The sequence below is a fragment of the Pleurodeles waltl genome, chromosome 6, assembly GCF_031143425.1.
Source record: "Pleurodeles waltl isolate 20211129_DDA chromosome 6, aPleWal1.hap1.20221129, whole genome shotgun sequence".
In the NCBI taxonomy this organism is placed as follows: domain Eukaryota; kingdom Metazoa; phylum Chordata; class Amphibia; order Caudata; family Salamandridae; genus Pleurodeles; species Pleurodeles waltl.
The window spans coordinates 29,016,659-29,593,374 of NC_090445.1; the positions used below are offsets into that span (position 1 = coordinate 29,016,659).

The following is a 576,716-nucleotide window of genomic DNA, read 5'->3' on the forward strand; positions in this document are numbered from 1 at the left end:
GGCCCTCTTACGGGCTACTCCCACTACCACTGAATCTGGATTTAGTTGCTGTGTTATAAACACAGGGTCCGTTGGGGGAGGTTTATATTTCTTCTCCACCCTAGGCGTGATGGCTCTGCCTTTTACTGGGTCCTGAAATACTTGTTTGGCGTGTTTTAACATGCCTGGTAGCATTGGCAAACTTTGGTATGCGCTGTGAGTGGATGCCAATGTGTTAAACAAAAAATCATCTTCTATGGGCTCTGCATGCATCGCTACATTATGGAATGTAGCTGCCCTTGAAACCACCTGCATATATGCAGTGCTGTCCTCAGGTGGTGACTGCCTTGCCGGGTAGCAATCAGGACTATTGTCTGAGACCGGTGCATCATACAAGTCCCATGCATCCGGGTCATCCTGTGTCATCCCCGTGTGTGTTGGCGACTGCATCGGGGGTGTTTCTACCAGAGACAGGTGTGGCAAATGCAATGGTGACTGCTGTGGCGAAAACCTTGGTGGTGTTTTGTCTTTTGCCACCTTTGCCCTTGGCTGCGTTTCCTCTTGGAATGCTAGCTTTCGTTTGATCTTTATTGGAGGAAGAGTTTGAATTTTCCCTGTGTCCTTCTGTATGTGCAGCCTCCTCTGGGTATGGTCTGGCTCTGCCATGCCCAGTTCTTGTTCAAATCAGTGCCCTTGCATTTGGCTGGAAAGGCCGTGCTCTTCTGTATAGGAGCCTGTTTTCGGCTCCAAGGCTGCATGTTTCGGCACCGAAGTTTTTTGTAGTCTTTCGGCTCCGAAGAAACCTTCTTGATTTTAGGGGTTTCGAACTCTCGGTGTCGAGATGTTTCGGAGCCGGTATCTCGACCGGAGTTGGATGTCTTTGGCTGCTGGGAGGCCTTTTTCAGTGCCGATGTTTGGTCACCGTGTTTTCGGGTTAAGCCATAGCCTGTTGGCGGTGGCATCCCCTTGGCCTTCATTATTTTCGAGTGAGTCTTTGCCGGGGCTGGTTTACTCACAGTTTGTTGCTGCGTCTTCGGCTGCTCACTTTCGGGCTCATCCGAGTCCGAATCTCGAATGGAGAATCCCTTCTTCCTCGACGTCGATCTGCTCGTCCGGTGTCGACGCCATCTGGAGTCTTCTAGCTTTTCGATCACATAAGGTCTTCTTCGATCGAAAAGCCCGGCAGGTCTCGCAAGTATCCTCCCTGTGTTCCGGAGAGAGACATAGATTACAGACCAAGTGTTGGTCTGGATAAGGATACTTTGCGTGGCAATTCGGGCAGAAACGGAAGGGGTCCGGTCCATGAGGTTTGAAGATGGACGCGGTCGGGCCGACCAGGCCCCGCCAAAGAGTGGAAGCCCCGAAGGGCCGCCGGAGCGCTTCTTTGTTTTTCGGTGTCGATGTGCTAACACTAAACCGGTACCGAGCGCGAACAATACCGTTGTATTTTCCGATAACTTTGCTGAATCGAAATACGGAGCAAAGAGGAACACGTCCGAACCTGATGGCGTAAAGAAAACAATCTAAGATGGAGCCGAAAGGGGGGAGTCCCTCGGTCTCGTGACTCGAAAAGACTTCTTCAAAGAAAAACAACTTGTAACACTCCGAGCCCAACACTAGATGGCAGGATAATGCACAGCATGTGTATCTGCAGCTACACATGCCATCAAACATATATATATATATATATATAAATATATATACAGGGAGTGCAGAATTATTAGGCAAGTTGTATTTTTGAGGATTAATTTTATTATTGAACAACAACCATGTTCTCAATGAACCCAAAAAACTCATTAATATCAAAGCTGAATATATTTGGAAGTAGTTTTTAGTTTGTTTTTAGTTTTAGCTATGTTAGGGGGATATCTGTGTGTGCAGGTGACTATTACTGTGCATAATTATTAGGCAACTTAACAAAAAAAAATATATACCCATTTCAATTATTTATTATTACCAGTGAAACCAATATAACATCTCAACATTCACAAATATACATTTCTGACATTCAAAAACAAAACAAAAACAAATCAGTGACCAATATAGCCACCTTTCTTTGCAAGGACACTCAAAAGCCTGCCATCCATGGATTCTGTCAGTGTTTTGATCTGTTCACCATCAACATTGCGTGCAGCAGCAACCACAGCCTCCCAGACACTGTTCAGAGAGGTGTACTGTTTTCCCTCCTTGTAAATCTCACATTTGATGATGGACCACAGGTTCTCAATGGGGTTCAGATCAGGTGAACAAGGAGGCCATGTCATTAGATTTCCTTCTTTTATACCCTTTCTTGCCAGCCACGCTGTGGAGTACTTGGACGCGTGTGATGGAGCATTGTCCTGCATGAAAATCATGTTTTTCTTGAAGGATGCAGACTTCTTCCTGTACCACTGCTTGAAGAAGGTGTCTTCCAGGAACTGGCAGTAGGACTGGGAGTTGAGCTTGACTCCATCCTCAACCCGAAAAGGCCCCACAAGCTCATCTTTGATGATACCAGCCCAAACCAGTACTCCACCTCCACCTTGCTGGCGTCTGAGTCGGACTGGAGCTCTCTGCCCTTTACCAATCCAGCCACGGGCCCATCCATCTGGCCCATCAAGACTCACTCTCATTTCATCAGTCCATAAAACCTTAGAAAAATCAGTCTTGAGATATTTCTTGGCCCAGTCTTGACGTTTCAGCTTGTGTGTCTTGTTCAGTGGTGGTCGTCTTTCAGCCTTTCTTACCTTGGCCATGTCTCTGAGTATTGCACACCTTGTGCTTTTGGGCACTCCAGTGATGTTGCAGCTCTGAAATATGGCCAAACTGGTGGCAAGTGGCATCGTGGCAGCTGCACGCTTGACTTTTCTCAGTTCATGGGCAGTTATTTTGCGCCTTGGTTTTTCCACACGCTTCTTGCGACCCTGTTGACTATTTTGAATGAAACGCTTGATTGTTCGATGATCACGCTTCAGAAGCTTTGCAATTTTAAGAGTGCTGCATCCCTCTGCAAGATATCTCACTATTTTTGACTTTTCTGAGCCTGTCAAGTCCTTCTTTTGACCCATTTTGCCAAAGGAAAGGAAGTTGCCTAATAATTATGCACACCTGATATAGGGTGTTGATGTCATTAGACCACACCCCTTCTCATTACAGAGATGCACATCACCTAAGATGCTTAATTGGTAGTAGGCTTTCGAGCCTATACAGCTTGGAGTAAGACAACATGCATAAAGAGGATGATGTGGTCAAAATACTCATTTGCCTAATAATTCTGCACTCCCTGTATATATATATATGCACCACAGCAAGAGTTTAATGTTCAGTTCTGGAGGACTCTTAGAGTGTGTTATGCAGTTCGGGAGGCGAAATCTGGTGTTTCATCTAGCCCTGGAGGCCTTATCTAGGGTGTTTTATTCAGTTCTACAGGCCACACTAGACTGTTCTGGAGACATCATCTAGAGTGTTTTATACACTTCTGGGGGCCACGTCTAGACTGTTTTACTCAGTAAAGATAGAAGCTTCTCTGATGCAGGGGAATTAAATTTAGCCTAGTGTCAGCTATGGATGAGGTCAGAATAAAGGTGATTCTGATGGGGAAGTTGCTCTGACTCTTCCAGACCTCTCTGTTAAATTCAACTGCCCATTACCCAATCCACCCATCAGACTACAGAATGTGTGCATTCATGGCAAGATCAGACTTGGATGCCCTTCTGGCAAACTTTGACCAAATCATCTTCCAACCATTCAAACACTGGTTTCTCATCACCTAAAAAGCAGTGTTTGTTAGGGCTCTATTACCCCCCCCTCCCGATCCGTGACATCAACCCTTCTGTGTTGTTTCAGTTAATACCTTGCACGCAGCTCATCGTCAGGTTCAAGAACCTCAAGGTGCCACCTTGCTTGATCGCCAAAGATCGGAGGACCACTAACTCAACTGAAACACAACCCAGACTAAAACCGAAATCATGAGATATGGATACTGGCACCCGTTCAAAAGATCTCAGTCTGGCCTAGAGTTCTACAAAATACACCCCCTCAACAGACCGAATTAAAAGCCAAGAAAACCTGTTAGATGTGGACCTAGTCTTGCAAACCCAAACAGAGAAGTCTTCTAATACGCTCAGAATCCTAAAACAGATTTACCCTTACTAAGGTTTCCCTCGTAGAGAGTCCCTTGTACTCTCTCTATTGTAAAAGGGCATTATGTAAGAGAGCCGAAATTCTTCGAAAACTAACTATAAAAGGTCCAGAACTCAACAACCACTGCTAACACATCTCTCCTGTTACCCCAACCATCTTGGTTCTGCACTTGTTTCCAGTTTCACGCTGCCAAGGAAGCTTGTAGAACCAACCTGATGGTCCTGACCCCCAAGGATCCGGTGCCACTAGGTAGACCACAGGCCACTGATGGTATATTTTCCCAAATCATACCCCCATCACATTCGGCAAGCATCTACGACCGCTGTCCCTCGAGGTGGCTCTCCCAGACGTAGACTCCTCTCTTTGGCAGGTATCACAAAATGTCTTCACGGGGAACATTGCCAAACACACATCGCCACTAGGATCGCAAAGCCTGAAAAAGGACCTGAGCTTATCTCAGGCTGTCCTTATTTTGGTAAAATTACTGTTCCCATTGCATTATTTGTTAGAGAATGTTTTATAAGACAAATTCCAACAGAAGGGGGGCAAAAAAAGATTATCTCTGGAGAACACAGCACAGCTGGGCAACCTCTAGTTCAAATAAGTTTGGAGCACAAATGCATTGCTCTGGAAATATGAGTTGTGCAAAATATGACTTTTTGAACAAACGTATCTTTCAAATAAACCATTACTATTTTATGTTCCTTGTTGTCAACATTTTACACCTTTCTGTTGCTCAATAAACATTTAATATAAAGCACAAGTGGGAAAAAACACAGCCATACCCCCAGGGAGCCGGAGCACAGAGGTACATCTGAAGTAAAAGAGGACATTCCACACATTTGCTGTTGCTGATACACATCACATCTTTCATCTAGTCTTCACAAGTGCATCTAGGCTCACATTTCCACAGTATTCACAGCTGCATTCAGCATCATAGTTGAACAATGCCACGTTCAGCTTGTTGACTTTGAGGGAAGATGAATCAATCTGTTGATTTATTGCTTAATCTGAGAATGGATTTAAGCCCAGTCACCAGAGTGGATTTATCATGCACAATCTCAGTTTTCAAATGTTATAGTAGTGTCTCCATCCCAAAGTTGCTGGACTACAAGGAATTGCTCAATGTACCCATCCTTTTGCTCTGTTGCTATCACTGATCATTCTTACAGAAGTGAAAGGGACAAAAGTGAACGCTGACCAATAAGGACAATGTAATTTACCTCTAACAATCTGTTTGCAGATGCAATGCTGTAGATTCTCATGCTGTACACTCCTGATATGCAGTGTTTGGCTCAGAAACTTAAAAGTTGCTTTTCTACATGGGAGTTTTGATTTCACAGTGACCCATTGTACCTCCCCTGGAGCTCACTATGCACTAGGACACAGACTCCACCTTACATTTTGTGACACACCCCCACCCCCAAGGGCAAGCGCTTGAGTTTATGTTTTTACGCGGAGAAGAAACGTGCAAGTACTAGAGTGAACATAAATGAAGACCATGTTCACACGCATTACCCTATGATCACTTAAAGGGATGTGGGTTGGGCATATGTGAATCTAGAGCACTACAAGCTGCAAGCCGATTGTTACGGGTAAGTAATGTAGATCACCTGCTGTACACAGAGTGAATCGCAATGCCCACAACCCAAAGCAGTGAATTGCAAGGAGGCACACAACGTTTGGAACAATTTTTTGAGCACAGTCTACTCAACACAGTAGTGTTTAGTGAAAGTGTAAATGGTCCAGGTTGCACCTATACAGATGTCACCTAGTAGATTAGTTGGGGGTCCATTCTTACGCATGGAAGGGTGGTACATCATGCAGTGTCCGGCTTCCGCACACCATTGCCATAAGCATCTGACAATCGAACTTGCAACCCTGTTTTAGGCACGGTATTGCCAGGATGTGGACATGGAAAGACAATAAAAGTTGTTGTTTTTAAATATAGTAAGTATGAGCACAGTCAAAATATTATACGATGGTCCTCTGGACATTAATGCATGTGGTGCTTTTCCAGATAGTGACTGCTGCAATTGGAAAAATAAGTTAACTATGGACTGGGTGACATGAAAGGACAATGACGCTTTTGGCAAACAATGATGGTGAGTATGCTACACACCTCTGTCTTTGTAGTTAAGGACCCCTTGATACAATGTCACAAAGGCTTGAAGTTCACCAACCCTCACAAAGGAGGTAGCAGCTGCAAGAGAAACTAAGTTGTAAGATAAGAACTGTAGAAGGCACAACTGCAGAGACTCAAAAGGTGCTCTCAAGTTAGGTGAGGGCAGAGTTCAGGTACCAAGAAGAAAGAGGGGGCAGACTAGGTGGGATTAATCATTTACGGCCTTCCATAAATTCATTATTTACAGCAATAAAAAAAAAATATTACAATGTTCTCCGGAGAGTCAGAACTTTTAGTTGAAGATGTTGCTATCTCTGTTTTGGGGGTGGGTGGTGGGGTGGGCAGAGCATCTCGCGTGCATGATCTGCTCCTGTGATCAGGTGTAAGAATAATGGAATAGACTGATGAAACCCATTTTGCCGGCTAAAGGGATCTACTAGTAAGCATGACATTTCTACGTGTATTGCAGACAAAGATTGGCTGTGCACAAGTAGCCCAATGACGTTTTCATATTTAATTCTGATTAGACGGCAGGATTTTCCTTTAATCTTCTGTAGTCACATTGCAAACAACAGTGGCATAGTACCCCGGGCCGCATTTTGGGAGCTTCGCAAACACAAAATTAGACAAGTGCCTGTCAGCTGGTTAGGATTCTGGCCGGAACATGGATGATGATTATTTTATGGTATTGAAAATAAATTTTAGGTTTTCTACTAGTGAGGCTTGTTTAACCATTGTTTTAAGTTTCCGTAATATTAAGCCAGCTTCGCTATAGGTTAATTTATTGTTTATATATTGTGATGGCTTTAAGTAATCCACAATAAAGAATTGAATTTATTGATTTTCTCTATTTTGCAGGTACACAATAGCTGTTACATGTACTCATATGGAAGTACAGGCAAGTACTGTGTTTTGTTAGTGTAACAGGTAATGGACAATGTGATGTGCTGTAGCTGTAAAAGGTTCATGAGAAGGGGTCCGATTTCGATATTGGCACATGAGTTACTCGTCACAACGGCAACGGATATCCCAATGCCGAAATCTAAATCCCATTATTTCCTACGGGATTTCGATTTCAGCAGATGATACTGGCTCTGAAGGGTCAGAGGAAGCTGGTTAAGACAATACTGGTAGGGATATTTTCTTAATAAAGTGGAAATTAGTCATGATACTTTATCTTGTTGACAGCATCACTTTCAAATCGTAGAAAAGACTCCTGGATACGAACAATTTTATCTCCTTTATTCTTATTTCCTGGGAAGCAGTATCATGTCTTAGGAATGCTTGTGTCCCAAAATTGTACCTGTCTGCATTGCTAAATAACTCTTCAGGTTATCAGTTAAGAGCAGATATCTTGGCGTTGAATGTACTTGCCAACTTTTAAAAACTCTTTCACTGCACCGTCATAGGAAATATGAAAGGTCTTTTCCAGTTAATTCGCCTATCTGTCGTATTCATCAATGTTGGAAAGTACCCTCTTTCTTGGCACGGTTACCCCCAATTTCTGCCGGTTAGTGTGTTCGACTGTGTCCACTGGGATCCTGCTAACCAGGGCCCCAGTGGTTATGCTCTCTCCTGTAAATTTTTGTAACTGTACCTTTTCCTTCCCACATTTGGCATACTGGTCCCCCCATGTAAGCCCCTAGTATATGGTACCCAGGGCATTGGGGTACCAGGGGATCCCTATGGGCTGCAGCAGTTATTCTGCCACCCTTAGGGAGCCCATGCAAAGGGTTCTGTAGGCCTGCCATTACAGTCTGCATGAAACTGGTGCATGCACCCGCTTTCGCTACAGGTCAGTGCACCAGGTCACTAAGTCACCCCTATGGTAGGCCCTCTTAGACCAGAGGGAAGGGTGCCCAGAGGGAAGGGTGCAGGTACCTGTGTGAGAAGGCACCCCAGTACTAGCAGAGGTGCCCCCATGAACTCCAGTTCCATTTGCCTGGACTTCGTGAGTGCGGGACGCCATCTTACACGTGTACTGGACATAGGTCACTACCTATGTCCAGCTACATAACGGTAGCTCTGAACCTGGGCGTGTTTGGTATCAAACATGTCGGAATCATACCCCAATACTGTTGCAAGCATTGGAAGTATAATTCCATGCACTCTGGGGACTCCTTAGAGGACCCCCATCATTGCTACCACCAGTCTTACAGGGTTTTCCGGGCAGTCCAAGCTGCTGCCACCCCTCTGGCAGGTTTCTACCCTCCTGCTGCTGATCAAGCTCAGGAAGGCAGAACAAAGGATTTCTTTTGGGAGAGAGAGAGGTAACACCCTCTCCCTTTGGAAATAGCTGTGACTAGCTTGGGAGGGGTAGCCCCTGCAAGCCACTGGTGTGCTTTGAAGGCCACATTTGGTGCCCTCTGTGCATAAATCAGTCCACACCTGTTCAGGGATGGTCAAGTCCCTGCTCTGGCACAAAACTGGACAATGGAAAGGGCAGTGACCACTCCCCTGTCCATCACCACCCCAGGGGTGGAGCTCAGAGCTCCTCCAGAGGGTCCCTGGGTTCTTCCATCTTGTTTCCAAGGTTGTCAGGGAACTTCAGGAGCATCTGAGTGGCCAAGCAAGGCCAGGCAGGTGATGTCAGAGCCCTCTCCTGGTAGATGCTTACCTGGCTAGATGGCCAACCCCTCATTCAGGGCTATTTAGGGTCTCTCTCTTGGGTGGGTCCTCAGATTCGGCTTGCAAGATTCCAGCAGGATTCCTCTGCAACCTTCACTTCGACTTTGGGTCCTCAGAACTGGGACTGGACCCTCCAGGACCCAACAATCTGCCTCCAAGAAGAAGAACTCTTCTGCAACATTTTTTCCAGGACTCCTGCCAGCAACTGCAACATTTCCACCGGCTGTGCATCCACGGAGGGCAGCCTGTCTTCATTCTGCACTAGAAGAAAGAAGGAATCTCCCTTGGAGTGAAGGAGTCACTCCCCCTGCATCTGCAGGCACCTGCTGCAATGACGACCAGCTACGTGGATCTCCCCTCATCTTAAGCTATGTGGATCCTGCATCACGGGTGGTGGTCCAAAGTAGTACTCTTGGTCCTCTCTGCCAACATTGGTGGAGGTAACCCTTAGCATTCCCACGCAGGACAGTACCCCGTGCACCACATCTCTTGCAGCTGCCAAGGCTTGTTTACATCTCTTACAAGGGATCTTCATGCGATATGTAGCACCGATTCCCAGCACCACTGCTATGATGCTCAGCTCTCTGCGTGGTTCTCCTGTGGCGTGGTATCCCACTCTGTAGTGCTGCGTGGGCTCCTTCTGCAACTTCTGGGTCCTCATCCTGTGGGACTCCTGTGGGTGCTGCCTATGCTCCTGTGGGCTCTCTCTGTCGCTGAGGGTCCCCTCTGACTCCTCCTCCTGGGTTGAGTCATCCTGAGCCTTACTTGTACTTGGCAGCACCACTTTTCCACTAACCGCAAATTTGCCTTTGCCAAGGCTTGTTAGTGGAATCCCTGGACCGACACCCACCTGCAATCTTCACTTCAATGTGGGACATCTTCTGCATCCGTCAGGAACTCTTCTCCAGCTCCTGGGCTGCATTACTGACCTGTTCTTCCTCACCGTCGACCAACTCCTGCAAGTACAGCTGGGTGGGTAGTAGCTCCTACTCCTGGACTCCACTGTGACTCTTGGACTTGGTCCCCTCTCTCCACAGGTGGTCTTCTCCAGGAATAAACGACTGGCTTCTTGCAGTCTTGTCTGGGTGTCGTCTTTCCTTCCTTTTGGGGTGGTTTGGGGAAATTCTAGTGATTTACACCGGCTTTCCTGGTCGCTGGAGGGGTACTGTGTTACTTACCTCTGGTTTTTTAGTACTCCCAGCTCCCCTCTACACATTCCACCTACCTAGGTGGGGGTCCGGTGTTCGCATTCAATTTTTTTAGAATATGGTTTGGGTTCCCCCTAGGGTCACTACTGTTTATCTATATTTGCACTGTTTTCTAACTTTTCTTATGCCTATTTCTGATTGCTAGTGTACATATTTAGTGTGCTACCTACCTCCTAACGGAGTATTGCCTCTTTAGTAATTTTTTGTATTGTGTCACTAAAATAAAGTGACTTTCTTTGTGTGTGCTTTCTTTCATGTGTGTGAGTAATGTGTGACTACAGTGGTTTTGCATGAGCTTTGCACGTCTCCAAGATAAGCCTTGGCTTCTCATCCATAGCTACCTCTAGAGAGCCTGGCTTATAGACACTGCCTACACTTCAATTAGAGGGGTTACCTGGACCTGGTATAAGGTTTAAGTACCTTAGGTACCCTCCACACACCGGGCCAGCTACCTACAATCAAGGAGTGTAATATTCTAAAGCTTTCTAATTATAGACGGTATAAACAAATATGTGTTGACTGGAAGAAGTTTGGTGCCATTTGTTTATCTAGCATCAACTAAGAGACTTGCAGAAGAGACTTCTGACAGCATTTTCTTGAAGACTTAGCTATTTTTCATCTTATAATCTCAAGGCTGTAGCGCAGCGGTCAGAGCGACTGCCTCAGGAGCCGGAGATCAGAGTTCGATCCTCGGTGTTAGCGCAACGTCCTGCAATTCTGGGCAAATCACTCAATCTCCCCGGGCCAGGGTACAGCGCCTTGAGGCTCTCACAGGTGATAAGCCGCTCTATATAAATCTACATTTCATTTCATTAAAAATCCAGCAAACAACCTAAATTATTAGGTATATATGTGTACAAGACCCAATTAAAACTCAAAGGGTCAGACAATTGGGTTCGTTTTGGCAGAGTCAACGGCATTTCAACTCTCAAACAGATATGGGGTCTCATCAAGACCAAAAAATATAAGGGACACCTGATGAATAGTACCAAAACCAAACTTGCTTGGGGTGCAAGGGTCTCCCTTCTAAGTACTTTTCATAGTTTCTGCAGTTGTGGAGGAGTGCACTTATTTTTCTTGGTTTTGTTACTATTCATCTGGTGTTTTTTAAATACATCTATACACATACACACACTATTAACTTCGGTCGTTTGCTGGATTTTGGAAACCTCTTTGTACTGTTTTTCTCATGAATATCATTTGTTCACTCTGCGTTGACTGTGGGTTCCATTTCTCTTGGGACACTGTACTTTACGATTTTTGCACCAATATATTGACTGAGATCTTATCAATTCGATTGGCCTTATTCTTTAGATTACATTTTAGGATTGGCTCCTTCATCTGACATCTTACTATTGTGTTATTAATGTGATTGTGCTATTATTTCATTGAATATACGTGTATCACTAACAAGAAGCACTTTTTTGAAGAAATTGATATGGCCCTGTTTCTTATTGGATAGGGCTGCCTTTGTTGGTCTGTATAACCATTTCACAGTGGACAGGACTATACTCTTCAATTTTCCTTAGAACTCTTCAGTGCTCTCCAACAGGGATCCACGTGACAGGCTGTAAGAACGAGTGGGGCCAAATTTAACGTGGAACCATTTTAGAACCATCAAAGTCTACTCTGCAGAATGAAGAGAATGGCAGAATGGTGAGGAATGCGCGTTTACAGCATCCACCAGAAAGACGGTTAGTGAAGGTAAGTAACAAGTTCTTCTGATTACTCAGCTTTGAGAAGATACCAAAGCAGTACCTCCCAAAAGGTGGAGGGGTCTGCAAAGTGGACTTACGTCAGGGAGATCCACAGGAATGAGTGAATGCAATGGCTCCCTCTGTTAACAAAATAATGTCTTGTGAAGGTGGGTACAGGTGCCCACGTAGCAGCCTGGCAGACGACTCGCCTGGTTTCGGAGCCGCCTTCCACTTTGTGCACCAGGAAAGCCATTGAAAGCTGATCATCTGTCCAGAGCTCTTTTGTGCGCTCAATGTAAAAGCTAAGAGCCCTTTCTGGATCTAACTGATGAAGCCTGGGTGAGGCAGGGAGGGTGATGATCTGTCCCACATGGAAGAACACCCCCACTTGCGGCAGAAAGCAGTGCAAGCTCGCAGCAACAATTTGGCCAAGAGGAAGGTGGGATAAGAAGATTGCACTGACAGCACCTGTAGCTAGCTGAAAGCAAGCAAAACTAATTGCAATAAGGAATACAGTCTTGGTCAATATCCGAACGAGCAATTGTGCATAAGTTTGAGGGGTATGTACATCAAAAATGATGACCAATTTAACACCACACTGAGTCAAAATAAAGGGTGCAGGACAGAAACTATGTACTTTTAGTAGCCCTTTTAAAAAGCATGTTGCAACAGATGACTTGAACAATAAGGGTTGATCAGGAAAACCTAGAAAGGCTTGGCGAATACCCCACCACAAAGCCTTGCCGGACCAGAAGTCCAAGGAACAGGACCTCATCGAACAGTTTGGCCTCTAGAGGATCAAATTAATAGGTTACACAGCGGACCGTGAACTTAATCCTACAACCAAAGGAAATAGATTTGGTTGATGGTGTCCAGCTGCAAGATTAACTTCCCCTACTTCTGTGTAGCTCAATCCACTCAGCTGGTGCTGTTCAATCTCAGCATATGCTGGGGTAGGCTGCTGAGATACATGTGAAGGACCTTGTCCTGTTGCTGAGGTCCTCCCAAAGAGGAAGGAGGAATGGAAGGTAGTTGCTCAGCTCAGTAGGTTAGATGTCTGATCTAGGGCAGCTTGGATGAATTGAGCCTGTCATTCCAGACCTTCTTGAGAACTCTGGGCATAAGTGACAGTGGTGGAAAGGTATATGGGAGACCACAGACCCACTGCAGGTTGAATGAGCATCCCAAGGAGCTTTGAGGCTGAAACTTTATGTGCAATAGTCACAACACTACACGTTCTTGGCTGTAGTTAAGAGGTCTACCAAAAGAATGGAGCACTGGGGCAAGAATGCCTTGAACCTCCTCTGCCTGCAGAAGCCATTTGTGGTCTGCCAGATGGTTTCAACTGAGCTTAAACGGCTTGGTACTTATCGAGTCCCCAAAATAATTGGCATTTACAGAGACCTTTCTTTTGGAGATGAAGCCACAGGCAGATTATCAGTCTTTCCTTGCACAGAACCCCAACCCCCATGGTGGTTGTTTTGGCCATCAAGATCTGGGCTAGCTTTCCCCTAATAGATGCAAGAAAAGCTTTCAAAGTCAACTGGATGGCACCTCGTTCCAGAAGGTTGATTTAGTGCTTTTGTTCCTTTGAAGACCAAAGGCCAAGGATGTCTACCTTGTCCAGGTGACCGATCCACATCAGAGACGAAGTAGCCATCATAATCTGAACTCGGGATGGGTAAGAACAGCCAGCAGCAGGTCAGGTTGGCTTCTGTCAACCACCACGTTAAGGTCACAAGCTGCCTTGTCTGAGATAAGGATGTTGTCCAAAAGGGAACCCCAATGCTTAGCTTGCTGCAGGCAAAGATTCCACTGCAGAGCCCGCATGTACCAACAGGTACAGGGACCAGTGGGATGCACAGGTATGGTAGGCCAGGAGACCAAGAATCCTTGAAACTGCTGGAACAAAGGAGTGAGCCCAAAACATCAGGATCATAACCTAAATGTCTTGCACTCGTTGTGGGGGCAGAATGGCCTGTAGGTCACTGTGCCCAGGATAGCTGCTATGAAGAAAACCCCGTGTGCCAGCTTCAAAAGGAATTTCGACTTGTTGATTGAGAATCTGAGGGAGGACAGCTAAGTGACACTTGACTGCAGGTGTCCTGCGACTGACTGCGGCAAGTTCGTGTTCAGTAGCCAGCTGTCAAGGCATGTGAATACATGTATCTGCAACCAGTAAACATGGACAGTGACACGGCCATCACCTTTATAAACACCAGGTGAGATGGTGAGCCCAAAGTGCAGGGTGGGAAAAAAAAGTGTCCTGACCTCACCATGAGGGAAGCCTACGTGGGCATGTGCTGCGAGGGCTATCTTTGGCAACAGATGAGAACCTAAGGGAATCCCTTAAACTTTCACAATTGCTGTGTACTAGGACGGCTGGAGAGAGCAAGGAGTTGGCAGTAGCATCGCTGTATTTAAAGAATTCCACACTGAATCGGCTTCTCTTAAAAAATCTGGAGCCATCAAATGGCATGACCATAAGGGAAGCCTGCACATCACTAGAAAATCTATGGCACACATCCATGCATGACACTGGGTCATCTTCTGGTGCCCATGGCACGACCACAGAGTGTTGTGTCTGGACTGGATCTCAATGTGTGCTTAGCCCTATCCTGGCCATAATGGAATACCTTCAAGATCACATTTTTTTTTACTTCCTAACAGCGAGTAATATCTTATTGGCCATGTCACGGAGGGCATGTGTGGAGCACCCTGACAGGCAGTCTTCAGGGACCTCAATGTCAAGCTGCTGAGTCAGAAAATCCTCTTTATGAATGTGTCAATGGCTCTGGTTTCCAATGAGGCAGTGGGGTGCGCACTCGGTTTGAACTTGCTGGCAAATTAGAAACATGGATACAGTAGAGCGGATATTGGGGCTCACCGAGAAGGGCGGGTGAACGGGTTTATCGAGGTAAGCCTCAGGGAAAAGGCCCCAGATGCATGGATCCACCAATGAGTGTGTTGGGGCACCTGTCCAGCAGGTTGGCCATGAGGCACGAGCGGAGTAGTCACTGGTTCACAAATCCATTCGGCTGGTCATCATGGTGCAGGTTGTGCATTGGCACTGCCAGGGAATGAAACAGTAGGGAGAGTATCATACTGTGATCAAGTACTGGTGGACGTCATGGCATGGGCCCAGTGGGAAGTGTCAGGACTAGAATTCAACAAACAACTGGAGGGGTGGGTAGTCAGGGCGCACATTTGCAGGGCTGGCATCAGTGCATGGGCCAGCAGAAGGTGTTTAGGCACGAGGCTCAGTTAGGAAGCATGTGGGGCAAACGCCGAGCAGTTAAGGACTGGATCACAAGCATACGGGACCTATGCAATAAGCCTAAAAGAGACTACTATAATTAACTTTACACTACTTTTATGCCTGGATCTTCACTACTACCAATAGAAAAAGACTGATAAAAACAGCAAACACAGGAATAAGGTGGCAGCTTATGGAAACTGCGACAAGGATTTGCCAGGCTTCATGGAGTGACTATTAATCCTGCATGCAGTGGTGGTCCAGGTGTCCTCATAAGGTGAATATTAAAGAGCAGATGGAGACTGATTCTTGTAATTTCAATGGCATTACTACCATTTAAATGCTAAGAATGTGAACTAAAAAGGAATTTGAAAACTTCGATATCCAACAAGGAGTTGGCAGGACAAGTGAAATTTCAGCGAAAGAGCTCAAACAAAGCTTACTTAACATCAAAGAGGGGTTTGGACCCGAGGATGGGTTAGCATATCTCCACACCACAACAACATTGCTTGCGGGACTTCAGTGCTACCTCCTTGCAGATGAGCTAAGTATTGTGAATAGGTTCATTTAACACAAGGTAGAACCTCCAAGATGAGATAAAAATCACAGTCAGTGATGTCCGAAGATATACTGTTGAAATGAACAGTACCTAACAGCAAAAAGAGAGGAACAGTGTTTGATTGGATAATGAGAAGAGGGCTGAAAGGGCCATAATGCTGATTGCCACCAGGTCTGACATTAATGAGGTTACAAATGAAGGTAATGATGCCATCATGCTAGTGTTCAGCACCCATCCCCTGCCCACGTGATTTATGTGGGCCTGGGAGTCTTGCCTATTGCCAAGAAACATTCAAAGCATGGGATTCAATGTAAGATCCAGTGCTGCAGAAGCAACCTTTGCTAAGCAGGACAAGCATGACCCCTTTCCTCAATAGAAGGAGCCTCCTGTGAAACACTAAAACAGGGGAGTGGGGACAGCATTCACTTGCTTCTAATAAACGTTCATGTCGCGTACACTTACATTAGTAAATGGCAAAACCATAAGAATACAGCAAGCTTTTGCTTGGAGAAACAGCGCCAAAACGAAACACAGAGGACCGAATGCGCGAGTTAAAAAATGAACTTCAGAATTAATGGCGGATCTCGCGGATGAACTGCTTTTGTTGGTCTATTGAGAGTCTTGCTTGGCTGAACAGACTGAAGTACTGGGACCAAGGGTTCACTTCAGCACTTTTCCTTTAATAAAAAAAGTAATCATGGCAGTTCAGTGAGCACTAACCTCTCTGCCAAATCATGCTTTCGAAAGAGCTCTACGGTGCAGATGGAGTGGAGAAAATATTTAAATGTATATTTCCTGGGCTCCTTCGCTGGAAAATAAAAAGGTAACTTCTAGGATAACTCAAACAAATGTACCTGACAGCCTGGCGAGTTACACTTTGGAGTCTATGTTCTGTGGTGATGCGACAACAGACATAAGCGAACAAGTCAAGAATACTTTGTCGAAACTTTTATTTCAACTACATTTATAAAACTGTCGATTTCCTCTGCAATGGCAACTGAGTTAACAAAAAACGTGTTGTTCGACAAATAAAATGACCTGTAATTTTACATTAATTTTGCATGTATAACATACCTGGCCTTCCTTATTTGTACTCCTTTTAAGGGCAGAGGGGGCCGCATACCTCCAATATTCCAGACTGCTATCATCATGTTAGGCAGCGACAGCCCCGGAACCTCAGAAGCTAGGGACCCCAACGTTCTTTTCTGGGGTGGTGGTTCTCTTCCTGCCACAAACACTTGCATACACCCACATTTTCTTCTAATGACAACTTCAACTTGAAAAAGCACTACGCTTCCTGTTAGTACGACCTGGCTATTTATCTGTTCCTACCCCAGCCAAAGTGGGGATGGCGCTGTGGCTCCTGTAGTGTGAGTGGAAAGACAGGTTATGTCCAAGTAATGATAGTGAAAATAATGACTGGGTTTAAAAAACGGGGGTGCAGAGTCTTGTACAAAGTCCAATGAAAAAAACATTTAACAAAATAATATTTTGGTTAGCTTTTCACCTAGAGTGCATTGTTCACACAAGTTTCTACCAAAAATAATTAAGGGAAAAAAGACTGAAAAGTTGATAAAAACTTCAGTTTCTGCTCTTTGTAGGTTACTGCTACTTTGCAAGTTCCTTCAGACCCATACACATCAAATTCATACACAACCGAGGCGTGACAACAGCTTTCCATCTGACCTTCACCGGTCTGAGTGGACCAAACTGCTGCACAGTCCGCAACATAAAGGCACCAAATAAAGGTGAATCCTGCACTTTATTGCAACATACAGATGTAACGCAGGCTCAGGAGGAGAATAACTTCCAGTGCTTCTTGCAGCAATCAATTACAGGCAAGAGGTTTGTTCAAGGGTAGGGGTCACAAGGACACGGGCGCTCAGACCTCCATATTTAGCTCTCTGTGGTTACAATTCCCTGCGGCAAGAAACACCACCAACGTAGCAGTCTTGGAAGACATGAAGTATGCATGCAAGGCACAGGGGTGGATACTGGTAGCCTGAACAAGTTGCCAATAGTCCTGAGCAATTGTGAACAAAGTGCTCTACAGTATGAGGGAGATATACTCTGCTCATCGTTACGCAAACACACATGCCTTGGTCCATTCCTCTTGATACAAAAGGAACTGGACCAACCATGAGGCCTTCTCCTAAAGTCACTCTGTAGACTTACGTGCCTCCTCCATCGTCAAAGGACCCTACTCAAGCGAGTGAACAAACAGTGCTAACTCTGTTCTGTCTAAAAAAAACTGTCCCACCTGTACAGATGTAATACAGAAATTTTTACATGTAAAAATAACTCTTCCAATAAGTCCCTCTAGTCTATGCTGCAGCCATAGTTGCACTGCAGTAGTTTCTCTCTCATGGGGGAGGGGCACTTTCTGCCCAATCTACAGCAGAACCACGAGAGAATTAAGTTGCACAAGTCATTCAATATACCATCTCTGGAGTCCATTAGAGACCCTTCTGAACTCGGGGGCGTGGGTAGCGTGTAGGCGGGCAGGTAATCCACCTGGTTCCTCCGTTTTACGACCCTCCCTTTCACCCCGGTGTCACAGTTGATATCAAGGAATGCCAGCATTCACTTTTTCCAAACTTCTAATATTTTTTTATTTGAGGTTATAATTTGAGGTTTTTTGCCTTTTTGCATCATCACTCTGCGGTGAGTGTTCTCTCCTTTTGTTTGTAGGACGGTTGTCCTGATTTTTATCCCACCGCCTATTTTCAGTGGAACTTTTCCAGTTACCTGGTGCCTGGTTCCTATTTGCCTGCCACGACGGCCTGGTGTCCATATTTCTATCACTGCCGCTGGCTGAAATTGTTTGAGGAGTCCTCGGTGTACCCGAGCCTCCAGCAGTTCGGTGGGGCAGTATGGTCTGTGCATGTCCTGTGAGGTGGCCGGAGCCAGGTGGTAATGTGTGTCCTGTGTGGCTGGCTTGAGTGACCACTGCTGCAGGTTCAGGTTTTCGGGATAGACGGGGGTCGCGTGGTCGCTCATTGGGCAATGATGGTCCTCTAGATGGCACCGGTGCAGTAGGGGTAACGGTTGCTGGAGCTGAGCCTGGCATCCTTTTAGAACCCAAGGGCTGCCGCACTGCCTCAGGAGGGGCACTAGTAGTCCTGTGCACGTGAGGAGCCAGCACGGGCAATGAAGGAGTTGAACCACTTTGACTCTCCTTTCTTTCGGTTTGAGGTGGGGTGTGCTGAGGTCGGCTACTTGATGGCTTTTTTGCTTCTTCAGCACTGGGAAAAGAATGGCTGCGCAGAAAAGATGGCTTCAGTTTGAGGATTTTGGTGGCGTCTTTACTGTAGTTTTCTTCTCTGGTTTTGATGATAGCACCCCTTCTCTGTGCATCCTGGATCAGATGATTCCAATCTTTATTTTCCTTATGAAAACAAAAAGACAAATATTGATAACGGTCCACAAAAGCACAAATGACTGTTCAAAAGGGGTTAAGGCAAGATATTGTGTCTCAATCTATTAAACTCCAGAAAAGACACCCGAGACAATCTGACCCCACTGCTAGCTGTGATAATGTTGCCTACAGACAGGAACATGCAACCCCTCACACCCTTCTCCTTGTCCAATCCCCAGAGCTTCTATCATCACTAAAGTAGGAACTATGAAAATGATACAAGTCAGCCCAAGCAAAAGACACTAGAAGGGACATAAAAGGGGGCAAAAAACCTAGATCAACCACCACAAGCATGGACAGGGACAGTTGGAAAGGGGGAGCGTTGGTTCTCTAGCATGAGCCCTTTCAGTATTAAATGCTCGAAACATCAGGAACCGGGAGATAAGCAGCTATCAACCAAGCGCAATGTGAGAAGACAAACTTGACAGCATTCAAGTTGCACCACACTTACCTTCAGAATTTATAGTAATTAATCAATTTTACTTACAGACTCAGTGTGGATAGTACATCACTGATAAACAAGTTACTTACCTTTGGTAACTCATTATCTGGTAGAGAAAATATCAAGCTGCAGATTCCTTACCTTTGAATTTTCCAAGTGTCGGGACTGCATGCAGAAGATTCTTGCATGAGCAGTACCCCGGTGCACCATTGGTTAGCTTTGTTCAGTTCTGCGCGGCGGCGATGTTGGGATCGAAAGTGACGTCACAGTCAACTATATAGGAGCCACCCAGGCAGGTAGATGTCAGTTACTTTTAACAACTTTCACACCAGGAGCGCAGAGCCATGAAGTGAAATGACAAACGTGTGTCCAAACTAGGGACCTGAAAGGGATTATACCTAACACTAGGATTCTGTCCGCAGAGCAGGGAGGCATGGGTGGGTCTGTAAGGATTCGGCAGCTAGATTCTGTCTCTAACAGATAATGCGCTACAGAAGGTTAGTAACTTGTTCATCTGATAGAGACTTCCAGCTGTGGATTTCTTACCTTTGAATAGATACTTAAGCAGTACCGCAGCCGGCGGAGGGTTACAGACAACATTTCTATACTAAGAAGTCCTGCAGGACCGAACAGGCAAAATGCCTATTCCTGCGGACCTGTCTGTCCAGGCAGTAGTGTTTGGCAAGCGGATGCAGGGATGCCCAGGTTGCTGCCTGACAGATGTCCAGGACTGCACAAGCCAATGCCATGGTTGCAGCTTTTCCTCTGGTGGAATTAACACGTAAGCCTTCAGGAGGCTGCTTTTTAGCTAGGGCGTAGCAGATCTAGATACAGAGAGTGACCCAGCATGAAATGGTTCGCTTCTGTACTGCCCTGACTTTTCTTTGCTCTAATACCCCACAAAGAGTTGGCCATTCACCCGGAACCTGCTAGGTGTTGACCCACCAGGATTATGCCCTGTTGGTACAGCCATGTCCATAGATGCACGGCCTTTTAAGAAAAGGACCATGTTCCCCTCCTCCCAAACCCTGCCCTGCTTGTTCTAGTATCACATGACAGTACTGTTGTCTGTGAGTACATACACTATGTTGCCCTCGACAGAAAGGAGAAATGCCTTCAATCCTAGCCGGATCGTATGGAGCTCCAGCAAGTTGATGAGGAGTCCAGATTCCAATGGAGATCAGAGTCCTCTGATCTCCACCTCTCGCCGATGGCCACCCAATCCCAGGAGTGACGTGTCTGTCACCACTGTAGAATCTGGCTGGGGAAGGGAGAGGAGTCTGCCTTTGACCCAATCATGGTTTGACAGTCACCACTGCAGGCCTTTTGCAGTTCCCTTCAAGATCTGGACCATGTTGGAGTGGTTCTCCTGATGCTGCTCCCATTGGAACTTCAGGTACACCTGTAGTGCCCACATATGTCATCTAGCATGATTCACCAGCAGGATGCAGAAGGCCATGAGGCCCCAGAAGCCTCGAAGACATTCTCATCAAAATCCAGGACAGAGACTGAAATATCAGTATTATAGCCCGAGTATTTTGGACTCGCAGCTCAGGAGGATAAGCCCAAAACTGCACTGTGTCCAGAACAGATCCGATGAAAGGTAGCATCTCAGGAGTCAGATGTGACTTTGGCACATTGACAGTGAACCCCAGCGAATGCAGAAGGCCTGTTATAATCTGAAGATGGGAGACAACAGCCCGGGGCAGGTCTGTCTTCAACAGCCAGTCCTCAAGATAGAAGACTGACATCCCTAATCCCTGAAGATGAGCAGCGACCACCACCATCACCTGAAAGCAGAACAAAGGATTTCCTTTGAAAGAGGGAGGTAACACGGGTTCAGGGACCCCCAGTCCCTGCTCTGGCATGAAACTGGACAATGGAAAGGAGAGTGACCACTCTCCTGTCCATCACCACCCCACGGGTGGCACCCAGAGCTCCTCCAGAGGGTCCCTGGGTTCTGCCATCTTGTTTCTAAGGTTGGCAGGGAACTGTGGGAGAATATGAGTGGTCAGGCCAGGCAGGTGACGTCAGAGCCCCCTCCTGATAGGCACTTACCTGGTTAGGTGACCAATCATCCTTTCAGGGCTATTTAGGGTCTCTCGAGTGGGTCCTCAGATTCGGCTTGCAGGATTCTAGCAGGACTTCTCTGCAACCTCTGCTTCGACTTCTGGCCTCCCGAACTGCAACTGGATTCTCCAGGACCCAACAAGCTGCTTCCAAGAAGAAAGGACTCTTCAGCAACACTGTTTCCAGGGCTCCTTCCAGCTTTGCAACATTTCCCTCGCAGTGCATCCTCAGAAGACTCCTCCTTCTTGTGCAGGCTGAAGAGTTGCAATCTCCCTTGGAGTGAGGAAATCAGTCCCCTGCAAACGCAGGCACCTATAGCAAGCAACGACCGGCTGTGTGGATCTCCCCTCATATTCAGCTGCGTGGATCCTGCATCACGGGTGTTGGTTCAGAGTAGTCCTCTGGGTCCTGTCTGCCAGCTGCCCAACTTTGGTGGAGGTAAGCCTTTGCCTACCCAAGCAGGACATTACCCTTGTGCACTGTGTCTCTTGCAGCTGCCAAGGCTTGTTTGAATCTCCTCCAAGGGATCTTCAGGCGACATGTAGCTGCAGCCCCCAGCACTCTTTCCTGCAAAGCACAGACTCATGCATGGTTCTCTAATGGTGAGGGACCCTCTTTTGAAGTGCTGTGTGGGCTCCTGCGACTCCTGAGTCCCTGTCCTGTGGAACTCCTGCGGGTGCTACCTCTGCTCCTGTGGACTCTGCGTCGCTGAGGGTCCCCTGTGACCCCCCCCTGAGTAGAGTCCTTCTGGGCCTTGCTGGTCCTCAGCAGCACCACTTTTCCACTAACCACGAGTTTGCCTTTGCCAAGGCTTATTGGCGGAATTCCTGCACTGACCTTCATCTACAATCTACACTGCAGCGTGGGACATCTTCGGCATCCCGCAGGAACTCTTCTCCGGCTCCAGGGCTGCAGTGCTGACCTGTTCTTCACCGTAGACAAACTCCTGCAAGTACAGCTGGGTGGGTTGTAGCTCCTACTCCTCCTGGACTCCACTGTGACTCTTGGACCTGTTCCCCTCTCTCCACAGGTCTTTTTTCTTCAGGAATCCACTGCTAGTTTTCTTGCAGTCTTGTCTGGGTGTCCTTTTTCCTCCTTTTGGGTGTAATCTCTTTCTTTCCTGGTCGCCCTGGGGGTACTGTGTGACTTACCTCTGTGGTTTTCTAGTACTCCCAGCTCCCCTCTACACATTCAACTTACCTAGGTGGGGTCCTGTGTTTGCATTCCATTTATTTAGTATTTGGTTTGTGGTCTCTCTAGGGTCACTATTGGTTATTGCTATTTGCAATGTTTTCTAATGTTTTCTATGCCTATATCTGATTACTAGTGTAGGAAGCTGGAATGGTGTGTGGTGGGTACCTATGGTACTTACACCTTATACCAGGTCTCCACTCTTAATGAAGTGTAGGCAGTCTGTAATTAACTCACTGAGTGTGTGCTTCTTCTATTTTCTGTGTGTGTAAAACAAATGTTTGCACTACCCTCTGATAAGCCTAACTGCTCGACCACACATAGAGCATTAGTATTATCTATTTCAGCTTCTGTCAAGCCTCTATGGAACCCCTGGACTCTGTGCACACAATATCTCATTTTGATATAGTATATACAGAGTTGGCTTCCTACAAGCAGGCAGTGGTTCCGGACCACTGCCTACTCTTAACAAATAAAAAATTAACTTTTCACTTGTTTTTTAAACGCATCCCATTTTCCTTTAAGGAAAATGGGCTGTGTAGGAAGTTGGCTCTGTATGCACTATTTCAAAGTAAGGAATAGTATGCAAAGAGTCCAAGGGTTCCCCTTAGAGGTAAGATAGTGGCAAAAAGAGATAATACTAATGCTCTATTTTGTGGTAGTGTGGTCGAGCAGTAGGCTTATCAAAGGAGTAGTGTTAAGCATTTGTTGTACATACACACAGGCAATAAATGAGGAACACACACTCAGAGACAATTCCAGGCCAATCGGTTTTGTTATAGAAAAATATATTTTCTTAGTTTATTTTAAGAACCACAGGTTCAAATTGTACATGTAATATCTCATTCGAAAGGTATTGCAGGTAAGTACTTTAGGAACTTTGAATAATCACAATAGCATATATACTTTTTACATAAAACACATATAGCTATTTCAAAAGTGGACACAGTGCAATTTTCACAGTTCCTAGGGGAGGTAAGTTATTGTTAGTTCTTGCAGGTAAGTAAACCACCTATGGGGTTCAAATTGGGGTCCAAGGTAGCCCACCGTTGGGGGTTCAGAGCAACCCCAAAGTTACCACACCAGCAGCTCAGGGCCAGTCAGGTGCAGAGTTCAAAGTGGTGCCCAAAACACATAGGCTTCAATGGAGAAGGGGGTGCCCCGGTTCCAGTCTGCCAGCAGGTAAGTACCCGCGCCTTCGGAGGGCAGACCAGGGGGGTTTTGTAGGGCACCGGGGGGGACACAAGTCAGCACAAAAAGTACACCCTCAGCAGCACGGGGGCGGCCGGGTGCAGTGTGCAAACACACGTTGGGTTTTCAATAGGTTTCAATGAGAGACCAAGGGGTCTCTTCAGCGATGCAGGCAGGAAAGGGGGGGGGGCTCCTCGGGGTAGCCACCACCTGGGCAAGGGAGAGGGCCTCCTGGGGGTCACTCCTGCACTGGAGTTCCGATCCTTCAGGTCCTGGGGGCTGCGGGTGCAGGGTCTTTTCCAGGCGTCGGGATTTTAGAGTCAGGCAGTCGCGGTCAGGGGGAGCCTCGGGATTCCCTCTGCAGGCGTCGCTGTGGGGGCTCAGGGGGGACAACTTTTGTTACTCACAGTCTCGGAGGGTCCTCCCTGTAGCGTTGTTTCTCCACCAGTCGAGTCGGGGTCGCCGGGTGCAGTGTTGCAAGTCTCACGCTTCTTGCGGGGATTGCAGGGGTCTTTAAATCTGCTCCTCTGGAAACAAAGTTGCAGTCTTTGTTGAACAGGGCCGCTGTTCTCGGGAGTTTCTTGGTCTTTTGGAAGCAGGGCAGTCCTCTGAGGATTCAGAGGTCGCTGGTCCTGGGGAAAGCGTCGCTGGAGCAGTTTTCTTCTGAAGGAGGGAGACAGGCCGGTAGGGCTGGGGCCAAAGCAGTTGGTGTCTCCGTCTTCTCTGCAGGGGTTTTTCAGCTCGGCAGTCCTCTTCTTCGTAAGTTGCAGGAATCTGATTTCCTAGGTTCAGGGGAGCCCCTAAATACAGGATTTAGGGGTGTGTTTAGGTCAGGGAGGGCAGTAGCCAATGGCTACTAGCCCTGAGGGTGGCTACACCCTCTTTGTGCCTCCTCCCAAGGGGAGGGGGTCACATTCCTATCCCTATTGGGGGGGATCCTCCATCTGCAAGATGGAGGATTCCTAAAAGTCAGAGTCACTTCAGCTCAGGTTGCCTTAGGGGCTGTCCTGACTGGCCAGTGACTCCTCCTTGTTTTTCTCATTATCTCCTCCGGCCTTGCCGCCAAAAGTGGGGCCGTGGCCGGAGGGGGCGGGCAACTCCACTAGCTGGAATGCCCTGTGGTGCTGGAACAAAGGGGGTGAGCCTTTGAGGCTCACCGCCAGGTGTTACAGCTCCTGCCTGGGGGAGGTGATAGCATCTCCACCCAGTGCAGGCTTTGTTACTAGCCACAGAGTGACAAAGGCACTCTCCCCATGTGGCCAGCAACATGTCTCGAGTGTGGCAGGCTGCTAAAACCAGTCAGCCTACACAGGTAGTTGGTTAAGGTTTCAGGGGGCACCTCTAAGGTGCCCTCTGGGGTGTATTTCACAATAAAATGTACACTGGCATCAGTGTGCATTTATTGTGCTGAGAAGTTTGATACCAAACTTCCCAGTTTTCAGTGCAGCCATTATGGTGCTGTGGAGTTCGTGTTTGACAGACTCCCAGACCATATACTCTTATGGCTACCCTGCACTTACAATGTCTAAGGTTTGGCTTAGACACTGTAGGGGCACAGTGCTCATGCACTGGTGCCCTCACCTATGGTATAGTGCACCCTGCCTTAGGGCTTTAAGGCCTGCTAGAGGGGTGACTTATCTATACTGCATAGGCAGTGTGAGGTTGGCATGGCACCCTGAGGGGAGTGCCATTTCGACTTACTCGTTTTGTCCTCACCAGCACACACAAGCTGGCAAGCAGTGTGCCTGTGCTGAGTGAGGGGTCCCCAGGGTGGCATAAGATATGCTGCAGCCCTTAGAGACCTTCCCTGGCATCAGTGCCCTTGGTACCAGGGGTACCAGTTACAAGGGACTTACCTGGATGCCAGGGTGTGCCAATTGTGAAAACAAAAGTACAGGTTAGGGAAAGAACACTGGTGCTGGGGCCTGGTTAGCAGGCCTCAGCACACTTTCAATTAAAAACATAGCATCAGCAAAGGCAAAAAGTCAGGGGGTAACCATGCCAAGGAGGCATTTCCTTACAGGCTGCATTAAAAAAATGTTGCTTTATTTAAAAGCAAATACAGACATGGTGGTCTGCTGTCCCAAGCAGGCCACTATCCCTGTGCTTTTAGCGAATCTTAATGGGTCGCGGATTGTGATCTACCTCATGAATATTGATGAGGTTGGTGTACTGCGACCCACTGGGAATCGCAAACAGTGTAAAACACACTGTTGTACACAGATGTTTCCAATTTCCTAATAGGAAATTGCAAAAATATGCCTTTAGGAAATTGCGAACCCCAAGCTAAGCACATCTGGCACTAGATGTCTCCTGGATAGGCGAGAGCCACATATGCGGTGTCTGTATTGGAAGGCGGGTGCCAATGGACAAAGGTTCTCTACTTGACAGTGGGATTCAACATACATCTTTTTTTGATTGAAGAATGAGATCCCCTTACACAGGTCTACACTGGAGAATGTAATCCACTGTGCAGGGGGTCTCTAGTGTAGTATGTGATCAACTGAACAGATAGTCTACACAAGAGGATGAGATGTAATGTAGACTGGGTTCCTTCCTGGAGAGTGGGATCCAAAGTAAACTGGATCTCTACTTGGGGGCAAGATCCACCGAACACAATTCTCTACTTGGGAGGTGAGAACCACTGTACTGGGGTTTCTACATCTGCACACTGGGGAGGCAAATTTATGACCCTCTTGCGTCATCATTTTTTGTGATGCAACAGTGGCCCATTGCTTGCAACCATATCGATGAGGCCATGCAAAGCCACTTTGTGTGGTTTTGAATGGCCTCACAGAAAAGGAGTAAGGCAAGGCAGCGCAAATCGCTGCATAGCCTTACTCTGCGTTACGGAGGAGTGCCGTGGGCACTGCAGTGGGTGTTTCCACACAACACCCAAGGGGTTTCCACACATTTCTAGATTTACCAACCCTGGTAAACCCGAGGATACATTAAAGGTGAGGCATATCGAGGAGAAATATTTTTAATTTTACTTGTTTTTTTCACTTTCAATGTGTACTATATTTACAAATTCAGGAACACACAGAGGGAGGAAACAGCTTCCTAGGGATGCTTTTGTGTATGAAGGTGTGCTGGTGGGCGCCTTGGTTCTCCCTAGCCAGGCATGTGGTAATGAACGGCGCTCTCAACTCTAGCATCCGATCAGCGCATGGCTGATCCAACATCTCCTCTGAAAAAGCAGACGCCTGCTCTACAGAGACCTTCCCCGCGCAGCGCAATCTCTCTGTCATGCCTTTGGGTTGCCAGAGCAACCAGGATTTTGTTCGTGCACCATTGTTAGATCCATACCCAAGACAACCAGAGACCCCATTTCAGACCGCACAAGCCCCAGTGGGAAAAACCAAAAGTAGTGATGCATGGAAGTCACGCAAAGGAGGAGAGCAAATGAACCATGGGAATATTGAACATGTACCCTTCATCAACAGTATTTGCCAAAGACATTCATACAATTGGTATTATGGTTTTCTCCTCAAGATGAACTTCTATTGTTCATTTCTCACACTCATCCCCTTCTCCCCACCTATCCCTGACAGGGTAACCCTCTAGAAAAACATTTGCAACATACCATCAATGTTTTCAAGCTTCCAAGAATGAAGAGACTCGATTTGGCTCTAGTAATCGTCACATTCATCCGCTGTCGACTGGCCAAAAACCTGAGAATAAGAAAAAAATACAGACATGTCTTTTCTTTTTTTTTTATAGGAGTAAAACAAACTGAGACAATTAGGAATATACTGATCTGCAACTAAAACAAATGACCTCAAGAAAAGGGAAAAGCATGACTGCCAAAAGAACAAACTAATTTTCGGTAATGTTCTTTCTGGTGGATTATCTATATAACAGCACATTTCTCACCTTAGAATAGTCCCCAGGTGCCAGACTGGATCCACAGAAATTCTAAAGCAGTGCCCCGCATGCCACCAGGTAATGTCGTGCAGCTCAGTGCTGGATCCATACTGCCCCGGAAGCGACTACGTTTAGCCACATTTAAGCTAAGCACCACCCTGCACAGATATCAGTTTCTTGTCTTTTTATTTTCCATGCCCTGAGGCATGGAGCATAAACAACTGCTGGTAACAATGTGGGGAATACAAACATGGGACCTTTTTAGAGGATTTTAAAAAAGTAAGCCACTACTTAGAAAGGAGAAGTAGGTCTAGATGCAGTTTCTTCAGGGAGAAGTCGAAGTGGAGAGTGCAGAGGATCCCTGCTGGAGTCTTGCAATCAGAATCTGAAGAGACCCTAAATAGCCCTGAAAGGGGGATTGGTCACCTAACGAGGTAAGCACCTATCAGGGGAGGGCTCTGACGTCACCTGCTGGCACTGGCCACTCAGATGCTCCCAGATTTCACTGTCAACTTGGAATCCAACATGGCAAAATCCAGGGATCCTCTGGAGGAGCTCTCAGCACCACCCCTGGGGGTGGTGATGGAGAGGGGAGGGGTCAATCCCCTTTCCTTTGTCCAATTTAGTGCCAGAGCAGGGAGTGGAGGTCCCTGAACCGGTGTAGAGTGGTTTATGCAAGGAGGGCACCAAATGTGCCCTTAGAAGCATTGCCAGAGGCTGGGGGAGGCTACCCCTCCCAAGCCTGTAACACCTATTTGCAAAGGGAGATGGTGTAATACCCCTCTCCCAAAGGAAAACCTTTGTTCTGCCTTCCTGGGCTTGAGCTTCTCAAGCAACAGGAGGGCATAACCCTGTCTAAGGTGGCAGCAGGTGGGGCTGCCTGGAAAACCTCAGAAGGCTTTAATGGCAATAATGGGGGGTCATTTAAGCAGCCCCCAGAGTGCAAGGAATAATACAAACAATGCTTGCAAAAACCTTGGGGTATGATTTCAATACGTTTGATACCAAACATGCCTATGTTCGGAGTTACCATTATCTAGCTGGATATAGGTGGTAACCTATGTCCAGTAAACGGGTAAAAAGGCATCCCCGCATTCACGAAGTCTGGGAAAATGGTCCTGGAGGTCGTGGGGGCACCTCTGCTAGTGTAGGGGTGCCTCACACACAGGTACTTTCCACCCTGCCCTCAGGGCTGAAGAGCTGAAGAGCCTGCCATAGGGGTGACGTATAAGTGACCTGGTGCAGTGTAAATGGCAGTGTAAGGGTGCTTGCACCTTTTCACGCAGGCTGCGATGGCAGTCCTGCAGAAGCCTTTGCATGGGCTCCCTATGGGTAGCAAAAGGTATGCTGCAGCCCATAGGGATCCTCTGGAACCCCAATGCCCTGGGTACCTAAGTACCATATACTAGGGACTTTTAGGGGGCACCAGTTTGCCAATTGTGGGTGAAACACTGGGTTACCAGTATGCAACACAATTTAGGAGAGATAGCATAATCACTGGGGTCCTGATTAGCAGGATCCCAGTGAACACAGTCAAGCACGCTGACATCAGGCAGAAATTGGGGGAAACCATGGCAAAAAGATGGTATTTTCCTAAATGAGTCTTCTGTCATTTCACATCACAAATGGTGAGGGAATTTTCTCGCTAAGGTTGAAAGAATAAAACAAACAAAAAAAAGCAATATGCATTATTAACCCTGTTGGTGACAGAGGAAACATTCACCTTCAGCTTCAACCATCAATGCTTCAGACTGTCAATACACTCATTTCTCAGAAACTGACCCTGGCCTTGCAGGCCACTCGTCTTCACCTTCAGGTACGACTCAGATGCTCTGCATCTTTCAAAATAGCAAACATTTTAGTGCCAATAAACCATTACGCAGATTTGATATTTATTTAACACAGTGTCAAGGATAGATTTAGAATATTTCCACATTCATTTGTAATCTCTAAGCGTTTTGTGCTATAATTGTACATATGTTTGCATTAGACTGACAGCTAATAAAGCCTTGTAAAGGACAATGCTAATTACCCTGGTAACACCTCTTTGTAACGTGAAAAGCTGTAGATTCACATGCTTTGCTTACTCTTGACACCTAGTGCTGGGCTCCGACATTACAACTTGTTTTTCTTGAAAGAAACTGAGTCACAGAATTGTGTGAGGTTCCTCCCTTTGACTATAAGGTGCATGGCATCGGCTCCACCCTAGACTGTTTTCACTCAGTCGGTGAAAATTGGAAGTGGAGAGTAAGACCAATTTGAGGTTATCTGTGCCCTGTAGGTTGGTAAATAGTGTATAATAAAAACTTGCTATAATCAGACTTCTCGGGAGGTGGGTGGGCACATGTGACTCTACAGCACTACATGTTACAAACAAATGATTACAGGGTGAGTAATATATTCCATTCTTAGCATGTGTGGCTGTAGATACACATGCTTTTCATCAACTGTAATAATTATAAGGGGGGACCCTTTGTTCCTAGGAACCCGGGTAGGTGATATATAGAAACAATGGTTCCTCAGAGGAGGCAAAAACAGCCTCCCCTTCCTTGACAAATATCCGTTTGATACCAGTGCAGATTCCTTCTCACCTGGTTCCAATTCGATCATACATAAACATGTAATACAGTAATGAGGATGTACTCAGGCAGACCCTTTTTGACGTGCAAGCACCAAACGGTTAGGGCAGGAAATGACTACTTTCTAAAAAATGGCATTTTCAGAATTGGGACTTAAAATACATCTTTACTATTAAAGAGGGGTTTAAATTACAATCCTTTAGACACCAAACTTGACATCCTTACTTGCGCCCAACCAAAAGTTAACTCTTATTAAATGTAATAAGGTAACCCAATGCTGTCCTATGGGACGGGTAGGCCCTACAGTAGTGAAAAATGAATTTAAGAGTTTTCCACCACCAAGACAAGTAAAAGTAAAAAAGTACATGTCAAACTTTTTAAATACACTGTACACTGCTTAGGGTCTTCTCTAGGGGTGACATATGCAATGCAATGGAGGTTTAGGCCTGGCAAAAGTTTTATTTTGCCAGGTTGAAATGGCAGTTTAAAAATACACATACATACTGCTACGGTAGGAAAGACATCTTTAAAAAGAGCTACTTAAGTGGGTGGCACAATAAGTTCAGCAAGTCACCTAGTGGCTGAAGAGCCCCGACTTGGGCAAAACCAGTCCTAGGGTGAATGTGTTCTGGTTCAGGGAGGGACTGTCCTGCAGTTCGCAGTGGACTGCTGCCATACAAAGAGAAGTCAAGACAGATCTTTAAACATGGCTGGGTCCAAGCTGAGGTGACTTTGTGGGAGTAAAAAGATGGACGGACTGAGATTTGATTCCAAGCGATTGCCAGTGGCTGAGATTAATTCAAGCATTCCATCCATCACCTTGTTGATTTTGGAGGTCCACTAGTCGCATTTACTTTACAGGCCCTGTGTACATGCAGTACCACTTTACTAGGAACTTACAAGTAAACTGTGTGCAAGCCAATTTTAACATGTTTAAAAGAGTGCACATGCACTTTAGCACTGGTCAGCAGTGGTAAAGTGCAGAGTCCTAAGGCCAACAAAAACAAGATCAGCAAAGATGGAGGAGTAAGACAAAAAGTTTGGGGGAAGACTACCCTAAGGCTGACAGCTCTAACACGGACAGCTCTCTTCCACTTGGCCACACAGCATGCATGTGTAGTGGGCCTATGTGCCTCCCGTAGTATGTCATAATCTTCATGCATGTTTAGGTAGACTTCATGCATCGGCTCGCTAGGTTGAGCTGATTGCGATCTGGGTACCTGATCCAACCCTGTTACTGGGTGAGGAGATCCAGCCTAACCAGTAGCCTCTCATGAGGGCAGATGGACATCTCCAATGGCATTGAGCACCAGACTGCATGGCCGAAATTAGGGTCAGAATGATGACCGTCACTGACACCTGCCTCATCTTTCACACCACATCGGGAATGAGAGGGGGAAAAGTGTAAGGAAATATCTCCGACTAGTGTTGACTGTGGACGTGGTTACCTGGAGGCGAATCTTGAGCATTTTGATTTTTGTAATGTGGCAAAGAGGTCAACAGCCGGGATTCCTTAGCTTTGGAAATACCTATGGAAGACTTGCCAGTGGAGTTGATACTTGTTGACATTTCCTGCTTAACAGCTCAGCAAAGTTGCTGTCCATCCCTAGAAGGAGCTGCGCCAGGAGATAAATTGGTGCAAGATCTCTAATGCTAGCACAGAGAAGTGGGGAGTAGTAGGCACCCGTTTCTGTATGTAATACATAGCAGTCATGTTATACATCCTTACAAGGACCACATTGCTGCAAACAAGCGACTAGAAGGTTTTAAGGGTAGTTGAGTGGCCATCATCTCTAGTTGATGGGTTCTCCCTGATGAAGTAGGATTCAGGTGCCTTACAAAATGAAGCTGCAAAGATGCACACCCGATCCAATATGCAATGCATCAGTGGTAAAGTTCACCTGTGGAAGAGGGTCCAAGAAATGCCTGCTGAGCAACAGGTTGTTGGTGTTCCACCACTGCAGAGGGTGCTAAGTGCTGGACTTTATCAACACCAGATCTTATGAGTGACTCTCTGCTTGTGACTACTGTCTCGGGAGGTACTGCTGGAGTGGGTGCAAGTTTAATCTGTACTGCAGCATAATAGCTATGAAAGATGCCATAGTAAACAAAAGCTTCATTACAGTTCTTACAATCAAAAGAGGAGTGGATTGAAAAAGAGGCAGTGAATGCTGAGATGCCATCACCCTCTCCTGCTTGGGGTATACTTTACCTATGACAGCATTTAACACTGAGCCCAGGAAGGACTGAATCTGTTGGGATTGAAGGTGGAACAACTTTGCATTTACAGTGAAGTCTAAGACGCGAAACAATGCTAAAGCTGCCTGAGGTACTGTTGTCTACTACTGCTCTTGATCAGACAGTTGTCAAGATATGGCTAGAACTCCTGCTCCGCGCAGACAAGTGGCCACCACCGCAAGACACTTGGCAAAGACATTTAAGCCGTGATAAACCAGAAGGGTAGTACTGTCATTTGGTAGTGACTTCCACTTAGCACGAATTGAAGATAATGGTGATGGGCGGGGTGGACAGGAATGTGGAAATAGGTGTCCTTGAAATCTAACTCTGTTGTTAAGTCTTCCTGAGGAAACAGTGGGATGACATTGTGCGGGGTTGCCATGTAAAGTGATCCAACATGATGTATCAACTGAGAGACGTCAGGTCTAAGATGGGCCTGAGGAAGCACTCTTTCTATGGAATGAGGAAATACATCTCCTTGCTCCATTGGTGTTGTGGTTTCAGCTGCACTGGACTATTTTGAAGAAGTGCTCTGAACTTCTTGAAAAATGGTGAGGTGATCTTAGCAGAGGGTGCGTCAGCGTGGTGGTGCACTACTTGTATCAAAGACAATCTGAGGTTAATTCTTACCAGCAAGAGTGAAAGTCCTTTAATCACTTCACAACTCATTCAGTGCTTGGGAGTAGAGGCTCTTACCACAGCTGCCTCCAACCCTACCCTTAACATTGTTGCTTTTGTACCCACCCCTAGAGTATCCTCTGACTGCCTAGGACCCATGCAAAGCCTGTTGTTGGCGCTGGTAGCATTACGCCTCACCCAAGGGTATGGGTGCGATTCTGCCCCTGGAGTGAGGTCTGCAAAAGTGGCCCTTGTCGTGGCAGACTGCAAAGCGCCCATGGATTTCACAATCTCTTTGTCCTTGATTTTCTCCAACGTTTGGTACACCCAAGGACCAGCGTGAATGGTACGTTAAGCAGGTGTTGTTGGACCTCCAGTAGAACTCAGAGGCACAAAGACATGCATTGCGGTGGGGCCAGATGCTTGTATTCATAATGGAAGTAGCAGAATGCAATGTCCAACAGATATCCGTGCTAGAAATTACCTCTTCTTCCTCAACTAGCTCCTCAACCCTCTTTCGGTACGTCTCAGGAAGAAAGCAGCACTTGGGCCTTAATCTTCTCGCATTTATACCTGATGTACCATCACAGCAGACCCACTGAAATGACGATTTACCATAAGTGGGGTGGTTACAGCAACCGCTACACATTTGCCTAAGGTGTCAAGGAGCTTACGCTCCTTATCTTGGGCGTTCATCTTTAGTTTGGTGGTGCATCTTCAGTTTCTTAGGCAGACACCCGCTTCCTTGCCATATGGACCACTAGAGAGTTGGAGGACGTGGCATCTAATGTAAAGGGGTAACGTGGAGAAGCTTTTAACTTATTTTTGAACTGTAGTGTGACCACTGTGGCCTTAACAGGGCATGCCCTTGAGCAAGGGGAGGAATTGCACAGTGCGTTCTGTCTTCAAATAGGATCGCCAGCATGAAGTCATCCTCGTCATGTACAACATGCATTTTGACCTTATGATAGCAGGCTGCTCTCTGAATAACTATATGATACACAGTGCTATCATCCTGCAGTGATGGTTTGGCTATGTAAGGCTCTAGGTCTGGATCGCCTGCATGGTTGGTGCTTTCATCCCAAGGGTTAGCCCCATTCCCCGCAACAACAGGTTGAGCGCGAGGGTCTCATTTCCCATATGGGATACCTGGTCAGGAAAAGAACGGACTGACCTCTCAGGAGATTCTGGTGGAGGTGGCAAGTATGGCCTTGGTAGTGGTGTTGGAGGTGAGGGAGGAGGTGGGTGATAATGCCTAGGTGTGGGAGGCTATTGCCCAGTCCTCATGTTTCTTAGGTAAACAATGCCACAATGCACTGAAGGTGAGTTACTCCTTGAGGTTAGTCTCCTTTTCTTGAGAATTGGGGCAACATGGTTAAAGGCTTCCCAGGGGCAGCATGGTTGAAGGGGCAGATTAGCAGACATCTTACCAATACTTGTGTGTATTAATAGCTGCTTTTGCCTGGTGTCTAGTTCCTCAGCCAAATGCAAAAAGAAGAAAGAAGAAAGAACAGATGATGGATGGAGTGCTGAACAATGCAAACATTCACCCCCAGTCACAAAGATCTGGGTTTAACCCATCGTTTTTTTGCTCACCACGCCACCCCAGTTTGGACCCAGCCATATGCAAATCAATCTTGACCCTGTTCCTCGTTGGAACAGTTCAGCCCAAACTGCCAAGCTGGGTCTTCCCTGGACCGGAAACAAGCATCCTAGGACCGGTTTAAGGGTATCACCCTTCATCAGCTAGGCTAGCTTGAATCCAGCAGCGCAGTGAGCACGGGACCCACATCTGGGCATACCCTTCCCCAGCCAGTCACTGTAGAATTTGGGCTTTGACCACCCTTAATCTCGGCATTGACTAGGAACTCTGTTTCAGAGGAGCCGTCTACATCGATTTTTCTTCTGTAGGATGAGAAGTGACAATCAGGAATGGGAACTGATCAATGTACCGAACCCTCCTTGCACAGTCTGGAGCAATCAGAAAGTGCAGCACCGAATCGTCGCACACTAATCTGTATGTGAGCGGGGCTAGTGGATACGCAGACAGCAGAGCCTTAAAGGAGCACAACATGAAGGCATCGCCCAGAGAACCATCAAGCTGGAAGTGTTTGGCACAAAACCGAGGAAACGTCCTGTTCTAGGACGGGGTTAATGCTCCATGAACGAAAATCCAAATCTGGAAAAGACTGCCTCTAGCACCTACGTGAGAGGGGCTGGGAGCATCACACAGAGGTGGCTTGTGAGGAGAAACATCACTGGGAGGATTTCCTGCTGCTGTGCCTGTTTCCAGAGGAGACCGGCCTCCCAACATAGGGTCTACAACACCACCCTGCACTGCCAGCCACCAATATAGAGCACAGTGCCATCCGAAAGAATCTGGAAGTTGCCCCTGATGCAAGAGAGGATAGCCATCAGGGTAAGAAGTATCATATACAGCTTGAGTACATACATGTGTAGGTGTTGCTCCAACAAAGGCCAGAGGCCCTGTGCAATTTGACCGTGCGCAGCATGGGGGTAGGTGCACTACCCCCCACTGGCAGTCAACCCAGTATGCAGCCACGCAGGGGTTTGGGTGCATGGAATGGCCTTCAGCAAGGCCCAGCGGCCAACCCATCGCTGACAGCCAACTCCAAGTTGTGCACTGCCTTTGACACTTCCTGCAGCCTCCCACAACATTAAAAAAAATCTGGCGGTGCCCCTGTTTCTTCAAGGGCCATAACCACCACGAAACCACGTACTTAAAAGAAATTCTAACATTATGCGGGACATACTGCTAGGAGCAATGAATAATAAATCAGCGGCTTTGGCTGCTCATTTATCATTTACTTTTTTCTGGGATTTTCTTTTTGCCCTCTCTCCTTTGTTTTAAAGACGTCACCATGGGATGGGGTCCCCAGGGCATCGCAGAAGCCTTTGGAAGGGGGGGAGAGGATTGAGGAATCTGGCCCCCAGGTGGAGAGCCATGTATCACCCTCCCCTGTAAAATACAATGCTCCCCGTCCCACCGGGCCATGGCCCATCCCAGGGTGTTTGTATGTTTGAAGTGTGATTGTAGGGTGAACTAAAAGTACGCTGGTGAATGTTTAGAACAGATTTTCTGAAAAATGGAAGAGAATGACACCAGATAAACAACAAGGGATATAGAAAAAACGGTAGAGAGCCCACATTAGTGACTGTGCAATGGTAGTGCTTCTTACAAACCTAAAGATAGGTGATTGTTTGCCTTCACTCATATTGACAAGGCTTGGAAGCAGATGGCACATGGATTCAAAGGCTTGCACTGATTAGGACCTTTTTATTTTAGGTTTTGTATTATTCCAATTATGGTACATTAAATGCTATGTATGTTGTGTTTCAAATAACTGTTTAAGAAACCGGCACCTGGTGCATGCCTGTGCACTGTAGCCACCTTCCAATCAAGGTCCCCATAAAACCACCTGGTGTGCATGCATATTAAAAGGCATCACTGTCTCGTGGGAGAAGGATTAAATCTTAAGAAAGAGGGGTCCAGAGTTAACTTAAGTGGCTCAGAAACCATGTATAATAATTACTTTTTTTTTGTAAGCCATCGTCTCCTCCTTTCTCTAAGATAATGCCCAAGAGGGCCAAACGTTTATGTTTAACCTCAGCAAAGGCAAGAGGCAAATCAAAAGTTGTTAATGTGCCAGGACCTAATTGACCTCATTGCTAGGACCATGACCCACCGTCTTTCCAGTTGGCATGACTGAAGTCTTCAGGATTCAACTTGTGGGCAGCGGGGGAAAATCAGCAACCACTCATTCAACATGGAGAACTTGTTGGATCCTCCTCAACCATCATCATCATCCATCAGTACAAGATGGGGATGATCACAGTCAAATTGTTCAGTGCTATCCAAGCGGTGCCTGGCACACTCCAGCCTTCTTCCCAGTCAATGAAGACTATTTTAGACTTGCAACGTGAGAGCTTTCAAGCAGTGCAATCCGCAGGCAGCTAACTCAATTTCCTCAGGTCTCAGCTAAAGCACAAGACAAAAGACTTCAGGAGAAAAAACAAGTTTGTCCCTTAATACACAAATGAGGCCATTAAGTCCCAATTACTTTCTAGGGGTTCCATCATCTTCCTCTGTTAAATCTCAGTAATTTCACTCCACTCTACTGGGTGCAGGCTTTTAACAATCGACCCATACCACCAAATGTTTGGGTCCTCTTGCCAGCCTCATTCACGAGTATCCATGCCAACCCAGCCCAATAGCTTGAGAGAATTATCCACTTATTTGTGTATTCTCTTAAAGCATGCTCATGATTGGGGGGGGGGGGGGGGTATCAGCATGCTAAGCTACATAATGTTAAATTGCATTGATTGACATAATAGACATAAAAGGTGAAATCAAACTTCAAGCGTATATACAACCAAACTGCATGGCATATTAAACAATTAAATAATATATATGAGTAGATAAAACCAGAAGCAAAAGAGGAAGGCAAGAGAAGATTAAGTGGAAACGTGGAAAAACTGGAGGAGAGGAATGATTTATTGGTCAAGAGAAAAGTGAGTCAAGCAGGTTAAGATGTGACTACCGGCACAGACAAGGTAGTTTAGGAGTAGAATATCAGTGGCACTGTAACCGGAGAAGTGTGACAGAGAGAAGTGCAGGGTGGAATGGTATAGCTGATAAGGGGGGCGAAGAGAGAGGGAGCGAATTTCTGCAGACAAGTGGAAGAGGTTCAGAACAGTTGATGTACTCCAACACAACATGAGATTTTATTGAATTGGTTAATTACTATAGGAAAGATGCATAACCAGTCAAAACTGGAAACGCCAAAACTAAATAGCTGTATGACAGACCTTAGCTCCGACAACAGTGAGTGTTCTCAGCTAGTTCCTAGACTGGGTATGAATTCTCTCACCGAGGTTGAGCAGTGTCAGTTTTTATCTGCACCATCTACTGCGATTGGAAATTGTTAATGGAGGAAAAGCTACTCACATGGGTAAGACTGTGCATGTACCTGAAAAGGTCAAGGATGAGGGTGTCATTTAGCTGCTCCTTTTGTTTGTTTAGTTTTAAGGGGAAGCTATGTAGTGCCATCACTTGTGTCACTGCATTCGATGATGACTAACGTGGGATGTAATGACAGAAGGGCATTCTATGCTGGTGGCCGAGCAGATCGGAGTATCTGTGCAAGCTGGGAGTATTTTCTGGAGATTAAATACAAGAACCGTAGTTCCAGTTCGTCCGGCCTATTAGAGATCATCTCTAAAAACTACAACTGCACGAATGCACTGGGAAAAAGAACAGTATAAGAGCATTTGTGGAAAAACGTGTAAAACCCTAGCGGACATACCCAATGGAACCCTGACAGCTGTTTGCTCGGACACAGGTCACAATGATGCAATCTTTCTGGCGTCCCTGGAAACCATCCACTGTGTCAACTTCCCCATGCCTGAAAGGAACAAACAGCACAATATTACTTAGTAATAGAACCAAATTCCTCACTTTAACAAAGCGCAACAATGACCATCATATATGTATGACCTCAAAGCTAATGCTAAAGGTAAGAAACTTGAACTTTTCCATCACAAAAGATGCCCCAACTCCATAACGTTGTTTCTTCTCACTGGGAGGATTTCCTCTGTCTGAATATGACTAACCTTGAGCGTGGCTGGGTACTGTTTGCACGGACGTGAGCTTATGAATGGTAGAGAAGGGACAGGGTGTTTGGATGCCATATATGGAAAATGTCACTTACCCAGTGTACATCTGTTCGTGGCATGAGACGCTGCAGATTCACATGCTGTGCATATCCCGCCATCTAGTGTTGGGCTCGGAGTGTTACAAGTTGTTTTTCTTCGAAGAAGTCTTTTTGAGTCACGAGATCGAGGGACTCCTCCCCTTTCGGCTCCATTGCGCATGGGCGTCGACTCCATCTTAGATTGTTTTCCCCCGCAGAGGGTGAGGTAGGAGTTGTGTATATAGTAATAGTGCCCATGCAATGGAGTAAGTATGTATGTACATAATGTGATGAAAAGTGTTATATTTACAAATGTACAAGTTTTTTTTTTTTTTTTTTTTAAATCAACTTATAACGGCTACAGGCTCCCGGGGAGGTGGGAGGGCGCATGTGAATCTGCAGCGTCTCATGCCATGAACAGATGTACACTGGGTAAGTGACATTTTCCGTTCGATGGCATGTGTAGCTGCAGATACACATGCTGTGCATAGACTAGTAATCAGTTATCTCCCCAAAAGCGGTGGTTCAGCCTGTAGGAGTTGAAGTAGTTTGAAATAATGTTCGTAATACTGCCTGTCCTACTGTGGCTTGTTGTGTTGTTAACACATCCACACAGTAATGTTTAGTGAATGTACGAGGCGTAGACCATGTGGCTGCCTTACAGATTTCTGTCATTGGTATGTTCCCTAGAAAGGCCATGGTAGCACCTTTCTTTCTAGTTGAGTGTGCCTTTGGTGTAATAGGCAGTTCTCTCTTTGCTTTAACATAACAGGTTTGAATACATTTAACTATCCATCTGGCAATGCCTTGTTTGGATATTGGATTCCCTGTATGAGGTTTTTGGAAAGCTACAAACAATTGTTTTGTTTTGCGAATTTGTTTGGTTCTATCAATGTAGTACATTAGAGCTCTTTTTATGTCTAATGTATGTAATGCTCTTTCAGCTACAGAGTCTGCATCTGGAAAGAACACTGGAAGTTCCACCGTTTGATTTAAGTGGAACGGTGATATAACTTTTGGCAAAAATGTGGGATTTGTGCGTAGAACCACTTTATGTTTGTGTATTTGTATAAAGGGTTCCTGTATGGTAACGGCTTGTATTTCACTTACTCTTCTGAGAGATGTGATAGCTATTAGGAAGGCTACTTTCCAGGTTAAGTATTGAATCTCACAAGAGTGCATGGGTTCAAATGGTGGACCCATGAGTCGTGTTGATACAATATTGAGGTTCCACGAAGGAACTGGTGGTGTTCTTGGTGGGATGATCCTTTTTAGACCCTCCATAACTGCTTTTATGACTGGGATTCTAAACAGTGAAGTTGAATGTGTAATTTGCAGGTAGGCAGAAATTGCTGTGAGATGTATTTTAATGGATGAAAATGCTAACTAAGACTTTTGTAAGTGTAGTAAGTAGCTTACAATGTTTTTATCGGACGCGTGTAATGGTTGAATTTGATTATTATGTCTGTAATAAACAAATCGTTTCCATTTATTTGCGTAGCAATGTCTTGTAGTAGGTTTTCTAGCCTGTTTGATGACCTCCATACATTCTTGTGTAAGGTCTAGGTGTCCGAATTCTAAGACTTCAGGAGCCAGATTTCTAGATTTGAGTGTCTGATCTGTTGTTTGTGTTGAGTTAACAGATCTGGTCTGTTTGGTAGTTTGATATGAGGCACTACTGACAGGTCTAGTAGTGTTGTGTACCAAGGTTGTCGTGCCCAAGTTGGTGCTATTAGTATTAGTTTGAGTTTGTGTGCCTCCTTGTTTGTTTAGGTAATACATTGTTGTCATGTTGTCTGTTTTGACAAGAATGTGTTTGTGGGCTATTAGTGGTTGAAATGCTTTTAATGCTAGAAACACTACTAGTAGTTCTAGTTGATTTATATGAAGTTGTTTTTGTTGAGCGTCCCATTGTCCCTGGATGCTGTGTTGGTTGAGGTGTGCCCCCCACCCTACCATGGAAGCATCTGTTGTGATCACGTATTGAGGCACTGGGTCTTGGAAGGGCCGCCCTTGATTTAAATTTATAGGATTCCACCATTGAAGCGAGGTGTGTGTTTGGCGGTCTATCAACACTAGATCATGAAGTTGACCCTGTGCTTGTGTCCATTGTGTCGCTAGGCACTGCTGTAAGGGCCGCATGTGTAATCTTGCGTTTGGGACAATGGCTATGCATGAAGACATCATGCCTAGAAGTTTCATCACTAATTTTACTTGATAGTGATGGTTTGGGTGCATGCTTTGTATTACATTTTGGAATGCTTGTACCCTTTGTGGACTTGGAGTGGCAAATCCCTTTTTTTGTGTTGATTGTCGCTCCTAAGTATTGTTGTATTTGACACGGTTGTAAGTGTGCTTTTAGGTAGTTTATTGAGAACCCTAACTTGTGAAGGGTTTCTATGACGTATTTTGTGTGTTGAAGACACTGTTTCTGAGTGTCGGTTTTTATTAACTAATCGTCTAGATACGGGAATACGTGTATGTGCGGTCTTCTGATATGTGCCGCTACTACTGCAAGGCATTTTGTAAATACCCTTGGTGCTGTTATCCTAAATGGTAACACTTTGAATTGGTAATGTACTCCTTGGATTACAAACCTCAAGTATTTCCTGTGTGAAGGATGTATGGGTATATGGAAGTATGCATCCTTTAGATCTAATGTTGACATGTAGTTTTGTTGTTTGAGCAAGGGGATCACGTCTTGAAGTGTTACCATGTGAAAGTGATCTGATTTGATGTAAAGATTTAGTGTTCTGAGATCTAAGATGGGTCTCAGAGTTTTGTCCTTTTTGGGTATTAGAAAATACAGGGAATAAACACCTGTTCCTTTCTGATGGTTGGGTATGAGTTTTATTGCCTCTTTTTGTAACAACGCTTGGACTTCTAGTTGTAATAGATCCAAGTGTTGTTTGGACATGTTGTGTGTTCTTGGAGGCACATTTGGTGGTAATTGTAGGAATTCTATGCAATAACCATGTTGGATAATGGCTAGGACCCACGAGTCTGTAGTTATTTCTTCCCAATTTTTTTAATAATTGGTGAGTCTCCCCCCCCCCACTGGTGTTATGTGTTGGGCATTTGTGACATTGAAGTCACTGTTTAGTTTGTGGGGTCTTTGGGCTTTGGAATTTACCTCTAGTTTTAGGGAACTGTCCACCTCTATATTGTCCCCGAAAGCCTCCTCTTTGATACTGGCCCTGGTATGTGGGTCTGGCTTGTGAGGTTGAGGGTTCTGTGTTTTGGGCTCGAAATCCCCCTCTAAAGTGTGGCTTTCTAAAGGTGCCTCTGATCTGTGGGGAGTAGAGCGCGCCCATGGCTTTGGCCGTGTCAGTGTCCTTCTTTAGCTTCTCTATAGCTGTATCCACCTCCGGCCCAAACAACTGTTGTCCATTAAAAGGCATACTAAGCACAGCCTGTTGGATCTCTGGCTTAAATCCGGAGGTGCGGAGCCATGCGTGTCTCCAAATAGTGACCGCTGTATTCACAGTTCTGGCGGCTGTGTCCGCTGCGTCCATTGCCGACCGTATCTGGTTGTTTGAGATACTTTGGCCCTCCTCCACCACTTGCTGTGCACGCTTTTGAAACTCCTTGGGAAGATGTTCAATGAAATGCTGCATTTCATCCCAATGAGCCCTGTCATATCTTGCCAATAAAGCCTGTGAATTAGCAATGCGCCATTGATTGGCTGCCTGTGCTGCAACTCTTTTCCCAGCTGCATCAAACTTTCAACTTTCTTTTTCGGGTGGTGGTGCATCCCCAGAAGTCTGTGAGTTTGCCCTTTTGCGTGCTGCGCCTACTACCACTGAGTCAGGTGTTAGTTGCTGCATGATGTACACAGGGTCCGTAGATGGAGGCTTGTACTTTTTTTCCACCCTAGGTGTAATGGCTCTGCATTTGACGGGGTCTTGAAACACTTGTTTTGCGTGTTTCAACATCCCTGGTAACATCGGCAGACTCTGGTACTGGCTGTGTGTTGACGACAAAGTATTAAATAAAAAGTCATCCTCAATAGGTTCAGCGTGCAGTGCTACATTGTGAAAAGTAGCTGCTCTGGACACCATCTGCATGTAAGCAGTACTGTCTTCAGGTGGTGACGGTCTTGCCGGGTAGCAGTCTGGGCTATTGTCAGATACTGGTGCATCATATAGATCCCATGCATCTGGGTCATCCTGGGTCATACCTGTGTGCGTTGGAGATTGCATCATAGGGGGTGTTGCAGTTGGTGATAGTTGTGGTGAGTGCTGTGGAGATGGTTGTGGTGAAAAACGTGGTGGAGTTATTTATTTCGCCACCTTTGCTTTTGACTGTTTCTCTGTAATTTTGAAAGCAAGTTTCCTTTTCATTTTAATAGGGGGAAGAGTTCTTATTTTCCCTGTATCTTTTTGAATATGGAGCCTTCTTTGTGTATAGTCTGGCTCCCCCATCTCTAATTCTTGTCCAAATTTATGGCCTTGTAGTTGTGCTGAAAGGCCTTGTTCTTCTGAATAAGCACTTTGTTTCGGCTCCGATGCTGGGTGTTTCGGGACCAAAACTTTTTCCACAGTCTTTTTCGGCTCCGAAGCCACCTTTTTCGGTTGCCGATCTCTCGGTGCCGACTTTGCTCGGAGCCGGTATCTCGGTGTCGAGTCTGGTCGGAGCCAGTATCTCGGTGCCGAGTATACTCTGTGCCGGTATCTCGACCGGAGTCGGATGTCTTCGACACGTGTGTGCCCTTTTTCGGTGCCGATGGTTGGTCACCGAGTTTACGGGTTAAGCCATGTTCTGCCGGCGGTGGCGTCCCCTGGGCCATCATGATTTTGGCTTGAGTTTTGGCGTGAGTTTTGGCTGCGGCAGGTTTACTCACGGTTTTCGCCGGCTGCTCACTTTCGGCCTCGTCCGAGTCGGCAATGGAGAAAGTCTCCTCTTCTTCGACGTGGTGTCCTGATGGCGTCGATGCCATTTGAAGCCTTTGAGCTCTCCGGTCCCGTAGCGTCTTCTTCGACCAAAATGCCCGACAGGCCTCGCAAAGTATCCTCTTTGTGTTCGGGGGACAAACACAAATTACAGACCAAATGCTGATCTGTGTAAGGATACTTATTGTGGCATTCGGGGCAGAAGCGGAATGGGGTCCGTTCCATGAGCCTTGAAGACGCACGCGGTCGGGCCGACGAGGCCCCGCCGGGGGATAGAAGCCCCGAAGGGCTACCGAAGCTCTTCTTTTATTCAGTGTCGATCTGCTATAACTAACCCGATACCGAACGCAAACAATACCGTTGAGTTTTCCGAGGTTTAACTAACTTTCCGAACCGAAACAGGGAGCGAAGAGGAACACGTCCGAACCCGATGGCGGAAAGAAAACAATCTAAGATGGAGTCGACGCCCATGCGCAATGGAGCCGAAAGGGGAGGAGCCCCTCGATCTCGTGACTCGAAAAGACTTCTTCGAAGAAAAACAACTTGTAACACTCCAAGCCCAACACTAGATGGCGGGATATGCACAGCATGTGTATCTGCAGCTACACATGCCATTGAACACCCAACACTAGATGGCGGGATATGCACAGCATGTGTATCTGCAGCTACACATGCCATTGAACACCCAACAATAGATGGCGGGATGTGCACAGCATGTGTATCTGCAGCTACACATGCCATTGAAAATATATATATATTCCAGACCATTTTATATTCCCCCTCCTCCCCCTCAGTTTCTGGTGGAGAAAGTCTATGAAGATGCATTTTGAATACCTTGGCCAGCCCCTCCTGAATTTTAAAAGCAGTATCCCCTTTGAGAGGGCATCAGTTCCCACCACCGAGCCCCACATCCAAGCGCTGACATCCAAAGACATATATGGGGTGCAAGTTATAGTTATCTTAGGGCATGAGTTATAGTTACTTGAAATAACTAACTATAACAGGTGCATTTCTATGGTTTTGTACATTTAAAACGTGAGCCTAACTATAACTTCCCTGTAACATTTGTTTTTTCAGTGAATATATATATATATATTTTTAAACGTATAGTAATCTTCATTGCTGTATGTTAATACAACCATCTGTGGACAGGCCCTGCGGTCAACTCCCTATAGCCACCCAACCTTGCGCCGCGAGAGAGAGAGAGAGAGAGAGAGATTGAGAGAGAAAGCGATTACTTAGAATGAGATTTCCAGACAAACCGGAAAAAAAAAAAATATGTGAATTAAAAAGAGTGAGATCACCTTTCAGTATGCAACTTAAATATTCATAGTTGAAAAGAAACTAAAGCAGGAAATGACCACAGACTCACCTAGACTAGAACCCTTAATCTTTGGTGTGCATGTCTAACACCTTAACCACTAGGCCAGAGGTGACTCCTTACTGTGCAATGTCCAGACCTAGCTATGACATTCAACCCATAGATTTTGAGGGGAAAAGAATTCAATGTTCCATCACTGGGAATGTTTAACAGTGAAAGCATTGGAAAATACACACTGCCAAGCGATACTAGGATTTGAACTTTCAGCCTTTTAAATGACAGCAGAAGACCTTCACCATTAGACCTGGATTGACTCTGTTCGGCTCTGCAGCAAAACACAACTATAATATTCTTAACAAACATCTTGCTACTCTGACTCTTTGAAGTAATTGTATGGTGAGACCATTGCAATAACAATCTCTCTCTCTTTTCCACCCCTTTATGGGACGGAAGAGAGAGAGAGGGTAACAGGACCATGCGAGGAGCCCGAAGGCCCCGCAGCTCTAGTTTACTCCTCACGTCCTGTGGGAGGCAGCATTGCTCCCATAAGCTCCCTGCTTGTGGGAGCAATGTTTTCATCTGTTTTCCTGCACACATTTGCTCGCAGGGAAACAGATGAAAACGTCACTTTCGCAAGTGAGAGCTGTTTGACTAGTCTTAAACCGTCTCACAAACAACAGAAGAGCGCACACATGACACACAAGCTGTTGCATTAACCTCCTTTCCACATAATGCTAAAAATCTAAACATCAACCATTTCAACTTCTACAAAATCAATGAGACCCAAACACTGACCTGATCAACAACTTGTACTACAATCATACTGTATTCCCATGCAACATATCTGGGTGGCATTCATTCACCCTTCTCCATGTCATATGTTGCCTTTTGAAGCATTCCCTCCTTGCTTAAGGCCATTAAACAATTTGAAATGGAAAGTACCTCAATTAATATTGCCAACACCTTCCTCTATACAAGAAAATTATGCACCTCTTTAAAAAGCAGGAAATCCTCCACTTGTTAAAAAAAAAAAAAAAAAAAACTGAAACTCTACTACCCTATCACACATTTACCATTCAATGGCAACATCTTAGAAAAAGCAGTTGTACTTCAACTATGGCCTCACATTTACCACCACCCTCCACAGCAAAGAGGCTGTCATCAAAGACGCAGCACAGAAAAGGCTGCTGTACAGTAAGCAGTCCATGACTTATTTCATGTCCCTCAAGTAGGGAACATCACCTTCTTGTGTTGATTTATTTATCAGTGACCTCCAATAACCTAAGCTACTAGGCAATTTTCACTAAACAAGTTCCCTGCACTGTTTCTTCCAGACCATCAAGGCCGTTTCCCAGTGGATCTACACCACCCCTGGAGGTAAACAATTACTCCCAATGATAACCAAAATATTCCCTACACTGGAACATGCAGGAATTTACTCTCTCAGAAGTTTTAGAGTCTTTAAATGAGGTCTTTGTTTTCTCAAAGATCGGAATAACACAATCAGTCATTGGGCCAAAGACAACCCAAGGTATCCTCAGCACACAACATTCACCACCTCAGCTCTTGCTTCCAGCTCATCCAACCCTAGATGTCGGCCATATGCAGCAAAGGAAATAGGACAAAAAAAATGTTTTTTTCTGTCCTTGTAGAAAGTTCATCCTATATCTTAAGGCAACCCTCTCCCTTCCACGTAACCATCTCGACAGTCCCTCGACATCTATGCAGACTCTGCTCTCCTAATTCAGGTGATAAAGACGATGCAAGTATGCAGCTATCCAAGTCTCCAACTGAAGAAAATACCTTCCATCCTGCCAACTTTCGCTCTTTGGTAAAAGATTTATTGGTCTCCTTAATTTTTGGAGTGGAAAAAACATTCTATATGATATTCCAGACACTATCCTGAGCCAGCAGAAGGTAGTTTTCTATGCTGTGGCACGCCTAATCACTGTCCACAATACCCTCATATTTACAATTGCACGATGGTACCAGTCTGCATTAAATTTGAATTTGTTGTATCACATCCTTGGCCTTATCACATAAGTAAACCGGACAGACTGGCCAACGATTTTGCAATCCACCACTTTGGCATCACCCACCAAAGAAATGTAACCAATAAGGACTTGACTGAAACAGGATTTTTATGCTGTGCTTTCTCTGTAATGACCTGTCTCTGCAACAAAGACATTCACCAACACTACCCAAATCAGGTAAGGACCTCAAAGCATTTCCACTTCCAGCAATGTCTGCCACTCGCACTGGTCTTAAAGACTTCTTAACTTATACTGACTTAAGAATGGTGCCCAGTTTAGGGGGAAAGAAAAGTGGGCAAACACTAGTCAATAACTCCACTTGTAGAGAGTCATCTTAAAGCACAACAGAATACCGTCATGTTATATCCAGTAGCAAGGAGTCGAAACAAAAAGCGATTTTGCTCAGTTCCATGGATAACTGAAACAACAAATTGATAATGGCCAGCAAGGGAAAACTATCTATTATCAGAAGTGCTCACCAGTAAGTCAAATAAATGAAAGAAATAGACTGACATCTTATGCAGCTTTCAGGCTACGCAGGTGTCTGAAAAAGACATTAAAAGATATACAACTACAGTCATCTGACAAGGGATCCTAGTGGTTACTATCGTGCTTGGTACACCTTTAGACAAGGAGTTCTAGCGCAACACTTTAGAAGATCCAATATAGATGTGTGAATCAATAGTAAGATCAAATGCTGCTGTACATTCAGCCTAGCTTTCTCACTCCATCATCAACCCACATAAGTTTGCTGCTGCTAAACTGCCAGAAGGCAATACATGAGTCTGATGTAGCTCAGCATCAACAGTCTCGCTTTTACCGGTTAGGCACACCAAACTCCCTGGCAAGCTCCTTAATGATCATGTTCTTTTGGGCACGGTAGGGCGTTATAATTCCAATGTTATGAAAGCCCATATCCTTCTTCTTGTCCTTCAGCAACTTAATGAGTGTAATCACCAGTTTTACTTCTTGGAAATTGGCGTAGGATGATCTGAAAACAGGAAAATAAATACTTCAACACACTGAGTACATGAACTCTAAGCTTTTATTCACATCATGTGTCTGCGCATCCAGTCATCGACAGCCAACCTCTGGTATGTGTGTCATTTTAGTTACACAAAAAAGTACTCCAACGTGTACCTCTACCTCTCTAAGAATATCCAGCCATGGGACACCTTCTTGATTTTTGCTTCCTCCCTAACCAAGAACATTGTTTCCTTGTGGGTGCAAATCTAGCCCTTAATGTAATTTGAGTCACTTTCACGTTCAATAGCAAGGGTACTGCTGTTCTCCAGCTGTGCCACCCTTTACCCGTCACTCTCCTGTATGGGCATTACCAGTCATAAAATATCACTTCCCAAGATGCCTCCTCATCTATAGAACCTCACTTTCCCATGCGTGGCACTACTCCAATAACCTCCGCCCTCTACATTTCTCTGCCAAAGAACTTGCACTCCATGACTGCACCACTCACAGCCATGGACCTCAACCCCTGTGTATGACTCTCTGACAATGAAACACTCATGCTGCAGCCCTCATACCCCAAAGGATTAAAATTAGATTTTTGGAGGGGAGGGAGGGTGTAAAGAGTCCAAAGGAGGAAGGAAGGATCAATGGATAGCTGGGTTAAGGGGAGGAGCAGATGGGGAGATGAGAGTAGAGGAGATAGAGAGACCAAGAGGCAAAATGTGTGTGGGTCAGAAAGAGTCTGAGGTTTTGGGGAGAAGGGGGACCAAAGTAGGGAACTGGGGAAAAGTGGGTAGGGCTAGGAGAGACAAGCCTAAAGGGGGTGAGGCATGGGGAAAAGGAAGGTGTCAAGAAGGGTAAATGAAAGGAGCAGTTGAAAGGGTTGCACTGACATACCAGAAGGGGAGGCCGGGATAAGGGGAGAGGAGGGATGGGTCTACGAAATATCAAAGGGAAAAAGAGGAATTGGTCAAGGAAAACCAAAGGGGAAGACAGGTAATGAGAGACTGGGTGGGGAGCTGCAAAAGAACTGAGAGTGAGGGCACAGGGAAAGGGAGAGACCACAGTGGGGATCAAGGCTAAAGCAGACTAAGTGGAGTGTGGACAAGGAGACACTAAAGGATGTAGAGAACTTGTAAAGACCTGAGAGAGCCAGGCAACAAGGAACCAAACTGGAGCAAGGGCAGAAGTGACCAAAGGAGGAGCGGGAGCAAGAGACTGAGGGAGGGAGCAAGGAAGTCCGAAGTAGAGAGAAAATAATATAAACGACAAAAAGGGTAAAGGTGACAAAGGGGGACAAGACAGTGCAACGGTTGTGGTGGTAGTGGGGTCAGATGGGGTTAGCAAGAATGACCAAAGCAGGTGACGGGGCAAGGAACAAACCCGCAAGGGAAGGGATAAAGATGATAAAAGTGAGGGATCGTATAAAGATTAAAGGGAAGGCATAAAGAAGATAATAGTGAGGGTAGGAACAAAATAGATGAAAAGAGAGGGTAGGGATAAAGACTATGAAAGTGAGAGCAGGGATAAAGACTACAAAAGTGAGAGTAGGGATAAAGACTACGAAAGTGAGAACAGGGATAAAGACTACAAAAGTGAGAGCAGGGATAAAGACTACGAAAGTGAGAGTAGGGATAAAGACTACGAAAGTGAGAGTAGGGATAAAGACTACAAAAGTGAGAGCAGGGATAAAGACTACAAAAGTGAGAGCGGGGATAAAGACTACAAAAGTGAGGGTAGGCATAAAGACTATGAACGTGAGAGTAGGGATAAAGAATATGAAAGTGAGAGTAGGGATAAAGAATATGAAACAGCGATTAGGGATAAAGTCTACAAAAGTGAGGGTAGGGATAAAGACTACAAAAGTGAGGGTAGGGATAAAGACTACAAAAGTGAGGGTAGGGATAAAGACCAAAAAAGTGATGGTAGGGATAAAGATGATAAAAGTGAGGGGTTATATATAAACAATAAAAGGGTGGGAAGGGATAAAGACTATGAAAGTGAGGGTGGGAATAAAGACTAACAGTGAGGGTAGGGATAAAAGTGAGGGGTTGGATATAAACAATAAAAGGGAGGGGAGGAAAGGAAAGGGATAAAGACTAAGAAAGTGAGGGTGGGGATAAAATACATAAAAGTGAGGTAGATTTAAAGACAAGCGTGAGGGAAGGGATTGTTAGAAACTAGGGTTTCTGGTTGGCTGGGGTATGCACCTAACTAAGCCAGGCAGAACACGCCACTCTAGTCAGGGCGAGGGAGTTACACACCGAAGATAACCCCTGCTCACCCCCTTGTTAGCTTGGCACGAGCAGTCAGGCTTATCCGAGAGGCAACTTGCAAAGCGTCTGCACAACACACACAACATGTGACACAATAAATACATCACAAAGGAAACACAGCAACAAGTTATATAAAAATAAACTGTATTGCATAAAACATCATCAGACCACCACATGACATGTACCAGAAATACCCTGCTACACAAGCAGTTGTCAGAACATCACACAGGTTTACTTGTACTCTGCGTAAGTTAGCAGTAGTCAGGTAAACATAGAGGGTATTGGTATTCTGCAACACAAGCAGTAATTAGGTTGTCATTACCACCAAGAAGGTACATGTCAGAATAAACAAATTAGAAGAAATGCCAAGACATCATCATGAATGCACATAGAGTGAAACATTCTGCATAGGTCATAAGATTACCAAAATAAATGCACACATCAGGAAAACATTTCTATAGGGCATATGTCATAAGTATCCCCTGTACTGTAAGCCAAGGAGGTAGGTTCCAGGAAGGCTGGGCTGGCACAGGACCTCTATCGGGGGTTTCCTCACCGTCCTGCCAGCCCTAAAATATTGCCACCACAGCATTACCAAGAGGGGCTTACCTTCTGCAAGCAAGGCTCCCACAGCTTCTGCTGCAGCAGGCGGGGGAAGATTTCTCCCAGTCTGAGGTGACGTCCTGGTCCAGCTGACCATAACCATGCGGCACAGCTGCTTGGCTCTGGTGGCTCTCTGACCTACGAGAGTCCCAGTGAGCACGTCCAGAGCCCTCCAGGGCCTGTTGGGCAGATGCCTTGCTCCATGGAGGACCCGCTCAGACCTTGGGGCTTCCCCAACCTCTGAGAGCCGCGGGGCAGCTCTTTCTTTGCACTTCCAGCCCTGGGTTGCGGCAGTCACAGGCCCCCCAAAATGGATGCCTGCTTGTGCGCCCGGGGAACCAATGGGATCCCCCACGTCGGCGCGGTCTAGTGGGGATCCTAGTGACTGCTCCTGTGATGGGGAAGCCTCACAGAAGAAGGCTCGGTGCTTTACTGCACCCGCAAGGACAAACAAACACTCGAAAGTCAGTAAGTCAAGAACTCTTCCCGTGCTCTAAGGAGAGAGTGGGGCGCTCCTGATGCTTTGCAAAGACGAGGAAATAAAGCGTTCTTCGTGTGGTAGTGTGTGTAAAGGGCCAAGGAGCGGGGGCACAGCGCTCCCATACATTGGGCTCCTCTGAAAGCACCGGAGGGGACACAGAGGGGCAGACAGACCAGCACACACATCTAGAAATTCAGGTGGTGGTTCCGTCTAACTCCCCCAGAACCTTAGCAGGCCAGAGTCAGGGAAAAGGCTGGCAGCAGGGAAACATACAGAAAAGCAATCCAGATGACTCCTTTAGGCCACCCAGCAACCACTAGGCAGCAGGCCAACAAAAGAAGAGAAGCCCAGATGAGATCTTTGTGCAGTCAGGCAGTCCCTTCTGCAGAGGTTCGGTTTAAAGTCTAAAAGTGCTCTAAAAATTTGGGGACAGACCCCTGTACTTATAGCCATTTTGCGCAGCTTCCACAAAGGGGATAGGGGGTTCCAACCAGCACTAACCGGTTCTAGGAATGTGCCCTCTCTCCTCCAGCACTGGCTCCAGATATCAGCAGGGGTTAAACAAGCCCTTTGTTTGAAGCCAGGGCACAGTCTTTACCGATGCAGGTGTGCCCGGCCTCTACTTCTCCGAGCCCAGGAAGACCATTCAATATGCAAATGCACTCTTGTGACACCTCCACCCTCCCTGTGTACAGGCTGTCTAAAAAGTACGCAAAAAGTCCAGCTGTCACTCTGACCAAGATGTATGATGGAGTCAAGTTGCAAAACACCAGAGTCATAAGCACAGAGAAATGCTCACTTTCTAGAAGTGACATTTCTATGATGGTAATTAAAAAATCCACCTACACCAGTACGCAGCATTTCTCACTACCATACCAAACATGCCTACGTCATCCCTCATCGATAAGACAATACCACTTAAACATATGTTAGGGTATTTCCAATGTAATCCTATGAGCGGGGCAGCGCTCACAGTAGTGAAAAACTGCATGGGCTGTCACTACTAGAACTTGTAGTACATAAAGACATATGTCCTACCTTTTACATATACAGCACCTTGCTCTTAGGGCTAGCTAGCGCCTACCTTAGGGGTGGCATATGTAGTAAAAGGGAAGTTCCAGACCTGGCAAGTAAATTCAGATGCCAGGTCCCTGTGGCGGTAAACTACACACACAGGCTCTGCAGTTGCAGGCCTGTAACAGGTTTGAAAGACTACTTCTGTGGGTGGTGCAAGCTGTTCTGCAGGCCCAATAGTAACTTTTAATTTATAGGCCATGGATATAGGGGATACCAATGTTCAGGGGACTTAGAGGTAAATTAAATGTGCCAATTAGGTGTAAGCCAATTAAACCAAGTTTAGAAAGGAGAGCACATACACTTTAGCATTGATTAGCAATTGCATGGGGCTCGGAGTCCCAACGGCAACAAAAATAGGTGAGAAGAAATGGGAGAAGGAAGGCAAAAAGTTTGGGGATGACCCTGTCAAAAGGGCCGGTCCAACAGGGATAGAAACAATAAAAGGGAGGGAAGGGATAAAGAAGATAAAAGGGAGGGAAGGGATAAAAGGAGATAAACGTGGCGGCCTGGGCAAGAGTCTTTAAAGAGAACAGAACCAGCAAGCAGATACCCAATAACTCTTTGGCAGCTGCAAGCTGATGGAATTCTTTAAATGGCCTTTCAATCTCAAATCAAACTGCATTTTATAAAAAAGGGCTGCGCGTCCCGTGAACAAAGTCAGAGACATTGCCCACCAGACACTACCCGCCAATGTAAAGGAAGCACCCGAGTGAAATCAGTGCCGCGTTCAGATGATAAACTCTCACCAGGTATCACTGTTGCTACTGTGTATATTCACAAAACTGCAAATTGGTGCACTGTAACCACAGAAAAACACATCCAGGGCCTAACTGCATGTGGCTGCAGCAAATATGGTACCAATCCAGGAATCCATTTGATCTCCATCACCTGAACTTTATCACCTGTGTTAAAGCCCAGTTCCTTTTAAGACTATGTTAGGAGACCAGAGAACTGAAACTGAGTGCAGACAGTATCAAAAAGAGAAGGGACAGCAACCCATAGTGATAAAGGCTTTGAGTGGCACCGGACTAATTCTCAATTAATCCATTACACAGTATTTTTCTAAAGTTACTTACTCATTTTCCCGTCGTTCTGTACCGTCAGATACGTCAAACAAAAGGTATGGTTGGAAGGGCCACTGGGACGAACACCTGAGCTCCTCAGTCATCCTGCACAAATGATAATTGATTATTCCGCTTGAAGATAACAAGAAAGTGTTTTTTCCTCCAAAGAAGCCAGACCCAAAGTAATGATAATCAAAAGGCCAAGATCTGTCGTCGTCACACACACAAAGATGAGCTACTATCTGCAGCTCTAACTCATTCTTCGCTCCAATGGTGACATAAGGTAACCCACTGTAAGACTGACATGACCCCACATAAAGACATGAGTCTTGTACTCTTCAACAGTGCAATAAGCTCCCTTATTCAAAAGGCCAGGGCACTCGTATGAAATAAGATAAGAGTCTGTGCAGTTAGGTTCTTGGTCTTCAGAGAATCAATATGTAATCCAAACAGAGTTAAAGTTCACACACTCCTGAGACCTTACTCTGTGTCTCTTCTATACCTTATACTTCTAGATTAGACGGAGGGCTTATACATCCTTTTTCTCTACATACACGGCAGCTTAATTATCGGGGAGCAAGACACAGCGCCCCCAACACAAGAATTTACCCAAAAGAACTGTTTTGTTTATAGATCGCACCGTAAAAGATTTTGGATCCATACGTGCTGACTTATGAGTACTCCCTCACGAAGACTCGGGGATAAAAGTGTTTTGCCCCCGTCACGTGATTCCCACTACTCTTTCTCTATTGATCGTACATTATCTTGAAGAGTTTTACTTGATTAGGATAAGCCATTTATTCATGTTAACACCTTACCTATACTTTGCCCTGAGGAAGTCAATGAGATTAATTTCTCGGAGACGTAAAACACGTGTTGGCTGTTGTTGTGATGACCACATATGGAATCTTTCTGATGTGATGAACATGTATGAAACCTCGCACAAGAATAAAGACACTGAACTTTAACTCTGTTTGGATTATATATTGATTCTCCGAAGACCAAGAACCTAACTGCACAGACTCTTATCTTATTTCATACGAGTGCCCTGGCCTTTTGAATCAGTTTGGTTTTTCCTATTGGAGAACCACTGGAGGTGCTGGGAGGACCCTCCGTTCGGGAGCACCGTATTTACCATCTATTGTTAAAGAAATGTTTTGGTGATATTCTGTTAGCGCCTATCCCTATAATTTCCCCACCTTTTCTTCATAACCAATAAGCTCCCTTGTTTACAGTATTCAATAGACTGCCATTACGCACTGCGGTGGTACCAATCAGTACTGTAGTCTACACCCCAGTACCATACTGCAGAAACACCGTATGGATAGAAGTCAATTAGGGCCTCATTCAACACTAGAGTCATTCCAGTTCAGCATCACTTTCACCTTCCCATTCAGCAGTGTCAATAACTCAGCCCAATATTACATTTAATCATGTCCTATGTTTTCCCAAACAGAAATTCCATGAGCAGAAAGGCGTTTCTATGAAATATCCTAGTCACCTGTCTGTCTGCAAGGTTTTGCCATAGATGTAAGCGGATGGGAAGAGGCATATGTCCGGATGCATGCGGTACTGCACTGTCAGCAGCAGCACTGGTGTCTTCAAGGCAGACTGCTCCAGGCGAGTGCGCATGCGTGCCATCATGGATTGCCCATAGCCATACTCCTCTGCTTTCTACAAGAATCAAGTCACAGAAGATTACTGGTTTTGCTTTTTGACCCAACTCTCCTTCACATAATATCTGGCCCGTTAAAGCCATAGCATCAGCTCCTCTTTGCTCCTGGACTGCATGCAGAAGAAGAACATTTTCACTTACCTGCAACAAAGCTACAGTTAAGTAATATTTTCTGTTTGCAGTATGTGTTGCTGTAGATGACATGCCATGCAGACAGTAAATCAGTACCCTTCACTCTAAAGGTGTACATGATAGAAAGTAGAAGCATCTGCAGTAACTGGAATCTCCAACACTCCCCCTGTTCCGCCTTTCTAGCCTGAATGTTCTGTGAATTAATACACAAAATCACAGAGCACCTCCACAAATATCCACTAAAGGATTAGGTCAAGGAAGCTCCTTTTTGGGAGTAAAGTGAGCTTGTTGTGTACCAACACTTATCGTCAAGCATAGCAAACCTGAATGGATCCAACAATAAATCTAACGTACTTAACTATGATATAACTTTCTGATGATGTGGCCTTGAGAAAGCCATAAAAAGTTGCTTTCGTTTTCTTGAATAGTTTTGTTCTGTGTACAATACAGTAAAGAACATCTTACATCAAGAGTGTGCATCACTATTTCTGTGACTCCTAGCAGATTTGCAAAAAAGGTTGTAAGCGCAATGGGTTTGTTAATGTGAAAGGGATTTGATGAAGATATAACTATGTTATCCTTGTGTATTTTTTCAGTAGGATTCCTTTACAGGAAAACACTCTAGTTCACAAGGAAGTAACTGCCACTAAGAAAAGGATTTGCCATGCTTAGAACTGTACAATGAACAAACACTTTAGTTCAAAAGGTGAGTCTCATTAACCTTGGTAACAATATTTAGTTCCTACAATGGAGTTTGTAAAGTTTGTGAAGATTTAAATCCATTCAATTCCTCCAAGAAGACTTTAATGACTGGCATTCTGACAAATGATATTTGCTGTCCGATTTGGAAACATGCCGCAGCAACTTCCAAGCTAGCTCCAATAAAGGAGTATGATAGCACCGTGTTTTGTAGTGTTAAAAGTTACTTAATGCATTCAACTGCATAGCCTTTAATGGGTTTCAGTGACCAGACATACAATGATGAGTAAAGCATTTCCATTTTGCACCATAAGAGGCACTTGAAGTATATATCCTCCTTTCGAACAGCCATATATTCCTGAGATAGTTTTAATTATACAAATTCTAAGATTTCAGGAGCCAGAACTACCCGTGCCTAAAAATGTGTAAAGAAGTGTTTTTTTTCTGGTGAAACACTCAACTGCCATTGTGTTACGTTTGCCGCAGAGCTGATGCAAGCGCTGGCGAAGGATGCGACAGAGGAAAGTATCACAGGTGTGGTAAAGGAGAAGGTCAAGTCTAACTTTAATGGCGAGCCATTTTGTGAGCACTCCTCAGGGCTGAAATGTTTGTCTACTTGGATAGATTTTAATTTCAGATGTAGGTGCCCTGGCTATGCAGAATAAAGGTTTAGGTTACAATGAAAACAGTGATCCAGGTGTTGATCACTTCCTGCCCCTTACAATACTGATGTCGGCATTTACTTGGACTTATAAAATGCCAGTGGTATATATACTTTGCCAGGTGGGGATATATCCATCCCCTGGGGCACTGCTTCAGAGTTTATTTCACCTTTAACAGTTGCTCAGCATGTGCTGAAGGCTTTGAAATAAACTTTGCTTGAGTAGAAGTGAAGCCAAACATTCTGATTGAAATGTTAAAACCCTACACAGTTTGTGGAGCACTGCTTCTAATTAATGAGTCTCTTAGACCCTAAAATGCCCCTTTCATAGCTTAGGAGCCCACAGGAAGATCTCCAGATGCCACAGGCTAGCTTTGGGTGATCTGCACATTTTTTCCTCTCACCGTTACCGGAGAGTATGGTTGTTCAGAGAGTCTTTGAAGGGTAACCAAAATGCCTTTCCTTTGGCTCCTCTGAAAAGGAAATCTAAGACGTTTGATACTTTAGACCACATAGTTTTAGGTTCTGGGAGCTTGGCTCTCCATGCTCTTTTTAATATATGTTCATGCCTTGTGAGAACTAGCAAAACTCACATGTCAGCCTGCCAGGTTAGACGCTATTATGTAACAGTGAACAATAGCCTAGATGCATCAAAACAGATCCTGATGTGCAGCTAATAGCATTGCTAATGATCTATAAATTAACACCAAAGCAGGGCCCACCGAACCAAGGGGACAACATCCTAGCCACTTTAAATTTTGCATTAGGTGCCAGGGACAGCCTCAGGGTTTCACCTTCCAGAGTCACCAAGCCTGCAGTAAATTAACCATCTCCTTGGGAAGTAGCCCATAGGGTTGTGAAGCCACCATGAAAATATTCACCATTGCTAGGCAGTAGACTGTGCATATCTCAAATACATTCCATGCTCAACCTGCCTGCATTCCTGAAACAGATTCTTCAAGGAGGCCTAATCTGACATGAAACAAATTAGCAGGACCACAAATGAGTAACCAGGCCCCATCCACACAACACCACTCCACTCATTACGAGCCTGCTGCGTAGCAATTGCAAACGCACCAACATGATAAGTATTCATCAATGATCTCCTGACAGAAGAAACAAGCTGCTACTTCAATAGAATGGAGCTCAGTGAAAACCTGACCGGACATCTGTGTTCAAAATATATAAAGCTTTACAAGCACAATGCAGTGCGAAATTACGTGAAGTTGTTTACCAGATGTCTTTTGATACTGAAAAGCATATTTATATATGTCATCAGAGCAGTTTTATGCAAAAAGTTATGGAGAAATGCACCATCCAAAGTAGAGTGAGACAAAGGAAAGACTTGTAGACCAATGACTTGGATGAGTTGGAAAATGGAAATAAGCCTTGGAATGAAATTATGAAGAGCATGATTTTACAGAGCCAACTAAAAAACATATGTGGGAAGACTCACCTAAACAGAGCATAACCCACGTCACCCTCACTCAGACAGATCTGCTTTAATCACAGAAAATGTCTTGTATCAGGATGTCGAAATAGCAATGGAAACATCATCCAAAAACAATAAAACAAAAACAATGGGGAAATAAAAAAAAACTATTCACAGGGGTTGGGTGAATGCAGGAGGGTTGGCCTCAAGCCTAGCAGCCATCCTCTGCTGCGCATGGTCAAAGGCTGTGTGCAGCTGTGGTTGTATTGACATGTGGTAATCAGATGTTTACGTTTAAAAAACAGATTCACTAAAAAAAACAAAAGTTACAGGGACGTCATAGTTAGGTTCACATTATACCCACACAAAACCATAAAAATACAGCAATTATAGTTATACTTATGTTAAGAAGCAATAACTCGTGGCCTAAAGTTACTTAACAGCACAAGTTATAGTTTCTTCAGAAAAGTACAACTGTAAGTATTACTGCTGAATTTCTATGATTTTGTGTGGGTAAAACGGAACCCAACTATAACATCCCTGTAATTTTTTTTCCTCTGTGAATTTGTATTTTTAACATAAATGAATATGTAATTCCTGTACGTTAATACAACCACTACCACGCATAGCCAAAGGTTGTGCTTGACGGGGTTGGCTGCAGGGTCTTGTACCCAACCCCAAACTGTGCAAGGTCTTTGGCCCTGCGTGGTGGGCGCTTCGTGGTTTTATTTTCTTTTTTTTATTCTGCTTTGGATCTGCGGATCAATCACTAACTTACACTGGGGATCGCACTGAGTGCCGTGGTGGATTCGCAGATCGGCCCAAATTGTTTTTTAAAGAAAATGTGTGGCAATTTTTTTTACTGTGAGCAGTTTGGGGTCAGGACACCTGTATCCTAACCCTTTATGTCTTTTTACACATTTTTTCCCCTCTTCCGAGCCAAGCAACAAAGAAAATGAGAGTTGAAACTTTCATGTCAGGTTGCAGCCAGCCAATCAGGGGCTTGCATTTCACCAGGATTTACAGGTCCCTCTGTGGGAGGATCCGCATCCCTAGATATCTGTAGATTTTTTCCTTTAATGACTCCGAAATCACGCCAACACTTTTACACCAAATAACAACAAGGGCTTTTCTTAGACCAAGATATACCTTTGTGCCATATTTGGTGTAAATCCGTTGAGCGGTTCAGGATGTAGGCGTGTCTAGAAATTGCAGAATCCCCATAGACATTGCCCCTGCTTGATGAATCACCCCAAAACATTGAAGACCCCCAGCTGTACTAAGCTGTTTACTAGTTTAGAAAATGTCATGAAGTTTCTTGAAACAGCACCAAAAAATGCTTTGCCTGTGGTAAAAGTTGGTACTAACTAGAACAACCTACTGGTAGTTGTAGGCAGAAAGCATTTGTGATAATCCGTCAGCAACGTTTGCAAGTACGAGACCAATGCCTTTGGTATGCATACTCTATCCTCCTGGTACTGTTTCTTGCTAATATGGCTGTAATTGTTCCTGGTAATGAAAGCTGTATTGTTGAGAAGGGTAATATTCCTGGCCATAGTACTGTTCCTCATCATCTTCCTGCTGACATTTTACATGTAACTACGACGGGCTGTGAGTTACCCCGGAGAGACCATATTCACCTGAGTCATCTTTATCCAGGTGATGACTGAGCCGTAAAGGTGACAGCTTGCTTGGGGATGTATGTTCCAGCATCAGAGAAATGTTTTTGCCCATTTTCTTTGGTTTTCCATGGATATGGACTCATCAACGATTTAGTCGTCAATGTTGTCGACAGCGGTTTCACCGGTATTGTGGTTGGAATTGGTTTTGTTGTCGGCGATACAGGGACCAGTTTGATCATCGACAGGATGGGTGCAATATACTGTCGTCGATGATGTGACCGAAGGTGATCCGACCACAATCACAGATGTCACAAGTCAACAGCGTGGTCGCCGTCATCGTCAATGGCATAGTAAATTATTTCTTTGTCGACGGTGCGGACAATGGTTTCTTAAATTCGTGGGATTTCTGAGGTGAAGGTGTAGAAGGCTTAGGTCTTTATTTCCCTGTTTTTTATGAGGGAAAAACATGCCCTTTATGTATGTCGGAGTGTCTCAGAGGAGCTAAGTTGCTTGTGAGACACATGGTGGGTCTTTTTTGTAGATTTCTTGGAAGGCTCATGAGGGGAGCGAACTTCTGAACTCTGTCTCTCTCTTCTGTGAAGTCTCCTGAAGGATGAGGAAGAATCTTCACAGTCATCCCCAGAAACAGGGTCTTCCTTAGCTTTAAGTTTCTGGAGACACAGTAATAACCTCCCACTCTGCGTCCTTTAAGGTTTTTGAGTAAAAGGTACAACATATCTTACAATCCTTCACCTTGTGGGATGGGTAAAGGCAGTATATGCAGTCCTTGTGCGTGTCATCTGAATGCAGACTCATTTTAGCACAGGTTCCACATGGTCTAAAAATACCTTTTTTAGCCTGTTCTGGCATTGTAATGTCAGATTTGAAGCAGATGCTAACAATTCGTATTAGATGGATATAAGTCTCTTAGAAGTTTAAGAAATAGGATGAACTGAACATAGCTCATGGAGACACCCTTACATGACATGCATTAGAAAATCTGTGTGACAGAAGTCTCTAAGGGGAGTGTTCTAGAGGTTACTTCAACATGATTGGTTGAAGGTCAGGCTCTTTAAAATGACGGATATGTTACAAAAGTGAAGGCTTAATGTTCTTCCCAGGCTATGTTTAACATTACACTGCTTTCTAATGGTACTTTGGGACCCCCATGTCTACGACAGGGAATGATTCAAGCATGTGAATCTATGTATAATCCAATACTGGAGAAGAAAACAAGTTACTTACCTGTAACTACAGTTATCCAGTATTGGTATTTTTCATAACTTCACATGCTTGAATCATCCCCGTCGTCGAAGTGGGAGTCCCACGGTACATAAAATAGCAATAATTAACAAATAAAACTTTTTTGCCATAGGCTATAATGGAAATACCAGTCACTCATATAGCCTATCCAGGTCCTTTTGTGAAAAGGACCCAAACAGGCACCAGCACCCTCTATAACACTCTCCAGAGAAGCTCCTTCCCTCAGATTTTCCAGCACGAGAGTGAAAGATTATAACCTGAGAGGAAATGCGAGCGTCCAAGGGGAGGAGGGTGTATCGCATGTGAATTTATGAAAGATACCAATACTGGATAACTGTTGTTACAGGTAAGTAACTTGTTTTCTTATCCAGTATTGGATCTTTCATAATTTCACATGCTTGAATCTGAATAGTCAGCAGTACTGTTTATAAACATTATACCCGCAGTGGATGGAGGGTGCGAGCATGGAAATCCTTTACAACCTAAATAAAATAGTTAGCTCATAAATCTTGCATTATGAACTTCAAAGAAATATAGATACTTCTAAGTACATATACACATATACTGAACATCCGTGTTATACATACATATATATATTCATATACCTAACTACATACATACTTATATAGAAGCAAGTCAAAGTATATAGGATGGAAATCATGGCTATTTGCATATCAAACCATTTCTATATAACCAAGGGAAGGTCTCATTTTAATGAAAGAGAAGACGTAGAACAGCTTGTCCTACTAGAGAGTCGGTTCTCTGCGATGACTCCAAACAATAGTGCTGCGTAAAGGAGTGCGTAGTTTTCCATGTCGCAGCTTGACATATCTTATCCAGGGCAATACCCTGAAACAAAGCAGCCGATGTGGAGACTGCTCTCGTGGAGTGGGCTCTCGGGCACCTAGTCAACGGTCTTACTGCCTTGGTATGACAGAACTGGATTGTAGAGGAAATCCACCGGGCTATAGTGGCCTTGGTGACTCCTGTTCCTTGGCGTCCAAGAGAATAAGATACCAAGAGTTTATCTGATTTCCTGATTTGTTTGGTACTTCGAAGGTAAAATTTGAGCCATCGTTTGATGTCCAAAGAATGTAGAGTTTTTTCTGCGATTGTAGTTGGATTTGGAAAAAAGGTTCCTAGTATCACGGGCTCATTGAGATGGAATGAAGATGGCACCTTGGGAATGTATCTGGGGTTGGTTCTGAGCATAACAAAGTCATCAGAAAAAAAACAAAAAGGGTTCTTTAGTAGTGAACGCCTGTATATCACGGACTCTCCTGGTAGAAGTGAGAGCAAGCAGAGTTGCCACTTTCCATGTGACGTACTTGAGTTCCGCCCCGTGAATGGGTTTGAAAGGAGCTTTCATGAGTTGGGACAGGACTATATTGAGGTGCCACTCTGGCGGAGGTAGCCGCACCGGAAGGAAAGTGCGGAAGAGGCCTTTCATGAACTGCTTAATGATTCTGGATGAGCCGATTGAGGGCATCTCAGCGGATCGCCTATAGGAGGCTATAGCTGCTAGGTGAATCTTGACTGATGCATGGCAAAGACCAGCCTTGGAGAGTGAGAGCAGGTAAGAAAGAATTTGTTCAGGCTTAATTTGTAACGGGTGGAAGTTGTTCTGAGAGCACCAAACACAAAATCCCTTCCACTTGAGTTTGTACGTCTTATTTCTGCTCTCTGCTCGTGCCCTAGATAATATCAGTCTGCATTCCTGATCGATGTTCATATCGTGCAACTCTCTGTACTCAGGAGCCAAGCATGCAATTGCAGAGAAGTTGGATCGGGATGAAGAATTAGACCCTGATTCTTCGTGAGAAGGTTGTGGTTGCAAGGAAGGCGGACTGGATTGGCCACGGACCGGAGTAGGAGCTACGTGTACCAGTACTGTCTGGGCCATCTGGGGGCTATGAGAATGATCTTGCAGCATTCGGACGTAATTTTCCTGAGGAGCCTGGGAATCAGCGGGATGGGGGGAAAAGTGTAGACAAAGATCCCGGACCATCTCATCAAAAGAGCATTTCCCCACGACCCCGGGAGTGGGTATCGACTGGCGTAGAACTGGCATTTGGCGTTTAGGTTGGTGGCAAACAAGTCTAGGATCGGCTGACCCCATTGTTGGAAGATGCCGTCGAGTATGTTTTGGTTGAGTTCCCACTCGTGGCAGTTGTCGTCCATCCTGCTGAGAGAGTCCGCTAGGGCGTTGTTGACCCCTGGCAGGTGCTCCACCCTGAGGCGAATATTGTGCAGTGTGAGCCAGTCCCAAAGAGACTGAGCTTCCCTTGAGAGGGAGAGGGATCTTGTTCCTCCTTGCTGTTGATGAAAAACATACTTGTTGTGTTGTCTGTCCTGACCAACACTGAGGACCCTGCGATGCGTGGAAGAAAAGCCTTGAGCGTGAGATGGATCGCCTTCAGTTCTAGCAGGTTTATGTGCATTCCTTTCTGGAGATTGGACCATCTTCCCTGGATGCGCATGTCTTGCAAATGGCCTCCCCAGCCTTCCAAGGAAGCGTTTGTGGTGATGACAAAGTCTGTTATTGGTGTTAGAAACGTAAGACCTTGGGAGAAGTGGTTGGTCTGAGACCACCACTTCAACGCCTGCCGAATGTTTGGTGTGATAGTTATTAAGTCGTCGAAGGACCCTTGCGACTGGGTCCATTGGAGTTGTAGTTCTTCTTGCAACTCTCACTATCAGCCTTGCTACTCGAACTAGGACGATGGCCGAGGAAATCATGCCCAGAAGCGACTTGAACAGTCGTACTGAAACAAACTTTTGTGGAGATTCTGACAGCTAAGTAGGTTAGCTTCTGCTGCCTTGCTGGAGTGAGATATGCTTTGTTCTGGATGGTGTCTAATTCTGCACCCAGGAAGACTCTTCTGCATGAGGGAAGTGTGACCGACTTCTGTAGATTTACTGTTAGCCCCAAACTGTGGAATAATTCCAAGCAAGCATTTGTCGCTTTGGAGGCTCGTAGCATAGATGGAGCTTTTATGAGCCAGTCATCCAGGTATGGAAACACCTGGAAACCCTTGCTGCGGAGGAAACCTGCGACTGGGGCAAAGCATTTTGTGAAGATTCTTGGAGCAGACCTCAGCCCGAATGGTAGGACTTTGAACTGATAATGGGCACCGGCTACAGTAAAACAGAGATATTTGCGATGTTTCTGATGTATTGGTATGTGGAAATAGGTATCCTGGAGATCCAATGTTGTCATAAAATCTCCAGGATTGAGGAGGTGCAGGATATCTGACAGTGTGATCATCCAAAAAGATTGCTTCCGAAGGAACTTGTTGAGTTTCCTGAGATCTAGTATCGGACGCCATTCCCCTGACTTTTTCTTTATTAGGAAGAAACGGGAGTAGAATCCGAGACCTCGTTGCTGAACTGGACTCTTTCTATAGCTCCCTTGGCAAGCATAAGGAATACCTCCTGTTGAAGCAGACGAAGATGGAGAGGTCTGCCTGTTCTTGGTGAATGATGCGGTGGTTTTTGTATGAATTCCAGGGTATGACCTCTTGTCACTATATCCAGCACCCATTTGTCTGATATTATTTTCTTCCACTCCTGGATGTAGTTGGAAATGTTTGCTCCTATTTGTTGATGGTGTGAACATTGGGGAAGCATAGCCAGTGCCTGGAGAAGATCATTGCTTTCTTGGTTGATCCCTGCTTTGTGAACCCTGTCTTCTCTTTCCTCCCTGTCTGGCATAGGAAGCCGTAGATGGTTGCCTGTACTGTTGTTGGTAGGAAGGCCTATATTGGGGTTGCTGGTACTGCCTGTGAAAGGAACCTCGAAATGAGCTAAATCCTCTTCCTTTAGCACCCCGAAAGGGCTGTTTCCGGTACTGTAGGGTACCTAGGGACTTGGCAGTGTCTGTGTCGGTCTTGATGGCCTGGAGCGCGTCATCTACATGCTTGCCAAAGAGAGATTCGCCATCGTAGGGCATGTCGAGGATTCTGGACTGCACTTCCGGCCTGAAAGATGTGGCTTTGAGCCAACCTTGGTGGCGTAAGACCGCGGCACCATCTAGCGGACGAAAGCCAGTGGAGGCTATATCTAGAGCGCAGTCGATTATCTCCTCTGACGTACGCTCACCTTCTTGGAGAATCTTCCGTGCCTCTGCTTGCTTGCTTTCAGGGATGAGGTCAATGAAAGATTGCATATCCGACCACATTTGCCGGTCATAACGACCCAGGATTGCCAATGAATTTGCTGCTCTGACAGTGATTGCTGACATGGAGGAGAATCTTTTGCCCACATTATCCAATCTCCTTCCTTCTCTGTCTGGAGGAGTAGAGATAGGCGTCCATGGGTTCTTAGAACGCCTTTGAGCAGCTTGTGAAATAACCGAGTCAGGCTTTGGGTGGCCAGTGAGACATGCCGGAGAATCTTGGGTTTCCTTGTATTTCTTGTCCAGTTTTTGTGGGACTGTTGCTGGGTTGCGCATAATCTTTGTACCCTCGCTCCATATAAAATCAATAATCTGAATGGACCGTACAGATTTCCTTGACTGCTCCTTAAAATCATGCAGGAAACATTCCGACTGGGAGACAGATGTTGGAAGGTGGAAGCGTGCGGCAGCTCTGTCCATTAGATTGTGGAAACCACCTATATCCTCGGGTGGAGAATCAGAAAGGCGAGGAGGTGGTGGAGAAGGAGTGGTGGCCAAGTAGTCATCCCATTCCTCAGTAGGATGTTGCGGGGTAGAAATTTCTCCTTCCTCTTATTCACCTGAAGTGGAACCTTCATCTTTAGGGGGTGCAGCTAACACAGAGTGGGGTGTCATTCTGGGAGTAGCTGGAGGAGGAGGGACATTGCTTGGTGTAGCAGGAGAAACTGGCGGTGGTGGCTGATCTTCTGCTGCAACTGGGAACCTCCTCCTATAATCCTGTAGCATTGATTGTAAATCCTGGATTAAGGCGGAAGGCATCTGTATAGAGTCTCTTGGCTGAGGCTCTCTTGGTTGGTAATAGTGTTCTTGATGTGAGTAATATGGTTGGTATTGGTCATACTCATCATCGTCATCCTCTTCTTGATATTTAACGTGGAGCTGTGATGGGCTGTTTGCATCTCCGAATGGACCCTCATCAGATTCCTCCTAGTCGAGCAGATGACTGGGTACTAAAGTTGACACCTTGCTTGGAGACGTGTCTATGGGATAAATGTTTGATCAGGGCAGAGATGTGATCCTGACCATGGCTCGAAGATCCGGAGAGGTTGGAGTAGCCTCTATCTGTCTGACAGGCACCAGTGACGTAGTAGATGGCGTCAAAGTTGAAGATGCCGTCGACGGTACTGTGACCAGTGATGATTTTTCCATTGACGACGGTCTCGTCGACGGTGCTCTCGTCGACGGTACTCTCGTCGACAATGGTGTAGTCGACGACGGTTTCTTCGACGGTGAGACATCCAATGACGCTGTCGTTGGTGATATTATAGTCGACGGGGCTGTCGTCGACGGTGCTATAAGCGAAGAAGTTGTCGTTGTCAATGTTAACGACGCACTCCGTTCTGGAGTCCTCGTAGACGGAGGTTTGACTGAGGGGGATAGGAGCACTTACCATTGACGTCAATGTAGTCATCGCTGATGATGGTCTTGTCGACGAGGTAGTGGAGACGGTAGCTGTAAATACAGTCGTCACGGTCGTCGACGGTGGTGTCGTCGTCGACTTAATTTTAATAGTTACCTTTCTAGAGGTAGAAGGCTCTGAGGAAGGAGAAAGACGGTAGGACTCCTTCTTTTGAAGAGGAGAGGATGGCTCAGAGGAAATTGAAGTCTGTAAGCCCTTTCCATGATGTAATTTCTGCCTCTTTCTAGATTTTTCTGTCTGGCCCAGGTCCTCAGATTTGGACCTTTTGTGTGGCCTCTCTGACCCACTCTCCTCACCTGAAGTACAGGATTTTGCCTGTAACCACGTCAGGAGTCTACCCTCACGGTCTCTGAGGGTTTTTGTGGAGAAAGTACAACATATCTTGCAGTCTTTCACCTGGTGTTGTGGGTAGAGACAATACAAGCAGTCTTTATGTGGATCATCCATATGGAGCCTTTTCTTTCCACAGGTCTTGCAAGGGCGGAAAAGGCCTTTTCTAGAAGAATCCGATATTTTTTAAATTCTCTGAGAGAAAAAAAGCTTCTGAAGAAGTAGAAAACTGAGCAGAGCTCAGGGAGACTCCCTTCACACGACGTGCAGTAGAAAATCTGAGGGAAGGAGCTTCTCTGGAGAGTGTTCTAGAGGGTGCTGGTGCCTGATTGGTCAGCAGGCAAGTTTGGGTCCTTTTCACAAAAGGACCTGGATAGGCTATATGAGTGACTGGTATTTCCATTATAGCCTATGGCAAAAGAGTTTTATTTGTTAATTATTGCTATTTTATGTACCGTGGGACTCCCACTTCGACGACGGGGATGATTGAAGCATGTAAATTTATGAAAGATCCAATACTGGATAAAGAAGGGTGCCCACTCTTGCTGATTTCCAGCCGGGCACATACACCAAGACAGTGTCACCCACACTAACCTCGGCTTTTAGTAAATGAAGGTGCCCACTCTTGCTAATCCACAGTAGGATACTTACTCCAGGAAAGCGCACATCCATGCTGGTCCCCAGCAGGGCACGTAGTAAAGGAGAGTGCCCACTATCTCTGATTCGTACCAGGGCCCTTACTACAATACAGTGTCCACCCATGCAGATCCACGATAGGCACATACCTTAGGACTGTGCCAACCACAATGATTCTCAGCTGGGTACATGCCTTAGGACAGTGTCCACACACACACACTTATCCAAAGGATGCCCACTTATGTCGATTCCCATCAGGGCACACAGTAAAGGAGGATGCCAACAATTGCTGATTCCCAGCCAGGCACAGACCTTCAGGACAGTGCCCAAGCACGCTGAAGCGCAGCAGGGCACAAAGTAAAGAAGGGCTCCCGCTCACAGATCTCTGGCAGGGCACGTAAACCAGTACTGTGCCCATCCAAGCTAGTCCATAGTAGGACGCATAGTAAAGGAGTGTGCCCACCCATGCTAATTACCAGCAGGGTCCTTACTGCAGAATAGTGCTCACCCAAGCTGATTCCACATACAGCACATTCTCCAGGACAGTGCCCGCTCACAAAGACTACCAGCAGGACGAGCACTCCAGGACTGTGTCCAGTAGGGCACTCACTGCAAGAGGACTGTGCCCACTCATGCAGATTTCAAGCAGGACAGATACTCCAAGAGTGTCCACCTACGCTGATACCCATCAGGTCATAAACAAAAGGAGGATGCCTACCCCATGTTGGTCCTCAGAAGTGCACTTACTCCAGGACATTGCCTACTTAAGTTGATTTCCAACCCACCTCTGTATCTCTCAAGAAGAATACACACAACATAGCCAGACAAGACCTTACCGTGGAGATGACCGTGGCTGGGAGCTGCTCTGGGTCACCTACAAGGATGAGCTTAGAACATCGGTGGATAAGAGGGATGAGTGTCTCCACTTCACAAGCCTGCCCAGCCTTAGGAGTCAGAAGAAAAACATTATAAACCATTAAACATTTCTGAGAAACTTAACACATGTACCGTAGAAAACATGTATATTAAGTGACTTCCAGGAAAAACATTTAGTTTAAATAGCAATGTTCATTTTACAGCACTTTCTTACAAGCCTATAAAGCCCTGAAACTATAACCTAAAGATAAAAGCAGTAATAATTCTCGCAGAGCTCTGCAAATGCTCGACTGACTGAATTTTCCCTGTCCCAGTTTCCATTATCACATTCTAATTCCCTTTCCCTTGTCGCCCAAAAACCGCAGTCATGCAGCACGTAAGAGAGGACCAACAAATAATATTACAGCAATGGGGAAAGCAGATGACACTAGATCATTAACACTACAGCTTCAATGGTAGACGCTTCGGGCTTTGGCTATCTCAAGGAGAAACACTAATAGAAGGCACTTTGGACACCATTAAGTTCCAAAGACGCAGGATAAGGAATAAAAGCAGAATGTCTCAAATAGGGTTGTCGGACTTTTTGTTTTTCCTAAACAAAGAGCAGGAATTTAATGCTGGCTAGTAAATGGTCAACAGCTACACTGCCCCAAATGTCAAAGGGTTTTGTGAATCAATGCCACTACCATGAAGAGACAAACTATGGAAAAATGTCCTTCAAGGTGATTTTGATTCTCTAAATACTTGCTTAGTTCTTTACAATGACTGGGAATAGTCTACAGTGCAAAGTTAAAAACAAAAAACAAAAAACTAATTCTTAAAAATATTCTATCTTCTCCCAATGCAAATTACGTTGAATGCTCCAATGCCAAGGATATCCTGAAGTGCTCAGCTCTAAGTCTTGCTTGGAAGTGATGAATTATCTAGGTTATGGTCTCCACTGGTTCAGAGGGAAGGAAAGCTACCCCAAAAGCAGTGCCCAGTGAAGCTTGCATACATCAAAGTCTTTGGCAAAGAACCAGACGGGAAACTTTAGATTGGAGAACCTCAAGTTGTGGAGTGTGTTACACACTGTCTAGAGACTCTGAGAGAATCTGGGCCTGACTTAGCGTTCGGCAGGGGGACTAATCCTTCACAAATTTGACAGATATACCATCTGCCGTATTACAAGTGCCACTTGATATAATGCACTTGCAGTACGACGAATGGGGCATCAGTCACATTTGTGAGGGAGTAACCTGTTTTGCTGAATTCTAAATCAGGCCCTTTCCCTGAAGACAGACATCATTAACCCTGGACCAGGTAAGAGTAAAGGTGCATTTTCTGTAGGCAATGGAGGGAGGCCACTGCAGAGCAGAATATCTTAATGCACGCTCGTGGGCGCCATATTGAGCTAGAAGACAAGGTAGTAGTATTTTGAAGGCAAAATTCCTATTGCAAAGAACAGGTATTAATATTGCGTTTCCTTGAAGGGAAAAAAACAAGTGAACTTACTCATACAGTGCATTTCTCCAGTATTATCTTGTTTCACAGATTCAAATGCTTGGGTCATCGCCATTGTCAAGGCTGGAGTCCCACGATAATCATAACACTAAAGATGGAAAAATCTGATCCTCTCCCAGACAAGAGTTGAGAACAGGGAAATATTGCATAATATGGTGTTAGAGAAAGAGGCATGCTTTCCTGGGCTGCCTCTACTTTTTTCTTGTGCTGTTCGCTCTAAAGTCTCTCCTGGTGTAGCTCCTTTGGGTGTGTCCCTCCAGAAAGGGCTGATGCTGCTGAAAACAAGAAAGCCATGGTCAGTGCTTAATTTGTAAATAAAAATGTGACGGTGCCCAAAGCTCTCCTCCTAAACAGGCGGCTGCTGCGATTAAATGTTCGAGCACAGAATACTGAGGCAACGTAATCCTGCAGCCATCTCGGGCCTCTAATCTATTTACAGCCACTCCCTGCCCCTTGAGCTCACTCTTGCAGCTTTCTGCTTTCTCCCATTGCGACGCATTTTCGATTTTCTAGTCTTCCATCTTTCTCATATGTCTTTTGCTTGCAGTAAATGCTTGAAGCAGAAAAATAAGCGTCGGGCCACAAAAATAAGTGCTGGTTCTCTGCACCGGAATCAACAAGTGCAAATTAAGCACTGGCCATGGTGCTGCTGCAGATTTTGCCTGTTGTTGCAGAAAACAGATTTTTTCCAGTTTGTGTCTGGTGTGTCCCACAGCTTTCAAATTATCAGAGTCTTCCTTAATATTCCCCATCATCGTGTCCCCTGTGGACTAAACAGCTGTTTGCCATCAAAGGGGGGAGTTGATATGTTACTGGACTTCTAGGAGAACTCCAGATGCCCAGAGCAGGGCGTTTCTTCTGAGAATGGAACTGGTATTCAGCCTCTGGGAGGCTGCGTCTGCAGTATATAACAAACATATTATAGGCATCACTGAAGTCATGAAAACTTTGTTTACCACTGGGTGTTTTTTTGAGGTGGCAAATAATGCTTTTGAGAAAGGCGCTCTAATAGGACCATGTATGCAGCCTTCTGGGCTCCTTGCTTGGCCAGAGGAACTGAGTGTCTGCAAAAAACTAACTGTTGGCAGTGACTTTTGGAGGATTTCTATGACAGCCGCAATTCATGTCACCAGTTTCTCTGCCTCTCTACGATGTGAGTATGGCCACTGCTTAGGCAGTTTCAATGTGACATCCCATTCTGAGGTACGCCAATCAAATACCGAGTCAGCTTCAAGTCAGCACGTGTCTAACTGCTTCAAACCAATGAGGCTGTTTCAGATGAAAAACAACAGCAGTATGGGTTCCTTGTGGCAAGGAGCGATATTAACTTCGGAGGTTCGTACAACGCGCCCGCTTGGTTCATTTTCTGTGTGGTTTCATTTCAGCTTGCAGCATTATGGCAGTTTTGGGAGGACTTTTTACTAGTAAGTTTTGCTTACAGAAATTGCTTTTTCAGCACTTTCATTTACTAAGTAGGTGTGGAAAGGAGTGCCGGTTAATTTGTGTACATAGCGCCAGCTTGATTGTTTTCCCCATGTGATGTCAAATGTTTGTTGTTTTGCCTATAGAAAGGAATTCTCACGAACTAGCGAACACTTCACAGAAAATGCCCTTTTTATCTCAGTATTGCGGCTGGTTTGGAAGGTGCTTTCATGTTCAGTAGAGGAATAAACTTTTTAAAACAACAACAGTCACAAACTAGAGTATCATGTTTTGTAAAAAGGAGCGCTATTTAGTTTTCAGGTTTGGACGTAGCGACCGCATGATTTCTTTTCGTTATTACATTTTATCTCTGAACAACAATTCATCAACGCGGCTCATTAAAGGACCTCGTTTCATTTCTATGGACATCCGCTCGCGTCTGCTTTTCTGCCGCCTTCAGGGGTCTCCCATCTAGAGCCGCAAAGCCACTTTATGTTTAAGGTTGAGCCTAGATGGCACTTTTCGGGGGGAATATGTGCCTTTGCTCTGTCTCTTCCAGTTATGTTTTCTGCCCTTAGCCTTTTACTGGGATAAAAATTGCTGCACAGCATTCCAGCTGTGAAACCAGACAACCAAAGGACACAAAACACTTATTATGTATAAGGAGCGCTACAAATACATTTTTTTATTTAAACTTTACAAAACGACAAGCTTCATGTGGTGCCTTAAATACTGTGGAGGCCCTTTCTTTCAAATAGATTCTCTTTTTTGGTATTCCATAAACTATTTAACCCTCTACAGCCAATTTACTGTTGGTAAGTTTAAAAAACATTTGCAGTAGATGGCTCTAAAGGTCAAATATGTTCTTTTTTTTATACCTCTAGGCTATCTTTACCAGGGACAACAATTGCCATCCACTCCCATCTGTTTCGAAGCCGATAACTACGCTAAATTGAAGAAATAATTAGGCCAGCTGTAAAGATCTGTATTGCTGCTCACACTTGCAAATGTGTGTTTGTTGCCGCGTAAACATGGCAGGAAATGTCTTGAAACACTGATTTTAAAACTTCACACAGAGACTGGAACTGAGTTGGCAACCTTCCAAATTTGATGTACAGATCAAGTTGTATTTGCTGTAATTTTTGTCTCTCTGGCACTTAAGCAAAATAAACGGTCTTAAACTAGTTAGCATGTATAGCCACAAAACATCAGCATTTTGTGTTTATGAACTTGCTCTCTTTGCTTCCTTTACTCGGCTTCCCTTTATAAAAGGGAATTTTAACTGAGTGAACCTTTGTTAGAAGTGACTATTACTTTTTATGACAACAATCTATTACTTATGTTTCTGAGGACAAAAGCTTACAACGTGCATCACCACAATATTGCATCTTTCTTTTCAGAATAAACTATGGCCCTTCTGCTTTTCTGAAACTTTTATGCTACCCACGAACTAGCAGACTACTTCTGACTATCACAAACCATTAGCGCCTGGTTTGCCGTGCCGCCATTGTGTAACAAGCAGGCTTCACAGCACTTGGCTTGTATTTCAGTGCCTTTCCTTGCTACTTACATGGATGTGTAACCCACTGACAGCACTCATCTATATTTTTTGTCTTATGTCTTGTGTTTACCAGCGTCCACCACGGTGTAGGTGTTTTCTGGATCAATATATTTTTAGCTTAATCTGAAGTTTCAGTGGCAGTGCAAGTTAGAAGTTGGTCATTCAAAACCTAAAGCAAAAGATACTGTCAACACACCTAACAATTTTTTTTTTTTTAAATAGCTGCTGTTTTCTGGATAATATGCTACACGTCTAGACACTTATAAGGTCCAAAAGGCGTGATCTATTGCCTATGCTTGTTACATTTTTCTAGGACCTCATCTACTTGGAGGGCCAAAAAGATGTTATTTATCAAAAGGAACATTTAAAATATTCTACTGGACGACAGGTTTGAAGCCTGAAACAACCCACATCGTATTAGTTTTGTGCCCCGAGGAAGTGGCAGTCCCCCGGCATGGCCTCCCCACACTACATTTGTTTAGTGTCCCAGGGAGGGGGCAGTCCCCAGAGCTGCAAGAGGGCCAGTCAGCCCACGCACTACATTAGTGTAGTACCCTGGGGAGGTGGCGGCGGCCCCCAGAGTTGGTGTGTGTGTGTGGGGGAGGGGGGGAATTGCGGGGCAGTCACAGTCCATCTATTTGTTTTATGCCCCGCGGATTGTGGTGGTCCCTGGGGGAGACAGGGGCTGTGTGCACCTCCCCTCCTCCCCCCACCTCCCATCCTAAGGGGTCAGGGTGACTCTACGTTTATTTTCTGGGACTCCCAAGATGGCTGCTAACACTTCCTAGTTTGAATTGTTGGCAGACAATCAGAGCTGTGCATTTGCCGTGCACAAGCTCTTAATCTTTGCCAAGTCGTCGCGGTCAGAGATATACAAATTTATTTTCCAAAACTCCAAACTCCAAAACTACTAGACAGATTTACACCAAGCAAGCAAAAGCGTAATCGGCGTATCGAATGCTAGCTTTCTGACACATCTGGTATAATTCCATCCAGATGTTCAGGCTGTATCCTTGCAAAGGCTCTATGGAAATTAACATAAAAACGCTTTTTTTTTTTTTTTTACCCCCCCCCCTCTTTTTTTTTCCCCTCGACCTCAGCTTGAAAGATCACCCAGAAACTTTCCATGCGCAACATGTGTATCTGCAGCTACACATGCCATCGAACATATGGAAAATGTCACTTACCCAGTTCTGTTCGTGGCATGGGACGCTGCAGATTCACATGCTTTGCACATCCCGCCATCTAGGGTTTGGCCTGTAGTGTTACAAGTTGTTTTTCTTCGACGAAGTCTTTCGAGTCACGAGATCGAGGGACTCCTCCCCTTTGCACATGGGCGTCGACTCCATCTTAGATTGTTTTCCCCGCAAAGGGTGAGGTAGGAGTTGTGTATTATAGTAATAGTGCCCATGCAATGGAGTAAACATGTATGTACGTAATGTAGTTTAAAGTGATATATTTACAAATTTACAAATGTTCAAGATCAACTTCGAAACAGCTACAGGCTCCCGGGGAGGCAGGTGGGCGCATGTGAATCTGCAGCGTCTCATGCCACGAACAGATGTACACTGGGTAAGTGACATTTTCCGTTCGATGGCATGTGTAGCTGCAGATACACATGCTTTGCATAGACTAGTAAGCAGTTATCTCCCCAAAAGCGGTGGTTCAGCCTGTAGGAGTTGAAGTTGTTTGAAACAAAGTTCGTAGTACTGCTTGTCCTACTGTGGCCTGTTGTGCTGTTAACACATCCATGCAGTAGTGCTTGGTAAACGTATGAGGCGTAGACCATGTGGCTGCCTTACATATTTCAGTCTTTGGAATGTTTCCTAGAAAGGCCATGGTAGCGCCTTTCTTTCTAGTTGAGTGTGCCTTTGGTGTAATAGTCAGTTCTCTTTTTGCTTTGAGATAACAGGTTTGAATGCATTTAACTATCCATCTAGCAATGCCTTGTTTGGAAATTGGATTTCCTGTATGAGGTTTTTGGAAAGCAACAAAATAATTGTTTTGTTTTCCGAATTTGTTTTGTTCTGTCAATGTAGTACATTAACGCTCTTTTGATGTCTAATGTATGTAGTGTTCTTCCAGCTACAGAATCTGGCTGTGGGAAGAACACTGGTAGTTCTACTGTTTGATTCAAGTGGAACGGTGATATGACTTTTGGTAAAACTTTTGGATTTGTCCCCAGAACTACTTTATGCTTGTGTATTTGAATAAATGGTTCTTGTATGGTAAAAGCTTGGATTTCACTAACTCTTCTTAGAGATGTGATGGCAATAGAAACGCAACTTTCCATGTTAAATATTGCATTTCACATGAGTGCATGGGCTCAAAAGTTGGTCCCATGAGTCGTGTCAAGACAATGTTGAGGTTCCATGAAGGAACTGGTGGTGTTCTTGGTGGTATACTTCTTTTTAGGCCTTCCATAAAGGCTTTTATGACTGGTATCCTAAACAGTGAAGTTGAGTGGGTAATTTGCAGGTAAGCTGAAATTGCAGTAAGATGTATCTTAATGGATGAAAAGGCTAGTTTTGACTTTTGCAAATGTAGCAAGTAGCTTACGATGTCTTTAGCAGATGCATGTAAGGGTTGTATTCGATTATTATGGCAATAATAAACAAACCTTTTCCACTTATTTGCATAGCAATGTCTAGTGGTTGGTCTTCTAGCTTGTTTTAAGACTTCCATACATTCCTGTGTAAGGTCCAAGTGTCCGAACTCTAAGACTTCAGGAGCCAAATTGCTAGATTCAGCAATGCTGGATTGGGGTGTCTGATCTGTTGATTGTGTTGAGTTAACAGATCTGGTCTGTTTGGTAGTTTGATATGAGGCACTACTGAGAGGTCTAGTAGTGTTGTGTACCAAGGTTGTCTTGCCCAAGTTGGTGCTATGAGTATGAGTTTGATTTTGTTTTGATTCAACTTGTTTACTAGATATGGAAGGAGTGGGAGAGGGGGAAAAGCGTATGCAAATATCCCTGACCAACTCATCCATAATGCATTGCCCAGAGACTGATCTTGTGGGTACCTGGATGCGAAGCTTTGGCATTTTGCGTTTTCTTTTGTTGCAAATAGGTCTATTTATGGTGTTCACCAATTTTGGAAGTACGTCTGTAGTACTTGGGGGTGAATCTCCCATTCGTGGATTTGTTGGTGATCCCGAGAGAGATTGTCTGCTAATTGATTCTGAATTTCTGGAATAAACTGTGCTAATAGGCGAATGTGGTTGCGTATCGCCCAATGCCATATTTTCTGTGTCAGGAGACAGAACTGTGTTGAGTGTGTCCCTCCCTGTTTGTTTAGGTAATACATCGTTGTCATGTTGTCTGTTTTGACAAGAATGTGTTTGTGTCTTATTATTGGTTGAAAAGCTTTTAACGCTAGAAATACTGACAATAGTTCTAGGTGATTTATGTGAAACTGTTTTTGCTGAGTGTCCCATTGTCCTTGGATGCTGTGTTGATTGAGGTGTGCTCCCCACCCTATCATGGAGGCATCTGTAGTTATTACGTATTGAGGCACTGGGTCTTGAAAAGGCCGCCCTTGGTTTAAATTTATACTGTTCCACCATTGAAGCGAGGTGTATGTTTGGCGGTCTATCAACACTAGATCTAGAAGCTGACCCTGTGCCTGTGGCCATTGTGATGCTAGGCACTGTTGTAAGGGCCGCATGTGCAATCCTGCGTTTGGGACAATGGCTATGCATGAGGACATCATGCCTAGGAGTTTCATTACTATTTTGACTTGTATCCTTTGGTTTGGATATATGACCTGTATTGCATTGTGAAATGTTTGTACTCTTTGTGGACTTGGCGTGGCAATCGCTCTTGCTGTGTTGATTGTTGCCCCCAAGTACTGCTGTGTCTGACACGGCTGAAGGTGTGAATTTGTGTAGTTGATTGAGAAACCTAGTTTTTGTAGGGTTTCTATGACGTACTTTGTGTGTTGTGAACACCGTTCTAGTGTGTTGGTTTTGATTAACCAATCGTATAGGTACGGGAACACGTGTATTTGCTGCCTTCTGATATGTGCAGCTACTACTGCCAAGCATTTTGTAAAGACTCTTGGCGCAGTGGTTATTCCGAATAGCAACACTTTGAATTGGTAATGTACCCCTTGGAATACAAACTTTAAGTACTTTCTGTGTGAAGGATGTATTGGTATATGGAAATATGCATCCTTTAGTTCTAGTGTTGTCATGTAGTCTTGATGTTTGAGCAGTGGGATTACGTCTTGTAATGTCACCATGTGAAAGTGGTCTGATTTGATGTAGGTATTTAATGTTCTTAGATCTAATATAGGTCTTAGTGTTTTGTCCTTTTTAGGTATGAGAAAGTACAGAGAGTAAACTCCTGTTCCTTTCTGTTGTATTGGTACTAATTCTATTGCTCCTTTCTGTAGCAATGCCTGGACCTCTAGTCCTAGAAGATCCATGTGTTGTTTTGACATATTGTGTGTTTTCGGTGGGACGTTTGGAGGGAATTTGAGAAATTCTATGCAATAACCATGCTGGATAATTGCCAGTACCCAAGTGTCTGTTGTTATCTCCTCCCAATGTTTGTAAAAATTGCTTAGTCTCCCCCCCACAGGTGTTATGTGTTGGGGATGTGTGACTTGGAAGTCACTGCTTGTTTTGGGGCTTTGGAACTTCCCTCTATTATTTTGGAATTGTCCCCCTCTATATTGTCCCCGAAAACTTCCCCGCTGATATTGGCTTTGATAAGTGGGCCTTGCTTGTGAGCTTGTGGCTTCTGTAGGTTGACCTCGAAACCCCCCCCCCCCCCCCCCCCCCAAATTGTGTTTTGCGAAATGTGCCTCTGCTCTGTGGGGAGTAGAGTGCGCCCATGGCTTTTGCCGTATCAGTGTCTTTTTTAAGTTTCTCAATAGCAGCGTCCACCTCTGGCCCAAACAACTGCTGTTCATTAAAAGGCATACTCAGCACGGCTTGTTGTATTTCCGGCTTGAATCCTGAGGTACGCAACCATGCGTGTCTCCTTATTGTTACTGCAGTATTTACTGTCCTTGCAGCTGTATCTGCTGCATCCATTGCTGACCGTATCTGATTATTTGAGATACTTTGTCCTTCCTCCACCACATGTTGTGCCCTTTTTTGGAACTCTTTGGGTAAGTGTTCTATGAAATGCTGCATTTCGTCCCAATGAGCTCTATCGTATCTTGCCAGAAGTGCTTGTGAGTTGGCAATGCGCCATTGGTTTGCTGCTTGTGCTGCAACCCTTTTCCCTGCAGCGTCGAATTTGCGACTCTCCTTGTCTGGAGGTGGAGCGTCTCCCGAGGTGTGAGAGTTTGCTCTCTGGCGAGCTGCCCCAACAACCATAGAGTCTGGTGTTAATTGCTGCGTAATATAAACAGGGTCTGTTGGCGGTGGCTTGTACTTTTTCTCCACCCTTGGAGTTATTGCCCTGCCTTTCACAGGATCCTGAAATACTTGTTTGGCATGTTTTAGCATTCCAGGGAGCATAGGTAGGCTTCGGTACTGGCTATGGGTGGAGGATAGTATATTAAACAAAAAGTCATCCTCAATCGGTTCTGCATGCAAGGTGACATTATGAAAAGCAGCTGCTCTTGAGACCACCTGCGTGTAGGATGTACTGTTTTCAGGTGGCGACGGTCTCGCAGGGTAACAGTCTGGGCTGTTATCTGATACCGGAGCTGCATAAAGGTCCCATGCGTCGGGATCATCTTGACTCATTGCAGTATGAGTGGGGGATTGCATCATTGGTGGAGTGGCTACCGGTGATAAATGCATTGATGGTGGTGGAGATGGTGGCGGAGTTGTTTGTCTTGCCACCCTTGCCTGTGGCTGCTTGTCCTTTTCTTGAAAGGCAAGTCTTCTTTTCATTTTAATTGGGGGAAGAGTGCTTATCTTCCCTGTGTCCTTTTGAATGTGGAGCCTCCTTTGAGCGTAGTCTGGCTCCATTGATTCTAGCTCTTGTCCGAACTTATGTCCTTGCATTTGGGAGGACAACCCCTGTTCCTCTGTGTAGGAACCTGTTTTCGGTTCCGAGGCAGCAATTTGTCCAAAAACAATCTGACATCTCTTTTTGAAGTACAGAAATGTGGCAAAATATAAAGGCATCTTTATTTATCGCTCATTCACATTCTTAAGACCTGGACATATTTAAAAGAAAGTTCAGTGGTATGGGAAGGGAAAATCACCATGGAGTTCAAAGAAGCAAATACATCCAGAGGAAGGAAAGCCATTGAATAAGAGGCACTTCAATTACGTTGAAAAAAAGCCAACCAATCGTCTGATCGTTAGTCTACTGTAAGTACTGGTAAGGTCTGCAATAGGTCATTCAAAAATAGACAGTCAAATCTATCTGTAGGCCAGACCAAAACACAGAAGCACCATGTAAAGATTCTCAGCAACTGATCTGGAGAAGGAACATATGCTTAGAAAAATTTGATATTCTGGCATAAGGGAAAACAGTTCCAAGGTCAAAGGGCGGAGCCCGGAGTTATTAAAACATAAGTCAGGGTGAACTCAGCAATTACACACCCCTGCCCAAAGAATCGCTGGACACCGGAAATACACCAGCTAAACAAGTCTTGAAAAATTACAGTAAATGACCCAAGGCGCTTCCGTTTAAGCCCACTCACCTCATCGACTATAACGCAGCTGAAGGGGTCATGCCCCAACCTCCGGAAAGCAGTTTCTAGCAGGAAGCTGCCACTGGTGTTCAGGGTGCAGCAAATGATGTCTGACTCCAAAATGATTTTGCTTTGGACCTCTGGGAGGTGTTTCCGAACCTTGTGAAAGGAGAGCATTTTTGTTAGCGATGATCATGGACATGCAAAATCTGTCTACACTGTGCAATGTAAATAAAAGGTAACTTTCTAGTCAGGGCAGGTCTCATGGTTCTCCAGTTTAGGTAATTCTAATTACAAGCGGGTTTGGCTATTGACTGGCTACCAAGTGAATCTCTGTAACAGTATGACGGTTCTGTAGTCCGCCCATGTTCTCACTGCTAATCTGTAATTTTAGTGTTTCAGAAGAAACCCTCATGTCTGTTCATCTGAGGACTTAAACTGTTTTGTCATATGATCAGCTGGAATAATATTGTGCTGCCAGTGAATGAAGTTCACTTTTTACTTACTTGGGAAAGTAGTAACAGTGGATTGCAGAAGTTCAGCCTTGATACAAACAGCACTGGGATAAAGAAGCTCCCTTTAAAGGGGGGAGAGACCACCATATATGTAAGATTCTTAGTGGGCTCTGGTGAGTAAAGAAAGTAGTTTACCTCCTTCAGCTGACTGGCCAGTTGTTGCCTTTCCGCAGCCACTCGGCCAATTTGTTGATCAAGGTCTTCATTCTGTGGAGAGAATTCAAGGAAACAGATTAGTCACTGTGCGCATCCTGCCAGCACTACACTGACCACACAAACACAGCAAACACCAAAACAGAGACACAGAGCAGAGTGCTGAGCCTGTCGAGTCCACCATGTGAACTGTAAAATCAGACTCAGTGTAGTCACAACCTTGGTTCTTTATGACAATCCTTCCCAAGAGAATATCAGTCAAGGAGTCACTGAATGGCAGCAAGGACTTGGATGCTGTTTGTCCAGGCTACAACACTTAAGTGATAAAAGATGTTTTCACCTCAGACTGCATCTTTAAGTCCAGAACTGCAGGTGCCCATCTGATGACCAAAAGCTGTCTTGTCTTCTTTTGCAGGGGCAGGGGGAAGAACCCAGCCTCATGTCGGGAAGTGCCCAGTCCACTGGCCTCTTGAAGGACCAAATCAAAATACTAATTATCATTATATTTGAGGGGGTGAGGGGAGGGGACAATACACCACCATCTTTTCCAAAGTCATCAAAAGAAGTTGCAACTGGATGAAAGTTGTTTTTTGTCACAGTGAACAGAGACCAGTTGCATCATGACTGTTTCAGGAAGCAACCCTGCTCGAGGTCAAAAAGGATCTGGTTTGGAATCGGACAGGAGGACAAAATGGTCAGAGTCCTCCTCCAGGACCCTGTATGGACCAGATGGGGAGTCGGATCCAGAGTAGGGGATGAACCCCAAATGGGATACGGAGGCACACACTGCACCAAAGACTAACCCACCGGTGGTAACCTGACTGGAGGCCTCTACAGATCCATGGGATCCAAAGATGCACCAGAGGGAGTCAGCAGGGATCAAACTTACAGAACATGGCTTCTGTGAAAGTCTCAACCTGTTGCAACATTGCAGATAGCCCCAGAAATTCGAGGTGCATTGGGATCAGTCGCGAGATTAGCTCCTTGGTGGGATACTGGGTGAGGGATCTGGGACAACTTGACATCCTTACAAATTCTCAAAGGGAGAGGGGCGAGACTGGAACAAGTCCTGCCTGGCCTTCCGACGTTTCTTTATGGTTTATGAGTTGTCCAAATACTTGGCCTACAATGAAAACCTCTCACAGGAGCGGTACTGAGCAAGTTCTGTGCTGCACGCAGACAATGTGAGTAAATTAATTCCCCTATTGAGGCTAAAGCACCCCTAATACCTCTTCCCATCACCGACGACCCCTTTACCTAAGTAGGAGTGAATCTGTTTGGCCCTACACTTCAATCATCAAAAGAATACTAGTAAATACTGGTTCCTGTTGACTATACAATCCTAAGGCTGTTCCTTTAACCAGCATGTCCACTCCAGTGGAGGAACAGGTGATGATCAAGTTCTTTTCAAAGGTAGGGTTCCCCCAAAGAACTGCTGAAAAAGGGACTCTTTTTATGTCTAGGCTAATGTGGCAGATATGTAAAATTGTAAACACATGCAAAATTTGAACATCCTTTTATCATCCACAAACAGAGGGGTTAGTGGAGAGATACAATCAAACCATTAAGACCATGTTCAAGAAACTTGTTTCAGACACTGGTAGGGACTGGGACAAAAAGCTACCCCAATTCTGTTTGCCATTCGCAGCCATACCGAGAGTTCGACCGGGTTAGCTCCATTTGAACTTGCGATCTGCAGACAACCCAGATTAACAAAATGAGGATACATGAAATGCTCCCAGAATGCTGATTAGATGCGAATATCTGCAGAAGCTTGATGATTCTTTGCTTTCAAAAGAAAATGTTCACAAAAATGCAACTAGGAAAAATGTTTTGCTAAATTATTCAGAAATATTAGGTACCACTTTTTTGAAGCATCATACAGTAAAAAGTATGATACATGCCAGTGTTTCCCCCAAAAATTAACAATAGAAAAATCTGTGAAACCAGTTACAACAACATTATGGGAAACATACAAATTAACAAGCATTGGCAAAGCCAACAGGTCCACTATTGGTGGTCAGTCTTTTGGTTTTGTCAATGTGTTATTTTGACATGGCTTTTGTAGAACTTTGTTGTGGGAGCTGCTGGTCCCTCACCATTGTAACAAACATTGGCAAAAAGCTAAAATATTCAATGGTCTCAAAAACCACACATTGCTTCAGTAGTTTCTGCCACCAAACAAAACTACTTTGTATGCGGATACGCTCCTTGTGAAACAGCAGATTGCTATCACTCATAGTGAAGCCAGCTGATACATGGTTAGAGAGAGAGAGAAGAAAATAAGTTACTTACCTGTAACTGTAGTTCTCCAGTATTGGAATCTTTCATAGATTCACATGCTTGAATCATTCCCCGTCGTCGAGATGGGAGTCCCGGTATAAATTTTCATAAGTAATGTTAAAACATATTGAAGAGAAAAAGGCCCTAGGCCTCTTCAATTTGATAGTCTATCAGAGTCATTTTGTGAAAAGGACCAAACTTGATCCTCCACCAATCAGGCGACAGCACCCTTCAGAACCTCCTGAGAGAAGCTCTAGCACCTCAGATTTTCCACGCACAAGTGCGTATATTACAATGAGTATATGTATTACTAGAAAGAAAGAGGTGAAGTGAGCTTCTCCGGGGAGGTGGGTGGGTCGCATGTGAATCTATGAAAGATTCCAATACTGGAGAACTACAGTAACAGGTAAGTAACTTATTTTCTTACTCCAGTATTGGAACTTTCATAGATTCACATGCTTGAATCAGAGTAGGAAGTAATAAGTATGCACATTGTAAAATGACAACCCTATTAATGAACAGGTTATCTTAGACCACAAAACCTTATCATCATCATGTATAAAGTGATGAAGTATATAAGTGTACTGACATATGTCCCTACATATATATCTATATATAGATATACATATATACACATCTATCTATACACACGTATATATACATAAATAACAGTATGTTTTTATCTCTTAATATAAATAGGTATATTCCTGTGAAGATACATGCTGAAATTTAAATAACAAACCAGTATTAAAACATAAGACAGTAATGTAAGCTGATCAATATCTGATAACTCGCTTACTATGGGATTATGATTGTGTTCTATTATCTTTAGATACATTTTTTTTTTTTTTAATTTTTTTTTTTTTTATGTGCATACCTTTTCTAGGATGGAGGGATGGAGGAGAAATGGCTCACCTTCACCTGAAGAGATTCCTGAGAACCGCTTGGCCCACTGCTACCTCTCCGTGCGAGAGGGACTCCAAGCAATAGTGCTTAGTAAAGGTATGACAGCTCTTCCATGTTGCTGCCCTACATATGTCCTGTAGTGGCACTCCGGCAAACAGTGCCACTGACGATGAGACTTTTCTCGTCGATGGAGCATGCACAGATGACTGCAAAGGTTTGCCCGTTGCCTGATGGCAGAAGCGAATAGCAGAGGCGATCCATCTTGAAATACTCTGCTTGGATAGCGGGTACCCCTTCCTAGGGGCACTGTACGCCACAAATAGCTGATTAGAGCGTCGAAAAGCTTTTGTCCTGTCCAAATAAAATTGAACGCATCTTTTCACGTCTAGAGAGTGTAATGCCCTCTCTGCTGGAGTAGATGGATGAGGGAAAAAAGACTTCAAGACCAAAGGTTTGTTAATGTGAAAGTCTGATGGAACCTTTGGAATAAAATGCGGGTTAGTGCGCATTAGTAGTCTATCTTGTTTAAACTGTAGGAATGGCTCTTGGATGGAGAGCGCTTGTACCTCACTGACCCGCCTAGCTGATGTAAGAGTTATCAATAAGGCAACCTTCCACGATAAATGTTTGAGGGAAGCACGGTGGATCGGTTCAAAAGGATGCTTCATCAATTGTGCCAAAACAATGTTCAGGTTCCACGAAGGAGGTGGAGGTCTGAAAGGAGGGTAAACCCTGAACAGCCCCTTTAGAAATCTCTTAATCAGCCGAGAAGAGAAGAGCGAGGGTGTGTCCTCTGAACGTCTGTATGCAGCTATGGCTGCTACATGAACTTTAATGGACGAGTGTGCTAGGCCAGATCGAGCTAACTCTAAGAGATACGGCAAAATCTCTTCTGGTAGTGAAAGAAAAGGGTCAATTTGACGTTGATGACACCAGGCACAGAATCTCTTCCATTTACACTGATACGCCTTGTTAGTGCTATCCGCTCTGGCCTGTGACAAAATATCTCTGCAGTCCTGCGGGATATTTAAATGCGCAAATTCTCTGTGGTGAGGAGCCATGCCGCTAACCGCATTGAGTGTGGATTGGGGTATTGAACTTGGCTGTTGTTCATTGTTAGTAAATGAGGTAACGGCTCCAGCGGAATATGAGGTTTGACTGAGAGAATGAGGAGCTCTGTGAACCAATGTTGGCGCGGCCAATACGGGGCTATCAGTATGAGAGTGCACGGTTCTGTTTTCATCTTCGTGAGGACCCTTGGGATTAACGGAATGGGAGGAAAGGCGTAAGCAAAGATGTCTGACCAGACTATCGAAAACGCATTCCCCCAAGATCCCTTTTGGTGATGCCAACTTGCGAAGAACTGGCATTTGGCGTTGTCCTTCTTCGCAAACAGATCCACTGTTGGTGTTCCCCACTGGGAAAAAATCTGGGTGAGTACCGTCTGGTCTAATTCCCACTCGTGGCATTCCGATTTCTGTCTGCTGAGTGCATCTGCTGCTTTGTTGTTTATTCCCGGCAAGTGCACCGCCGACAGTGTGACGCTTTGCTGTGATGCCCAGTTCCAGATCGCTTGGGCTTCCCTGGATAGGGTGAGAGATCTTGTACCTCCTTGTTTGTTGAGATAGTGCATCGTAGGGGTGTTGTCCGTTCTTATCATCACTCGCGATCCATGGATTCTTGGGAGAAACGCTTGTAAAGCAAGGTGCACTGCCCTGAGTTCTAGCCAATTGATATGCCTTGATGCCAGATGAGTTGACCATCTGCCACTTATTTTCAGGTCCTGTAATACTGCGTCCCAGCCTTCCAGTGAGGCACCTGTTATGGTCCACGGGGCTGGCTGTTGAAGAAACGAGAGACCGATTGAGAGATGATGCTTTTGAGACCACCACTTGAGAGTTTTGATCATTATCGGAGTAATTTGTATCTGGTCTTCGAAAGTTCCTGATACTTGAAGCCATTGACGGTTTAGCTGCTCCTGCAAGGGGCGCATCTTTAGCCGACACAGAGGGATCAGAGGTATGCATGAAGACATCATGCCCAATAGGGATTTGAAGAGACGGACTGTAACCTTTCGTCTTCTTTGTATGAAACTCCCTAGGGTTAGTAACCTTTGTTGTCTCTCTAACGTGGGACATGCGATGCCGGATTCCGTGTTCAGTTTTGCTCCCAGAAAAGTAATACTGCGGCCTGGTAGAGGGTTGGACTTCTCCCAGTTGATCGTGAATCCGAGATTGGTCAGCAAGGAAACGCACTTTCTTGTTGACTTGTGTGCTCCTGTGTAAGTCTTTGCCTTTATTAACCAGTCGTCTAAGTATGGAAAGACCTGGTGCTTTCTTCTCCTGAGAAAGGCTGCCACTGGTGCTAGGCATTTGGTAAATATTCTTGGGGCTGATGTGAGCCCGAAGGGAAGGACGCGATATTGATAATGGCTCCCGGCTACGGTAAATCTCAGATACTTTCTGTGGGCAGGGTGGATTGGTATGTGGAAGTATGCGTCCTTGAGGTCTAGCGATGACATAAAATCTCTTTGATTGAGACGCAGAAGGACGTCTTGCAGGCTGATCATTCGAAACGATTGCTTCTTTAGGTATACATTTAGTTGCCTTAAATCGAGGATCGGTCTCCAATCCTTCCACTTTTTTCGAATTATGAAAAACCTGGAATAAAATCCTGTTCCTCTTTGAACCCGCGGCACCTTCTCTATAGCTCCCTTGAGAAGGAGCTTGTAGACCTCTTCTTTGAGTTGTTGAGGGTATCTTGAAGGAGTACTGCGGGGAGGGTTGGGGGGAGGTTTCTGGATAAATTCTAGAGTATGGCCCCGTTCCACTAATTGTAGGACCCACTTGTCTGACGTAATGGTTTGCCATTGACTGAGAAATAAGGAAATTCTTCCGCCCAGGGTGACAGGAGGAAGACTGGGCGTAGCCGGCGCCTCGAAGACATCAGGTTCGACGAGCTGCATCCTTAGCAGGGCGGGTTGAGCGTCCACGACCTGCCGGTCTATTATAGGCTGGTTGAGTCGGTTGTCTTTGGGAATAGTATGGCCGAAATTGTTGTGAAGATGACGGATAGGAAGAGTATCTCTGTTGTTGATATCCTCCTCTGTAAGAGGGCTGGCCGCGCCCCCTAGGGCAAAAGGACGATTTCCGAAATTGCAGGGTCCCTAGTGACCTTGCAGTGTCCGTTTTAATTGACTGTAGGGCTTCGTCCACATGTTTCCCAAATAACGCTTGGCCATCAAAGGGTAAGTCTAGGATCTTATTCTGGACTTCTGGACGAAATGAGGTGGCTTTGAGCCAGCCCTGTCTTCTCAATACAGCAGCGCCTGCAAGCTGTCTGAAAGCAGTGGTTGCTATGTCCATTGCGCAGTCTATAAGCTCTGCAGACGCGCGTTGACCCTCTTTACACAGTCTTATTTGCCTCTGATTTTACGTCTTCCGGCAGTTGACTAATGAAAGGTGCAATATCTGCCCAAAGCTGTCTGTCATATCGAGACAAAATAGCCAAGGAGTTGGCAGCTCTAAGCACTAAGCTGGCCATAGAAGAAAATCTTTTTCCTATATTGTCTAGCCTTCTACCCTCCTTATCTGGGGGCGCAGAAATTGGAGCAGAAGGATTCTTTGATCTTCTTTGAGCCGCTTGAGCTACTACAGAATCTGGAGGAGGATGGCCTGTCAAGCATGTTAGGGCATCATCAGGAGCTTTGTATTTCTTATCCAGACGTGGTAAAACTGCTGTGACTGTTGCTGGATTAGTCATGACTTTAAGGCCTTCTTCCCACAAGTAGTTCACCATCGGGATGGAACGCACAGACTTCTGGAAGGGCTCTTTAAAATCATAAAGGAAACAATCTGTTTGCTTCGTAGGTAGCAGTAATGCAAAGCGCTTGGCTGCCCTCTCTAAGAGATTGTGAAAACCTCCAATATCTTCAGGTGGGGACTCCACCTTCGAATGAGAAGGAGAAGATGGAGCAGGAATAACATACTCGTCCCACTCTGAGTGAGCATCTATGAGCTCTCCTTCTTCTTGATCTCCATCTGAAATGTCAGTGTCCTGGGGAATTGTCATGTCTGGGGTAGCCACATCTGTGAGATGCAAAGTCGTCGGTCTTTGATGTGGAGTAGAAGGACCAGAAATGGGCGATGGATGAGGCTGTTCTCCTTGTGGAGGAAACCTTCTGTTATAATCCACCAACATGGCTCTAAGGCCAGTAAGCAGGTCGGAAGGGATATACGTTCCCTGTTGATACTGCTGATGCTCGAAGGAAGCCTGGGGATCATAAGCTTCCTCATATTCCTCCTCTTCCTGATATTTTACATTCAATTCAGAGGGGCTGTGGGCCGTACCAAAAGGCCCATCTTCGTCTGAATCATCATCTCCCTCCAAAAGATGTACTGGTACCAGGGAGGATACCTTACTAGGTGAAGTGTGGGTTGAAGTTAATGTTTCTGTTCTTTTTTGGTATTTTTCCCTCGTCAACGGTGTCGTCGACGATCTCGTCGACGACGTGTAAACTGACTTTGTCGTAGACGGTGCCGTCGATGCTGGACGCACTGTTATTTTAATAGCCGCAAGCTTCGCCGACGAGTCTACCGTCGACGAAGTCCTCGTCGACGGTAAAGCTGATACTGACATCAGCGCCGTCGACTATGACGAGGTGTAGACGGTCGTCGACGCTGAAGTCGTCGTTGTAGTTCTTGTCGACGGTGGTGTACTCATCGACGATGCCGCCGACGGAGCCGTAGACGACGGAACACTTAAAGTAGTTGGAGTCGTCGGCAATGCGCCCACCGAAGGTGCCGTCGACGGGGAATCCGTCGACGAAGCCTTTTTTCCAGTCACAGAAGATGGCTTTTTGAAAGGCACAGATGGTCGAACAGATGAGGATTTTCTGTGCCTCTCAGAACTGGAAGAATGTTTTTTCCCCTCTTTACTTGAGAGTCTAGTTGGGGAAGAAGATGGGCTGCGACCCTTATAAGACCCTGAAGCAGTCTTTTTGAGGGCTTTCCTTGAGGTTTGTGAGGGAGATCTAGAGCGAGATCTTGCTCTTTTAGTTGATCTCTTGGAAGTGGATGATTCCTCACTCTCAGAATCAGAAACTGGATCCTTCCTATGCTTCAGTTTCTGCAGCCATATTAGTAATCTGCCTTCTCTATCCTTTAAGGTTTTAGAAGAAAAAGTACGGCAAATCTTACAGTCCTTGGCTGAATGATCTGGATAGAGGCAGTAAATGCAGTCTTGATGAGGATCTTCAGAATGAAGTCTTTTCTTCCCACAAGTCTTGCAGTCTCTAAAGAGACTTTTCTTTTCCTTGTCAGACATAGTTGAAAAATAGCTGACAAATCAAATAATTGAGTTTCTCTGAGAGAAAAAGAGCTGAATAAAGGTGTGAAAACAGAGCAGAGCTCTGAGGAGACTCCCTAGCACGACGTGCGGTAGAAAATCTGAGGTGCTAGAGCTTCTCTCAGGAGGTTCTGAAGGGTGCTGTCGCCTGATTGGTGGAGGATCAAGTTTGGTCCTTTTCACAAAATGACTCTGATAGACTATCAAATTGAAGAGGCCTAGGGCCTTTTTCTCTTCAATATGTTTTAACATTACTTATGAAAATTTATACCGGGACTCCCATCTCGACGACGGGGAATGATTCAAGCATGTGAATCTATGAAAGTTCCAATACTGGAGTAATTGTAATACAAACAAAAGGTCTTGGGTCTAATTAGAGGCCTAGTTAAAGACACAAAAGTGCACCTATGGTATATGACTTTGCCTTAGTGCAGATTTACATATTTCATGAATTCACAAGACGTTACAGAAGTAGACCAGGAAATCATACTCCTAGAAAATATTTGTGAACTGTATTTTAGCACGAACAAATATGCATGTGAAGATTTGCTCAGGTGAAAGTATGTTGAGTGTTTACAAGTTCACTTTCCCTCCAACCACTTTTTTCCACAACCAGGAAAAAAGTTTTACTTATGCCCTTGTCAGGAGTAAATTTCGAAACTTTCCCAGCATGGGAACAGATTAGACAAGAAGTGATGAAAACACCTAAAACATGAAGGTTAGTAGGCTTGCGCAGACTCAAAAGGGCACTCCAACTCTGGAATATTTTGCTTAGTGCTACCTCTATCCCCAGTATGTAGATCTGCAAAAAGGTGTCAAAATAAGGAAATCGCTAGTATGCAAGCCCTACTATACTATAATCCCTGGCATAATCACAGAGGCTCTTATCGGGGCTTTCAAATAATGAGATTGCTGCCAAAATGAGTTGATGCTTTTAAGGGACTCTTAAGGGACAAGTAGAATTTTTTTTTTTTAACGGGACAGTAGATTTATGAAAGAACAAGTTCTATGGACAACTAATTATTTTATTATATTCAACACCTCTGGGAAAGGCTGCACAAGGAGACACACCATCAGGAGGATGTCGTGAACAAGCTGCAAGCCCCGCACAGAGGAGAGATGAGTCCAGGGACAAGGGAGCAACTGAGGGAGAAAGGCGCTAAGGTCCTGTCAGCCACATCTATTTTCCAGAACTGTAGCTATAGGCAAGTACTCTCTTCACCAGTTTTTTCATGGTTATGGGGCTAGTAGTGGGTCTTGTCAGCCTATAGATTGGAGTTTCTGCCTTGAGGGCTCCAAGGGCACCCTTACCAGTTTAGGTGGGTTTCTGCATTGGGCCAAGCTCAGGGTGAAACAGTAGACTGAAGAGCACAAGTCACTGAGGAAATAGGCTTGTTAAATCGCACAGTGGTGATGGGACAATTTTAGGACAGGTTAAATACATGACTCAGGACCTTTTTATTTTGTTTTCTATTTCCCTGATGCCAGGAATCAGACAAGAATTGTCGTGAAGTCCTCTAGAACCAAAGTTGGGGACCTCTGTTTTACAGAACATATTTTATTCATTATAGCGAGGTTGCTTTTAGCAATTATTTTTACATATTTGTATCAGCTTGCTTTTATTCTGGAAAATGACAAGCAAGCTTCTTGTTTAGTTTGCCTTTGCACAACATATAACTAAGGCAAAAGAACTCTGTACACGATACGCTAGTGGTTTTGCCTGTTCAGGAGACAGCTTCCAACACCTTGAGACAGCTTCTAACACCTTGAAAAAGCATTGCATCGGAACAGATTCAGAACGGTATTTACAATACAGTATGGTTTACTATATAAACAGTGCACTGACCCATAGGAGGCAGAGAGCATTCAGACCCGGACTATCTTGGAACGCATGCTGTGCAATATGCAGCTAGGCAGGCGCTGATCTACCAATACTTCTGAGATGATTGCCATCTACATCATCAACTAATTCCTGACACTATATCCAAGTATGGGACTGGGGCTAATCCCTTATATCGGGCCAGGCAGAAGGGGACACCCGCTATGCGCTAGTAGACAGGATTAAGTAGGAGATTGTTTATCTTCTTTACCATGTTTGTAATGTTGATTATCGCGCTTTGTTTCATCTGCCTAATTATGGCAGCTCAATCCTTATATGTCAAATTGTGATTGTTTCAATAAAAGTATTAAAAACTTGTGTCTCGCCTTTGCATGCATGAGTAATATGCGAAAATTGTAAGATCTGTTTCCACTGCTTCCCTGAGGAGACACTGTCACGTTCAGGTTGCCATAATCACCTTCCACACCAGTCAGTTTGGTGTTTAAGTGTGGACCTGTGAGCGTTTAACACAATTTGTAATGCAAACATTGAACAAACACTGTCCCAGGAAGGGCTGTCCTAGCAGTTCAACAACAACTGGCTACAACTGGAATTAACCCTGGTATTATGGGTAAGGTACCCACCACACGGGAGAAACAAATCAGCTGGAAGCAGTGTTTCTCCATATGGGACCTCAAGATAAACATAGAATTCTCACAATGTACTTGCCATTTGAGATGGTATCCTGTATTGAAGATTGTGCCACATAGGGCACCGTTTTTGATGCAGTATATACCATAGCTTATGCTACACCATCACTTGTGCTTTGACTGGAAGCGTTAAAACAAATGCAAAACTAATAAGGGGCTGCCACTGCCCTGTACTTGGGGATTAAATTAACTGGCAACTCTACCACAGTATCCTCAATTATTTTAGTAAACACAGAAAAGGAAGCGGCAGCATTGGCAGTACGCCAACATCTCGCACATTAGGGGCGCGAGTTATCAAAAATAATTGCTGAGACTTATGCGTGTATAGGTCACGATAATTTGGGCGCTTGAAGCAATAAGACACAGCTTAGAGGTAATCCTGAGAAGGATAATGCCAAGCAAGCACATAAGTCTTCAAATAAAAGGCTGAGACAAACAAAAATCAAATAAAAGTAAAATAAAATCATGGGGAGAATTCTCCACAGCCGGAGAGCTTGGAAAAAATGTACATAACCGTGATAATTTCAAGTAGCCTGCCAAGTATCAGTATATGCCCGTCTCGTTCCTTTTAGGACTCATCAGACAAACGGTCCGAGAGAGTGGGCCGGACAACGCAGAGGAGTATGTGAAACCCACTAACAACTCGCAATGCTCGTCTGACATCATAAGGAAGGAAAATAAACTTCCTCAACAAAAACCCCAATTCTAAAAGAAGAAACTTGGGGGAATTTCAGCAAAACTGGCACACTTATTGAGAACGTTACTGCGGAACAGGACGTTGGCAGTGACATTGCTGGAGGGCGTGGCAGAGGTCACAAAAGTTTGCCATAATCTTCAAGAGTTTCTGGATGTGAGAGCAACTAATGACTACACAGAAGTCAATATCCCAGACAGGCAAGCCGCTCCTCCAGATCTTGTTTATGAATTAAATATACACACATTGGGGTGATGGTGGGGGGATAGAGGGGCCTGCAAGGGGGGGACCTTATGTACACAATTCATGTAATTATCTGGGAAATATAAACAGGCGGTTATGACATTCTCTTGGCTGAAAAAGATTGGTCACCGGAGTTTGTTAAAACCCTCCCATATGCGTAAGATGTGATTTTACCACCTTTCTTAGTTCTCGTTCCAGAGAAATTAAAGCAAACGTATGCTGCAGATATGGCTCTTGCAAAAGCCACATCGCTATACCGCAACCATGTGGACTGGGCTAGAGACTCTCCTTATCACGTAATACCCATAAGGTCCAGCCCGCAAACATGAAGCAAAAGCTCCTGTGTGGGAGATTCTCCCACAGCTCGAGAAGCAGGATGTAACTGAAACCTGTGAGAACAATCCTTTGTTTTCAGTAGCTAAGCCGGATCATTCACACAGAATAGTCTTCGAGACATTTAAATAGTCACACATACACATTTGCAATACAAAACGCACAAAGTACAGCCCTAATGAACAATACTGCCTGCATATAACATACAAAACAACCTTGGATATTTCCAAAGTTTTTTCTGCCAAAATATAGCGCATGAAAGCAGGTATCTAACCCCTTTTTCAACGGTTGGCTACCAGGGCTGATTTGCCGACTCCACTATGGCTGTAAGAACAGTCCAGGGCTGTTCTCTGCCCGAGTAACATCAATATTGCATTGAAGCAAGAATTGCAAGAAGCATAGTATTGTCAATGACGTATCTGAGGGATGAGGACTTAAATACATATTTAAGTGTGGATCACATTGTTTTGGGATGTGCTGAACATGGCTACATATTCAAATTTAAGAACACAAAAACTGTTTTGGGATATGAGTTTTCAAATGAGGGGAAGTCTCTGGCACCACACATTCCTAGAGAAGTGTGCAGAATTACAACTACCAAACACCATAAAAAAATACAATCCTTGTTAGGTTTTTTTTTTTTTTTTACATTTTGGCAGACCTTACATACTAGATTATGAACAGTGCATAAAACCACTATTATTTAATTCTTTCAGATTTTTCAAACACTAGACACGTACAAATACTCAGATAATTACAGACTGGCATGCTTGAAGCAAAACATCTACACATACCCGAAAACAAAATACATTAGGTAATTCGGATAACTGCGGATGCTATTGGCTTTACTTATGTCACATTCAATGAAGGTGGCAGTGCCGACTGCATATGAATTGTGTTTATATTCCAATGCTGAAATGCGTTTTGCATCATTGTTGTAACCTCAGGTCCAGCCTTGGAGACTGTCATAAAGGCTAGCATTCCAAATGTAAAAGCCTTACATCCAAGACTGATACAATGGGCCACTTCCTGGACTGCCACTGATGTGGACTATGTATCTGACTGGAAATTGCAAACTCAAGAATTTCTCAGACAGAAGTGTAAATACCCAATGCACAAAAACATTATGCCCCTTGATCAATACACATTTTTATTTACACCAACAACGGCTCAGAGAGGGCCTCATTGAATGGCAATAAAGGCTCCGATGCGGACATGCAAGAATGAAGGACCTCTATTATTAAATTTGATTTCAACTCCATTGTGGGAAGAGGCAAGTCCAACATTTCAGCTGGCTTTCTTATTACCCCATGGTAGGATGTAACCACAGACAGTATGCTCCTTGGTGATAACTCCCACTCAGGGGAAGTGTCTAAACCACTTACCACGTCAATAACTTCACATTCATGGGATGGTAGAGGAATTTCACCCTCTTACAGTTCAGGATCCTGTTGTGAGTCTAAATATTGTAGATCCTCTAGAAGCCTCAAAGCCTCCCTTCAAGACCTCAACTCCAGCAGCGACATTGGAAGAGAATATACCGGCATCAGTAACGTTGGTCGCGGCACCGGCAAAGCCGGTGTAGGTGCAGGTAACCTAGTTGAAGACCCATTTGAGCTGAAGGTGAGTGGTGCAACGTTGGTTGTGACCTCTCTGATGTAGGTACCATCACCACTAGAGCTATTGATTCCTGCCGAGTATCAGTCGGCGAAGGAATCATCTTCCTCGGCACCATTGAATATATACCGCTACAAACCCGAGGGTCTGTAGTAGTAGGCCAAACCAGAGAAAGGTGAAAAAGAAAAGGGAGGGAAAAGAACAAGCAAGGTGACCTAGCTACTGTGGAAGCATCCTTTTCAAAGGACAAATTCTCTCACCCACCCAAAGGTGGCATGTTTCATCATAGGGAACTTCCTCACCCCGTGATAACACTACAGCCCCTCTTCTAAGAGGGAGAAGCACTGCGGATGTTTTAGAGGTAAGGTCGGCCTAAAATAATGAGCAGGGTGTGGTGAGAGGGCAGCGTGTGAACCAAAAAAGGAGGAGGAAGTGATGTAAGTAGGATGCTTCCCCCGTAGCTAGGCCACCTTGCTGGTTTGTTCCCCTCTCTTTCCTTTATCTTCTTTATCTCGTGTGGACTACTCCTGTTACAGACTCGGGGGTTCTAGTGGTATATAGAGACTTACTTTGAGGGAAGTAACCCCTGTTGGTCTTCAAATGTCCCCTAGCCTTATTTTGTGAAATGATTGTACCCAAATGAATTCATTCATATCTCCCAATACGGGTTCAGAAAAGAGCATAGTACTGAAACTGCCCTAATCTCATCCTCTGATACTAATCGAAGGATGGTTGATGAAGGCAAGGAGGCCGTTTTGGTTCTTTTAGATTTATCCGCTGCCTTCGACACTATCTCTCCCACACTAATAATGTCCAGTTTGCATCATGTGGGTTTGAGGAACAAGGCGCTTAAACTTTTGAAGTCTTTTCTTACAAATAGATGGACCACAGTTAGCTGTGGTGATTTCAAATCCAGACCTTATCTTCTGCCATGTGGGATTCTGCAGGGATATTCCCTCAGCCCCACATTGTTTAATGTGTATGTAGTGCCTTTGGCTAGTCTAATTCGTACTTTTGGTTTAATTCCATCTTCCTATGCTGATGACTCCAAGCTTATTATTCCTATTAATCAGCCATGGGAGGAGGTTGCAGATCGGGTTAGTAATTGTATGGTGGAAGTGAGTAAATGGATGAAGACCAATTAGCTAAAAATGAATGCCACCAAAACTGAAGTTTTATGTTTTGGACCTGGAAAGAATTTATGGAACTCACGGTGGTGGCCCGCTGAATGTGGTAACTGCCCTGTGCCCACTACTGTTACTAGAAACCTAGACATCTTGTTCGACGAACATCTGTCTTTTAAAAAACAGATTAATCATGTGGTAAACATCAGTATATGGTCAATTAAAATGCTGAGAAAAATCTTCCCCTATCTGTTACATGAATGGAGAGTATCTGCTATCCTGGCATTGGTAATGTCCAAGATAGACTACTGTAATGCACTGTTCCTTAATCTGGATAAGGGGCTGATAAAAAGACTCCAATTAGTTCAGAATTCCGCTGTCAGAGCGGTTCTTAATCTCCCACGATGTATATCAGTTAGAGAGAGTCTAAGGAAATTACATTGGTTACCAGTGGCGCAGCGTATCCAGTTTAAGTCGCTCTGTCTTACTTTTAAGGCAGTTCATGGAATAGGACCACGGTACCCGACTTCCAGACTCCTCCTGCATGTACCTAAAAGAAGCTTGAGGTCTTCTCAAGCTCACTTGATTCAGGTCCCTCGCACACAAAGCCAAATGGGGAGACAAAGCTTTTACAGTAGCTGCAGCCAGAGGATGGAACTCTCTCCCACAGAATATTAGGCAAGAATCAGGTTATATGAAATTTAGGAAAATGGTGAAAACTTGGCTCTTTCCTCGTTAATTTTTTGGTACATCAAGATCAGGGTCTTTGATTTAGTTTGTTTCAGTTTCTTATATTGGATGTTTTTCTATATTCATTATTTCTGTTATTTTTCTTATCCTCTGTCTAATTTTTACTATGTGCTTTCTTCCCAGCGCTTCGATGCTCTTTGAGTAGGAACGCGCTTTATAAATCTACAATTACATTACATTAAATTTATTGGAACACTGTAGACATGTGGACCGGCCTTATTCCTCAAGACCATAAAAAAAAAAAGATGAATAAAAAAGTCAGTTTTCCACAAAAATGAAAAGCATACATTTAAAAACAAATGTGTACCAGTGCAAATTACCATCTCAAAATATCAGCCCTTAAATGGTCCACTTATTTTATGTCCATTTAATAAAAACCCGTATAAAAGCCTATAGTTGCATTTCTTAATATTTCTTAAGTAAATTGTTTAGTTCTCCCAAATAGCCAGGCAAGTGATGAACAAGTAGGAAACATTATAACATCTAGAAAGAGCACATGGAACGGGAGTATTTAAACTCACCTTCTTCTGCTTGTCACACCAATCAATGGCACGCCGCCGAGAAAGATCATCCAGCAACTGATCCAAGGCCTCTTTCTTCTTTTGAATATCCTGGTCAAGACCAAAAGTGTTCTTGTCTGCAAATTACAAAAGAAGTGATATTTCAGCAGAGGTTCTACAGTTATGCTGAGAGTGCACATGATAAGAGGGCCACAGCAGTAAAACAACAGTCTGCATTCTGTAGGGGAAGGGCGTGCAGTTCTTAATACATGTTTTCAAAACCAAGCCGCAAGATACACTTCGGAAGTGGCACGAGACATATGGTTGTTATTAATAACTGATGACTTGAGACACTGCAATAATAAACAGAATACATACTCATTCTGCGACTGACTTGGCTGTCCAGACTGAACCTTTGGACGTCGCTGGAAATGGCTTTTTCAGACCCAAGACGCACAAGGTTGATGTCCCCGCAGTTTCCTACACAAAAAGATGTACAAGTAAGACTCCCCATAGGCCTCTACAGTTGTAACTAAATGCACATTAACAGACACTGCACTATACACTACACTTTAGGCACAGCTTGGAGAACAGATGGGTGTCTACTGCAGTCAATAGGAACGCACACACAGACATAAGGCTGAATCAGCAGGAGCAAAGTGTCTATCACGAAAGCAAAGAAGAAAACAGGTGAGCAGCATAATGAAAGAACATATGGCCAGAAATGATAAACATAACTCACTAAAGTACAAAATGGATTTCAGGTAAATGGAAGGAGCAAGATAAGCAACTTTTAAATCAAAATGTAGTTGCTTGAAAGACACAGCTTTAAGCCACTAAAGAATCTTGTCCATAATTTGAATGAGTTTATTTTTATTTATGGCCAAAAGCTTTTTAATAAGGCGCTTACTGACAGATTTAGCTTTTCTATAGTACTATCTATACCAATTGTTAAACTCAATGGTACTACTTAACAAGTTACTTACCATCAGTGATGCTCTTTCTGGTTGATACGTTACCTAAATGCATATTTCTCACCTTCAGAACATTCCCGAGGTGTCACAGTGAATCCAGAACCTTTATGCCAATGCTCCTGCGAGCCAATAAGTGGTGCTCTGCAGATCTGTAATGGCTTCGTACAGCCTAAAAAATGATGACGAAGAGGAGCTGCATATAAGCACCAACCTTGCTTGTGATGTCAGTGTCTTCGTTGACTTTTTCCGTGCCCTCAGATGCACAGCATGACAATCATCGGTAACAGTGTGCAGAATTCTAACATGGAACCTATTTAGATGTTAAAAGTGGCCACTCCACAGAACGGAGAGGTGGGAGGGCAGTGAAGAAACTGCTGTTAGAAGTGGTATCCACCAGAAAGGTAAGTAACTTGTTCTTCTGACTGATACTTATAATTGTAGACTCGTCACCTGCAGAATAACTACCGAAGCAGTAACTGCCAAGGGGTTGTGTCTTTGTGGCATGGACTCTGCAAAAAAAAAAAAAAAAAAAAACCTGCAGGACAGAACGGGCAGAATGTTCTTCCCTCCAGGCCTGGCTGTAAAGGCAGCAGTGATTCATGCACTCATGTTGCAGCCTGGCAGAAGTTGAGACAGGCACTCCACTTGTCAAGATGCAGCCTTAGCCCATGTGGAATGGGTTCAGAGCCCTTCCAGAAGCTGATTTTTGGCCAGGGCATAGCAGATCTTAATGGAGAGGACAACGCAGCTTGAAAGTCTTCTCTTCTAATTAGTCTTCTCTTTATTCACCCAGGAGAATCCCATAAAAAGCTGATCGTCCACTCAATGGTCCAGTACAATCAATATCTTAAAGCTCATTGGGGTCCAATCAATGGAGCCTGTCCTACTCCTTCGAGGGAAAAGGTGGACTCAACATGGAAAAGAAAACTTTAGGTGACAGATCAAATGTAGTTAATAGCCACTGCTCCATCTCCACACATGGAGGTAAAGCTTGCACAGACTGGTGAAGAATCCTGAAATGCTGCTACGAAAGGACATCCTCTTGAAGTGGAAGCCTGATTGATGGACAAATGCTCATACCTAGAGGTTCCGGTATCACATTTGCTTCGCCCAAGCAGGAGCTAATAGGATGATTTAAATCAGGTCATTTTTTAAATCTTTTTCAGAACTCGGGGCAGACAAGGCAGTCGCAGGCAGGCACAGGAGTTGTGTGTTCAATTCCAGCTGAAATGCATTCCCCAAACAAGTGTTCTTGCGGAAACTCCAATGCACAAAAGCTTCTGCACTGCACATTATCAGAGGCTAAAATCTCGAATGCTTTCTCCCGAACAAGATGACACCAACACCTTAACCCTCTGAGACTCTTTATGTAGTGGAGCTGTACGGAATCAATCACGGTTCACCTTGCTGGCTGATCTTTAGTGACGCAATCAGGGTCACCAAATGCCGGTCTGATAACTACCTATTCACAGGTGGTTAAGAACAAGGATTTGATCAAGTGCCCACTGAAGTGTCAGTGATAGTTTCATCAAAGGAGTAAGGGCTCAGATGTGGCTGGCTGAGGCTGCAAGATTTCCGAAAGGACATTTGCCTTAACTTCAATGGAAGGTAGCTGTAGGTCCAAGATCTCAGCTGCAGGTTTGAATTACCACAGCAAATGAAAGCACACTTATTTTGGTTAGAAAGTGAACTGAAAAGATTAAGGAGCATATGAGGGTTGATCCGCTCTAGAAGAGGTACAGAACTGGGATCAGGCTACATAGTGACCAGCTGGACTTTAATAATTTCATAGCGCTGCATTGGTCAGGGTTGTGCTTAAGTTGGTTTGAGGGTAAACATAGGTACCAGAATCAGATCCTCCACAGGAATAGACGAGGGAGGGCGTGAATACAGGTTGTAAATCTGGAGTGGAAGTCTGTAGCGGAGCTGGTACAGAGCCCTTGACAAGTGAAAGGGGGTGAGACGGACACAAAGCAGGACCACCGGGTAACTCCTGCAGATCACTGGGGCTGAAGACGCGAAGGGAAATGAAGAGTGGGCTCATTAAAGATCTTGCCGACAGCCCAGGTGAATTTGGGGCCCACTGGGACTAAGTGAGGAATCTGCTCCATACACAGAGGTTCAGAGGGAGACAGACTGACACTGACACCTTTGCACCTTCTCTTTAGACGGCTTGGTAAGATGGGGTAACATCCTATTTCACCTTCTTGTGTTTATGTTTGGTCTCCATCTTACCGTAGGACTTGGATTGAGTGAGCAACCTCGGGAACAGGTCCAAGCCCTTGACTTCATGCAGGAGTGGGATTTACATGAGGTCCATGACGTCTCCTTATGTTCAGTGACATACAGTCCTGGCACGTCTTCGGGTGCATTAGTGAACACTTACACATTTTTGACAGACCTGGCAAGATTTGATATCTGCAGTTCTAGGAGAGGGTATAGTTCCTTAGCACACTGGATTTTCTTGTTTGTAAGTCGCTAGAAGACCCAAAAAACTTGGATGGGGATCACTGGGTTCGCATAAGAAGGCTAAGAAAGGATCTGACTTCAGCACGCAAGGGTGGCACTTATATGTGTCTCCACTCCATTTCCAGGGTTGTGCGGACCTGCAGGGCACCACCCAGAGGCACACACAAGCACTGCTAAAAAGTTAACCTATCCAGTCTGATGACAGGGGAATATTCCCAAGGTAAGGATGAGGCAGTTAGAAGAATCCATCTGAACTCAATCTTAGAAAAATTAAAGAGCAAGTTGTCCCCACCCATAATTCAAGCCTATGGTATGTAGGCAGATCTCAGCAGACATATTTACTGAATCAGTGGATATATTACAACAGATTTTTAAAACGATTGTGCTGATTCCGGAAAGCCTATGAGTTTGCATGCCTCTACGCCGCTTTCTTCACTGGCGAGCTATCTCTGACAACTCTCACTTATTGCGCTACTTTGAGAGTCATACAAACTGCCAATACCCTAACGCTATTGATCAGGCATCCGTCTGTACTAGTTGTTTCCTACAATCCACACCAACTTCCTCCGAACATAATTCTATCTGGAACTTTACAACGGTCACAGGTTCCACCCAAATCAGTCAACACTTTAGGGCTTTGGATGTAGGCCAGGTCTAGCAAAGCATGCTGGGATTTTCTCTGAAGAATTTATAGTAATCCCTTTTTGTCCATTTTTTTTTAAACAGCATTCACTTTTCTCACCAGGGACACTGGTATGGTCCCCTTTACATGTTGTTAAGTTTGACCACACTCTTTATCGGATGCCTTGAAATCCAAATATGTGAATAGACAATTATCAATTATTACCAACAGTAAAAGACACTTGCTGAAATGCAAAGTCAGCCGTGGAAGAACAGTAGTAAGCCCTCAATCGAGAGCAAGTTCCCTTATATTACTGATGCCTACAAGCCTTAAGAGTTTTGCAACACTCTGGTAACCATGCAAGCAATAACACTCACTCCTTTGATTTCAGACCATTCTTCAATGAAAGGCTCCTCTCAGAACCTGTTTGTGGCTCAAATCTTGGGGCAAGCAGCGAGAGTCACGCATCTTGTTCCTCTGGCACAAATGTGTTCGTGCATACAGCTCTTCAGGAGATGCCTCATTTCCAGCCATCCTATACATTCGGAATGTTGTCCGGCTTGTTTGGGGTACGACCAAACGATTTCAATTCCACTGAACTAAATGCTTTGTCGGACCACACAGATAATATTTACAAAGGTTTGTACCGGATTTCATATGTTGTTTTATACTGCTTCTCAGGGCACAGCATTTATTGTACTACACTATTAGCACACCTTTATTGCATTACAAATACATGGCCGTCTGTGAGCAGCAGAAGATAATTATCTTTGAAAGAAAGAAAGGTGTCTATCACTTTGTAGCAAAATATTATGACTGTTATGACTGCTGTCTCCCCAAAGTGCCATTGATTGTGAAAATCACAGTTCAACAGAAAATTCCGATTGCTTTGTCACCAAAAGTGCCATCATTGTGTCATAAACATGCAAATCCCCGTATAATAGAACATACTAATCACTGAGTACCAAAATATGCCATCTAAATCATTGTGCCTCAAATGTGACCAACACTGAAATAAGCTACTTATCTTTACTTCCTGAGTGTGTCAATCACTGCCCAGTAGAATAGGGTCATTGCCTTGCTCATAACACATGTAATATGGTGATGTTTTTGAGCATATGCTCACCAATTACTTGGTTTAGAAGAGTTTGTTTGCAGATCTTGACTATGGTTACAAATCCACGAAGATAAGAAGGATCCATAGGGCGATACCTGTAGATATGCCCAGGCCCAATAAGTAAATAGCGTGTGGGACAGGTAGGAGTTTCTCTGTGGGTGACGTGCACAGGGACATGAGCTTTGCAGCCTGCTGGAAAAACTAACGTCAAGTTGATATATGTTTGGGTCGTCTCTACAGGATTTATCACAGTGGCTGTGCAGGTCACCTGACACTCCTTTTAACTAGGATCATCTACAGAACTAGAAGCTGTTGCTTGAAGTCTCGCCAGACCCCATACTGCATGGCAGGATTCTCCCTATCATGGGTGTTGGCGAGCAACTGTCCTGGTGGTGGAGTGGGTGGTTACTGGTCACTGAGGTAACAGCTGGAGTATTATCCAGGTAGTATTGTATTAGTCCAGTTGCCTGATTTTTTTTCTTTGAATAAGACATTAGATTAATAAGGTTAATTATCTAGTTTGCCAAATAGCGTTCATTGGAGGACACAGCAAGAGCAGACAATGTGGAGAGGTGGGTGAGGGGTGGAAAAAAAAAAGCACTCAGGCGATAGAACAATGTGGAGCGTTGGGGGTTGGTAGGGAAGCACACCAGGAAGACAGCTGGAAAACATATGCACTCTCATGGAGTGTTTTACGGAGAAAAAAACCCATAGAGTTCCTGAAAAGCGAGCACTGGTGGAAGAATAACCAAAATCAGAGGAGCAGTAAACAGGCTGTGTTCCACAGGAGGGACAAAGACATGCTGGACAGACTAAAACGAAGAAAGCCAGCAAATAAAAAGTAAGCAAATATAAGTGACAAAACAAAAAGCAAATGGTAAGCAATCAGCACAACTCCAATATGTCTTTGCAACCAGATGGTTGGTAGGCTTTAAACTAAAAGAGAAAGTATTAAAAGGACCTTTAAAAAAAAAAAAACAAAAAAAAAAAAAAAAAAGCGGAATCATCGTGCTCTTAAATTGCTGTCTAAGAGCTAAACTCGGAACTCCAAGCTTCATAAAAGGCCTCCTGGAGACTTGACGCAAAACATTCGAAAAAATCCTAATCATCACACACCAAGCAGCAAACATGCAACTAAGACCCCAGCACTTTACAAACAATGCAACACATTTATGAATTAACAATAGAGACCATGGAAATGCCATTACCAACCCTCTCCCTCAAACCCCAAATTCAACAATACAAAATAAAGGGAGAACAGAAACTCAAAATAATCCTCTTTAGTTGGTGGTGGTGGGGTCACACCAGTCTGGATCCGAATAGGCTTCCCTTACTTGTCCTAGTCCAGGTTGCACATGTTTGAATGCCTTTGGCTCCCACACCCTGGGCCACCTAGGTCAACCTTAAATCATCCGTAGCACACACAAAACTAAAGCTACTGCACAACTATTAGTGCTTCATGCAATTTCTCCCTAGTAATGACATCACATTTTAGCCACCTGTGGTGCTACAAAAAGTAAACCAAAAACAAATTAATGCTGGGAGCAGAGGCTTGGTGCTGATGCATCTCACAAGATCCCATACCTTGAGCATGATTTTTGTCCTTGCATTTCTCTTTGAACCCCAAAATAATCTTCTTCATAAGCTCATCAATACTTGCATTGGACGGGGCACACACCAGGATGCGGTTCCGTTTGTTCTTTATATTCATGTTTGGTGTTTTGTTATCACTGGGTGGATTCTAAGAGGCGGGGGAGAAAAATGTTAATTCCGAAGTAAGCAAGTGCTCCTGGAGTATGTTTGACAAGGAAGGTAAGAGGACTATGAATGGAAGAAAAAATGCTTTGCATTATTTTTTAATGAAGAGACAGGAATAATATACCAAAGAAAAATGGTGACTTACTTTGTCTAAATATGAAAACACTTGTAATGGGCATAGTTTAAAACATTTTGAATAAAGATGCACTAGTTGCTCCCACATGAAACATATCTCAGCAAATATACTCAGGCTCCAGTCAACTACCAAATGTGCAGCAGTGCCACACTAATGATCTATAACTACGAAAAAACAATGACTATTTCATAAAGACAGTACCAACGTATCCAACTACACACATCATTTTCATCTCATTTCCTCAACTGTTAAAAATGCAATGAAACACATCAGAAGGGAATTGACTAGTCGTCCTCCATAAATTAGATTGCCCCAGCCTCATTCACATGTAGAATGAAAGCAAAACACTAGTCAAAGAACCAGAATTCCCTGGACCTATCTTTCCTTCCCTGGACTTGTATCACTGAATTCTCTACCAAATCAAGTCCACTGCTCAATTCATGGGAGTATATTTCTCTTTACTCTTATCTCTGCATGTAGTTCCAGTTTCAAAATTAATCTGCTTCATCTTATATGGCTTTATCCTACATGATCAACTATGGCTTCAGCAAGGCAACCTTCTGCAGGAGCATACATGCCATTCATTTGTCTACTAGAAGCACAGGTCCGCAAAAGTGGATTTAGCACATGCATTTCGTTCAGCCATTGTGAGGTTCAGCGCAGTCCACAATGGGTTTATTTGGTAGGGGGACTTTGTTCCTGTTTGTTTTTGGCTTCAACTGCAGGCCCTACGTTTCATCTACCATGAAAGCAGTTGCTACACTCATGCCCCCTTTGTTTAGGCTGACCAACATTTGGCACTCTTGAACTTTGTTCGCACTTGAGTGCCAACGCTCGCCTACAGCACCAGGGAACCGGCAAGAATGCGTGGGAGGACTTAGCGTCATCACTTTCCATGCCAGAAGTGTGGAGCCACAAATAATGCTGACCTACTGGTGTACATTATTAAGGCCTTCAGAAGGGAGACCCTACTGAATCAGTTTGCAGAGTTTCTACCAGATAAGGCGCTACTGAAGGTAAGTTACTAGTTAATCTGATAGAGATGTCTAGCCAAAGATTCCTTACCTTTGAAAAGATACACAAGCAAAACCCCTTGGTGATGGGTCTGCAAACAGATTAGACTAAAAGGTCTGGCAGGACTGAAGGGGAAAGTGCCCATCAAAACGGACCTGACCATCCAAGCAGTAGTGCTTGGTGAACGTGTGCCGGGACACCCATATTAATTCTCGACAGATGTCCAGAACAGGAACTCTACGAGCTAAGGCAGTGGTCACAGCCTGGGCTATGGTAAAATGCGCACACAAGCCCTCGGGGAGTAGCTTCTTGGAAAAAGTGTAGCAGATCATTATGCAGAACACTATCCATCGTAAGATAGATAATTTCTGCTCTATCTTACTTTTATTAACCCCACCATATCCTACAAAGAGTTGATAGCCCACCCGAAACTCTCTTGTGCGATCAATGTAGATCGACAACACTCTTTCTGGGTCCTGACGGTGAGGTCTCTCCTCTTCTTTGGAAGGGTGAGGCAGAGCATAGAAGGTAAGCAAGAGGATGTTTATTTCACCTACATGAAAGGATGTGACAACCTGTGAGAGGTAGGAGGCACAGGTCCTAAAAACCAGCTTGTTTGGGCAAAAGGTGGTATGAGAGGGTACTGAGAAGGCCTGCAGTTCAATGATGCCCCTGACCAATGTTATCGTCACTAGAAAGGCCGTCGTGATAGTAAAAAATGATGTGGGAATTTGCATAACGGCTCAAAGGGCGCGTGTTGTAGTCCTTTCAGGAACTTAGTCATAACTTGAACAAAGAACTCTGGTCTGGCAACTGCAAGAATACCAAATTGCCAGACAGAAAACCTTTAGCAATACCCAGGGCCTTGCTGGGCTAAAGAAAGAACTAACCTCAGAACCTGGGCTATGGGTGCAGAAGATGGCGGAGTAATGTTTCTGGATGCACACCATGCCAAGGCAAGTATATACGCGCTCTTGGTGGAAGGACCCCTAGCTGCCACAATAATGTTACAGGCTTTATGAGGAATGTCATAATCTGTCAACTGTTGCTACTCATTCTTCAGGCATGAAGGTGGAGGGTGCATAGGTTTGTGCAGAACACTCTCCTGCTGCAACAGAAGATCCTCCCAAAGGGGCAGCTTGACCAAAGGACTGATGGTCATGCTCGGAAGCTCTGGGTACCAAACTTGCTGTGCCCAATCTAGAGCCACAAGAACAACTTCGGGCCCAATCGTTCCTGATCTACATGAGAACTCTGGGCAGGAGTGGTATCAGCGCAAAGATGTACAGGAGGCGGACGTTCCACTCGAGATGAATAAAGTCTCCAAGCAAAACCACTTTGGAAACACCAGCGCACAAAACCACTAACATTGTACGTTCTCTGCAGTGGCAAACAGATCTAACCAAGCCTGTCTCTTCTCTTGAAAGAAACCCTGCACCACCTCTGAATGGAGAAGCTATTTGTGAGCCATTGGGTATCAATGGTTGAGTTTGTCTGTCCTGCGTGCCGACAGCCCACCAGGTTTTGAACCAACAGTGAAATTCACTGATGTTCCAAGAATATTCAGAGGCACAGCGCCTGTTGACAAAGAGTCCACCACCCCACCCGCCCAGTTTCTTGCAAAATCACATGGTGGTGGTGCTGTCTACACTTGCCTTCCCTTGATCGATGAAAGAAAGGTTTTCAATGCCAACAAGATCACCCAGACTCTAGAAGGGTGAGGTGAAGCCCAGACTCTGTCGGAGACCAGAGTCGTAAGATCTCCACCTCTCCTCAAGTGGCCTCCCTAGCCCAGGAATGATGCATCTGTCAGGACCGTTTGCTCTGGGTGGGGAAGGGTGAGGAGTTTGCCGCTGACCCAATCATGATAAATCAGCCACTACTGCAGTTCTTTTGCAGTACCCTCCGAGATCTGAACCAGAACAGAGATCCCTCTCGTACTGTGCCCACTGGAAGTTCAGGTCCAACTGCAGAGCCCTCATATGCCAAGAGGCAAGTGTTACAAGATAAATGAAGGAGGCCATGAGGCCAAACAGCCCAAGGGTCAGTCTCATCAAAATCCTGGACAGAGGCTGAACCATCAGAATCAAATCTCGAATATCCTGGACTCACTTTTAGAGAGGATAAGCCCAAAACTGCACTGTGTCCAGTTCAGTTCCGATGAAAGGGAGCATTTGAGAGGGAGTCAGGTGTGACTTTAACATATTTAAGAGTGAACCCAGCGAATGAGGATACTCACCATAGTCTGTAGGTGAGAGATGACTGCCTGAGACATGCCATCTTCAGTAGTAAATTACTGAGATAGGGGAAGACTGGAACACCAATGTGCAAATGTGCTGCAACCACAGCCATCATTTTTGTGAACATCTATGGGGTGCTGATAAGGCTGAATGAGAGCACGGCAAACTGAAATTGATCTTGTCTCACTGTGAACCACAGGTACCACATGTGGGCCAGCAGGATTGGGATGTGGAAACAAGCAGCCTCAAGTCCAATACTACCATCTAGTCTCCAGCGTCCGGGGCAGACAGAACCTGAGCTAACGTGAGCATTTTGAACTTTTCCCTTTTCAGGAAGGAGTTGAGAAAGAACAGGTCTAAGACAGGACAAAGATCTCAAACCTTTTCACGCACCACAAAGTAGCAGGAATAGCAATCACAACCTATTCCAGATGCTGGCACCCTCTTGGTGGCTGCTTTGGTCAAAAGAGCCAACACTTCCTGACAGAGCAAAGAAGAGATGGCCCTTCATCAGCAGGTGGTAAGTGGGTGGCAAAAGTAGAGGGGTTACAGGAAAGGGTTTGAGTAGCACTTCTGGATGATTTGCAAAACCCATGTCAGATGTTATTGACTTCCAGTAGGGCAGGTGACAAAGGATCCTGCCTTCCACTGGTTCTCCATGCAGGGATGAAAGATCAAGAAAGGGATTTGTAGGTCATGGCAGTCGGTGGGAGGGGCAGGGCCAAATGGGCTACCAGCAGTGATTTTTAAGGTGTAACCGAGTTATTGGCTAGAAACGTTTCACAATCTGTTTGAGAGATGCTGTAACACTGGCAACTTCTTGACGGCTCATTTTATACCCAATATACAAGAAAGACAACAAACAAGATCCTGCTGACTACAGATCGATTGCCTTTTTGGAAGCAGACTCGAAATATTTCGCATCTCTATCATCAGAGAACTGAAGGAATTGGACAAAAGAAAACGCCTTACTTCCTTGATTTAAAACAGGATTTCTGTTAAATGGCAGCACAGATAACTTAATGGCATTAGCCATTCTAAACCATAAAACAATATGCAGTGATGGTGACTTACATTTCTGCTTGATAGACTTTAAAAAAAGCTTCACCGCCATAAATAAAGATCTACGAAAGGCAAATTATTGCATTTGTGAATTCCTGAAAGGCTTTTAAAGTTTATCATGATCCTACACACAAACAACTGGATCCAGATTAAAATAGATAACACAACCTTCAGAAAAAAAGTATATGAAACAAAAGTTTAAAACAAGGATGTCTTTAGTTCATCTCCCATTTAACCTGTGTGTAGCTGACATTGAATAAGTATTAATGACCTCAAGAGCTTTTCCTTCGAAGCTAAGCAGACATTCGATACCTTTCATTTAGTTTGCCCATGATACAGCACCATTAGATATTACCAGCACACATTAAACATATCTGCCACTCACACGGTGCCACAGCGTGACACACAATATCTGCTCCCATCACACAGACACCGATTGAAGAGCTGATATCACATGGTGGTCCCATCTCTAAGGTATGTAGCGCTTCCTAGCAAAATGAATTCCTGGATAAACCGGGTACAGAACAAATGGTTTAGAACCATCTTTTTGCCCCATCGACCAGACAAGCTTAAATTTGCCTAGAATTCAATTCAATTCAATTGGTCAATCACTGGCTATAAATGGAGGTTTATTAAAAAATTGGTTTTAACTGAACCAAGTAGAGGAAAGTTCCTTTACAAATATTTTTCGCAAGGAGTTTGGCCAACCGCCCTAGCTTGACAACAGTCCCTATCATGTTACAATAAATTCCATTCTACAAAATCAAAAAATGATATAACAATGGGAACTAACAACTCACAAATCTTGTGAAATGGATCTTAAAATACTTTTTTTTTTTTTTAAATGCTTTCTTAGAACAAAAAACGTTAAGCTGCAACAAGCTTAGACCTTACCATGACACATGTCATCATGAAATCTCGGACTTTAATATCTCAAACTGAGCTTCAGATTATTTGATTGGGGGAAGTGAGACAAAGTCAGTAGAAAAGACAGAACGTTATATGCTGTTTCAGCAGTTTATAACAAAGAAAATAATTATATGTTGATGTCAGGCTTTAAAAAAAAAAAAAATGTTCTTAGTACCACCACTACATGCTATGAGGACAAGACATTGCAACAACACAGTTCTGGCTTGCTTTAACAGCATGAAGGCATCTTAATAGCTGTGTGAAATATATTAACTTAATCCAAAAAAAGTCTGGAAACAGAGCATAAAGATTATTAATTCCTTCTAATTAATTTCGATTTATATGTACATTATGTTTTTTTTTTAATTTCATGGTACTGTATATAAAATGGATGTATGGACTTGTAATGAAATATATAACAACACAAACGTGAATTAAAGTGACTGGCCATGAGATGCAATGCTATCAGACCAAATCAAAATGTTTGAATGAACCATGCAAAAGTTCAATAAGTTATGGCGAAAACCAGCGCTACTCATGTATTTTTCTGTTTCAAACACATAGCAATGACTATCAGCAACGCCTTCTAGCTGTAGAGTAGGGAGACAAACACTACTCAGGAGAAAAAACACCACAGGGGCCACTTCTACAGAACAGAAATATAGACCTGCTCAAATTGTTAGACCAGAACAGTTAGGAACATGCAGGCAAAGTATCCACAAGAAAGATTGTTACCAAAAGCAAGTAACTTTTTCCTTTGATGGCTACTTCTACCATATTACTCACCTTTCTCACCTTTTGATTAGATCCAAAAGTACTAATACTCCCTAGGTGATGTGTTTAAAAGAGTGGTCAAACCAGGAAATCCTGCAGCACAGAATGAGCACAATGATCCCTTCTCATGTCTAAAACCAAGTAATAACGCTTTACAACTGTAGGAAGGGATGTCTATGTCATCGTATGACAAATCTCCGCAACGGATCTCCTCTTTAAACCACCACAAGATTTATAGCAGTGTCTCGGGGAATCCCTATGATCTCAGATATATCTCCCCTTTTTGGAACAACTGCGGACGGAGGCACAACTACTCGAGAGCCCTCACTCAGCAGCATGCATGCATGGCCAACGGGCTGTAAGAAGTCCACAAGCCCAGCAGACTTACAACCATCATGATTGGAACTTAAGCTCCCTTCAAAATGTCCTGGATCCTCCAGGGAGAAGAGAAAGCCTATAAAGATATTGTGTCTATTATAGCCCCTATGAACAGGAGATGAGTAAGTGTGAACGGGGCAGACTGATGGAACAGTGTATGAAAGTGCCCCTTTTGGACATGGACATCCACACTTTTTGCCAGATATATGATGTATTTTTGACTGAAAGTACACTCGGTTCCTGCTATCCAGGATCAGTGCCAGATCTCTTCCCCTAAAACTGTACAATTGTTCCTCAACTGGCAATATCTTTGCCCTCCCCCCCCAACCCAGTAAACCCATAGTAAATGGTACCCCTAGCACCTAAGGCATGGGTACCAAAGAGGGTGCCCAAGAACTGCAGCATGTATTGTACCACCCTCGGGGACCCCTCACCTAGCACATGCAGACTGCCAGTGCCGGCTGTATGTCTTGGTGCAGCTAAAAGTGAAAACACGACATGGCACACAGCCTGGGTGACGTCCCCCAACACTGCATGCAATATATGTAAGTCACCCCTACAGCAGGCCTTACAGCCCTAAGGCAGGGTACATTATATTACTTGCTATGTCTTTGTCGATTCTTAGACATAGTGAGTGAACAGGAAAGCCATTTTAAGTACATGTGCTGGACACTGGTCAATACAAGTTCCCCAACTACATGATGGCTTCACGGAAAATAGAGTTTGATACCAAACATCTCATATTGATAAACGCTCACTGATGGATTTATTAATACATGCACCCAGAGAGCACCTTAGAGGTGCCCCCTGAAAAGCTACCAACTACCAGTGGATGGAATGACTAGTTTTAGCCAGCCTGCCACAACCAGATACGAGGCCGACACCCAAGGGTGAGAGCCTTTGCTCTTGGGTGGTCAGAAACAATGCCTGCTCTGGGAGAGGTGTTTACACACCCTGACCCTTCGAAGAAGCCCACCACCCTTGGTATGCAGATCTGGTTTCAATTACAGGAGAGACGCCAAGGATCTGGCTTCAGTCACAGGAGAGATGCCACCCCCCCCCCCCAGCCCCAGGGCCCATTTGGCACCTGGACAGGTGGGAAACGTAGTATTCAGGGAGGTATGTCCATCACCCCCAGGGCAGTCGCACCCCTAAGGTGCACTGCTTGATGTGGACACAACATTAGGAATTCGCCATCTTGGTGTTGGCAGATTTAGAAACTCTGGGACAGGAAGTGGTCATATCGTGGTTGTAGTGACCCCAGGGATAAGCAGCCCATTGAATACTACTCTACACTCCCTGAAATGTCCCATAATGCAGTATTTAGGAGAGCCCCTGGCATCAGGATTCCTGCTGATCTACGAAAAAGGACTTTCAAGAGCTGCAAAAGAAAAGCTCGAGGAAGAAGCACTCGACTTGGCCCAAGCCCTGCAGACCTGCCTGCTGTTCCTGACGATTTGCGCCAAAGTCGACTTGTCCTGCTGGCTGCTGTGCCTCCAAAGGCCTGGAGGGCTGCCTGCCTTCGACAAAGACCCAGGAACTCCTGTGGAGCAACTTTCCCGTATCTTGCAGGCACCCCAAGAGACCGGAGAGGACTCATGACCACAAAAACCCGACACTGGAAAGCACCAGTGCCGCATAGCCGGAACTGAAGTGAGCCAACGGTGTCAATGTGGTCCCCCAGCCCTCCAGAGACAAAGCCCACCTTGGACTTCCCCATTGTGGCCTCACCAACGCCGCTTACAGTCTATGCCCGTATGGCCCTCGGCCACTCCAGTGCAGCCAGTGCGACCTGTTGGTGTGTTCCTGACCCTTGTCCTATACTTATCCTAAGTCCAGGAAATTGGTCCCGTAAGTCACTGTACGGTACCTGTTTGCCATACTTGTTTTTCCTCCACAGGGTAACACTGCGTTTTCCACAAATTGCACAAAGTGTTGACTTTTCAAAGCTGTAAAGATTTTTATTGCAAAACATACTTACCTCCTCGTATTGATTCTGGGTACTAAACATATATAAAGATACTTGTCATTTTTGTATATTAGTGCGGTTCTCCTTCTTGAGTCGTGTGTCTCATATATTGACTGTGTATTTGCAGATGACTAACACTCCTCTTTGATAAGCGTAAGCTGCTCAACCACACTACCTCCTAAAAGAGCACCTTGGGATTGCTAGAGCAAGCTCCTGTCCTCTAGTAAGGAAACCCCTGGATACTGCACGATATATCTCATTTTGATATATCATATAAAGAGCCAGCTTCCTACAAACAGCAGGGATGCTGGTGCATTCAGGTGATTCAACATACCCAACCTACACAAGTGCCGCAACCACTGTGATCACCATTACTTTGGTGAAGAACCTGGGAGGCAATGCTAGTCCAAAAGGGAGGACCGTCAACTGATAGTCGTTAGAGCCTACAACAAACCACAACTACCTCCTGTGCAACTACTGGATATGTATGTTAAAATACACACACAGCACGCAACTCTTGCAGTAGGACAAATAGATCCTTTGCTGAAAGCTGCTATGTGGAGGAAGGAAGCTGTGATGGACCTGCTGAATGATCCAGAGGGCCCCCTGTCAGATGTGAGGGTTTGCCACCCTGAGATAATATGTAGCATCCTGCCTCCTGGTATTGCATTGCTAGGGCAAACTAAAGCAGCTTGGTGGATGATGTCGCAGGATAAAGTGACTGGGTAGATTGCTGCACCAGGTGACCTGCACGTTGCCTGCCTGTCCTCCATCCCCGACCACGAGAGAACTGGGGTGACTGCAGTGGGTGTGGGTGGAAAAGAATTAGTCTTCAACTTGCTGGTGGAAGCTTGGACTATTAAACTAAGGGATTAGGGATGACACTCTGCAGCACCTGGCTACCTGCCTGTTCACCAGGGGCAAGAGCAAGGCTTAGAACACGTGCCATTAAGTGTGTCAGAGCTTCGCTGATTAGGAACAAGGGCTCAGAGGAATCAGGCCCGGACTGCAGAACGTCTGTAAGGACGTTTGTCTTAATTTCAGCAGAAGATCGCTGCAGGTTCAGGACCTCAGAAGTACTCTCTTCTATTGTCAGCCCATGGGGGGAAATCTAATCAGTATCAAGGAAAGTATCATACCCACTGGCCTCCTGTGAGTTCATGTGTAAAACTGTCACCATCATAATGTGGGTGTAAATCATCCCCATCATCTCCACTGTCATCTCCAAATGGTGGCAAAGCCCGGTCAGAATCAGAACTATAAATTTGCTGAAGCCTCTGAGGGAAGCTTCCTGGTAGAGTGAGAAAACTGTCAGAATCAGACTGTACAGGAACTGGGTGTGTCGGAGTGGAGTCAAAGTACGATCTCATTCTGGGTAGAGATGCATTTTACTCAGGGTCAGACATCCGAGGATTTCCTTCTCCCGTCAGGATCGGCATCAATGAAAGAGGGATCGGCACAGGTCTTGGAGCCAGAATGGAAGAGGGCACCAGAGTTGGTGTGGAACCTGAGACAAGTTCCAGGGGCACAGAAGGCACCAAAAACCAATCCACTGGTGGTAACCTGCCTGGCAGGCCCAGTGCCAAGGTCCCAAAGGTGCAGCAGTCGGAGCCAGAAAAATATATGAAATGCGTTGTATGGCCTCAAAGAACTTGACCTGCTGAAGTGTCACCAATGTCTCACGGAACTAGGGGTGCATAGAATTCAACTGTGGAATCAACTCCCCATTTAGAGATTGGGAGCAAGATCATGTGGCACCTCAACGCCCTCAGAACATCTTTTCCCACTTCGCCTTTTTTTGTTTCCTCTTCAACTCTGCTGTAAAGAAGACTTGGCTCTGGATATGCCTCGAGAGTCTGACCAGGTCCATGGCCTCAACTAGCAGTGGGGCTTAAGCGAGGGCAGTGACTTCTTTCAATGTGCGGCAAAGTATAGCTTTGCTTCACGGCATGGTTTGAACATCTTAGTTTTAGGTGGGGATATCAATCTATTGCACACTGGAACTCACTTTGACAAACTCATCAATCAGGTGAAAAAGGAGGCAGAAGCTCTGTATTTGTGTTTGAGAGATGGGAAAGAAAGAAACTGACGTCAGCATGCACAGTAACACTCATATGTGGTCCAGCTCCATCATTTCTGGGACACTTAATGCATAGCTCCACAGGGGCACCTAGCTGCGTTGGGCAGCACAGCTATGAAATCGTCCAGATTCATTCTGGCACACGGGGGTATATTACAAAGGAATCTGTGGTTAGAAGTATCCATCAGAAGAGTCTTCCAATAACCCTTGTGAAAAATGTGATAACACCACTTTCGTGTTGCAGGATTCCAGTAATTCATTCATTCATACATTCAGAGAAATCAGACATGCCAGAGAAGGGGGTGTAGAGAATCACAGCCAAAGCAAGAGACATAACGCAACATTTCAACTGGCTACAGGAAGTAATGGAGTCAGAAATAAGAGGCCACAATTTTACCTCACAGAGAATGCGGTTGAGAAGTCCCACAATAGTCTTGGATTTTCCTGTACCAGGTGGGCCATGAATCAAACCGATCCGTGGAAGACCTGGGTGATGCTTGACCATAGTATAAGCAGTCTCAATAGCCTTCTTTTGACTTTCGTTGTAGTCTTTTGAGTAGGAAAACTAAACAAAACAAAAACAAGTTAAAACAATTTGATGAGAACTTTCTCTTGATAAAAGCAGCTATACAGTAATTTCAAGTAGATTCAAAGCTAACCAAAAAAGTTATTTACCTGTGTTAACAATATTTCTGGTGGATCCTCTACCTGCAGAATTCTCACTTCTAGAGAAATGCCTCGGTGTAACACTGGACCTGGAAAACTTCAAAGCATTGATGCCACTAATAGATGGCATTGGACTCAGCTGACGCCAGAAATGTCAGCAAGGGGCGTCCCACAGTTCATAAAGAGCCCACTCCAGAGCATCAACATCAGTTTCTCTTCATTTTTTCTTTTCTTTCAAGCCTTCGAGGCGAGCAGGAGTGGAAAATCATGATAATTTGCAGTACCAATATACATAAATAATATGATATCTTATTAACTGCCCCTATATTTCAGCCATCAAAACGAGTAGGCAGGTGAATTGGTAAGGAATCTGCAGTTAGAGAATCCACCAGAAACACCGCAGGTTAACTTTCTTCTGATGGATACTTCCTCCTGCAGACTCCTTACCTGTAGGCCAGATTTCACATCAATACACTGCCCAGGAGAATGGTTGATGGATGATTCAGACCAAGAAATCCTGCAATACGGATCTAGCGACCTGCTCGTTCTGCATAACTCCACATCAAGGCAATAATGCTTCTTAAAGGTGTGCAAGAAAGCCCGTGTCACCGCTCTACATATTTCTGTAATTGGGATACAGAAAGCTAGTGCTGAAGTGGTGGGCTTAGCCCTGATGAATAGGCCCCATTTCCTTCAGGTGGCTCCTTCTCGGTGAGGGCGCAGCAGATTTTAATGCAGAGGATGATCCATCAGAATAGTCCTCTTCTAAATCGCCTTCCTCTTCTTAGCTCCACGATAGCCCACAAACAAATAGTCATCCGAATGATATTCTCTGGTGTGGTCTAGCTAGTGATTAAACACATGCCTCAGATCCACCCGATGCGACGTTCCTTCTCCTTAGAAGGATGAGGTGGAGGGGAGAAGGTTGGGAGGGAAATAGATTAGGCCAGTTGAAAAGGAGGGATCACCATGGAAAAGAAAGTAGCCCTGGTTCACAACACCAATAGGTCTGGCAAGAAGGTAGTGAACGGAGGACGACAGCTCAGGGCCTGCAGCTCACTAAACAGTTTAGCAGACATGATGGCAACCAAAAACACCATCTCAAGAGTCAACATCCTAAGTATACAACTGTGTAGAGGCTCAAAGAGAGTCCCATTGAGAACATTAGAACCAGGTTCAAGTTCTACTGAGGAACAACAAGTAGAGTGGGAGGAAAAAGGTTAGTCAGATCTTTAAAAGAAACTTGAGACAACAAGAGACTTAAACAGGGATGGCTGATTGACAGACCGAGGAAAGCAGATAAGGCAGCTAAATAGCCTTTCACAGGGACAACGGCACCATTAGCTTTCCACTAAGGAAAGCGTGAACTGTAGCACTTGGGATAGCTTGGCCTGCACGGGATCCACACCGTTGTCCGCACACCAAACATAAAAGTTGCCCCATCTGGCGGTATGCGCTGACTTAGTGGAGGGACAACACACAGATAATATAACATCCATGACCTCCGCTGGCAGCTGAAAGGAGTTTAATCTCCAAGTATGTAGATGAATGCTACAGAGATTGGAATGCAGAACCAGTCCACCCCTAACCCCCTACTGGGAGAGAAGAAACAACCTGGATAGCATGCAGAGGTGATGTGGAGAAGTGCAGGAGGTCTGCCTACCACACCCTGGGCCAATCTGGGACTATAAGAATGCCTGGGCCCGGTCTTGGCAAATCTTCCATGAACCCTATGAATTAAGGATATATGGGGGGTGCAGACCATCTGAGATGGGCAACAATCACCTTGATGGAGACTCGAAGTGCTGATGTGAAAAAAAAAAAGGTATTACCACAAACGGGTAGTGCATTGAACCCACTACAAATCGCAATTAAATGTGACTGGACCACAGGATAGGGATGTGGAAGTACGCATCCAGCAAGTCCAGTAACACCATCCTGTCTCCAAGCTTCAACAACACTAGAACTTGAGCGTGGATCAGCATCTTGAACTTCTCCTTTTTGCAGAAGTGTTCAGGCTCCTGAGAGCTAGACTAGGGATCAGGCCGCAGTCCTTGGGCACAAGAAAGTAACATGCACACAAACTTGGCATATTTCCCTGTCTGGCACTAACCCCACCGCTTCTTTCAAAAGGAGAGCTGCTATTTCTTGCTGTAAGCCTCCTCTTCCAGCAGCTTCTGTGCCTCTCTACGGGAGTTGTGGAAACCATTTTACTTCAGGTTCCATCTTGTGGCACTCAATAGGAGCAAGCCGGCAGAGGTGCACAGGCCATTGGCCTCTAAGTGAACTTGATCTGTCTTTTCTTTTTCTATAACAAAAATGCCTTGGGAAATGACCAAGTCACACGTTTATGAGACAAGCTGTTGCTATGCTTCTCTCGCTGAGTTCATAAACGAATACCCATGTATAGCTAAGGTCTTTATTCTGATTAATGATTTAATAAATTAGTAGAAACTACTATTGTTTTGTCGAGCAACTGCTCTTATTGACTGTGTATCACTTGTGTAATATGTGCAATACGTATTATAACCTATAAAACCTCATGTTAACTTCTGCATTTTGAGCAGGTCCATGTACACCTGGCTCCTCAACAGCTGTAAAATATTAAGATGCCTTAAAAATCTCAAAGCCTTTTTATTGATTACAGATTTCTACAGAGTGATATAGGAGTTCAAAGCCAACCTGCAGTGCTGGTGACTTTGTATTTGGAGCCGATGGAGGCAGTGGTGGTGCTGGCCATGAAGATAGTTGCAGCCCCACTGCTAGATCAAACCAGGGCAGAGGTGCTGGATCCGAAGGTACGGCACCAAACGGCGTTGGTTGAAACGGCATGAACAGTGGGAGCCATCGAGCCTAAGGGGGCTACATACGGCATCAATGCCATTGCAAATATGTCATACATGGCATTGAAAACGCTGCAGGGTCTGAGCCCGGGTTTGGGAATTCAGGGTACTGCGGCATCAAAGGCTCAGGTGCGAGAGAAGGTGACAAAGGTTCTTGGCAAGGAGGAGGTCTTTCCAGAGCCTGTACTACTGGAGGAGCAGGACTGCATACAGCATCCTCAGTTGGTATTTCAAACAACTCTAGTTCCGGGGACCAATTTTGAGCAGCTTTTCGATTTTTTGTGGTGTCTCTTCTGCTAGATGGACCAGGAAGATGGAGAACAGGAATTGAGCCAAGTATCTTTCCGGCGCTTATAGGCATCCTTGGTCCAAGCCATGAAGATCATGGCCTCCGGCTCTTTGATGGCCTTGTGATTCATACTAAGGGAGGAAGTCTAAGAGTTGGTGCCATGATCAGAGCCCAAGCTCCAAAAACAAATTGAATGGGGGTAGGTGATGGACATATGTCCCTCACAACCTCTACAGGGTTTAAAACCAGATATCTTAGTGTAAGGAAATGCCTCCTTGGCATGGTTGCCCCCTGACTTTTTGCCTTTGCTGATGCTATGTTTACAATTGAAAGTGTGCTGAGGCCTGCTAACCAGGCCCCAGCACCAGTGTTCTTTCCCTAACCTGTACTTTTGTATCCACAATTGGCAGACCCTGGCATCCAGATAAGTCCCTTGTAACTGGTACTTCTAGTACCAAGGGCCCTGATGCCAAGGAAGGTCTCTAAGGGCTGCAGCATGTCTTATGCCACCCTGGAGACCTCTCACTCAGCACAGACACACTGCTTGCCAGCTTGTGTGTGCTAGTGAGGACAAAACGAGTAAGTCGACATGGCACTCCCCTCAGGGTGCCATGCCAGCCTCTCACTGCCTATGCAGTATAGGTAAGACACCCCTCTAGCAGGCCTTACAGCCCTAAGGCAGGGTGCACTATACCATAGGTGAGGGTACCAGTGCATGAGCATGGTACCCCTACAGTGTCTAAACCAAACCTTAGACATTGTAAGTGCAGGGTAGCCATAAGAGTATATGGTCTGGGAGTCTGTCAAACACGAACTCCACAGCACCATAATGGCTACACTGAAAACTGGGAAGTTTGGTATCAAACTTCTCAGCACAATAAATGCACACTGATGCCAGTGTACATTTTATTGTAAAATACACCACAGAGGGCACCTTAGAGGTGCCCCCTGAAACTTAACCGACTATCTGTGTAGGCTGACTAGTTTTAGCAGCCTGCCACAAACCGAGACATGTTGCTGGCCCCATGGGGAGAGTACCTTTGTCACTCTGAGGCCAGTAACAAAGCCTGCACTGGGTGGAGATGCTAACACCTCTCCCAGGCAGGAATTGTCACACCTGGCGGTGAGCCTCAAAGGCTCACCTCCTTTGTGCCAACCCAGCAGAACACTCCAGCTAGTGGAGTTGCCCGCCCCCTCCGGCCAGGCCCCACTTTTGGCGGCAAGGCCGGAGAAAATAATGAGAATAACAAGGAGGAGTCACTGGCCAGTCAGGACAGCCCCTAAGGTGTCCTGAGCTGAGGTGACTCTAACTTTTAGAAATCCTCCATCTTGCAGATGGAGGATTCCCCCAATAGGGTTAGGATTGTGACCCCCTCCCCTTGGGAGGAGGCACAAAGAGGGTGTACCCACCCTCAGGGCTAGTAGCCATTGGCTACTAACCCCCCAGACCTAAACACGCCCTTAAATTTAGTATTTAAGGGCTACCCTGAACCCTAGAAAATTAGATTCCTGCAACTACAAGAAGAAGGACTGCCTAGCTGAAAACCCCTGCAGCGGAAGACCAGAAGACGACAACTGCCTTGGCTCCAGAAACTCACCGGCCTGTCTCCTGCCTTCCAAAGATCCTGCTCCAGCGACGCCTTCCAAAGGGACCAGCGACCTCGACATCCTCTGAGGACTGCCCCTGCTTCGAAAAGACAAGAAACTCCCGAGGACAGCGGACCTGCTCCAAGAAAAGCTGCAACTTTGTTTCCAGCAGCTTTAAAGAACCCTGCAAGCTCCCCGCAAGAAGCGTGAGACTTGCAACACTGCACCCGGCGACCCCGACTCGGCTGGTGGCGATCCAACACCTCAGGAGGGACCCCAGGACTACTCTGATACTGTGAGTACCAAAACCTGTCCCCCCTGAGCCCCCACAGCGCCGCCTGCAGAGGGAATCCCGAGGCTTCCCCTGACCGCGACTCTTTGAACCTAAAGTCCCGACGCCTGGGAGAGACCCTGCACCCGCAGCCCCCAGGACCTGAAGGACCGGACTTTCACTGGAGAAGTGACCCCCAGGAGTCCCTCTCCCTTGCCCAAGTGGAGGTTTCCCCGAGGAATCCCCCCCTTGCCTGCCTGCAGCGCTGAAGAGATCCCGAGATCTCTCATAGACTAACATTGCGAACCCGACGCCTGTTCCTACACTGCACCCGGCCGCCCCCGCGCTGCTGAGGGTGAAGTTTCTGTGTGGACTTGTGTCCCCCCCGGTGCCCTACAAAACCCCCCTGGTCTGCCCTCCGAAGACGCGGGTACTTACCTGCAAGCAGACCGGAACCGGGGCACCCCCTTCTCTCCATTCTAGCCTATGTGTTTTGGGCACCACTTTGAACTCTGCACCTGACCGGCCCTGAGCTGCTGGTGTGGTGACTTTGGGGTTGCTCTGAACCCCCAACGGTGGGCTACCTTGGACCAAGAACTAAGCCTTGTAAGTGTCTTACTTACCTGGTAAAACTAACAAAAACTTACCTCCCCCAGGAACTGTGAAAATTGCACTAAGTGTCCACTTTTAAAGTAGCTATTTGTCAATAACTTGAAAAGTATACATGCAATTGAAATGATTCAAAGTTCCTAATGTACTTACCTGCAATACCTTTCAAACAAGATATTACATGTTAAATTTGAACCTGTGGTTCTTAAAATAAACTAAGAAAATATATTTTTCTATATAAAAACCTATTGGCTGGATTTGTCTCTGAGTGTGTGTACCTCATTTATTGTCTATGTGTATGTACAACAAATGCTTAACACTACTCCTTGGATAAGCCTACTGCTCGACCACACTACCACAAAATAGAGCATTAGTATTATCTATTTTTACCACTATTTTACCTCTAAGGGGAACCCTTGGACTCTGTGCATGCTATTCCTTACTTTGAAATAGCACATACAGAGCCAACTTCCTACACTTAGGTTGAGACATTCGTACTGCTTTGAGTAATTTTATGTGAGGAAAACTCCTCAGAGATCGAAGCTTCAGATCCACGCCAAAGGTGTTGATAAAATGTGAACTAACATTGATGCCGTGAAGCGGGTGATTTATGAACTTGGTGACGTTGCCCAACGTCATTTCTGGTGCAGACTGAGTCTAGTGCCCTCTGCTAGTGGCATCGAGGCTTTGATGCCTAGGGATTGTTCTACAGGTCAGGAATCTGCATGCAGAAGTATCCATAGGAAATCCTGAGGTCTTTAACTGCAGTTCAGATGTGTCAACACTTCTCCTGCTAAGAAAATGGCAAGCATTTATTCCCACTACAAGGGGACAGGGCAAAAGCTCTGTCACTGAGCTAATGACAGAAGAGATCCTCTCAAAACCTTTGAAGAATAAATGGAGATTAAAGAAAAATGTGAGCATGATAAGCAACAAAGGAGGTGCTGAATCAAATAAAGTTGAAGGGAGATATACTTGGGGAGTGGTGTAAAGTTATACTAGCTATGGCACAAAATCGGGAAAACTAGTTTTCTCATAGCATTTACATCATGTTTCAGACCTCCAATGGTCGCTCAAAGGGCTCGGATTTGCCTCAAGAACTTGGGCGCCTTTTTCAGAGGTTGGAACATAGGGTTGATAATTGAAAGGCATATACTGGTAGTGTTGATTGAGGTGTGTGAAGTTTAGAGGCATGGTCTGAATAAGGTACAGTGGCACTGCTGCACATAAGCATAATGCCTTTAGGAACAGGGTGAAAATAGACACTTTGTGCATTTGTACACATTCCGATTAGTGTTTAAATTATAACATAAAAGTTATTTAAGTGGGAAAAAACAAGCTTTAGTGCTCTCCAGAGTTAAAGAATGAATTACTCTTTGTTCTACTGTTAGAGGGTTCCTGATCTTAGCTGTGTGAACGGAGAAGGCATTAGCTCTGTATGAGGTTTGTTCAAAGAAGGATGAGTGGAGTTAGTACAGATTGCAGTTGTCTGCTTCATGGTAGTTACATACATTTTGCTTAATAACTAGGGGACCCGCACAATGTATGGCATGCTGTCGTTTGTACAGTGCTTTGAAAGCAACATGCAGCTGTGGAAGAGACTGGATTTCAAGAAACAATTAGGCCCGGATACTGATGTGATGGAGCTGTCTAGCAGCTGTATTCCGGATCTTGTGCAGCTTGTTAATCCCTGGGCTGCCTGCTTCTACGCTTAGGGCACAGCCATATTCCGCACAGCAGAGTGCTGGACTTCTGGTGATTCGTACCTTTCCGTAGACTCATCGGTAGATTCAGAGTAGGCAATTCATCATGTAAAAAACAGCCCACAGGGAAGCATCACATTCAGTATAAAGTATTGTACTTGACCCAATGGACCTTTACAGGATGCACACCAAATCGCCAATTACAACTCACTCCCTATATGACTGAGACGACTTGCAATTAGATTTTCTCCCGACGCTGAGAAGGCATGAAACACTGGGGTCATGGCCTCAATGTCCCGGACTTGCCGTTTGACAGCCACTATATCCAGGATGGCCTCAAGGAAAGGAATCTGCTGCGCAGGATGAAGATTTCTGGTTTGCTGCTGGAGAACAGCAACAAATTGTTCTTCTGTAGATGGTCCTTGACTAGCGGAGGTGATGCTGCTTTCAGGGGGCTAGCTATAGAGGTATAAGAACACAAGTATCTGCACCCTGTGAAGAGGGGTCACAACCACCAATATTACTTCATGAACATCCTGGAGAATGAGGTAAGGCCAAGGGGCTGGACAATGAATTGGTATCGCTTCATCCCAACCACAAACTAGAGGTAAAATCTGTGGAATTTCATATGAAAGCATCTGCCCTGTCTAAAAACATAAGCCTGCCTCCAGGATGCAAGTTCTAAAGAACTTGGACCAGAGTCAGCATTTGAATTCAGTCACTCTACAAGACAAAGTTCAGAAAATCTGATATCCAAGATCAGCTTCAACCACCCATACTTCTCAGAAGTATAAGAAGTAACATCCTGCCCCCCGCTCAACGTTAGGTACCCCTTGATCGCACCCTTTGACAGCATGACGGTAAGGTCTGCCAACATCTTAGTAACAACTGGAGGAATGTGAGGAGGGGTGGACACAAGAGAGCATAACCAACCTGAACAAATTAAAGTACCCACTGGTCCGTAGTAACCTCATGCCAACTGGGAAGACAAACATGGATTCTGTCTGCTACTGGTTCCAAATGACCACTTGCAGAGAGAAATAAGGCAACTTGGTGGCAGTTCTATCAGGAAAGAAGGTGAAAGAGAAATGCTGGGATTGCTGAAGGACCTAACCCTGGCTACCACTCTGCCCTTTGGAGCCATGAAAATGTGGGACCGCCTGTTTAACAGTTTGCTAGGGCTCCCTTGTCAATAGACTAGGATTCTTGAATATCCCAAGGACTTCTAGCATTAATGGAATTAATGAAGAAAGGGAGAAATAAACCCCCAGAGAGCTTTTCACTTAACAGCCTGGCTCCACTGAACATCACATCAATTTGGTGCCATATATCCAAGCATGACGCCGAAAAACCACATTGGTGCCCATGACTAGTGTGGTATTCTGGTCAGCCCAAATAACCTATATTACTGCATACTCGCCAATGTGCATTGTCTGTGCAAAACAATTATTGAAAACCATAAGAGGGGCAGACAAAATCTCACTCACCATGTACCAAAGAGCGGGAGTCAGACTAAGAGGCCTTTTTTAATGGAAATAAGGGCTCAGAGGCAAATGTCCCAGGTGGGAGAATTTCAGTCAATAGGTGCCTTACAGTCCACAGTAGAAAACTGCAAATCTAGGACCTCCACGGCGCTGCCCAATGCCACCACAAAGTTGGGAGGCAGGGGGCCTGAAAGGGGTATTAAGGTCGGTTTCATGAGAAATGTCAAGGTTCTCACTTTACTGTAAACCAAATACATGCCTTCGTCAGAAAATTTGAATATCTCCTCATCATCATCATTATCATTATAGGGTACTGGGTCAAGCTTCATAACAGTGTCAGAGTATGCATGTAATAAAGCCTCCAACCTCTGGAAACATTAGCGCTGAGGTGGGGGAGCAACAAGGGAGTCATTCAAACCTACATGCTACGCTTTTGTTATTTCAAAGAACAACACAGGACGGGATCGAGCTGAAGTAGGCTCTGGATCCAACATCGGAAGCAAGGAAGAGTCTGAAACCGGTGCTACTGAAGAAACAGATGCCAAAGTGGGGACAACCGGCATGGTTTTTGGAAGCGGCTCTGATATGCAGAATAGGGCCCAAGGTGTGCTGGACCAAGGTCAGATTGGATCTAATAGCATCAGGGAGGGACCTACTGACAGTATTCTGACTGGAGCCCCCAACTAATGCAGAGGGTGAAAACGATCACCACGGGGATTTGAAACTACCTTAACAGGTTCAATATGTGCTCTTTGAAGGGCTCAATTTGCTGTGGAGCAGACAATAGAATGAGAAACTCATGGTGCAGCTCCAGAATAAGAATCAGAGGCAAATCATGTAGAAAATGTGGTTTACAGGAGGGACTGTGCAACGTCGTCCTGGAATGGGACTGGCAGGGGAGGAGTCAAACCCAGCTTAGACTGCTTAAGCTTACTCCTAGACTTCTTTTTCCACCTCATTTTAGAAATACTGGAAGTCAGCAATCAGGACCATAAGCAACCCTGAAAATTTGAGAGTGACCAACCACTCTCCTTGTGCTAAGCAACAGAGTTGGACTTTGATCTCCATGATCGCTTTCAGTGTATCAGGGAGCATTTGCCTTAGGACTTCAAGTCATGCTAGGTTCAGGGGCACTAGAGGCAAACATCGAGTGGCTCCCAGACAAACATCTGCTTACAGGGAAACATCCCTAGCACACTGATTTTATGGGGAATACAAACAACAAGTGACAAAATCGGGAGCAGAGCTCCAGCTATACATCCAGTGGCATGAAAGAAGTGGAAGTGATAGTATCATGTAAGGGGGGTGTATATATGCAGGTTATGTGCCGCCCCATCCAGAGGGTTTGCAGAGTTGACACAGAGGTGGATGGTACCACCCATCAGTGCGCACTGGAGCTATTGCAAAGCTTTTCAGAATCAGTGTGGCACCTGGGGGTTTTAAAGGGTGAGGAACTATGGTTCAAAGAACCCATTGTAAGTACCATTTTCCTCAGTTCTGATGTCACTGATCCTTCAGACATTCTTGTGGCAGTCTCACATTCAGGACTGCATCAAAGACTAAAGAACCGCACAAAGTTATTGATCCAAGAGGAGAGGACATCTGAAGAACTGAAGGAAAATGAGCAACCCAGAAGTAAAGACATTTCTCTAAGATGGGGAGAAATTCCTCCAGAGAAAGGCATTTTCCTTTTCTTGCATCTAGCACCATTCCTAAGTACAAAATACTTTGAGTTGGGACCAATTCTGACCTATTTAAATTGACATGAATGGCCAATTTATAGAAGAAGTATATTGTTAAAAGAAGATTCAGAAAAAGTTTTTGACTTGAAGATGCCTCGTAAGCCAGTTGTCCAAGTGAGGCTAAATGCAGACATAGTTCTTGCTCAGAAATGATGGAACCATTGCCATGGCCTCTAAAGAGGTAATGTCTAGACGCATACTTTGACGCTTTATAGAAATGGGTTCACGAAAAGACGTATCTTGAATATCAAACTCACACACCCAATCACTGAGGTAGGTGAGGTAAGATGTAAAGGAGTCTTCTTGACAAGGAAATAGCAATAACATACACCTCTGTTCAGCTCTTTCAAAACAGGTTCTATCGCGTTCTTCTCCAGTAGTGCCTGAGATTCCTGAACCAACTTATGCACAAATCAGAGTTAAATCCCTTAGGCGCAAGTCTGGTGAGGCATACTGCTAAACTGATTTTGGATCAATTCTGCACAATATCTAGCACCCACCTGTCCTTTGTAATTACCAGCAAGCAGAGATAGTTGGGTGTACTCACTCCCACTGGGGTGCTAAATGTTGGGTGCAGCACAAATATTGCTTTATTGGGGCCTTTCCGGAAGGTGATGGAAACCGTTAACCACATCCTTTTGTCTTGAAAGAAATGCTGCAGTTGCTTTTGCTACTGAAGCTGATGCAGTTTCACCTACCAAAAGCCTTTGAACTAGACAGCAGGAAAACCTTTCCTTCTTTTCAAACTCACCAATTTGGAGTCTCCAATTTCATCTTTCGGAGCTCTTCAACAGCCTGTGGTTAAAGAAAAGCTCCAACATCTTTTGCTTATCATGATATGTTAAGAGAGGAAACCCTGAGCCATGAAAAACATCTGAGAGAGAGACTGTCAGACACCAATTGGGCGGGCTACAGAGCAGAAAGAGGCTACACTGTCCACATTTCAGAGGGTGCAATCATGTACTACTTAGATCTGCAATACTCTAGCTCTCCAAACTGAGCCAAGTACAACAATTTCCGCACCAGACTCTCAGGGAAGCAAGGACCAGTAGTCACAGGATTCGGAGGGAGAGAGGAGACAGTGGGATCTTTAAATAGTGCCTTATCTTTACTGCTTTTGAAAGTGCATATAAGCAACTACCATATTCTTCTACAACCCCAGGAACACTGAGTTACCAGGCAATCCAAGTCAGAGGTGCATGCTGATGTGTAAAGCTCGAGTTGAGAGGCCTGTCACAAGATGGCTTTAGTGGCTCCACATCAGGAGAATCAACCATACAAATATGCAGTGCATCATCTTGGCGTTCCCCTTCAATGGGTCTTGATAGTCGAGTATCAGGTCAGAAGCTAAGCCTCTGACTCCGTGTGATTGTGCATAGACTGGGCTGAACCTGGTAAAGCTGGTGCTGTAATGGCAGCTGTTTATTTTTCTGAAATAGGATAATTCCCTAGTTCTCCTGAAACGGCCTCTTCAAAATTAAGTGTGTTCTCTTGTACTGGCTGATCATCTCACAAAAGTGCTGGATGAAATAAACCTTGAACCTCTCCAGTTCCTCTTGCCCTTTAAGAATCAGAATCCTTCTCGATGTGTAGCTCTGATGGAGCTGAGGTGGAGTCTGAGTCATGCCACATTGTGGGTTCTGCAAGTCACCTCACAAGAGAAAGCACTTCTTAGAAAAACAGTTTGTATTATCGTGCACTAGCTCTAAATGGCAAGGGTGTGCACAGCACATGATATACAGTACTATGTGCTGCATACTTTAAGACAACTGAAAACACAAGATGTAGATTTCGGTTTATGTTAGTACCAAAACAGAACACCCCCTTTACTACATTTTTTCCAAATAGTCGCAGTCAAACCTGACTAACTATACTCTTGAGGTGGGAATGACAGTATCTGGTGAAAATCCACCGGTTGGGGGTCTTTATCTTTGAAGTGACATTAACTTCAGTAAAATTGTAGTGGTTGCCCCTTTTGTCCCTCTGTGCATCTATTAATAATCTGCAGAAAGTACTAAGGCCACCCTTTTCAGACGTTTGTTTAATTGCTGAACAACTTTATTCCTACCTGGTTTAAGGGATTACCAATACTACCCTTTCATCTCCACTTTTTAAGGCTGCGTACTAACCAAGAGCAGGTTGTGATCACTCACCTTAGGTCAAGAATCTGCATTCACAGTAAAGTGAAAGCTTATCCATGAGTGGTCCAGTTTTAAGTCTGGTGCCTTCCTCCCATTCCACCAGCCTTCAAAAACCCACTTTGCATTTTGTAACCCAATCTCAAAGTAGATCATGTGAGCCACACTGTAGTTTCAAAAGAGTTTGTGGGAATGGGTTAAGCCCAAACTAGCTTTTCAACGCATCCTTAATATATTAACTTGTCCTGCAATTCCCATTCAACTTGAGTGTGGTCTAATTCCAAACATGGAAGACTATTCAGAAGAGTGCAGCCTGCTCATCAAGGCAACTTCTGCACGGACTAGGCTAACTACTGGACAAGTCGAAACACATACGTACAAATGGTTTAGTTTGGCACTGTCTCGGTGAAAATATTCAGGCAAACAGGGGATTAGAATTAACTGTAGTGGGGACCGTCACGAGAGCAGTGAAGATAATATCTGCCTCCAAATTAAAATAAAGTTTTAAGACAATGGCAAGTTTCTTCTCTTCCATAAAATACGTCCATCTCTATTTTGCTGGAGTTTCCTTTTACTTGCTATGTTGCAGCTTTTTGAGCTTCTGCAGGCCACACTTCCTAGATTTTTGATCTTACTTGGACGTATGTTCAAGGACGGCCCTCTCTATTTGCTTCAACTGTAGAAAAACCAACCTTGGAGGCCCACTATGAAGGAAGGACTACAGCAACAAAAAATGACAAGGGAAACGCAACAGATATGGGGTTCTGCAATGAGAGAGACTATCAGAACTGTCACCAGTCGGTGGATCAGACGCTGCATGCCCAATTAACTGAAATAATGGCAAAAACACTGCTCTCTGGGGGTTGTGTGAGACTAAGGGCTTGATTTATATCTCGGTGGAGGGGACTACTCAGTGATGAACGTGACGGATATCCCATTCGCCACCTTACATTTCCATCACACCCTAGGGAGATTGTAATACGTAGGACCGGCTATCCATCATATTTGTGACCGAGTACTCCGTCCGCTGAAATCCAAATCTGGCCCCAAGTCCTTTAACCAGACAAATTTCTTTCAATTCATTTTGCTTCATGTTTTTTCAGTGCAGGCATCTTTTTACCTAGCCTCTTTACAATAATTCAAGGACTTTCAGTGGTACTGAGTGTCTTCCTAAGTGTTTGAAATCTAGTATGCCCTCGCACCACTGCTTGCCCATCATTATCAAACCTTTTCCAGCTGCCATGAGGCAGCGGTTAGGATCACCAATACTACTGAAAATCAAACAGAGATCCACGTTACTCCTTTCAGGTACATGACGTTCCTTGGATAGGTAAGGCACACATTCAAGCCTTGCTGCAGATGGTGAGTAAATAATCTGAAATGCAGATACATCATTTCGCAGTAATTAAGAAAATAGACTGAATGTTATTTGAAAGCTGTAAGAGGGAAAGGACTTTTCTTGATAGGAAAATAAAGAGCCATATCTTTAGCTGTTCATTTAATTGACCTGCTACTAGATGCTAAGAGTCAGGTTTGAAATGATACCAATGATACGACCAGGAAAATGCCTCATGCTTGCCAGACATGTTTACTGACCAGCTATGTGAGTTATATGGTAGCATCAAATGAGCATCTTGTCTGGCTGCCATCCAACGCCAAAGGATTTAATCAAACATTGCGATGCTTGAATATCTAATGCTTAAGAAATTATGTGTTTACTGTTCCGCAACTGTTTTTACAGCCCCCCGTTGTCTGTGCTGTCTGTCAGTGCTGTCCAAATCCAGCACGTTTTTATGTTCTATCATGTCATTAACTCTTCACTATCCAACAGAATGACAGAGCAGGTGGCTTGACTCTGATGGAGAAAAGGCATGGGTTAAGCAAGAGTCAAAGCATCAAAAGAAAATTATATTAGTTGACAACCTTGTTACGTCATGAAATATATTAACAGCTATTTTTTTTTTATTAGTAAGGATGGCAACATTTGGAAGTTTTCTTTTATATTCACGTCCTGGTTGTACTTCCCCCAAACACAAAAGAAAAGTTAATTCAAGTGCACTTACAATGCCGCCCTCTGCTAAGTTGACTTTGGTCTTGGGTAAGAACTCTGGAGGATTTGGGTTGATGATTGATTTAGCAAGCGGGCTCCATCGCAACTGCAGCAGAGCTTTGAACTGTCGCTGTGTAGACACCAGGCCACCTATCACTTCACAAATCACTTCCTGATTTCGGGCACCTGCAAAATGTCCTTTAGTTTGGACAGAAAGTTGGCAGGCTGTGTATTTATCACCATCCCCTAAAGTTGGGTTGAAATGAAAAATTACATAGGAAAAATGAAAAGGGTTCAAGAACCAAGATTTACATTATCATGTAGATGAATGAACAGGTCAAGAGATTTTCACTACTAGACTCTAGAAGAAACAGTATTTGTAGGGAGCATAAAAACCACACTATGCTGAAATGCAAAAATCACTCCCACTTATCACTCGAGTCACTGGTGTTCGAAAGACGTTTTTAAAAAGCATACCAACCAGAGTGCACAACAAACACTGATGTATACGATGGTCATGCACAGCACACAGGTTAAAGTCCTAACATTGAACCAGAGTTCAGCCTCGAGGACAAACATACACATATAACATTACAGGCATAAAGATTACATTTGGACATAAAGTGGGGAAATAAAGAACTCAATTGAACTCTCTTAATGACGTTCCTAATGTCATCGTAACCAACCATTCTATGAACCTGGGCATTGGTGGGCGAGGAGAAGAAAGAGGAGAGACACTAAAATATGTAAATATGCATATAACAATGCTTATACTGTGGCACTGGCCACAGAAACTCTTGTGTCTCACAGCATGGAAGAGACTCGTGGAAATGGATGGGGAGACTGCCCACTATACTGCAGTGCCAAACTCTGCTATCTGCCACTATTGAAGCCTGTCCCTCAAGCCTACGAAACGGCCTTTGAACTTCAGGAGCACTATAAAAATAACCAGTAAGTAATTCCAAAACACAGAAAAACAGGTACAGGTTTCATGCACAGGATCCTTCACCTACGCAGACTAAGAATCCACAAAGGTGAAGAAAAAAAAAAAAAAAAATCGTAAAAATATTATCCACCATTCAGAGTTTTCAGTGAATAAGAAACATCACCAAATTAATTCTTTATTAAGTATTGCTGGTGTGGACCCAGACTCTCCAGAGAATGTTCTCCTGGCCTGCTACTGCAAAATTTCCTCTGCTATGTGCTTGGGACAAACCCATTGGCACTCCATTATTTCACTCCACGAGATAGGGCCCTCCCACATTTTTTGCATTTGTTTGCTTGGAAAATGTAAGCTCTGATCTACAAAGGTCTGTCATGAGTTATTACGCTCCAAGACATATTGAAATCCATGATGAGAAGCCTTTACCCGTAGTGTCAGAATGAAGAATCCTTCCACATAAATGCCTGTGCCATGATGTGTACTAAGACAATCACCATAAGTACTCACGTGTCTCGTTCAACTGGGAGCGGGTAAAATGTGCCACATGGCCAATGTAATAAATGGGCTGACCACGCATCTCGCCATCCACAGAGTCACTGCTCTGGGGCTTCACCAAGAAGATCAGGTCGTCGTCCTTCACATGGCATTGCTTAGCAAGGTCTACGTCCCGAATCCAAACTGCACAAAATAGGAGTGAATTTATAAATTAACTTCTAAAACACTCCATCAGCAGCCTGTTATACAATTGCCCTTTATTGGGGAAGGGGGTATACAATATTAAAAATATATTATGTCAATTCATGGTTAAACAAAGTGCACTAAGACACAGATACAGATTTATAGTTCTGGACCGGGCTCTCCAATGGTCTTGTCCAGAGATAAAGGGTAGACAAACAGAGATAATCAGCTGGAACATACGAATTAGCCTCAATTTCTCTCACAATAGATACAAAAAGTCCTGCTCAATGTCAGAGCTGCATAGTTTCAGAGAAAATGTTCATTTAAATCTTGGTTCCACATTATGGAAACCTCCCTGAAACAAAAAAATAACGAGACCAGTCCACCAGTGATATCGAACACTGCTTCCCAGGAGATAAAACTCTCAATCTCCCCGCCAATCAAAAAATAGACACTTCGGGTGATTTGCTGAAAGTTGCCTGCATAGAATTTCGTTAGAGTTTTCTTTTCGAAATAAAGCAGCATTAAGAAGTCAATGAGGTGGTATCAGCCTGGAAAATAGTAATCCACTCTAGCAGTAAAACATAATAGAGGTGAGAGCAAAAGGAACTTGCATCAGCTTGACAAAGCTGAAGATGGAAAGGGGCAAGTAAGATAGACAGCAGCTCCTGAAGTCTTGCTCAGTGTTTACAGAGCAGCAGGATCCTGCTCTAACACAAATATGTACGGACGAAGGCGGGCTGCTGATGTGATTCTGAGGACTCTTAGGCCAGGAAGTCCACCCTTCACATCTTCACTAAGCATTTAAACACTAACTGTTCTCCCTGTTCCTCAAATAATGTTCAAGATACATGTCTGTTTCTGTTCTTATTCAGGACAATTCTTTGTATTTTTTTCCACTTAGTACATGGTCAATCTTTGACAAACGCTTTTTGCTATTGTTTAACACTGTGAAACTGAGAGTCCTGTAAAGCATCCTAATACCTGCCATTCAAGAGGACTGTATAGTAATGCTTAAGAACCATCTCCTGTTTGCCATGAAGGAATCTTCTTTGACCGAAACTATTGAAGGAAATGACCTGTGTGGAGAGACCTCCCATTGGCTGAATCGAAGATCTTACGCAGGAACATTTACAATAACGCTGAATCGACAACTCTTCTGTTTTGGAGTAAGCTGTTGCCTTGCAGGAAAATATTTGCTGGATTTTTGTTTAGACAGAATTATACAGGATACTAGGCATACTGCTAACTTGGTCGGGTTAGGTCGCTTTTATTAAAAGGCAAAATTTACCTTTTTTCCTGATTTCTTTTTTTTTTGTTGCTTTTGCAGGATACAAAATACCCTTTCTTACGTCCAATGTCTGGACCAATACCTCTGATTGAAAGATTGCTTTTAAATGGACATAGGTAGAGAAGTGGTTTGATTTGCATGGAAGTTGCCACTCCTTTCAGAAGGGATGAAGGATGGGTTCATATAAAGACTAAGTGAAAAATAGTGTAAAGCTTGTGCGAGAACAATGCTTGGATCTTGCTTACGCTACGAGCTGAGGTATTGGCCACTAAGGTGGTTCCTTTCCAGGAAAAGTGATAGAAAAGTGACTTGTGCACCCAAAAACGGGACTCTCAATCATTTTGAACAGGGCTACATTAAGTTCCTATGAAGGAGATGGCCTTCTAAAGATTGGAAAACCTTTCTCATGTCCTGCAATAAATAGTTAAGTGTTAGCAGAGTAAAAAAGGAACCAGTAAGGCCATTTTCATTCAGACTATGGAAGCTGCCATGTGCACCTTAATGGATGAGTAATGCAGGTCAAACTTCAGCATATGTAGGACATAAAGCAATACAGTGTCATCTTGAAAAGTAAAAGGGCTGATGAATTTCTTTGAGCCGCATATGTAGAAAGCACAATGTCTTAGTGGATGCAGGTTTGGCTGCGAGTACCTGAGACAGATTCTTATGGCTCTAGTATCGGAATTCGGGAGGAAGCAATTCAGGATAGTCGAGTGAAGCAGAGGCTATAGACTAGGAGTCTAAAGCAGAGATTCAGGTCTGCAAAGTAACCTCATATATAGTCTCTCAGAGACCGGGAAGTCAGCCAAGAACCTCTATCTGGGCCATTTCAAGTCAATTAAAATCATTTTAACTTTGGAAAATCTCAATTTATTGATGTTTAATGCCTTTGTATAGGACTGGCAACTACTTCTGTGGCCTTAGAAGCTTTTGTACAATCTGCGTGCCCTTTACATGGCTGGAAATCTTTTTCATCTCAGTGAAAATTGATTTCCTTTTTGTGAGACGAGAAACTGAGTAGCAGCCAACAAGATTTTTGTACAACAATGTTTTGTTTAGAAATGCAACATCCTGACAGAATCCTGTTATGGAGCTATGCCGAGCATTATTGACATGGACACATGTACTGAAATGTGGGCCTTTGTTTAATTCCGCATGAGTTTAAGATTGTACATTGCTCAGCTTCAGGTGGTTGCTATAGGTTTATATTAGATGGTAACCCTTTAGTTAACTCAATGGAAGGAATTGTATCTAATCAGCTCTGCAGGAGTTTGCATACTGAGTTTGTTAGGGCCCCAAGACATAATTTAAGACTGAGCTGTGTTGGGGTTGTTTTATGTTCTAAATGCACTATTAGTCTAACCGGTGGGCGTAATACTATACCGATGCAGAGAATCCAAGGCTCAGCATACCAGTTTTTTAATATCATTCTTTGATGAGAAATGTGGCATACTATCTCCACTTTTTTTTACCTGAATCATGCAGAAGAATTTGTGGCAAAACATTTCTTTAGTGTTCTTTGCTAATATAAAAGTGAAGGTGAAAGGGAGGGTTAATGTATTCGGAGAATCAAGGTGAGCTATCACCACAGGCTTTGTTCCTGACCTCCCGAGAGCAAAGTCTGTCACCCTTGGGGGTCAGAACATGTCTGTTGTGGCAGGCTGGCTAAAGCTTAACAGCGTAATTTTTGTGTTTTTTTTTGGTGCAGTAATTTTATCCTATTGGGGGGAGGGGGAACAAGTAATGTACTCAGACGCTTCACAGAGACTTATAGGATTGTTCTCAAAGACTAAAGGTGATTATGGGACAGGGTGCAGGGCCATTCCAACAGGACACCAGGGAGGCTCTGGAGAGTCTAGGTGCAGAGGTGTCTTACGGCGTTGGGTGTCCCATTCACTTCTATGGGAAACAGTCCAGTTGGGAAGGGAAGGCCAGAATGGGGGAACCCACAGGGGGAAAGTCGACGCTTGAGGTCCTCAGGCACATGCAGTCACCATTGGTCCACTTATATTTGTGGTGTGGGGCTCTGGTACAGAAGTGTGTTTTGGCATCGGGTCTGATGCTGGAGTTATTCGCGGTTGGAGGGGGGGGGCCACAGAAACAGGATGCAGGCGTGGACGGCAGTCCAGCCAACCAAGCCAACAAGTGGGCTTAGGTCTCACACGGTGGGTAGATGTGGGGACATCCTCGGGTCCTCTTCTCCTCAGTCCGGGGTGGACGAGTACAGAGGTATCCCGAGGGGGTCGGATCTTTGTCTCCAGGTCAATCATGGTTCAGTGGGGGTCTGCGGGAAAGAGGCTACAGTCCTCATTGAAAAGTCCACAGTGGGCGATCTCAGGGTAGGTCTAATCTCTGGAGGGCCTGCGGACGACGTTGACACCGTTGGCCCACGTCAGCTCAGGCTAGGTGGCTCGGGTGCAGTGGTGATGTCCAGGCATCAGGTTTTTGGCATTCCAGGTCTTCAACTGTTCTCTTGGGTTGCTGGGAAATGCAGGAAAGCAGCTCGTCTCATCTAAGTGAGTTCTTCTTGGCAATTTGTGAAGCAACTGCAGCTCCTCCCGTTTCTTGGAGGCTGCAGTGGCAGGACAAGTCAGTTGCTCCTCAAAGGTCTGGTGCAGCAGGCAGGCTAACAGGATTGGCATCAAATCAGGTGTGGTTCTCGGGTTCAGCAGGGTTCTTGTACACTGCTTCTTTGTGTCCAACAAAGACCTGTTATCCAGATATCAGGGGGTCCCCTAAGTACTGAATTTAGGGGCATTAAGGGGCATGTAGGGTAACCGCTGTAAGGAAATGCCTTCTTGGCATGGTTACCCCCTGACTTTTTGCCTTTGCTGATGCTATGTTTTGAATTGAAAGTGTGCTGAGGCCTGCTAACCAGGCCCCAGCGTTCTTTCCCTAACCTGTACTTTTGTTATCACAATTGGCACACCCTGGCATCCAGGTAAGTCCCTTGTAACTGGTACCCCTGGTACCAAGGGCCCTGATGCCAGGGAAGGTCTCTAAGGGCTGCAGCATATCTTATGCCACCCTGGAGACCCCTCACTCAGCACAGATACACTGCTTGCCAGCTTGTGTGTGCTGGTGAGGACAAAACGAGTAAGTCGACATGGCACTCCCCTCAGGGTGCCATGCCAACCTCACACTGCCTATGCAGTATAGATAAGTCACACCTCTAGCAGGCCTTACAGCCCTAAGGCAGGGTGCACTATACCATAGGTGAGGGCACCAGTGCATGAGCACTGTGCCCCTACAGTGTCTAAGCCAAACCTTAGACATTGTAAGTGCAGGGTAGCCATAAGAGTATATGGTCTGGGGGTCTGTCAAACACGAACTCCACAGCACCATAATGGCTACACTGAAAACTGGGAAGTTTGGTATCAAACTTCTCAGCACAATAAATGCACACTGATGCCAGTGTACATTTTATTGTAAAATACACCCCAGAGGGCACCTTAGAGGTGCCCCCTGAAACCTTAACCAACTACCCGTGTAGGCTGACTGGTTTTAGCAGCCTGCCACACTCGAGACATGTTGCTGGCCACATGGGGAGAGTGCCTTTGTCACTCTGTGGCTAGTAACAAAGCCTGCACTGGGTGGAGATGCTACCACCCCCCCCCAGGCAGGAGCTGTAACACCTGGCAGTGAGCCTCAAAGGCTCACCCCCTTTGTTCCAGCACCACAGGGCATTCCAGCTAGTGGAGTTGCCCGCCCCCTCCGGCCACGGCCCCACTTTTGGCAGCAAGGCCAGAGGAGATAATGAGAAAAACAAGGAGGAGTCACTGGCCAGTCAGGACAGCCCCTAAGCAACCTGAGCTGAAGTGACTCTGACTTTTAGGAATCCTCCATCTTGCAGATGGAGGATCCCCCCAATAGGGATAGGAATGTACCCCCTCCCCTTGGGAGGAGGCACAAAGAGGGTGTAGCCACCCTCAGGGCTAGTAGCCATTGGCTACTGCCCTCCCTGACCTAAACACACCCCTAAATTCTGTATTTAGGGGCTCCCCTGAATCTAGGAAATCAGATTCCTGCAACTAACGAAGAAGAGGACTGCTGAGCTGAAAAACCCTGCAGAGAAGACGGAGACACCAACTGCTTTGGCCCCAGCCCTACCGGCCTGTCTCCCCCCTTCGGAAGAAAACAGCTCCAGCGACGCTTTCCCCAGGACCAGCGACCTCTGAATCCTCAGAGGACTGCCCTGCTCTACAAGGACCAAGAAACTCCCGAGAACAGCGGCCCTGTTCAACAAAGACTGCAACTTTGTTTCCAGAGGAGCAACTTTAAAGACTCCTGCAATTCCCGCCAGAAGCGTGAGACTTGCAACACTGCACCCGGCGACCCCCGACTAGACTGGTGAAGAAACAACGCTACAGGGAGGACCCCCAGGCGACTCCAAGACTGTGAGTAACCAAAGTTGTCCCCCTGAGCATTCACAGCGACGCCTGCAGAGGGAATCCCGAGGCTCCCCCTGACCGCGACTGTCTGATTCCCAGATCCCGACGCCTGGAAAAGACCCTGCACCCGCAGCCCCCAGGACCTGAAGGATCGGAACTCCAGTGCAGGAGTGACCCCCAGGAGGCCCTCTCCCTTGCCCAGGTTGTGGCTACCCCGAGGAGCCCCCCCCTTGCCTGCATCGCTGAAGAGACCCCTTGGTCTCCCATTGATTCCTATTACAAACCTGACGCTTGTTTACACACTGCACCCGGCCGCCCGCGCTGCTGAGGGTGTACTTTCTGTGTGGACTTGTGTCCCCCCCGGTGCCCTACAAAACCCCCCTAGTCTGCCCTCCGAAGACGCGGGTACTTACCTGCTGGCAGACTGGAACCGGGGAACCCCCTTCTCCATTGAAGCCTATGTGTTTTGGGCACCTCTTTGAACTCTGCACCTGACCGGCCCTGAGCTGCTGGTGTGGTGACTTTGGGGTTGCTCTGAACCCCCAACGGTGGGCTACCTTGGACCCCAATTTGAACCCCGTAGGTGGTTTACTTACCTGCAAGAACTAACAATAACTTACCTCCCCTAGGAACTGTGAAAATTGCAGTGTCCACTTTTAAAATAGCTATATGTGTTTTATGTAAAAAGTATATATGCTATTGTGATTATTCAAAGTTCCTAAAGTACTTACCTGCAATACCTTTCAAATGAGATATTACATGTAGAATTTGAACCTGTGGTTCTTAAAATAAACTAAGAAAATATATTTTTCTATACAAAAACCTATTGGCCTGGAATTGTCTCTGAGTGTGTGTTCCTCATTTATTGCCTGTGTGTATGTACAACAAATGCTTGTAGGAAAGTACCATCTTGCCTGGCATGTTACCCCCATTTTTCACTGTATATATGTTGTTTTAGTCGTATGTGTCACTGGGACCCTGGTAACCCAGGGCCCCAGTGCTCATAAGTGTGCCTGAATGTGTTACCTGTGTAGTGACTAACTGTCTCACTGAGGCTCTGCTAATCAGAACCTCAGTGGTTATGCTCTCTCATTTCTTTCCAAATTGTCACTAACAGGCTAGTGACCAATTTTACCAATTTACATTGGCTTACTGGAACACCCTTATAATTCCCTAGTATATGGTACTGAGGTACCCAGGGTATTGGGGTTCCAGGAGATCCCTATGGGCTGCAGCATTTCTTTTGCCACCCATAGGGAGCTCTGACAATTCTTACACAGGCCTGCCACTGCAGCCTGAGTGAAATAACGTCCACGTTATTTCACAGCCATTTTACACTGCACTTAAGTAACTTATAAGTCACCTATATGTCTAACCTTTACCTGGTAAAGGTTAGGTGCAAAGTTACTTAGTGTGAGGGTACCCTGGCACTAGCCAAGGTGCCCCCACATTGTTCAGAGCCAATTCCCTGAACATTGTGAGTGCGGGGACACCATTACACGCGTGCACTACATATAGGTCACTACCTATATGTAGCTTCACAATGGTAACTCCGAATATGGCCATGTAACATGTCTATGATCATGGAATTGCCCCCTCTATGCCATCCTGGCATAGTTGGCACAATCCCATGATCCCAGTGGTCTGTAGCACAGACCCTGGTACTGCCAAACTGCCCTTCCTGGGGTTTCACTGCAGCTGCTGCTGCTGCTGCCAACCCCTCAGACAGGCATCTGCCCTCCTGGGGTCCAGCCAGGCCTGGCCCAGGATGGCAGAACAAAGAACTTCCTCTGAGAGAGGGTGTGACACCCTCTCCCTTTGGAAAATGGTGTGAAGGCAGGGGAGGAGTAGCCTCCCCCAGCCTCTGGAAATGCTTTCTTGGGCACAGATGTGCCCAATTCTGCATAAGCCAGTCTACACCGGTTCAGGGGACCCCTTAGCCCTGCTCTGGCGCGAAACTGGACAAAGGAAAGGGGAGTGACCACTCCCCTGACCTGCACCTCCCCTGGGAGGTGTCCAGAGCTCCTCCAGTGTGCTCCAGACCTCTGCCATCTTGGAAACAGAGGTGCTGCTGGCACACTGGACTGCTCTGAGTGGCCAGTGCCACCAGGTGACGTCAGAGACTCCTTGTGATAGGCTCCTTCAGGTGTTGCTAGCCTATCCTCTCTCCTAGGTAGCCAAACCCTCTTTTCTGGCTATTTAGGGTCTCTGTCTCTGGGGAAACTTTAGATAACGAATGCATGAGCTCAGCCGAGTTCCTCTGCATCTCTCTCTTCACCTTCTGATAAGGAATCGACTGCTGACCGCGCTGGAAGCCTGCAAAACTGCAACATAGTAGCAAAGACGACTACTGCAACTCTGTAACGCTGATCCTGCCGCCTTCTCGACTGTTTTCCTGCTTGTGCATGCTGTGGGGGTAGTCTGCCTCCTCTCTGCACCAGAAGCTCCGAAGAAATCTCCCGTGGGTCGACGGAATCTTCCCCCTGCAACCGCAGGCACCAAAAAGCTGCATTACCGGTCCCTTGGGTCTCCTCTCAGCACGACGAGCGAGGTCCCTCGAATCCAGCGACTCTGTCCAAGTGACCCCCACAGTCCAGTGACTCTTCAGTCCAAGTTTGGTGGAGGTAAGTCCTTGCCTCACCTCGCTGGGCTGCATTGCTGGGAACCGCGACTTTTGCAGCTACTCCGGCCCCTGTGCACTTCCGGCGGAAATCCTTTGTGCACAGCCAAGCCTGGGTCCACGGCACTCTAACCTGCATTGCACGACTTTCTAAGTTGGTCTCCGGCGACGTGGGACTCCTTTGTGCGACTTCGGGTGAGCACCGTTTCACGCATCCTCGTAGTGCCTGTTTCTGGCACTTCTCCGGGTGCTACCTGCTTCAGAGAGGGCTCCTTGTCTTGCTCGACGTCCCCTCTCTCTGCTGGTCCAATTTGCGACCTCCTGGTCCCTCCTGGGCCTCAGCAGCGTCCAAAAACGCTAACCGCACGATTTGCAGCTAGCAAGGCTTGTTGGCGTTCTTTCGGCGGGAAAACACTTCTGCACGACTTTCCACGGCGAGAGGGATCCGTCCACCAAAGGGGAAGTCTCTAGCCCTTTTCGTTCCTGCAGAAACCTCAGCTTCTTCTGTCCAGTAGAAGCTTCTTTGCACCCGCAGCTGGCATTTCCTGGGCATTTTCCCATCTCCGACTTGCTTGTGACTTTTGGACTTGGTCCCCTTGTTCCACAGGTACCCTAGATTGGAAATCCACAGTTGTTGCATTGCTGGTTTGTGTCTTTCCTGCATTATTCCTCTAACACGACTTCTTTGTCCTTAGGGGAACTTTAGTGCACTTTGCACTCACTTTTCAGGGTCTTGGGGAGGGTTATTTTTCTAACTCTCACTATTTTCTAATAGTCCCAGCGACCCTCTACAAGGTCACATAGGTTTGGGGTCCATTCGTGGTTCACATTCCACTTTTGGAGTATATGGTTTGTGTTGCCCCTATCCCTATGTTTCCCCATTGCATCCTATTGTAACTATACATTGTTTGCACTGTTTTCTAAGACTATACTGCATATTTTTGCTATTGTGTATATATATCTTGTGTATATTTCCTATCCTCTCACTGAGGGTACACTCTAAGATACTTTGGCATATTGTCATAAAAATAAAGTACCTTTATTTTTAGTATAACTGTGTATTGTGTTTTCTTATGATATTGTGCATATGACACTAAGTGGTACTGTAGTAGCTTCACACGTCTCCTAGTTCAGCCTAAGCTGCTCTGCTAAGCTACCATTATCTATCAGCCTAAGCTGCTAGACACCCTATACACTAATAAGGGATAACTGGGCCTGGTGCAAGTACCCCTTGGTACTCACTACAAGCCAGTCCAGCCTCCTACAATGCTTAACACTACTCCTTTGATAAGCCTACTGCTCGACCACACTACCACAAAATAGAGCATTAGAATTATCTCTTTTTGCCACTATCTTACCTCTAAGGCGAACCCTTGGACTCTGTGCATACTATTCCTTACTTTGAAATAGTGCATACAGAGCCAACTTCCTACAACAGCCAATGGGATACCTACCCCTGGGGTCACTAGGCCTGCTAGATGACCACTTCCTTTGGAGAGCGTGCATCACCCTGTACCAGAAGACCTAATTCCACTAAGATGGTGAAATTTCTACTGCTGTGTTCATTTCGGGCTGGGCACCCGAGTGGTGTGTCCAGCCTGGAAAAGCAGCACGCCTCTCTTGCATAGCTAATTTTCCCACTTGTCCAGGTGCCAGGTAGGCCATGGCGAGGGGGTTGGCATCTTCCTCTGAGGAAGCCCAGATCTAGATACCAAAGGTTGTGGGCTTCTTTGATGCCTCCTGCCTTGGAATGCAGTTCATCCTGTCGAGAGGGGTGTTCAACACCCCTGCACAGGCAGGCTTTGTTTTTGACCCCCAGAGAGCAAAGGCTCTCACTCTTGGGGGTCAGAATCTCGTCTGTTCGTGGCAGGATGGCTAGAACTAGTCATTGAGCCCACCAGCAGTTGATAGGTTTCAGGGGGGACATCTAAGGTGCCCTCTGTGCACGTATTTTATCCATCACTGGAACCAGTGAGGGTTTATTAATATGAGATGTTTGATACCAAACATCCCTAGTTTCACTGAAGTCAACATGTAACTGGGGAACTTGTATTGACCAGTGTCCAGCACATGTATTTAAAATGGCTTCCCTGTACACTTACTATATCTACAAATCGATATAGACATAACAGGGGTATATCTGTCCTCGCAGATATGCTCACACATGTAATATTATGAACCTGGCCTTAAGGCTGCAAGGCCTGCTGTGGGGTGACTTACAAATATTAGATGCAGTGTTTAGGGGACAAGGCTGTGTAATCACTTTTTGGGAGCACCTTGTCACACAGCCTGCAATGACAGTCTGCTTGAGTTTGGTGCTGGGGCACTTAGTGTGGCACAAGCTGTGCTGCAGCACTTAGGGACCCTCTGCAGTACCTAGGCCCCAGGTACCAGAGATACCACTGAATAGGGACTTACAAAAGGTGCTACAGGGCCTGGCCACTGGGGGAATCCAGTGACCAGATGCCTTGTTTTGGGGAAGCAACACTAGCACTGTGGACCTAGTTAGCAGGAACTCAAAACACTTCAAAGTTGCATCAAAAAAACAGGCAAAATGTATGTGTGGGGGAAGAAGCTACTGCAACCAGAACCCAGCTTCCTACAAAGCTTGCCCTATAAGTATTTGGAAAGTTTGCTGAGACAGTATCAGACACTGTCCTTCTAAGAGAGTGAATACTCCTTTCACTCTTAATAGAAAATTGAGTTTAAGATCAATAAATCATGCAAGCAACTCCCAAACAAGTAATAAACTAATAACATCTATTTAACTTTTTTTTTTTTTTTTTTTTTAAAGAGTGCAGAACGCATTGTGTACAAAAGATAAGCACCATTATTCTCATGTGTTTATTAAGCAAATCCTACCTTGGAAATCTACACGGTTCATCGGACTGTCTGTGCAGAAATTTTGCAGCAGTAGCCGGTAAGGGGACCTAAACTTTCTCCTTTGGTTTTCTTGCCATTCTTGTACCATCTGGAACAAAAAGTACTCCCATCAGAATGGTCCTTCATACTGAAGTATGTTAGAAAAGGCAGTGATGGGCACCCACTCAATCTCCACTCAAGAGAGCTTCAATCACAAATTAAAATAAGAGAGCCAAGTTGTACAATAGACAAATACATGAGAAGTTTAAAACACATATCCTTCTGTGGAAAATGTTTCAAATGATAAAATAAGAACAAATGCTTACTTACTTGAATATCTGATTCTGCATTTTAGGAATTGTCTTTATGGTTAAATAATATAATAATAATCTACATGTGGTGTTCATACAACACCTTACATCCAAATATATGCCAGAGATGGTGAAGAGCTCAGCATCTCCAGAGAAACACCTTCCAAAGTCTATCAAAGATGAGATTTTCCAAGTTTATGGTTAATGTCCAAGAAAGATTCTGCCTGGCCCTACAGCTCCAAGCCAACTGGAGGGAAATTGGCATGCACTGATGCCAAATCGACATCCTGAAGACTACAGAAGAGTGTTGCAATGCCTCTAGGAAAGTATAGCAGAAGCGATCCAGTTGGAATTTTGCACCGTCTGAAGGTTAAAAAGGCCTGGCAGACACAGCCACCCACATGAGGAAATATGAGATTGGGCTCGTACTAATGGCAAGCACATCATCTATTGTGCGCCCAGGGGGGCAATTGTTAATTCCTGACCAATTCCACCGTAATGCTGACCACTCAGGGGCTCTAAAGCTTACAGTGCAATCTGAGAAAGCAATTGAGCCTTGTAAGTGAAGCGGATAGTCTATTCTGACACTTTTACATGCGACAAATTGTCGACCAACTTTCTGTTGCTTTAAAGTAAATGTGGCGCATAAATGCCTCAACTTGTTCTACTAAATGTGCACAGTGGATGAGCGCTCCTAACAATGTAACAGTCTCTCTGAGGAGGTCTGGGATAAAGTGGCACACAAAATGGTACAGTTCACCTAAAGAGAAGCTGCTTTGAGAACCAAAGGCATGCAACTTTCATCTACGATAAGGGTCATGACTGGAAAAGACCAACAGACAGAATTCACAGTAAAGCTGACCACCAGGTAGCTGGGATGCTACGCTAGTAGTGTGTTCTGTGAAAGGTAATCTGTCTTGGAAATGTCACAGATCTTCTAATCCAATTAAAAAACGTATTCTGTAATGCTGGGGCTCTGGATAAATCACTGGCTGCCTCGCTTTCGATGATGAGTGAGTGAGGAGCATCTTAATACAAGTCAAACGTCTCAGCCGAAGCACGGAGTAGATGAGCTCCAATGAAAGGTGCATCAGTCAATGTTACATAACCGGAAAAAAAGATATCACAACTGCGCAAAAATAGCACTGATCATCTAAAAAGGCATTGCTTTGCACTTAAGCGCTTAATACACGTCTAAGCTTTAACTTGTTAAACAGAAAAGACAAAACTCACTAGCTAAGAACTTCAAAAACGTACTTGTAAGACTTGGTGAACACTGGAAGAAGACCAACAACGGTAATAACAGCTCGAAATTGGTGGAAGACTGTAGGTTGTCTGTTAATAACACACCATTTGAAGTACGTGGATAGCATGTCTATTTGAGGCAAGCTGTGAGCACTTGTGTACAACTACTCTGCTCCTACACACAATCAGGGGAAAGGAAGATAATGCAATTTTAGGGCTATGCGCACACTGTGAACACAGATCAAAGGTAAAGAGGAGGCAAACACAAACATGGACCTACTACTCTAATGGCTATCCACCCAACATGATCTGGCTCAGAGAACAAAGACTCAAACGATCACTTGCAATGGAAAAAGCAAGGCCTTCAGAACGATTCTGGAGACCTAACAGAAAAAATAATAGAGGCTGAAGTAAGAGTAAGCAGAGAGGAAGACGAAAAAATGAGATCGAGAAGCACAAAACTCAACTGAGAGGAAAGGTAGGCAACCTGGAAAGAGAGAATGCTGAACTTGAAAACAAAAAATAAAGAGGACACCTAAAATGTTTTGGACTCCCTGAATCTGCAGTGAAGAAAGTAATATCGTGGAGCACAGGATTTTGCGATAGGCTGTGGAATCAGTGAGACAGACTCGTGACCTTAAAGCCCTGATGATGCCTCACCTTATTCTCTCACAAAAAAAAAAAAAAACTGCTACATGGAACTGCACTAAAACTGGTATAGCACAGGATTGGAGAAGAAACTCACACAAAGGAAAGGATTTCTAGCACTGCAGCAGAACCTAAGATCCCTTGCCATTCCGTTTGGCTTTGTGGGTCTATTTAGTGTGAGAGTTACACAAAGAAATAAATATACGTTTTAATGAGCCTGCAGATTTGTAAACATACATCACAAAGCTGGCACAAACCGAGATGGGTCACTACAATTTAAACAATAGTGCCAACACTGTAAGTTGCTTTAGTTTATTTACTAACAGGTTCTAAACTAGCAACGCTCCACTCACTGCAGAAGGGCATAAACGTTACTGAGCTGTCATGTTTTGTATTCCACAAACAAGACAGTCAAATGTGTTCAGCAGCTTTCCATCCACGACAGGCTTTGGAATACCACAACATGAAAGAAGGACACCTTTACTTGCAGTGTTCAACACGGTTCTACCATATTACCATCAGATAAGAGAGCATAGTCATCTTACTTCCTGCACACTGCTGAGAAATTGTCTGACAAGTTAACCTTGGCTGCTTAGAAAAAAATGGTACCTGAATGATCATATATCACAATGTTTATCATGAATGGTTATATCGTAAAATGTATAATTTTAGATATTATATCTTTACATGTAATTTTCTGTGATGTGTGGAGCTGGACCTAGGATGTTTTCTCAGTCTCCAATATCCATCATCAAATTTCAGTAGAGTGTGAGTAAGAGGTGGAGTGTTAATGTATTGGGTTTTGTGCATTCATTTCCTCTGGTTCCTCTTTTATTTAATTTCTTTCTTTCTACTTTTTTCTATCATCTTATTCTTAATAACGTCTGCTATCAGAACAACGGTAGCAAATAATTACAACGGATTTATTCCATCAGTAATCTCCATTTTAAAGTACATCAAACAGAAAAGAGTGAGGGTAAAATAGGCAATAGTAATACTCACTACATCAGTTCTTCACCAACACGGTCTAAAAAAAAACCCTTAAGAACTCTCTAACACAAAGCATTTAATCACCAAGTCAAAATGAAAAAGTTATTAGACTATTAAAATAAATGTAGATGTGACTATTGCAAGAAATGGAGGTTTCAACATTCCCATGATATGGAACACTACATAGAGTATCTTCAGGCAAATACAGACCAAATAAATTGCATGAACAAAATAAACACTTATTCATCACTAATAATCTCATAGACCTGAATCACTTCCACAATCCCACTGGCAGGGAATTAACCTACTGCAACTCCACAACTCATTCACAAGCACTGACTATATGTTTACTAATGGGACACCTTGGTTACAAATACAAGAAATGCAAAAACAGAACAGGTAATAATTTCAAACAATTCATATATCTCATTAGATTTAGAAATCGCTAAGATGACCTATCGGCCCACAGCGTACAGAATGAATGATAAGGTACTGTGCAATAAAGACACCAAACAACAAATTATTATGGCAATACAAAACTTCTTCAACGAAACGGAGGATATAAACATCTCAACTTCATCTGAGTTACAATGAAGGTTACAATAAGATTAGCAATGTTAAACATCAAGGACTGAAAAATAGGAGTAAAAATCAAAAACTAAGATGCATTAGAAAAAGAGAAGAAATAATGGCGCTACAACACACACTTGCCCACACCAAAGTCTCTGAGCACTATTAAAATGATAAAACTTATAAGTATGAATAAAATTATGTGTCAAACACACTTCTATGAATCAAACAACAAGGACAGGAAATTCTGAGGGGGGGGAAAAAAAAAAGAGGTGGAAAAAGCCTTAGCAAACTATAGTATAACATTTGAGGGGGGAGAAGGGAGAGAAAACCAGAGCGATCAAAGTTAAAAAGGACACTCAAACCAAAACAGTCTATTTAAGGAAATGTTCATGATTTTTACTTGCAATTCGAATCTGGAGATATCATGAGAACTGAAAGAATATCATTACTCTCCCTAGATGCCAAGTTAAAAGTGATCTAAGTAAACTTAACAATAAAAAGAAAATATCTAAAGCAATTAACACGCTATAACTTGAAAAGGGCCCGGACACCGACCGGATTCATGCTAATTTTTGTTTATAAGGAAAGACTCTTGTGCACCACCCAGGAAAGCTATTCCTCTACCTTGCAGAGACAGGATTTATAAAAGGAACTGTAACGGATGCAACAATACTGGTAGTCCACAAAGAGGAAAGGATCCATTAGAAACAAAGAGCTACTGATTTATTTCACTGATTAAGATGGATTGCAAACTCTATGCTCAAGTATTCGCAATGAAGCTGGTAAAACCCTTTACAAACTGATTCATCTAGCACAAACTTGATTTATAAAAGGAAGCCTTGCCTTGATAATACTAGACTGCTTGGCTGTGTCACTGAAAGAGATAATTTGCTTGGACAAAGAGTGGGCCTTCAATAAAGTATCAAGTACCTTCCACAAATTTGATCTTGGTGTGGAATTTCAACATAGGCTATTCACCCTACATGCAAATATATAGGCCTCCATAAGCATTTCACAACAGTGTACCTCCAAATTCATTCAAGCTTATAAGTCTCTCCATCAAACATGAAAACAAAAGATTTCAGATTCTGCATAGATATACAAAGCAAGACGTCGATTGCCTTGCCCTCTTTCCTATCTCTACTTCACAGCATATTGTGTATTCCACTACTGTCAGATTTCCCATAGTGATATATGACCGTGTGGTGCCGTACCATCTGAACTGTTAACCATTTATCTTCTCTATTAAACACAGGCCTCAAACAAGCATACTTCAACAAACCCTTATCGAACAAAGAAGTACTAATTGAGGCTGATCTCCACTAGATAAACAAAAATCCACAGGTTCTCAGTGATTTTCATGATTGCCCTCAATACAGATTATCAGCCTACTTTGTTGATTATATTTCTATCAGTGACTGGAACATGTACAAATATGTATGTGCTACTTTCTCTTGGTATTTATCCAAAAGCAAACTGAATAGATAGTTATAAAACAAAAACAGAAAGACATTTCACAAAGCTTCATTACAACACCTATAGCTCAAACTGCTGCATATCATGTCAGAAAAAAATAGGAAAAGAGCAGCCAGTTAGGTTTTAACATTAGCCAATTTAAGGATCAGGACTTCCAAATCCTATGATGTCTAGTACTGGCAGTTTCCTGAGAGACTCAGTTCTTTTTGGAGGATATGATCCATGGAATAGCAAAACTCTAGTCTTTGATTCCCCCAGGGCTCAGGCAAAAAGTTAGGAAGCAGGGCTAGAGGGTCATTTATAACTTCTATGAAGATTCCAAAGATGCAGAAAAATGGCTACAAGCACTAACCATCTCTGCTGTAATGTATTATCTTTAGTCACAGATATACAAATTAGAATACAGCAGCAAACAAATCCCTCATTTCCTGTGACTCACAGGCAAGAAAAGCAATATATAGTACACTCATTCACCAACCACAGACCTTTTCCACAAGGAGTCAACCAAATAGTTTTGTTAAAGTTGTGTGACCAACATTAGAGTCCGCTACAGAAAAAGAGTTAAGACAAGAGTGTTTTGTAAATAAACAGATGCACATGTGGTGACCTTACACACATATACGTGAACAGGAGGTTTCTTAACTAAGTCATTGTTGCTGCTTTCCTTCTGCTGGACGGGGCCTAAAAGGGAATCAGCAGTCACCTGGGTGAGATTCATGAGACAATACAATGAAAAAGTGATTCAATCTACGTGGACAAGGTTATACGTTTGGCGCTGTAGTGCAAAAAATATTGGCTGGCGCTCTTCAAGCTTTGGCTTCATCCAGATAACTGAGTAATAACCTCCTGATAGTCATGGAATGCAGTGAGTGTTTCGGCAGAGTAGTTAAATCACTGAAAATAACTATGGAAGACCCTGGTCTGCAAAATTTGCTCACAGCATTTAATTGTTGCAGACACATTCATATGATCATTACTTTTGTTTAACAAGATGGTCTGCTGCTACTGCTGAGATGCAGTTGGAGAAGAGCTGATGGGTAGAGATTAGGCAGAGGCGGGCACCGGTTATTAGTATTAGAATGCCTAACTATAAACATTGGGAATTTCCTGAGCATTGACACTGTAGTGTGAAAATAGGATCCCTGAAGTCAACAGAGAACTTCTGGGGTGAGCAAAAAGTTGATGTGGCGGTGACATGTAAAACATTTATTTCTTGATCCACTTGTTGGCCTATTGTTGATCCAGAATGCATCTGCAACCCTTTTTAGTGCTTTTCTTTGTGTCCACCAGCCAATTTTTACATAAAAGAAGCTCCCTCCTGGAATGATTCAAGCTCAGTGGTATTTTTGGGTCTGATTTGGTGGAACACAATCACAATTTACCTGTCATCCGTGATGTCTTGCTATTCTTTTAAATGTGGAGTTATAGCCCTCCCCCACTCAAAAACGGAGGATTCACTGTTTCCTATTTGACAGGGGCAATGTAGGAGGCTGGCCTGGCTTATAGTGGGTACCTTGTGGTACTTATACCCTGTGCCAGGTCCAGTTATCCCTTATTAGTAGAATAGAGGTGTTTCTAGCAGCTTAGGCTGATAGAAGGTAGCTATGGCAAAGCACCTTGGGCTGAACTAGGAGACATGCAAAGCTCCTACTATACCACTGGTGTCATATGCACAATATCATAAGAAAACACAATACACAGAGTTACTAAAAATAAAGGTACTTTATTTTAGTGACAATATGCCAAAAGTATCCCAGAGAATACCCTCACTTAGGAGGTAAGTAATATACACAAGTTATATGTACACAAACCCAACATGTAAGTAACAGTAAGAAAAGTAGTGCAAACAACGTAGAATCACAAAAGGATGCAATAGGTGAACATAGGTCTAGGGGCAACACAAACCATATACTCCAAAAGTGGAATGCAAATCACGAATGGACCCCAGACCTATGGGAGGTTGTAGAGGGTTGCTGGGACTGTAGGAAAAAAGTAAGGGTGTCCAAGATACCCCACCCCAAGACCCTGAAAAGTAGGATTAAAGTTACCCTACTGCCCCAGAAAGACACAATAGTCGTGAAAGGGGATTCTGCAAGAACCACACGCACCAGCAAAACACTGAAAATGGATTCCTGGATCTAAGGACCTGTAAAGGAAGGGGACCAAGTCCAAGAGTCACGAAAGAGTCCAGGGGGGCATATGCTCACTAAACCCCGGATGAAGGTGCAAAAGGGCTGCCTCCAGGTGGAAGAAGCCAAAGATTCTGCAACAACGAAAAGAGCTAGGAACTTCTCCTTTGGATGAAAGATGTCCCACGGCGTGCTGGATGTTGCAGAAGTGTTTCCAGGCAGAAATACCGCAAACAAGCCTTGCTAGCTGCAAGAGTCACGGTTGAGGATTTTGGGTGCTGCTGGGGACCAGGAAGGACCAGGATGTCGCCCCTTGGAGGAGACAGAGGGGGCACTCAGCAACTCCGAGAGCCCCCGCAGAAGCAGGCAGCACCCGCAGAAGTACCGGAACAGGCACTTAGAAGATCTGTGAACTCAGATTAACAAAAGGAGGGTCCCACGACTTCAGAGTCCAACTCAGCGGGCTGAGCACAGCAGGACAGACTGCTGGGGACCCAGGCTAGGCTGTGCACAAAGGAATCCTTGGAGAAGTGCACAGAAGCCGGAGCAGCTGCAAATCACGCAGTACACAGGTTTGCTGTCTGGCGTGGGGAGGCAAGGACTTACCTCCACCAAGTTTGGACAGAAGGGCCACTGGACTGTGGGAGACACTTGGACCCAGCTCCCGTGTTCCAGGGACCACGCTCGTCAGGATGAGAGGGGACCCAGAGGACCGGTGATGCAGAAGTTTGGTGCCTGCGTTGGCAGGGGGAAGATTCCGTCGACCCACGGGAGATTTCTTCTTGGCTTCCAGCGCAGGGTGAAGGCAGACAGCCCTCAGAGCATGCACCACCAGGAAATAGTCGAGAAAGCCGGCAGGATGAGGCGCTACAATGTTGCTAGTAGTCGTCTTGCTACTTTGTTGCATCCTGCAGCAGTCAGCGGTCGATCCTTGGCAGAAGTCGAAGAGGGAAGTGCAGAGGAACTCTGGTGAGCTTTTGCATTCGTTATCTGAGGAATAGCCCGGAGGAGAGACCCTAAATAGCTAGAAAAGGAGGTTTGGCTACCAAGAAAGGAGGTTTGGCTACAAAGAGAGGTAAGCACCTATCAGGAGGGGTCTCTGACGTCACCTGCTGGCAATGGCCACTCAGAGCAGTCCATTGTTCCCCAACACCTCTGAATCCAAGATGGCAGAGGTCTGGGACACATTGGAGACACACTGGAGGAGCTCTGGGCACCTCCCCTGGGAGGTGCAGGTCAGGGGAGTGGTCACTCCCCTTTCCTTTGTCCAGTTTCGCGCCAGAGCAGGGCTGGGGGATCCCTGAACCAGTGTAGACTGGCTTATGCAGAGATGGGCACCATCTGTGCCCATCAAAGCATTTCCAGAGGCTGGGGGAGGCTACTCCTCCCCAGCCTTTCACACCTATTTCCAACGGGAGAGGGTGTAACACCCTCTCTCAGAGGAAATCCTTTGTTCTGCCATCCTGGGACTGGGCTGCCCAGACCCCAGGAGGGCAGAAACCTGTCTGAGGGGTTGGCAGCAGCTGCAGTGGAAACCCCGGAAAGGCAGTTTGGCAGTACCCGGGTACTGTGCTAGAGACCCGTGGGGGGGGGGTGGGCGGGGTCATGGAATTGTATTGGGGGGCAATTCCATGATCTTAGACAGGTTTCATGGCCATGTTCGGAGTTACCATTGTGACGCTACACATAGGTAATGGTGTCCCCGCACTCTCAAAGTTCGGGGAATTTGCCCTGAACAATGTGGGGGCACCTTGGCTAGTGCCAGGGTGCCCACACACTAAAACTTGGCACCTAACCTTCACCAAGTGAGGGTTAGACATATAGGTAACTTATAAGTTACTTATGTGCAGTGAAAAATGGCTGTGAAATAACGTGGACGTTATTTCACTCAGGCTGCAGTGGCAGTCCTGTGTAAGAATTGTCTGAGCTGCCTATGGGTGGCAAAAGAAATGCTGCAGCCCATAGGGATCTCCTGGAACCCCAATACCCTGGGTACCTAAGTACCATATACAAGGGAATTATATGGGTGTACCAGTGTGGCCAATGAGAATTGGTAAAATTTGTCACTAGCCTGCAGTGACAATTTTAGAAAGCAGAGAGAGCATACACACTTAGGTTCTGGTTAGCAGAGTCTCAGTGATACAGTTAAGCACCACACCGGGAACACATACAGGGCATACATTATGAGCACTGGAGTCCTGCCTGGTAGGATCCCAGTGATACATGGGCAAAAACTAACATACATACAGTGAAAATGGGGGATAACATGCCAGGCAAGATGGTACTTTCCTACACAAGAGCCTGCCTGATGAAGTGGCAGAATGGGGCAATAATGATTTGCTTTTGGCCCTTGCCTCGTTTGGTAGGAGTACCACTTGCCTTTTAAATGTTGCGAATGCGATTGATCAGACCAGTGAGGGGATGAACAACCTGTCCAGAATACGTATAATGGTCCCATTATCTGTACTGTGATTAAAATACATTGTTTTCCTCCAATCCAAAAGCCTTTTTAAATATCAGATTCATTTTCGTTGTCTGCAGCTCCTTTTCAGTGTGTTGGACAAAGATAACAGAGCCTGAGAAAGGAAGACTGAGGATTTTCACTACAGAGTCTGGCTTCAGTGTGGTGAGGGGCAGAAAGAACGGTTCAGCATAATACCATGGCCGGTGCCTATCACAACTGGGTCTGCATAGTCAATCACCACAATGATTACTTGACTTCAAAGCAGAATTCCTCCTCAGACTAACTCTTCAAAGTTTTGTCTGTGCTTTCTTAACATGATCATTTCTGCATTTGAGAAGGCTGTCACATAATTCATGGTCACAGCACCCTAAAAGAGAAGTTGTTGCTGTTTCACACATCTTATTCTGAGCTTCAGCCATCCTCTTAAAATCTTGCTGTAAAGAGGAATCAATGTTTCAGAGGCTGAAGCATATATTCTCCTGACTTCCGAAATATTGACTCTGGTATTATTTCTGACTTAAAAAAAGGCAGGGTCTTGATGTGGAGTCTTGTAATTCCTTAGAAAGCAGGGTGTTTGCCATTTTCACCACAGATGGGAGTTGTCAACTTTTCCTTTACTACAGACAGTAATGTTTTACGTGAGATTATAGGCTGGAGGGATTTGAAAATAATGGAGGCGGACGTCTGTGCAGCTTCCAAAAGAAGATTTTCTGTTGCTCATCAGACCAAAACATTATGAAATGCAGTTATGTTGTTCATCTAAGAAGTCCTCATATGAGAGCTGGTAATAGATGTCAGGGTGTAAAAGGACATTATGTCCTTATTTTAGTGATATGCTCTTGTAGTAGACCGCAAACAAGATTGTTCCCACCTGTGCTTCTGAGAAGAGTGATCCATATCCAAATGCTCTTGCTTGAGGAGGCAGAAACACAGACAGAATTAATAAAGCCAGAGCATGCCTGGGACTTCATGGAGTTTCTATAATCTGAGACATGGAAGACTTTCTAGATACAACAGGCTTTGGTTTTGGAGAAATGGATGGTAGAGGAATCTGTAATGACACCTGAAATGGTTCCTCTGCTGGAGGAATAAACTGAGGAGGTCTCAGTAGTTCAGGATGATGATCAAGAGAGTTTAAGCCTTGTCTTGGGCTAACACATTTTTATATTGATCTAAGCATGTGCAGGAATCTTCTGAAGGCATTTGGTGAGACATTAAGCAATGCAGACACACAGAGTGGAACAAAGGCCACTGAGGTGGCGATGTTGGCTAAGAGCATCTCACTACTGAAGACTTCGTGAAGCTAAACATCGGTGGTGTTTTCATGAGGAGGGATAAGCTGTCCTCTTGTGGGAACAAGTCAGTGTTTTATTTTACAATGGTGTTGAATCTATCATCAACATCAAACAGAAATGCTGATGTCAGGAATGACAATGGCTGTTTCCAGTTTCTGTCCATCAATGTTCCTTTCTATTAGCCTTTACGAATGAAGATGCAGTAACTGCAAAAAGCAGCCTTTCAGTTCGGCAATGGAACTCATTTTCTTCTACTTTGTAGTAATGCCTTTCAGCTTCTCCTGAAGCCTGATGCTTTCGTTTGCCTTTAATGTATGTTCTGATATTTGTTAACAATGAGAATCTGGAAGGACTAGGTAAGAGTCCCCAGCACTCAATCTACGTAGAGTATAACTATGGCAAGGAGCAGCGTAAGTGCAAAAATCAAATCAGAAATAACCATGCCGGCCAGTTATTTACAGCCTCCAACATCATAGTAACAATTTTGTTTCCCACTCAATATAAACAAAATTCATGCAAAAGTGTTTTTTTTTAATTACTATATTATTATAATATATTCTTAACACATACAATCCAAGGGTACCACCAAAGCTACGTCAAAAACAGAGAACTATACAACCATGCTACTCATTCACTTTGGGACAACACAACACTGTGAATTGCGAGTAAGGAGACCTTATTAGATACTAGGCCGACCCTGGCCGGTCTGTTATGAACCGCAACTGACCGCTCTCGGCTCCTTGAACCCACAGTCAGGATTCCAGCAGTAGTAGCTCAGCTCCCTAGGACCGTAACGCAGAGGCAGGTTCCATTAAACATGCACATATATACATATAACCTACAACGTAACATATCCGTTACTTAAAAATACTTCCGCCACACAATACATACCCCTCAATTACATATTAAAAAAAAATGTAACAGCATATGTAATTTATTGCTTTCACCTTAACACAGTGACTCAACTTACTTTCAATTGGTTCCTTGTTATTGTTACATGGTTCTCGACATTTCCTCTCATTCTCCGTTCAAAACCATTGCTCATACTCCACTTCATTACACACAGTCGCCCTCCTGCTGTTCCACCATTTCCCATTTGGCAACCCAACATTGTTTCCCTTTACTTTCACTACTTCTTTTGGTTCAGACCACTTAGAACCACCTTTTTTATGCCTGCTGTCTTTCCTACACAAACCCTTACAATCATTCCTTTTTCCAATTTCTTCTTATTCTTCATTATTCTGGTATTGTGTCTTTGCTTGTACAGATTGATATAATTCCACTTCATCTCTCAATTTCTTTTAATCAACCTTTAGTTGATCCGACCTACCCATCCATGCAGGCACCTACAACAAGCCACAGTGCACGGTGTCCTCCCTTTCGTTAAACAAAAAGGGGTTTCCCTTGTTACTGAGTGCAGAGTAGTTCTGTAACTCCAGAGCGTATCTTTTGATTTGTGTTTTCCAACATCTACTGCTTGCTAAAGGTAACTGTATGTTCTCCCCCAACATACGGTTAAAATGCTCAATAAAAACATTTCCGCCCGGATGATAAATAGGAATTCTGCTGTGTTTAATTCCCCATTTTTATTTTTAAACAAAACTAATTTCTCTGAAACAAACTGTGGGCCATTATCACTCAAAATCTCTGTGGGACATGCTTCTCTGTGGAAAAAGTCCTCACAGTAATTACATTTTTGGTTTTCACTTCTCTCATGAACGCCACTTCACCCGACTTTGAAAAATAATCCATCATTACAAAAGCATATCTGTGGTTCACCTTAAACCATTAAAAAGGACCACAAATACCCATTGCTACTTTTTTCCAAGCAGTTTCCGGTAATGCCACAGGATACATTTTTGATTCTTGCACAAAATGTGATTTATCACTGCACATAATAGGAAATGCATTCTCAGACGTGTCCCTCAATCTGGTTTTCCAGCCTTGGCCACCAAAGAATCCCACCATTGCCTTCCTATTCATTGCCGACATTCCACCATGACCTTCATGTAATAATTTCAACAATCTCTTCTGCAACCCTTTTGGCATCACCAACTTTTCACACCTCCTTACCACATCGTCTACCACAGACAATTCATCCCACACATTCTTGAATATTTCCAAGTCTTCTATTTTTTACCCATTCTGAGCACTTGGTAATAACTCCATTAACGTTATCTGTATTTAACTAGTATCTGCCTTTATAGCCTCCTTCCACTCATCTTCCCCAATGGCAGTACACACATCAGATATCTCTGCCACCATCCATTCTTCATCCTTATCCACTGTCACATCATCTAATAGTAACCTCGATAAACAATCGGCATTGATGTTTTTTACTCTGGGGACATAATTCACTGTGAAAATATATTCCTGAAGACAACATAACCATTTGGCTGTACGTGGGGTGGCTCTTCCAGCACCTGCTGTAGAAAATAACTCCACTAATGGTCTATGATCATTGAGTAGTTCAAACGCTACTCCTCAGACATAAGCTCTACAATGCTGGATCCCTGATCAATACTCTAGTGCCTCCTTTTCCACAGTGGAGTAGGCGCTTTCTGCCCCTTTTAATGAGCATGATCCAAAAGCTACCACTCTTCCTCTTTCTTCATGCTCCTGTACCAGAGTGCTACCAGGCCATAACTGCTGTCATCTGTCAAAATTAATGTCTTGTCACTTGGGTCAAAAGGCTTGAGTTCTACTGCTTTCACAATAGATTATTTGATCTCATCAAACGCTTTCTGGCACTCTTCTGACCACTGAAACTTTACTCCTTATTTTTTTAAATCAATTCTCGTTACACATGGACCTTATTGGTAAAAGGTTGAACAAACATTGCATTATATTCCGGGAGACCTAGAAGTGATCTTAGCTGATCTTCGTCCCTCTGGGAAGGTGCCCTCTCAGTCGATTTCATCAAATTAAGCTTAAGTTTAACTCCTTCATAACTCAGAGTGCTCTAGGTACTCTATTTCTTTTACTCCAAATTTACACTTATCTATTCCAAAGGTAAGACCTGCTTCCTCTAATCTCCTCAATACTTCCATTAAAATATTATCATGTTGCTGTTTGTTCTCGCCCCAAACCAACACATCATCCTGGATGCAGGAAGCTGGCTCTGTATATACTATCTCAAAGTGAGAGACAGTGTGCACAGAGACCAAGGGCTCCACTTAGAGGCTGATGGTGGTAAAATTAGATAATACTAATGCTCTATTTTGTGGTAGTGTGGGCGAGCAGTAGGCTTATCAGAGGGTAGTGTTAAGCATTTGTTGTACACACGCAGGCAAAACATGAGGAACAAACACTCAAAGACTTAACTCCAGGACAATAGTTTTTATATAGAAAAATATATTTTCTTAATTTATTTTTAGAACCACAAGATTAAAGATTTGAGGTACATAAAATACTAGGTATTTCACACAGGTAATTATAGAACTTTGATATAAAACAGTAGTACACACAGTTTTGGTTAAAATGGCAACAAGCTATTTTAAAAGTGGGGACAGTGCAAAAATCAACAGTTCCTGGGGAAGGTAAATTTGGTTAGTTTTCTCAGGTAAGTAAAGCACTTACACAGTCAGTCTCCTGGGCATAGGCAGCCCACTGTTGGGTGTACAATGCAACCCCAAAGCCATAGCACCAGCAACACAGGGCCGGTCAGGTGCAGAGGTCAAAGGAGGGCCCAAAACACATAGGAGCCTATGAAGAACAGGGGAGCTCTGGTCCTAGTCTGCTTACAGGTAAGTACCTGCGTCCTCGGGGAGCAGACCAGGGGGGGTTTTGTAGAGCACTGGGGAGGGGCGACACACAGGCACACAACACACCTTCAGTGGCACAGGGGTGGCCGGGCGCAGTGTGCAAAGTAGGCGTCAGGTTTGCTATAGAAAGCAATGGAGGGACCGGGGGTCACTTAGGTGATGCAGGCAGGGCACATGGGGGCTTCTCGGGCCAGCCACCGAATGGGCTAGGGTAAGGGCCGCCTGCTGGTCACTCCTGCACTGGTAGGAGGTTCCTCTCGATCCTGGCGGCTGCGGATGCAGTGCTTGGTCCAGGCGTCAGGTTCCTTTGTTACCAGGCAGTCGCGGTCAGGGGAAGCCTCTGGATCCTCTCTGCAGGAATTGGTGTGGGGGAGCAAGGGGGTCGACTCAGGGTGTCCACGTAGTTGGAGACGCGTGGGAGTCCTCTGCGGTGTTCGTTTCTCCAAACTCGAGCCAGGGGCTTCGGGTGCAGAGTGTCAAGACTCACGCTTCTGGCAGGAAGTGGAGTCTGTAAGGAAATGCCTCCTTGGCATGGTTACCCCCTGACTTTTTGCCTTTGCTGATGCTAAGTTATGATTTGAAAATGTGCTGGGACCCTGCTAACCAAGCCACAGCACCAGTGTTCTTTCCCTAACCTGTACCTTTGTCTCCACAACTGGCACAACCCTGGCACTCAGGTAAGTCCCTTGTAACTGGTACCCCTGGTACCAAGGGCCCTGATGCCAGGGAAGGTCTCTAAGGGCTGCAGCATGTCTTATGCCACCCTAGGGACCCCTCACTCAACACATACACACTGCTTCACAGCTTGTGTGCTGGTGGGGAGAAAAACACTAAGTCAACATGGCACTCCCCTTAGAGTGCCATGCCAACCTCACAGTGCCTGTGGCATAGGTAAGTCACCCCTCTAGCAGGCCTTACAGCCCTAAGGCAGGGTGCACTATACCACAGGTGAGGGCATTTGTGCATGAGCATTATGCCCCTACAGTGTCTAAGCAAAACCTTAGACATTGTAAGTGCAGGGTAGCCATAAGAGTACATGGTCTGGGAGTCTTTCAAACACGAACTCCACAGCACCATAATGGCTACACTGAAAACTTTTCAGCACAATAAATGCACACTGATGCCAGTGTGCAATTTATTGTAAAATACACCCAGAGGGCATCTTAGAGATGCCCCCTGGAAACATACCAGACTTCCAGTGTGGGCTGACTAGTTTTTGCCAGACTGCCACACACCAGACATGTTGCTGGCCACATGGGGAGAGTGCTTTCGTCACTTTGTGGCCAGGAACAAAGCCTGTACTGGGTGGAGGTGCTTCTCACCTCCCCCTGTAGGAACTGTAACACCTGGCAGTGAGCCTCAAAGGCTCACCCCCCTTTGTTACAGCGCCACAGGGCATCCCAGCTAGTGGAGATGCACGCCCCTCCGGCCACTGCCCCCACTTTTGGCGGCAAGGCCGGAGGAGATAATGAGAAAAACAAGGAGGAGTCACCCCCCCAGTCAGGACAGCCCCTAAGGTGTCCTGAGCTGAGGTGACACTTACTTTTAGAAATCCTTCATCTTGTGGATGGAGAATTCCCCCAATAGGATTAGGGATGTGCACCCCCCCCTCCCCCCACCCACCCCAATCCCCACAGGGAGGAGGCACAAAGAGGGTGTAGCCACCCTCAAGGACAGTAGCCATTGGCTACAGCCCTCCCAGACCTAAACACACCCCTAAATTCAGTATTTAGGGGCCCCCAGAACCGAGGAAGATAGATTCCTGCAACCTAAAGAAGAAGGACTGCTGACCTGAAGCCCTGCAGTGAAGACGGAGATGACAACTGATTTGGCCCCAGCCCCACCGGCCTATCTCCCTACTTCGAAGAAAACTGCAACAGCGACGCATCCAACAGGGACCAGTGGCCTCTGAAGCCTCATAGGACTGCCCTGCATCCAAAGGACCAAGAAGCTCCAGAGAATAGCTTCCCTGTTCAACAAACTGCAACAAAGAAACAACTTTAAAGACTCCACGTTTCCCGCCCGAAGCGTGAGACTTTCCACTCTGCACCCGACGCCCCCGGCTCGACCTGCGGAAAACAAACACCTCAGGGACGACTCCCCGGCGTAATTAGAGACGACCCCCCTGAACCCCTACAGCGACTCCTGCAGAGGAAATCCAGAGGCTCCCCCTGACCGCGACTGCCAGTAACAAGGGACCCGACGCCTGGAACCAACACTGCACCCGCAGCCCCCAGGACCTGAAGGAACCGAACTCCAGTGCAGGAGCGACCCCCAGGCGGCCCTCTGCCTGGCCCAGGTGGTGGCTACCCCGAGGAGCCCCCCTGTGCCTGCCTGCATCGTTGAAGAGACCCCCGGGTCTCCCCATTGCTTTCAATACAAAACCAGACGCCTGTTTGCACTCTGCAGCTGGCCGCCCCTGTGCCGCTGAGGGTGTACTTTCTGTGCCTGCTTGCGTCCCCCCCCCGGTGCCCTACAAACCCCCCTGGTCTGCCCTCCGAGGACGTGGGTACTTACCTGCTGGCAGACTGGAACCGGGGCACCCCTGTTTCCATTGAAGCCTATGTGTTTTGGCCACCTCTTTGACCTCTGCACCTGACCAGCCCTGAGCTGCTGGTGTGGTAACTTTGGGGTTGCCTTGACCCCCAACGGTGGGCTACCTTGGACCCAACTTTGAACCCTGTAAGTGTTTTACTTACCTGTGAACTTAACAATTACTTACCTCCCCCAGGAACTGTTGATTTTTGCAGTGTGTCCACTTTTAAAACCGCTTATTGCCATTTTTGTCAAAACTGTACATGCTATTGTGATTATTCAAAGTTCCTAGAATACCAGAGTGAAATACCTTTAATTTGAAGTATTACTTGTAAATCTTGTACCTGTGGTTCTTAAAATAAACTAAGAAAAATTATTTTTCTATATAAAAACCTATTGGCCTGGAGTAAGTCTATGAGTGTGTGTTCCTCATTTATTGCCTGTGTGTGTACAACAAATGCTTAACACTACCCTCTGATAAGCCTACTGCTCAACCACACTACCACAAAATAGAGCATTAGAATTATCTATTTTTGCCACTATCTTACCTCTAAGGGAAACCCTTGGACTCTGTGCACACTATTTCTTACTTTGAAATAGTATATACAGAGCCAACTTCCTACAGAGTCTCTTTAAAAGTTGTTTCAAAGTTGCAAAGTTGTTCCAGTTTCTGAACAGTGCCGCTGTTCTCGGGAGTTTCTTGATCCTTTAGGTGCAGGGCAGTCCTCACAGGTCGCTGGTCCCGTCGGATGCGTCGCTGTGCAGGTTCTTTGAGTCTGGAGACAGGCCGGTAGCTGGGGTCAAGTCAGTTGGTGTCTCCGTCATCTCTACGGGGCCTTCAGGTCAGCAGCCCTCCTTCTTTCCTCAGGTTGCAGGAATCTGATTTCCTGGGTTCCCGGGTCGCCCCTAAATACTCCATTTAGGGGTGTGTTTAGATCTGGGGGTCAGTAGCCAATGGCTACTATCCTTGAGGGTGGCTAAACCCTCTTTGTGTCTCCTCCCAGAGGAGAGGGGGGCACATCCCTATTCCTATTGGGGGAGTGCAACAAACTCAGTTTGTTGCACCGTTGAGGGTCTTTCACCGTCGGATTCATCCAACTCCGTTTCTTGGATGGAAATTCTTTCTTCCTCCTCGACGTCGAGATCTTGTTTCGGCTTCGACGCCATTTGTAGTCTTCTTGCGCGTTAATTTCTCAAGGTTTTCTTCGACTGAAACGCTCGGCAAGCTTCACAAGTATCCTCTCTGTGTTCGGACGACAAACACAGGTTACAGACCCGGTGCTGGTCTGTATAAGGATACTTTGCGTGACACTTAGGACAGAAACGGAAGGGGGTCCGGTCCATTAAACTTGGACGACGGGTGTGGTCGGGCCAACTCGGCCTCGATGAAAAGTGGAAGCCCCGAAGGGCCGCCGAAGCGTCTTGATGTCGGTGCCGATACCCTAGAACTAAACCGGTACCGACCGAGAACAATACCGACGAATTTTCGATACTTAGCTAACTTTCCCGATTCGCAATACGGAGCGAAGAGGAACACGTCCGAACCCGATGGCGGAAAGAAAACAAACAATCTAAGATGGAGTCGACGCCCATGCGCAATAGAGCCGAAAGGGAGGAGTCACTCGGTCCCGTGACTCGAAAAGACTTCTTCGAAGAAAAACAACTTGTAACACTCCGAGCCCAACACTAGATGGCAGGAACAGTGCACAGCATGTGTATCTGCAGCTACATACGCCATTGAACACACACACATATATATATATATATATATATATATATACACACATATATACACACACATATATACACACACATATATACACACACACACATATATATATGGAAAATGTCACTTACCCAGTGTACATCTGTTCGTGGCATGGGACGCTGCAGATTCAGATGCTGTGCATTAACCTGCCATCTAGTGTTGGGCTCGGAGTGTTACAAGTTGTTTTTCTTCGAAGAAGTCTTTTCGAGTCACAAGACCAAGGGACTTCTCCCTTTCGGCTCCATTGCGCATGGGCGTCGACTTCATCTTAGATTGTTTTCCCCACAGAGGGTGAGGTAGGAGTTGTGTATATAGTAAAGGTGCCCATGCAATGGAGTAAGTATGTATGTACATAATGTATATACAAATAGTCTATATTTACAAATTACAAATGTAAAGTTTCATCAACTTATAACGGCTACAGGCTCCCGGGGAGGCGGGAGGGCGCATGTGAATCTGCAGCGTCCCATGCCACGAACAGATGTACACTGGGTAAGTGACATTTTACGTTCAGTGGCATGTGTAGCTGCAGATACACATGCTGTGCATAGACTAGTAAGCAGTTATCTCCCCAAAAGCAGTGGCTTAGCCTGTAGGAGTTGAAGTTGTCTGAAATAATGTTCATAATACAGCCTGTCCTACTGTGGCTTGTTGTGTTGTTAACATATCTACACAGTAATGTTTTGTGAATGTATAAGGCGTAGACCATGTGGCTGCCTTACAGATTTCTGTCATAGGTATATTTCCTAGAAAGGCCATTGTGGCGCCTTTCTTCCTAGTGGAGTGCGCCTTTGGCGTAATAGGTAGGTCTCTTTTTGCTTTAATATAGCAGGTCTGAATACATTTCACTATCCATCTGGCAATGCCTTGTTTGGATATTGGATTTCCAGCATGAGGTTTTTGGAAGGCTACAAACAATTGTTTTGTTTTGCGAAACTGTTTTGTTCTATCAATATAATACATAAGTGCTCTTTTAATGTCTAAAGTATGTAAGGCTCTTTCAGCTACTGAGTCTGGTTTTGGAAAAAAAACTGGGAGTTCCACTGTTTGGTTTAGGTGGAACGGTGATATAACTTTTGGTAAGAATTTGGGATTTGTACGGAGAACCACTTTATGTTTATGTATTTGTATAAAGGGTTCTTGTATAGTAAATGCTTGTATTTCACTTACTCTTCTAAGAGATGTGATAGCTATTAGGAAGGCTACGTTCCAGGTTAAGCATTGCATCTCACAAGAGTGCATGGGTTCAAATGGTGGACCCATGAGTCGCGTTAATACAATATTAAGGTTCCACGAGGGAACCGGTGGTGTTCGGTTCTCGGGGGTATGATTCATTTTTAAACCCTCCATAAATGCTTTGATGACTGGGATTCTAAAGAGAGATGTTGAATGTGTAATCTGCAGATAGGCAGATATTGCAGTGAGATGTATTTTAATAGAAGAAAATGCTAGTTTAGATTTTTGTAAGTGTAATAAGTAGCCTACAATATTTTTGGCGGAAGCATGTAGTGGTTGAATTTGATTATTATGGCAGTAATAAACAAATCTTTTCCATTTGTTTGCGTAACAATGTCTTGTAGTAGGTTTTCTAGCTTGTTTAATGACCTCCATACATTCTTGTGTAAGGTCTAAATGTCCAAATTCTAAGACTTCAGGAGGCGGATTGCTAGATTGAACAATGCTGGATTTGGGTGTCTGATCTGTTGTTTGTGTTGAGTTAACAGATCTGGTCTGTTTGATATGAGGTACTACTGACAGGTCTAGTAGTGTTGTATACCATGGCTGACGGGCCCAGGTTGGTGCTATTAGTATTAGTTTGAGTTTGTTTTGACTCAATTTGTTTACTAGATAAGGAAGGAGTGGGAGAGGGGGAAAAGCGTAAGCAAATATCCCTGATCAACTCATCCATAACGCATTGCCCTTGGACTGAGGGTGTGGATACCTGGACGTGAAGTTTTGGCATTTTGCGTTTTCTTTTGTTGCGAATAGGTCTATTTCTGGTGTTCCCCAGCGTAGAAAGTAAGTTTGTAGTATCTGGGGATGAATTTCCCATTTGTGTGTTTGTTGGTGATCTCGACAGATTGTCGGCCAACTGGTTTTGAATCCCTGGGATGTACTGTGCTATTAGGCGAATGTGATTGTGAATCGCCCAATGCCAAATCTTTTGTGCTAAGAGACACAGTTGTGATGTGTGTGTCCCTCCTTGTTTGTTTAGGTAATACATTGTTGTCATGTTGTCTGTTTTGACAAGAATGTGTTTGCGGACTATTAGTGGATTAAATGCTTTTAATGCTAGAAACACTGCTAACAGTTCTAAATGATTTATATGCAGTTGCCTTTGTTGAACGTCCCATTGTCCCTGTATACTGTGCTGTTTGAGGTGTGTTCCCCACCCCATCATGGAAGCATCTGTTGTGATCACATATTGAGGCACTGGGTCTTGGAATGGCCGCCCTTGGTTTAAATTTATAGGATTCCATCATTGAAGCGAGAAGTGTGTTTGGCGGTCTATCAACACTAGATCTTGAAGTTGACCCTGTGCTTGTGTCCATTGTGTTGCTAGGCACTGTTGTAAGGGCCGCATGTGTAGTCTTGCGTTTGGGACAATGGCTATGCATGAAGACATCATGCCTAGGAGTTTCTTTACAAACCTCACTTGATAGTGTTGGTTTAGAGACATGTTTAAAATTACATTTTGGAAGGTTTGTACCCTTTGTGGACTTGGAGTGGAAATCCCTTTTGTGTGTCGATTGTTGCTCCTAAGTATTGTTGTATTTGACACGGTTGCAGATGTGATTTTTGGTAGTTTAGAGAGAACCCTAGTTTGTGTAGGGTTTCTATAAAGTAATTTGTGTGTAAAATACACTGTTGCTGAGTGCTGGTTTTTATTAACCAATCGTCTAAGTAAGGGAATACGTGCATGTGCTGTCTCCTGATGTGAGCGGCTACTACTGCAAAGCATTTTGTTAATACCCTTGGGGCTGTTGTTATGGCGAAAGGTAAGACCTTGAATTGGTAATGCACTCCTTGGATTACAAACCTTAAGTATTTCCTGTGTGAAGGATGTATGGGTATGTGGAAATAAGCATCCTTGAGATCTAATGTTGACATTGAGCAAGGGAATCACGTCTTGAAGTGTCACCATGTGAAAGTGATCTGATTTGATGTAAAGATTCAGTGTTCTGAGGTCTAATATGGGTCTCAGTGTTTTGTCTATTTTTGGAATTAGGAAATACAGGGAGTAAACACCTGTTCCTTTTTGATGGTTGGGTACTAGTTCTATTGCTTCTTTTTGTAACAATTTTGGACTTCTAGTTGTAACAGGTCTAAGTGTTGTTTGGTCATATTGTGTGCCCTTGGAGGCACATCTGGTGGCAAATGTAGGAATTCTATGCAATAACCATGTTGGATAATGGCTAGGACCCACGTGTCCGTAGTTATGTGTTTCCAGTTGTGGTAATAATCTGTAAGTCTCCCCCCCCACTGGTGTTGTGTGGTGGGGGTCTGTGACATTGAAGTCACTGTTTGGTTTGTGGGGTTTTTGGACTTTGGAATTTCCCTCTTGTTTTAGGGAACTGTCCACCTCTGTATTGTCCTCGAAAACCTCCCCTCTGATACTGGCCCTGATATGTGGGTCTGACTTGTGAGGTGGAAGGCTCTGTCGTTTGGGCCCGAAACCCCCCTCTAAAGTGTGGCTTCCTAAAAGTGCCTCTGCTCTGTGGGGAGTAGAGCACGCCCATGGCTTTGGCCGTGTCCGTGTCTTTTTTCAGTTTTTCTATCGCTGTATCCACCTCCGGCCCAAACAATTGTTGTTCGTTGAAAGGCATATTCAGCACAGCCTGCTGGATTTCTGGCTTAAATCCAGAGGTTCGTAACCATGCATGTCTCCGAATGGTTACTGCAGTGTTCACTGTCCTCGCCGTGTCTGCTGAGTCCATAGCCAACCTTATTTGGTTGTTCGAGATAGCTTGGCCCTCCTCAACAACCTGTTGGGCACGTTTGTGGAACTCTTTGGGAAGGGGCTGAATGAGATGTTGCATTTCATCCCAATGTGCCCTGTCGTATCGTGCCAACAGAGCTTGCGAATTGGCAATTCGCCATTGATTGGCTGCCTGTGCTGCCACCCTCTTGCCTGCTGCATCGAATTTCCGACTTTCTTTGTCGGGCGGTGGTGCATCTCCAGAAGTTTGAGAGTTCACCCTTTTCCGGGCTGCTCCTACTACCATCGAATCAGGAGTTAACTGTTGTGTGATATACACAGGGTCGCTAGGGGAAGGTTTATATTTTTTCTCCACCCAAGGCGTGATGGCTCTGCCTTTGACCGGTTCCTGAAACACCTGTTTGGCGTGTTTTAGCATGCCTGGCAGCATTGGCAAGCTTTGGTATTGGCTGTGCGTAGATGAGAGGGTGTTGAACAGAAAATCGTCCTCTATGGGCTCTGCATGCAATGCTACATTATGAAATGTAGCTGCCCTTGAAACCACCTGCATGTAGGCGGTGCTGTCCTCAGGTGGTGACTGCCTTGCCGGGTAGTAATCAGGACTATTGTCAGAGACCGGTGCATCATACAAATCCCATGCATCCGGGTCATCTTGGCTCATCCCTGTGTGTGTTGGTGATTGCATCATTGGGGGTGTTGCTACTGGGGACAGATGTGGCGATTGTGTTGGCGACTGCTGTGGCAAGAAACGTGGTGGTGTCTTTTCTTTAGCCACTTTCGCCTTTGGCTGCATTTCCGCCTCCTGGAATGCGAGCTTGCGCTTCATCTTTATTGGAGGAAGAGTTCTGATTCTCCCCGTACCCTTTTGTATATGCAGCCTCCTCTGGGTATGGTCTGGCTCTCCCATGCCCAGTTCTTGTCCAAAACGGTGACCTTGTAATTGTTTTGAAAGGTCTTGTCCTTCTGTATAGGAGCCTTGTTTCGGCTCCGAGGCCGCATGTTTTGGCACCGAAATCTTTTCAATAGTCTTTTTTGGCTCCGAGGAAACCTTTTTGACTTTCAGGGTGCCTAACTCTCGGTGCAGAGTCTGTTCGGAGCCGGTATCTCAACCGGAGTCGGATGCCTTCGGCTGCTGGGAGGCCTTTTTCGGTGCCGATGTTTGGTCACCGTGTTTTCGGGTTAAGCCATGGCCTGTTGGCGGTGTGGTCCCCTTGGCCTTCATTATTTTTGTGTGAGTTTTTACTGGGGCTGGTTTACTCACGGTTTGTTGCGTCTTCGGCTGGTCGGTCTCGGACGAGTCTCGAATGGAGAATCTCTCCTCTTCTTTGACGTCTGTGTGTCCGGCCGGTGTCGACGCTGGAGTCTTCTTGCTCTTCGATCCCTCCGTGTTTTCTTGAATCGAAATGCCCGACAGGCCTCGCAAGTATCCTATTTGTGTTCGGGGGATAAACACAGATTACAGTCCAAGTGTTGGTCTGTATAAGGATACTCAGCGTGGCAGTTGGGGCAGAAGCGGAAGGGGGTCCGGTCCATGAGGTTTGAAGATGGACGCGGTCGGGCCGACCAGGCCCCGCCGAGGAGTGGAAGCCCCGAAGTACCGCCGGAGCTCTTCTTTCTTCGGTGTCGATGTGCTAGTACTAACCTGATACAGAGCGCAAACAATACCGTCAAATTTTCCGATGGATAACTATCTTTTCCGAACCAAAATACAGAGCGAAGAGGAACACGTCCGAACCCAATGGCAGAAAGAAAACAATCTAAGATGTACTCGACGCCCATGCGCAATGGAGCCGAAAGGGAGGAGTCCCTCGGTCTCGTGACTCGAAAAGACTTCTTCGAAGAAAAACAACTTGTAACACTCCGAGCCCAACACTAGATGGCAGGATAATGCACAGCATGTGTATCTGCAGCTACACATGCCATCGAACATATATATATATATATATATATATATATATATATATAAATAAAACACAAATGTTCATCTTGTATATATGCACAAAGTGACCTATGACTGGAAAGCAAGGTTCTATTTGGTTTATTTGAAGGATGAAAGCAGCCTCTTTTTCTAGCACAGCAAAAGCACTCAACAAAAAAACGTAAGGCAAGTGAACAGGAGAAAAGGTCAAACAACTAAACAGATTTATTTGATGTTAAAAAGTCAAATGAAAAACAAAATTAGACAATTCTGAGAGAAATTCCTCACAAAAATTGGTGGTAAATTCATACAGTGTGTTCTGAGAATCTACTCACATAAAACTAAACTAAAACAGACCCTATGAAGTATCTGACAGTACTAGGACTCTTGGGATATGGAAGACCCTTGATCCTTTAAAAGGCCGGGTGCTTTTTGGCTCTCACACGTTAAGCCTGTCATGCTGCATGTTTCCTCATTTTCTCAGACTGTTAGGCAACAACTTCTAACTTATGCTAATAAATTACCTCAATGCATGTTGTGCAATGTATTTAAAAGCAACAAAAAAAACACAACAAAGCCTTAACATTTGGAAAAGATTGCCTTTGATAAGCTCTAGAAGGTGTTTAACTCTTCACCCACTGATATGTATTTAGATATAAAAGTGTTGCTGGGTCCCCACAAGCAGCAGAGAACTTTTAAATAATGTATGACTATCAGAGATGCTAGTGCAATGTAGAAACAAACATGTTACTTTGAGTAACAATCTTTCTGGTGGATGCTCTAACTGCAGGTTCCTCAACTTGTGAATGCTTCCCAGGCAGTCAGACAGGATCTGAAAATCTTTCAGCAAAACATCTGCATTGGTAGGTGACATTGTGCTGCTCCACACCAAAGTAGTTCCACTCTGAAAGAGGTATACAGAACAGAATATAAGGGCCAACCAGGCGCTCTAACGTCAGTTTCTTTCTAGGCTGTCGCCGCCCTCAGATACAAAGGCCACAGCCAATTGGTATGACAACTTGCAGCTCCCTAGAGCAGGTCTGGTTTAGATGGAAACAGTATAGTTCACAGACTAGGGAAGCAGGAGTGCCTGGAGAACCTGCAGCTAGAGTATCCACCAATAAGATTATTACCAAAGGTAAGTAACTTGTTCTTCTGAAGCATACTTCTAACAGCAGATTCCTCACCTTGTGAATAGATACCTGATCCACACTGCCCAGGGCAGTGAGTCTGAACTGGCTTGTACCAAAAGGTCCTGCAGAAACGACTATCAAAATGCACCTCTCAATGATTCTGACAGTCAAGACAGAAGTACTTAATGAAGGTGCGCACCAAAGCCCACATGGCTGTCCGACGGTCATCCAGCACAGGCACTCCACCTGCTAACGCAGTGGTAGCAGCTTTGGCCCTTGTGGAATGAACCAGTAAGCGTTCTGGAGACTGTTTCTTAGCCAGTGCATGGAAGCTCTTTATGAAGAGAACAATTAATCAGGAAATGATTCATTTTTGCACTGGCTTATACTTGTTTGCCTTGGAAAACCCCACAAAGTAATTGGACACCCTTCTCACTGATCTGACTGATATAAAACTTCAGTGCTCTTTTAGGGTTCAAACGACACAGAACGAGTGGAGCAAACAATGCCGGACGGGTGATGGTCTGACCAAAGTGAAAAGGAGAGACCACTTTCAAAAAAATAAAGAGTGTCTCAGGTCCTCATCACTAATTTATCAGGTAAGAGGTGGTGTAAGGTGGATTAACACAGAGCATCTGAAGATTTCTCAAACGTCTAGTGAATGTTATGGCGATGAGAGACTAATGTTAGAGGTTTAAAGGTACAACTGTGTAGCAGCTAAAAAGTGGTGCACATCAAAAACACGAGAACTAAGTTCAAGTCCCACTCGGCCATAACCAAGTGTTCTGAAGGGGAAAAAGCGATGCAAACCTTTCAAAACCTCATCACAACTATTAATTTAAATAATAAAGGCTGATCTGGGAACCATGAGAAGGCTGAAAGCGCAGAGACGTAGCCCTTACCAGTGATAAAAAAAAAAAATACTAGCTGGGCTATGAACAAGACAAATAGCAAAACGGCAGTGGAGAGATGCCTTACCACCAGAATGACATCAAAGAACTCAGGGAGCAGTTTAAAAGAAGTCACTTGTCGCCGCTCAATCTTAAAGTATGAAAATGCAAAGTATGCAGGCCCAGGTGCAACAACCTGCCCTGCTGCTTTGACAGAAGACCCTCAAAAAGTGGCAGCTTCATCGAAGGACAGATACTTATGTAAAGGAATTCCATGTACCACACTCCTGGCCCAACCCAGTGCCACTAGCACGCATTGGGGCAGGTTGTTCCTGAGCTTCAGAAATCGGGCAGGCGAGGCTGTTGCAGAAAGGCATTCAGTAGTCTTCTTTGCTTGGTAATGTAAAGTTTGTCTGTGTTCCCCTATAGCTTTTGGGTGGATACAAACGCAGTCTCCACAGACCCTGGAGTCATAGTCCCACCCTTGGCACTAGAAACAGACTTCATGCAGGTCCGTCCAGGCATCTGTTTCCAACTGCCCCTATAAAGAGTAAACCCTGTTTTAGCAGGTGACATTTCCCTTGCAAAGTGGATTTAGACTAATTTTGGAGAAAAAGTGTCTCATCTAAGACCAAGAAGTATCTCCAGATCCACATCTGAACATGGGGAAAGAAAGGACGGACATTAGCGTGCACCTTACTTCATGAGCGGAACAACATTGGCACAGATCTGCAAAACATCATCTACTGGCAGGCAAATGTAGTAGTGAAAAGTTTAAGTGTCACTTAAGATCTTACACAGAGTATACTACAACAGAAGAAGGCTTTTTGAAATGGTTAGGGAGGAAGCTCTTTATGTCTCAAATGCAAGACAGCACAAGGCACTCTTGTGCACACACTCTGGGAGTGTCCCCGCATTACCAAATACTGAACCATAATTGTTAATGGCCTAGAAGCAGTGTTAAACACTAACAGTACCATCACAGTTCATGCTATTGGGCAACCCTTGTGAAGTGGACCTTACAATGTTTAACTGTTGTTCTGCAGTCTCCGCTTTATTGTAGTGAAAATGGACATAGCTAGGTATCACAACAGCTTCCAGCCAAAAAACAGTATACCGCTGAAGCAGACAGAGTGGTCTATATCAGCTGGGGGTGTCTAGGGAAAGTCTGAAAAAATGTGGAAGTTGGAGGGAGCACAACAGACTAAGTGAGGAAGGACAGGAGACACAGAATCATGGCCTGTGGGTATTATAGAGCACAGAGGGTGAAGGGCTCCGTCAATAGAAGTTATTGTAGGGAAGGGAGCCTGTTCATGAACCAACAGGGTGAAGGAGTAAGGTGAAGGGACTGGCTGGGCAACGGGGGTCAAAAGAATGTGCACTCTGATGAAAATATGGTCTGCGGACTGGCTGTCCCAATGCAGAAGTCAATTGTTTAAAAATAAAATAAAAAAAAGAAATACAAATATTTTATATTTAACCGGTTCTGTGCCTTGGACGAGGTGACCTCGTCCAAGGCTACAGTTCCCCTGTGCCTTGGACGAGGTCACCTCGTCCAAGGCACAGGGGAACTTGGGGGAGCGCTAGCGCGCCCCCCCCACCCCCCAAGGCAGGGACGGAAGGGGAAGACCTTCCTCTTCCACCCCCGACCCTCCCCCCCCCTGGCAATCCGATGACGTCAGCGCACGCACATCGCGCCGACGTAATCAAGTGTTGCCGGGCGCGCTGGAAGCCATTTGCTTCCAGCGTGTCGTGGGGAAAGGACCCAAGAGGTGAGTCCTTTCCGAAAACCACTAGACACCAGGGATTTTGTTTTGTCTCTGTATTTTGGGGGCGACCCCTTGGGCAACGGTCGCCCCCCTAAAGTGGGGAAAGTTCGTATTGGCCATTTCTGCCCCCCTTGGGAGCAGATTGGCCAATTTCTTTACGCCCATCTACCCCCGAGGGGGGCAGGATCCACTTAGGTACCAGGGACAACTTCTAAGTTCTTGGTGGTGGGGTGTTTGTCAACTGGCGAAGTATTTGTGATTATAACAATTTATTTCTTCTTTTTCTTCTAGTTCAACGCTTTTGCTTCCTTTGCTGTGGATCTTTGCGGTTTTGGCAGTAGTTGTCCTGCGGTTTGCATAGTTGCATTTTTTAGGTAAGTGAAAGCAATTTACTCCTAAGGAGTATTGTTGACATGCATGAATGACATGTTTGTAGGTGGTGTACTAAATGCAGTATTGTGTGTTTGCATTGTCCTTAGATTTGAGCACAGTGATGTTTGTGTTGTCATATGTCTAATTTGCTTTTTTCTTTTTTCTTTTTAGTGGGATATCATTGGTGACTGCTGTGTCTGTGCAGAGTAGTTGCTTGGTGAGTAGCCTTTTCAGGCAAGTGAGTGGTATAGTTTTTTGTAGTACATAACTCTTTGTGATAAATCTACACTTTGTTTATTACTTATTTTAGTGCTAGTTGTTGTTGGCAATCCATTTGTTGTTAGTGAGGATCATAGCTAGCCGCAAAGTGACCACTCAGCAGGTTGTTCGCATGCTCTTTGAGTCGTCTTCAGACCATGATTACGACACTGACTCTGCATCTGAGGCAGAGGAGGAAGCAGGAGATTCTGGAAGTGAGTTTTCTGTCCGAGAGTATTCTTCTGATGAGGAAGCTACTCTCAGTGCAGATGAAGGGCCTGTTGTAGAGGAGGACATTGATGTGCCAAGAGTGCAGCAGCCTGGGGCTGAAGGGTTTCCCATTAGAAGACCTGACACCTGGATTGCCCCAAGCATGGAGCAGCCACAGTTACCTGCATTTACTGGTCTCCCAGGGTGTAGAGTTAATACGGAAAACTTTTTGCCTGTCCATTTCTTTCACTTGTTTATGGACGATGTATTTTTGGAAGAGATTGTGGAGTAGACAAATGTGTATGCAGAGTAATATTTGTGGGACAACGCTGCCAGACTTAAGCCTCACTCTAGAGCTACTCAGTGGGTTCCCACATATCTGGAAGAGATGAAAAGGTTTTTAGGTTTGTCTTTTTTGATGGGGTTGATCAGGAAGCCGTCACTGGCTTCTTATTGGTCTACTAGTCCCTTGATGGCAACTGCTATATGTCCTGCAACTATGACACGTAATCGGTATTTGCTTCTTCGTATGCTGCATTTTGTAGACAATGCTTTAGCCTTGCCATGAGATCACCCTGATTGTGACCGTCTTTTTAAGATTAGGCCTGTCCTTGATCATTTTGTGGATCGGTTTTCAGAGGTCTATGTTCCAGGCAAAGAGAGAAGTGTGGACGAGTCTTTGGTCCTTTTCAAGGGGCGTTTAGTTTTTAAGCACTACATTCCTAGTAAGAGGGCACAGTATGGGATTAAATTGTATCTGCTGTCAGAAAGCAGTACAGGATATGTGTATAATTTCCGGGTCTACACTGGTAGGGATTCCAATATTGACCCGCCTGGTTGTCCGGCCACTTTTGGAGTTAGCGAAAGAATTGTGTGGGAACTGGCTAGACGGCTGTTTAACAAAGCTCACCATTTGTACGTAGATAATTTCTACACTGGAGTGCAGTTGTTCAAGGAGTTGTTTAGAGTGGACACTGTTGCTTGTGGCACAATCCATTCTAACCGGAAAGGCTATCCAAGGGAGCTTCTCTGTAAGAAACTTGTGAGGGGACAGTGCAGTGCCTTGTGGAATAATGAGCTGCTAGCTATGAAATTTTCAGACAGGAGGGATGTGTACATGCTATCGACCATCCATGATGAGAGTACTTCCCCTGTGCCTGTTTGGGGTCAGGTTGCGGAAGTGCGCAAACCTGCGTGCATTTTGGACTACAATAGGCACATGGGTGGTGTTGACAGAGTAGATCAGAGGTTGGAACCTTACACTGCTCTTCGTAAGTCTTATGTGCGGTATAAAAAGTTGGCCCTACATTTATTTCATTTGGCAACTTTTAATGCCTTTATTGTATACAAGGATTGTTCACCTGAGTCAAGGATGACATTTGTTAAATTTCAGGAGTCGGTGATAGAAAGCCTTATTGTGGTGGAACCGGCAAGAGTTCCTAGAGTAGAAGTGGTGGAGGATGTGGCTAGATTGAAAGATCAGCACTTTCCAGATCACATTCCTCCCACTCCCAAAAAAGACTTGCCCACAAAGAAATGTAGAGTATGTGCCCGGAGATTAATCCGGAGGGAGAGCCGGATGTACTGCCCCGAATGCCCTTCAAAGCCTGGGCTGTGTGTGCCCAGCTGTTATAGAAGTTACCATACCCAAAATAAATTCTGGGAAATACCGTGAGCGTACGCTGTCTGTTTTATATTTTCATATGTTTCACGGTTGGCATCTCTGTCGTATTTAGTTAGAGCTTTTGTGTTTGTAGTTCTGTGCTTATTTTATAATTAGTGGTTTCTTTGTTGTTTATAAACAAAAAAAGTGATGGTGTGCGTGGGATGGCGCTTGGCTGGCAGTGTGCGTGGGATGGCGCTTGGCTGGCGGCGTGCGTGGGGTGGCGCTTGGCTGGCGGCGTGCGTGGGGTGGCGGTTGGCTGGCGGCGTGCGTGGGGTGGCACTTGGCTGGCGGTGCCAGCCAAACGCCAGTCCACACTCCCATCAGCTGGTGTGATTCTTGTATCAGGCATGTGGGCGTATGTAAGTGATGGGCCCTTGAGTGGCACGGTCTGTCGATGTGAGTGTTGTAATGTGCTGGGCCCGTGGCTGGCGGTGTGAATGGTCTTGTGCGGGTCATGTATGAAAGGTGTGTGAATGGACTGTAAAGCGGTTGGTGCCTTGTCACGGCTTTACAGCTCACGAGCTGTGAGTCATTGGTTCAGTTTTTTGCCATTCAGTTATTAACAGTGCATTTCATTTTTGTGAAATCTCTTGTTAATAAAATTTGATCCACTGAACCATCACTCACCCTTGTGCCAAATCCAACCAGTATGTGTGGTAAAAATGACAAAACCTACTCCGCTGTAATCAGGCGTCGCAGCACACCTGTGACACACTAGGTGCCTCGGGTGGGACCCCGATGATGAAGCATGCCACCAACTTGGTTGGTGGGTGAGGGGTCTTCTTCAAATAACCTAAGTGTGTTTCTTTTCACAATTTTAGTGTTTGGCACATCACGGATGTATGTGCACTCATCAAAATGATATATTACAAAAATACCTGTGTTTGGGGGGGAGGGCCCATCTATGTTTTTGGTCCTGGGTGCGGCCTTCATTTAGGGAAACGTACAAAACCCAGAAATTTTTTAAAACTACACACCCCAAGGAGTCCAGGGAGGTGTGGCTTGCGTGGCTCCCCCAACATTTTCTTACCCAGACTCCTCTGTAAACCTCAAAATTTGCATAAAAAGGCATATTTTCCTGACTTTTCTTAGTAGGATCACCACTCCAGCACAAAATTCCTACTCCCCAGTTTTCCCCTCAGTCTCCCAAGTAAAATGACACCTCACTTATGTGGGTCCCCAAAGCAGAGTCCGTCTAAAGATGTATAAAAGAATATGCCCTTATAAACTCGCTGTGCTATCCCCTCTATCTCTTCAAGTTTTGGGCCTTATTCTGTTGCAGGCACCTGGCCCACCCACACAATTGAGCTATCATTTTTATCGGGAGACTTGGGGGAACGCTGGGTAGAAGGAAATTTGTGGCTCCTCTCAGATTCCAGAACTTTCTGTCACCGAAATGAGAGGAAAGGGTGTTTTTTTAGCCAAATTTTTAGGTTTGCAAAGGATTCTGGGTAACAGAACCTGGTCAGAGCCCCACAAGTCACCCCATCTTGGATTCCCCATGGTCTCTAGTTTTAAAAAATGCACAGGGTTGGTAGGTTTCCCTAGGTGCCGGCTGAGCTACAGGCCAAAATCCACAGGTAGGCACTGTTTTCTTTCAAAAAATTGGATGTGTCCACGTTGCGCTTTGGGGCATTTCATGTCGCGGGCGCTAGGCCTACCCACACAAGTGAGGTATCATTTTTATCGGGAGACTTGGGGGAACGCTGGGTGGAAGGAAATTTGTGGCTCCTCTCAGATTCCAGAACTTTCTGCCACAGAAATGTGAGGAACGTGTTTTTTTAGCCAAATTTTTAGGTTTGCAAAGGATTCTGGGTAACAGAGCCTGGTCCGAGCCCCACAAGTCACCCCATCTTGGATTCCCCTAGGTCTCTAGTTTTCAGAAATGCACAGGTTTGGTAGGTTTCCCTAGGTGCCGGCTGAGCTAGAAGCCAAAATCTACAGGTAGGCACTTTGCAAAAAACACCTCTGTTTTCTTTCAAAAAATGGGATGTGTCCACGTTGCGCTTTGGGGCATTTCCTGTCTCGGGCGCTAGGCCTACCCACACAAGTGAGGTATCATTTTTATCGGGAGACTTGGGGGAACATAGATTAGCAAAACAAGTGCTATTGCCCTTTGTCTTTCTCTACATTTTTTCCTTCCAAATATAAGAGTGTGTGTAAAAAAGACATCTATTTGAGAAATGCCCTGTAATTCACATGCTAGTATGGTCACCCCGGAATTCAGAGATGTGCAAATAACCACTGCTCCTCAACACCTTATCTTGTGCCCTTTTTGGAAATACAAAGGTTTTCTTGATAGCTATTTTTTACTCTTTATATTTCAGCAAATGAATTGCTGTATACCCGGTATAGAATGAAAACGCACTACAGGGTGCAGCTCATTTATTGGCTCTGGGTTCCTCGGGTTTTTGATGAACCTACAAGCCCTACATATCCCCGCAACCAGAGGAGTCCAGCAGACGTAACGGTATATTGCTTTCGATAATCTGACATTGCAGGGAAAAGTTACAGAGTAAAACGTAGAGAAAAATTGATGTTTTTTTCATCTCAATTTCAATATTTTTCTTTTTCAGTTGTTATTTTCTGTAGGAAACCCTTGTAGGATCTACACAAATGACCCCTTGCTGAATTCAGGATTTTGTCTACTTTCTAGAAATGTTTAGGTTTCTGGGATCCAGCATTGGTTTCATGCCCATTTCTGTCACTGACTGGAAGGAGGCTGAAAGCACAAAGAATTGCAAAAATGGGGTATGTCCCAGTAAAATGCCAAAATTGTGTTGAAAAATTGGGTTTTCTGATTCAAGTCTGCCTGTTCCTGAAAGCTGGGAAGCTGCTGAGTTTAGCACAGCAAACCCTTTGTTGATGCCATTTTCAGGGGAAAAACCACAAGCCTTCTTCTGCAGCCACTTTTTCCAATTTTTTTGAAAAAATGAAATTTTCACTGTATTTTGGATAATTTCTTGGCTTCCTTCAGGGGAACCCACAAAGTCTGGGTACCTTTAGAATCCCTAGGATGTTGGAAAAAAAGGACGCAAATTTGGCTTGGTTAGCTTATGTGGACAAAAAGTTATGAGGGCCTGAGCGCGAACTGCCCCAAATAGGCAAAAAAAGGCCTGGCACAGGAGGGGGGAAAGGCCTGGCAGCGAAGGGGTTAAAGAAAAGTTTCAATAACTAGTCTGGCACCTGGGGAACTATTTACAAGGTGAGGAATCTGCGATAGGGAGAAACCATCAGGACTTTACTTTAAAAAAAGGATAGGGGCAGTCATGGGGGTATCATTAGTACTGAATAAGTTGGAGAATAGGCAGGGGTTGATTAGTATGAAAAAAGATGATAAAACTGGTAAAAACGTGTGGGTGCCCCACAAGCATTTAAGGGGTTCTAATTTGATATTTAAAATGTAACAACTGAGGCATAATAGGGCAAAAAAGAAGAATTTATACAGGTATGTTTTCATTTACTTTCAACATTAGCACGCTGCTACTAGTACCCTTGATTTGAACAGTACCACCTCAATGGACTTTTCATTAAAACCAAAGAGTTCAGGGATGGAGAAACTTGGAAAAATGCAGACCAACTCAATTCTATAAATGACAACAGACAATGAAAATGAAAATGTCACTTACCCAGTGTACATCTGTTCGTGGAATCAGTCGCTGGAGATTCACATGTTCTGCATAGCTCGCCATCTGGTGTTGGGTCGGAGTGTTACAAGTTGTTTTTCTTCGAAGAAGTCTTTCGAGTCACGGGACCGAGTAACTCCTCCTTCTGTCTCCATTGCGCATGGGCGTCGACTCCATCTTCGATTGTTTTCCCCGCAGAGGGTGAGGTAGGAGTTGTGTTGTAGTAATAGTGCCCATGCAATGGAGTGACTAAGTATGTACCTATTTAAGGTTAAAATAATATATATATACAAATGTACAAAGTTGAAGCTAACTTCCAAACTGCTACAGGCTCCCGGGGAGGTGGGTGGGCACATGTGAATCTCCAGCGACTGATGCCACGAACAGATGTACACTGGGTAAGTCACATTTTCAGTTCGATGGCATCTGTCGCTGTAGATACACATGTTCTGCATAGACTAGTAAGCAGTTATCTCCCCAAAAGCGGTGGCTCAGCCTGTAGGAATGGAAGTGGTTTGAAATAATGTTCTTAACACGGCTTGACCTACTGTGGCTTGCTGTGCGGATAACACGTCTACACAGTAGTGCTTGGTGAACGTGTGTGGCGTAGACCATGTGGCTGCCTTACATATTTCTTGCATTGGGATGTTTCCTAGAAAGGCCATGGTAGCACCTTTTTTTCTGGTTGAGTGTGCCCTTGGTGTAATGGGCAGTTGTCGTTTTGCTTTAAGGTAGCAGATTTGGATGCATTTAACTATCCATCTGGCTATACCTTGTTCTGATATTGGGTTTCCTGCATGAGGTTTTTGGAATGCAATAAATAGTTGTTTAGTCTTTCTGATGTTTTTCGTTCTGTCAATGTAGTACATTAATGCTCTTTTGACATCTAATGTATGTAGTGCCCTCTCAGCTACGGAATCTGGCTGTGGGAAGAACACTGGTAGTTCCACTGTTTGATTTAGGTGGAACGGTGAAATAACCTTTGGTAAAAATGTAGGATTAGTCCTTAGGACGACTTTATTTTTGTGTAGTTGTATAAAAGGTTCTTGTATTGTAAACGCCTGAATTTCGCTTACTCTTCTTAGAGATGTAATGGCGATGAGAAATACAACCTTCCAGGTTAGGAACTGTATTTCGCAAGAGTGCATGGGTTCAAAAGGTGGACCCATGAGTCTTGTTAAGACAACATTCAAGTTCCATGAAGGAACAGGTGGTGTTCTTGGTGGTATAATTCTTTTAAGGCCTTCCATGAATGCTTTAATGACTGGTATCCTATATAGGGAAGTTGAATAGGTAGTCTGCAGGTATGCAGATATTGCCGCAAGGTGTATTTTAATGGAAGAGAAGGCTAGGTTAGATTTTTGTAAGTGAAGCAAGTAACCCACTACGTCCTTTGGAGTTGCGTGTAAAGGTTGGATCTGATTATGATGGCAGTAGCAGACAAACCTCTTCCATTTACTTGCATAGCAGTGCCTAGTGGACGGCCTTCTGGCTTGCTTTATGACGTCCATACATTCTTGGGTAAGTTGTAAGTGTCCGAATTCTAGGATTTCAGGAGACAGATTGCTAGATTCAGCGATGCTGGATCTGGATGTCTGATCTGTTGGTTGTGTTGTGTTGTGTTAACAGATCCGGCCTGTTGGGCAATTTGATGTGGGGTACTACTGATAGGTCTAGCAGTGTTGTGTACCAGGGTTGCCTTGCCCAAGTTGGTGCTATTAAAATGAGTTTGAGTTTGTTTTGACTCAATTTGTTTACCAGATAAGGAAGGAGAGGGAGAGGAGGAAAAGCGTAGGCAAATATCCCTGACCAGTTCATCCATAGGGCATTGCCTTGGGACTGCCTGTGTGGGTATCTGGATGCGAAGTTTTGGCATTTTGCGTTCTCTCTTATTGCAAACAAGTCTATTTGAGGTGTTCGCCAGAGTCTGAAGTAAGTGTTTAGAATTTGGGGGTGAATTTCCCATTCGTGGACCTGTTGGTGATCTCGAGAGAGATTGTCTGCAAGTTGATTCTGGATCCCTGGAATAAACTGCGCTATTAGGCGAATGTGGTTGTGAATTGCCCATCGCCATATCTTCTGTGCTAGAAGGCTCAACTGTGTTGAGTGTGTCCCCCCCTGTTTGTTTAGATAATACATTGTTGTCATGTTGTCTGTTTTGACAAGAATGTATTTGTGAGTTATAATTGGTTGGAAAGCCCTTAATGCTTGAAAAACTGCTAGCATTTCTAGGTGATTTATATGCAGTTTTGTTTGATGTACGTTCCATTGTCCTTGTATGCTGTGTTGATCGAGGTGTGCTCCCCACCCTGTCATGGAAGCATCTGTTGTTATTACGCATTGTGGCACTGGGTCTTGGAATGGCCGCCCTTTGTTTAAATTTATACTGTTCCACCATAGAAGCGAGAGGTAAGTTTGGCGGTCTATTAACACAAGATCTAGAAGGTGACCCTGTGCTTGTGACCATTGTGATGCTAGGCACTGTTGTAAGGGCCTCATGTGTAGTCTTGCGTTCGGGACAATGGCTATGCATGAAGACATCATGCCTAGGAGTTGTAATATCATCTTTGCTTGTATTGTTTGTGTTGGATACATGCGTTGTATGATCTTGTTGAAATTTTGAATTCTTTGTGGACTTGGAGTGGCTACTCCTTTTGTTGTGTCTATTATGGCTCCCAGGTATTGTTGTACTTTGCAAGGCAAAATGTTGGATTTTGCAAAGTTGACGGTGAACCCTAGTTTGTAAAGGGTTTGTATGATTTGATTTGTGTGTTGTAAGCACTTTGTTAGTGAATTGGTTTTGATTAGCCAGTCGTCTAGATACGGGAATACATGTATTTGCTGCCTTCTGATGTGTGCAGCCACTACTGCTAGACATTTTGTAAAGACTCTTGGTGCGGTTGTTAAACCAAAAGGCAATACTTTGAATTGGTAGTGTATTCCTTTGAATACGAACCGTAGGTATTTCCTGTGCGACGGATGTATTGGTATATGGAAATACGCGTCTTTGAGGTCTAAGGTTGTCATGTAGTCCTGTAGTTTTAGCAATGGTAACACTTCTTGTAGCGTGACCATGTGAAAGTGGTCTGATTTGATGTAGGTGTTTAGTATTCTGAGGTCTAGGATTGGTCTCAGTGTTTTGTCCTTTTTTGGTATTAAGAAGTACAGTGAATAGACTCCTGTGTTTGTTTGTGTGTTTGGTACTAATTCGATTGCATTCTTTTGCAATAGTGCTTGAACTTCTATTTCCAGGAGTTCGGAATGTTGTTTTGATAAATTCTGTGCTTTTGGTGGTATGTTTGGAGGGAATTGTAGGAATTCTATGCAATAACCATGTTGGATAATTGCTAAGACCCAAGTGTCTGTAGTTATTTCCTCCCACGCTTTGTAATAATGACCTATTCTTCCCCCCACTGGTGTTGTGTGGAGGGGGTGAGTGACATCTGAGTCACTGCTTGGTTGTAGGGGTTTTTGGGCTTTGACATTTTCCTCTATTCCTAGGGAATTGCCCTCCTCTGTATTGGCCCCGAAAGCCTCCCCTGTACTGTCCCTGGTAGCTGGACGGTGTTGCCTGCGAGGTGCTGGCTTGTGTGGCCTGACCCCGAAACCCCCCTCTAAAGGGTGTCTTGCGGAAGGTGCTGTAGGTTCCTCTGCTCTGCGGGGAGTAGAGTGCGCCCATGGCTTTAGCAGTGTCAGTGTCTTTTTTAAGTTTTTCGATTGCCGTGTCCACTTCTGGTCCGAACAGTTGTTTTTCGTTGAATGGCATATTGAGCACTGCCTGCTGTATCTCTGGTTTGAACCCAGACGTTCTTAGCCATGCGTGCCTTCTAATGGTCACAGATGTATTAATTGTTCTTGCAGCTGTGTCTGCTGCGTCCATAGAAGAACGTATCTGGTTATTTGATATGTTCTGCCCTTCCTCAACCACCTGCTTTGCCCTCTTTTGTAGTTCCTTGGGAAGATGCTCGATGAGGTGTTGCATCTCATCCCAATGGGCTCTGTCATAGCGCGCAAGTAGTGCTTGAGAGTTAGCGATGCGCCACTGGTTTGCAGCTTGTACTGCGACTCTTTTCCCAGCTGCATCGAACTTGCGGCTCTCTTTATCTGGGGGTGGTGCATCCCCAGATGTGTGAGAGTTGGCTCTTTTCCGAGCTGCTCCTACTACGACGGAATCTGGTGGCAGCTGTGTGGTGATGAAAACAGGGTCTGTAGGAGGTGCCTTATACTTCTTTTCCACCCTTGGCGTTATTGCCCTACTTTTGACCGGCTCCTTGAATATTTCCTTTGCGTGCCGAAGCATACCTGGCAGCATAGGCAGGCTTTGGTAGGAGCGGTGGGTGGAGGAGAGGGTGTTGAATAAAAAGTCATCCTCGACTTGTTCTGAGTGGAGGTTTACGTTGTGGAATTGTGCTGCTCTAGCCACCACTTGAGAGTATGCTGAGCTGTCTTCTGGTGGTGAGGGCTTTGTTGGATATGCCTCCGGACTGTTGTCCGACACTGGGGCGTCATATAAGTCCCAAGCGTCTTGATCCTGGTCACCTTGGCTCATGGTGGTGTGAGCCGGGGAATGTGACGGAGTTTGCGCTGGTGAGACGTTAATTACAGGTGGAGGAGAGGGTGGCGGAGTCACCTTTTTCACCATTTTTGGTTGTGGCGCCTGGTCTGTTTGAAACTCCAGTCTCCTTTTTCTCCTAATAGGGGGAAGGGTGCTTATTCTTCCCGTTCCCTGCTGTATGAAAATACGTTTTTGCGTATGGTCCACTTCGGTGGATTGCAGCTCTTCCTCAAACCTATGTTTTCGCATCTGAGAGGACAGTGATTGTTCCTCTGTATAAGAGCCTGGACCTGGGTCGGTTACGGGTTGTTTCGGCACCGAAACCCTGCCTGTATCTCTTTTCGGCTCCGAGGTGGCTTTTTTCTTTTTTGGCGTCGAAACCTCTCGGCGTCGATCTTCGTCGGTGCCGCTGTCTCGACGTCGAGCCGCTTCTACACCGCTATCTCGGTGTCGTTGCTTTTCTCCAGCACTTTCTCGATCCCGAGAAGGCTGCGTGCCGGTGTCTCGACCGGAGTCGGACGATCTCAGCACTGTTTTGGCCTTTTTCAGTGCCGATGGTCGGTCACCGAATTTAAGGGTGGAGCCATGGCCTGGTGGCAGTGGCGTCCCCTGGGCCTTGTCACTTTTCTTCTGTGCTGTTTTCGACGTCTTACTCACGGTTCTTTGATCGTCGAATTCCTCGGAGTCCGATTCGTGGATCGAAAAGGTTTCTTCTTCCTCTTGTTCCTCGAACTCTCGGTGCGCTGTCGGCGTGGACGCCATCTGAAGTCTCCTGGCTCGACGGTCACGGAGTGTCTTTTGGGACCGGAACGCACAACAGGCCTCGCAAGTCTCTTCACTGTGCTCAGGCGACAGGCACAGGTTACAGACCAAATGTTGGTCTGTATACGGGTATTTGTTGTGGCATTTGGGACAAAAACGGAACGGGGTCCGTTCCATCGACGTTGTTCGACACGCGGTCGGGCCGACCAGGCCCCGACGGGGGATCGAAAACTACCCCGAAGGGCACCGGAGCGCGTCGATCTTCGATGCGGTGTTGACTCTAACTACGCCGATCCCGAACGCAACAATACCGACGAAAATCTTCCGATATTAACTAACTTTCCGTTCCGAAACTCGGAGCGACAGGAACACGTCCGAACCCGATGGCAGAAAGAAAACAATCGAAGATGGAGTCGACGCCCATGCGCAATGGAGACAGAAGGAGGAGTCACTCGGTCCCGTGACTCGAAAGACTTCTTCGAAGAAAAACAACTTGTAACACTCCGACCCAACACCAGATGGCGAGCTATGCAGAACATGTGTATCTACAGCGACAGATGCCATCGAACTCTCAACATCCCCTCTGCAGAAAAGAGTGTTTCTAAATGACAAAAGATTCCAAGAGATCTGTATAATCAGACTTAAGATGATCATCTGTACACAATCTCCAAACCCTAACTCTTACATTCTCCAGAGACGGTACCTAGATATGCTGTCCCCTTTTTCTGTTTCTGAGAGGGAGTACTGGCAAATATTTTTATATTATGCACACTTTGGGTCATCTAAAGCAAACTTTGGAATGACCAAAAGTAATCTTAACAAAAGACACTTTCTATGTATGCAAACCAAAATTTGAGGTGGTAATAAACCAGGTCTAAATCCCTGGCAGAATAAGATGGCCCTCTAGTAATACTTTCCTTAGCCCCTGCTTTTAAAACAGAGGTGGTAGACAATCACTCCTAAACAACTACCTACTACCACTAACTCCACTACTGTGAACAAGTTGCATCAAACAGGAGCACTCTGGACACGGTCCCTCATAGGAGGAGTGACAGATCTGTACCACAGGATACTGCTGTTCTATCCCGAAGAAGGCTCCATTGCAGAAATGGCAAACAATGGCACAGCCAGTTTACGCGCTGCTTGAACACTCACTATTTATTCACTGAAATGTGCTCTAAAGTAAATAATGTGCAACTGTGACATACAAATGTACAGAATACGTGTACACGCCACATTCTATCAAATTGTTAATATGAAACATGCTTATATAAATGCATACTGCTGGGTGTAAGGACACTGAAAATCAATCGCCCTTGCCTGAACTGACTGTATATCAATTAAAACCTTAGAAATATTCCACTCACTTGAGTCATTATCACGCCCTGCGAGTATTCCCTTGTATAGCAACATAGAACAGCTCTTGGTTTTATTACACCTCGGAAAGACTACATAGACTAAAGGCACCAAACAATCCTCTGCGCCATAAATATTTCTATACTGTGAATACATTATACCGAAATGCACTAAAGTATATCACGGATACACTTACCGATTCAAATGTGTTGAGCATCAGTAGAGGAAAGAAAATCCGGAAGTATTCCTCATACCCAGAAAAATAAAGCGGGACATTGCTACAGGGGAACTGGCTGAGATTACTGGGTGCTCCAAACTGGTTGAAGCTTGTGAACATTCCATGGTCCCAGCACAAAATCTCTTGGATCAAGAAACTTGAATCACGCTGCTTTGCTGGAGAGTAGGAGGTGCAAAGTACACGTTGAGGGTGCAGACCATTTCCAGAACTCCCAGAAGATACACGACCAGTTTGCCAACCCATTGCAATGTTGGAATGGTTGTTCAGATCCTGGAGAACAGCGCAGGGACTAGGGTGCCGAGAGGCCATGTCCCTAATTAACACAGGGGGATTCATTTTTGGGGTGGAAGTCTTAGAAACAAGAGGTCTGGTTTTAGAGGCCACCAGGGCCTTAGGCATGTTTTCCAGGTCCTTTGTAAGATTTGTACTCCGCGAAGAAATACCAGAGCTGAAAACCTTTGCTGTAGGTGGCTTTGCTGGTTTAGAGCAAAGAGGAGGCAGGTCAGGCACAGCAAAAACATGATCAGCAGAGGTTTCTACTATGTCATGCTTATGACAGTAAGATCCAGCCATCTTCACCACTTCAGCACATTCGCTTTGCTTGCACTTGTAGAATTCTGATGGGAGAGCAACATCTGTAGAATTTACTCCAGGAGCATCAACCTCCATGTCTGACTGTTCATGGTTTGAGCAGGTTTCAATTATTCCCCCACTTTCTGACTGTGAACAAATTTCCATATCCACAGGGTCTGGTTGAGTTAGAAATAAATTATCTTGCTCCATTTCCTCTTCATCTTCACTCAATGAACCACGTTCCTCGTTCAGAGATGAACTTTGTTGGTCACCAGCAGAAGATGAAGCATGGTGTGTTTCATAATAGTCATCTTTGGAACTACCATGTACTAACATGCCAGAGGCGGTCACAATTGGAGGTAAGCAGGGAAGGTCTACCTCTGCACTGGGTGCTGGGTGTGTAGATTCAGAGGCAAGAGGCCCATGGGTTATTGGTGAGACAATGTTAACATTTTTAGCTTTTTTTATATTATCTGTCACAGGGGAGTTAAATTGCATTTCTTTACTTGAAAACGGGGTATTGCTAGGAACAGCCTTTTCAAGACTTTGCTTGCTCAATGTCACAGCTGATGTTACATCTTGAACCTTCTTTTTTGACACCTTAGCCATCACCCTAGGTTGGTTGTTTCTGTCTTTAACTTTAGATGCTTCCTCAATTCTTTTGCCTGTTCTTTCCTGGGGTCTTATCTGACAGTAAAATTGGCGATCCTGACAAGCCAATAACTTTCTATTACCTTTAACAGGGAGGGCCTGAGGAGAAATTAACATGGATTTTTGCTTTGGTTTTATTTCCAAGGCCCCAGCAGTTTTGCCATGATTTCGTAACTCTGTCAAGCTATCTAAAGATCTCTGAGACAAATCAAATGCTCTCCGGGGAGGCTTTTTGAAGCCAAGTTTTTCCACTGTAGATGACGGCTCAGGCAGTTTGCGGTCTTTCTTAGGTGGGACCACAGCAGGAGTGGTTCTAGGAATGACAGGAGTTCTCTGGGTAGCCTGAGCAACTTCTCTTTGTTTTTGCTTGACCGTTCTCTGAACAGCTTTATCAGAACTTTTAGTCAAGTTACCGGTCCTGACTTTACTTGATTTATCCACTTTTTTGGTAAATGAATTTGCTTTGTCATCTATGGATTTCCCATGAGAAGGTTTGGAGCCCAGCAGTGGCTTTGTCCTTGCTGAAATGTCTGCAGGCCTAGGAAGCACCGGCTTGCTTGTTTTTTTAACACACTGTGACCGCGCATGGTGCTCTAAGTGTGATTGATTTTTACTGAATGATGCTATATTTTCACCTTCTAAGAATTTTTGATCAGCATGCTCTTTCTCCAACTGTTCCTCTGCAGCTTCTGCTGCTTCCTCAAGTGCATCCTCAGGGATGTAATCTGTGTCATATCCCCATTCAGTGTACTTGTCCAACATATCTAGTTCTTCCTGGTTATTGTTTTCTGTTGAGGTAGAAGCAGAGTCTCTTACTTGGTCTTCCGGTCCAGGTGACTGGGGCTTTTCAATCTGAGAATCTTGCCAAACGGAATACACCTCATCTTCAGTTTCAAACTCAAACATCTGGGAATCATACTGATCACACCTATCTGGAGATGTTTCCTTCCCAAGCACTTCTTGTTTTATTCCCTTTGGTCCACTAAGAGGGACAGGCGCAGACAAGGGCTGTGTGTCAGAACTTTCACTCACAAGGAAGGGCTTCTCCTTTTTTATGGTCTTAAACAGATTTGGTATTGTGTCTTCTTCATCATATTCCTCTTCATCAGTGGAATCAGAAATTATAATGATTTCTTTATGTGCATCACAAGATTTATGGGGGGCTTCAACCACAGAGGAGCGAATGGCACCCTTTACCTTTCTTTCAATATGGTCATCGGATGGCAATGCTTTGGTGTCTGCCCTTGAGTCGAGCAGCAGTTCAGCACCCCTTGTGATAGATGCCTCAGTCATCTTGGCCACATCACTATCAGAGTCCTCTGAAGTATCTAGGTTCAAAGGTAGAGATTTTCTCTGATTAATTAGGTTTAATCTGACCTGCATCAGTGGAATCGAGTCATCACTGTCACTTTCACTTGCTCTTGTTAATTCCTTTGTTTTTTTACAGTTGTTTCCTACTTCAATTTGCAGGTCACGTAACTTGATCGGACTGACCCTCATAACCAAGCCTGAGGATTTTTCAGTTCTCTTTTCTGAAGAATTAGGTGATTGTTTGCCAGCAAATAACCCTAGTTTTCCATATAATGAACATTCTGTCAATTTGTCAGAGCCCAAAGGAGATTCATTCCGCCTGCTGAAGGTGTTTTTAAGCTTTGAAAGCGGTAGGTTGTCATCGCTATCGCTTTCACTTACTTTGTCTTTTGATTTTGTATCTGAAACCTGCAGATCCATACGGCTTTCCTGTGGTTCATTCTTTATCTGGAGGGTGGAATTTAAGAGTGGCTTAAACAATGAATGCCCTTCACTTGCACAGCTTTTTGACTCTAGCACACGTTCTGATTTATCTGCACAATCTGCAGACTGATCCTTATCCAAGCGTGCAACTTGAATCCCAGATTGTTTTTGGCATCTCTGCGTTTCAAGGTTTTCGTTTCCTTTTTGGAGTTTTAGGAAAGCTGAAGATTTTTCCATCGCCTTTGCCAGTTTTGAATGCAGATCAAGCAAGCGCACACTTGGGATTTTTAATTTAAGGGAATTTAGGGCAGGATCTGAGACTGAGGAAGGCTTTTGTGCCCCTTTATTTGTGCTTGCCTCACCTACTCCTTGGTTAGATAGCAACAGGTTTGGGGTCCCTGCAGATAGTTCACACCTTCGCTCCCTGGCACTTTCTGTTGTGACAGTAGTAATCAGATTGTCAGGACTGCAGTCAGTTTGAGATGAGGTCTTGCCCATTATGCACTCATTCACAGGATTTTGTTTATAGTCCTGGACATTCTTGCCAGTGTTTGTTTCCTGGGAATGTTCGCACATAGTATCTCTCTCACAGAGCATGTTAAAATCTGAATCAATCTTCGAAAAAGGAAACACTCCATCACCACACAGGGTGGGCTCATCGAAGCAGGGTTCTTCCCCACAACTACTACTCCTCCTATGGGAAGAGGGGCTCTGTGCACATCCCTCATTTGACCTACTTTCAGCAGGTGAGGGTGGGCTGGGGCTATTCTGCTGGCAGTACGTTCTCATCCTAGACCACTCATCTGTACCCTCACTCTTTACCTTGCTCAAATTGAAACCTGGAGACCTGTCAATTGAATTTTGCTCTGCAAATGAGGGAGTATTCAAGGAGTTTCGGTCTTTAGAACTTCTAATAACTTGCTTCAAGCAGATCTGCAAGTCTTGTGTTTCTTTTTCACTCAGTTGCAAGCCCACAAAAACATTCCCTCTCAGGAGGAGGTTGAGTTTATCAAGGAAACGTTTACAGCTAGATTGTTGACCCAGCTGAGATCCCTCTCGCAGAAGGCTACGAATCAACTGCACACAAGAGTACTGAACAGAGTTTGTAGCCTGTGGATGCATCGACAGAACCGTAGATGATGAGGTAGAACTTATTCTCGGGCAAGTACCAGGCACTTTCTCAGAGTAGCGTCTGAAATCTGTGGCTGGAAGCTTGGCACATTTCACCAGGGCTTCCACCCATTTCTGAGAGCTAACCCACAACAAATGAAGGCACTTCTTACTCCTATGAAGTTCAATGACAGACACCAAGATCAAAATGAAGAACTCTGTGACCTTGTCGCAGTACTCCACCCTCTTGTTAAGGACGTCCTTGATTTCAGAGTAGAGATGGTGAATTACTTCAACAATGTAGGCTACACCAAGGTCTTTGAGATCCATTACTGACTGCACAAAAGGAATAAACCACAGAAAGGTGCTGTTGTGCACACGCATGTCTTGCCCAATATCTGACTGAAGTACATTAGTAAGGGTCTGCATTTCTTCATACATGTTGGGGCAGTAATCTGGACAAATGGCATTCCTCCAACCTGAGTCCTGCAAAGAAAGGTAAAAAAAAAAGGACATTGAGCTGGTCAGTTCTAAACCTCTTTAAAATACTCAATGAACACAGGAGTGAGAATGGACCATCTACAGATGCATGCGTGTGGCACTCTTTAAACTGAAGGGAGACATTACAACATCACTGATAACATGTAACTACGAATCTTTGAGGGAGGGGGCAGACTTAGCCCCATGAAAACAGTACATAGCTTAAACCAGGAACATATACTGCTTACACAGTTTCTAGACTATTCCAAGAAGCCAGACTTTGATGTGCCTCTGGCATTTTAACATTTTGGTAATTGGCCACTCATTTCACCATTGTATTAATTAATAAGAATATAAGTTACTTACCAGCAACTGTAATTCTCCAGTATTCACATCTTCCATAGATTCACAAGCTTGAATCATTCCCGGTCGAAGTAAGAGTCCCACGGTACCATAGAAAGCAGTAAAGAAAAAACTACATTGAAGTTAAAGCAAAAGACATTCACTTTAGCAGCTTATTAACGTTATTAAAGGTGACCCAAAGTCCAGCCAACCAGGTGACAGCCCCCTTTATAACCCTCACCGCGGAGGCGCCAGTCTCTCAGATTCTCCAGCACAATTGAGATATCTATAAGACCACAGAAGGGGAGCCTCTATGGGGAGGAGGGCAGGTAGCATCTCAATCTATGAAAGATGCCAATACCGGAGAACTACACTTACAGGTAACATTTTCTTCTCCAGTACTGGATCTTTCATAGAGTCACATGCTTGAACCAGAGTAGTTAGCAGTGAACACTGCAGTCAAAAACGTATAATGGTAATAACGTAGTTGAAGGTGGGCAGAAAGTGGCTCACCTTTTTGGAGGGTATGCATCAGACTTCTTTGCGAGGTAAGGCAGTAATGTCGAGTAAAGGTGTACGTACTGCACCATGCTGTTGCCTGGCGTATCTGTTGAAGGGGCACACCGGCACATAGAGCTGTGGAGGAGGTGTGGGCGGCTCTGGTGGAGTAGGCTTCGACTTTGGCAGCCAGCAGTTTGCATGCTTGCTGATGGCAAAACTGTATGACTGAAGCAATCCATCTCGCTATAGTCTGTTTAGAGACTGGAAGCCCCTTTCTGATGTCTCCACAGGCTACAAAGAGTTGGTCTGCTTTAAGGATAGGGATAGATCTGTGTAGGTAAAATTTTAAACAAAGTTTGACATCTGATGCAATGATTTTCCCGCCGCTGTTTGAGGATTACGGAGGAATGTTCTCAATATTACTGGTCTGTTTAGGAGAAAGTCTGAAGGGACCTTAGGTATGAATCCAGGATTGGTCTTGTGGATCACACTGTCTGATCTTAATTGGATAAAGGGTTGATTGATTGTGAAGGCTTGGATGTCTCTCATTGGCTGCAGTAAGCGCTAATATGAGCGCTGTCTTCCAAGAAATTTACTTTAACTCTGCCTTGGGAATGGGCTCAAACGTATGTCTCTTAGTTGTGACAATAAAAGAGTTCGCTGCAAAGGAGAAGGAGGAAAATTCACAGGGTAAACGTTCTAAAGAGTCCTTTAATAAATTGTCTGTTTATTCTTGAATACCACTGAGATGGAGAATTACTTGATCACCAAAATCTAGAATTCGTTACTAGATGTACTTTTAGTGAATAGTGAGAAAGGCCAGATTTCTCTAGGGGGAGGAAATACAGAAGTATCTGTTCTGATGACAAAGTAAAAGGGTGGATCTTGGAAGTTTTACATCAAAGACAAAATCAGTTCCACTTAAGTTTGTCCATCCTGTTTATGGTCTGTGCCCTGGCATTCGCAAGTATGTCTCTGCCTTCAGAAGGAATTTCTGATCATTCATTGAATTCAGGACCCAGGCTTACAAATTAAGTGATGTTGGGTTGGGATGACGGCCCTGGCCTTGGTTCATTGACAGCAGCGTTGGTATTGGAGGCAGCTGGGTGTGAGCTTGTTCTGAGAGGAGGACAAGCTTTGTGAACTAAAACTGCCTGAGCCATCGGGGAGCAATGAGGACTCGGCAAGGATCTCTTCATTTTTCTCAGAAACCTTCGGATTAATGGGATCGGGGGGAAGCATAAGCATAGATCCCCGATTATCGTATCAAAAACATCCCCACAATCCTTTCTGCGGTTGCCAACTAGTGAAGAACTGGCATTTACGGTTCTCACTTGTCGCAAACAGGTCCAAATTTCGTTTGCCTCAGTGATGGAACAGCTGGCCTAGTGTTTGCTGGTTGAGCACCCACGTTTGGCAGTTGGTGCTGGTCCTGCTCAAGGAGTCTGCGAGGATATTCAGTATGCCCGGCACACGCACCGTTCTGAACGTTAGCCGGTATTGAAGGGCCCAGTTCCATATCTCCTGCGCTTGATAAGATAGCGCTGGGGAGCATGTTCCCCCTCTGCTTGTTTAAGTAATGCCTACTTGTGGTGGTGTCGGTGCGAATGAGTACTGATTATCCTGTAATCTTGCGCAAGAAGGACTTCAGCGCTAAGGCGATGGCCTTCAATTCCAGGAGGTTTCTAAGGAGCATAGCTTGTTGAGCATTCCATTTTCACTTGACTGCATCTGAGCCTTCTAGGGACGCGTCTGTCGTCATGACATACTCTGGAATCTGTGCCAGGCAAGAGAAGCCTTTGTGGAGCATGGCTTGCCTCATTGCTGGCATAATCAGAACGGTGTTGTTGAATGATCCGCTGGTCTGCAACCACTGCTTGTCTAGATCTTCCTTCAGGGGTCTCATGAGGAGACAGCAGTTTGGTACGAGGGGAATGCATGAGGAGTGTACCCCCAGAAAAGATTTGTAGAGTTGGACCGAAACACACTTTTTTGTAGTTAATCTCAGTGCAAGTCCTTGAATCTTTTCTTGCCTCTCCAGAGAAGCAAATGCTTTTGTTTGTTGTGTATCCAGCACTGCTCCTAAAAAGGTGATGTTGGCTGTAGGTGTTACATAGGTTGTTGACTTTAAGACCTAAGGTACGGAATAACGATAGATATGTTGTGTCTCTTGTTGCTTGTTTGGATGTTTCTGTCTTTATCAGTCAGTTGCCCACAGACGGAAAAACTTGGATTCCCATTTGTCTGAGATAGGCCACCACTGGAGCCAACACCTTCGTGAAGATTCGAGGTGCTGACCATAGTCTGAATGGCAACACTTTGAATTGGTAATAGGTGCTGGCTACCCTGAATCACAAGAATTTGCTGTGATCGGGGTGGATTGGAATATGGAAGTGGGTGTCTTGGAGTTTTAAGGCCATCACATGATCCCCTTAGTTGAGATGACGCAGCACATCTTGAAGGTTCACCATGCAAGATGACTGCTTCTTCAGAAATTTGTTGAGTTGTCGAAGATCTAAGATGGGCGCCAGTCTCCTGTCTTTTTCCAAACAAGGAAGAAGTGAGAGTATAAACTGATTAGCCTCAGAGTATTCAGAACTATTACTATTGCTCCTTTGTGTATCATTGTGGAAATCTGCAAGAGAAGTTCTTTCAAGTGGGAAAGAGGTGGATCTTTTTATGGGACATTCGGTAGAGTTTTCTGCAACTCTAGGGTATGTCCCCGGGCAATGATATCGAGCACCCACTTATCAGATTGTTATCTGAAACCACTGATGTATATAACAGGAAGTTCTTCCCCCAATCTGAGTTGATGCGATGGGGGCTGGCACCAAATGGAAGTCACTGGTTTCTGGCAGCGTCCCTGCCTCTGGAAGACAACTTTCCTCTGGGGGAATGTTTTTAAGTTGCAGACAGCAGTTGCTTATAGGACTGTTGGTGTTGCTTGCCATATGAATGGCGATATTGACCTTGATAGGACTGGTACTGCTTGTATTTTTCATATCCTCCTCTAAGAGTGGAGACACCTCAGCCTCCCCGAAAGGGCTGTTATCTAAACTGCAGAGTGCCCAGTAATGGTGCTTTGTCAGCGTCTGTCTTGATAGACTGAAGAGCGCCGTCCACATGTTTGCCAAATAATGACTCCCCATCTTATGGCATGTCTAAGATCTTGGTTTGATCTCTCTGGGCGGAAGGAGGGGGCCTTGAGTCTACCCTGACATCTGAGGACAGCTGCCCCTGCTAGTTGTTGAAAGCCTGTGGATAACACATCCATGGCGCACTCAATTATTTATGCTGAAATTTTATTTTCTTCTTGCAGGATTTGTCGGGCTTCCATCTTGGGTTTGTCTGGTAAGAGATCAATGTATGTGGAAACATCTGATCACATTTGGCGGTTGCAACAGCCTAGAATAGTCAGCAAATTTTCTGCTCGAACTGTAGTGGCCACCATGGTAGAGATCCTCTTACCTAGACTGTCCAGAGGCCTGTCATCTCTGTCAGGTGGAGTGGAGCGGGGGTAGATGGATTCCTACATCAACGTTGGGCCACTTGAGAAACAACGGAATCTAGTTTCGGATGGTTGATTAAACAGGCAGGAGAATACTCAGGTGCTTTGTATTTTTTGTCTCGTCTGGGAAGAACTGCAGGTATGGATGCTGGTGACTTCATAACCTTGAGGCCTTCTTCCCATATAAAATCAACAATCTGGATAGCCCAGACAATCTTTCTGGCTGGTTCTTTAAAGTTGTAGAGAAAACAGTCTGACTGCTTCGTGACTACTGGGAGCTGAAATCTCTTGGCAGCACATTCCATAAGGCTATGAAACCCACCGATATCCTCAGGTAGGGAACCCACTGCGGGCGGTGTGGAAGGGGTAGGTGTCTGTATCTAGTAATCATTCCACTCAGTGGGGACAGAAGCCATGTCCCTGATCTCCCCCTCTACTCATTCATCATCTTCATCAGTGAAAGTGCATCGTACACTGGCGGTCTGGATAATGAAGCAGCCAATTTTGCCAATGGTGTAGGGGTGCTGTAAATAGAAGTGAAGCATGCTCTCTAGGAGTGTGCTTGATGAGGTGGTCTATGGTGAGGTGTCTGTGATAATGGGGTGGCAGATCCCGACTGTGGGAATCTGCAGTAATAGTCCTCCAGCATATGTTGCAAGCTGGTTACTAATGATGCAAGTATCTGTGTTGCAGGTTCCTGCTGCTATTCACTATAGGGAGTGTGTTACTAATGCCCATATTGTTCTTGAGCATAATGCGCCTCATAATATCGTTGGTCCTCTTAGTCTTCCTCTTGATATCCGACATGTACCTCTAAGGGGCAATCAGCTACTCCGAATGGGTCTTCATCCTCCGAGTACCCCTGATCATCCTCATCCAAAAGATTATCAGGTGGCATAGGCGACACCTTACTGGGTGAGGTGTGAGACGGCAATATCGTCTCCTGGGAGGATCTGTGCTAGGAGATAAGGGAATAAAGGAGGGAGGTTTCATCATTGGTAACTGCTCCCCCATTGACAGTGATCTTGTTGACAATATCACAAACTGTTCTAACATCGACGACTGGTCTCTTATCAACAGTCCTTCCGTCGTCGATATGGGTGCTGCCATCCATGGTACTGTCAACAACGGTGCTTCCGTTGACCGTGGTGTCACCAACGGTAGAAACTTCAGCGTCGACGGAATGACTGACATCAACGGGCCCTTCGTAGACGCCTTTGTTGACATTTTCTTTTATGTTTTTGTCATCGCTGGTGATGGTGGCGTCAATTGTAACTTAGGCCTTGCATGAATTCTGACAGAGGTAATTGTCATTGATGATAACAGCAATGGGATTTCATGGGCGAGGCTGCTGCAGTGAACGTCGCTGTAGTAGCAGTGAAAGTGCTGACTGCTGTCGACGATGTAGTTGACAAGAAACTACATTTTGTAGCCAGAGATGAAAAAAGTGACTATCCATACCGAAAAGGATGTGGCAGTTTCTTTTTTAACCTGGACTGTTTTGGTGGAAGGAGAAAATGGTTCAGAATGAGCTGTTTCTGGAGTAACTGGTCCCTTTTGTGAGGTAGTTGGGACATTCATCTGCCCTGGAATGGGAATGATAGGCTTTTATTTTTTACAGTCTTTTGAGATTTTGGGTACAATCTTTTAAAATACCTCTCTCTCTTCCTTGAAACTATAGTCTTTGAGGAAGTATCCCTATCTTCATCAGATAGAAGGAATTCCCTGGTTTTATGCTTCTGAAGCCATAACAGAAGTCTAGCCTCTCTGTCTCGCAAAGTCTTTTGTGAAAAAGTGCAGCAAATCTTAGTTTCTCACATGGTGGTCAAGGTGAAGGCAGTAGAGGCATTTCAGAGTCTGAGTGAAGCCTCATTTTCCTACAGGTGCTGCAGGATTGAAATAATCCTCTTAGCTGCAGCGGACATGATGGTTTACTCAGAAGAAAGTTCAGTAAAAAAAAAAAAAAAAGGCTGTCGGAGCAGAAATCAGAAAAACTGAGCAGAGCTCAGGGAGACTCCAATCACATGATGTGCAGTAGAAAATCTCACTTGTGCTGGAAAATCTGAGAGACTGGAGCCTCTGTGGCGAGGGTTATAAAGGGGTTTGTCGCCTGATTGGCTGGACTTTGGGTCATTTCTATTAACACTAATAAGCTGTTAAAGTAAACGTCTTTTGCATGGACTTCAATGTAGTTTTTTCTTTAATGCGTTCTACAGTAATGTGGGACACCCACTTTGATGACGGGGAATGATTCAAATAAGTGAATCTATGAAAAATCCAATACTGGAGAATACCGTCTGGTTCTGTTCAACAAATCCAAACTTTATACAGCTGATTTTTCTTGTGTGTATATATTACTGGTGCTCTGTGTGTGTCTTTTATAAGACAAAAAAGGAAAGCATAAATCATGGAATCATTGAATTATGTGACTAATGCCCAGAGAGGACTCCAGAAGATTCCAGTGTAAAGTTCTTCACAACAAAGGCAGACTTTCAAATTTGCAACAGGAGGCCCAAAGAGGAACGATAAGCTAAGCTATAAGCCAAAACCTTCCTCAAGGATGGTAAAAGGCATTCGTAATGTCATAAATGTAATAAATGAAGGTGCCTCTTCAGTCATTAATGGGTTTAGGCACTCAGCAGCCATCACACATGCAATCTGTCACTGATCATTCTACTTATCCATTTGCTGAACCCCCCACTCATTTTTGCAGTCACTCAGAAGAACACAATAAAACACACACAAACTCAATACGCATGATAAGTTAAAAGGAAAATAGGAAAAAATAAAACATGCTGCCCCCCCAAAAAAAAATCTAGGGAAAATGCCTGCAACAAATACAACTAACCTTAGATGGTTGCCTCCTAGCAAAGGTGTTGTACATAGTGTATCACTGTGGTAATGATCAAGCATAGATCGTTTAGAACCACATTTTCAGATTACATTAACTATACACTATGATCAGTACCATTTAATGATCTTCAGGTGGGGTGAGGATGAGGCCACCACAGATGAAATAAGGTGTCAGTTATCATTGCTTGGGGAACTGCGATATGCTCTAATAAATGAAAGTACAGAGGGGAATAAAAGAAAGGGAATCTAGAAAAGGAGAAAATGGAAACCTAATTGGTCCCAAGCTCTGGCACTTAAGTATATACATTTTCAGACAGATGTTCATGTGATCATATAAATGCTGTCACACACACAAAAAAAATACATACACACACAAGTCACAAGATCGAGTGACTCCTCTCGGTGAAAGTGCGCATGGGCATCGAGTCCTTTGTTAGATTATTTTCCCGCAGGAGGGTAAAGTAAGGAGTGAAGGCTTGTATATGTACACATATATAGTAAGTAAAGGAGATGTCCATGCAATGTATATACATATTTACATAAGAAAGTACTACAAAGGCTACAGGCTTCCGGGGAGGTGGGAGGGCGCATGTGAATCTGCAGCACTAGATACCACGAACAGATGTACACTGGGTAAGTGACATATTCCAATTAATCACATGTGTAGCTGCAGGTACACATGCTGTGCATAGACTGAAAAGCAGTCCCCTCCTAAGTAAGCGTTGGCTAGCCTGTAGGAGTTGGAGTAGTCTGAAATAGTGTTTTAAGCACTGCTTGACCAACATTTGCTTGTTTGATAGATAGCAAATCCACACAGTAGTGTTTAGTAAATGTGTGTGGTGGGACCATGTGGCTGCTTTACATATGTCTGCCATTGGTATATTTCCCAAAAAAGCCATTGTATCTCCTTTCTTTGTAGTAGAATATGCTTTAGGAGCTACTAATGATTGCCTCTTCAGTCAGTGGAGAAGTGTGGCACAATGGTTAGAGCGGCAGACCCTGATGCAGAGATTTGGTCCGGGACCAGGGTTCAATTCCCACCATGGCAGGTCTTGGGCTCAATTCCCTTGGACCAGATAATTCTCGCCTCGGTGCCTAATCTAATTAATGGGTCCCACTCTGTAACTCTGGGCAATAGCTTGCTTAATCTCCACAACAGCCCTCACAGCGCTTGGATGCTTGGCTTCACCCTGGGGCTGTCCAGTAGTGGGCGCCTCACAGGGACAAGCCAGGAGGGGTTCCACAGCAGTATGCGTACAGCGCCTTGCGACTTAGTGCGCTATACATGTGCACAGTTTACAGTTTGTAAGATAACAAGTTTGAATACACTTTACTACCCATCTGGCCAATCCTTGTTTGGAAATAGGATTCCTTTTATGAGGCTGTTGAAAAGCCATAAAAAGTTGTGTAGATTTTCTAAAATCTTTTGTTCTATCTAATTAATATATGAGAGCTCTTTTGAGATCAAGAGTGTGGAGAGCTCTTTCAGCAACTGAATCTGGCTGTGGAAAGAAGACTGGCAATTCCACTGATTGACTGATGTGAAATGGAGAAACCACTTTTGGTAGACATTTTGGATTTGTCCTAAGTACTATTTTGTGTTTGTGAATTTGGAAGAAAGGTTCTTTTACAGTGAATACTTGAATTTCACATACTCTCCTTAAGGAAGTCATTGCTACCAGGAAAGCAAACTTCCATGAGAGAAACTGAAGAGCACAATAATGCATAGGTTCAAACGGAAGACCCATAAGTCTTGTGAGCACAATACTGATATTCCAGACAGGTGCTGGTGAAGCTCTGGGTGGAATAACTCTTAAGGCAATCCATAAAAGCTTTTATGACAGGTATTCTAAACAGAGAAGTATGCTGTCTGTTTTGGAGATAAGCTGATATCATTGTTAAATGAATTTTAAATAGATGAATATGCTAGATTTGCTTTTTGTAACTGAAGCAAATAACACACAATATCCTGAATTGATACTTTAAGTAGATCAATATTTTTAGGTTGACATTAGTATACAAAACGTTTCCATTTAGCTGAATAGCACTGTCTGGTTGTAGGTTTGAGTGCTTCTTTTAGAATGTCCACACATTCTGATGGAAGTTGTAGATATCCAAATTCTAAGACCTCAGGAGCCAAATCGCCAGGTTGAGCACACTGGGATTGGAATGTCCGATTTTATCTTTGTTCTGAGTCAATAGGTCTAGTCTGTTTGGAAGCTTTAGATGTTGTACTACAGACAGATCCGACAGTGTTGCGTACCAGTGTTGATGTGCCCACGTGGGAGCTATGAGTATCATGGTGAGGGAGGAGACGGATCTTGTTGACCAGAAATGGAATTAGTGGGAGAGGGGGAAAAGCGTAAGTAAATATCCCTGAGCAATTGATCGGATGCATTCCCCTTGGATCAAGGGTGTGGGTACCTAGACGCGAAGTTTGGGCATTTTGCATTTTCGCTTGTTGCGAAGAGGTCTGTTTGGTGTTCCCCACATGTGAAAGTACTGTTGAATTACTTGTACGTGTATTTGTTGCTGCATCCTGCTTATGACGGTGGAAATATTGCAGTCTTCCTCCCACAGGAGATGTGCGCTGTGTGGGGATGCAGAGGAAGCCACTGCTTTGAAGAGGTGGAGGCACCTCTTGTGGCAGCGGATTTGCCCCTAGTTCTGAAATTATGTCCTCTATAGGAGCCCCTGAAAGATCCCCTTGAATAATACTGTTGTCCCTGTTTTTTGTTGGGATGTAGAGGCCTCTGATGTAAGGGGTTTAAAACCTCCTCTGAATTGAGGTTTAGGAACAGTGCCCGGAAAAGGTGATGTGTAAAGGGCAACCAAGGCCTTTGCGGTATCGGAGTCCTTTTTTTAAATTTCTCAATGGTGGGATCCACCTCAGGTCCAAATAGTTGCTGTTTATAAAATGGCATATTAAGGAGCCCTTGTTGTATTTCAGGTTTAAATCCTGAGGACTGCAACCAAGCATGCCTTCTGATCATGACACTAGTGTTAATTCCCCTAGCTTTGGTATCAGCTGTCTCTAGTGCAGATCTAATCTGACTGTTGGCAATAGCTTGTCCTTCCTGCTGTGCTCTTTTTTTGTGTTCCGTAGGGAGGTATTGAAGGAACTCCTGCATCTTGCCGCAATGTACCCTATCATACCTGGCTAAAAGAGCTTGGGAGTTGGCAATTCCCCACTGATTTGCAGCTTGAGTTGCCACTCTTGCCTGCTGCATCAAATTTGCTGCTTTCCTTATCAGGGGGAGGAGCATAACCTGTGGACTGGCTATTCGCCCTTTTCCTAGATGCACGATGGAATCAGGTGGCAATTGTTGTGATATAAAAACTGGATCAGATCGTGCAGATTTTAAAAAAAATTCCACCCTAGGTTTTAGTGCCCGTGCGTTAGCTGGCTCTTTAAAAATGTCATCATCATGTTTTAACATACCTGGTAACATTGGAAAACATTGGTATTGCTTATGTGTAGAGGAAAGAGAGTGGAATGAGAAATCCTCCTCTATGGGCTTAGAGTGCATTTGTGCATTAAGGTATGTGGCTGCTCTAGAAATGACCTGATTATAGGCTGTGGTGTCTTCAGGTGGAGATGGCCTTGAGGGATACAGATCAGGGTCATTAGATGGAATTGGGTCCATGTTATAAGTATTGTCACTCATATAATCCCCATGTGAGGAGACAGGAGATTGAATGGAAAACTGTGTGGGTGAAGGTGGTGGAGTGTGAGGAGGTGGAGAAGGAAGGAAGGAAGGAAAGGCAAATGCGGTGGAAAAGGCTAATGCACTGTCTTTGGCTTCTCCTTGTGCTTAAATATCTTTGCCGGTAAAGGGACAGTTTCCAAACTTTGTTGGAATGCTAGTTTCTTCTTTGTTACAGGAGGAGGAGAGGCAATAATCTTCCCTGTATCCTTTTGGATCTGTATTCTCCTTTGCTTATGGTCCATGACCTCAAGAATTGGTCTAATGTCTGTTTCATCTGTTTCCTGTTCTGGAGATGGAACCCTTTTGTTTCCCACCAATGAATGATCCAAATGTTTGGTGATAGAATGCTTTAAACGGGTCGAAAATGTGGTTTCTGCAGTAGATGAAGTTTTTTGGCTCCTAAGAGGAGCATGGCTGTTTCGGCTCCGATGTGGTACGTAGCCAACTAGGTTTCAAAGTGGAAGCCTCCATCTTTCAACTCGATGCCGAAACAGGCGTGGAAGTCTGTTCGGTGGAGGGAGTTTTGGCCTTTTTCCGCACCGAACCAGAGGGTCGGTCAACGATATGTCATTTACGGTTCAGACCATGGCCTGCCAGCAGTGATGGACCCAAGGCCTTCTGTGACTTTTTTATCTGTTTTTGATGGGAAGGGGCTGGTGTACTCACGTACTGCGCCACAGGAATAACTTGGCTGTCCCCATCTGAGTCACGGTCAGAGTCGGAGTCTGGGATGGAGATTATAGTCTGTGCCTGTTCCTCGCCGAAGATGTCAGGCATTTGTTCCGTTAACTTCGATGCCATGTCTAGCCATCTTGCCCTTCGATCCCGGAAGGTCTTCTTGGATCTGAAGGATTGGCACACCTCGTAGGTTTCTTCTTTGTGGTCCAGAGAGAGGCAGAGGTTACACACCAAGTGCTGGTCGATGTAGGGGAACTTGGTGTGGCACCGAGAGCAGAATCGAAATTAAGTTCGATCCATGAACCTATGATGCAGTAGGCATGAGAAGGCCCAAGAAAGGTGCGGTCGCCCAAAAGGGCGTTTAATCGATCCAGACGCTACAATCTGATAAAAAAGGCGACAAATAGTTGTTTAGTCTTTCTAAATGGTTTAGTTTTGTCTATATAGTACATTAAAGCTCTTTTGATGTCTAATGTATGTAGAGCTCTCTCTGCCACAGAATCTGGCTGTGGGAAGAAGACTGGCAGTTCCACTGTTTGATTTATATGAAATGGTGATACAACTTTTGGAAGTTTGTCCTTAGTACAACTTTAAGCTTGTGTACTTGGAAGAACGGTTCTTCAAGAGTAAAGGCTTGGATTTCACTTACTCTTCTTAAAGAAAAAATTACCACTAGGAAGGCAACCTTTCATGTTAGAAATTGCATTTGGCACGAGTGCATAGGCTCAAATGGTGCTCCTATAAGTCCTGTAAGCACTATACTTAAATTCCAAGAAGGGACTGGTGGTGTTCTGGGTGGAATGATGCGTTTTAAACCTTCCATGAAAGCTTTAATGACAGGAACTCTAAATAAAGAACTGTGCTGTATATTTTGTAAATATGCTGAAATTGCAGTAAGATTAATTTTTATTGAAGAGAATGCTAAATTTTGATTTTTGTAAATGAAGTAAATAACATACAATCTCTTGTAATGATGTTGTAAGAGGGTCAATATGTTTAGATTGCCAGTAATATACAAATCGTTTCCATTTGTTCGCACAGCACTGTCTAGTAGTGGGTTTTCTTGCTTGTTTAATAACTTCCATACATTCAGATGGGAGTTGTAAATATCTAAACTCTATGACCTCAGGAGCCAAATTGCTAGATTGAGTGTCTTGGGATTTGGATGCCTGGTTTGGCCTCCGTTTTGTGTCAACAGATCTGGTCTGGTTGGGAGTTTGGAGTGTGGTACTACTGACAGATCTAATAATGTTGTGTACCACGGTTGACGTGCCCATGTTGGTACTATGAGTATCATGTTGAGTGAAGTTTGACGCAACTTGTTGACTAGAAAACGGAAGGAGTTGGAGAGGGGGAAAAGCGTATACGAATATCACTGACCAATTGATCCATAGAGCATCGCCCTTGGATAGGGGATGTGAGTGTCTGGATAAGAAGTTTTGGCCTTTTGTGTTTTTCGCTTGTGGGGAACAGATCTGTCTGGCGTTCCCCACTTTTGAAAGTATTTTTGAAGTAGTTGAGGATGACTCTCCCATTCATGTGTTTGTTGGTGATTTCTGCTGAGGATATCTGCCAATTGATTGTCAATCCCTGGAATGTATTGTGCTAACTGATGAATTTGGTTGTGGATTGCCCATTTCCAAATTTTCTGAGCTAGAAGGGAGAGATGGGATGGATGTGTCCCTCCCTGTTTGTTTAGATAATAGATGGTTGTCATGATGTCTATTTTGATAAGAACATTCTTCTGTGTGAGAAGAGGTTGAAAAGCTTTGAGTTCTAGAAAGACAGCCAATAACTCCAAGTGGTTTATGTGTAGCTGTTTGTGCTCGACATCCCATTGCCCTTGAATGTTGTGATTGTTTAGGTGAGCTCCCCAACCAATCATTGATGCATCTGTTGTAATTATGGTTTGAGGCACAGGGTCTTGAAATGCCGGCCCTTTGTTTAGATTTGTGGAATTCCACCTCTGAAGGGACATGCATGTTTGGCAGTCTATCAACACTAGATCTTGAAGTTGACTGCGTGCCATTGTTGTGCAAGGCACTGTTGTAAGGGCCGCATGTTTAGTCTTGCGTGTGGAACAACTGCAATACATGATGCCATTATTCCTAAAATTTTCATGACAAATCTGACAGTGTATCATTGATTTGTCTGTATTTGTGATTATATTTTAGAAAGCTTGTATCCTTTGTGTATTTGGACATGCTAGAGCTTGCTGAGTATTTAGTATTGCACCCAAATACTGTTGTGTTTGTGCTGGTTGAAGGTGTGATTTTTGGTAGTTTGAGAACCCTAGTGTATGCAAGGTTTGTATTACATAACTTGTATGATTTTGGCATTGCGTATGACTGTTTGATTTTATTAGCCAATCGTCTAGATATGGAAAGACATGTATATGTTGTCTTCTTAGGTAGGCTGCGACTACTGCTAGGCACTTTGTGAATACCTTTGGAGCTGTTGTTATTCCAAAGGGCAACACTTTGAACTGGTAGTGCTTTCCTTGAATGACAAACCTGAGAAATTTTCTGTGCGCAGGATGGATGGATGGATGGACATACACATCTTTGAGGTCTAATGCTGTCCTGAAATCGTCTTTTTGTAGTAGTGGGATGACATCCTGTAACGTTTCCATGTGAAAATGTTCTGACAGGATGTAAAAACTGAGGGTCCTGAGGTATAATATTGGCCTGAGGGTGCCATCTTTTTTGGGAATTAGAAAATATAGTGAGTAAACTCCTGTCCCTATTGAGAATGTGGTACCAATTCTACTGCTTGTTTGAGACCTCTTCTTGCAACAGACTGATGTGTTCTGTGGATAGTTTGTGTGACCTTGGTGGGATGTTTGGAGGAGTGTGTATCAATTCTAGGCAATAGCCATTGCGGATAATGGATAGTACCCAATTGTCAGTGGTAATATTTTGCCAATTTGTGTGGAACTGTTGTAGTCTCCCCACAGGAGAGGTTTGGAGCAGAAGGGAATGAGAGAAGTCACTGTTTGAGTGCTGTGGAGGTTGCTTAGAGGGGTGAAATTTCCCCCTATTTCTGGGGTACTGACCTCTATATGTGCCCCCTAAAACCACTCCGTTGGTATTGCGGTTGGAAGGTTGGCTTTGCCTGTGATGTGGATGCCTCAGCTGTCTGTGGTCTGAACCCCCCTCGAAACTGAGGTTTTCGAAAGGACCCCCTGTACGGTGCAGAGTAGAGTGCGCCCATTGCTTTTGCTGTGTCAGAATCCTTTCTCAATTTTTCTATGGCGGTGTCAACTTCTGGCCCACAAAGATATTTATCGAGTGGCATATTTAACACAGCCTGCTGTTCTTTCCTGTTTGAATCCAGAAGATCTGAGCCATGCATGTCTGCATATTGTGACTGCATTATTGACACTTCTAGCAGCGGTATCTGCTGCATCTAGGGCAGATCGTATTTGATTGTTAGTAATGGCTTGCCCTTCTTCCACTACTTGTTTTGCCCTTTTTTGGTATTTTTTTGGGAGATGCTGGATTATGTGTTGCATCTCGTCCCAATGGGCTCTGTCCTAGCGAGCTAATAGTGCTTGTGAATTAGCTATTCTCCACTGATTTGCTGCCTGGGATGCAACTCTTTTCCCTGCAGCATCGAATTTCCTGCTCTCATCAGGTGGGGGCGCATCTCCTGATGACTGACTGTTTGCTCTTTTCCTGGCAGCGCCAACGACCACAGAATCTGGAGGTGCCTGATGGGTGATGTAATCAGGGTGGGAGGGTGCAGGTTTATATTTTTTCTCTATCCTAAGTGTTATTATAAGTGCCTTAACAGGTTCACTAAATATCTGATCCGCATGTTTTACCATGCCTGGGAGCATGGGAAGGCATTGATATGAAGAGTGTGCGGAGGATAGGGTGTTAAATAAGAAATCCTCTTCTAGGGGTTCAGTATGCATGGTGACACCATGATATGCTGCAGCCCTAGCTATAACTTGGTTGTAGACGTGCTATCCTCAGGTGGTGATGGTTTATAGGGATAGCCGTCTTGATCATTACTAGGAATGGGATCTGGATCATAAAGGTCCCATGCGTCCACATTGTCTTGTGAGTCATAAGAGTAAGTGGGTGACTGCACTGGTGTAGGACTAATAGGAGGAGAGGTAGGTGTGGAGAGTGAGGAGAAGATTGAGGAGGTGATTGTTTCTCCTTCTGCTTTGGCACTTTTGCTGAATAGTATCCAATTCCTCCTGAAAGGCTAGCTTTCTTTTTGTTTTCAAAGGAGGTGCTGTTTGAATTCTCCCAGTTTCCTTAAGGATGTGGATCCTGGACTGCCTTTCATCCATAACTTCAAGTATTGGCTGTAATTCAAACTCCTCTTCAGAGATTTTGTGGCTTTCTTTAAGTCTTTTTGAAAGTCCATGTTCCTCTGTGTAAGTTGGCCTGTTCGGATTCGGAATCTTGAACCGAGACCGCTGTTTGCATAAGTTCCTCTTCCTCTACGTCGAGATGTTCACTGCTTCTCGACACCATTTCAAGTCTTTGTGCCCTCCTGCCTCGAAAAGTCTTTTTCGATTGGAAGGATCGACAGGCCTCACAATCTTCTTCCCAATGAACCGGGGAAAGGCAAAGGTTGCAAACCAGATGCTGGTCTGTGTACGGAAATTTTGCGTGGCACCGAGGACAGAATCGGAATGCAGTCCGATCCATGAGGCTTTCCACGTGGTCGGCCCGAATAGGCCAGAGTTTGGCACGCGCACCCCGAAGGACGAACAAAGATGTTTTCCCGACGGGACTGCTGTGTCGATGGAAGATATAAACCCGTTTGAGATAATGCAGCCGAAAAGAGTTTTACAGAGTTTTCCGAATCAAAATCTCGGAGCGAGAGGAAACACACCACAATCGTACGGCAGAAAGAAAACAATCTAACAATGGAGTCGATGCACATGCGCACTTGGACCGAAGAGGTGGAGTCACTCGATCTCGCGACTCGAAAAGACTTCTTTGAAGAATAACAACTTGTAACACTCCGAGCCCAACTATAGATGGCAGGATAATGTACAGCATGTGTATCTGCAGCTACACATGCCATCGAACATATTTATATCTACACACACACACATTTATATATATATATGAAAATATTGTGCAACCATCTATGGTGTTGTAACATGCTCAGTGTACTCCTGCCATCTATTGCTCTGATTCCTTGTTCCAGAATGCAGCAGCTTCACCTCACATTGTTTTCCAGTCAGTGGTAGAGTAATGTAAGTAGAGTGCATCATGAAGACAAAGGGGGTCATTCTGACCCTGGCGGTCTTTGACCGCCAGGGCGGAGGACCGCGGGAGCACCGCCGACAGGCCGGCGGTGCTCCAATGGGGATTCCGACCGCGGCGGTAAAGCCGCGGTCGGACCGGCACCACTGGCGGGCTCCCGCCAGTGTGCCGCGGCCCCATTGAATCCTCCACGGCGGCACAGCTTGCTGCACCGCCGCGGGGATTCCGACCCCCCCTACCGCCATCCAGATCCCGGCGGTCCGACCGCCGGGATCCGGATGGCGGTAGGGGGGGTCGCGGGGCCCCTGGGGGCCCCTGCAGTGCCCATGCCACTGGCATGGGCATTGCAGGGGCCCCCGTAAGAGGGCCCCTACATGTATTTCACTGTCTGCTGCGCAGACAGTGAAATACGCGACGGGTGCAACTGCACCCGTCGCACAGCTTCCACTCCGCCGGCTCGATTCCGAGCCGGCTTCATCGTGGAAGCCTCTTTCCCGCTGGGCTGGCGGGCGGTCTGAAGGCGACCGCCCGCCAGCCCAGCGGGAAAGTCAGAATTACCGCGGCGGTCTTTCGACCGCGGAACGGTAATCTGACGGCGGGACTTTGGCGGGCGGCCTCCGCCGCCCGCCAAGGTCAGAATGAGGGCCAAAGTGTGCTGTGCATACAAAAGTGAGAGTAATAAAGAGACAGAAAACATCTGTGATCATCAGTAGCTTCTGAGGAGGAAGAGTGGGTGAATGTGAATCTACAGCACTACAAACAGTTCGCACAGAACAAGCAATCATTTCCGTGTGTAGCATGTGCGGCTGTAGATACACACAGACTCTGACGCAGTCCCCCATAAAAGCAGTGGCTAGCCAGCAGATGATGCAGATGTTTGGAAAAAGTATTCTTGACCACCTAACATCTTTTGATGCACCAATGCATCTACACAGTTGTGCTCAGTGAACGTGTGGTGTTGTCTAAGTGGCACCCTCAAAGATATCTAGGAGAGGGATATTAACAAGAAAGGTAAGTGTAGCTCCCTCTGAGTAAAGAATGTGCTCTTGGTGGCACAGGGAGAGTACGCTTAGCTTTAGCATAGCCGATTTGAACACATTAAACTACCCAACTAGCAAGGTCAGGTTTATAAATAACACACCTGTGTGGGATTTAGTAAAGTGTACCAAACGTTAACACAGTTTCTGAATGGTTTAGTTCTATCACTAACACTAGAGAGCTCTTTTTGTATCCAGAGTTTGAAGCACTCTTTCAGTTACCAACTCTGGCTGTTGGGGAAAAAAAGCAGGTAGGTCAATAGTTTGACTGATGCGAAAGTATGAGACAATTTTAGGCAGAAACATTAGAGCTAGTAAGAAGAACTACCCTATCCCTGTGGACTTCGTTTTATGTTCCCTGTATTGTAAGAGCTGGAATCTCACTACTACGTCAGAGAGTTAATTGCTAAGAAGAAGGCCAATTTGCAAGTCAATAACTGTAAGGCACACAAGTGCATAGGCTTGAAGGGAGGGCTCGTAAGTCATACAAGTACCACAGTCAGAGTCCATACAGGTTTAGGAGTTGTCTTTGGAGGGATTACCCTTTTTAACCATTCCATAAAAGCTTTAACGACAAGGACCCCGCACACAGAAGAATGGGGTCTGTTTTGGAGATATTCTGTAAATGCTGATAGTCAAACTCTAGGTGCTCAGGTGCCAAATTGCAAGACTGAGCTATTTGGGATTCGGGTGCCTGAATTAACCTTGATGCTGAGTGAGAAGGTCCAGCCTGACTGTAGGCTTCTTGTGAGGACTAACATCTTGAGGAGCATTGCGTACTAGGGATGTCTTGCGAAGTTTAACAAGACTAGGATTAGAGACATGGACATTTGCCACATTTTTCCCATCACATACAGAGGGTAAGATGTGAAAAAGTGTAGGCAAATGTCCCTGACCAGTTAATCCACAATGCATGGTCCATGGATTCGGGGTGTGGGTCTGGCAACTAAGTTTTGGCGTTTTGGGAAATGGTGAACAGGTATATTTTGGGGGTCACCCACCACTGGAAGTACTTTGGAGAACTTGTAGGTAAAAATATCCTACTTGTGGACTTGTTGATGCATCCTGCTGAGCAGGTCTGCAAAATCGTTCACCACCCCCAGTAGAAACTCTTCCAAAAGGTGAATGCTGTGGCGAGTTGCTCAATGCCAAATCTCTTGGGCCAATTAAAAGAACTAGGGGGAGTGTGTTCCCCCTGCTTCTGTATGGAGAACATGTCCATCATGTTGTATATAAATACATACAAGCAAAAAGGTGGCTGTGTAAAGGAGAGAGCGCACTTTCCAAATATAAGCTATTGCTTTTTTGCAAAATGCATGATGACGTAAAACGATAGGGGGAGTGCTCGAAATGGTATGCACCCAGCCACAGAGTGCGTAAACTATCACCCCAAAAAGGGTTACAGTTATGATATGCAAAGAAGGAAAACCACGGCACATCCCAGAAAGTTGTAATGTTCCAGTTTATTCCTCGTAATGTCTTTAGATGAAACAATGGCATATGGCCCAAGCTGACATCTTGGAGCCAGAATCAAATGATGACAACAGAAATCCTTTTCAAATGGACAGCAGCCCAAATAAGCAACAGCCGACACGTGTTTCGTCTGGGTAGACTTTATCAAGGCTGTGGATATATACAAAGAAATAAAATATCAAATACTGGAAAAATTTGAGTTAAGAAAAATGTGTTCGTTTTCGAAGATAAAGATTTCTGAATTGAGAGAAGGGAAGCCTGATTGTTAGCCACGAAATTGTGACACAAATGCAGAGATAACGTTGCAACTCTCAATATTCATTTGGAATGTATATCACCAAGGAGTGTCCGAAGAAAAAAGGTGATCTGAAGTAGATATGTCAGAGAGAAAGTGAAAAAGGAAAAAGGAACCAGGTAAGAGAAGTTAGGGGGAAAGAATCAAGAAAAGAAGAAAGAAAAGAAAACAACAAAAAGCACCCACAGTACTATTGTGATACAAAAATGTAAAGAAAGAACCATGTGTCAGAGTAAAAGTGTGTCCTAGATATTAAAACACCAAGAGAAAGACATGCACCGTCAGAGGCATCTGTGTTGTGGACAAGGAGAAGAGAAATATAGTGGATTGGATGATCCAATAATGCAAAAACATACCTATAGTAAAGATATTCACTCGATGTTCCAAAGTGCCAGAGACATATTAATGTCTTAAAATTTAAAATAGCAGTCGAGAAAGGAAAAGCATGAGGACCATGGTAAGCCTGTATAGTGAGAAAGAAGGCGAATGCTGATAAAGGCGGTCTATAACGACCATGTTGACCCTCTAATAATAGCTATTTACAAAATAATTGAGTTCATGTGAGACCAGAGTATAATTGAAAAGAAGCAACCGCATTGTTATTGGAAACAATGTTTCTATGTCTAAAAAAGAAAAAAACATGGACTGGTAAGGGAATCGTTATTTAGAGTGTACTATTTTAAGAAGACTAAAGTGGTGATCATGACAAGTTGGATTAATACACAGATCGCCAGAGTAAAACATAATGTGCAGTGGTTACTCAGATGAGACCATAATGCGGTAAAAACGAGATGAGTGGAATAAGGACGAACTAATGTATCGTAGATTATGTGAAAACGTTTAAGGCAATCTCAGGCGGTGTAGAAAAACCCGCAAACCCCCATAAAGATGCCAGGCTAGCCCACCGTGCTACCAGTATGCACGCGACCATACCTCAAATGTCTCCACGCATTTCTCACTTTGTTATGTTGACGGCGCCGCAAATAGTGGTTACGCACCGATGGTGGGCTCCCTCAATTTAAAGCCAAATTGAAAGTGAAAAGGGAAAAGGGACTACCAAACTACAGCTGTATAAAATTGGATTTGAAAAACGGGCGCCATGTTGGAATGTCGATGAAACAGGTAAAAAGAATAGAGAGAGAAATATACGTGACACCAGCTATATGAAAGAAAAGGAATATGGAGAGTTAATTTGAAGTTATAGTGTCGTGGAAAATCTAATATTTGTATACTGAGAAAGCACAAAAACCACAACCAACAAAATATAGCAATTGGGTTACCTTTAGGAAAAGGTATTCATAATTTAACAGAGGCTAGTGCACAATGACATTGACAAGTGGTGTGAAATACTGAAAATACATCCATAGAAAATACAAAGATTACATAGGAAGAAAAAGTATTAACAGTACAGCAAATGCCAGTAAATAATAACTGCCACATAGTATTGCATACTGAATCAAAGTCGAGAGGGATGGAAAAGGACAATCCGATGTCAATACATATAACATATGTTTAAAATTAAGTGCTATATATAAAAAGGTAACAAATTATGTAAGGGCAAATTTGGAGATACAAAAAATACTACAGAAAGACATGTAGATCCTTATCCGAGTTTAAACCCTTCTCCACTGCTCGTAATTTTATAATCCATCTACTCTCTAATTGCCTTAGCTGAAGAGTTCTATTGCCGCCCCTAGGGCAGCTGCCCAGGGTGGCGATTCCAAAAGTGTGCACATTGAGCCTCTCTTGTAATGGGTGTTCCTTATTGAAATGAACTGCAAGAGGGTAATCAGTGTTGTTGTTCCTGATTGCCCTGATGTGCTCCTGTAATCTTAGGATCCATGTCAATTGGTGGAGTTGGGCACCAATCCCACCAGTTCGTCAAAATCTGAAACAAACGTCCTTTACACATCAGGTCTGCCACTCCACTCCTCTCTCATGGGAGATAAGCTGCCACATACAAATCCAGATAACATAACACTAAAGATGCACGTGTGGTGACGTTCACCTGCAAAAGGGGGTCTAGAAACATCCTCCCCAACAACAAGTTTTTGATGTTTCCCTAACTGGGCCCTGATCAACAGTAGATCTTCCCAATGTTTGTGCACTTGTGCCCACTGTTATGAAAGGCATTCTTGTAATCTGCACATATCTAACTTGGCATTTGGTACAATTGCTCTACAGGAAGCCATTATTCCCAACAGTCTCATTACAATGCAGTAATGGGGCAAGGTATCTGAAAAAAGAGTTCGCAGCCTTGAAACGTCACCACCCTCTGAAGGCTGGGTATGCCTTGGTTCTCTTCCAGGGGATCCTCATCAATAGTCAAACATTGAATATTCCCGCCCTTGTGCGGGGACCCCGGAGCATATATATATAAAATACATACATATTATCATGTGTAAAACAGCAATGCAGGCTATAATCATAAATAGGCTAAAATGCTTTATTTCTATGCAAGTTTTTTTTTTTTTTCATATTATAAAATCACAATAGATCATAAATATCTACCTAAGCCCCAAAAACTGGACTTAGGGAAGTAAACAGCAGTAAATAGCAGAGAAAAATAGAAAAAAAACACATTGAAAAACAATGAAGCATTCTTAGCCAATAGGCTGCATGCAGGTTAACACAGGAGAACCATAAAAACTTTGGCACCGTGCCTTTAAGACCCTGAGCACCTCCAGTATCCCACCATGCCTCAGGGGTGAAGGGAAGGTGACAGTTGGTTCACAGTTAGGTCAGTTCTTTTTTCCGGCTTCTTCTGAGAGGATCCTGGAGCATTGAGCTCTCAGTTTTTCTGAGTTTTTCTTCAGAAAAATCCCTAAAAATAGTGTTTTTCCTGTTTACTCGACAGATAACATCTTTTGTCTGAGTTTGGCAGTCTTTTCTGACAGAAAATGCCATCTCTTTTTGTAAAATGTCCTTCTTGTGGGAAGAAGAAAGCCCAGTCAGACCCACACTCTCTGTGTATTGTCTGCCTGCCACAGAGTCACTGTCCTGACACCTGCAAGTATTGTAAGAAGATGTCAAGGAGGACTCTCAAAGACAGAGAGAAAATCAGGCTGCATGGGCTTCAGGAGAGGAAAAAGTCAACATCCTCTTCACTTCCCAGGCCTCCAACAGAAGGAATGGCCAGATCGTCGTCGACAGGTAGGATTGTGCCTGTTTGTTCTCCATCGACGTCATTGTTGCCACCGTCTCACCGGCATAGATCGCCGTCGACGGTGACCAGACCGACGTCGAGGGACACAGCGTCCAAGCATGGACAGCACAGGGGTACATCTCCGTCGACGGCAGGCCGCCGTTCGGCGTCGAGCCATCTCCGGCGCTCCCGTTCGCCGTCGAGAACGTCTCGCCCCTTGGCGTCGAAGGACAAGACGTCAAAATCACCACGACGGCATGAACATCCGCCGTCGACCACTCGCCACTCAACATCGAGACACACGACGGCGAGTAGGTCCAGATCCCGCGATCGACGCTCGGCGTCGAGACATTCAACGTCAAGGCTTTCGACATCAAGACCTTCGACGTCGAGAACAGCCCAGCCATCGCACCTTTCGACGTCGAGGATGCAATCGACGTCGACACAACCTTCAGCTGTGTCTCAGGCAGTAGAGCCAGCGGATAAAGCTCCCTCACCGGTGGTCTCTATACGGAGTGCATCATCCCATTCCAGAGCGGGCTCATCGGGGCATGTTTCTCCCATCACTCTATCACCTAGATGGTTAGAGAGCCTGAATAGACCGGCAGCATCCCCGGATTCCCAATACTCTAGGATGTATTCTCCTACTGCCTCATTACCTAGAACGCCATCGCCTACAGCTAGAGCAGGACGGGCTCGTTCTGCTCCTCGTCAGCCGACCACAAGACCTGCACACTCTGCTACAGCTTCTCGTAGCAGGTCTCGTTCCCGAAGGAGAACCAGGTCGCGAACACCACACAGAAGATCACCCTCTTGGTCTTCTTCAGGATCGTCTGTTAGGCGCTACTCCCCCACACTGACAGATTCTCCACCTGCTAGGATCTCACCGGTGGATGATATCACCACTTTTAATGAGGTTCTTTTAAGGGGAGCGCAGAAACTAAATATTGAGGTACCGGAGCCGGCCACCTCATCCTCAGTTATCTTTGAGACTCTACAACACAGATCAGTCTCGAGAAAACTGCTGCCACTAGTACCGGGTTTGCTGCAACCTACTATGGACACCTTTCTGACTCCAGCCACTCTCAAGTCTGCCCCGGCTAGGATTCAAAAGAAGTACAAAGCTCCGGAGCAAGATCCTTTATTCCTGCGGAAGGATCCGCCACCGGACTCTGTTATCTTAGCCGCAGCCAGAAAAACACACTCTGTGGCATCATCTTCCACAGTCCCCCCGGATAAGGAGAGCAGACACCTAGACTCCCTGGGGAGAAAGATGTGCGGTACGGCGGCATCTGCTATGAAGGTCTCCAGCGCCTCAGCACTTCTGGGCAGATATGACCGCTCTCTGTGGGACTCACTCCACAGATTTACAGAGAAGTTGCCCAGGGAAGATAGACAGGACTTCCAGGAAATCTTGCAGGAAGGGGGCCTAGTATCTAACCAGGTCATCAGCGCGGCGGCGGACGGGGCGGATTTGGCTGCGCATGGGTATGCGCACGGAATCTGCGCTAGGAGGTCTTCCTGGCTACGGCTCACTGGTCTGAAACAGGAAGCACAACAACGTATTTTAAACCTCCCATTCAGCGGGAATTCGTTGTTCGGTACCCACGCGGATGAAGAGATGGCCCGAATGAAAACAGAGGTGGACACTATGAGGGCAGTGGGCCTGGAACGTAAGAAAGACTTCAGGCGGAGGTACAGGCCGTACGACAGACGCCCATTCCAGCAGAGGGTTCAAACCCCTCACTGGTCTCAGAGGCCACAGCAACGACAGGGACGTCCCCTGTTTCAGGCGCGTAGACCCACAAGAGACCGAGGGGCAAGTAGACCTCAACAGTCTACAGCAAAGACACCAACAAAGCAATGAAGCATTGCTTCCCTCAGCACTGTGCACCACTCCGGTGGGGGGAAGTATTACGCATCATCTTCACGAGTGGCACTCCATCACAAAAGACAAATGGGTGCTCAATATTGTCGAACATGGCTATTCTCTCCTTTTCAAAAAACCTCCTCCACACTTGCCACCAGCAAGATGTTTTCCTTCTCATCTCAGCCTGCTACGCAAGGAAGTTCTTGCACTCCTACAAAAGAAAGCTGTAGAAAAGGTTCCACCGGCACAAAGAGGAAAAGGGGTGTACTCCCGTTACTTTCTGGTGGCGAAAAAGGGTCAACAGGGCATCTTCAGGCCAATTCTGGACTTACGGCTCCTGAACAAGTACATAAGAAAACAGAAGTTCAGGATGCTAGCCCTTCACCAGATTGTTCCGCAACTGCATCAGGGAGACTGGATGTGCTCCATCGACCTACAGGATGCATATTTTCACATCCCAATAGCATCCAAACATCGGAAATTCTTACGTTTCCAAATAGCGTCACAGCACTACCAATTCAGAGTCCTACTATTCGGCCTGAAGTCTGCACCCCGAGTCTTTTCAAAATGTGTAGCAGTGGTAGCGGCACATCTTCGAAGACAAAAAATATTCGTCTACCCCTACCTGGACGACTGGTTATTGAAGGCTTCCTCTCCGGATCAGGCGAGAAAACATCGAGACATTGTACTAAGAACTTTCGAGTCTCTAGGTCTTCAAATCAACCACAACAAGTCAACCTTGATTCCAACACAAAACCTCCACTACCTGGGAGCTATACTAAACACAGAGCTCCAAAGAGTGTATCCTTCGGAGGAACGACTTTTATCGATCCACAGGAAGTGTCAACAACTATTAAAAGCCGATGCACCTACTGCTCGTCAGGTGACATCGCTTCTGGGCTCCATGGCTTCATGCATCTTCATTGTCCCGAACGCCAGGCTACACATGAGGCCCCTTCAGGAGGCATTAGAGAACAACTGGAGCCAAAAGACTGGTCGCTGGGAGGACAGAGTACGACTACCAGCAGCGGCTTTTCAATCACTACAATGGTGGATGCACAGACCTCACCTGTCGATAGGTTCTCCGTTTCACCAGACAATTCCAGCCGACACTCTGGTAACGGATGCGTCTCTTCAGGGTTGGGGTGCTCATCTGGGTTCCTTCCAAGCTCAGGGTCTGTGGTCCGACAAGGAAAAGAACTATCACATAAATCTACTGGAGCTCAGAGCGGTCCATCTGGCTCTCAAATCTTTCTCTCCATTGGTTCAGGGGAAATCTCTCCTAATTCAGACAGACAATACAACCACAATGTATTATCTGAACAAACAGGGGGGAACAAGATCACTACCTCTATCTCGAGAGTCCCAAACGATATGGCATTGGCTCCTGGCCAGGGGAATGTCTATCACAGCGGTACACCTGCCAGGTCAGCAAAACGTAGAGGCAGATTTCCTGAGCAGACATCTAGAAGACGCGCACGACTGGGTCCTACACAACGAAGTCGTCGAGGACATCTTCGGTCAATGGGGTCGACCCCAGTTAGATCTCTTTGCACACGAAGTAAACAAGAAATGCCCAGACTTCGCATCCAGGTTCTGCCGTCCGGGATCTCAAGGGAATGCCCTGTTGATCAACTGGTCAGGGATATTTCTCTACGCCTTTCCACCGATTCCCCTCATACCGGCAGTAATCAACAAACTTTACAACTCCAGAACCAGAATGATTCTGATAGCGCCACAATGGCCCCGCCAATTCTGGTACACGGATCTACTCAACTTATCGGAAAAACCTCACAGGAGGTTGCCGTGCAGACCGGATCTCCTGAGCAGAATGGAAGGCAGAATCCTACATCCCAACCTTCCCTCTCTGAGCTTGACAGCATGGCTCCTGAATTCCTGCAGTATGGGCACCTAGGGCTCTCACAGGAGTGCATAATCATCTTGAAAGAGTCAAAACGACCTTCCACGCGGCGTTCTTACGCTTTTAAGTGGAAGAGATTTTACATCTGGTGCTCTCAACAAGGTATAAATCCCATACGAGCTCAGGAGGATGTCATACTGTCCTATTTGCTTCATCTGGCGAAGTCTGGTCTGCAGGTATCATCTATTAAGGTACATTTGTCTGCAATTACAGCTTATCGTAAGTCGCCTTCTCAGGAATCCTTCTTTACGATTCCTGTAGTCAAGGATTTCTTAGAAGGCTTGAAAAAGGTTTTTCCTCCCATTCGGAGACCTTCTCCTCCATGGGAACTGAATGTAGTCCTGTCAAAACTTATGGGCCCTCCCTTTGAACCTATCCACAAGGCCTCTTTACAGCACCTTACGTGGAAGACGGCTTTTTTGGTGGCCATTACTTCAGCGAGGAGGGTCAGCGAAATTCAGGCTCTGTCTTGCAGAGAACCGTACACGGTTTTTCACGATAATAGAGTGGTTCTGCGAACTCGCCCATCTTTCCTTCCGAAGGTGGTGTCAGAATTCCATATCAATCAGACTATATCTTTACCGACTTTCTTTCCCAATCCGGAGACTCCGGCTGAGAAAGCATTACATTCTTTAGACTTGAAAAGAGTGCTGAAATTCTATTTGGACAAAACAAAACCGATTAGACATTCTAACCATTTGTTTCTGAATTATGGTCATTTAAGAACAGGAGAGGCAGCGTCTAAACGAACGATATCAAGATGGATTGTGTCTTGTATTGTTAACACTTACCAGCTGGCTAATAAACAATTACTGGCTAGGCCAAAAGCGCATTCCACAAGGGGAAAAGCGGCTACTGCTGCCCTCCTTAACAATGTACCAATTTCCGAGATTTGTAAGGCTGCTACATGGAAGTCTGTGCATACCTTTACTAAGCATTACTGTTTAGACTCGGATGCAAGAGCGGATGCCCAGGTGGGGCAGGCCTCTCTTAGAAATCTATTTGCATGAATATGTATTCTTTCCTGCACTTCTTTCAGACAGTCCGCAGAGTTTAGGGATGGGCTTGCTAATCTATTCAATGTTTATGACTATTGATGAGGATCCCCTGGAAGAGAAGGATAAGTTACTTACCTGTAAATCCTAGTTCTCTTCCAGGGGTATCCTCATCAAAGTCATAAACAACCCACCCTCCTCCCCGGACTCAAGTCTCCTAGAAGTGCAGGACAGATTATCTTTCTGATCAGTTACACAGATTGTCACCGTAAAAAAGTACTGACCTAACTGTGAACCAACTGTCACCTTCCCTTCACCCCTGAGGCATGGTGGGATACTGGAGGTGCTCAGGGTCTTAAAGGCACGGTGCCAAAGTTTTTATGGTTCTCCTGTGTTAACCTGCATGCAGCCTATTGGCTAAGAATGCTTCATTGTTTTTCAATGTGGTTTTTTTCTATTTTTCTCTGCTATTTACTGCTGTTTACTTCCCTAAGTCCAGTTTTTGGGGCTTAGGTAGATATTTATGATCTATTGTGATTTTATAATATGAAAAAATAAAAAATAAAAAAATAACTTGCATAGAAATAAAGCATTTTAGCCTATTTATGATTATAGCCTGCATTGCTGTTTTACACATGATAATATGTATGTATTTTATATATATATGCTCCGGGGTCCCCGCACAAGGGCGGGAATATTCAATGTTTATGACTTTGATGAGGATACCCCTGGAAGAGAACTAGGATTTACAGGTAAGTAACTTATCCATATCGGTGCTGAGGAATGATTCTAGAAAGGGCTGAATTTGTTGGGACTGGAGATGAGATCTTTTTGCACTGATGATGAAGCTTAGTTTGCGGAGTCAAGAAACAGCTGAGTGTGTGATAGCCATTGGTGTTTGGTGCTGCTCTTCATCAGCCACCTACAGATGGAAAGATGTGAATGCGTTCTGCACATGGTGTGATGTCTGCAGAAACTAGGCTTCTGATAGGGGGACTGGAGGGCATCCATAGACCGTGGCAGGTCTGTATTTTTTATTTTTTCGTGGGTATGATTGACCTGTGGGCTGAAAAGATGTTCATCAAAAGCTGCATTTAGGAGGTACTGTTGCACCTCTGCCATAAACTCTGATGCTTTAAGCCATGCTGTCTTGTGGAGGACGACACTGCCACTGATCCCCCTAGAAGCTGTGTCCGCTGCATCAAGGGAACACAATATACTGCTGTTACTGATGATGCCATACAACCTCCGCCATGACTTTCCAATGGTACCAGCTGTACCAAAGTTGGAGATGCACCTTGTTGACAATACACTGCACCATAGGCCTCCCTTAGCAGCATCATCTACCTTTCTTGACTGTTCATCTGGGAAAGGAACATCCCCTGCAGGATGTGCTGAGGCCCCCCTACAACCAAGTGGGCATTGCTAATGAGTCCGGGATAATCTTCCCTCTAATATAAGTCAGAAGTTAAAGGCAGCCCTATACTTTTTTTGTTTTCCAAACTAGGGAGTTACCACTATGGCCTTGAATGGATCTTTGAAAGTATTAGTGACCTATTTCAACATGTCCTTGAGCCTGGGCAGATAGCTGAAAAACTGCTCTGTTTTGGACAAGGTTTCCAGTTCAATTCAACGTAGCTCGATCTGGTGTTGCGGAGCATCATGTAGCGGGGATGGGTGGACTGGCATTGCTCAAGATTTGGGTCATCCTGAGGGTCCACTTCATAATCTTCCCAAAGATCGTCCTAATGGGCTCTTCATCTGGGTCCTCTGGGCACTAGGGACTACCTGCATCGGAGTCCATGTCCTGTGTGTCAGGTGGCGGGTTAAGTGGAGGCAAAGGAGGTGGTGCGGAGGAGACATGGAAGGAGTGGTAGTGTAGGAAGTTGGCTCTGTATATACTATTTCAAAATAAGAAATAGTGTGCACAGTGCCCAAGGGTTCCCCTTCGAGGTAAGATAGTGGCAAAAGTAGATAATTCTAATGCTCTATTTTGTGGTAGTGTGGTCGAGCAGTAGGCTTATCAGAGGGTAGTGTTAAGCATTTGTTGTACACACACAGGCAATAAATGAGGAACACACACTCAAAGACTTACTCCAGGCCAATAGGTTTTTATATTGAAAATGAAAATGTCACTTACCCAGTGTACATCTGTTCGTGGCATCAGTCGCTGTAGATTCGCATGTTTTGCATAGCTCGCCATCTGGTGTTGGGCCGGAGTGTTACAAGTTGTTTTTCTTCGAAGAAGTCTTTTGAGTCACAGGACCGAGTGACTCCTCCTTTTGTCTCCATTGCGCATGGGCGTCGACTCCATCTTCGATTGTTTTTCCCCGCAGAGGGTGAGGTAGGAGTTGAATTGTAGTAATAGTGCCCATGCAATGGAGTGACTAAGTATGTACCTATTTAAGGTTGAGATGATACATATACAAATAGTTGAAGGTAACTTCCAAACTGCTACAGGCTCCCGGGGAGGCGGGTGGGCACATGCGAATCTACAGCGACTGATGCCACGAACAGATGTACACTGGGTAAGTGACATTTTCAGTTCGATGGCATCTGTCGCTGTAGATACGCATGTTTTGCATAGACTAGTAAGCAGTTATCTCCCCAAAAGCGGTGGCTCAGCCTGTAGGAGTGGAAGTAGTTTGAAATAATGTTCTTAATACGGCTTGACCTACTGTGGCTTGTTGTGCGGATAACACGTCTACACAGTAGTGCTTGGTGAATGTGTGAGGCGTAGACCATGTGGCTGCCTTACATATTTCTTGCATTGGGATGTTTCCTAGAAAGGCCATGGTAGCACCTTTCTTTCTGGTTGAGTGTGCCCTTGGTGTAATGGGCAGCTGTCGTTTAGCTTTAAGGTAGCAGATTTGGATGCATTTAACTATCCATCTGGCTATACCTTGTTTTGATATTGGGTTTCCTGCATGAGGTTTTTGAAATGCAATAAATAGTTGTTTAGTCTTTCTGATGTTCTTTGTTCTGTCAATGTAATACATTAATGCTCTTTTGACATCTAATGTATGTAGTGCCCTCTCAGCTACGGTATCTGGTTGTGGAAAAAACACTGGAAGTTCCACTGTTTGAGTTAGATGGAACGGTGAAATAACCTTTGGCAAAAATTTAGGATTAGTCCTTAGGACAACCTTATTCTTGTGTAGTTGTATAAAAGGTTCTTGTATTGTAAACGCCTGAATCTCACTTACTCTTCTTAGGGAAGTAATGGCGATGAGAAATGCAACCTTCCAGGTTAGGAACTGTATTTCGCAGGAGTGCATGGGTTCAAAAGGTGGACCCATAAGTCTAGTTAGGACAACATTTAGGTTCCATGAAGGAACAGGTGGTGTTCTTGGTGGTATAATTCTCCTAAGGCCCTCCATGAATGCTTTAGTGACTGGTATCTTATATAGGGAAGTTGAATAGGTAGTCTGCAGGTATGCAGATATTGCTGCAAGGTGTATTTTAATGGAAGAGAAAGCCAGGTTAGATTTTTGTAAGTGAAGCAAGTAACCCACTACATGTTCTGGAGTTGTGTGTAATGGTTGTATTTGATTAATATGGCAGTAGCAAACAAACCTCTTCCATTTACTTGCATAGCAGTGCCTGGTGGATGGCCTTCTGGCTTGCTTTATGACTTCCATACATTCTTGGGTAAGTTGTAAGTGCCCGAATTCTAGGATTTCAGGAGCCAGATTGCTAGATTCAGCGATGCTGGATCTGGGTGTCTGATCTTTTGGTTGTGTTGTGTCAACAGATCTGGCCTGTTGGGCAATTTGATGTAGGGTACAACTGATAGGTCTAGCAGCGTTGTGTACCAGGGTTGCCTTGCCCAAGTTGGTGCTATTAATATGAGTTTGAGTTTGTTTTGACTGAGTTTGTTTACCAGGTAAGGAAGGAGAGGGAGAGGAGGAAAAGCGTAAGCAAATATCCCTGACCAGTTCATCCATAGGGCATTGCCTTGGGACTGTTTGTGTGGGTATCTGGATGCGAAGTTTTGGCATTTTGCGTTCGCCTTCGTCGCAAACAAGTCTATTTGAGGTGTTCCCCAGAGTTTGAAATAGGTGTTCAGAATTTGGGGGTGAATTTCCCATTCGTGGACCTGTTGGTGATCTCGAGAGAGATTGTCTGCGAGTTGATTTTGGATCCCTGGTATAAATTGTGCTATTAGGCGAATTTGGTTGTGAATTGCCCAACGCCAAATTTTTTGTGCTAGCAGGCTTAACTGCGTGGAGTGCGTCCCCCCTTGCTTGTTTAGATAATACATTGTTGTCATGTTGTCTGTCTTGACGAGAATGTATTTGTGAACTATTATTGGTTGGAAAGCTTTTAGTGCTTGAAAAACTGCTAGAAGTTCTAGGTGATTTATATGCAGTTTTGTTTGATGTACGTTCCACTGTCCTTGTATGCTGTGTTGATCGAGGTGTGCTCCCCACCCTGTCATGGAAGCATCTGTTGTTATTACGTATTGTGGCACTGGGTCTTGGAAAGGCCGCCCTTTGTTTAAATTTATGTTGTTCCACCACAGAAGCGAGAGGTAAGTTTGGCGGTCTATTAACACCAGATCTAGAAGATGACCCTGTGCTTGAGACCACTGTGATGCTAGGCACTGTTGTAAGGGCCTCATGTGCAGTCTTGCGTTTGGGACAATGGCTATGCATGAAGACATCATGCCTAGGAGTTGTAATATCATCTTTGCTTGTATCTTTTGTGTTGGATACATGCGTTGTATGATGGTGTTGAAATTTTGAATTCTTTGGGGACTTGGAGTGGCTACTCCTTTTGTTGTGTCTATTATGGCTCCTAGGTATTGTTGTACCTTGCACGGCAGAATGTTGGATTTCGTGAAGTTGACAGTGAACCCTAGTTTGAAGAGGGTTTGTATGATCTGATTTGTGTGATTTGAGCACTCTATTAACGAATGGGCCTTGATTAGCCAGTCGTCTAGATATGGGAACACATGTATTTGCTGCCTTCTGATGTGTGCAGCGACTACTGCTAGACATTTGGTAAAGACTCTTGGTGCGGTTGTTAATCTGAAAGGCAGTACCTTGAATTGGTAATGTATTCCTTTGAATACAAACCTTAGGTATTTCCCGTGCGATGGGTGTATTGGTATATGGAAATACGCGTCCTTGAGGTCTAAAGTTGTCATGTAGTTTTAGCAATGGTAATACTTCTTGTAGTGTGACCATGTGAAAGTGGTCTGATTTGATGAATGTGTTCACTATTCTGAGGTCTAGGATTGGTCTCAGCGTTTTGTCCTTCTTTGGTATCAGAAAGTACAGTGAGTAAACTCCTGTGTTTATTTGTGTGTTTGGCACTAATTCGATTGCATTCTTTTGCAATAGTGCCTGCACTTCTATCTCCAGGAGATTGGAATGATGTTTTGTCAAATTTTGTGCTTTTGGTGGTATGTTTGGAGGGAATTGTAGAAATTCTATGCAATAACCATGTTGGATAATTGCTAGAACCCAAGTGTCTGTAGTGATTTTCTCCCATGCTTTGTAATAATGACTTATTCTTCCCCCCACTGGTGTTGTGTGGAGGGGGTGAGTGACATGTGAGTCACTGCTTAGTAGTAGGGGTTTTGGGGCTTTGAAATTTTCCTCTATTCCTAGGGAATTGCCCTCCTCTATATTGTCCCCGAAAACCTCCTCTGTACTGTCCCTGGTAACTGGACGGTGTTGCCTGTGAGGTGCTGGCTTGTGTGCTCTGACCCCGAAACCCCCCTCTAAAGGGTGTTTTACGGAATGTGCTGTAATTCCCTCTGCTCTGCGGGGAGTAGAGTGCACCCATGGCTTTAGCAGTGTCCGTGTCTTTTTTGAGTTTCTCAATCGCTGTGTCCACTTCTGGACCTAACAGTTCTTTTTCGTTAAAAGGCATATTGAGAACTGCTTGCTGAATCTCTGGTTTAAATCCAGACATTCGGAGCCATGCATGCCTTCTGATAGTTACAGATGTATTAATTGTCCGTGCAGCTGTATCTGCAGCGTCCATGGAGGAGCGGATTTGGTTGTTGGAAATGGTCTGTCCCTCCTCAACCACTTGTTTTGCCCTATTTTGTAGGTCCTTGGGCAGATGGTCAATGAGATGTTGCATCTCATCCCAATAGGCTCTGTCATAGCGCGCAAGTAGTGCCTGGGAGTTAGCGATGCGCCACTGGTTTGCAGCGTGTGCTGCGACTCTCTTACCAGCTGCATCGAACTTGCGGCTTTCTTTATCTGGGGGTGGTGCATCTCCAGATGTGTGGGAGTTGGCCCTTTTCCTAGCTGCTCCTACAACGACAGAGTCTGGTGGCAGCTGTGTAGTGATGAAAGCCGGGTCTGTAGGAGGCGCCTTATACTTTTTTTCCACTCTTGGTGTGATTGCCCTACTTTTGACCGGCTCCTTAAAGATTTCTTTTGCGTGCCGGAGCATACCAGGGAGCATAGGCAGGCTTTGGTAGGAGCTGTGGGTGGAGGAGAGTGTGTTGAATAAAAAGTCATCCTCGACCTGTTCTGAGTGGAGGCTTACATTGTGAAATTGTGCTGCTCTAGCCACCACTTGAGAATACGCAGTGCTGTCCTCTGGTGGAGATGGCTTCGTAGGGTATGCCTCCGGACTGTTATCTGACACTGGGGCGTCGTATAAGTCCCATGCGTCTTGATCTTGGTCACCCTGGCTCATGGTGGTGTGAGCTGGGGAATGTGATGGAGTTTGTGCTGGTGAGACGTTAATCACAGGTGGAGGAGAGGGTGGTGGGGTAACTTTTTTCACCACTTTTGTTTGTGGTGTTTGTTCAGTTTGGAACTCCAATCTTCTCTTTCTTCTAATAGGGGGAAGGGTGCTTATTTTTCCTGTACCCTGCTGTATGAAAATACGCTTTTGCGTATGGTCTACATCAGTTGAGTGTAGCTCTTCCTCAAACCTATGCTTTTGCATTTGGGAGGTTAGCGAGTGCTCTTCTGTATAAGAGCCTGAAACTGGGTCGGTTGCAGTTTGTTTTGGCACCGAAACCCTGCCTGCATCTTTTTTCGGCTCCGAGGTGACTTTTTTCTTTTTCGGGGCCGAAACCTCTCGGCGTCGATCTTCTTCGGTGCCGCTGTCTCGGCGTCGAGCCGTGTCTACACCGGTATCTCGGTGTCGATGCTGGTCTCCAGCACTTTCTCGGTCCCGAGAAGGCTGCGTGCCGGTGTCTCGACCGGAGTCGGACGATCTCGGCACTGTTTGGGCCTTTTTCGGTGCCGACGGTCGGTCACCGAATTTATGGGTCGAGCCATGGCCTGGTGGCAGTGGCGTCCCCTCGGCCTTGTAAATCTTCTTCTGAGTGGTTTTCGACGTCTTACTCACGGTTTGTGTATCGTCGAATCCTTCGGAGTCCGATTCTTGGATCGAAAAGGTTCCCTCCTCTTCTTGTTCCTCGAACTCCCGGTGGGCTGTCGGCGCGGACGCCATCTGAAGTCTTCTGGCTCGACGGTCTCGGAGTGTTTTTCGGGACCGGAACGCACGACAGGCCTCGCAGGTGTCTTCACTGTGCTCAGGTGACAGGCACAGGTTGCAGACCAAGTGTTGGTCTGTATAGGGGTATTTATTGTGGCATTTGGGACAGAAACGGAACGGGGTCTGTTCCATCGGCGTTCTTCTGCACGCGGTCGGGCCGACCAGGCCCCGACGGGGGATCGAAAAAATTACCCCGAAGGGCACCGGAGCTCTTCGATCTTAGACGCGGTGTTGAACCTAACTACGCCGATCCCGAACGCAACAATACCGACGAAAATCTTCCGAAATTAGCTATCTTTCCGTTCCGAAACTCGGAGCGACAGGAACACGTCCGAACCCGATGGCGGAAAAAAAACAATCGAAGATGGAGTCTACGCCCATGCGCAATGGAGACAAAAGGAGGAGTCACTCGGTCCCGTGACTCGAAAGACTTCTTCGAAGAAAAACAACTTGTAACACTCCGGCCCAACACCAGATGGCGAGCTATGCAAAACATGCGTATCTACAATGACAGATGCCATCGAACATATATTTTCTTAGTTTAATTTAAGAACCACAGGTTCAAGATTTACAGTTAATACTTTAAATGTAAGGTACTTCACTTAGATACTTTAGGAACTTTGAATGAAAACAATATCATGCACAGTCTTTGTAAAAATGGCAATAAGCTATTTTCAAAGTGGACACTGCAAAAATCAACAGTTCCTGGGGGAGGTAAGTACAGGTTAGTTTTGAAGGTAAGTAAAACACTTACAAGTCTCAAGTTTGGGGCATAGGAAGCCCACTGTTAGGGGTTCAAGGCAACCCCTAAGTTACCACACCAGCAGCTCAGGGCCGGTCAGGTGCAGAGGTCAATGGGGTGCCCAAAACACATAGGAGCCTATGGGGAACAGGGGTGCTCCGGTTCCAGTCTGCCTGCAGGTAAGTATTTACGTCCTCGGGGCAGACAGGGGGGTTTTGTAGAGCACTGGGAGGGTGGGGGGGGGGGGGGCGCACAAGAAGGCACACAAAGTACGACCTCAGCAGCACAGGGGCGGCCGGGTGCAGTGAGCAAAGCAGGCGTCGGGTTTTAGATTGAAAACAATGGAGGGACCCAGGGGTCACTCGAGCGTTGCAGGCAGGCACAGGGGGGGCTTCTCGGGACAGCCACCACCTGGGCTAGACAGAGGGTCACCTGGGGGTCGCTCCTGCACTGAAGTTCGGTTCCTTCAGGTCCTAGGGGCTGCGGGTGCAGTGTTGGTTCCAGCCGTCGGGTCCCTTGTTACAGGCAGTCACGGTGAGGGGGAGCCTCTGGATTCTCTCTGCATGCGTCGCTGTGGACGTTCAGGGGGGTCATCTCTGGTTACTCACGGGCTCGCAGTCGCCGGGGAGTCCTCCCTGAGGTGTTTGTTTTCTGCAGGTCGAGCCGGGGGCGTCGGGTGCAGAGTGTGAAGTCTTGCGCTTCTGACGGGAAACGTGTAGTCTTTGAAAGTTGTTTCTTTGTTGCAAAGAAGTTGCAGGTTTTTGAACAGGGCCTCTGTTCACAGGAGTTTCTTGGTCCTGTAGTCCAAGGCAGTCCTCTGAGGCTTCAGAGGTCGCTGGTCCCTATCGGATGCGTAGCTGGAGCAGGTTTTCGAAGTTGGAGACAGGCCGGTAGGGCTTGGCCAAATCAGTTGTAGTCTTCCTCCTTCTCTGCAGGCTTGTAGGTCAGCAGTCCTCCTCCTTTCTTCAGGCTGCAGGAATCTAATTTCCTGGGATCTGGGGAGCCCCTAAAAACTGAATTTAGGGGTGTGTTTAGGTCTGGGTGGGCAGTAGCCAATGGTTACTGTCCTTGAGGGTGGCTACACCCTCTTTGTGCCTCCTCCCTGTGGGGAGGGGGGCACATCCCTAATCCTATTGGGGGAATCCTCTAAACTCAAGATGGAGGTTTTCTCAAGGCAGGGGTCACTTCAGCTCAGGACACCTTAGGGGCTGTCCTGACTGGTGGGTGACTCCTTGTTTTTCTAATTATCTCCTCCAGTCTTGCCGCCAAAAGTGGGGGCAGTGGCGGAGGGGCAGGTATCTCCACTAGGTGGGATGCCCTGGGGCGCTGTAACAAAAGGGGTGAGCCTTTGAGGCTCACCGCCAGGTGTTACAGGTCGTGTAGGGGGAGGTGAGAAGCACCTCCAACCAGCATAGGCTTTGTTCCTGGCCACAGAGTGACAAAGGCACTCTCCCCATGTGGCCAGCAACATGGCTGGTGTGAGGCAGGAACTGGTCAGCCTACACTAGAAGTCGGGTATGTTTTCAGGGGACATCTCTAAGATGCCTTCTGGCTGTATGTTACAACGAATTGTACACTGGCATCAGTGTGCATTTATTGTGCTGAGAAGTTTGATACCAAACTTCTTCACAGTTTTCAGTGTAGCCATTATGGAACTGTGGAGTTTGTGTTTGACAAACTCCCAGACCATATATTCTTATGGCTATCCTGCACTTACAATGTCTAAGGTTTTGCTATCCTTGCCGAGACTGAGTGTTTGAATACATCCTGCGTATCCCTTTAAGCATGGGTAAAACGTGTGCAGAACGTGGAGTGTGTGACAGCGTTTCTATCAGGAAGTGATCCTCCTCTGCAATGGTGTGCAAGTCTACTTTGTGGAAGGTGGCTTCCCTGTGAATGATCTCTTGATTATAGGTGGTATTGTCTGAGGGGGAAGGCTTGGTAGAGCAGAGGTTGGGTCAATGTCACATGGGAGGAACAACCCCTTCTATCATTTCAGAGCTTCATGTCATATGAAACATCATGAGGGTCTATGCGTTAAGGACTCCTCTCCACACAGGATGAATGTCTTGAGCCCACAGGAGAAGGAAGCAGAGGAGGCCCATGTGGTGGTGAAGGAGGTGGTGGTTGAAGTGCAGGAAGGAAAAGGATGAATAGGAGGAAAAACAGGTCATGAGGGCAGCGGACTGGTGCCCCTATCTTGATGATGCTTCTACTTCAGAGGTGGAGGAAGCGCCAATGTCGGTTGCTCCTCCAAGATAAGCTTCCTCTTGCAAGGAAGGGTCTCATGTACCTTTGGTGGTGGTTCTTGATGGTCTTTTTGGATGGGAAACAGCAGGAGGTCTCTTTATGCTCCCTTGATATGCAGATGTTCCAAGTTGCATATCTGTCCAGGAGAACTTGAAGTGGCGCTGTGGACTGTGACCAAAAGGTGTTTTTTCCATCATGTTGCTCGCATTGTGGAGCGCAAAATCTGAAAGAACAGGCCCTAAAGTGTCGCTGGCGAACTTAGAGCTGCGGATCCAAGGGAAGAACTATTGTGGAAACGAAATAAACTACGCAGAAATGATTATCTGAAACTACCATGAGCAGAAGACCCGAGAGGCCCCGAAGAAGAGCACCATGCAGTGTCAACTCAGAGCCTCGGCAATGCACAACAGTGGAACAAAATCTAACAATGGAACCGATGCCCATGTACATTACCAGTCATAGTCTGTACCTCGTGACTTGAAAGACTTCTTCGAAGAAAAACAAGTTGCACACATCTGAGCCCAACACTAGTGGCAGGAGTATGCAAAGCATATGAATCTACAGCTATACAAGCAAAGAACAAGCAGTTTCCGAAAAGCGAGCAGAGGAAGGATAGAAGCCATTTAAACAGAGATGGTAAAGAGGTTCTGCTCAGTGGGAGGGAAAAACTTAAGAATGATAAACTTTAACATAATAAGAAGTAGGCAAATAAGTATGACAGGAAAGCCAACCAATTATGAGCAAAAGGTTGGCTCCATGCCCCTGTATGTTTTTGCTAAGCCCACAATGTGTCTTTTGCAAAAAGACAGCTCTGCTGTCTGGAAGGCCCAACCGATTGTATTGAAATAGTATTGTCTAATATACAGTTGATGATACCAACCACACTCTACGTGTTTTGTCTGCCTTAGTAGGTGAATTGTCAGACAGCATGTCTGTACTGAAAGGACCACTATGCAATGAAACGAGGTTCGAAACGTCAACTGTTTTAATAGGACTGTCTGAATGTACAAATTATACTGGACATAGTACCCAATGATTATATTCTGGACTGTTGTATTTTATGATGAAGTTCCAGTCATGTCTTTGTATATATGAATCATTGTAAAGAAAGCAGCACTAGGTGCTCCCAGCACCAGGTGCTCCCAGCACCAAATACAAAGGAGCTACCAGTAAGCCAATTGGGTACAAGCCAATTAGACGAACACCATTTTAAGTTTTGGAGAACATAAATTGAATCCAGTTTATCAGGAATCAGGATGTTTCAGAGCAATTACTCCAGCACCTAGTAGTCAAAGGGGGGCAAAAAGCTGGGCTAAACCTGCAAAAAGACTGTTTCTGTACAATAAGCTAGAATAACGACTGACAATGCTGCTTAATAGCAGAATAGATCTGTCCTGTCAAGGCAGACCTAAAATTGCATGTAGATTAGTATAGCCCTGGGCATCCCATTCTGCTCTAAAACACAAAACTGCACTCAAAAATCTAACGTTAATGTGGGAAGATACGGGTACTGGGACTGCAATACACTGCTCATTAAATCCCTCCTCTGATCTGTTTTGCTGCCAGACAAAAACAAACACCATAGTTATCTAAGACACTAACAGCATTACAATGTCATGTGTGCATCCCTGAAAGTTCAAGCTCATGCAGCCATACTGCTGGCTCAGGCAGCTGGCTATTCAAAATAATCATATCTGTATGGAGGGGGAGGAAAATGGTATGTACCAGTAAACATTTGTTCGTGGCATGTAGTCCTGTAGATTCACATGCTTTGCATAAGCTCGCCATTTAGTGTTGAGCTTGGAGTGGTGCAACGTCTTTTTCTTTGAAGAATCTTTTCGAGTCACAGTGGCTCCTCCTCAACAATAGTGCCTATGGAGTCCTTTGTTAGATTGTTTTCGCCGCAGGAGGAAGAGTAAAGTAGTGTGAAGAGAGAAAGATGTCCATGCAATGTATATACTTGCGTCTACACAATAGTGCTTGCTAAAGGTATGGGGTGTTGACCATGTAGCTGCTTTACAAATATCTGTTATAGGTATGTTTCCTATAGGTGCCATTGAGGCACCCTGCATCCTAAAAAAGTGTGCTCTGGGTGCAACAGGTAAGTGGTGTTCTGCTTTTGCATAGCAAAACTGAATGCATTTGACGATACACCTAGCTATACCTGCTTTTGATGCAGGGTTTCCTTTGTGGGGTATTGAATAGGCCAAAAAAAGTTGTTTAGTTTTTCTCAACTGTTTGGTTCTATCTATGTAATACATAAGAGCCCTTTTAACATTAAGAGTGTGAAGGGCCCGTTTAACATCAAGAGAGGGTAGAGCCCTTTCTGCCACACAGTCTGGCTGGGGAAAGAAACCTGTAGTTCTATTGACAGATCCTTGTGAAAATGTTAAACAACCTTTGGGAGAAATTTAGGGAAAGTTCTGAGAACTATGTAATCTTTGTGAACCTACCTTCCATGATAGGAACTGTAAGGGGCTCAAACATGTAGTGGCTCAAAAAGGGGACCCATGAGCCTTGTGAGAACAATCTTAGGGTTCCAGGAGGATGCCGGAGGCAGCCTTTGTGGAATGACTCTTAACTCCTTCCATAAATGCTTTTCTGACTAGAACACTAAATAAAGAAGTATACTGTCCGTTTTGAAGATATGCAGCTACGGCTGCTAAATGAAGCCGAATGGATGTATAAGCCAAATTAGCTTTTTGTAAATGCAATAAGTAGCAGGTATTCTCTTGGACTGCTGGTTTGAAAGGATCAATGTTCTTTAGTGGGCAACAGCAAACAAAGTGTTTCCACTGTGTGGTGTAACATTATCTTGTTGTGGGTCTACGAGCCTCTCTAAGGAATGTCCATACATTCTTGTGGTAGTTGTAAATATCCAAATTCTATGACCTCAGGAGCCATATTGCTAGGTTGAGTGTCTTGGGGTCTGGATGTCTTATTTGCCCTTGATTTTGTGTTCGAAGGTCCAGCCTGTTGGGGAGCTTATGGTGTGGAACTAGTGAGTTTCAAAAGAGGTATAAGTCATGGCTGCCACACCCATGTGGGAGCTACAAGTATCATGGTGAGTGATGATTGTCTGAGTCTCTGAAATCAAAATGGAGTAAGTGGGAGAAGCGGAAAAGCAGAAGCAAATATTCCTGACCAGTTCATCCACAGAGTGCTGCCTTTGGACTGAGGGTGAGGATACCTGGATGCGAATCTTTGGCATTTTGAGCAGTGGCGAAGAGATCTATTTGAGGAGCCACCCACATTTGAAAGTACTGATGAAGGACTAAAGAGAATGAGCAGGTCTGCAAACTGATTGTCCGTTCCCGGGAGATACTGCACTACTATGTGACTGTGGTGATGAATTGCCCATTTCCATATTGTCTGTGCCAGATCGGACAGCTGGGATGAACGTGTCCCCCCGTTTTTAAATATAGTACATGGCAGGCATGTTGTCTGTCCATACTAGCACTACTTTGCATTGCAAGTGTGGAAGGAACGCCTTCCTTGCTGGAAGACTGCCTGAAGCTCCAACTGAATGATGTGTAAGGACTGGTGAGTGACATCCCAATGGCCTTGCACTGTAAGGTTGTGGAGATGAGCTGCCCAACCTGTCTGTGATGCATCTGTGGTGAGAATGGCCTGCGGCACAGGGTCTAGGAAGGGCTGCTGTTTCATAAGGTTGGTGGAGTTCCATCACTTCAGAGAGCGATGAGCCTGGCGGTCCAACAACACTAGATCCTCCAATTGACCTTGTGTCGGAGACCAGTGACGAGAGAGACGTTGCTGAAGAGGACGCATGTGAAGGCTGGCATGAGGTACGATGATGGCAATACAGGATGCTGTCATGCCTAGAAGGCACATAAATGTTCTCACTGTGTATGAATGGTTTTCTGTTAATTGAGAGATCAATGAGTGAAACGTTTGCACATGTGCTTAGATGGGAACGCTAGGCCCAATTGTGAATTGAGAACCGCCCCAAGATAAGGTTGTATTTGAAGTGTTTGAAGAGAGGAGTTAAGATAACTGATTGTGAATCGAGTGTGTACGATATTGATTGTGAGCAGAGTGTGATGTTGACACTGTTGAAATGTGCTGCTGCTGATGAGCCCCTCATCCAAGTAAGGGAATGAATGAATGTCTTGTCTCCAGAGCACTGCTGCAACCAGTGCAAGACACTTGATGAATATTCTGGGAACGGTTGCGACTCCAAAAGTTAGCAGCTTGAACTGAAAGTGTTCTCCTGCAAACGCTAATCTGAGGTATTTGCAGTGTGCTGGATGAATGGTAATGTGAAAATATGCATCTTTTAGATCAAATGCTGCCATAAAGTTGCCTTGTTGGAGAAGGGGAATTACATCTTGAAGAGTGATTATATGTAAATTCTCTGATAGAATGTATGTGTCTAAGGGTCTGAGATCCAGAATTCGTCTGAGTGATCTGTCTTTTGGGTACGAAAATGTACAGGGAGCATATACTCCAGAGCCTTGATGCTTTAATGGCACTGGCCCCCTTGAGGAGAAGAGATTGCGCTTCCTCCTTGAGAAGACTGAGATGTTCTTGTGAAAGTCTGAGTGTGAGGGGGAATATTTGGGAGAGTACAAATGAGATCCAGAGAGTAACCATTTTGGATAATGGAGAGAACCCACTGGTCAGTGGTGGTGTCTGAACACTGTGGGTAAAAGTGTTGATGTCTCCCCCCTGCGGGAGTAGTGTGTGGTAGTGGAAGGAGAAGACAGTCAGTGTTTGGCAGTGGAGGTGGAGCCTCTAGAGGTGGATGTCTTTCCTGTGCCTTTATAATGGTTTCCTCTGTAGGAACCTCCATAAAATCCCCTTGTGTAGGATAGAGAGGCAGTCTTGACTTGTGTGGCAGACTGGTCTTTAAAGGATGACCCAAACATCGTGCTGCGGCTTGGAGGGCCCCCATTGCTTTTGGGGTTTTGTTATCTTTTTTTTTTCTTCTAAAGTTTTATCCACTTCTGGGCCACAAATGTGCTCCTTATCAAAGGGCAAGATTTGTGTGCATTGTCACATTATGAAATGTAGTTGCCCTAGCTATGACTTGCTTATATGAGGTGGAATCTTCAGGTGGTGACGGTCTAACCGAGTAGAGATCCGGATCATTAGGTCTAATAAGATTCAGATCATGTGTGTCCCAGGGATCTGGGTCATCTACTGTGTCTCCTAAATCTGGTTTCCCATGTGGGGATGAAGTTGGTAGTGTAAACCCCGAGGTTGGTGGAGAGGACTGAGGAAAAGGCTGTTGAAAAGAAAAATTGTGTTTTAAGTTTGCTAGCCTTCTTTAGAGGCAGAGAGGTGTCAAGAGCCTCCTGAAAAGTAAATTTCCTTTTTATAGGGGCAGGGGGTGATACTACAATATGACCTGTTCCCTCCTGAACATGAAGTCGATGTTGGCAAGCGTCCATTACTTCTAAAATTAGTTCTACTGGTGAAGGGCTGGTGGAAGACTGTCCAGAATCCGCAAAAGTTGAAACAGGCTTTTTAAATTTTTTCAGCTCCAAAGTCCTTGGTCGGTGCGGAAGCCATATTTTTTTTGGCTAGTTCAAAAGCAGGGTGCGCAGCTGGATGAGTCGATGCAGAGGTGGTGCTCGTAGAGCCCAAGGTCGATGTTGAAAATTTAACTTTGGTTTTTTTTGGTGCCAGGCCAAGAAGCGGAGCATCTGAAGCAGTTTCTTGGCTCCAACCATGGCCGGAAGGCAGTGGCGGGACAGTGACTTCTTTAAATGTGGTCTTTCCAGTCTTGGTCGTGGGTGCAGGGACCTTTTCACTCACGGTCTGCACCGACTGCAACTCTTGGCTCTTAATGTTGGACTGGATGTCTGATTCGGAGTCTTGGATTGAAAAGGTCGTGTGGGAACTTGGAATGACACTGAGGGCAAAAGTGAAATGAAGTCCGATCCATCAGGTCCGCAGCACAGCCTGATGCGTTGTGTAGGATGTAGGCCCGAAAAGGTGCGCGAACGCTCCGAAGGGCCAGTTTCAAGAGTTAAGATAGAACAGAGGTTACAGTATGAGAAAGAAAACGCGATTGAAAACAATACCGTCGCTAAAGGGAAGATAAAGAGAAAACCAGTTTAGGACAGTATTGAGCCAAGAACTCTGAGTGAGTGGAACACGGGTCCAAACCGAAGGTGGAGAGAAAACAATCTAACAAAGGACTCAATGCTCACGCACACTATTACCGAGAGGAGGAGTCACTCGATCTAATGACTCGAAAAGACTGTTCGCAGAAAAACAAGTTGTACCTCTCCAAGTCCAACGCTAGATGGTGAGCTTATGCAAAGCATATGTATCTACAGCCACACATGGCACTGAACCCATTTTTCCCTGTGGAGGCATACAACTTCTACCCAATCAAGACATGTACCCTTTGCTACCAACATGTGGGTGGTGCCAACCACCCTCTGTAGTATTTCTGAAAGTTCTAGTTACATCAGCGCTCTCAAGCCAAACCTAGAAACCAAAAATATCAACCCACCTTACTCTCAGTTGTGATAGTACAGTTTCTAATTCTATCATCTTCTTTTCTTCGGACAATGGAATAACTTTTTTCCCATCATGCCTCTACCTATTTGTGACAAGTTTGAAGTGTTGTTTTACAGCATAGTAATGGAGGACCCAACAACAAGCTTAGCGGAAATGGCCAGGAAGAAAGATTAGCACTGGATGCTGTATTCACTTAAAGAACTCAAGTGGGATGATCCTTTAGAGCACTTGAGATCTCTATTTTGAGAGCACACATTAAATCCCCAACTCTTAAAGTACCAGGTTCTTTAATTAGGGCCATTGTTCTGTTGTATTTGCTCAGAGGTGGTCAACTAAGACCCAAAGATCAGCTGCCGAACAACAGGCTTCCAGCTCTGGACAAAAAAGCACTCTCTTCACATGGGAGGGACACAGTCCTTCTAAATGTTCTGGCTCTCTCCTTTCCCCAAACAAATTTCATAATTTTCCTATTTAATTCTGAAAGAAGTTGATGAGGAGTATCGTTAATAACATTCTGAATAACTTAATCATGCAAAGCGGATTCACTTTCACGGATATCCTTCAGTCGGTCCACAGTATCGAGGTCCCATTCCATTCCTCCCAAGCTGGCACAACCATCCAAAACAAGAGGATCACTATCAACATACAGTTCAGTGAGATTAGCTGCCGTCCAGTGAACTGTGCCACTTGTCAATGCTAATCTCTGCCACTTGCAATCAACCGCACCCATTTCAATGTATTAACTACCAATCTCACCACCTTACCATAGTGGTCAATTGGTGAAATGTGCCTGACAGCCAATGAAGTGAGTGAGACAAGGAAAGTAGTCAAAGGAGCGCTTAAATAAAGACCCCTAACACTGAATACCCCCAAACCCATCATTTACCTTAATTATACAGGCCGGGGCTGCATAACCAGTCCCTAGCCTGTACAGTATGGAGTTTTAGTAAAGACTGCTACAGGAAGAAATGCAGGGTTTTGTACCTTCCATGATTTATGAAGCAGAAACTTTCAAAACATTATGGAGCGAACGTTATCAAAACTGACAGGTACTACAAGGAAGGTGTTGCTCTACTAATACAAAGAACAAAAGAATATCATGCTTTTCCAGTACTGAGCAGTCTGAAGAAAGGCAGTACTTTTCACAGCTGCTTAACATTTTCCATCTGACTTGAGTGACTTGGAAATCAGTGTTGCTATGGTGTAATTTGAAGGGAGGATAGTCCACCGAAATATGCCAAACTACTAGTAGTTCTAGGTTTGTTGATCGCAAAAAACATTGTGCGGAGATGGGCAGCAAATGACCTAAAGCAAATACTCACCTGAAACAATAATATAGATTGGTGTATGCTTGCTGAGAGACAAGTCTACGAGTAGGGGATGTCCTAGAAAATGGTAACAAATCTGGAAACTCCAGGTGAAATATAGGGGCATACATGTTAGGATATAGCTGGTGTAACTGCCATGCACTGGATCCTAGAAAGATCCTAGTGAGACCTGTTAATGTTTATTTAAGGACTAAATGGATTAATAGACTGTTTGACTAGACAGACAGCAATATGCTGAGTGTCCTGACAGATGAGACTTGTTTTTGTTGTGAAAACCCAATAGTAATATCTAAAACAAAAACATTCTGTAGGGGTCTAAAGGAAGTCTCACAAAGCTGTTAAACATAAATCAATCCTTTATATAATTTTTTCACTGTATAACTATCCATTTATTTGGTGGGATGCTGGTGTGAAAACTACCTTGCTGTTTCTGGAAGGCACACTGATTCTGGCGCAACAAGAACATGTTACACAGTTGTTAATTACCATGACTGACGTACACTGTACTGAATGATGCTTATCACAGCAATATAGACAAATCTAAAAAGCTGGCAGTATACTGCAAGAGGAAATCACTAGCAGTAGCCTGATTAACGGAAACTCAATGATGGAGATAGTCTCTCAGAGGAATGACAAAGTTATGAAGATCAAGAAATAAGTGGCGAGTGTGAACATGATCTTCCTTCTCATAGTGAAAGACTGGGTATCTCAAGCATCAACAAGAAACCCCTAATGACTGCCCAAGATAAATCAAGGTCCCCTGGCAATATGTGTTACTGATGAGGGGTTTTGGAGAGGGTGATCAGTTAACAATAACAAAGTAGTAGGGAGGGATCCATCACAAAGCCCCAATAATGCCGTGAATTAGGAAAAGCGGTAAGACTTTACTGCAGACAGTCTGAAGCTCTGACCCACTTTTGTATACGCCATACCGCAATGAAGAAGTATGAGTAAAATGTGATTTAACATCACTCACCATAGAACACTACATGGTGACTCTAAATGCAGGCACAAAATAAATCTAACAGCCACAACTAGAGGGGTGGTCTAACCAGCAAATGTTCCAATAGATTTCATGGACACAATCAAATGTAAATCTGAGAAAATAAATTCTCCTGCTAGATGCTAAGCATTGGGAAAACATGTTCAACAGGATTTTATCAAAATGACCAGCATGAAGAACTGTGCATTTAGACCTCACGAGGTACAGAAAGGCTGCCTGCATCCATTAGGTATTTTACTGTCCCCCACACCCTCTGTGTTTTAAGGTCCACAGCCGCTGTTCAGTTCTTTCCTACCACTCGGAAGTTCAATAACTAGCACTGAAACTAGCGCCCAGATAAGCAGTCACTGACAGAGCAGCCTTGATCGGAGCTTCCACTGTCGGACTCACACAAAGGTTGTGCCAATTAATATATGAAGTGTATGCAAAGCAGCCTAAATAGGTAAAGAGATAATCTGGTCCAGAGTCTCAGCTGCTGATCTTATAACCTTGGAACACAGAGACATTAGCTTAAGCCGGGCTTCGACTCATAATACATTTTTTTTTTTTTTTTTTAAATAGTAAAAAAAAAAAAAAAGCCTGTGATTCTGAGCAAACTTCTATCTCAGTTTAAATTATAATTATGTGTCAATGAAACATGTAAAAACAAACACTGTACTTTCTACGTTACATGTTGTCGTTCTCTTTTCCCATCTTATCCTAGGTTTTTAAACCTGTTTGCAATCAATGTGAGTTTGTGCTTGCCCCACACACAAATCATGTTTTATGCACAGAAAATCAAGTCCAATATTTTCAAACTAAAATAAAAATAATTTGTTATGCTAATCTTTGCACTGAGTAAAGGCTGTACTATACAGAAAAAAAAAAAATCTGAGTAATTAGAAATTCAATCCGATGCTCTATGATGAAGTTACCTATGCAATTACTTGAGACGCAAATCAAGGTAACTTGCAAAGACAAATTAACAGACAACTAAACTGGTTAATGAGTTGCGTCCTTTCCAAATGCCTTAATTTCGTTCAACCTTTCCTTTGCACTAGACATTGAATTAACCTCCCTTAACACTTGTACATGTTAGGCATCTGTTGCTGAGTGAGTCAGTATTGCAGCAAAGGTGGTCTGCATCTGGCAGCATTTCTGTGTTTGACAGACACTTCCCAGGTCAATGAGCTTTCCAAAGCACCAACAGGCTGGAGAAGAAGGCCCAGAAGAGGAACACAATGCTTAGAAAGACTGCAGTGGTGATGATAATTAACAAGCAACTGGCAAATAATTTTTTTTAAAAAATGGCAAGAAAAAACACACTCAAACTGTAGGAAAGTGCCCCTTTTTTACATGGCCACCCCCACTTTTTGCCTGGTATTTGCTTGAAAGGGCACTAGGTTCCCGCTTACCTGGTCCCCAGTGCCAGATCTCTTTACCTAAAACTGTGTAATTGTTCCCCAACTGGCAATATCTTTGCCACCCCTGTAAGTCCCTAATAAACTGTACCCTTGGTACCTAGGGAATGGGTACAGAAAAGGGCCCTCAAGAGCTGCAGCACGTATTGTGCCACCCTCACCTGGCACATGCAGACTTGCCATTAAAGGCTGTGTGTCCTGGTGCAGCTAGAAGTGAAAACACAACATGGCACACAGCATGTGTGCCATATCCCCTAACACTACATGCAATATATGTAAAATCACCCCTACAGCAGGTCTCACAGCCCTAAGGCAGGGTACATTACATTACATATTAGGACATATCTGCAAGAGCAGATATGCCCCTGCTATGTCTTTGTCGATTATTACACAGAGTGAGTGAACAGGGAAGCCGTTTTAAGTACTAGTGCTAGACAGTGGTCACTACGAGTTCCCAGTTCCATGGTGGCTTCACTGAAAATAGGGATGTTTGATGTCAAATATCTCGTATTAATAAACCCTCACTGATGTCAGTAATGGATTAATTATTACATGCAGTGCCCTCTGATTACCTACGAACTACGCATGTGGGGACTGACTAGTTTTAGCCAGCCTGCCACCACCAGACAAGATTCTGGCTCCCTAGGGAGAGTGCCTTTGCTCTCAGGTGAACCAGGACAAAGCCTGCTCTGGGCAAAGTATCTACAAACCCCATCCGACAGGATGACCTCTGAAGCTGCATTCCAGGGCAGGGCGTGTCAAATGAGCCTATTGCCCTTGGTATGCAGATCTGGCTTCATTCAAAAGAGAGATGCCGACCACCCCTGCCTCAGGGCCCATTTGGCACCTGGACAGGCAGGAAATTTTGTAGTCCGAGAGGTGTGTCCATCACTCATGTCAGTCCCATCACTAAGGTGAGCTGCCTGATGTGGACACAATATTTAGAAATATGCCACCTTGCTGCTGGCATATTTAGGAACTCTGGGACAGGGATATGCCCACGTCCATTGGCTACTACCCTCACTCTCTGTAACACCCCTAAATTCAGTATTTAGGAGAGCCCCTGGCACCGGGAGATCAGATTCCTGCTGACCTATGTAGAAGAATACTCAAGAGCCACATAAGCAAAGCCTGAGGAAGAGGCACCTGGCTTGGCCCCAGCCCTTCCAGTCTGTTTGCATTTCCTGCCGATTTGCACCCAAGTCGATTCATCCTGTAAGTTGTTGTGCCTCCAAAAGCCAGGGAGGCCTCCCTGCCTTCAAAAAAGACCCAGAAAATCATGTGGAGCAGTGAAGCGGCTTCCCTTCATCTTGCAGGCACCCCAAGAGACCTGAGAAATCTCTGGACCGCAAAAACCCAACACCGGAAAGCACAACTGCACCAGTGCCACCTAGCCCGAGCTGAAGTGGCCCAACGGTGTCAATGTGGTCCCCCAGCCCTCCAGAGACGAAGCCCACTTTGGACTTGCCCACTGTGGTCTCACCGACACTGTCTGCAGCCTCTGCCAACAGGCCCCCTTCAACCGTGACTGCTGAAAACATGAGGCCTCAGGACACCTCAGCACCCCTGGCCCTGAATATCTCCCTCTGTCCCAGAGCATCTCAAGACTTGAACCCACATGTTGGTTCACCTCAACTGGACTCCCTGTCCGGACCTGCAGCCTCTTTTCAACCACTAACACTGGGCACCTGACACTGTACTACACCTCTGCACCTAGATGCCCCAGTGCCGCTCGGTGTGATCTGTTGGTGTGGTCCTGACCCTTGACCAATACTTACCTTAATTCCATAGAGATTGGTCCCATAAGTCGCTGTACTATACCCGAATGCATTACTCTTTTTTTCTCTCCATAAAATAACACAGCCAATTCTGAAAAATGCACTGTCGACTATTGAACCCTGAAAGTATTTTCTTTGCAAAATGTACTTACCTGATCATATTGGTTGAGGTGTCTAACCATATATACTTCAGATTTTTGTAAATTGGTGTAGATCTCCTCCTCAAGTTGTGGCTCATTTATTGACTGCGTATTTGTAGATGTCGCACAATCCTCTCTGATAAGCCTAAGGCTGCTCAACCACCGTACCCCCTAAAAAGGTACCTCAGGATTACAGAGCAAGCCCGCGTCCACTAGTAAGGGAACCCCTGGGCTTTATGCACAATTTTTCTCATTTTGATTTATCATATAGAGAGGCATCTTCCTACCCAAGCTGCAGAGCTGTGTGCACAATGCACCACTGACACAGAAGTATTTCAGAAGACCACATATAAAATCAAAATCAAGCTGGTGACGTGAAGCAAAAAATAATAAATAAACACACAAAATACCTTGGTCTATACAGTGACTTGACACGTGTGGTCACCCAGTAAGTAAAGGAGCTGTCACTAATATGCGAGTGGTAGATATTTGTCAGGATGACAACCCTCACCCACACTTCGGTAGCATGCTTCATCATAGGGTTCCTCCTCCCACACACATCCATCATTTTGTGGTGCGGCGTACAACTAGAACCTGGGGGAGCTCTTATGGATGTGTAGTCCCTGGCTCACAACCCAGCAATAGCGGATATTGACAATGGTGGATCTTGATCACCTTCTCCAGACCACCAGTTGTAACTTTTACATTATTGTTAACACTGTTCACACTAGCGGAGTGTCCAACTATGTTACAGTCCTGATGAATGCCTCCACACCAGATCCAGGGTACTATTAAGGCTGAAACACGTCAGCCATATTTTCACTCTGGGGTTGCATTTCTTCCACAGTTTTATTTTTAATCCTTTCCTAGGCGACACAATAATGTAGTGGAGTTCCACCCAGAGATAGTTTTAGTTCACACTCTCCCATTTGCACTTTGCACCATCCCCCACACCCGCCATTCGCATAGGGACTACACACTCAGAAGAGCTCCTCCAGATTCTCGGAGTTGTGGCCCACACCACAAAGACTGCAGTGGTGTGAGGAGCAAATCACATTATATTTTGAGTGCACATGAAACAAAAGGCCACAAAAACATAGGAATACCTTCTTTGGCTTTTCTGCATTGAAGTCGTACACAATCTGGCTGCAAGTCACTTGATCATCACCATAGTCCGAGTCTGGCTCAATTTTAGTTCTTAAAACACGTACAAATAAAAAGATAAAACACATGATTTTAAGTAGATTAATCAATATTGATGCATTTACATACATGTCTACAACACAATTCCATCACACTTAACCAGAAGAACAACACAGTACGCTTTTGGGATGAATGAAAAAGCAACATGGATGGCGCCATTTCAAGAGTTGATTTTTCACATTTTTATCAAGATGGGTGCCCTCTTTGGCTAAACAATGCAGTACAGCAGATTTGACATGGTAAGGTAACATTTTCCCTACACTACCCACAGGTATCCTCTCCTAGAGACTCTCCAGTTAACACCACTTGACGTAAAATATTCTGATGTTAAACAGTTTGGAAACAAGCTCTTTCCTGGCCTCAGAAGCAAAGCACTATTAAAAAAAGGGAGGGCAGAGGAGACATAAGAGCTGTAACTAAAATGACTGCCCACTTCCTTGAACTTTATTACAGCCGCAATGATATGAAGCGGGTCACACTAGAGACACTCAGTGAGACCTACGAGAAACCAGAAGCGATTATTTGCAAAGAAACAAAGATGTGTCTTCAAGCTATGATCACACATACATGGTCTGAATGATGATATGCCTTGGTCTTCATCAGCTATGACATAATAAACCCAGTCCTCCTGGAGGAGGTCTTCTCTCTTATACAAGAATGGTGCATGAATAGAGGTCTTTGAGATCAGTGGAATCACAGGCTGATCAGGGAACAGTTTCCAAGTGTCCCCATTTAGTAACATACAGATAAACCCTGATGTTTATCCTAGAGCTTTTATCATTTAGCTAGGTTCCATCGAGTGCTGGTGCCATATACTCTTTCATCATTTGCAAAACTTGACTTGGGTTACACACAGTACCAGGCATTGAAATAACTTACAGACCCATAATGGAAGCATACTTCTTTCTAATTGCTGATAATTAGGAGCAAGAAAAAAATGCCCCTCAGCAATCAGATTCGTATACACACACTTTACCCACTCTGAGGGTAATTGTATGTCCAATAATCGTCATTTTGTTTTTGGTTGAAGTCACCACGCACGTCCGAGTCACATGGGCAAACGAACACAGGCTACTTCCCAATATATCCGGTGACAGGATTCTTTGTCTTCACTTTCAGGACGGTGGAGACGGGTAGGCTCAATGCAGCAACTACAGAGGGGGTCTAGTAAGGGAATTCACTAATGGCAATAAGTAGAACCACCTCCCTTGCCCTGAATGTTCTATTTACCATAATTTACTATTCTACTACTTCACTTTATCTACCTAGTTGACCACTTGGTATTCTGGATACGAGTCCCAAATGGGCCTTCTTACATAGGATTTGGGTGAAAAAACAATTTTGCTCTACCAAGTTGTAAATGCTCACAGGTTTAGAGTCCACCTCTAAGTATACAAATATATTGAGAGGCATTAATGTGTGTAATTATCTGTATTATGACTATACCCACTCCATGACAAATGTGGAAGGTGGGGCAACTTCACATGTGGCACAAATTTGGCACATCATGCATGCGGTCTCTGTTCATAAACACGAGCAGCATAAGCATTACGTGGACAAAGGCATTACTTTCAGCCAACCAGATTGTTTGTTTTACGTTATTTTGCCACATGCATGCATTCTTTATAGGTCATAAACCTCTTTTGGACATCGGAATAAGGGATGTAAGTCACAGAAGATATATATATATTTTTTTTTACTTTGCCGACACCTAATGGGACTAAAACCGTGCACAAAACAGATCTCCCATTTCAGTAGATTAGGTTTACTTGTATGTACTGACAAAATGTCACTGATACAGGTAGGACAATCAAGGCATAAAACATTCAAGGCCAGTGCTCAGAGAGTAAAGGAAATTAATAAATAGAAAACATTGTTGTGAACCTTTCAAATAAGCTTTTAACATATATAGGGAAAAGTGTTCTAACAAGGGTTTAAGCTTTGCACCCACTAACAGATGCAACGATTTGACAGTGAAGGTGGATCATGTCAGATTCATTTTTTAAATTCAAACTGAAGAAATATTTTGCTTGTAAACCTAAAGTGAGGGAACATACTGATATTTGTAAGAATGATAGCCCTTAAACTAGCAAACAGCCAATGGATATTTCTACTTTGATGAGCTTAGAAGACGGTTCATAAGTGTGATATAGATAATTTTGCACAGAAACTCAATAGTGATTCAGACACCACTACGGCAAGCGGTTTGAGATCAAAACCTAAGTTTGTTCCTCCCATACAGGCTGATAATGTGATTGACATTTTCCAGAACTAAGTAACTAGAGAAATTAATACGTAAAGATGTAATGTTCATGACTATTTAGAAGTAAAAAGAATTCCAAGCTGTACAAGATTTCAAGTCTGACAGGTCAATCATTATTAGATAAGTCAATGTGGCAGTTTTGAACGTCGAAAGGAGGCAATGTGGTAGTTTTGAACTTCAAAGATTATAACACGGAGCACAGCAATTAAAAGATAGATCTAATTCCATGAGGGTTGATAACTTTGCTTTGGACAGATCAAAAAAGACTCAAAGAAAAACGGAAACTATACCTGAGATACGGAAGAATATAAATTATTGAATGTTGAGGATACTCTTTTTCCTATCAGCTTTTTTTTTTTTTTTTTTAAACCAAAAATACAAAAAGGAGGGATTCCCCAGGGTAGAATGATTCTTTCGGAGATTGGGTCATGCATGTTTCCAAATTTATCGATGTATATTTGGCTCCTTTTGTTAAAACGTTGCCCTCATACATAAGGGGTAGAAAGGATTTTTTGACAAAGATGAGGGATGTAACCCGAGATTCAGATAAAATAGGACTAGAATCTTTAAGGTTCTTATTTACAATTAGAATGAACTGTTTCGGCAGGTGCCAGGAACTCCAATGGGGTTCAGGTTTGCTCCCTCTTATGAGAACCTTTTTTTGCGTTTCTATGAGGGAACATGTCTGGACTGGACTATGATCAATTAGTTTTTGTAAAGCGCGGCTACTCACCCCAGAGGGTCTCAAGACGCTGAGAAGGAAATTATAAAAATGTATACTGTAGACGTTACACTGATGAATTTTTTGGACAGGTACAATAGAGGACGTTCTATTATTTCATAATCATTTCAATGCTAAGAGATTCAACATCATTTTGAGTCTTGAATATATTAAGACCTTCACATGCTTCTGAGATCAGCAATTCTGTGTAGAAAATAAGAAACTTGTATCTAGGCGGTTCAGGAAACCAACATCAACTGATCCTATCTTGTACACCAAACTGGGCCACTTAAAGATCAACAACATTCCTTTTGGGGAATATTCGAGAGCCATGAGAAATTGCAGTTTACAAAGTTAATATGAGAAACAAATATTGGTAATTAAGGAACGGTTACTACAGAGAGGTTATAGTGAAAATATTTTGTGTTCAGCGAGAGCAGGAACTAGCAAGATAAACAGAGATGAACTTTTGAAGGAGAAAGGTAGAAAATTGGGAGCCAAAAGAGATATTAGCAATATTACAACATATAGTAATGGTAATAACATGGCATATAGAAGTCTTTTGTAACATTGTGATGTTCGGTCCTTGGATCCAGTGATCTGTGGTATTTTGCCTAATAAACCTTTATAATAGACAAGAAAAGCACCAACATTAAAAACACTTCAGTCACAGAGAAACTATTAGATATAAAAAAAAATATACTGAATCCTCTTCTGATACTTGAAAATGGTTACCAGATTTACCAAAGGGTTGTCACATATGTGAAAATTGTATCTGTTGCAGATGTGTTAGATAAAACAAAAGGTTACATGGACATTACTAAAACATATGAATTTAATATTTTATCTTTTTTTTATTGAAATACCACACATTGTGCTTAGATGATAATTTGTATTTGTAACAAACAGTATGTTGGATCGACAATGAGGAAGTTAAAAGAATGCTGAAAAGAACAAGTTAGAGCTCTGGAAAATCATATCCATGATGGTGCACTAGATCATATCATTCCCAGTAGCAGAGGGGGTAATGTAGAAAAAAGGGTCAGGGCCATAGAAGATTTCTGGATTCATAAATTAAGAACTGTAAAATTAGAGTTTAATTTGGGCACAGAACTGTATACTTTATTGTGACAGGACAGTCATTAAATATAAGTGGCTCTGGTCATATCTAATCTGATTTTTTTTTTATATCAGATGATGTTTCGAATATAGAGATGTTGATTACAGTAAAATCTTTACTGAAGGCAATGGAGAGCCATGTCACAATGAGAGGTATTCTGATTAAATGCTCTTTTACACGAGGTGTAGCATATTTTAAGTTTATGGCTCAATTACTTGAACTTGCATTGGGAGAATAGTGCCACTACATTGAAATGAAAAATATTCAAACTCAATAACTAAATAATGACATATTAGTTGACTGACGATGTGTTTCACTTGCAATATTTAGAATAATAAGGATTCTGAGGCAATGGAATTGCTATGTTAGAAAAATTGGGAAATATTTGGGATGAAATTCCCATGAGTTGAAGGTTTGAGTGTACATACAGGGAGTGCAGAATTATTAGGCAAGTTGTATTTTTGAGGATTAATTTTATTATTGAACAACAACCATGTTCTCAATGAACCCAAAAAACTCATTAATATCAAAGCTGAATATTTTTGGAAGTAGTTTTTAGTTTGTGTTTAGTTTTAGCTATGTTAGGGGGATATCTGTGTGTGCAGGTGACTATCACTGTGCATAATTATTAGGCAACTTAACAAAAAAAAATATATACCCATTTCAATTATTTATTATTACCAGTGAAACCAATATAACATCTCAACATTCACAAATATACATTTCTGACATTCAAAAACAAAACAAAAACAAATCAGTGACCAATATAGCCACCTTTCTTTGCAAGGACACTCAAAAGCCTGCCATCCATGGATTCTGTCAGTGTTTTGATCTGTTCACCATCAACATTGCGTGCAGCAGCAACCACAGCCTCCCAGACACTGTTCAAAGAGGTGTACTGTTTTCCCTCCTTGTAAATCTCACATTTGATGATGGACCACAGGTTCTCAATGGGGTTCAGATCAGGTGAACAAGGAGGCCATGTCATTAGATTTCCTTCTTTTATACCCTTTCTTGCCAGCCACGCTGTGGAGTACTTGGACGCGTGTGATGGAGCATTGTCCTGCATGAAAATCATGTTTTTCTTGAAGGATGCAGACTTCTTCCTGTACCACTGCTTGAAGAAGGTGTCTTCCAGGAACTGGCAGTAGGACTGGGAGTTGAGCTTGACTCCATCCTCAACCCGAAAAGGCCCCACAAGCTCATCTTTGATGATACCAGCCCAAACCAGTACTCCACCTCCACCTTGCTGGCGTCTGAGTCGGACTGGAGCTCTCTGCCCTTTACCAATCCAGCCACGGGCCCATCCATCTGGCCCATCAAGACTCACTCTCATTTCATCAGTCCATAAAACCTTAGAAAATCAGTCTTGAGATATTTCTTGGCCCAGTCTTGACGTTTCAGCTTGTGTGTCTTGTTCAGTGGTGGTCGTCTTTCAGCCTTTCTTACCTTGGCCATGTCTCTGAGTATTGCACACCTTGTGCTTTTGGGCACTCCAGTGATGTTGCAGCTCTGAAATATGGCCAAACTGGTGGCAAGTGGCATCGTGGCAGCTGCACGCTTGACTTTTCTCAGTTCATGGGCAGTTATTTTGCGCCTTGGTTTTTCCACACGCTTCTTGCGACCCTGTTGACTATTTTGAATGAAACGCTTGATTGTTCGATGATCACGCTTCAGAAGCTTTGCAATTTTAAGAGTGCTGCATCCCTCTGCAAGATATCTCACTATTTTTGACTTTTCTGAGCCTGTCAAGTCCTTCTTTTGACCCATTTTGCCAAAGGAAAGGAAGTTGCCTAATAATTATGCACACCTGATATAGGGTGTTGATGTCATTAGACCACACCCCTTCTCATTACAGAGATGCACATTACCTAATATGCTTAATTGGTAGTAGGCTTTCGAGCCTATACAGCTTGGAGTAAGACAACATGCATAAAGAGGATGATGTGGTCAAAATACTCATTTGCCTAATAATTCTGCACTCCCTGTAATATATATTACACTATTTTTATACATTCCTTTTAAAGAATGGATATCAAGGAAATATAAAAATGTGCAATGATAGAGAATATTTTTGGGTCTATAATATGACTTTGTGGAGGAACAGGTTATCAATGTTATGACTGGTATAATAACAAGCACGTACGAATTTTCATTTCAGAAGAATAACATTTTTAACCTTATACACATGAATAATTAGATGAGATGTTGGATACTAATGAACAAGGAGATGTCCCATAAGCTCCAATTTTACTGGTGATTTGACAATAAGTGACTGATGCTGGGCGTAGGAATTATTATACATTTAAAAGAAGCCTATATAAGTTAACGAAAATGGGAGAGCATGGCTAAATGGAAAATAGAATCGCATTGCAAGCGTTTTGGGTATGCGGTTCAAATAAAGGCTATCAAAATTATTGATTTTCGTTTTTAAGGAAAAAATGATTGATTTATTAAAAAAAATATATGTTTTCCTTTTATCTCAAGTCTGAAGTAAATTTGGCAATTTATAGGGGAGTCAGATTTTTGTCATAAGATGCTAATTGGGGATTCCTTATTGGGAGGCAATGTTATTTGTTGAAAGAAACTGAATATAACTTCCAAGGTCATACAGGGTGGTTTGGAATTGGAAGGCAATCTAAATAGGATATAAACAGGCATTTCAAAATGGTGGTCAGCTTACAGGACCTTTTTTCTACGGACTTAAGAATACTAAGTGAGTAATGGGCTACGGAGATGGCTTTACCAGGATATAATATAATTTACACATGAATGTGTTGGTGCATTTGAAAGCTGATTGAGGCCTGTCATTGCTTTCAGACGCTCATATCATGGGGCTGGTGACAATATCCTTGAGTTTTTAAAAATAACAGATGAGACTTGGGCATGTTGGTTAGTGGAAATATTAATATAGAATTAAAAAGTATTATTGTGAATCCTCCTGATTGATCATATAACTGAGTATGATAGGTTGGGGAGAATTACAAGTGACTAAGCAGCATTTAAGTTTGTTCCCCTTTTAGATATGAGACTTTTAGATTAGGACAATCAGAGTTCAATGAAACAAATCACATCCTGGACCTCTCCCAATCGGGCTTCAAAAGCAACCACAGCACCGAGACTGTTCTCCTTGCGGCTACAGACAACGTGCGCACCCTCCTCAATCAAAGCTAAACTGCTGCCCTCATCCTCTTGGACCTCTCAGCCACCTTCAACACGTCTCCCACCAAACCCTCTGTGCAAGGCTCCATGACGCTGGCACTTACGACAAAGCCCTAGAATGGATCCGCTCCTTCCTCACTGGCCAAATACAGAGTCAGACTTCCACCATTCAATTCAGAACACACAGAGATCAGCTGTGGAATGCCTCAGGGATCCTCCCTGAGCCCCACTCTCTTCAACACTAACATGGCCCGCTTGCAGCCATCATCAAAAGCTATGGACTCAACATAGTCTCCTACACCAAAAACACCCAGCTGATTCTCTCAGTCACAGACAAACAAACAGCCACCAAGAGCAATTTCCACAACAGGACGGAGGCAGTCACCACCTGAATGAAGGACAGCTGCCTCGAGCTTAACTCAGACAAGACTGAAGTCCTCTTTCTGGGCTCCACCCCTTCCGCTTGGGTCAGCTCCTGGTGGCCTGCAGCACTCAGCCCCCGATCAAGAACTTTGGAATAAAAAAAAAAACTCATTTGAACAGCATCACGAGTATTTGATTGCTTGTGATTATACATGTTTGAACTGGAAAAAGCATCTTTGGTTGAAAAATAAAAACTAACTAGCTTGAAGAGAAGGGGTCTTCTCAGATAGCAAACGTCTTTGCTCCATACAATGGTTTTTGTGCTGTCATTATAAAAGCTCAATGCCCTTTTAGGGTCAAGCTGATGGAATCTGTCCTCCTTCCTCAAAAGGTGAGGTGGAGCAAAAAACCTTGGCAAAGTAATAGATCAGAAAACGTGTAAAGGCATCAACTTTGGTTAAAAGGGACACCCGGGTCTTCAGCACTAATTTGTCTGAAAATTAAGTGTTGTAGGCCGGCTCCACCGAGAATGTCTGCAGTTCACTCATGCGCTGTGCAGAGGTCATAGAAATTAGGAAGACTGCTTAGAGCATCAGCAATGTCAATGAGCAGGTGTGCACTGGCAATTAAGAAAATTAGCACTATCAGTCTGGGTATTAATAGGTTGATTATTAGAGTTTAGTTCCAAATTGACTGGTTGCACTTAAGTCTGGTGCGAACCGAAGAAGGCTCATGGTCAGATATCAGAATTGGGTCCTGGGTTAGCACAGAATGGACAGACGAACTCTGGAGCTGGAGAGGAATCATGAACTGGAACAGGCCAGATAATGGTTCCCAAGGGGTCAGCCAGTGCGAGGGAGGGCCCAAAGGCAAAATTTAACTGGAGCCACTCATGGCTCAGTGGGCCCAAAGGCAAGCCAGAGGGAGCTAGAAGCGTCTGAAAAAGGTGGAGCATGGCCTCTTTCAAAAGCATAAATAGCTGCAAGATAGATGACGACCCACTGACTGCCAAGACATAAAATGCATGTGAGGTATGACACTTGGACTGACAGCCTCGTACTTGTGAGTCTGATTTCAAGTTGCAGGATGGAGTAGAATGCTCTCTGGCCTTCCTGCAATACTTTGACTTCTTGAAGCACTTCAAGCAGGACTGAATCCTGGAATGGGATTACTTAGAACCCCACGAATACCTTGGAGCATCCCAATAGGAGTATCATACTCTGGTGGCAAATCCACTAAGTCACTAAAGGAATGTCAAACTCATCAAGAGAATATCCAAGTCAAACAGCATTTTGTTTTTCCCTCAACACAACTTCAAAAAGTACGTCTCATGTGATGCCATGAAACTTTTAAGGCCTTACCCCAAATTTTGGGAGTAAGTGGATCCTTAAGGATTGTACGAAGAGCATTCTGAATGGTACCCCACAGGAGAACAGCTCTCTGGTGCTTTACAGCTAGCTTCAAGGTACATAAACACATAATCTGACGTCATGCCCAGTCATTTCATTTCACAGCAGACAGACTTCTATTATCTGAGTCACAGAAGTCCAAACATGATTGGATCAAACAAAATACATAGATAAGTCAATCATATTAGTGATGCCTCAAATACATTTGACCATTAAAGAGTGATTTTTATTTTTGCCACATAGTATAAAAATGAGTAGAAATAAAAAGCTTCGATCATGACAGTACAAGTGGCAGGTAACCTCACCCACTGCCACTAATGCATATGCTTAAGAGGCCCAAAACCTTAAAATTGATGAGTGAAAGACTGACCTCCTGGTGCTGTGCCGAATGTTTTCAATTTCGTTTTTGTAGCTCCGACTGTCGATGATGGTCTGGAAGGCCTGGATTGGGTCGATCAGCTGTCCCCAGACCTTGGCACCAAGTCTGTCCAGGATCACCATGAAGCAGTGAAGAGCCGGCCAAAAAGGATCATCTCCATTACCTAAAACAGAAGCATAAGGAGCAGGAAATGTTCTGAGATGAGCAAACTAATAAAAGCAGTTGGGTGTGGGTATGGGTGCAGATGTGCAACTGGAAGAGAGGCAATCGGAAACGCCAAAAATGATTCAATAGAACACTGGCAAGTATCAAGTAGTAAACATGTTAGGATACTTCAGGGAAAATGAAAAAAAGGTATCCGCATCTGTAGGAAAACGCCACTGTTGGCATGGTCACCCCCACTTTTTGCCTAGTGCTGATGCCAGCTTTGACTGGAAGTGTGCTGGGACCCTGCTAACCAGGCCCCAGCACCAGTGTGTTCCCTAAATCTGTACCTTTGTTTCCATAATTGGCACAGCCCTGGCACACAGTTAAGTCCCTTGTAAAAGGTACCCCTGGCACCAAGGGCCCTGTGGCCAGGGAAGGTCTCTAAGGGCTGCATAATGTATTATGCCACCCTCAGGGAGCCCTCACTCAGTACATGACCATTGCTTTGCCGCTTGTGTGTGCTAGTGGGGAGAAAAGACAAAGTTGACATGCCCACAGAGTGCCATGCTCACAAATCACTGCCTGTGGCATAGGTAAGTCACCCCTCTGGCAGGCCTTACAGCCCTAAGGCAAGGTGTACTATACCACAGATGAGGGCATAGCTACTTGAGCACTATGCCCCTACAGTGTCTAAGTCAATTCTTAGACATTGTACGTGCAGGGTAGCGATACTGAGTATATGGTCTGGGAGTTTGTCATTACGAACTCCAGAGCACCATAATGCAGCTAGACATGCCATTGAACGGAAATGTCACTTACCCATTGTACATCTGTTTGTGGCATGTAGTGCTGCAGATTCACATGCACCCTCCCTCCTCCCTGAGATCCTGTAGTCGTTGCAGTACTTATTTACTTATTTGTACACATATATATATATATATATATGTATATATATGTGTATATGGAAAATGTCACTTACCCAGTGTACATCTGTTCGTGGCATTAGTCGCTGCAGATTCACATGCTGTGCACATCCCGCCATCTGGTGTTGGGCTTGGAGTGTTACAAGTTGTTTTTCTTCGAAGAAGTCTTTTTGAGTCACGAGACCAAGGGACTCCTCCCATTTCGACTCCATTGCGCATGGGCGTCGACTCCATCTTAGATTGTTTTCCCCGCAGAGGGTGAGGTAGGAGTTGTGTATGCTAGTAATAGTGCCCATGCAATGGAGTGAATACGTATGTATATAATGAATTTTAAAGTAATATATTTACAAATGTACAAATGTTCAAGATCTACTTCTAAACGGCTACAGGCTCCCGGGGAGGCGGGTGGGCGCATGTGAATCTGCAGCGACTAATGCCACGAACAGATGTACACTGGGTAAGTGACATTTTCCGTTCGATGGCATGTGTAGCTGCAGATACTCATGCTGTGCATAGACTAGTAAGCAGTTATCTCCCCAAAAGCGGTGGTTCAGCCTGTAGGAGTTGAAGTAGTTTGAAATAATGTTCTTAGTACAGCTTGACCTACTGTTGCCTGTTGTGCAGTTAACACATCTACACAGTAGTGCTTGGTAAATGTATGAGGCGTAGACCATGTTGCTGCCTTACATATTTCGTTCATTGGAATATTTCCTAGAAAGGCCATGGTAGCACCTTTCTTTCTGGTTGAGTGTGCCTTTGGTGTAATAGGCAGCTCTCTTTTAGCTTTAAGATAGCAGGTTTGAATGCACTTAACTATCCATTTAGCAATGCCTTGTTTTGAAATTGGATTTCCTGTATGAGGTTTTTGAAAGGCAATAAATAGTTGTTTTGTTTTTCGAATTAGTTTTGTTCTGTCAATGTAGTACATTAGTGCTCTTCTGATGTCTAATGTATGTAGTGCTCTTTCAGCTACAGAATCTGGTTGTGGGAAGAACACTGGTAATTCTACTGTTTGATTCAAGTGGAACAGTGAGATTACTTTTGGTAAAAAAATTAGGATTTGTCCGTAGAACTACTTTATTTTTGTGTATTTGAATAAATGGTTCTTGTATGGTAAATGCTTGAATTTCACTCACTCTTCTTAGAGATGTGATGGCAATTAAAAATGCAACTTTCCACGTTAAGTATTGCATTTCACAAGAGTGCATGGGCTCAAAAGGTGGACCCATGAGTCGTGTTAAGACAATGTTGAGGTTCCATGAAGGAACTGGTGGTGTTCTTGGTGGTATAATTCTCTTTAAGCCTTCCATGAAAGCTTTTATGACTGGTATCCTAAATAATGAAGTTGAATGCGTAATTTGCAGGTAAGCTGAAATTGCGGTAAGATGTATCTTTATGGAAGAGAAGGCTAACTTTGACTTTTGTAAATGTAGTAAATATCCTACTATATCTTTTGGAGATGCGTGTAAGGGCTGAATTTGCTTATTATGGCAGTAATAAACAAATCTTTTCCACTTATTTGCATAGCAGTGTCTAGTGGTAGGTTTCCTAGCTTGTTTTATGACCTCCATACATTCTTGTGTGAGGTGTAGGTGCCCGAATTCTAGGATTTCAGGAGCCAAATTGCTAGATTCAGCGATGCTGGATTTGGATGTCTGATCTGTTGTTTGTGTTGTGTTAACAGATCTGATCTGTTTGGTAGTTTGACATGAGGTACTACTGAAAGGTCTAGTAGTGTTGTGTACCAAGGTTGCCTTGCCCATGTTGGTGCTATTAGTATGAGTTTGAGTTTGTTTTGACTCAACTTGTTTACTAGATATGGAAGGAGAGGGGGAAAAGCGTACGCAAATATCCCTGACCAGTTCATCCATAGCGCATTGCCCTGAGACTGATGTTGTGGGTATCTGGATGCGAAGTTTTGGCATTTTGAGACGTTTTTTTGTTGCAAATAGATCTATTTGTGGTGTACCCCAAATTTTGAAGTAAGTGTTTATTATTTGGGGGTGAATCTCCCATTCGTGGATTTGTTGGTGATCCCGAGAAAGATTGTCTGCTAGTTGATTCTGAATCCCTGGAATAAATTGTGCTATTAGGCGAATGTGGTTGTGAATCGCCCAATGCCATATTTTTTGTGTGAGGAGGCACAACTGTGTCGAGTGTGTCCCTCCCTGTTTGTTTAGGTAATACATTGTTGTCATGTTGTCTGTTTTGACAAGAATGTATTTGTGGGTTATTATGGGTTGAAATGCTTTTAGCGCTAGAAATACTGCTAACAGTTCTAAGTGGTTTATGTGAAACCGTCTTTGCTGTATGTCCCATTGTCCTTGGATGCTGTGTTGATTGAGGTGTGCCCCCCACCCTGTCATGGAAGCATCTGTCGTTATCACGTATTGTGGCACTGGGTCTTGAAAAGGCCGCCCTTGGTTTAAATTTATACTGTTCCACCATTGAAGCGAGATGTATGTTTGGCGGTCTATAAACACTAGATCTAGAAGTTGACCCTGTGCTTGTGACCATTGTGATGCTAGGCACTGTTGTAAGGGCCGCATGTGCAGCCTTGCATTTGGGACAATGGCTATGCATGAAGACATCATGCCTAGTAGTTTCATTACCATTTTGACCTGTATCTTTTGTTTTGGATACATGGCTTGTATTACATTGTGAAATGTTTGCACTCTTTGTGGACTTGGAGTGGCAATCCCTTTTGCTGTGTTGATTGTTGCCCCTAGGTATTGCTGTGTTTGACACGGCAGAAGGTGTGACTTTGGGTAGTTGATCGAGAAACCTAGTTTGTGTAGGGTTTCTATGACATATTTTGTGTGTTGTGAACACTGTATTTGCGTGTTGGTTTTGATTAACCAATCGTCTAGGTAGGGGAACACATGTATTTGCTGCCTTCTGATATGTGCAGCTACTACTGCCAGGCATTTTGTATAAACTCTTGGCGCAGTTGTTATTCCGAATGGCAACACTTTGAATTGGTAATGTATCCCTTGGAATACAAACCTTAGGTACTTTGTGTGAAGGATGTATTGGTATATGGAAATATGCATCCTTTAGATCCAGTGTTGTCATGTAGTCTTGTTGTTTGAGCAGTGGGATTACTTCTTGTAATGTAACCATGTGAAAGTGGTCTGATTTGATGTATGTATTTAATGTTCTGAGATCTAGTATAGGTCTTAGACTCTTGTCTTCTTTGGGTATTAGAAAGTACAGTGAGTAAACTCCTGTGTTTAATTGTTGTTTTGGTACTAATTCTATTGCTTCTTTTTGTAGCAATGCTTGAACTTCTAATCCTAGAAGATCTATATGTTGTTTTGACATACTGTGTGTTTTCGGTGGGACTCTTGGAGGGAATTTGAGAAATTCTATGCAATAACCATGCTGGATAATTGCCAGTACCCAAGTATCTGTTGTTATCTCCTCCCAATGTTTGTAAAATTGGCTTAGTCTCCCCCCCACAGGTGTTATGTGATGGGGATGTGTGACTTTTAAGTCACTGCTTATTTTGAAGAGTTTTGGGGCTTTGGAACTTTCCTCTATTTTTCTGGAATTGTCCCCCTCTATATTGCCCCCGAAAACCTCCCGCTGATATTGGCTTTGGTAAGTGGGCCTTGTTTGTGATGTTGTGGTTTCTGTAGGTTGCCCTCGAAACCCTTCCCTAAATGGTGTTTTGCGAAATGTGCCTCTGCTCTGCGGGGAGTAGAGTGCGCCCATGGCTTTTGCTGTATCAGTGTCTTTCTTGAGTTTATCAATAGCAGTGTCTACTTCAGGCCCAAACAACTGCTGTTCATTAAATGGCATATTTAGCACGGCTTGCTGAATTTCCGGCTTGAACCCTGACGTACGCAGCCATGCGTGCCTTCTTATTGTTATTGCAGTATTTACTGTCCTTGCAGCCGTATGTGCTGCATTCATTGAAGACCGTATCTGATTATTAGAGATACTTTGTCCTTCTTCCACCACTTGTTGTGCTCTTTTCTGGAACTCTTTGGGTAAGTGTTCTATGAAATGTTGCATCTCATCCCAGTGAGCTCTATCGTATTTTGCCAAAAGTGCTTGTGAATTGGCAATGCGCCCATTGGTTTGCTGCTTGTGCTGCAACCCTTTTGCCCGCAGCATCAAATTTGCGACTCTCCTTGTCTGGAGGTGGTGCGTCCCCGAGGTATGAGAGTTCGCTCTCTTACGAGCTGCCCCGACAACTACTGAGTCTGGTGTTAACTACGTAATATAAACTGGATCTGTTGGCGGTGGCTTGTACTTTTTCTCCACCCTTGGAGTTATGGCTCGGCCTTTAACAGGATCCTGAAATATTTGTTTTGAATGTTTTAGCATTCCTGGGAGCATAGGTAGGCTTTGGTATTGGCTATGAGTGGAGGATAGCGTGTTAAACAAAAAGTCATCCTCAATTGGTTCGGAATGCAAGGTGACGTTATGGAAAGCAGCTGCCCTTGCGACCACCTGTGTGTAAGATGTACTGTCCTCAGGTGGTGACGGCCTCGCAGGGTACGAGTCTGGGCTGTTGTCCGATACTGGAGCATCGTAAAGGTCCCATGCATCGGGATCATCTTGACTCATTGTAGTTTAAGTAGGGGAGTGCATCAGTGGAGGAGTTGCTACCGGTGATGTGTGCATTGATGGTGGTGGAGACGGTGGTGGAGTTGTTTTTCTTGCTACCTTTGCCTGTGGCTGCTTGTCCTTTTCTTGAAAGGCAAGTCTTCTTTTTATTTTAATTGGGGGAAGAGTGGTTATCTTCCCTGTCTCTTCTTGAATGTGGAGCCTTCTTTGAGAATAGTCTGGCTCTACTGCTTCAAGTTCCTCTCCGAATTTATGCTTTTGCATTTGGGAGGACAATCCTTGTTCCGCTGCAGCATGTCTTATGCCACTCTGGGGACCTCTCCCTCAGCACAGACACACTGCTTGCCAGCTTGTGTGTGCTGGCGAGGACAAAACGAGTAAGTCGACATGGCACTCCCCTGAGGGTGCCATGCCAACCTCACACTGCCTATGCAGTATAGATAAGTCACCCCTCTAGCAGGCCTTACAGCCCTAAGGCAGGGTGCACTATACCATAGGTGAGGGCACCAGTTCATGAGCACTGTGCCCCTACAGTGTCTAAGCAAAATCTTAGACATTGTAAGTGCAGGGTAGCCATAAGAGTATATGGTCTGGGAGTCTGTCATGCATGAACTCCACAGCACCATAACGGCTACACTGAAAACTGGGAAGTTTGGTATCAAACTTCTCAGCACAATAAATGCACACTGATGCCAGTGTACATTTTATTGTAACATACACCCCAGAGGGCACCTTAGAGGTGCCCCCTGAAACCTTAACCGACTATCCGTGTAGGCTGACTGGTTTTAGCAGCCTGCCACACTAGAGACATGTTGTTGGCCACATGGGGGGAGTGCCTTTGTCACTCTGTGGCTAGTAACAAAGCCTGCACTGGGTGGAGATGATTATCACCTCCCCCTGCAGGAACTGTAACACCTGGCGGTGAGCCTCAAAGGCTCACCCCCCCTTTGTTACAGCACCACAGGGCACTCCAGCTAGTGGAGTTGCCCGCCCCCTCCGGCCACGGCCCCACTTTTGGCGGCAAGGCCGGAGGAGATAATGAGAAAAACAAGGAGGAATCACTGGCCAGTCAGGACAGCCCCTAAGGCAACATGAGCTGAGGTGACTCTGACTTTTAGAAATACTCCATCTTGCAGATGGAGGATTCCCCCATTAGGGATAGGAATATGACCCCCTTCCCTTGGGATGAGGCACAAAGAGGGTGTAGCCACCCTCAGGGCTAGTAGCCATTGGCTACTGCCCTCCCAGACCTAAACACACCCCTAAATTCTGCATTTAGGGGCTCCCCAGAACCTAGGAACTCAGATTCCTGCAACCTAAGAAGAAAAGGACTGCTAAGCTGAAAAACCCTGCAGAGAAGACGGAGACACCAACTGCTTTGGCCCCAGCTCTACCGGCCTGTCTCCCCACTTCTAAAGACACTGCTCCAGCCACGCTTTCCCCAAGGACCAGCGACCTCTGAATCCTCAGAGGACTGCCCTGCTCTAGAAGGACCAAGAACTCCTGAGGACAGCGGCTCTGTTCACCCAAGACTGCAACTTTGTAACAAAGGAGCAACTTTAAAACAACTTGCATTTCCCGCCGGAAGCGTGAGACTTGCTACTCTGCACCCGACGCCCCCGGCTCGACTTGTGGAGAACAATCACTTCAAGGAGGACTCCCCGGCGACTGCGATACCGTGAGTAGCCAGAGTTGCCCCCACAGCGAAGCCTGCAGAGGGAATCCCGAGGCTCCCCCTGACCGCGACTGCCTGTTCCTCAGATCCCGACACCTAGTAAAGACTCTGCACCCGCAGCCCCCAGGACCTGAAGGATCCGAACTCCAGTGCAGGAGTGACCCCCAGGAGGCCCTCTCCCTTGCCCAGGTGGTGGCTACCCCGAGGAGCCTCCCCCCTTGCCTGCATCGCTGAAGAGACCCCTTGGTCTCCCATTGAAACCTATTGAAAACCCGACGCGTGTTTGCACACTGCACCCGGCCACCCCCGTGCTGCTGAGGGTGTACTTTCTGTGCTGACTTGTGTCCCCCCCGGTGCCCTACAAAACCCCCCTGGTCTGCCCTCTGAAGACGCGGGTACTTACCTGCTGGCAGACTGGAACCGGGGCACCCCCTTCTCCATTGAAGCCTATGCGTTTTGGGCACCACTTTGACCTCTGCACCTGACCGGCCCTGAGCTGCTGGTGTGGTAACTTTGGGGTTGCTCTGAACCCCCAACGGTGGGCTACCTGGACCCAAACTTGAACCCCGTAGGTGGTTTACTTACCTGCAAAAACTAACAAACTCTTTCTCCCCCTAGGAACTGTGAAAATTGCACCAAGTGTCTAGTTTTAAAATAGCTATATGTGATTTATGTGAAAAGTATATATGCTATTTTGATTATTCAAAGTTCCTAAAGTACCTACCTGCAATACCTTCCATTTAAAGTATTACATGTAAATCTTGAACCTGTGGTTCTTAAAATAAACTAAGAAAATATATTTTTCTATACAAAAACTTATTGGCCTGGAATTGTCTTTGAGTGTGTGTTCCTCATTTATTGCCTGTATGTGTAGAACAAATGCTTAACACTACTCCTTTGATAAGCCTACTGCTCGACCACCCTACCACAAAATAGAGCATTAGTATTATCTCTTTTTGCCACTATCTTACTTCTAAGGGGAACCCTTGGACTCTGTGCATACTATTCCTTACTTTGAAATAGTGCATACAGAGCCAACTTCCTACAGAGCTGTTATGCCAAAGGGAAGTACCTTGAATTAGTAGCGTTTGCCTGCTATTACAAATATTAGGTATTTTCGATGAGCTGGATGTATGGGAATATGGAAATGAGCATCTTTGAGATCTAGGGCAGTCATGTAATCTTGTTTTTATAGCAGGGGAATTACGGCCTGTAGAGTGACCATGTGAACATTTTCTGACAGGATATATAGATAGATATATAGGATTGGGTATAATACAGGGGACATCTGTGAGATGCCCTCTGTGTGCATTTTGTAAAAGATCAAGCACAGGCATCAGCGTGTGTTTATTATTCTGAGAAGTTTGATACCACACTTCCCAGTGTTCAGTGTAGCCATTATGGAACTGTGGAGTTTGTTTTAACAAACTCCCATACCATATACTTAATATGGCCACACTGTACTTACAATGTCTAAGAATAGACATAGACACTATAGGGGCATATTGCTCATACAGCTATGCCCTCATCTGTGGTATAGTGCGCCCTGTGTGCATGGCATCCTGAGGGGGATGCCATGTCGACTTTGCCCATTTCTCCCCATCAACACACACAATCTGCAATGGCAGTGTGCATTTGTTAGGTGAGGGGTCCCTTAGGGTGGCACAACACATGCTGCAGCCCTTAGGGACCTTCCCTGGTCACAGGGCCCTTGGTACCACTGGTACCTTTTATAAAGGACTTATTTGTGTGCCAGGGGTGTGCCAACTGTGGAAACAATGGTACATTTTTATTGAAAGAACACTGGCGCTGGGGCCTGGTTAGCAGGGTCACAGCACACTTCTTAGTCAAGGCAGCATCAATATCATGCAAAAAGTGGGGGGTAACAGCAACAGGGAGCCATTTTCCTACACCTCACCTTGACAGGTTCCTTAAATATGTCTTCAGCATGTCTAAGCATTCCAGGCAGCCTTGGTAAACACTGGTAGCGTGAGCGGGTGGAGGACAACATATTAAAAAGAAAATCCTCCTCCAATGGTTCAGCATGCATCTGAATTCCATGGTATGCAGCTGCCCTAGAAATGACCTGAGTGTAAAACGTGCTATCCTCTGGTGATGGAGGTTTGGAAGGATAGAGATTTGGGTCATTTAACGGTATAGGATCTGGGTCATATAACTCCACTGTATCTCCGTGTGAGTAGGTGTGGGAGTGTGTTTATGAGGGCAATGGTGGTGCGGGTAGTAGGTGGTGGAGAGAAAGAAAGCTGTGGCGAATGTGGTGGCAAAAGCTGTATAGGTGATAGCTTCTCCTTTCTTTTAAATATTTTTGCTGGTGGTGGAGCAGTCTCAAGTGTCTCTTGAAACGCCAGCTTCCTCTTGGTCTGAGGAGGGGAAGCAATAGTTTCCCTGTTTCCTTATGGATATGTATCCTTCTTTGTCTACTGTCCATAAACTCCAAAATTGGCTGGATATCAGAGTCCTCAGAATGATATTCAGATGGTTTTATGCCTTTGGAGGATTGTTCAGTAATTGTGTTTGACATGTGTTTTAGACTGCTCAAAAGTCCTGTTTCTTCTGTAAAGAAGGATTTTTTCGGCTCCGAAATGGTACCTAATTTTTTCGGTCCCGAAGATACCATATGTGATTTCAGCTCCAAAGCCGGACGTTCAATTTTCGACTCCGAAGAGTGTGGACGTCGGGTCAGCTCGGAGGTGGAGCTTTTAATGTGTTTACTCGACTTGGGCACCGAAACAGGTGCGGCCTGTTGATGGGGAGACTTGGCCAATTTTCTTTCGGGTGGAACCATGGCTTTCTGGCAGTGGTGCATGTAAGGCATTAATAGTTCTCTTGGTAGTGGGGGTAGGGGAAGATATACTCACATGCTGAACCTCAGTGATCGGCTGGCTGTCTTCATCCGAGCCTGCTTTGGACTCGGTGTCCTGAACTGAAACAGCCGTCTGTGCCTGCTCCTCCTCTAAGGTGTTGAACTCTGTATACTTCAACGCCATCTCGAGACCTCTTGCTCTCCGGTCACGCAGTGTCTTTTTCGACCGAAACGACCGACAAGCTTCATAATCTTCCTCTCAATGTTCTGGAGAAAGGCAAATATTACATACCACGTGCTGATCACTAAGTGAATTTCACGTGGCATTGAGGACAGAATCGGAATGGAGTCTGATCCATCATGCTACGGCATGGTAGGCCTTACCAGGCCCAAGTAGGGTGCAAGCGCCCAAAAGGGCATTTTCTTGTTCCCAACGGTACTATCGGATCGATTGCAGATGGAAACACGATCGAAACAATACCGACGGTACAATAAAGTTAATATAAATTTTCCGAATCGAAAGTCTCGGAGTGAGAGGAAACAAGTCCATACCAGACAGTGGAAAGAAAACAATCAAACAAAGGAGTTGATGCCCATGGACACTATCACCGAGAGTCACTTGATCCTGTGTCTCAAGAAAAGACTTCTTTGAAGAAAAGCAACTTGTAACACTCCGGGCCCAACACTAGATGGCTGAATAGATGCACAGCATGTGTATCTGCAGCTACACATGCCATCTAACATGCATATACAAATATATATATACATATATATATTTGCCACCAGTTCTCTTGCAGCTTCCGTCTTCAAAGCAATGCACATACTTCAACTGACGTGCTTCAACTGTAGTTTTTAGGCAGCAATAAAAAAGTCAGTTAAGTCTTGTGATTATGCTTCTGCTACAAAAGGATTTGACTTTTGTCTCATGGCAGTTTTGATGCCATAAAGTAGTGCAGAAGGTTTATATGCCTACGGCAAAGATCAAATCTGTATTTTATGTAAATAGCTGAGTAGATCAGTAAAGTCAGCCATTACCTGCGCTATAATACAAATGAAATGTATGCGCGGGGGCTATGGAGAGATGAAGGGCACTTTTGCTGGGTGGTAGTGAGGGAATCAGAGGAGGAGGTCATGTGAGTGGGAGCACCAATAATGATTGTTGGACTGGGCGCTAGAGGTGCTAAAGGCGGACGATTGGTATGTGACATGGTGAAGTAATAGAGTGTCTTTTTTTGAGTCTTGAAAGAACGTGCTGATTGAGGGAAGAAGCGAAGGTAAGGTGACCATTACTGTTGCACGTATCACACACACCAGCTATTTTGTGACTGTCTACGTAGGCTAGTGTTTTAGAGCAACAGTTTAGCCAGTAGCAGAGAGAGAAGCCTAGCAGCTAAGGGGATAATGTTTCATAATACAATTTTACAAAAACAAAAGACGGCAAAATGCAATGCACCGCAGATTAGTAAACGCATTTTGGTGCTAGTGTGCACGCGACTGCATTAAAATACTGCGTTACTCATTAATTCTACTCCAGTGTAAGTTGTTTGCCGCAGGTCCGCAGCAGCTGTTACTAAGCGGTGGTACTCAACAGCAGTACCCGGCCCTTACTATGATCATGCTGTGTGCTGCCGCATTTCAGAAAGGCTGCAATGCTCCACAATGGATCTTACCCATTATCTACAGAGCGGCTTATCATGGGAGAAAGTGCAAGTAAGAGACTGATGGGGCACAATGCCTTCCCTAGAGATGGAAAATGTCACTTACCCAGTGTACATCTGTTCGTGGCATCAGTCGCTGTAGATTCGCAGGTTTTGCAATAGCTCGCCATCTGGTGTTGGGCCGGAGTGTTACAAGTTGTTTTTCTTCGAAGAAGTCTTTCGAGTCACGGGACCGAGTGACTCCTCCTTTTGTGTCCATTGCGCATGGGCGTCGACTCTATCCTCGATTGTTTTTCCCCGCAGAGGGTGAGGTAGGAGTTGTATTGTAGTAATAGTGCCCATGCAATGGAGTGACTAAGTATGTACCTATATAAGGTTGAAATGATATATATACAAATAGTTGAAGGTAACTTCCGAACTGCTACAGGCTCCCGGGGAGGCGGGTGGGCACATGCGAATCTACAGCGACTGATGCCACGAACAGATGTACACTGGGTAAGTGACATTTTCAGTTCGATGGCATCTGTCGCTGTAGATACGCATGTTTTGCATAGACTAGTAAGCAGTTATCTCCCCAAAAGCGGTGGCTCAGCCTGTAGGAGTGGAAGTAGTCTGAAACAATGTTCTTAATACGGCTTGCCCTACTGTGGCTTGTTGTGCGGATAACACGTCTACACAGTAGTGCTTGGTGAATGTGTGAGGCGTAGACCATGTGGCTGCCTTACATATTTCTTGCATTGGGATGTTTCCTAGAAAGGCCATGGTAGCACCTTTCTTTCTGGTTGAGTGTGCCCTTGGTGTAATGGGCAGCTGTCGTTTAGCTTTAAGGTAGCAGATTTGGATGCATTTAACTATCCATCTGGCTATACCTTGTTTTGATATTGGGTTTCCTGCATGAGGTTTTTGGAATGCAATAAATAGTTGTTTAGTCTTTCTGATGTTTTTAGTTCTGTCAATGTAATACATTAATGCTCTTTTGACATCTAATGTATGTAGTGCCCTCTCAGCTACGGAATCTGGCTGTGGGAAGAACACTGGAAGTTCCACTGTTTGATTTAGATGGAACGGTGAAATAACCTTTGGTAAAAATTTAGGATTAGTCCTTAGGACGACCTTATTCTTGTGTAGTTGTATAAAAGGTTCTTGTATTGTAAACACCTGAATCTCGCTTACTCTTCTTAGGGAAGTAATGGCGATGAGGAATGCAACCTTCCAGGTTAGGAACTGTATTTCGCAGGAGTGCATGGGTTCAAAAGGTGGACCCATAAGTCTAGTTAGGACAACATTTAGGTTCCATGAAGGAACAGGTGGTGTTCTTGGTGGAATAATTCTTTTAAGGCCCTCCATGAATGCTTTAATGACTGGTATCCTATAAAGGGAAGTTGAATAGGTAGTCTGCAGGTATGCAGATATTGCTGCAAGGTGTATTTTAATGGAAGAGAAAGCTAGGTTAGATTTTTGTAAGTGAAGCAAGTAACCCACTACATCTTTTGGAGTTGCGTGTAATGGTTGGATTTGATTAATATGGCAGTAGCAAACAAACCTCTTCCATTTACTTGCATAGCAGTGCCTGGTGGATGGCCTTCTGGCTTGCTTTATGACTTCCATACACTCTTGTGTAAGTTGTAAGTGTCCGAATTCTAGGATTTCAGGAGCCAGATTGCTAGATTCAGCGATGCTGGATCTGGGTGCCTGATCTGTTGGTTGTGTGGAGTTAACAGATCCGGTCTGTTGGGCAGTTTGATGTGTGGTACTACTGATAGGTCTAGCAGCGTTGTGTACCAGGGTTGCCTTGCCCAAGTTGGCGCTATTAATATGAGTTTGAGTTTGTTTTGACTGAGTTTGTTTACCAGATAAGGAAGGAGAGGGAGAGGAGGAAAAGCGTAGGCAAATATCCCTGACCCGTTCATCCATAGGGCATTGCCCTGGGACTGCCTGTGTGGGTATCTGGATGCGAAGTTTTGGCATTTTGCGTTCTCTTTTGTCGCAAACAAGTCTATCTGAGGTGTTCCCCAGATCTTGAAGTAAGTGTTCAGAGTTTGGGGGTGAATTTCCCATTCGTGGACCTGTTGGTGATCTCGAGAGAGATTGTCTGCGAGTTGATTCTGAATCCCTGGGATAAACTGTGCTATTAGGCGAATTTGGTTGTGAATTGCCCAATGCCATATCTTTTGTGCCAACCGGCTCAACTGTGTTGAGTGTATCCCCCCTTGCTTGTTTAGATAATACATTGTTGTCATGTTGTCTGTTTTGACGAGAATGTATTTGTGAACTATTATTGGTTGGAAAGCCTTTAGTGCTTGAAAAACTGCTAGCAGTTCTAGGTGATTTATATGCAGTTTTGTTTGATGTACGTTCCATTGTCCTTGTATGCTGTGTTGATCGAGGTGTGCTCCCCACCCTGTCATGGAAGCATCTGTTGTTATTACGTATTGTGGCACTGGGTCTTGGAAAGGCCGCCCTTTGTTTAAATTTATATTGTCCCACCATAGAAGCGAGAGGTAAGTTTGGCGGTCTATTAACACCACATCTAGAAGGTGACCCTGTGCTTGTGACCATTGTGATGCTAGGCACTGTTGTAAGGGCCTCATGTGCAGTCTTGCGTTCGGGACAATGGCTATGCATGAAGACATCATGCCTAGGAGTTGTAATATCATCTTTGCTTGTATCTTTTGTGTTGGATACATGTGTTGTATGATGTTGTTGAAGTTTTGAATTCTTTGTGGACTTGGAGTGGCTACTCCTTTTGTTGTGTTTATTATGGCTCCTAGGTACTGTTGTACTTTGCACGGCAGGATGTTGGATTTTGCGAAGTTGACGGTGAACCCCAGTTTGTAGAGGGTTTGTATGATTTGATTTGTGTGGTGTGAGCACTTTGATAACGAATGGGTCTTGATTAGCCAGTCGTCTAGATACGGGAATACATGTATTTGCTGCCTTCTGATGTGTGCAGCGACTACTGCTAGACATTTTGTAAAGACTCTTGGTGCTGTTGTTAAACCGAAAGGCAATACTTTGAATTGGTAATGTATTCCTTTGAATACAAACCTTAGGTATTTCCTGTGCGATGGATGTATTGGTATATGGAAATACGCGTCTTTGAGGTCTAAGGTTGTCATGTAGTCGTGTAGTTTGAGCAATGGTAGCACTTCTTGTAGTGTGACTGTAGGAAGTTGGCTCTGTATGTGCTATTTCAAAGTAAGGAATAGCATGCACAGAGTCCAAGGGTTCCCCTTAGAGGTAAAATAGTGGTAAAAATAGATAATACTAATGCTCTATTTTGTGGTAGTGTGGTCGAGCAGTAGGCTTATCCAAGGAGTAGTGTTAAGCATTTGTTGTACATACACATAGACAATAAATGAGGTACACACACTCAGAGACAAATCCAGCCAATAGGTTTTTATATAGAAAAATATCTTTTCTTAGTTTATTTTAAGAACCACAGGTTCAAATTCTACATGTAATAGCTCCTTCGAAAGGTATTGCAGGTAAGTACTTTAGGAACTTCAAATCATAAAAATTGCATGTATACTTTTCAAGTTATTGACAAATAGCTGTTTTAAAAGTGGACACTTAGTGCAATTTTCACAGTTCCTAGGGGAGGTAAGTATTTGTTAGGTTAACCAGGTAAGTAAGACACTTACAGGGCTTAGTTCTTGGTCCAAGGTAGCCCACCGTTGGGGGTTCAGAGCAACCCCAAAGTCACCACACCAGCAGCTCAGGGCCGGTCAGGTGCAGAGTTCAAAGTGGTGCCCAAAACACATAGGCTAGAATGGAGAGAAGGGGGTGCCCCGGTTCCGGTCTGCTTGCAGGTAAGTACCCGCGTCTTCGGAGGGCAGACCAGGGGGGTTTTGTAGGGCACCGGGGGGGACACAAGTCCACACAGAAATTTCACCCTCAGCGGCGCGGGGGCGGCCGGGTGCAGTGTAGAAACAAGCGTCGGGTTCGCAATGTTAGTCTATGAGAGATCTCGGGATCTCTTCAGCGCTGCAGGCAGGCAAGGGGGGGGTTCCTCGGGGAAACCTCCACTTGGGCAAGGGAGAGGGACTCCTGGGGGTCACTCCTCCAGTGAAAGTTCGGTCCTTCAGGTCCTGGGGGCTGCGGGTGCAGGGTCTCTCCCAGGTGTCGGGACTTAGGTTTCAGAGAGTCGCGGTCAGGGGAAGCCTCGGGATTCCCTCTGCAGGCGGCGCTGTGGGGGCTCAGGGGGGACAGGGTTTGGTACTCACAGTATCAGAGTAGTCCTGGGGTCCCTCCTGAGGTGTCGGATCTCCACCAGCCGAGTCGGGGTCGCCGGGTGCAGTGTTGCAAGTCTCCCGCTTCTTGCGGGGAGCTTGCAGGGATCTTTAAAGTTGCTGGAAACAAAGTTGCAGCTTTTCTTGGAGCAGGTCCGCTGTCCTCGGGAGTTTCTTGTCTTTTCGAAGCAGGGGCAGTCCTCAGAGGATGTCGAGGTCGCTGGTCCCTTCGGAAGGCGTCGCTGGAGCAGGATCTTTGGAAGGCAGGAGACAGGCCGGTGAGTTTCTGGAGCCAAGGCAGTTGTCGTCTTCTGGTCTTCCGCTGCAGGGGTTTTCAGCTGGGCAGTCCTTCTTCTTGTTGCAGGAATCTGATTTTCTAGGGTTCAGGGTAGCCCTTAAATACTAAATTTAAGGGCGTGTTTAGGTCTGGGGGGTTAGTAGCCAATGGCTACTAGCCCTGAGGGTGGGTACACCCTCTTTGTGCCTCCTCCCAAGGGGAGGGGGTCACAATCCTAACCCTATTGGGGGAATCCTCCATCTGCAAGATGGAGGATTTCTAAAAGTTAGAGTCACCTCAGCTCAGGACACCTTAGGGGCTGTCCTGACTGGCCAGTGACTCCTCCTTGTTATTCTCATTATTTTCTCCGGCCTTGCCGCCAAAAGTGGGGCCTGGCCGGAGGGGGCGGGCAACTCCACTAGCTGGAGTGTCCTGCTGGGTTGGCACAAAGGAGGTGAGCCTTTGAGGCTCACCGCCAGGTGTGACAATTCCTGCCTGGGAGAGGTGTTAGCATCTCCACCCAGTGCAGGCTTTGTTACTGGCCTCAGAGTGACAAAGGCACTCTCCCCATGGGGCCAGCAACATGTCTCGGTTTGTGGCAGGCTGCTAAAACTAGTCAGCCTACACAGATAGTCGGTTAAGTTTCAGGGGGCACCTCTAAGGTGCCCTCTGTGGTGTATTTTACAATAAAATGTACACTGGCATCAGTGTGCATTTATTGTGCTGAGAAGTTTGATACCAAACTTCCCAGTTTTCAGTGTAGCCATTATGGTGCTGTGGAGTTCGTGTTTGACAGACTCCCAGACCATATACTCTTATGGCTACCCTGCACTTACAATGTCTAAGGTTTTGTTTAGACACTGTAGGGGTACCATGCTCATGCACTGGTACCCTCACCTATGGTATAGTGCACCCTGCCTTAGGGCTGTAAGGCCTGCTAGAGGGGTGTCTTACCTATACTGCATAGGCAGTGAGAGGCTGGCATGGCACCCTGAGGGGAGTGCCATGTCGACTTACTCGTTTTGTCCTCACTAGCACACACAAGCTGGTAAGCAGTGTGTCTGTGCTGAGTGAGAGGTCTCCAGGGTGGCATAAGACATGCTGCAGCCCTTAGAGACCTTCCTTGGCATCAGGGCCCTTGGTACTAGAAGTACCAGTTACAAGGGACTTATCTGGATGCCAGGGTCTGCCAATTGTGGATACAAAAGTACAGGTTAGGGAAAGAACACTGGTGCTGGGGCCTGGTTAGCAGGCCTCAGCACACTTTCAATTGTAAACATAGCATCAGCAAAGGCAAAAAGTCAGGGGGCAACCATGCCAAGGAGGCATTTCCTTACACAACCCCCCCCCAAACGAAAGAGGATGAGACTAACCTTTCCCAAGAGAGTCTTCATTTTCTAAGTGGAAGAACCTGGAAAGGCCATCTGCATTGGCATGGGCAGTCCCAGGTCTGTGTTCCACTATAAAGTCCATTCCCTGTAGGGAGATGGACCACCTCAACAGTTTAGGATTTTCACCTTTCATTTGCATCAGCCATTTGAGAGGTCTGTGGTCAGTTTGAACTAGGAAGTGAGTCCCAAAGAGGTATGGTCTCAGCTTCTTCAGGGACCAAACCACAGCAAAGGCCTCCCTCTCAATGGCACTCCAACGCTGCTCCCTGGGGAGTAACCTCCTGCTAATGAAAGCAACAGGCTGGTCAAGGCCATCATCGTTTGTTTGGGACAAAACTGCCCCTATCCCATGTTCAGAGGCATCAGTCTGCACAATGAACTGCTTAGAATAATCTGGAGCTTTGAGAACTGGTGCTGAGCACATTGCCTGTTTCAGGGTGTCAAAGGCCTGTTGGCAGTCCACAGTCCAGTTCACTTTCTTGGGCATTTTCTTGGAGGTGAGCTCAGTGAGGGCTGTCACAATGGATCCATATCCCTTCACAAACCTCCTGTAGTACCCAGTCAAGCCAAGGAATGCCCTGACTTGAGTCTGGGTTTTTGGAGCTACCCAGTCCAGAATAGTCTGGATCTTGGGTTGGAGTGGCTGAACTTGGCCTCCACCTACAAGGTGTCCCAAGTAAACCACAGTTCCCTGCCCTATCTGGCATTTGGATGCCTTGATAGAGAGGCCTGCAGATTGCAGAGCCTTCAAAACCTTCCTCAGGTGGACCAGGTGATCCTGCCAGGTGGAGCTAAAGACAGCAATATCATCAAGATAAGCTGTGCTAAAGGACTCCAAGCCAGCAAGGACTTGATTCACCAACCTTTGGAAGGTGGCAGGGGCATTCTTTAAACCAAAGGGCATAACAGTAAACTGATAATGCCCATCAGGTGTGGAGAATGCTGTCTTTTCTTTTGCTCCAGGTGCCATTTTTATTTGCCAGTACCCTGCTGTCAAGTCAAAGGTACTTAGGAATTTGGCAGCACCTAATTTATCAATGAGCTCATCAGCTCTTGGAATTGGATGAGCATCTGTCTTGGTGACAGAATTGAGCCCTCTGTAGTCCACACAAAACCTCATCTCCTTCTTTCCATCTGTGGTGTGAGGTTTGGGGACTAAGACCACTGGGCTAGCCCAGGGGCTGTCAGAGCGCTCAATGACTCCCAATTCCAGCATCTTGTGGACTTCCACCTTGATGCTTTCCTTAACATGGTCAGACTGTCTAAAGATTTTGTTCTTGACAGGCATGCTGTCTCCTGTGTCCACATCATGGGTACACAGGTGTGTCTGACCAGGGGTTAAGGAGAAGAGTTCAGGAAACTGTTGTAGGACTCTCCTACAATCAGCTTGCTGTTGGCCAGAGAGGGTGTCTGAGTAGATCACTCCATCTACTGTACCATCTTTTGGGTCTGATGACAGAAGATCAGGGAGAGGTTCACTCTCTGCCTCCTGATCCTCATCTGTTACCATCAACAGATTGACATCAGCCCTGTCGTGGAAGAGCTTAAGGCGGTTTACATGGATCACCCTTTTGGGGCTCCTGCTTGTGCCCAGGTCCACCAAGTAGGTGACCTGACTCTTCCTCTCTAGTACTGGGTAAGGGCCACTCCATTTGTCCTGGAGTGCCCTGGGAGCCACAGGCTCCAGAACCCAGACTTTCTGCCCTGGTTGGAACTCAACCAGTGCAGCCTTTTGGTCATACCAAAACTTCTGGAGCTGTTGGCTGGCCTCAAGGTTTTTGGTTGCCTTTTCCATGTACTCTGCCATTCTAGAGCGAAGGCCAAGTACATAGTCCACTATGTCCTGTTTAGGCTCATGGAGAGGTCTCTCCCAGCCTTCTTTAACAAGGGCAAGTGGTCCCCTTACAGGATGACCAAACAGAAGTTCGAAGGGTGAGAACCCTACTCCCTTCTGTGGTACCTCCCTGTAAGCGAAAAGCAGACATGGCAGGAGGACATCCCATCTCCTTTTGAGTTTTTCTGGGAGCCCCATGATCATGCCTTTTAATGTCTTGTTGAATCTCTCAACTAAGCCATTAGTTTGGGGATGGTAAGGTGTAGTGAATTTATAAGTCACTCCACACTCATTCCACATGTGCTTTAGGTATGCTGACATGAAGTTGGTACCTCTGTCAGACACCACCTCCTTAGGGAAACCCACTCTGGTAAAGATACCAATGAGGGCCTTGGCTACTGCAGGGGCAGTAGTTGACCTAAGGGGAATAGCTTCAGGATACCTGGTAGCATGATCCACTACTACCAGGATATACATATTTCCTGAGGCTGTGGGAGGTTCCAGTGGACCAACTATGTCCACACCCACTCTTTCAAAGGGCACCCCCACCACTGGAAGTGGAATGAGGGGGGCCTTTGGATGCCCACCTGTCTTACCACTGGCTTGACAGGTGGGGCAGGAGAGGCAAAACTCCTTAACCATGCTGGACATATTGGGCCAGTAGAAGTGGTTGACTAACCTCTCCCACGTCTTGGTTTGTCCCAAATGTCCAGCAAGGGGAATGTCATGGGCCAATGTTAGGATGAACTCTCTGAACAGCTGAGGCACTACCACTCTCCTAGTGGCACCAGGTTTGGGGTCTCTGGCCTCAGTGTACAGGAGCCCATCTTCCCAATAGACCCTATGTGTTCCATTTTTCTTGCCTTTGGACTCTTCAGCAGCTTGCTGCCTAAGGCCTTCAAGAGAGGGACAGGTTTCTTGTCCCTTACACAGCTCTTCCCTTGAGGGTCCCCCTGGGCCTAAGAGCTCAACCTGATAAGGTTCAAGTTCCAAAGGCTCAGTTCCCTCAGAGGGCAGAACTTCTTCCTGAGAAGAGAGGTTCCCTTTCTTTTGCTGTGTTGCAGTTGGTTTCCCAACTGACTTTCCTGTTCTCTTGGTAGGCTGGGCCATTTTTCCAGACTCCAGCTCTACTTTTTCACCCTGTGCCTTGCACTGTGCTCTCGTTTTCACACACACCAGTTCAGGGATACCCAGCATGGCTGCATGGGTTTTTAGCTCTACCTCAGCCCATGCTGAGGACTCCAGGTCATTTCCAAGCAGACAGTCCACTGGGATATTTGAGGAGACCACCACCTGTTTCAGGCCATTGACCCCTCCCCATTCTAAAGTAACCATTGCCATGGGATGTACTTTTCTCTGATTGTCAGCGTTGGTGACTGTGTAAGTTTTTCCAGTCAGGTATTGGCCAGGGGAAACCAGTTTCTCTGTCACCATGGTGACACTGGCACCTGTATCCCTCAGGCCCTCTATTCTAGTCCCATTAATTAAGAGTTGCTGTCTGTATTTTTGCATGTTAGGCGGCCAGACAGCTAGTGTGGCTAAATCCACCCCACCCTCAGAAACTAGAGTAGCTTCAGTGTGGACCCTGATTTGCTCTGGGCACACTGTTGATCCCACTTGGAGACTAGCCATACCAGTGTTACCTGGATGGGAGTTTGGAGTGGAACCTTTCTTGGGACAGGCCTTGTCTCCAGTTTGGTGTCCATGCTGTTTACAGCTATGACACCAGGCCTTTTTGGGATCAAAGTTTTTACCCTTGTACCCATTGTTTTGTGAAGAGGCTCTGGGCCCACCCTCCTGTGCAGGTTTTTGGGGGCCTGTAGAAGACTCTTTACTATTTTTAGTTTTGGTTGTCTCATCACCCTTCTGCTGGGGAGTCTTTGTGACCCCTTTCTTTTGGTCACCCCCTGTTGAAGTCTTGGACACCCTTGTCTTGACCCAATGGTCCGCCTTCTTTCCCAATTCTTGGGGAGAAATTGGTCCTAGGTCTACCAGATGCTGATGCAGTTTATCATTGAAACAATTACTTAACAGGTGTTCTTTCACAAATAAATTGTACAGCCCATCATAATTACTTACACCACTGCCTTGAATCCAACCATCTAGTGTTTTCACTGAGTAGTCAACAAAGTCAACCCAGGTCTGGCTCGAGGATTTTTGAGCCCCCCTGAACCTAATCCTGTACTCCTCAGTGGAGAATCCAAAGCCCTCAATCAGGGTACCCTTCATGAGGTCATAAGATTCTGCATCTTGTCCAGAGAGTGTGAGGAGTCTATCCCTACACTTTCCTGTGAACATTTCCCAAAGGAGAGCACCCCAGTGAGATCTGTTCACTTTTCTGGTTACACAAGCCCTCTCAAAAGCTGTGAACCATTTGGTGATGTCATCACCATCTTCATATTTAGTTACAATCCCTTTAGGGATTTTCAACATGTCAGGAGAATCTCTGACCCTATTTATGTTGCTGCCACCATTGATGGGTCCTAGGCCCATCTCTTGTCTTTCCCTCTCTATGGCTAGGATCTGTCTTTCCAAAGCCAATCTTTTGGCCATCCTGGCTAACTGGATGTCCTCTTCACTGGAGTTATCCTCAGTGATTTCAGAGTTGTTGGTCCCTCCTGTGAGGGAACCAGCATCTCTGACTATTATTTGTGGAGTCAGGGCTTGAGAAGCCCTGCTCTCCCTAAGTAGGACTGGAGGGGGGGAATTTCCCTCCAAGTCACTATCTTCATCCTCTGAGTTGCCATCCTCAGAGGGGTTGGCCTTTTCAAACTCTGCCAAAAGCTCCTGGAGCTGTACTTTGGTAGGTTTGGGGCCCATTGCTATTTTCTTTAGTTTACAGAGTGACCTTAGCTCTCTCATCTGTAGATGGAGGTAAGGTGTGGTGTCGAGTTCCACCACATTCACATCTGTGCTAGACATTATGCTTCTAAAAGTTGGAATACTTTTTAAGAAACTAAAACTGGTTCTAGAATCTAATTCAAACTTTTAACAAACTTTTAAACTCTAAAAGAAATGCTAAACAGGATCTAACACAAGGCCCTAGCAGGTCTTTTAAGAATTTAGAAAACTTTTCAAATTGCAAAAATCAATTTCTAATGACAATTTTGGAATTTGTCGTGTGATCAGGTATTGGCTGAGTAGTCCAGCAAATGCAAAGTCTTGTACCCCACCGCTGATCCACCAATGTAGGAAGTTGGCTCTGTATGTGCTATTTCAAAGTAAGGAATAGCATGCACAGAGTCCAAGGGTTCCCCTTAGAGGTAAAATAGTGGTAAAAATAGATAATACTAATGCTCTATTTTGTGGTAGTGTGGTCGAGCAGTAGGCTTATCCAAGGAGTAGTGTTAAGCATTTGTTGTACATACACATAGACAATAAATGAGGTACACACACTCAGAGACAAATCCAGCCAATAGGTTTTTATATAGAAAAATATCTTTTCTTAGTTTATTTTAAGAACCACAGGTTCAAATTCTACATGTAATAGCTCCTTCGAAAGGTATTGCAGGTAAGTACTTTAGGAACTTCAAATCATAAAAATTGCATGTATACTTTTCAAGTTATTGACAAATAGCTGTTTTAAAAGTGGACACTTAGTGCAATTTTCACAGTTCCTAGGGGAGGTAAGTATTTGTTAGGTTAACCAGGTAAGTAAGACACTTACAGGGCTTAGTTCTTGGTCCAAGGTAGCCCACCGTTGGGGGTTCAGAGCAACCCCAAAGTCACCACACCAGCAGCTCAGGGCCGGTCAGGTGCAGAGTTCAAAGTGGTGCCCAAAACACATAGGCTAGAATGGAGAGAAGGGGGTGCCCCGGTTCCGGTCTGCTTGCAGGTAAGTACCCGCGTCTTCGGAGGGCAGACCAGGGGGGTTTTGTAGGGCACCGGGGGGGACACAAGTCCACACAGAAATTTCACCCTCAGCGGCGCGGGGGCGGCCGGGTGCAGTGTAGAAACAAGCGTCGGGTTCGCAATGTTAGTCTATGAGAGATCTCGGGATCTCTTCAGCGCTGCAGGCAGGCAAGGGGGGGGTTCCTCGGGGAAACCTCCACTTGGGCAAGGGAGAGGGACTCCTGGGGGTCACTCCTCCAGTGAAAGTTCGGTCCTTCAGGTCCTGGGGGCTGCGGGTGCAGGGTCTCTCCCAGGTGTCGGGACTTAGGTTTCAGAGAGTCGCGGTCAGGGGAAGCCTCGGGATTCCCTCTGCAGGCGGCGCTGTGGGGGCTCAGGGGGGACAGGGTTTGGTACTCACAGTATCAGAGTAGTCCTGGGGTCCCTCCTGAGGTGTCGGATCTCCACCAGCCGAGTCGGGGTCGCCGGGTGCAGTGTTGCAAGTCTCCCGCTTCTTGCGGGGAGCTTGCAGGGATCTTTAAAGTTGCTGGAAACAAAGTTGCAGCTTTTCTTGGAGCAGGTCCGCTGTCCTCGGGAGTTTCTTGTCTTTTCGAAGCAGGGGCAGTCCTCAGAGGATGTCGAGGTCGCTGGTCCCTTCGGAAGGCGTCGCTGGAGCAGGATCTTTGGAAGGCAGGAGACAGGCCGGTGAGTTTCTGGAGCCAAGGCAGTTGTCGTCTTCTGGTCTTCCGCTGCAGGGGTTTTCAGCTGGGCAGTCCTTCTTCTTGTTGCAGGAATCTGATTTTCTAGGGTTCAGGGTAGCCCTTAAATACTAAATTTAAGGGCGTGTTTAGGTCTGGGGGGTTAGTAGCCAATGGCTACTAGCCCTGAGGGTGGGTACACCCTCTTTGTGCCTCCTCCCAAGGGGAGGGGGTCACAATCCTAACCCTATTGGGGGAATCCTCCATCTGCAAGATGGAGGATTTCTAAAAGTTAGAGTCACCTCAGCTCAGGACACCTTAGGGGCTGTCCTGACTGGCCAGTGACTCCTCCTTGTTATTCTCATTATTTTCTCCGGCCTTGCCGCCAAAAGTGGGGCCTGGCCGGAGGGGGCGGGCAACTCCACTAGCTGGAGTGTCCTGCTGGGTTGGCACAAAGGAGGTGAGCCTTTGAGGCTCACCGCCAGGTGTGACAATTCCTGCCTGGGAGAGGTGTTAGCATCTCCACCCAGTGCAGGCTTTGTTACTGGCCTCAGAGTGACAAAGGCACTCTCCCCATGGGGCCAGCAACATGTCTCGGTTTGTGGCAGGCTGCTAAAACTAGTCAGCCTACACAGATAGTCGGTTAAGTTTCAGGGGGCACCTCTAAGGTGCCCTCTGTGGTGTATTTTACAATAAAATGTACACTGGCATCAGTGTGCATTTATTGTGCTGAGAAGTTTGATACCAAACTTCCCAGTTTTCAGTGTAGCCATTATGGTGCTGTGGAGTTCGTGTTTGACAGACTCCCAGACCATATACTCTTATGGCTACCCTGCACTTACAATGTCTAAGGTTTTGTTTAGACACTGTAGGGGTACCATGCTCATGCACTGGTACACTCACCTATGGTATAGTGCACCCTGCCTTAGGGCTGTAAGGCCTGCTAGAGGGGTGTCTTACCTATACTGCATAGGCAGTGAGAGGCTGGCATGGCACCCTGAGGGGAGTGCCATGTCGACTTACTCGTTTTGTCCTCACTAGCACACACAAGCTGGTAAGCAGTGTGTCTGTGCTGAGTGAGAGGTCTCCAGGGTGGCATAAGACATGCTGCAGCCCTTAGAGACCTTCCTTGGCATCAGGGCCCTTGGTACTAGAAGTACCAGTTACAAGGGACTTATCTGGATGCCAGGGTCTGCCAATTGTGGATACAAAAGTACAGGTTAGGGAAAGAACACTGGTGCTGGGGCCTGGTTAGCAGGCCTCAGCACACTTTCAATTGTAAACATAGCATCAGCAAAGGCAAAAAGTCAGGGGGCAACCATGCCAAGGAGGCATTTCCTTACAGTGACCATGTGAAAGTGGTCTGATTTGATGTATGTGTTTACTATCCTGAGGTCTAGGATTGGTCTTAGCGTTTTGCCCTTCTTTGGTATTAAGAAGTACAGTGAATAAACTCCTGTGTTTATTTGTGTGTTTGGTACTAATTCGATTGCATTCTTTTGCAATAGTGCTTGAACTTCTGTCTCCAGGAGCTCGGAATGATGTTGTGATAAATTTTGTGCTCTTGGTGGTATGTTTGGAGGGAATTGTAGAAATTCTATGCAATAACCATGTTGGATAATTGCTAGAACCCAAGTGTCTGTAGTGATTTCCTGCCATGCTTTGTAATAATGACCTATTCTTCCCCCCACTGGTGTTGTGTGGAGGGGATGAGTGACATGTGAGTCACTGCTTAGTTGCAGGGGTTTTGGGGCTTTGAAATTTTCCCCTATTCCTAGGGAATTGCCCTCCTCTGTATTGGCCCCGAAAGCCTCCCCTGTACTGTCCCTGGTAACTGGACGGTGTTGCCTGTGAGGTGCTGGCTTGTGTGGCCTGACCCCGAAACCCCCCTCTAAAGGGTGTCTTGCGGAAGGTGCCGTAGTTTCCTCTGCTCTGCGGGGAGTAGAGTGCGCCCATTGCTTTAGCAGTGTCCGTGTCCTTTTTAAGTTTTTCTATCGCTGTGTCCACTTCTGGACCGAACAGTTCTTTTTCATTGAAAGGCATATTGAGAACTGCCTGCTGTATCTCTGGTTTAAACCCAGACGTTCGTAGCCATGCATGCCTTCTGATGGTCACGGATGTATTAATTGTCCTTGCAGCTGTGTCTGCTGCGTCCATGGAGGAGCGTATCTGGTTGTTTGAAATGTTTTGACCTTCCTCAACCACTTGCTTTGCCCTTTTTTGTAGGTCTTTGGGTAGATGTTCAATGAGGTGTTGCATCTCATCCCAATGGGCTCTGTCATAGCGCGCAAGTAGTGCTTGAGAGTTGGCGATGCGCCACTGGTTTGCAGCCTGTGCTGCGACTCTCTTTCCAGCTGCATCGAACTTGCGGCTTTCTTTATCCGGGGGTGGTGCATCCCCAGATGTGTGGGAGTTGGCCCTTTTCCTAGCTGCTCCTACAACGACGGAATCTGGTGGCAGCTGTGCAGTGATGAAAACAGGGTCTGTAGGGGGCGCCTTATACTTTTTTTCCACTCTTGGTGTGATTGCCCTACTTTTGACCGGCTCCTTAAAAATTTCTTTTGCGTGCCGGAGCATACCAGGGAGCATAGGCAGGCTTTGGTAGGAGCTGTGGGTGGAGGAGAGGGTGTTGAATAAAAAGTCATCCTCGACCTGTTCTGAGTGGAGGCTTACATTGTGAAATTGTGCTGCTCTAGCCACCACTTGAGAATACGCAGTGCTGTCTTCTGGTGGAGATGGCTTTGTAGGGTATGCCTCCGGGCTGTTATCTGACACTGGGGCGTCGTATAAGTCCCATGCGTCCTGATCCTGGTCACCCTGGCTCATGGTGGTGTGAGCTGGGGAATGTGATGGAGTTTGTGCTGGTGAGACGTGAATTACAGGTGGAGGAGAGGGTGGTGGAGTAACCTTTTTCACCACCTTTGTTTGTGGTGTTTGTTCAGTTTGGAACTCCAGTCTTCTCTTTCTTCTAATAGGGGGAAGGGTGCTTATTTTCCCTGTTCCCTCCTGTATGAAGATACGCTTTTGCGTATGGTCTACATCTCTAGATTGCAGCTCTTCCTCGAACCTATGCTTTCGCATTTGGGAGGTTAGTGAATGCTCCTCTGTATAAGAGCCTGAAACTGGGTCGGTTGCAGGCTGTTTTGGCGCCGAAACCCTGTCTGCATCTTTTTTCGGCTCCGAGCTGACTTTTCTTTTTTTCGGGGCCGAAACCTCTCGGCGTCGATCTTCGTCGGTGCCGCTGTCTCGGCGTCGAGCCGTGTCTACACTGCTATCTCTGTGTCGATGCTTGTCTCCAGCACTTTCTCGGTCCCGAGAAGGCTGCGTACCGGTGTCTCGACCGGAGTCGGACTCTCTCGGCACTGTTTGGGCCTTTTTCGGTGCCGACGGTCGGTCACCGAATTTATGGGTCGAGCCATGGCCTGGTGGCAGTGGCGTCCCCTGGGCCTTGTCAATCTTCTTATGTGTTGTTTTCGACATCTTACTCACGGTTTGTGGGTCATCGAATTCCTCGGAGTCCGATTCGTGGATCGAGAAGGTACCTTCCTCTTCTTGTTCCTCGAACTCTCGGTGGGCTGTCGGCGCGGACGCCATTTGAAGTCTTCTGGCTCGACGGTCTCGGAGTGTTTTTCGGGACCGGAACGCACAACAGGCCTCGCAGGTGTCTTCACTGTGCTCAGGTGACAGGCACAGGTTACAGACCAAGTGTTGGTCTGTACAGGGGTACTTGTTGTGGCATTTGGGACAGAAACGGAACGGGGTCCGTTCCATTGGCGTTCTTCAGCACGCGGTCGGGCCGACCAGGCCCCGACGGGGGATCGAAAAACTACCCCGTAGGGCACCGGAGCTCTTCGATCTGGTGTTGAATCTAACTACGCCGATCCAGAACGCAACAATACCGACGAAAATCTTCCGAATTTAGCTATCTTTCCGTTCCGAAACTCGGAGCGACAGGAACACGTCCGAACCCGATGGCGGAAAAAAAACAATCGAGGATAGAGTCGACACCCATGCGCAATGGACACAAAAGGAGGAGTCACTCGGTCCCGTGACTCGAAAGACTACTTCGAAGAAAAACAACTTGTAACACTCCGGCCCAACACCAGATGGCGAGCTATTGCAAAACATGCGTATCTACAGCGACAGATGCCATCGAACCTTAGGTTTCTCAAGGCCTTGTGTCAGCATCTGATTTAGTCTAGGTATTTTTTATTTGCATTCAGGGTCTAGCAAAACTGACTTTACAGCTGGATCAGCAGGACTTCAGATGCCAGCATGCAGAGAGAAAATCTGAACTAGAGGACCTGCGTATTTACAGACCATACAAACTGAATAATCTCTGTTTTTTGGTAAAGCAACTTAAATGTAGTCTGAAAAATGCTTAAGAACACTGACGAGTCAGTTACAACGCATCGCTAAGTCACTTCACAGGAAACATCACTTCTCAAATCGAAGTTGCAATCAGAAAAAACACACCAGTACATCAGGTATGCATGATTTTAATCGGTAAAAATATAGCACTAATGATCGAATGATGTGTATGGATAATTATTTCCTTAACAGATACTGCATCTTTTCAACACGTACCTAAAATCTTCAACAACACCCAATTACACATGAGTCATTGAACAGCCTAAGGCTTAACCAGGGTTTTAGGATATTTACAAAAAAAATGACAGTGTGGTTGTGAGATCTACTCTTCAACCTCCTCCATAACCACTGTTAGTTATGTGCATGAGAACAACAGAATTGTTTCCACTATTCTAGACTAACCAGTCTGTTGAGCCACAGCCAGAGGCGGCTGGAGGCGCGCCACTACTGCTAGGCACTGGCCTCTGCTCGACTGGAGGTAGACCCACAGCAGAGGGAGGTGACAGGAGGATGGACGGGGTACATACCTTTATAGATTTATCTATGGAGGAGTCTGCTGACTTTCTTTAACTGTAGAGTCCCACGTAAGTGGGGCACTTCACTTCCCTGTGCCTTTGGGACATGCTCTGCCTGCTTCTTAGCGTGCATATGGATGCAGGTGCTAGGGAAGCATTGTCATGCATTTGGCAGGTCACCAAAGAGGACTTGAAAAAGCGCTGTCTCATACAAGACAACGTGGAGAGGTACAGTACGAAACAGTAATTTACAGATCTCTTTAGGGTCACTCAAACAGAACCTTCAGACTAGTCGAGCCAGCAAGGTATTTTCTGTAATGTGGTATTGTACTGCAAGGCTAGCCTCTCGCTGACACTCTCTCTCTTCGTTGTAGCTTCAAGGCTCATGCAAAACACAAGATTCAGCCCTGCCAGGGGTAACAGCATGGAGCCTCACCAGTGTAATAAAAGAGACAACCTTTGAAGGCAATAAAAAAGTTGAGGGCTGAAAGTCCAGAACACACTTGTTTAAACACAAGGAAGAATCCAGCCAACGCTTTAGCACTCTCTGCTCCTGTCCTAATAGCAATGTTGCTGCCGTCTAAGAAGGCTAAGCACCTTGGAAAATCAGGTGCTCCACAACACACCATCGCTCCTGCCCCTTTGTAACTTTGGGCACAGTGGTATATGTATTTACTGCACAAACCTTAACTGATTTGGCTGTAGACAAATTGTGCTACAGGAGGATGAGCCAGAATACTGACCTCCAAACTCTCTATCCTAGCTTCTTTCCATCTATTTATCATGATTTTCAATTTTCTGACTCCCCAGTCATCCCTCACCCACTTTCCACCAACTTCAACTTCCTTTCATCTTTGTATCCTCCTACTCCTTTCTGATGTACTTGTTGGCAGACACTCCCCAGCGCCTCGTCAGGAAAATCATCAACTACTCAAAAAACACTACCATGGGTTCTGAAGCTGAGCAGGGAGAAGGATGGATGATCTCAGCCTCTTGTCGCTGTATCTACAACAGCCACCACAGTGCAAAGAGCATCTTTGCCCAAAGGAAGTGGTGCTGCAATAATCACTCCTGGAGAGTCAATTGTAAGTGACATTTTGTACAGATTTCCGGAAGATGCAATGAAAAAGACAGCAAGAGTCAACCCCCCCTTCCATGAGGTGACAGAAGACGGCATTCCCTGGCTATGGATGCCTGAGTGCCATGAAAGTGTCATGTGAGAGGGGTACGTCCAGTACTGGCCCATGGGTGCCTGGTGGTTTCCAGAGAGGTAAATGGAGAAGCCTTTTGGCATCAATTGAGGCATAGCAGTATAATTGAGGCGGCCACATTCACCTACGAGCGCTGCGTCATGGACGCAAAAGCAGGAGAGCAGTGGGAAAAGCATCCAGAAGCAGGGTGACTCTTTGGCAGGCCCTGAGTGCGGATGTGCCGCATATGACAGCGGGAGTGCAGTTTCAGAAAAGCTGCAATGCTTCACAAGCACAGGAAGCATGAACTGTAGGATTTCTTCTAAACCCAGCCTCGCCTGATAATCAGCGGGTGAGGATTTTGGAGATAGTGTAGTGGGTGATGTTATGAGGGAGTAGATGTTGGCCACCCTAGAGGCTATCACTAAGAAAATACACACATTGGTGCAAATTCACTGCAGTGAAGGCGCATCTCCAAAGCATGAACTGCAAAGTATTAGGCACGGAGACCAGTATAGTGCACAGGCTGGATGCCTTGATGTGTTTTAAGGGGATGCCCAAGCATCCCAGACTCTGCTTTAGAGAGTCAAAGAAAGCTGTGTTACTGTCCAGTCCCAATGATTGCTTTTACAGATCTGGCAACTTCACTGGCAAATACCATAGATTCAGGGGCTACCCACGAGGTACTATATACAAGTAGCGACAACCTCACCAGCCAGTACAGCAACCAACCCAGACTTTTTGCAGTGTCAGAGGCCTACGTGGCAGCCAAGGCCATGCACTTCAACAGGAACAGCAGTCATTTATCTCTTCCCTTACTACAGCAGACATCAAGCAGCTGCAATTTGCCCTTCAAGAGCCACAACTAGACAGTAGGTGGCAGGATTTGATTTTTCCTCTTTGTTGGAAATCCATCACATTGGATTGATGGGTATTACAAATATTTTATATGGGCAACAACTTGCCATATATTTCATCGCCCTTATAACGATACCTGTAACAGGATAGGTCTTGCCAGACAATGCCACAATTTTGATGTAGGAAGTCAGTCTTCTTCTGGCAAAGAGCAACATTGAGAGGGTGCCAGATTAAGAGAAATGTCGGCTATGTTATTTGCCCTACTTCCTTGTGCCCAAGAAGGAACGCGCGCTCAGACCTATGACTTTCAAATGAACTTCTTGGGAAAGGACAAATTCAAAATGCTCAATCTAGCTCAGATTCTTCCTGCTATAGATTGAATAGACTAGATGGGGTCACTAAATTGATGACGGTGGTCACAGCCCATATTCTGAAGTCCATGATACATTTAGTCCTGTACTTCAATGACTGGCTGCTCAAATCAGACCTACCTGTCATTTGTGGTACACCTCAAAACAGTTAATTTCTTGACATCTTTGCAATTTTCCATTAGCGAATCGAAGTACAGCCTGATGACTATGCAAACAATCATTTTGTAAGACACAGTGGTAATAAAGGCCTTTCCACCACCCTAGAGTGTCCAGGACCTTCCAGAGGATATCCCTATGTGCCAAGCTCAATCCCGGATCTCGGTAAGGACTATTCTGAGGATTTGTGAGCTCCTAGCCTCATGAATCCTCCTTGTCATGTATCTCAACTGTAACATGGTGCCTTTGCAGGGAAACCTTCTACACCCAGACCCGGCATCTCAGCTCCGCCAACCTCCCCCTCGCAACCGTCCCACACGTCCGCAGAACTACAACCTGCGGAAGATCATTCTCGTACCTCGCCGCCAAACCCTGGAACACTCTTCCCACCCACCTGCACCAAACCAAAGACCCCCTTATCTTCAGGAAACTTTTCAAGACATGGATGTTTGAGCAGCAGCAGCACCCTCCCTCACGCCCCCAACCCCCCCTCAGCACCTTGAAGCCCTCACAGCTGAGTAGTGTGCTTTACAAATTCCTGATTGAACCTTCAGTTTCAATGGGTTGAGCATCGTGGCATTCGGTCGGACACCACTGGCATCTCACAGAAGACAGCGGAGGACCTTTAATGGTGTCAAGTGGAAATCGGCCTGACTCGTGGCAATCCATTCTCCATACCCCACACCTAGAGCTCACAGCAGCGATGAATGCATCGTCTCTGGCTGAGAAGGTCTCCTGGTGGCCATGGAAATCAGAGTTCTGTGGTCTTCAGTGAAACACATCTCCACGTCAATTTACTAGAATTTCATGGCCACGTAGCTGGGGCGCAAATCCTTCCTAAAGACCATCAGAGAGAGGCTAGTGCAGGGTCACAAGGACAACATGACTGCCATGCGGCAACAAACAGGGTGGGCTGGGGTCCTGGGTCTGGTATCAGCTGGCACTACACCTTTGGAGGTAGCTGAACCAGCAGGGAATATTCCTGGTGGCCAATCACCTGGCTTGGGTCCCTGAATGCAAGATCAGACAAGTTGAACAGGCGTCCATTGACGGACAATGAATGGTGTCTACACACCAAGGCGGGTATTCCCTAGCAAGATCATTCTGTTACTGCTGAGAACATGCATTGTCATGATTACTGTTCACTAAAATATCTACAAAAATGTTTCCGAAGAGCTGCGTTCTGCCTGCAGAGAAAACAGCTCTCCTCTACGCATTACTGTCATTACCTATCCTGCCTAGAATTCAGAAGAAATTCAGGACACACCAGACCAAAGTCATTCTGATTGCCCTAGACTGGGCCAGGAGAGTGCGGTACTCACATCTCTTGAGTCTGAGCATTTGCGCCATCCGATTCAGTTTCCCTTGCAGGAAGACATTCTGTCTCAGCAGCAGTGGAGAGCCCTAAACCCAAATCTCCACAACATACGTGTGGAGACTGAACACAGTTTTGATTTGCCATCGGAGATAATGGACAGACATAATCCTCACAGCTAAACATCCTTTGACCCAAGTCTCTCTATTCTGGACACTGGGAAAGGTTTGTGACCTGATAAACAGACCATACTCTTGATCCTCCCTAGCCAAACTTTCTGATTGTTTTATCTTCAACCCAGCAAGGCTTTGCAGAGGGAACAGTTAAATGGTATGTTAGCTCTGTTGGCTTTTTTTGTCTGCCGTACCAATCTTCCCTTTTTAAAACCTTTCATAGTGACTTTTAGGATCCTTAATTTGGTTTTGAGGTTCTTCAAGTGAACACAATTAGAGCCTATTCAGCTCTTGACTTTTAAGACTGTGTTCCTCATTGTAATAACCTCTGCATGTAGTGTTACTGAGCTGCAAGTGCCCTCAGTTCAGCCTCTGTACACACTTTCGTTCCTGAGGAATTAGTGCTGAGGTCCCAGGCCAACTTGCTACCTAAATTAGTATTGCCTTTTCACATAGGACAATCAAGCACTCAGCTGGCTTTTGTTCTCACCACAGCATCCCTTGGAAGAGAAGAGACCATCAGCTTTACCCCAAGAGAACTAAGCTTTTAGGTTGAACACATCAGAGAGTATTGTGTTGAAGCCAGTCTCTGTGGAATTGGCCGGTGGTGAAAAGGGAAAGGAAGTATAGAAGAGGAAGCTATTTAGATCGAGTGTTCTGTGTATAATAATTTACTACACCCCACCAAGATCTCTCTTTGAAGGCCTACAGGCTCATTTAACCAGATTTAAGGCCGTCACAATAGCATTCAGCAAGGGGGTGTAGGGGAGGGTGGGTGCCAGCGTAAGACATTTACCAGGCCACACCAAGGGCATCAGCACACACATGCACCAAGCATTACTGCTTAACAGACATTTGCACAGCAAAGGCCATTTTGTTTGCTCTTTCCTGCAGAACTTTTTGGTTTGCAACTACTCCCCAGATCATGTTCGAAAGCACTACCACCTGTTTGGAAGTATTGCCTGGGTATCAAATCTAAACATGAGGAATCTGCAGTAAGACACATCCATCAGAAGGCTCTTCACTTTAGAATATACATAGGGGCCAGACGACATCAAGAGGTTTCTAAAAGATAGCAACTGTGTGTCACCAAATTTTGCTGAGGAGCTCTAACAAGGATGAAACCGGTCTCAAGTTGTTTTGGAGGTAGGTCAAGATTGATTTGAATATGGCTGGGTCCAAACTAAGGTGGCATGGTGTGCAAAATAACAAAGGACTGGGATGCAGCCCCAAGTTATTACCAGTGGCTGAGATTAATTCGACCATTCCATCCATCACTTTTTTGTATACTTCTGGTTTTGCCAGACTGTCTCAATAGAGACCTTGCACCGACCTGGAAGTAACTGTGCAGACCCCAATATAGGTGCCAACCCTTCACCCAAAAGTCAATTTCTGCATTGTTCTAATTCTGTACCCTATGTGGGTCAGCTGAGGCAAACTACAGGTGAGAGCGTACCAAAGTCTAACTTGTAACCTTTTATTTTAGAATGTACAGCTATCCACTCCACAGAATGGAAAGGAGGAGAGCAGTGAGGAATCTGCAGTCAGAGTATCTCCCGGAAAGATCGTTATCAAAGGTGGCTAACTAGTTCATTCGGCATCGGCATCGGCATGAGCCGAGAGGACATCTCAAACAGACATCAGTAGAAACTCCATCTCTTGCTGAGACGGGAACCATGACAACAGACCAGCAAAAGTAAGGACAACATTACTTACCTGTAACAATCTGTTTGCAGCTTCTGGCACTGTTAAGGTTCACATGCCTGTCATCATACGTTGCAAGTTGTTTTATTTCAAAGAAGTAGTTAAATTTCGAGGAATCTCAATACCTCCCAAGAAACCCACAAAGCTCTAAGACACAGACTCCATAGGGTGAGTGTTAGTGGGCAGATACCAAACAGTCTGTCTGTGAAACAGAGTAAGAATGTTATATGTTGGTGTCAGACGGTATGCAGGAGGCTCACCTGCAGTGACGTGGGAAGGGCACATGTCCATCTGTAGCACTACCACCCTAAACCGACTGTTAGAGGTAAGTAACTTTCCATGTGAAGCACATGCTGCTAAAGATCACACACTGGCAACAGACTAAAAAGCACTTTCCAATCCCTAAAGTGGTGGTTTGAGAGCAAAGAGGAGAGAAGATTGAAATAATGCCTTAAGTACAGTTTGTGCAACTTGTGCTTCTTTTCCTACATTTTTATTGGTATTTAAATATTAACAAATTATGTATTTCTTTAAGACCTTGCAGGTAGAATAAGCAAATAGGGGGTGAGGGGTAAAACAAAACCCTTGATTCCCAGTCTCATTTTGCAAGGTCATAGGTCTTCAGACGGCGTGACGTGTTTGTTGCTCTTCATTGTCCACACAGTAGTACATGTTACATGTATGTATTGATGACTACAGAGCAGATGTGCATATGTCACCTAATCATCTATTAACTAGAAAGGCCACTGTCTTTCTTTCGAGCTAAATGAACTGGATGTGTGGTTGCTATTTTGTAAAAAGCCTTGGCATAACATACTTAACTACACCTTACAATGCATCTGGCAAGACATGCTTCAAACACAGGGTTCCCGACATGCGTTTGGGCAAACGCAGCAAGTACCTTTGTTGCAAATGTACTTTGTTTGGTCAATGTAATACATAATAGATCTTCTAACATCAAAAGCCATGTAGATCTCTTTCAGCAAAGGACAGCTGCAGAAAATATAAAGTCAGCTAATTGACTCATTAACATGAAATGGCGATACTAGCTTTGCCAAAAAAAATGTTGATCACAGTACAACAAAGTCCTTATTTGATTGTATAAAAGCTTCTTCCACCAACAAAGCTTGCAACTCACTTTGCCAAGGATGTGACTGCTAATATGAAAAACACTTTCCATGAAAGGAACTGCAGCAGGCATGAATGTATTGGTTTAAAAGTGTGCTTCAGACGTCTAGTAAGAACAGTGTTCCGATACCCCAAAGGGATCCGCTGTGAAGAAATGGGTATAACTTGCTTTAAACTTTTAAAGGTGCTCACAACTAGAATTTTAAAGAAAGACTAATGTCTGTTTTGCCAGTCAGTCACAACAGCCCCTTAATGTACACATATAGGTATGTATGCAAGTCTTGATTTTTACAGACTTAAAATAACAAATCATTGTTTGTACATTAATACGTGAAGGCAATAGGTTTAAAAAGTTACAGTAATGGACAAACCATTTACATTTAGCTGCATAACATGCCCTAGTTTCTGGCCCCTTTTATTATTTAGATACATTTGGAAAACGTTGTAAGCACCAAAAGTCTAAGATCTCAGGTGCCAAGTAACAAGACTGAACTCCCCAGGATTGGGATGCCATAAGTGACCCTGCTGCTGTGGACAGCTGCAGCTGTTTATGCAGGTAAACTTTCCTGTAGCACTGATAAATAGGTCTATTGTGCCCAGGTTAGAGTTATGAGAATAAGTCACACTGATGTATGACAGACAAGTTACCTTTAGTAACACCTTAACTGGTAGAGACAATATCCAGTTGCAGATTCATTACCTTAGAATTTCCCCCAGACGTCAGTCTGAATCCAGAGATTTTTCTCAAGCAATACCCCTCCGTGCCTTTCGGTGGCGTCAATGAGCTCCGCGTCCCTCGTCTGCGCTGTGCACCCCAGATATGCGCAGGTCCTATATAGCCATCAACCAGAGCCTTGGAGAACATGGACCAGTGGTGCATCAAAACAAGGGCCCTGAAAAGGGAAGTCCCTGTCCATAGAAATCACTACACGGACGGGGAGGATGGGTGGGTCGGTAAGGAATCTACAACTAGATATTGTCTCTGCCAGAAAAGGCGTTACTGAAGGTAAGTAGCTTGTTCATCTGATAGGGATCCCCAAAGCAATATCATCCCTAGAGGTGGGACTGTGAACCAAGACTGTAGGAAGCTGGATATGTATATATTATACCAAAGTAGGGCATAGTCTGCAGAGTCCAGTGGACTGCCAAGGCTTTACAGGAGCTAAAGTAGATCATTCTAATGCTCTCTTTTGTAGTAGTGTGATCGAGCAGTTAAGCTTAGCAGAGGCTAGTGCTAAGTTTTTGTTGTGCACACACAGTCACGAAATGAGGCACACACTCAATGACTAACTCCAGGCCAATGTTTAAGTAACAAAAAATATACTTTGCTACTGTATTTTTATAACCAAAAGGATCTTAGTTGCAGGTAAGTATAGTTTCAAGAATGTATCCCTTTCAAGTATCAAATTAATTATGTTTAGGACTCACAGATAAAACAGTTTCAGGTACGCAATATTCAGGTACGCAATACTTTTCCATTTCAAAAGTAGAAGTGCAATTTCACGTAGTAAGCAATGCAGTCCTAGGGATGAAAAAGTAACAACACAGTACGCAGGTAAGTACTCGATTTACGATCCCAGTCTTCAGGGGTTAGGGTGTCCACAAGGCAAAGTTTAGGAAGACACCAAGGGTGCACCACCAGCAACAAAGGGCCGGCTGCGTGCAGAGATCAAAGTTGATGTTGGGCACCCAATAGCATCCCATGGAAACTGGGGGCACTTAGAAAGAAACATTTTGCACGTGATCAGGGCACATATCTGGGAGTTGAGACCAGCACCGGTCGGGGGCAGGCACAGGTCAGCACCAAACATACACCCTCAGCAGCACGGGGGGGTGTGCAGGGTGCAAACACAGCAGCGGGTGACCAATGCTTTTCAATTAGAGGACCCTGGTGGTCACAAAGAGGCTACAGGTTTGGTCCAGGTAACTCGTTGAAGCAGACCAACAATGGGAAAGCTAAGTAGAGAGCCCACTGGACGTTGTTGGACTGTCAGTTGGGTTTTCCAAGGGGGTACCTTTAAGATGTCGGGAAATCTTCACCCGAGCCAGTCGCGGTCAGTGGAGTCCTTTGGATTTAGGCTGCAAGCGTCATGGTGGTGGTCAGGAGGGATCAACACAGGGTGGACTGGAGGTCGGAATCGCCTGGGGACCTTCCCTGGACCGGTGGCCCAACTAGACTCTGTCCATGGGGGTCGGGTGCAGAGTGGGCAGAACAAGCGGATCCGGGAGTTTGAGTCCTTCTTGGAGGTTCCTTTGTGGACAGGTTCCTGTTCTCTGTAGATCTCGGCTCTTGCATAGGCGGGCAGTCCTCTGGGGGTTTGCAGAGGTTGTTCGTCCTGCAGGATACATCACCTTTTTGCAACAGGAGTCTTGAAGCTGCAGACAGGTACATTCCTAACCCTATTGGCTATCACCCTTCAAAACAAGATGGAGGATTCTGCCAGGAAGGGTTCACTTCAGCTCTGGGCACCCTAGGGGTGGTCTCGCTGGAGTGGACACTCCTCCGGGTGTTTACTAATTTTTGCACTGGACCTGCCACCAAACATGTGGGCCTGCTCTGGGGTAGGGGGTCAGCAAAACAACAGACAGGAGCCTTTGAGGCTCACCAACAAGTGTTGCTGTTCCTACGGGGGGAAGGTGTAAAGCACCTCCATCCTGAGCTCGCTTTGTCTCTGAATCCTGAGAGCACAAAGGCTCTCACCCCATGGGGTCAGACACTGATCTGGTAGTAGCAGGCTGGTATAAACCGGTCAGCCACACACTAGAGAGTTGGATGAATTTTAGGAGGCATCTCTAAGATACCCTCTGTGTGCATTTTTCAATAAATCCAACACTGGCATCAGTGTGGGTTTTTTGAGCTAAAAAGTTTGATACCGAACTTCCCAGCTTTCAGTGAAGCCATCATGAAGCTGTGGCGTTCGTAGTGACAAACTCTCAGCCCATGTACTCAATATGGCTAAACTGCACTTACAGGGTCTAAGAATGGACTTAGACACTGTGGGGGCATATTGCTCATGCAGCTATGCCCTCACCTGTGGTATAGTTCACCCTGCCTTACGGATGTAAGGCCTGCTAGAGGGGTGACTTACCTATGCCACAGGCAGTGATTTGTGGGCATGGCACCCAAAGAGGGATGCCATGTCGACTATGCCTTTTCCTCCCCACCAACACACTCAATCTGCACTGGCAGTGTGCATGTGTTTGGAGAAGGGTCCCTCAGGGTGTCACAATACATGCTGCAGCCCAACAAGACCGTCCCTGGCCACAAGGTCCTTGGTACCACTGGTACCTTTTGCAAGGGACAGAGTTGTGAGCCAGAGGTGTGCCAACTGAGGAAGCAATGGTACAGTTTAGGGGAAAAACACAGGAGCTGCGGCTTGGTTAGCAGGACCTCAGCACACTCAGTGAAGTTAGCATCAGATATCAGGGAAAAAGTGGCGTGGTAACCATGCAAAAAGGGGCACTTTCCTACAAAGACACACCAGAAAGTCTAGCAGGGTCAACGGGGCATAGTGCCCATCCCTACAGACCTGACTGTCCAGGCAGTAGTGTTTAGTAAACGTGTGCAGAGATGCCTACGTTGCTGTCTGACAGATGTGTGGTGAGCACCTACGTTGTTATCACCTTATACCAGGTCAAGGTATTCCTTATTAGTGAGGTGTAGTCAGTGTCTAGGAAGTCAGGCTCTCTAGAGATAGCTGTTAATGAGTGGCCAAGACCTCTCTAGGAGACATGCAAAGCTTATGCAATACCACTTTAGTCACACAGCACTTACACACATGAAAGAACCACACAGCATTACAAAAATAAAGGTACTTTATTATGGTAACACAAATACCAAAGTACTATATAGGCAAAGCCCCAACTAGAAGTAAGTAAACACATTATTATATTTAAATTAGGAGTCAGGACTTAGCATAAAAGGCAATGGAAAACAGTGAAAGCAATAGTAAGTACTGACGGCCCTAGGGAGAGACCAAACCATTTACTAAGAAAGTGGAATGCAAAAGTCGGGCCCCCACCCAAGGAAGTGACATCGGTAGAGAGGAGCTGGAGGAACTAGGAACCCCAAAGGTAAGTACTAGTGTGCCCCCCAGCGACCAGGAGAAAGGAGGTAAGTACCTGGTTCTACCCAAACCCATCAAAAGGACTTCAGAGAAAGATAATGCAAGACCAAGACAAGACAGCAAAAAACCGAAGGGGAATCCTGTTAGAGAAAGACCTGGAAAGGAAGAGGACCAAGTCTCGTTGTCGTTTGAGTGTCCGGTGGTGCCGGAGCCACTACCCACCAGTCTGTGGATGCAGGACCAGGTCAACAGTGGTCAAAGACAGTCAGCAGTGTATCACTGGAACAGCTGAAGAGTTCCTGAACTGATGCAATCGATGTCCCGGATGGAAGAAGGATTGCAGGCGGTCAGTATTGTGGAAAAACCACCAACAAGCCTTGGCAAAGGAAAATGTTGTGGAAGAAGAAATGCGGAGCTGCCAGGGACCAGCAGGGTCCATTAAGGCTCAACCCACAGTGGGGAGTCCCGTGTAACCCTTTGCAGTGAGGAGAGTCACAGGAAGAGGAGGCAGCCCCCACAGGCAGCAAGTACAGAAGTTGAGATGAGGCCCACACAGCACATTTAGAAAGGAGTCTCACGTCGCTGGAGAACTACGCAGAGGGCTGTGCGTCGCAGGGAAGAGTGCTGGGGCTACACGGACCCTGAAGAACCCTTGGAGGAGATGGCAACAAGCCTTGGTAGCTGCCATAGATGCAGTGCGCACGGGGTACTGTCCTGCATGGAGAGGCCGTCTCCCAAGTTGGGCAGCTGGTAGAGAGGACCAAGGGGACCACTCCAGACCACCACCCGTGATGCAGGATCCACACAGCTCTGGAGGACACGAGATGCACGCAGCCGGTCGCCATTGCAGATGGTGACTGCGGATGCAGGGGAGTGATTCCTTCACTCCTAAGGAGCTACCTTCTTGTTTCTTGTGCAGACTGAAGGCGTGTCACCCTCAGAGGATGCACAACTGGGGAAATTTTGAAGTTACTTGAAGGAACCGTGGAAACAATGTTGCAAGCAGAGTCTTCGCTGTGGATGCAGATTGTTGGTTTCTGGAGGGTCCAGTTGCTGTTCCAGTGGCCAGAAGACAAAGTAAACGATGCAGAGGAGTCCTGCTGGAATCTTGCATGTCGAATCTGAGGACCAACCCAAGAGGGAGACCCTAATTAGCCTATCAGGAGGGGGCCGTGACATCACCTACCTGACGCGGTCACTCCAAGGCACATCTGCTCATCTTGGATTCAAGATGGCAGAATCACGTGGCCACCTGGAGGAGCTCTGGGTGGTGATGGACAGGTGTGATGCTATTAATTGTGTTTGACCAATGACTTTGTGTTTCACCACTGCGCATATTAGTTGCTCAATGTTCACCAGTATCACATTATATGTTTTGTTCAGTTTAGCTGCCTATTGGCTTTAACATGGAGTTAGCCATTACTTTCTGTATTCAGTTTAGCCGCCTATTAGCTTTGACATTGTATTAGCCATTACATTCTGTATTCTGCCTATTGGCTTTGACATGCTGTATTCAGTTCAGCTGCCTATTGGCTTTGACATGATATTAGACATTACATTTGATATTTAGGTTAGCTGCCTATTGGCTTTGACAAGACATTAGCAGTTTAGCTGGCTATTGGCTTTGACATGACATTAGACATTACATTTGATATTTAGGTTAGCTGCCTATTGGCTTTAACGTGGAGTTAGACATTGCAGTTGAAACATCACAGATGTCTGTATTCTTCCAAGCTGTGTTTTTCCACAAGATGAACCAAGCTGTTTTCTTCACACCAGACCTTAGCTGATAAGAGCACGCAGATTTTGTGTTTACCTCGCAATCCAGTCTTAGAACGAATGGCTCAGAGAACTGGCCATTCTCCCAAGGCCATCCAAATCTCACACTGAGTTTGCTTTTAAGGATGGCTCTGGGCTACAGTGATTTAGATTCGAATCTGCTTGACTTCAGGCTAGAGCTAGACGTCAGTTGCCAGTCTCCCGTTTGGGTAGATAATCTCTTTCTCGCAGTTGACTGGAGTCATCAACTTGCAGACCCCAGAAAGATGAAGCTGAATATTTAGGCCCTGCCGCCTTGCCCATACGGTGATGAATTTGACTTTTATGCTTTGCTTTAAATATATTATATATTTGCTGTGTACATTGCAACTGAAAAGTACTGTGATATATTTTGTTTTCTTGCTGCGACTACTTTGTGCTTGAAATCTACTAATTCGTCTCTCAAGAACTTGTGGGTGGGGAGAATTAACAACAATAAAGGTCTTCTTTGAACTCAGAAGTACATTCCAGAGAGGTTCTGTAAGCTCCGATATGAAATATGTAGGAAAGCAGAACAACAGGGGAGTGGTAACTCCCCTTTCCATTGTCCAGTTTCGTGCCAGAGCAGGGAACGGGGGTCCCTGGACGAGTGCAAACAGATTTATGCAAGGAGGGCACCAAATGTGCCCTTGAAAGCATACCAGTGACTTGGGGAGGCTATGCCTCCCAAGGCATGTAACACCTATTTCCAAAGCAAGAAGGTGTTGCCTCCCACCCCAAAGGAAATCCTTTGTTCTGCCTTCCTGAAGTTGAGCTGGTCAAGCAGCACGAGGGCAGAAACCTGTCTGTAGGATGGCAGCAATGTGGGCTGCCAGGGAAAACCCTGCAACTGGAAGGAGCAAAGTTGGGTTTCTCTAAGGAGCTCCCAGAGTGCATGGAACCATACAACCAATACTGGCAACTGTTGTAGCGTATGATTCCGACATGTTTGATACCAAACATGCAAAGGTTCAGTCACTATTATGTAGCCGAAAACAGGTAGTACCTGTGTCCACTACAAGGGTGAAATAGCTTCCCCGCACTTACGAAGTCCAGGAAAATAGAGCAGGAGTTGATAGGGGCACCTCTGAGCTCACACAGGTACTAGCACCCTGGGCTAGGATCGCCTGCCAGAGGGGTGACTTACAGTGACCTGGTGCAGTGCCCTGCAGTGAACGGGTGCATGCACCTGCAGACATATTTTGTGTGGGGTCCCATGGGTGGCATAATACATGCTGCAGCCCATGGGGAACCTCTGGTGCCCCAATGCCCTGGGTACTACTTACTAGGGACTTACATGGGGGTACCAGTATGCCAATTATGGGGTGTACTAATTCAGGAACAACCAAATTTAGGGGGTGTGTGTACAGTCACTGGGGTCCTGGTTATCAGGATCCCAGTGAACACAGTCAAAACACACAGACAGCTGACAAAGTGGGGGAACCATGCCAAAAAGAGGGTACTTTCCTACAATAACAGTGGCTGCAGCTTTGGCTCTGGTATAATGAGCGCACAAAACCTCTGGGGCTTGCTTCTTAGCCAGAGCGTAGCACATTTTAACGAAGAGTACAACCCATCTGGAGATGTTCTCTTCAGCACTGCCCGACCTTTCTGCGCACCCATATAACCAACTAAGAGTTGATCATCCACTCGGAACTCTTCGGTACTATCAAGGAATAAACCCCAATTCGCTTTTTGGGTTCAGGCGGTGGAGTCCCTCCTCTTCCTCTGAAGGATGTGGGGTGCATAAAAAGTAGACAAAATGATGGATTGGCCTACAAGGAAGGGAGTAACCCCTTTCAGAAGAAAGGAGGTCTGTGTGTGAAGTACCACTTTGTCAGAACAGATGGAAAGGTGGGGGGGCTTCGATGACAATACCTGCAGATCACTTACCCTGGGGGCAAATGCAACTGCCACATGTCTGTTTTTAAAGTGAGAAGCCTGAGAAGACAACTGCGAAGAGGCTCAAAAAGAGCACATATCAGGAATGCCAAATTCCAGTTCATTGGGGCATAATGAATGGGGTTGGAGTAAAAAAGTGTAAGGCCTTTAGGAACCTCTTTACAGTAGGGAATTTAAAGAAAGAAGGCTGATCAGGCAACCTCAAAAAGGAAGACATTGCAGACAAATAACCTTTAAGAGTGCCCAGTGCAGAGTCTTGCTGGGCCAACAAAAGTATGAACAATAGCACCACAAAGAGAGGGGTAACAAGAGGGTCAACAGACTTGTCTGTGCATCCTTGTCACAAAGGTTTTCCAATGACAGAAGTATATCTTTTTGTTGGATGGATGACTGACTGCCAAGATGACATTACAGACTTTGGGCGGAAGGTTGAAAGCTGTCAACTGCTGCTGCTCAATCTCCACACAAGAAGGCGTAGACTGGACAGGTTCGCATGGAGTACCCGCCCCTGCTGCTGTGAAAGAAGCTCCTCCTGAAGGGGCAGTCTGACTGAAGGATCTATGGCCATGCTCAATAGCTCGGGATACCAGACTCTTCGTGCCCAGTCCGGAGCCACAAGAATTACTTGGACCCGGTCGTTCTTGATCTTATGGAGAACTCTGGGCAGAACTAGTATGGGCAGAAACGCATACAGGAGGCCTGAGTTCCACTTGAGACTAAAAGCATCACCGATCCATTGACACCTTGGAAACTCCAAAGCTTCATACTGCTGACATTGCACATTCTCTGCGGTGGCGAACAAATCTAAACAAGGCTCTCCACACTGCTGAAAGAAACCTTGCTCCACCTCATGATGGAATTGCCACTCGTGATCGACTAAGCACTGCCAGCTGAGTTCGTCCGCTCTGACATTCAGAGAGCCCCCCAGATGCTGACCCACCAGGAAAATACCAAGTTGTTCCAGCCAAATCCAGAGGCACAGAGCCTCTTGATAAAGGATCCACAACCCCACCCTGCCCAGCTGCAGTAGTACATGGCGGTGGTGTCGTCCACAAACACCTGTACTACACTCCCTTTGAGAGAGGGAAGAAATGTTTTCAGTGCTATCCTGCTCGCCCGGAGCTCCAGCAGGTTCATGTCCCTCTGAGATCTGGACCATGTCGGAGAGATTCCCCTGAATGTGTGCCCACTGGAACTTCAGGTCTACTGCAGAGCCTGCATATGCCATCTGGCATGTGTCACCTGCAGGATGCAATGAGGCCTAGCAGTCTCAGATTCATTCTCACCGAAATCCAAGATAGAGCAGTTTTTGATTCTATCACAGCCTTAGTATCCTGGAGTCGCTGCACGGGAGGATAAGCCCGAAACTGCAATGTGTCCAGAACAGCTCTGATGAAAGGGAGAGTCTGAGAGGAAGCGAGGTCTCACTTCAGCATGTTCACAGTGTACCCCAGTGAATGCAGGGAGTAGGTCGGAATCTGGAGCTCAGAGACCCGAGCCTGCCTTTAACAGCCTGTCACCGAGATAGGGGAAGACTGGAACCCCCTTATCGGCACATGAGCTGCGACCACCACCATCACCTTGGTGAACACCCGAGGGGCACTGGTAAGGCCAAAGGGGAGCACGGCAAACAGAAAGGGCTTGTGGCCTACCGTGAACCAGAATTAACGTCTGTGGGCAAGCAGGACAGGAAGAAAATTAATTACTTACCTGTAATTGTATTTCTCCAGTATTGGAATCTTTCATAGTTTCACAGGCTTCAATCATTCCCCGTCGTCGAGATGGGAGTCCCGGTGTATTATAATAGCAATGGTATGATAACTAAAGTGTATACAGGCTTAAAGCCTATCACATTAGTAGTCTATCCTTGTCTTTTTGAGGAAAAAAAGACCCACACCAGATTTCAGCCAATCAGGCAGCCCTGCCCTCCCTCTAGAACACTCCTGCGAGAAGCTCCAGTGCCTCAGATTTTCCCACAGCGCGAGTGCTGAAGTAGTTGAGGTACATAACCCATAACGGTGAGCCTCCCAGGGAGGCGGGCGGGTCGCATGAGAATATATGAAAGATTCCAATACTGAAGAATGAAAATGTCACTTACCCAGTGTACATCTGTTCGTGGCATGAGACGCTGCAGATTCACATGCTGTGCATAGTCCGCCGTCTGGTGTTGGGTCGGAGTGTTACAAGTTGTTTTTCTTCGAAGAAGTCTTTTCGAGTCACGAGACCGAGGGACTCCTCCTCCTTTGTTTCCATTGCGCATGGGCGTCGACTCCATCTTAGATTGTTTTCCCCGCAGAGGGTGAGTTGAGAGTTGTGTATGTTAGTAATAGTGCCCATGCAATGGAATGAATAAGTATGTACAAAATAAAGTTTAAGTAATATATTTACAAATGTACAAATGTTGAAGATTACTTCCAAACGGCTACAGGCTCCCGGGGAGGCGTGTGGGCGCATGTGAATCTGCAGCGACTAATGCCACGAACAGATGTACACTGGGTAAGTGACATTTTCCGTTCGGTGGCATGTGTAGCTGCAGATACACATGCTGTGCATAGACTAGTAAGCAGTTATCTCCCCATAAGCGGTGGTTCAGCCTGTAGGAGTGGAAGTAGTTTGAAATAAAGTTCTTAGTACAGCTTGACCTACTGTGGCTTGTTGTGCAGATAACACGTCTACACAGTAGTGCTTAGTAAATGTGTGAGGCGTAGACCATGTTGCTGCCTTACATATTTCGTCCATTGGAATATTTCCTAGAAAGGCCATGGTAGCACCTTTCTTTCTGGTTGAGTGTGCCTTTGGTGTAATAGGCAGCTGTCTCTTTGCTTTAAGATAGCAGGTTTGGATGCACCTAACTATCCATCTAGCTATACCTTGTTTTGATATTGGATTTCCTGTATGAGGTTTTTGAAATGCAATAAATAGTTGTTTTGTTTTCCTAATTAGTTTTGTTCTGTCAATGTAGTACATTAGTGCTCTTTTGATTTCTAATGTATGTAGTGCTCTTTCAGCTATTGAATCTGGCTGTGGGAAGAACACTGGTAATTCCACTGTTTGGTTTAAGTGGAAAGGTGAGATAACCTTTGGTAAGAATTTTGGATTTGTTCTTAGAACGACCTTATTTTTGTGTATTTGAATAAATGGTTCTTGTATGGTGAACGCCTGTATTTCACTTACTCTTCTTAGAGATGTGATGGCAATGAGAAATGCAACTTTCCACGTTAAGTATTGCATTTCACAAGAATGCATGGGTTCGAAAGGCGGACCCATGAGCCTTGTCAAGACAATGTTGAGGTTCCATGAAGGAACAGGTGGTGTCCTTGGTGGTATTATTCTCTTTAGGCCCTCCATAAATGCTTTAATGACAGGTATTCTAAATAGGGAAGTTGAATGAGTAATCTGCAGGTAAGCAGATATTGCTGCGAGATGTATTTTTATGGAAGAGAAAGCTAGATTTGATTTTTGTAGATGTAGTAAATATCCTACTACATCTTTTGGAGATGCATGCAATGGTTGGACTTGATTATTATGGCAGTAACAAACAAATCTTTTCCATTTACTTGCATAGCAGTGTCTAGTGGATGGCCTTCTAGCTTGTTTTATGACCTCCATACATTCTTGTGTGAGGTTCAAGTGTCCAAATTCTAGGATTTCAGGAGCCAAATTGCTAGATTCAGCGATGCTGGGTTTGGATGCCTGATCTGTTGTTTGTGTTGTGTTAACAGATCTGGCCTGTTGGGTAGTTTGACATGAGGTACTACTGACAGGTCTAGTAGTGTGGTATACCAAGGTTGCCTTGCCCATGTTGGTGCTATTAGTATGAGTTTGAGTTTGTTTTGACTCAATCTGTTTACTAGATATGGAAGGAGAGGGAGAGGGGGAAAAGCGTACGCAAATATCCCTGACCAATTCATCCATAGAGCATTGCCTTGAGATTGCCGGTGTGGGTACCTGGATGCGAAGTTTTGGCATTTTGCGTTTTCTTTTGTTGCAAATAGATCTATTTGAGGTTTTCCCCAAATTTGGAAGTAAGTGTTCAGGATTTGGGGGTGAATTTCCCATTCGTGGACCTGTTGGTGATCCCGAGAGAGATTGTCTGCTAGCTGGTTCTGGATCCCTGGAATAAACTGTGCTATTAGGCGAATGTGGTTGTGAATTGCCCAATGCCATATTTTTTGTGTGAGGAGACACAACTGTGTCGAGTGTGTTCCCCCCTGTTTGTTTAAATAATACATTGTCGTCATGTTGTCTGTTTTGACAAGAATGTATTTGTGGGTTATCATTGGTTGGAATGCTTTCAGCGCTAGAAATACTGCTAACAATTCTAGGTGATTTATATGAAACTTTCTTTGATGTACGTCCCATTGTCCTTGGATGCTGTGTTGATTGAGGTGTGCTCCCCACCCTGTCATGGAAGCATCTGTTGTTATCACGTATTGTGGCACTGGGTCTTGGAAAGGTCGCCCTTTGTTTAAATTTGTACTGTTCCACCATAGAAGCGAGATGTATGTTTGGCGGTCTATCAACACCAGATCTAGAAGGTGACCCTGTGCATGTGACCATTGTGATGCTAGGCACTGTTGTAAGGGCCGCATGTGCAATCTTGCGTTTGGGACAATGGCTATGCATGAGGACATCATGCCTAGGAGTTTTAAGACCATCTTTGCGTGTATCTTTTGTGTTGGATACATAGCTTGTATCACCTTGTGAAAATTTTGAACCCTTTGTGGACTTGGAGTGGCTATCCCTTTTGTTGTGTTGATTGTCGCTCTTAAGTATTGCTGTGTTTGACACGGCAATAGGTGTGACTTTGCATAGTTGATGGAGAAACCCAGTTTGTAAAGGGTTTGTATAACAATCTGTGTGGTGTAAACACTTCGTTAGCGAGTTGGTTTTGATTAACCAATTGTCTAGGTACGGGAACACGTGTATTTGCTGCCTCCTGATATGTGCAGCTACTACTGCTAGACATTTTGTAAAGACTCTTGGTGCTGTCGTTATTCCGAATGGCAACACTTTGAATTGGTAATGTATTCCTTCGAATACGAACCTTAGGTATTTCCTGTGCGAGGGATGTATCTGTATATGGAAATACTCGTCTTTTAGATCTAACGTTGTCATGTAGTCTTGCTGTTTCAGTAGTGGTATTACGTCTTGTAACGTGACCATGTGAAAGTGGTCTGATTTGATGTAGGTGTTTAGTGTTCTGAGATCCAATATTGGTCTCAGACTTTTGTCCTTTTTCGGTATTAGAAAGTACAGTGAGTAAACTCCTGTGTTCTTTTGTGTTTTTGGTACTAATTCTATTGCGTCTTTTTGCAGTAATGCTTGAACTTCTAGTCCTAGAAGGTCTGTATGCTGTTTGGACATCTTGTGTGTTTTCGGTGGGACGTTTGGAGGGAGTTGGAGAAATTCTATGCAATAACCATGTTGGATAATTGCTAAGACCCAAGTGTCTGTTGTTATTTCCTCCCATGATTTGTGGAACTGGCTTAGTCTCCCCCCCACTGGTGTTGTGTGAAGGGGTTGTGTGACTTGTGAGTCACTGTTTATTCGGAGGGGTTTTGGGACCCTGAAACTTTCCCCGGTTTCTTGGGAATTGGCCCCCTCTGTATTGGCCCCGAAAGCCTCCCCTTTGATACTGTCCCTGGTAGGTAGACGGTGTTGTTTGTGAGGTGCTGGCTTGTGTGGCTTGACCTCGAAACCCTCCTCTGAAAGTAGTTTTGCGAAATGTGCCAAATGTGCCTCTGCGGGGAATAGAGTGCGCCCATGGCTTTAGCTGTGTCAGTGTCTTTCTTTAATTTTTCAATTGCAGTGTCCACTTCTGGTCCAAACAATTGTTGTTCATTGAACGGCATATTGAGCACTGCCTGTTGTATCTCAGGTTTGAAGCCGGATGTGCGCAGCCATGCGTGCCTCCTTATCGTTACAGCAGTATTTATAGTTCTTGCAGCTGTATCTGCCGCATCCATAGAAGAACGGATTTGGTTGTTGGATATGTTTTGTCCCTCTTCAACCACTTGTTTTGCCCATTTTTGGAATTCTTTGGGGAGGTGCTCGATGAGATGCTGCATCTCGTCCCAATGGGCTCTGTCATATCGCGCTAGGAGTGCCTGCGAGTTGGCGATGCGCCACTGATTTGCAGCTTGTACTGCAACCCTTTTCCCGGCTGCATCAAACTTTCGGCTCTCCTTGTCTGGAGGTGGTGCGTCGCCTGATGTGTGCGAGTTGGCTCTTTTACGAGCTGCTCCTACGACAACTGAATCTGGTGTCAGTTGTGATGTAATAAAAGCAGGGTCTGTGGGTGGTGCCTTGTATTTCTTCTCCACCCTTGGGGTTATTGCTCTGCTTTTAACTGGCTCCTTAAAGATTTGTTTAGCGTGCCTTAGCATTCCCGGGAGCATAGGAAGGCTTTGATAATTGCTATGGGTGGAGGACAGGGTGTTAAAAAGGAAGTCATCCTCGACAGGTTCTGAATGTAGCGATACGTTATGAAACTCTGCTGCCCTAGCTACCACCTGAGCATACGCTGTACTGTCCTCAGGTGGTGAGGGCTTAGTGGGGTACGACTCAGGGCTATTGTCCGACACTGGGGCGTCATAGAGATCCCATGCGTCCTGGTCATCTTGGCTCATGGTGGTATGAGCTGGTGATTGTGACGGAGTCTGTGCCGGTGATATAGGAGTTGCCGGTGGTGGAGAGGGTGGTGGAGTTACCTTCTTCACCACTTTTGCTTGTGGTGTTTTTTCTTGTTGTTGGAAATCTAGTTTCCTTTTTCTTCTGATTGGGGGAAGGGTGCTGATCTTCCCTGTACCACTTTGTATAAAGATCCGCTTTTGCGTGTGATCTACAGCTGTTGTTTGTAATTCCTCCTCAAATCTGTGTTTTTGAAGTTGGGAGGACAGTGATTGTTCCTCTGAGTAGGAACTGGCTTTCGGTGCGGTTGCTGGGCGTTTTGGCACCGAAACCGTGTCTTTTGTTGTTTTCGGCTCCGAAGAGATTTTTCTCTTTTTCGGTGTCGTACCTTCTTGGCGTCGACTATCTTCGGTGCCGCTATCTCTGTGCGAGCAGCTTCGGTGCCGCTGTCTCGGTGTCGACCCTTTTCTGCGGCAGTTTCTCGGTCCCGAGATTGCTGCGTGCCTGTGTCTCGACCTGAGTCGGACGATCTCGGCACCAGCTCGCCCTTTTTCGGTGCTGATGGACGGTCACCTACTTTATGGGTTGAGCCATGGCCTGTCGGCAGTGGCGTCCCCTGGGCTTTGTCTGTTTTTCTGTGTGATGCTTGTTTCGACATCTTACTCACGGTTTCTTCGACGTCGAATTCTTCGGAATCCGATTCGTGGATGGAGAATGTTTCTTCTTCTCCCTCTTCCTCGAACCGTTGTTGTCCTGTCGGCGTGGACGCCATCTGCAACCTTCTGGCTCTTCGGTCTCGGAGCGTTTTTCTCGACCGAAACGCTCGACAGGCCTAACACGTTTCTTCTTTGTGCTCGGGTGACAGGCACAAGTTACAGACCAAATGTTGGTCTGTATAGGGATATTTACTGTGGCATTTAGGACAGAATCGGAACGGGGTCCGTTCCATCAGTCTCGATGTTGCACGCGGTCGGGCTGACCAGGCCCCGACGGGGGATCGAAATTACCCCCGAAGGGCTACCGGAGCTCTTCAAGATTCGGTGTTGATTCTAATCTAACCCGATACCGAACGAAACAATACCGACTAATTTTCCGTTGATTCTGACTAACTTTCCGACCCGAAACACGGAGCGAAAAGGAACACGTCCGAACCCGATGGCGGAAAAAAAACAATCTAACATGGAGTCGACGCCCATGCGCAATGGAACCAAAGTAGGAGGAGTCCCTCGGTCTCGTGACTCGAAAAGACTTCTTCGAAGAAAAACAACTTGCAACACTCCGACCCAACACCAGACGGCGGACTATGCACAGCATGTGTATCTGCAGCTACACATGCCACCGAACACTAATTTTCTTACTCCATTATTGGAACTTTCACATTTTCACATGCTTGAATCAGAGTAACAAGCAGTGGTGAAGCACACTGTATGATGAACACTTTATATCAATTGAAAGATGCAATTCCATGAACAGAAAAGGAAGCTGTAAATGATTATGGAAACAAAAGAGTCATTACAGAGTGCTAAATAACAACCAGTGTATTGTGAAGAAAAGAAACCTCATTATCATACAACGTGATAAGCATTATAATAGGTAAGTGGGAAAAAAGGAGAATAGCAAAGCTCACCGTTACTGGAACAGAAGCCGCAGCACTGCTCGCCCCCCTGCCACATCTCCTTGTGGCAATTCTTCCAAGCAATAGTGCTTCGTGAAAGTGTGCGTGCACTTCCAGGCGGCCGCTCTGCAAATGTACTGTATGGGCACACCAGCGAAGAGCACCGTCGAATGCTGCGACAGCTCTGGAGGAATGTGCATGCGATGGTCTGTGCAGGGGCTTTCCTGCAGCTTTGTGACTAAAGTCAATAGAACTAGATATCCATCTAGCAATTCCTTGCTTAGAAATCAGATGCCCTTTCCTAGGGACACTGAATGACACAAATAATTGATTTGTTTTTCTAAAACTTTTTGTCCTGTCCAGATAAAATTTAAGACATCTTTTGACATCCAGGAAATGAAGGGACCTTTCCGCTGGCTTTGACGGATTTGAAAAATACGACTTTAGAATAACTGGCTGATTAATATGAAACTCAGAAGGAACTTGGGGAATAAATTCGGGATTTGTTTGAAGAATTACTATTTCGTCTTTAAACTGCAAGAAAGGGCTTTGGATCCTGAAAGCTTGAATTTCGCTAACTCTTCTAGCTGAGTTCAGGGCAAGAAGAAGTGCAACCTTCCATGACAGAAACTTTAAGTCTGCCCTGTGAATGGCTCAAATGGATGTTTCATCAATTGAGACAAAACTATATGAAGCTGCCAGGATGGCGGTGGTGGTCTGACCGGCGGGAAAGAACAAAAACGTCCTTTAAGAAACTGCTTAATAATTGTTGTTGACCACAAGGATGGTGAGTTTCCCTATCGCCTATAATGCGAAATAGCAGCTAAGTGCACCCTAACTGAAGTATTTGCCAAACCTTGTCTGGCGAAAAGAAGGAGATATGGTAGCACTTGCTCTGGCGATGAGGAGAAAGTGTCAACCTGAACTTGTTTGCACCATATGCAAAATCTTCTCCATTTAAGTCGATAATATTTAATGGTGCTATCAGATGCCGCTCTGGAAAGAATGACTCTACATTCGGAAGGAATGTTCAAATTCATGGTGTTCAGGAGCCAGGCAGTCAAATCAAGCGATGCTAGATCCGGGTGGAGAACTTGACCGTCGCTCATTGTTAACAGGCGAGGTATCACTGACAGAGGTATGCTGTGGCTCTCTGACAGGAGAAGTAACTCCGTATACCAATGATGCCAAGGCCATGCTGGGGCTACCAGAAGAATCTTGCAGATCTCGTTCTTGATTTTGGGAAGGACTTTCGGAATGAGGGGAATGGGAGGAAAAGCGTAAGCATAAATTCCTGACCAAGCTATTGAAAATGCATTTCCCCAAGAGCCCGGATGGTGATCCCGACTTGCATTAAATAGGCATTTTGCATCCTGGGGAGTTGCACAAAGATCGAGGTTTGGTTTGGTTTGCCCCACAGAGAGAAGATGCAATACAGCACATTTTGATTTAGCTTCCATTCGTGATTCGATGTTTTCTGCATGCTGAGGGAGTCCGCAATAACGTTCAGAGTGCCTGGTTGTAGTGCTCGGAGAAGCACTCCCTGTAGGATGGATACATTGAGATTCTCCAGATAAGAGCAGAGATATGGCTCCCCCCTGGTTGTTGAGATAGTGCATTGTTGTGGTGTTGTCTGTACATATGAGTATTGACAATTTTGTTTTTTTATCTTTGGTAGTGTTGTGTAGCCATTTCGGTTATAGCTCCATGCACGTTATTTTAACATACTAGGCCTGCCACTGTGCACTTTAACCTAGATGTATTTTATTCGGCTTTGTTATTATTGTTACAGAAGTCACTTTTACGGTCGTTTTATTTGATCCCTATCTGACTGTTTTTGCCTAGGCCAGCACTCTGTTTCCAAACAAGACATTCTTGCTTACTCTGTGCTTCTTTCAAGGCTACATCAAGATAGGTTGCCGGTGAACGTGGTATAAGTTTAGTCTCTGACATTCACAGAAAATACACATCCTTCCGTAGGGACATTTTCTTAGAACACCAGCTGTTTTATTATAAAAACACTTCCCTGTCCCTTACACGTTAGAGGGAGATTCCAGCCAGAGAACCACGACTGTATGCTGATTGACGAATGTTTAGCTACAGCTGTCTTTACAGACTTCAGGCCTTTGTCCAGGTATGGGGGATGATGTCTTCCCAGGGGAACCTGGAGGGCAGAATTAAAGCTTAACACGCTGTGCTCTATCATAGCCTAGGTAGGAATTAGTCTGTTGACTCTAGTGACAATATGGTAGCATTATTTTTATGTTTTACTCTCCTTGTCACAATTTTAATCTTGTCATGCTGTATTGTCCTTGGTATTGCAGTCCACGCTTTGCGGTCTTAGATGCAGTCGCTTTATTAAAGCATTATTGAAATATATACTAGCTCTGTTTGTTATTCTGTATAGGAGACTAGTGTAACTGAGAGAAACGGATGAGACCTGAGTGACCACAGCTTCCCTGTAGTGGGTTAGACTCAGTCTCCCACACCGCAGGCGATTCTGCCACTCGAAATCCAGTACTTTCATTAGAGTAATAAGAGCCTACGTGACAGTAGAAATGCTCGAAGCGCTAAGTGAACTGCTGTCAGTTCGAGATAACTGATAACGTAAACTTTCTGATGATAATCCCACTTGCCTTTGACTGTTAAATCCTGAAGGAAGGCTCCCCAACCTTCCAGGGATGCATCTGTTGTGATCACCCCTTGGGGCTGGCGGCGGAAGAAAAAAAGAGACCTACTGATAAGTGAGATGCTTGGATCCAGCAAAACAGATGGGAACTCATTGGTTTCGTAACTTTGATGACGTCGTCGAAAGATCCCTTGGACTGTGTGCACTGATTGTCCAGCTGCTCATGAAGTGGACGCATTCTGAGATGACAGAATGGTACAAGTGGGATGCAGGAAGATATAATTCCCAGTAGGGACTTGAAGAGGAGAACTGAATCAGACCTTTTTTTAACAAGACTGGCTAAGGAAATTCATTTCCTCTGCTTTTCTTTTGTAGGAGCCACCTTGGAGCTGGGTGTGTCTAGAACTGCACTCAGGAAAGTCATTATTTTCATGGGTTGGAAAGCTGATTTGCTGTGATTGATAGTTAGGCCTAGCTTCCCAAACAGGTCTATGCAGGCTTTTGTTGCTCTTTGTGCCTGCGATCTGGACCTTGCCTTGATGAGCCAGTCATCCAGATATGTAAAGACTTGAAGTTTGTGCCTTCTGAGGAAAGCAACTACTGGAGTCAGGCACTTGGTGAAAATTCTGGGGGCTGATTTGAGGCCGAAAGGAAGTACGAATATTGATCAGGAAAATAAAAGAATTGAGGGTCATGTTGGTTATCGTCACCCAAATCCTGACACTTTATATGTAATTCAGAGGGACTAGGGGCCGCTCTAAACAGCCCTTCCTCATCAGATTCATCACCCTCTAAAAGATGAGCAGGAATTAAAGGTAAAACATTACTAGGGGATGTGTGCCACAGTGTCAGGGATTTCAACTTTCTTGGTTTTCTACAATATCCATCGTCGATGCCGTCGTCAACGGGCCTGCCGACAGTATCGTCGATGCTGTTGTCACTGACGCTGCTGACGACTGTGAGATACTCGTCAACGGTAAGGATGACAGCGTCGACTATGGTCTCGTTGTTGGAACCGTCAACTGAGATGAGGTAACAGATATCGTTAGCATCAACGACCTGATGGAGGAGGCCGTCGACCACTGTGTTGTAGTCGTGTGGACATTAGAAGCAGAGCATACTGTATAAACCGTTGTCGTAGATGTCGTCGACAATGCCGTGCAGACAGTTTTCGTCGTGTAGTCGTCAGCGATCTCATCAGCAGTTTGACAGATGGCTTTTTGAAAGAATGTCTAGACGTTGGCAGAAGAGGTTCAGAAGATGCTTTTTTACTACGTTCTGAGGAGACAGAACGTTCTCTCCTTTCCCTGTGTGAGGATACAGCACTTTTGTGAGGAGAACTTGAAGAGTTGTGTGCCTTGTAAGACCCAGGTTTGGTCTTTTTAGCAGCTTTTTTTAGGTTGGTCCTCCATATGACCAGTTTGAGGTGATCTGTCCCTTTTTTTCACCTGTCTGGAGGATATAGGCGAGTCCGAACCAGAAACATGATCTTTCCTTGTATTTAGTTTCTGGAGCTAAATAAGTAGCCTGCCCTCCCTGTCTTTAAGAGACTTGTTAGAAAAGGTTCTGCATACCTTACAATCCTTTGTAGAATATCGTGGATAAAGTCCATATATGGACTTGAGGAGGCCTGGCCATCATTTGTAGGTCTGAGCTTACCTGCACCTGGAATAGTGCGAGTCACATTCCAGAGGTCTGTGAAGTTATGGCCTTTAAATTGCTCCGAGATACATCTCTAGTCTGGGAAGGCCTGCTAATTTATCGTCCCCCCGGTCCTGTTGCCAAGTTTCTCTCGATATGGCCCTCAGTATTGGAACCTTTAATCATGGCCCCTAAAGCCATCATCTTGAGATATTTTAACATCCATTTTGACAATACACGCGATTTGCTGGTTGCGGAATTCCTCAACCTTATGGTGGTACTAGACTGGGTCCTAAAGGATGGGATGGCCACGCATAGAGCTGGTCATACCCTACCTAGATGGGATTTTCACGCGTCCTGAGGAAGCATTATATCTTTCTACCACCCCATTAGAGTGGACAGATCATGCCCTTTTGACGTTTAAATTTCTGGCCAAGCAGCAGCCCATAATATCAATTCCCCAGAAAAAACTGATAAGACCCTGGAGGAAAATTGAAGTAGAACCACTGACAGCTGCACTTCTACATAATTGGAATGATCCCAAGGTGTCCAGGCTGTCTCCACTTGCTAGATTTGATCTGGGTATTAAACAAGCAATGGACACGCTAGCACCGGTAAGAATCTCCGCTCCTCGCATTAGGAAGAAACCTAATCAACCTTGGTTTTCTCAAGCCCTTAAAATCCTACAGAGGAAATACCGGCAGAAAGAGCGCTGCAGGAAACTCAGCCTCGGCGAAGCCGAGAGGGCGGATCTTAAGCTCGCACTTCACACTTATAAAAAAAGCCTGACAGGTAGGCAAATCGGTCTATTTTACATGTAAAATTAATGAAGCAGCTAATTCTTCTAGAGAACTATTTAGAACTGTTAACAGTCTTACTACTCCGTTAGGCTCTCCCAAAGTAGAAAATTCTCAAGATTTCTGTAATAAAGTAGCTAAATTTTTCGAATGTAAGGTGCTAGACATTCACTCCAACTTTAGCTAGCCCGTCCCCCCGGCTGACTGTTCATCCGCATCCTGAGGTGACTACCAACCGGGTACCAGACAAGCCATTTTTATTTTCAAATTTTAAGATGCCCTCTCCTGAGGCTCTGTGTAAACTGCTCTTGGAAGGCAAATCGGGCTCCCCGATGGATCCCTGCCCCCCGGCTATTCTCCATTTAGTACCAGAACTAGTGGTTTCTATGCTGGCCCCTATTTTTCAGGAAGTACTTGCATCGGGCTCTTATCCCAGGGTCTGGAAAGAATCTACTATCATTCCGCTAAAAAAGAAGGCAGCAGGTAAACCCGATGACTTGACGAACTTACGTCCTATAGCCCTTCTCCCCTATGCAGCCAAAATTTTGGAAAAGCATCTTAATAAGGAATTGGTTGATTTCCTGTCTGCTTCAAATGGCTTGGACAGCTCGCAACATGGTTTTCGGAAATCCCATAGCACCGAATCTGCGCTTATTGCATCTTCTGACACCATACGTAGATTGGTGGATAAGGGGCAGGGGGTCTTTCTGGTGCTATTGGACTTGTCGGCAGCTTTTGACACCATTGCTCCCCATATCCTGCTAGACCGCTTATATCAGGCAGGCAATAGAGACCAGGCTCTCAAATTGATCGAATCTTTTTTATCTGACAGGTGGGCCACAATTAGTTGTGGTGATTTTAGATCTTCTTCCTACCTTTTGCCAGGTGGGGTTCCTCAGGGATCCTCTTTAAGCCCGACGTTATTTAACGTGTATGTGGCACCGCTGGCAGAGCTGGTTCGTTCTTTTGGTTTCATTCCCACTTCTTATGCTGATGATACTCAAATCATTATCCCTATTGATAACGATCTTGATGAAGTGGCTATCCGCTTCAACGCCTGTATGACGGCAGTCAGTCATTGGATGAACTCCAACTGGTTGAAACTCAACTGTGAAAAAAACGAGATTTTGTGCTTTGGAATTGAAAGGGTACATTGGACCTCTAGCTGGTGGCCTGAAGAGTGTGGGACGCTTCCTGTTCCACGGTCTAACTCAAGAAATTTAGGAGTAGTGTTCGACGAGCAACTGTCATTTAAACCTCAGGTCAATCTGACAATCAAGTCCTGTCTGTGGACTATGAAGAAATTAAAAAAAAAAATTCCTTTTATTCCTCAGACCTGTAGAACCACCGTCATTCTGGCTCTAGTCATTTCCAAATTGGATTATGGAAATGCGCTCTTACTTAATTTGGATAAAGAATCTTTGCACAGACTTCAGCTGATGCAGAATACTGCTGCCAGGCTGTTATTAAAATTGCCTCGTGGGGCCTCTGTTAAGAGGTGCCTTAAAGATCTACACTGGCTTCTGGTTATCCATCGGCTTTCTTTTAAGGCTCTCTGCATCACTCACAAGGCTGTCCATGGGATTGGGCCGACAATATTAACCACCAAGCTGAAATGGCATAGGCCGAATCGGCTGTTGCGCTCGGCCGGTGCCTATCAAATTCAAACATCCCGTACCAAGAAAGTAAAATGGGGAGACAGAGCATTTACGATTGCAGCTGCTAAAATTTGGAACTCTCTACCATTTAATATAAGGCAAGAACATAATTATTTAACTTTTAGGAAGCTGGTCAAGACTTGGCTGTTTCCTCAATAAGTTTGGGAGTTCTCCAGCCTAGTTCCTTTGCCTCACCCAGTTAGCGCTTCGATGCCCTAGGGCCGGAATGCGCTTTCTAAATACTCAATACAATACAATACAATACAATATATGAAGTCTTTGTGGGGGGTCCTCAAAGTGAAACATCTTCTTTCCACAGGTCTTGCAGGCCCTGAAGAGACTCTTCCTCTCCTTGTCAGACATGCTGAAAATTACAGAAATTGAGTATAAGGCAGTCTAGAGAAAAGACCTGGAAGCCTTTGACTAGAAACAGCAATTTTTTTTTTTAGGAGAAAAATACTAGAATAAATTTCACAAAGATGTGACTGAGCAGAGCTCAGTGGAGACTCCCTAGCACGACGTGCTGTAGAAAATCTGAGGCACTGGCGCTTCTCACAGGAGTGGTCTAGAGGGAAGGGCAGCCTGATTGGCTGAAACCCGGTTTGGGTCTTTTTTCCTCAAAAAGACAATTATAACTATTAATGTGATAGGCTTTAAGCCTGTATACACTTTAGTTATCATAACTTTGCTATTATAATACAATGGGTACTCCCATCTTGACGACGGGGAAGGATTCAAGCATGTGAATCTATGAAAGTTCCAATACTGGAGTAATTTGAAAGTAAGCATCCTCCAAGTCCAACATTATCATACAGTCTTCTGGGTCCAGGGAAGGTAGAATCTGCGCCAGAGTGAGCATTTTGAACTTTTTCATCGTGAGGAGGAGGTTGAGGGACCGAAGGTCTAGGATAGGGCGGAGGTCCTTGTACTTTTTGGGCACCAGAAAGTAGCTGTATAGCAACCATGACCTACTTGAGGCACAGGGTCCCCTCTCTAAGGCTCCCTTCTCCAAGGGAGCTCTAGCTTCTTTGCAGTGAAGTGCCAAGTGATCCCCTGTCATCTGATCGTAGGACAGTGGCATTGATGGAGGGGCAGTTTCGAAGGGGAGAGAGTAGCTCTTCAGACTATCTGTAAAACCAGCGAATCCTGCCTAGGCCAGTCCCTGGTGGAGAAGCATCAGACTAGAAAGGTTTGGAGGATGCTGCTTGGGGGTGGGAGGCGGAGCAGCATATGCAGCACAGTGGATAGAGTGAAAAGGATGTGGCAGGGTGCCCTTTCTGGAACCATGAAAGGGGCAAAAAGCAGGCTGAGGGGTCACAGCGAGGCCCAAGGACTTGGCCATAGCACAAGAATATTTGAAGCGCTCGAGTGCCAAGTCTGCTTTCTCTCCGAAAAGACGGGTGCCATCCAAGGGCATGTCCAGAAGGATAGCTTGGACATCTCACCGAAAAGCCAGACGTCCTCAACCAGGCATGGTGCCTAAGAACAACTGTCAATGTAACTGTTCTGCCCAGTGAGTCGTGAATGTTGGACAGAAGGCAGAGAGGACCCAGGGGATCCCTCAGAACCACCACCTGTGGTGGAGAAGCTTCACAGATCCAGAGGAAAGAAGATGCCACCAGCCAAACGTTGTTGCCTTAAGTGCCTGCGGATGCAGGGGAGTGACTCCTTCACTCCAAGGGAGATTCTGTCTTGCGTCTTGCCGACCACAGAGGATGCACAGCTGTGGAATGTTGCAGAATGCAGACAGGAGCCGTGGAAACAATGTTGTAAGGAGAAGTCTTCCCAGGTGGTGCATTCTTGTTCGGTTCCTGTGCAGCGGTTCCGGAGGCCAGGAGCAGATGTCTTTGCAGAGAGGTTCCGGTGGAGTCTTGCACGACGAATCTGGGGACCCACTCTCAAGGGAGTCCCTCAATAGCCCAAAAAGGGGGTTTGGTCACTCTCTGAAGTGACCACCTATTAGGAGGGGGGCCTCTGACACCAGCTACCTGGCCTACAAAGTCAGATGCTCCCAGAGTACTCCGCCTATCTTGGTTTCAAGATGGCAGAACCAAGTGGCCACCTAGAGGAGCTCTGGGCATCACCCGAGGGGTGGAGCTGGACAGGGGAGTGGACACTCCTCTTCTCTTTGTGTGTTTCGCACAAGAGCAGGGACCAGTGGCCCCTGGACGGGTGCTAACTGGATTATGCAAGGAGGGCACCAAATTCACCCTTCAAAGCAGTCCGGTGGAGTGGGCAGGCTACCCTTCCCCAGCCCAATAACACCTATTTTCAAAGGAGAGGAGGTTGCACCCCTCTCTTACAGGAAATCCTTTGTCCTCCTGCTGTCCCCTGCTTGAGCTGGTGAAGCAGGAGGAAATAATCAGGTCCGAGGGGCTGCAGCAGTGAAGGCTGCCCGCAGACCCTGGAAGACTGGTAGGAGGAGCAGAACTGGGGGGTCCTCTAAGGAACCCCCCAGAGTGCATGGAATCATGCCTCAAATACTGGAAACAGTAATGGGGTATGATTCCTACATGTTTGATACCAAACATGCCCAGGTTCGGAGTTACCATTATGTAGCTGGACCACAGTGGCCAGTACACAGCTAAAATGGCTTCCCCATACTTACGAAGTCCAGGGAATTAAGAATGGAGTTCATAGGGGCACCTCTGCTCATGCAGAGGTGCCCACACACACAAGGGCTAGCCCTCTGGGCTGAGGGCGCCTACCATAGGGGTGACTTACAGTGACCTGGTGTAGCTACCTGTGATGAAAGGGTGGATGCACCTTTTCACGCATGCTGCAAATGGCAGGCCTGCAGACACAGTTTGCATGGGTTCCCACGGGTGGCATAATACATGCTGCAGCCCATGGGAGAACCCTGGTGTACCAACGGCCTAGGTACCTAAGTACCACCTACCAAGGACTTACGGGGTACACCAGTATGCCAACTGTGCAGCGTAAGAGGTAGCAAGAAAACCTAATTTTGAGGAGAGAGCACAATCACTTGGGTCCTGGGCGACTAAAGCCCTGACCTCCTCTGGGATCTGTGGCAGCACTTGTGCAACCATATCCGACAGCATGTGGGAGTAACTGCCCAAAAAGCATGCTGTGTTCATGAACCACAATGTCAGGCTGGAGGAAGAAAAAAATCTTCTTCCTATGTTGGTCAGGCCTCTTGGATTCCCTATCCAGTGGGAATGGAAAGAGCATTAGACAGATGGAAAGGAGGAGACTCTAGGGTGCAAAATATACTGAAACACTGTCAACTTCATTTCCGGGAGGTGATGCATGACTGCTCACCTGAATCATGGACTCCAAGGCTAGCAATCCTGAGGCTAAGCTATGTTCTAAGGTACGGCATCCGGGGGTGCGGAAGGGAACACGCCCTCTGATGTAGAGGCTTGGATAACCAAGCTCTCAGGGGTGAGGTGTCGCCTCAACAACACTGGGTCAGTAGGGACAGGTCGATGGCAGCGAGCAATAGTACTGTTCACAGGAGTCCCTGTTCTGGGTCTTGGTCTGGACCTGGTACCCAGAAGGACATTGGTAAGGGCTTCATTAAAGAGCAAAAGAGGTTCAGAGGATGAAGCCCCAGACTGAAGCACCTGTCAGGAGGTTAGTCCTGACTGCCACTGCAGGCAGCACGAGGCCCAGGATCTCGGACGCTCTCCGCAACACCAAGGAACAGGACGCTCCCTCCTCAGTAGCCACGGTAGGGGGAGAAAGCATGTCAGTGCAAGTATCCAGACCACTGGCTTCACCCAGGTCCGTACGCCAGTCCATAGGGTTCTGTAGCTGGTATTCTAGAGGGTCCACCACCGACTCCCATTCCTCACCATGCCCAACCCATAAAAATAATGGTCAGGATTGGACATAGGGAGAAAGGCCCCTGTCTAAGTCGGTATCAGCATCACAAGATGCCAGTTTGGATCCGTATCAGAGTGGGCAATGAGCATGGGGTCAACGCCACCCTGGAGCAGAGGCTGAAGCCATCGACGCGGAAACTGGTGGTGGGGTGAGGGGGCAGCCCCATTTTACCCCATGGGGGGGGTCCAAGGGCGCTCTGGCAGGGTCAGACTGCCCAAAAATGTGGTGCATGGCCTCATCAAGCTGTTCGAGTTGGACAGGGGTCACTCCAGCTCCCGGATACTGAGGGAAGCATGGAGCCGACCCAAATACAGGGTCCAAGGACAGAGCCCTCGAACGATGATTCTCCTTTTTCCTGGTCTCTTCGACCGACAGACAGACTGGTGAAGTCAAAAAACATTCTTCTCTGACTTCTTCTTATGCCTCGATTTACCAGAACATCCCGAGGACTTGGAGTTGGACGGCGATGGGGGGCGGGGGGCTCCGTGATCTAACCAGGGACCTTCCTCTCGACTGAGATCGAGACCTACACTGAGCCGAGCACCGAGACGCAAGGAGCTTTAATGATCACTCGCTCAAAGCTTTCGGATTCATGGCACGGCACTCAGCGCACAACTTCGGGTCGTGGTCGCGCTCCAGACAACAAATGCACACAAGGTGCAGATTCTTAAAGTACTAGGAGTATAGACACTCAAAAATCTTCGACAAAAATTCTAAAAAGTTCAGTCAAAAAATGACTGAGGGGTAGACCTTCTTTGGATCAGCGCTTTGTTGGCGCGGAAAGAAAAGAACTGATGTCAGCGTGCCAGGATGGAGTCTATATAAGTACCTGCAACATCATATCCGGTGCGCACGACAGAAAGAGCTGATCATAGCCACCTATCGGCAAGCAGGGGTACTGCTTGAGAAAAATCTCCAGATCCATACTGATGCCTGGGGGAGATTCTAAGGTAAGGAATCGGCAAATAGATGTCTTTATCAGATACTTTTTTCAGGAAACGTGTGGTAGTGGGGGCAGTAAGCAAATATCCATAACCAACTGATACATTGGACTATGCCAAGGAAACAACGGTGATGATATCAGGAAGTGAAGCTTAGACATCTTGCATTCTCATATGTCAGTTGTGTGGTGTGACCCAAAGTTGAAAATAAGTGCTTAGCATGCGATTGTTGATCTTCCATTTGCGGATACTTCCTACTGAAAAAATGTGTTGTCTCCTAGGAAGTGCTCTGCTAATGTGTGTGCTCCGTGGTGGACGAACCAGTGTTAAATGTTTTGTACCTGACAACAATTGTACTGTGTGCTCCTACCAGTTTGCAGGGTTTTCATGGGCTGCTTCTAAATGCGGTACGCTATTGTTGTACTGTCAGTGCAAATTACCACTACCTTGCTGCAAATTTGCTTTTGAAAAGCTTGAAGGGCTAGTTGCTCTGATATTAGTTCTAGCACACTGTTGTGCAGCAGCTGTTGCTGTGTTCACCACTGCCCTAAATTGTTAGTGGGCCTAGGTCTGCTCTTCAACACATGAGAGATGAGTCTGCATTGACGATCACTTGAAGATGTGGGTTAAGGAACAACATGCCCAGAAATAAGTTCTTTTGGATCCACCACCTGAGTTTGTGGTTAACACCTGGCTCAGACAACACTAGACCCTCCCAACTGGAGGCAGGGGGCAGATATTTTTTTACACGAACAAGCGAGGAAGCAAAGTGTGTTGCGATATTCACTATGGCTTATGTTTATCTTTTCTTTAAGCTACGAGGCTCACGTAAATGTCAACACTGCTAAACCTAACAAGATGCTTCCAGCATGAGTATCTCAGATAGCCTCCCCCAACTCCAGGGAGATGCCAGGGGAACGGAGCCAACGTAACCGGTATATCGGTGGAATAGATGGAGGGTGTGGGAATGGAAAGAGCATTTGACAGAGGGAAAGGAGGAGACTCTAGGGTGCAAAATATACTGAAACACTGTCAACTTCATTTCCGGGAGGTGGTATACACCTGCTCACCTGTGCAGGCACTGAATCATGGACTCCTAGGCTAGTGTAGGAAAGTATCCTCTTTTTGGCATTGTTATCCCCACTTTTTGCCTCCTATCAGTGTGTTTTTGACCATGATCACTGCTGCTAACCAGGGCCCCAGTGAATTTGCTCTCCCCCTCTACATTTGCTTGCCACTGACTTTCTGCACCCCACAATTGGCATACTGGTGCTCCCATGTATGTCCCTTGTATATGGTATCTAGGTACCCAGGGCATTGGGGCACCGGGGGTTCCCCATGGGCAGCAGCATGAATTATGCCACCCATGGGAGCCCATGTAAAATGTGTCTGCAGGCCTGCCATTGTAGCCTGTATGAAAAGGTGCATGCACCCCTTCACTTCAAGTCACTGCTTCAGGTCACTGCTCCAGGCCACAGTAAGTCACCCCTATGGTAGGCCCTCCTAGCCGAAAGGGCAGGGTGCAAGTACCTGCATGTGAGGGCATCCCCTGCATGAGCAGAGGTGCCCCCATTAACTCCAGCTTCATTCTCCTTGACTTCCTGAGCGCAGAGAAGCTAATTTACCGTGTACTGGACAAAGGTCACTTCATATGTCCAGCTCCATAATGGTAACTCCGAACCTAGGCACGGTATCAAACATGTGGGAATCATACCCCTATACCGTTGTCAGTATTGGTTGTATGATTCCATGCACTCTGGGGGCTCCTTAGAGGACACCCAGCTTTGCTCCTACCAGTTTGCAGAGTTTTCCTGTGCAGCCTGCACTGCTGACATCCTTCAGATAGGTTTCTGCCCTCCTGCTGCTTGAACAGCTAAAGCTCAGGAAGGCAGAACAAAGGAGTTCCTTTGGGAAAGGAAGGTAACATCCTCTCCCTTTGGAAATGGGTGTTACATGGCTTGGAAGGGGTAGCCTCCCCAAGCCACTGGTATGCTTTCAAGGGCACATCTGGTGCCCTTCCTGCATAAACCAGTTTGCACCAGTCGAGGGAACCCTAGTCCCTGCTCTGGCGCAAAACTGGAAAATGGAAAGGGGAGTGACCACTCCCCTGTCCATCACCACCCCAGGGGTGGTGGCCAAAGATCCTCCAGGTGGCCACGTGATTCTGCCATCTTGAATCCAAGGTGGGCAGAGGCCCCTGGGAGCATCTGAGTGGCAAGGTCAGGCAGGTGACGTCACATCCCCCTCCTAATAGATGGTCACCCTGCTAGGTGACCAATCCCCCTTTTAGGGCTATATATGGTCTCTTTCTCTTGGGTGGGTCCTCAGATTCAACATGGAAGATTCCAGCAGGACTCCTCCGCAACATTTACTTTGACTTCTGGCCACTGGAACCACAACTGGACTTCCCAGGAACCTACAATCTTCAGCTCCAGCAAGGACTTCATTCCGCAACATTGTTTCTCCAGCTCCTTCCAGTAACTGCAACATTTCCCCCGGCTGTGCATCCTCTGAGGGCAGCAAGTCTTCAGTCTGCACCAAGATGCAAGAAGGAATCCCCCTTGGAGTGAAGGAGTCACTGCCCTGTATACGCAGGTACCAACTACAACGACCGGCCGCGTGGATCCTCTCTCCTGCAACTGTGTGTGGATTCTGCAACACAGATGGTGGTCTTGAGTGGTACCCTCGGTCCCCTCTACCAGCTGTCCAACTTGGGAGGTAGTGAGTCTTTGCCCCTCCTTACAGGACGGTACCCCTGTGCACGGCAACTCTTGCAGCTACCAAAGCTTGATGGCTCTTCTTCCCCCTGTTCACCACAACTCTTGCAGGTACCAAAGCTTGATGGCTCTTCTTCCAAGGGATTTTCAGGCTCCATGTAGCCCTGGCCTCCAGAACTCTTCTCTGCAACGCGTGGATTCCTGCCTGCTGCTGCAGCGACGTGGGACTCCTTTCCAGGTGTGCTGAGTAGGCCTCACTGCAACCCCTGCGTCTGCTGCCTGTCAGCTGCCTGTGGAGGCTGCATCCTTGACTTCTGGCTCTCCTTACTGCTGAGGGATGTCTGGGACTACCCTCCTTGGAAGGAGTCCCCTTGGACCTTCCTGGTCCCCAGCAGCTCTGCAACTCTTGCCTTTGCCAATGCTTGTTGGCGGTTTTTCTACACCACTAATAGACTGCAACTCTTCTTCCGACGTGGGACATCGACTGCATTACTTCTGGAACTCTTCCTCTGCTCATGTGCTGCATAGCAGGCTCCTTGTCTTCACCATCTACCTGGCCCTGCATCTCCAGAAGGGTGAGTAGCGGCTCCTGCCCCAACTGGACACTCCAACTGGAACTGGACTTGGTCCCCTTCTGTGGGTTTGGGAAAAACCAGGTACTTGCCTATTCTCTCCTGGTTGCGGGGGGCTGGGGGGGGAAATAGGATGTACATTTTGGGGTTCCTAGCTCCTCCAGCTTCCCTCTACAGATTCCACTTACCTGGGTGGGAGTCTGACTTTAGCATTCCATTTGTCTAGTATATAGTTTGCTTTCCCCATAGGGTCTCTATTGTTTACTGTTATTTCACTGTTTTCTATTGCTTTCTATGCCCATTCCTGAATACTAAGGTGTACATAATAGTGTTTACTCACCTGCTATTAGAGTATTGCCTATACAGTATTTTAATGTGTGTCACTAAAATAGAGTACCTTTATTTTTGCAACACTGTGCGGTTCTTTCATGTGTGTAAGTGCTGTGTGACTACAGTGGTATTGCATGAGCTTTGCATGTCTCCTAGGTAAGTTTTGGCTGCTCATCCACAGCTACCTCTAAAAAGCCCTGGCTTCCTGGACACCAATTACACCTCACTAACAGGGGATACCTGGTATCAGGTAATAACACTGTAGGTGCTCACCACACACCAGGCCAGCTGCCTACAGTTAGCATTTCTGAGGATATGCTTTAAGGTAAGGCAGTACAGACTGAGCTTTGTGCTCAGAGGCTAGGTAGAGAATGAGGAATGGAGAGCAAATTAGGCTACAGGAAGGGGCGGCTTGTTTGCTGATCTTTGCACTTTTCCTTTCGTTGTGTAGCACAGAGGGCCTTAAACCAGAGGATATGGCTTTGGGCCTAGCTAGGACAAGTGCTAAGTGAAGATAGAGACGTGGCTTCAAAGCTTGGACTCGATTCAAAATATGCTATATGATAGCTTCAAGACCAGGTTGGGCATTCTTGAACATGGGACACAAACAAGAAATAGGGATAGAAAATACAAGGGTTAACTTGATCTATAAACCACAGATTCCTGATGGATCATTTGGCTTGCAATGTAGGCATATTTAGATTCAGAGAGAGTCCATCCTAAATGACTCGCACTCTGCAAAATTCCCACCAAGAAGCTGCTAACCTACCGAATATAGAGAATGGGTCTTACCAATATGGCCCAAGACCCAGACTGTTCTTGCTGCTGTATGCTCACAATTATCAGAGCCATTCTCTGATTTGGAAGCTACTAATAATCCTCATAACTCAGCCACATTTATTACCAACTTTCACCTCACTCAAGAAAATTTGCAAAGCACCTAGGTGTCCGCTTCCTTTAGCCATATATCCCAATGAAGTTATATGCCCTGTATCTCTGAATGCAATTACAGCAAAGCATCTGCTTTTATGGACAGTCCCTGATTTGCTGCACGGTCCATCATGTTCACAACTTCCCTCACCTGCAGTATCCCTCTCCATGGTGTGAAGAATGGACTGCATAAAATCATTCTGCTTGTCTGGGCCTAGCAGCAGTGAATCCAGGGTCTGCTCCTCAAGCACCGAGAGGAGCATGCAGATGCCTGTGAAACATGCACAAAAAAAAAGGGTTACTGATCACATCAACATCAAGTCAACAAATGGAGCATTCAACAAAAGAGGAAAAGAAAACTAAAAGTTACAGATTAAGTGCATAAAAGCCAGGTAAGGTGCTAAAGGATTAATAAAAATAATATATTGGTCAAGTCTTCAGAGGTTTTAGCTGCAGACAAAACATATAATTTCTTTTCTAAGGGAAATGTGAATTAAGCCCAGTCTTGTGGGTACATGGGGCTTTCCCAGGATGACTTGTAATCACGAGGGATGAGTGTAGTCAATACATTTTTGTCGCGACAATCCCTTAAGGTTTCAAAGGTTTGCTACATGGGGAACAGAAAATAAGTGTGATGGAGAAGCACATCCAGGGTACAGATTTCTAAACAGATATATGAGAGGGCACAAGAGAAGGTGTTTTTCTGCAATACACAAAGGCAAGGAAAGAACATATACACACTGAACATAAAAATAAATCTTAGCCCCATTTTGAGACCTTGAGAACAAGAGGCTTTGTACACTCATTAATGGGTGTGGAATATGTCGCCTTAAAAACATCTTCAGGCGTAAAACCTATTTCACCTTCATTAAAAGAGCCAGACAGAGGAAGCAGCACAGCTTAGGTTACACAACAAAAGCTAGAAAATTACCTTGGGGCTGCAAATCCCACTGGTGCATCTGCCACAGGCAGGTGAGATGTGCCTGGCCATGCGGAAGGAATTACTTCAGCATCCTTCCTGCTCAGTGATTATCCAATCTGTCTAAAGCACTGCCAGGTGGACAAAAATAAGATGGCTTTTTGAGCAACTACTTTGTGCTACGTGAGCCATGAGTTTGCAGAATATTAGCCTGGAGTGCTCTCAGTGGTTTGATGAATTCAAGAGAGGGGTGGGTTGGAGGGGCGCTGGGAAGGGGAGGCAAGAAGGAGGGAGCTGAAAATAGCATACGGTTGTGGCACTAGGGTGGTATGTTTAAAACGCGTAAAATCTCACTGGTAGTCCACAGAGTTAAACTGCAACTAGAAATTGTGTCCTTTGTTTGTGTCTTTCAAAGTTAACGGAGAAGAGTGGGTGCAGCCTCCCTGTTGCACGGGCACCTCCAAGGTGGTATTCTGAAGGCTGTGTCCCAGCTTTAAGGAGTTGCTGTAGTGCAGGACTAGCTTTAACGCTACAATTAAGAAAAAACAGCACAGGAGAGCACAGACAGGCATATCCTCTCACCCAGCCAGTAGTTCTTGTAGTTGTTGGTATCGTAGAGATGTGAAGGCAGGAGAATTAGTTTCCCTTTCTCAACAGAGTAAAAGCTGTAGATATCTGGACTATCAAACAAGCCCAGCTCAATGACCTTGAGGAGACAGGTGAAGACTTCCTGCAGGTCATAGTAGTCATCGCGGTCCACTTTGCCCAAACTCCTGGCTGTCAGGATTGCCCACCGGCGGACCTGCAAACAGAAACAATATAAACACTAAACACATATAGGCTCTATGGAGACAACCCAGTGAACGATGTCATGAAAAGGGACGACACCGGACAAACAAATAGGGCATCAAGAGGTAAGAACTGTGCCATTGTAGGAGCACAAAACCTCCAGTTCTGCTCCCATTTCAAAAGTTGACCCTGCCCTGACACATGTTCTGCAAAGTAAGACAAAAGATCCAGGTAGGAAAATGCACTTGGGTGACCAAGGAAAGTTATTTTACTGGGGAAGCCATGGATCAGCAGCTCTATTATCACTGCTTCTCCCAAAGGGAAACAATGCAGAACCAGCAGTGCCCCTTTTATACAAAGAAACTGTTCAAGACTCTGACCACTTGCAGAGGCTTTGGCGGCCAATTGTGAAAAGCATATATTGACGGTTGAGAGTTTAAAAACCTGTACATAAACTTCTCTCTATGCTTCACCACGAGAAATGCTTCCAAATCTCAGCCACAAGAAAATCACTTTAGACTCATAGCATTATATAAAGAGTGAAAACAATGTCAAGAAGGTGCCATACGAAAGTTTAAATATGTGCAGCAAACTTACAATTATCAAAAGGATCACTGCCATCACAAAAAAAATCCATACAGTCTTTACACAAACCAGCATTGAAAAGAACAAATTACTTACCTTTGATAACACCTTTTCTGGTAGAGACTATATAACAGCAGATTCCTTATCTAAGAATATCCCACAGGCGTTTGACTTGATCCGGAAAGTCTTGAGCAGCACCTCTGAGCGTCGCTAGATGGCCCCAACAGCATTGCGTCAACACTTCCTTGCTGGAAGTGACGTGTATGGTGCCTCTAGTCACCACACCAGCACGAGTTTCTTTTGTGACGCATTCTGCACCAAGAGACACAGAGGCACACCAGAATGGTTGTGGCCCGTGTGATAAAGCTAGGGAAGACCTTCCAGAGGAAGGAGAGCAGTTTGCAGAGCAGGGCGGAAGGGAGGGTTGGTAAGGAATTTGCTGTTAGATAGTTTCTATCAAAAAAGGAGTTACCAAAAGTAACTTGTTCTTCTAGAAGAGACTTATAAATGCAGATTCCTTACCTTAGACTAAATACCACAGCAATAACTCCTTCCTAGGAGGGGCTGCAAACGGATAAATCAGAAAGTCCTGCAGGAATGTGTGTGAAAAAGTCCCTCTCAATGGACCTGACGAACAAGTTACTTACCTTCGGTAACAAATTATCTACTACAGACAATATCTAGCCGCAGATGTCTTACCTTTGAATTTCCCAGGTGTCACACTGGGTCAGGAAGATTTTTGCATCAGCAGTACCCTTGTGTGCAGTCGGGTGGCTTCATTTGGTTCCACTGCGTCATTGGTGCCCGAAGTGATGTTGCAAATGGAAAATGTCACATACCCAGTGTACATCTGTTTGTGGCATGTCCCGCTGCAGATTCACATGCTATGCATATTCTGCCATCTAGCGTTGGGCTCGGAGTGTTACAAGTTGTTTTTCTTCGAAGAAGTATTTTCGAGTCACAGTATAGAGTGACTCCTCCTCTTAGGCTCCACTGCGCATGGGCATCGACTCCATGTTAGATTGTTTTCCCGCAGAGTATAAAGAAAAGAGATGTCCATGCAAATGGAATATATATATATATATATATATACACATACACACACACACATACACACATACGTGCAAGTGAATGTTGATCTTTAACAGCTACAGGCTCCCGGGGAGGTGGGAGGGTGCATGTGAATCTGCAGCGGAACATGCCACGAACAGATGTACAATGGGTAAGTGACATTTTCCGTTCGGTGGCATATGTAGCTGCAGATACACATGCTATGCATAGACTACAAAGCAGTTTTACCTCCAAGTGTTGGTCAGCCTGTAGGAGTTGAAGTTGTTTGAAATAGTGTTCTTAGTACAGCTTGTCCTACTGTGGCCTGTTGTGTTGCTAACACATCTACACAGTAATGCTTGGTAAATGTATGAGGTGTTGACCAAGTGGCTGCTTTACAGATTTCGGCCATTGGTATGTTTCCTAAGAAAGCCATTGTAGCCCCTTTTTTCCGTGTGGAATGTGCTTTAGGTGTAACTAATAGCTGCCTTTTAGCTTTGAGGTAACATGTTTGGATGCATTTTACTATCCATCTAGCTAGCCCTTGCTTTGAAATAGGGTTACCAGTATGTGGTTTTTGGAACAGCACAAATAATTGTTTGGTTTTCCTAAATGATTTAGTTCTATCTATGTAATACATTAGAGCTCGTTTAATGTCTAATGTATGCAGGGTTCTTTCTACTACAGAGTCTGGCTGTGGGAAGAAGACTGGTAGTTCCACTGTTGGATTGATATGAAACAGTGATATAACCTTTGGGAGAAATTTTGGGTGTGTTCAAAGTACAATTTTATGTTTGTGTACTTGTATGAACGGTTCTTGAATAGTGAAAGCTTGGATTTCACTAACTCTTCTTAATGAAGTAATTGCAACTAGGAAGGCAACTTTCCATGTTAAGTATTGAATTTGACATGAACGCATAGGTTCAAATGGTGGACACATGAGTCGTGTGAGTACTATGTTTAGATTCTACGAAGGCACTGGAGGTGTTCTAGGTGGAATGATGCGTTTTAATCCTTCCATGAAGGCTTTGATAACAGGGACTCTAAATAAAGAGCTGTGTTGTATATTTTGAAAGTACGCAGAGATTGAAGTGAGATGTATTTTAATGGGTAAAAAGGCTAGATTTGCTTTTTGTAAATGAAGCAAATAACTTACAATGTCTTGTGTTGATGCTGAAAGAGGGGCAATTTGTTTAGATTGACAGTAATACACAAAACTTTTCCATCTGTTTGCATAACACTGCCTGGTAGTGGGTTTTCTTGCCTGTTTAATTACTTCCATACATTCAGTTGGTGGTTGTAGGTATCCAAACTCTATGACTTCAAGAGCCAAATCGCTAGATTGAGTATTTTGGGATCTGGATGCCTGATCTGTTGTTTGTTTTGCGTTAACAGATCTGGGGAGTTTGATATGTGGTACCACTGATAGATCTAACAGTGTTGTGTACCAGGGTTGACGTGCCCACATTGGTGCTATAAGTATGAGTTTGTTTTGACGCAGTTTGTTGGCTAGAAATGGAATGAGCGGGAGAGGGGGAAAAGCGTAAGCAAATATCCCTGACCAATTCATCTATAGAGCATTGCCCTTGGATAGCGGATATGGGTACCCGAATGCAAAGTTTTGGCATTTTGCGTTTTCGCTGGTGGCGAATAGGTCTACGTCTGGTGTTCCCCAGTGATGAAAGCATGTTTGAAGCACTTGGGGATGAATTTCCCACTCGTGTGTTTGTTGATGATCTTGGCTGAGAACATCTGCCAATTGGTTGTGTATCCCTGGAATGTACTGTGCTACCCAGGTGAATGTTGTTGTGGATTGCCTGATGCCAAATCTTTTGTGCTAGAAGGGACAGTTGCGATGAGTGGGTCCCTCCTTGTTTGTTTAGGTAATCATGTCCTTGTGAGTGAGAAGAGGCTGAAAAGCTCTGAGTGCTAGAAATACGGATAGCAACTCTAGGTGATTTATGTGAAATTGTTTGTGTCTGGTGTCCCATTGTCCTTGAATGTTGTGATTGTTGAGGTGTGCTCCCCATCCAATCATTGATGCATCTGTTGTAAGTGTGGTGTGAGGCACAGGGTCTTGAAAAGGCCGCCCTTTGTTTAGATTTGTGGAATTCCACCACTGAAGTGATATGCGTGTTTGGCGGTCTATCAACACTAGATCTGGGAGGTGACCCTGCGCCTGGGACCATTGCTGTGCAAGGCACTGCTGCAAGGGCCGCATGTTTAATCTTGCATTTGGGACAATGGCTATGCATGATGCCATCATGCCCAACAGTTTCATTACGAATTTGACCGTGTACTGTTGGACTGGCTGAATTTGTGCCAATACATTGTGAAGTGCTTGCACTCTTTGTGGACTTGGGCTTGCAAGTGCTGTTTGCGTATTTAGTGTGGCTCCTAAATACTGTTGAATTTGCGCAGATTGTAGGTGGGATTTTTTGGGTAGTTTATGGAGAACCCTAGGGTGTGTAGGGTTTTTATTACATAATGTGTATGGTTTTGACACTGTGTATGACTGTTGGATTTTATTAACCAATCGTCGAGATATGGGAAGACATGAATGTGTTGACTTCTTAGGTAGGCAGCTACTACTGCTAGGCATTTTGTAAATACTCTGGGAGCTGTTGTTATCCCGAAGGGTAACACTTTGAACTGGGAATGTTTTCCCTGAATTACAAACCTGAGATATTTACTGTGCTCTGGATGGATGGGTATGTGAAAACACGCATCCTTGAGGTCTAATGTTGCCATGAAATCTTGCTGCTGTAGCAATGGGACCACATCCTGTAGTGTTACCATGTGAAAGTGTTCTGACAGGATGTAAAGATTGAGAGTTCTGAGATCTAATATTGGTCTTAAAGTTCCGTCTTTTTTGGGAATAAGAAAGAACAGTGAGTAAACCCCTGTTCCTATCTGATGTTGTGGTACAAGCTCTATGGCTTGTTTGAGTAATAGCGATTTCACTTCTTCTTGCAACATTGAGATATGTTGGGAGGAGAGATTATGTGGTTTTGGAGGTATATTTGGGGGAATTTGTGTTAATTCTATGCAATAACCATTACGGATAATAGATAATACCCAGTTGTCGGTTGTAATGGGTAGCTAATTGTTGTGGAACCTTTGCAGTCTTCCCCCCCCACAGGTGCGGTGTGAGTTGGGAAGAGATGGGGTAAGTCACTGTTTTGGCTGTGAGGCTTGTTTTGTTAGCTGATATTTTCCCCTGTCCCTGGGGAATTGGCCTCTGTAATTACTTTTAAACCCACCTCGTTGGTTTTGAGGTTGGTAGGTTGACTGATTGTGAGGTGGATGCCTCAGGTGTTTGTGCTCTAAAACCACCTCTGTATTGAGGTTTCCGAAAGGATCCCCTGTATTGTGTCGTATACAAAGCACCCATGGCCTTAGCGGTGTCTGAGTCTTTTTTCATTTTCTCAATAGCCGTATCTACTTCAGGGCCAAAAAGCTGTTTTTGATTGAATAGCATATTAAGGACTGCCTGTTGAATTTCAGGCTTAAACCCTGACGACCGGAGCCATGCGTGTCTCCGTATAGTAACAGCAGTATTAATTGTTCTAGCTGCTGTGTCTGCTGAACCTAGGGCTGATCTAATTTGGTTATTGGTAATAGCCTGCCCTTCCTCGACTATTTGTTGTGCCCTTTTTTGTTGGTCTTTGGGGAGATGTTGTATGATATCCTTCATCTCGTCCCGCTGGGCCTATCATACCTATCCAATATTGCTTGGGAGTTGGCTATCCTCCATTGGTTGGCTGCCTGCGATGCTACCCTTTTGCCAGCAGCATCAAATGTTTTGCTCTCCTTGTCTGGTGGTGGTGCATCACCAGATGACTGGGAGTTGGCTCTCTTTCTGGCTGCGCTTACAACTACAGAATCAGGAGGCAGTTGTGTAATGAATGCCGGATCAGAGGGAGGTGGTTCATACTTTCTCACTCTGGGAATAATTATCCTGGCTTTGACTGGCTCTTGAAATATCTGATGTGCATGCTTTAACATGTCTGGAAGTATGGGAAAGGACTGGTAGGTAGTGTGTGTGGAGGATAATGTGTTAAAGAGAAAATCATCCTCTAAGGGCTCGGTGAGCATGGCGACATTGTGGTAGGATGCTGCCCTAGCCAGAACCTGAGTGTATCTGGTGCTGTCTTCTGGTGGTGATGGTTTGGAGGGATAGCCGTCTGGGCTGTTATCATGAATGGGATTTGAATCATAGAGATCTCATGGATCCACACTGTCTTGTTGTGAATCAAAAGAATGTGAAGGAGACTGTGCAGGTGTGGGAGTAGTAGGTGGAGAGACAAGCAGGTGAGGAGGAGACTGCGGAGGTGAAAATTGTGGAGGTGGAGATCTTTGTTTAGGCTTTGGCACTTTAGCTGGTGGCTGAGCAGTGTCCCAATTGTTCCTGAAAGGCCAGCTTCCTCTTAGGCTTCAGAGGAGGCGCAGTTATGATCTTGCCAGTGTCCTTGTGAATGTGAATTCTGGCTTGCCTTTCATCAATGTCCTCCATTTGTGTGTGTTCCTCCGAAAAGGTATGGCTTTAAGTACTTTGGAAAGTCCATGTTCCTCTGTATAAACTGGCCTTTTCAGCTCCGAAGAGTTTTTTTTCGGGATCGAAAGGCGGAGTGGATATTGGCCTCTGCTCCGAGAGCGATTTTCGAGATTTCGACTTGAAGGTTCGATGTTTGCTAGTTTCGGAGCCAGTGCTTCGACTCGAGTCCGAAGGCTTGGGTGGCGTGGCCTTTTTCGGTGCTGAAGTTGTTGCTTGGTCACCGAAGGTCTTTTTGCGGGTCAAGCCATGGCCTTCCGGCAGTGGCGTTCCCAAGACCTTATGTTTGGGCTTGGATGGGACAGGGGCAGGCGTACTCACTTGCTGTCCTGCCATGACTGGTCTGTCCTCCTCAGACTCCTGCTCGGAATCGGACCCCCGGATGGAGACTGCGGTGTGTACGATCTCCTCTTCCTCAACCCGAGTTGGGCGCGGGCGCTCCGAAGGGCGAGTAAAGATGTTTGATCTGACGGTACCAAAGTGTCGACGAGAGATGTTACGCGATCGAAACAATAGAGACAAAATGTAACGAGTTATAGAACTTTTCTGACTCAAACTATCAGAGCGAAAAGAAACACGTCCGAACCCGATAGCGGAAGGAAAACAATCTAACATGCCCATCACATGCTGTGCATTATCCTGCCATCTAGTGTTGGGCTCGGAGTGTTACAAGTTGTTTTTCTTCGAAGAAGTCTTTTCGAGTCACGAGACCGAGGGACTCCTCCCTTTCTGCTCCATTGCGCATGGGCGTCAACTCCATCTTAGATTGTTTTCCCCTAAGAGGGTGAGGTAGGAGTTGTATATATATAGTAAAGGTGCCCATGCAATGGAGTAAGTATGTATGTACATAATGTGTATAAAACTAGTAAGTATTTACAAACTTTACAAATTTACAGGTTTCATTCAACTTAAACGGCTACAGGCTCCCGGGGAGGCGGGAGGGCGCATGTGAATCTGCAGCGTCTCATGCCACGAACAGATGTACACTGGGTAAGTGACATTTTCCGTTCGATGGCATGTGTAGCTGCAGATACACATGCTGTGCATAGACTAGTAAGCAGTAATCTCCCCAAAAGCAGTGGCTTAGCCTGTAGGAGTTGAAGTTGTCTGAAATAATGTTCGTAATACAGCCTGTCCTACTGTGGCTTGTTGTGTTGTTAACACATCTACACAGTAATGTTTTGTGAATGTATGAGGCATAGACCATGTGGCTGCCTTACATATTTCTGTCATAGGTATATTTCCTAGGAAAGCCATTGTGGCGCCTTTCTTCCTAGTGGAGTGCGCCTTTGGCGTAATAGGTAGGTCTCTTTTTTCTTTAATATAGCAGGTCTGAATACATTTCACTATCCTTCTGGCATTGCCTTGTTTGGATATTGGATTTCCTGCATGAGGTTTTTGGAAGGCTACAAAAAATAGTTTTATTTTGCAAAATTGTTTTGTTCTATCAATGTAATACATTAGTGCTCTTTTAATGTCTAACGTATGTAAGGCTCTTTCGGCTACTGAGTCTGGTTGTGGAAAAAAGACTGGGAGTTCCACTGTTTGGTTTAGGTGGAACGTGATATAACTATTGGTAAGAATTTAGGATTTGTACGGAGAACCACTTTATGTATTTGTATAAAGGGTTCTTGTATAGTAAATGCTTGTATTTCACTTACTCTCCTAAGAGATGTAATAGCTATTAGGAAGGCTACTTTCCAGGTTAAGTATTGCATCTCACAAGAGTGCATGGGTTCAAATGGTGGTCCCATGAGTCGTGTTAATACAATATTGAGGTTCCATGAGGGGACTGGTGGTGTTCTCAGGGGTATGATTCTTTTTAAACCCTCCATAAATGCTTTGATGACTGGGATTCTAAAAAGTGATGTTGAATGTGTAATCTGCAGATAGGCTGATATTGCTGTGAGATGTATTTTAATAGAAGAAAATGCTAGTTTAGATTTTTATAAGTGTAATAAGTAGCTTACAATGTTTTTTGCGGAAGCATGTAGTGGTTGAATTTGATTATTATGGCAGTAATAAACAAACCTTTTCCATTTGTTTGCGTAACAATATCTTGTAGTAGGTTTTCTAGCTTGTTTAATGACCGCCATACATTCTTGTGTAAGGTCTAAATGTCCAAATTCTAAGACTTCAGGAGCCAGATTGCTAGATTGAGCGATGCTGGATTCGGGTGTCTGATCTGTTGTTTGTGTTGAGTTAACAGATCTGGTCTGTTTGGTAGTTTGATATGAGGTACTACTGACAGGTCTAGTAGTGTTGTGTACCATGGCTGGCGAGCCCAGGTTGGTGCTATTAGTATTAGTTTGAGTCTGTTTTGACTCAATTTGTTTAGCAGATAAGGAAGGAATGGGAGAGGGGGAAAAGCGTAAGCAAATATCCCTGACCAACTCATCCATAACGCATTGCCCTTGGACTGAGGGTGTGGATACCTGGACGCGAAGTCTTGGCATTTTGCGTTTTCTTTTGTTGCGAATAGGTCTATTTCTAGTGTTCCCCAGCGTAGAAAGTAAGTTTGTAGTATCTGGGGATGAATTTTCCATTCGTGTGTTTGTTGGTGAGCTCGATTGAGATTGTCGGCTAACTGGTTTTGAATCCCTGGGATGTATTGTGCTATTAGGCGAATGTGATTGTGAATCGCCCAATGCCAAATCTTTTGTGCTAAGAGACACAGTTGTGATGTGTGTGTCCCTCCTTGTTTGTTTAGGTAATACATTGTTGTCATGTTGTCTGTTTTGACACGAATGTGTTTGTGGACTATTAGTGGTTGAAATGCTTTCAAGGCTAGAAACACTGCTAACAGTTCTAAATGATTTATATACAGTTGTTTTTGCTGAAAATCCCATTGTCCCTGTATACTGTGCTGGTTGAGGTGTGCTCCCCACCCCATCATGGAAGCATCTGTTGTGATCACGTATTGAGGCACTGGGTCTTGGAATGGCCGCCCTTGGTTTAAATTTATAGGGTTCCAACATTGAAGCGAGAAGTGTGTCTGGCGGTCTATCAACACTAGATCTTGAAGTTGACCCTGTGCTTGTGTCCATTGTGTTGCTAGGCACTGTTGTAAGGGCCGCATGTGTAGTCATGCGTTTGGGACAATGGCTATGCATGAGGACATCATGCCTAGGAGTTTCATTACAAACTTCACTTGGTAGTGGTGGTTTGGGTACGTGTTTAATATTATGTTTTCGAACGCTTGTACTCTTTGTGGACTTGGGGAGTGGCAACCGCTTTTTGTGTGTCGAGTGTTGCTCCCAAGTATTGTATTTGACACAGTTGTAGATGTGATTTTTGGTAGTTTAGGGAAAACCCTAGTTTGTGTAGGGTTTGTATGACGTATTGGGTGTGTAGAGGACACTGTTGTTGAGTGCTGGTTTTTATTAACCAATCGTCCAAGTAAGGGAATACGTGCATGTGCTGTCTCCTGATGTGAGCGGCTACAACTGTAAGGCATTTTGTGAATACCCTTGGGGCTGTTGTTATCCCGAATGTTAACACTTTGAATTGGTAATGCACGCCTTGAATTACAAATCTTAAGTATTTTCTGTGGGAAGGATGTATGGGTATGTGGAAATATGCATCCTTGAGATCTAATGTTGACATGTAGTCCTGTTTTTTTAGCAAGGGAATCACGTCTTGAAGTGTTACCATGTGAAAGTGATCTGATTTGATGTAAAGATTCAGTGTTCTGAGGTCTAATATGGGTCTCAGCGTTTTGTCTTTCTTTGGAATTAGGAAATACAGGGAGTAGACACCTGTTCCTTTTTGATGATTGGGTACTAGTTCTATTGCTTGTTTTTGTAACAATGCTTGGACTTCTAGTTGTAACAGGTCTAAATGTTGTTTGGACATATTGTGTGCTCTTGGAGGCACATCTGGTGGCAATTGTAGGAATTCTATGCAATAACCATGTTGGATAATGGCTAGGACCCATGCGTCCGTAGTTATGTTTTCCTAGTTGTGGTAATATGCGGTAAGTCTCCCCCCCACTGGTGTTGAGTGGTGGGGGTTTGTGACATTGAAGTCACTGTTTGGTTTGCGGGGTTTTTGCGCCCTGGAATTTCCCTCCTGTCTTTGGGAATTGTCCACCCCTATATGTTCCTCGAAAACCTCCTCTCTGATACTGGCCCTGATATGTGGGTCTGACTTGTGAGGTGGAAGGCTCTGTGGTTTGGGAACGAACCCCCCCCCCCCTAAAGTGCGGCTTTCTAAAAGTGCCTCTGCTCTGTGGGGAGTAGAGCGCGCCCATGGCTTTTGCCGTGTCCACGTCCTTTTTGAGTTTTTCTATTGCCGTATCCACCTCTGGCCCAAACAATTGTTCTTGGTTGAACGGCATATTCAGCACAGCCTGCTGTATTTCTGGCTTAAAACCGGAGCTCCGTAACCATGCATGCCTACGAATGGTTACTGCAGTGTTCACTGTCCTTGCCGTCGTGTACGCTGAGTCCATAGCCGACCTTATTTGGTTGTTAGAAATGGTTTGTCCTTCCTCAACAACCTGTTGGGCACGCTTTTGGTACTCCTTGGGAAGAGATGTTGCATTTCATCCCAATGTGCCCTGTCGTATCGAGCCAGTAGCTGTTGTTTTGCTAAAGTTGCCCTAAGTGGGAAGGGTATGCCCAGACGTGGGTCCCTTGCTCACTGTGCCACTGGATTCAAGCTAGCCTGGCTGATGAAGGGTGAAACCCTGAAACCGGTCCCAAGAGGACCTGGCTTGGCAGTTCGGGCTGGACTGTTCCCATGAGGAACAGGGTCAAGACTGATTTGCATATGGCTGGGTCCAAACTGGGGTGGCATGGTGAGCAAAAGAATGATGGATTAAACCCAGATCTGTGACTGGGGGTGAGTGTTTGCATTGTTCAGCACTCCGTCCATCATTATTTTGTTTTGCTAAAGTATCGAGCCAGTAGAGCCTGGGAATTGGCAATCCGCCATTGATAGGCTGCCTGTGCTGCCACCCTCTTGCCTGCTGCATCGAAATTCCGACTTTCCTTGTCGGGCGGTTGTGCGTCTCCTGAGGATTGGGAGTTCGCCCTCTTTCGGGCTGCTCCCACTACCACTGAATCAGGAGTTGTTGCGTGATAAACACAGGGTCCGTTGGGGGAGGTTTATATTTCTTCTCCACCCTAGGCGGGATGGCTCTGCCTTTTACCGGGTCCTGGAACACTTGTTTGGCGTGTTTTAACATGCCTGGTAGCATTGGCAAACTTTGGTATGAGTTATGAGTGGATGCCAACGTGTTAAACAAAAAGTCGTCCTCTATGGGCTCTGCATGCATTGATACATTATGGAATGTAGCTGCCCTTGAAACCACCTGTATATATGCAGTGCTGTCCTCAGGTGGTGACGGCCTTGCCGGGTAGCAATCGGGACTATTGTCTGAGACCGGTGCATCATACAAGTCCCATGCATCTGGGTCATCTTGTGTCATCCCAGTGTGTGTCGGCGACTGCATCATTGGGGGTGTCGCTACCGGGGACAGGTGTGGCGAATGCAATGGAGATTGCTGTGGCGAGAACCTTGGTGGTGTTTTTTCTTTAGCCACTTTCGCTTTTGGCTGCATTTCCGTCTCCTGGAATGCTAGCTTTCGCTTGATTTTTATTGGAGGAAGAGTTTGGATTTTCCCCGTGTCCTTTTGTATGTGCAGCCTCCTCTGGGTATGGTCTGGCTTTCCCATGCCCAGTTCTTGTTCAAATCTGTGCCCTTGCAACTGACTTGAAAGGCCTTGCTCTTCTGTATAGGAGCCTGGTTTCGGCTCCGAGGCTGCATGTTTCGGCACCAAAGCTTTTTGTACAGTCTTTTTTGGCTCAGAGGAAATTTTCTTGACTTTTGGAGTGCCGAACTCTCGGTGCCGAGATAGTTCTGAGCCGGTATCTCGACCGGAGTCGGATGTCTTTGGCTGCTGGGAGGCCTTTTTCGGTGCCGATGTTTGGGCACCGTGTTTTAGGGTTAAGCCATGGTCTGTTGGCGGTGGCATCCCCTTGGCCTTTATTATTTTTGAGTGAGTCTTTGCCGGGGCTGGTTTACTCACAGTTTGTTGCTGCGTCTTCGGCTGCTCACTTTCGGACTCGTCCTAGTCCGAATCTCGAATGGAGAATCTCTCCTCTTCCTCGACGTTGATCTGCTCGGCTGGTGTCGACACCATCTGGAGTCTTCGAGCTCTTCGATATCGTAGTGTTTTCTTGGATAGAAATGCCCGACAGGCCTCGCAAGTATCCTCCCTGTGTTCCGGAGATAAACACAGATTACAGACCAAGTGTTGGTCTGTATAAGGATACTTTGCGTGGCAGTTGGGGCAGAAGAGGAAGGGGGTCCGGTCCATGAGGTTTGAAGAGGGACGCGGTCGGGCCCCGCTGGAGAGTGGAAGCCCCGAAGGGCCGCCAGAGCGCTTCTTTCTTCGGTGTCGATGTGCTAACACTAAACCGGTACAGAGTGCGAACAATACCGTCGAATTTTCCGATAACTAACTAACTTTCCTGAATCGAAATACGGAGCGAAGAGGAACATGTCCGAACCCGATGGCGGAAAGAAAACAATCTAAGATGGAGTCGACACCCATGCGCAATGGAGCCGAAAGGGAGGAGTCCCTTGGTCTCGTGACTCGAAAAGACTTCTTCAAAGAAAAACAACTTGTAACACTCCGAGCCCAACACTAGATGGCAGGATAATGCACAGCATGTGTATCTGCAGCTATACATGCCATCGAACTGGGGGAAACATGTACAAGTCCTGTGAGAAACCAACTTTACAAGAGGGGACTTAAATAAAGAGGGTTGGTCAGGCGGCAGCAGCAGGAAGGTGGACAAAGCAGAGAGATAGCCCTTAAGAGTACCAAGAGTAGAGCTGGGCAACGGTAAGAATAAAGAGAATATCAGAAAGAGACTGAGAAAGAGGGTCTATAGACTTTTCAGTAGAATAATTTACAAACTTATGCCATCTGCAGGCGTACACCACCTTGGTGGAGGGACGCCTGGCTGCCAGAATGATATTACAGGCTTCGGAGGAAGGTTGAAAGCTGTCAATTGACACATTTCAAAGTCCACACAAGAAGGTAGAGAGTTGACAGGTGCAGGTGGATAACCCTTTCCTGCTGCTGCGACAGAAGATCCGCCCGAAGGGACACCCTGATCAGAGAATCTATGCTCATCCTCAGGATTCCAGACTCTACGTGCTCAGTCCGGTGCCACAAGAATGACTTTGGGCCGGTTGCTCCTGATCATCTTGAGAACTCTGGGCAGGAGTGATATGGGCAGAAAGTCATACAAGAGGCCTAAATTCCAGCCAAGGCCAAAAGCATCTCTGATCGATTGCCGCCTTGGAAACTACAACGCTCAAGACTGTTGACATAGTGCATTCTCTTTGGAGGCAAACAGATCTAACCAAGGCTCTCCCATCTGCTGAAAAGATATGCCACTTGTGATACCCTAGGCATCAGCAGCTGAGTTTTTCTGCCCTGGCATTCTGAGAACCTGCCAGGCGTTGAACCACCAGGGATATGCCCTGCTATTTCAGCCAAGTCCAAAGATGCAGGGCCTCTTGACAAAGGGCCCACAACCCCACCCTGCCTTGCTTGTTGCAGTACCACAAGGCAGTAGTATTGTCTGTGAACACTTGCACTATCCTCCCCTTGACAGAGGGAAGAAATGCTTTCAATACTAGAGCTCCATCAAGTTGATGTGGAGTCCAGATTTCACCGGAGCCCAGAGTCCTCTGATCTCCACCTCACCCAGATGGCCGCTCCATTCCAGGAGTGATACATCTGTCACCACTGTGAAAGCTGGTTGGGGAAGGGAGAGGAGTCTGTCTGCCTTTGACCCACTGCAGAGCCCACAAATGCCATCTGGCATGATTCATCAGCAGGATGCAGAAGGGCAGGAGCCCCAGCAGCCTCAGAGTCATTCTCACCGAAATCCAGGACAGAGGCTGAAACATTGGTATCATAAGCTGAATATCCTGGACTCACTGCTTGGGAGGATAGGTCTGAAACGGCACTGTGTCCAGAAATGCTCTGATAAAAAGGAGCACCTGAGAGGGAGTCAGGTGTGACTTTGGCACATTTATAGTGAACCCCAGTGAATGCAGGATGTCAGCCGTAGTCTGAAGATGGAAGACAACAGGCTGGGGCGAGCTCACCTTCAACAGCCAGTCATCGAGATGGGGAAAGACTAAAACCCCTGATCTACACAGGTGAGCTGCGATGACCACCATTGTGAAATGAAAGTGCTTGTGACCTACTTTGAACCACAAGTAACGCCTGTGGGCAGGCAGGATGAGGATGTAAAAATATGCATTTGGCAAGCTCAACGATACCAACCAGTATCCTTGGTGTGTGGCAGACAAGACCTTAGCTGAAGTAAGCATCTTGAATTTCTACATCTTGAGGAAGAGATGGACGGTTAGAGGTATAGAATACGTCAGAGACCTTTCTTCTTTTTTTGGATCAAGAAGTTGCAGGAATAAGAACCACTGCCTACTTCTGATATCAGAACCCTCTCTATTACTCTCTTGGCCAAGAAAGTCCTCTCGGAGTAAGGATAGAAGATCCTCTGTCAGCCGCTCTTGTGTTGGCGGTACAGGGGGAGAGGAGGATTCAAAGGGGAGGGAGTAGCCCCTCCGAATGATTTGCAGGAACCAACTGTATATGTAATGGAATGCCATTGGGAGAAATGGAGTATTTTCCCACTAACTGATCAGCCATGATCACTTATTAGGAGACTAGGAGGGCCTTGAGGTTGCAGCTGCTGGGAAGGTGGGGGTTGGTGGTGGACGACCTCTGGCTATCTGACCCACAGAGTCAGAATGCACTGCGTCCACCTCCACACAAAGCTTCGGGAGCTTGTGCAGGACGATGGCTGGCACAGGGTTGGTGCGGTGGCACACCCCTTCCATAGCCACGAAAGGCAGCCTGGGGATGCGGGGTAACTGAGGCCCAAGGACTTGGCCGTAGCCCGCAAGTCCTTATAGTGCTCCAGCATCAAGTCTGCTTTCTCTCCGAAGAGACTTGTCATATTGAAGGGCTTGTCCATGAGGTTGGCCTGGCCATCCCCCGAAAAGCCAGATGTTCTCAGCCAGACGTGGTATTAAAGTGCCACTGTGGACAAAACAGCTTTGCCCTGCGAGTCTGTTGTGTCCAATCCACACGTGATGGTGAACTTTGCTGCATCTCTCCTGTCCTTCACGGCTTGGGAGAGGATGGCCTGGGCCTCGTCAGGAACCTTTGGCAGTGATTGCACAACCGTATCCCACTATATGTGAGAATAATGGCTCAAAAGGCATGCAGTGATCACAGACCACAATGCTAGGCTGGTGCAAGAAAACATTTCCTTTCCCAAGGTGTCCATCCTTTTGGATTCCCTGTCCGGGGGAGCAGCAGGGAAGTTGAGGTTTAGACTATCAAGCTCTCAGTGATGGGGTGTTGGGTGAGGAAACTCGGGTCACCTGGTGTGGAGCAATGGCGGCGGGCAACTGTCCTGTTCATAGGAGCCCCTGTGCTGGGTGGAGGAAGCTCCAGGCTGAAGCACTTCTGTCAAGAGGGTTGTATTGACTGCTGCAGAGGGGAGGTAGAAGACCGTCGCTGCCCTCTTTAACACCACTGCCTAGGATGTTCCCTCCTCCATAGCCATGGTAGGGGGAGAAAGCAAACCAGTATCTGGAGATGTGCCCAGTCCACTGGCATCACACAAGTTCCTCATACCAGTCCATAGATTTTACCAACTGGTATTCTAAAAAGGTCCTGTGACTTCTCCCATTCCCCCTCTATGCCTGGCTGCTCCGAAAAATGCTCGGGGAACAACCTAGGACCAATGGGACCTGTTGGCGCCTCAGTCTGCATCAAGCGACACCATTCAGTCTTGTTGAGGATTAGAATGGGTCTGGCGCCGCCGGGAGCATCGCGTCTGAACCGACACTGGAAAAAGATGCACTGTCACAACCAGCACCACTCCAGATCCGAGATCGGTTCCGTGAGACCCCATTGGTGCCGATGCCAGAGCCGTCGGTGCAGAAACTGATGGGGCCTCTGCTGGCCCTGTAGGGCCTGAAAGAGCTCCAGAGGGGTTGCCCACTCAAATACGCAGAACATGGCCACATAGAACTCTCTCACCTGAGCAGAGGTCGCTCCGGATCTCCGAAATGCAGGAAGGCGAAGAGTTGAGTCTGGCAACGGCTCTGCAAAACCTTGCCTGGAAAGTTGATGTTCCAAAGTTGACACAATGGCCGACGGACGAGTAGAAGTCTAAGCACGCTTGGACTTCTTGTGCTTCTTATGTCTCTTCCTGGAGTGTACTGATGACTTGGAGTTGGACAAAAAGGACTTGGGGTTCCTGAAGCGTTCCCGCAACCTTCTCCTTCGGGAACAAGGCCTTCAAGGAGTCTGGCTAAGTGACGTCGACTGTCGGGCTGCAAGTAGCTTTAGGGACTGCACCCTCAAAGGCTTTGGCGCTATGGCCTGGCAGTCAGAGTATGACTTAAGAGTCGTGGTCGCACTCCAGGCACCACATACAGACATGAGTGGGATCTGAAACCGACATGGTGCGGTGGCAGGTGCCACACGGCTTAAAACCTGCCTTCCCTGAAGACATTCCTTGACACACTCAAAAACCTGTCAAAAAGAGGCAGAGGGTAGCTAGTTCTTCAGATCAGCACTAACTGGAGCAGAAAGAAAAGAACTGAGGTCCGTGCACCGAGGTGGCCCATATATAGGTGACAACGTCACATCTAGCACCAACGGCGCCAGGCAGAACCGAATGAAGCCATCTGACGGCATGCAAGTGTACTTCTCAGGCAAAGATCTTCCGGATCCAGTCTGACGCCTACGAAATTTTAAATGTAAGGAATCTGCAGCTAGATGTCTCCAACAGACTGCCCACACAGAAGTGCTTTGTTAACATGTGGAGCAACACCCACATATCAGCCTTACAGATGTTAACAACTGCCTGCTAAAGTAGTAGTAGATGCATTGGCTCTAGCAGATTTTAATGCAGAGTATAATCCATTGAGAGATGGTCCTCTTTTGCACCTCATTTTCCTTCTTTTCTCTGGTGAATTCAATGAAAAGCTGATCAGTCGGTGGCCTATGGTAGTATTGATATAAAAACCAAGAGCCCTCTTTGGATCCAAACGATGGAGTCTCTCCTTCGCTTTGGAGAGGTGTAGGGCAGCAAAGAAAGTCAGAAAGGGGATTATCTGTTCGAAGTGAAAAAGGATCACCACTTAAGGGAGAAATGAGGGATGTATGCAGAGAACCAGTTGTCCTGGTATAAGAGTGCAGTGGGTGAACTTAGAGGCCTGAAGCTCACATGCTCCAATTCAAAGTAATGCCCAACAAAAGGACCATTTTAGGAGTCAACAGCCTCAGATGACAACTATGCATGGGTTCAATGGGAGATCATATGAGGTAGGTTAAAACCAAATTCAATTCCTGCTGGGCCATAATGAAAGCAGAAGGCGGAAACGTGTTGCAGATTACTTAAATACAGAACTGCAGAAATGACAAAACAGAAAAAAAAATATCCCTTAACTGTGCCCAGAACAAGGCTTTGCTGGGCCAATGATAACACAAAAAATAACACCTCAGACAGATGCCACGAAGTGGGCCAACATGCTTGTCTGAAAACAGAGCCACAAACTTGTTCCAATGGCAAGCTCATACCGATTTCATGTTGGGACACCCGACTGCCAGAATAACATTGAGAACCTCAGAAGGAAGAAAGTAGCGGAAGTAGCATCCACAACCTACTTCTGTTGTCAGAACCATTTCAATGGCTCTTTTTGCCAAAACAGCCTCCACTTCCTGGTATAACAAGGGCAGGTGGGCCTCCGACAATCATTGTACAGATGGTGGCATGGCCGGATGGGTTTCAAGAAAATGAAGGGCGTTAATCCACCAACCGATTTGTAGCACTATGGAACTCATTGTCCCGCTGATCCAATGGTAAATCTTGCTGCGTCCCGGCCGTCAAGAACAGCTGGCATGAGGAATGAAAACTCTCCTGGTGCAGGACACTGCTGATGTGCAACCTGACAGTTCACTGGGACCCCAAGAACAAGGCTTGGACTAGGTGCTGAGGAGGACATCTGTGAGGGCTTGTTAAAAGGAAGCAGGACCCTCTGCACTGGGCTGCTCCAGAAGAAGCACCTCTGTTAAGACATTAGCTTGAACTTCCACTGATGGAAGCTAGCAATCAAGGACCTCAGCAGACCCCCTCATCACCATTCCGAATTATGCGGATTTCAATGGCTTGCCCAGATAGGAGACTATCCCGTAGTCTGGCGAAGTGTCCAGTCCGATGGCATGACCTAACTCCTCATACCAGTACTCCTCCAGTAAGGTTTCAGCTATCTTGTCTGTGGGGTCAAAGCCCCGTACTCAGCGTCGTCCTCAAACTCCCCAAACGACAGAGCCACAGTGTCTGAGACAAAAGCCAGTCTTGTCCCATGTGTCAGCAGCCTTGAGTTTGGACATGGTCGACCGGCACCATCTTGGAGTCTGAAAGGACGATGGATTCACCATCATCATGTGGTGTCCAGGACAACGGTGCCGTGGGACCAAGACCCATTTAGGGTAGGGGAGCCGAAATGGAGCTCGGGACCAGAGTCTAACGGTCAGGGGGCAGATCCAGAGGGTCCGAACTGCATTTGGGTGGGAGGATAATAATAAACTGGTTGTGACACTTCTTGGCTCCTTGGGGTTCAAAGGCAATCCAGAGTGAGTCGGTAGCCCAAAGATGATGGCTTCACAGAGCTCCTGACACTGGGAATAGCTATTCCTGAAGCTCAGAATAGCTCTGGCTCCAGGAAGCTCTGGAAGGAGTCTGCACCTTCTGCATGGGAGGTGCACAGGGCCTAGAGGCCTGGGGACAGCTGCAGACTCCTTCTTGGGACTTTGAAGGGCACAGATTAGTTGAGTAACGCTTCGAGTTCTTTTTTTTTGGACTTGTCCAAAGACGACTTCGACTTGGAGGACGAGCGGTCGCTTAAACAGCTCTGGGAGTGGGTTTGAGATCATCTGCAGGACAGACGTCCTCAAGAGCAGGCATGCTGAAGGGATTTGCATTGCTGTGCCGCACAAAACTTCAGCGACCCCTCCCGAATAGCTTTCAAGTGCATCAAAAGGCAGCCTGAACAGCATTAGTAGTCACGGCTTGACCCAAAGCACCCAAGGCAAACCAAGTGGGGATCAATCTCAGATATCTGCCTGTGGCATTACCTGCAAGGTTTAAAACTTGTAGGCTTCCGTGGGGACATGTCCCTAGCACACTGGAAACAATTCTGGAAAAACAGCTTAGCAAAAGTCAATACAAAGTTGGTCAAAAAGTGACCAAGGTTTATCTCTGTCGATCCACGGCTGTCGGCACGGAAAAAAAAGGAACCGATGTCAGTGCACTCAGACACGGACATCAATTTGGTGCAGTCAGCGTCACCTACCAATGCACAGAGGTACCGCTTAAGATTTTCTGGAACCAGTCTGATGCTTGGAGGATATTCTAAGGCAAGGACTCTGCAATTAGAAGCCTCTCATAAAAAATAAAAATAAAAAAAAAATTAAAAAAAAACATTCAAGGAGCATTCCGAGAAGTGGTATTAGCAAGTTTCAGAACAAAAAGGTGCAGCTAAGCGTATACAAGATGGCAGAAGCCAGTCTGCCCACCCACTTTTACAAGAAGCAGGGTCACTTCACGCTAGCAAAATAGTCTTTGACTCATGAGCCAGCTCTTTACCCAGAATGCGGAAGCACAAATTGAAAATTTTGGGTTACGTGCAGATGGCATTCTAGACCTGACATCTAGCGATCCGAAGCAAAGAACACACGAGGAGCCAGGGATGTCTAGATTATGCACAACAAGGAGAGCAGATAGTCAACTGGCTACACATCCTGAGTCACACTTCCCTCCAGTGCCAAGGGAGGCAGGTTCAGAAAACTGCAGTCAGAGTAACCGTGATGTGCTTTTGAATGCCATCAACACACTTCTCTACTGGGATGTCAGGCAGGGTCCCTGGACTCTGGTGAAGTGGTCTGTGAAGACCGAGGACGAACACCTACTGAGCAACCATAGGGGACAACATCTCTGCCCCAGCCAGACCTGGAGAAACCGGTTGGCACTATGAACACTAGATGAGCACTGATCAGAGGTGTGGGGCTGCACCAGAAGGGTGAGTGGAGACGAGTAACAGCACATTTATTCTTATTTACTGTTAATTCCACACTTGGTGCCACAAACGTTTAGTGCTCCATAGAACAGTGCATAACCTGGGGTCTTATTAAGGAACTCTGATTTAATCAACCTTGGAAAAAAGAGTGCTCTAATCAGCCCCAGCAGGGCTCCAACTTCTAATAGCAAGACAGCCACAGATGTGTAGTGCAATAATTGATCTCAGTAAGGTGTACTGCCAGCAAGCAGAGACAAATTACACAGCTACTGCAGGGGAGGGGACGCTTAATGGCGCATGCACTGCCCCAAAGGGGGGGGTTCTCTTAGTGAGAGGTGAAACATGTAGAGAAGACCACAATAAAACTGCTATATGACTAAAAAGCAGACACACAGCCAGGCACCTTCACACGGAAACTTGTACTTTCACATTTATCACAACATCCTGCCCCTCACCCTGGAAAGTGCATAAACGGTGCAGCGCCTGCGGTTTTAGAAGCACTTTGATTGGCTCTCCTTAGCACTGGGCAGACTCACCAGCTCATTGGGGTGCACCAGGAGCAGGTAGATGCCGGGGTGCTTGTCAAAGACCTGGAATGAGTACCCGACTCTCTCCATCTTGCACAAGGCTTCCACGCACAGCTCACCTAAGGTGAAAAAAGAAGGAAAACTCAAAAAAGAGGATGGTCTTGCAGAAGGCACCAGACAATTACCGCTAGTGAAAAGTTGGCAAGTACAAGGTCACTTGTTCACTACAAAGACGATTGTGAACAGGACTGTGTTACCAGTACCTGCCATCCCTGGGTTTCCAAAATTCTGCAAAAGAGCATTGGTGCCTACGGCAGCCTCTGCGCCCTTTAAGGGTGAGGGCCAAATACAGGGCTGGCTTTTGCTTTGGGTGGAGGGGGGGCATACGATGGTTGACAAACTATTTTGGCACCCGCCCCCACCTCCTCAAAGTCCTTCACTACCACCCAGGAAAGGTACCCCTCATCCCTCCATGGCCTCTCTCTCACATACAGTTCATGTGTTTTAAAGTGCAGGTAAAGGCTGGTGTTACTAATCCACTCAGCTATCGGCATAAAATGCAGGTCTGTGCTTCGCAGCAGGCATATTAACTGTCTGCGCTACTTTATGGCGAGTCAAATCTGCCACTAGACTAAACTCCCAACCCATCTCTCTCTCTGGCAAGGGCATTTCCCATCTCTCTAGCAGAACATTAAGCACAAGAGTATTCTTGGCATTTTTATTGCTGCCTGAAAGCTGGACGCACCAGGAACTCCAGAGCAGGTGCTTTTAAACCATAAGTTAATGCTAAAAACAGCGCCCCCTCTTGAGGTCAGTGAGCTGGCCCTGACCAGACAGACACCGGTGCAGCAGTAAAACCCTGTTCCCAGCTCTTGGCGAGCGGCTGCAGGCTCTCAGGCATGGCCTCGGGTACCCAATCTCGAACCTACAGGCTCTCTTTGTGGCAAAAGTTGGACCATGACAGGGTGGAGGAAGCTATGGAGGGACCCCGATTCCTGTAAATATGGGGGCCGTGCAATAACAAAGTCAGACAAAAGAGAAAACGAAGTATGGTGGCGATTTTTAGGCCACAAGGGACGTGTGAGTCTATATAGCCCTCTTCTGAACTCGGTGCCTGTAAGTCAGTACCCCAAGCCTCGGTGCAGCACCCCCAACCCCTATAGCAACAAGGGCGCAGGTCATCGGTGCCTACTCACGGATACTTACTGAGCCGTTCATCCAGCAGCAGGTACGGGTACTTAAGCACCTCCAGGAGCGGCACCCGCAGGTTGTTCTCAAACTCGGGCCCCACGAACTCCGGCAGCTTCGTCTCCCCGTCTTCCTCCACGAAAAACAACTCCTCATCTTCAATGCTCTCATCTTTCATCGTCTTCTCGAACTGGGCGACGAGGCGAGACGTTTCCGCCTCCCATAAGGCCTGGACACAGAACACAAACAAAAAGTAATGATAACAACTGTTACCAATCACCTTGTTGTTGAGCAGCTTCAGGGTGTACCTTGTGAAAGTCTGCATCAGAGCAGCCGTCCAGCCTGGAGAAACCCGCAGCTCCTTCCCCTGCCCTGGCTCTCTAGCAGTCTCCAGCAACTAGGGTGGGAATGCTGCTGTGTGATGACGTCAGCCAGCGTTCCGGAACGCTGCTTTGTGTGATGACGTCAGCCAGCGTTCCGGAATGCTGCTTTGTGTGATGACGTCAGCTGCTTTGTGTGATGACGTCAGCTAGCGTTCCGGAATGCTGCTTTGATGACGTCAGCTGCCGTTCGGACAGCGAGTTTGTGAGATGACGTAAGCTGGCCTTTTGGAATAGGGTCTGATTTGATGACGTCAACTGGGGTTTATCGGACAGCGCCCATTTGATAGGGAATGGATTGGTTGTATTTATTGCCTTTATTGTTCTCGGGGCCCCGGATAGGTTTGTGGAACCCTCACTCAGGTCTGTGAGCTGTACTCCTGCTGTACATGGGCCTGTGGACCCTTGGCCACACTGACTGCAGTGGTGGTCTCTGTAATAAACAGAGCTTCAATCACAGGAATGACTACAGTGAAAGTCCTTTCACGGCCTTTAAATTAACACCACTCCTCGGAGGCTGCATCTGAAGGCAGGATAAGCACTGGCAAAGACGAAAGAGTAAGCCTGGGCAAACTTGTGCAACTTTTTTACTGTAACCATATCCCTCGTAAAAAAGAAGGGAATAAAACATGTACCACTAAAGGTGGCCTCCATTCACTTGCAATAAAAAATATAAATTAAAAATAATTACCATCACCTATAATTTGAATAACACAGTATGGAAGCTTCCTCTGAGACAGGGATACTTAGATAAAATAAATACATTCTTTTTACTTTCCATACACATTACAGGAAAGTGTGATAATTGTTGGTGTAAAGAAACAGATTTTGATAATTTTTATCTTGAAAACCCAATCTAAATGCAGAAGAATAAAAAAAAAAAAAAAAAAAAGCATTGGCAAAGCCAATAGGTTTCACTTATGCAAGAGTTGTCACTAGGTTTGTCCTTCTTTTTGTACATGTGGAACATGGGATTTTTTTTAAAAAAAGCACTATGATGCGGCCAGCGTTGACCAGACCGCATCTCAGCACTTTTTTTTCTTTTAAGCCAGATATGTGCAATTTAATAACATATCTACTTATCCAGGGGACAGGCTGCTTCATAAATCTACTAGCCCTGTAAAAAATAATCTACGTATCCCTTTAGTGCAGCAACAAATACTGCAGCAATCTTGAAATACTTAAGTAGGGCTTGAACACAAGCAATTCCATTGTTTTGCCACCTTTCTGTAGATCTACATACTGGGGCTGGAGGTAGTAGTAAGGAATGTTCCTGGGTTGAAATGCCTTTTTGAGTCTGTGCAAACCTAACTTGCATGTTTTGTCGGGTTTCACCAGCTCTTATCTAATCTTTTCCCAAACTGGGAAAGTTTGCAAATTTACTTCAGATAAAGGTCTGATGTAAAACTTCTTCCAGGGTTGGGGAAAAACAAAATAGTTGAGGGAAAGTAAACTTGTAAATGCTTAGCAGATTTTCACAGAAGCAAATCTACACATGCATAGTTTCGCTAAAATACAATTCACAAACATTTTCTGGGAATACAATTTACTCGTCTACTTCTGTAAATTCTTGTGAATTCATGAAATACATAAATCTGCACTAACGCAAAGACATACCATGGGTGCACTTTTGTGAGAAGAGGGCCTAAGGTCTGGCGTGAACCAAGACCTTTTGTTTTTATTAAAATTCCATCTATCGGCTGGCTTCACTGTGAATGAGCACAATCTGCTTTTTCAAAAGAAGCTTATCAGCACACAAAGTAGTTATGTTCAGTGCCAGGAACTACTATGGCAATGTGTGGTTTTTGAGACGCAATGAAAATGTCACTTACCCAGTGTACATCTGTTCGTGGCATTAGTCGCTGCAGATTCACATGTTTCGCACAGTCCGCTGCCTGGTGTTGGGCTCGGAGTATTACAAGTTGTTTTTCTTCGAAGAAGTCTTTTTTGGTCACGGGACCGAAGGACTCCTCCCTCTTCGGCTCCATTGCACATGGGCGTCGACTCCATCTTAGATTGTTTTCTCCGCAGAGGGTGAGGATGGAGTTGTTTGCTATAAATAGTGCCCATGCAATGGAGTGAATACGTATGTACATAAAAAGTTTATAATAATTATTTACAAATGTACAAATGTTTAAGATTTAAGATGTACTTCTAAACGGCTACAGGCTTCCCGGGGAGGCGGGAGGGCACATGTGAATCTGCAGCGACTAATGCCACGAACAGATGTACACTGGGTAAGTGACATTTTCAGTTCGATGGCATATGTTGCTGCAGATACACATGTTTCGCATAGACTATAAAGCAGTTACCTCCCCTAAAAGCGGTGGTTTAGCCTGTAGGAGTTGAAGTAGTTTGGAATAATGTTCTTAGTACAGCTTGGCCCACTGTAGCTTGTTGTGCATTTAGTACGTCTACACAGTAGTGTTTAGTAAATGTATGAGGCGTAGACCAGGTTGCAGCCTTACATATTTCGCTCATAGGAATGTTTCCTAGAAAGGCCATTGTAGCACCTTTCTTTCTGGTTGAGTGTGCCTTTGGTGTAATAGGCAATTCTCTTTTGGCTTTAAGATAGCATGTTTGAATACATCTGACTATCCATCTAGCAATGCCTTGTTTAGAGATTGGATTTCCTATGTGTGGTTTTTGAAAAGCTATGAACAGTTGTTTAGTTTTCCTGATTAGCTTTGTTCTGTCAATGTAGTACATTAGTGCTCTTTTGATGTCTAATGTATGTAGTGCCCTTTCAGCCACGGAATCTGGTTGTGGGAAGAACACTGGCAATTCTACTGTTTGATTTAAATGGAATGGTGAGATTACTTTTGGTAGAAATTTTGGATTTGTTCTTAGAACTATTTTATTTTTGTGTATTTGAATAAATGGTTCTTGTATGGTAAATGCCTGTATTTCACTTACTCTTCTGAGGGATGTGATTGCAATGAGAAATGCGACTTTCCAGGTTAGATATTGCATTTCACAGGAATGCATGGGTTCGAAAGGTGGACCCATGAGTCTTGTTAAGACGATGTTAAGGTTCCATGAAGGAACTGGTGGTGTTCTTGGTGGTATAATTCTTTTTAGCCCTTCCATGAATGCTTTAATAACTGGTATTCTAAATAGAGACGATGAATGAGTAGTTTGTAGGTAAGCAGATATTGCTGCGAGGTGTATTTTTATAGATGAAAAAGCGAGATTTGCTTTTTGCAAATGTAGTAAGTATCCCACTATGTCCTTTGTAGAGGCATGCAATGGTTGGATTTGATTGGTATGGCAGTAGCAAACAAATCTTTTCCACTTAGATGCATAGCAGTGTCTAGTGGAAGCTTTTCTAGCTTGTTTTATGACCTCCATACATTCTTGTGTGAGGTCTAAATGTCCGAATTCTAGGATTTCAGGAGCCAAATTGCCAGATTCAATGATGCTGGGTTTGGATGCCTGATCTGTTGTTTGTGTTGTGTTAACAGATCTGGTCTGTTGGGTAGTTTGACATGCAGTACTAGTGAAAGGTCTAGTAGAGTTGTATACCAAGGTTGTCTTGCCCATGTGGGTGCTATCAGTATGAGTTTGAGTTGATTTTGGCTCAACTTGTTTACTAGATATGGAAGGAGAGGGAGAGGGGGAAAAGCGTATGCAAATATCCCTGACCAACTCATCCATAGAGCATTGCCTTGTGATTCGCGGTGTGGGTACCTGGATGCGAAGTTTTGGCATTTTGCGTTTTCTTTTGTTGCGAACAAATCTATTTGGGGTGTTCCCCAAATTTGAAAGTACTTGTTCAGAACTTGGGGGTGAATTTCCCATTCGTGGACTTGTTGGTGGTCTCGCGAAAGGTTGTCTGCTAGTTGGTTTTGGATCCCTGGAATAAATTGTGCTATTAGGCGAATGTTGTTGTGAGTCGCCCACTGCCATATTTTTTGTGTTAGGAGACACAATTGTGTTGAGTGTGTTCCTCCTTGTTTGTTTAAATAATATATTGTTGTCATGTTGTCTGTTTTGACAAGAATGTATTTGTGTGTTATTATGGGTTGAAAGGCTTTTAACGCTAGAAATACTGCTAACAGTTCTAGGTAATTGATATGAAATTTTGTTTGGTGTACATCCCATTGTCCTTGAATGCTGTGGTGATTGAGGTGTGCTCCCCACCCTGTCATGGAAGCATCTGTTGTTATAACGTATTGAGGCACTGGGTCCTGAAATGTCCGCCCTTTGTTTAAATTGTTGCTGTTCCACCATAGAAGCGAGAGGTATGTTTGGCGGTCTACCAACACCAGATCTTGAAGTTGACCCTGTGCCTGTGACCATTGTGATGCTAGGCACTGTTGTAAGGGTCGCATGTGTAGTCTTGCGTTTGGGACAATGGCTATGCATGATGACATCATGCCTAGAAGTTTTAGCACAAATTTTGCTTGTATCTTTTGGTTTGGAAACATAGCACTTATTACCTTGTGGAATGCTTGCACTCTTTGTGGACTTGGAGTGGCAATTCCTTTTGATGTGTTGATGGTTGCCCCTAGATATTGTTGTGTCTGACACGGTTCGAGGTGTGACTTTGTATAGTTGATGGAGAAACCCAGTTTGTGAAGGGTTTGTATGACATATGTGGTGTCGTTTGTGCTCTTTTTTACTGTGTTGGTCTTGATTAGCCAATCGTCTAGGTAAGGAAACGCATATATCTGTTGTCTCCTGATATGTGCTGCTACTACTGCTAGACATTTTGTGAATACTCTTGGTGCAGTTGTTATTCCGAATGGCAACATTCGAATTGGTAATGGATTGGTAATGCATTCCTTTGAATACGAACCTTAGGTACTTTCTGTGAGAAGGGTGTATCGGTATATGAAAGTACGCATCTTTTAGGTCTAATGTGGTCATGTAATCTTGCTGTTTGAGCAGTGGAATGATGTCTTGTAGTGTGACCATGTGAAAGTGGTCCGATATGATGTAGGTATTTAGTGTCCTGAGATCTAATATTGGTCTTAATGTTTTGTCTTTTTTGGGAATTAGAAAGTACAGGGAGTAAACTCCTGTGTTTTTTTGTTGTACTGGTACTAACTCTATTGCATCCTTTTGCAGTAGTGCTTGAACTTCTAGTCCTAAAAGTTCTAAATGTTGTGGTGACATTTTGCGTGTTTTTGGAGGGATGTTTGGTGGGAATTTGTGGAATTCTATGCAATAGCCATGTTGGATTATTGCTAATACCCAATTGTCTGTTGTAATCTGCTCCCAAGATTGGTAGAATTGGCTTAGTCTTCCCCCCACTGGTGTTGAGTGAAGGGGTTGTGTGACTTGAAAGTCACTGTTTAGGTGGAGGTGTTTTTGGAGTCTGGAATCTTCCCCTACTCCTTGGGAATTGACCCCCTCTATATCCCCTGAAACCTCCTCTTTGGAATGAACCCTGATATGGTGTGGTTCTTGTTTGTTGGCTGGTGGTGTCTGTGGGTTGGCCACGAAACCCCCCTCTAAATGGAGTTTTCCTAAAAGAGCCTCTGCTGGGAGTAGAGTGCGCCTATGGCTTTGGCCGTGTCTGTGTCCTTTTTAAGTTTTTCAATGGCTGTGTCCACTTCAGGGCCAAAAAGTTGTTTCTCGTTGAAGGGCATTTTAAGGACAGCCTGCTGGATTTCTGGTTTGAAACCTGAAGTGCGGAGCCAAGCGTGTCTCCTTATGGTGACAGCAGTGTTGACTGTTCTCGCTGCAGTATCGGCTGCGTCCATTGAAGAGCGGATTTGATTGTTTGAGATCGTTTGTCCCTCTTCAACTATTTGCTGCACCCTTTTTTGGTATTCCTGTGGAAGATGGTCTATGAGAAGTTGCATCTCATCCCAGTGTGCGCGGTCATATCGGGCCAGCAGCGCTTGAGAATTTGCGATGCGCCACTGGTTGGCTGCCTGTGATGCTACTCTTTTTCCTGCCGCATCAAATTTTCTGCTTTCTTTGTCCGGAGGTGGGGCGTCGCCAGATGTATGGGAATTTGCTCTTTTGCGAGCTGCCCCTACTACTACGGAGTCAGGTGGTAACTGCGAAGTAATAAACACTGGGTCTGTGGGTGGTGGTTTGTATTTCTTATCCACCCTTGGGGTGATGGCTCTTGATTTTACGGGCTCTTCAAAAATTTGTTTTGCGTGCCGTAACATCCCTGGTAGCATTGGGAGACATTGATATTGGCTATGTGTAGCCGAGAGGGTGTTAAATAAAAAATCATCCTCTATAGGATCGGAATGCAGTTGGACATTGTGGAATTCTGCTGCCCTAGCCACCAGTTGCGAGTATGAGGTACTGTCCTCTGGCGGTGACGGCTTTGTGGGGTATGAATCGGGATCATTGTCCGGCACTGGGGTGTCATATAGGTCCCAAGCGTCTTGATCCTGATTATCTTGACTTATGGTAGTTTGCGCTGGTGAGTGCATTTGTGGCGGTGTTTGTGCCGGCGATGCCTGTTGTGGTGGAGAGGGCGGAGGCGTGACTTTTTTAACCATTTTGGCTTGTGGTTGTGCGTCATCCTTGAGAAGTCCGATCCTTCTTTTTCTCATTATTGGGGGAAGGGTTGATATCTTCCCTGTGTCTTGCTGGATGTACAGTCTCTTTTGTGTGTAGTCTGATTCTACACTTTGGAGCTCTTGTCCAAATCTGTGCATCTGGCCACTTATTCCTTGTTCCTCTGTGTAGGATGGAGGTGTGGAACTTTTCGGCGCTGAGAGAGAATCTTTTTTCGGCTTCGGCACCGACAGAATTTTTGTGGCTTTCGGCAGGGTGTCTCGGTGCCGATGTTTTTCGGTGCCGGCATCTTGTTTTTGCCTCTCGGAGCCGCTATGGGCGTGCCCTTTTTCGGCGCCTTCGACGGCTCGCCGGTTTTATGGGTCGAGCCATGGCCTGTTGGCAGTGGCGTCCCCTGGGCTTTTGTCTTCTCGATGGTTTTAATTTTCGACGTCTTACTCACTGTTTGTTGCTGTTGTTCGACGTCGGAGTCTCCGGAATCTGATTCCGGAACCGAGAATGTTTCCTCTTCGTCGTCGAAACGTTGTTTTGTCGGCGTGGACGCCATTTGTAGACGCCTGGCTCTTCGGTCCCGGAGTGTTTTTCTGGACCGGAAGGCTCGACAGGCCTCACAGGTATCCTCCTTGTGCTCGGGGGACAAGCACAAGTTACAGACCAAGTGCTGATCTGTATAAGGATACTTACTGTGACATTTTGGGCAGAAACGAAACGGGGTCCGTTCCATCGGCTTCGATGTCGCACGCGGTCGGGCCGACCAGGCCCCGACGGGGGATCGAAGCTACCCCAAAGTCTTCCGATGATCGGTGTCGATGTACCTAACTATCCCGATACCGAACGGAACAATACCGACGCTTTCTTCCGAGATTCTGACTAACTTTCAGAACCGAAACACGGAGCGAAAAGGAATACGTCCGAACCCGACAGCGGAAAAAAAACAATCTAAGATGGAGTCGACGCCCATGCGCAATGGAGCCGAAGAGGGAGGAGTCCTTCGGTCCCGTGACCAAAAAAGACTTCTTAGAAGAAAAACAACTTGTAATACTCCGAGCCCAACACCAGGCAGCGGACTGTGCGAAACATGTGTATCTGCAGCAACATATGCCATCGAACAAATAGTTTTGCCAATGTTTGTTACAAAAGTGAGAGCCCAGCAGCTCTCACAGCAATAAAGTTTTACAAAAGCCATGTCAAAACAAGACACTCATTGACAAAACAGAAAGACTGACCACCAATGTCAGGCCTACTGGCTTTGCCAGTGTTGACTTATGTTCATGTTTTCCATAATCTAGTTGAAACTGGTTACGCTGACCTTCCCATTATGAATAATTTTTGGAAATACTAGCATCATCAACACATTTTACTAAATAATGCTTAACAAATTGTACCTAATAGTTCACAGTAGTTTAGCAAAACGCTTTTTTCCCCCCTAGCTGCAGTTTCTGTGAACATTTTATTTCGAAAGCAGACTCATCAAACCTGGTTTCAAGATTCTGCAAGTATTTGAATCTAATCAAGAGAGCATTCTGGGAGCATTATACCTAGCCTCATATTGTTAAAACTATGCAAACACTTGTATGTATTTTGTGAAAATTTCAACTATTGTCAGTAGTGAAGTCTGAGGTTACAACATTTATTTAGAGTGCTCACCCGAATATTAAAGACTTTGCATTAATGAACCATAAATACAAGTATTAACAGCATTAATATATGGCGAAAGCAAGGCCCACTTTCAATAAGGCCATGCATAAACCTGCTGAGGAAGCTGCAATCCTTGTATATAAACAACGGGGGGCCACCCCCACCCTGATCTGCATGTAACAGTGGGTCATGCATACTGGGCAGTGCTCACTAGTCACAAGGCACTCCAGCGTTTGACCTGCCCTCTCCCCCACCCGGTCGGTTTTTGACCTCTTCAGGTACAGAATCAAACGCTTCTCCCCCATCTGCACGTCTTCCAACAGCATACACAATGAGCCCTGATTCACCCTAGATAAGAAGTCTCCAAACTGTGGGTTGTGACCCCCCCCAGACGGGCCGTCAAGTCATCGGAAGGGGGGCGCACATTCCTCACTTCCGCCTCGAATCCAAAACCTCATCATTTTGGAAAATGACAACCGTCCGGGGACAGTTAATTTAGATAGTTCAGAAAGCTTCAGCTGAATTGTCGTTCAGTGAGCCTCCTGTTAAGTGAATCCGAGGGAGGGGCAGGCATCTAAAGAAGTGTTCTTGCCATGGTGCCTGCTTGCCTGAAGGAAATGCAAATATGCGCTACCAGTTAATCTGCAAACGTAAACTGTAATCTGCAAATGTAAAGGATGTGTGGGAGTCAGTACTGATCGAATCACTGGAAGCCTTGTGATGATAAAGATTTATTCTTCTGGAGTGGTAGTAAAAAGTTTACAAATGAACTGTGAAGTGGATGCTTTTAATTGTAATTGTATTTACACAGTGTTTACTACCAGTAAGGAGGTGCTGAAATGACATTTATGTAAAGAAAATTGTATTACGCATGGTCTGCGTATTACTAAAATCTATATTTTGGAAGCACTATTTTATGGAAAAACATTTTGTAATAGTCTATTTTATACTGTGTGTAATGTAAATATAAAATAAGGATTTACATATTCACAGTGCTTTCTGTCCTCTCCGATTACACACAGACCTCTGCAGTGCATTAACTAATAGAGGTTTGATAATGCACTGTAGTGCATTTCTGTAGGAAGATGGCTCTGTACATACTATCCCAAAGTGAGAGAGAGTGTGCACAGAGTCCAAGGGTTCCCCTTAGAGGTTGATAAAAATTAGATAATAATAATGCTCTATTTTGTGGTAGTGTGGTCGCGCAGTAGGCTTATCAGAGGGTAGTGTTAAGCATTTGTTGTACACACACAGGCAATAAATGAGGCACATACTTAAAGACTTACTCCAGGCCAATAGGTTTTTATATAAAAAAATATATTTTCTTAATTTATTTTTAGAACCACAAGATTCAAATTTGAGGTAAGTACATCAAACGTAGGGTACTTCACACAGGTAAGTACAGAACTTTGATTTAAAACAGTAGCACACACAGTTTTGCTTAAAACGGCAAATACCTACTTTAAAAGTGGACACTGCAAAAATCAACAGTACCTGGAGGAGGTAAGCATTGGTTAGTTTTTCAGGTAAGTAAAGCACGTACACTTTCAGTCTCCTGGCCATAGGCAGCCCACCCTTGGGGGTTCAAGGCAACCCCAAAGTTACTGCACCAGCAACACAGAGCCGGTCAGGTGCAGAGGTCAAAGGAGGGCCCAAAACACATAGGCACCTATGGAGAACAGGGGTGCTCTGGTTCCAGTCTGCTAGCAGGTAAGTACCTGCGACATCAGGGAGAAGACCAGGGGGGTTTTGTAGAGCACTGGGGGTGGGGGCGGGGGTGGGGGTGGTCCCACCCTCAGCGGCACAGGGGCGGCCAGGCGCAGTGTGCAAAGTAAGCGTCTGGTTTGCTGAAGAAATCAAAGGAGGGACCCGGGGGTCACTCTGACGATGCAGGCAGGGCACAGGGGTGGCTTCTCGGGCCAGCCACCGGCTGGGCTAGGGTGAGGGCCGCCTACTGGTCACTCCTACACTGGTAGGTGGTTCCTCTTGGTCCAGGCATCAGGTTCCTTTGTTACCAGGAAGACGCGGTCAGGGGGAGCCTCTGGATCCTCTCTGCAGGGGTCGCTGTGGGGGTGCGGGGGGGTCGACTCAGGGTGTCTACATCGTTGGAGCCGCCTGGGAGTCCTCTCTGCAGTGTTTGTTGTCCTGAACTCGAGCCAGGGGTGTCGGTTGAAGAGTGGAAAGACTCACGCTTCTGGCGGGAAGTGAGAGTCTCTTTAAAGTTGCTTCTTTGTTGCCATTTTTTTGCTGTTTCTGGACAGAGCCACCACCCCCTAACTTTTTGCCTTTTGTTGATGCCAGTTATGATTGAAAGTGTGCTGGGACCCTGCTAACCAGGCCCCAGCACCAGTGTTATTTCCCTAAACTGCACCTTTGTTCCCACAATTGGCACTGCCCTGCCACACAGGTAAGTCCCTTGTAACTGGTACCCCTGGTACCAAGGGCCCTGTGGGGCCAGGGAAGGTGTCTAAGGGCTGCAGCATGTATTATGCCACCCTGGGGACCCCTCACTCAGCACTTGCACACTGCCTCACAGCCTGTGTGACCTGGGGGGAGAAAATGACTAAGTCGACATGGCACTCCCCTCAGGGTGCCTTGCCCTCAACCCCCTGCCTGTGGCATAGTTAAGTCACCCCTCTAGCAGGCCTTACAGCCCTAAGGCATGGTGCACTATACCACAGGTGAGGGCATAGCTGCATGAGCACTATGCTCCTACAGTGTCTAAGCCAAACTTAGACATTGTAAGTGCAGGGTAGCCATAAGAGTATATGGTCTGGGAGTGTGTCAATTACGAACTCCACAGTTCCATAATGGCTACACTGAAATCTGGGAAGTTTGGTATCAAACTTCTCAGCACAATAAATCCACACTGATGCCAGTGTGGGATTTATTGAAAAATGCACACAGAGGGCATCTTAGAGATGCCCCCTGTATGCCAGTCTGACTCCTAGTGTTAGGCTGACCAGTTCCTGCCACAACCAGACGAGTTTCTGGCCACATGGGGTGAGTGCCTTTGTCACTCTGTGGCCAGGAACAAAGCCTGCACTGGGTGGAGGTGGAGGTGCTTCTCACCTCCCCCTGCAGGAACTATAACACCTCAAAGGCTCATGCCTGTTGTTACAGCGCCCCAGGGCATCCCAGCTAGTGGATATGCCCGCCTCTCTGGACACAGCCCCCACTTTTGGTGGCAAGTCCGGAGGAGATAATGAGAAAAACAAGGAGGAGTCACCCATCATTCAGGATAGTCCCCAAGGTGTCCTGAGCTGAGGTGACCCTTGCCTTAAGAAATCCTCCATATTGGTTTTGGAGGATTCCCTCAATAGGAATAGGGATGTGCCCCCCTCCCCTCAGAGAGGAGGCACAAAGAGGGTGTAGCCACCCTCCAGGGCAGTAGCTAATGGCTACTGCCCCCCAGACCTAAACACACCCCTAAATGTAGTACTTAGGGGCAACCCTGAACCCAGGAAATCAGATTCCTGCAACCTACAACAAGGAGGACTGCTGACCTGAAAGCCCCACAGAGACGATGGAGATGACAACTGACTTGGCCCCAGCCCGACTGGCCTGTCTCCAGACTCCAAGAACCTGCACAGCGACGCATCCAACAGGGACCAGCGACCTCTGAAGCCTCAGAGGACTGCCCTGCAACCAAAGACCAAGAAACTCCAGTGAACAGCGGCCCTGTTCAACAATCTGCAACTTTCTTGCAACAAGGAAACAACTTTAAAGACTTCACGTTTCCCGCCGGAAGCATGAGACTTTCCACTCTGCACCCGACGCCCCCGGCTTGACCTGTGGAAAACCAACACGTCAGGGAGGACTCCCCGGCGACTGCGAGCCCGTGAGTAGCCAGAGACGACCCCCCTGAGCCCCCACAGCAACGCCTGCAGAGGAAATCCAGAGGCCTCCCCCGACTGCGACTGTCTGTAACAAGGGACCCGACGCCTGGAACCAACACTGCACCCGCAGCCCCCAGGACCTGAAGGAACCGAACTCCAGTGCAGGAGCGACCCCCAGGCGACCCTTTGCCTAGCCCAGGTGGTGGCTACCCCGAGGAGCACCCCCTGTGCCTGCCTGCATCGTTGAAGAGACCACTGGGTCTCCCCATTACTTCCTATCTAAAACCAGACGCCTGTTTGCACTCTGCACCCGGCCGCCCCTGAGCCGCTGAGAGTGTACTTTCTGTGCCTGCTTGTTTCCCCCCTGGTGCCCTACAAAACCCCCCTGGTCTGTCCCCCGAGGACGCGGGTACTTACCTGCTGGCAGACTGGAACCGGGGCACCCCTGTTCTCCATTGAAGCCTATGCATTTTGGGCACCTCTTTGACCTGTGCACCTGACCAGCCCTAAGCTGCTAGTTTGGTAATTTTGGGGTTGCCTTGAACCCCCAACGGTGGGCTACCTTGGCCCCAACTTTGAGACTTGTAAGTGTTTTACTTACCTGCAAACCTAACCTTTACTTATCTCCCCCAGGAACTGTTGATTTTTGCACTGTGTTCACTTTGAAAACAGCTTATGGCCATTTTTACAAAGGCTGTATATGATATTGTGTTCATTCAAAGTTCCTAAAGTATTTAAGTGAAGTACCTTACATTTAAAGTGTTTGATGTAAATCTTGAACCTGTGGTTCTTAAAATAAACTAAGAAAATATATTTTCCAATATAAAAACCTATTGGCCTGGAGTAAGTCTTTGAGTGTGTGTTCCTCATTTATTGCCTGTGTGTGTACAACAAATGCTTAACACTACCCTCTGATAAGCCTACTACTCGACCACACTACCACAAAATAGAGCATTAGAATTATCTGCTTTTGCCACTATCTTACCTCTGAGGGGAACCCTTGGACTCTGTGCACACTATTTCTTACTTTGAAATAGTATATACAGAGCCAACTTCCTACAGCAGCGAAGCAATAAAATGTGTTGGTTGGATTTAAACGCCCAGTGCAGCTTTGAGTGATATGCTACAGCACTCAGGTGTGTTTACATCCAAGATCTGGATTTGCCCTGCCGAAAGCCCAGTGTACAAATTCCTCCACTTTGCTGCTGGTAAAGTGTCTTGTGCCCCCTTACCCCTAGGTCGCCTTCATGAACTGTTCCAGACACTTACGATAGGTGGTCGCGGTTATTGGGACCGTTGCCTTGTCAACAACCACCACTAGGCCACACTACCTCCCCAAGTCTGCAGGAAGGGGTGTCATCTGTTCATCTGCCCAAGGTGACAATTGACGCAACCTCTCCCACTGAAAACGAGATAGGGTGTCAGCAATTGCTTTGCCACATCCTGATACATGTCTAGCCCTAAATGCTATGTTGCCCAAAAGTCGCTGCAGTAGCGCTAACACCCTTGGGCAGCGTGCTGTCCCCAGGTTTATTGCCTGTACTACCACATGGTTATCTGACCAGTGTCACTTGTTTGCCAGCTGTGCTTTCCATAGCATGAAAGATAAAACTACTGGAAATAACACCAGTAGTGCAACATTCAAAGTTAATCCCTCCTCATGCCAACTCATGGGCCACTTGGCAGTGTACCATGTCAAGCCTAATATCGCTCCTAATTCCAAACTACCTGCCAAAACCGTGTGTAGGCACAACTGTTCAGGCGTCACCCTAGGTTCCTGCCACACTGGGGTCCCACTGAAGTTCTCCAAGAAGCCACACCACTGTCTTAAATCACTCTTGACCTCCTTAGTCAGCCTGACACTGTGGTGCTTCTGTGTGATCCGTTTTGTCAGCCATGCTAGGCGCCTCGCAAACCGATACCCAGCTGTGATTACCCTGGTGGCAAAACTGAGGTTTTCTAGCTTGTCCCGGTTGCCTTCGGTCGCACATGAGGCCACGCCCCTCATGTTGGGATTGGGCTGTTCAAACCCCGCCATGTCCTGGTCACTGGGTCCCCACTCGCTCTCTTTGGCGTGTTTTCTGCTGCCCTTTTGCTGCCCCCTTTGTTTGCCAACTCATGAGGGAGCTGGGGATAGCTGCCATCCCTCCAAGGTTGGCTACGACTCTAGTCCGGTGGTGGTTCTGCTCATGTATCCAGAACTGAACTGGTCCATCAGAGCGGCTGCTACCTCCAACGGGCCAGCAGTGGACAAAAACACAACTGAAAACTCCGCTACAATGACATTTACCACCACCACACATTGGACACAAAAGCATTAAAAAATATATATATATGAGGTGGTATGCATCCTTCACAACCCAAAAACCAGTACATAAGCTCAGGGAAGAGTGAAAAAGTTAGGAAATGCGAACCAAAGATGCAAGCCACACACACACAGGAGAACACAAAGGGTGCCCCAATTCCATAGCATGAACAAACTAAAAGCAGTAAAACAGGCACTGTGTGTGCACTGCACTATTTACCCCTTAGAAGTGCACCACTTGGATCTAACTTTAGAGTTTAGATGTTCAGAGGCTCAGAAATGACCACATACCTCCCCCATGTAGCAACTCACCGAGACCTGGACCAAATTTGAACAAGGGGTTTCAGTCAAAGAAGCAGCAAAGCAGTGCATGTTAAAAAAAGGAAAAATAAGGCTCAAAGGCGAGGAGGCTCTGACCAATGAGAAGCAAGGAAACCAGAGTAACTTCGGAGCCAGCCAATGGTAAATAAAGATTAGTACTGGGCAGGCTCTAAGCCCATTTCTTTATTATTTTTTTTTCCAAAAGATCTCGCTAGCACAGCACAAGCACAAGCACTATGCAGGCGAAACCTAAAAAGCAAGAATGGAAACAAAAAAAAGCATTAGCGAAGTCAAATACTGGCTTAGCTTGGGTTAGACTGAATTGGGGTACATTGTATAATGAAGTAAACTGGGGTAAACTGGATTGGGGCAGATAATCTGAGACAAAGTTGTTTGTATGCTCTGCTGTAAATCTACTCTATAACAGTGTAGGGGAACACACATTTGTGCCTTCATATACTGAAAAATGTGTCCTTTTTGATGCAATGCACAGTTTACTACCTTTTAATCAGTACTGGAACTGTCTGCATTTCACTCTCCTTCCCTGTCCCCCTTTAACTCCCCCCAGCTCATCCTGGGCTGCAGCATGGTGGCGCTCAGCTTCAGGTGCCGCCCCTCTGCAGCTCCCTGCAGATTAAAAACTTGTGCGCCTTCTGGGCGGGATCCTTGATGAGTACTCTTCACTGCAGAGGGAACAAACCCCCTCCCAGAGTACCTCTTGAGCACCAGGCTGACGCTCCCAGCTCTTTTTTTGTAATCACCCCCCTTGTCTTTTTCACAGACACACTCTCTGTGTCCTATAACGATCATCTCTCGGGGAGCCGGCGCCCTGCACACAGAACCCTTCAATACACGCACAATCCTAGAACTTCTTCCATTTACCCTTTCACTTCCTGACCCACAACTTCTCCTAGTATTTTCACAGCAACTCCCCCAGTACTTTTCCTGCAATCACCCATTATCTCATTATACCCCTTTCCAGAACTCAACAATTCCTTCTTAACCCCACTCAATGTCTTTCTTTCACCCTTTTCATAGCCCGTTAGTTCCCCTTTCGGGCAACCAAGTGACAGAAACGTTCAGTTACACACATCATTCCAATACCTCCCACCATGTCCTTTCATTGCACTTCCAAAGGTAAGTTAGGAAGCGTCCATCGAAAACCAGACAGGATCCATGTTCTTACTTGTAGCATTTACAGAAACCGAAGGAGGGAGGAACACAACATGGTCGATAACACATCTCATTTGCACTTGAAACATACTGTGGTGTGCTTAGACAAAAAGCCGCTAGCGATGTGTACACCGACTCATCCTTTTCCATTGGTACACAGAGGTGCTCTTAAATGTTTCAGTGTTCATGCTGCCGGAACAGTGTTTTGTTCACAGCTGGGGGGCTGATGCTGCTTGGCTTGGTTTAATAATGATTTACATGGAGTTTGGGAAGGAGGAGGAGACTCATCTTTTCAATAATACTCAATTAACATCCGTTTCACTTTGTAGATACCACTGAATTATAAGTGGCAAAAAAAGATCTCAGTGCTTGCATGTAGAGATTTCGGTCAGTAAAAGACTCAGCAAGGTTTACCTATTTATTTTCATTTTCTATAGCGCTGCTTTACCTAAATGGCGTTAGTGCGCTTTATACACTGAAAAGAGAAGTTATGAAAGTAATATACTGTCGAGTTTCTGAAGTAAACTAAAAACGTTTTCAAGGTTACACGTTTAATAGCGGTCCCAAGTTACAAAAAGAAACCCAAAAATAGAAGCATTTGCTTACAGCTTTTGGCATGCACTGTAAATTCATAACTGGACTTTTCTTGCCACATAAATTAGTCGACCCTGCCTCATAATTTATTTTGCTGCCATATAATTCCAGTGGCCCTGCATGTAAATAAGGCTCTTACATTTACCTTCTTCCTCTATCTGCGGCAAAAAAATGAAAATGCTGCCATTTAGCATCCTAATTTAAATCTACCGTGGTAATTCCAATAGAATAGTGCTTTCACCGCCCCACCATCAGGTATTACAAACAAGGTCTATAAAACATAACTCAGCTGTAAATCAAAAGTTCCAGACATGAGAAAACTTAAAAAGATAATGAATGGTGCTAAGGGTTATTATTTTGGAGTCCCGACTAACAGGATGGGGGCCCAGAGATGGTGTAAACAGAAGGAGCACATTGTGATCAATGTTTTGAGGGTGGTCCGATTGTCCTAGGACCACCACAGGCTGACTTATGAGCAAAAAACAGTGTTGTAAAAGTAATGCCCTGTAAAGCATTATGGGACAAGTTTCAATGCCACAAATATGTTAATACGTTGATATGACTGTATTGCTTAGAACAATCCCTAGAGGACACCACAATGAAAATAGCATTTGTAAGAAACTTGGTCATGTAACTATATAGTTAGTCCCTAGAGGGCATAACCACACAAAAAGAAAATGGCAATTAATAATGTTTATTTAGTTCCTACAGGGTATAGTGCATTATATACATTTAGGGATAGCAGGCCTTGAACAATGACATTACAAACAAGGCCCTTAAAACACAAGCTATTCCCAGCTGTAAAACAAAAGTTCCAGCCATGAGTGCTTAAACAGACATTGAATGGTGGGAGGAGTTATCGTGGGGACTCAAAGATGATGTACACAGAAAGCACGTTGTCGTGAACGCTTTGGTGGTGGTCCCATTGACCTAGGACCACCACAGGCTGAGTTGTTTTATTTCTGCTGTTATTTTCTGTAGGAAAACCTTGAAGGATCTACACAAATGACTGCTTGCTGAATTCAGAATTTTGTCTACTTTTCAGAAATGTTTAGTTGTCCGGGGATCCAGCATTGGTTTCACACCCATTTCTGTCACTAATTGGAAGGAGGCTAAAAGCACAAAAAAATAGTAAAAATGGGGTATGTCCCAGTAAAATGCCAAAATTGTCTTGAAAAATTTGGTTTTCTGATTCAAGTCTGCATGTTCCTGAAAGCTGAGAAGATGGTGCAAACTGCAAACTCTTTGTTGACGCCATTTTCAGTGAAAAAAACCACAAGCCTTCTTCTGCAGCCCTTTTTCTCCAATTAGTTGAAGAAAAAAAAACACAAAAAAAAACAAAATGTTCACAGTATTTTGGTTAATTTCTTGGTCTTCTCCACAAACTCTAGAATCCCTAGGATGTTGGGGAAAAAACTATGCAAATTTGGCGCGGGTAACTTATGTGGACAAAAAGTTATGAGGGCCTAAGCGCGAACTGCCCCAAATAGCCAAAAAAAGGATTGGCACCTGATAGGGTAAAGGCCTGGCAGCAAAGGTGTTAAACAGTTACTTCTTTAAAACTAAATACATAGAAAAAAAAAAAAAAAAAATCAAGTAATTCTACTTTCGAGTCTGTTTTTCTTGTTTAAGTAATGCCCTATCGAAAATCAGCAGGCGCTTCTCTACCCTTTGAAAAAACTGAAGAGCCGTGCTGTGGTAAGATAAGCTGAAAACCCCACTGACAAGAGCTTTAACAGTGCTCAACAATCTGCTAGCCACTATCAAGATTGTGCTGAGCAGCTCACGTACCACCCAAGAAGGTCCTTGCTTGTATTTCAATTAGGTTTGCTAAACCAAACCGCCCTCAACCAGTGGCAAGGAGTGTCGAAAACCAAGCAAAAAAAAAAAACATAAAACAAAAGACACAGAAGCCATAAAAGAATATATGTATGCAATCGGGTGCAGTTTATTTCCCCATGTGAAAATAATTTATCAGCCTCTCGGAAGAAAAATTGAATTTAAATGTACTTGAGCATAAGCTCAAAAGGATTATATTGGGCTACAAAAAAATGCAAATGGCATTGGTGACATTAACAATTTACTTGTAGGCACATTTATATTGTCTCCTGCCTGTAGAAGTTGCCTGAAACCATATCTGAGACTTACTTTTGAGCAAAGAAATATGACGGGCCATTACAGATTGGACTTAAACCGAGTTGTAATGGAAGCTGTTTGTAACACCCCTCCTAACCAATTTCACTCCTGATGCACGTTTTCCAACTACAGCTAAACATGTAAACATGGAACTGTTCTGTGGTCGGAATGCTAGCTGTCTGCCCTCTTGTCTAGTACCTATGAATCTGACAAGCCGAGTTACTTTCTTGTAACTCCTGTTCCCCATGTGGGTAATTTTTAGTCTGAAGTCTCTAGTAGCAAAGAGATTCTAGGAGAGCGCTGGAAACTTCAATAGGAATACATTCTGCTTAGTGCTTACCATCAACTTTGTTTTGTAACTCACATATGCTTACTTTCTATTGCTTACTTTCTATTTGCTGGCCTTATTTGTTTTAGGCTGCCCAGAACATCTGTTTTAAGGGGAGAGCCAAAAGAAAGGACTCTGTTAGGTGACTGTGATCAATGTAACCAGTCCTCCAATTCCACCGATCTAGTTGAAGCTGTTGTGCCTGTTCATCCTGTGAGCACCATGACCGCCATGCAGTACAAAGGGGAGAGACAAAATAAATAGTACGCCCGTGCTGAAGCATATTGGCAATCAAGCAATAATCCATGTAACATAAAAACAGCCTCAAGGCAGGACACACGTAAAGCATTTACCAATGACTGGCTTTTGAAAGGCAAGCCCACAAATGATTTAAAGTGATGGGTGTAACATGGGCCAGGTTAGAAGGCCACAATACTTACAACAGATCAAAGCGCTTGCCCAATCGACCTAAAAAAAAAAAAAAAAAAGTTGATACCCCGCCGCCACGCCCCTTTCCCCGTCTCTGTAATTAGGCAATCCCACTGCCAAGACCAATTGGCTATTTCAATGCCTTTGTTTTATTCCGTGGCACCCAGGCATTAGGCCATCGAGCACCTTTGTCAATTTTGCGGTAAAAGCGTAATTAGCAAAATTGCAAAAAAGCTGGGCAATCTGGTTTCAGTGCGAGGGTCTATGGATAATCTGAAGTGACAAATGTTGCAGCTTGAGCTTTCCTTCAATCAAAAGTTTCAACCTAAAATTGTGCAATCTTAGTTGATTCCTTTCGTAGAGAAGCCTTGAAGCGTATGAATTAAATGGCTCAGCCAAAAAAACATTTTAGTCGTATACACCACCACTGTCACCGTAACAACAAGCACTGGTAAAGACAGGCCTGGCTTCTAAATGGAAGTGCTGTGATATTTTCACCCATACAGTTGCTCACTCAATCCGTCCATACCCTCAGTCTCCCATCTTTGCTCTCACAGCTCAATGAAGAGGTAGTTTCAGTTAGAGGCCAGACCCTTTAGCTTTGTTGCTAGTTTGTGAGGGGTGAATGTGTGTCTGCTAGTGTGACGGATGAGACAGTGATTCTAGTAATGTGTACCTCATAATCTGTGAATGGTCTAAGAGTGTTGCCAGTATTTAAAGTTCACTACTGTTCCATCATAAAGGTTTTAACAGTTCCCCCTCATGTTTTGGTTCCGGCCATTGCAGAAGGCCCTGTATACTCTTACTTCTGAAAACAATACCACAGCAATCACCCTAAGCAGAACCTTCTTTTCAGCTCACGAAACGTAAGTCTTTTTACCAAAATAAGGCTGTGTGCTGCTGTTAAGAGGACGCTAATGAACAAGTTACTTATCCTTTGTTAATGCTCTTACAGGTAGAGACTATCTAGCCACAAATTCACCACCTTTTCAAAAGTCTCCAGGTGTCAGACTGGATCATGAAACTTCAGCAGTGCCTCTGAGCACAGGTAGGTGGTGCTGTGCAGATCCACAATGACACTGTTCTACTCCGGAAATGACCTGCAAAGCCTATATTGGTGCCACTCTGACGTGCGCGGACATTTGCTTTCAAGACTGTCCACGCCCCCACACGCAGAGACCGAAAAGCACATTGGTTATGACCAGTGTGCAGATTCCTGGATTTCGGATTGTACTGATGGATAAACTGCTATCACTGAATGGGCAAGATGGCACAGTCTTTGAAAAACGTGAGGCTAGGCAGAATCTCTAACAGAAAGAGCCTTACCAAAGGTAAGCAACTTGCTGTTCTACTACAGACTTCTAGCAGCAGATTCCTTACCTTCTGAATATATACCAAAAGAGAAACCGTTCAGAGGTGGCCTGTAGAAGGAGTCAAAATAGAATCTCTTGCAGAGCCCAGCAGGAAAAATGGCCTTCTCAGCGAATAGTGCTTAGTGAAAGTATGGAGGTACGCCCATGCAGCCGCCTGGCATATACCAAAGACAGCCCCTCCACATGCTCACGCAATGATGGCAGCTTTGGCCCTTTGTAGGATGAGCACACAGTCCTTATGGAAGTTGCTTTTTAGACAGTGCATTGTAGATCTTAATGTAGAGAAAGGCGGTTCTCTTTTCCACAGACTCACTTTTTTTCACTCCAGAGAACCCCACAAAGGGCCAGCCCACCCAGTGCTCTCCGACATGATCTATGTAAAATCTCAGCACTCTCTTGGGGTCAAGCGATGCCGTCTCTGCTCCTCCTCAGACGGGTGAGGTGGTGCATAGAATGCCACCAAGGTGATGTTCTGACCAACATGTAATGGCATCACAACTTTAGGCAAGACAGATTCATGTATCCTCACAACCAGCATGTCTGGAAGAAGGTGGTGTACAGCAGGTTAAAAGAGTCTGAAGCTCACATGCCTCGCCAATGTTATCACAAAAAGGAACACTGTCTTTTAGGGTGAGAATCCGCAAGGAACAGCTCTGAAGCGGCTCAAATGGAATGCACATCAGAAATGTGAGGATTAAATTAAGGACCCACTGTGGTACGACAAAGGGGGAGACGGGATAAATGTTACAAACCTTTCAAAAAGCGCTTAACTAGAGAAACAAAAATGGCTGATCAAGTAACCGTAAACGCAAAAAGAGCTGAAAATTACCCTTTAATTGTGTCCAGCGAAAAGATATGCCTGGCTAGAGTCAAAACAAATAAAAAAATCAAACAACTTTGTCTGAAGGGGATATACCGGACTAGTACTGCACCAAGCAACAAATTTGTCCCAATGAAGGGCACAGTTTTTGTCGAGGGCCGCCTAGTCGCCAAACTGACATCTACCACCTCCACAGGAAGGCCAAAGGTGTTCAGCTGTTGCTGCTTAATCTCCAATCATGGGGGTGGAGATTGGGAAGGCCCAGATGTAGACCTCTGCCCTGCTGCTGCAACAGCACATGCTGCTAGAGGGGCAGCCTTATCAGGGGACAGATGCTCATGCCCAGGAATTCTGGATAACACTGTGCCCATTCCGGGGCCACTAGGACGACTTTCGCGTAGTCAGTCATGATCTTCTTGAGAAATCAGACAGGAGAGGTATCGACAGAAAGGTACACAAGAGTCCCAAATTACACTTCGAGATGTTTTAAGTCTCTGACCAAGAGATGTGTTGGATACTCCAATGCACAAAAATGCAGACATTGTGCGTTCTCGGCGGTAGCGAACAAATCGAGCTAAGGTTCTTCCCATTCGAGGGAGAGACCTCATGCAACCTCTGGATGTTACAGCCACCTCTGAAACTACTCCTGCGACTTCTGTATCTCGAATAGGATCAAATTTTTTACTTAAATCGAGCTCAATATTGAGTCTTCTGCGGATTGGCCATGTAAAATTTCCACTTAGAGGTCTCGTATGTCCTTAGGGTTCACTGCAGGCCTTAAAGTTGTGCCGCTATCAAAGGCAAATTTGGTGAGGATCTGTCAAAGACATTTACTTGCTACAGTCCTTACAGGGCTTAAAAACGTGTGGTTTTGGGAGGTGAAATACCCTTGCACACTGTAAAAATTAAAAAAAATGTGTGATCCAGTTAAGGGTCTCAAACAGACAAGAGGTAGCTTCATATACATGTCGGGTGGTACGGAAAGTAAGGAACGGACCTCAGCACGCGGGAGTGGCACCTATAGAGGTTCCACAAGTCCTTTCTGGAGGAAAACGATGTTAAGGTGGAGCCGCATGCCACCACCTACTGGTATGCAAAGGTACTACTGAAAAGTTTCCAGATCCAGTTTGACCCCTGGGGAATGTTCAAAAGGTGACGAATCTGCAACTAGAAGTCCAAAGTACTCCTTTTATTTACAGCACCCTTGCCCAGTGACTGTCAGTAGGCTGCAGCAGCTCAGCCATTTGTCTCTTGACTGCAACAGGCACTGCCCACCTGGCCGTCCCATACGTGTGAATTAACAACACATCTCCAATACAGGTCATACACCAATGTGGGAACTGGCTCAGAGGGGAGCCCTAGGGTAATCAGTAGGTAGGGGGCTCCAACTATGACAACTGCAGCATTTCACCTCAGGTGTCCTGGGCCATCTTGCGATTGGAAATACACTGAACAAGGACATCCCTGCAGCACCCCAGGCTAGCAAGGAATTGCAGTTCAAGGCTTAGTCAGAACTTTACAATGCACCCAATCATCAATCATCATTTAACTACTGCTTCAACTTTTTTTTACCAGTATTTTCATTGAGTTTAAACAGCAGGAAGTACAATGCAGGTTTGCTCATTGGTAGATGTCAAGTATAAGTGTTAAGAATTCTCACTAAATCAACCCATCAGTAGGAAAAAAGATAAACATTAATGGACCATCATCCTGCAACCTCCTCTACATCACTTCATCCCCCACCATGCTGTGCAAGACCAAAGAATGAGGAAAAAAAACTCTCAAACATGATATTTAATTAGCAACCAGTCTCCTCAGAAACTGCAAAGTCAAGGTTGGCCCACGTGTTCTGGTACTCAAGTATTAATACCACACCAAGACCTCTTATTAATGTTTGCAGCTGAGGTGTAATAGCTAAGGTTCGATAACCTACCGACATGTAATCTGGCAGGGAAGTGCAGACAGTATCCAACGTCAAATATTAACTCCTCACACTGGCTACGAGCCATTACTTAGATAGAAAATTCCAAATTCTCACATACCAAAGTGAAATGAGGGTGCACTGCGTTTTTTTTCTTCTTTACAACGCTAATAGCTCTAACTCTAGCAAATGCGAGACCCGTTGCATTGAAAATGCTTGTTTTTTTGGTACTTAATTACCAACATAAACAAACCTGACCTTTCTGGCCCCTTGTGAACTAGATTGTTTAATACTGAAAGAATTTGTTAAACCAATTTGAAGCCTCAACCTACAGCACTCATCATGGCATTCACAAAATAAAACCCCATCCAAATGTATCTGTCATAGAGCTCACAATTGTGCAAACTTGTTTAACTATCGCATCTTCTCACTGGGTAAAACCCTTCCAACTGTACTCGTCAGAGGTGACATAGCAAACTCCCTTACAAAATCTTTCATCAAAGTGTTACCACCATGTACCTGCATTGGTAAGAGTTCACAACATAAACCCCCTTTCCTACTGCGCTTATTCAAGGCCAGACTGGCCGTACCGGGCATCAGGCGTTTCCCCGGGAGGCTGGAAGGATGGAGGCCGCTTTGGTTACTGGGGACTGGTTTTGTAGCCGTGCAGCAGTTTTAAAAGCACTGTAGACTTCCTTGTATATCCAACAGTCTTCAGACAACAATAAAAGTACTACAGTAACTCAGGGCATTGGTGTACCTGCTGGAGGTAGATTGCAGTTTTGTCTAGTGAGAATTCTGGCTCATCTAAGGTAACGGAGAGGGTTAATATGCCTGCTGCAAAGAATGTGTACTATGCAGATCACAGAACATTTTATGTGCATAGCTCAGTGGCATACTGCTTTTGTCACAGAGATCCTTTTTTTCCTGTGCACTTCATAAATTACAATCATAATCTAGCACAGTGAGCTATGAACTGTCATCGAAGAGCTGCCTGCAAACTGCATGGTACAGGTTAGACAGGTATGTTTTTTCCCCAGTCTTATTGTTCTAATTTTGCCAAAATGGGTTTGTTTGGGTAGAAATAAATTATTAGCAAAGTCAACCCTAACCACTGGGTTATGCTCTGAATCCTGAGCCCCCAGACCAAGCACTCTTAAAACATACCTACCAGTATGGAGGACGTGAATCATACACCTTATAGCCCCCTTTGTCAACATTTTCTACACGCTGATTTACACATGTAGGATTAATTTTCTCTGTATGTGTATGAGATGTAAAATACTTCATCACCCTACGCTGGTAGGAGGCGTGATAAAACAAATAAAATACATGTGAGAGAGGTGCTATAGAGAGATATGGAGCACTCTTGATTGGTGATTGTGAGGGAATCATTGAAAAAAACCCAATAAAGATTGCTCCATCCTGGTTCACTGCAAGGTCATCATGTATTATGCCTTAAAAACAAATACAACTGAATATATCATGAGAAACGTGTTGCAGAATGCACTGTTTTTGTCATTTTATTTCCCAAGTTTTCTGTCTGGAGGAGAGAGCCCCCCAAGCCCTATTGTAGTGGTCAGGCTTGCTCGCCACATACCCTTTGAGGGCTGGTCTGACAACATTTGCCAAGGCTGCTTCAGGGTCCCAGTCCGGCCCAGCACTTATCACACGGTTCACACTTTAAGGCCCCCTGGTATTGTACATATCAGAGTTGTCAACATGAAGACCCTTCCTACTGCACTTGTGGGAGGTCACAATGTAAAGCATCTTCTTATTCTGCCCGTCAAAGTTCATAAAGTAAAGCCCCTGCTTCTGTACTTGTCAGAGTTCACAATGAGAACTGCATTTGTCAGACAGTTTACAATGTAAAGCCCCTCGCTGCTGAATTTGTCAAGGGTTTAAACATGCAAAGCCTCTTACAGCCCTACTGAACTCGAGGTCTGCGGTAACGTTGCCTCCGTCAGTTATGATCAAGAGAACTACCTCACCGGCAGGTTAACAACTGCAACCCAATCTAATCCCTGTGGAGACGAGTAACAAAGGGATGGACCTAAAGTCCTCTTTCTACATACCGATATGTTTTTTTATTATTACATCATCTCTGCCAGACAGCTAGAGCTCTCTAGAGCTAAACATGGTAAGCGGCTTCAAGTAACACCTTCCTTTGGATTTTCAGATGTATGGAGCTTGGATTATGTAAAAGGATGTGATGTGGCGGCATACTAATCCACCCACCACCTGTTCACGTGGTAATTCTCCTGTGTGCTCCAGAAAGCAGGATCTGTTAGCACCCCATTGTTGTATCAGGGCTTCCTCAAATCACTCTGGCCAAACTACAGGTTTCCCGCCCTATTCATTTCTGTCAAATAATGAAACAAGAAAGGATCACACCTGTAGCCAACCCTCAGCATTCTGTATGTGTCTGTAACAGGGTTACGTGGTCAAATCTGCTTTAATATTTATGTAAATACAGGTCTTCCGGGGTCAGGGCTTGGACCCGTTCCAACTCCCTAAATAAAAATAAATAAATAAAAACACTACTTAGTCTGAAATTCTATCGTCAGCCAAGATGAACAGAACTTGCCAGATCTCTCACCATGCTCATGAAGCACCACCGTCATGAGAGCCAGTGCCTCTGTGCTCCAGTCTACAACACTTGTAAGATGTTCTTTTGTTCCTAATGTTTCACAGTACTGCATTTCGGTCACTTTTGACCAGTCAAGTAGACCAGCATTGCCATTGCTGTTGATACCGAAAATTCTCTCCGCTGGACCACAGCTTAGGTTGAACCACCACTTCGCACCAGCACAAAGAAATAACCACTCCCTTTCCTTTTTATAATGTCTGTTAGCGAAGGAGCACCAGTGAAGTCTTCGCAATGTATGAGAAAACGAAAGATTGGAGCCGAGGCTTTCCTGAGCAGTGCAAAAACAATAAATATATTTTTTTAGGAAACTGAAAGTAAACCTTTTTTCAAAATATTTAGTGTTTAAAGTGCAAAGGAACAGAAGTCTCAGGAACAGCCTGTAATTGAGGTCTGCACCTTCTCCCACTAACAAAGGTGAGTCAACTTGTTATTTCCAGAAGTAGAGACTTGTGGAAGAATTAGAAATGAGGCCTCCAGTTGGCAGCGGTTTGCACCATGTCCAATAAGGGACCCTTACCACAGTCAGGTTATCGGAGTCATACAGTTTAGATAACACCTGCTCACCCACTTGGTAGCTTGGCACGAGCAGTCTGGCTTATCTCAGACGCAATGTGTAAAGTATTTGTATACACACACAGTAACAGTGAAAACACCACAAAAGTACTCCGCACCAGTTTAGAAAAAAAGGCAATATTTTTCTGAGTAAAACTAGACCAATAAGACAGACAAAAAAAAAAAAAACACATACACAAGCAACGATATGAATTTTCAAAGGTTAAATCTTAGTAAAGCGCTCAGAAACACAATAGCTCCAACTGGCACTATCACTGTGTCTTGACTGAGTCATTTCCAACAGTCCGACGGCACTCGCAAAGGAGTGCAGGCCAGTCACGGAGTCACACGGAGCCCAGGTACAGTACCTTGGAAAACAAGGAAACAAAGACGCTGCATGGAGTCAGGGAGGTGATGCGTCATTTGAGCCGATGCAGCACCGGTTCTTTACTGCTACTGGGGAGATCAGGGGTCTGATCCTTGCTGCTAGTGAGGGGATGTGAGATGTCGGTTCCTTACGGTTGCAGGGGAGGTGATGCAGCATTGGTGGTGTGGCATCGGTCCCTTACAATCCGGCAGGGTTGATGAATCCAGCAGGTCAAGATGAGAGGCGTTGACTTTCCTCTGTCGCGATCACACCATGGGGCCAGAAGTACTGTGGCAGTGTAGGAGCTGGAGGTCACGGACGTCGGTGACACGACACTCGGGACTCAGTCTGTGGCGGGACTTTGGAGCTGCTGCAGCAGTGTCAGGCCTGCAGTGTCGGTCGCCGTCGTTGCACTCAGCGGGAACCACAGCTCCGGTGCAGGCAACGGCGCGGAGTTAGGCAGCGGCACCGGTTCCGAAGTAGCTCTGGAGTCAATGTGCTTGTTTCTTCTTGGCTACACCAGAACTCACTCCCAAGGACCCAGTAACTGGATTTAGTACCACTAGGCAAGTCAGGACTCTCAGCAAGATAACCCAGGTGCTGTCAGATTAAATCTTTGATGTCCCTGAGACTTCTTAACGGGAGGCAAGCTCAGCCCAAGCCCTTTGAGAACCTTTGGAAGCAGGATGTAGAAAGCAAAGTCCAGTCCTTTCACTCCTAGGACAGAGGCAGCAGGCTGGTACAGCAAAGCAGCAGGCAGAGTGGCAGTCCCGCCTACAGCATCAAGCTCTTCTTCCTGACAGAATGTCCTCAGTCCAGAAGGATTCTAACTTTGTGGGGGTCAGACGTCCAGTACCTAAACCCTTTTCTGTCTTTGAAGGAGGCATACGTCAAATAAAAGTCTTTGTAGTGCAGAAGACCCTGCCTTTCCTACCATGGCCCCAGACACAGTCTAGTGAGTTGGATAATACTTTTTGTAAAGGCAGGCACAGCCCTATTCAGGTGGAAGTGTTCGGCTCCTCCCACCACTCTAGCTCGAGAAGACCCATCAGGATATGCAGGGCACACCTCAGCTCTCTTTGTGTGACTCTCTATAGTGAGTTCAAAAACAGCTCAACTTTCATCCTGACCCAGAAGTGTATTCCACAAACAGGCAAAGGCACAGAATGGTTAAGCAAGAAAATGCCCACTTTATAAAAGTGGAATTTTCAAACCTACAATTTAAAAACCAACTTAATCAAAAGATGTATTTTTAAACTGTGAGTTTAGAGACCCCAAACTCCAAATCTCTATCAACTCTCAAAAGGAAATTACACTTAAAAGCTATTTCAAGGCAATACCCATGTTACCCTATGGGGGAGCTAGGCCTTGTAATAAGGAAAAACAAATTTAGCTGTATTTCACTGTCAGGACATGTAAAACACACCAGTACATATCCTGCCTTTTAAATACAGTGCAACCTGCCCATGGGACTGCCTTGGGCCTACCTTCGGGGTGACGTACATGTAGTAAAAGGAAAGGTTTGGGTCTGGCAAGTGGGTACACTTGCCAGGTCGAAATGGCAGTTTAAAACTGCGCACACAGAAACTGCAGGTCGGAGATGTGTTTACAGGGCTACTTATGGGGGTGGCACAATCAGTCCTGCAGTCCCACTAGTAGCATTTGACTTACAGGCCCTGGGCACACATGGTGCACTATTCTAGGGACTTACTATTAAATCAAATATGCCAATCATGGATGAACCAATCACAAATACCATTTAAACCGAGAGCACATGTACTTTAGCACTGTAAGCTATGGTAAAGTGCCCAGAGTCCTAAAGCCAGCAAAAACTAAATTCAGCACAGGATCAAAAACAGGAGGTCAAAAGCCAAGACAGGGGAAACCACGGCAAGGGCTGATAGGTGTAACAAGAAGTGATTTCAACAAAAAACAGCCAACACCTCTGTTAAAATAATGTCAAGGCTGATGACCTTCAATCTATATTCCATCTAATTATCTTATCGTCTTCAGTAGAAATTGACAGATAAAGTCACAATAGGTGAAAAATGGCCCATAAAATACTACAAAGGCAAAAAACACATGAAACTGAACACAATCGAAATATCATTCTGACCATACAGTACATCAAAATATGTGTTTTCCCATCAGATTCACATACGTTTGTGTATGATATGTTGCTTGTTTACCTAGTTCCACACAAGAACATAAAGGTACACAAACTCAAGGGGGAGAGAAATGGATAACATTAACCATGAGACAGTAAAAGGAAGAAAAGTCTGTAAAACAGTTGTGTAGGTGGAGCGGGCTTCCACAAAATTCTAATAGCACATTTAACAGTGAGTTTTGACTTGCCGGTCTTCCTTGACTGACCAACACGAATTACAAGGAGAAGGCTGGAGGTGTGTGAGAAGAAATAATAGGGTGTAAGGGTGGAGTCAGGAATGACAAGTTTGAAACAGGGTCAGCAAGATATGAAGAAAGAACATACAGACCCTCTCAGAGACCGGAGGCTGCCTCCTCCCCACCGCTATGCCGAGAGTCAGATCACTTATAAAGACTCTTGTACAATAGATACATTTACCTGTGGGCCAACCACTGAGAGGCAGGTTGAGGGAGGTGTGCTGTGATTCACCTAATTAAAAAAAAAGAAGTTAAGCTTCTGGGAAGATCGAAGCATCACCTTTGAAGAGCCGCGCACAACAGGGGCTTAGGCTTGATCGTAACATTTACTTCACCTTGAGTAGCATGGAGTAGGCTGTCGAGCTCAATACTTTCCCCGAGGTGGTCTAGCTGGCTAGTTCAGGGAGGCCCATGTCCTGTTAGCCCAGTCATGGCTGCAGTGAGCATTCGTGATGCATTTAGGATACTACGACAGTGCAAAACATTCCCCATTTGGACCAAGATTTCTGGAGGAACGCTAGGAGGCATTTCTTTCGGATTGTGGCCTTGTGGGCAGCAGGCAGCTTTCAAACGAAGGGTACTTTGTTTTGCAGCCCACTGCCATACTGTGCAGAACAGTTGCAGGAATGTTGTCATGTCCAGCAGACAAATGTCTGTTTAAAAAACATTAAGAGCCAATGGCAGAGTTTAGCCTATCCACCTTTCAATATGACAGATCTCTTGTGCTCTAGGTTTTTAACTTGCAGAATTAATAAGCCACGCAACATAATTACCTTGTGCAATGTGGGAAGTTCATCTCTGGCCTTGTGGTACTCCACCACACACTCCAGGCAGTAGCTGAGGTCATCGTTGGCAGACAGGAAGTCCTCACGAGATAAGCTGTTGGTCGCATACTGCTTCAGGAACTCGCTGGTGGAGAAGCCACTAGGTGTGCACCAGCGACATGTGCTCATATTTCTGTAAAAACAAAGAAAAGGTTCAAGGAAACAAAAAGTCATAGGAGTCTGAAATATAAACCGGTCACTTAGTGCTATATTTTGGAGCAAAATGAATCTTCAGGTCAATTTTAGACAGAAGGGGTAGTTTCACTCAAAAAACCATGGATAATACAAGTGCCGTGAAGAACAGCTGCTCATGATCTGGTTGCTCGCATTGTTTGTGCGTTATAATTTCACCGCAAACACTGGCATAATTGCACAACGAGGTGTAATTTCTGGAATTTTGCAGAGCAAGTGTACACTGGCCTAATTTAAATTTCCACCCAAGCCTAATCTTGTTGGGTGAAATGTGTACTTTTAACTGCACAAGGACCACAGTTCTTAAGCAGTACTCTAGTGTGCTTTGGTAATGGCATTCTGTTGGCGACACCTTAGCTTGAGTCAACAGTGCACCGACTGCTAGGGCTGTTGGGTCCATCGAACCTCAATTTGGCACACTTATGAGACTGTCCCCAAAAATGAGGTGATCCAACTCCGGCTCCCCATTACAAAATGTTGTCTAGGCTTTACAGGGGTTAAGTTAATTACGTCATTTTTCAAAGACAAAATGAGGTGAAACTCTAAACAAGAGTCCCATGTTAGCTATAAATAAAGGGTACTGTTGTCTCCTAAAAGTCATTCTTGCTCAGACTAAAGATGCAGGATGCTGGCCCATGGCCTGGTGATCCCTACCTGTTCTTCGACGTTGCTATAAGGATAGGCAGTTGTTGAGAAGCTCCAACCAGGGAGGTGAGAGGGAGGACAAGGAGAGGAACAGGATTTGGAGGAGGAGAAGGAAAAGGAGGGATAAGAGATTGGAAAGTGGAAAAGAACAGGGCGAGTGTAGGACAGAGTTAAAGTGGGGTCAAAGAGGAAAATGAAAGGACACTAAAATGATGAGCAGCTCAAGAGAGTAAGAACAATGTTGTAGCAAGAGCTAAGGGCAGAAAAGCATAAGGACTACAAGGACAGATGTTGGATACCAGAAGATGATCATGGGAGAACGAGGATATGCACAAGGGTAGAAACAAAAGAGCAGCGAGGAACAGAGGAGCTGAAAATGCGGTGGGAAGAGTGCAGGGACTGGCAAAAAGAGGAAAATCAGTACTAGAGACAGAGCAATGTAGGGAAGTGGAAAGAGAACCGAGTGAGGAGAAAGACAGAAGGGCGCACAAGACAAGGAGAATGAGAGAACAGAAAGAGTTGGGTATCAGCATAAGAATTTGTGCTGCAGGCGCTTGGGCGCCAACAGCTCTGCAGTTCACAAGAACCAAGTCACCCTATAACATCTTTAAAGGGAAGTCCCAGTTGCCACCCACTACAGCACTGCAGCCAATGATCCAGTCCACCCTCCCCAAAACAATTCCTTACAAATGGATGCACAACCCCAGACTTCTGAATCCTCTGTCAGACGACATTAGTCACCGAATCATAAAGCAGCTGTTGGACAGGACAGAGATATGTATTTACCCTGTAGTTTAAGGCACTTCCTCAAACTGCTGTTGAGCAAGCCACCCACTGAGATGCTGCCAGGCTACATTGTTAGTGCTCTGGTATGGTTAGTACTTTAGTTTATAGGAGATCTGCAGCCGCGCAAATGCTGACGTAAGCACCGGGTATCTTATGGATGACAAGGGCATCTCGACTTTTAAAAGAAAGCAGAGAGAAGAAGTTTAAGAAATGGTCAAAAAATAACTTATACTTTCGCTTCTCGCCCGGTATACTTGCCAGCGAAGATGTGAAAAACATTGTGGCAAATATTTTTAAGTGCAGAACCTTGGGGGACCGTTGTATGTCTAAGTTATGGGGGCATCTTTCTTCTGTAAAATGGAGACGTCCTGCCCAGTGCTGCCTCCCTGAGCCTGGCACTCAAACTGGCAAAAACCTTTTGGGGGCAGTATTAGCATTACCAGGAGTCCCTCAATTTCCATCCCCGGAGTGGTAACGAGGAAATGAAAAAGAGGGACAACCCCAAAAGTAACAGCATGTGTACTGAGTGACTAACGAGCTACCAGTCCAGAACTGCATGCATCTGAGGCCAGGGCATCCAAACATTCATCATCTCGAGCCAGGCAAGGGAGCCACACCTCCCTGAACTAACTATACAAGGTCTACTGGTGCACACACTGCTAATGAGAGATAACTGGCCCAAAGGGGATGGGCCCTCTATGAGATTGGTAGAACACCTCGGTCTGTTTCACAAGAATGGAACCATGTGCAGTCCGTGTTATTTCTGAAAAACTACTGATGCTAAAAGAACGTCATTACAAACCCGTTCGAGTTTGTTTTACGTGCATTTCACATAACAAGATCAGTGTGCCAAGCTTAAACTGCTATGCACTGCTGCATGACGAAGAACAGCGGAAGTAAGAAAATGTGACGTGGCTGGTCATTGCCAACCTCGAGGCCTACTCTTCTAATGCTAATGCACATGCCCCGCAGTCTATCGGACAGAAGATCGGAGAACGATGCTTGAAAGGAGTTACCCATGCAAACAAAGCCATTTAAGGTACCCTGTCTCCCGCCAAGACAATAGCTTCAGGAGGTCAGGATGCCCTGGTCACACACCGCCTCAGTTACTAACCCAAGCACAGCTAACCTTATGACCAGTCTGTTGCCATCCTCAAGGAGCATTACTGGTGCTCGAAAGGGACTCGGAGGCTAGCTATCTCAGAATGTCCTATTTCCACAATGAGGTCCTTCCTAACTATTTCTAGGTCGATTCAAAACACAAAAAGCTCTGGATGAACAGAAGCAAGGTTCAAGAAATACACCAAGCAGGACAAAAAAGTACACCTACTGCTCAGTCAATGACCTGTGTGCTCAAAGCGAACTGCAAACGGGTGATAAGGAAAGACTACTTATTTATGAATAAACCAATTCAGACATGAGCATAAACATCCGCCTTCCATCGTTCAATTGCTTTGCACGTTTAAAATGGAGAAAAAAAAAAAAAGATGATGGTAAATTGTTTATGGCCAAAAAAGGTGCACTCTTCTAGGGTATTTGGCATGTGAGATGTGGAAGTATCAGTTAATCATCAAATTCTCAATTATCAGACACACTTCTTAGGACTAAAACTTGTTGTTTAAAAACAATTTTTAAACAAGATCAGCAAAAGCCAAGGTTTTGGAAACACGTCAACGCATGCAAAGTTAGCGCATTAAAACGAGAAAGAGCAAGACAGCCAGCAACACTGGGCAGCGAGGGCTAATATTGTAAAGTACCTCTGCCTCCAGAGGGACAAGAAGCATGCACCCTGACAGCCAATAGCATCAGATGAAAGATGAATACTCCACTGGAATCAGCCAAGATGTGTTGTCAACAAGGCCTCAAGCCAGTGGCTGACTGAGACTGACTCAAGAAAGCCAATGGCTGAAAGGAGCAGACCCAAAGACCACTCTATGTATATTGTAAGCAACAAGTCAGTAGGACATGCGCACTGTCAAAATCCAGATCTACCGAACCCACCAATCCCAACCTCACAGCCTACAACCTCTGGCGCTAGATCGGCGACTGCGCCAACACTCTCGCCCTACTCAATAAACCCTCCAACAGAGGTGCCAACAAGGGAGCCAGCTGGTTCACCTCGGACCTTCGAGCCTCCAAGCAAACCTGCTGGAAACTGGAGAGAAAGTGGCTCCTTGAACAGACACCGGACAACCATGCTGCCTTCAAGAACGCCATCCGCAATCACCATCACCTAATCAGATCTGCCAAGAAAAACTCCTTCAATGACCCCCGGAACAACAACGCACACAACAGCAAGGAGCTCTTCAACATCGTGAATTAACTCTCCAACCCCAGCTCCAGCACAAACGACATCCCACCTTCACAAGACCTGTGCAACTCCCTCGCCGCCTTCTTCCACCACAAGATCACAGACATCCATGACAGCTTCAACAGCCAGACCACCCCGCCAATCACCGACTCCTCAGACTCTTCCCACCCACCTTCAACTACGACCCCCTGCTCGTCTGGGCCAACGTAAACGAAGATGACACAATCAAAACCATGAGCACCATCCACTCTGGATCTCCGTCAGACCCATGCCCACACCACATCTTTAACAAAGCAAGCGCCACTATCGCACCCCACCTCCGCAAAGTCGTCAACATCTCCTTCGAGACTGCAACCTACCCCGAGAGCTGGAAGCATGCTGAGATCAAACCCCTACTCAAGAAACCCATGGCGGACCCGAGAGACCTCAAGAACTTCCGCCCCATCTCCCTGCTCCCAATTCCCGGCCAAGGTCACCGAGAAGATTGTCAACAGACAACTGACCCACTATCTCGAAGAAAACAACATCCTGGACCCATCCCAGTCAGGGTTCCGCAGCAACCACAGTACCGAAACTGCCCTCATCGCCGCCACCGATGACATCAGGGCCCTGCTTGACAACGGCGAAACCACGGCCCTCATCCTTCTGGACCTCTCGGCCGCCTTCGACACCGTCTGCCACCGCATCCTACGCACATGCCTCCACAACGCAGGGATCTGGGACAAAGCTCTGGAGTGGACCACCTCCTTCCTCTCCAGCAGAACCCAGAGCGCCCGCCTCCCCCCTTTCCGCTCCGAAGCCTCCAAGATCATCTGTGGCGTTCCCCAAGGTTCGTCCCTCAGCCCTACACTATCCAACATCTACATTGCCTTGCTCGCCCAGCTACACAACCTCAACATCATCTCCTATGCCGACGACACCCAACTGATCCTCTCCATCACCAAGGACCCCCTCACCGCCAAATCCAAATTCCACGAAGGAATGAAGGCCGTCGCCGAATGGATGAGGAACAGCAAACTGAAGTTGAACTCAGATAAGACGAAGGTCCTCATCCTTGGCACCAACCCCTCAGCCTGGGACAACTCCTGGTGGCCGACCGCTCTGGGAGCAGCCCCAACACCCACCAACCACACACGCAACCTGGGCGTCGTTCTCAACTCCACACTCTCCATGACCAAGCAAGTCAGAGCTGTCTCCTCATCCTGCTTCAACACCCTCCGCATGCTCCGCAAGATCTACAGATGGATCCCCACAGATACAAGAAGAATAGTCACCCAAACCTTCGTCAGCAGCAAACTTGACTATGGAAACGCCCCGGACAAACTCCTCGAACGACTGCAACGCATACAAAACACCTCCGCACGCCTGATCCTCGATGCCCACCGCCACAGCCACATCACTCCCCATCTGAGAGACCTACACTGTCTCCCCGTCAACAAAAGGATAACTTTCAAGCTCCTCACTCACACACACACACACACACACACACACACACACACACACACAGCGCTCCACAACACCGGCCCAGCGTACCTCAACAGACGACTCACCTTCTACACCCCGTCCTGCCAACTCCGCTCAGCCGACCTCACCCTCACCACCATCCCCTGCATCCGAAGAGCGACTACCGGAAGCAGATCCTTCTCCCACCTCGCCGCCAAGACCTGGAACACCCTTCCCTTACCCCTACGACAGACCAAAGACCTGCTGACTTTCAGGAAGCGGTTCAAAACCTGGCTATTTGAGCAGTAGCAGCACCCCCCTTCTCCTCAGCGCCTTGAGACCCTCACGGGCGGTAGTGCGCTCTACAAATACACTGATTGATTGACTGATTGATTTTCACTACAATAATTCTTCCACATGTACAGTGGTTCATTGACATGTTTTATTCGACCACTACAGTGCCTTTAGAGTCCAAGGGCGATTAACTGTGTACCTCAAAATAAAATGAGCTCAGTAAAGTTAGGCCTACACAATGATGCCAGCTCTACAGGACCCCCTGGGCTCGAGTGCATGTAAGGAAATCTTTATGGTAAATATGGGCTGTTCTGTATGGACTCTCGGGAATAAAATCCCACTGAACTGACTAGTATTCATTTTGCCAGTTTTGATGACGCAGCAGCTAAGTCAAACAGTTAGGTTTTATAATTGAAGCTTGGCCCGCCATAACAGTAAATACAGCTGGCACACTGAGAACAAACAAATATCCTGGCCCGTGACTATAACAGTTTCATCGATAAATTTGACTTTGATTCCTGTTTCATTCAATCGCTTAGTAAAAAAATGCTTGTAACAGCAGATGAACGGTAAACTCAGGTCTGAACGGTGTAGGGTGGGGACATTTTCCAAATATCTTTGTCCCTATGCCCTGGCAGGATTAGGAAGTGAAGCCACCATGGTCAGCAGCGGCCCAGCTCGGCATCTGTTTCTGGCAGAAAAATCTGGGTAGCTCAGTTCAATAGTCCTCGTCAGCACGTGCATGCAGGCGTGTTACACCCCCTTTCAGGCACCTACTTGGCAGCAGTGGCGGCTATGGGACAGATGCAGCATCATCAGAAGAAACCTTGAATGCAGGCTGGTCAGTTCCTATGTCCTGACAGGCAGGCAGAGTCTCGCCACTATGCAGCACTCCACTGGTCTCCAGATGGCTTTTGTCAATGAAGTACTAGAACAACCTAATGCACAGAACTCCAAGTCTTAGGTGACACTTGCTGGCTTGCAGGGCCAACTTATATTTGGAAACCGTGTCAGTCGGGACTATACCAAGCTGCCACTCAAATTCATAAACTTTCCCTAAACATCTGACTGGTTGTTTTAGGTCCACAAAAATCATCCATCCAGAAGGAGCATAGTCACGCCTGTTTCCCTGGTGACAACAGGAGTTCCAGTGTCCACTGGATGGGTGTATTGGTCCACACAGTCTCCAGCCATGCGAGGGATGCCGACTCAAGAGCTGAGCATGGACTGGAAGGCCATCTCCTTTGTGAAGGAGTTTTGCAGCCGATGTTCATGGCCCAATCGTTGCTTCAGGTCTTCATTTCCTTTCAGGATACAGGATGACCCCATAGGCTGGTTTCATTCAAAGCGAGACAAAAATCAAACTGTTCTTCTGTAGGAAACGTAAAACCAAAACCAGAGAATAGGTGGCTACAGCGGCTGACGCTGGAAAAGAGGGAGGGACTGAAAACAGCTGTAGAAGATGAAATACAGGAAAGGGGCGACAGTGTAGTTTCTACCACTAACCCTGTCAAGCACTCTATAATCTTGGGGCTGTGCGTGCACACACAGCAGCCATCCAAAAGCGAGGTTATCAGCACCTCTTCACACCCACCTCTTACATGCAGGGTAACAGAGAGGACTCAGTCATAGCAGAAGGCTGCCTCCTCGTTTGGGTGCAGGTAAAAAGTGGAGCTGCCAATGACTGGTAATATGACCTGGTCATGGCCCTACAGTCCTTTGGAGACCATATCTGCCCCGAGTAACCTACATGTCGACAAGGTCGTCTGCCAGGGGAGCAGTCTGGCACACCCGCCGCTCAAGAAAACACACCAGATCAACCAGAATGATGAAATGCGCTCCGGGAAGATGCCCTACACTTAGCTGGCAGGGTGTCTCTTGGCACATTAATGTGGGTAGAATACTCTAACAGAAAGAACTTCCCGGGATATAAAAGATGTAAACTAGTCAACGTACACCCTCCAGCTCCTTTTAGCTAATCGGTCTTTAAATATATGTATACTAGTCACTGGATAAGAGAGGTCTGCATCTAGCATTGCTCTTCCGTTTCGTGTTTGCAAGTAGCGTGGAATGGTCAGTATCGCCATGGAGTACCAGAGCCTCAAGCAACCCTCCACATCACTGTAGGAAAGTACCATCTTGCCTGGCATGTTACCCCCATATTTCACTGTATATATGTTGTTTTAGTCTATGGGTCACTGGGACCCTGCCAGGCAGGGCCCCAGTGCTCATAAGGATGTGGCATGTATGTGTTCCCTGTGTGATGCCTAACTGTCTGAGGCTCTGCTAACCAGAACCTCAGTGGTTATGCTCTCTCTGCTTTCCAAATTTGTCACTAACAGGCTAGTGACCAATTTCACCAATTCACATTGGCAACTGGTACACCCATATTATTCCCTACTATATGGTACTGAGGTACCCAGGGTATTGGGGTTCCAGGAGATCCATATGGGCTGCAGCATTTCTTTTGCCACCCATAGGGAGCTCTGACAATTCTTACACAGGCTGCCAGTGCAACCTGAGTAAAATAACGTCCACGTTATTTCACAGCCATTTACCACTGCACTTAAGTAACTTATAAGTCACCTATATGTCTAACCTTCACCTGGTGAAGGTTGGGTGCAAAGTTACTTAGTGTGAGGGCACCCTGGCACTAGCCAAGGTGTCCCCACATCATTCAGGGCAAATTCCCCAGACTTTCTGAGTGCGGGACACCATTACACGCGTGCACTGTACATAGGTCACTACCTATGTACAGCGTCACAATGGTAACTCCGAACATGGCCATGTAACATGTCTAAGATCATGGAATTGTCACCCCAATGCCATTCTGGCATTGGGGGGGGGGGGGGGACAATTCCATGATCCCCCGGGTCTCTAGCACAGAACCCGGGTACTTCCAAACTGCCTTTCCAGGGTCTCCACTGCAGCTGCTGCCAACCCCTCGGACAGGTATCTGCCCTCCTGGGATCCAAGCAGCCCTGGCCCAGGAAGGCAGAACAAAGGACTTCCTCTGAGAGAGGGTGTAACACCCTCTCCCTTTGGAAATAGGTGTGAAGGCTGGGGAGGAGTAGCCTCCCCCAGCCTCTGGAAATGCTTTGATGGGCACAGATGGTGCCCATCTCTGCATAAGCCAGTCCACACCGGTTCAGGGATCCCCCAGTCCTGCTCTGGCGCGAAACTGGACAAAGGAAAGGGGAGTGACCACTCCCCTGACCTGCACCTCCCAGGGGAGGTGCCCAGAGCTCCTCCAGTGTGTCCCAGACCTCTGCCATCTTGGAAACAGAGGTGTTTGTGGCACACTGGACTGCTCTGAGTGGCCAGTGCCAGCAGGTGATGTTAGAGGCTCCTTCTGATAGGCTCTTACCTCTCTTGGTAGCCAATCCTCCTTCCTGGGTAGCCAAACCTCCTTTTCTGGCTATTGCTTTGGGGATCTCACCAGATAACAAATGCAAAAGCTCACCAGAGTTCCTCTGCATCTCCCTATTCACCTTCTGCCAAAGGATCGACCGCTGACTGCTCAGGACGCTTGCAAAACCGCAACAAAGTAGCAAGATGACTACTAGCAACCTTGTATCGCTTCATCCTGCCGGCTTTCTCAACTGTTTCCTGGTGGTGCATGCTCTGGGGGGTAGCCTGCCTCCTTTCTGCACCAGGAGCTCTGAAGAAATCTCCCGTGGGTCGACGGAATCTTCCCCCTGCAACCGCAGGCAACAAAAGACTGCATCACCGGTCCTCTGGGTCCCCTCTCAGCACGACGAGCGTGGTCCCTGGAACTCAGCAACTCTAACCAAGTGACTCCCACAGTCCAGTGACTCTGCAGTCCAAGTTTGGTGGAGGTAAGTCCTTGCCTCCCCACACTAGACTGCATTGCTGGGTACCGCGTGATTTGCAGCTGCTCCGGCTCCTGTGCACTCTTCCAGGATTTCCTTTGTGCACAGCCAAGCCTGGGTCCCTGACACTCTAACCTGCAGTGCACAACCTTCTGAGTTGTCCTCCGGCGTCGTGGGACTCCCTTTTGTGACTTCACGTGGACTCCGGTTCACTCTTCTTCCAAGTGCCCGTTCGGGTACTTCTGTGGGTGCTGCCTGCTTCTGTGAGGGCTCCCTGACTTGCTGGTCGCCCCCTCTGTCTCCTCATCCAAGTGGCGACATCCTGGTCCCTCCTGGGCCAGAGCAGCATCCAAAAACCCTAACCGCGACCCTTGCAGCTAGCAAGGCTTGTTTGCAGTCTTTCTGCGTGGGAACACCTCTGCAAGCTTCTTCGCGACGTGGGACATCCATCCTCCAAAGGGGAAGTTCCTAGTCCTCTTCGTTCTTGCAGAACACCAAGCTTCTTCCACCCGGTGGCAGCTTCCTTGCACCCTCAGCTGGCATTTCCTGGGCTCCTGCCCACTCTCGACACTGTTGCGACTCTTGGGCTTGGTCCCCTTGTCTTACAGGTACTCAGGTCCGGAAATCCACTGTTGTTGCATTGCTGGTGTTAGTTCTCCTTGCAGAATCCCCTTATCACGACTTCTGTGCTCTCTGGGGGTAGTAGGTGCACTTTACACCTACCTTTCAGGGTCTTGGGGTGGGCTATTTTTCTAACCCTCACTGTTTTCTTACAGTCCCAGCGACCCTCTACAAGCTCACATAGGTTTGGGGTCGTTCCGTGGTTCGCATTCCACTTTTGGAGTATATGGTTTGTGTTGCCCCTATACCTATGTGCTCCTATTGCAATCTACTGTAACTTTAAATTGCTTGCATTACTTCCTTTTGCTATTATCTGCATAATTTTGGTTTGTGTACATATGTCTTGTGTATATAACGTATCCTCATACTGAGGGTACTCACTGAGATACTTTTGGCATATTGTCATAAAAATAAAGTACCTTTATTTTTAGTATATCTGTGTAATGTGTTTTCTTATGATATTGAGCATATGACATCAGTGGTATAGTAGGAGCTTTGCATGTCTCCTAGTTCAGCCTAAGCTGCTTTGCCATAGCTACCTTCTATCAGCCTAAGCTGCTAGAAACACCTCTTCTACACTAATAAGGGATAACTGGACCTGGCACAAGGTGGAAGTACCTCTGGTACCCACTACAAGCCAGCCCAGCCTCCTACAATCACCCTTCCATGGCAGTGGGGTACAGGGACCTACGAAAGGTTAGCATACAGGGTACACCATAGTGAAAGAACACTGTCACCCTTCCATGGCAGTAGGGTACAGGGACCTAGGAAGGGTTAACATACAGGTACCACCCTTCCATGGCAGTAGGGTACAGGGACCTAGGAAGGGTTACCATACAGGGTACATCCTTCCATGGCAGTAGGGTACAAGGACCTACGAAGGGTTAACATACAGGGTACACCATAGTGAAAAAACACTGTCACCCTTTGTAGTTGAATTTCTTATCAATAATAAAGAAGTGACAATTCTAGTAATAATTGAGTATTTATAAGTAAAATTAAAAAAAATACAGCAGGGAGTACAGCACAGTTCTTCAACTGAAGCCACATTCAACTTAGCTCTTACACACAGTGATTTTTATACACTTGGTGGGCACTTAAAATCCACCTCCTTCACAACACTTACAATTAATTAAAACAATAATTCTTTAAACGCTATCTGTTTATTACAAAAATACTCTTGTGGCAGATATACTACATAGACATTATCTAACATACACAATGTCCTTCGATCCTGCCCTGTGACCTCTATCAATATGTCCCCTACACGTCTACCAGTCTCTGAAGTTTTACATCCTGTCTCCTCCTTTCTGCCAGCCTTGAAACACAAACATCTAACACTGTGTTTCCCTTTCAAGTCTGTCATGATTTACCCTTCTTCTTTCCTGCTATCAAAAGTGGCTCAGACTCTCCCTTGTGTGTGTGCCCTTATAAGTTATCTGTGGTATGGGAAGCTGAATTATAACTGCTTTACCCGGCAGCTGGCCTCTCTTCCCATTCTCCTTTCTGTCCCTGCGTTCCTTATTGACCATTATGTTCAATCCAAGGCCTGTACTTTTCTTGCATAATATAGACATCTGCAGGTTTGTTTTCTAATTGGTGTATTGATCAGAGTAGGCCCTCTGTAGTCTTCGTAAGGCCTATTACACCTTCCATGTCAGTAGGGTGCAAGGACCTATGAAGGGTTAACATAAAGGATACACCATAGTGAAAGAACACTGTCACCCTTCTATGGCAGTAGGGTACAGGGACCTACGAAGGGTTAACATACTGGGTACACCATAGTGAAAGAACACCGTCACCCTTCCATGGCAGTAGGGTACAGGGACCTACGAAGGGTTACCATACAGGGTACCACCCTTCTATGGCAGTAGGGTGCAGGGACCTACGAAGGGTTAACATACAGGGTACACCATAGTGAAAGAACACGGTCACCCTTCCATGGCAGTGGGGTACAGGGACCTACGAAGGGTTACCATACAGGGTACCACCCTTCTATGGCAGTAGGGTGCAGGGACCTACGAAGGGTTAACATACAGGGTACACCATAGTGAAAAAACTCGGTCACCCTTCCATGGCAGTGGGGTACAGGGACCTACGAAGGGTTAACATACTGGGTACACCATAGTGAAAGAACACCGTCACCCTTCCATGGCAGTAGGGTACAGGGACCTACGAAGGGTTACCATACAGGGTACCACCCTTCCATGGCAGTGGGGTACAGGGACCTACGAAGGGTTAACATAAAGGATACACCATAGTGAAAGAACACGGTCACCCTTCCATGGCAGTAGGGTACAGGGACCTACAAAGGGTTACCATACAGGGTACCACCCTTCCATGGCAGTAGGGTACAGGGACCTACAAAGGGTTACCATACAGGGTACCACCCTTCCATGGCAGTAGAGTACAGGGGCCTACAAAGGGTTCACGTACAGGGCACGTTACAATGGAAGTTCACTGTCACTCCTCCATGACAGTAGGGGCAGGGGCCAACGAAGAAGGGGTTGGCGGACAGGACACGCTACAAAGAAATTATACTCCGTTACATTTATGTAATCTGTATTTTAAAAGTAATCAGAATTAAATCTTCGTGAAAGGAGCCAGATCACACATTCTCTTTCCTGCACTCGGAGATCTCTGTGGGATAGATGGCTTTGCAGCATGTAAATTACCTATGCACACGTGTGTGCGGACAAACTTTCATGAAACTAAGACGTCTTGTCACGTGCAGCCCTCCCTCCGACCCATCCGGAAAGAGCTCAGAGAGTTGGACCCATGGGATGTCCAAGAGGACCCCACCAACTCTTGTAGTGCCAGGCTCAAGCTTTACTTCAGATAAAAGGACAGAAAATGTGAACTCGGAATGGACTACGCCAACTCATGCAGTGCCAGGCTCCTGGCAAAAGCTTTCCTCCAGCTAAAGGATGGAAAGTGTGAACTCCGAGCAGACTACAACTCATGAAGTGCCAGGTTCCTAGCTAAAACTTTACTCCGGCTAAAGGACGGACATTTTAACTCTGAGAGGACTACGACAGCTCATGCAGTGCCAGGCTTAAGCTTTACTGCAGCTAAAGGATGGAAAAGGTGAACTCTGAGCGGACTACACCAACTCATGCAGTTCCAGGCTCCTGGCTAAATCTTTCCTCCAGCTAAAGGATGGAAAATGTGAACTCCCTCTGAGCGGTCTACACCAAGTCATGCAGTGCCAGGGTCGTGAGTAAAGCTTTACTCCAGGTAAAGGACGGAGAATGTGACCTCGGAGCGGGCTACGCCAACTCATGCACTGATGCTCTCTGAACATTAGCCGTCCTGAAAGAATCGACGGTAACCCCATACTCCCCCCACCCTTTCCCTGCACCCTCCCGAGGGAAACGATTGTATTCTCAAGGAGGACACATGTTCATTTATACATTTGCAAGGAACACACCCGTCGTGTGGATAACTGAGACACGACAGGAACCTACAGCTCTGCGTTCCTAGTCGGTGAAAAGTACTTGCTTGAAGCTCCTTTCGGGGGCTCGCCCCGAGCTACGAGTCCTGTGAAGAGCTCACCTCGTCATTACCTGCCCAGGATCATTCCTCACGCCAGGTGCGTCACTCGCCGAACTGATCCCCGTGAGCGAACTAAAGCACACACCTTCATTCCAACACACCCAGGGGGAGAGGCGTGAAACCGTGACTACCACCACTCGCCGAGCAGAGGAAACGAAAGCAGGTGCTCCTTCAGGCAGCGCTCTCAGTGCCACTAAGTACCAGCACTTCTTTACTTTGAGAGGGAGACTACCTGCGCTTCTCTGAAGAGTTGTAATACTTCTAACTGGCGAGTACTGGGTCTTCTCAGACAACAAGCAGGTGCTCTGGTATAGACCAGGTCACTGGAATTATGCGGTAGGAGAGGGCTAAACTATGCAGCAGGGTTGAGTAAATTAAGCAGAAAAAAAAGCCAAATTATGCGGCATAATGCAACACATCTTGTAATTGTATTACATCATTATTTCATAATTTTTAGGGTCGAGCGCACAATCCCTCCTCCCTGTTGTAATATCTCTATGGGCTTTTAACCACATCCGTAACTTTCATTGGTTCGTGGGCGTGCCTTTTATAATTTGATTGCTTTCATTAGTGAAAAGCATGCAGACGTCATGCCTGTTCCGGTGTTTACCCCTCCTAGAGTGCACCGGGCAACTACCGAAAACATACGAGGCTCTATGTTTTCACACTGGTTTCTGCACTACTTTATCTTTTCCTTCCTAAGCAGCGCAATTGCGCTGGGTTTTACATAGCACAATGGCTCTCTATTTCTTTCAAGTTATGTGGCAAGAAAAGTCTGATTTACAACTCTAATAGCTCTAACTCGAGCAAATGCGAGACCCGTTGCATTGCAAATGCTTGTTAAACTTAGTAACACTGTCTGGGTATTGGTTGCAACTCAATAGTAACTGCTAAACAGCAAAATATAGCAATCAGCAACAGAAAAAATGATCAGTCCAGCTTTGCTATAGGCCCTTCCACTGCTCGGCAAAATCTATTGCTGCATTTTTAGTAACTTTTGAACGGTTTGAGCTAGGACATTTTTCTTCGTACAATCTACAGTTTATCCGGCAGATGATGGATTATGTGGCTAGTACGGCAAATCTAGAACTATGCGAATATCACAATAGCATAATTCTAGTGACCCTGGGTATGAGGTACCTGCGCTTCTATATTTCCATTTCAAACACGGCATTCGGGCAAGCCAAGGAATCTGGGAAAGTTTGGGTTCACGTTACCAGACTAACTTTGGAGTTTTGGTTTAGAATTTTTTTTTTTTTTTTTTTTTTAAACAGCTCTCGGGCAATTTCAGCAGTAAAAGGTCTATGTGAGGCACAACATTTAGGCAAAACACCACAAGAGAGTCAGGTCAGCTCCAAAATATTGCATGTTTGAAAAGGGCCGAAAAGAAATCAAACGGTGGTACTTCTGTTCCTCTCCATGCTGCTAAATTATGGAACTCATTCCCAGCAACAACAGTGAAGTTGTGAGGATGGCGTGGGCCTGGCTTTTTGCTCCTTGAAGCTACAGGATACAACTGACCACAATTACCCTCTTAGCACTTGAGGCTTTTCCTGCTCCAGTGCAGGGAGCCCATTTTGAGGATCAAGCCTAATAGGCAGCACTTGCGCAGTCTACTGCGAAGCATACTGTGGCTTACCATGAAAACAGAGGGGGTTGTTTCCCATTGGTTGCCTTTCCCAGTCACTCACTCGCTTTTTTTTCCCGCACCAGCTTGTCAATCTTGTTTTGGTCCGCCCATGGAGCATTACCTCTTTGCCACTGCTTTGACTGACTGGTAATTCTGATTCCTTTGCTTGCTTTTCAAACGCTAACTTTGACTTTCGTGATGAGCACTTCATGAGTGTGTGTATTTTAGAGATGTCTCCCTCGTGTACTTATCTGCAAAAGTTGCTCTTTGTTGCCCCCCCCGCCTGCTGCATTCTCCCATGTGCTTCTGCACACTGCACCATCTAGGGTGCTTCCCTGCCCTTCCCACCCAGTGGTGCTTCCATGCTTGTTACCCCCACCATACACTGAATTTCTTTCACGCCTGTTACCTCCACCACCACCACCATCCCCTGTATTACTGAAGTCCCCCGTTGCTTACGTTCTTCCCTCGCTCTCACCTTAAAGTGAGTGCGTATTGTGAGAACCTACTAATGACATGGGCAGCTGTGTCAAAGTGTTTTTGTTTTTCATTTTAGGCCTACTGGCTTCACCAATTCTTGTTTGATGTTTTTTTAGCACTTCACACTTTAGCCTTCATAACGTTTTTTCCCTCCAGGCCAAATTTGCTTCCTTTTTACCAACATATTCTAGAAGTACACAGGGTTTGTGGATTCCCCTGAAAGGAACCGAGAAAATAACCAATATATGGCTTTTTTTTTTTGTTTAAAAAAATAAAATAAATGTGCTCTGTAAAAAACATACGTTGCCCTAAAAATACCAGCAACTAGAGGTTTGTTGTGGTAGTCTATTTTTCCTATTCCCTTGGCGACCTCCGAGCACGGATCCAATTGGGAGAGGTAAGGCTGAAAATGGGACACTGTCTCCTTTCCGAAGTCTTTGTCCTGCTACAACTGGTGTTCAGGGGAAGAGTTAGACACCACAGCAGTAATCAAAGTAAAAGCAGACCACGTCTAAAGGAGGTAATACCGTGAACATCAATGGGTCATCCAGTGCATTAAAGATGTTGCTTTCTAACGCCAACAAGATAGGAACCATATGATTCTATTTAGCTCAAGCAGAATACCCAACAATCACAAGAGAGCTCAAAATATATCCTTTCAGCAGCAAACAGAGAAGCCGGATGCCTGATCCTCATGTTCAACAACATCAACCATATCAGAAACAACTACAACAGCGGCAATCAAGCAATACCCGCTACAAGGAAGTAATACAAAGGCTGACTGTCTCCAGGAGCCAGATTGCACAGCGGCTCAATTTGATTTAAAAAAAAAAAAAAAAAAAAAAACACATCACAGCCATCTGGGAAATTAGAGGATTGTTATTGTTTAATTTACCCCCTGCATGGCTCGGTTGTGAAATCAGGTCCTAAGAGAAGATGTTTCACAAACTTGCACATGAAATTTCTTCTGTAAATTTCAGTTAATGTCCAATCACACACAAATCAATAATGCAAACTTAAAAGTATATACTCAAACTAAATGGCACTGTATTACTCTTTATAACAAATCTGCCATCCAAATGACGTCATTATGAACTGTGCATTTATGGCATGACAACTAGAATACAGCCAGCATAGCAATCCATTATTCGTATGCATGGCAATGTTATTAACAGAGTGAAACATCCCATTAACTCAAGTACATGCATTCTGCACAACATTATAGTAACCGGAGAGAGAATATTATGAAACACTGCTAAACAAGCAAACCATGTCAAATTGCAACCCTTACACTTGACTAAATCTATAACATAGCGCTCCCATGGTGTCCTGTGCAACCGCTCCACAAAGCACTTCAGCAAGTGTAGCAAGTGGTGTGCTAGATAAGTACCAATACAAAACCATACTATACCATACCATACCCCAAGTCGGATGTCAGATATATTTACGAGATACAGGCAGTTATACTGCACAATTATCAGTGAGGAGTCACTCAGCAGCAAAACCTGGTCAAGTCAGCCACCAAACTGGGGCTAGTAATACTCATGCGATAATCACACTATATGAAGAGTTACTTACTCTAACTGATCGTGGCTTAAACCATGATAATGGCCCCAAACATACATCTGTACCACCATCTTGAATACATCTGGTGTGGAAAAAAAATATACGAAGAAAGCACTAGATAAGCTTGTCGCTATCCGTTCTTTAAAAACGGAAACAAAAACAGATAAACAGCTTATAAAGTAATTATCCTGTGCAATGTAATACAATCTAGTTTAACCGAGTTCCTAAGTCATAGTACACATGAACAAGAAACTAAGTATGCGCTGTAAACCCTCAATAAGGTACAATAATGCAGCAACTATTGAGCAACTATCATCAAGACATGTTTGTCCTGTGCATCTGCAGGCATATATCTTCTGAAAAGCTTTTTGGAGAAGGTGAAGTATTGATTTAAATCTTTGCTGAAGTTAGGAGTATACCATCTGGGCGAAAATCAAGGAGACAGGAAGCTGTATATGGATGAACGACCAGCCAAAGGGTATGTTAGCCAACATGCTACAGAGCATACACGCTATCAGCAACAAGCATTGGGAAAGCCAATAGGTCTCGCCTATACAAGAGGGATTGGCTTTGACAATGTGTTTTAGCTATGTTGTACACCAGCGTGGCTGCTGTTCAGCATGGCTAAAAGTTAGTGGCATAGAGGAGAGTTGTGTGGAGTGTAGTAGAGTGGAATGGCGAAGAGTGGAGTAGAGTGTCAGTGGAATGGCGTAGACTTGTGTTGAGTGGAATGGCGAAGAGTGGAGTGGCAGATAGTGTTGTGTAATGGAGTGGCATAGTGTGGAGTCACAGAGTGGCATAGTGTGGAGTCACAGAGTGGCACAGTATGGAGTTGCATAGAGTGGCATACACTTGAGTAGTGTAGAGTGCACTGGTGTAGAGTGTTACACAGTACAGTGGCATTAAATTTAGCGGCATACAATGCAGTGTTGCAGAAGGCAGTGGCGTAGATTAGAGTGGTGGATAACGTGCAGCGGCATACAGTACAGCGGCGCACAGAAGACTTGAGTGGTACAGAGTGCAGTGGTGTAGAGTGGTTCAGAGTAGAATACCAGAGTAGAGTATAGTGCCGTAGAGTGCAGTGACATAGAGTGGAGTAGCGTACAGTGAATAAGTGCAGAGTAGACAGGCAGAGAATTCAGTGGCTGGGAGTGCAATGCTGCAGAACAGTGTCAGAGTACAGCGTGGTAGAGTGGCATAGAGAGAAGTGGTGTAGAGTACAGTGATGCAGAGGTCAGTTGCATAAAGTGAAGTGACTGAGTGCATCTGTGTAGAGTGCATTGGAATGGAGTGCAGCGGTTAAGAGTGGCGTGGCGTAGAGTGGCGTAGAGTAGAGTGCAGTGGCGTAGAGTGGCGTGGCATAGAGTGGCGTGGCATAGAGTGGCGTGGCATAGAGTGGCGTGGCATAGAGTGGCGTGGCATAGAGTGGCGTGGCATAGAGTGGCGTGGCATAGAGTGGCGTGGCATAGAGTGGCGTGGCATAGAGTGGCGTGGCATAGAGTGGCGTGGCATAGAGAGCAGTGGCATAGAGAGCAGTGGCATAGAGTGCAGTGGCATAGAGTGCAGTGGCATAGAGTGCAGTGGCATAGAGTGCAGTGGCATAGAGTGCAGTGGCATAGAGTGCAGTGGCATAGAGTGCAGTGGCATAGAGTGCAGTGGCATAGAGTGCAGTGGCATAGAGTGCAGTGGCATAGAGTGCAGTGGCATAGAGTGGATTGTTTCACAGTAGAGTGAAGTGCTGTGTAGAGTGCATTGGCATTGAGTGCAGCGGTTAGGAGTAGAGTGCCATAGAGCGAAGTGGCGCAGCGTGGAGTACAGTGGCGTAGAGTGCAGTGGCGTACAGTGGATTGTTTCACAGTAGAGAAGTGCTGTGTAGAGTGCATTGGCATTGAGTGCAGCGGTTAGGAGTAGAGTGCCATTGAGCAAAGTGGCGCAGTGTGGACTAGTGGCGCAGTGTGGACTAGTGGCGCAGTGTGGAGTAGTGATGTAGAGTGCAGTGGCGTACAGTAGATTGTTTCAGAGTAGAGTGAAGTGGCGTGGAGAGCTGCAGGGCTGAGTGCAGCTGTGTAGAGTGGCAGAGTGTAATAGCATAAAGTGGTGTGGAGTACAGTGGTGCAGAGTCGATTAGAGGGGTGTACTGTGGAATGGCGTAGCGCGCAGAGGCAGAGTTAAGTGTTACAGAGTAAGCAGAATTTGCATAGTGTATTAGCAGAGAGAGCAGTGGCATTGAGTGCAGTTGTGCAGAGTAGATTGGTGTGGCTAGACTCACATGGTGTAGAGTGGCAAAGAGCGCACTGGCATATAGTAGGATGGTACCGTGTAGAATAGAGAGGCGTAGAGTGCAGTGGCACAAAGTGGAGTGGTGTAGAGTGGAGTGGCGTAAAGCATAGTATGCATGTTATGTTAGCACACTGCTATTACAGACAGAACATTTTCAATTGAAATGACCATTGCATTTGCACAAAGTTTTACTAAGAAAACTATACAGTGCACCAACAAAAATTTGTGGAAATCACCCAGTGTAATTATTTGTTTTGATCATATTAAAGTATTAGTTTCCAACACACTTCAGAAGTAACAAACATGTTCTTCATTTCTGTTTCTAATTCTGATATATCCTGAAATACTTACACATTTCATTTGAATGTTGTGGTGTGCTAGAAAAAACACCTCTTATCTGCCCCCTCTATTGAGCAAGATTGTCACATAAATATTCTCACTTTGAAGTCAGAGAAAGAAAAGTAAACAAGCGCCCTCGGAGAACAGTGTTTGACATTTGACCTCAGTCTTTGAATGCACAGTAAATGTGACAAGATAAGAACAAGATGTAAAGGCTTGTTTACAGAAAGGGAGTTTGTGGAAGAATACAGAAAACACGGTTTAGGCAACAGGAGGGTCTGACTGAACCTTAAGAGCCTAAAGCAAATAAAGCCAGCAAACAGAAAGCCTGAAAATGTGAGTTAAAAACCACAAAGCCAATGGTAATCAACCAGCGAATGTATTCCTAGGTCAACTTTCTGAAAGTCCTCAAAATGTCTTTCACATACCACAGAGCTTCGCTGTCTGGGAGGCTGCAACCTAAAACCATGCACCCCCTCATTTACTACAGAACTAATTATGCATTTAGGCTGCAACCTAAAAATGAACAACAGAAGTACAATTCCAAAAGGGAACCCAAGAACCATAAGGAAAAAGGGGGTGGAGGGGACTGTAAAAACTGACAGTGACCCAATCTGAATTAATTACCAAATCACAAATGGTCCAGATTTCTGCAGAAAACGTCACGCAAACGAAGTCTGTGTTGGCACCAACAGGCCACAACTATGCAGTGACCTAGCAGGGGATATGAGGCACTAGATGAGAGGTAAAAGGGGAGGGTGATGGCATGGTAGGACCTCAGCATGTGGCATATGGTGTGTGTGAGGATATCATAGACGAGTGCTGGAGTACTCTAGGCAAGGGCTCTGGATCCAATGAAACACGGATCTTGTAGTTTCACACTTCATATATGAAGCGCTCAGGCTTCTCAAGCCTGAGAAGCTCTCTTTCCCATTCATCCTGTGATGGAAGTCTTGGGCAAACACCAGTGTTTTACATAAGATGGAATTAGCGGATCATCAACTGGTCTGACTCAGATGTCATACAGAATGCCTAATTAAAACAAAGGTTGAGATCAAAAGATTTGTGCTAAGCCTCAATGTGAACATTTTAAAGGGAGACCAATACAAACGATACTCAATTTTGAAGGGGTTACATTTGGAACTGGCCTCGCACAGGCCCCTGCCATGAGCAGGGATGTTCAGTTTTCTTTGGAATATTCTCTGCCTGCAAGTGCCTACCACTCGTCCCTTATCTCCCAGAACACTGTGGCAGAATGTAGAGTGAAGATTAAAGTATTGCACAATCTGGACACACCTTTTTAGCCACGCCTCATTTCTCACTATAGGAAAGTGCTGACAACACTCGGAGTGTAAACTGGCCAGAACTCCGCAGCCAGAAAGTGTGTCAATTGAAAGTACTTCAAGCACTGGGCAGTAAGGAAATTTAATTTAATGTGCAGGTCTTGGAAGATTTATCCATATTGACTTGTAATATTCAGTCAAGTCATCTACTTTGATTAGGCGGCAGGAGGCCCATGTCTGCCAATCTGTAGTCTGTCCAACACTACATTTAATCGGGCCCCACTGTGTGTGTACCTGTGCTTTTTGAGTCTTCGGTGAGCCAATGTCCAAGAATCCAACATTGCCCTAACCCAGGTAGGATGGGGTGGGTCACATGGGTGGCATCTGCCTAGAGTCTATTTAGACCCGGTTTGTCAGGTATGTTCTGTCAAGAACGCCCCAAATGGAGGTTGGGGTGGGGGCAATATAGCCCCAAGCCAGCTAGATCAGTTGCAACATTTGGTGTGCCAGGACAGCACAACAGCCAGTCAAAGCCCCTACAGCTCATGCCTTCATGTAGTTCCAAAGATTTAAGCCTACATTTCGTGCCTGTCTCTACGAAAAGCCTTTAATCTATTTACTGACTGTTCTCAAAGATGAGGTCGGTATTAGATTAGAAATCACACCAAATGTCAGTTTTGATGATTTGGGTCATGTGCACCAATCCCCAGAGAAATAAATGTAACAGTGATAACCAAGCACATCTGTTTTCTGTCTTAGCCATTATCAGCTGAGACCACATTCACCAGGCCCATGTTAACCAGGACACCCAGAAGTTTCAAACCAGACACCATCTACTGCGGCTCTTGTAGTGGTTATGGTCGGGGAGGGCTTCACATTTGTCCCAATTTATTTGTTTCCCGGACAATAAGCAAAAGGACTCCACAAGTGACATCAAAGTATGGGCCAATGAACTCGAGGTTTTTTTTTAGTGCGAGAAGAATGCTGTCAGCCTAGAGCATAACAATGGAGTGGCCTGCAGCAGTGTCAACGCCTTTGGTAGACTATGCCGGATAGCTGCTGCAAGTGACTTCAGTGCGAGCGAAAAAGCAGAAAGTAAGCACCGTTGCCTTGCACTCTTACAAACGTGAAAGGCGCCTGACACGAAGCTCAGGCTGTTGACCTGTTCCTGCCATTTCATCTTTGCCAAAAAAGTCCAAGCCTACGCCAGCCACCTTGCGTGTTCTGAACAAGCATCCTCATTTGAAGGTCGCCTCTGTTTCCACACCCAATAAAATAGCCACTGTGTTTTCCGGGCCGCCCTTTAATTGCCAGATTATGTCAGACAATAGAGTTTGTGCATGGACATCTGACCCAGCACGAAGGCTACCTGTAAGTCATGTATTGAGCTTTGAATGGCACTCCTAAAGCAGTTTGCCAGAATTTTTACATCAGCATAGATTAGGGATATGGGCCTAGAAGAGAGGCACAGCAGCGGGTCCCTATTCATTTAGATAACAGTGTGATGACAGCCCTATTAAACTCAGCATGGACAGTACCCATCACTCACACCTCCTTGAAGACATCTAGGATAAGTGCCGCCAGCCCTTTGCTGATCCTTTAAAAAATGTCTATAGCAGGCCATCACTGCCACTGCTTTGTCATAGGGCAATTCAGAGATCACCATCAAGTGTTGTAAGGACTCTTGTACCTCAACGAGACTGCCGGATTAGGGGCGGCAGCACCTCTGCTTGTAGGCGACTGAGTCACTCCTACACCAGATGGCAGCTGTCGGCCCAAACCTTCCGGCACTCTAGCAGCAGCTCACCAAAACCCAAATAGTAAAGGTGATTTCCAGCAGCCTAGCGCATGGATGCTAAAAATCCCCCAGAGAAAATCGTGGTGGAACAAATTTTAGCCTTTTCTCTCGTTAGCAATAAGTCTCTTACACACACACACACACCCACAGGCAAGAAAGAAGATGCAGGATAGTTTTCAATACATTTATTGAAAAGACTGCAATCTAGATCAAATGCATGAGCTGCAATGATTGGGATAATTACTAATAACAATCAGGATTGTGAAAACAAGCGATGTTAATAGGAACAACCCCAATATATTTGCAATAAACATGAATATGCAAACTCCTCCCTAAAGCGTATTTTCTACCCTAAGGAGAGCAAGGCGTGATAACCTAATCTGCCCATGCCATATCCATGAAAAGTGCCCAAACCCCCGCTACCATAGGACAAGGTCGGCCTCCAGTCTCCAAATCAGGCTTCATAGAGAAACAAAGGCTGAGGTCTGCTGCAAGTGACGTGCAGTATAGATTAAATATACTGGGTTGAACCCTCTCTAATAGCCTTGGTCTCACAAACTATTATTATAGGGCACATGTTCATGCAGACATCCTGACGTGGGCATGTACCTAAACGTTAGATAGTGTGCACAAACTTGTATCAGCAATATCCTAACAAATGCTTGCATGCTCACATTCTGGTCTTGTCCAACGTAAAGCAAAGAACATGATGACAATCTAATACGTACATTACTGATAATGACGCTTTCACGGAATGGCAACAGATTATGAAATAAAAATATTTCACCTAAAATGCAAGCAGTGCTAAAATGAATATACACGAATAATAAAAAAACAGAGCATGTTATCTAGTTAAAAGTGCAAAGGTCTGCAAGTAGAAGCTAAGCTAAACTCCTGTGGCCAGATGGACTCGCAACACCCTCCACTATTGCCGAAACAAGGGTGCTAAGGTCAAAATCTAAGAAATGCTCTATACCAAAAACCTAAAAGCAAATTTAAAATCATACACAAGAGATATAGGCCCTTATTACAACTTCAGCAGTCTTTTCGTAAGACTGCCAAAGCCGCGGGCACCGAAAGACCACCCTATTACGAATGATTTTGGAATTCTGCCCGAAATCGGGCAGAATTCAGACACCAGTCGTGCTTGTGGTCGGCTGTGAAGAGGCGGATCCCCCGCCGGCACCATCGCACAAAAAGGATGCTGCACGCCGAATTACGAGACGCAATGTGGCATGGCGGTGTCCTGATGGCGAGGCGCTGCCGGCAGTGGAATCGCAGGAACCCATCCCCTGCCAGACGACCTCCTCGACGGACAAGGTAAGTGGATCGTCCGACAGGTGTGTGTGTGTGTGGGGGGGGCTGGTGTGTGTGTGTGTGTATTTGAGTGCGTGTGTGAATGTTGTGAATGCAGGGGGAGGGAGGGTGTTTGCGGGTGCATGTTTGAGTGCTTGTGGATGGTGTCAGTTGGGGTGTGAGTGATTGGGGGTGGGGGGGCGCATGTGTGTAAGTGGATTGGGGTGGTGTGTGTGTGTGAGTGTTTGTGGATGGGGAGGGGGAGGGGTGAGTGCATGAGTGTGGGTGTGAGCGATTGAGTGCATGAGTGCAATTGAGCAGATGGAAGGGGTGAGTGCGTGTATGCTGTGTATGTAACTGGAAGGGGTGATTGTGTGAGTGAACGGGGAGAGCATGTGGGTATGTGTCAGTGGACGGGGAGAGTGGGTGAGTGCGTGCATGCTGTGCGATGGGGGTTAATGTATGTAGGTGCTGGGGGAGAGGTGAGTGAATGTATGTATGCATGCATGCGCTGGAGGGGGGAGTGAATGTGTGCATGAGTGCGGTGTTTGTGTATGTATGTTAGCGTGAATAGGAGTGTATGACTCAAGTACGTGGGTGAGTGGGGTTGTGTGTGAGTGGCAGGATGTGGGTGCATGAGTGCGGGTATGTGGACATGTGTGCAGGAGTATCCCGGTGACAGGAATGCAGATTCCCATTGCCAGGATACAAGACCGCCAGCAAAATGCTGGCGGTCTTGTCTTCCGTGTCGTAAAAAGGCTAGAGATATTATAGCATCCGCCGGGCCGGACCACGGAAAAGCAGCGGGACAGGCAGAGTATCGGCTGTTTGGCTTAGGCCAAACCGCCGGACTCGGAATTTGATTTGATACTGTCACTGCGGGTCTGGTGCTCTTAAGACCACCAGACTCGTAATGAGGGTCATAATGTCAAAAGTGGCAAGCCAAGCAGGCCGGCAGACAAGCCGGATTTGAAGGCAGTTTGGGGTCACGTTTTACACTTTGAGAAAAAGCCAATGGTCAAATCAACAATAATCATGGTCTTGCAAAAGGTCTCAGATGTCATCAATGGAGAATGAGACCAGAAAGGACTCCACCTCGACATTCAATAAATGGATCAGAGGATCCACAGAGCAGAAGTGTGCAGGAACCTCAAACACAGAACGACCTGCGGAGGTGGCACCGTCCATTCTGCCAGATGTCACTTGAGCCAGGAATTCCACAAACGCTGGCTCATAAGATGACTTGCGAATCAACCCCAGTCTCAAGGGGCATGTTCGTAAATGAATCCTCACCAAGAACTTTAACAGATCCTTGACCACTGACGGCACAAGCTGCACAGCAACACACACTACTGGTGCGCATTCGAAGGGGCACCAAATGCAGTGGAAAACCAACTGCACACACGTCAGGACTGGTCGTAACATCAATGACTAAACATGTCCCTGCTCCTTCAGCAAGGAAACTCCAAAATACTGCATCATGTGATCACGCCACAGCTGGGCTGCTGGTGGTAGCACCATCACAACACTTTCCTGAGGTAGGACAGCCACTGCGTAGCAAAAACAGCAGTAGCAGTATACTGCCAATTAATGCCAAATTGAAAATCCACCAAAGACACTACTTTTATCCCTAGTGGGAGGGGAGGGGGATAAAACATGACCGCAACAAGTTACCCTTTGAGAAACCAAAATAACATAAGAAATTCCAGGTTTAATACCGCAGCAGCTTTCATCATTCAGAACCACATAACTTTTATTCTAAAGTTTCTGAAATACTGGAGGAACTAAAGGAGCGGGAGTACCCTTCAGATGGCATCTCAAGTTCGCGACCTCAGCATTACAAAGGCTGTGCAACGACACCTGCTTACAAATCAAAGAATAACTAACAGTAGTATCACATTCACTTCGCTAAGAAAGATCTCTGTTTCACCGTTCAGACATTTGAAATCGAAAGGTTGGATTTGGACTTGGTTGGTTGGACTTGGAGAATGTGACTGTCTCCTAGTCTTCTCATATCTGCCTACAGCAAAATCTTTTAAACAGTTTGTGAAACGAAAGGTGGAAATGGGCAGATTTATAACTCCATGTATTAACCATACTGCTGAGGGAATTTCTGCTACGGTAAAAGGCAACTTTTCAGCTTTTCAATATTAAGCATGATAACTACAGGGAGTGCAGAATTATTAGGCAAATTAGTATTTTGACCACATCATCCTCTTTATGCATGTTGTCTTACTCCAAGCTGTATAGGCTCGAAAGCCTACTACCAATTAAGCATATTAGGTGATGTGCATCTCTGTAATGAGAAGGGGTGTGGTCTAATGACATCAACACCCTATATCAGGTGTGCATAATTATTAGGCAACTTCCTTTCCTTTGGCAAAATGGGTCAAAAGAAGGACTTGACAGGCTCAGAAAAGTCAAAAATAGTGAGATATCTTGCAGAGGGATGCAGCACTCTTAAAATTGCAAAGCTTCTGAAGCGTGATCATCGAACAATCAAGCGTTTCATTCAAAATAGTCAACAGGGTCGCAAGAAGCGTGTGGAAAAACCAAGGCGCAAAATAACTGCCCATGAACTGAGAAAAGTCAAGCGTGCAGCTGCCACGATGCCACTTGCCACCAGTTTGGCCATATTTCAGAGCTGCAACATCACTGGAGTGCCCAAAAGCACAAGGTGTGCAATACTCAGAGACATGGCCAAGGTAAGAAAGGCTGAAAGACGACCACCACTGAACAAGACACACAAGCTGAAAAGTCAAGACTGGGCCAAGAAATATCTCAAGACTGATTTTTCTAAGGTTTATGGACTGATGAAATGAGAGTGAGTCTTGATGGGCCAGATGGATGGGCCCGTGGCTGGATTGGTAAAGGGCAGAGAGCTCCAGTCCGACTCAGACGCCAGCAAGGTGGAGGTGGAGTACTGGTTTGGGCTGGTATCATCAAAGATGAGATTGTGGGGCCTTTTCGGGTTGAGGATGGAGTCAAGCTCAACTCCCAGTCCTACTGCCAGTTCCTGGAAGACACCTTCTTCAAGCAGTGGTACAGGAAGAAGTCTGCATCCTTCAAGAAAAACATGATTTTCATGCAGGACAATGCTCCATCACACGCGTCCAAGTACTCCACAGCGTGGCTGGCAAGAAAGGGTATAAAAGAAGGAAATCTAATGACATGGCCTCCTTGTTCACCTGATCTGAACCCCATTGAGAACCTGTGGTCCATCATCAAATGTGAGATGTACAAGGAGGGAAAACAGTACACCTCTCTGAACAGTGTCTGGGAGGCTGTGGTTGCTGCTGCACGCAATGTTGATGGTGAACAGATCAAAACACTGACAGAATCCATGGATGGCAGGCTTTTGAGTGTCCTTGCAAAGAAAGGTGGCTATATTGGTCACTGATTTGTTTTTGTTTTGTTTTTGAATGTCAGAAATGTATATTTGTGAATGTTGAGATGTTATATTGGTTTCACTGGTAATAATAAATAATTGAAATGGGTATATATTTGTTTTTTGTTAAGTTGCCTAATAATTATGCACACCTGATATAGGGTGTTGATGTCATTAGACCACACCCCTTCTCATTACAGAGATGCACATCACCTAACATGCTTAATTGGTAGTAGGCTTTCGAGCCTATACAGCTTGGAGTAAGACAACATGCATAAAGAGGATGATGTGGTCAAAATACTCATTTGCCTAATAATTCTGCACTCCCTGTAGCTTCGTTTTTAGTCATTATCTGTTGCTGCCTTAACAAATTAAAAGCGGAAAATAATGTGCTACTGTTTACGTTTCTCCAGGGTACGCATCCATTTTACAGAACGTGCAATGTCGAACCAAACTGCATGAGGGAACGCAGATTACATGTCCTTTTTACAACAGGAGCAAGGTCATTTGGAATGATGTCAATCGCAAGTGGCACAATATTATTTAAGGTGTAAATTCTGTTGGACAAAGTGCTTATGCCATTATCAACAAAATTTAAAGCCTTTTCCATGTTGTTTTCTTTTTCTGCCTTAAATGTGCAGCAGCTTCCATTTGTAAAGGTTCCAAATCTCATTATATACATGGAATACAGGAAATGTTTTGAGCGTGGCTTCCTAGGTCCTAACAAGAAATCTTTATTCCTCAGTAAGGAGACTTAGTTGTTTTACAGCTGCTAAGGTGGAACAACATAACTATTCTTGGCACAGCTTATCCACACTGTACATAGTGGCAATACCAGAGTGCTCGCCCAAGACATAGCGAGGGTCTGACTGGCTTCCTTTGAAACCCCCTGAGGAATTAATAAAACATACCTGGCAATTATTTGTGTCTTTTGGCCACAATAACCACCCACCCGGACTGTGAGAAATTAAAGGTACCATTCTGAACCCAAGCTGTGAGCTGATCTTCAGTGTATTTAAAAACTTTTGCCAATTGTGAAATATAGCTGGCGTGAGGATGCTGGGCGCATTCATCTCCTATTTTCGCTAACCCCAAGCAAGATGTTGCTGGATGGTTTCATTTAAAATTATCATTTGTAAAGAAATAAGGCATGATCTAAACAAAGCTTCCCTAACCTGTATCTGCCAATCTTCACATCAATAGTGTTTTTCCAGTACTCATAGCCTTCAACAGCAAGTCTGGAAATTAAGGAATCTGAATAAATCAGTTTTGTGTCAGTTTGCAATATGCTCCTCATTTTGGAAGGTGGTAATTTGAAATAATATGACTCAGCATTTCTGATGTCATGCCAAGTGAAATATGCAAACTTTTCTACATATGTTCTGGAACTCCCCACAAGTGAAGATGGACAATGTTCCCATTGTGTATAATTGAAAACTAATCCGGGTTTACTAGCTCGGTGCAGAAAGTAATGTCCCCAATTATTGTAACAGAACATTTCCCCATAAGTCACTGTGTTCATGTACACATCACTTTCAAACACAGTGTAATCCTGCAGCTTACCAGCATAGAATAAACTGTTTGATAATCTTGGTCATCAGAAACAACACCAGGTGTAATTACATGAGTCACTGAAATTTTGAATACATAGGAAATTTGGATAACCTCAGTAGACCTGTATATATCAAAAGGAACTTTATCCCAAACAATCTCATCTGGAATTGATCCTGTTGTAATGTTCACAAGGGACAAGTGTCTTCAGACTTTATGTGAGGAAAGGTATGGTGTTAAAAGTGCATCTACTGGCTCGAAAGAAGAGCGTTCAGGAAGATTATGACCATTTATCAAAAGAAAGAAAACAGTCACAAAACCAATCCTTAACAGAAAGGCAGACCATGTGAGAAATATATACAGATAATTCCATGGATAAACCAAATAGTTATTTCTAAGCCACATGTACAGCTTACATATCTTTGAAACAGTTTAAGTTGTAGGGGGAGAAGCTCCTGTAAGATAGTGAGACGTTCATTTATGTCAAACCGTGTATCTGCTGCCACCATACCAGGGCCAGCTACATCTGGGACATACATCAATATCTCAAAGAGGACCTCATAAGGAGTACATTCTCCCAAGGACCGTCTTGGCAGATTATTCAGTGCTCTCTGGACCCCATATAGGTGAGGGATCCAACTGCGGCCTGAACCGAATGCTCTAGCTGTTAAGGACTGCTTTGGGTCACGATTCCTCCTCTCCACAACAGAATTACCCTCAGGATGATACAGAAAAGAGTAATGGAGTTCAACACCCATCGTCCTCATGGTGACCTTGAATGCCCTAGAGGCAAAGGCAGGGCCCTGGCCTGAGTGGAATGCTGCAACCCCATACATACCAATAAAGACCAGCAAGTCTTTTATAACAGTTCGAGCGACAGCTGACTGCTGTGGCCATACCCACAGGAATCTAGAACAAGAATCTACAGTGACTAAGATCTATTTGTATGCACCATCAGGTTGTAAGAGACCACAATGGCCCAGGTACACACATTGCAGTGGCCAGTTGGACACTAAGCGGGAATGTCTGCAGGGGGGCGTTTGATGTTTGAGCCCTTACCTTGCCGGCAAATGTCACAGAAAAGGACGTATTGCTTTGTCTGTTTGTACAGGCCCGGCCACCAGAAGCATTTCTGTAAGAGTGATATTGTGGCTGCGACACCAGTGTGCACAGATGCGACACCCTCATGCACTGCTTTAATAAGATCTAATCTCTGTTCTTGGTTGGGGTTCACTCGATCTCCAACCCCAGGAATTGTTACAAAAGCAACATTTTGTGCACGGTTATGGTAAGAATATTTAGTAGGGTATGCTTTTAGAAGAGGCTTGCCCTCTGACGAAGCTTTGACAGCAGCCTGAATTTCATTATCACATCTCAAGTGGGAACGAGTCACTGCAGCAACAGAAACTGTAGCTGCTGCGGATTTGGCCGCTTCGTCAGCCAAAGTATTTCCAATAACATCTACTCCTACATGTTGGTGGCCCAATGTATGTACTACACGAGCATCTTGTAGCTTATCCTTAAGTTCAGCCACCCTCCCCCCCAGAGTTCTGTGTTTTATGGTGTTCCCCTTTGAGTCTCTAAACCCGTTCAACCGTCAATGATTGAGAGAATGATTGTAGGACTGGACACAGTAGTACGAATCAAACGCAATCAATGTGAGGTGTCCTGGATCCGTATGTTCCAGTGCCAAGATAAGAGCTTTAAGTTCAGCCAACTGTGTTGTGCAGTCCCCCAGGGTCTGCGTGTAGGCATTCTGAGGGTGGAATACACCATCCGTTATCACTCCGCTCACAGCTGCACAAGCAGCTCAGTATTGATGTTTAGTACCTACCGCTGGTTGTGTTGAACCATAAGTGTAGATGACAGTATGATATATGTCAAGTGGCAAGATGTTAAGAGGTGCGGGGTACTCCTGTTAATATTGAGGAAATTCTTGTGTTTGAAGTTTTTGGTCAAAGATGTAATCAACATCAGTGGCAGTCGGGGAAGTTGCCCACTGTATCCAACGTGGACATAATGATTTAGAGTTGGGAACTCTTGCTTTGGTGACAGCCTTCAAGACTGGCACCCGGGTAAGGACAATAATGCGTTCCCCTTGGGCAAGTGGCCTCTCCTTGATGACAGCCATCTGTACAGCAGTCAGAATTTTATCAGTGGGTGCAAAACATTGTTCTGTGTTCGAGTATAAATGTGATTTATATGCTATGGGCACCGTCGCGCTCATTAATGGTGACATAGGTGAACTCAATGGCACCAGCAATTATTCTGATGACCAAATTTTGTTGTCAAGTGTGTGAAAGTGTTTTGCTTCTAGTATGTCTTGCTGCAATCCTCTAAAGATCCGCGTGTTTTCAGTTGTCCTGTGTCTGGTAGAGAAATCTGGGAAAATGAAATCAGAGTGGTTTGGTGCGTTGTGCATAATCTGGAATGCAAGTTCTGTCAAAGTTTAAGAAACCAAGTAAAGACTGCAGTTTCTTGATAGTATTTGGTGGTTGAAGTTGAGCACATTTTTCTAAAAAGTGCAAGGCCAGGCTCTTGCCCTCATTTGATAGGTTTTATCCCAAGAACAATACACTGAGAATGGCTATTTTAGTTTTCTTGAAATGTAATTGGTAGCCAAGGGCTGCGAATCCTAGAACAATCCGATCGACCCTGGCAAGATAAATGTTGAGGTTGTCATCTGTGAGACAGATGTCATCCACATAGGCCCCAGGATCAATATCATGCAATATTGATGTTACACGGGCAGAGAACAACCTTGGGCTGTTCCTATAGCCCCGGGGCAAACGGCAAAACATTTGTGTGAGCCAAATGAGAATGCACTTAGGTTCAGACTTTCATGCGCTAAGATTCGGCAGAAAAAAACCTGTGGAAATATCCAACATTGTTTTGCATTTTTTATACACTATGTTGTTAATTAGTGCGGTGGTGTGTGCATTTTGTATTGCACATGTGTGTGTGAAATTGTTTTGATGTCTGTAGTCTAAGACTATTCTATATGAATGGTCTAGCTTTGCAACGGGGAATAATGGGTTATTCCTTGCAGAGACACAGGGCTCTATTACTCCGTGGTGCTCTAGTTGAGTGAGGATCTCTCTCACTGGAGCTTTAGCCCCGTGTGGGTGTAGACCTGATAGGTATTACGTGGTAGGGGGAATCCTTATTCCACCCTACGTGGTTGCGGTATAGCGCAGGTGCCTGTGCCAAAGCCCAGTTTAACAGCATAGCCTTTCTTCACCGCTTCTGGAACAAGATCGGAGAAAATGACATTTTCCCAATGTGGGAGCTTACAGACGTGTTCGGGTGGACCAGCCTCTTTCAGCCAACAGGATATCACAATTAAGTTCACCCCAAAAAATTACACTAATAGTGCACTCTATGTCTCCCTCAATTTGGATACTTAAATCATAAACCCTATCTGGTGGGAGAACGCGTCATCAGCAGTCTCGATTGCAGGAAAGCAGTTAGTTGCTGTCGCATCAAGATGATTTTTCAGACTCTGGCGACATATCATGACTTCTGCTGCACTGTCCAGCAGTGTCACTGTCCACGTCTTGTTCTCCAGCAAATTTCTCAAGTTTGCTGGCATGTTTAATTGAAATTGCTGCCACCTTTTTTGTTGCGGGGATTTGTCATTTTTTTGTCAGCAAGACCATTGCTAGTCTCTTCAGTTTCACGTAGCCAGGACGTTGCCCTGACCAGCCCACTCTGTCACTACATCTATCCGGTGTGTCCTGAAATAAACGAGAGGGACACGAATCAGTGAATGTGTCAGGAGCCATTCAAGTTTCTCTATTTCAGGGACTCTATCTCCTTTCAGATCTCTCCGGATGAAAAGAGTCTGCTCTCTGAGTTGGTCTGTCTTTATTTTGTTTTATGTTTATCACAGCATTTTTTATTTTTTTTTATTTTTTTTTTTTAGAACTTTATTGTCCTTGCTTAGTACCGTCCTTAGGGGGTGGGTACTGTGAATTTCAGGCTTTTTCGGCTTGAATCCCAAACTATCCCGTCCTGTACTAGTATAGATGTTTGTAAATAATTTTCGGTAGTTGATGCTCCGGTTCCAGCTGTAGAATCTCCCGGAGCCGCTGGCATAAAGCCAATGCTACCCCTTCCCCTTGAACGTTACTGAGTATGACTGAGGAGACTATAACGAAATTACGCAGCAGTTTCATCCCCAAATCCAGGGCGGGAGCAACCCCATACTCATTTAGATTTCTTTTTTTAACACTTCCGGTAAATTGGCAAGTGTCAGGTTACCATACCTGTAAATTGCAACGAAGACTGAACCCCATGAGGTGCAGTCGTCCATTGAGGGAACAATTCCGAATGGCAAGCACATTTTGAGAATTCTATGTTTATCTTGGGGTCCAGTATGGGGAAACACTGCTCCCAGACGGCTATGGGCTATCCAGAACAGAAACGTCTCATGTTCTGTCGGCACTTTGCCCATGATGTACTGTTTGTGGATTAATCCCAGTAACAGTCGATTGGTGAGCAGCTGGTGCAGCCCGTGCTGGGGTGGTGTTTAATGTCCGCAAAGCAAATAGTACTAATGATCTGTAAAGTTGTACTAGCTCCTTATAAAGTGTGCGTTTGTCAGCTATTTGCATAGCCTGAATGCCAGGATGTGGAGGGAGGGGGTGGGGGTGTTGTGTGTGTGTGTCAAACATGGGCCAAGTTTGTCTGTATGTGTGAAATGTCTATGTTCTGTCACTTTTTTTTTCAGGAAATGTGAACCAGGAATAGAATATTTCTGTTTGGTAAGCTTCAATGAGCTTTGACTATAAAGGTGACATCCTCAGCCTCATCTGTTAAGCCATGGGCTTCTAGATGTTGTGTTAATGCATGTCTGACATTTTCTTAAATGTCTATGGCGTCTAACCATGTCGAATAATGGATGCAGAGAAGGGACACCAAATGGGGAGAAAGTCCTTTTAAGAGTTCAAGCTTGAAAAACCTACAGCCTAGTTAGGTGCTCCCTATTCAGCGGAGGAGGATTATCCCCAAGACCACTGACATCTCTGTATAATGTTACTTAGGGTACCTGCTATGTGTTGGACAGAGATACTAAGGTTATCTGTAAATTAGTGCCAGAACACCACTGTTGGTGGTGCCATGTCGTAGATGGACTCTCGCTTCTAGGAAAGACTTCTGATTTAGGGCTGACAGCGCTTTTGTTTGTAGGCGACTGAATCACTCCTACAACAAGTCGCAACTGTGGGCCCAACCATCCTGGCTCACAAGCAGTAACTCACCAAAAACCCTAGACAGTAAAAGGTGATTTCTGGCAGTCTTACGCATGACTCTAGATTGCAAAATCTCAGGGGAGTTGTGGTGGAACAGAGGTTACCCTTTTCTCACTTTAGTAATAAGTCTCAGTCACACACAGGAGAAGATGCAGGAGCGTTTTCAATAGGTTTATTGAAAAGGCTGCAATATATGGTAAAATGCATGAGCTGCAATGATTAGGATAACAAATTATAAAAGAAGCATAATTGTAAAGATTAGAGTTGTGATTACAAAGACCCCCACCATCCTACAATAAACATGATGTAAAATCCCTAGCATAGAGAACCTAACCTCTAACCTAATGAGAGCTAGGTGTGATAAATGTAATCTGCCAGTACCATGTCCATGAGAAGCAACCCTCAACCCTCATTACCTTGGAATGAGGTCTCTAGGTCAGACTCTGTTGTGACACGAAGTCTGAGTTCTGCAGCAATGTGACGTGCAGCATTGATGGTGTAGACAGCATCTGGAGGTAATCCCTCTGATAACCTTGTCTGAGTGAGATGTATTTATACAGATCATGTAGGACCTCTGACACAAGTATGTCCCTAAACAACTGATAAGGAAGCAATTATGTCAACAATCCCCAACAAGCGTACATTATGTTCCTGTTGCATGTAAGTGAGAAAGGGACAGGATGTGAATATCTGTGTACATCGCCCAATTATGACGCCGATAGTGACGTCTTCACAGAGTGGCACTTATAATGCAAATCAAAACAAAAGCAGCCATCTTAAAAATAAAAAAATTGGGCAGAAACATAGCAAGCTAATAAGGTTAAAAGTTGATAGGTGACAGGGGCACATGCCTGCAAGCCAAAAGGTTAAGCTAACCTCCCAAGTCCCACTAAAAACTAAATTGGATTCACTACACTAGCATGCCTCAGTACATTTTACTAAATGATGCTTCAGAGAAATGGTACCTAAAATTTCACAGTAGTTTAGCAAAACAAAATGTTTTTCCTAGTTGCATTTGTTGTGAACTTTTTATTTAGAAAGCTAAGAATCATCAATCTTGTTTCCAAGCTTTTCAAAATATTTGCATTTAATCAGAGAGCATTCTGGGAGATTTATACATAGCCTCTTATTGTTACACTTTGCAAACCTGTCTAAACTTTTTTTTTTTTTTTTTTTTTTTACTGGCACCACAGTCAATAGTGCTGTCCGAGCACACAACATTTATTTACAGTGATCGTCCTAAAAATAAAGGCTTTGCATTATTGAACCATATATATAAGTTTGGACAGCTTAAACATGGACACAAATATTACCTCAACTGCAGACAATTCCCTTCCATGCTCCATAATGTGGTACTGTAAACTGTCAGCCAAAGGTTTTGTACTGCAGGGGGTTGGGCCTACTTGTCCAAAGGACAAAGTAGATATGACATTTTGGTGTCCTTGACCTCAAACAATATGCCCTGGGTTCGGACTATAGGAATTCCACAACCCTGTTCAACAAACCAATGACTTTCTACAAACCGAGCAGACTTCTGCAATCCACCTCCCTCTTCATCGCCGACGCCCCTCGGATCCGCTGATCCAACAGCTGAGTATGCTCCTTCTCTCACCTGGCAGCCAAAGCCTGGATCTATCTTCCCCTGCACCTCAGGAACGCCACACTGCTCCAAGAATTCAGAAAAAGACACAAGACATGGCTGTTCGAATGAACAGAGCACCGTAAAGCAGCTAGCAACTCCAGCGCCTGGAGACCCTCGTGGATGATTTGCTGTGCTTTATAAATCCTAATTTAATGAGAGGAATATATACCACATTGTAGCAGAAGTGGATCAGAAGTCACAGAAAGTAGCTGAAAAATCAACTAGAGGGGGGGGAATGATAGAGGACAGAATACAAAACAGTGCTTAGAGATCCCTTGAGACAAAGTGTCCCCAACCCCATTTAGGGGGCCTTTGCAGTTAGAGATAATACTAAATCTATGCAGTCAATCGCGAGTTTCAGCAAAGAGATGGGTGCATGCTAAAGACCATGCTGAGACAGAAATAAGACAGGCCACACCACTGACCTAGATTTGAAAAGTTAAACAGAACATTCCGCAGTTATGTCAAACAGGTCCTTGCACAAAAACTGGTAACCACATTGCAATACCTGCTAGGGGAGACAGCTGAAAAGCACCAGCCACACAAGAGCTCACTCCCCATCTAAAGCCCCTGAGGTTTATCACACCCATGTGCTTCCGCCCATGAAAAACAAAAACACTTGGTGCACAGCTGGCTGGAGGCATATCTGCACCAACTGACACATCCAGGACTCTGCCGCTCATGTTAAAGGTCAGATTGCTAGGACCAATCGAGTTTTAGCACAACTACACGCTGCTAGGCCCACATACATGCACTTCATTGTTTGATAACTGCAATGTTAGGAGGGGGAAAGTATACGCTTTTGTTACCGAAAACTGCCATATCTATTTTTATTGTTGTGTATATCCTGTGTGTGTGGAAATTGTTTAAGTCGATGAGGAAACTGCAACCTTCCTGTGGTTTTTTGTGTGTTTTTTCTGCATAAATACTGCTGCCTGAGAGCAGCTCATTGGGATAAGACTTCCACCTCCACGGAGTTCACTGATCTCTGGACCATTGTGATTAAACTTATACTGCTTTGCCAATTGGGTCTTGTCTTTATTCAATTATCGGTAAGAAGAGGTTAATTTAATTTATATGTAAGAATAGTTATCTATAAAATACTACTCTATAGAAGCTCTCTCTCTGCTGGACACTTTTCTGGGCATTCTACAGGCTAAACAGCACACGCCTCTGCACCATCACACACTACACACATTTTTAGGTCGAGCCTAGGCAGCGCACGTGCTGCCTTCGAGACATCCTGTATCTCCTCTATGGGTTTTCAACCCCTCTCTTTTGATTTATTAATTTGTGTGTCTTTCGAAATTCCTTTCCTTTCTATGATAAACTGTTCAGATGTGTCGATCCTTTCTGTATGTTGTTCACGCACATGTTGACTGGCCCTGTTACATATTTTAATTCTCTTGTGTGCATTTCTGCTAGTTTCATCGCACTATTTTTTTTGTTTGCTTTGGGTTGAGTTTTCTGAATGTTTTGTTTTTGGGATCTTTAGTAATACGGGCTGAATTCCACAGCACTGTATTTTGTTTTAATAACCGTGTCTGGTGTGCGATTACTTCTTTTTGTGTTTCTGAAGTTGCCACGTTGTAGGTTTTTTGGGGTTAACAAAGCCTGCTGAATCCAACAGTATTGTATTCTATATTAATAAATGGTATGTAAAGTGTGCAATCGCTGCGCCTTGTTTTTCTGAATTTGCAGCTTTGTACTTTTTTTTTTTATACAAAAGTCGGCAGATTTTTTGAACTGGTCAACATCCAATAATTGTGGGCAAATCACTTCATTTTTTTGAGTGTCTTATTTTAATTTCTATCAGGTCTAACACCCTGATGGATCCAGCAAACCTACAACCCTGCTTGATTCAGTTGCTTCAATTTGCTAAAAGTCCATATTCTCATTTCACATGTAAACAGAGAGCAGCAGGGTAAGTAGAGCCAAGAACTGAGAGCACCAGGATAAGTAGAGCCAAGAACTGAGAGCACCAGGATAAGTAGAGCCAAGAACTACACAAACATCTTTACTTTTCAACTGTGAATCCCTCCTCCTTCCTCAGCCTGTGCAAACACCATCTGTTTCAGGAGGCAGAAGCCAAGAGGAAGCGCTACCCCACTGCAAAAAGAACCTCCTCATTCTACTCGGGAAAGGTGTGAGGGTGGCCGGTATAACTGCAACTCCGTGCAGTGGACCAGACTGCACTGTCTCACAAACATGGGGGAATACGTAAACAGACTTATGTCAAAACTCTGGAAATGCACGAGTTTTTCTCTTTTTTTTTCACAGCGGTGGGATCTTGATGAATTTTGCCCAAGAACTAGTTTATTGTTGAAGAAACATCTCAGCCCGGTCACCACTTCTGTTCCTAAGCTAGTGCACGCGGTCCACTAGAGAAGCTACTCTCTGACATGCACTTCCTAGAATAATGACCATTTTTATAGCAGATGCTGCAAACTCAAGGTCTCTTATAAACAGTGTTACTATGGACTCAGTGTCATTTGCTCGTTGATTGCACCCACCTATCCATCCTCGAAATCAAACTCTACCTGGGCAGGTTTCGAAAACATCCTATTTGATGTGAGAATAGAAAGTTAATTTTTATCATATAGAGGTCCCAGCTCAGATATTTATTGTATCTATAATTACAGGAAGAAAGTCCAGATCAGCCCGGTGATCTACAAAAGTACGTTCAGTAATCTACAAAGTATGTTCAGTAATCTACAAAGTATGTTCAGTAACACTCGCACATTGAATTTTTAACTCCTGGCATGAACACACATCTTTGAAGTAGGTGCATTAACTTTTTGAGCTTTCTTAGTGGGATTAAAATTTCAGGTGGTTTAAAAACAGATTTCTCCAACAGGTTAAGTCATCTGCTAAACAGTTTTAGTAGGATTTCAATTTGTGGCCCTAGGGTTACACTGATTTCTCAGCAACGAGTGTTTGAACCCACACAGTTATGCCACCCCTTGGACTGCAGCCGGTGTACCACAAGCTACACATAGGAAGATGCAGCACGGACAAACTCCCACTGAAAAATATTTTCTGCAATGCAATTTGTGACCTCCATGTTACACTCAGATAGTTGAAACAAGTCTTTATCAAACTGAGCTATCCTGCGCGGTTGGGGGCCTGCGACTTCCATTCTACTCTCAGATGCCGCTACCAGCGCTTATCCCAAATGAGCTACGTGTTTTGCAATGGGTGTGCACGAGCTCCTCGGATCCTGGTGGGTGTGCCGGGCGGACAGTGCACAGTCCTTAGCGGGGCTGCTGGAGCACCACTAAACTTACAACTGATGCTGCAGGGGGCATCTAATTACCTGAAACTTATAACCAGGGTGTACCCTCAATTGCTATAAGTTCCTTCTTTGGTGAGAATGATCTAAATAGTTGGAGTCTATCGTGGCTACAATGTACATCTTCCCAAGATTAGTTGTTGTGTTGCTTTGAGGTGAGAGCGAACAAATCAAAAAGGACAAGCCTTGCCAGAGCCGAACCAAGAGTCGGGCTCTGCTCTTCCAAAACGTGCATGAACGGAGCCCAGATAATGTTTGGTATGTAAATCATAATAACAAAATATAATAAAGTATCTGCAAATTTCATTAAAAAAAGTCTATTTCTTTGGCATGTGGAAAGTTAGACATTAATACGTCATATTATAGCACTGCACTGAAAAGTACTTATTAAAAGTGATAGTTTTTAAACATAAAACATTGTGAACTAAAATATGAGGCACTTCCCATGTAAATCCTTTACTTGGCTTAGATATTTATAAAGAACATAGTTAAATCAGATATAATATGTTTTTGTCCAACTGGTATTCTAAAAGGACCTATTTCAAAGTGCTTTCATAGGTGATAATGAAGACGAAGGATGAGGTGAAAGAAAGTATTTGCCTCAGTTCACACAATTTAAGGGGAAGCCACAGGTTACCCAAGTTTTCGGGTTTCACTTTGTACAAATCAGCCAGTTAATTGGTAAATATATTTACCTTTCCTTGAGTTAACGCTTTGTTTTTTAGCTTTTGGTTTTTTTCTGCAGTTTTTATACAAACTGTACCTTAAGGTTAGAGTGTTTCACATGAGTACCAGTTACATTACAAAGGACACAACACGTTTATTTTTTTGGGGGGAAGAGACACACCTGGGCTTGGTTTTTCGATGTTTTGCGGTTTCATATAATGGGATTCCAGAAGGTTACGTTACTCAAGGTTGTTTATTTTTAGTTTTGGGCACGGGAAGAATAAGTAATTTACTCACAATCACAAGATGCTGATGGCATGCTGCTGCACACTTTGAACACACGGCATTTGTGCTCATGTGTTACCATTTCATTTTCAGTAAACTCTCAGTCTAGCGCTCTAGTTTGCTGTTTTGCCTCTGAGCTTTTGTCCCCGAGTCACAGTGCAATTGTTTACTCGTGTGGTTTCTGCACGTTGTGAATTCTCTCTGCAATATTATTTGCTTTTTCAATATTTGTGTTGTGCTTTCTAATTTACATGTGCTACTCTTTGATAAGGAACTGGTTTAGTACCAGCCTTTTGAATTTAAAAGGTGCCCAGATTAAGGTCCCTGGGTTGCTCTACATTACTGCTGCATGCTTATTGAAATAACTTCAGGCGTTAGTTGTTTGTTTACAGTTGTTGCTATTAATTTGTAACACGTTTAACTATTCGTCCAATAACAGTAATGCATCATTTCTATTCTTCGTAGAGCGAATAAACAAAACGCAGCACATAGTTTCCTTCCTTGTGAGGTATCGGCATGGCCAAGGGCGTTCCCGGAGCTGCCCCGTTCCTCACCCCGACATGAATGTCCGAGTGTATAAAACACTCCCCTTACCAGACGCCGCAGCCTCAAGCACGCACAGCAGAAGGAGGGCGTACATTGTGCTTTCTAAGTCAGTCAGTTGTTTTCAGAGGTTCCTAATTTTGAAAACAAAATGTTGCAGTGGCAGGAAGGTAAACTAGAAAATAGATATCGAGGTGAAGTCTGCCATCTCCAGCTGCAGGCATCTCGGGACTTTCTCTTGCTAATCTTATCATGCAGTTTCCTTGTAAGGAAAATATGCGAAGTGGGAGAACTAATTAAACTGTTTTTCCATTTACACAGTTCCGTTTTTTTTGTTTTTTTAAAGCGAGAACACTGCACTGTGGGACTTGTAGTTTTCTATTTAGCCTTTGGTTAGGTGCTTGTCCAGTGCAAACACAGAAAGCCATCACTGGCTGATGGGATGCATCCTGGCATTCAGCCACTTGGCAGGTGACTGAATCCTTATGCCTGTAGTTAGCTTTGTAGTTAATCTGGGTGTTTATCCAGCAGCAAGCACATGACTGGCACCTTCACAGGTCTGTTTTGTCTACGGTAGAGGTGCAGTTGGCAAATAAGGCACAACTTATAATGCCTTGGCACTGCATTCAGTCTTTAGGCTTCAGGTACACTTCAATTGAATTCAGGAGTCTGAGAACAATGAGTCGGTAACAGAAGGTCTAGCACTTGAAAGGGTGTGTGCTCCCACAGAGGGGGTCACTAGCCCAAGTCAATAGGACAGTGTTGTAATGAGCGGCTTCCAGCTGTCCTTGGTTCACTGGGATCGCTGCTCTTTACGCGCGTGTCCATTCATGGGTTGTGGCTTCTCGGCAGAAGAACCAACTCTCATGTTGTCACTAGTGACCTGTGAGTTCAGACTACCAGCTGTATAAAATTATCACTTTAAATAATTATTCTCAATGCAGTGCTGTGTTGTGCCTATTAGTGTCAAAGATTCCACGTTAACGTTCAGTAGATATTGTAGCACCCGGGATAATGTGCTGCACGACTAAATGTTCGGTCCCAAAGGCGAGACCTATTGGCTATGCCAGTGCTTGTTCTCTTTGTGGTACCGTCACACACCGCGCAGCACACTCCTGTGAACTCCTTCAGCGCGCAGAGGGACTCCCTTCTCTGCACAGGGGTCTTTCATCCCCGCGTTTCCACAAATGACGCCCCCCAGTGTCTCGGGCGCTGCGCCAGCGCGCACGGGGTGCGAGCGCTTCTTTTTGGCGTCCTGAGCGCATGTGAGTTAATGCATATTTTGCTACCAAAAGAGCTCGGAAACACGAAACAGCGCGGGGTAGTAACTGACACTTTTTGTTTTTTTAATTCTGCTGTCAGAAAACAGGCATTACCTCAGAGATAAATGCAGTTAGTGCGTGTGCAAGACGCCAAAACGAAGCGCACGGACCACTTCTGCGCCAGTGGAGAGACCCAGGTGTCTCAGACCCCGCCGAGGCCACTTGTACTCACTGCAATAGCGCCCGGGTACTCCCTCGCCCCACTGTTTGCACAGCACTCATTCACTGCACAGCACACGCGGTACATCGTGCCCTGTGCGGCACTGGAGAGACCCAGGTGTCTCAGACCCCGCCGAGGGCACTTGTACTCACACTGCAATAGCCCCCGGGAACTCCCTCGCCCCACTGTTTGCACAGCACTCATTCACTGCACAGCACACGCGGTCCATCGTGTCCTGTGCGCCAGTGGAGACCCGGGTGGCTCAGACCCCGCCGAGGGCACTTGTACTCACACTGCAATAGCGCCCGGGAACTCCCTCGCCCAATGTTTGCACAGCACTCATTCACTGCACAGCACACGCGGTACATTGTTTGCACAGCACAGCACACGCGGTCCATCGTGCCCTGTGCGCCAGTGGTCTCTCGTGCGTCCCCTCCGCATGTCTCGCCTCTTTACACGTCCCTGACCGCGGGCCCCTCTCATCCGTGCGCCTCCGGCGGACACCCTGGCCCGTTACCTTCGCCGTGCGCCGCACAGGGCCCGCAGCTCGCAGGCGGCACCGGTGACCGCGCACATCTTAAGGCGGCCCTGGACCCTTGTCGGCCGTCAGTCTCCCCCTTCCAGCCGGGCCGATGAGCGTTCCAGCACACGCCCCGTAGCATCCTCCAGCTCGCACCAAGGTGGGCCTCACGTGTGAGCTCTATGTGGCTCCCCGAACTCTTTCTATCCACAGCTCCCCCCAGACACCTGCCTGCTAGCCCCCGCCGTTGCGCACACCGTGCGCATGCCGCCCACAGTGCGGCTGGGGGCTGCGCTTGGTGCCCGGGGGCAGGCCACCGTCTGTGCCAGGGTAACCCGAGCCCACACAGGAGGCCCCGCATGTTATTGACAGCGCGCCCGGTGCCCCGAAGGAGCTGGGCCCCCCAGGATATGGAGGAGGCCCAGGACCCTCCTGCCTGCTGTGCCACCTCCCCCGGGACACCTACAAAGCACCACGGACTGCACAGTGCCACTATGCCAGGTCCTCGGAGCCAAGATTGCGCCACTTGTGAAGGATCAGGCTGGAGGAAGTTATTAACTTGCAAAGGCAGACTGAGTGCAGGGCGGAGGCGCGTCCTGGTCACAGCTGTGCCAAGCTAGAACGGATGGCACCGAACACGGCTGCTTTCCAAGGCTGGAGCGAGCCGGGCTTATAGGTTCGAGGACCAGGCGAACCTACGGGCAATACCACAATGCGGTAATTAGTGACTGCGTTTAGGCTGAGCAGTATCTTCACACTTGTAGGTAACACTGAGAGGTTCCTCAGTTACCAGGCAGCAGTTGTTAACCTCGACGGCATTTCTGCGCGGAGTGAGCTCGGATGCACAATGATGCAATGCCACGTTATCTAAGACAGCAGGACGTGATAATAGTCACCTCGCGGGATAAGCGCGTATTCACTGCACCTTTCAGTTACTTTACAGAAATTCTGAAGGCAGTGAATGGTGTTACATTGCTGTTTATCACTTAGGTGAGGTGAAATGCATAACTGCTTTCATGAACAAAGGCAAGAGGTCTCGCCTGTGAGGGGTGCTTTCGCTGGTCCAGTGCAGTTTTGGGACACATTGCAGCATCTTTGAAATAAAAAATAAAAAACAAATAAGACACAATGGTGCTCGCGCCAACATAAGTGGGGAGTAAAACCAAGTTAAGCAGTATGCAAGCCTCATAATGACGCACAACAGAGCGCGTGACATCAAGGCGCGTGGCATCACAGGATGTGGCACCACAACCCATGACCTCACAGGAAGTGGCATCAGATCTTATGACCTCACACATATTTAGCTGATTTATCAAGAGGGCACTACGAGATTTAACAAATTCGATTTTTTGTGTCTGGGTTGTGACAACCCAATGCAAAATCTGGGCCTCAACTTATACATTTATTATTTTAAAACTGTGCCACAAAGAAACTGGCAACAAGGGCAAAGGTGGCAGTAAATCTATTCTACTTAATTGGCTCTTAAGTCTGCATCACAAAATATCTCATGGGGATAAGGGCCCTACTGGAGCACTTTGTATGCCCAATAGATTTCATAGAATAATAATAATGATGAGATAACTCTGGAGGTTAACGTATTTGCTGGAAAGTTCTGTTTTTTGTCTACTTCCAGTTGTGAATCAAAGTAGGAAGGATGGTTCATGTGTCTACTACAAGAAAAATCATGCAACATGCAGATGACAGTTAAAAAAATATATGTATGTAGATAGATAAGTGAGTTACTGCTTTAACGCCAAGATCGTTTAGTTACTTGAAGTTCATAAATTGAAATCGTAATATAAAACAGTGAGCTATGAAGGTTCTGTGACTCCTACACCTTGTAACCTGCACTGCCATATAACACATGCTGTACACTGATTTACACACTTGTATGATTTCTTGTCAATTCATAATGTGTACGTGTGATGCAAAGCGCTTAACACGCTGCACTGGGATGAGTAGGGCTATAAAAGAAATAATAGAATAGATACAGTGATATTAAATTGTTATTTATGTGAATACTTGGACAGACCAACACATCTGACATTCTTACAGTAAATGCATCTCCTATATTCAGGGACTGAACAAAGTCAAAATTATTCCTCTTTTAGGTACTTCTGAAGTAACAACAAGCTGTGGGCCTTTGTTTCCCCTCCACTGATTTTTTTATTCAAGTGTGAGGCTCCCAGCCAAGCATACTCGAATAAAAGGAAGCCTGATGGACCCCTTAAATTCAGCCTTTGTTTTGGGACACAGCTGGAATATATATAAAAAATAAATAAATAAATAAATATAAAATAAAACAGTCCCCTCCCTGCCTAAGCGAAAGCAGACAACGTGCAGGTGCTACAGAATGGGTCCCGGTGTCTGAATATTGCACCAAGACGAGTTTCTTTCAGTGGGGCCCAACCTCCTGGTAGAGCAGACAGTGTCCACCCTGTGAAAATAGTGGGTGGACACCGTCTACTGCGTGTATCCTCGATTTGTGCCCTGGGTCGCAACGCTCCACTGATGCATCAGAACACATGCACACCAGCGGAATGCCGTGCGCACCATTTTCTTTAATTTTTAATTTACTGATTCAAGATGGCAGACTGCACCTAGATCGGTAAATATTTAAAAAAGAAAAATATTGCAAGTGCTGAGGTTGTTAAGGAGGAGTGGGTTGGGGGAAGGAAGGTGAAAAGCAGCATATGGTGGGCGGGGTCCAAGATGCACAAGAGGGAAAGACCACCACATAACCACTCAGGTGAAAGAGCGGGAGCACTAAACAGCCCGAGGGGAGAAAAGGACAGGCACCAGGAGCAGGAAAGGGGAAAAAAGCAAGGGAGACTCCTGGCGAACACATGCACTGAGTGCTTCAGCAAAAAAAAAAAAAAAAAAAAAAAAAAAAAATGGCAAAGCAAATAAGTCTATCCTTTGGAACCTGTTGGCTTTCCAATGCCCTTTAGCTGTGTTGTACAGCTTCGGCAAGATGCTGTGGAGCATGGTGAAAAGCTATTAAAAAAAAAAGTTATAAAAAGGTGCAATGATAAGATTGTGTCATTTTGTAGGCGTGCACAAGAGACGGCAATACAGAGTGCAGCAGAGAGATGAGAAGTACAAAAGAGAGGCAGCTGGGAAACACATGTACTTTCATGGAGTCCTTAGCCAAAAAGAACATTGTTATTCCTGAAAAGTAAGCAGTGTAAGGACACAAGCAGAGTCTGCGCTCCAGAGAAGGAGAAAAAAACAGAACAAGAAAGGAAGCCCACATGAGGCAATGACCAAAAAGCAAGCTGGAGAGAGTGGCAACAAAGCCAACCCAATGGCAAGCAATGGGTGGGCTCCAAGTCCACTGAAGGGTCACAATAGGCCTTTTGTAACCCGTGAGCTTGCAATGTCTGGTACGAGAGACCTCAAATAGGTCTCTAAAAGTGAGAAGTACAAGGATGCATGTAAAGAGGAAATGCTCCAAAGGAGGGGCAAATACAAGATGAACAAGGCAAGGTATGGCATACAAAGCAAGCAAATGAGTGACGATTAAGCCAAATCAATGCTAAGCACTGGGAGGGGTTTAAGACCACTGTAAGATCTTGATAAATTGGCAACAGATACACCCCGCCCGCTGCTGCAGTGTATTGGTACTATTACTTCCCTTTTCCAAGTCTCTTGGCAAGAATGCTAGCAAAAAATTATAATATTTGCAGCCTGAGTCCATCTCCCACCCCTCGGATGAGGCGACATGACTTGGACACTCAAACCTCTATTGGCCACAACTAGGAACAAAGCTCTCAAGTAAGTTTATTTTCAGTGGTATTTCACTCGTTACTTTTGGAAGTTGTGAATAAAATAGTTCAACGAGCAATAAAGAAAAATGCTCATTCCTGAAGGGCAGTATTTTCTAGCATGTCAAAAAGAAAATGAAAAAAAATACTCAGAATTTAAAATCAATGTGTATTCGATGTAAGCAATGCTTTCTTCACAGATGGAAATTCATAAAAGAAGCGTTTTGAACTTGAAAGAACCTCCTCGGCTCAAGAGGCATAAACAGCACGGACCCTTCTTGTGGCAGGGCACCATTCTCTAAGGGAAGCAGCAGAGCGTCGTCCATTCTCTGATCCTTACGTGGTGGCAGCTTCTGGAGTCTGGCTGCATGAACCGATATGCAGACTTTGTGATGCAGCAAGTAGATGCCACCTCCAGACCCATATACTGACGCAGTTCCCGAGTTTGGCTGCATGAACCCAGACGTATCAGCCACCTTATGGTGTATGTGAAGCAGCGCGCAGATGCCGACCTGCAGTACAGTGTCGTGGCAACAGATGCCAGAGTCACCTTAGAGGCTTTGAGGTACATTAGGCAGACACGTACCTCCAAGCACTGCAAGGGGGGGGGGGGGGGAATCAAGTTACAGAGTTGGCTGTTTTACCCGCAGGAGCGTTATAGACCGCGAGAGGACATACAAGGTCCTTCTCTGTAACAATTTTCTACTTCACCACATCTTTCCAACCACCTCGCTTCAAAAGGCAATCAGAGATGGCAGGCCAAAGAATGTTTCTGTAGTGGAATGTGGATGAGATCTCTGCCAAGATGAGGATGTTAACTTCAAAAATGTACTCGTGATGAAACCCCCTTCAAGGCCACGAGGCCAAATACGAGAAAGAGCAACATTCTGAAGAGAAGATTGAAAAGGACATTGGGGTGGCATGAGAATGTACTCTTAGGGTGGAATTTATGCACGGACTATTATGGTGACTGAATAAAAACACCTTCGTTCTAAGCCTTCCTACTTGGCCAAAGGTGGTCCTAAGCAAATTACTCCACTTGACAAAGTTGTGTGATCCTGGGCAAATCAGCTCATATCCCTACACCTCAGTGCTTTAAGAGTTGGAAAAAAAGTAGGTCCTTACAAAACGCTATTAAGCATTTATATTGAAATACATCAATTGTACACACGTTTCATGAAGATGTGCACAAATATATAATAAGAAAAAGATCCTAAAGCATAAGTGGCTTTACATTTCTCAAAAATAATTGCTATGAGCAATTAAACTACGCAAAACACTTATATTATTGTGTTGATATTTCTACTAAGAAAAGACCAAAAATAGACCACCGGGACTCTCTAATCTTGGGATTAGACTCGGTCCTTCACAGTAGCCGGAAGCTCACACTGGACTCAAGAAACACTGGTGTCTATCTACTTTCCAGCAGTAAATAACACACAGAACAGCAAAACACAAAAACACTTAGGGAAAACAAGCATTTGCAATGCAATAGGTGTCACATTTTCTTCAGTTAGAGCTATGGGCATTGTAATAGAGCTGTATGTGAGCGGGGTCCCAGTACAGGAAAGGAAGTGACCTTGCTAGGGTAGAACTGAGGTGCACTGATGGAGCTGCACCAGAGGTCCCAGTACTGCAGCAGCAGTGCGTACTGACTAAGAACTGAGGTGCTCTGGCAGACAGGGTGTGGGGGGTTCAGGCACAGCTTCGAGGCTTGGAGTGTGTGAACTGAGGTGCACTGATGGAGCTGCGCCCAAGGTCCCAGTACTGCAGCAGCAATGTGTAATGACTGTAAGAACTGAGGTGCTTTGGCAGATAGTGTGTGTGAGGTTCTTTCACAGCTGAGGGGCTTGGAGTGTGTTAACAGGTGCACTGATGGCGGTGCGCCCGAGGCCCCATCAGAGTGTACCGACTGCAAGAACTGAGGTGCTCTGGCAGACAGTGTGTGTGGGGTTTCTGGCACTGGCACGGTTGAGGGCTTTCAGTGTGTGAACTGAGGTGGACTGATGGAGCTGCATCCGAAATCCCAGTACTGAAGCAGCAGAGAGCACAGACTGCAAGAACTGAGGTGCTCTGGCAGACAGCGTGTATGGGGTTCCTGGCACTGGCACGGCTGAGAGCTTGGAGTGTGTGAACTGAGGTGCACTGATGGAGCTGCGAGCGGGATCCCAGTATGGAGCAGAAGTCTGCACTGTCTCTAAGGATTGCGGATCTCTGGTAGAGTTGGTAAAGAAGGGTAGGAGCCAGGCTGCTGAAAGAGGATGCAGAGAACCCACAAAGACCAGCCTGATGTATAGCCTTGCTTACAGCTATGCTCAGAGCAAGAATGCTCTGCAAATGAAATGGGAAACTTCCCTAAACAGGAGCAAGAAATAAAATAAAAATGAAGCAACACAGAGGGTGAGGGGAACACAGAAGCAACATTGGGACAGCAGGGCATCACAGAAGCAAAACGGGAGATGATGAGGGTGAACGCAACACGGAGAAGCACATGTGCAAGCGCAATGGTGAGCGGGCGGGGAGAATTACACTGGGACAGACAGCAGCATGAGGAGAGAGAAGTACATAAGGGAGATGGCTCGGAAACACTTGACTTCTGTGAATGTTTACACAAAAAGGAAAAAAAGTAGATCACTAATATCAAGCACAGCACCAGGCAAACACATACATAGTAAAGAAAGAGTGTCCCATAGTAGTGACAAGCACAAGATTGAGAAGTTGGGACATGAATAAGAAGCAAATGAGTGTGACAAGGAAAGCCAACTAATGGGAAGGAACTTCAAGGCCCTCTATGTTCATGGTAAGCCATAACATGCCTCACAAAAGACGCAGGCTAAACCTAAAAAGACTTAACGTGGAATGCCTCTACATGGGTAACACATAATAGTCATAGCTGTAATGCCCCTGACACAAAGGCAATAATATTAGTAACAAATCACACAAAGGCATACAATTTATTATGTAATTTTCAGTTTAACATATTTTGGAAATTCAACCATTTTTCTCCAAACTTCAGCCTGCAAGTTCTGAAAACGCACACACTTGTCTCATATACACATTGAAATTTTGGCATGTATACATTAAATCAATCAAGGACAAGTTTCTAATTTAGTAGTCTGGGCTATGCATAGTAGATCTACTTCTAGGTAGTTGGTAATCTACCAGCAGCTCACGAGCTGCTCTTTGGAGAAGCCTGGTCTAATGTAAACAGAGATATAGACATTTAGTGGTCTTGCAGCACAGAAAACTCTGCATAATGCAAGATTTGCTGCAATTGGCAGAAAATGTATTATCTTATCTCGTTCTGCTGACTTCAGCAAAAAAAAAAAAAAAAAAAGCTGGTAGTTCACGAGTGACAAAAAAAAAAACAAGCATTTGCAATGCAATAGGGTCTCGCATTTCTCCGAGTTGGAGCTATTAGCAATTGTAAACTCCCAACCCGATTTTTCTTGCCACATTAAATGGAAAAAAACAGCACGATCGCTCTGCTACAGTTCACTCGTAGTGAAACCTATTGTCAAAAGTGCGATTATCTACGTAACCGGCAAAATTGCAATTATCTACGTAACCGGCAAAAGTGCAAATAACTATGTAACAGGGTCGATGTTATGCAAAGCGCTGGACTTCTGCCAAGCGACATCGTGCTGCGAATAAAAAAGGTAAAAAGTAGTCCACAAACCTGACGGGAAACAGCGAGCCTCACATGTTTTCAGTACTTGGTCGCTGTGCTCGAGGAGGGCTAAGCACTGGAAATGAAGCAGATTTTGAAAGGCAAGCCCACAAACCAATAAAAGACACCGACGTGACGTGGACGGGCCTCCGAGCCGTTTTCCAACTCCTAAGGTGTCTCACAAGCGAAACGCATGCGCAAGCGACACAGACTCGACCCTAAAAAGGAACACCACGTGGACATTAACGCACCGCCTGACACTTCAGTGAAGTTTCCTGCTAACCTTTCAAATGCTGACTGTGGCATTCAGATTCTGAAGCGATATAACTTTCTCCCCAGAGAGCCCTGATATTCCTTACGAAGCTGCTGACACTTTTGCTCCTCTTATGTTGTCCTCCTTCCAAACTTTGGTAATACAGTAATTGACCCTGGCCAACCATATGAAATACGAGTTTGTTCGGGATACAATAGCCCATAAAACAATACTAACATACCAATGTAAGAATCTTATGAAACCCTATTCTTGAAAATGAATCTTCAATACTGAACCCATATTTCTCAGAGTATCTCCCAGTCAATAAAAGTACCTCTCTTATACATGTATATGTTATGAAAAGGTTTCTGAACTCTACCAAATAACTGAACTTATCCAGCACCACTTCCAAATAAGAACAATTCATCTTGCTCAAAAACGTCTTCCTTTGGTTCCATACTAATTGATGTCATACATGTATTTCACCCTTTTCATAGCCATCAGGTCTCACAATTCCTTGACATTACCACAGCTCTAATGGATCTTCATAAAACCGTTTTGGGGATGGCCTAGACGTTTTGGCATAAGGAATACTAAACTAATTGGTAATATTCTAAAGTTTTAGAGTACAATACAAACGAGGTATATGTCTGTTATCAAATGCGTCTCTGTTCATGTGGAGACTTCTTGTTACAAGTCCCACTCGTACTTTATTCAAAGGCAGACACTTCTCCAAAATCTCAATAAAAAGAAACCGTGTAAGAGGCAAAAGATCTGTAAAACTCTGCAAGCCAGCACTCTTATCCAAGAGACACACATCCCAATTTTAAAGAACCAACTGCACTGTACAAATCCTGAATGACTGTCAGGCTGCCAATTGATGTTTCCTCTTGAGATAAAGTGAGAAGTAATATTTTTCTGAAGGAAAAAAAAAAAAAAAAAAAAAAAAGGGAGCACCGACTTCCTCATTTTCTAACTTTTTTGTCACATGAAATGCGGATTACTTATCTGAAAATGTGTTCAGGACATTCCTAAACATTATCGAAATACCACTATTTCCCTTTACAATAACAATTTTCTGTGGAATGATTCCATATTTAATTCTTTGCCACGAGTGTTCCACTGCACTCACCTTGTTGCCAAAATACTTGCAGCATATACACTCTTTCTATTACAGTTTCTCCAATACTTGCCTCAGCTAATCTGATTTACATTATTACAAAAGGACTAACATGATTTCCATTATTACAAAATGATATCAAGGAGTCCAACTGGGAGAACAAGTGTAATGTAGACCGAAAGAGCCTGTATTACATGTCCACTATACTAGGTGACAGCATACATTTATTCAAATCCTTCATTAACCAAACAGGATTTTGTAGGTAGTTTAACACTGATTAATGTGATCAGCCAGAGCCATGTTAACTTGTCGACCGACCTTCGATCTATTCCCCTAAAGACAGGCATTTTAAAAAGGCCACTGGATATTTTTATGGTGCAAAACCATCACCACTGCAGTATTTTCCACCACTGCATCAAAACAACATCTTCCCTCTTTTTTCTTTAAGAACTCTCCAATGGCGTTTTTCAAATAAACATGAATCAATATAATTTCATTTGGAAAATCTTCGAAATATGCTTGCTGTTTTTAATCAGAAGGAAAGTTCATAAAAGAAAATAAAAAAAGAACATTGCTTCTCTACCTTGTTAGACCTGCTTTATTCATTTGATTGGGTTAAAGCTAACATACCAAGAAATACACGTAAAGTCTCTCTACCAGAGATATTGCACCAATACTTGTACTGGAGTGTTCAGGCTGCACCAGCTGATATGAAGCAATGCTCGCCCACTATTCCACCGCCTAAAAGAACAGAAGTGACCAAGTGGCCACACTTGCTTGGAGAGGACACCTATCTTGTGGTATCAGAGGTCTGATTAGAGGTACCTACTGTGTTGGTACAGACACTGGGAGTCCCACTAGTCCAGTAGCTAGAAGCCTATCTCAGGGATGTGGAATTCCGCCCGACGCCCGGGACATCTTGTTTGAGGTCAAGGGCAACAAGTTTTTATGTTCACTTTGTCCTTGGGACAAGTAGGCCCAACCCTCTGCAGCACAAACCCTGTGGCTGCCTGTTTACAGAGAGTGGAACTCGCTGCAGTTGAGGTAATGAGTTTCCAAAAGATAATGCTGTTCGAACTTGTATTTATGGTTCATTATTTGAAAACCTTCATTATTAGGGTGAGTGCTGTAAATAAATGTTTTAAGGTCACACTTCACTACTGACGTTGGTTCCAGTACAAAAAAAAAAAAAAAGTGTATACACATGTTTGAAAAGTTTAGGCTATGAGGCGAAGTATAATGCTCCCAGAATGCTCTCTGATTAGATGCAAATGAAGTGTCATTTAGTCAAATGTTTTGATGCATGCTAGTATTTCCCAAAAATATTTCGAATGGAAAATCAGTGTAACCATTTTCAACACTATTATGGGAAGCATGAAAATAAACAAACACTGACAAAGCCAACTGATCTGACATATTTTTATAAGTCTTTTAGTTTCATCAATGCGTGTCTTGTTTTGACATGGCTTTTGTAACACTTTATTGTTGTGGGAGCTACCAGGCCCTCAACATTGTAACAAACACTGGCAAAAAAAACCCAAAACGTTTTTGAACTCCAAAAGCACACGTTGCCACCAGTGGCATAACAAAGGCCCCGCAGCCGCCCTCCAGGGGGCCCCTTCAGCACAGCACCTGCCATGAGTGAGTCTGGAGAGGGGGCTCCTCCATGTTCTTTGCAAAGGGGCACCCTCCAGTTTCGTTACGTCACTGATTGCCACTGTTGTTCCTGACACTGAACAAAACTACTTTGTGTGCCAATATGCTCCTTGTGGAAGAGAAGAATGCGATCACTCACAGTAAAGCCAGCCAAAAGAGAGAGAAATAGAAGTTTAATAAAAACAAAATGTCTTTGTTAACACCAGACCTAATTAGGGACCAAGACCCACATGTAGGTAGCTTTTTGCATGTCGCAAACAGCGACTTTCGCTGTTTGCGACGTGCAAAAAGCACATTGCGATGCACAAACCCAGTGTTGCGATTCGGTAACCTGGTTACCGAATCGCAAAACGGGTTTGCGACTCGCAATTAGGAAGGGGTGTTCCCTTCCTAATTGCGACTCGCAGTGCAATGTAGGATTGCTTTGCGAACGCGGGCGCAAGCCAATCGCAGTTTGCACCCATTTCAAATGGGTGCTAACACTTTCACAAAAGGGAAGGGGTCCCCCTGGGACCCCTTCCCCATTGTGAATGTCACTGTAAACATTTTTTCAGAGCTCTGAAAAAATGAAACTAAAACGTTTCATTTTTCGTTTTTGTAATGCATCTAGTTTTCCTTTAAGGAAAACGGGCTGCATTACAAAAAAAAAAAAACTGCTTTATTGAAAAGCAGTCACAGACATGGTGGTCTGCTGTCTCCAGCAGTCCACCATCCCTGTGAGGCCGCCATTCGCAAAGGGGTCGCAAATTGCGACCCACCTCATGATTTTTCATGAGGTGTGCATTTGCGAAGCCCTTGCGAATCACAGATGGTGTCAGGGACACCATCCTACATTCGGATTTGCGACTCGCAATTTACGGGTCGCAAATCTGAACCTACCTACATGTGGCCCCAAATTCTTAAAGAAAGTCACAAAAGTGCACCCATGGTATATGTCGTACCCCTATAAAATATTTGTGAACTGTATTTTAGCATGGGTAAATACGCATGTGTAGATTTTCTCATGTGAAAATCTATTGAGCATTTGCAAGTTCATTTTCCCTCCAGCCACTTTCTTCCCAACCCTGGAAGAATTTCTAATTCTGCCATTGTCAGGAGTAAATGTCCAACCTTTCTTATTATGGGAAAATATTAGAGAGAAGCTGGTGAAAATCTTTAAAACATGCAGGTTAGTAGGTTTGCAGACTCAAAGGCATTCCAGCCCTGGAACTATTGCTTACTGCTTCCTCCAGCCCCAGTATGCAGATCTGCAGAAAGGTGGAAAAATAAGGAAATTGCTACAGTAGGGATTGAAACTGCAAGTATTCAAGCCCTACTATGGTAGTAGCCCTGGCATAATCAGAGAGGCTATTATCAGAGCTCTTACATAATGAGATTGCTGCCATAATTTGGCGCCACACTACATGGCACCAAAGGGACAAGTAGATCTTTTTACAGGACAAGTAGATTTGAGAAGCAGCCTGTCCCATGGACAAGTAGATATTTAAATAAATTCCACACCCCTGCTATCTGTAAGAGGGTAGATGTTAGAGAGAGTGCCAAGACGCACTGATGCTCTCAGATGACAAAAGGAACACCATTTACTTTAGTATGGATATAGTTCCTGGTGTTCCACTCGTCTCACTCCTGTTCATTCCCCCGGCCAAACAGTGTCCCCCTGCGAACCATCTCTTCTCTTGTTTCCAGGGACCATCAAGTGAATGTCAAAGATTAAAAGATGAACAATTGTGTTAGGAATATATGTTGTGAATGATGTTTCTATTGTGTACCCAAAGTATCATATTCAAAGACTTCCGCTGGAGGTTTTGCTGAAAGTGTGTTAATTCTATGAGCTGTTTAAGAAATGTTTCATTTTGTGCGGATCATCTCCAGAGTGTAGTTACTGAGAGAGTAAGTGGAAGTTTTCTCTTACCTTAAGAGATGAATTAGCACTAAAGGTTTAAAATATTGTGTTGATGTTTGCCAATGAGACCCTAACCACTGTCAAACCATGCTGAATTTGCATAATATATTAATAAAATGTGTGATTAGTGTATAAAAACTCTTGGGGTTAGAATTGTCAGCATCATTTTTATGTTCTGGCTTGACAGCTTAGCTGTGGTCACACAATTATGTGAGTATTACCAGAAGAGAGGCTTTGGCTCTGACCATATATGGGGAGCCAGGAGTTGTTATAGGTGTTTCTATGGCTTAGGAGATTTTTCATTTTTATGTATATTTGACTTAGATTTTCTTATGGGGATACTGTCATTACTCTTAATGAGTTTAACTTGGGATTTTGCTTAAACTAGTCTACTTGTGGCTCCGTTTTGTGAATGTGTATTTCTGTATTGGCCCCTTGTGGCATCTCATGCATTTTTATCTGTAGCACATTTCTTAATAATTGTGTAAGATACCTATTTGTGCCCTAATTTTGATCTAGAACTCAGTTATTAGTGCTTCCTCGTTTATTCTGTTTTACTCTGCTGAAACGTGTATTTTTCATGAGGAGAATAGTCACTGACCACAAGAACTAATTGAGATTCTGAAGCCATGCTAATTAAGTGAAAATTGGGGTATTCAAAATATTGGGGTTCAGGTGATCATTGGGTATCGGCTCCCACACCCTGACCATTAAACAACAGGAGGAATGCATAAGCTAAACACAGATAAGGGCTGGTTCCTTCCCCAACCCACCAAGCTACTGTAAGGACGAGGTAAGGGCTTGGGGTAGCTGGGAGGTCCACCAGAACATAAACCACCTTGGTTTAAATGAAACACAATGAACAACTAATGCATCCTCACCTTGTAAACTTACATATCACCAACACAAAGACATTAAGCAATACTGTAATTGAAAAATTAGAAAAGCCAATTAGGCATCAGGTACGTAATTCAGAAATCATGAAACCATCCAGTCAGGAAACTATACCTTGATCAGGGCCACTAGAATTATGTGATTCTGTGGCCTTAGTGTTTTCTGCATAATTGTGAACTTACCATACTTGCATTTAATCCACAATTTGCTGCACACTTACAGATATCAGCCAAAAATATTTCTAGCTCTTATGAAGCCACCTTTTTAGTGTAAACTGATTTTCTCAAACTGTAAATTGGCACTAATAAGTTGAAATGTTTGCTCACACTGTATTAAATCGGTGTTAAAATGGCAAAATTATGAAATACTGCCACAAAAAATGCTACATTAATAATTAGCGTTTTACTGCTGCACACTTTAGTTGATCCTGTGGCATAACTTTTAACCTCCATTGCCACATATTTCCAGTAGCCCAATCCTAATGCACTAACAACCATGTACTACAGCGCTCAAAGAAACATTAAATTAAAACAAAATGTCAAATACAATTCTACACAGGCCTGTATATCTGCTCCTAATATTTCCATAACAAAAGGCATGCTGTTCCTGGAATCTAAACACAATGCATAAGCTGAAACCTTACAAATTCCATGTGTACGCCCTACCTGAAAAAAAACACTCACAATAGGCGCTCAGTCATGGCAGAACACCAAGCCCAGTGTCTCACCCAAACAATGACTGCCAGCAAGCTTCGGGCCCAAAAGCGAGTAAGACCTGCACATCTAAGAAAAAGTCGCCAACAGCAACGAAGCAAGCTAGGCATGATCTTTCAACCACTTTGAGGCTCTGCAAAGCACACGCTCTACTTTACTTTTCTACACCTATACAAAAGCATTGATGTATCCTTTTTCAACAGGTGGCTCTATATTGCTCCAATATTATGTTTCCTGCAAGGTTCATACAGCACTGTGGACACCATACAGGATTAGGATGGTGGTGAAATTACTCAATTTCTACCAACAGCTTTTAAATGATCTCAAAAGGGATATTTTACCAAAATATATTTATACACCAACTTATAATGCATTTGTGTGAGTAATGTAATAGTACAATACTCAATTGTTCCTGCGATTTTCAATGGGGTTGGTTTCTGTGCCTGTTAGAGCAATATAAAGCACCGTATTCCTTTTTTTAATGGATGTGGTTTAAGTCATGTGAAAACACTAATTTGGTTCTGCATTTCTAGTTCAGAAAAAGCCAGGTTTCAAGTGAGCATAATTAAAGAAAGTGAGTCATTTGGTTAAGAAACTAATGCTATGAATGAAGCTGGAAATGTTCGTGCATATAAAGTAGTTAGATTTCTGACCCGGCATAAGAGGTGTACCACTAAGACAACAGGTCCCCACTGGTGCTACATGCTATACTCTTAAACTGTTAAACAGAACATCCTTATAGACACTCTTCAAACAAAGGGTATCTTAAAATCTAGCACATCTAGCTAACACAAAAATACAGAAAACTAGACTTACATGGTTCAGGTTCTTCAGAAGACAGGTCTGGACCTCACTTCTGTAACTATGTCAAACTACTTTACTCCAATCTGACTGCACGAATACAGATTAACGGTATAGTCTCTAATCTATTCCTCATTTGCCCAGATACTTGCCCAAACCCCCCTCCTTTTTTGCCCTTGTAATTGAACCCCTTGTTTGACTTATACGCAGCAATGCACAGATACAAGGCTTAGGAATGGCACAGGACACAGTGATTGTATTGCACAATATTCCAATGATGTCCTCCTATTCGTTTCTAAACCGGACGAGACTGGCCTGCAATACCTCTGTTTCCTTCAGCTCTATGCGGAGGACTCTGGTCTGCAGGTTAATCATGCAAAGTCAGTGCTGGTTCTTCTTCATCCTTTTCATGAGTGCATCGAATGGAAGAGCATCATAATGGTGCGGCATTTGAGCTTCCACTATTTGGACGTCCAAGTTGCACTCCATCCTGAATTAGCTTGGAATCTTAATTTTACCTCGCTGATTCGAAAGGTGAAGGCGGATTTGAAAAAATGGCAGCCTCTCTGACTTAACATGTCACGGCGAATCTCTCTCTATAAAATGATGGTCTGCCAATGTTATTAAACCTTTTTTTAGAATTTCCCGTAATTACTACCTCACCATTGGTTCAAGGAGATGGACTCCCTGGCGACAACCTTTCTGTAGCACAACTCCAGACCACAGCTAGCACTTGCAAAGTGTCAGAAAACGCCATACGAAGGCGGATTAGGTATGACCAACCTATACCTATACTACCTAGCATCTCAGACTCTGGTTATAATAAATTGGCTTGACGGTCACACCCAACAATTAGAGTGGAATTATCCTCACTGGGTTTTGAGGGGGTGTTGGGAATGTTGTACGGCACTCGGCTCCCATGAACCCTTGCCGAGGTAACCTGAGTACTCCAGCTTTGCTGGTGTGCCACACTCCGGCATACCGGCTGGGAATCCAGTTCACCCAACAAAACCTTAGTGGAAGAGAAGGTGGCTACATGAAACCACTAGCCTGGAGGGATTTCTTTGATGGGATAAGATAGGCATCTCCCTGTTGGAGCTTTTGTCAGTCACTCCGCCTGGGCATCTTTGAGGGAGTGAAAAGCACAAAGGCTGATCAAGCATTGTTGGGCGTAGCGACCATGATGGCAAAAAGAGATATAGCCAGTAAGTGGTAATTTTCCAACCCACCCTCGCTGTCTCAACAGCGTCGTGGGATTGTGGGGACTGGTGTGCTCAGCAAGAAATGCTGGTGTCTGAAGCCAGAGGCTGTCCTAAGAAACATGAAAAGATTGAGGGTAAATGGTGGAATTACTTTGGGTTGGGCTTGCTGCGACAACTGAATTGGAAATTTCCTTGGATGTGGTTATGATGAACTTGATGCCTTGTTGATAATGATGATGTTCTACTTCTCTAATGTTAATAAGCAACAGTAGGATGTGGCGGAAAGTTTGTCACAAAAAGTAAAGTTGGTTATAAAAACAAGTATAGAAAAAGTAATTTAAGACCAATATATTTCTCATATACTGATATTAAACATTAGTGGCAATAAAACACTACATAATCTGTGTGCCCATTTCTGCTAATATGGTGTTTCGAGAACAGAAGTCGACGATGAACAGCACTGTTTAACCTGTTGTAATTAAAACAACACAAGGAGTACAAAGTTTTCTCAAATAGTGAATTAGGTCAAGCCACTAGATTCATAAAAAAACCATGAAAAGGGTCGTTAGACATTTGCATGGCTTGTTTTAATTTGCACAGCAATAAGGATGAGAACATTTGTTTTTGTGTTTTTTTAATAAAGCAAATAAAGGGAAGCACTCCTCATGGAAACGGGAAGCCTTACAGGTTACATTTTAATTGGGGTCAGAAACTAAGTTACGTGATTTGTGGAAAGTAGGGATTCCTCCACGGAAACATTCCAATGTAGAAGCTGGTAATAAGGTACCTGGATGTATGCAGGGAAATTAGCTCAAACTAATGATATCCCTGAATACATTACAGTCTTGCAACAGAAATTCTTACTATGCCGGTAGTACACTGTGAGTAACCATTTGGGATAAAGCAGAGTTTTGCAGACTGATTTTTCCTTTGTGGCCAGGCACTTTGAAGTGACACACTGAGGGTGAGGCAGTGCAAATTAAACTGTGACTGGTAGAATGGGCACTAACAGGCAATATTAAACCTTTGAGATGGGTGCCATAAAAGGCTTTGGTAAATTATGAAAATGTAGCCCAGGCTTCTCCTGGTAGGTGTCCAGATCCAGTAAGTAGCTGTCCTATGTGCAGTTCAATCTGCTAGATTGCAAGCTTTTGGCTGGTTGAATTACCAGTGATTTATTTGTAAAGGAATAAGGGCCCTTGTCAGGACACCACTGCAGCTTGAACCAGCCACTGCCAGTAACAACACAAATATTAACCATCACGCTCCTACAAGTGCGAGCGTTCAAACAATTTCAGGCCCCCAAAATTATAACAACGGTTTTGGTGCCATATATTAGTTGTTTTTCTTTACATTGAACTTAAACAACTGTTATTGTGCTCACCTCCAAAGTACACAAACGGGGTTAACATGTGGCAGAACGTCACAAGTGCCGGTGTTGACAATTAAGTGCTGAGGCTGAGCACTGGAAACCATTGGCTCAAATGAAGCACTGGGGCTACCAAAACTGATCGTGTGATTCAAGACAAAAATGTGTGTACTTACAGTATCCGTAAGCGGATATTTGGGGAAAAAATGGCAGAATTTTCTAAATGTATTTAAAACTGTTATTTAACTGTTAAATCGTGTGGCTTTCAGGAATCAATATGTAATTATCTTTGTGTCGGGGGCATCTCATCTATAGCTGTTACGTATTACCCGTGTTGACGCATGTGAAACCGAGAAAACTGTGTTCCGTTACTGCTAGCAAACACTCCCTGATGCACTGATGTTATAAGTGCTAATAAACTTGCATTTTATGGCCACTAATGAATGCTGTCTGTTGTGGTCACTATTACTAGACTAATATTAATAGTTAGGGATTTTTATTTACTGAACACAGGTAGGGCTCATTGCAAAACAAGGTGCGATACCCCTGATTAAGTCAGACCAATAAAGAAGTATTTATGTTACAGTATAAATGTATTTCTACGAGGAAGCAGTGGCACGCGGCTGCTGACCTTTTCTTTTGAGAGTTAATAAGATAATCAGAGCACTCCTACAAGGGAACTTGGAAGGGTGACATCCAAAGCCACACGTAGAACCGGTGAACGAACGACGCTGCTGGAGAAGTGCAGGTTTTTGCAAGGGGGTGTGCTGAAGCAACATTAACTCGGTTACTTGGAAACTATGCACTAAATTACAGTGTCTGCAAACTCACACTGAACGTTTCATCAGTTTGTTTGCGCAAATACACTTAAAGCATTCAATGCATTACTTGGATCCCACTCAAAGTGCAACGGAGCTTGTTTGACATATTTTCATTGCTTAATGGTCAATGCATTTCTTGGATCCCACACAAATTGCATCATCACTTGCTTTGACTTATTTTCACAGCTTTCTAGTCAATGCATTACTTGGATCCTAAGCTATGCAACAGTACTTGCTTTGACTTACATTCATAGCTTTCTAGTCAATGCATTACTTGGACCCCACACTATGTAACAGCACTTGTTTTGACATATATTCATAGCTTTCTAGTCAGTGCATTACTTGCATTCCAACACCAAGTGCAACAGTACTTGTTCGGACTTATTTTCATAGTCCATATTACACAAAGTAAAGTTTGTACCAAACTATAGAATCAAATGTCCCTCAGTTTTTTTGAGTCTCCAACTAGAGCAATACAGGACGGTTTTCAAGCTACGGGGTGCACTGTGTGGGAAGTTTGCTAAACCTGGGCTAGCATGGTTTTCAAGCTGACAACAGCAGGCAGGACCCTGTATTCACCATGTGCACTGTGTGGGAAGTTTGCTAAGCCTGGGCTAGCATGGTTTCCAAGCTGACAACAGACAGGACCCCCAGGCCAGCATGTGCACTGTGTGGGAAGTTTGCTAAGCCTGGGCTAGCATGGTTTTCAAGCTGACAACAGACAGGACCCCCAGGCCAACATGTGCACTGTGTGGGAAGTTTGCTAAACCTGGGCTAGCATGGTTTTCAAGCTGACAACAGCAGGCAGGACCCTGTATTCACCATGTGCACTGTGTGGGAAGTTTGCTAAGCCTGGGCTAGCATGGTTTTCAAGCTGACAGCAGCAGGCAGGACCCTGTATTCACCATGTGCACTGTGTGGAAAGTTTGCTAAGCCTGGGCTAGCATGGTTTTCAAGCTGACAACAGACAGGACCCCCAGGCCAACATGTGCACTGTGTGGGAAGTTTGCTAAACCTGGGATAGCATGGTTTTCAAGCTGACAACAGCAGGCAGGACCCTGTATTCACCATGTGCACTGTGTGGGAAGTTTGCTAAGCCTGGGCTAGCATGGTTTTCAAGCTGACAAGAGCAGGCAGGACCCTGTATTCACCATGTGCACTGTGTGGGAAGTTTGCTAAGCCTGGGCTAGCATGGTTTTCAAGCTGACAACAGCAGGCAGGACCCTGTATTCACCATGTGCACTGTGTGGGAAGTTTGCTAAGCCTGGGCTAGCATGGTTTTCAAGCTGACAACAGCAGGCAGGACCCTGTATTCACCATGTGCACTGTGGGAAGTTTGCTAAGCCTGGGCTAGCATGGTTTCCAAGCTGACAACAGACAGGACCCCCAGGCCAGCATGTGCACTGTGTGGGAAGTTTGCTAAGCCTGGGCTAGCATGGTTTTCAAACTGACAACAGACAGGACCCCCAGGCCAACATGTGCACTGTGTGGGAAGTTTGCTAAACCTGGGCTAGCATGGTTTTCAAGCTGACAACAGCAGGCAGGACCCTGTATTCACCATGTGCACTGTGTGGGAAGTTTGCTAAGCCTGGGCTAGCATGGTTTTCAAGCTGACAACAGCAGGCAGGACCCTGTATTCACCATGTGCACTGTGTGGGAAGTTTGCTAAGCCTGGGCTAGCATGGTTTCCAAGCTGACAACAGACAGGACCCCCAGGCCAACATGTGCACTGTGTGGGAAGTTTGCTAAACCTGGGCTAGCATGGTTTTCAAGTTGACAACAGCAGGCAGGACCCTGTATTCACCATGTGCACTGTGTGGGAAGTTTGCTAAGCCTGGGCTAGCATGGTTTCCAAGCTGACAACAGACAGGACCCCCAGGCCAACATGTGCACTGTGTGGGAAGTTTGCTAAACCTGGGCTAGCATGGTTTTCAAGCTGACAACAGCAGGCAGGACCCTGTATTCACCATGTGCACTGTGTGGGAAGTTTGCTAAGCCTGGGCTAGCATGGTTTCCAAGCTGACAACAGACAGGACCCCCAGGCCAGCATGTGCACTGTGTGGGAAGTTTGCTAAACCTGGGCTAGCATGGTTTTCAAGCTGACAACAGCAGGCAGGACCCTGTATTCACCATGTGCACTGTGTGGGAAGTTTGCTAAGCCAGGGCTAGCATGGTTTCCAAGCTGACAACAGACAGGACCCCCAGGCCAACATGTGCACTGTGTGGGAAGTTTGCTAAGCCTGGGCTAGCATGGTTTCCAAGCTGACAACAGCAGGCAGGACCCTGTATTCACCATGTGCACTGTGTGGGAAGTTTGCTAAGCCTGGGCTAGCATGGTTTCCAAGCTGACAACAGCAGGCAGGACCCTGTATTCACCATGTGCACTGTGTGGGAAGTTTGCTAAGCCTGGGCTAGCATGGTTTCCAAGCTGACAACAGCAGGCAGGACCCTGTATTCACCATGTGCACTGTGTGGGAAGTTTGCTAAGCCTGGGCTAGCATGGTTTCCAAGCTGACAACAGACAGGACCCCCAGGCCAACATGTGCACTGTGTGGGAAGTTTGCTAAGCCTGGGCTAGCATGGTTTCCAAGCTGACAACAGCAGGCAGGACCCTGTATTCACCATGTGCACTGTGTGGGAAGTTTGCTAAGCCTGGGCTAGCATGGTTTCCAAGCTGACAACAGACAGGACCCCAAGGCCAGCATGAGCAGTGTGTGGGAAGTTTGCTAAGCCTGGGCTAGCATGGTTTTCAAGCTGACAACAGCAGGCAGGACCCTGTATTCACCATGTGCACTGTGTGGGAAGTTTGCTAAGCCTGGGCTAGCATGGTTTTCAAGCTGACAACAGCAGGCATGCTCCCCTGGGCCACCAATTGCACTGTGTGGGAAGTTTGTCACACCTGGGGCTAGGAAGGGTCACCCCCCAAAACCCCTGGGCTGCTGAATCTCACACTGTGCAGGCGGTAGCCCCGGGATACCCCTGCAAGCACTATTTATACCCGCCGGGGGGGGCTCCCCTGACAGCCCAAGGTGCGTTATGCAACGCCATGTCACCCCCTGACGTGGAAACCCGTCCGCTCACCTGACAGCCGCTCCTCGCCTCGTCCCCTCACCCCACCGCGCCCGACTCCGCCGCCCGCCCCCCCTGACAGCCGCAAAGCCCGGCCGGGCCTAGCACTCACCGGCCCTCGCGTGATGCGGCGGCCGGCTCCGAGCCTCCTCCCACCGGCGCGGAGGCCCCGCCCCCGGCGCTGACGTCACCGCGCGCCCTCTGTTTACTTTCCTCTTTGGTGCCGTTCTCCCCCCACCCCCGCGCGACCTCCCTTCCCAGCGAGCTGCGCCGTGACGTCACGGGAAGATGGCGGCCTCCGTCCGTAAAACTGGAAGTCGGAGGAGCGAAGCTGAGGAGAGACAGCCATGTAAACATAAAGATAGGACACGGACTTTCTCCACTGACGTGATGGCGGCGGCCATTTTGAAAACGTGACGCATGAAAATTCCAGATAGGTTATTTGTTGTGTGTGCTTAGGTAGAATGTTGAGGTATGATGACATAGGTAGGTTCTGTTACGTCTATGACGCGTGGAACCTACGCCTGTCAGTTGAGCCTTGGTGGTGTTGGTGGTGTTGTTCGTAGACCTGTTTCCTGTTTCACCATGAGTCGCAATAAAAGGAGAACATAGATACTGCGTGGAGCTTTATTGGTGTTACCCGCTGCAGGCCCCTTCAATTTGTCGACGAAGGTGGTGGAGGCGGCATCTCTTCACTCTGGCGGAAAGGTCTGAAGCGTCGGAGGATCAAGACGACGTATATGATATTCTTTGGAGTGCTGTGGATTCTTCCTCGTGTATTGCCTGGCAACCAACACTGCCGACGTGTTGTTGGTAACATGTAGCGGTTGTGTTTTTTTTCTTTGTTCTTTTTATATTATTATTTTTGGCACACAGTGGCAATATTGTGACAGGAAACAGGTTGTGCCGTATAAACGATAAAAAAAAAAAAGAGAACGGAACGAAATAAAAAAGAAAGAGGTTCAACTGGACAAGCATTGGAACGTATCTTACGGGATTTAATTACTGGGGCAGTGCAGTATGGCACAACCCAGTTTTACTATTATTCCGCCACAGGCGTTTTGGTCTGCAGGAAATGTACCAACCATCAAGTGGGTGGAATGGAAGGACGATTTTATTAACTATATTGGTGCAATTGATGAGGAAAACAAAATGACGGCGGAACAAAAGAAAATCATTTTATTAAACTTGTTAGGTCCTATTGGATTAAAGACATATAATAAAATGCCTAAATGTTCTGCGAGTGGGGATATATGTGTTTTTGGAGCAGCGATGCAGGATCTTGACAGATATTTTGCACCCAAAGTTTGCATAGGTATTGTTAGATATAAATTATTTCAACCGAAACAAGAAAAAGGGAAGTCCGTGGATAACTATGTCGCGAATTTAAAGAAACTGGCAATTGACTGCAGATTTGGTGCGATCCATGATGACCTGATAAGGGACCAACTGGTTATGCACTGTAACAATCAGTCCATCCAAGAAAGACTGTGGATTAATGGTGATTCTCCACTTGAGGATGTTTTGGCGATAGTGTAGAAGGCGGATATTTCTGAAAGGTGTGCTTCAGAATTAAAGATGTCAGAGAAAGGTACTGATGTTGTCTATAAGGTGATGTATCAGGAGCTTGTGAAAGAGCAAAGAACTCCACAGAGAGGGGATGGTGAAAGGAGGTGTTACAGATGTGATAGCAAAGAGCATCTGGTGTACGCAAAAACATGTCCAGCTTTAAAGCAAACGTGTAGCAATTGTGGCATTGTGGGCCACTGCGCAAGAGTATGCAGAGGTAAAAGGAAAATAATTAAATGCATATATGAAGGCGGAGACCAAACGGGGAGTGATGTGGAGGAAAAAAACGTTGAATCCAGAGGTGCTGTGGAGAAAGGGAATTTTGTGCTGAACATAATTTACGAGAATACAAAAGGCAAACGGATATGTGAAATGGAAATAGGAGGCGTTCCTATTGTAATTTATGTGGACTCTGGTTCACCATTCACCATAATTAATGAAGAGGTATGGAAGAAGACATTTGTGGACAAAATCGATACACGTCTATTACGACCGGATATACAACCTGAAAGTTATACTGGTGGAAAGATTGATTTGTTAGGATTCAGATGGCTGTTATTTTCATTCAAGAACATGTGTGCTAGAAGAAAACTGTATGTGGCAAAAAGAGGGCCATCTGTGCTTGGATGGAAGGATCAAGGACAAATACAAATGGTTTTGGACCCGAATGGCAAGGAGAAAGTGTTGGTGGTGAATGGAGGACATTGATTGGCCATGGAAATGGAGAAGAATTTTCCTAATGTATTTGGTAAACAACTGGGAAGGTTAGTAGGGTTTGAACATGACAATGTGTTAAAAAAAAATGCTGTACCGAAAGTCCACAAAGTGAGATCAGTGCCAATAATGACAAAGGGATGATGTGTCAAAAGAGTTGGACAAGTTAATGCAAATGGATGTCATCGAACCTATAGAGAGTTCTGAATAGATTTCACCAGTGGTAATAGCACGACGCAGCAATGGAAAGATTAGTTTGATAATTGACTTACGGTTTTTAAATGATAATATTGTCGTTGATCGTTTTCCATTACTGAAGATTACAGAAATGGTATTGAGTCTTAAGGGAGCTCATTGGGTTTCAGCAATAGACTTATCTGCGGCCTATCACCAGATTACGCTTTCTGCAAAGTCGAAGAAGCTTACAACCTTCATTACACCTTTTGGGTGTTTCCAGTATAAGAGAATGCCATTTGTACTGGCGTTGGACTGTGCTTACAGGGTGCCATTTTGGTGTTTGGGGAGAATATGAATGCACATGATGGAAGGTTGTGGCATGTGTTGGGGGTGTTGGAAAGTAAGGGTTTGGCAGTGGAGTAGAGTAAGTGCAAGTTTGCTGAGAAGAGTGTGGGCTCTTTTGGACATGAGATCAGTGGAGAAGGGTTGAAACCTAAATCATCATTAGTTGATGCTATTGTCAATGCACCAACCCCTACAAGCAAGGATGATGTGAGATCGTTTCTGGGGATGGCGGAGTTTTGTGCGAAATTTGTCTCAAATTTTGCAGAGAAGGTTTATAATATGAGGCTTTTGCTCAAAAGGAACACACGGTTTGTGTGGAATGAGCTTTGTGAACAAGAATTTGTCAGGGTCAAGGGTGAATTAAGCAAGGTAGCTAATGTAGGAAGCTTCAACCCAGAGCTAGATACTTTTGTGACTACGGATGCTAGCAACAAAGGACTTGGTGCGGTTCTTTCTCAAAAAGACAAGAATGGGAAGGAAATAATTATTATGTTTACTTCCAGGTCTTTGTCACCATCGGAAGAGAAGTATCCAGTCATTGAAAAGGAGGCTTCAGCCTGTGCTTGGGCTTTTAGCATTTCCATGCATTTGTGTGAGGAAAGACTGTGACAATCCAATGTGACTATAAACCCATAATCAAGTTACTCACATGTGAGGGTAGTGTGTTAGCTTTGGGAAGAATTGCAAGGTTGTCCATGCGTATGAAGGATTTTATGTACCACATGGTGTATGTACCTGGTAAGAATAATCTGGTTGCAGATTGTTTTTCTAGGTTGCTGTAGGAGGCTGGCCTGGCTTATAGTGGGTACCTTGTGGTACTTACACCCTGTGCCAGGTCCAGTTATCCCTTATTAGTAGAATAGAGGTCTTTCTAGCAGCTTAGGCTGATAGAAGGTAGCTATGGCAAAGCAGCTTAGGCTGAACTAGGAGACATGCAAAGCTCCTACTATACCACTTATATCATATAGCACAATATCATAAGAAAACACAATACTCAGAGTTACTAAAAATAAAGGTACTTTATTTTTATGACAATATGCCAAAAGTATCTCAGTGAGTACCCTCAGTTAGAATGTAAGTAATATATACAAGTCATATGTACACAAACCCAAAACAGGTAAGTAATAGTAAGAAAAGTAATGCAAACAGTGTAGAATTACAATAGGATGCAATAGGTGAACATAGGTCTAGGGGCAACACAAACCATATACTCCAAAAGTGGGATGCGAATCACGAATGGACCCCAGACCTATGGGAGTGTAGCCGGCTGACGGATGTTCCGGCTACTTTAACTTCAGAATCAGGACCGGAGTCCCGATTCTCCTTCCCTGGCGACGCCCCGCCCGGGCGTCCTAGCAACATCAGCGCCGTCAGCCTCAGAGGGAACCCGGATATCCAGGTTCCCGAAACAGTAGAAATTGAAGACGGACTACGCGCGGGCCGGGAGAACAGAGGAGAAGACGCCGACAAAGACGAGAGAACGCCGAGCGAAAGACCGGAGGACACAGAAGGAAGACCGAACACCCGAGAAGCCCTGAAGACAAGCGCCCAAGGCCGGATTGCGACCAAGAGGGAAACAGAAGGACGAGAACTCCGCCACGTCCCAGGAGGGACGTGGCTTAACCAGGTACGGTCCTATATAAAGGACAACTTCTGGTTAAAAGGGAGAGGGACATCAAGAGAGGGGAGGGGAGGGATACTACAGGGAGAGGGGAGGGGGAATTTAGAGGCAGAGGAGAAGGAGGGTAACGCTAGAAAGGTGGAGGAAGGGCATGAAGGAACAGAAGCCCTATAAGGAGAAAAGAGTAGAAGACTGGAATACTAAGAGCACTCCAAAGAAAGAATTAAGAGCACTACAATTAAGAGCACAAAAATTAAGAACACCGTGAGATAGAAACCTATCACTACGAAGACACTACTAGGTGACTTTCCTATATATTCTAATTTCGACGTACGTCACACTTTCCCAAGAGACGGATCCATCTCTCTCTCTCTCTCTCTCTCTCTCTCTCTCTCTCTCTCTCTCTCTCTCTCTCTCTCTCTCTCTCTCTCTCTCTCTCTCTCTCTCTCTCTCTCTCTCTCTCCCCCTTTTCTTCTTGTAGCGTTAATACTAGCCGTACATCCATAAAACCCAGACTCACCCATATCTCCGTTCCTCTTATTTCCGGTACAACTGGGAGTCCCAAGAAGAATATCTTCGCCGGTCACGAGGAAACCTGGGGAAAGAGAAGAGATAATTTATTACGGAGAACCCACAAACCATATAATACTGAAGACTTTTCTCATTATCTTTAAAGAACTTGAAATAAAGACACCAGTTCCAACCCACCCAAGTATCCTAGTCCTTATTATCGCCACACCCACTGCCAAAGTGGTGTCAGAAGTGGGATTTCAACCGTGTGCGATAAAAGGACAGATTAAAGGTAAAGATGGGGGACAAACCCACTTTGGAGGACATGATACAACAGCTAGCTGAAGGACAGCGTCACCTTCAATTAGTTTGGGAGGCCCATCAGAGGGAGGCTAAGGAAGATAGAGAGGCATTGCAGAGTGCATTAAAGAGCCAAGCCACCATCATGGCCCATAATCAATTAGTACATGAGACGGCCCCCCTAAAGCTCACTGACACCATTGCAGCTAGCAAGGTCCACTCCACTGTGCCAAGCTCAGTTCTCCAGAAGTACCAGGATGGAGAGGATCCCAACGCTTTCTTCACCAACTTTGAAAGGGTGGCCTCCTCTGCCCAATGGCCGGAAGAACATTGGGGTCAATATATAGCACCATTACTGACAGGTATCCTCCAAAAAGCCTATCAGGCCGCGAATCCGGATGGTACCACTCCTTACAAAGACATTAAAAACAGCATATTGGAGAGAGTAGGTCACGATTCGGAGTACTACCGCCTGCGATTCCGGAAGATCAAATGGGGTCCTGCGGAAGACCCCGGACATTTTATTATAAAGTCAAGGACCTGGGGTTGAAATGGCTGGGACCTATAGGAACAGAGAGGGAATACATTATAAAGGCGGTGATCTTGGAGCAATATTTAGAATCCCTCCCTCCATCCACTCGGAGTTGGATACGCCAACACCCTAATGTCAATACCGCCATGGCCGTAGAATGGCCTGCGCTTACCACCGATCGACCGACTTCAAGAGCTTAAACCCCAAGACACCTACTAGACCCACAGCCATACCTCTAAGAAGTTTTCCCAGGAAACCCTTAGAAGAAGCGGGACTTCCCAAACTCGTGGATAATCCGCCCATGCAACAGCCACAGTGCTATAGCTGTGGCGAGTGGGGGCATATAGCTCGCCTATGTCCCCGGAAAGGTGAAAAACCTGAACCTATGGAGATTGGGGTCACGAGGGGAAGAGTCTTATGCACAGGAGGGGGTGATCCCAGATATAGACAAGAAGTTACAGTAAACGGAAAAGTGCTCCTAGCCCTGATAGACTCGGGATGTAGCCAGTCTGTTGTAAGAGCTGATGTGATAAGCCTATCAGGGCAACCCACCCACCAATTGGTATCGATCTGCTGCATACATGGGGACAAAAACAATTACCCCCTATCCCTTGTGAGAATAGAGTGGGAAGGAAACCACGACGTACTACCAGTTTGGGTTATGGATCGCTTGGTGGAGGATTGTATATTAGGAACTGACTATGTACGGTTCCCCGAGCTGTTAAAAATAGTAAGATCTCGAATTGCGTCCGATTCCTGGTGGACGGAGGCCTCGTTTTACGGTAGCTATATAGAGGACAAACCATGTCGTCCTAAACCCACCAGACGAGAGAAAAGGCAAATAAAACAACAGTATTGGAATTCTGAAAGAGAAAAGAACATAGAGAAGGTAGTGGCCAACATTACAGCTCCTCCTTCTTCCTTCAGAGTCAGCCAGCGAGAAGATCCCTCTCTACGTAATGCTTGGAAAGTAGCCAAATCAGAGTCTGCTAATGAGGTGGGTCCCTACTTCATCGTCCAAAAAAATCTCCTCTACCGAGTCATTCAACGGGACAACATCGAGAAACGACAGTTAGTAGTACCCGAGCCCTATCGCTTACAGGTACTCTTTTTGGCCCACAATCAGCCGGGAGGGGGACACTATGGTAGGGAAAAGACTGAAGAATATTTGCTAAGGAGATTTTATTGGCCCGGAGTATACGCACAACTTCGACAGTACTGTGCCCAGTGTCCCCGATGCCAACTTATAGATCCGGGACCCCAAAGGAAAGCACCCCTCCATCCCTTACCTATCATTGAAGTTCCTTTCTCCCGGATCGGCATGGATCCGGTAGGTCCACTTCTCCCCTCCACCAAAGGTCACACATATATTCTAGTTTTAGTGGACTATGCTAGTCGGTACCCTGAGGCTATACCCCTTTCTAGTATGACCTCTAAAAATGTAGCACAAGCTATGATCACTTTCTTTGCTAGAGTCGGGTTTCCCAATGAAATCCTGACTGATCGGGGGACACCTTTTATGTCTTCATTAATGAGTAATATTTATAAGATCCTTGGGATCAAACAAATCAAGACCTCAGTTTATCACCCCCAGACGGATGGCTTGGTCGAGCGGTATAACCACACTATAAAAACATTATTAAGGAAAACGGACTCAGAATCAGGACGAGATTGGGACCGGAAGCTCCCTTGGTCCTGTATGCCATAAGAACACATGAACAGGCCTCTACCGGACACAGCCCTTTCGAACTTGTCTTCGGGCGACAACCCCGTAGTCTACTAGACATGGCAGCGGAAATATGGGAAGAAGAGGGGGAGGAAGAAAAGCCTCTATTAGAGTACATATACAACCTTAAAAACCACCTACAAACAGTATGGGAAGATGTGCGTAAACATCTAGAAAAATCTCAAAATACCCAAAAGAAATATTATGATAAAGGAACAAAACCCCGATACTTACAACCTAATGATAAGGTCCTTATATTAAGACCTTGCTCCGACAATAAGCTCTTGGCCAAATGGCAGGGCCCGTATACCATATTAAAAGCAATTTCCCCTGTTACTTACCTGGTAGAAATATCCAAACATCCCAATAGAACTCAGATTTACCATATTAACCTGTTAAAAAAGTGGGAAGAACCCACAATAGTGCCAAGTCAATCAGCTACCGGATTCCTAATAACCCCTGAGGAACCCCTAGACATTGAGTTGTTTCCCACGAACATCAATGTAAATGTAGAGACACCCCACATTAATACCAACATCACAGGAGATCAGATGAATCAACTAAAGAACCTTTTAAAACGACATAGCCAGTTTTTCTCGGGAATCCCGGGAAAAACTCATCTGATCCAACATCACATCAGAACCCCTGAAGGGAAAATAATAAGGCTACGCCTTTATCGTATCCCCGAAGCCCGCCGACATTTAATTGAAGAAGAGGTACAAGCTGTGTTAAAATTGAAGGTAATAGAACCATCTACAAGTCCTTGGTGTTCCCTCTTTGTCATCGTCCCAAAACCTGACGGTTCGATAAGATTCTGTATTGACTTCCGCAGACTAAATGAAATTTCCCTATTCGATACGTACCCAATTCCCAGAATGGATGACCTGATCGAACGACTGGGAAAAGCCCGATATATGTCAACACTCGATTTAACAAAAGGGTACTGGCAAATACCCCTAGCACCAGCTGATAGGGAGAAAACTGCTTTCTCCACTCATTCAGGACTCTACCATTTTACGGTACTTCCATTTGGACTCCACGGGTCTCCAGCCACATTCCAAAGACTAATGGACCACCTTTTAAGACCTTTTCAAAAATATGCTGCTGCTTATTTAGACGATATTGTAGTTTTCAGCGACACCTGGGAAGACCATCTTGTCCATCTCCATGACATATTCCAGGCATTACACACTGCCGGTCTCACAGCCAATCCAAAAAATGCCATCTGGGTTATGACCACATTGCTTATCTGGGGTATTTTATAGGAAAGGGCCAGTTCCTACCACAAAAGAGCAAGATAGAGGCCATCCAGCAAGTTCCTACCCCCACAACTAAAAGGGAACTTCGCTCCTTCCTGGGGGTAATTGGTTATTATCGACGTTTTATACCTCGGTATTCGACCTTGGCCGCCCCCCTCACAGACCTTAAGAAAAGCCTGCCATCGAAGATACCATCTCTCTCTGGAAAACAACTGACTAGTTGTCACCAATTGAAATCCTCCCTCACGACAGAGCCAGTCTTAAGGTGTCCTGATTTTACTAAGGTTTTCCATCTTTATACGGACGCCTCGGATGTGGGGTTGGGGGCAGTACTTTCCCAGCCTGATGACGATGGGCATGACCACCCCATTGTCTTCATTAGTAGGAAACTCTTACCCAGGTAATGTCACTATCCAATTATTGAACGTGAGTGTCTTGCTATCAAATGGGCTGTTGAGAACCTGCTGTACTATCTCCTGGGTCATCCTTTCGTTCTGTTTACTGACCATGCTCCCCTGACTGGGTTGGCTTCCCATAAGGACTCCAACTCCTGAATCCTTAGATGGTTTATGGAACTTCAGCCCTTCTCTTTTCAGGTCCGTCATATTCCGGGTACTCTCCAAGGACCTGCTGACTACTTGTCTCGATTTCCTGGTTCTTCGGAACTATGTCTTGGGATGGGGTGTGTAGCCGGCTGACGGATGTTCCGGCTACTTTAACTATAGAATCGGGACCGGAGTCCAGATTCACCTTCCCTGGCGACGCCCCGCCCAGGCGTCCTAGCAACGTCAGCACCTTCAGCCTCAGAGGGAACCCGGATATCCGGGTTCCCGAAACAGTAGAAATTGAAGACGGACTACGCGCGGGCCGGGAGAACAGAGGAGAAGACGCCGACAAAGACGAGAGAACGCCGAGCGAAAGACCGGAGGACACAGAAGAAAGACCGAACACCCGAGAAGCCCTGAAGACAAGCGCCCAAGGCCGGATTGCGACCAAAAGGGAAACAGAAGGACGAGAACTCCGCCACGTCCCAGGAGGGACGTGGCTTAACCAGGTACGGTCCTATATAAAGGACAACTTCTGGTTAAAAGGGAGAGGGATGCCAAGAGAGGGGAGGGGAGGGATACTACAGGGAGAGGGGAGGGGTAATTTAGAGGGAGAGGAGAAGGAGGGGAACGCTAGAAAGGTGAAGGAAGGGCATGAAGGAACAGGAGCCCTATAAGGAGAAAAGAGTAGAAGACTGGAATACTAAGAGCACTCCAAAGAAAGAATTAAGAGCACTACAATTAAGAGCACTACAATTAAGAGCACAGTGAGATAGAAACCTATCACTACGAAGACACTACTAGGTGACTTTCCTATATATTCTAATTTCCACTTACGTCACACTTTACCAGGAGACGGATCTATCTCTGTCTCTCTCTCACTCTCTCTCTCTCTCTCTCTCCCTTTTCTTCTTGTAGCGTTAATACTAGCTGTACATCCATAAAACCCAGACTCACCCATATCGCCGTTCCTCTTATTTCCGGTACACCTGGGAGTCCCAAGAAGAATATCTTCGCCGGTCAAGAGGAAACCTGGGGAAAGAGAAGAGATAATTTATTACGGAGAACCCACAAACCGTATAATACTGAAGACGTTTCTCATTATCTTTAAAGAACTTGAAATAAAGACACCAGTTCCAACCCACCCAAGTATCCTAGTCCTTATTATCGCCACACCCACTGCCACAGGGAGCTTGTAGAGGGTCGCTGGGACTGTAAGAAAACAGTCAGGGTGTCCAAGATACCCCACCCCAACACCCTGAAAAGTAGAAGTAAAGTACCCCTACTACCCCAAAAGGACACAATAGTCGTGATAGGGGGATTCTTCAAGAACCACAAACAACCAGCAAAGCACTGAAGACGGATTCCTGGACCTGAGGACCTGCAAGGCAAGGGGACCAAGTCCAAGAGTCGCAATAGTGTCCGGGGGGGGCAGGAGCCCAGGAAACCCCGGATGAAGGTGCAAGAAGGCTGCCTCCGGGTGGAAGAAGCCTAGGGTTCTGCAACCATGAAAAGGGCTAGGAACTTCTCCTTTGGATGGAAGATATCCCACGGCGTGCTGGAGGTTACAGAAGTGTTTCCACGCAGAAATACAGCAAACAAGCCTTGGTAGCTGCAAGGGTTGCAGTTTAGGTTTTTGGGTGCTGCTGGGGACCAGGAGGGACCAGGACATCGCCCCTTGGAGGAGGAGACAGAGGGGGTGCTCAGCAACTCAGAGAGCCCCCGCAGAAGCAGGCAGCACCCGCAGAAGTACCGGAGCAGGCACTTAGAAGATTGGTGTAACCGGAGTCACAACAGGAGGGTCCCACGACGTCGGAGTCCAACTCAGAGGGTTGAGCACTGCAGGACTGAGTGCTGGGGACCCAGGCTAGGCTGTGCACAAAGGAATCCTTGGAGAAATGCACAGAAGCCGGAGCAGCTGCAAATCACACAGTACACAGGTTTGCAGTCTAGCGTGGGGAGGCAAGGACTTACTTCCACCAAACTTGGACTGAAGGATCACTGGACTGTGGGGGTCACTTGGATCTAGCTCCTGTGTTCCATGGACCACGCTCGTCAGGATGAGAGGGGACCCAGAGGACCAGTGATGCAGTCTTTTGGTGCCTGCGTTAGCAGGGGGAAGATTCAGTCTACCCACGGGAGATTTCTTTTTGGCTTCCAGTGCAGGGTGAAGGCAGACAGCCCCCAGAGCATGCACCACCAGGAAACAGTTGAGAAGGCCGGCAGGATGAGGCGCTGCAATGTTGCTGGTAGTCGTCTTGCTACTTTGTTGCGGTTTTGCAGGCGTCCTGGAGCAGTCAGCGGTCGATCCTTGGCAGAAGTCGAAGAGGGAAGTGCAGAGGAACTCTGGTGAGCTCTTGCATTGGTTATCTGAAGAATACCCCAGAGGAGAGACCCTAAATAGCCAGAAAAGGAGGTTTGGCTAGCAAGAAAAGAGGATTGGCTGCCAAGAGAGGTAAGAGCCTATCAGAGGGGGTCTCTGACGTCACCTGCTGGCACTGGCCACTCAGAGCAGTCCAGTGTGCCCCCAACACCTCTGAATCCAGGATGGCAGAGGTCTGGGACACACTGGGGAAGCTCTGGGCACCTCCCCTAGGAGGTACTGGTCAGGGGAGTGGTCACTCCCCTTTCCTTTGTCCAGTTTCGCACCAGAGCAGGGCTGGGGGATCCCTGAACCGGTGTAGACTGGCTTATGCAGAGATGGGCACCATCTGTGCCCATCAAAGCATTTCCAGAGGCTGGGAAAGGCTACTCCTCCCCAGCCCTTCACACCTATTTCCAAAGGGAGAGGGTGTAACACCCTCTCTCAGAGGAAATCCTTTGTTCTGCCTTCCTGGGCTGGGGCTGCCCAGACCCCAGGGGGGCAGAATCCTGTCTGAGGGGTTGGCAGCAGCAGTGGAAACCCCGGAAAGGCAGTTTGGCAGCACCCGGGTTCTGTGCTAGAGACCCCGGGATCATGGAACTGTGCCCATGATCTTAGACATGTTACATGGCCATGTTCGGAGTTACCATTGTGACGCTATACATAGGTAGTGACCTATGTATAGTGCACGCGTGTAATGGTGTCCCCACACTCACAAAGTTCGGGGAATTTGCCCTGAACGATGTGGGGGCACCTTGGCTAGAGCCAGGTTGCCCACACACTAAGTAACTTGGCACCCAACCTTCACTACGTGAGGGTTAGACATATAGGTGACTTATAAGTTACTTATGTGCAGTGAAAAATGGCTGTGAAATAACGTGGACGTTATTTCACTCAGGCTGCAGTGGCATGCCTGTGTAAGAATTGTCTGAGCTCCCTATGGGTGGCAAAAGAAATGCTGCAGCCCATAGGGTTCTCCTGGAACCCCAATACCCTGGGTACCTAAGTACCATATACAAGGGGATTATGGGTGTACCAGTGTGCCAATGAGAATTGGTAAATTTAGTCACTAGCCTGCAGTGACAAATTTAGAAAGCAGAGAGAGCATAAACACTGAGGTTCTGGTTAGCAGAGCCTCAGTGATACAGTTAGGCACCACACAGGGAACACATATAGGCCACAAACCTATGAGCACTGGGGTCCTGACTAGCAGGATCCCAGTGACACATATCAAACACACTGACAACATAGGGTTTTCACTATGAGCACTAGGCCCTGGCTAGCAGGATCCCAGTGAGACAGTAAAAACACTCACAAACAGGCTAAAAGTGGGGGTAACAAGGCTAGAAAGAGGCTACCTTCCTACACAACCCCCCCACCAAACGAAGGACAATAAGGCTAAGCTTGGCCAGTTGAGTCTTTATTGTCTAAGTGGTGATAAGTAGAGAGTAGCTCTGCAGTAGCTTGGTTACTCCCTTAATCATTCACTATATGGTTACTTCCCTGTGGGGATGTACACCTCCCTGTTTGAAGTTTTTTAGCTAGCCAACAATGTGAAGTTATATTTTCAGAGTTCCTATTAGTATGTTTTAGTTTAGAGCAGTGGGAATTGTCCACTGGACCTATATCAAAGCATGAGAATGCCAGACAGGGATGCTGTCTCAGTAAAGCCATAGCTGGGCACACACTTTGTCCATATGGTTTTAAGAGAGAACAGGGTTGCTGTTTCTCTTGAGTTGGAGCAGGGCAGGGATGCTGTTCTGTGAGCTCCACACTAAGGCAGGGATGCTGTTCTGTGAGCTCCACACTAAGGCAGGGCTGCTGTCCTAAGTGTTGTGAGGCAGTGCAGGGTTTCTGCAATAAAGTTTCTATGGGAGGGTTGGGGGGATGCTCCATGTTAACTAAAATGGTGCACTTTTTCTTACCAATATTAGTTATCCCACAGAGAGGTACTTCTACCTCAGGGAGTTCAGCTGTGCCAGCTGGTGGTTCCCTTGGTACAGGTGCAACCCCAGTAAAGGTTTCTCCCACCACAGGAATGGCATCCTGAATGGCAGGGTGGATAGGGGATACTGTGATGCCCTTTTTACCTGTTGTTGGAGAGAAATCCTGAGTTTTCAGGTCTTTTTCTCTCATTTGCTTTTTCATTTCAGCTGAAATGAGAGGAAGCAATTCCTCAGGGATACCCAGCATGGCTGCATGGGTATTAAACTCTACCTCAGCCCAACCTGAGGCCTCTAGGTCGTTACCTAAGAGACAGTCTTCAGGCAAGCTAGGTGATACTACCTCCTGCTTAGGGCCAGTAACTCCACCCCAACTAAACTGAATTATAGCTAAGGGAAGAAACTTAGTGGAGTTATGGGCATCAATAATCTTGTACTGTTGTCCAATGATGTGTTGTTCAGGAGACACTAGGTTTTCGGTCACCAAAGTGATACTGGCACCTTTGTCCCTGTAGGCCTGAGCCTCAACACCATTTATTGAACCTGTACTTATCCATTGTAAGGGGACAAGCAGCCAGTGTGGCAAGGCCAGTGCCACCAGGTGTGACAGAAACTGTCTTGGGACTGACTACCCCAGTTTCTATGATGGACCCATAAGTGAACCCAACTACACCCTTATTTTGACTGTTGCCAGCAGACCCACCACTATTACCACTACTGCTAGGGGCACTAGAGTTTGATGTATTAGTGGTGGTAGGCTCAGGGGGTTTACCTAGACAGGACTTATCCCCTGGCCTATGGCCTTTATTTTTACAAACAAAGCACCAAGGCTTTTTAATGTGTGTGGGTTGTGAAGAAGAGGAATAATTTGATTTATCCCCACCCCCTGAAGAGTGTTTAGGATTTGAAGAAGGATCTTTGGTTTTACCCTTATCCCCATGCTTATCCTGAGATTTCTCACCATCTTTCTTCTTGCCATTTTTGTCACCTCCTCTATGAACATTTCTGTTCACTCTTGTTCTGACCCATTTGTCTGCCTTCTTTCCCAATTCTTGGGGAGAGGTCAGAGTCTATCAAGTACTGGTGTAACAATTTAGACACACAATTGTTAAGAATATGCTCTCTCAGAATAAGATTGCCCAGGCTTTCATAGTCAGAAACTTTACTGCCATGCAACCACCCTTCCAAGGCCTTCACTGAACAGTCCACAAAATCTGTCAAGTCCTGTAAAGCCTCTTTTCTGGTGTCTCTGAACTTAATCCTGTATTGTTCAGTGGTTAAGACAAATCCATCCAAGAGTGCATCTTTCAAAACTTTGTAATTATTGGCATCACTTTCTCTGACAGTAAGGAGCCTATCCCTACCCTTTCCAGTGAAAGATAGCCACAAAATAGCAGCCCACTGTCTTTGAGGGACCAACTGTACCATACAGGCCCTCTCAAGTGCAGCAAACCACTTATTAATGTCATCCCCCTCCTTGTAAGGGGGGACTATCTTGTGCAGATTCCTGGAATCTTGCTCTTTAACAGGATTGCTATCAGAAATACTGCTGCTGCCACCATTTGGAACTAACCCCAACCTCTGTCTTTCCCTCTCTATGTCTAGGGATTCCCTATCTAAGGCCAGATGCTGCTGTTTAAGCTTCAGTCTGGTCTCTTCAACCCTCAACTTTTTGAGTGCTCTTTCTAACAAGTTATCCTCAGGGTGGGTGGGTTGGGAATGTTTAGACACAGAGGAAATGTGCGAAGTTTCAGAGGGGGACCTGTCCCTAACTGTCTGGACCCTAGTAACCTGGCCTCTAGGGGTGAAAGATGCCCTACTGTTGTGGGAGCCTCTATCACTACCAGTATCACTAGGTGCCCTGCTGGGGGGCAGGCCCTTGTAAGACCCTTCCCCAGCTTCTCCAGGGAACTCCTCTGAATCTGACTGGGAAGCTTCTCCTTTTCCTAACCTCTCCTGAGATGGGCCAGACTGGTTCTGGTAATCTACAATGAGCATGTTAAAGAGAAACTCTTTTGTAGGGTTCTTACCTATACTCAAACCTCTATCCAGGCAGAGACCCCTCAAACTTTTATAGTTTAAACTCTCATATGTTGCATTAACAGTTTGGGGAGTGGGCTCTACAACAGGCATGATAGTATAGGTTTAAGGATAGTGAGAAAGAAAAAGTTTTAGAACTTTAGAAAGCACAGAAAAAAATCTTTTTCAAACTTTGGGGAAACTTTTAGAAGTTTTCAAAAACTTTTCAGAACTTTGCTAAACGTTTTAGAATAGAAAAGTAAACTTTTTTGGTTAAGTTTACTGTAACCGGACGTCTCCGGACGCCGGTTCTCGTGACATTGTGCCGAACGCCATTAAGGGGGCCCGACACACTCGTGAGGGACGCAAGCCTGTGACGTCAGACGCCTTCGGCGTCTGGACGACAACCGAAAGAAAAGACGGACCAAAGGGAGAGGGAGAGGAGGAGACGGAAGTAGACGCTCGACGAGCGCGGCCGGAGGAAAAGGAAACCCGGACGCCGAGGACGGAAAGGAAGGACCCCGTCGAAGGAGCAGCGACCCCGAGAGAGAGAGAAAGGCCCCGGGGCACTCCCGCCCCCGTCGGAGAGAAGCCGGGAGGCTGCCAAAGTGCCGGCCGCGTCCCCGGAGGGGCGTGGCCACCTCAGGTACGTTCGTACCACAGCTGGGGCTTTGCGAGAGGGTGGTTATTAGGAAAAGGGGGGGATAAGGGAAAGAAAGGGAGGTCCTGCAGGGAAGGGGAGACCATATGACAGAGAGCCCTAAAGTGAACCTAACCTCACAAGGAAACCAACCGCCAGAGGATTCCTACATAGAAGGGAAAGTCTGAGAACACCTATAGGGGGAACCACAACTTAAAAGACAGTTAAACCCTCACTTCCCTTCACTTATACCTATTTCCCCCCCCCCCTACTAACCCTATATACTTACCTCATATATATATCCCACTTACCTGTTTTGTTATCCTTGTTTCTATTTCTTTGGAGAGCCTGGCCCACTGACGTAGAGGAAGATCGGAGACCTTCCCAAAGCTGGACCTGGTCACTTATGGACTATCATCAAAACCCTGAAAGAGAAGGAAAAAGGGGACTTTTGTTAATTATTTTGGGACTGCAAGTACGTTATCCTTGTGAACAAGAAACAGGGGATAAAAAAGCCATCCTTAAAACCAAAGCACAAATAAATTAGATAAATCCCCCACCTTCTGCGCCTGTTATATTATTCCAATATCCCTTTTTATTGCTTCAGGGATAAAGAACCCATTACATTTACATATACTGAACTATTTGGTATATGATTCTCTTATGAAAAGTACCAAATGACAAAGTAGTAAAGCAGTTTCAAGTACTTATCCCACTGCTGCACCACCAATGTAGGAGGCTGGCCTGGCTTATAGTGGGTACCTTGTGATACGTACACCCTGTGCCAGGTCCAGTTATCCCTTATTAGTAGAATAGAGGTGTTTCTAGCAGCTTAGGCTGATAGAAAGTAGCTATTGCAAAGCAGCTTAGGCTGAACTAGGAGACATGCAAAGCTCCTACTATACCACTTATATCATATAGCACAATATCATAAGAAAACACAATACTCAGAGTTACTAAAAATAAAGGTACTTTATTTTTATTGCAATATGCCAAAAGTATCTCAATGAGTACCCTCAGTTAGAAGTTAAGTAATATACACAAGTCATATGTACACACACCCAAACCAGGTAAGTAATAGTAAGAAAAGTAATGCAAACAGTGTAGAATTACAATAGGATGCAATAGGTGAACATAAGTCTAGGGGCAACACAAACCATATACTCCAAAAGTGGAATGCGAATCACAAATGGACCCCAGACCTATGGGAGCTTGTAGAGGGTCACTGGTACTGTAAGAAAACAGTCAGGGTGTCCAAGATACCCCACTCCAAGACCCTGAAAAGTAGGAGTAAAGTACCCCTACTACCTCAAAAGGATACAAGAGTCGTGATGGGGGATTCTGCAAGAACCACAAACACCAGCAAAGCACTGAAGACGGATTCCTGGACCTGAGGACCTGCAAGGCAAGGGGACCAAGTCCAAGAGTCGCAATAGTGTCCGGGGGGGCAGGAGCCCAGGAAACCCCGGATGAAGGTGCAAGAAGGCTGTCTCCGGGTGGAAGAAGCCTAGGGTTCTGCAACAACAAAAATGGCTAGGAACTTCTCCTTTGGATGGAAGATATCCCACGGTGTGCTGGAGGTTGCAGAAGGGTTTCCACGCAGAAATACAGCAAACAAGCCTTGGTAGCTGCAAGGGTTGCAGTTTAGGTTTTTGGGTGCTGCTGGGGACCAGGAGGGACCAGGACGTCGCCCCTTGGAGGAGGAGACAGAACAGGCGCTCAGCAACTCAGAGAGCCCCAGCAGAAGCAGGCAGCACCCGCAGAAGTACCGGAGCAGGCACTTAGAAGATTGGTGTAACCAGAGTCACAAAAGGAGGGTCCCACGACGTCGGAGTCCAACTCAGAGGGTTGAGCACTGCAGGACGGAGTGCTGGGGACCCAGGCTATGCTGTGCACTAAGGAATCCTTGGAAAAGTGCACAGAAGCCGGAGCAGCTGCAAATCACGCAGTACACAGGTTTGCAGTCCAGCGTGGGGAGGCAAGGACTTACCTCCACCAAACTTGGACTGAAGGATCACTGGACTGTGGGGGTCACTTGGATCTAGCTCCTGTGTTCCAGGGACCACGCTCGTCAGGATGAGGGGACCCAGAGGACCGTTGATGGAGTCTTTTGGTGCCTGCATTAGCAGGGGGAAGATTCCGTCAACCCACGGGAGATTTCTTCTTGGCTTCCAGTGCAGGGTGAAGGCAGACAGCCCCCAGAGCATGCACCACCAGGAAACAGTCGAGAAAGCCGGCAGGATGAGGCGCTACAATGTTGCTGGTAGTCGTCTTGCTACTTTGTTGCGGTTTTGCAGGCGTCCTGGAGCAGTCAGCGGTCGATCCTTGGCAGAAGTCGAAGAGGGAAGTGCAGAGGAACTCTGGTGAACTCTTGCATTCGTTATCTGAACAATACCCCAGAGGAGAGACCCTAAATAGCCAGAAAAGGAGGTTTGGCTACCAAGAAAGGAGGATTGGCTACCAAGAGACGTAAGAGCCTATCAGAGGGGGTCTCTGACGTCACCTGCTGGCACTGGCCACTCAGAGCAGTCCAGTGTGCCCCCAACACCTCTGAATCCAAGATGGCAGAGGTCTGGGACACACTGGAGGAGCTCTGGGCACCTCCCCTAGGAGGTACTGGTCAGGGGAGTGGTCACTCCCCTTTCCTTTGTCCAGTTTCACACCAGAGCAGGGCTGGGGGATCCCTGAACCGGTGTAGACTGGCTTATGCAGAGATGGGCACCATCTGTGCCCATCAAAGCATTTCTAGAGGCTGGGGGAGGCTACTCCTCCCCAGCCCTTCACACCTATTTCCAAAGGGAGAGGGTGAAACACCCTCTCTCAGAGGAAATCCTTTGTTCTGCCTTCCTTGGCTGGGGCTGCCCAGACCCCAGGAGGGCAGAATCCTGTCCGAGGGGTTGGCAGCAGCAGCAGCAGTGGAAACCCCGGAAAGGCAGTTTGGCAGCACCCGGGTTCTGTGCTAGAGACCCCGGGATCATGAAACTGTGCCCCCAATACCAGAATGGTATTGGGGTGACAATTCCATGATCTTAGACATGTTACATGGCCATGTTTGGAGTTACCATTGTGACGCTATACATAGGTAGTGACCTATGTATAGTGCACGCGTGTAATGGTGTCCCCGCACTCACAAAGTTCGGGGAATTTGCCCTGAACGATGTGGGAGCACCTTGGCTAGTGCCAGGGTGCCCACACACTAAGTAACTTGGCACCCAACCTTCACTACGTGAGGGTTAGACATATAGGTGACTAATAAGTTACTTATGTGCAGTGAAAAATGGCTGTGAAATAACATGGACGTTATTTCACTCAGGCTGCAGTGGCATGCCTGTGTAAGAATTGTCTGAGCTCCCTATGGGTGGCAAAAGAAATGCTGCAGCCCATAGGGTTCTCCTGGAACCCCAATACCCTGGGTACCTAAGTACCATATACAAGGGGATTATATGGGTGTACCAGTGTGCCAATGAGAATTGGTAAATTTAGTCACTAGCCTGCAGTGACAAATTTAGAAAGCAGAGAGAGCATAAACACTGAGGTTCTGGTTAGCAGCGCCTCAGTGATACAGTTAGGCACCACACAGGGAACACATATAGGCCACAAACCTATGAGCACTGGGGTCCTGGCTAGCAGGATACCAGTGACACATATCAAACACACTGCCAACATAGGGTTTTCACTATGAGCACTGGGCCCTGGCTAGCAGGATCCCAGTGAGACAGTAAAAACACCCTGACATACACTTACAAACAGGCTAAAAGTGGGGGTAACAAGGTTAGAAAGAGGCTACCTTCCTACAGTTGCCTAGTCCATTAGAAGAGTGTGTGGATGATCCATGGAATGATTTGAGTATTGCCTTGGTACATGACTCGGGTAAATTTGCTCTAAAAAAAGAGTTTTGGGGAAAAGAAATGGAAGGGGATGCTGTGTTGCAGTCTGTTTTGAAGTACGTATTAGAAGGATGGCCTAAGAAGGATCAGCTGACGAAATCTTGTAGGCACTTTTGGGAGGTTAGGTCAGAGCTTTCAGTGGACAAGGATATTATTTTGAGGGGGGATAAAATAATTCCTCCATGTAAAGTGAGGCAGGCGATTTTGCAACTGTGCCATGAGGGTCATTTTGGTATTTTCAGGACCAAGTCTGTTGTTAAGGATTTGTTTTGGTGGCCGGGTGTGGATAAGGCTGTGGAAAGATTTGTCAGGTGTTGTGGAGTGTGTTCTACGGCTGATAAGAGTTTGCGTACTTTGAGACCGTCCATGGAGCAGATGCTTTTACCCAAACGGCCATGGGAGTGTGTTGCTGTGGATTTGTTTGGTCCGGTTGGTGAAGCACAGGAGTATGTAATTATGATGATAGATTTGTATTCTAAGTGGCCAGTGATTGGGATAGTGGAAAAAGCCAACACCGCTACAGTTTTAGAATTCCTTGAAAAACGTTTTTGTCAGAAGGTATTCCGGCAAGTTTGTTGAGTGACAATGGTGTCCAATTCATTTTCGATGCAGCTAAGGTGTATTTCGAGAGGGTAGGCATCAAGCACAAAACTACATCTCTGTATAATCCAAGTGGTAATGGCACGTTGGAACAGTTTAATATCAATCAAAGAGAGACTTATAGAGCGCGCTACTCACCTGTGAGGGTCTCAAGGCGCTGGGGGATGGGGGGAGGTGGAATGGGGAGGGGAGGGGAAATCACTGTTCGAAAATCCAGGTTTTAAGGTTCTTCCTGAAGAGTAGGAGGTCCTGGGTCTTGCGGAGGTGGGTGGGGAGGGAGTTCCAGGCTTTGGGGGCCAGATAGGAGAAGGATCTGCCTCCAGTGGTGGTGTGTTTGATGCGAAGAACTGTGGCGAGGGAGAGGTCGGGGAGCGGAGGTGGCGTGTGGGAGTGTGGAAGGTCACTCTTTCATTGAGGTAGGTTGGCCCGGTGTTGTGGAGGGATTTGTGTGTGTGGATGAGGATCTATCTTAAAGGTGATCCTTTTGTCTATGGGGAGCCAGTGGAGGGATTGAGGTGTGGTGAGATGTGTTCTTGGCGGGGCAGGTCGAGGATGAGTCGTGCTGCTGAGTTCTGTATTCGCTGTAGTTTGTGTTTGAGTTTAAGTGTGGTGCAGGCGTAGAGGGCGTTGCCATAGTGAAGCCTGCTGCTGATGAGTGCGTGGGTGACTGTCTTTCTGGTCTCTGTGGGGATCCATTTGAATGTTTTCTTCAGTGTGCGGAGTGTGTTAAAACATGAGGAGTTATTAAGGGTGTTATTCAGGGAGCTGTGGAAAAATGTATTTATTGGCATACTGCTGTTTTTAAGGCAGTTTGGGCGTACAGAATTACAGAAAATTATGCTACAGTGTTGAGTCCTTTTGTGAATATGAGAGGAAGGAATCCAAGAAGTAAATTTAATCCTGCTTGGTTAGTAGATACTGGAATTAGACATTGGTCCCCAGAATTGGTGAAGGATTGTTTGGACAGAACACGAGAAAAAACAAAATCTTACTATGATAAGTTTCATAATGTTATCCCTTTCAAGATCGAAGAGGGTGATTGGGTTCATGTAAAAAAAAACTATAAGGTCAGGAAAGGTGAGAGTCAATATTTTGAGCCGGAGCAAGTAATGTAGGTGCTGCATAATGCTGTTAGATTGAGTGATGGTAGAGTTTGGAATCTCAGACGTGTTGCTCTGTGTAATAATGGACAGAACTTTAAAGGTTGTGAAGGGGGCGTGAGTGGAATGGTGGATGAGAGGAAGACCTCTGATTGGTTAGAGGATGAAGAGGATAGACGTTTTGTGTCTGTGGAGGATTGTTCTAATCTTGATCGGGGGATGGTATGGATGGTCGTGAGGATGGTGTTAATTAGTGTGAAGGCTGTGCAGGAGATAAGAGGCAAGAATTGGATTGTGTGACGGGACCTTCGGGAAGTGAATTGCGAGAGGGGAAGAAGAAGGTGACACCTACTTGTTGGTTGAAGGATGTTGTGTTGGGGTATATTGCAAGTACTCAGGGTACTCAGGGTCAGTGATGATGGGTGTGTTTTTTGTGTTATATGCTGTTTGTGTGTTTTGTGTGTTGTTGAAGGATTTTGTGGTGTGTTATATGTTGGTTGTGTATTGTGTGTGTTGGTTGTGTTGTTTTGTGTGTTGTTGTTTTAATAATGTGGTTTTGCTTTTATAAAGAAAAAAGGGAGGATGTGTTGTGTGTGCTTAGGTAGAATGTTGAGGTATGATGACATAGGTAGGTTCTGTTGCGTCTATGACGCGTGGAACCTATGCCTGTCAGGTGAGCCTCGGTGTTGTTGTTCGTAGACCTGTTTCCTGTTTCACCATGTATCGCAATAAAAGGAGAACATAGATACTGCGTGGAGCTTTATTGGTGTTACCCGCTGCAGGCCCCTTCATTATTTTTCAAAGGCCTGTGTCTTTTAAATGCAGGAATATAGTTCTGCTAAAAGTTATAAAATTCATGAAAAATGTCCTAGCTGTCGAAAAGGAAAGTTTCAATTCTATTCAGGACATGGAGGCGAGGAATATGCATTTCTTTCTTCACTTTTATTAACCAGCGGCCTTCAAAGAACTTCATCAAATTTAAAAAAAGCAAACATAAGTGCTTTTCCCATGAACCCAGCCCTGCCAAGTTTCTCAGGTCCATGGGTGATGTGCTGCTGTGGTCCTTGTTTTTTCTTTGAATTCTGGGAGTTGCCTTATTCATTGCATTATAAAACACAACTACAAGTCCCACAAATCAAAGGAAAAAACTGTACTGTGCATGGATCTGAGAAACCTGGCAGCTATGTGAACCTTTGGGACATATATATCCATAGTAAACATTGTCCACCCTACAACAATCCCTTGTGTGCATATATACATGACGTCCATTCCCGTTCCTCCTCTTCACTGGAGGAAGTTACCCATTAATTAACCCCTGTGCGAGTTTTTGATCAGCACGTACGGGAGAAATGTCAAACAGCCCTGTAAAGTACGACGCATCAGGGGTTCAAGAGCACTATTTTCGTTTAGCCTATAATCAAAATTTTGGCACTAACAGAATTTACTTAAAAAAAACAAAACACAATATTCCAACTTTTGCAGCTCGCAACAAGGGAAACATGCAGTACTGACCCAGTAGGAGCAAGTGTGAAACCAGTGTGCATGGCTGCTGGCCACAAGGTGACAGTATTGCACCACAATTTGGTTCCCATGTAGCACTCCCCCCTCCTCCACTTGCATGTATCTCTTCTGTTAAAGCAGAGAAGTTCCTTTGTCGAAATCAATGCTCACTCATAATAGCAGGAATAGCATCTTCCAAACCTGCTACAAAGATTGTGACTTAAATGCGTTCTTTTGTCTGCAAGCTTTTCCGAGTTCAGAATAATCAGTACAACACACTGACTTTTCACAGTAAAATTGATGAGGGAGCATTAGCGGTTTTAATATTCGTAGTCTAACCTGGCTAGATGTTTTTCAGGGAGCTCAGCCCCTGCTTCTGGTCTAGGGGATTCTGTAGATAACGAACAGGGCCACTGGTATGGAATTAACTGTCTACACCCCCTTCATTATAAAAGGAGTTTTAACCCTCCATTTCAGGGTTTTTTCGGAAGTTTCAAGATATTTTAGAGCTCATTGCTCAAACGGATGTCATTTGTGATATTTATCTCTTCCCATGCACTTCGTTGCTAAGTTTTACTTGCAACAAAGCGTCACTCTAAGGTGCTGATTTTGATGTGTGTTAAAGCGTAGTAAAGTGTATTTGTGGAGGCTGGAGTATTTTCTCCAGAGTCGGTATATGCATCCTATTTTGTTCTTTGAAAACTGTAATTAAACTGCCCATTATTCCAAACAATTTTTTTTAGAGGTAATTAGATTTCCTCTACCAACAGTTTATCTCCAAAAACCTGGAGATCCTTCAATGGATACCACTGCTGTTGGTTTTTACCCCAGATGAGTTGTTGTGAAGCTAATTCTGATCCCACTTACCTACAGTTTTCCAGTGCTATTTTTGGAGGTATTTTCCTCCAGGGAAAATCTGGAGTTAGCAACTTCATTTTACTTCACTGACAAGGATTGTGGTAGTTTCATCTGGGTAACCTAGCTACACCTTTGTCATGTGTATATTTTATCATTAAAACACGTGTTCATAAAAATGGCATCAAAAGGAGCAGCTTTGTGGAAGAACATTTTACATCTTGTGCAGAGACAAGTGCCTGTTCAATCTGCTGTTAGTCCTCAGCAGGATGTGGTATACCAGGATACGCTACAAACGAAGTGAGATTTATCACACCACGCAAAGCCACCTTGCTTGACCCTGCATGGCTTGACAAATCTGGACTAATGCAAGGCAGCGCAAATCACTGACTTGCGTCATTCTGCCCTAAGAAAGCGTTACATGGGTGTAGCGTGGGTGTTTCCACATATTCACCCATGTATTTTTGTGAATTCCCATATTTACCATTAGTGGTAGACCTGGGAGTGCGTCAAAACCTTACGCCTCCCCAGGGAAGGCATAATGAGAAGAAATATGTTTATTTCTCCTCCTTCTTTCCTCCTTCTGCGTGTGCTGTATTTTGCAGTGCATGCAGAAAGAGGAAAATGCCTCTCAGGACTTTTTTGTGCAGGAAGGAGTCCTAAAAACAATCCTGTAACAGGCACCCTTGCTCCATGGAGCTGCTAATTGTGCATCAGCGCAGGCAGAGGGCCGGAATAAGCCATATCTTGATAGAAACGGAGCATTCCTGCTCTCCTTCCTTCATTCTTTACACATGCAATGTAAAAATGACTGAAATTATACAAGATTACGCTTCACGTAATAGAAATTTCACTAGCGCCTAAAGTTATTTTAACAAAAGGAGAAGGGAAATAGGTTATCTGGCTGTTCATTTTTTGTATGTTCTAGTGTGCTATCAATTCCATCTAGTTCTTCCAAACTAGCAGTATCCATAGTCTCCAATGCGTTTAATTCAACATTACTAAAAAAGGTCAAGCTCTAAACTGTTCCTTTAGCGTGCTGCTTTGCTTTGCTGTAATCTTCGCGCACTTTCTTGCGCAGGCCAGACATTTGGAAGTGGATATGGCATTTATCTTCTGTAGGATACTGTCCCAGGTACAGTTTTTAATATGCAGAGATGTACATTGGGACTGCGCATCAAATAAAACTTCATAGTTTGCCAGGACAAAGTGAACAAGCAGCTTGGAAAATATAGCCTTACTTTTTCTACACACATTTGCAGTGGCCATGTTTGCAAATTGATTACCTTTGAGCCAAGTAACCTTTTTTTCTTATAACTGATCTGCCAAACAATATTTTGAACAGAATTTTTTTTTTCTGTTAGCTTCTTTCCTAACTGAGATTTTCCAGCAGCTGCTAAATTTGAATTAATTATTGGCAGCAAAGTTCACAGGCCTGAATATCTGTCAGCATACACAAATGTAAACACCACTGACACGTTTTGCATTTAACTCGAGAAATGCTTTTAACTCCACAAATCCAACTCTGACAAATTTGCAACTATTTCTAATGGTTGCTAAGCAAGCCCTTCTAAATTATCGACAGAGAAGCAACTCCATACCGAGGACTAAATTGGCACCTTTAAAATAGGTTCATAAATAACATTACACTTCGGATGCTAAACTGTCAAATGAGAAATGGAGATAATTAATTGCACTTCACATTAAACAAAATCCGCACCTGATTGTCACACGTTTGGCAGTTGAATGTCCCTCATAAGTGCACGTAAACCACGGAACTGTCACAATCTGAAAACTTGGCAGCTATAGTCAAAACGTTATTCAGGTCTTTGCCAAGAGCTCTTACTAATTGTCAAATAATTGCATGAATTCACCAGATTATCATACCCCTTGAAAAAGTTCATTAGACATAAATCAAAATGCACTTTTGAAAGCAGTGAAAGCATTTATCATCTTTACATTCTGTTCAATTGAACTATCCGTGGGGGAGAGGAGGACATTTCTCCGTGGTGTTTCCATACATGCCAACATTTTACAAAAGCGGGAGATTTTTAAAAAATAATCAGGAAAATTGATTTCTCCTATTGACTGGTATTGAGGCTCAAATTGGGTTTATTATCAGGTATGGGACTAAATGTGAATATACATTTTTTTCCTTACCTGTCAGGAGAAAGTGCTATGGCAAGCAAAGAGAGTGTCAAAAAAAGTTGTGCACTGGCCTGCAGGAGCAGGTTACTTGCAGTGTATACTCTAAGTCACACAAGACCAGTCCTTGTCTGTAAAAGGACGCAGAGGAATTGGGTTTCTGTATTCAGGAATCGGGATGCAGGAGACTAGCCTTGAATTTGGTAGTCTCCTGCCTGAATCAAGAGGTTTGGCATTTATGTGTCTCCAGGTGGGATATTCCTCACCTCCGTGTCCTTAATAGAATGGAAACTTCCCTTTTCGATAATGTTCCTTTTCAATAGTGAGGACATTTTTCATTCTATGTCAAAACCGGAGGTGAGGATTTTGCATGATTAAAGTTCACCTACTACCAAAGTTGTGGTGCCAGAAATTGGTTTGAAATAAAACTTCTTAAAAGTAGGCTCTAACGACTAATCAGCAGCAGTCATAATATCTTCCAATCTACCATCTACCTAGACGGCATCAGACACTATGGCCTCCCCTCGTAGAGTGGGCATCAAACCGCTGAACATCAATTCCTGCTTGCGCCATGAACCAATTTGCCCACCTGGCAATGGAAGGAGAGGATACTGCCTTGAAAGGTTTCTTCAGAGCGATAAGGAGTTGCCTCTCCCCTTCCAGCCTAATCTTGACCGTGATGTCTTTGTAAGGTTTAATGCATCTAACTACACACAGCTTTGGTTTGTCAGAAAAAGCAGGGTAGGATACTCCCCTGGTATTCGTCTTTGTCCTCCTAGAGACGGTAAATGTAATACCTTCCATTGTGAAGACCCTGGCTAAGATATCCAGTGCTCTCACATCTGAAACTCTCTTGCATGAAATCAAGCATAACAACATTGACAGCTTTGCAACAAGTTCCTTTCTGGAAAGGTACTGGTTATCCTGCCAGCTCATGAGAAGTCATATACTCAAATTCACATCACACAATCTGTAATACCTGAGTTCCAGAGGTCTCAGGAGTCTGTTACCCTTCTTCAGTCTACATATTCAGGGGTGTTCCCCCACCGGAACATCATGAATGGGACTGAATTCACCGTGTGATAGGATAGGCCTGATTGTGCCAGCTCCGCCAAGAAATTCAGGATATTAGTTATCTCTAACCCCGTGGGATCCACATGTTTCTCCACACACCAACAAACCCTCTTCTCCATGCTTGTCGGTACTAGTGACCATGCCTGCTGAATGAAATTTGTAGCATCTTCTGAAAGTCGTTGTTTTTCCAATATCGCTGGAAATCATCCACACCATGAGTTTGAGATGTCCCTGCAGAACTAAAGGATGCAGGCCACCCTGTGGACCCCGTAACATCATAGAAAAGAAGGGTGACTCTATTGGAGGATCCCAAGCTAGCTCACTCAAGGTCAGTAACCATGATGCGCTGGGTCACCAATGATGCTTTCTGACACCTGACTTAAGCCACTACCCTGGGAATCATCAGAAAGGGCAGAAAAGCATACAGTCGGCCAATGGACACTTCCCAAACGAAAGCGTCCACTGATATCACTTCCTTATCAGGGCACCAACTCAAATATCGGGGTAATTCATTCAGTCTAAAGGCAAACAGATCCAAATCGCATGGTCCTCATATGTCCATTATGGCTAAGAAGATTCTTCAATACAGTTACCAGCCACTGTTTTTTATGATGTACCTGGAATTCCAGTCCACCACTGTATTCTGTATTCCTGTAAGATATTCCGCTGTTGCCAAATGTGTTGTTGCATGTAGTAATGCCAAAAATCTTTCACTAGTTCTGACAGAGTCATGTGCCTCCCAAGATGTTGATGTACTGGACTGCTGACACTTTGGGGGTGATTCAGACTATGGCGGACGGCGGAGGCCGTCCGCCATAGTACCGCTGCCAAATGACCGCACCGCGGTCAAAAGACCGCGGCGGCCATTCAGACATTTCCTCTGGGCCGGCGGGCGCTCTCCAAAAGAGCGCCCGCCGGCCCAGAGGAAATGCCCCTGCAACGAGGACGCCGGCTCAGAATTGAGCCGGCGTAGTTGCAGGGGTGCGATGGGTGCAGTTGCACCCGTCGCGTATTTCAGTGTCTGCATAGCAGACACTGAAATACTTAGCGGGGCCCTCTTACGGGGGCCCCTGCCGTGCCCATGCCATTGGCATGGGCACTGCAGGAGCCCCCAGGGGCCCCGCGGCACCCCCTACCGCCATGGCGGTAGGGGCTGTCAGAATCCTCATGGCGGCGGAGCGCGCTCCGCCGCCATGAAGGATTCCCCCGAGCAGCGGTAAGTCGGCGGGAGCCCGCCGACTTGCCGCTTCTGACCGCGGCTGAACCGCCGCGGTCAGAATGCTCGTGGGAGCACCGCCAGCCTGTTGGCGGTGCTCCCGTGGTCGGTGGCCCTGGCGGCCACCGGCCGCCAGGGTCAGAATGACCCCCTTTGTCTATCCTCAGGAGGATGCATCACAAGTCCTTGTCCCTGGAGAGGGATTTGATCGCAGAGGATCTGGCCAGGAGTTCCAAACCGTTGATGCGCAAGGTCAGTTCCTTCTCCGTCCATCTACTCCCCATGGAGATGTTGCCGCACCTGGCTCTCCAGTCCTGACGGCTGACATCTGATTCTGTGATCAGATCCAGTGTTGAGCTGAAAGTCAGCCTGCCATTCCAGGCTTCCATGTGATCTATCCACCACTGGAGCTCCGTCCTGGTTTCAGGTGTCAGGGGAATCAGTTCGAAGTGCTTTAATCCTCTCCTGAGATGTGTTGCATCAAATCGCTGAAGTGTCCTGTAGTGTAATGGCCCCTTGAAAATGGCCTGGATCAATGAGTATAATAGTCTCACAATCTGGGCCAACTGTCGGAGAGAAATTCTGTCTCGTCGCAAAACTTTCGTTAGTTCCTTCCTTATCTCTGAACATTTTTTACTCTGGTAGAATCAGAGCAGTCCAGTTCATATGTATGTGAAATCCAAGAAAGGTCATCATCTGGGATGGATTTAATTCAGACTTCTGACTGTTGATCACAAAGCCCAAGTCCTGCAGGAGCGCAATAGTCATGCTCAAATTTGATATTTATTGGTGCCGGGATTGATGCATCAACAGGATGTCGTCCAGATATGTGATCAGGTGTACCCCCTCCTTCTGAGAACTTCTACTGCCGGGCATAAGAGTTTGGTGAAGCACCACGGGGCCAATGAAGGGGAGCACTTGGAACTCGTAGACCTTTCGCCTTCGATAGAAATGAGGAGTTGGCAGTGAAGAGGGTAGGGTGGAATGATGAGGTACGCATGCTTTAAGTCCAGTCTCACCATCAAATTCCCTGCTGAGAGGATATCTTTTAAAAGATGAATACGTTCCATTTTGAAGTGCCAATAAACCAGCCACTCATTGAGTTCCTTCAGGTTTATGACTGGTCTGAACCCTTTGTCTTTTTTCTCTACTAAGGAGATATTGCTCAGGAACCCTTTCGGGTGTAATACCAACCTGCACATCGCAGCTTTGTTCAAAAGATCCATCTCGTCATTGTCTATCAAGCTCATCTCCAGTGATGAGAAATTCAAAGGTCTCAGACGTATCATCTGTGCCGGAGATCCATAGAACTCTATGTGGTATCCCTGAACTGTCCCTAAAACCCATGGATCTGAGGTGATTTTCTTCCACTTGTGAACAGACAGTTAAAGTCTCTGCCCTAGTTTTCAAAGGGAAAAAAAGGATGTTGCTTACTGGTAAAACAACCTGGAGCATTTGTTCCACCTCTGCAAGGTCTGTTCCTCTGCCTTTTCCCGAGCCTCTGTTGGGGAAGAATGTCCCTTGGCATCCATTATGCCAGCTGTTGTTCCGCTTGGCTTGGCCTTGAGCAAAGTGCGCCCGGAGGAGCTGCCCCTGCCTCCTCCGGCCCTCCAAAAAACCTTCCTGGGAAAAATCTTTTTAGTCAAAGATTGGGCCTTAGCTAAGGTGGAGAAGGTGGAAACAAACTTGGCAGCTCTTTTGCAAATGGTTTCCCAAAGATGTTCCCTTGCGCAATGGTCCCTGCCTCGGAGGTAGCTAACTCTCCTAACTTGGGGTCAGTCTTTATGAGAAGGCACACTGTCTGTCTCTGCAGGCAGGCATCGCCCCTCATGGGGCCACTCCTCTTCATTCGTATAACCAGTGGAACACTTATGGTCCTTCCTGGACTCCATATTTAATGAGCATGAGAGCACTGTGAAACAAGGAACACAATTTGAAAAAAACACCTGTAAGAAAATACCAAGGGCGGTCTTATAAGAATACTGAGCAGAGTGCACTTACTTAAATGTGCCACTAGGTGACATTAACAGCCTAGCAGTGTACGAGGCTCCAGGAAAACACTATCGAGCCAGGAGTGGGAAGGGAATCCTGCAGGGAAACCTCAATGGAGATCCTCACATGCGCGTTGCATGCCTGGGAGAGCAAACAGTGCTTCTCTGTAAATCAACACATGACTGACAGGCTGCAGTGGCTGGGCAAAACAGCACCACCTAAGGGACCCATGTTGCAGCAAAAAACAACACGCTCTAGCCGAATCGCCTTTCGCACGTGTGAAAATAGTAAACACAGTGAAAAACTTCAAAATACCTAATACTAAGCAGAGCAATAATAAAAAAAAACAAGCATTTGCAATGCAGCGGGTCTCGCGTTTGCTCATGTTAGAGCTGATAGCGTTGTAAACTCCAAACCCGACTTTTCACCTATCGGCAAAAGTGCATTTATATACGTAACCCGAAAAAGTGCAATTAACTATGTAAAGCGCTCGACTTCTGCCAAGCGAAATCGCGCTATAAATTAGAGAAAAAGTAGTCCACGAGCCGGACAGAAAACAGCGAGCCTCGCATGTTTTCTGTACTTGGTTGATGCGCTCGAGGAGGGCTAGCCACCGGAAAAGGCATGACGTATGCATGTCTTCCACTAATGAAAGCAAGCAGATTTTATTAGGCAAGCCCACGAACTAATCAAAAACACTGACGTGACGTCGACAGGGCTCCGAGCCCTTTTCTAAACACTAAAGCGTATGCAACGCAGGCTCGACCCTAAAAACTAGTTAAGAAAGACAAGTGACTTAACCGATGAGCAGTGAAGAAAGAGGAACAGGAAGGGGCGTCTTGTGTATATATATATATATATATATATATACATATATATATATGTATGGGACTGCTATATGAATGGACAATGGTTACTATGGATATATATGTCTCAATGTTCACGGGAAACCTAGTTATGTTCTTTTGTTTTTTTTGTATGAAGCTCTTTCTTTGAAGGCTGCTGGTTAATAAAGGTGAAGAAAGAAATGCATACTCCTCACCTCTGGTCCTGACAGAGAGGTACTTGTATGATGTTCTTGATTAGTATTACCAGCAACTACAAAGTATAATAAACATTGATTTTTTTTCCGTCTCCAAAGGGTATTCCTTAAAATTGAAGCTCAATTCACATGAAAAATTTGTGAACATACCTTTAAAGGCTCTTTGTGACATGCATTGCACTTTCCAGGTTTTAATCTCCCTACACACTACATGTTATAATGATTGCGAAAGCCTACTTTTTACCAGCTTTGAAGGGGTTAAACATGGGTAGCGTTGTTTGACAGACAAATGCTGTCTATTAAAGAATTATTTATGGACAGTGGACATTTGTTCCAAGTAATGGAAGGTGTGTGTAAATAACAGACAGGTGATCACTCGAGTGAGGAAATAGCTGGTATTTTTATGTGAGCAATCTACTGATAGCTTTATTACCCTTCATTGTATAGGTGCTGTCAAAGACAAAAGAGACACCGGTTGCAGGAACACAAACCTTATTTTAGCCTTGAGGAGTTGAACTGTAATCTGCAGGCAAGGGAGTAGCCAGGAAAATAAAACACCTCCAACCTTGATCTACATTGACAAAATATCCTACCTATGTGGTCGATCCCAACGCTCTATTAAGGAGCCCACAGGAATTGTTCCTCCAAGGACACTGCCTGTAAAGTATGCATTTTAAAGAATGATTATAAAAGATTTTGACCAAAAACTACCCATTTACCAATATTGACATATTTCTTTCATTCTTTTATTTTTTTCTCTACCTTTCTTTTCTACTTTTTATTGCTTTCTTTCCCCTTTTCCTTTGACTAGTACCTGGGGCTATTGCACGGTTTGGTCACTGGAGGTCGCAGTGCCACTAAACGTTGCACACTGGTAGGTTTGGTCCTTGTGGTCTGCCAGGTGGAATTTGGCCCAGCTGTGGCACCCGGTTCCCTAGTCAGCAGCCGGTCAATGAAGTGGACTGTCTTGGTTTTCTGGTCTTTGTCACAGGAGAGTGATGCTTTCATTCTGGAGGGAGATCTTCAGTAATTTACGAGAGGTGGAGGTGCTCTGGGGGTTTGTAGAGTTTTTCCAATGTCCAAGGAACCCCTCAGTGATGACTGTCGAGTCCTGGGTGCAGCAGGCAGGGTTTGGACCCTTCTTGGTGGAGCAGGACATCAGATCTCGAGCCTTGGGTCTACTTTGTTGATGGTCTTCTTTTGCTCTTGGAATCTGAACCTCTAGTCTAGGGATGCCTACTAAATACTGTATTTACTGGCATTTAGGGAAGCATCTAGTAGTTACCAATGGGCCATCTACCTTAGGGGGGGCAGCTACATCCACTAGGTGACCACTTCCTGTGGGCAGACGTCAGTTCCCTACACCTGATTGGCTATTTTTCATCCATGAAAGATGGAGGAAAATGAAATGGAGGGGTCACCTCGCCTCCAACACCTTAGGGGTGGTGCAAGCTGAGGCTGACCACTCCTCCTGTCCTTTGTGTGTTTTCCAGCCGTTGCTCCCACCAAAATTGGGGGTTTGCAGCAGGGTAGCCATCTGCTGCTAGCAGCAGGCTTGGGGTTGAGTTTCAAGGGCGGTAAGCCCTTTAAAGCTCGCTAGCAGGGCAGTGCATATTGCTGGGGGGAGGTGTGATAGCGCCTCTGCCCAGGAAGGGCTTTGTTGTGAGACCTGGAGGACAGGATAACTCACCCTAGGGTTCCAGAATCCTGTCTGGTGATGGCAGGTTGGTTGTGACCGGCCAGCAACCCTTCCAGGGTAGTTAGCTTTTGCAGGGGGCACCTCTAGGGTGACCCCTGGGTACATTGTGCAATAAATCCAATGCTGGTACCAGATTTGATTGATCATTCTGAGTTGTTTGATACCAAACAACCCAGGGTTCAGAGTAGCCATCATATAGCCGTGAAACTCATACTGGCAAGTGTCCAGCATGTGTTTTAAAATGGCTGCTCTGTTCACTTACTATGTCCAAGGATTAGCAAGGGCACGGTAGGGGCATACTGCTCATGCATCTATGACCACACATACAGTATAGCGCACCCTGCCATGGGGCTGGAAGGCCTGCCAGAGGGGTGACTTGCATGCACTGTGTAGTGGACAGGGCACACAGGTAGTGTGCCATGTCGGGATTACATTTTGGGATTGCACCAGGACACTCAGCCTGCTATAATCAGTGCTGGGTGTATCTGGATGCATGGCCCTTGAGGGTGGCACAAATTGTCCTGCTGTCCTCAGGGGCTTACCCTTAGTACCCCATGCCCTGGGTACCTAAGTACCATTTACTAAGGACTTATAGCGCAGGTAAAGGTGTTGCCAGTTGTGCCAATGCATCACAATAGTTTTAGGGAAGAGATCTGGCCCAGGGTATCTGGTTAGCAGGGGCCCTCGGCAGTAACAACTTTGAGACTACATCAAATACCAGGCCAAAAGTAGGGGCTAACCATGAAAAAAGAGGCCTTTCCTCACAGTCCTTATTTCCATATGTCTGTCCTACTTTATATTCCGATTTAATTTTCTTTGCTGCTTTCAGTGTTTTCTTCTTCCCATTCTTCCATTTTTGTATTGTTCCTTCCTTTTGTCTAATCACTCTGCAGTCATTACTTTGTCCCTCTTTTCACCCATCTTTCTTTTTGTATTTCTTCCATGCATTAATTCTTTCTTTCTCTTCTTTCCTTCTATTGCCCTTCCATCTGTCTCTCGTTTCTTTGTACCAATAGTTCATTATATTGTTCTGCTTTTGTTGTTTCTTTTTCTCCTTTCGTTTTCCCTGTCCATTTATTGTTCCTTTCTTTCCATCTTGCTACCCTTCCTTCCAGGCTTCACCTTTTTCTCTTTTTTCCCTTTCCATCCTTTTTTCTATTTTTCTTTTGTACCGGCGCCCCATCCTGCTTCTTTTAAACCTTTCTTCTTTTTTACCATATTTTCATTCTTCTTTCCTCTCTTCGAGCTGTCTCACTGCATTTGCTTCTAACTTATTATTTATTTGCCATTTTAAACATTTCTCTTCTTTTCTGTCACAGTTTTAAACTTATTTGTCCCTTCCATCCCACATTTGTGTCCTAGTAATTTATTCTTCCACTATTTATAAGTTTCACCATCTGTCTTGCAATGACCTTTGAGCAAGAGACGAAAGTTAAAAAGGGACGTAAAACAATACAATATGTTCCAAGCACCCCCGCGTAAGCTGGTATAGTGGGTCCTTCACCACGCCCTTGGATGCAGGCAATTAAAAGCTTTGGGGTTTGAGCTGCATTGTAGAATCCTAAGGCAGTCTCTAGATACATGGAGCATTGGCCAAGGCAGAGGATCACTCTGAAGTGGTCGCTCAGGTGTTTAGAGAATGCATGCATTGGAAGGGTCAGGAAAATGCATCAAGAGTGACACAAGGTCTTGGTGATGCCATGCCCTCCCACCCCCCAACTAAACAATAATTAGGGTCTTGTCAGTTACAGCAAGGAGTCGCTCAGGAAGCGGGATACATAATATTATTGTTCAGGAACAAGCTGAGGTTCAGGATAGGGAGAAAGTGGAAATGACAGAAAAGAGGATGGTGTGGGTGACAAGACTAGTGGAGGCCAAGCACAGAGCCATTCATAAGAGCTGTTTCCTTAGGAGCTTTCTCAATATTAAAAATCTCCTGAGATGAAAGGTCACTTGGATCCCCTTGTAGCATGCAGAAGCTACAGGTGATGGCATATTCATCCCTGCCGACTGTAGTGATGCCCCCTTGATATCCGTTAACACATGTGGCCGAGGATCAAAACAGGGGTCGTCTTTTATTATTATTTTGAATTGCTTGAATTCCTTTACATAGTCTCAAGCATCTTGCATGTCTCCTTTGGTCATCATAGACTTTCTTTTTTTCATCGGGCAGTCGTGTTGCCTTTCGTGTTTCAAGCCAGGGTGAATTCTCGAGGCAGCCGAAGGAAGTCAAGCCCTGAGCGTGCAACGAAACAGCAGCTCAGCTGGAAACTTCTTAATCGTACTGCTGTGCAGGGTTTCACAGTAGTCCCCCAGGGTCTTACACAGCACATCAAAGATTGGGGTTCTAGCAGGTCAGTTTTTTGCCAGCATGACCAGTGTTTCTATACTAAGGCTGGGAAACACAGGGAAAGTCGGAAAAATATGGTATATTTTTCTCCTTTTGAATACAAATACAAGGCACAAATATGAGAAAAAACACTTGAGAAGTACGTTACAGCATGTAAATGATTACTAAAGGTTTTCATTGGCCATTGAAGGCAGAATTGCCAAGCCAGAAAAAATACAGAGGATTTTAAACAAACTCTTAATGAGGGACCAGCTTCTGCCCTGACAAAGTAGAAATGTCAAAATCTGGCCAATATTTTTCTTTCACAAAGATGGTAACTGTGCCAGAGATGTGGCACTTGGTGACTTTGGTGATCTGCATGGCCTTCTTCAGCGTGGCCATGAAAAGCTCGACAATTCTATGGGCCTGTACCCAAACGAATGTAACCTTGCAGCAATCAAACACTCTGCACAGTGCAAACTCCTTGAGTTATGTATCACTAAAAGGTGGCCCATTGTCAGATTTAGCAACTATGTGAATGCCTGAAGTGGAGACTATTTTGCTCTAAGCCACCGATCTACTGGGAACCATGACCTCAGTGAATCTGGTTGGCTATGCAGTCAAAAAAGTGCGTGGGGACCTTTTCACAAAGCTCCTCTGATAGCTCTTTGGCTGGAGCTCAGGGGAATAATCTTGTCCCAGAGTCTGACAAACATGGCAAGTGAGAACACCTCCTCCATCAGTTCATCTAGCAGTGGGAACCACACTTTCTTTCCCAGAAGTCTTTTGGTTGCCACCATCCCAAGGTCAATTTTGTTAGTTTCACAACCTGTTGCTCCAAGGCTTGAGCAGTTACAAGTTGTTCCTGTAAGAATCATCCCTTTTCTGTGGGATAAAGTCATGTTGTGTATGCGAAATGCTCATAGTTTACAGAGTCTACAGCACAAGTGTACTCTCTTGATCCTATATCCACCGCGGCTGAGAGTAGATTAGTTCAGAAACTGCTCGTAGAGATGGCTCTTCCTCCAAGGCTCAGCTGATACCAGTGCTCTGTAGGGTCACAGGGTGACTCTCTTGGGGTCTATCTGTATTCTTCTGCAGTTGTGGGTGTTTTGTCGCCATTAGTTAAGGGGAAGTTTTATAAAACCAAACATCTTTAGCCATTCCTGAACTACAGACCTGTGCTAGGAGGGCCCTCATTGTTAAAAATATTTAGCCCCTCCCTAATGTGTTTGTCAAGGAATTCACAAAGTAGAACCCCTTCCTAATGTACTTGTCACAGTGTCAACCCTCTTTCCATTTAATTTACAATAGTTCACAATGTAAAATCCCTTCTATTGTGTTTGTCAGTTTCTACTGTTAAACACTTTCCTTCTCTAATTTATCTTCACGCTACACAGTACAATGCCCCTTTGTTAATAGTGTTTCACTTAGATATGAGCAATGGAACTACTTCATAGGCAGGGTAAGATGACTGCAGCCCAATGGTATTACAACCCTGGCGGTTATGAGACCGCCAGAGCCGTGGTGGCGGTTGGACCGGTGCCAATGCGGCGGTCCGGCCTCCACGTTTTGACCGTGGCAAAAGCACCACGTTCCAACCGCCGGCACCGCTGGGTTGCCACCGGTCGACAGCCTGGCGGTCTTAATCCATCAGGGCAGCGCTGCAAGCAGTGCTGTCCTAGGGATTACTACTCCTGCAAAGCAGGCAGTAAAAAGCGCAATGGGTAGTGTCGCACCCGACGCACCACAACATTGCCACCGGCTCGATTATGAGCCGGCGTCAATGTTGTGGTGAGTTTCCCGCTGGGTCAGAGGGCAGAAATTTTGTTTTTGCCTGCTGGCCCAGCGGGAAACTCTTAATAGGGCTAGCGGGCGGAAGACCGTACTGGCGGTCTTCTGTCCTAAAGCCTCGGCCGCCCGCCAAACTCTTAATGAGGCCCAGAACGTCTGAGGCCCATCTTTCTACTGGACCATCAGTGTAATGTGGAAGAACACTTAAAAACTTACTCAGGGGAGTTGTGTTGTGTTGAAATGCAGGACTCCCTGAAGCACATAATAACACTTAATAAATCAACGGCCAGCCAATGCTTTTATGTTTTTTTTATAAAAGTACCTTCATTCACACACAACATACTTAAAAGTTTAAATTAGCACAATAAAAAACAGACCTCTCTTCCTGAGCTACAGATCGGTGTGAGAAGGCCTCTCAGTGTTAAACAAATGTAAAGCATTCTCCTTGTTTCACATAGAACTCACAGGCTAAATCACTATTGTATTTGTGGAAGGTCACAAAGTAAAACCCAGTCCTCTTTTATGTGTCAGACAGTTCACAATGTAAAACTCCTTTCTATTTCATTTTAAACAGTGCAAGTGTGTTGATGATGGCCCAGGGGACGGTGAGAACTTGGAGTTTGTCTTCTCTGCAGAAGCTGTAATCTTTAGGGTTGTAAAGAGTTAATGCTGTGCAGAGGCTTATGGAATAGTGATATGGAATTGCAACTAAATTGAACTGTTGGAGTTCTGTATGTGCATTATTGGTTCTGGTTGCTTTTGTGCTCACAGGCCCCTGCATGATAGCTTTCCACTAAAGGCCTCTAATCTTCTACATGTGTGAATATTTTTCTAATTTTGACAATAGGGATGGAGACATCGATGAAAAATAGGACTTCTTTTAAGGACTTTGCACATTATTAAGAGTATATCTGTGAAGAATGTGCCAGCGGTATGAGGTTGCTTTCACATAAAGCGAAGAGAGTTGTAACATAAAGCAGTAATGAGAAAGGAGGTCAAAACAGTGGTGGATAAGATGTGGATGGTCCCACGACTTAAGTGGTGGAACCGAAGAGGAAGTTGCGCTACGCCTGACTGAGGGTGATTGAACTGGTTGATGCATCAGAGTTGGTTGCTCCCTATTGCAATTGCTTGCAATCAATGGGATATTGATGGAGAAAGGGCCTCTGGGGTTAAGAAGACATTTGTCTTGGAGGGAAGGAGTTGCAAAGGTGGTTGTAGGCTTTTCCTACAGCACTTCATGAGGCAACCTCTGCGCATGGTTTTCTTTGATGAGAGGAAAGGGGCGCAGGAACTCTACTAAGTCCTTCTTGAGCAAATGCCAGAAGTGATCAAGTTTATTTGGGTGTTGTAAAACTGAGTGATGAGGCATTACAAAGAGGAACAAAGGCTAGTAGGATAATAAAAAAGTGAATTGATCTTGAATTTCTTCTGGAAGTTGGGTGAAGGTCAGAAAAACAGATAGATGAAGAAGGTTGATTTAAAATGACTGTAGGATAGGAGTACATCCCCTAGGGCATGTATTATTTGTATGCCCTTTCCTTGACTGTGGCTGTTTCAGATATCTGAAAATAATGCTTATAAGTGATGGGATAACTTTGCTAAAAGAATTTGTGTCATCAAACAAGAACCCCAAGTCTTTACAGGCCCCACTCAGTGGCAATTATTGGCGGGATCCACGGATCCCTGTGCTTCATAGGAAAACTGACTGGAACAGAGGCCATGTGATCAGAGTCCTTTAGAAACATAAGACATTGGAAAAGAGAGGTAGATTTACCCACAGACAATACTCCTACAGCTTGAGATCACACTTCTTTGGAAAAGGGGAAAGAAGATTCTGACTTGTGTATTTAGAAGGTTAGGTTCATCCAGTGTTGGGAGGAACCAACAACACGTTTCTCAATAACATAAAGTATAATGTTATTCTGTGTGTTTCCCAAAAACAAGATGATGGAAACATGAATGTTTCCTGGTTCATTGTAAGAGGTGTCTGCATTGGTTTCCTATATAAATGTTCAAAACCTGAACCACCGTGCGTCTCATCGTTCAAGGATCCATCTTCACACGTTTATCGCCCACTACAATGCATTCCCTGGATAGTTTGTTCTATTATTTGCCATGCGTTTTTTGAGTGATTTTTTTATGTGCTTGTTTTTTCCACTCCGAGGTTCTTCTGTGATACATTTGTCATCCTGCACAACCTTGTTGGTGTCTTGCTTGGCGTCTGTCCATCATCCTCTCGGTGAACCTGGAAGACAGAGGTGAGGCTTCTTAGGGAAGTCACCCTTATCACCCATTACTCAAAAAGAAGGAGAAGGCAGAGTAAGTGTGACCTGCCATTAACAATACACAATTTAAACCTGACAGTTTAGGTCTCAAATATGTTTAATTGTTTAATAATCCAGTTTATGAATATTCCAATGTTTTTCAGTGTACTTTTATAAATTGTGCTTCACTGCTTTTATTGATTTGTGGTCTGCTTTGGGAAGACAATATTAAGTCTAAATAAATACATAATAATATATACTTGTGGTCATGTGGTGATTGAGCTCGTAGCTCCTATTCAGAGGGCGATGCGGACGCGCAGTGGCAACAATTTGTGAGTGTCTCTTGATTGCCTATACTTTTAGTATTTATCACTGTTTTAACTGTTTTACTTTTTATTGTGTTTTCCTTTAGGCTCCACACTTGTCTCACTCTTTTTGTCTTGGCTGCTCTAGCGAGCTCTTTTCTCCATTTTTATCAGGCACCTTTTGTGCTCCGATATTTGCTGCTCAGTGCTTTTTTCACAGGAGATTGGGCCTGTTAGAGCCCTCCCCTCTAGGTTCTGGACAGCAACCCTTTTGGGGGGAATACAGGTCAGCAGAGTAGCTGCTGACCTGCGGTCACGTGGTGATTGAGCCCACAGCTCTTATTCAGGTGGTCATGTGGCCATGCAGTGGCCACGCGCAGCAGGCGCGCCAAAGGCGCACCTAAGGCGCACCTAAGGCAAGCCCGTCTGTGCCCGTGCGCACCCAACCGGGACCGGGAGACAAAGGCTATGTCCCTTTTCAATCAATGTTAGCCCGTATCTTTTACTCTTCTCACGCCCTGTTCTCATTGGTGTAAGCACAGGGTTAAAGTTGCCCCAGATAATTTAGATGGGTGGAGTTGTGAATACTGCAATTGGTCACCCGGGACACCGTCTGGCACCACTCTCCCTCACACTTTATTGCAGGTGGTGCACGAAAGGTGCAAAAATGAAGAGGTCGTTACCACTAATTTCCTGACCTGTGCCCTGATTAATGCATGCTTCTTGGTCAAACATAAGAGCGAAATAGAAGACCTGACTGTCCACCAAAATTTAGACTGCCTTTTCATTACCAAAACCTGGGCTAGAGAAGACTCGGTCCCTGACTTTATAGCAGCCACTCCACCTGGATATTAATTCCTCAGACTGGATAGAATTACGGGTAGAGCAGGTGGTCTGGCCATCATCCTTAAGTCCATTTTCTGCAGTCATTGGGAAGTCATAAATGTTACATCAGAGATATGGGAGGGTGTCTGTTTTAAGATTTGTCAGAAGAACAATGTGCTGTTCGAAGGTTTGTTGGTCTACCAGCCTCCTGGACCTTACTCTACATTCTTGCATCATTGGCCAGCCATAATTGAGCCTGTAACTATGACTTCTAAGTGTATTGGACTGGGGGACTTTAACATTCACTTTGGTAATATTCAGGCCCTCATATTAATGGGTTCCTGAACCTCATGGTGAACTTTGACTGGACGTTAAAAGTCACGACAGCTACGCACAGGGCGGACCATCTGCTGGACGGGATATTTGCCCGTCATGATAATTGTGTATTTGATTGGACAGACCACCACCTCCTCACTTTTAGATTGCTGAAATTTCTGTCCCATCCGTTTTCCAACCCTTCACTAAAACCAGTTAGACATTGGAACAGCATTAAGGATCAGCAATTAAGACAGGCACTGGTTTTAGGCTGGAAAGCAGCGAAGAAGCTCCCTTTGCCGGCTACGGACAGGTTCAATCTTGGGGTCAAAATAGCAATTGATCAGTTGGCCTCTCTTAGAACTCCTCGCTCTTTAGGCGAGAAAAAAGTTAGCTGTCCCTGGTTCACCAATGATCTCAAGAGCCTGAACAGAAAATATTGCCAACAAGAACTGAGGTGGAAACTAGACTCAAATCCTAAGCAAAAAGGAAAGCTTAGAGCCGCCCTTAGCGCCTATAAAAATGCGATAAATAAAGCTAAAACTGAGTTCTACTCACCGAAGATTAAGGAAGCAACAAACACCCCTAGAGAACTCTTTAGAATGGTACGTTCCCTCACAGCTCCCTCTACACCTCAACAGGGTTGGAGAATTCTCAAGAAACAAAGGTTTGCAAATACAAGCCAGCTTCACTCAATAATTGGGGGTATCAGACCCTTATGAGTACTTAAATAGTTCTATAAACGCGACTGTCCTATACTGACTAATTTCCAACCTTTGCGGCTGGAGAGGATCAAAGAGCTCATGATGGGCATTAAGTCAGGCTCCCCAGGGATCCCTGCCCTCCTGCAGCTCGCCCCTCAGTTCGTATCCTCAGCCCTTGCTCCAGTATTCCAGAAGATTCTGATTACGGGAGTTTTCCCTCCATCATGGAAGGAAGCGACGGTGGTTCCTCTGAAAAAGAAACCAGATGGAGCGGCAAATGATCTTCAGAATCTTCGGCCTATCGCCTTGCTGCCTTTCCAGACTAAAATCTTCGAAAAACACATTAATGTAGAGTTAGCCAAATTTCTTCAAGACTCTAGTGGCCTAGACCCCGCTTCAGGAAAGCCCATAGCATGGAATCCGCCCTCTTTACCACATCGGACACTATCCGTAGATTAGTTGATGAGGGGCAATGAGCTATCCTAGTGCTATTAGAACTATCAGCCGCTTTTGATACCATCTCGCCACACATCTTGGCAAGCGGATGTCAGAAGAACAGCTCTGAATATTTCAAAGTCTTTTGTAGGGGAAAGATCTACCACGGTAAACTGTGGGGATTTCAGAGCACCCGCATATCAATTACTGTGTGGTGTCCCTCAAGGCTCTTCTCTTAGCCCCACATTGTTTAATCTGTATGCAGCCCCATTGGCCAGACTCATTCGATCTTTTGATTTTATGGTTACTTCTTATGTGGACGACACTCAACTAATCATCCCATCCATAAGAACTGGGAGCAAGTTGCTGATCGATTTCACCACTGCATGAGTGAGATTAGTAGATGGATGGGTTTGATGAATGGCGACGAAACAGAGATTTTGCTCTTTGGCTCTAGTAGGGAACTGTGGAGCTCACGCTGGTGACCTTTCAAGTCTCAAGCTAATTCTACCACCAAAGCTTGTTTTTTGGACTCTCAAAATATATATATTTTTTTCTCCATATTTACAAAAGGAGGTCAGAATCACGGTGTCCCTTGCTCTGGTGATCTCCAAACTGGACTACTGCAATGCTTTAATGCTAAACGTTGCCAAAGCCTCGCTCAATAAACCACAATTAATCCAGAATACAGCCGCTCGTTTAATATTGGATCTTCCCCACTCAGCCTCTGCAGGTGGAAAGTCTTAAACTGTTACATTGGTTACCTGTCGGGAAGCGCATCACTTTTAAGACTCTGTGTCTGACACATAAGTCCCTGCATGTGCATGGATCTGAATACCTTTCTTCCATGTTACGCTGGTACGTGCCGAGCCATCGGCTTAGATCAGCAGGATCTCACCTGGTCCACGTCCCTCGCACTCGTAAGGCCAGATGGGGTGATAAAACATTTATAGCGGTCGCTGCCAAACACTGAATATGCTCCCCTTGATGATTAGGAAGGAACATAACTTTTTGGCCTTTAGGAAGCAGCTGAAAACTTGGCTCTTTCCTCAGTTGTCTTACTTCTCTTCCTCCTGCTATTTCTTTCGGTCATTCTACTTACTGTTGCTTAGCGCTTCGATGCTACGGCTGGAATGCGATCTATAAGGAAAATGTCACTTACCCAGTGTACATCTGTTCGTGGCATGAGTCGCTGCAGATTCACATGCTGTGCATTATCCTGCCATCTAGTGTTTGGCGCGGAGTGTTACAAGTTGTTTTTCTTCGAAGAAGTCTTTTCGAGTCATGAGACCGAGGGACTCCTCCCTTTCGGCTCCATTGCGCATGGGCTTCGACTCCATCTTAGATTGTTTTCCCCGCAGAGGGTGAGGTAGGAGTTGTGTATATTAATAAAAGTGCCCATGCAATGGAGTGAGTCTGTATGTACATAATATGTATAAAAAATATTATATATTTACAAATTTATAAATGTACAAGTTTCATCAACTTATAATGACTACAGGCTCCCGGGGAGGCGGGAGAGCGCATGTGAATCTGCAGCGACTCATGCCATGAACAGATGTACACTGGGTAAGTGACATTTTCCGTTCGATGGCATGTGTAGCTGCAGATACACATGCTGTGCATAGACTAGTAAGCAGTTATCTCCCCAAAAGCAGTGGTTTAGCCTGTAGGAGTTGAAGTTGTTTGAAATAATGGGAAAACATTGGCCAGAGCACACAGAGAGTAATGTCCAACAGTAAGGCAGAAAAAGATATTCCTGGTGTGGTTCCGAGAGTTGAGGGAAGTATAAAGTTGAAACGAGTCTCAAATCCTGTTTGCAGATGGTGTCTTATTTCGTAGGTGCTTAGAAAGCATTGAGTCATCATGGAGATACAGCCAACACGTGTTTCGTCACACAAGTGACTTTATCAAGGCTGTAATAAAGTAATGACAGCAAACATTGGATACATATGTGTGTATTGGAATCTGGTGTGAAACCAGAAAGCGTTCTGATTGTGTAAGTGAATAAGTGATTAACATGGCTTTAGAGGTGAGTGGTAGTGGGGTCAAATAACAGCACCGTGATCAAGTTTTAAAGTTGGTCTATAAAAACAAAATGTTGGAGAGTAATAGAGTATATGCAATTTGAAGCAGTGTGAGCATGCAATTGTTGTGCAATAGGGAGAAACTTAAAAGTCTACGAGAAATGCAGGAGAGAAAGTAGAAAAGATAAAGGGGAGATACGGCTAAATGCAAGTTTAGAAAAAAGAAACAGTAATGAAGGCGGTGAGCCCAGAGGGCATAACAGAAGGGTGAGAGTCATACCTGGGACAGCAGGCTTAAGTAGGTTTGGTGGTGGTGTGTAGTAGTGAAGTATAGGTGGGCTGGAGAGAAAGTGAGTGAGATGGATCAGAGAAAAAGAGAGAAATAGAATGGGATAAGTAATTGTGTGTGACAGGATAGTTGGGAAAACGTAGAGAGCTAAAAAATGTAAAGGTAAGGTGATAAGAAGGAAAAAGGTGGGAAAAAAATGTAAAGGTAAGGCGATAAGAAGGAAAAAGGTGAGGAAAAGTTGGATTAGAGAGAAAGGAAAATCTATATAAATAGAAGAAAGATAAGAATGGTCAGTGAGAACATACCTGAGTAAATGGTAAAGAACTGAAATAGGTATGGCTGCGCCAGGCAGCTGCAGGTGCGTGTGTAAAAGGCTTGCGTGAAATCGAAGATATGAGAAGGCCCTGATAAGCCTATAAAATGACCTAAAGTGGTAACAGGGAAGAAAATAGGTATATAAAGCGAGGGCAGGATTTTAAAAAAGAGTAAACGCAATATATGTGGACGTACTGTACATGCGCAATGGAAAATCAAATTATAGAAATAGAGACCATGAAGTACAGTAAGTATAGTAGTTAACACAATTTGTGTAAGCGCATACATGTACCAATAAGGAATACAGTAGTGCACAATATTAGTGAGAACAGGCAATGCTAATGTGTATACTGTAGACAGGAGGAATGGCGAATCATGCGAGAAAAAAGTGAAGTTCACGATCCGTGTTCAAGCCTAGTTCAACTGCGCGAAGCTTTATGATCCATTTAGATTCGCATCTACGTAGATCCCTGGTTCTATCTCCCCATCTTGGTGAATTGGGAACTTGAGTGATGCCATGGAATCTAAGGCTCAGGAGATCCTGCTCCCCGTGCGATGTGTTGAAATGGACAGCCATAGGATAGCTGATGTTAGCATTCCTGATGGCTCTGACATGTTCCTGAATACGTTCTTTTAGTGGGCGTATTGAACTGCCAACATAGATCAGACCACATACACATATCAGACAGTAGACAGTGAACTTCGTGTTGCAATTCATGAAAGTCTTGATGTGATGCGTGGTCACGGTGTTGTAGGAAAAGGAAGTGGTTTTGTTAAGGGCTAGTTGGCAAGAGATACAGCAACCACATTTGTAAAAACCATTTGGTTTCGCGGGAATCCACCCTGTGGATGGTGTCAGAGGTGTAGGACAGAGAAAGCTCGGGCACAGAATGTTCCTAAGGGTCCGACCTCTGCTGTGTACAATGGTAGGAGACCCTCCTATTGAGTCTTTGAGGCAAGTGTCCAACCTTAACAGATGCCAGTGTTTCTTGAGAATACGTAGCACATCCTTACTTGCAGGGCTGTATTGGGTAATGAAAGAGACCGGTCTGCTGTTGGAGAGACCCTGAGCCACTGGTTCTTTGCGGTTCTTAATCAGTAAATCGTGTTGGTTTTTGTTACATATACGTTTTCTGGCCGCCGAGATGAGTTTGTTGGTATACCCTCTAGTTTGAAAACGGTAAGTCAGGTTCTTAAGCTCCTGTTTAAAGATGTCATTGTCAGTGCAGTTGCGCCGAATTCTAACCATTTCGCCGTATGGGATGGCCCTAATCTGTGAAAGGGGGTGGGCGCTGTGAGCATGTAGTACAGAATTGCAGGCGGTGGGTTTCCTGTACAGTCTAGACATGATCTTGTTGTCGGTGATGTACAAAAGCAAGTCGAGGAACTCGATTTTGGTCGTGTCCATTTTGTGAGTGAAAACTAAGTTAAAATCATTGGTGTTAAGGTGTTTGATGAATATATTGAGATCCGAGACATTGCCAGTCCAGATAGCTAGAATATCATCAATATATCTACCCCAATACAGGATATGTTCAGTAAGATCAGGCGGGCAGTTGGACCATAGGTGTTTTTTCTCAAATTGACCCATGTAGAGATTGGCATATGAAGGGGAGAATTTAGCTCCCGTGGCTACACCTTGACACTGTCGGTACCATCTACCATCATGTAAGAATACATTGTTCTCTAGTACCAACCGTGTGAGGTCAAGCAGCATACGTGTGTGATCAAATAGTGTGGCATCTCGGGTATTCAGGAACATGTCAGAGCCATCAGGAATGCTAACATCAGCTATCCTATGGCTGTCCATTTCAACACATCGCACGGGGAGCAGGATCTCCTGAGCCTTAGATTCCATGGCATCACTCAAGTTCCCAATTCACCAAGATGGGGAGATAGAACCAGGGATCTACGTAGATGCGAATCTAAATGGATCATAAAGCTTCGCGCAGTTGAACTAGGCTTGAACACGGATCGTGAACTTCACTTTTTTCTCGCATGATTCGCCATTCCTCCTGTCTACAGTATACACATTAGCATTGCCTGTTTTCACTAATATTGTGCACTACTGTATTCCTTATTGGTACATGTATGCGCTTACACAAATTGTGTTAACTACTATACTTACTGTACTTCATGGTCTCTATTTCTATAATTTGATTTTCCATTGCGCATGTACAGTACGTCCACATATATTGCGTTTACTCTTTTTTAAAATCCTGCCCTCGCTTTATATACCTATTTTCTTCCCTGTTACCACTTTAGGTCATTTTATAGGCTTATCAGGGCCTTCTCATATCTTCGATTTCACGCAAGCCTTTTACACACGCACCTGCAGCTGCCTGGCGCAGCCATACCTATTTCAGTTCTTTACCATTTACTCAGGTATGTTCTCACTGACCATTCTTATCTTTCTTCTATTTATATAGATTTTCCTTTCTCTCTAATCCAACTTTTCCTCACCTTTTTCCTTCTTATCGCCTTACCTTTAAATTTTTTTCCCACCTTTTTCCTTCTTATCACCTTACCTTTACATTTTTTAGCTCTCTACGTTTTCCCAACTATCCTGTCACACACAATTACTTATCCCATTCTATTTCTCTCTTTTTCTCTGATCCATCTCACTCACTTTCTCTCCAGCCCACCTATACCTCACTACTACACACCACCACCAAACCTACTTAAGCCTGCTGTCCCAGGTATGACTCTCACCCTTCTGTTATGCCCTCTGGGCTCACCGCCTTCATTACTGTTTCTTTTTTCTAAACTTGCATTTAGCCGTATCGCCCCTTTATCTTTTCTACTTTCTCTCCTGCATTTCTCGTAGACTTTTAAGTTTCTCCCTATTGCACAACAATTGCATGCTCACACTGCTTCAAATTGCATATACTCTATTACTCTCCAACATTTTGTTTTTATAGACCAACTTTAAAACTTGATCACGGTGCTGTTATTTGACCCCACTACCACTCACCTCTAAAGCCATGTTAATCACTTATTCACTTACACAATCAGAACGCTTTCTGGTTTCACACCAGATTCCAATACACACATATGTATCCAATGTTTGCTGTCATTACTTTATTACAGCCTTGATAAAGTCACTTGTGTGACGAAACACGTGTTGGCTGTATCTCCATGATGACTCAATGCTTTCTAAGCACCTACGAATAAAGACACCATCTGCAAACAGGATTTGAGACTCGTTTCAACTTTATACTTCCCTCAACTTTCGGAACCACACCAGGAATATCTTTTTCTGCCTTACTGTTGGACATGACTCTCTGTGTGCTCTGGCCAATGTTTTCCCATTTTTGCTCTAGGGTACTCCTAGTACCCGTTTTGGTGCCTACCGGGCAGTAAGGCACCGGGCCATTTTGCACCGGACTTTACTCTCACTTATCTATTCTGTTTAAACCACATGTCTACTGTCTAGAAGAGCGGCACCTCTCACCCTTACTGACCCATTTCTCTGTTCCTTGTTTGAAATAATGTTCTTAGTACAGCCTGTCCTACTGTGGCTTGTTGTGTTGTTAACACATCTACACAGTAATGTTTTGTGAATGTATGAGGCGTAGACCATGTGGCTGCCTTACAGATTTCTGTCATAGGTATGTTTCCTAAAAAGGCCATTGTGGCGCCTTTCTTTCTAGTGGAGTGTGCCTTTGGCGTAATAGGCAGATCTCTTTTTGCTTTAATATAGCAGGTCTGAATACATTTCACTATCCATCTGGCAATGCCTTGTTTGGGTATTGGATTTCCTGCATGAGGTTTTTGAAAGGCTACAAACAGTTGTTTTTTCTTTCGAAATTGTTTTGTTCTATCAATGTAATACATTAATGCTCTTTTGATGTCTAGCGAATGTAAGGCTCTTTCGGCTACTGAGTCTGGTTGTGGAAAAAAGACTGGGAGTTCCACTGTGTGGTTTAGGATGAACGGTGATATAACTTTTGGTAAGAACTTTGGATTTGTCCGGAGAACTACTTTATGTTTATGTATTTGTATAAAGGGTTCTTGTATAGTGAATGCTTGAATTTCACTTACTCTTCTAAGAGATGTGATAGCTATTAGGAAGGCTACTTTCCAGGTTAAGTATTGCATTTCACAAGAAGTCCATGGGTTCAAATGGTGGACCCATGAGTCGTGTTAATACAATATTGAGGTTCCACGAGGGAACTGGTGGTGTTCTTGGGGGTATGATTCTCTTTAGACCCTCCATAAATGCTTTGATGACTGGGATTCTAAAGAGTGATGTTGAATGTGTAATCTGCAGATAGGCAGATATTGATGTGAGATGTATTTTGATAGAAGAAAAAGCTAGGTTTGATTTTTGTAAGTGTAATAAATAGCTTACGATGTTTTTCGCAGAAGCGTGTAGTGGTTGGATTTGATTATGATGGCAATAATGAACAAATCTTTTCCATTTGTTTGCGTAACAATGTCTTGTAGTAGGTCTTCTAGCTTGCTTAATGACCTCCATACATTCTTGTGTAAGTTCTAAATGTCCAAACTCTAAGACTTCAGGAGCCAGATTGCTAGATTGAGCGATGCTGGATTCGGGTGTCTGATCTGTTGCTTGTGTTGAGTTAACAGATCTGGTCTGTTTGGTAGTTTGATATGAGGTACTACTGACAGGTCTAGTAGTGTTGTGTATCATGGTTGGCAAGCCCAGGTTGGTGCTATCAGTATTAGTTTGAGTCTGTTTTGAGTCAATTTTTTTACAAGATAAGGAAGGAGTGGGAGAGGGGCAAAAGCGTAGGCAAATATCCCTGACCAACTCATCCATAACGCATTGCCCTTGGACTGAGGGTGTGGATACCTGGACGCGAAGTTTTGGCATTTTGCGTTTTCTTTTGTTGCGAATAGGTCTATTTCTGGTATTCCCCAGTGTAGAAAGTAAGTTTGTAGTATCTGGGGATGAATTTCCCATTCGTGTGTTTGTTGGTGATCCCGACTGAGATTGTCGGCCAACTGGTTTTGAATCCCTGGGATGTACTGCGCTATTAGGCGAATGTGATTGTGAATCGCCCAATGCCAAATCTTTTGTGCTAAGAGACACAGTTGTGATGAGTGTGTCCCTCCCTGTTTGTTTAGGTAATACATTGTTGTCATGTTGTCTGTTTTGACAAGAATGTGTTTGTGGACTATTAGTGGTTGAAATGCTTTCAATGCTAGAAACACTGCTAACAGCTCTAGATGATTTATATGCAGTTGCCTCTGTTGAGCGTCCCATTGTCCCTGTATACTGTGCTGTTTGAGGTGTGCTCCCCACCCCATCATGGAAGCATCTGTTGTGATCACATATTGTGGCACTGGGTCTTGGAATGGCCGCCCTTGGTTTAAATTTATAGGGTTCCACCATTGAAGCGAGAAGTGTGTTTGGCGGTCTGTCAACACTAGATCTTGAAGTTGACCCTGTGCTTGTGTCCATTGTGTTGCTAGGCATTGTTGTAAGGGACGCATGTGTAGTCTTGCGTTTGGGACAATGGCTATGCATGAAGACATCATGCCTAGGAGTTTCATCACAAACCTCACTTGATAGTGTTGGTTTGGGTGCATGTTTAGTATTACATTTTGGAATGCTTGTACCCTTTGTGGACTTGGAGTGGCAATCCCTTTTTGTGTGTTGATTGTTGCTCCTAAGTACTGTTGTATTTGACACGGTTGTAGATGTGATTTTTGGTAGTTTATAGAGAACCCTAGTTTGTGAAGGGTTTCTATGACGTATTTTGTGTGTAGAAGACACTGTTGCTGAGTGCTGGTTTTTATTAACCAATCGTCTGAGTAAGGGAATATGTGCATGTGCTGCCTCTTGATGTGAGCAGCTACTACTGCCAGGCATTTTGTGAATACTCTTGGGGCTGTTGTTATGCCGAACGGTAACACTTTGAATTGGTAATGCACGCCTTGGATTACAAACCTCAAGTATTTCCTGTGGGAAGGATGTATGGGTATGTGGAAATAAGCATCCTTGAGATCTAATGTTGACATGTAGTCCTGTTGTTTGAGTAAGGGAATCACGTCTTGAAGTGTCACCATGTGAAAGTGATCTGATTTGATGTAAAGATTTAGTGTTCTGAGGTCTAATATGGGTCTCAATGTTTTGTCCTTTTTTGGAATTAGGAAATACAGGGAGTAAACACCTGTTCCTTTTTGATGGTTGGGTACTAGTTCTATTGCTTCTTTTTGTAACAATGCTTGGACTTCTAGTTGTAACAGATCTAAGTGTTGTTTGGACATGTTGTGTGCTCTTGGAGGCACATCTGGTGGCAAATGTAGGAATTCTATGCAATAACCATGTTGGATAATGGCTAGAACCCACGCGTCCGTAGTTATGTGTTCCCAGTTGTGGTAATAATCTGTGAGTCTTCCCCCCACTGGTGTTGTGTGGTGGGGGTTTGTGACGTTGAAGTCACTGTTTAGTTTGTGGGGTTTTTGGGCTCTGGAATTTCCCTCTTGTTTTAGGGAACTGTCCACCCCTATATTGTCCTCGAAAACCTCCTCTCTGATATTGGCCCTGATATGTGGGTCTGACTTGTGAGGTGGAAGGCTCTGTGGTCTGGGCCCAAAACCCCCCTCTAAAGTGCGGCTTCCTAAAAGTGCCTCTGCTCTGTGGGGAGTAGAGCGCGCCCATGGCTTTGGCCGTGTCAGTGTCTTCCTTCAGTTTGTCTATCGCTGTATTCACCTCCGGCCCAAATAGTTGTTGTTCATTAAATGGCATATTTAGCACTGCTTGCTGAATCTCGGGCTTAAATCGGGAGGTTCGTAGCCATGCGTGTCTCCGAATGGTTACCGCCGTGTTTACTGTTCTGGCCTCTGTGCCTGCTGAGTCCATGGCCGACCTTAATTGGTTGTTGGAGATACTTTGGCCCTCCTCGACAACCTGTTGGGCACGTTTCTGGAACTCTTTGGGAAGGTGTTGAATGAGATGTTGCATTTCATCCCAATGTGCCCTGTCGTATCTTGCTAGAAGAGCCTGAGAATTGGCAATTCGCCATTGATTGGCTGCCTGTGCTGCCACCCTTTTGCCTGCTGCATCGAATTTCCGACTTTCTTTGTCGGGCGGTGGTGCGTCTCCAGAAGTTTGTGGGTTTGCCCTTTTTCGGGCTGCTCCTACTACCACTGAATCTGGAGTTAACTGTTGTGTGATGTACACAGGGTCAGTAGGGGGAGGTTTATATTTCTTCTCCACCCTAGGCGTGATGGCTCTGCCTTTGACTGGGTCTTGAAACACCTGTTTAGCGTGTTTTAACATGCCTGGCAGCATTGGCAAGCTTTGGTATTGGCTGTGCGTAGATGACAGGGTGTTGAACAAGAAGTCATCTTCTATGGGCTCTGCATGTAATGCTACATTATGAAATGTAGCTGCCCTGGAAACCACTTGCATGTAAGCAGTACTGTCTTCAGGTGGTGAAGGTCTTGCCGGGTAGCATTCGGGACTATTGTCAGAGACGGGTGCATCATACAAATCCCATGCATCCGGGTCATCTTGACTCATCCCTGTGTGCGTTGGTGACTGCCTCATTGGGGGTGTTGCTACCGGGGACAGATGTGGCGAATGTATTGGTGATTGTTGTGGTGAAAATTGTGGTGGAGTTTTCTCTTTTGCCACTTTTGCTTTAGGCTGCATTTCCACCTCTTAGAATGCGAGCTTCCGCTTCATTTTGATTGGAGGAAGAGTTCTGATTGTCCGTGTCCTTTTGGATATGGAGCCTTCTTTGGGTATTGTCAGGCTCTCCCATGCCCAGCTCTTGTTCGAATTGGTGGCCTTGTAAGTGTGTGGAAAGGCCTTGTTCCTCTGTATAGTAGCTTTGTTTCGGCTCCGAGGAAGAATGTTTTGGTACCGAAATTTTTTCGACAGTCTTTTTCGGCTCCGATGAAACCTTTTTGACTTTCGGTGTGCCGAAATCTCGGTGCCAAGTCTGTTCGGAGCCGGAATCTTGGTGCCGAGTCTGTTCGGAGCCGGTATCTCGACCGGAGTCGGATGTCTTCGGCTGCTGGGAGGCCTTTTTCGGTGCCGATGTTTGGTCACCGTGATTTCGGGTAAAGCCATGGCCTGTTGGCGGTGGCGTCCCCTGGGCCTTCATGATCTTCGAGTGAGTTTTTGCCGGTTTACTCACGGTTTGCTGCGTCTTCGTCTGCTCACTCTCGGACTCATCCGAGTCCGAATCTCGAATGGAGAATGTCTCCTCTTCTTCGACGTCGTGTCCGGCCGGTGTCGACGCCATCTGGAGTCTTCGAGCTCTACGATCCCGCAGTGTCTTCTTGGATCGAAATGCCCGACAGGCCTCACAAGTATCCTCTTTGTGTTCAGGGGGACAAACACAGATTACAGACCAAGTGTTGGTCTGTATAAGGATACTTTGCGTGGCAGTTGGGGCAGAAGCGGAAGGGGGTCCGGTCCATGAGCGTTGAAGATGGACGCGGTCGGGCCGACCAGGCCCCGCCGAGGCGTGGAAACTCCGAAGGGCTGCCGGAACTTATCTTTCTTCGGTGTCGATGTGCTAGCACTAACCCGGTACCGAGCGCAAACACTACTGTCGAATTTTCCAATGTATAACTATCTTTTCTGAACCGAAACACGGAGCGTAGAGGAACACGTCCAAACCCGATGGTGGAAAGAAAACAATCTAAGATGGAGACGACACCCTTGCGCAATGGAGCCGAAAGGGAGGAGTCCCTCGGTTTCGTGACTTGAAAAGACTTCTTCGAAGAATAACAACTTGTAACACTCCGAGCCCAACACTAGATTGCAGGATAATGCACAGCATGTGTATCTGCAGCTACACATGCCATCGAACATACAAATACATACATACACACATGCATAATGTGTCTGTCCATTCCAGTTTGTGAGTGGGGACAAGAAGCATGTTAGCTGTGGGCTATTCAGAGTGGATGATTAGCTATTTTGAGGGTTGAATTTAGATTTCCCGTTTGCATGATGTTTTTTAATGTGTTTGTGTATGTATTGGTGTACATGTTTGGTTTGTGTGCGGTGTGTGCTGTTAGCTCAGTATTTTCTATACTTTTACTGTCTAGGGAATAAATTACAAATACCACAATTAACAGACATTACATATAATAAATCATTGTATCATATACATGCACTTGACATTAATAATGGCTACAAATGACTAATTATTTTGGCAAGTGTATGAAAAAGTCAAACAAAATTTCCCCATGATTTATGATGCTTCCACCTGGTTTGAACCCATGTAGAATAGTGATATTCCTTGCATTTTAGTGTAGATAATGTATTCAGACAATCACCAAATAAGGGAGAACGTTGACATTTACATTATTAAAAGATTAAGGATCTGACCACAAGCATGGCAATAAATATAAGTTTGCCTTACTGCTTGCAGCCCCTATGGAGTGGTTTGAGTAACCCAACAGGGAAATCTTTGGGTCCCTGGACATTTGTATAGCTAACAGACTACTACTGAAGCTAAAATACCCTCCCAAAGTTGTGTAATAAAATGGCAAGCCCAGACTAAATTGAACCAATCTTCTACTTCTTTTTTAAACAGCTAAAACATCTGATCAAAATGTCGGGTTCAATCTTATGCAAAAAAGCAGTAGTGCGATACATAAGATACTTTGCAGAAAATTTTACTCTCCTAAAAGTGGCACCTCTAAAGTGGACAAATGTTATTCATTTATATTTTTCAACTATCTATATTTCATGTAATACCTGCTTCATTTGTTCATTGTTTGTGATCCTCTGTAGGTGATTGGATTGATTTCGTAGAGTTTTGCATCCAATTTCCCTACACTAGCTTCCTGTTGTTCATCACTTAATGTTGTGATTAATGCTGATGAATACTCTACTGCAGTTAAATCTAGTATTAGTGAGTAATACGATTGTACAAACGCCCAAACCAGGCTTTGTGTTCTCTACATTGAATTATTTTCAAATAAATTCTGTGGTTTTCCACTGTGAGTTTACAATGAAATTGCACACATTTCTGTTCTGTGCCATCTTGCAAATGCAGCCCCTGTTAGTGGCTCTAGATCAATAATACAATATTTCAACCTTGTATCTGCATTAATGCTAATATTTTAAAAAATGTATCCTTCCTTTTGAAAAATGTTTGGGGGACTCTAATTTTTTAGATTATTTTGTCATCCTTTTAATATTTGGCATACAATCCTTCATCTTTTCCTATATTAGGAAGTTATCATGATAAAAATATTGGGTCCACAGACCTGCAGGCAACCCCAGCGGGATCCGACATGACTCACTCCAAGGTACACCCGGCACACTATGCTCCACATCCCGCGTCCCAGCCAGGTCACACCCCCACAATACTCTAGAGTTATTGACTGGGCTTAGTTTGGTGTACTACCAATTGTGGCAGGCTCTAAATGTTGTTCTTTTTTAGAATAGCTTATAGTACCCCTTTTCCATCCCACACACGGCCGGCCTTGGCAGGCAGGTGTTACATATTCAACACTGAAATAGATGGATGGTCGTCCTGAGCAGGGGTTGCCCTAGGAAGCCCCCGCTGTGCGCTACGCACGTACTTCTCTACACACTATGGCCGACCCCTCCTTGCGTCAGGTATACCACCTTGAATGTGTGCAGAATGCACACAGCGAGGAAGAGGTATGCAGTCTATTCATAACTAAGAGCCATCAGGCACACGTAACATTTCTACAGGAGTCCCACACTACAGGTGAGGAACTGGGCCACCTGCGTAAGCATTTGAGGGCCAGCAATCATGCCACCATCTACTCGGCGTACACACGGGGCACTATGGTATGGATCAGGCCGGTGGCCCCTTTTCAAGTCTTGGACACTCTCATAGACAAAGAAGGACAATATGTATTCATTGAGGGCTGGCTAGACAATCAGACCTCATATTTGGAGGGACCATCCAAGCCTCAAACACAGATCAGGGAGCCTTTTGGGCCACTCTCTCTACAGTGCTAGCACAAAAGGCGACGATGCCTTAGATGCTTTGGGGAGACCACAGTTGTGAGCTTGACCCTGATTTAGATAGGTACCACCTCCCCCTTGCCGTGCTCTTCCCCCCACATGCAAGCCAACTGCTTTTGAAGCTGGGTACAACGTTGGGCGCTATCAGACGTGTGAAGATCCATGCATCCCAGTACTAAACTCTACTCCTCCCATTCCACACCATACAACCTCTGTGTGTGCTTGGATTGCTTCCTCTGCTCCGCTCCCTTAGTGCCTCTCGTTCACCACTATCACTACCTTGATTGTATCCTTTCCGATCACGATGCGCACATTATTGACTTGCAGTGGGCAACTCCTCATCCTCCCATGCCACCTTGGCGACGCTCATAAGATTGCCTGGAGGAGCCCATCTTCCATGAGGAGCAGGGGGCCCACATCCGGCGATACTTCGCCCAAACCCATAATACAGCCTCCACTAGGATGCTTGAATGGGACACCTTCAAAGTAGTGACAAGGGGCATCTGCATGCAGGCAAACATGGCTTAGCATAGGACCCTAGACAGGGAGATAGCGGAGGCTGAGCAGCTCCTAACCAGACTGGGAAAGGCAGTTGATTGAGACCCAGACCCTCTTGGAGCGCTTGAGATGCTTCAACTTTACAGCCCACGCAGCCAAGGTCCCCAGAGAAGATAATAAACCAGGCCTTCTTCTTGCCTGGCTGATAAGGCAGGAGATCGCCTTGAGTCCTGCCATGGAGGTCATCATGTGCTTGGGAATTACAGTACCCATGGAGAGTGAAATATTGAATACATTCCATGCCTACTATTTGTCCATTAATCAGGCACCACTGAACACGTCTATGGCAGAATCAGGTGCCTTCTTATCGGTTCTCATCCTCCAGGACAGATGCTGCTAGGATTTCCCTAGACACCAAGATCACGAAAACAGATGTGATGCAGGCAAACCAGGAGCATGCCTGAAACAAAAACCAGGTCTTGATGGACTACCAATGGAGTATTACGCCAACTTTACCTCCATGCTAGCACCCCACCTTGCGGAGAGGTTTCATGCTGCTCTCCACACAGGCAAATTCCTGCAGTCACTCTGGGAATCACTCCGTCCCTATCCCCAAACCAGATAGAGACTCCACTCATCTGGCGTCATACTGATCCATTGCCATCCTTTGGGCGCAGTATAAGATCTTGGGGAAAATCCTTCCTAGTAGATATGCCCAGATCCTTCCAGAACTCATACATTCAGATCAGAACGGCTTTGTCCTGGGGCGCAGCAACTCCCAAAACATCAGAAGCCTATTTCACATGCAAGATCAGGTCCAGAGGTGATTTCCATGCGCCACCTGCCTCATAGTAGACTTTGAGAAGTCGTTTGTAGGCTGACGTGTGACTACTTCTTCCTGGTATTAACTCACATGAGAATCAGGAAATGTTTGTTTGCCTACATCAAACTGCTTTACACCAAACCATCCTACCGGATTTGCTTGGGCTGACTTACTTCCCCACCCTTTCCAGTGGGCCCGGGAGCCAGACAAGAGTGCCCTCTGTCCCACCTACTCTTTGCAATAGCGATGGAACCTCTCATCATCCAGCTCAGGGGGGGAGAGTCGAGCATGACGCATACTGCTAGCAGACAGGACGCATGCGGTGTCCTTTTATGCTGACAGTTTACTCTTATATCTGCAGGACATAATGTCTGACCTCTCCCCACTGCATTACTGGATCTCTATGAGGGAAACCTTCGAGCCGCCCTGGCTGATATCAAATCACACGTTGTAGGAAAGTACCATCTTGCCTGGCATGTTACCCCCATTGTTCACTGTATATATGTTGTTTTAGTTGTATGTGTCACTGGGACCCTGGTAACCCAGGGCCCCAGTGCTCATAAGTGTGCCTGAATGTGTTACCTGTGTAGTGACTAACTGTCTCACTGAGGCTCTGCTAATCAGAACCTCAGTGGTTATGCTCTCTCATTTCTTTCCAAATTGTCACTGACAGGCTAGTGACCATTTTTACCAATTTACATTGGCTTACTGGAACACCCTTATAATTCCCTAGTATATGGTACTGAGGTACCCAGGGTATTGGGGTTCCAGGAGATCCCTATGGGCTGCAGCATTTCTTTTGCCACCCATAGGGAGCTCTGACAATTCTTACACAGGCCTGCCACTGCAGCCTGAGTGAAATAACGTCCACGTTATTTCACAGCCATTTTACACTGCACTTAAGTAACTTATAAGTCACCTATATGTCTAACCTTTACCTGGTAAAGGTTAGGTGCAAAGTTACTTAGTGTGAGGGCACCCTGGCACTAGCCAAGGTGCCCCCACATTGTTCAGAGCCAATTCACTGAACTTTGTGAGTGCGGGGACACCATTACACGCGTGCACTACATATAGGTCACTACCTATATGTAGCTTCACCATGGTAACTCCGAATATGGCCATGTAACATGTCTATGATCATGGAATTGCCCCCTCTATGCCATCCTGGCATTGTTGGTACAATTCCATGATCCCAGTGGTCTGTAGCACAGACCCTGGTACTGCCAGACTGCCCTTCCTGGGGTTTCACTGCAGCTGCTGCTGCTGCCAACCCCTCAGACAGGCAGCTGCCCTCCTGGGGTCCAGCCAGGCCTGGCCCAGGATGGCAGAACAAAGAACTTCCTCTGAGAGAGGGTGTGACACCCTCTCCCTTTGGAAAATGGTGTGAAGGCAGGGGAGGAGTAGCCTCCCCCAGCCTCTGGAAATGCTTTGTTGGGCACAGATGTGCCCAATTCTGCATAAGCCAGTCTACACCGGTTCAGGGACCCCTTAGCCCCTGCTCTGGCGCGAAACTGGACAAAGGAAAGGGGAGTGACCACTCCCCTGACCTGCACCTCCCCTGGGAGGTGTCCAGAGCTCCTCCAGTGTGCTCCAGACCTCTGCCATCTTGGAAACAGAGGTGCTGCTGGCACACTGGACTGCTCTGAGTGGCCAGTGCCACCAGGTGACGTCAGAGACTCCTGCTGATAGGCTCCTTCAGGTGTTAGTAGCCTTTCCTCTCTCCTAGGTAGCCAAACCCTCTTTTCTGGCTATTTAGGGTCTCTGTCTCTGGGGAAACTTTAGATAACGAATGCATGAGCTCAGCCGAGTTCCTCTGCATCTCCCTCTTCACCTTCTGATAAGGAATCGACTGCTGACCGCGCTGGAAGCCTGCAAACCTGCAACATAGTAGCAAAGACGACTACTGCAACTCTGTAACGCTGATCCTGCCGCCTTCTCGACTGTTTTCCTGCTTGTGCATGCTGTGGGGGTAGCCTGCCTCCTCTCTGCACCAGAAGCTCCGAAGAAATCTCCCGTGGGTCGACGGAATCTTCCCCCTGCAACCGCAGGCACCAAAAAGCTGCATTACCGGCCCCTTGGGTCTCCTCTCAGCACGACGAGCGAGGTCCCTCGAATCCAGCGACTCTGTCCAAGTGACCCCCACAGTCCAGTGACTCTTCAGCCCAAGTTTGGTGGAGGTAAGTCCTTGCCTCACCTCGCTGGGCTGCATTGCTGGGAACCGCGACTTTGCAGCTACTCCGGCCCCTGTGCACTTCCGGCGGAAATCCTTTGTGCACAGCCAAGCCTGGGTCCACGGCACTCTAACCTGCATTGCACGACTTTCTAAGTTGGTCTCCGGCGACGTGGGACTCCTTTGTGCAACTTCGGCGAGCACCGTTTCACGCATCCTCGTAGTGCCTGTTTCTGGCACTTCTCCGGGTGCTACCTGCTGCAGTGAGGGCTCTTTGTCTTGCTCGACGTCCCCTCTCTCTTCAGGTCCAATTTGCGACCTCCTGGTCCCTCCTGGGCCCCAGCAGCGTCCAAAAACGCCAAACGCACGATTTGCAGCTAGCAAGGCTTGTTGGCGTTCTTTCAGCGGGAAAACACTTCTGCACGACTCTCCACGGCGAGAGGGATCCGTCCACCAAAGGGGAAGTCTCTAGCCCTTTTCGTTCCTGCAGAAACCTCAGCTTCTTCTGTCCAGTCGAAGCTTCTTTGCACCCGCAGCTGGCATTTCCTGGGCATCTGCCCATCTCCGACTTGCTTGTGACTTTTGGACTTGGTCCCCTTGTTCCACAGGTACCCTAGATTGGAAATCCACAGTTGTTGCATTGCTGGTTTGTGTCTTTCCTGCATTATTCCTCTAACACGACTACTTTGTCCTTAGGGGAACTTTAGTGCACTTTGCACTCACTTTTCAGGGTCTTGGGGAGGGTTATTTTGCTAACTCTCACTATTTTCTAATAGTCCCAGCGACCCTCTACAAGGTCACATAGGTTTGGGGTCCATTCGTGGTTCGCATTCCACTTTTGGAGTATATGGTTTGTGTTGCCCCTATCCCTATGTTTCCCCATTGCATCCTATTGTAACTATACATTGTTTGCACTGTTTTCTAAGACTATACTGCATATTTTTGCTATTGTGTATATATATCTTGTGTATATTTCCTATCCTCCAACTGAGGGTACACTCTAAGATACTTTGGCATATTGTCATAAAAATAAAGTACCTTTATTTTTAGTATAACTGTGTATTGTGTTTTCTTATGATATTGTGTATATGACACTAAGTGGTACTGTAGTAGCTTCACACGTCTCCTAGTTCAGCCTAAGCTGCTCTGCTAAGCTACCATTATCTATCAGCCTAAGCTGCTAGACACCCTATACACTAATAAGGGATAACTGGGCCTGGTGCAAGGTGCAAGTACCCCTTGGTACTCACTACAAGCCAGTCCAGCCTCCTACATTGGTTGTGCAGTGGTGGGATAAGTGCTTGAGACTACTTACCACTCTTGTCATTGTACTTTTCATAAGAGAAAAATATACAAAACAAGGTCAGTGTATATACACATAGCCAAAAAGTTTTGCATTTCCTCTTTTCACTCTTTTCTAAGTGCTGAAAAGTACTCCTAAACTTTCAAAAAGTTCTTAAAAGTTTAAAAAGTTTTTTCTGTCTTTCCAAAAAGTTCTGAAAACTTTTGTCTCTTTCTCTATCACTTTAACTCTCTCAAAAAAATGTCTGGCACAGGCCAAAGTGTTGATCTGTCCAAACTTGCATATGACAACCTTAGCTGGAAAAGAGCAAGGAGTCTCTGTATAGAGAGAGGTTTGAGTGTAGGGAAGAATCCTGCCTTGGAACTGTTAATTAACATGCTTAGAGAACAGGATAAGGCCAGAGGTGGCCCATCTGTTGAAAAAGTACCTAATAGTTCCCAATCTGATTCAGGGACTCCCCCAGGAAAAGATTCAGGAAAGAAACTTTCTAGCCTGCCCATTACTAGACAATCTAGCATAGATGGTAATGATGATGAGCCACACCAAAGAAATAGTGTTGTCTCACATCATAGCAAAAGCATGTACTCTCACCATACTGGTAGTAATGTTTCTGTAAACCAAGCTGTTAAGTTGGCTTCTGTAAGGGACAGGTCTCCTTCTGTTCATTCCCATCATAGCTCTGTTTCTAGAAATGTCCCTCCCACCAACCCTGATGACAGAATGTTAGAGAGGGAACTCAATAAGCTGAGGGTGGAACAAACCAGACTGAAGCTTAAAAAGCAACAGCTGGATTTGGATAGACAGTCTTTTGAATTAGAGAAGGAAAGACAGAAGTTGGGTTTAGATACCCATGGTGGCAGCAGCAGTATTCCCCATAGTCATCCTGCAAAAGAGCATGATTCCAGGAATCTGCACAAGATAGTTCCCCCTTATAAGGAGGGGGATGACATTAACAAGTGGTTTGCTGCACTTGAGAGGGCCTGTGTTGTACAGGATGTCCCTCAAAGGCAGTGGGCTGCTATCCTATGGCTATCATTTAGTGGAAAAGGTAGGGATAGGCTCCTTACAGTGAAAGAAAATGATGCCAATAATTTCCAAGTTCTTAAGAATGCACTCCTGGATGGTTATGGCTTAACCACTGAACAGTACAGGATAAAGTTCAGAGAGACCAAAAAGGAGTCTTCACAAGACTGGGTTGATTTCATTGACCATTCAGTGAAGGCCTTGGAGGGGTGGTTACATGGCAGTAAAGTTACTGATTATGACAGCCTGTATAACTTAATCCTGAGAGAGCATATTCTTAATAATTGTGTGTCTGATTTGTTGCACCAGTACTTGGTGGACTCTGATCTGACCTCTCCCCAAGAATTGGGAAAGAAGGCAGACAAATAGGTCAGAACAAGAGTGAACAGAAAAGTTCATACAGGGGGTGACAAAGATGGCAACAAAAAGAAGGATGGTAAGTCTTCAGACAAGGGTGGGGACAAATCTAAAAATGAGTCTTCATCAGGCCCACAAAAACACTCTGGTGGGGGTGGTGGGCACAAATCCTCATTTAATCAGAACAAGGAAAAGAAACCATGGTGCTATTTATGTAAAATAAAAGGCCATTGGACAACAGATCCCAGTTGTCCAAAGAAAGGCACCACAGCTCCTACCACTACAACCCCTACTGCTACACCTAGTGTCCCTACTAATAGCAGTGGTGGTGGGAGCAAACCTACTAATAGCCAATCCAAGGGAGTAGCTGGGCTCACTTTTGGTAATTTAGTTGGGGTTGGTCTGATTAGGGAGACCACAGAGGCTACTTTAGTCTCTGAAGGGGCTATTGATTTAGCCACTTTGGTTGCTTGCCCCCATAACTTGGAGAAGTACAAGCAACTAACCCTAATAAATGGTGTTGAGGTCCAGGCCTACAGGGACACAGGTGCCAGTGTCACAATGGTGATTGAGAAACTGGTGCACCCTGAACAACACATACTTGGACACCAGTACCAAGTAACCGATGCTCACAACATAACACAAAGCCACCCCATGGCTGTTGTAAATCTCAACTGGGGGGGGGTAACTGGTCCAAAGAAAGTTGTGGTAGCTTCAGACTTACCTGTAGACTGTCTATTAGGGAATGATTTGGAGACATCAGCTTGGTCAGATGTGGAGTTGGAAGCCCATGCAGCAATGCTGGGCATCCCAGGGCATATTTTTGCTTTGACAAGGGCTCAGGCCAAAAAGCAAAAAGGACAGGGAAGCTTGGATCCTGGAACAATGGACCAAGTGCTCCCTAAAGCTAGGGCTAGTAGAAGCAAACCACTTCCTACTATCCCTCCCTCTACAGTGGATTCAACTTCTGAGGAAGAAGAATTCCCTCCCTGTGCAGAACCTACACCAGAGGAGCTGGAAGCAGACACTGCTGAGCTTTTGGGTGAAGGGGGGCCTGCCAGAGAGGAGCTGAGTGTGGCACAGCAAACCTGTCCCACATTAGAGGGTCTCAGACAGCAAGCTGTCAAACAGGCTAATGGGGATGTCAGTGACTCTCACAGAGTTTACTGGGAGGACAACCTCTTGTACACTGAGCATAGGGATCCTAAACCTGGAGCTGCCAGGAGATTAGTGATTCCTCAGGAGTACAGAAAGTTCCTCCTAACACTGGCACATGACATTCCCTTAGCTGGGCATCTAGGACAAATGAAAACTTGGGACAGGCTTGTTCTCCTGTTTCATTGGCCTAGGATGTCTGAGGACACAAAAGAATTTAGCAAGTCCTGTGAAACCTGTCAAGCCAGTGGCAAGACAGGTGGCACCCCAAAGGCACCCCTTATCCCACTGCCTGTGGTTGGGGTTCCCTTTGAAAGGGTAGGGGTTGACATAGTTAGCCCCCTTGACCCTCCTACTGCTTCAGGCAATAGGTTTATCTTAGTGGTAGTGGACCATGCCACAAGATATCCTGAAGCTATTCCTTTAAGGACCACTACAGCACCTGCAGTGGCAAAGGCCCTCCTGGGAATATTTTCCAGGGTGGGCTTCCCAAAGGAAGTAGTATCAGACAGAGGAAGCAATTTCATGTCTGCATACTTAAAGGCCATGTGGAAGGAGTGTGGTGTAACGTACAAGTTCACAACACCCTATCATCCACAAACAAATGGACTGGTGGAGAGATTTAATAAAACTCTCAAAGGCATGATTATGGGTCTCCCTGAAAAACTCCGCAGGAGATGGGATATCCTTCTACCATGCCTCCTTTTTGCCTACAGGGAGGTACCCCAGAAAGGAGTGGGCTTCAGCCCCTTTGAACTTCTTTTTGGACACCCTGTTAGGGGTCCACTCACACTTGTAAAGGAGGGTTGGGAACAACCTTTAAAAGCTCCTAAGCAGGATATTGTGGACTATGTACTTGGCCTCAGATCAAGGATGGCTGAGTACATGAAAAAGGCCAGTAAAAACCTTCAGGCCAGCCAAGAGCTCCAGAAGCAATGGCATGATCAGAAGGCTGTTTTGGTTCAGTACCAACCAGGGCAGAAAGTGTGGGTCTTGGAGCCTGTGGCCCCAAGAGCACTCCAAGATAAATGGAGTGGACCCCACACAATTGTTGAAAAGAAGGGTGAAGTCACCTACTTGGTTGACTTAGGCACTGCCAGGAGTCCCCTTAGGGTGCTCCATGTCAACCGCCTGAAACCCTACTATGACAGGGCTGATCTCACCCTGCTCATGGCAACAGATGAGGGACAGGAAGAAGACAGTGATCCTCTACCTGATCTCTTCTCTTCCACAGATCAAGATGCTCTTGTGGAAGGTGTAGTTTTGGCTGATTGTCTTACTGCTGAGCAGAAAGACAATTGCATAAATCTCCTAGGACAATTTACAGAACTCTTCTCTACTGTGCCAGGCACCACTTCTTGGTGTGAGCACACTATAGATACTGGAGACAGTTTACCTGTCAAAAGTAAGATCTATAGGCAGCCTGACCATGTCAGGGACTGCATAAAGCAAGAAGTTCAGAAAATGTTGGAACTAGGAGTGGTTGAGCACTCTGACAGTCCATGGGCTTCTCCTGTGGTACTGGTACCAAAACCCAATTCTAAAGATGGAAAGAAGGAAATGAGGTTTTGTGTAGACTATAGAGGTCTCAACTTGGTAACCAAAACTGATGCTCACCCTATACCCAGGGCAGATGAGCTTATAGATACACTGGCATCTGCCAAGTATCTAAGCACTTTTGATTTGACTGCAGGGTATTGGCAGATCAAATTGTCAGAAGATGCTAAACCTAAGACTGCATTTTCTACCATTGGAGGACATTACCAGTTTACTGTAATGCCTTTTGGTTTAAAAAATGCACCTGCCACTTTTCAGAGGTTGGTGAACACAGTCCTGCAAGGGCTGGAAGCTTTCAGTGCAGCATATTTGGACGATACAGCTGTCTTTAGCTCCAGCTGGGATGATCACCTGGTCCACCTTTGGAAAGTTTTGGAGGCCCTGCAAAAGGCAGGCCTCACTATCAAGGCTTCAAAGTGCCAGATAGGGCAGGGTAAGGTGGTTTATCTGGGACACCTTGTTGGTGGGGAACAGATTGCACCACTTCAGGGGAAAATCCAAACTATTATTGATTGGGTTCCCCCTACCACTCAGACTCAGGTGAGAGCCTTCCTAGGCCTCACTGGGTATTACAGGAGGTTCATTAAGAACTATGGCTCCATTGCAGCCCCTCTTAATGACCTCACATCCAAGAAAATGCCTAAAAAGGTATTATGGACAGCAAGCTGTCAGAAAGCTTTTGAGGAGCTGAAGCAGGCCATGTGCTCTGCACCTGTCCTGAAAAGCCCTTGTTACTCTAAAAAATTCTATGTCCAAACTGATGCATCTGAATTAGGAGTAGGGGCAGTCCTATCACAACTTAATTCTGAGGGCCAGGATCAACCTGTTGCTTTTATTAGTAGGAGGTTGACCCCTAGAGAAAAGCGTTGGTCTGCCATTGAGAGGGAGGCCTTTGCTGTGGTCTGGGCTCTGAAGAAGTTGAGGCCATACCTGTTTGGCACTCACTTCATTGTTCAGACAGACCACAAACCTCTACTTTGGCTAAAACAAATGAAAGGTGAAAATCCTAAATTGTTGAGGTGGTCCATATCCCTACAGGGAATGGACTATACAGTGGAACATAGACCTGGGAGTAGCCACTCCAATGCAGATGGACTCTCCAGATATTTCCACTTAGACAATGAAGACTCATCAGGTAATGGCTAGTCTTATTGTCCTTCGTTTGGGGGGGGGGGGTTGTGTAGGAAAGTACCATCTTGCCTGGCATGTTACCCCCATTTTTCACTGTATATATGTTGTTTTAGTTGTATGTGTCACTGGGACCCTGGTAACCCAGGGCCCCAGTGCTCATAAGTGTGCCTGAATGTGTTACCTGTGTAGTGACTAACTGTCTCACTGAGGCTCTGCTAATCAGAACCTCAGTGGTTATGCTCTCTCATTTCTTTCCAAATTGTCACTGACAGGCTAGTGACCATTTTTACCAATTTACATTGGCTTACTGGAACACCCTTATAATTCCCTAGTATATGGTACTGAGGTACCCAGGGTATTGGGGTTCCAGGAGATCCCTATGGGCTGCAGCATTTCTTTTGCCACCCATAGGGAGCTCTGACAATTCTTACACAGGCCTGACACTGCAGCCTGAGTGAAATAACGTCCACGTTATTTCACAGCCATTTTACACTGCACTTAAGTAACTTATAAGTCACCTATATGTCTAACCTTTACCGGGTAAAGGTTAGGTGCAAAGTTACTTAGTGTGAGGGCACCCTGGCACTAGCCAAGGTGCCCCCACATTGTTCAGAGCCAATTCACTGAACTTTGTGAGTGCGGGGACACCATTACACGCGTGCACTACATATAGTTCACTACCTATATGTAGCTTCACCATGGTAACTCCGAATATGGCCATGTAACATGTCTATGATCATGGAATTGCCCCCTCTATGCCATCCTGGCATTGTTGGTACAATTCCATGATCCCAGTGGTCTGTAGCACAGACCCTGGTACTGCCAGACTGCCCTTCCTGGGGTTTCACTGCAGCTGCTGCTGCTGCCAACCCCTCAGACAGGCAGCTGCCCTCCTGGGGTCCAGCCAGGCCTGGCCCAGGATGGCAGAACAAAGAACTTCCTCTGAGAGAGGGTGTGACACCCTCTCCCTTTGGAAAATGGTGTGAAGGCAGGGGAGGAGTAGCCTCCCCCAGCCTCTGGAAATGCTTGCATAAGCCAGTCTACACCGGTTCAGGGACCCCTTAGCCCCTGCTCTGGCGCGAAACTGGACAAAGGAAAGGGGAGTGACCACTCCCCTGACCTGCACCTCCCCTGGGAGGTGTCCAGAGCTCCTCCAGTGTGCTCCAGACCTCTGCCATCTTGGAAACAGAGGTGCTGCTGGCACACTGGACTGCTCTGAGTGGCCAGTGCCACCAGGTGACGTCAGAGACTCCTGCTGATAGGCTCCTTCAGGTGTTAGTAGCCTTTCCTCTCTCCTAGGTAGCCAAACCCTCTTTTCTGGCTATTTAGGGTCTCTGTCTCTGGGGAAACTTTAGATAACGAATGCATGAGCTCAGCCGAGTTCCTCTGCATCTCCCTCTTCACCTTCTGATAAGGAATCGACTGCTGACCGCGCTGGAAGCCTGCAAACCTGCAACATAGTAGCAAAGACGACTACTGCAACTCTGTAACGCTGATCCTGCCGCCTTCTCGACTGTTTTCCTGCTTGTGCATGCTGTGGGGGTAGCCTGCCTCCTCTCTGCACCAGAAGCTCCGAAGAAATCTCCCGTGGGTCGACGGAATCTTCCCCCTGCAACCGCAGGCACCAAAAAGCTGCATTACCGGCCCCTTGGGTCTCCTCTCAGCACGACGAGCGAGGTCCCTCGAATCCAGCGACTCTGTCCAAGTGACCCCCACAGTCCAGTGACTCTTCAGCCCAAGTTTGGTGGAGGTAAGTCCTTGCCTCACCTCGCTGGGCTGCATTGCTGGGAACCGCGACTTTGCAGCTACTCCGGCCCCTGTGCACTTCCGGCGGAAATCCTTTGTGCACAGCCAAGCCTGGGTCCACGGCACTCTAACCTGCATTGCACGACTTTCTAAGTTGGTCTCCGGCGACGTGGGACTCCTTTGTGCAACTTCGGCGAGCACCGTTTCACGCATCCTCGTAGTGCCTGTTTCTGGCACTTCTCCGGGTGCTACCTGCTGCAGTGAGGGCTCTTTGTCTTGCTCGACGTCCCCTCTCTCTTCAGGTCCAATTTGCGACCTCCTGGTCCCTCGTGGGCCCCAGCAGCGTCCAAAAACGCCAAACGCACGATTTGCAGCTAGCAAGGCTTGTTGGCGTTCTTTCAGCGGGAAAACACTTCTGCACGACTCTCCACAGCGAGAGGGATCCGTCCACCAAAGGGGAAGTCTCTAGCCCTTTTCGTTCCTGCAGAAACCTCAGCTTCTTCTGTCCAGTCGAAGCTTCTTTGCACCCGCAGCTGGCATTTCCTGGGCATCTGCCCATCTCCGACTTGCTTGTGACTTTTGGACTTGGTCCCCTTGTTCCACAGGTACCCTAGATTGGAAATCCACAGTTGTTGCATTGCTGGTTTGTGTCTTTCCTGCATTATTCCTCTAACACGACTACTTTGTCCTTAGGGGAACTTTAGTGCACTTTGCACTCACTTTTCAGGGTCTTGGGGAGGGTTATTTTGCTAACTCTCACTATTTTCTAATAGTCCCAGCGACCCTCTACAAGGTCACATAGGTTTGGGGTCCATTCGTGGTTCGCATTCCACTTTTGGAGTATATGGTTTGTGTTGCCCCTATCCCTATGTTTCCCCATTGCATCCTATTGTAACTATACATTGTTTGCACTGTTTTCTAAGACTATACTGCATATTTTTGCTATTGTGTATATATATCTTGTGTATATTTCCTATCCTCCAACTGAGGGTACACTCTAAGATACTTTGGCATATTGTCATAAAAATAAAGTACCTTTATTTTTAGTATAACTGTGTATTGTGTTTTCTTATGATATTGTGTATATGACACTAAGTGGTACTGTAGTAGCTTCACACGTCTCCTAGTTCAGCCTAAGCTGCTCTGCTAAGCTACCATTATCTATCAGCCTAAGCTGCTAGACACCCTATACACTAATAAGGGATAACTGGGCCTGGTGCAAGGTGCAAGTACCCCTTGGTACTCACTACAAGCCAGTCCAGCCTCCTACACACGTGCACTTTTGGAATAACTTGTCTCTAGCCTCAATAGGTAAGATGCCGCTGGCGAAGATGGGGTAAAACCGTCACCCTGAAAAAGTTACAACTACCAGTAGGACAAAGTGAACTTTGCACTACTTCCTTCGAGGTGTACTTTCTGGCAGGGTAACTACAGTGGTTATCGCAAGGGGTGCTATCTGAGATAGATGTGTAATGGGCGGAGTCTCCTGCTGCCCTCCATGATACGGGCTTCCTTCTACCCAAAGTTTTACCTCCATCCCTCTAGCCATTGCAGGTGGTGGTAGCCTGTGGCTGTATGGTCCGATTGCATTGCCTCACACGTTATAAGCCCACATGTGCTCAGGCGCTCCCTCTGCTAGGTCTACACCGCTTTCGGGGCTTTTTATGGGACAGAACAATCCCTGGTCACTGTGGGGGATCTGTTCAGTGACAGACATCTCCTCACCCTCAAACAACATACCATAGACCACAGCCTCTTGCCAGGGCAGTTCTTCATCCACAGCCAGCTTCATACTACCTGTTAGACCCTGTAGGGCACACAGGAGGCAGAACTCACCACACACCCAGTACTTACCATGGGCGAGGGATGCCACATGATCATTTGGCTATACAAGGCCATCCGTGAGCTGGTGGGTGCCCCTTCTAACAGCGCTACGAAAAAAGTAGGAAGACGATTTTTGGAGGGCACTCCATGACAAAGAATGGGAACAAGCGCTGGAATTCCCCAAGCTTGTTTCTTGAAATGCTTGTTTAAAAAATATACAATTCTATCTGCTCCACCGGACTCACCTGACCCCTGCTCAGTTAAATCGTCATTTCCCTGACATGCGACTTAGCTGTCCACAATGCCACGAACCAGAAGCAGATATTGGCCACATGTTATGGTCCTGCCCAGCCCAACACAGCTATTGGGAGTCGATACACACCACACCACGGGATGTGATGGAATTGCCCGATATTCATACATGAGAAGCAGGTGCTTTAGGCATCCTTAAACAAAAGAAACTGCATAATGTGCACACCTGCTTTGCAGCCCTGGCGCTTCTCCTTGCAAAACTCAGGCAGGCTCACACTTCACTGGAGATCTGCACCGGCACCTCCATCTCACGAATCCACTCAACTCATGGACAATACTACCACCCGCCTTAGCGGTCTCTGCTTGGCAAGCACATCCAACCACAATCACAACCGCCTTCTCCAATTGAGGCAGCCTGCCACCACCTCCTCCCATTGTTGCCCCATTTTCTCCATAGTCCTACACTTCACCCCCACTGACACCTTCACAAGTGTATGCCAGTAACATTCACCTGCCCACTACTGCCCGACCTCCACGGGCTCACTCGATATTTGAATAGACGTCCTGTAATGGTTTCAAGCTTTTTCACTTTTTTCAAACTAGTATGTAATCAGTTTTGATTGCTTACTAGGCAAGTCTTTCCAGAAGGCATATCTAGTTACTTCTGTCACCTCTGTTGTAAAACCTAATAAATCATTTTTATAAATCATAATACAAATATTGGGGTCAAAGGCTTGAATCTAGTGTAATACAATACAAAGGAACAAAAATAATATAATTTGAAATTTTCCAAAGTTAAGCCTCCATCTTTCTTGAACAGATATAAAGTGTGCAGTGCTAACCCTAGAGCTGTATTGGCCCAAATAAACTGCGAGAGAATGCCTTCCATTTTTTGTTTAAACGATGTATAACATGCAAGGAATTCCCCCAAAAGAATGATGTGAAAGGATAAGATTGACATCCCTCTTAAAGCCCTCCCTGCCCATTATTGTTCCATCTATTAAGTAGAGAACTTATTTTTTCAAATCAAAGGAGCATTGTTTAAGTTGTAATGGTTAGATTAATCCTGGGAATTATATATTCCTAGATAACGTTTAAGGTTCTTATTAAAGATTTTGTAAACCACCTCAGGAGAACTTCCTTTGTAGTGTTAAAAATCAATTGTTTGTTTTTTGTGTGGTCTCTTCAACCCCAGTTTGTATATTTAGAGTATTAGCATTAAAGGATAAAAAAGTATCACCTGCATATAGTTTTAGCTGAGGAGTATTTCAACAGTGACCTAAACTCTTGCTCCTTTCCTAAATTTCAAACTGCTTTTGATTGCCCTCGATCTTTTTGCCACACATTTTCACTTCTTATGGAGAATGTTTTGGATATTTTTTGTTCGTTTTCCACCAGATTCCATACCTTATTCCCCTTCCCCCCCCAAATTCACTTTTAAAATTATTGTCTTTGAATCCCAAGGCTTCTCATATATACAAATATTTTCAAGCTCCAGACTGTTCTCGACCAAAAACCAAGGTAGAACTTACTTGGGAATTGGATTTGGGATGTGATTGGACCATTTCTTTCTGAAACAAAATATGGTCCAGAATATTTACAATTTCAAGATCAGCCTCTAAAACTCAATCTATGTTTTTTCTTTAACATAAATTGTACCATACACCAACATCCCTGGCCACATTTGGTAATACGTCTAGACCTGGTTGCTGGTCATGTCGATGTTCGCAAGGAGATTTACTTCATGTTTTCTTTTTATGCCCTCCTACTGCTGTGTTTTGGCAAGTTTGGTCCCAACTTGCAACAATTTTAAAAATAGATTGCCATATGTCGGTTGTCTTAATTTTTAAGGCAGCTTATCAGAAACTATTGCATTGCATACTCATGAAAAAGGGTTATTTGATCTCATCTTGGCCTTAGCTTTTCAGCAAGTTACAATTAATTGGAAATCTTCTTCTAGCATATCATTTACAGCTTGGTGGAATAATGTATGTCATTATCATCGCTTGGATACAGTTTTTGCTTCTGCATGTAGACCACTTGTAAAGAGAGATTTATATAGGTCCCCATTCATGAATTTTCTGAATAACAACGCTAAACCATGTGTTCAGTTCATAAGACCTGAGAACTTTAAACCACTGTAGTTTGTCATTTCTCAGTTTATTCTCCCAAATACATGGTTCTGTTTTTTCCCATTATAATTATGTATTACTGTATCTTCTATCCGATCTCCAAATTGTAGATTTCTATCTCCTCCCCCTTTTATTATCTTTTTTTGTATCTTTCTTTTTATACTCCCTTTCCGTTCCCATTTGCATCATAAAATTATAAACAGCTTTTATTTTGTATAACTATTAACAATTCTGTATTTTTATTGCCTGTATTTGTTATGTTGATTAGTGTTTATATCTTATCTATTCTACAATAAAGCTGATTAAACTGGAGGAGTATTTCAACAGGAGAAATACATATAGGGTCATTGTGTACTGAGGTGGCCAAAGGTTGAATAAAAAAAGCACAAATGAAATTAGTTACTTGGCACATTCCTGTTGTGTACGACTACAAACATTCGCAGAGCATACTAAGTCTGAAATTTCTATAAAATGTGTCGGAGCAGCTATACATAAAAATTGTCCAATAAACTTGTGAGCTGGGAAGGACAAACCAAATGATGCCGAGATGAAAAATAAACTTTCCTAGCACCACAGAGAAGGTCAAAGGCCTTCTCTGTATCCAACAGCAACACAGCTGCTGAGAACGTTTGCTGTGACATGACATTGATTGCATCTAGGAGACAATTGCTATTTGCCGTCTTAGTTATTCAAGCAGCCATTGCTTTAGTACAAGGTTTGTAGTCTACAATGAGAAGAGTTATTGAGTGATAGGAATTTCATCTTCTGCCCTCTTCCCTGGTATTAACAAATTCTATGTTAAAGGACTTTGGTATTTGCACACCTTTTAACTTTTGAAGGCCACACACCTTTCCATGCAGCAAGGCAACTAAAATATTGGCTATTTCTTTTTTTCAAAAAATGCATTTGATTTGATTTCCTCATTTTTATTCCACCAAGGTATTGGTAAGCAAAAAATCATTTTTGGAACCTATTTGTATACATGCCCTGTGCAAAGCTATACAGACAACAAGAATGATCTCAATTATTTGCTGACTCTCAGTGGGATCACTGGTTAACAAATTGTTGGCTGCGTTGTTAATGCTATCTATTCTGCTTTAATTTATTTTTTGTTAAGAAGACCACGCTGTAGTTTAAAGCTTACTAATGCGTGCCTCATACTCCTCATAGCTTCTCTTCCGGAGGTCAACTCATTGACCATTTCTTGAGTGTAGTAATAATCTCTTAAGATGTTTTTTGTTTTTTCCCACTTTGCTCTTCAGAATTATCCCTAACTCCCTTTGAGATAGTCTAATTTGTTTCCATTATTCTGATGTGTTTCCTTTCTTTTCATTGGCTTCAATGCTATTGTTTAAGCAAGTATTCTCCTCTGGAGTGTTGCTCCACACCAACCACAAAGCCAGCTGCTCTATCATTTATATAAAAAAAAAAAAAAATACCTTTGCTTCTTCTACCCACTTTCCCTCTTCTAGAAACATTTATTTATTATCATCTCTTACGCTGCTTTCTTTCCATGACCATGCTAATTATTTTGCTCTGTGGCCATGAGCCTAGAACGGAGTTGCTATTTGGATAAAACTGGCCAGACACTGACACAAGTGAAGCCGATACGGAAAGGAAATTAATTCTTGCTGCTGTCTTCTACCCGATTGAGGTACATGTATATTTTCTAGCCTGTGGGTTATCATGCCCCTGTGGCTCATTCAACACTAAATCTGCTCTTGAGACAACATTCTTGCATCTCTAGGTTTATTCTGATTCCTGTTTACACTAGAAGTATATAAAGTAATTGACTGAATAAAATTCGGAGCATCCCCTACAATATTATCTATCTTTAGAGTTAAGTCATCAGTGGAATCCAGTGATCATCTGAGTGTGGGACTCATCTTCAACATAGGCGGAAATATTTGCAAATGTAAACAGTCTCTAGGATTTTAAGCACCTCACTCATGCCCACGTCTAGGTTGACAGATTCAGACTTGTACACTTTGATACTGAATGTTCTAGAAAAAAGCATATGGCTTCCCGCCGTGTCACGCTGGTAGAAGCAAAAATACATTCCTCCAGACCATTGAATCTGTAACCTCTGATGCTGGGATTTTGCTTTACAAAAATAATCTTGAGCAGAACAATGATAGATGGCGTATGGAATAAAATCCAAGATTTGATAGCTTTTTATTAAACACAATTATTCAGGCCGTTGACATTATATCAGCCTCAGACTATTCATCTACTTACTTTAAAGAGGATCTACTGTAAAACTATTACCTCAAAAAGAAAAAGCTATAGAAATGCAGGAATACCCAATTTCCAAAGGTATTGCTTGAATTGACACTTCACTAATCCCTCGTTGTTCAGGTTAATATCGCCCCTGTTTTTCATGCTTACCACCCAGTGCTCCCACTACCTCCCCACCAAGGGCCTGCTTTCCCTCAACTACCCAACCGGACACTCCTTTAACCATCCTCACCTCTCACAGATAGAGGGCACGGTGTGTCCTAGGCTCCCCTGCCCCCCTATTTTAGAATGGCACATTGTTATGTGCCAGTAATATGTGATTACATTCCTATTGCCCAGACTGTGTCGGACTATTGTATTTTAAAGCTTAATCATATATGGATCTGCCCCTGAACCCCTCCATGCCATCCAGGCTGCAATGAGATAGTGTTACTTTGAATATTCTAGTTCTCCTAGCAGATCTTTACACTGGTAATTTCAGAGATGATTGATTGAGATTTTTCCTCTTTGGCAGACCGTCAGCTGTGCCTGTTGGAACATAACTGCTAAGATGGCAACCACCCTGAATCTGTGAATCAAATCAGTGAATCAAACCCTCAGAAGATCTTTGAAGTCATGTAAAGTATATCAGAAAAAACTTAAATCAGAAGTAATTTTTGGCCAGAAGGATCTGGACTTTAATGTCTGTTGAAATATTTCTTAATGTGAAAATCCAAAAAGTCAGTAAAGAATGTATGGGAAGATGATATAGGTTTTTTGGGGGGCAACATGGACTTAATTTGCATGTTTAAAAGTTATAGCCCCTTTGAAACTGGGAAGAACAGGCTTCTTAATGAGCTCAAACTAGTTTCACTTTTTATCCGGGATTCTTATCAATCTAAGATTCAATCTTCTTGATCGGTTTTCTAGGTCCTCTTGTTTTTGAGTTCTGCTATACCTTTGAATAGCAATGTAAATTTCTTGTCAAAACCTTATTAGTCATCTTTCACATCTGGTAGATGTTGCTCCAGATGTTCGATTCTCCCTATGATGGCCACTAGTTTCATAGTCAATGATTAAAAATGTGCCTTAAATGTAGTAGTAGCTCTTCATTTGAAAAGATTTAAATTCTCGAACGTCATATACCATGTTATGCAGTAGGTGAACTAGTGCTTCTTTACTGAAATTTGAGTGTGTTTGAGTAAATGAGCAGCTGTGTTTACTTGAGATCTGTGTACTGTTATGTCTTTACTTTGAATTGTCTGGAGGGAGAGAGAGGAGTTCTCCTTTTTCAACAGCTATAGGTCGATCTTTTGAAGAATATGGACGATCACCATCCAGAAGTTGCTTGGTCTATCCATTTTACTTGTTGATGAAAAGCAGTATCTGTCTTGTTGCTAATGGTGGCTTCAGCTGTAGCAGAACTTTCCCATTTGCCTGTGATCCCACTGCAAAATACTTGCTCTCAGATTCTGCCCCTAGATTTGAGTCAAGCATCAATTTATCTATTTTGAGTGAAGTATGCTTTGTCTTGTCTACCCATATTACACACATCTTTTCTTAGAATAATTATTTTTTTTATTTGATTTGCTTGCTGTTTCTTGACTAATTGCAGTTGGTATTTCTCTGGGCCATATAACCACTAGGAGATTGTGACGTCAATACTCGAAGAGTGGATATGAATCCAAAGGCATGCAGATGGTAACAGATTGCATCTTGTGGTTAGAGTCTATTGACTGGATAATCCTTGTGAAGGTCACTTTGGTTAAGGGATTTGAGCTCTTTGTGTTCATCACTGCACTGTTAACAAGTAAGAGAAGAATGTGTCAAGCTATGTTTTAGAGGACCAAATTCCAACTGTTCCTCTGTGCTGCTTTCATGCACAACTGGTTTTCAGCAGTGTTTTCTTCTGCTGGGGCTTTATTCGAGGCCCCAAGTGAGTCGCACGCTGCTTCTGTCAACCTATTACTCTCTGAATTAATCTTGGAAGGCAATCTTCTTGTAGCACTTGAAACTTAAAGTACAGCCTACTTCATGTAGAAAAGCTGTTTTTTGAGGCTCTGCGGAGGTTATGGATTGGGTTGGACTTATCAGGTTTTCCTAGTCTGGCTTTACTACAACATCCACCACTGATGATGAAATGAGTAGTGATTTTAGGACACATGGATTTCATGTGAGATGATTTGGTTGCTTTATGCTCCAGATGCTTTTGCTGAGGGGTGAGAGGGTTAATTGATTTTCTATAACCCTGGTGTGGGCTGCAGATCTTTAAGTCTTGCCTGCTTGCATTGAGGGAGACTTCTAAGATTTCTTCAACCTATTTAAGGGGTGTGGGATGTAATTTAAATATTTCTGGTTTGAACTGAATTTTACCTGATGTTGGAATATGTAACTTATGAACGCTGCATGCAGCTTGATACAATGGTTCAAGAAATCACGAGATATAGACGTTTAACCTTGTCTAAAGCCAGAAATCCAAGAGTCAAATAAGCTTCATCCATTACACTAATTCCACACATTCTACTAGACAAAGCCAAAATGCTCTACGGAGAAGAAAAAGGAGGGCACGTTATCACTGCTCATTGTAGATCTTTCAAGAGCTTTTAACAGCTTTAATCATGATAGCCTGCAGGCCTGTTTATCTGTACACATTGAAGATGCTACCCTTATATGTGCAGAGCCATTTTCAAGGTTATTTATACATTATGTAGCCATGCAGCGAATCTCCTCCAAACCAAGCCTTTGATTTGCTCAGTGCCAGTGGTGTCCTCTTTGGTAATCCTGAGACTGAAATTTGTGAGGGCTCAAATACCCGAATTGTGCACATATTTTGCTCTAACCAGTCACTCAAAATTATGCTGAAGAATCATTCATTCAAGTTTGTTTAATAGTTTTCCAGAAAAGGCAAGACAACTTCTAAAGCTTAGCCCACGAACCAACATATTTTGGCCTGCCTTTGCTTGGGCAAAACCAGTGCTTGTATCCGGAGTGAAGAATCTGGCTGTAAATTGATGCCCAGGTCCAGATACTGCTCACGTTACACTATTATAATTAGAAACCAAGGGAAGTCACTCTCTGGATCCCAGAGTCCTTCTGGGCAATGGCCACATCTCCCACAATCTCCTCTTGCCTAGGCCTCAGCTTCTGCAATACCATACGGCTCATCTACAGTGCACCCATAATATGGTAGCATGATTGGCAATATGCAGTTATCTGTATGGAATTTTATATGGTGTATTGGGCCTTTTACAAAACAGAATCTGAATTCCCTACCAATAGAATTAAGAGTACCTGCCCAGCACACCCCGTGAGAACTTCATTTGATCTCTCAGCAGGATCTGTAAAGTTCAGGCTGTACATCAGGCCTTCTGCTAATGGCATCAGCTTCCTGGGATACTCTGGTTATTATAAACCCATCTTCTTTCCATTCAGTAATCCCTCCTCCCCTTTGTATGCAGTTGTTTAGTTCTGCACTAAGAAGCCGCTGTGGTTTAAATGCACTTGACAGAACTGATAACAGAACATACAATAGAAGGCGCTCAAAACACTCCACTGAAATTGTTCAAAACAAACTAATATACTTCCCTGCCACCTTAGAACCTAACTTACTTTCTGACTCGATTTATTTTGCCTGACATCAGCACCATTATCTCTCTGGATAATGTACTACACTTCACCCCAACGACCCCATACAATAAAAGTGTCCAAGAGAAGTCCTAGTTGTCTGGATCTTTGCCATGTTTTGAGGCTTTCCACATTAGATACACGATTCTCAGTTACATAATCCATGGTTGTAATCAAAATCTGCCATGCATATGAACATTTTTGGAGATACATTGGACATCCCTGCTGTTCAACCTCCCCAGGCACACCACTATCCCATATGATTGCCTTCAGTTTTCCTGGTTGTCAGCCACAACAGTCATATACAAGCTGTAAAATCTAGTCTTCGTAGCAGTTAACAGGACCTGTCCAAACGACCTCAGTGAAATCTTCAGTCACTAGGACATCAGTTAGCTGGCACGCGGGCAGTCAGAGCCACCTACTCACACCCCAAAGTCTATACACAGTGGTAAGAGTGCGGTCTTCCAGTCTACTGACCCGCCTCTACCAGAACTCCCATTCTGCTGACCGGATTGCAAAATGTTCACAACTGACTTTCAGAAGTGCTCTTAAAGATGATCAACTCCTACAAGAAATGCAATAATGATTAACCATATGTTGCCTCTCTTCCTACTTATATCCTCCCAACCTTTCACTGTGGTGTTGTAAATATGTGTACTGTGATAAATGTATACAGCCTTGTTATAACTTACCATCCACCATCCTTCCTGCCTTCTCTGTATGGTCTCACCATAAAGCCACTGGCCTATCAGTCATTTATCATACTTCGCGCTCTCTGTCTGAAGCTTTTGCCACCATTGATTATTCCAGTCTATGGTCTACTCAGGTATTACTGAAGAGCACTTAGCTGGTTTCCTTCATATCTATCACCCAAATTGTCTTCCTGCCTACTTTCAACCTTTTCCATCTTGAATCTCTGATATCGGACAGCCACCAGGCTCTTGTCTAGTGGTGGATTAAGTGATCGCTAACATGCACTATGGACATCCATGGAATCTGCCTCCACATGGCTTCAGATCTTCATTGGATCCTGTGGAGCAACTTCAGATTGTGTATTGTGTAACTGCTCTGATCTTCACTGGGGTCTTGAGGTTCATGGATGCAAATTTCAAAATCAGCAGTGGAATAAATTCCATCTGCGTGAAGGACCTCATTTCCTTCAATGTACATAAACACTCTATAAATGTAATCAGCATTCCTCAGCTCAGCATCGTATGCTGAGGTCACAGAGCAGTGGTGGGCTCTTACATACACCACAATTACCACTGACCACGATGATGGTTGGCATGCAAGTGATCCTTACCATGGTCTTTTGAATCAATTGCGGCCATTGCAGGTAACTATTAGTGTCATACAATTGTGCGTTAAGGAAAAGTGTAAACTACCCTCTACTCAATTCCCTCGCCATGACCAGACTAAGACACGATCTAGTTAGGAATCACAGGATTGCGCATAGTGCGAAAACAGCAATGGACGGTTGGAGAGACAGAGAATTGGTACATTGTAGTTGTGGAAAACCAGACATTGAGAAACCTGGGTGACAGATAAGGGGTGGGTCTTCCAGGTGAGTCACAAGCAAAGGACCAATCAAACTACTGAAAGAGTGCTTCTAGGAGGACTTAAGAGGCAGAGAAGGAACTAGTTGGCTTACAAATGCTTAGTTCTATCCTTCCTGTTCGTTCAGTTTCTTTTGAGATTCCTGGACCTTTGGTTTATTCTCCTTTCTCCACTTGTGTTTCCAGCCTCTTATTAGCACTTACTTGGATGACCGCTCCTGTGTGAGCATCACTGTCATCAGAATACCTCAACCAGCACCTGTTTTCCGGACTACAGCCTCACGTGGTGCTCCCAAACTTGGCGAAGGTCTTCAGGTTTATTAACAGTACCAGACAGAGTACCACATGAGCCTCTGTATGTCAATGGGTTTTATAAGTATCTGCATTCATATATTAGACAATTATGTTTATTTAATGCAAGTGCTTGCCTTGTTAGATACACACACTCTTCTGCCTGCGAGTGGTACCACAATAACTACCTACTTGCTGGCTGCTCTGCCAGTGGCAATTTTGTGAGACTTTCTAGAAACCCTTCATGCCTGATTGGTGAAAATACACAATTTTGTGCCAATTACCCCAAGGGAAGATATTTGGGCAAGGTGATGATGACAGTTCTCTTTGGTGAGTCTCTGTTTTGCTAAGTCTAGTTCGCTGTGTGATAGGTCCTGTGATGGGGTCTCAGGGTCAAGATGTTATTTAAAGGATGACTTTTGGTTTGAGACTGTATTCTGAATCAGGTTAGTACATGTCTCAAAGGGGTGCCTCAATTCAAGCCCTGTCTAAGTTTTGAGTCTGTTCTTGGCTGCTACCAGGTTCAAGAATTTTGTATTATTTTTTAACAACTTAAAAAGAACAGAACAAAGACTATCATGAGACTCAATTCAATAATGTGACACACCATGTACAGTTCTTGAATGGGTCTTCCCTTAAGTCACCAACTTCCAGGTCCTCAGGGTCTACGTTTCAGGTTGCACAAACCCTCACCCACCTAGGTGGCATGCTACATCAGTCATCCTCCATTTTGGGTGGGGTGAACTAGGGGTTCCTTGGCAGTCGTATTTTGGAAACTGTTATTCACATCAAAAGTCCCTGTAAGGAAATGCCTCCTTGGCATGGTTGCCCCCTGACTTTTTGCCTTTGCTGATGCTATGTTTACAATTGAAAGTGTGCTGAGGCCTGCTAACCAGGCCCCAGCACCAGTGTTCTTTCCCTAACCTGTACTTTTGTATCCACAATTGGCAGACCCTGGCATCCAGATAAGTCCCTTGTAACTGGTACTTCTAGTACCAAGGGCCCTGATGCCAAGGAAGGTCTCTAAGGGCTGCAGCATGTCTTATGCCACCCTGGAGACCTCTCACTCAGCACAGACACACTGCTTGCCAGCTTGTGTGTGCTAGTGAGGACAAAACGAGTAAGTCGACATGGCACTCCCCTCAGGGTGCCATGCCAGCCTCTCACTGCCTATGCAGTATAGGTAAGACACCCCTCTAGCAGGCCTTACAGCCCTAAGGCAGGGTGCACTATACCATAGGTGAGGGTACCAGTGCATGAGCATGGTACCCCTACAGTGTCTAAACAAAACCTTAGACATTGTAAGTGCAGGGTAGCCATAAGAGTATATGGTCTGGGAGTCTGTCAAACACGAACTCCACAGCACCATAATGGCTACACTGAAAACTGGGAAGTTTGGTATCAAACTTCTCAGCACAATAAATGCACACTGATGCCAGTGTACATTTTATTGTAAAATACACCACAGAGGGCACCTTAGAGGTGCCCCCTGAAACTTAACCGACTGTCTGTGTAGGCTGACTAGTTCCAGCAGCCTGCCACACCAGAGACATGTTGCTGGCCCCATGGGGAGAGTGCCTTTGTCACTCTGAGGCCAGTAACAAAGCCTGCACTGGGTGGAGATGCTAACACCTCCCCCAGGCAGGAGCTGTGACACCTGGCGGTGAGCCTCAAAGGCTCACCCCTTTGTCACAGCCCAGCAGGGCACTCCAGCTTAGTGGAGTTGCCCGCCCCCTCCGGCCACGGCCCCCACTTTTGGCGGCAAGGCTGGAGGGAACAAAGAAAGCAACAAGGAGGAGTCACTGGCCAGTCAGGACAGCCCCTAAGGTGTCCTGAGCTGAAGTGACTCTAACTTTTAGAAATCCTCCATCTTGCAGATGGAGGATTCCCCCAATAGGGTTAGGATTGTGACCCCCTCCCCTTGGGAGGAGGCACAAAGAGGGTGTACCCACCCTCAGGGCTAGTAGCCATTGGCTACTAACCCCCCAGACCTAAACACGCCCTTAAATTTAGTATTTAAGGGCTACCCTGAACCCTAGAAAATTAGATTCCTGCAACTACAAGAAGAAGGACTGCCTAGCTGAAAAACCCCTGCAGAGGAAGACCAGAAGACGACAACTGCCTTGGCTCCAGAAACTCACCGGCCTGTCTCCTGCCTTCCAAAGATCCTGCTCCAGCGACGCCTTCCAAAGGGACCAGCGACCTCGACATCCTCTGAGGACTGCCCCTGCTTCGAAAAGACAAGAAACTCCCGAGGACAGCGGACCTGCTCCAAGAAAAGCTGCAACTTTGTTTCCAGCAGCTTTAAAGAACCCTGCAAGCTCCCCGCAAGAAGCGTGAGACTTGCAACACTGCACCCGGCGACCCCGACTCGGCTGGTGGCGATCCAACACCTCAGGAGGGACCCCAGGACTACTCTAAGACTGTGAGTACAAAAACCTGTCCCCCCTGAGCCCCCACAGCGCCGCCTGCAGAGGGAATCCCGAGGCTTCCCCTGACCGCGACTCTTTGAATCCTAAGTCCCGACACCTGGGAGAGACCCTGCACCCGCAGCCCCCAGGACCTGAAGGACCGGACTTTCACTGGAGAAGTGACCCCCAGGAGTCCCTCTCCCTTGCCCAAGTGGAGGTTTCCCCGAGGAATCCCCCCCTTGCCTGCCTGCAGCGCTGAAGAGATCCCGAGATCTCTCATAGACTAACATTGCGAACCCGACGCCTGTTCCTACACTGCACCCGGCCGCCCCCGCGCTGCTGAGGGTGAAATTTCTGTGAGGACTTGTGTCCCCCCCGGTGCCCTACAAAACCCCCCTGGTCTGCCCTCCGAAGACGCGGGTACTTACCTGCAAGCAGACCGGAACCGGGGCGCCCCCTTCTCTCCATTCTAGCCTATGTGTTTTGGGCACCACTTTGAACTCTGCACCTGACCGGCCCTGAGCTGCTGGTGTGGTGACTTTGGGGTTGCTCTGAACCCCCAACGGTGGGCTACCTTGGACCAAGAACTGAACCCTGTAAGTGTCTTACTTACCTGGTAAAACTAACAAAAACTTACCTCCCCTAGGAACTGTGAAAATTGCACTAAGTGTCCACTTTTAAAACAGCTATTTGTCAATAACTTGAAAAGTATACATGCAATTTTTATGATTTAAAGTTCCTAAAGTACTTACCTGCAATACCTTTCGAATGAGATATTACATGTAGAATTTGAACCTGTGGTTCTTAAAATAAACTAAGAAAAGATATTTTTCTATATAAAAACCTATTGGCTGGATTTGTCTCTGAGTGTGTGTACCTCATTTATTGTCTATGTGTATGTACAACAAATGCTTAACACTACTCCTTGGATAAGCCTACTGCTCGACCACACTACCACAAAATAGAGCATTAGTATTATCTCTTTTTACCACTATTTTACCTCTAAGGGGAACCCTTGGACTCTGTGCATGCTATTCCTTACTTTGAAATAGCACATACAGAGCCAACTTCCTACAGTCCCCCAAGTAATTTCAGATCTTTATTTTTTTTAAGAAGGGCTTCAATGATAACTATAATTACCTGTGATTAGGTTTTGAAAGTTTGTTTTTATTTTATCTTACTTTATCCACAATAAATTTAAAAACAAAGACAGACTTGCAGAAAATTATAATTCCAGAACTTTATAATTAGGAATCAGTTGACAGGTTTCTGCCTTTTCACCCTCACGGGGCATTCTTCAGGACCTCTATTAATGGTGCACCCTAATCCAAATATATGTCCCTTTTGCATGTTTAGAAACATGTTTTGGGGAGTGCACAACTTTATGGACAAACACAACAAATAACAATCTAATCAGGTAAAAGTATGGTTTCACTGAACCCAATACTTAGAGGAGTCTCTTTGGACCTGTAAAATAAAATGGCATGAAATATTTGAAACAACCCAAACCTTTGGCCCCAGCTCTACCGGCCTGTCTCCCCACTTCTAAAGACACTGCTCCAGCGACTCTTTCCCCAGGGACCAGCGACCTCTGAATCCTCAGAGGACTGCCCTGCTCTAGAAGGACCAAGAAACTCCAGCGGACAGCGGCTCTGTTCACCCAAGACTGCAACTTTGTTTCAAAGGAGCAACTTCAAGACAACTACGTTTACCGCCGGAAGCGTGAGACTTGCTACTCTGCACCCGATGCCCCCGGCTCGACTTGTGGAGAAACAACACTTCAGGAAGGACTCCCGGCGACTACGAGACTGAGTAGCCAGAGTTGCCCCCCCTGAGCCCCCCACAGCGACGCCTGCAGAGGGAATCCCGAGGCTCCCCCTGACCGCGACTGCCTGCTTCCCAGATCCTGACGCCTGGTAAAGACTCTGCACCCGCAGCCCCCAGGACCTGAAAGATCAGAACTCCAGTGCAGGAGTGACCCCCAGGAGGCCCTCTCCCTTGCCCAGGTGGTGGCTACCCCCCCCCCTTGCCTGATGTCCTTGGTCTCCCATTGAAACCTATTGAAAACCCGACGCTTGTTTGCACACTGCACCCGGCCGCCCCCGCGCTGCTGAGGGTGTACTTTCTGTGTGGACCTGTGTCCCCCCCGGTGCCCTACAAAACCCCCCTGGTCTGCCCTCCGAAGACGCGGGTACTTACCTGCTGGCAGACTGGAACCGGGGCACCCCCTTCTCCATTGAAGCCTATGCGTTTTGGGCACCACTTTGACCTCTGCACCTGACCAGCCCTGAGCTGCTGGTGTGGTAACTTTGGGGTTGCTCTGAACCCCCAACGGTGGGCTACCTTGGACCCAAACTTGAACCCCGTAGGTGGTTTACTTACCTGCAAAAAAATAACAAACTCTTACTCCCCCCAGGAACTGTTGAAAATTGCAGTGTGTCTAGTTTTAAAATAGCTATATGTGATTAATGTGAAAAGTGTATATGCTATTTTGCTAATTCAAAGTTCCTAAAGTACCAACCTGCAATACCTTTCATTTAAAGTATTACATGTAAATCTTGAACCTGTGGTTCTTAAAATAAACTAAGAAAATATATTTTTCTATACAAAAACCTATTGGCCTGGAATTGTCTCTGAGTGTGTGTTCCCCATTTATTGCTTGTGTGTGTACAACAAATGCTTAACACTACTCCTTTGATAAGCCTACTGCTCGACCACACTACCACAAAATAGAGCATTAGTATTATCTCTTTTTGCCACTATCTTGCCTCTAAGGGGAACCCTTGGACTCTGTGCATACTGTTCCTTACTTTGAAATAGAGCATACAGAGCCAACTTCCTACAGTTGGTCACTGCTCTAAAATAGAAAAAGGAGAGAGAAAAAGGCAGGACTGACCACTAGCGAGGAAAGATTTTAAAGGACACTGCAACCAACAAATGAAATTGCTTTAAGCCTTAAAAAGTATACTAAAAGTATACATGAGGTCGAATGCTTATACTCGACCTAAAAACAAGAGACAAATCAAAATCAGTTAAACTTCGCTTTTTTAAACGATCTTTAAAGCACAAAATTGCGATGGAGGCCACTTTGTGGTGTTTGTGACAGAAGCCTACCACAGTCATAGCAATGGTGGGACAATGTCAGTAAGTAGCAGGGTTCTCCACAAATACTCATATACGGACTTGATGGTGGTGTAGGATTGTTGGAGCCATGTCCTTCATGTTGGAGGCTGGGTGAAAAGCACCAGTGGGTGCAGGGAGGTGGAATTTCTATGACCTGACACCTGGGACATATTGTTTGGGGTCAAGTGCAACAAGTTTTTATGTTTTTTTTGTACTTGGGACAGGTAGGTCCAACCCCCTGCAGCAAAATCCCTTTGCCTACCAGTTTACAGAGAGGGAACTCTCTGCAGTTGAGGTAATGTGTCTCTATATGTTAATGCTGTTTGAACTTGTATTTATGGTTCATTGATGAAAAGCCTTCATTGGTAGGGTGAGTGCTGTAAATAAACATTTTAAGGTCACAGTGCCCTACTGACAATGATCTAGTAAAAAAAAAAGTGTACACATTTTTTTTTAACAATATGAGGCTAAGTATAATGCTCTTTTATTAGATGCAAATGTCTACAGAAGCTTGTAAGCAAGAGTGGTGATGCTTTGCTTTCAAAATAAATGGTTCAGAAAAAAATGCAAGTCGGAACAAGAACGCTTTGCTACTATGAAATTTTAGGTGCTTTTTCTTTGAAGCATCATTTACTAAAATGTGTTGTCGCATGCTAGTATTTCCCCAAAATATTCCTAATGGAATATCAGTGCAACCATTTTCAGCAAGATTACGGGAAGCATGAAAATAAACAAGCACTGGCAAAGCCAATTGATCAGACATTTTTTTGTGAGCCTTTTGGTTTTGTCAATACAAAGCACCTGCCCTGAGTGTGTCTGGAGGGAGGGCTTCATGTTCTTTGCTTTTTGGGGGGGGGGGGAGGGATGTGGGAGGAGGGGTGCAGGGGCCTCCTGTTTCATTATATCACAGTAGTTCCCAGCACAGACCACAACTCCTTTGTGTGCCAATATGCTCCTTGTAGAAGAGCAGAATGTGATCACTCACAGTAAAGCCAGCTGATAGAAATAGAAGTTTAATAAAAAACAAAATGTCTCTGATAACACCAGACCTAATAAGGAACCCAATTCTTAAAGGTCACAAAAGTGCACCCATGGTATATGTCTTTGGATTAGTGGCTTTCATGAATTCAGAATAACTTACAGAAGTAGACCAGGAAATTATACTCCTAGAAAATATTTGTGAACTGTATTTTAGCACCAGCAAAGATGCATGTGTAGATTTGCTCATGTGAAAATCTGAGTGCTTACAAGTTCACTTTCCCTCAAATCACTTTTTTCCCCGACCCTGGCAGAACTTCTACTTCTGCCATTGTCAGGAATACATTTCCAACCTTTCTCGTTAAGGGAAAAGATTAGAGAAGAGCTGGTGAAAATCTTTAAAACATGCAAGTTAGTAGGTTTGCAGACTCAAAGGCATTCCAGCCCTGGAACTATTGCTTACTGCGTCCTCCAGCCCCAGTATGTAGATCTGCAAAAAGGTGGCAAAATAAGAAAATTGCTATAGTAGGGATTAAAATTATACATTTTCAAGCCCTACTATAGTAGTAACCCTGGAATATTCAGAGAGGCTATTATCAGAGCTCTCTTATAACGAGATCGCTGCCATAATTTGTCACTGCACTACATGGCACCAAAGGGACAAGTAGATTTTTTTACAGGACAAGAAGATTTAAGAAGCAACTGGTCCCATGGACAAGTAGATATTTTATAAAATTCCACACCCCTGGGGTGACAGGAATGCCTCTTTGATGATAGTTGTTTTTAACTTTTTCTTGAACAAAATCAGATTACGGCTACTGGCTTATATTCTGCCAACTTACTTACCATCTCCAAGTTCAAGAGGCAAAGGATGGATGTTGCCAGGTTCTCTGTTCAAGCCCCTATTATATGAAACTCCCTGACTCAACCTCTTCGCCAGCGGACAGATTATTTGAAGTTCAGGAAAGCACTAAAGTCCTGGCTGTTTAGGCAGGGTTATTAGCAGTCTCTTTCAAGTGCGCACTAAGCTTGTTCCATACCCTCCCTGTACTTAGCACCATAAAATAGTTGGGTGTATGTGCACTTTATATGTGCATTATAACATAACATAGGGCAGAAGGGAAAATGCATGTTATTGTTTGATCGGTCAGACCCCAAAAACAAGGAAAGGGACACATTTCACAAAACAGTGAGAGATGAGTAAAGATCTCAAAGACGTGAATCCAGGGAGATCCTTCCAAGCTCGGGAAAAGGAAACATGGCCCAAGAGTAAGTTTGTTTACAGTTCAAATCAAAACAGAAGGGGCTTTACTTATGTGGATGCAACAGAAATGTTATGTGAACACTCCTAGTATTATTATAAGCTTGTACCTTTGTACAGGGTTATGTATGTTGGAATCAGGAGAAACAAGCAAAGCCATTTATCATGAGAAAACCCCCCACATCTACAAGGTTTACCTGCACGTTCACAAAGAATCACCAGCTTCAAAGACCATGCAGACACTTGTCTCAAAGACTAAAGAAGCAGAAGGCAAGAACATTGAAAAATATTTTATTTCTTCAAACACAAAGTGTCTTTAACCTGTATGTGATCCAGATGCATTGAAGTGTTACAAGACGTGTCTCTGTAATAAGGAACCAGATCTTCTTCGATTACACAGTTTGAAGATGTAAGCATATTATCTGCTCATTTACAGAACGTTTTGCACACCTTGGTGAAACTCAGATGCGCAGAAAAGACCATCCACATCAGTACAGGGCAGATCTCAATTCCTAGTATCAGTTTCTGCACAAAATTGCAGGTGGCACGTGCAGCTTTGGAAATCCCCAGGGAGTTGGATGTTTTACACTGCTCTAAAGGGGTGTCAAAATGGGAATTCCCATAGAAGGGTCAATACGCTGACATTTTTCGAATGCTGCAAACACTCCCAAAGTTGTAACTTTTTGCGTATTCAAAAACGTGCATTTCCCCTGCCTTTTTGCATACCTAGGTTTCAGGGTGTTAAAGAGACCTAAACACTCGTGTACTTTCACGGCATGGAGTGCAAAGGATTGTTCCACAATGTAAAGTGTTTTTGCTTGCGGTGAAATACAGGACAAATCCGAGCAAAAGAATCTGCAGGAGCATGGCTACAGGCCACTGAAGGTCATCTATTAACCTGCTGTAAGTTTTTTTGTGAATCCAAAAAAAATGAGCAAAGAGCGCAAGTCTTAGGTGCATGTCTACAAAGTATACATTATTCACATTTGTATTTAGAGTTGCGCCCAGTATATTGAAGATTTTTTTTTTTTTTTTTTACTTTTAAAAATAGAGGATAAAATATTTTGAGAAAAATAAAAATTTACTTTACTTCTAGAACATATACATTTTTGATGCACTGTAAACCTTGCTTTAAGATTGGTGTGATGTTGTTAAGGGTAAGCAGAGATCTCATCGTGGCTCAAAGTACATTCAGTGTGATATTTCCCACCGCAGGAGTGAGTGCTTTTGCACACGCCAGCAGGCATCCTCAAGTGTCACGTTCTGAAACAAATAAGAGCATGCTTAACATGAAATTTAAAAAAAGATGAAATAAAAAGTTTTTTTTCCAAATGTTAAATATAAAACCTTTTACGCCCTACAGCACATGTCCGAATGATCCCAGTTACTTTCTTGCTGAATAGCTTTCCGCAGAGAAAAATACAGGTTACCAAGGTACCGGAAGAGAACGCCTTGGGCCGTTGAAGAGCCTGTAGAAGTGAACAAGATCAAGGGCTTTCTTCTGTTTGAATCTAGTATTATTTCTTTAAAACAAAGCAATGCCCACCTTTCTGAAGAGGTAAGTCTATGTAGATATCTTAAAGCGGCATCGTCAAAAACAGTAGCGCACACTTACACGAAAAGGTCTGCATTCTGGGCTCTCGCGGCTGCAAGAACAGCCATGAATTCAGTATGTTTTAAGAAAAAAATATAAAATGTTTAAACTGAGGGAACTTCTCGTCGGAGCATGCTCCGGCCGGAGTAAAGGTTGGAAAGCAGCCACCTTCTCAGAGTCTGGAGTTCTTAAAATGCTATCTGGACTGGATCTAAAGCGTTTCTCCTATAGAGGGGTTCAGCAGTACTAACCCGCCCTGCTCAGTCGCAGGCTGTTCACTCTAAGGCGGGGCTTGTGCACCCTATGCCACAGCCAACCCAAATTGGTGTCCTCGACTTGCTCCAGGCCTCCTGCTACAAACGCCACCTCCTGCAACACAAAAACCTCCACGTGAGGACAGTAAGGAGAAAGTCTAGTGTAGCCACACATAAAAGTGACTCCTTATTTTCCAACATGCAGAAGGTCCTCAGTTTGGCCTTCAGAACAGATTGTCAGCACTTACTCCAGCAGTTTTCTTTGGCCAAGTTGTAGCTGCTTCTCATTAAATGAACTCCACCCCCCACCAACTCTTAACCACTTAGTGGCTTTCCATGGCCAACCCCTAATCCCGCAGGATACAGTTGACTTGCAAGTATTACACCCGCCTGGTTGTCAGGACTCAGGAGCCAGACCCTTCTTCCTCTGGTTCTGAAGCGTCTTCCTCGCTGTCCTGAAAGATGTCCGTAAACTGAAAGACCTTCTGTTTCTCTTGTTTTGTCTCTTCTGTTGTTTTCTTTTTCATCATCTTTTCCAACATACTCTGGAGCTTCGGAAGAGTTTCTTCGTGCAGATAGTCCACAATTTCTAGAGAAAGTTGAAGGAACAGGACAGAGCACTGGTTACTTTCTCTTTCTGTAGAAGTGACATAAATTCAATATTTGACGTACCTTCTGCAGCAGTGCTAGTGACAGCCACACTGGGGTGAATGCAAAGCAGTGCAGTTGGTCAGTTTGGACCAAATTTCCATAATGTGCATTTGTGAATCTGGGAGTACAGACTCTATCTTCAAAACTCACCACCATGTGTCAAGGTATCTACTGTTGCAATCTCTCAGTTGTCATTAGAGTATAGAACAGTTCAGAGTTTTAACTACATTTAACATAGCTAAGAGTTACAGAAACTCTGCTTCCATTGTATAGCTTGATTGAGCAAACCATTTTTTGGATGGTATTGTTAGGCACGTACCACATAAACTACATCAACAGGGCCTTTCTTTTGGTAATTTTGTGTTTTTGTATTGTTAAATAACCGGTTAAAAGTTTGGCATGGGAGTTTTTATTGCGCAGAGAAAGGAGGAACTGAAAAAGTACACCAATTTATAGTATTTTTTACATATATATTTGGGTTTTCACCCAATTCCCGCAACAATAGTCCAATACAACTTAAAACATATAATGTCAACAGTACCCCACTCCACCCCCACCACGAGTTCCCTGCCCCAACACAGCAGCTCCTATGCGGAACAATGCTTCCCAGAGGCAATCTCAGGGGCGCAGTAGCTGCCCTCACAGTCTCCTCTCTCCTAGTAAATCACACACCAAACCAAACACATGCACCCCCGACCCAGGGAGCGCTGGGAGCGCCCCTGATACTCCGGTGACCCCACTGACGTGGCTTTACCCGCTCCCTTGTCCACCATGCCCCCCTACAAGTGTAAATCCTCCTTTACTTTGTCACTGGTACGTACTTCCCTCATTCGTCGTTCCTCCGGCGGTGCCCATTCCCTCATGCCCCTCTGCCAGGATGCTCAAGTAGATGCATTAGGAGATACCCAGTGTCTGCCGGCCGCTGCTTGCACATCGATATCTAATCTTCCCCACATACAGCGGCTGAGCATGTTTTCCATTGGTATGTTGGTAGCTCTTTTCAATCTAGTCACCACCTCCCTCTCGAAGTTCTGTATGTGGCTGCATATCTAGGCCGAAACATAGCTCTAGGGGCGCAGCACCAAAAGCAGGTCGATGATGTACTGGGGTCTACTGTGCGCAGCCTCTCTGGCGTGCGGTGTGTGCGGCGCAGAAAATTCAAATGAATCAATTTAAATTGTGCATTGCTTGCTATGTGTTGAAACAGTGCAGATGTTTGGTCCCACTCCATCTGGGTCAGGGGCGCGGGCAGGCCCTTGTCCCAGCATCTTCTGGCAAGGAGCGTAGGTTTCTGGCCCGCTGCCTTGAGAGCCCGATAGAGTAAAAATATCAAACATCGCGTGTGAGTGGCACCTAGCAACGTGTCTAGTGTTTTGCTGGTCTGGAGTGTGTCCACGAGGCATGGCCAAAGCTCCACTGACATTGTGACAAGTTTAGGTGAACTGCAGGAACGACCCACCCACCCCCGACCCACATGTTGAACGCATCGTTGGCTTCAGTGAAAGTGATGAAGGTATCTCCAAGAAACAGATTGCCCAGGTGGTGCATACTCACTCCTCCCATATCCTCAATGACATGGTCTGTTGGAAGGGCTGTAGCCATTGGAGGGGGAGATTTCTGGAGTATGGGGCCCGCTTGAGGACCCACCTGACTGTCACCTCCCAGGCCTCTGCCATGCTCTGCACTGTGTGTGGGATCTCTTCGGAATGTGTCTTCCCCCTTCTTCAGGCACACTGGCAATGACTTGATTTCTATCATCCCGTCCAGCAGTCGTTTCCTCCAGTTCTCTGTGTCTCCGAACCACTGTGCTGCATATTGGAGCTGGGCAGACAGACAGCAGAGTGCCATATCTGGTAGGCCTAAGCCTTCCTCCTCATTGTCTATTTTAAGTAGTGCCATCTGTGCTCTACCCCTTCTACCCACCCACACCATTGAGACCAGCAAACTGTCTAGTTCCTTGAAGGTGGTTCTGACGACCAGGCCCAATGCATTCTGCAATGCATAAAGGCATTTAGGGAGAAACACCATGGTCGCCAGCGCTATTCTACTCACCACCGAAAGAGGCAAGGTGTTCCAGAACGAGACCAAACTCTGCAAGCCTTGTACAATCCTCCTCGTGTTATATTCAAGTTCCTGCCGCTCCGTGTGTGCCACTCTGACGCCCAGTTATTGGAAACTGTTTCCCATCTCAGGCCCACCTCCAGCAGCTTCTCCGGCAGACAGTGCACCAGGGAAGAGACAGCGAAGAGCAAGTTTTTTTTCATGGCTCATCTAAAGTCCAGAAACCTCCCCGAATCGCTACAGCTCGGCCAATAAGCGAGGATCTACCACCACAGAGTGCACCAGATATACCAGGGTTTCATCTGTGCACATGAATATCACATGATTTGTGTCTCTCAGCCTGATCCTCCATGGCTCCAGCACATCCCACAATCTGGCACATGACAAGTTGTCTCAGATTCATATCGGTACCACGTCCTGGGATGAAGCCACATTGGTCCTCATGCACCAGGGTCATCACCACTTGGTTTAGCCTACTGACAAGAGGCTTGCCCAGTATTTTGGTGCAACGTTAATCCTAGAGGGGGATCTGTAAACCCCAGAGCCCCCGGGTCCCAGTCCAGGTTATGGATCATTATGAGTATAGCTTCCCTCATGGAGGCAGGCAATCTGCCCCAGGCCTCGATAAATCATAAAAATGTTACTAGACCTGCAGGTCTAGTGACTTATATAACCTACTCAACCTAATTATAATGCTAATGGCCCATAAACTAGTTTCAAATTGAGTGATCCAGGGCAAATATTTTAATTCACTGAGCCACCATTTTCTTCATCACACGAGAGCACCTTCAAATATGTGAGTTCAGTATGTCTACTGTACAAAAACATTTTTGTTTGATTTAATAGACTAAACAATTGGTCTATATACAATACAAATCTAACAACATATAGGATACACATGACTGCTGACTTGCCTCTTAGTTCATTAACGGCATTGTCATCAGAGCGGGTGCAGGAATGTTTCTATAACCATGTTAAAAATCTATCCCTTTTAATGAATACATAACTGGAGCACAAAGTGGTAGCACACTTATTTGCATTCAGTAGATTTCCCAGTGAAATGGGCACAAAATTTTCCACCAACATGTGGTTGTACTCTATAGTGTATGTTTGGAAATCGAGTTCCTGCAAATATTTGTTATTTTGCACATCACCAAGTAAAGTGTTCTTGTTTGTTCTGTTCCTATTTAAATCTTTGTTTGCATCACAACTCTGAATTACAAAAAAAAAAAAAGTTATAATATATTTTAAATACTTGCACTGTTCATTTACAAGCCATTTAAATGAAGGTCTCCATCACCTGCCTGAGTTGGTCCGACATGATGTAGTGATATTTGTGTTTTGACCACTGACTCTGTGTCGCAACACTTTGCACTTGGCTTAACTGTCCACCGTCACATTAGTGGCCACCAATTACAGACTCCATTTTGTATTCAGCTTAGCCTTAGCTTCACCGCCACGTTAAAGGTGCGAGTATCGTTCCGTACAAAACAGGTTATGCAATGTGTTTTCTATTCTACATGTCTGCTTGTTCTTTTCTCACCAAAGAGCTAGGACATAATGCAGAGTCAGTCAGTCAGCACAATAAGGCTGTAATAGAATGATGTTCGTGGTACAGCAGGGAACGGCTTGGGCGAGACACCTGGGGAAACTGGGCAGTTCCAACCTGTTTCTTTAAACCCTGACCTAAAATAGCCAGCATTTTTAAATGCTTCCAGTGGAGCGGGATGGGTTTTTCCAGAAATCTCCTTTCTCGCTTCTTTAAGGTATATAAGAGACCCAGGTCAACATTGGGAGATTCAGAGACCTCAATCCGGATTAAGACGTCGAATGCCTGATATATTTTCTGTGAGGGTAGATCTCTCTCTCTCTCTCTCTCTCTCATTGCGGTCGAACCAGGGTCAATGACTTGCTGGCAAGAGAAAGATGAAGCACCAGACAGGTCCTACAGTGATACATTTTTATTAGTTATTTGCTTTGCATTGTGTATGAAAATATATACATATATCAATATAGGTATTCTTATCTTTGCATGTATATATTTGCCGTTTATAGATTGAAGATTCTTTGTACATGTCTTACTTCATTGTCGCACATTTTAAAAGTACACTTTCGGTTATACTGACCTTCCTTCAAGAGCCTTGCAAAAAGATATAATAAATGTCTTCTTTAGATTCAGAAGTGCATTCCAGAGAATCTTTTCAACTCCTATCAGTGTGTGTATTTTGACTCGGTCAGCAGTAAAGCAAAACACATGGCCAGTTTCGTGTGGGCTTTCGTGGTGTTTGTTACATCCCATCCAGTATGCAATTGCCCACCAGATGGGAACGTCAAGGTAGAGGAGTATCTTGTTACAGACTCTAGAAAAATACCATCTGTCATCAGCGTTTAGCGCATGTGTGTCAGTTTTAACCATGGCATGGATAACATCCATCAGCAAAGCACATAGGTCTTGTCTTTCTAATGTGAGGGCCAAGGTGTTGGCTTTGCCAAGGTTTGTCTGCATTGTTTAAAAAAGTAAAACAAAAACATTAAAAATTATGGAGAAAATAAATATGGTAATCTCAAAGCTGTAAAATGAATTCAAGATTTTCAATCTTTATATCTGGCAGGGCTTATCCGTAAATACATTTCACTCAGGAAACGCTGAAGAGAGCTTTAAAAGAATAAGGAGCTGTCAGAGTGCAAAAGGAACCGCACGCCAAGGCCTAGTTTACTTTCTATAGGGTTCATCTCCTTCGTAAAAGCAGGGGGCAGATTCATGGGCCTCCTGAAGAAGAATCTTGCAAAGTGCACCTTCGGCCTCAGACGACAGCTGAGTGAGAGCCGCGGTAGGGCCTTTCCAAAGTGGGATAAAAGCTGTTCCATGCCAAAGCTTGTGTTTTCAAATGTGGAATGCAGGAGCCAATAAAAAAAATCAAGGGGGACTGCTAGCAGCTGCAACAGCTATCAAGAAAAATAGAGAATTCATCCAGCCAGACTTAGAATCGGAGCTAAGATGCAGAAGAGGAGTGCGAGAAAACTGGGCCATGAGTAGACATAACGAAAATGGTGCTTACCTTCATCTATTGGGTGATAGCCTGTAGTGCTTTAGAATTACATTATTTGTATAGTGTTGGATGTGGGCATTGCAAGTTGTGTCACTTTGCAGTGAAACTTTGGAGGTGACTTGTGATCTCTCCCGAAACCCACAATACGCCAGTATACACTCCTCCTGACATTGCTTCACCTCTAGCCCCTCTCCCCCCAAAGGGTAAGCGACGGTATTTGAAGGGAAGCAAAGCAGGAGAGTAGGAGTACTGAGAATGTACCTGTAGTAAATAATAAACATCCGAAACACGTGCGCATCCATGGAGGGGGAAGGGCGCATATGAATCTACATACGTACAGGCTACAGACCAATAGTTACAGACAAGTAACATTTTCCGCATGCGCAGCTGACGATCACATGCTATGCACAGACTGGAAAGCAGCACTCTTCTAAAGCGGTGGCTTGCAAGCAGATGGTGGTGACGGGAATATTTTAAGGACTGGTTGCCCAACCTGAACTCCTTGTCAGGCAGGAGTGTTTACAAAGTGGTATTTTGTGAATGATTGTAGTGTAGATCCTGTAACAGCTCTACAGATGTCTCCAAGTAGTATATATTTCTTAGGAAAGCCTCAGTCATTCCCTTTTTATGTGTAGAATGTGCTCTACAAACAGAATTCAACGTGCATTCTCTTTTGAGTAACATATTTGAATGAAGTTAACTATTCATTGCGCAAGGCCCGATTTAAAACATGATTTTCCAAGTTGGGTTTTGAAAAAGCGATCAACAGTCATTTTGTATTCAGAATGGTCTTTATTCGATCAGTGTAATGCACACGGGGTCCTTGGACATGGAACATGAAGAATCTTTCTGTAACCAATCAAGGTTGTGGAAAGAAGATTGGTAGGTCAATAGTATGATTAACACAGAAGGGGGAGACCACCTCAAGCAGAAAGTCTGGATTTGTCCTCAGGTGGACCTGCTCTTTGTGAACCTGAATGAAATGTTCCTCCACTGTTGGGGCATCCAAAGCACTGACTGCGCAATGAAGTCCCTGCAACGAGAAAAGCTACTTTCTGTGAAAGAAACTGCAGCTGGCAAGAATGCAACATTTGAAATAGGGGGCCCGATGAACTATGTAAGAACTACATTAAGGTCCAATGAAGGAACCAGTGGTGTTCTTGGAGGGATTACTCTTTTAAGGCCCTCCAAGAATACTTTCACAACTGGAATTTTAAATAGAGTTTGGTTTTGTCTATTCTGCATATAGACTACCACAGCTGCCAAATGAAGCCACATGGGGAGAAAAGCAGAACTAATTTTTACAGAAACAGTAAATAATAAAAAATGTCATATCAAACCATGAAGAGGTTGCTTGTATCAACCAAGGCAGCAGTGTAAACTTGCAGCATGACATGAATTATTTCCTTCTGTATAACACTGTTGTTGAAGAGCTCAGTATAGGAAATCCTTTTGCTACATTCACCAAGATTCTTCCTGCCTGTATACTGTCACAATGGTTCACTGTTGTTTATTTAACTCATTTATTCTAACACCTATGGACAGCATTAGGTCATAGGATACAGGATGCTGACGAGATGCGGAAAGTGTTCCAGGGGCTACCCCAGTAACCACAAGCGTCAGGGGTTGTGTCCGGCATCATGGCCTAATCTCTCATGGTACATCACAGGAATCAAGTCGCCACTGGCCAACTGGTCTCCTGGTCACCGCTGTCTCAGCGGTTCTTACAGGTAAGCAATTCTTTCTTTCCTGTGGTTCAGAATACACTCTGATTTTGGTTAAAACGTCCAACGACCCTGGGGGCACCTCATGACGATCAATACTCAGTCTCCCAAGATGCACTTGGGTGTCCAGCAGTGGGCAGGTGTTTCTGGCCAGCTGGGATTTCGAGGGTGCAGACTTCTTTAGCTTTTGTAGCCCTGGTGCTTAACCGGGTCTCACCACCTAGGCCTTGGAGCCACTTCTATCTTGGCACAAGTAGAATTAATTTCCACAAGTGGGCATGGTCCTTCTTGTGGGTCCCTTGGGCACAGCTGTTGCAGCCCAGTCTTGGGTGCAGCATTTCTTTGCTGTCTAGGACTGAGGGCCAGGGCTTCCACTTTTATGCCACCTTTGTGTTTGTGGGACAAATGGACTCACTAGCCAATGGGGAACCAGTTCCAACAGGGCAACACTTCCCATTTTACATCACTTTCTGGGGGGTTGGCCAAAAACAATCCAACAATACCCATCTCTGCCTGAATCCAAGATGGCACTGGTCTTTTTTTCCCCCCCATGTCCGCAAGGCTGGGCACACCCCTGGAGTGTACCCAGCATGAGTCACTCCTCTGCGAGAACTGGTCCTAACGTGAGTTTTACCCCTCTGAAGGAGATGCCAGCCTGCCTACACAAAGGAGCAGCCACGCTAAGGTGTAATATCATCTGCTTCACTGAGGTGGTAGCCTCTTTGAAGAGGGACAATCTGTGGCCACCATCGGGTAGTCATCCTGCTGATGGGGGTCACACCTCCTCCTACCAATAACCTCCTTTGTTTCTGGGAGCACTTCACACTTCCAAGTAGTGGGTAAGCCAGTTGTCTCGGGGCACAACAGCTACGGACAACTTGGAAGAGTTACATAAGGTTAAGATAATCACCTTTCTATCAAAAGTTACGGTAAATCCAATCTCAGCAATTAGTCATGTTTAATGTAACAAGTAACTTGATACCTTGGAGTAACATCTTTGGTGGTCTCAAACAGAAGTTAGCACTCAGCACACTGGCTTGTGTAACTCCAGGTTAGCAAATGGGCCACCAGCCTTACTGTAGTGAAAACAGCAATTGTGAGTTTTCACTGTCAGGACATGTCGAAAGAGAGAGGCACATGCTCTTCTTTTTAATCCCTAGCACTTGCCTTGTGGGCTACCAAGGCCTTCCCTAGGGGTGACTCACTGATACTAAAAAAGGAAGGCTTTGAGTAGGTAGGAGGGTTTATTTTGCATCGTTGAGTTGGCAGTTTGGGAGCTGCCTGACTGCCCTGGCAGGCCTAGAGTCACATTTTTACCTTGGGCACTGCAGTGCGGGCACAACTGAGTGACACAGTCCACTAGTGACATTTAAATTACCAGCCCTGTGTAAGTCTTGTATCATATTCTAGGGACCTATATGTAAGGTAAATAAGCCAATCAGGAATTCAATCAATCAACGACCCTGGGGCGCTGAAGGTGCTGAATTGAACATAGCTTTGATGGGTCGGGCACATGCACTGGGGCTGGCACAGCAGGGGACAGTGCACTACAGAGTCAAAAAACAGCAGTATCAGTCAAAAATGTTTGGGAGTGATCACACAGAAAGAGCTACTTTCCTACAAACAGAATACTATTAAATATACTTGAAATGCGGTGGGGAATAAGACAAAGATGTCCAATGCCACGTTTCCTTTAATGGAGCAATACAACCAGTGGAAACAGCTCCAAGATATGCTCAGGGAAACTGGACTTCAGGGGACAGCTAATAAAATATCACTGTTTGCAGATGATATTCTAACATCCTTCAACAACTCCAATAATTCAATACAACACCCTTTAGCGCTGTAGAACAAGTTTAGTGGGGGCTTTGGAGTATAGATCAACGCGGAGCTTCTACCTAAACAATTCATATGGGAACAGGCAGAACAGCTTAGAAGACAAACATCATTTAAAATGAATGATAAACCCCTGAAATGTCCAGGGGCATGCGAAGCCGCACCGGCCGTTCATCTTTATGGGACTGGCATTGCACCAGTAGGTGCCAACATCACATCGGAAATAATTCGCTGGCAGGGTCAGTATATATTTTGGCTCCGGAACGATCTCCATCAAAATTGTGATAATTAGAAGACTACTTCCTATATCACAGGCACTACCACAATAATACTACCACCCAATCTCTACAAACACCACCACTGAACGTCATCTAGCAAACCAAACGTGAGGCGATTTCTCAAAATATTTTGAAGGTTCCTAAAAATAGGGGTGGGCTGCAGTTTCCAGATTTCAAAAATTTAACACAGCACCACAACTTCAGGTTGTAGGGCAATGGTCTAGGAGTGCGTAAAACAGGTATTAGGTACATATGAGCCATAGAGTAGATGTAGAATGATCTGGCTTCCCATCAGCGAGACCACAATGACATTATAGGCATTTCAACGGCACAACTTTAGAAATATGGGACTCAGTAGCTCTACGTAACTAAGAACCCGAGGGCTTTACCTGGCTTCTTTCCAGATAGCCTGGTTCCATCTAAGGATGTCCATAAGCGAAGCCTGGATATCCCCAGAAAGCCCGGGTGCTTAGGATCCAGCCGGAGAATCTGCTCTTCCTCCATGGATGGGTTTGGAAGAGTAAAGAACTTTGGGAATGTGATGCACTGCCCCAGATGGAAGAGTGACAACACCTTTATAAGAAAGGATGAACGAGTCCCTAAACACCAGTTTGTAAACTGTTGATAGAAAAAACCTTTTCAGGGTCAGTAGCCTTGGAGTACCCCATGCAGAGGCTTGAAGGTAGCACACATCAAGCAGATGAAGGCCAAATTAAGGTCCAGCAGCAGCAGAGTACAGAGAGAGAGAGAGAGAGAGAGGAAACCTATGCACACGCTCCTTGACCAATGGGTGACTTACAAAAGGGAGGAGTGACCTGGTAAACAAAGGAAGGTCGAAAGTGCTGACATATTTCTCTTACCCGTGGCTCCAGCAAAGACTTGTCGGGCTAAAGACAACGCAAACAACAACACATCAGGCAATCTCGCCTGAGAACGGTCCACTTGCTTTTCTGCACCCCAAGCAACAAACTTCACCCAATGTCCAGAATGCACTGAAGTGGTGCAAGGATTTGGGGCGGGGGGCATCTAAAAATGGCACCTGGAACTACCGGGGGTGTGTGAAAACCTGTTTGTTCTGCACAATCTCAAGGCAAGGATTTGTGGGGCTTCCAGTGGAACGCGCTGCCCTGTTCTTTTTCATACTGTAATCTTATGTTGCTTTCTTTTTAGAATGATTTCAAGCAAATGGAGCAGAAAGTGCTGTGGTTTGAATCCACAAAGTTTTTTTTTAAATGATATCTGCAGATCTGGAGCCGACTCCTTCGTAATTTATCACTCAACATTTGTATTCCAATGTTTGAAGTAACAGCCAGCCAACATATATTCCACATGAATCCTCTCCCTCTTCCTTAGGGCTGTACAGAATGACGCAATTAGCTTGGTGTTGCAAAAGACATTTCATCTTACGTAATTTTTCTTTGGATATGTTTGGTCTCAAGACCCAATTGTTTGTTATTTCCCCTAAATCTGGTGCCTCGCTTTCATCATACTTCAATTCTATGTTGTTATGTGATATGGTGAACACCCAGGTGGTGTTATTTATGCAAAATCATCTGTCTAATCCTGCTACTAAAACACAATAAATTCATGTGGAACCAGATTCCCCTTTTATGTCTTTCTTTGTTATATTTTTTATTTGCTCTTGTGACATGATATCCTGCAAGAAAATCTTTTGCCACTCCCAAACCTCCAGATGCAGCACAGAATTGCCTGAATTCAGACTGGCGTAAAGAGCCCGCAACCAGAGTACAGTGAACCTTGTGTATAGGTTGGCGACCACCATGACAACCATGTCTTTCCAATGTTGTTGTTTTTTGGGGGGGTACTATATGATTATTTCTGTGCAATATACTAACATTTTTAATCTAGTCATGTTCTCTTTTCAAACTACATACACAATATTCAATTAACTCTACTTATGGATACACGCTTCAGATAATCTCTTGTTGTGCTATCTGAGAAACTGATTGGTTGCACAGATTGAAATTATTAGATGGAAATCTTTAAAACAAAAACAGCCTTTTTGTCAGGAATAAAGTCACATGACTTGCAGCCAGAGGCTGAAGTGCTGGAGAATGGGACTGTGGAAGATGGCAAGACTAGGCCGTGGACATCCTGGTTCGGGGTCATTCCCAGGTCACAAGGCCTGGAGCCTTATTTAGAGTCCCTGGGACCTTGGCAACAGAGGTGCGTGGTTGCACTGTTTGTTATCTTCGCTATAGTTCACACACAAATTACATTCCACGCTGTTTGTTTTTTTCTCCCCATCTCTCCCCTCAGTTCCCCCTTTAGTCCTCTTCCTCCTCCTCCTCTACACTCTTGGTTGTCTTGTGTCCCGTGCCCCTTTCCAGTAGAGTCTTACTTGTGTGTGTCCATCAGAGACCTGGGGCTTTCACAGATCTCCTTGTCGGCCCTAGGCTGGTCACAGCATCATCCGCAGCTGGAACCACTAAGCCTGGTTTCAGTTGTTACCTGTATGTTACATACAGTTGGTGTCTGCACTGACCTTCTGCCCTGTATCTTTCAGCTGTTCAGATCTACCCAAGATTCATACCACTGAGGCAGTGTGGTTTCGTCCCTAGAAACAGATGAAGCCTCAGAAGTCTTAGAGTGAGGTCCAGTCCGGAATTGCTCTCTTTCTACATTTTTCAACTGGTTTCTGGGTCTGGTGATACGTATCATTCTCAATCAGTACGGGCTTAGGGACGGCAGTGGCTTCTAGAGGGTCTGCAACAAACCCTGACACTGTAGATTACGTCAACAATCTTCTTTTAAACTTGAAAAAGGTTTTGTCGCTGCCAATTTTGCAGCGGGTAGTGTGATGTCACATGCTGTTAAACAGGAGACACATGGGTCTATTTAAAAAAAAAAAATTAGATGGATTGGACGTAATACTCACTCAACATTCAAATGTAGCGGATTACTCGAGGAGGAAATTCCAGGGTGTCAAAAGGAGAGCCGTTGTGTGTTTTCAGAAGTAGCAGACAGATCTACCTAAGGGACAGCCAACCAAGTCAATATATACTGACACACCTCCGCAAGCAGACACCACTTGTGGTCAGCAAAATGACACCTGCTTACCTCGTCCGCTCTTATATGGAGGGATACTGCCAGGTGAATCCCTGGAGGCTCTTTGGCTTTGGCTGACTTTTCAAGGGATTTCCCTGACAATCAAGGAGCAAGAGACCACCTTCTTTGTTGCAGTACCAATTGGCAGTCATGCTGTGGGTCAGTACCGGGACCAACCCCACCCCCCGATGGAAGGCAGGAAAACCTTCAGATTCGAAAGTGTAGATGTGCAGCTTCAGAAGATTGTTACGATGGAGCTGCTGCAACAGACTAGTTGCCCCTGATTTCCCTATTGTCAGGTCACCCCCAGATTGTAGTGATCACTCAGGTCAGTACTGTGAGCTCCAGATGTGATACGAACAGCCTGCTGCAAATCAGGATGGCATCTGACATCCACTACCGAACTTGGTGAGCTGCTTCGTCTGAAATGTGAATGTTCTCCAAAAGGCATCCCACGCTCCAGAGTAAGGCCCATTGGATGCAAGGATTCTGCGGGAGCGCCACATATGCCAAGAGGCGTGCAGCACCAGCAGGATGCATGAAGGTCAGAGCCCCAGAAGTTTCAGAATCACCAAGCAGGAATAGACACTCGTCTGAAATGTCGGGAGCATTCGGTGAAACACACTAGACTTGATGCAAGTGCAGACAGGCCTTCTAAGGCACTATGTCCGGGATGGCCTCTATAAAGGAAGTCTTATGGGCAGGCCGAAGATTAGCTTTTGGATTATTGTCATAGAACTTCAGGGTGGGAGGTAGTGACAGTGTCACCAGAGGCTAGCTGAGACAAGATTGCCTTCAGCAGACTATCGTTGAGGTACGTGAATAAATCTATCCGCGACCTATGAAGATGGGCCGCAACCACCAACATGATCTTTGGGAACATCTTCAGGATCAGCAACAGAAGTATGCGTCCTTCAAGGTCAACGGGTCCTGCACAAGTGCCAACATCTTCAATTTATCCTTCTCAAGTAAGAAGCTCAAAAGCCTAATGTCTAAAATTGACCGCGGTCCCCCGTCATTCTTGGATACAAGAAAACACTGGGATTAACAGCCTGACCCTCTCTATATCTCTTGTACTAGGTTTACTCCACAACTGGCTAGTAACAGCTGAACTTTTAAAGACAATATTGGCATGGCTCACCAAGAGTTGGCCAAACACTGGTGGAACGAGCAGCGTAACATCCGAAAAGGGAACGGTGCAACCAAACTGAACAATCCAAAGGACCGCAGGTTCACACAAATGGAATGCCAGCTGAGGAGGCAATATTGAACTCCTGTTCTGTACCAGCCTCAATGGGTGGCTGGAGGGCAATGAAAGAGGTTTAGCTGCCACTGCAGCAGCAGGCAAATGGAAAAAACAGGATTGCTGCACCTGCAAGTGGCCAAACCTACCACCGACCCAGCTCCTGTAGCCACAAAAAGGTTGTAAGGGTTGCTGACATGGCTGTGAGGGCTGCCACTGGCAATAGGCCAGGCCCCTTGAATATCCACAGAATTATTAGTACTGTTGGTGACATCTGCAAGCAGGGGAAAGCAGAGGAAAGCAGCCCTAGAAACCAAGCTGTAGTCTGCTGCTCTTAACATACCCCAGTGCTTTATCTGGCTTCTCTCCAAATAGCCTGCTTCCATTTAAGGATGTCCATAGGCAAAGCCTGGACATCCGCTGAAAACCCAGGTGCACGCATCCAAGTGTTCGGACTGATGACTATGCTGGTACACACAGCCTGAGCACACAGTCTAGTGTCCAAACTAGCTCTCAAGACGTATTTCACCGCATCCTGGCTATCCTGTATTGTCTGTGCGAAAAAATACATAACTTCTCAGACATGGCTGGCAAAATCTCACAGTGAGTCCAATAGATCGTGAGACAAACCACATTCAGTGAGCGGGGAAATAGGCATCTAAACTTTTTGACTCCGTCTGGTGGAACAGCAGGAAAAGCAATTGAATTGACCGTGCACGTGGAGGCAGGCACAAGAAAACGTCATGGTGTAAGGCGCTGTGTCGGGAATGTCAGACAACTTGGCATGGACCTGTGTCGGTGCTTGGTAGACTAGCTTTTTGGAAGGTCGAACAAAGTTTCAAAGAGTTTTTTAAAAAATGGGAGTTCGCTCTAATTACAGACTAGCAAATTGACTTCAAATGTGCAACCCTTAACAATACAAATTATTGTAAAGACTAAATGAGATTGTGTTATCACTATATTCAAGGTACTGCTTTATTTGAAACTGATTACATCTGTAAACATGTTTTGAGACTTTGAAACATTGCTTCACCAGGGATAGGAATTATTCTTGAAATTATTTTGAATCAACAAATCACACGTAATAGCACATCAATCTTCTGGGACATCCTGGTTAGTGACTAATTTCATAGAATTCAGAACTCTGCATTTCTGAAAGGTTTTGTACAACTCATGGAGTTCAGTGTAAGAGTGCATGGCGACTGCGGGATACCCAGCTACCTAGCACCTCAAGTTATAGGTAATGTGTGCTGCAGTATGTCTTGGGTGGGAGGCCAGGCTGAACAGGTCACACATTTGCCTCCTTCGCCTGGCAGGGTTACAGGGACGAAGGCGGCTCATTCAGCTCTTGCATTACTGCTATCTTCTGCTGTGGCATGGTTGCTTTCCAGTCACATTCTGCTGGGTCACAGTGTGGCGAGTGGTGTTTGTAAACCACAGAGAACGAGCGGCTCGCGTTATCCCCAGCAGTCCCTCTTCTAACAACCCCCACCTCCCAGCACCAAAATGGTTATGAACAAGGACGACAATGGCCCGAAGGCAAGAACAGGGACTGCAGACATTGAAACGCGTTTCTACTGTCGCCATTGTTGTGCTTTTGAAGATTTCAAGTTCAGTGTCCCTTGGAACAGAATAAACAAGGACATGTCTACGTATCAGCACTTTCTTGCTCACTTCTTCTAAAGTCAACGCCTGTTCTCACCTGTGTCCCCCCTGCCCACTGACACTGCTTCGCAGTCAGCGGTCTAGAGGAGATTCTTGGACTTAAGCAATAAAGGCCCAATTTAAAGTAGTCTCATGCAAGGACATGCTTCAAGAACCTTCAAAGCAGCTGCCAAGACCAACCTGGAAATGTTTTTGTGTGCCACGCGGGAACATTACGCGCCTTCAACCTGTAGAACCTCGCCTGCACATACGCTGGAGGGACGTCACTAAAAGAAGTCGATATGGAAAAGAATTAACATCCCAGTCCTGAAGAAGAACAAAATAAAATAAACAACAAGTATATAATGGCATATTGCCCATGATAACATTTACGACCTGCATTATGAACGCCAACTGCGCCAGTGTATCCTGATAACTGTTCGTTGTCGCCCAATCTTGGAACAGTTCACTTTACAGCGTGTGAATAACCCCTTACTATACTGTAAAGGATGATTTAAGCTGGCCAATGCCAATTACCGGTTTTACAATAAAGAGGCTCGATGAAAGAGGTCTATACCAGCTGTGATACAGCCAGACACTTGCAAAAAAAAAAAAATTATATAGGGCTTGGAAACACATCTTTCGCTCGGGATTTTGCAAACCAAAGTTACATTTTTCTGCAAATGTCCTGGGGCCTCTTCCACTGCAAATGTGTATGTTCAAGAAGTCAGTGAAGCAGCATTTAGCTGTCAGTCGGTTAAAACCCCCCCAAAAATAAAATCAAAATATTTAAAGAGAATTTTTTTTACTTTGGCAATGGGTTGGATAGGGAGAAGAATGTGCAGGTTTGCCTCATTCCCTAGTTATTTACTCTTAAGACATTATATTGAACTAGATGTCTGTATTTTAGTTTCATATAAAATGGACTCTGAATTTCAAGTTCTGCTGAAAATGTGATGCTTATGTACATCTGTATTGTATGTGTACTGTATCTATTTTAATGAATCAATTATAGTAACTGTTAAGTTGCCAGGGCAACTTTGCTATGCAGTAAAGTTTTGATTTATAGAAGAATTTTGTACTGCATTGGAGGTGCATCTTACAACCTTTGATAATGTGAAAATGTCACAATGCAAGAGGGCAATGATATAAACCTGCGCATCCATTATCACACATGCAAATGTATGCTTTATAAAGCTATGACCATTTTGATTTAAATTTAGATCCCTATGTTGGAGCAGTAAACTAAAAAATATAACAAGCATTTGCAATGCAATAGGTTTTGCATTTGCTGGAGTTGGAACTATTGGTGTCATAAATATATAACAGGACTTTTTTTGCCACATAAATTGGTCAACCCTTTGGCATAATTCGGTCCTTTCGCCATATAATTCCAGTGGCTCTACATATAACTAAAGGGCTAGCAGGTCTACTGGAATACTATTTCAAACAAAGGCCTTAAAACACAAACTACTCCCAGCTGCAAAACAAAAGTTCCAGCCATAAGAGACCTCAAGAAAACGGTGGGAGGTGTTATTATTTTGGGGTCCCCACTAACCTAGTGTGGGGACCCAGAGATGATCTAGACAGACAGATTAGGTTGTGTTGTGGTGAACATTTTGAAGGTGGTCCCATTGTCCTAGGACCACCACATGCGGAGTTATTAGCAAAAATGTTTTGTAAAAGGAATGTCCTGCAAAGCATTATGGGTCGAGTTTCAGAGTGCCGCGAATATTGTAGCATGTTGACTGTAATGCTCAGAACAGCCACTAGAGGACACCACAATAAAAATAGCGTTTCTAAGAACCATGTTCATGTAACCACACTTAGCCTCTAAAGGACATAACCACATGAAAACAGAATGGCAGAAAGTAATGCAGTGCAAGCATATATTTAGCCCTTAGAGGATGTAGTGCATTACACATTTTCAGGGTTATCAGGCACACTGCAATGATATTACAAACAAGGCCCTTAAAATACAAACTACTCCCAGCTATAAAATAAAGATTCCAGTCATGAGGAAGCTCAAAAAGACACTGAATGGTGGGGGTTTGGGGAGGATAAGAGGGGGGGGGGGAGAGTCCCCAGTAACCTAGTGTGGGGACCCAGTGATGATCTGGAAAGAAAGATCACATTGTGGTGAATGTTTTGAAGGTGGTCCCATTGTCCTAGAACCACCACAGGCTGAGTTATGAGCAAAAATGTTTTGTAAAAGGAATGCCCTGCAAAGTACTACGGGGCGAGTTTCCAAGTGCTGCGAATATTGTAGAATGTTGACTGTAATGTTCAGAACAGCCCCTAAAGGACACCATGATAAAAATAGCATTTGTTAGAAACATGGTCATGTAACCATATAGTTAGCCCCTAGAGGGCAAAACTGCATGAAAACAGAATGGCAGAAAATAATGCACTGCAAGCATATATTTAGCCCCTAGACGGCATAGTGCATTACACATTTTCAAGCCTAGAAGGCCTACTACAATGATATTGCAAACAAGGCCTTTAAAATACAAACTACTCTCAGCTGTAAAACAAAAGTTCCAGCCACGAGAGAGCTTAAAAAGACACTGAATGGTGGGAGGGGTTATTATTTTGTGGTCCCCACTAACCTAGTGTGGGGACACAGATATCCCCTAAACAGAAAGAGCTTGTCGTGCTGAACAGTTTGGTGGTGGTCCCAATCTCCAAGACCACCAAAGGCTGAGTTATGTGCAAAAATGATTTGTAAAAAGAATTCCCCACAAAGCATTATGGGGCGAGCTTCCTGGAGTGCAGTGAACATTGTAGTATTGTCTCTCCCGCTGTGCCGTGAGAGTCGCTTTGATGATTTCTGTGTTTTTATTTAGGTAAAGCATTTACCACTGACAAAGGTTTTTTCAAAGCCATGAAGCATGAAGGGGAGAGACAAAAGCAAAATTGAAATGACTCAAATTAAGTAACAGTGTGAACAACGAGGTGAGTGCTCCAATACCGCCAATGACGTTTGCGCTGTTCGCGCTCAAAGAGCTATGGAGTGTGAAAGGGAGCAACAAAAGAAAAAAAGTAGTTCATCCTCCCGAAAGTATATCGGACATCGTGCAATAATCCATGTAATAGGGTCAGTCTGCAAGGCGTAACAAAAGATCCTCAAGTCGGAACAAACAAAGTATTTACCAATTACATCTAGGGATTGTTGAGAGGCAAGCCCACAATTTAATGAAAGTGATGGGCGTGAGATGGATGTGGTTAAAGCCCAGAGAATAGATTACAACCGGTTGAAAAGTAGCACTTGTGCACTGCTATGTTTGACCTAAAAAGTGCATCAAAAAGCATGGGCCAGTAGCAATTTGTAGCTGCCGGGTCTTCCAATAAATGAAGGGAAAAAAAAAAATCGTAAATAACACCTTTGGCGTGGCGGGTGAGGGAATGAAGATGAGTGGTCAGAGCAGGTGGAGGTTTTGGAGGGAAGGTGCTTAAATAAAGAAATCTCTGAGCATGACGTGGAGGGTCTGCTGGAGCACCAGCAATGGATGAAGTTTGGGGACATTTGTGGGTAGAGAGGTGAGAGGGGACCATTATAAGGGAGAGCAAGCAAGAATACACATGGGCTCCCACGGAAGAAAAAGCTAAAACGTATTTCCCTGATGGAGGATACAGGTCAACCAGACAACATAGTGGAAAAGATGCTATGATCCAGGGGGAAGGACAAAACACAACAAGATGAAGGGTAGCCATTAAATAAGATGCAAACAAATGATACCGATAAGAAAGCAAATCAATGAAAGCCGCAATGTAAGTAATAGTATTGTTAACAATAGGTCTTTCGATAACAGACCGCTGAAGCTGTCCGTAGGCGAAACGTAAAAACACTTGTCATGTGTGTAATTACATATCGTACTTTCACATGTTAAACTGCAACAGAAACTTTGGGTGGTTTCATCAGGATTGCACACCAACAATTTAGAAGTCACAATGCCTCATGTATGCCCAAGGTTTCCACATATGGGGTAAAAATAAGGGACCTTTATACTCCACTAGGTCCATAGTGGACGCATAATACTTGTTGTGCTGTATAAAATATACGTCCATCCTTCGTACAGAATACGATCCATCTTCTAGTCACTTTAGACTTGTTGACCAGCATACTGCAAGAGCGTAGCCTATATGTGACACGCAGTGAAGGGGCTTTATTGCTCTAAGTAGTGAATATAGTGTGACAAAATACTGACTGAGCAGTCGAAGAGTGAATAGCTATTCAGTACCCTCTATGTGAATGACATTATAGAAGATATATATATTACCCTATGCATTCTGCCAGCTCCTCCCAGTTCAGCTCACTGCTGTCTTCCACCCGCGACTCGTACAACCTTGTAAAAGAAGGGATGACATTCAGAAAAAGGCAAACACTGGAAAAAGCAGTAAACAGCTGCCACATTTTGCAGGGTTTGATTTAGAAATGTACCGCAGACCCCTCACCAGAGTAACAATTTTATCTTGTAAGTCAACATTGTACAACTACATTTGAAAATACAGGCGAGCATATAACCACACCATAAGCGTCATGAGGACGTTTAAAAAACAACTCACCATTTTACACAGGACGCTTGTATCAATCTGGCGTACTGCCTCTGGAAAACCAGTTTATTCTTGGTACTTTTAAAGTATTAAGAAGAGATACTTGGCAAAAGTGTTGGCCCCACGGATGAGTATCTATTATTCATGAGCTCTGTAATCTCTGGATTTATACTGACTGTAATAAACAGATAAATCATGTGCAAAATTAATGTTATTCTTGTTCTATGCAGTCCATTTTAGATCCTCCGGAAACTGCAATAGGGCACTTAACTCTGAATACCTGCTCTGCCCTAACTTGAGTAGCAGTCGTGTTCTGTGCCTCAGAGAGGGACATATTCAGCAGATGGACTCTCTTGTAATTGTAGAAAAACGTGTGGCAACACTTTGGTCAGTATCCATGAGTAGATCAACATCATTTCTGAGAGTTTTCAGATATTTCCATTCCTTGGACGTAGAAAATATCTGTCTGAAATCTGCTACAGAGCTGCCAGCATGAGCCTCTGGGGCACTTAAAAAGCGAGGTTGGTCTACTAAAGTGAGGTGAGGTGAGGGTGGCCCTTAGCAGCTGCTTCTCCAGCTACAACATTCTGCATGTGAGAACTGACCCCACTAAGCCTACTCGACTTACCGGCTGATGTGGACAAGGAGTGGAGAAGTCAAAGTCCAGTACAACACCATTAACAAGTTTGCAAAAGAGTATGGATGTCCAGCCGGATGTGTGTGGTAACAGGACAATTTACAAAATAAAGGAATGAAGAAATCATATACAACATAATACAGAAAACAAACTGGCAATAACAATTTCAACTATAATCTCAAAATGAAACCGGTTATCCCTGAGGAAATACAGGGGTAATGCAATTTAGGAAACAAAGCACAAAGACCCCTGTAACACACACTCAATGTTCCTGAAGTTCTAATGCTTATGAAGCTTGGGACATAGCTGGCAAGGGAAAGACACACATCCAACGCAGAGCAGTATGGGACCAGTAAGACTGTAAGAGTACTCGCAAACTACTATTGTTGACAAACAATGGCAGGAACTGACAGAACACTAACAAAAGGTAGGTTATGATGTTCCCTCAATGTAAATCAAGTCTTTTGGAAGGAACATTCAGTATTCATGGCCCTCATGAGTTGTGAACAGCTACACCAGCCCACATACAAGCAGCAATACAACTTAAATGGCCATGTATGTGGTACCTGCTTCTCCGGTTTTGCCCAGGTTTGTAGAAATTATAGAAAAGTGGTAGACATCTTCTGGCCAACAGCGATGGGGGCAAACTCATCAGCATACACGGCTCAGCAAAGACCACAAATGTCTCTCTGGTAAAGGCTAGCTGGTTAGTTAACCTGCTGCTGGACGACTATAACCAAAATAGAATTGGTGCAGGTAGGATGTGCCCACCCGGGAGTGTCACCACTCAGCAGTAGCATGCTGGAAGAGCAGTGAATCTTTAAGCAGCCTCTGATGTACTATTCAAGAGACTTCAGCTGATGTTTGCAAACATCTGCTGTCATTGCGGTGGTCAATCTGTCCGCCTAAGGTCCCAAGTAGGGTGTAGAGCAGACTTCAAAGTTCTGGATCCAATATCTGTTCTCCTTAGGCTGACTGAGAACCATTACACAGGCAAGGAAGCAAGGAGGAACTCGACCACATCCAGCGCCACACTCAAGACACACTGACAGTGTCCACAAAAGACCGGCACAAAGGAAGTTCAGTGACACTATATTCACAAAGCCAGGCATATGTTTATTGCCATGTAGTGCCTGCTTGCATTTTAAAAGTTCAGTCAATTGGGCATGTAGAAAAGTCACTCTTTTTGGCATGGTTACCCCCACTTTTTGCCTGCTGTCAATATGCTTTGACTGTTTTCACTGGGATCCTGTTAACCAGGACCCCAGTGATTGTGCTCGCTCCCTCCAAATTTTGTTTCCTAGGACTTTGCACACCACACAATTGGCATACTGGTGCCCCCATAAAAGTCCCTAGTATATGGTACATAGGTACCCGGTCATTGGGGCCCCAGGGGTTACCTACGGGCTGCAGCATGTATTGGGCCACCCATGGGAGCCCATGCAAAATGTGTCTGCAGGCCTGCCATTGCAGCTTGCGTGAAAAGGTGCATGCACCCTTTCACCACAGGTCACTGCACCAGGTCACTGTAAGTCACCCCTACGGTAGGCCCCCCTAGCCCAGAGGGCAGGGTGCAGGTACCTGTAAATGGAGGCACCCCTGCATGAGCAGAGGTGGCCCTACGAACTCCAGCTCCAGTACTCCATTACTAGACTTTGTAAGTGCAGGGAAGCCATTTTACCTGTGTACTGGACACAGGTCACGGGACCTGTGTCCAGCTACATAATGGTAGCTCCGAACCTGGGCACGTTTGGTATCAAACACGTCGGAATCATACTCCAATACTGTTGCCAATATTGGCTGTATGATTCCATGCACTCTGGGGTCTCCTTAGAGGACCCCCAGCATTGCTCCTACCAGTCTTTTGGGTTTCCGGGCAGTCTGCGCTGCTGCCACCCCTCAGACAGGTTTCTGCCCTCCTGCTGCTCGACAAGCTGCAGAACAAAGGATTTCCTGTGGGAAAGGGAGGTAACAGCCTCTCACTTGGAAACAGGTGTTACATGGCTGGGGAGGGGCAGCCTCCCAAGCCACCGGTATGCTTTGAAGGGCACATTTGGTGCCCTCCTTTCATAAACCGGTTTGCACCAGACCAGGGACCCCAGTCTCTGCTCTGGTGTTAAACTGGACAAAAGAAAGGGGAGTGACCACTCTCCTGTCCATAACCACCCCAAGGGTGGTGCCAAGAGCTCCTCCAGGTGGCTACTTGATTCTGCCATCTTGAATCCAAGGTGGGCAGAGGCCCCCGGGAGCATATGAGTGGCCAGGTCAGGTAGGTGATGTCACAGCCCCTTCCTGATAGGTGGTCACCAAGCTAGGTGTCCAATCCCCCTTACTGGGCTTCAGATTCAACGTGCAAGATTCCAGCAGGACTCATCTGCATCGTGTACTTCATCTTCTGACCACTCGAACCACAACTGGACTCTACAGGAACCAACAATCTGCAACTCCAGTGAAGACTCTGCTTTGTAACATAGTTTCTCCGGCTCCTTCCAGCAACTGCAACATTTTCCCGGCTGTGCATCCTCGGAGGTTGACAAGACTCCAGTCTTCACCAAGAAATAAGAAGGAATCTCCCTTGGAGTGAAGGAGTCACTCCCCTGCATTTTGGGCACCAACTGCAACAACAACTGACTGCGTGGATCTTCTCTCCTCCGGAGCTGCATGGATCCTGCATCACAGGTGGTGGTCTGGAGAGGGCCCCTTGGTTTTCTCTGCCAGCTGTCCAACGTGGGAGACGGTAAGCCCTTGCCTCTCCTTGCAGGACAGTACCCCTGTGCACCGCGACTTTTGAAGCTACCAAGGCTTGTTTGTTCCTCCTCCAAGGGATCTTCAGGCTTCGTGTAGCCCCGGACCCCAGCAATTCTTCCTGCCAAGCACAGTCTCCTCTCTGCTGCTCCAGCGACGTGAGACTCCTCTTCAGGTGTGCTGAGTGGGTCTCACTGTGACTGCTGTGCCTGTTGCCAGTAGGCTGCCTGTGGGGGCTGCCTCCTCTTGTGACTCTCCAGACTGCGGAGGTTCACCCCAGACTCCTCTCCTTGGGTCGAGTCCCCTGGGCCTTGCTGGTCCTCTTCAGTCTTGCAACTCGTCTTCCTCTTCTTTAGCATTTGTCAAGGCTTGTTGGTGGCCTTCCTGCACCACTGACCCACTGCAACCCGACAGCTGACGTGAGACACCGACTGCGTCACTTCAGGTACTCCTCTTCATCTCCTGTGTTGCACAGCTGGTCTTCATCCCACATTCATCTGGTCCTGAATCCACAGAAGGGTGGGTAGTGGCTTCTTCCACAACCTGACACTTCATTACAAACTGGACTTAGTCCCCTTCCTTTGCAGGTCCTATTCTGCCAGAATCCACCTTTGGGTTCCCCCAGTCTTGTTTGGGCCTTGCACAATCCTTTTCCAAAGTCCTCCTATTGGGTTTGGGGAAAACCAGGTACTTACCTCCGCTTTCCTGGTCGCTGGTGGAGGAGGGGGAGGAATGGGGGGGGTCACTCTGGTACTCACCTCTTGGGGTTTGTAGTTCCTCTAGCTCCCCTCTACCGATTCCACATCCTTGGGTGGGGGACTATATCTCACATTCCACTTATTTAGTATATGGTTTGGCCCTCCCCTAGGGCCCACACTGTTTACCTATATTTTTGCCAATGCTTATTGCTTTCTATGATCTTTACTGATTGCTAATGTGTATATAAGTGTGTTTACGTAACTCCAGTTGGGAGATTGACTGCACACAACTCCTTGGGTGTCATTTGGCACCCAAAAACCAGTGTCACTGCCTAGGATTTATGCAGTGCGTATGAAGGGGGGTGGGGCGGGGGGGATTTACTTCTGGTGACTATACAGTCTGACTGGTCAAGCACTATTCAGCGAATCATGCAACTGCTTTTTCCAAGGATCTTCTGTTGTAATTTGAGCCATAATAAGGCAATACTGAGGAGACACCGACGCATGAACACACTGATAGCAATCTCAACCCTCCTACACAAGGTTACAGCATGCAAGGTCACATGGACAAAAAGAACAGCGTAAATGGTTAAAGTTAGCAGCAGGGGTGGCCAAGAGGAATGTGGCCAGGGCGTGGGGGGGCCTGGCTTCGGCTGGGAGCGGAGGATTGGGTGGCAGATATGGACTGGTGCTGTAGGTCAGAGGGGGAAGTTTACCAAAGTAGGGGTTGTCCCATGAAGTGGGAGGAGGTATGGGGCTGAGGAACGCCACTCAGGGCTTGTAAAGAGAAGGGGGGAAACAGGAGGAAGGGGAGGAGGCTAAAAAGGGTAGCGAGACAGGAACATTTAGCTTGGGGGGAGGGCAGGGATAGGAAATGTGGTAGGGCGGGTCCTGCCTTCAAAGCTACTGAGAAGACTTACTACTCAGTCACACCTGTTCACCAGATGTAATTTCATGTCTCCGTAGTGTATACTGTATGTCGTGCGGCGTCCCCCAGTCCACGCCTGCAACCTATTTTTCCAGGCTACCACAAAGAGCTGAGCCCCGCCCCTCCCCCCACCCCTTTAGCCCGAGTTCCAGTGGACCAACGGCATCCCTACCTGCCTGAGCATCTCAAGGACTGAGCCACCCTATGGGTTCGCCCGGACTGGCACCCCAGTCCCTACTTGCTGGCTCTTTGTCAGGGGACCATTTTCACATTGAAATCAACGGGGCATCAGATGTTGAAAAGCACCTCTGCACCCAGATGCATTACGTGCCCCTTGAGGTGATCTGTTGGCACTGCCTCAGACCTTGCCCCATACTTACCCTAAGTCCAGAAGATTGGTCCTGTAAGTCCCTGCTAAGTACCCGTATGCAGTATTTGTCTTTTCCCATAGGATAACATTACTGCATTAGAGTCAATACAAGTGTATTTTCTGCATTCGTCTGAACTGCTAACTTAACAAGTTTCTTCTTGAGTGTGACTCCGATTTATAGACACTGTGTGTGTTCAACAAATGCTCAACACTGCCTCTGATAAGCCTAAACAGCTCACCCATATTACCACAAAATACAGCATTGAGGGTTATTATTTTTTAGCCTCTATCTACCAACAAGGGTCGTCTGCACTATCTGCACAGTGTGCACCTACCCTGCATAGACAGCCAGCGTCCTACAGAGTGCTACACAGGGTCAAAGGCAAGCCCAAAGTCAGCAAGCGATACAAGAGGCAGCTGGTTTGTGAACTGTTAATGCATTGTGATGTAGTATTCCTTAAAGAGGTGCATCTTCAGCTCTTTCCTAAACTGGAGCAGGGTTGGGGTAGTCCCAATGGTTAAGGGAATGCTGGTTCAGGCCTTGGCATCATTAAAATCACCTAGTTGAACAAGTTTCTGGCACAGACCATATAGCTACAGATTCCTCACTTTGTGAGTATTCCCCAGGCATCAAACTGGAGCTAGGAACTTGTTTGTGTACCTCAGCATGCCGGATGGTGGCAATGTGTGCCTTCGCACAGACAGTTTCACTATTGAAATGGTGTACGGGGCCTATAAAGATGCCACTTCCACGCAATGACATCAGTTTCTTTTTAGACTGTTGGTGCCTCCAGACGTTCAGCCCAAAAGCACATTGCTAGACCAGAGTACAGATTCCTACACTTGGAATCCTATTAATGGATAGACTTGAATCCCAGAACAGAGAGGATTGGTGAGGAGTCTGTGGCTAGAGTCTCTACGACTAACAGCGCTACCGAAGGAAAGTAACTCTTTAGAATAGATAGCAAAGTAGTACCTAAGAAAGGAGGGCTGAGGCTGGACTCGCACAAGGATGTCCTACAGAACCAAGTGGGCAGAGTGCCCTTCTCAGTGGACTTGGCTGTCCAGCTGTGCTTTGTGAACGTATGGAGTGACGTCCACAGAGCCGCATGGCAAAAGTCTAGGCCAAGGACCCTGTGTGCTAATACAGTGGTAGCAGCTTTGGCCTTGGTGGAATGGGCACGCAAGCCTTCAGAGGCTGTTTCTTCGCCAGTGTGTAACAGATCGTGGTAGAGAGCACGATCCAGAGTGAGAAGGTTGGTTTCAGAACAGTCGTGCCTTTTTTCACTCCTGCGATCCCCACAAAGAGCTGAACGTACACGCAGTGGTCTTTGTTGCAATTGATGTAAAAGCTGAGCGCTCAATTAGGATCCAAGCAATGGAGCATCTCCCCCCCTCCTTAGATGGGCAATGTGGAGCACAGAATGCTGGCAGAGATGAACTGGCTGACGTGGAACAGTGTCACAACTTTTGGGAGAAAAGATGCCCTAAAGTGGTGGTGTATTGGGGCGGGGGGGGGATGAACACACAAGGCCTGAAGCTCACTCAAATGCAGTACTAAAGCGACCAGGAACACAGTTTTAATGGTGAGAAGCCGTAAGGGACAACTGTGGAGTGGACTGGAAGGAGTACACATTAGATATGCGAGGACAAGTTTAAGCTCCAATTGGGGCATCAAAAATTGAGATGGGGGAAACGGGTGTTACAGCCCTTTCAGAAAACACATGACAACAGGTGATTTAAATAAAAAGTGCTGGTCACGCAACCGTAAAAAAGCAGTGCCCACAGCAAACATCAGATGGTTTGGCCTGGAGTGGGTCATCCTGGAGCTGCTGCTGCTTCAGACCACAAGTTTGTTCCAAGGACAGGCGTATAGAGTTTTTGTTGAGGGACACCTGGCTGCCAAGATGACATCAACCACCTAAGGAGCAAGATCGAAGGTATTCAGCTATCGCCGCTCAATCTCCACACATGCAGGTGGAGACTGTGAAGGCCTGGATGGAGAACCCAATCGTTCTGTATGACAGCAGATCCTCCCACTGGGGCAGACTGATCGTAGCACAGATGCTAAAGCCCAGTAGTTCTGGATACCATACTCTGTGCCCAGTCCAGAACCTGTAGGACAACTTGGGCCCATTCTGTCCTGATCTTCTTGAGAACTCAGGGCAGGAGTGGAATCAGCAGAAAGGCATACAGGAGTCCTGAGTTCCACTAGAGGTGGAACGTGTCTCAGAGGGAAAGACGCCTTAGAAACTCCAATGCACAGAAGCATTGACACTGAGCATTCTCAGCAGTGGTGAAGAGACTGAAGCAAGTTTCTCCCCATTCGCGAAAGAGACCTTGCACCAATCTCTGGTTGTAACTGTCACTCATGATCTGCTAGGTGCTGATGGCAGAATATGCCCGCTTTGGCATTCAGGGAGCCCGCCACGTGGTTCACCACCAGGAAGATACCTTAATGGTCCAGCATTTCCAGAAGTACATGGCCAGGGTCCATGACTCAACCTCACCCTTTTTACTTGCAGTACCACATGGCAGTGGTGTTGTAGAAAATTCGGAAAATAGCTGACAAAAAGCAGTCACGATTAACAAGAGAAAACCAGGATCCATGTCTAGTGGCACCAAAAGGAACTGACATCAGCAGACATAAGTGGCACCTCTATAGGCCCTGCGTGTCATTTCCATGGCAGAATGGCATCAGTTGTGAGCTACATGGCGCCACCTCCCTGTGCGCTGAGGTGCTATGAAAAGGTTTCCAGATCCAGTCTGACGCCCGGGGAACATTCAAAAGGTGAGAAATCCAAAGCTAGAAGTCTCTGCCAGAATAACACTGGTTACAATGATCCTGGAGTCAACTCATCCAGTTCCTCAAATGAAGACTACACCGGCCCAGGCAAGAACACAGTCAAAGCCTCGAGCTTAGAAATGTAGAATGCTGGAAGCCATAATTGGCTCAGACTTTGAAGTAATTGGGAATCCCTTTATTATCCCTCGCACTACAAATGACAACTGAGGGACAATCTTCTTCCACCACGCTGCTTCGATGAAAGACTTTCTTTACACTGATCCTCAGAATGCCAGTGGATTGGATCCTCCTGCTTAACTTTAGCTGGAGTGCCCTGCTCACCCTCCTACACAGAATCTGCCTTTGTTCCAAGTAGCTTTATGCAGCTGCCACATTGGAGCAGAAGTTTTTTAGTCTGTGTGACTCAGAGCGATCTGGGAGGAGACGAGTTTCATCTGCAAGCAGGATCGCCAGCAGACATGTAATAGCAACGGCTCAAGAATCTCAGTTTACTGGGGTCAGATTTCCTTATAAAGTCCCATCCTAGATTGTTTGGCCGTCTTTGGGCTTTAAAGGTAAGATGAGGAAAGCTAAGGGAGCGGTGGATTCAAGAAGAATGTGATGGTAGCTAATGTAATAAATAAGAGAACTGAGGTTGCCATAGTCAATGCGCGACAAAGATGGAGTAATGTGTTGCTTTAATGGGGCCACTGGTGGCTATTTGTGGGCCACAGGTAGGAGACACGAATGGAAGGTAGCAGAGACTAGGGTGTACCCAGATTACACACACTCACCTAAACACAAGGACAGCAATATTTGACAAATGCAATGCTGGTGCTTTGTCATTTGAAGACGCGCTGAACATCCACTGTTGGGGATTTTAAAATGTATTTGCTATACAGTGGTTTCATGTGATGGTTGATTGCATGTTGGGTCTTTTCACTCTCACAGAAAGGCTTGTTGACTGGGTTTAGCTCTATGGAAACTGTTTATAAATTTATTTAAATTCATACAGAAAGTCATAAATTATAAAAATACAGGTCCCCTGTGTTTACACAATAAATCAAATTTGTATAACGTGTACAGCTGGAGTAAAACAATGCTAATTATACCGAAGCAGCATGGCACCTGGGCCTCAGCCTGGGTTCACATACTCCGCCAGCATACCGGACAGACCCATTTTTAGTCTCCATATCTTAATCGTGTACGCGCCAGCCAAGACGAGCCATTCCCTCCTCCCCGGCTATCCTCTCAATTTTGGGGGCATCTTCTGGCTCTGTGCACCTCCCTCACGACCAGGGCGCAGTAACTCATTCTCATCTTCCACATTTTAACGGCTGGGGTCTCTCTAGAGCCCCATCGTCGGGTAAAATCTTGTTAGGCCACAAAACAACCTGCCCCGTGAACAGTCGACAGTGTTGCAGGCCAAATAAAAGCTCACAGCCGATTACAACTGAATTAGTTCTAGTACACTAGCCTATAGGACATGCAGATAATGCTCATCCCCAAGCCGAGCTCATACCTCTGGATTATTCTGATCTTGGCCTTCAAAGCAGTCGGTCCACGGAACACTTTTGCACCCCGGGTCATCTTCTTAGTTAGGATACCATTCCTGGACAGAGAACATGGGAGGAAGAAGGAGTTAGGGTCTTAAACAGTTTCAACCTTGATGGTCTAGTTACAACGCTACTGTTCCATGATGTGCCAATAACACAAAAAATGATATACTCTTTTAGGATGCCTTGCCTCTCTGAACACCACGTGCCCGGCCTCTGCCTCGCAACAGCTTTGTGTGTTATGGAATCAACAAGAACAATTACACTTGCCTCTCCAAAGTCAACTATCTGGGAAAAGGTAAACTTAAGACAATGTATCCAGAGGAGGCTATTGTTAGACACAAGAGGGCGCTACATAGTAGCCAAAGGCATTGGATGAGATCTAGCACAAGTCAGCGTGCTGGAGGCCCGAGGGGATGTGAAAGATGCCAGCATTAACTAATATCTGCAGAATAACTTCCTATATATCGCAGGCAGCCCTGTGCTGCAGTCACAGCTAGACCTAATGGTGCAGCGGTGGGTGCACCTGAAAGTTAGGAGCAAGATTGGCATAAATGTAAGGAAAAGTTGTCAGTACATGCATTCCCGAAACCCGGTCACAAATGAAAAAACAGAGATAAGCAAAACATAGAGCGACATTTGTAATTACCATTTCAGCTTGCACTGCATCCAGTTCCTGGTCCCAACTTTGGCTGCCACCTCAACCCATGAGATGCCCTTGTAGAGCTGTGACCGCACCAGCAATGGGATATCTTCACGGCGGCTTTGCTCAATCTTGGAAGCCATGTCTTGCAGCTCCTCGGGAGAGCGGGACTTGACAACCACATGCTCCACCGCCTGCATCAGCTTTCGTTTCTCCTCCTTGCTCCAAGATCCCTGGTTAACAGCTACAGGGAGTGCAGAATTATTAGGCAAGTTGTATTTTTGAGGATTAATTTTATTATTGAACAACAACCATGTTCTCAATGAACCCAAAAAACTCATTAATATCAAAACTGAATATTTTTGGAAGTAGTTTTTAGTTTGTTTTTAGTTTTAGCTATGTTAGGGGGATATCTGTGTGTGCAGGTGACTATCACTGTGCATAATTATTAGGCAACTTGACAAAAAAAAATATATACCCATTTCAATTATTTATCATTACCAGTGAAACCAATATAACATCTCAACATTCACAAATATACATTTCTGACATTCAAAAACAAAAAAAAAACAAATCAGTGACCAATATAGCCACCTTTCTTTGCAAGGACACTCAAAAGCCTGTCATCCATGGATTCTGTCAGTGTTTTGATCTGTTCACCATCAACATTGCGTGCAGCAGCAACCACAGCCTCCCAGACACTGTTCAGAGAGGTGTACTGTTTTCCCTCCTTGTAAATCTCACATTTGATGATGGACCACAGGTTCTCAATGGGGTTCAGATCAGGTGAACAAGGAGGCCATGTCATTAGATTTCCTTCTTTTATACCCTTTCTTGCCAGCCACGCTGTGGAGTACTTGGACGCGTGTGATGGAGCATTGTCCTGCATGAAAATCATGTTTTTCTTGAAGGATGCAGACTTCTTCCTGTACCACTGCTTGAAGAAGGTGTCTTCCAGGAACTGGCAGTAGGACTGGGAGTTGAGCTTGACTCCATCCTCAACCCGAAAAGGCCCCACAAGCTCATCTTTGATGATACCAGCCCAAACCAGTACTCCACCTCCACCTTGCTGGCGTCTGAGTCGGACTGGAGCTCTCTGCCCTTTACCAATCCAGCCACGGGCCCATCCATCTGGCCCATCAAGACTCACTCTCATTTCATCAGTCCATAAAACCTTAGAAAAATCAGTCTTGAGATATTTCTTGGCCCAGTCTTGACGTTTCAGCTTGTGTGTCTTGTTCAGTGGTGGTCGTCTTTCAGCCTTTCTTACCTTGGCCATGTCTCTGAGTATTGCACACCTTGTGCTTTTGGGCACTCCAGTGATGTTGCAGCTCTGAAATATGGCCAAACTGGTGGCAAGTGGCATCGTGGCAGCTGCACGCTTGACTTTTCTCAGTTCATGGGCAGTTATTTTGCGCCTTGGTTTTTCCACACGCTTTTTTGAATGAAACGCTTGATTGTTCGATGATCACGCTTCAGAAGCTTTGCAATTTTAAGACCCATTTTGCCAAAGGAAAGGAAGTTGCCTAATAATTATGCACACCTGATATAGGGTGTTGATGTCATTAGACCACACCCCTTCTCATTACAGAGATGCACATCACCTAATATGCTTAATTGGTAGTAGGCTTTCGAGCCTATACAGCTTGGAGTAAGACAACATGCATAAAGAGGATGATGTGGTCAAAATACTCATTTGCCTAATAATTCTGCACTCCCTGTAGTTCAAACATGAAAACAAACACTGAATCTCTTCGCGCTTCTCACACCTTCTGCAACCCAACTGATTGGTGCTTGGGGGGAGCAGCCCTGGCGCCCTAGAGAAACATCGGCTAAAGACAACTGGTCTGAGGCACAATCTGCAGATGGACACCATAGAAATAAGTCAAGTATTGGCTCATGATTACTCTGATTTGAAATACATTAAAAATATTAGAGTCAGCCAGATTTCTAAGGTCTTTACCTGGGCTTTGTAAGACTTTTTATAGCACACTGGACTTCTAACCACCCTTTTATTCCTTCAACTTCCTAACGAGAGACTGAAAATTTCTCCTCTTTTTGTCCCGCAGCAAAACCCTTTTACCTTTATTTTTAAGAATACTTTGATCTGTTTCTTTTTTTTTTAAACAATGGTAGTTTGTCCTTCTTTTAAAAAAATAAAAACCTCTGCTCACTGAGCGCTTCACAAAGAGATGGAGACACATCTTGTGAATCCCGTATGATGCGTGTGAGACGCTACCAAAAAACCCAGACTTTCGAGGCATGGAATGCATGGACACTGAAAGACACGAAACCTGAGAAACAGTCGCACTGTCACTCACCCCTCCAGAGAAACCCATTCACACTCATCATTCACCCATCTTGCTCATGTTTAACCTCACACCCTTTCAGCCCTCTGCAATTGTATGCATGGGGATTCTACCAGCCATGTACTTGTTTTCCGTTCTTAGGTACACTGACACCCACTGCAACATGTGCGCTAAAGCAGAGGAACATACCATGTCCGAGCTAGCCCGCCAAAACCTGTTCCTGTCAAACCTAGGGCACAAAGAGCAAGGAAAAGCTCGGTTTTAAAAGGTTCCCTTTAAATATGATGGTATTTGGAGTACAGTTCAACTTTAAGGACTGAAAATAAAACCGCAAAACACCACAAGTTTCAAAGATGACAATTCTGATTTTTAAACTGGGCACAGGGTTAGCACGAGGGTAGAGTCAGAACAAAGGCTAATGCCACAGGTTGGATCATGCTTCTGGTTGATGTTCCGAATTAAAAATCAGAGGTAGATAAAAACTAGAATCAGGGTCCAGGTCAGGGAAAAGGTTACTGCTGGAGATCTGATCTTGTTCCTGGTTAGTGTTTAAAGGTGAAGTCGGATTAGGGCAAAGGTCAGGTCAAGGGTTATTCTTGGAGCTCGAATCTTGTTCATAGTGTTTAGAGGCTAGGTCAGCTCAGGATTATGGTTTAGGGTCAAGTCAGGACAAGGGTTACTGCTGGAGATAGGGTCTTGTCCAAGGTTAGAGTTTAGAGGCAAGGTAAGGTCAATATTAGGGTTTAGAGCCAGGGTCAACGTTGGGTCATAGTTAGAGGTAAGGGCAGGATCAGGTAAGGGCAGGTTAAGGTGGGACTTATGGATATATTGATGTGTGCTTGGGTTGGGGATGGGACACTGTCAAGTCCAGAATCAAGGGTAGTGTTAGTAAAGGCCACTTGCTAGGACTGAAACAGAAACATATTCATAATACGCGTTTTGTTTAGGGTCGGGTCAGCTACAGGATCAGTGCTAGGGTTAAATTTCACAGGGAAAATAGTTAATTTCCTACTAAAATGTAGGCCTTCCGACCAGTATAACAAAGTCTTTAGTTGGATGCAGTTTGAGATTACATTGTCAGACATACTTTCAAGTGAATGCATTTTCAAACTTCACTTTTCAAATTTATGCCCTACAGTAATTTTGAATCAGCCCATCGTGCCAGCAGCTGACTGGTCTGCAACAAGCACAGCTGCCACTTGTCCCAGACACAAACACTGTGATTTTGGGAAAAGAGGTTTGGTCCCTCTGCAGCTGCATTTTTTAAAATAAAGTTGGTGGTTCTCAGGAGCAGCTGTTAGATGGAGTAGACCGCCATGCAAATATGAAGATGTATAGCCAAACTAGGAAGTCTCCCTTTCATCAGCACGTTCTTACTGCTTCCTGAATGATACAGCAAAGCCTGTGACCACCCACCCTCTTGGCGAACAGCCCACTCCAAAAAATATATACTGTAGTTGCCTCTAACTATACCACACATCATGATGTACTGTGTAGTATCGCACTCTGGAGGTACCTACTTAACTACACAAAGTGACCCGCTGTCTCTGGGGGCGTGTCTGTAGCACCAGGACACACTGAGGAATTTGGATACTTTATAAAACTAAACCTCAACTCAGATCACATAGATATTGCCAATGAAACAAAATAATTGAGAAATTTAACCCTAGATAATATCAAGCAGTGGCTTCTGTGAGCTACATAATGTTAATACTGAAAATGGATGAATACCAGACACCCGTGCTTCTAGGCTATTCTGCGTGCAAGAACACCCAAGGCTGCTTACGATTGCGAAGCTGGGAGAACTTCAACGCCACGGAGAGTCTACTGCGGCCAATATTGTCAGAGATCTTGTTCCAGTTGTTGCCACAAGTGGCGTGTTGTCGTAGCAACAGATCGGTTTCCTCCTGGGTGTATCTAGCAGGGGAGAAAAAAATATTACATAGCCACGGATTACTAGCCAGTTCGGACAGTCCACAATGAGACATCTCCAACTTGCCCACAGCGATGAGGGTGCTGTGGGGTCCATCTGTTAGCAGTAATGTAAACAGTGCGAAGGGGAGAACATGAAGAGCTGTGGATGGCAAACACAGACTGGAAGGGCGCACTCAGACCTCTCTGCAAGCACAGACCATCCCTCTGATCAAGGACTGCTACCCCCAAGTGACCTCCTGGGGCACTGCAAGGTGGGTTGGTTTGTACCACTTGTATGGAAAACTGGTTAGTGCAGTTAAGAATAGGAGCCCTATGTTACCGGGCGTCCAGGGGCACGCCCATAAACCTATATGTATAGGCTTCCAAAGCAGGCACTCTGATAACTTGTTGTCACAAACACGTTTAATCCCTGGCCCGGGATTGTTAAGTGCAAATATTATTCAATTTATTTGTTTGGAAGGCTGAACAGCTGCCTTGAAATTGCTGGGAAAAGAACATGCGAATGAGCGCACTGAATGCACCTTGTCACTCAGAGATTCAGCTTTACCCTCACTTGTTCGAGGCCACTGCCACGGCCAGGAACCAAGGACAATCCCAAAGTCCCTTATCGGATATACATCTCCAGCCTGATCCCCACAAAGGGATATGCCCTCCATTACTTTAAAAACTCCTCCTCATACATTACCAAATGTCTACCTTCCTAGCCCAGAACATCAGAGTTTGTCTCTTTTCTAGATTCTCCTTTGCCTGTGACTACTGGTTACTCTGATCCTGCTCACATTATCAAGCTCGAAAGCTGGACTGTATTCCCTTCACCCCACCCCCCCAGGAATACTTCCTCCAACGAAGTAAATTCTGCCCCTAAAAAACTCATATTCAGCTTCTTAACCCACAAATACCCAACTCTAACTCACTCTCTGATCTATCTTTACTTTTGACTGATGATTGCCCTCAACCTGCCCGAACCATCGACTTCAAAAACTGGAATGATCATTGTACACAGAAACCCGCTCAGTCTCAAACGAGAAACAGTATCAATGAACAAAATCACCACCATTACGGTCCCACTCCACAAGCCCATGAGAGTACACTACCCTGACTACAATCCCTTTACAGCCTTAAGTAGAACCAAGAGCAGCTCCTAGGAGCTTCTACAATTTAACGTCAATAAGTAACATTATGAGCCAAACTAGATAACTTCGAAGGAGCAATCCACTCTCCAGCTACAGATCTGATACTCCCAAACCACACAGATGTAGAGATTGAAAACCCCCCCTAATAACTCTCACATGAACAGGTCACACTACAAGGTAACCAGACGGCCCCGCCCATCCACCCCCAGACATAACAAAAAGCTCCACCCAACGAGAGCTCGCAATTTCTAAAGGGGACACAGATATGCTTTTCGATGAAAACGACACGGCAAACCCAACCCACCCATTCCCAAGCATCTTCATCATTCGGTTAGTTGTGGCCAAGTGAAAGGAAGTATTGTACCAGACTGAAAGATCCTAGCAATCTTGTTACTGTTCTGCATCACAAACTACTAAAAAGTGAACAATCTTACCTGAAGTATGTATTGTATTCAATTGTAGTAGTATTTATATAGTGCTTACTACCTCTGACGAGATGGCGAAGCGCTTTATGTGCTACCTACCTGCATTTAAACACTGCACTAAAATTGCTGAAACCATCTATACCTACAGTATTGACGTTCTTCACTGAGGCTTGACTAAATAAATCCTATGCAACTCTGATCAACCTACTGGTCCCTTCCGACTTCTTTACCAAAATAATGGATTGTGAGGGACATACTAGAGAAGGGGTCACCGTCATTCTACTCCACATTCAAATGCTTGGAAGAATAAACTGCACTACTGAAGCAAATTACTCCAAAATACACATTACGAACTACCAGGAGACAACCAGCTTTTATGGGGGCGTCAACGTCCATTGGAATGATCCTATGGAATTTCAAGTTTCTCAACTGAGCACCGTTTGGAACAACAATGATCTGACAGTTTGTACAGCCATACTGACATGGAAGGATCCACCTAAACGCACTGATTGCAAACCCCTCATTAGAATCCCTGCTAGACTAGTACGTCAGTTCTCTTCTCCCTCCCCTCTGAGGGGGCTGTAACCAAGGCTAAATAATCAGACGTAAACAATGGATCAGAGGCGCAAAGCTAATCAATACCATGGAGTTCACCTCAAAATACTTGTCACAACTACAACCGCTGAACAGAGGTAAACAGCAACCTTTGTGAGTGACCACTACAATGAAACCACAGCCAACATTATGAAGGAAGGAACTCCCAACAGTATAATAATGAACTAAATAAATGTAACGGTCAACCTAGCTTAGTTGAGATGGAAACAAAACCCCTCAATCATGAACATGGCCAAATTTCGCAGTGAAAGAAAAAAATTTACAAAAGCAATGCGTTTCTGCTCAAAGCTTCCTTCTTCAGAACTCAGCTACAAAAAAAAGCAAGAACATGTCCAAGAATATGGACATTATTAAACGACATACCCATCCAACCACTAAGCAGATATGTCAATGTTTAAAAAAAAGAAGTGTTCAAATTCTTTGTAGAGATGATATAAAAAAAAAAATTGAGCTATCAACTGCAACAATTTAATTAACAATGCTCACTTCTCTCTCCAGCCCTGAAGAGCAATGCTATATGAAGCAAGTTCATGAGCATAAATGAAGGCGATCAAAAGACAGTAGCATGAAATAGACCAGCTTTGCCCTTCACTGATCCAATTACCGCCACTTTAAAGAGTTCAGCACTCACATCAACCTTTACTGGACAGCTGATCAACTCCTCGCTTGCCCAAGGAGAAAATAGAACAGGTCGCCCACTCCGAAAATAAACAAATATAAAAAATGCCTACCTGGAAGACCTGAACAACTTCCCCCCAGCTACTAATTCCCATTTCCTAGTGAATCCTGAAAAAGTCATGATATCAACCAGAATTAAGGACAACAACTGAAAGTGTCACATGGAACCCTGACTATACCACCATATTACGCTAAGACACCAATATGCTCTTCTCCCCCCTTCTGGCTTCCAACTCAACTCAAACAACACAACACAACACAACACAACGAACACCACAACCTATTAGACTATCATCAGCCTGGTTTTAGAATTACCTGTACCACAGAAATAGCCAATAAATACATCATGGATGATGCTCTATGCCTACTGGACAAAGGAGATTCATGTCTACTCTTCCACCCACAGCGCCTCACACGATCAATCACAGCTGGCTTCTACCTGGACCTGTGACCTCTGGGCAAAATCCTTACACACGCCGACCTCTTCAGTTACCTCAATGCAGATGATACACAGCTGTAACTAAAAGTTTTTCGAGAAGACATATTCTTTCTAGATTAAACTTTAAAGGGCATCCAAGTAGGAGTGTCTTTCAACAACCTCAAACTAAACCCGCTGAAGAAGGAATATTCCTCATCTTCCTTCCTCAAAGTCCGATCACTGTCCAAGACTAGCTGTGCTCAACAAATTGACTAAATCGCAAACCCAAAATTACTGAATGCACAAAACCTCTCAGGATCACTCGACAATAATCTTAATTTACAAGAAGCCATAATCGTCATAACAAAGAGTGCACAGCATCAACTCTGACTTCTCAGAAACAGCGAACCCTTCATTCCAGAATCAGATTAACTCCCAACCTCCCCCCACTCCTCCCCCTCAACTGACTATTTTCCTTTCTTTTTGGGGGCATCCTCCAAATCCCTCTTTAAACCCAAAATATTTAACCCAACCCATATTTAACAATAAAATACTTACCATGATAAATGCATGCGTAGAAAAAACCAAAGTGTGGGAAAGGTACCACACTGTAAATACCCAATTGTAAAGGTAAACCACCCCCCCCCACCTCCAAAGCACTCCTGTCACCCCTCAGCGCTGCAGCAAGTCTGATCTCATGCTTGAGAAGTTTCAAACAGTTTACTCCAGTGTGCATCACCTTCAACTGGCTACAGACAGAAGCACAAAGCATATTCAAAGTGGCCTACATTGCTCAAAGTCCTGCACTTTGGCACCATGAAATGCCAGTTATAAAAACTCATCCCTTCGAAGGGCCAAATCCATGCTTCTAGAACCACCCAGGTTCAAACAATAAAGAACCATTTCTTGAAATTTTTCTGGAAATGCACTCAGAACACAGAACTCAGTCCCCTAGAGATATGTACAAGCTCCTTGAATGAAGCACTCAAGGAGATGCTAAAATTCCCGCTAATCCAAAAATACCTCCTATGTTAACTACCACTGCCAACATTTATCCTCTGCAAAGAGAATCTGTTACTTTCCACTCAAATATTTTGGACTTCATGGAAACCCTACAATTCTAAGGAATTCTTGTTTAACTTTATTTGCAACGTTCGGATTGCTACTGAAAAGCATTCTGACACCTTAGGGTCTAGTACGCGCTATATAAAACGGAAAAGAAATAAAATAAACTTCCTTCTAAATACCCTGTTGTCACAACCATTACACTCACTCCCTTTTGCACCACAGCTGTCATAAGATATATGTGATATAGCACCCTCTGTTATACATTATAAAGAGATTGCAGGTCACCAAGGGGTTCCGTGACCATATAGATGAACAAGGTCAAAGTTAAAATGCTTTTTTTAAAGTCATGCAAACTCCTCAGTGACTTGCAGGATCCTTCTGAGATATGGCAGGGGATATGCAACTCTTTATACTACAGGCTCACTCGTCACCCTTCCCACAAACTGCTTAAATCCTTGTCCCCTGCCGTTTCTTACAAGGCAAATGGCACGTTTACAGAATAAAAGTAGAATTTGTAGTACAATATTTAACACAAAAAAAAGGATTAGTAATTTGCTAAAAAAAGATATTGGAATAATTTTAATTCAAGTCATGTTAAAAACAATGCTGTAACTCATAATGTGGTGAAACATGCAGATTCTATATTTCCTGTAATAACCTACAGCACGAAACAAAGTTGCCATTTTTCCTTTCTCCTGATCACGCTTCATTTTAGAAGAACATATCAGAATTATGAAAATCCAGTTTCCATTTTGCATTGAAGTGGAACTGTAGCGCTGCATGACCTGCCTTTCTCACCTTGTCTACTGGCTGCAGGCGCTAGGACGTCACAACTTAAGTGTAATAAATGATTACAATTAAGCAGCAATGCATCTCTTTGTTAAAGGGGACTAGAGCTGTCACACCTTGATTGTAAAAAGGAAATTAGAAACTAGCTTTTATACAGGTACTGCAGGCTCCCACATGTAATAAGACAATACACAATATTACAACTGATGGTCATGAAACACGAGTTACAACATTCTGCAACTCATAGAAGGGGGCAAGGAAGCGTATCAGTTTCGCACTGGGACACAGCTGTTTATTTGATGCATTTCAAAACGTTTGAGAATGCCCTTACTTCTTGTACAACTTCTCCTCCTCTGTATAAATAACTCACAGCTTTAATGTCCTTACCTTCCTTTGTAATTTTGAAGGTCGAACATTTTCTGCGCTCTGCCTAGCACGAGTTTACTTGGCCGTGGAATCCCAACAGCTTTAAGCAAAGAGAAGAAAAGAGTCACTGTGAGCAGAAGAATCAGAAGGTGCAAATACATTTAATAAATGTGGATGTAAGAGGTTGAGGAACACTAGCAGCACATCAGCCTCCAAGCCCAGGTAACCTGAGCCACACAGTAAAGTGGCTTTTCAATAGCACTGGGCCTCTTACTCGGAAATCACTGCATAAAATACAGAATGTGGAAACACTTTAGGGTCAATTTATATTAAGCCCACCTACTCAGACATTCAACAACAGAAAACATACAGCATTGCATGATGGATCACCGAAACATCCAGTAAACTCACCAATGTAATCGCTCAAACTATGGCGCTTTTTCACTTCGGATATAGCTTGGGCTTCTTCCGGATACCGATGGGTGTGCGTAACTTTGTCCGCGGCATCGATCCCAGTCACTTCCAAATAGTGTTGCATGTTCTTTCTGATCTGCTCATTTTCCTCTGCGCTAAAGCGGCCAAACCGGATGGGGATCCCTGAGAACCAGGACAAATGCTGATCAGGAGAGAGGGGAGTCAGCTTGCAAAGGTTATTGACATTAACTGCATTACAGAGCAATTCATTAAAGGTATGGCTGGTATGGGCAAGTGGTTGTGGAGGCAGTGGGTGAGGAGAGGGTGCAAGGGGACAGGCCTGATTATTACATCAGTGTATGCAAACATTTGCTTTTGAGTTTTTGCAAAACCTTTAGGGGCAGTTTCCCACTCTGGAAACTTCCATAAAACCACTCCTCTCAAAAACATATAAATACAGAAGTGCCTTCCCAGTGTCAGAAGTAAAGAGGGACACCATATAAAAGGATTTCTTCTGAGGTGAAACAGTTTTCTGTGTGGAGGAAAAAAAATCAAAAAAGGAAAATGCACAAATGCACATTTCCTCAAGATATACTCCTAAGCATTTTCCCCTAGTAGAAAACATGTCCGCTTTCCCTCTATGTGCATTTCTGGAAGTTTCTAACCCTTGTAGATTTTAGAGAGTGCTCCTGGAAATATACTACTGTTGTTTATTTCCAGGAGCACCCCTGGGATTTCTAGTAAATTCCATAAAAGTCAGAAATTGACTTTACATGCTACAGAAAATCTAGGGGAGTAGAGTTTGGACTGTTACAAAGTAGGCTTCATGATTTGGATCCATTATCCCTAACCATGTTATCATCTATGTTGAACACCCCGGGTCTCTGATATCAGTGTGAGCCTGGCAACTCCTGACAACACTGCAAAGCAGAAATTGGTGCTATGACACCCAGCTGATCATCTGACTGACCGAAAACCCCACAACTACCAAGAAAAATGTCCACAACAGGATGAAAGCTGTGGTCGCATGGTTGAAGGATGGCTGCCTCAAGCTCAACTCTGACAAAACCGAAATCCTCATCCTGGGACCCTCCACATCAGCCTGGGATGACTCCTGTTGGCCTGCTTCCTTCGGCACACCCTCCCACCCCATCAAACCACACATGCAACCTCGGCTTCATCCTGGATCCACCGCTCACCATGACGCATCAAGTCAACTCGGTTGCATCCTTCTGTTTTCAAACTCTCCAACTGCTCCGGAAAATCTACAAATGGATCCCAAATGACTGCTGCAAAACCGTAACCCACGTCCTGGTCACAAGCAGACTCAACTATGGCACCGACCTTTACACCAGCACCACCCAGAAGAACTTGAAGAAACTACAGCACATCAAAATGCCTCCGCCAGACTCGTCCTGGACGTCCCATGCCGCAAGCACATCACCAGACACCTTAGGGACTTCCATTGGCTCCCTGTTGAGAAGAGGATCAACTCCAACCTCCTCGTCCACGCTTACAAGGCGCTCCACGATCTAGGACCCACCTACCTCAACCACCTCATCTTCCACTCCCCCGCCAGTCCTCTCCGCTCAACAGGCACTAGCCTCTGTATCCCGCTTACGGAAGACCTCAGCTGGAGGAAGATCCTTTGCCTACCTAAGAGCTGGGACACCTTGCCTCCCCACCTCAGGCAGTCACCATCGTTGCCTCAATCCAGGAAGGACCTTAAAACCTGGCTCTTTGACTGAAGGACAGAGGATCAACCCCCTCAGTGCCTTGAGACCCTTACGAGTGAGTAGTTGCACTCTATAAATATAACTGATTGATTAAATACTGATTATTGAGTGCGCTCATTTTTAGTGAAGGTAAATGTTGACATATTAATGAAGGAGAGAATGCAAGAGGAACCTCCAGGAATCACACCTATTTTAAAACAAACAGTAAAATATCTGGGATTCAAGCTGAACACTCCCAAGTCCTCAGGACCCTCTTGAAATAAATATTCTTGATTACCTCTTAGTAGGGACTGCAGCTGCCTGGTCTTGCCCAAAAGGAGGGGGCGACTCAAAGAATCTCTGAGCAACAGGCAGCAGAACAAGGGATCCATATGAGCTACACAGACAGCATCTGCATCTTTTTGCAGACTTGAAAGGTGCGCCATATCTCATAGCACCACGAGAGCAAACGTCAGTCATCCATGCAGCAGAAACGAAACACACACAGCGGTATGGACAAACCTTAGAGAGGGAAGAGGACAAAGACAATACTATATCCCTCACCCCAATTACATATGGGTTTTAACTCCTACATGTACTGGTTCTCATGTCTCCCAGAAAGATGGCTGCAAGATGGCTGCACTATCCTGTACATATGTGTTGTTTCATGTCATCAGTGCAGTCACCAAAACCTTCCTTCCCTTTCTCAATAGCCAAAATGTAGTTTCTAAGAGAGCATTAAGTCATGACTCATTAAAATCACTGGCTGCCCTGAGTTACATCCTTCCTCAGGTAAGGATATCCGCACATCTCTCGGACAGCTTTTCCCACATACCTTGCTTCTTGAATTCTTTAAACCTCTCCAAATCGTGTCGGAGTATTTCTTTGATGCTATGTCGATTCTTGCTCCGGACATTTGGAATCAATTCCTCGAGTTGGCAAAGCGCCTTCTCATATTCCGAGTCCATGGACACCCTCAGTGGTTGTTTTTCTCCAACGTCAGCGTCAACAGATGCGTCTTCCCCCAGGTCTAACCTGAATAAGAGACCAGTGAAATTATTCATCCTTTTGGTGTCATCACTGAGACATACTTAGGTTATGCCACAGAAGAGACCAAGTAAAAACAAAAAGGGGTTATCCTAGAGGGTAAAACCCAACAAGATCACCCCAAGCGCTCTCAAATAAGAAGTGGGACCTGAGTGCACAGTGACATGCTTCTGCGTGGTGGGTGCGCCCGCACAATAGGAAGAATACGGGTGCACTGTGTCATGCTGCTGCTGCTATGAGAAGTATGAATGCCCAATGCTGTCATCCGAGAGTGCATAAACAAGTGGAACATGATTGCACAATAAAACACTGCTATCTGGAAACACTCAAACACAACTTCAGCAACAGGGGTGCATAATTGTCATGCTGTTGCTATTGTGGAGCACGTGCAATCAAACTCAGCATAAGTGCACAATTTCACACTTCTGCTACCTGGGAGCGATCATTGGCAACAAAAACATGAGAGCAGAAAGCCTACTGCAGTAATCAGAGTGCCCTTGGACAACAAATAGAACAGCAGAACACAGTGGCATGCTGCTACTGTCTGGAAGAGTTCATGGAAACCGTGAGAGTACAGAGGCAAGCGTCTGTCTGCTGGGATGCTCACACAGAACACGGAGGAGGAGTATGGGCGAACGGTATCATTCGGGAGCTACCTCAGAGCGGGTACCAGCAAACTCAACATGAGCGCAGTTTCAAGCAGCTATCTGGGATTGATTATAGGGAATACGCTCAAGATGAGCACGCAATGTCACCCCTTCTTCTACGTGTGTGCATTCATAGACCCCCAAACTCAACGTCAGCATACAAAGTCGTGTTCTGCTGCCTGGTAGCATTCATACACCAAACACAAGCACACACCATGCTCCTGCTATCTCAGATGAATCACAGACAACATTAATACAGTGTCATGATTCTACTTTCTCAGAGCACTCAACAACCACAAACCCAACATGAGCGTGCGCCATCCTTCCGCCAGGTGGGAGCATTCATGGGCCAAAACTAAACAAGACCACACAATGAAACGCTTCCATCTAGAAGAGTTCATACACTCCAAACTTAAAGTGAGCACACGTCAAGTTTCTTCTACCAAAACTCAGTGAGCACACATGCTTCTGATATCCGAGAGCATTCACAGACCACAAACTCACCATGATCACATAATATCATGCTGCTACGGCCTGTGACCGCTCAGACAAGAAGCAGAACACAGGTGTACAGTGATACCTCCTGGGCCTATTCACATAAACAAGGAGAACATAAAGTGCACAGTGGCATGCTGGGGCTTCCACAGAAGGGGGTTTCTTCTACACTGCAAGGCATGTGAAAGCATGCTTCCAGTAACCCATTCTACCACCACTGGTTGAAGTGCCTTTGAATATCGTGTTCGAGTTGAGTGCATCATTTTAGACAAGTGACCGGTTAGGATTAACAAGGAAGTGTGTTGCACCTCTGATGAAGTAAAGCTTGCTAGCTAGGCCCTAAGTGAACACCATGGGCATAGTGCTAGAATTGGATCCCTGATAGTTGGGAGTGATGGCTTCAGACAGGATGTTAACTGCAACAGAAACAGCATGAATGTGGGAGCTACCACCGAACGTAACCCAACAAACACCCAAAACACACCCATGACATTCCTCTCCAGCGCCCCACCAGAGTACCCACAGCAGTAACCGAGCTGAGCAGCCCAGGCTTCGACGCCTTTTCATCTTCTGTTAACGCTGTATCGATAACAGATTATGTACTGATGGGAATTCTAGGCCTCTTTTTTGGATAAAGTCAAGCTGCCTATTGTTAGATACCAAATAAGGTTGCAACAGCAAAGTTACTGTTTTTCCCCCTAAATGGATGGCAAGAGGGTACCATGCATACATGTCTATAGGGTTGGCAATCATTTCAGTGAAGAAATATCAATTTAATGTGAGGGCTCACCCAAGCCTTCTTCAGCACACCCAGGATAGTGTCACTGTGAAAACACCCTGGCTCCTCGACCACCAGCAACCACCTGACGAGGCTTGCAGTACCCCCCAGTGCCTTGAGACCCTCGGGCTGAAAAGCTTGCCCCGTACAAGACTCAGTCTATTGTATTTCTTGTAATATCTTGCTTGATGTGGTTGAACCGCAGTCCACCAGGTGGTACACGATGCGTAGTTTGTATAAAAGATGATGAAAAATGTAGCAAAAAAAACAAGGTAATGACCATCTACAATGAGCAATAACAAACTACAAACTGAGACTGGCTACAACGCATCAAAATACAGAAAGGATAGAATTAGCCAACAGCGACTTCAAAGACGTAGACGCGGAGAGACATATTTCCCTCATTGTCCTGCCTACCTCCACATATCCTGCAAGGATTAGTAAGTCCTCATAAGTAGTGAAGAACTAAAATATCACAATCTCCTAGGCGACCTTCCAGAAACAGCAGAGCAGCAGCAAAGTACCTCTACACAAGCCACCAAGAGAGACGAGTGCATAAAGCATAGCTCTGAAAACAAACTAAAACGATCACTACTATTAGCTTAATGCATTTCATGATTATTTTTGCAACACTTGTCTGACTTTCACTGTATTGTACGGAAAAAGTTTTCTATGTGGTCCAACAGGCAGTGTCCTATTAGTGGTCTGGATGCCAAAGCTGGTCTGTGCGCCAAGGATTGCAGCCCATACAGTTAAGAGAGAAAGAGATGGTGTAACATAGTCTGGTTCTGTTGTAAAGTGCTCTAATGTGCTTGTGCCAGGTCTGTGATCTAAAAAAGCTCTACGAGACTGCAAAAAATGTATGAAGTAATGAAGATTGCTTGGCACTTAGGATGCACTTAGCATGATACGTGCCAAGCAGTCCTTGAATGTGATGCTGGAGTGTACTTCACTTTCCAGATGTAAAAGAGTCCTTCATATTATTCCATTGGAAGCACGCCCTTAAAAATGCAGAAGAATACACCAAATAGCCAATACCATGAGGTGAGACAGAAATACTACTCGGGGAGGAGCTAAACATTACTCCATCTATATTTTAAAGCATTGGTAGCAATATGTGCTGCAGACATGAGAGCTGTCAAGCCAGACCTAAAAAGGCAGAACTGATGCAAAGACTTGAGTGTTTGTGTCCAGTTTGGGAAGGGCTGAAGTCTTGAATAAGGTATTAAGGATTTACATCCATGCGGCTAATCACATCTCTAGATACTATTTAGAGTTAAAAACCACTCGACGGCCTACTGCATCAAGCTGACAAGCTGCTTTAAAATGACAGCTCTCCCTTTGGAATGGCAAAGATGGGCTCTGCTGAGTGGTGCTAGTTAAATATCTCAAGTTACAAAAAAGGATAGGCTTCTTTCCTCGCAAAAACAAAATGTACAAAGCTTGCCTTTGAAACAGCCCATTCTCATAGCAGGACCCAAACCAGCATCCGATCTCTTTGCAGACAGAGTGTTCCAGGCTTTAGAGGATTGTCCAACTGCTGCTGGTAGAGAGTAGACTCCCAACGTGGCACAGAGCAGCCCAAGTAAAGGGGAACTTTGGGGCAGTAAGATGGTCAGCATTTAATTAGGTGGCGACGTTGAAAGACTACACCAGGGCCACTCCTGTCCCAGTAACGTGCAGGAGGGCTCATTTCTGCTACTCTAGAGAAAATTGAGACACAAAATTAAACTGATGAGGATTTTTTTTTAAAAGCATCCCAATAGCGCTGGTTTCTGGCTACCAGTTTACAGAGAAAGCAAATGGATCTCTAGTCGCGCCTACGGAAACACGGATGGCTTTGCACTGCCCATCACTTCATTAGACTTCAAAACACGGTCAGGAGGCCATGCCTCCATCTGCTGAAAATCGTGGTCATGTACAGATTGGATAAAACTCAGAGTCAAAAAGAATTCTCTGTTACCTCTCCTCTTCCACTGCAGCCGCCTTTTCAGTGTCCAGCGGTCTTCTCTGCTTTGTGTCCTTGAGGGTCTGCGCCTCTGACCCTGGAGCAGGTGACAACCCTACTGAAGAAGGGCTCGAAAGAGCTGTCCTTCCATCACTGCAGTCGTCAGAGGGGGACACCTCTGAACCTCTGGCAATCCCATGGTCTGAGGATTTACGGTGTTTCTTTTTCCTAATAGTCTCTTCTGATCCACCAGTTCTTGCCAGCTGGGTCTTTCCTGCATCCCCCTGAGCTCCCTCCCTTTCCGAGTCTGAGACAACAGTCTGGTGTGCCTCAAGCTCATCAGGTGTCCTCCCCTCCTTCCTTTTCTTTTTCTTCTTCTTCTTCTTTTCTGCTTTCCTGGAACTGCGCCCCTCCGCGTCTTCCTCAGCGGCACTCCTAACCTGACCTTCCCCTTCCTCCTCTGTAATTGAGTGTTTTTTCTTGATTTTGGCTGGTCTTTCTGAGTGCTCGCCTCCAACCACATCTTCAGAGGTTTTAGATGGTGGGTCGTCTTCTTCTACAGTTCTTCTGTGTTTACGTTTCTTATGTTTGGGTTTTAAGGAGGTCTCTTCTGGAACAACTGGCGAAGAGTTTTCTGGGCTTCGCGTCCCTGGATCGCGCTCGTGGTGCCTGTGGCTTTTCTTTTTGAGAGACTTTATATTCCTCTGAGCAGTAAGGATGGTGTTCACTGGTCCATGGTCACCCCCATCTACAGAGCCACAATCCAAGCCATTCTGCCCTGTTAGATGATTTCCATGGCAACCGCTTTCATCCTGCCCCTTCCCACTCGTTGCTGTGCTTTGGTCAGCAGACCCATCATCTTCACGGTTCCCACTCTCTTCCTCTAGTGCATGTTTTTTTCGCTTCTGTTTCTTGTGGCTCTTTTCGCTTTTCAGTGTGTTTGCTAAAGCATCAGGAATCCCCTGGTCGGAAGTAGTCGCGCTGTCATCAGCTTTTTCATCCGAGTGTTTTTTTCTTTTGCTTTTTTTGTGCTTTTTGACACTGGAAGTGCAATGCTCGCTCTCCATTTGTAAAGCATTCTCATCCACATTATCTCTGTTCCCATCACGTTCATCACTCACCCGTCTTCTGTGACTTGCTTTTGAAACTTTGATGGGCAAGTTTGCATCTTTGGTTTCCTCTGAGCTCCCATCCGCACAATCTGCTCGCAGTCTCTGCCCAGGTGGCTTCAAGCTCTCCTGGGGGTCACTTTCAGGTTCAGACACATTCTGCACAATTGCAATAACTACTTCGGAGTCCTCAGATTGGGAATTGTGGCGTTTCTTTTTCTTCTTCTTGTGGGTCCTATAATGCTCTTTTTCTAGTGTTGCCTCCTCTGCAGCCTCAATCTCTACATCTTGTTTTTTCTTCTTTTTCTTCTTGGGATGCATGTCCAGAAAACTGCTTCTCTGACACTCTTCATACTCAGTACCGTGACTCTGTGGCAGTTCTCCACGCACCTGGAAAGAAGTTGATAAGCAGAGAGAAAAAAAAAAAATGATGGAGGTTACCATTAGGCAAATATAACCGACTTTATGAAAAGCAGTTTTCATTATCTCACACCAAGATCTCCCAGCCAACCTCTGCACAGAAATGTCGGGTCCTGGCATCAGCCAAAAATCATGGCCCTTACTCAGAGACCCCTCCCTACTGTGATGGGAGTATTTCAAGCTATAAATATCCTTCTGGTGATTTTCAATATCAGTTTGGGCATGATTCTAGTATTAGGTCAATGGTTTGTGGCTTGGTTGATATTTGTCAAATGAAACATCTTTAATTTATTAATCGCACACAACACATGGATTAACACGGCTGGCGATGCAAAGTGCGTACTTGTATGCAGAAAGAAAACTACACGGCAGCTCCTTTAAATATGAGACCCTGTGTACCCATTGTGAAGGGCTACTGGTGAAATGAGATTCTGCTGCTCTAGCATCTTCTGCATAGTTTTTGGAGTTGCCGCACTTGCCACATAAATCCATCATCTGCTGTGTAACTTTCAGATTTAAACAGAAATACTGTTGAATTGCTCAAATGGACCAAAACGTAATAAAATGTCACCCAGTGACATGGTGAACTGGCCATCTTTCACATACACATTGCCACATTCGGGTGTTAAACTGATACCAATACGGTAAAACCTTGAATCCGTGTTAACATGTAATATTCGATAAATGTGCACTATGCCGCATAATTCAGTCAATGCTGCTGCATGATTCGTTCAAAGCCTACCACATCATTCCAGTGGCACTGCCTGCAATGAACGACTGAACTTGCTCGTTTTTGCTCTATGGGTCAGTTAGACCCACTACCACATTCTATATGCAATTTGAAGGACACCCTCACCCCGTCCATGCTAGGAAATAGATGGGCCTATCCCCGCCCTCTGTACAAAGGGCAGGCATAGCTGCTTATCTGACACAGAGTCGTAGGGCCACTGCTACCGTATGCGGAAATATTTGACCATTCTGTCAATCGTTGTGGGGGATGTTTATTGAATGACTTGTTTACTTCAGGGAGTTTATAAGACAAAGATGCCAGCCGCAGAAAAATAATTAGCCAGTTAGATTCGAAATGTCTGACCCATGCTCCAATGCCTCTGCGTGCTGGAGACACTGTTGCTGGGGTCCCAGGAAAGAAGTAAAAAAACAAACAAACAAAAAAAAAAAAAAACAGTATCAGGCTGTAAACTTAAGTTTCTCTCTACACTCGCCGACATCGACTCACCTTTACCCACATTTCATTTCTCTGCTTAATTGTACTCGGACTAGCTGTAGCCTTTGTATTGTGCAGCAGCGCCAAGACACCCATGGGCAATTGCGCGCTTTATAAAATGGATAACGTAACTTTAAAACATTCAGAGTGCCAAAGGGTTAGTTCACCAAGTCAGTTAACAGGATTGTGGAAGTCGACTAACAATTCAGTGGCAAGACTAGTTATCAATCAATCAACCAGGATTTATAAAGCGCTGCAAATCACAGTGAGAGTCTCAAGGAGCCAAAGGGTCCGAGAGGTTCAAAAAGAGGTCAAGATTCTGGAGGGATGCTTGGATCCACACTAAGCGAAAGAGGGGTGTGCGACAAGAGGGGGGCAGTAATACTAAAGAGAGAGGGAGAGAGAGAGAGGCAGCCACAGGTAAAAAGAAAGGCGGGCAGACAGTGCTTAATTTGTAAAAGAAGCAATGCTGGGGCCTAAGCTTTTGCAAGAGAGCCTTTGGGCCTTACCAGTAGCATAACACAAAATGATGGAGGCCCCTGCAGAATGTGAAAAGAGGCCCCTTAGTCTCATGTAACTCACACTCACAGATAGTCTTTGGTTTTGGGCTAAATGGACCACTCTAAAGGGTTGTGGTGCCTTCCTGCACCACAAAGGCTGCGGGGGGGTGGGGGCGCATTACACCCCTGTGCTAAACCCATTGTTTGGTACTACAAGAAAGGTGTTGACACATACTGAGATATAAACTTAAGGCAATGATGAGGGTTGCAGTGGAAACATGCTGTTAACCCATCAGCTGACAAAGCTGGATGACGGTCAAGGTTCCTTCCTATGCTCCGCTTCAATATTCTGCCGGGCTGTGTCAAAATGACTGGGCTCATATAGTTACCATGTGTCAGAAGAGGAGATTATAGTAATCGTTCCCAGCTCACAGAATGGGATCTGCCCCAGAAAACTAGTCTCATACCTCCTGAGAATAGGAAGCAATTCAGGAAGATGCCAAGCAAGTCAGGGATAAAGTGAGGGCTCATGGTGGTCCGGAGGTATGAACGAAGGCTCTTTGTGGAACTCAGACCAAATGTTTGATGGATGCACGGCAGGGTTGGACCGGGGCAAAAAACACACCTGGCCACCAAAACAGCGCCCACATTAGTGAATTAGATAACCAAAAATGCAACCCAGGTTGTCAAATTGGGTCAGTTTTTAACTTGTAAAGACACTGAAAAGGTTTTTTTGCAAGATATGAAATCCTGCATGCATTTGCTGCAAGCACTTTTTGTGCAAATGTCAAGGAAATGAACTGTTCATGCTGCACACCAACCACAAAACCAGCCCATGAACAGACAAAAACAGCCAACACACCAACCAATCAGACCAACCTTCAGATACCTCCCGATTGCCTTATAAGTAGGGCTACCGGTTTTATGAGATGTATTTATTTTCCATCTGCTTTAATCCATATTTACTATTTGACCAGCTTATCTGTATTGATTCATATTTATTTTGCAGACAAATGAAGTTGTAAAATCAT

The 576,716-nt window shown here is 45.2% G+C and overlaps 2 protein-coding genes across 6 annotated transcripts in view; both read right to left on the reverse strand.

The window, feature by feature from the left end:
- Window positions 1-17,317: 17,317 nt before the first annotated feature.
- Window positions 17,318-436,328, reverse strand: SETX (senataxin). 4 transcript variants are annotated; one of them, XM_069237104.1, is made up of 26 exons: window positions 436,090-436,204; window positions 371,716-371,899; window positions 371,124-371,174; window positions 341,240-341,450; window positions 340,043-340,152; window positions 318,959-319,178; window positions 317,609-317,728; window positions 249,525-249,696; window positions 240,020-240,110; window positions 184,144-188,739; window positions 142,295-142,403; window positions 130,960-131,130; window positions 129,523-129,755; window positions 114,525-114,692; window positions 103,392-103,548; window positions 97,004-97,105; window positions 96,647-96,762; window positions 80,283-80,354; window positions 79,642-79,791; window positions 68,499-68,606; window positions 55,117-55,289; window positions 53,628-53,720; window positions 47,969-48,139; window positions 38,516-38,614; window positions 27,473-27,560; window positions 17,318-18,962 (listed from the first exon to the last, which is right to left on the reverse strand). In XM_069237104.1, exons 2-26 carry the CDS (start codon window positions 371,893-371,895, stop codon window positions 18,186-18,188), a joined length of 8,538 nt encoding a protein of 2,845 aa, XP_069093205.1. In that variant the 5' UTR covers window positions 371,896-371,899; window positions 436,090-436,204; the 3' UTR covers window positions 17,318-18,185. The 4 variants fall into 4 exon arrangements, with proteins under 4 accessions (XP_069093205.1, XP_069093206.1, XP_069093207.1 ...); XM_069237105.1 differs by having other exon boundaries at window positions 435,990-436,102; XM_069237106.1 differs by lacking the exon at window positions 371,124-371,174 and having other exon boundaries at window positions 436,090-436,328.
- An 88,046-nt stretch (window positions 436,329-524,374) lies between these two features.
- Window positions 524,375-576,716, reverse strand: part of TTF1 (transcription termination factor 1) — a 52,924-nt gene continuing 582 nt past the window's right edge. For both annotated transcript variants that reach the window (XM_069237110.1, XM_069237108.1), the window contains exons 2-11: window positions 572,447-573,930; window positions 568,352-568,551; window positions 565,799-565,984; window positions 565,409-565,487; window positions 559,747-559,877; window positions 555,658-555,895; window positions 554,975-555,064; window positions 545,016-545,081; window positions 540,937-541,022; window positions 524,375-525,768 (exon numbers count right to left, since the gene is read on the reverse strand). In XM_069237110.1, coding sequence (XP_069093211.1) covers window positions 525,584-525,768; window positions 540,937-541,022; window positions 545,016-545,081; window positions 554,975-555,064; window positions 555,658-555,895; window positions 559,747-559,877; window positions 565,409-565,487; window positions 565,799-565,984; window positions 568,352-568,551; window positions 572,447-573,930 — 2,745 coding nt within the window. In that variant the 3' untranslated portion in view covers window positions 524,375-525,583. The remainder of the gene's footprint in view (window positions 525,769-540,936; window positions 541,023-545,015; window positions 545,082-554,974; window positions 555,065-555,657; window positions 555,896-559,746; window positions 559,878-565,408; window positions 565,488-565,798; window positions 565,985-568,351; window positions 568,552-572,446; window positions 573,931-576,716) is intronic.

Bases quoted from the DNA above. Each gene is read 5' to 3' on its own strand.
- SETX (XM_069237104.1), bottom strand. From the start codon at position 371,895: ATGAGCACATGTCGCTGGTGCACACCTAGTGGCTTCTCCACCAGCGAG. The intron at 80,355-96,646 runs GTGAGTTTAAAT...TTCTCTCCACAG, and splicing joins GGTGTGACAAGCAGAAGAAG to AATGAAGACCTTGATCAACA. The intron at 38,615-47,968 runs GTAAAAGCGAGA...TGTTCCTTTCAG, and splicing joins GAGTTTGGTGTGCCTAACCG to GCATGGGGAAGTTGACACAG.